Below are 539680 nucleotides of genomic sequence, written 5' to 3' on the forward strand. Positions count from 1 at the left end.
GGAGCCAGGAGGCTGGGGTCATCGAGCTCCCCATCCAGGCAGGCCTTCATGCCTTGGCCCTAGGATGGTCACAGCTCATGCTGGCCTCAGAGTGACCTGACCCTGTGCTCCGTGTTTCCTATTCCCTGAGGCTGAGGGTGGGGGCCCAGGGCAAACAGGTCTTGGAATCCAGATGCCCGCTCAGATCCCAAGTAGAGAAGTCGTCCTGAGCCCAGGCCTCCCAGATAGCCAGTGCCCACAACTTTTGAGGTGGCCCTGGGCAGGTGGAGGGGGTAGTTGGAGGCCTATCCTCCTGAAGGAGGGAGTCACCAGGAGGAGTGACTCCCTCTCTCCTCTTCATGTGGCCAGTCCCCTGCCCTGTACCCTGACCCCAGATAAGGACAACTCAGGCCTCAGGATAGTGCCCCCACCCCCCTGACACCTGGGCCAGGCCTGAAAGCCGGAACGGCTCACCAGATCCCCCACTATGGTTATCCTATACAAGGTGAGGACGCTTGGCCTACCCCCTGCATTCACTCTCTAGGGCCAAGGGTCAATGGCCATGGGTCCCTCTGGCCTTTGCAGGGGCCCGATTACCCCCAAGCTGGTAGGCCCTGAAATCCTATTTTCTGCTCTGGTGATACTCTCACAGAGATACCCACTCTTCACTGGCCCTGCTCTGTTGCCTGCTGCACACCAGCCCAGTCCCCCTCATGCTGGCCTCTTGGCCTCCTTCCACCCTCAGTCCTCCAACAAGACCCGAGCCCCTGGCACCTGCCTGGCCCTTCTGCCCCAGCCTCAATCTCTGCCTGTCTGTCACTGTACTGTCAGGAGGCACCAGGACATCCTGTCCCCCGGCTGGGGGCCGCTGCTGCTAGGACAGTTCCCTAGCTTGGAGTAGGGAGCTTTTGGGGGCAGTATGTCCTGGGTGCTGGTTACAAGGTGCCTTCCTGCCATCCGTCATTCATTCTCAGCCTGGAATGTATTTGCTGTAATTACATCTTTAATTAGGGTGGTGACGGCTCATTGTTCACCAACAATGATGGATCAGATCCTCCTGCCTGCCATCCTCCCTCTGTCCAGCACCCTGCAGGTCAGCTCTCCCCCGACTCTGGGGTTGGGAAGAATATGAGAACCTGAGGCCCAGAGCAGCCATGAGCTACACCCCAATAGTGATTATGTCCTTTTAGACCCCTGGGGACTCCCAAGGGACTGGTGAGACCCTGATACCTCCACCCAGGGCTCCCTACAAAAAGGCAAGGCCACCAGATATCTCCTTGGTCCAAACTGGCCAGGTTAGGGAGGGAGCGGTGCTCTGTTGCCCATCTCCGTGCTGCCCCCTCCCCCTCAGGCTGAGCCCTGGGCCACACATTCTTCATCCACAGGGCTGACAAGCACAGAAAGCCTTCCAACTCTAAGCTGTGGGATGTATGGGTGGGCAGTCCTATCTCTAAGCTCTCCTGTGCATTAACCAACCAACCAAGGCCTCTACTGCCATAAGCTTACACTAACCCAGGTGATAGGTCCAGGCCCAAGTCTGCATGTGGTGGATGCTCAATGACTAAGTGAATGAACATCAGGCAGTGAGTGGAGATGTGTTCTGGGAGAGCGGGGCTTAGAGCTCCTCATTATGTGCCATGGGCTGGTCGGAGTCTAGGCTTTGCAGAGGAGCCAGGATGGGCAGTTAAGGCCCAAGGACCCTTGAGGAGGCCTTGCAGGGAATAAGAACCCTAATCTGGGTTAAAATTCCAGCCTGGCACCTTCTGGCTATATGACATTGGGTGAGTTCCCTAACCTATATCTCAGTTTACTCATTTATAAAATGAAGACGAAAGCAGTGCCCTATTTCATAAGATGTCTGCAGATTCACTCAGCCGCTGCACATACGATAGAGTCCAGGCTAAGGTGGCAGCTGCTACAGGGAACCCATCTCTGCTGTGGCTGCCTCATGGCACCAGGGGCTAGCAGGTGGCCTCCATTTGGTTTGAGGAAGGCCGTGCCCACTGCAGGCACTGTTGGGCACAGTGGGGGGAGCGGCAGGGCTGTGATCAGGCTTGGTGTAAGATAAGGTGCACAGCAGTTGCACAGGACATGCTTGTGATAACAGGAATTGGCTGACCACCTTTCACAACTGCAGGGGCTCTTCCCCAGTGTGGTCAGAATCTGGTCAGAGTAGGAGCCCTGGTGAGAGAGGCCACCATGTCCTGGCCTCATACAGAGAGGGAGGGGCTGGGAGGGAGAGCCTGGGGGCCCAGCAGGGAAGCCTCGCCTACCTTATCTTTAAGGGTGCTGAGCCTCAGGAAGGGGGGAGAGGAGGAGGGGAGACAGGTGGAGTCCACTCTCTACCCCTTCTACCTTCCAGCTCTAAAATTCTATGACTTCCCTCTCTCCATGGGGCCTTGTCATCTTCCACAGAGCCTCCCTACTCCCAGGGTGGCTCCCTGTGCAGTCCCTCTTCTCCAGTGACCCTCTCCACCCTGCAGAGACACCCCCCCCCCCCACCTCCCCAGGGTAACTCCAAGACCCAGGCTGGAAAGATGTGCCGTACCTAGCGGTAAGTATGCGCAACATTACATATGTATATTGGAGAGTAAATAACCCCAAAAAGCGCCTTGTAAATAGACTCCGAGTTTATCCTTTATTAATGAGGCACCGAGTGCCCTGCTGTTTTAGAGCAGCGAGACTTTCATAATATCAAAACCTAAATTACACTTGCGTCTCTCATCCCAGGGACGAGCATCTTTAGGCTCTGTTTGCAGAGTGAGTAAGCAGGGATCCCTCCCTACCTGCCTGCGATTTGTTGGCACCTTTCTCCTGGCTGGAGGGAGGGTGGAGGATGTGCACCCACACCCACGTTCCCAGAGAGCTCTGGGTCTAAGGCTTCGGGTCCAGTGGGTGAGGGCCGCCTGAGATGCCGGCCCTCATTCTGTGTACAGAGTTTACAAGATCCAGGGGTAGCCCCAGGCTCTGGGGTTTGGAGGCATGGGGTGGGGCAGGGGACACTACTTGCACACTCTGTGACCAAGTTACTCCCTGTCTCTCAGCTCCAGTTAATCCATGTGTAAAATGGGGATAGTATCTTCCTCATAGGATGGTGTGAGGAACCAGTTAATGAGTCAGAAGTGGGGGTCAGTGCATAGTAGGTGCTTGGTAAATGGGCTGTGATGGTGATAAGGCAGACAACAATCAGCTCCCCTCTTTGGAAGAGGACACCAGTGTCTTCATTTCCTGGATCAGACCGTTTGTGGGGCCATAGAGCTCCAGCCCCATCCTGACACCAAGGTCCTGTGCTGAGAGGATATTACCAGGGCCCACCTCACCCCCAGCATGATCAAGATGTGACCGGCCATTGCCCCTGACTCAACCCTGAGCTCAGCCAGGGCCAGGAACCTGCACCCTCTTGGCCCCTATGATTGCCCAGGTCAAAGGCCCCTCTCAGGCCCCTTGGGGACTGTGCCCACTAGACCCAGGCCTGGGCCAAGCCAGGCTAGGTCAGCTGGACAGGCAGGCACCGTGTGGGCAGGATTTATACCCTGGCCAGCCAGGCTCTTGGTGCTCCAGTGGGCGTCATGTCGAATCTGTCCCATTATATGGACAGTTGAGTTTAATAGTCATTGTGTGCTTGCTCAGAGCCCAGCAAACATTGCGGGGCGACACCCCCTCCATGCGAGCCGCCCGCTCCCCAGCCACACGGCCCATCCGTACTGTAAATTAAAAATATGAATCACTTCTCCCCACTGCCTCCCCAAACGCTCATCTTGTCAGCCTCTATGTTGCCTTCATTTGTATTACCTTAATTTAATGTTAATTATGGTCTTCATTTACAAGGAACAAGCAAGCCCTGCTCTGCCGGGGGGCCTTGCCCCCACCCCCTCCCCCTCAGCCCAGGAGGGAGAAGCTGGGGGAGAAGGGGAGTTGGGGGGGGGCTACAAAAGAGTGAGGAAAGGAGCTAGGGGGGTGGGCAGGAGATGAGATCTGGGCCATTAGTGGCTGGTGGCCACTCAGGGAGGGACTAGGGAGACTCCCCACCTCCACATACTCTTACCTTCAATCATTTATTCATTCAACAGTTACTTATTGATCACCTAGTATGTGTCAGACAACTAGGGACCAGAATGATTGGGGAGGGAGATGTCTCCCTCCCTGATGAGGGCTAGTCGAGTCCCCTACACCATCCTGAAGTGAATATGCCAGAGGGCAGCACCAAGAACACATCATCCATGCCCCAGTTGGGCTGGAACCTGAGTCAGTCCAGAGGACATAGGATATGGGCAAGAGATCTCTCCCTTCCAAGCTCCCCTCTTAGCTACCAGTGTCATGCCTACCCCAAACTGCTTTGCACCCGATCCAGACAGGAAGTTCTTTCTGGAGTCTTTCCTGAGTCCCTCTTGCTGCAAATCAGCCTAGGTTCAGAGCCTGAGTAGGGCCGGGAGTGGAAGGGTGCAGTCCCAGTCTATACTGTCTCTGGAGGGTTGGGAGGAAGGCATCATGGGGACCACCACCCATCTTCCCACCATCCACCAGCCCACCACCTCCACCAGCCCATGACCCCACCATCCAGCCCTGGAGACTTGCCCAAAGTCCTTGTGTCTGAGTTGCCATGTGGCTGTCCCTGCGCTGTCACACTCTGCCAATAGAACACACAGTCACACACAAGCCTGTAGAGCCTGCAAGGGGCTCAGTAAATGTTGGTGGCTGATGTCACACGTGTGCACACTGGGAGCTGGCAGAGGGCCACCTGCACTCAAGCTGCCATTAACCACGAACCAGCCCCTCCCCCAGCACACGTCTCCTCTACTGGGGAAGAGATCTCCAGCTGGGAATAGCTGCTTGACAGATGAGGCTGTTCTGAGTGTGTGTCTGCATGTGTGTCTGTCTCCGGGGAGCTTTGATCCACACACGGGGGCATGTGTCCCCCCAGGTTCGGTGTGCCTGTTTGTGCAAGAGCTTGTGTCCAGCAGGCCCACACTCATGTGTGCGCGCCTGTGCTCATGCACACGACACTCCCCCACCCCCGCCCCTGCCCCGCTTGTCAGCGGCGCTGATGACATTGGCGCAGAGGAAAGTGATGACAAATGCCCGTTATCAGCGAACGAGGCCGATGACAAATGGGCGGGCGCCCGAGCAGCCCCATTACGCTGTAATAACAGAAGATGGATGGCCTGGCGCCCCCCCACCCCCACCCCTACCCCCTGCGCCGGTAACGGGAGCCGATCTGGCTCCGCCCGCCCTGGAGGGAGCAGGAGCTGCCCACCCGGCCGCCAATCACAGCGGGGCCGAGAGACGCCCAGGCCCAGGAGCCAGGAGCCCACGCGGCCGCCCGCAGCGGAGGAACAAAGCGGTGAGCTCAGCGGGAGCGCTGGGCGCACTGGGCGGCAGGCCTGCCTGCGGCCAGGACATGCAGCTGTGCACACACATGGCCCGCACACGCGCCAGCCGCCTGTGTCCTTGCAGGATGCACCTGCAGCTCCTGTCCAGGCACAACCCCCACCTCACGGGACCACAGACACGTGTTCTGTGCCATGCATGGGCATACATCTGCCACCCAGATCTAGGTACACACCCACCAACATAAATCCATGCACACAGAGCATGCATACCCATGCACCTGCGATTAGTACACATCCCTACAGAAACAACACATCTGTGCACATGTATGCTCCCAACATGCCTATACATGCATGGATATGGAATTTTGTATCACATAAGCAGAAATGCTTGTTTGTGGACACAGCCCTACACAGCTCTGTGCACATGATTCAGGGCTTCCAAACACACACACACACACACACAGCTGTATCAACAAATATTAACTGAGCCCCTACATGTCAGCCAGGTACTGTGGAGTTAAAATGATAAATATAACATCATCCCTGTCTTCCAGGATTTTAAGTGTACTAGAAGGAACAGACAAATGGCTATGAGTGAAGGCAGAAAATGATTTGTGCTTTGACCCAAGTACCTAGTTGTGATGTGAGATTTCCAACAGAAAAATCAGAAAAGTCTTCCTGGAGGAGGTGGCTAAAGGAAGAATAAATTCTCAAAAGGAACTGAATTCTGTTAAAAAAAAAAAATATGAAAATGGGAACCTGTAGGGAGTGTTTGGGGCCAAGGAGTCTAAGGGACAAAGAGTCTAAGGGGCCAAGAGTCCAAGCGAGTGGCACTGGGTGAGTGTGTGGGAATGAGACTTATCACATAGATTAGGGCCAGGATGCTGGATCTGGGAAGAAGCTGGAGGCTAGAGGGCCAGCGAGGAGGCTGGAGCAGGTCCACATGAGCGACCAGCAAGGCCTGAGCCAGCACCAGACATAGAAAAGGAGAGAACCAGGGCACCTGGCTGGCTTAGTCCAAAGAGGATGCGACTCTTGATCTCTGGGGTCATGAGTTCAAGCCCCACGATGGGTGTAGAGATTACTAAAAATAATAATAATAAACTTAATAAGGAGGAGCGCTGGGTGGCTCAGTTGGTTTACCATCTGCCTTCAGCTCAGGTCCTGATCTCAGGGTCCTGGGATCGAGCCCTGCCTCAGGCTCCCTGCTCAGCGGGGGCAGGGAGTCTTCTCCCTCTCCCTCAGCCCCTTCCGCCCCCCACCCTTGTGCACGCACATGCTCTCTCTCTCTTAAATAAATAAATAAAATCTTTAAAAAAAAAAGAGAGAGAGAGAGAGGACCAGAGGGTCAATGAATGGGGAAGTTCCAGATAGGGCCAACTTTACAGGCATATGAATTGTGCAGTACCAGGGCGCCCTGCATTTAGAAGGGCACCAGCTTGGTTTAATGCTGTCTTGAAATTCTTTATAATTTTATAATAAAGAGTCTGAATTTTCATTTGGGCATGGGCCCTTAAAATTATGTAGCCAGTCCTGGAGCTAGGGATCTCTTAGGTTTCCAAGCTGATCGAGTAAGACAGTATAAGGAGCAGGTTTGGTACGTTAGAGTCTGGATGTGGATTGAGGGCTTGAGGTGATGGGTGAAGATTTAGTGTCTCTATCCCCAGAGGGGGAGTTGGTGCCTTGCATATGTCTCTGCTCATGCTTGCTTCTACTCTGCAGGGAATGGATTCACTACCACACATCATAGACAGACCTATTCTATGTACTCCCATTGCTAGAATATAAGCTCCCCAGTGCTGCCCCTATATCGCCAGGGCATGGCACGTGGTTGCCACTCAATAACTGTTGAAGGAATAAGTGTGAATGAATGACACACACGAGTCTACGTATGTACACACACACACAACATGAGCGGTACATGCAGCCCAAATATGTTCCTCCCATCCCATTGCCACCGCCCTATACTTTGTCCAGGGTTGTTCTGTTACCCTGTGGCTACTTTGGCAAAAGAACACACTTGCCTCAGTGGTCCCTTCATTGGGTGTCTCCTTTGCAGACAAAGCAGGGCAGGAGTTCAGGATGAGTTGATGGGAGAGGAGCCCAGGACCCTGGGGTGACAGGGTAGGGAAGAGGCTATGATTTGGAGCCAGAGGATCTGAATTCAAGTCTCAGCTCCTCTCTGCTGACTATGCCTCTGAGCTTCAACTTCCTCATCCATAAAATGGGACTATAAAGTGGAAAAGCATTTGTACAGGCACCTTGATGCCCACAGAGATTATTAGGGGAGATCTATGAGGTCAGGTATTGAGAGAGTTGCTTCCTTCCTCTCAACTCTGGGGTTCCTGGGGTGTCAGAAATAGACTGGGGACCCAGAGGATGACCCAGTGACCCCAAAGAGGGGGAGGGGAGTTGCCAGACTGGGAGGAAAAGGCTTTGGTCCACTATCAATAGAAACCAGATGACCTAGGAATTGAGACTCGGGCCCCTCCCTGCCTCTCCAGCCCACCTGCAAGCAGGGACACAGGCCAAATATTAGGTGCCCCCAGACTAAAGTAAACACTCTGACTTTGGGTAACTTGGGGTGAGGGGAGGCAGAGGACACCTCCAAAGATATGGGCCAGGGGAGGGAGCTAGGTGGAGGAGGTGGAGGGGATTGGGGGGCACCAGGGTTCCTCCCTATTTCCCAGGGCGCCCTGCCTTCTGCCTGATAGGAACTGACCTGCTAACTTCGGCTCCCCAACATGTGACTTTCTCCTGTCTACAGAATGCAGGGAGTGGGAAGGATTTCCAGGCCCGGGCACCTGTCTCCCTCACTGTCATGGGACCCACTTCGGGTCTCTGCAGTATGTTCTGGTTCCTCTTTTAGCTGTGTTAACCATCACCTTTCAGACCTATCAGGAGGCCCTCAGGGAAACCCCCAGCAAGGAGACTACAGTGAGAGGCACGAAGATCAGAAAGAAAATGCCGGCTAATGGGCCTCGTCCCTCCTCCCTTACCAGTTCACTTTTTCTGTAGCGTTATTGACCCGTCATTAGTTATCCGTCCAAGGTCGCTGGGCCTGGCCCAGCTATAAATCTTGGTGGCTGGAGCGGGGCTCCAGGCAGAGTGACGATTCCCAGGATGCAGTGGAGAGCTCAGCCCCCAGTGCCACCCGCCCGGAGAGTCACAGATTGCCCAAGCCCTGGGAGGGCTTCCACAGAGAGGCTAGGCCCCTCTTCATACTCACCCTCGCCACCACTGCCCTCCCACTCCACTCTTCCATTTGTTCCTCCAGCATCACCTCTTCCTCCATCACTCACTCTTTTCTCCTCTCCCCATCTTTTTCTATTTTCCCTCAAGCCCAGAGTACAAGGTTGGGGAAGGGAGGGGGTTGGAAGGGAGTGGGGAGGTACTGGTCTAACTGGTACCCTCTTACTGTGTCGTCTCACCCCGCCTGGTCTCCCAGTTTAGAGCTTCCAGGAGAAAGGACAGAACTCATCCAGGGGGAAACTGAGGCACAGAATCCGGACCAGAGGTGAGTCGGGGGGAAAGGGTCCCACCCGATTCAGCATCAAGGTCACCAGGTCACCAGTCCAAGGTCACCCGGTCTCCCTGCGGGTGATGGGGAGGGTCTACCCACCCAAGGAGTGGCGCTAGGCCACATCCCCAGTGGCCGCCTCCGGAGGAGGAGCGAGGGGCTGCGTGGCGGCAGCGCATTCTGGACCCATCCAGCCCTATCCTCCTCCTCTCCTTTCCGGACCCGGGAGAAGCTCCGCTGGGCGGTTCCTCCCGGTACCTGGCGCTTTCTCTGCCACACCCCCATCCCGGCCTTCGCACACTGCCCGGCTTCTTCGCCTGTCCTCTTCGTTGGTCCTCGCGCGCCCTCTGCTGGCGAATTCCGGGAAACGCGCCCGTCGGCCTCAATACCTGCCCGGTCGCCCGCCCTATACACCTGGCAGCAGCGGCCCAGCCCACCCCAAGGCGCGCCGGCAGGATACCCATTTGCGGCAACGCCCCTGTCCTTGAAGTTGACCCCTGGAGCATTTCTCTGTCTCGCCATCCTCCTGCGTCGGAACACCGCTCCCATTCCAGATCCCAGAGAAGCCTGATTGTTCCTACCGGGTGGAGGGAGCGAGGTCCAGAAAAATAGAACTTGAAGCATGGAGAAGAGAGAGCTTTCCTCTTGCCTTTGGAGCCAGACTCCGGAGGGGCATCTGTGGTCCAAGTCTGTACTTCACAGGAGAGACTGTGAAGCTACATGGTTGCATACTACAGACTGCGCACCAAGTAGGGCTTCTCCAGGGCATCTTCCTGGAGCCCTCCTACTTCACTTGGTCCTGCAGCTTCCATATGCCCTTGGATGGGGGAGGGTCATGGAGGCCCTCAAGGTGAGGGGTGGGGAACCTTGGCTCTCAGAATCTCTGAGGTGGGGGTTGCAGTCCTTGGCCCCTGAGATGAGAAGCTGGAGCTGCCCAGAGCTCTAGGACTGTTCTCTGTCATGGGGGGAAGAAGGGCATGGCCTCTAGGGTCCTCTCTCCTGGGGTCAGACACTAAGGGTCCTGGGCTCTGTCCCAGTTAGGCATCTTGGTGGGAGGAAGAGGGACATGCCAGGGGGTGATTCCTTTCCAATGGGTTTGTGGCCTGGCAGGTAGGTAGGGTGGCCTGACCAGAGGCCCTTGTCAAACTGTTCCCATGCATCATTGAGCCCAAGGTCACAGTGATTCCCTCAGGGGAAGTCGAGCTGGGGGAAGGGGGGTTGTCTCAGGCCAGGCTGGGCACCCATCAGGCCCTGTGTGGAGCCCAAGTGAGATCAAGTCAGGCTTGTGTGGGGCTGAAAGGGAGGGGTCAGGTGTGTGCAGGGACATGTGTGGGGGCCATCTGTCAGGCATGTATAGGGATATATGTGAGCTATAGAGCCAGGACCCCTGCTTCCCCCAGGGTTGGAGCTTAGAGTCTGTGCCCCCTGCACCACTAATTCCCTAATGGAGGTTAGAGGTCAGGGACTCACATCTCAGGGCAAGTGGGCATTTGCTGATTCAAAACCCCAGGTTTCAGGGCCAGGGACTATGTCCTTCACAGTATTAGTACTCTCCACAGACTGACAACTTAGGTCCCTTTGCTTTAGATACGTGGGAGAAGTAGAGAGAGAGAGGTTAGAAAGAAAGCCCAGTGAGGTCTGGCTAGAGAGGAACTTGGGAAACCAACTGGGCTTTCTGGGTCACAGAGATCAAAGCTAAAACCCAGCTCTGCTCCTCACGTGCTGTGTGACTTAGCACAAGTGAATGCACTGCTCTGGGCCTCACTTTCCTCATCTGCAAAATGAGGAAATACAACAACCCGTGGGGCTGTTGGGAAGGTTACAGGATATAATCCACATGCAGACCTAGGTTAGAGGTGGACTGGCCAGGCTTAACGAATAAATACCACTAAAATCTTCCTAAAATAAACCAGAAATATGGTGCAGCTAACCTAGTTCTCCTCACTGGAGACTCTTGCCATAACTTGCAAAATGTCAACTGGTCTTCTCCAACCTACAGAGAGAAGCTAGTGCCTTCCAGTAGGAATCAAAAATATCTTCTTCCAGCACCCACCAGTCTCCATGAATAAATATTTTTTAAAACTCTGGTTTGGGGTAGGGAGGGAATCTCTGGTTTGCAAGAATACTGAATTATCAGCCTGCCTCTACCTACATCCTAGAAGGCTCTGCCTGAGCCAATTCCATAGAAATTCCTCCTGTCAAGGACCCTTTCCTATGAGAGGTGAATCCCTGCTCCTCATAACTTGGGGGTCCAGGCTTCACCTGGCAGGAGTCACAGATTTAAATGCTTATAAGGGTTGGGTCCCAGGTAAAACAATAGGGAATGCTGAGGACTTTGGCAGCTGGGGAGCAGCTCTGGTCCATTGTTGCCCAGTGGGAATACGGGGGAAGGGAAATGGCATGAGGATAGAGCCCCAGACTTCTTCCAACTTCATCTCCCTCCTTCTCATCATAGAAGCCCCCTAAGACACCTTTCCCCTAAGACTGTGTATTAGTTTTCTATTGCTGCATAACAAATCATCACAAATTTAGCCCCTAAAAACAAAATCCATTAATTATCTCAGTCCTTTAGGCCAGAAGTCTAGGACGGCTCAGCTGGATTCTCTGCTAATAGCCCCACAAGGCTGAAATCAAGGTGTTGGCTGGGCTGGGTTCTCACCCGGAAGCTCTGGGGAAGATCAGCTTCTTTGCTCCTTCTCACTGTTGGCAGAATTCAGTTCCTTGTGGTTGTAGGACTGAGGCCCCCATTTCCTTGCTGGCTGTCAGCTGGAGGCGACTCTCAGCTCCTCCAGGACTCTCCCTGGTCCTTGCATGCAGCCCCCTCCCATCTTCAGAGCCAGAAAAGGTGTGTTGACTCCTCCCCATGCTTTGAACCTGACTGCCCCTTCGCTACTAGCCAGAGAAAACCCTGCTTTTAAAGGGCTTGTGGGATTAAACTAGGCCCACCAGGATCATCTCCTTTTTGCCATATAAGGTAACATAACCATGGGAATAATACCTCATCATAGTTGAAGGCTCCAGCCACACTCAAGAGAGAGGGGGAAAAGTCACTGAGGGTTTCCTTCGCATCCTGCCCACCACACCGGCCTCCAGAGGCGGGGTGAAAGCATTCCTCTGTCCTGGTCCCACCCCCATGACTTCTGTGAGGCCCTGGCTGGGCCAGTCACCTCCCATCTCTCGTCTTCAGTTTCCTTGTCTGTAGGCTAGGGCAAAGAGCTGGGCACAGTCTAAATCCCTCCCAGTTTCACATACTAATTGTGATTCAAGAAAATAGAGAATTCTGCCCCTTTGGACTGTGGGACCCCACTGAGAAGAGCAGGCCTGCATTATCCTCCCAGCAACCTTGCTGCAGGCCTCGGAAAAGGGCCTCACCAAGGAAGAGCACTAACCTGGGCAATCCCCTGGCCTAGCCAAGGCAGCCAGTGTCAGAGGTCCAACCACCCAGCTGGTCAGAGCCCATGGGCACCTGTGAGGCCCCACAGAGGAGGCCGGGTCCCCAATGGAGTCTGCCCAGGGCAAGGTGGCCTGCACCGCATCAGCAGGGGTGTGGGGCAAAGACCAGGTCAGGTGCACAGCCGACCCTCCTCCTCCCCCGACTTCTCAACTGGAACTAGCCTTCAAAACCCATCTCCTGAATCCATCCTGTCTGCCCCAGTCTGGGCCTCTGGGTCTCCAAAAGGGCCTTCTCAGACTTTTCCTGCCCCTCCCACCTAACCCTAGCAGGGTTCTTGCAATGTGTATCTTGCAACAGGGTATCTTGCAACTGATAATTCAGTATTCTTGCAAACCTTAGCAGGGGTAGTTGAGACTCACACCCTGGACCGTCTGGGCTGTTCCTGCCCCGGAACCGGCAGGGGGCCTCAGAAGCCGCTCATCCGGGAGCCCCAGTCAAATCCCCCGAAGCTAAGCGCCCCCCACACACCTCCCCACGGTAACAGAGCCGCCTCTTCTCCCTGGCTCCCCTCCAGCTCTCCCCAGGCTCCACTTTCTTTTCTTCACAAAAGGTCCCCTTCAGGGCTCCCACCAAGGCCTGGCCAAGGGGCTGGAAGGAGACCCTCCCCAACTCCATCCAAGCGCGGGAGCTGGGTAAGAGGCGGGGAAATGAATATTAATTTATCATGATTAGGCAAATCCGGCAGGGAGAGCCGATTCCGGAGGAGGCTAAAAAGATGAATTTCAGCAATAAAATTAAATAAGGACGGACGGGCAGCCCCTCCTCCCTCCCGCTTTGCTGATCTCTCTCTTTCTTACAATTTATGAGGCCAATTATGAAGATGAGGTTGGAAGTTCCTGGAACTTCACTAAATGCAAACGGCGGTCCCTGCTGTTCCCATCAAATTAATTAACCGCGCGCTATTGATGGCCGCTCAAGGCTGACGCAGGCGGCCCGCCCTGCGGCCGCCTCCACGGACATGAGGACCCAGAGTCTGGAGCCAGCCAGGGCTCCACCTTCTGCTGCCGGGCACTCCAGGACCGCCCTTCCAGCCCCCAGGCCCTGCCCAAGCCCTTGACAACGTAGGGGCATGCCCACAGAGTCTGGATCAATGCGCGCACGGACTCATATGTGGGGCTGCCCACGCGTACAAATACAAAATCCTGACCGCGCCGCGCACACACTCGGCCCGTAATGCACATTAGACACACAGACAAATGAACGTGCAGTCGAACAGGCACAGTGACAGCTCAGCTGAGGGACTGGAGCCCAGTGGGTGAGGGTGTCTTGCTGTGGCAGGACCACCGTGTCTAGGGTCATGGGCCTGCTTGGTCAGGGCCAGGCCAGAGTCCTGCAGAGCCAGGTGAGGTTCCACAGCCACTCAAGCAGTGAGCAGTGGCCCCCTTATGTGGAGCTACTGGATTCCGGAGATGTCCTCCATGGCATCCTCAGAGCCCTCTCCGACACTCCTTCAACCCCTGGGTCCTCTCATCTTCAGGCCCTTCTTCAGGAATGTTCCCTCTGGGTCTTTCGCTGGGGCTCAGCTTCTGCACTGACCTCCAGTGCGGAAGACCAGGGCTTGTGGAGGCCCTGGTTCAGACGACGGGGTGAGCCTTGGCCCAGAGTCTCAGGCCAGCTTCGGGTCTTCAGCCCTGAGGGGCCCCCTGTTCCAGAGCTCAGAAGCAGGGCTGCGCGGTGCCTTGGGGGTTCTAGAAAACTAGCTGGCTGGTGCCTGAGCTAAAGGGCAGAGTGGACAGGGACTAAAGGTCTTGAGGCTGGGCCTCAGGCCCAGGGCAGCGCGTAGGTGTCTGCAGAGGCTATAGGGAGCGGCAGGTGCCCCAGCTGCTGTAGCTCCCAGTGAGGCTGATCTCTGGGATGGTGGGAGGGACTGGAAGGGGCTCTCCTGAGGAGTGAAGAAAGTGAAGCCAATGTCTTCTCCATGTTGTAGTCCCTAGTCCTGGCAAAAGGCAGTCCATCTCATTCATTCATTCATTCATTCATTCATTTTTAAGGATTTTATTTGAGAGAGAGAAAGCACAAGCAGGGAGAGATGCAGAGGGAGAGGGAGAAGGAGGCTCTCCACTGAGCAGGGAGCCCAAGGTGGGGCTCGATCCCAGGACCCTGGGATCATGACCTGAGCTGAAAGCAGACACTTAACCAACTGGGCTCCCCAGCCCATCCCATTTAAAGGGACAGGAATCCTGTAGCTCTCCTGCAGAAGCAAGACAAAGGGCCTGGGGTTTCCATTCCCAGCCCTTAAAACCTGGAGGGTAGGACATAGCTGGACTTGCCCACCTTGCCATGTCCACTCCAGGCCAGGAAGCTCCTGGCCCTATGCCCACACCTACTCCCCCATGAGCAGCCAGAACCCAGGAGGAGAGTGTGGCCTTTTCTTGTTCCACTTTCAGTGCAAGTCTGGGGTCAAGATCAATGTCATTCCCCCAGCCCCTGGGAAAAGATGAGGCTCCCCGCTTGGCAGGGTTGGGGCAGAGCAGTCTAGAGAGGTCTGTATCTTGGGCACAAAGTGTCAGAGGGAAACTGAAATTAAGGGAAGCTCACACTGACCAAGTGGCAGCCAGCTGGAGAGGGGTGGGACCCAGGGCCTTGCCCACCACCTGACCCTCCCCTACTCCAGGCATATGAGGCTCCCACCCTTCCCCACACCCCAGCTGCAATTGTGGGGGGACCTCCTCTGCCTCACAGCAGGTCCCTCCCCTCCCTATAAAAGGAGACCAAGACACACCCAGTTTACTGGTTCCCTACTGTTGCAGTAACAGACTTAGTGGCTTAAAACAACACGAAGTTATTACCACACAGTACTACTGTTTAGAAGTCTGACACAGGTCTCACTGGAATAAAACTGAGGTGTTGGCAGGGCTGCATTCCTTTATGGACGCTCTTGCATAGAGTCTGTTCCCTTGCCTCTTCCAGTTTCTAGATGCTACCCACATCCCTTGGCTGGTGGCCCCCTTTCTCTATCTTCAAAATCAGAAACATCATATTGCTCTGACCTTCCTCCTGCTGTCACATCTCTCTGTGTAGGTTTTCCACTTTTAAGGACTCATAATTAGATTGGGTCCACAGGATAAGCTTATCTCAAAATCCTTAACCTTAATCACATCTGCAATGTCTTTTGCCAAGCAAGGTCACATATTTACAGGTTCTAAGGATCAGGATGTGGACATCTTTGGGACACCATTATTCTGCCTACCATTCATGTGGTCTGGCCAGGGACAACTCTGGCTCATAGATGGAGTGATGACAGCTGGGTTTGGGGCAGAAAGCAGGCTTGTGGGCCCTTCTCCTCCTCCTCAGGACCACATGGTGACTGGGTGGTAGTTTTGGGGTACTCAGTTGCTAGACAGGATGCCAGTTGCCACCAGGGTTCCAGCAGAATGGGACAGTGGGCAGCAAGCTTACTCAGAAACCAAGTCCAGACTCTGAAGTACCTGGAGGACCTTCCAACACACTAAACTTTGCTTAGTTTGCACTTGGAGAACCACCCCAAACTGGGCAGCCTTTCTCATGATGGAAATCCCTCCACCGGCTCTTCTCCTGGGCTCGTGTGTCAGATTGAGCAACCAAGAGGATACCACCTCCAGAATGGGTCTCTCTGGAAGGTGTGGGCACGCTCCCTTTCTATCCCGATTTCCTGTTGTCCTTGCCAGGAGGTGGGACCGTGAGTTTACATGGTTTGAAGGTAATGTCTGGAATTCTGAAGCCCCTGGGAGGAGGAGGAGGAGGAGATGCCAGGAATGGGGTCAGGTCCCTGTTTTCAGACACAGAAGTCAGCACTGTCCTTCTCTGTGGTTCTGGGGACTTCCTGTGTGTGGGAAGGCGTTAATTGGCCAAGTTACCCCATGACCCACTGGTTCCCTCTTGTAGCCCTGGAGGCCCTATTCCTCTGGGCCTGGAGAGGCTGCTGAGCAGGCCAGGGCCCTGAAGAGAGAAGCAAAAGGAGAGAAGCAACTTCCACATTTGGACCTGGACACTCCAGGCTTGGGTTTCTGCCAACTCTGACCCTTGCTGGGAATGATGGCAGACACTGGGGGTCCAGTCCAGAATAGAACTGGCAGAACTTGTGAGCGGGGGCCAGAAGCAGCCTTGGGGGCCCAGGAACTTGCCCAGCTTATTCATTCCAGGTGCCAGTCAGCTATGCCTCCTTGGGAGTGGAAGCTCTGAGGAACTCACCCCTCACAGAGGCTTCTGGGCCTTTCATTGACTGTCTCTGGTTGGTACTAGGCTGTGTAAGGGTCCCCCAGACTCCATGAGCTTTGGATTCCTTCCCTGGCATGACCCATGCAGGTGGGGCCCAGGGTTGGGACTTCAGGGTTCTGAACTAGGGTACCTACTCTGAGGCTGCCAGGAGCCCCTGACTAAAAATCAGGCCAACAAAGGCCAGCTCTGGGACTCTCGTTACTGACATAGAGGCAGGACTCAGCACCTACCCTCCAGTCCTGCCTCCCAGCCAGCATGCTCCAGCTTGAGCCCATCTCTGAAGCCACCAAACCCCCCCATGCCATCAGGCCTCTCCAGGCTCCTCCAACACAGCCACCTTCTCCTGCGTTATGCCCATTATTCTCCATAGTTGGTATGCCCAACTCCATCCTGCAAGCCTCTGAGCACCATCCTGGTCCCGCCAGCTGGGCTTGCTCCTATCTGTTCTATCAAACTAAGCCCCTTAGCCTGACTCCCAGTCCTCCGTGTCTGGCCTCCTCCTGACTTCGGCAGAAGCATCCTCTCTAAAGCACGGTCTTTAGTTGTCCCCAAACAGGCAATTTCTCTGCCAGCCCGCCCCTCCCCTCCTCCAGGCAACCTTCTCTGACTGCCTCAGCACTGTTGGTGGCACACAAGTCACCATTTAGTTGTTCCTAATGAGTCTTGTCACCTCTGTTTATGTCCCAATAGCCTGTTCTAGGGCAGGGCCCACAAGAGCTGCTGATGGGGAGACAGCGCTCCTACTGCCTGACTCCATGAATTCTTCCTCTTACCCATCCACACCTGCCCCCTTCCGAGCTCAGGAGCTGACTCAGGCCAGCCCGGCTAGAGAGCACTTAACTTGTCTTCCTGGGACCCCACTCAGCTCCCATCTCCATCCCCCCACCCTGGGTGGAAGGCACGGAGGGGCTGCAGCCGCTCACAGACACTAGGCAGTCAGAATGTCAAGTGCATTTTACTGGGCCCCTGGGCCTTCAAATGCTGTCCTTACCGAGCCTCGGTTGCCCCCTCCCCACACCTCCAGCTGCAGAGGAAGCGGGCCGCATAGGAGTCCATGTGGAGTAGCGCGTTCTCTTGCTCCAAAGGGTCTTAGGTGATGCTCAGCCACAGCTGTTTGCCCCTTCCCTTGCCCCTTCCAAAGCCTCCTTGGGTAGGGAAGAGGGGTGTCTGGGCCTTCAGCACAGGAAGCTGACTTCACACCAGCACCTGTTCTTGCTTAAAATGGGGCAAGGGGCCGTGTACAAAACTCTACCAGGGGCACTGGTGAGGTAGAAGGACAGCAGTCTGCTCCTGTTGAGGAGAGGGCCGGGCCGAGCTGAGCCTGGGAGCCAGGCTGGCCCTTTCCCTCAGGCCCAGGTGGCGGAAGTGGTGAGGTTCAGCCCACTAAGGCTGGAGCTAAGTACTGGATGGCCAGGTGGGGCAGCCAGTCCAGCTTGGTGCCTCCTTCTCCCCCCAGCCGTGGGTCACCAGTCCCGCTCAGCTGGTTCTCGGTAGGGTAGGCCTAAAAGCCTGAAGACATCCTTCTCAGTGGGGGTGGGCAGCACTCGGCCAGGCCCCACCTTGAGGCCTTGGGTGTCCCGGACCACAGAGGTGCTGAGGGCATGCTCCGACAAGCTCATGCCCTTGGTCTTGGCCAGAGCCCGCATGGAGCGGTTGAAGTGGGCAGAGCCAGTGAAGTAGAGCAGGGCGCAGGCAAACTCGCTGTAGGGCACAATGATGATGTCCAGTCGTCGGTGCCGCCGCCCCGGCCCGGGGAGCTGGCACACCCCCAAGTACTTCTGCTGCTGGCCGTTCTCCTCCTGGCTCACCAGGTCATCTGTCAGGAACCCTGGCGCAACATCGGAAGGCCGCTGGGAGGGCAGGGAGCCAGGCCCAGGCTGCCTGTCCTCCCAGGTCTCTCCTGTTCATTCCTGAGTCCTCCATTCCTAGCTCACAAATTTCATTGCTGGCTGACCTTGCCCTCTCTGGGCCTGCCTCTTTAAACCATGCATAGTCATTCCTCCCCATGTCCCCCAGCAGAGTCACAGGCAGGTGAGATAAACCTCGACCTGTAGGCAGTAGTGAGCACCTATTACTGAGGGGAGGAGTGGCGGGCTGTTTCGTCTCTTCCCTTCATGGCTCTGGCCTCAAGGGAGAGGTGGTATTCTCACAAAGCAGCCCTCCCCTGCTTCCTGCCTAGAGCTTGCGACTCTGAGCCTCTCCCTCCCAGGGGTCACCCTTCCTGCACTGCCCCAGCCAGCCCGCTCACCCAGAGACAGAGCTTATACCTTGGTGCCGAAGACTGTCGAGGAGAGGACTGAAGATGCCCTGGTGAGACCGGCCATCCGGGTGAGTGAGAAGCACGTCCACATCACCACAGGTTGCCTTTCCCCGGCGGTAAGAACCACATGCCACACACAGCAGCCCGGGGTTGAAGACCTGAGCTGCTTCCCGGACCTGGGAAAGAGCGGTGGGCGGCGGGGGGGCAGCAGGGAGGGCCTGTGGGCCTCAAGCCCTGCATGCAGTTCCTCTCCCAGGGCAGCACAAGAGACTTCCCTGACCCAGAAGCCCACATGTCCAGCTGATGCCCCAAGCCAATCCCCGAAGGTGTGATACAAGCGAGGGAAAGCCTCAAGGAGCGGAGCCATAAGTCTACCCTGGGGAATGGCAGTTCTCCAGCTTCACTGGGATGGAAAAGAAAATGTGTTCCCACCACCAGATTCAGCCTGAAGAGCGAGCTAAGAGGCGTATACTCGGATTCTGAGGGAAGGCACTGATCTTTCCTCCTAGGGTTCTTTAAGAGCAGAAAGACACACCTTCTCTCGGCCCCTGCCCCGACCCATGTGCCCAGGTCTGTCCACTTAGGACAAAGGGCCAGATGCCTGGAAGCCCTCTGCCAGGTCTCAGCAGCCCCAGATATGGATCTAGAGCTAAAGGCAGAGTGTGTGAGTTGGGGCTTGAGGTCTGAGCAGGTGGCTAGCAGGGTGCCCCGGGCCCAGGTCTAGGGGGAAATGGAGCCCAGATATACAACTGTACCTACAATAAAAGAAAAGGAAAAAAAAGCCAAGAGGGAGGCAATTCTGAGCCAGTCCTCACACCCTTACTTGGAGGAAGGAGGCTCGGGGCTTGGAGAGGGAGCCAAGAAAGAGGGGGCTATCAGCTGAAGGATCATCCCTCACTGAGGGAAATAAGCCCATTAGCCTCTACCCCAGCGACATGGAAGCCTTTCGTATGCAGATGGCCTCCATGCCTTTACCCAGACACTGAGATTTCTGGGACCCTGCATACTTTGGCCAGGACACCTCAATTCTCCTGACAGGCCAGGCTCTGCTAATCCCTTCACTCCCTTCTTGAGCCTCCCAAGAGGATGGGAGGGGACCTAGGATGAGTAATCCCATCAAAAACTAAAGCTAGAGCCCTTCAATGCCATGTGGGAAGCCCCTTCCAATGGGCTGGGGGCTGGAGACTCACCGGGACATTCTCCGTGCCTGGACACCGTGGCTGAGTGACGGTGTCATCACTAGCACCAAGGCCTGGTGATGGATGGACAAAAGGGCCTGTCCATCCATCCTGTGCCATCCTCTTATAGTCCCATAGAGTAGAGCAGGGAGGCTGGAGGCCTGGAGTAGAGCTGAAGGCTGATTTCAACTAAGGTGGGCCAGGGTCTCCATACAGTCCTACTTATCAAAACCTGCTTCCAAAGTAGCAAACCTTGCCCACAGCAACCAGCCCCTAAACCTGACACCAACTGAACAAATTATATATCTAACCCCAAGTATACACTAGTCTCTTTCTAACCTAGGTTTTATAGGAATTTAATCCCTAACCCAACTTTAAATCAAACACTAATGTTGGCCAAATCTTATTTTTAGGGCAACAAATCTTAGCTAAAAGCATCCAATACTAAGAAAACCCTACTCTTAATTCAGGCCTAACCTTAATTCAACTCAACCTAAGCTTTCCTCTGACCCCAAACCTAATCATACTGGCACTATGCTTCTACACCAACTCTAACCCAAACCCTGAACCAGCCTCAGGTTGTAGGGGGCTGGGTGGAGGGGGGGAACCTTCAGAAGGCCTGCACATCTGGAAATAGATAACTTTGTACATCTGCACAAATTTTGGAGACAAAGAGTCCATAGTTTTCACTGGGTTCTCAGAAAAGTTTGTGAATCAAAGAACATTAAGAACCTCTGCTCTGACCCACCCTGACCTAACCCAGTTCAAACCCCAATATCCTCAAGTAGTTCTGACAGTAATCCACCTCTAATCCAGCCCTAATACCATTCTAGCATCTAAGCCAATGCTTACTCTACCCTAATCCAGAGACCTGGTGTTACAGCGCTTCCCTACCACAGCCACCCACACTTCCAGCTTCAGTCTCAGCTGGCCCTATCCCCACTGGTCCCAACCTCTGTCTGGCTCCCCAGCTGAGGGATCAGGTGTTCTTGACTTCAAGCCAGGTCCTGACCTTATAGCAAGGCCTGGCTCTCCTCACCGCTCTGGGACAACTACTTACTGTCTGCTCAATCTCTGTAGCCTCCTCCCGGGGTATGCGTTCCAGGAAGTCATCATAATGCTTCAGACCAATGGCCTGCTGGGTAGTCAGGGAGGCCTGGTTGCGGATGTCTTCTAGGGTCCGGAAACCCTGGAAAAAACAAGCCAGATGAGGAGGCTATGAGCAGCCAAGACCAATGGAGAGGCAGTGAACGAGCACATACACAAGGCTTCCATCACCCCCCGATTCCAAGGAAGGCCTGAGGCAGGATCAACCCCAGGAGTGGTTGGATCTGTAATCAGCGGGACTCAAGAAAGGTAGGGAGCATGGGAGACACACCCCAATCCAGCTCTGCCCCGACCCTAAAATACTGGTTCATAAGTCCGTTGGTCTGGGGGATTCTGGGCATCACCAGGATGGGGAACCATTGATCTGGATACTCAGCCTTTAGGCCTGATCTTCTCAGAAAGGTCCTTGCTAGTCTGAGAGACAGAGAAACACACTTCCTGTCTCTCTGCCTCCTTGGTTAATTCCTTGAGGCTATCAGGCAACAGGGCAGTTCTGGGAGCAAGAGAGGGGTCTACATGAGCCCTAGTCCCCTTGAAAAGTGGTCTCCTTCTAGTCCTGGTTCATTCCCATCAGAGCACAGGGTATGAAAACTGGGGGGCAGGACCTCTGAGAAAGTAAAACCGAAGTGGGTGCTGGGACATGGTGTGACCTGTTGGTACCACATCTGGGCAGTTTTGGTTCCAGCTCCCCAGATGTTGGAGAAGAGCTCCAAGACAGGCACGCTCTCACTGATATGGTCCAGCTTCCGTAGATGCCCGCTGTCCAGGATTTCTGCGATTTTCTCAGCCATCCGCTTTCCAATCCCGGGGATACCGAAGGCCTCCTGGGCGGGGGCAGGAAGAGGCAGGAAAAGCAGAGTGAGAAGATGGGAGGCGTAGAGCCAGCGGTGGGTCAGCAGACTCTTTTAGCAGGTATCTGAGTAAAAGCCAGCTTGGCCAGTTAGCAGCTGATGGCTGTGTGAAGCCTGGGCACAAATGAAGATGAGAAGTTTGGATGGGACGGGCTGGGTCACTTGTCTTTTGGTTCTCAGAGGAATGGAGATCAGCACAGCAAGTAGAGAAAAGGCAGCAGTGACCACACTAGTCACCACTGTCATGGCAACAGCGAGAGCGGGGCATTCACTGAGGCCTTTCTGCGGATCAGGTCCCGCACTGCAGGGAGCATGGCATTTCGTCCTCCCAGGAGCACCTGAATCTCTCACTAGTCTTAGTTCCTTTTCATTGCTCAAAGAGTTTAAGTAACTTGCCTAGAATCACACAGTTAATGAATGATGGGAACCAAAATTCAAACCCTGGTCTGTCGGCCTCCAGAGTAAACTTTTTAAAAACTTTTTACTATGGGAAAAATTCCCATAGTAGAGAGAACAGTATAATAAACCCCCACTACCCGTCAGCAGCTTCTATAATTATCAAGATTCTATCAATCTGCTTTCATCCATCTCTCCATTTTATTTCTTTTGTGCAAGTCTCTGTTATCATAAAATCTTAAGCACTCCACCTGATCCCCACTTGTAACTGGTGCCCAGTAAACAGAAAGCCCCCCATCTCCCCGCATCCCCTGCCCTGGCCCCCAGGTACCTGGTAGGAGGTGACAGGCTTGTGGAAGCTCTTGAGGGCATTGATGGCCTTGGCATAGCCCAGGGCCCTCCACTTGTCTCCCTGAACACTGTAGGCTTTGGCCAGCACTTCCAGCTTCTCTGTGAGGTGGGGGTTGTGGTTGATCGCCTTCTGGCTCGAAGACTGTGCACAGACCCACTTATCCAGGCCCTTAGGGGCTGGACTAGGCTCATCATCTCCCTCAAAGAGAGTGGAGTAGTGGCCGCTGATCAAGGCTTCCAGATCAGCTGCGCTAACCTGGGTCTCTTCCCCGTCACTGGTTTCATCATCATAGCCAGGCTTAAGGTAAGGAAAGAGAAGAGACAAGAAATTCATGCCCCAGCGGCCCCCAGGAGAGCTCCTCAAAGGTGGGGGCTGAGTCTCCTAGTCAGACCCAGGAATGAGGCTGGGTCTCCTGCATCAGACCTGGGTCTCCTTAACTGTGGGGCCCTGTTCATTTTGGCTTCCCCCAGCGCCCAGCCCTAGAATCCCCAGTGGTGTGTGGCAGATATGGGCCTGGGCAAATGCCGACATGATGAGTGTTGGGCAGAGCCAGATGGCTTCACAATAAAGAGATCCTTCCTCTGTCAGGGGCCTGGGACTTTCTGAACAACCACCAGGCCCTCCCTGTTTCTGTGACCTAGTTCCCAGGGGAAGGGAGCTCTGAGGGCTGGGAGGCTCCTGACCTGGGCTTGGGTGCTCGGGGCCTCCTCTGTCCTCCGGGGAGGAGATACAGGCCTGGCGGGAGGACGGGGAGGAGAGAGGGCTGTCCTGAGCACATCCTCATGGGCTCCAGGAGGCACAGAAAAGTCTTGGTCTGCCTTGCTGAGCTGTGGTTGGTCCAGGTACCTGCAGGGATGGTGATGGCAAGTTTAACACCCAAAGGCCTGGCCCTCCCTCTGCTCCCAATCTATTCTGAAATCTTGGTTTTCTAATGTGTCCAATTAAGACAATGAAAGTTAGTTTTTTAATAATCTAAGAAGAAAGCTCAAGATGCTGCCAGGAAGCACTTGAGGGAAGACAGAGGCCAGCTCACCTGTTGGGGATGCAGATGCTGAATCCTGCTGTGTCCACTAGCCTTTTCTCCTGCAGGCACAGGCTCAGCCAGGCCGACTTCACCAGCTGAACACCCTGGGGTAGCTGGGGCAGTCGAAGGAGGCGGAGGGCTCGCTCACAGTCCATGCCTTCATCCACCACAATGTGAGTGACCCCTGGGGCCTGGGCAGCGCATATCTGGCCACCATGCTTGATAATCTGCTTCTCAAATAGTTCTGCCCGGGCTCGCCCAATGCCACTGGGCACAACATGGGCCCGCAGGGAGCTCAACCACTCTGTGGAGGGGACATCCAGATGCCTATTGTCATAACTGTCAGATATAATCCAAACGAACCCTTTACAGTCCTGTGCCCCCAAACGATCATTTTTCTTCCATCCAGAGAGCCAGCCTTCTGGGGATTCTGATGCAAGCATACAGTTAATTTCCCCATGAACCATCACTTGATGTCATGGGCAAGGATTTCAATGCCTTGTTCCCTCATGTAACCTAGAACAGTGTAAACACTGCTAGAGCACATTGTAGGTATCCTGTATATCGCTTCCTTTGATCATTTATTCTTTCAAGTATTAATAGACACCTACCTCTGCACAAGGCAAAGGCACATATGACTTGCCATTACAGGCCTCATTGTGTAAGAGCTATTCCCCTCCCCTACCCGCCACATGAGCTGTTATTTGTCAGCTTGGCTGCAAAATAACGTAGCTCTGGGGACCTGAGTCTCCCACCACCCCCTCCCTCTTCAGGCAACCTCCTGGACAGCAAAGGATTCTGCTGGTCATCTCCTTAGGGACCAGAGAGTATTTTCTGACTGATGGAGGTCTAGGGGTAGGGTAGAAAAGAACACAGCAAGTGGCCTGTCAAAGACTGGGGCCCAAGCCTAGTGCAACGAAGATACAAACCAACCCGCAGGCCATGGACTGACAGAACCAGCTCTAATATCTGATTCTAGACATAAACAATATGGGAAGCTTGAGGGTTCAAGTACGTGAGGGTTCTGAGGGTGGATCTGCTCACCTCCTGCTTCTTCTCCACCTTCTTGCTTGGGAATCTTTGTAAGTGCTTTTGATGATGGATTGGCATGAATTTTCCTCCGCTTGGGAAATGCCTTCAAGATGCCCCCAGGGTCCATTGAGGTATGGCCAGATCACGGCCTTAGGGTTTTAGGATTGATCAGGGCAACTGTCATGTGGAAACCCAGAATTGAGGTTACCCAACCCTTTGCCTATGGAGGGGGGCGTCTCTAATGACCAGGCTTTGGGGGCAGTAGTTCAGTCCCTGGGCGTCTCCCAAAACCCACCTGAACTTAAGCAGTTTAGCATAGCACTTACCAGCCCTTCAAAGTCAGAGTACTGGGGGAAATAAGGGGAAGAATGGGACTACTGGGGAACTCTTGAGGGGTACAAAATGATACTCCCCAGAGGGGTTGCTCTAAAGATTCAGTGCAGTGTCTGCCCTGCTGCAACCCACTTTGAAAGGGCTTTACCAAAAGGGGATGCCAGGCTAGGAAATGGAGCTACATCTTTAGAAAGGGCTTGGGCTCCCAAGAGAATTGAAGGACTGAGAGGACTCTACATATAGACCCCATGATCTTTCTCTACCCCATCACAGACCCGCAGAGGAAACCCTGGTGGTGGCGGGTGTTCGGGAGGCGGGGGAACGCTCTACACCTGCCCGGTGGCAGGCCTCTCGTCACGGGAGTGCTCAGCCACGCAGCTGCGGGGAGATGCGGCATGGCCGCAGCAGGTGTGGGGCGCCTTCCGAGCCTGGGGGAGTCTCGGCCTCACAGCTGGGGGTGAAGACAACCGGCAGCTGTGGGGCACCTGCTGCGTCTGTAGCTGGCGCGCGCCAGCGACTCCCAGCTGGGGACCAGAGGAGGGCTGGACTGTCCGGACCCTGCCCTAAGGGCCCCTCCCCGCCGCGGCGATTCGGTCCGCCGGGGCGGGGGGTCAACTTCAGGCCCCTCGGGTCACCCGCGGGTGGGCAGGAGTAAACCACTTACCAGGGCAGCCAATGAGAGCGGACGAAGGGCGTGGCGGGGGGGGGAGGGGGGAGGGCAAATGCCCAGAACACCTTCCGGGTCGGCCGGAAGTGATCGTAGGCGGAATGGTTGCCATGGCAGCGGCTGGTCGCACGGCTGGGCGGAGGGAAGATGGCGGTAACCGGCTGGTTGGAGAGTCTGCGGACCGCCGAGAAGACGGCGCTGCTGCAGGACGGTAACTCGAGGCCCCCACGAGCTCCCTAGTCCTTTCCCCCAGGGTCCAGCCCTCCGCGCTGGCGCCTCCGCGAAGGGCCTCCGAGCCTGGGACGGCCAAGCTGGAAGGGCCACGGCTGCCAGACTAGGCCCAGTCCTGCATTGGCAGATGAGGAAACTGAGGCCCGGAGAGATGACGTGACTGGAACACGCGTCTCTGGATACCTCCTCGTTTCCTCTACACCACTTCGCCCTGCTCTGAGTTCTGTTACTAATAAATATTAACTCCTTTCATATTCATTATGTCGTTTGCTCCCGACAGCTGTCCCAAGAGGCTGTTAATTTTCCACCCCATTTTAGAGAAGAGGAAACTGAAATGAAAGAGGGTTTTAGACCAGCCCTAGCCCCTCGTCCAGTCAGTGGGGTTCTGTTGCAGAATGCAGCCTGGCGTAATGAAGAGGCGGGAGACCTGGGCTCTAGTTACTACTCTGCCATTAAGTCACAGCCTCTTTACTTGCTCGGGCCTTATTTTCCTCATCTGTAAAATGAGCTGGAGGGGCTACCTCTGATGTCCTTTCCAGCTGTAATATGTCTGTAAGTGAACTTCTAAATGTTCCCTGGGGTCTGTAGGGAAAACAGCAAGGGTCCCGGCGCTGTGCCTGGAAAAGGTGGGCATTGGGAGTAAGGAGCCCTGATTTTGTCTCACCCTAGGATTGACGGATGTAGGACCCCCAGTGCTGCAGGGGTCCTTTCCTTGCACCCCCTGGCAGCCAGATGAATTAGGTCTAAATTCCTGTAGCTTGTAGACCAGCTGGAGGTGCACATCCACGGGCAGAGGCCAATCAGGGAAGCATGGAAATTAAAATCACCTGCTCATTTGTTCATTCGTTCACGCAGCATTTAAGGAGGCTTTTACTATGTGCTAGGCTGTGTACTAGAGCAAAGAAGGGGAAAAAAGATATGTAAATAAATAAGAGTGGGTGTTAAGTAGAGGTTGGAATCTTCTATAAAGTGTATGAGGGCACGAAGATGGGAATGATCGTCCCTTTGAAAGAAGATCTGACAGAAAAGGTGATGTTTATGGGTCCTATTAATACGTGTTTGCTAAGTGTGGAAGAGGGAATGATCCACGTGTAAAGAAAGGTATGGATTTGTGGAAGTATATGGCTGATTACTAGGGGACTAACATTTAATGAGGCTTAAGCGTTCCCCCAAACAACCCCCCACACTGTCAGGTACTAGGTGCTAGGATGCAAGGGTGAATAAAAGTTCTCTTTTCTCAAGGAGCAGTGAGGAGAAATGGTGGGAAATGAAGAGGGATTTTGGATAAATTGGGGTATGCTGTGATCTCCTTTGCCAAGCTAAAGATTTTGGACATTTTCTCATAGCACTGTGGTTTCTGGTTTTATGGTAAAAAATAGATAACCTAGAATTTACCATTCTTTTTTTAAAGATTTTATTTGTTTATTGACAGATAGAGACACAGTGAGAGAGGGACCACAAGCAGGGGAGGAGGGGGAGGGAGAAGCAGGCCTCCCGCGGAGCGGGGAACCCAATGCGGGGCTCGATCCCAGGACCCTGGGATCATGACCTGAGCCAAAGGCAGACGCTTAACAACTGAGCCACCCAGGCGCCCCTAAAGATTTTATTTATTTATGTGAGAGAGAGAGAGAGAGAGCGCATGAGAGCGGGGAGGGTCAGAGGGAGAAGCAGACTCCCCGCTGAGCAGGGAGCCCGATGTGGGACTCGATCCTGGGACCCCAGGATCATGACCTGAGCCAAAGGCAGTTGCCAACCAACTGAGCCACTCAGGAACCCCTAGAATTTACCATTTTAACCATGTTTAAGGATGCAGTTCTGTGGCATGAAGTATATTCACATTGTTGTGCAACCATCACCACCATCCATCTCCAGCACTTCTTCATCTTCTTCAACTGAAACTTTGTACCTGTTAAACACTAACTCCCCCATTCTCAGCCTCTGGCAACTACAATTCTACTTTCTGTCTTTATGAATTTGATTATGGCAGGAATGTAATCACCTAAGTGGAGTCATACAATATTTGTCCTTTAGTGACTGGCTTATTTCACTTACCATCCACTTATTTCACTTCAGTGTCCATCTGTGTTGTATGTATCAAGGCTAAATAGTATTCCACGTTTGTAATCATACACCACATTGTGTTTATCCATTCATCTGTTGATGGACACTTGGGTTGCTTCCACTTGTGTAGCTATTGTGAATAATCATGCTGTGAACATGGGGGTACAAATATTCAAGTCCCTGCTTTCACTTCCTTTGGTCACAGGATGGTAGCTAAACAAATATTTCATCATCTAGGATTTTGTTAGGTTTTTTTGTTAGTGGCATCACAAAACAATGTTGTTGGTCTTTCTTCCCCAAACCAAATAATAATAATAATGTTAAGTGTATGGATACGTCTTGTCAAACCTCTCCTATAGATTTACCCTCCTGATGGGTGTGTGGCTGTGAGGAGGATATTACCTCCCTCCCATGAAAAAGCACTGCTATTGGTAATAAGAACCCAATACTCCAAATTTTTTCCAGAAAGAATTTATGCTCATTGTGGAAATATGGAAAATAAGTAAAATCACCCATCAACTACCATCTAGAGATAATCATAATTTACTTTTTAAAAAAATATTTTCTTTATTAGAGCACAAACAGGGGGTATGGCAGAAGGAGCGGGAGAAGCAGGCCCCTGGGGAGCAGGGAGCCCGATGTGGGGCTCGATCCCAGGACCATGACCTGAGCTGAAGGCAGACGTTTAATGACTGAGCCACCCAGGCGCCCCCTAAATAAAAATCTTAAAAAAAAAAAAAAAAAGGAAAAGAAAATGGGGCGCCTGGGTGGCTCAGTCATTAAGCATCTACTTTCGGCTCAGGTCTTGGTCCCGGGGTCCTGGGATTGAGCCCCGCATTGGGCTCCCTGCTCCGCGGGAAGCCTGCTTCTCCCTCTCCCACTCCCCGCTTGTGTTCCCTCTCTCGCTGTGTCTCTTTCTGTCAAATAAATAAATAAAATCTTTAAAAAAAAAGATTTTTATTTAGTATTTTAGAGACAGAAAGAACGAATGGGGGGAGGGGCAGAGGGAGAGAATCTCCAGCAGACTCCCTGTAGAGCCCAGTGCAGTGCTCCATCCCACAACCCCACAACCCCGAGATCGTGACCTGAGCCGGAAACAAGAATTGGATGCTCAACTGACTGAGCCACCCAGGCACCCCCATAATTTATATTTTCATGCATAAACTTCCATATTTCTTCCATGCATGTACACTCATACATGTATTTTTTTTTTTTTACCAAAGTATACTAATTGTTTATTATTGGGGCACCTGGGTGGCTCAGTCGTTAAGCGTCTGCCTTCGGCTCAGGTCGTATTTCCGGGGTTCTGGGATCAAACCCCGCATCAGGCTCCCTGCTCCGCGGGAAGCCTGCTTCTCCCTCTCCTGCTCCCCCTGCTTGTGTTCCCTCTCTTACTGTCTCTCTCTGTCAAATAAATAAATAAAATCTTTAAAAAAATTATTATCCACATATATACATATACATATATTCCTGTAGAGTAAATATGTATTAGAATAAAGTACAGATAATTATTATATAACCTTCGGGTAAGGGAGGATATTCTGAGCACAACTCTGGGTAGTAACTACAAAGGAAAAAATAGTTGACTATATAAAAATTAAATGGTTAATATCATAAAGGTCAATCAGATTAGTAAGAAAAGATGAATACCCAAATAAAATATGCTAAGGTCTAAACAGGCAATAATTCACTAGAAACATGACCAATAAACCTTTGGAACAGTGTTCAACCTTACAAATATTTAAAGCTATAGACATCATCCTAGTATGGTTATTAGAGCATGGAATTTGGCCTCAAATGAGCTTAAGTCTGGGTCTGTCCTTTCATAGCTTTATGAGCTTGGACAAGTTACATGACCTTTAAGCCTCAGTTTCCCTCATTTGTAAAATATGGGTAATGGGGGCAGATAGGATTATTTTGAGAATTAAATTCAATAAAACACATAAAATGCCTGGCCAGTAGTAAGCACTGCATCCTGCCTGGACTCAAGATGGACTCCAGTGGGAGAAGAGAGTCAGGCCAGACACCTTCACCTACTCACAGGCAGCACCTTTTACCCCACTCCTGACAGGAAAACCCTTTCCAGCTCTATTAGCCATCCAAATGATTTAGAGTGCTGAGAAGCCCTGCAAATTTGGAGATGAGTTTCCCCAGAATACAAATTAGGAATGACTCAAGGGAACTGTGTCCAGGGGAGTGAATTAAATGGGAAAAAGTCTTGGTAGATCAGATACAGTTGCAAATTTTAGGTAGTGACTCCTTTAGCTGCTCCTTGGAGCTCTTATTTATCAAGTGTAGGTTGGGTACCTGTCCCTGTTATTAGGCTCACTGAGCGTATCTATGTCAACTCACCCATTTGTAAAAATAGGGGACATTAAGTAGTCACTTTAAAAAACAATACTTATGATTATAATATATAGGTGGAAGAGTTGGGCCAGGAAACTCCCCTGGATTCTTGCATTCTTTCAGTGAAAGTTGAATCAATGTTCATTCTTCCAATTAATACTTAGTTGAGCTCCTAACATATGCCAGGTACTATGCTTGGTGTTAGGGAAACCATAGGGAAGCAGGATAAAACCCCTCCTATCTAATAGAGACAGGCGATAATCAAAGAATCACACAAATGTAAATCCTAACAGAGGTAAGTGCCATGAAGAAAACATAATAGGACTAACATTATGTGGCTGTGTGCTAGGAATGGCCTAGAGACATGCAGAAGGCACAGCAATGGTGTGGCTAGATGGAGTGCTTGTTCAGGAAACCCAGTTCAATATCCTGAGCACATAGGCTTGGTTTTAGGAACTGGGGAGACAAAGATAAATACGGCACTGTTCCTGGAAAGAGGATGCTCTTTAAAAAAAGTACCATACTATATGATAAATGCTCCACTGTGGATATGAATAAAGCACTAGGGAGGCCCAAACAAATAAGGAAGTGATGAATTTTGCCAGGGTGGCTAAAGACTTCCCAGTAGAGTGACATTTGAGCTGGATTTTGAAGGGCAAGGAGTTCAACAGATGAGAAAAATTATGGAGCTTTGCAAAGACACGTTCAGAGAAAGCTGCAGAAAGGAAAGGCGTCCCGGGACTTGTCTTAAAGTAGTGGTGGGCCATGATTGGTAAGAAGTTCATGGGAGGGTTTCTCATGCCCAAGCCCAAGGCTGTTGGTATTTCCCAGTAGATCCCTTGATGTGCAAGGCGCAAGGTAAGAAGAGGCGTGAAGGTAAGGCACTCTCTGCTTTGTGCGTAGGGAGAAGGAAGGTGCACTATTTGTTCCCAGATGGAAAGGAAATGGCCGAAGAATATGATGAGAAGATGGGCGAACTACTTGGTAAGTGACGGGGGCTTCCACTGGGCTCGTAGGAACACTTGGGGTGTCCTAAAGCATGGGTAAGCAATTCTAGCCTGAGGCTTGCGGGAGGAACTGAGCACCAAAGGTGGAAGCCGGGGGAGACTGAGGCCCTCAAGGCAAGATTGTTCCTGAGAATAATGTGAGGTCAGGGCTGGCCACCACGGGTGGAGTGGACATCTGCTTGGGGGGTAAACTCCACCAGACCTCTAGATCAGTGAGAGTGTGAGGAAGTCTTCTATAGGGAAACTGCTGGGTTAGAACTGTAGAGAGAGGGGCGCCTGGGCGGCTCAGTTGTTAAGCATCTGCCTTCGGCTCAGGTCATGATCCCAGGGTCCTGGGATCGAGCCCCGCATCGGGCTCCCTGCTCCACGGGAAGCCTACTTCTCCCTCTCCCTCTTCCCCTGCTTGTGTTCCCTCTCTTGCTGTCTCTCTGTCAAATAAATAAATAAAATCTTAAAAGAAAGAAAGAATGAACTGTAGAGAGAAGGCAGAATTGGAAGTGGGCCTCTACTCCAGGCTGAGTGGGTAGAGGTAAGGGCAGGCTTTAACTGCAGTTGTTTTGCTTGTTTTGCTTGCTTGTTTGTTTGTTTGTTTGTTTTTCTGAAGCCACAGCCGCAGCAGGTACTGGTCCGGCCTCAGAGGCCCCACTGTTAAATCTGACCCTTGCCTTGGAAAATGTCTGAATCAAAGGGGGTCCTGAGTAGAAATGGGGATTTTGCAACATTGTTGTTTTCATTCCTGCAGCTCTTTTCCTCTAAGACTAGTCTCATGAATAGGGGCTCCAGCTCAGGTTTCTGGGAATTACTTGATTTGTCCATCCTCTGTGCCCAGGTATGCACATCAGCATTAACGGACTTCCCAGAGCTAGGTGGCTGCTGATTTGACCCAGGACCTGGGGCTCTCAGCAGTGGGAGTTGGTCTCTTTATTAAGTTCCACCTGAAATGCTAAATCCAATGGTGGAATCATGGCTTGGGTTATTTTCTTGTCATTATTCTTGACTTTAATTTCTTCCTGGGCCTGATCGACAGGTAGTATTGGCAAGGGAATTTCTTTTTCCCTTTTTCTGACAGCTCATAAATGTCTAGAACCGACAACACGGATTACACTGGTTTGCATTTTCTTAGTCTCCAGTCTTAAAATGTGTGTCCTGCGCATGTTCAGTTGCAGAGTGAAGTGTTGATCCCTCCTTATTATGAGCTGCTTGGGTTCCAGTCCCAATTGGTTTAGTCTGGTGCTATTAAAAATCTTGATTTGTTTAGCATATGACACTGATTTGGTGGAAACCAATACAGTAGTAATATCCTCACAATGCATTGTAATTTATAGCGCTCCCAGGGGGTGACAGCCTTGGAATGCCTAACAGGGGCGAGCTTATGAAAGCAGAGGTCACGTGGGCTAAGCACCACCATTGCCAGGCCAGTTCCTTCCTGCAGCCCCCAGCACCACCGCTCTCCTCTACTCAGAGCAAATAACCCACCTAGAGCTGCTGTGGCCATAAAAACAAGCAAACAAATAATCCCCAGCCTCTTAGTTGTGCTTGGACATGAAATTAAAATGAAAAATAAGTTTAGGTACCTTCCTCTGTAGCATCCCGCATTAACCTGTCACTTCTCTTGGCAGATGGGGAATAGACAAGGGCCTACAAACTCCTTTTTTTCTTAAAAGCAGAAATGGAGATTGGTAGAACACTGGCTAAAGTTTACCTAATAGTGATATTAATACCATAACTTTTATTAGGCACTGTGCTAAGTGCTTTATATGAGTTATCTCACTGAATCATCCTCATTACAGCCTGGGGAGGTACGCACCGTTGTCCCCTTTTACAGTCAGAAAGAAATGGAAGCTCTAAGAGGTTAAGCCCCTTGCTCAGAATTCCAGAGCTGGTTAGTTTCTGAGTTAGGATTTAAGTCTGAGTCTGCCTGGTTAAGAGCCCATGCTATGATGCACAACAACATACTGTTGGGAGTTGAGAATATTTAATCCTGCTCTCTGTTCTTACTAAACTTTGTTCCCCCCAGAATGACTGGAGAAGGGGCCGGCGGAGCAGGACAGAGACGGGCAGACAGGAGCACCCCACTTGAACCCCGGGGCCTTCTCTCACCGGTCTCCGACCGCTCCGCCCTGCCCCCGCCAGCTGCCCTTGCAAAATTATTAATTTTTAAGTATAAACAATCTTGGCCTGAACTAACATGAGCTCAAGCACTCTCTGAAGTAAAATACAGACAGGGTTGTGATGGCCACAAATGGGAATTGTTTCCATTTTTCCAGCTAACTATACAAATTTGATAATTGGCTAAACTGGCTTTCCGTTAGAGAAACCCAGAAAGTAATTTGCCAGTGGTGCATCTGTGTAGCATGGAGTTCTTCCAGTCGGTGTTAAGCATAGTGGTGTCATGTTTTTTTTTTCAACAGTCTCAATGCTATTCGTTCCCACCCTGCACAATGAGTGCTGTATGTAGTCATAGGGGGAAACCCGAAGGGCCCTGTAACAATGATCGGAACATCAAACCAGCCCCAGAAGGACACAGCATGTCCAGGGGGGCAGAGGCTGAAGGGCAGGCCATCCCCCATTGTTACATTCGGATTACCTTGGATTACCGGCTTAATCTGCTTTGGTATTTGACCGCCAGCCTAACCACCCCAGGCTGCATTTGGAGGATATTGAGCACTTTCATCCCCAAGCACTTCACCGGCTTTATAAATGACCCACTCGATTCCCTTCCGCCTCCTCAGGGATGGGACGCGGCAGCTGTTTAATAGCCACAGAGCAATGTTGCAGTGTTTTAAGGGCAGAAAAGAAGAATCCTGCATCCAGTTTAAGCTGCAGGGCGTATTTAGGAAAGGGGAATGTAATTATCCACATTGGAAGCAGGCCACGGCTTGGAGCTTTGGGGAAAGAACCTGTAGGACCCCCACTTTCCAGCCTACCTGAAAGATGGGGCTTCCTTTCAGCAGTCAAGGACATCAGCCTGCTTCCTGCTGACTCAGGAAGCAACCCCCAGGCACTGTCTCCTTCACATACTCCCCATCAGACCCCTTGGGGTCATTGAGAGGCTCCTTTCCAAGGACTGGCCCTGGCTCAGCCAGGATACGACAGCGTCCCAGGGAGCTACCCTCCACACACCAGTTTGGGTTTAACATATAATCAAATCAGAGTGACAGCAGGTGGAAACAGCCCTCTGTTGCCGCAGGAACTGTCCTTGAGTTAGGAACAAAGACAGGACAAGACAAGACAAAGTATGTATTTGCACGTGTGCATTCATGCCCATATACATGGGGAAAATAATAAGGACTTCACCAGAACCGTTTATTGGATCTTATAATGGAATGAGTAGGGAGCCTTTCTTCTACATTCTAGCAAAGAATTTAATCCCAAGGTGTTAAAAAAAAAAAAAAAAAAGTGGTGAAAGAGCCAGAAGGCTGGCCTCCAGTTAAGCGAGGTATTACACGAAGAGATTTGGATATACTCCCGGTCACAGTCCATTCACTTAAGAGAGTAGAAGTATTTGTGAAAAAAAAAAGTTGCCTGTAAAGCATATTTCCAAGTTTTACTCGTCCTTATTAATTTTCATTATAAACTTGGAAATGTGTTTCTAGGGAGAATTTTCGGCCCTAAGACGTAATAAAATCACACTGCAGAATGCAGCAGACCTTATAAAAGCACATATTCAAGGGAAAATTCTAATTTTACAGCACACTTTTGTGTTCAGCTTGCGTGCCTTACTTTGAGCAGGGAGGGTGTTTGGGTTTGGCACAGCGGCTCCAAAGGTCTCGAAGAAACCCATCCTGAGACTCCGACTCCAGGTCTCACCGCCCCCAGCCCAGAAGGAGGGGTGGCCGGGAACACCTGCCGCACAACACCAGGCACTTTTTGACCTTGTAGCTCCTTACAACGGCTTCAGGAAGGCTGCTGGCCTTTGGTGGCACTTAGGCTGCCCTCCTAGAGGACATGGATGCTTCAGGAAGAGAGAGAAGCCCTGGGGTTACAGCTCGGAGGGGGTGGGGGGCAGGGAAGGCTCCCTGCCGTGATGGCTGCACCTGGAGGACATGGATGACTGGGATTCCCAGAATCCTGGCAGGGGTCCTCAGATAATGCCCACTGAACTAATTTTTTCACTTACAATTGCCATACCGTATGCACCTTACTTGGGGGTGGGGGGAGCTTCTGTAAACATGTGGGTTGTAAACCAAGGTAAAATAGAGACAATTGTTTGCATTTTAAAAGAATGATCCTACTCTACAAAAAATATTCACGAGATATTCTATAAATAATGCATTTAAAATCTGGTATGTGCCTAACATTTTGTTTAAATACAATTCTGGGGCTGTTGTTTTAAGCCAGGTATACCTGAAATGAGTGAATTTCTGTGTTTGGACTTTCTAAATCATGAGACAAATCTGCCTGTCAGCTTTCATCTTCTTATTTTTCCTTTGCACATTTGTAGAGGGGAAAAAAATGCATTTCAGTTCATACTTGTTGGGATCCAAATGTTCCCCGTTACCAGTAGCTCCCCTTTTCCTAACCAGCACATCTCTCCCTTGCTTGAAATCACACCTGGAGGATTCTTAACTCCACTTGGCTCCTTTCAGAGCTTTCTTCAATCCCTTTGGTTTAGGTACCCGTGATACGGGCTTTCCAGGTTATCCAGTATCAGAATGCTCTGCTGGGCTTTGGGCTTTCGGCAGCTGGGAGGTCCTGCTCACATGGACAGAGCTGGTGTAAAGGCCATGCCCCGCCCACTTCTCTCCCCTTCCTGTCATCTAATGTGATTTAGCAGGAAGAGAGAGTCCCTTCCCAGTAATCCCATTGCTTCCTTCTCTCCCCAGTGAGAAAGTGGCGAGTGAAAAGTGCCTTGGGAGCCTTGGGCCAATGGCAGATTGAGGTGGGAGAGCCAGCACTCCCAGGCGCAGGGAGCCTGGGGTCTGAATTCATCAAGGAAGACAATGCCAATGTATGTCTCTCTGTTAGGTGTCGGGAGGGGGTGGTGGGAGTGGGCCTGGAGGGCAGACACCATGTCTTATTTACCACCTTGTCTCCCATGTGCCCACCTGGACACACAACTCTGGAAGTGTTTGCCTGAATGAATACCCATACTTGGGTATGGTCATCCTTGAATGAATGAATGAATGAATGAATGCTTGGCTTGGTCATCCCAGGACAAGGGCTCCAGGCCTGGAATGTCACAGGAATAGCATTGTCAGGGGGGAGCTGTGGGAAGAGCTGAGGGTCTCCTGTTGTGGGCCCCAGGTGGAGCTTTGCAGAGGAGGAAGCCATCCCTTGCTGGCCCTCACCAAGAACAGTCTCTTAGTTGGATTTGCCTTCTGCAGCCCATCTTCATGCGCAAGGACACCAAGATGAGCTTCCAGTGGCGGATTCGAAACCTCGCCTACCCTAAGGACGTCTACAGTGTCTGTGTGGACCAGAAGGAGCGCTGCATCGTTGTCCGAACAACCAACAAAAAGTAAGTGGCATGATGGGCACCTGCCGGCCTGTGGGAGGGCTTCCTCTCTGCAGGATCAGCTTGAATAATATAATCAGCTCCCTTAGGGTGGGAAATTGGAACAAGGAATGTCTGGTCCAGTAACTGGCACATACTGGGGTTCAACAAATATTTGTTGAATGAGGGGATGAGGAATCACCTGGCCATTAACTTGTGATCGTAGGTGGTTCTGCTGTAAGATTATTACCTTGACCCCCTGGCTGGATCCAGTCCATGGTGAACTTGGCCTGGTGACATCACTGTTGGGGCTGTCAGGGAGCCATGGCCTAGAAGGCACACCCAGCTGAGGTGGCAGTTAGAGGTCTTAATGTACTGGTCTGGGGTTAGCCAACCTTATCCCGCCCAGGACTGAGGGGCAGTAGGCAGGTACTTTGGCCTCCTGGAAGTCTCTTGCGTTCTGTTTCAGAAGGGGTACCTAACTTCCCTTTCTTTCTTTCCTAGTGTTCTGCTGGGGGCAGGCAAGGGGAGAGGGGACAGAAGGTGGCCAAGGAGGAGATGTGGTCCAGGCAGGGCTGTTTCTGGGCTGACCATCTTGGAAATGCATTGATCCTATTTAGATTTCCAGAGCTCTGACTGATCACAGGAGAACCCTGTTAATGAGCTGGTCTTGACCTGGGCCAGAGGGGTTGCAGTATAGGACCAACCCCCATGAAATACAGTTGAGGTGTTAAAATGGAAGGTTTTATGAGTGACTGGTCCACACACTGAAGCCACCCAACATGCCTCGTGGGTGCTGAGCTTGGGCCAGAAGTGCCGCCATCCATCCACTTGTTTATGTGCAGTCAGGAGGACCCGGCTCCTTGTCCGGCTCCTCGAGGGGTGTGGTGCCGCCTCCCCTCCCAGGTCCCTCAGGTCCACGAGGCCCACAGGAAAGCAGCACAGCTCCCAGGCTCCCCCGGCGCAGCCTTGGGTTCTGCCCTCTGCTTATGACCCCCGTACCCTCTCACTTTGGCAGGGTTAAGGGGATGGGGAAGGGGTGGAGATGAATGAATTAATTTCAAGATTATTGCTCTTCATGCAGCCAGCAGCCCCTGCAGTGGGCCTTGTCTATAAATATAAAGTCATAATAATAAGGGTTTGTGTTTATAAAGCACTTTGAAGCCCTCAGATAAAAGGCAGTTTATTCCCGTTATTGTTCTCATCATTAATGGGAGTCAGTGCCTAAAGTGGAATTTAGCAATTTCAGACAACAGAGAAATTGCCTTTAGGAAAACAAACTCTGTGCTTCAGCAAGCATTCCCTGGCGTAAGAGGCCCTGGGTCCAAACTGGGAACAAAAGTGCTTCTGATAGCACTTGAATCTGCAGCCTAGCAGTTTGTAGAGCTGGCTGCTGCCTCCCTTTTGTCCCCCAGAGGTCACTGTCGAATACAGATATCAGGCAGAAATGTGATTACTGGGGAGTGAGAGAAGAGAGGCCAGCTAGCTCACCAAAAAATTCATCTGCGGGCAGATCCTCTGGGTCCCATCTGCTGCACGTATCCAGCTGTAGGCGGCGCTGTTGGCCAGGAGCAACATGGCTAGAGGCCCACTCCTGCGCTCAAGGCAGCGGGAGACATTTTCGAACTGATGGGTGAGGCTTGGTGGGATGGGAGTAATGCCCCTAGATGGGACAGGGCCAGGGCTGGATCCCCACAGAGGGGAGAGGAGTATGTGAGTGCCTGTTTCGGAGCCCGCACTGAACCTCTGGTCCAGTGGCCCTGCCTGGCTCAGCCCAGCCTTCCTCAGGTCCCTCTGCCCAGAGGTAGGAGAGAAAGGCCACTAAACCTTTAACCGGCTCTTTCTTGAGCCTAGTGGCATTTTCATCTCCTACCAGGGGCAGTGGTGTGTCTTATACCTTTACTACCACTAATTAAACAACTCAGTGGTTATTCTTTTGAGCAGGATACTCAGTTTTTTTCAGGATACGTTAAAAATCACAGACTGTTTGGGCAATTTGATGAAATCGTATGTATACAAACGTCCGGCACATGGCCGGCCTGAAGCATGTCTTTAGCAATTCTTCGGAAATTGGAACTTGGCTGATTTGACACTGGTAACATTAACACTGGGAGGTGTTAATAGGCATCACTAGAAAAAAAGGATTCCGCGGTCAAATAAATTTGGGGAACTGGATTAAACAAGTTCTCTCTGGTAGGACGTATGGCGGTCTTAGTATGTGAACGTGCGTTGTGAGTCCAAGAAGGGCTGCGGTAGGCAGGGATGACTGGCTTGCCTGGAGCTGTGATGTTAAAGAAGGAAGGTTTGCCTACTGCTTTTCTAAGGGCGGGACTGGCCAGAGGCTTCTCAGGCCCAGTCTTGCCAAACCCACGTGCGGGTGTGCAGGGCGCTTCGGAGCTGTGTGGGGCGCGGCCCGTGTGACTCCACAGCAGTCCTGCTTCTGCTTTTCAGCCTCTCCTCCGAGTCTGTCTCTAGAGGCCTGGCCTTTTGTGTCCTTTCTCAGTTCACTGCAAAGACTCGGTGGGGAAGCGACTGGAAATTGGGGAGAGGATAGAGCGGGAGAGCGGTGGGGTACTGTGGGTCACTTCTCAAGTAGCCCAAGGGAAGGAGCCACCCTTTCAGCACAGTTTGGGGGGAGGTACAGAGTTGGCCTGTTCTGGTCCCTTTGACAGCGACTTAAAGTTCATCTCGTTCATCTAGTTTGGTGACCAAAGTTCATTCAGCTCCTTTATTGGAGGAAGGCATCTGGAGGAAGAAACCGGGGCCCAGAAGTGAAGTGGCCTGCCCAGGGTCACAGGCCAGGACCAGAGTTGTCCTGAGAGCCTTTGCTTTCCCATGTCTTTCGAACACTTTTGACCATCAGAAAGGAAAGCCACTGTGTTAGAGTGCCCGGAGGACCTGCAGGGTGGTTGGATCCTTAGGGAGATCCCCCCATATCTACTCCGTCCTTGGACAGCAGGGAACCTAGACCACAGGGGTCTGTTACTTGGAGGAGAGGGTGTGGAGAGATGGAGGGTCAGGAGGTTTGGGGAATTACTACTTGTAATAAGGGCTTCTCCACCGACCGTGACTCCAGCAAGATACCTATCTGTATCTCCGTTTTCTCTTTTGTAAAAGAGGATAATAAAAGCAACCAGCCTGAGGGGGTTGTTTTGAGGATTCGACGTGTGTGGAGCAGTGCCTGGTCCCACTAAGCATTAACAAACGTCCCCTTTCATTGTGTGACTGAGGCTGAGACCAGTAGTAGGAGATGGGAACAGAGGAGTGTCACGTGTCTGCCAAAAGCCCAGGAACCACTGCACTGTGAGGGCCTCGCTTTTAGCAGAAACACAAGCTCTCCTCAGGCAGAGATAGGGCCTTCTTTCTTCTTCATCTTTAAATCCCTAGCTCACAGCTCAAGGCCTAGGACACAGTTGATGCCTAAAGACATGTTTGCTGCCTCCTCAGGGCTGCCTGAGGCAGAGTGTTCTGTCTTTTCCAGAAGCACAGTGGGTCCCTTTCTAGTCCAGGTGCCAGCGAGAAAGTCAGGTGTGGTTCCTCGCAGGGTGAACCCCACGGTCGGGACGGAGGGGAGAAGGGGGTGGGCTGCACCCCAGAGAAGGGGAAGCAGATGTCCCAGACTCCCTTGAATACTGCCCATCAAAGTTGTGTAACCTCATCCAGTAAACTAAATCCATTAGAACAGACTCAAGACAAAGCAGAGCGTCCACACTCACTCTGCCTCCATCCCCCTCGCCTCCTGGTGATAGGTGTGGGCGGAGGCCAAGCCCCCTGGGTTTCTTTTTTCAGTCCCAGTGTCCCAGCCGGCACCCCTCTGAGGGTACACAGGCGTGTCCCTGTCCCACCCTGGAGCACAAGCCAGGCAGGCAGAACGATGTCCCCACGCTCTGCACGGTGAGGCCTCACACAGGCCCTGCTGCTTCGGCTGGGCTGTGCGCGCGTGCCCGGGCTGCTTCTCTCCCAGTTCTGCTTCTTGTGTATATTTGCAGGGAAGATGTTAACACTTCCTAACAAGCCTTTGTGTTCACCTAATCTCTGCTGTTTAACCTTTGACTCCCCCCTATTATCAGTGTCTGCCACCTTTGCTGGCCAGCCCAAGGGCCCCAGGAAGCGCCCTCAGCCTGGCCAGCTAGGAGGATGAGGCCGCATTCCACCCCGGTTTTGCAGGCAGATGGATCGCCTTTCCCTGGGGCAGAGCTTTGGGAAATAAAGCAAGCTTGTGGTGCCATTAGGATCCCCCAGCCCCCACTCCTTTTGAACTGTCAGCCTTTAAGTAAACATTCTTCTCCTGCTGTGGGTCCCAGCACCTTGGCGGGGAGCGGAGAACCTGGGAGGAGAGGGGCCCTGAGCGCCTCCGCTAAACTCCCAGGGATTTGGATAGGAGAGCAGGGCAGAAGTGCTGCCTTGATGTCAACTCTCTGAGTCCCTGGGGCAGCGGGGCTTTTGAAGTGGACCCGGAGTAGCTGTCAGCACCAGGCCCAGGCCCCTCTGAAGTATTCAAAGCCCTGTCCGCTCAGGCCCCTCACTTGAGTTTGTGTGTACCTGCCCGCAGCGCTTCCCTTCCCAGCCCACACCCCCACGGTGGCAGGGGGCATGCCGGGCCTGGGGAGCAGGTCTGCCGGCCACTGGCCGAGGCCCCGGGCTCCACTTGCACCAGGTTAGACGCCACACGGGCCTGCAGCTAGAGAGGAGGCGCTCTTGGTGACAAGCACCTGACCGGGAGCAAGGAGCTGGGTCCTGACTCCTGACTCCACGGATAGCGGGCCATGAAGCCAGGCGTGAGACACGTTACCTCCTGCTGCGGTAAAGGTCAGATTTCCTGTAGAATGAAGTCCAGTTGTATACATCTGGGCTAGGTATTGTTCTCTGGGTTTTTTGGGTTTGTTTTTACTAAAAAGGATCATTAATCTCTGGACTGGCCCTTGCAGGTGATAGGGATTGTGTATGAAAACGGAGGAGGGGAGGTCTCAGGGCCAGCACAGTAGTCCAGAGACCCAGCTTCTGAGATGAGTCATGTGGTTTGTCCTCCTAGATTTCTCTTTGTGGATGTACTTCCCTCTCTGGCCTACAAGAGGAGTCAGGCCCACAGGGCCCTGAAAGACCCCAAAAGAGGGAAAAAGTAGCTGGGGCCTTCAGAGAAAGTTGCATGTAAATGGCAACTCTTGGTCCCCAGCTTTGGGGAACAGCCCTAGCCAGATTTATTCTGTCCCTTGTTAGCATACATGTTCCCGTGTTCTTGGGGTACAGCGGAGGCCTGCCTGAGCTGTATATTATAAGAGGCTGCTTCTGCATGTCTTTTGGGAGTCTGAGCCTGAAGCATGAGTCACTCTAATCCCTGGTCTAATCAAGGAACCGTGACGGGTCCTGCCCTTCCACTGCTGGCTTGGCCAATACGCCTTTCATTCATACTGATGTTCTAACTGGCTTCCCTTCTTCCTCTTTGGCTCTGTGGAAAGTGTGGAAGAACAGTGTAGAAAGTTGGCACCAGAGGGCCTGCTGCCCCGTTCCTGGGAGTCACTTTGCTGGACGTGCCGATGACCTCTTGGTGTTCCCACAGGTACTACAAGAAGTTCTCCATTCCCGACCTAGACAGATACCAGCTACCTCTGGATGAGTCCTCGCTGAGCTTTGCTCATGCCAACTGCACCCTGATCATCTCTGTAAGATGCCCATTTCCCATCCCATAGGAGTCCCCGGTTCCAGCCCCAACACCTGGCATGTGCTTGCTAGAGAACAGGCACCTCTCCTTCGGGGTGGGGGGCTCAGCTGATCTTAGAAGTCACAGCTGGAAGAAGACAGGGTGATGTGGAGGGACTGGGATTCTGGTGGAAGGCTCCTATCCAGCCGTGTGACCTTGAGCGAATCATTCAGCCTTGTAGGCATCAATTTCCTCATTTTCAAATAACGGGATCAGAGGAGGCCCGGGGTGTGTATGTAGGGAGGGGAGATGTGGCTGAATGATGTGCTCTTCCTGGTTCCATCCACAGTACCAGAAGCCAAAGGAGGTCCTGGCGGCTGAGTCAGAGCTTCAGAAGGAGCTAAAGAAAGTGAAGCTGGCCCACAGCAATGACGGGGACTGTAAGACCCAGTAGCGGAGCATCCCTGAGCCTGCACTTCCGGCAGCATGGCCGGTGGATGAGGCTCTTCCGGACTTTGTGGCTTGGGCCTTTCTGGTGCAGGGGTATGTCCTCTCTTCCGTGAGCTGTCCAGGCTCTGTGAGAACTGGGCCTTGGGGTGCTCCTAGCCCCTATATCATGGTCTGATCTCCCAAGTAAAGTCATTCTGAGTCACTGTTGGGGGACTGCCCTTTTGTCCACCGCTCTATGCTGTCGTCACCAGGGAGGGTGCTGGTGAGGACACTCCCTTCTCCTCTCCTCAGGGACCTTCAACATACGCCGATGGAGCAGAGTTGGGAAAGCCCTGAGCCTAGCGCGGGGGGCGTCTTCCCCATCCTGTTTGCATAAATTCAGAGGGACACTAGGCTGACAGACAGAGACCCTGGGCTGTCTTAGCTTGCAGAAGGGCCCAGATGAGCTCCCTACAGTAAGGGGAGGTAAGGTAAAGGTTTTGAAATACAGAAACCTTAGAAGCAGCCCAGGATATTAAGACAGAAGGAGTGTTGTATCGTTGCAAAGAGTGTGGGTGGGTGTGTTAGAGTAGGGTGAAGAAGGGTTACGGCAGGTGGGGAGTAGCTTAGCTCTCCAACAGTGCAGAGCCCTTCCACAGTGCCCTACCCCACAGGTGACACACACCCCAACACTGGGGCCAAAGGGGTGAGTGGTAATGAGAGGTTTGGTCTTTGGGACACGCTGAGCCATGAGGCTGGTCTTACCCTTTCCCCAACATGCTCATCCTCAAGTTTGAAGATGTTGTTCCCCTCTTAAGACCTCCCAGGGCTCCCCAGCCAGAGAGGAACTGGATCTGTGAACAATCAAGCTTTATTTTTACAAAAATGAACATTGTGGCATGTCTTAGCAGCTGGCCTGAGATTGGGCTGGCTTAGGACTCACTCAAAACTGCTAGCTTTCCTTTGTCCTTCCTCAGTTTCAAAGCAAGACCAGGCCACAGTGCCCCAGGAATGAGCCCTAAGAGCTTGGTCAAGGGTGGAGACTGAGGAGGTAGGGGCCAGAGCAGAGGATTGGCAGGCTCACCCCTCCTTCGAAGGAAGGGGCAGAAAGGGACCAACTGGGACGGCTGGAGCCCCTCACCTCACTCCATGCTATCATGGCTCTAAGAAGGGGCAAGGTACAGGGCAGGCCTGTCCAGACCAGATCCTTGCTCTGGCCAACAGGGAAGCAGGGCCCGGCCAGGTTCAGCCATTCCCTCAAAGCAGCAGATCCCTTCTCTCCAGTTAGTTCCGGGGGGGAGGAGGGTAACCCCCAAATTCCCGGGAGTCAGCAGCCTTTACCTGACAGTGCCCAAGCACTGTGGTGACAGGTCTAGGAGCACAGGCACGGCGGGGGCGGAGGTATCCCTGCACCCTCCAGGCGGAGGGGTCCCTGAGTAGCTGGCTTCCCTGGCCCACAGGCCGGGTGGCCCCGTCACGGCTTCTGAAAGTCCAGGGCGTGGAGGTCGTAGGACAGTGCAGCGTAGAGATGCTTGGTGGTGAAGCGCAGGCAGTACACAGGGCTGCTGAGCGGGGTCGAGGTCAGCGGGAAGGCCTGCAACCGAGGGCGGGAGCCCTAACCTCAGCTGCCCGGGCCCGGTGCAGACGCCCCCACCTTCTCCAGGCACCCCCACTCCCAGATCCAGCCCCTAATAAGGGGGTGCGCGGTGCGCTTACGTGGAGGCAGGCCCTCTGGCGCCGGTCCCACAGCCGCACGACCCCGTAGTAGGAGGACCCAGTAGCCAGCAGGTGGTTCCCATCGGTCTGCAGGCAGTACAGGGTGCTGTCGTGGGGCTCCTCCCACTCCATGACACACTTCCTGTCCCGGAAGAGGCCATCAGAGGGAGGGTCAGGGTGCCCTCCACCCCAGCTGCCACAGGGGCCTTAGAAATCCATTCTGGCCAGGAGACAGAAGCTGAATCACCAGACTCTTTAGAAGCCAGACTTAATTCGGGGAAAGCCGCCTCTGGAAAGGGCTCTTTTTCGCCAATGCCCGAACCCCAGGCCCGATGAGGCCCTCGTCTGTGCTTCACACGGCTGGCTTCGTGTCACAGGACTTGGGCAGCAGGGCAGAGAGAAAGGCAGGATGCTGAGGGACAGCACCCTGACGACTCCCCGGGCTCTTAATCAGCGCCTGGTGGCTATGGTCTCCCAGGCCCTGGGACCAGGGCCGCCGAGCGGGGAGTCCCAGCTTGATCTGACCCTGCCGGCTGCCGCTCCCTAGCCTCCGGCTGGAGGGCCCGTGCCTGCCGGGGGCGCGCCGGGACTGCCGCACACTCACCGGACACTGGCTCGGAGGTCCCAGTAGCGCACGTAGGTGTCATAGCCACAGGACAAGAGTGTGGACGGGGACTCATACATGACATCCAACACCCCAGCCCCTGGGGGGAAGTCACTGCCCAGGTGCGTCATTAGCTGCCCACTGGGGAGAGAACAGAGGGGCAGAGGATGAGAGACTGTCCCGCCTTGGTCCCCACACCAGCTTTTAACCTAATGGCCTCAGTCCCTGGGGAAATGCAGCTCTCCCCCTCCCCCGCCAAGCTAAGATCAAGGCTCCCTTAGGAAGGAGCCAAGGGAAGAAATGGCCCAGGATGCCCACTCTGTCACCCCAGTCGCCGTGCTGCCCCTCCCGCAGCTAAAGGCCTCCATCGGCCCGCAGCCCCTGCCTGCATCGCAGCTGCTCGCCGCCTGGCCACTGCCCCTCGGGGAGGAAGAATGGGCCTCGCGGACAGGCCGGCCCCCCTCCCGTGCGCACACACACACTTGGTTACTTTATACTTCTTGATCCTGCAGGTCATGCAGTTCTGAGCTGCCTGAGTCCAATGCCTTAATTCCTGCCTGTAATCTGGGGCTCAAACCTCATTGGGGATAAAGACCACACAAAGGGAGAAGGGGAGTCCCAGGAGATGTTAAAACAAGTAAACACCTTTGTGTCTGGGGAGAAAAATCGCTGAGAAAGCAGCTTAGCGGGCCGGTCCCCGGTGTTCCTGGCCCGGCTGGCCCCCAGCCCAGGGCTAGCACGCCTGTGTGATCACAGCCCCCAGCCTGCTGGGCTCCAGCGTGCTCCCCCACCCTCGCCCCTCCCGGTGGCCGAGAGCAGATTACTGAGAAGAACAATTTCTTTGTGACTGTGTAATTCCCTCCGTGACCGCGGCAGTGGGCAGACCCCTCGCCCTGATGCCAGACCCTTAGCAACCACGTAGGGGGGCCTTCTGGCCTTAGCAACTACCCCTCAACATCAAGTGCACCCGCTAATCCCTGTGGCTAGGGAACGGGGAGAAGCAGGGAGTTTCTGCAGAATGACTGGGGCGGGGAGGGGGATGGAGGAGAAGAGGGGCACCCTCCAGGCCCGATCCAGCACTTTCACCCAAGAGATGCTGGGCTCTCTTCCCTGGCAGGACAGGAGAAGCAAGGCCATGAACACTTCCCAGGGACACCCAGGTAAAAGGCCCCGGCAGTGGGACGGAGGACTCCAGGATCTCACAAGCAGTGTTCACCAAAGGGCCGAGGCAGATGCTACCAGCCACAACTGTGAAAGCGGACTTCAGCCCCAGGCCTTCCAGCTCACACGGACTCTGACCCTCAACCTCCCTCCTCCCCAGTGCAGCCACCATCTTCCCTAGAAGCTGAAGGAATAGAGGCGGTGGCTTGGGGTTCCCTTCTACCTTTCCCCTTTGAGCCCTGGGCAATGAGGTGACCCCCAGCAAGGGACACTGTTGCGGTCAGTGGGAGGTCAGGCCCTAAGTCAGCACCCTGGCCCCCAGCCTCCTTGGCAGATGTTCCTCTTTCTGTGGGAGGTAGAAGGTAAGCCTCTGTGGTGGGGGACCCTGAGATCCCGGGATCAGGCAGAAGGCCACCACCCACAGATCAGCATCTCCTAGAGATGGCTGACCTTGGCTCCCAGGAAGGGCTACGAGCCATGACTGACCCACCCTGGGCAGGCCAGAGTCCTAAGAGGAGTCCGTGCTGCCCCCCACCACCTCTCTTTTACAGCTACTTCTGGACATTTGTGCACACCCAGGTAGGGGGCTGTTTGGCTCCACAGTTCTCCCTCCTTCCAGATTTGGGGGCCCGGCCCCTTCCATTAGTGAGGCCTTCAGGAATGACTGAGGAGCTCTCCCCTTTAATCTGCAGAAGTAATTTCATGTTTGTTTGAAATAGAAGATGAAAGGCGGTGGGGGTTGGGGGCGTGAAGCCCAGCATGGCTCTACCTGCCCACCCCCAGTCCCAGGGCTCAGAGGGAAAGAGAGCCGGGCACCCAGGGCCTGGACAGGGGCAGCAGCGTCGGGACCGGCAGCATCAGGGCGATACCCAGAACAAGTTGCCACCCTGGGCCCCTGTCCCAGCATCCAAGCCATCCCTGGAAAGAGTCCTGCCAGTGTCTGTGACAAGAAACAGAACCCTGCCGGCCAGGGGAAACCCGAGGGCCAGAGTGAGCACCAGCCTCCCTGAGGCCAGCCCAAGTCCCACAGCCCCTTGTCCACCAGACCAGCCTGGCCCAAGACAGAAGAGTTTCTTTCTGCGGCTGCCTGGTGCTCCGATTCTCTGAAACGGCCACACACACTTCAAATGGGCCAATAAAAAGACAAAATTTCTTTTGCTTCTGGGCCTGGGATCCTCACGACTCTGCTGTGCGGTGCCTGGGAGGTGAAGTCCAGGGCCTCCACGGACCCAGCCGGCTCTGGGAAAGGGCCCGTCTCTCCAAACAGCGGCCCAGCGCTGCCATGGGAGCCCTGCTGGGGCTTTGATTTGGGAAAACAAACAGAAATGGCACCATGGGCCCTTCGTGGCCCCCACCCCAAGACCAATTTAACTAGAAAACTCTAGCTCAACAGCTCTGGGGAAGGGAGCAAGATCGGCCCGACAATAGCCTCAAACTTTGGGGGAAAGGGGGACAAAACAAGCTGTCTGTCTCCTCAGCCCCTCCTCTCGGGCTCCTTTTCTTCCTGCAAGTGTGTTCTTGTAAAAACGATTAGATTGCAATTTGTATAACATGGTGACCCCCAAATTCAGACGTTTCACCCCTTTTCTCTGGAAAGAATGTCAAGAATGCTTCTCGGCCTCTCACGGTGGGGGGCGGGAGGGGGGTGCAGAGCCTTGGCTGTCGCACAACTTGTGTGGGAACAGGACTGCCCCTCAGAGTCCCGGGCCAAGACGGCAGCAAGGGCCGGCTCCGTCACTACAGAGGGCCAGACAAAAAGTCCATTCCCTTACAACTCCTGCACACAAAGCCTGGGCCTCCAGGAGCCGCTGGGGGCTGGGGCGGGGGGGGGGGGGGGGGCTCCACACCCCAGCCTCTCCCGAGCCTGACTCCAGCAATTCTCTTTCCACCCAGGGAAAGATAAAGACAGATGGGGCCACCCCTGTGAGCTTGATGAACGAGCGCGGGCCGGGGAGGGCTGCCCGAAGGAGGCCGGGCTGCGTGCCGCGTTCTCTGGCAGGCCCCAGAGTACCTGGGCGGGAAGAACAAGCAGAGGGCGGCCTCAGCCCAGGGACTTGAGGGGGCGAGCAGGTGAGGGAACCAGGGCTCCCACCCTGCTGCACAGCGATTCCAGCTCAAGGGAAGAGGGAGCCTAGGGAGGAGCTTCCTGACAGAAGGAAATCTAGTAAGATAAGGACCCCTCCACCGCCATCTTTAGGGGACATATAGGGACAGCTAACCGGAGGTAGGTGCTGGCCCTGAAGACCCAGATGTCCCAGTTGCTCCTGCTCTGGGCCTTGCCGAGCCGCAAGCCAGTGGCCACCCTGTCCCGAGTCCGCTCATCCCAGCCTCCGTCTGCCTCCCTGCCCGGCCTGCCCCTGCTCCCAACACAGGCCACGGCCCGCAGAAAGTGCCCCTGTGTTAGAGGGCCCTGAGCTAGGAGAAGCCAGGTCCCCGTCCTGCCTCCCTGCCTGCATCTATGAACGCCTGTGGCCCCCACGCCGCTTTACAGCCACTGTTAACACACGGCGTCCCCGTCCTCAGCGGGGCCCAGTCTGTGCTCGGGACAGAGGATGTTCCCTGGAGATCTAGAAGTTCTCGCTCCTCCGCCTGGCATGTATGTGTGACCCTAAGACACAACGGTGGCTTTCAGGGGAGGGCCAGGATGGAAGAGTGACACACAGTTCACCTTCCCTCAGCTTGGCTCCCGGGGACAGAGGACCTGAAGGTATAAGCTGGCCCAGACACGGTCACTCAGGAGGGCAGGTTTTTCCTCCTTCCCACCCCTCTCCTTCCTCCTTTTCCTTTCTTTGAGCAACAATCATTTAATGAGCACCTTCTGTATACCAGGCACCGTGCTTTAGTAGGAACTGCAGGGAGATGTCAGGGATGGCTTTGAAGGAGCCCTCCCTGTCTTCCAGAAGTTCTCAGTCCAGGGAAGGAGAGAGTCTGTCACGCATCCAACTAACAATACAAGGGGTGACCGGGTGGGTCCCCAAAGAGAAATGAAAGTTTTACTGTAAGAGCACAGATCAGAGAACATTTTGGCCTGTGGGCATGGAGTGGTTCTCCAAGGAGTGACAGAAGTGGGACAGGCAGTGACAGGAGCAGGGGGACGACGCGGGTGAAGGACCCGCCCCAGCAGGGGTGCAGAGCCGGGGCACCGGTGCCAGGTTTGCCCCTGGCAGGCCCTCCGGTCTGCCCGGTATCTGGCTTTCGGACCGCGACGGCCCTCGGGTGCACGCGCTCGGCGGGCACGAACTCGGGGGGGGGGGCGGGCAGGGAGTCACCAGTCTTCTCAGCAGGGAGGCGCTCGTCCTGTCCAGCCCTCTGGCGGGGCGGGCGGGAATCAAGGAGGCACAGGATGTCCCCAGTGTAACACCGGAGTGGTGGAGACAAGGAGAAGCCCATGGAAACTTCGCCTGCCTCGGCCCCATCAGGCGAGCGGGAAGGGCCCTGCCCGAGCCCACGGCCTCTCCCCTGCATGTGTGCGCGCCACGGCCTCTCCCCTGCATGTGTGCGCGCGTGCGCGGCCCCCCGCGCCCGCCCGCGCACACGTGTTCAGACACAATGGCTCAAAGGCCGGGCAGCCAGGCAGCCCACTTTGTACTGCTAACAAGGGGCCCGTAATTACAGGAAGGGGCAGCCGGGCAGATAAAAGGATACAAAATTTCAACATCTGTTGCCATAAAGGGATAAGGAGAAGTGAAACGCAAAGTATCAGTTTGGTGTCAGCAGGCAGAGAGCCAATTTCAAAGAGTTCAGGGGGACAGAGGGGACAAGAAAGAAAAAGGCAAGGGGGGGAAAGAAAGAAAGAAATTACAGGGTTCCTTAAAGAGGTAAAGAAAAAAGAAAATGAAAAAATCTGTCAGTAATACTTTCAAAGGAGAAGGCAGTTACTTTAAAGAGGGCAGTTCCCCAATCACCCTGACCGAGGGCTGGGCCGCCCGGGGTGGAGGCGAAGGTGGAGGCGAAGGTGGAGGCGAAGGTGGAGGCGAAGGTGGAGGCGAAGGCAGAGATGAAGCCGCACCTGGGCTGGGTGGGCCCGGTCTGTGCCGGGGACGCGGCTCCCTTCTGTAGGCCGCTGGAAAGGGCTGCCGCCAGGCACCCCTCGCCTTTGTAAGGGCCACTAGCTGCTCTGATATGCATCTCCCGTGCTCCCCCCAGGGTCCCTCATCCCTGGTGGCCGACAAGGCAGCCCTGTGAGTGCTCTAAGGGTTACCAACTCCAGCCACAGGGGCTAGGATCAGGGAAGGCGTTGTGGTGGCGGTGCTGTGTGCACCAAAGAGGAAGCAGGATGGAGAGGGCAGAATCCAGGCACAGGGGGCAGCTAGGGCAGAGGCTCAGAGGGGAAAATAGAGGGCGCCTGTCGGATTGTATGAGAAGCCTATCTGCCGCAACTCTGAGAAAGAGGAGACTCAGGGGCTTTAGGATAGAAATGGAAGAGTAATGGGGAACCAGGATGACCTCGGCTGGAAGGGGAGATGAGGGGATGTGTGCCGGGGCCCATATACAGTCACACACCTAGGACCTGAACCCTCAATGCCCTAGGAGTAGCCAGGTCACCTAAGACCACCCCTATTCCATTCCTAGTTCCCCCCAGGCTGGCTGAGGGCTGTGGCTGTACCCACTAGGATCCCTGCAGGTCCGGGATCACAGGCCTCTCCACCCTGTTGCCCACCTGCACCACTGCTAGATCCAGCTCAAATGCCCTCGGCAGAAATGAGGAACCCATGGTGAGAGCAAGGCCAGGAGGAGGGCTGTATATGATGTCTGGCCAGTCTGACCTCCCAGGCCTTTCAGCAGCTGGGAGGTATACCCCACACAGACACACCTTCCCCGGGACCTAGCTGAGTTTCCTGCTCAAATGCACACAGACGACCTAAGATGGGCCTGGATTCCTTCAGACCCCAGGCTCAGAACGGGACGGTTTTGGCCCAGTTCCTTGGGGTCTGATGGGACCACGGGGCCTAGTGAGGGATGCTTCAGTGGTTGGCTGTTGGCACTCTCTGTCAAGATGGAGCCCTTGGGGACTGCAACTGGACCTGAAGACCATCTACCCTTGGAAGCAGGAACACTCTGGCACCTCCAGGATGGGTAAAGGACTCCATCTTTCTCTCTGCCTGGTTTAGACAGGTTAGAAACGCCCTGTCTTTGGGCCCTGCCCATGGTTTCCAACTCCAGGGGAAAGAAAGGCAGAAAAGGGAGAAGGGAGAGAGAGACAGCCAAGCTCTTGCCATCGAGGCAACGGCTGTATGCCCACAGCCACCCTCTGATCTGTGCCCTCCAGCCAGCACCTCCCCCTCCCTAGCCTGGAGGGAGAACAGTCTCCAGGAGTCTTGATGGAACAAAGGGCTCAGGGAGTCATGGTGATTTTGAAGGGGTCCCTGGGCACTGTGAGAAGTAGCCTAAGTGACCTGACAGCGGGTCCCCGAGAGACAGCAGGGAGAAAACATGCCCAGCAGGGCCCCCACACCCCCAGGTGTGTCCCAGCCCCCACCGTCCTCCTGAGGGCGGCCCCAGAGGGGTGATGCTCCGAGCAAAACTGCCCCTCCAGCACTCCTTCCCCCCAAGTTACAGCACACACATAAAAGAGAAAATCCTGGCGCTCCTCAGGTTTCAGCAGTGACAGGTTAAAAGCAAGGAATCCACCCAGCCCCGCACAGCGCCCGCCACCAAGTCCTGCCGGCGGTGCTGCTCCACCTTCCAGATTGGCCTGTCACTCAGGCTTTGGCATTATTGAAAGATCAAACTCTGTCCTGCCTGTTCATTACCTTAATCCTATTTTCTACATGGCTTTATTATCTGCTTGGGCTTCTCTGGGAAAGACAGCTACAGACAGTCACCCTGTCCATCCACTTCCTCCCACCAGAAGCAGATGCCTCCAGCAGGCCTTCTTTCCTTCAAGCCCTGCACCACTCAGGCTTCCAAGCTTCCCTGGGAACGGGACGGATGTTTCAACAAGGCCCGGGGGGTCTGAGGGCCAGAGAGGAGACACCACCACCTGTTGCCCGGGGCCGCCCAAAGGGAGCAGGGCAGTTTCTCATTTGGGTGGTTCTTGGGTTCTGGAAAGACCCAGGGTTTGGGGTTTAGGAGGACTAGGGATTTCATAAGGGAGTGCTACTCAAGGAGTTGGTGCCTTGTAAGTACATCCTGACCATAAATCTGTGCCCAGGAGTAACCCCCACAGAGGAGACCACAGGCAGAAGAGGCCCTCCAAGATGACTCGACCTCAGAGAGAAGAGTGGGCCACAGTGGTGCACCCCCTGCCTTCCGGCTCATTCGCCATCCTGAACACAGGCCAGCGAGGGTGCCCGGCCCAAGGGCCAGCCACGTGACTGAGACGGACTTCCAGCAGCAACACCTCTCTTGTGGCCTGCAGCCTCACGTACTGTCAGGAGCCTTCTCTATGCCAGGTCAGCAGGACCACTCCACCTCTAGTGGTCACGAGGCCACAGGTATTTGGAGAATTAAAAAGCTGAGCCTCTGCAAACTCTAAGGTCCTAATGCGGAAGGCAGCCGCGGGTGGGGAAGGACAGAGTGAAGGAGACAGGTACTGTATGGGCACTTTTTCAAAATAATGCCTTCTTCATACTAGTTCTGTTAAGCAGAGATAATTAAATCTCATTTACAAATAATGGAAGCCGAGGCCCAGAGAGGCCCCCTTATCACAGAGCTAATCAGCAGCAGAGTCCGTTCTAGAACCCAAGTCTGCCTGACCAGCAGCCCGTGCTCCCTCTGCAGCCCTCACAGCCCCCCCGACCCCCGCACACACCAGAGGAGGGGTTCCTTCTGCCTGTGTCCCATGCAGAAGCAAGGAGTTGCCAGTGGTAGGAGTTTGGCAGGGTAAGCCACAGGAACAAACCTCACAGACTCAGGCACTCCAACATCCCAGAGGCTACAGAACAAAGGAAGCCTTGGAAGTTTCCGCTGTGCTGGCAACGGTATGAGGCGACCATCGGCTATGTTAACAAAAGCCAAAGATCTAGAATAAGGAAGATGACAGAGCACCTGCCACTCATCAGCTCACGCCTGGTGTGTTCATGACTCAGCTGTGAACATCCCACTTCAAGAGGGATGCAACCAGATGAACTGGAGAAGCTTTCAGGTGAGAATGTCCTAAACCAAGTGGGAGGCCAACACCACAGGTCGCCCACCCAGCTACTGCTCACTTTCCTTCTTGCTGACCAGCAGCGGATTCTGTGCCCACCCCCCCGACCCCCACTGCCAGTGTGCGTGCCCGGAAAGCCGGGCTCTTCCCCAGGCCAATCTGGACCGCTCCTTCCATTTCCCTTGCCACAGTTTGGTCTGGGGTGAGTACCAGAACACACTTGTGGCTCACTAAATATGAGAAGTCTGCTTGGGGGCTCCTCTAAAAGGGCTCCCCGTCTTACAAAGGGACCCCAGGCAGGGACATGGCCTCTTCCTTCCTCCCTTTGGGTACTGCCTAACGGGTTGGTAGAGCTTTTGTGAACAAGCCTGAGGGGAAGTAAAGGCAAAACCCACTTTGAGGTGGCAAAGCAGAAAGCTGAGATGGGCTCTCAAGCTTTCACTGAGCTGCCGAACCCATCAATCCTGGAAGCAGTGAACCACCCAACTCCTGGATGGACTCCTTGTCATTCAAGATAATAGTAACCCCTTTATTGTTTGAGCCACTTTGAATTAGGTCCTCATTACTTTTAGCCAAAAGCACCTTTACTGATGTTTATGAGCAACAATTAAAGGTCCTCAGACTTCTGGCCTGATAAAGAGAAGACACGGGCGCCTGGGCGGCTCAGTCGTTAGGTGTCTGCCTTTGGCTCAGGTCATGATCCCGGGGTCCTGGGACGGAGCCCTGCATGGGGCTCCCTGCTCAGCCGGAAGCCTGCTTCTCCCTCTCCCACTCCCTCTGCTTGTGTTCCCGCTCTTGCTCTTCCTCTGTCAAATAAATAAATAAAATCTTAAAAAAAAAAAAAGACGCTGGAGGAGCAGGACCAAAGTTTTCAAATATTTAAAGGCCTGTCTTCAGAGGCATGATTCAACTCGCTTCTTATCCAGGATCACAGCTCCTGGAAGCAGATCAACCCTTGCTGAAGGACAGGCATGAGAACTCTCAGAGCTATCCAAAGATGTAATGCGGTATCTGGGGAAGCTGCGAGTCTCCGATCCCTCTGGTTGGATGACCACCAGAGAATGTTGTAAAGAAAACCATATTTAATGAAAACATCTCATGTGTTTAAAAAAAAAAATCTTTTGGAGGGGCGCCTGGGGGGCTCAGTAGGTTGAGCATCTGCCTTCAGCTCAGGTCATGATCTCAGGGTCCTGGGATGGAGTCCCACACTGGGGGGTGGGGGGGGGTCCCTGCTCAGCGGGGAGTCTGCTTCGCCCTCTCCCTCTGCCCCCCTCTAATAAATAAAATCTTTATAAAAAAATCTTTTGGAAATACTGACAATATGACAGATTTTTCAGGAAAACAAAAAGATATGGCTAATACTTTCCTGGGGAGATGGAGAGGAGACGTGCTAGAGCAGCTGAGGCAGGAGACAGGCGGGCAGAGCTCCTGTAAATCACGGCACTGCAAACCACAACGTGGGGGCCTGAAGCTAGGGTAAGACTTCTCAGACTTCACGCCAAGAGCACAAAAAGAAAAAGTCAATAATTTGGACGTCATCAAAATTTAAAACTTTGGTCTTTTATCCTATCAAGAGGATAAAAAGACAAGCTCCAGACTTAAAGGTATAGGCAAACCTCATGTCTGACAAAGGACTCACATCTAGAACATATAAAGAACTCTCAAAACTCCAGTGAAAAAGCAACCTCTTCAATTAGAAAATGGGCAAAAGACCTGAGCAGCGATTTTACCAAAGAGAATATACAGAAGGCAAAAAAAAGCACATAAAAAGATGTTCATCATCATTAACTATTAAGGAAATTCCAATTAAAGCCACCAGACACCACACCTGTGAGAATAGCTGAAATAAGAAACAGTGATCATTCCAAATGCTGTTGAGGAGGTGAAGGAACTAGATCTCCCCTACACCAGGGCTGGATTATAAAATGGTACAGATATTCAAAGAGTTTGGGGCATTAATCCCAGAGAAATGAAAACCCAGGTCCACATGAATGCTTATATACAAATGTTTATGACAGCTTAATCTGCAATAGTCAAAAAACTGAAAATAACCCAATGTCCTTAGTGGGGGAGTGCTGCTCAACGGGAGAGTGCCGTGGTGCATCCCCACCAGGGACCACGACCGAGCAACCTCGAGTAAAGCCCTCTCAGCGCAACTACTGGTATGGAGGGGAAGCAAATCTCAAAAGGTTACGTACACTATTCCACTTATATAATGCTTTCAAACTGACGCAATTATAGAGACGGGGAACACATAGGTGGTTGTTAGTTAGGGACAAGAGGAGTGCCGGAGGGCATGGCGGGTAGACGGTGCGACTGGGAGGGGGGCAAGTGACGGTTCCGACAGTTCCGTATCCTAACTGTGGTAACGGTAACGTGAATCTACACATGGGATAAAACTGCACAGAACTACACACACACACACACACACAGAAATGACTACAATCTAAATAAAGTTCTGTGGATTATACCAATGTCGATTTCCTGGTTCTGATTTGTATTATGTATTAACATATATATTATCTAATGCTACACAGGTACCTTGCTGTTCTATTTTTGGAACTTCTTACGAATCTATAATTATTTCAAAATAAAAAGCTAAAAAAACAAAATAAAAGCTCATCAGAATGGTAGATAATCCGACAGGAATGTGTCAAGCCTGCCAAGGCAGAGAATTGTGAATAAAACCTGGATGTATTTTAACTGTTCTGTATAATTCTTTTTATGGATCTGTAGGTCACTTCCGAAATCTTTATTTTAGGATAGATGGGATTTTATGTAGCCACATAATCAGACACTCCTTAGAGAAAAATATCGCAAATCCAAATGGTTGTTGTTACCCTAATTTCTAAGTGAAATTATTTACCTATTACAAATTCCTTCCAACAGTTTCCTCAAGCTAACTCTAACGAGGCCAGGGGAGCGCGCACGTCTTGGAGGCGGTCAGTGGGTCGTGGGCCGGGTGCTTCCCAGCCTCCTCCTGGACCACCTGGTGGCCAACGGGGCAGGTGGGCCCAAAGGTCTTTGCTGTGCCTCCCTGGCTGCTCCAGCCCCACCCCCACGGGAAGCCATGGTGGCTCAGAAATCTCTTACCTGTTGAGGTCCCAGATTCTTAAGGGTGAGAAGTGCCCACAACAAGCTGTCCCTGTCACAAAAGAGCTGCCAAACAAAAGGAGAGCAGAGTCAGGGCGGGCTTGTCAGAACCTGTGGCGGGGACGGCGACACAGTTGCAAGTGCAGTGCTCATTCTCCGGGGATCACAGAGTGGAGACAGGACGAGAGAAGGGGCTGCGGCGGGGGGGCACGTCAGAGAAGCTGCAGGAAGATGACTGGAAGCATGGGGAGGTCTACAAGACCCCAGGGGCCCCCACAGGTGTAAGGACAGAGGAGCTCGCCACTCAGAAAGGTCTTGTGGTCTCTGCCCACCAAAAAACCACATCTCTACATGTGCAACCCTCAGGCCAAGGGAGGGCAGGCCTGTCAGGCTGCAGAAAAGGCCCCCGGGGAACAGGCTGTTGGGTAGGGGAAGAAGAGACCCTGGTCAGAGGTCAGGGTGGTTGGGGGGCACTGTTGAAGGCGTTATGAGCTAGGTAACGTGCCGCAAGCCCAGGGCAGGTGTAATGGCACCGAACTGTGCAGAGGGAACCATCAAAGGCCACTAACTCCAGGTGTGCTGGTGCGCGAGGCCGGGAGGAGAGCACGCGAAGGGGCAGGGGGGCGCCGCTGCCATGGAATGAGTTGGCAGGCAGGCAGAGTTTAGAGCACAGTGACACTATTTCCCCAGAGTAACTCTTAAACCCCTAAAAAGTTCAACACATGCCATGTGCAGCCCCATTTTTAGGTGGAGGCACAAGGCCGGTGGGCAAGCTCTGTGCCATGAGCCAGGCCGGTGGAGCCCCAAGGCCACACCTGGGACCTAAGTGCCAGGCCACACCTTGGTGGAGGACTTGCTGGGTGGGGAGGGATGCCGGCGGGGAACCCCAGCTGGAACACCTAACCCGGAGCAGGAGAGCTGAAAGCAGTCATGTCACTCAGGAGCCCTGGGGCCGGGGAAGGGCCGTGTCCCTATAGGTCGGGCACTGGGGGGAGGGGGCTAGACAGACCAATGACCCGTTGGCCCATCCACCCTGGCCCTGCCCACCACCTGTGGCTCTCTGGTCCTAAGCAGGTCAGTGGGCAGACAGAGTTCTGTGGCGAGGGCTCTGAAGAAGCCAGGGGCTTTGGAGGGGGCAAAGGGGGGTGGAGGTGGCCTGCAGTTGCCGATGGGGGCAGGCATTGGTCAAGCCACTGATGGACAATCCAAATTGCACGGCAGGTGTCTGTTTTTCAACCCCCAGCTGATAAAAAAGGCCACATGAGCCACCCTGGGGCTTCCATGCCTCAAGCCAAGACTTCCTCCTGGGACATGCTCCCCCGGCTTCCTTCTGACCCCCAGGAGTGCTGGTGACCACTCCACTGGAATGGCAGCCAAAGCAGCCACTCTGTCCTGCCCCGAGTGACTCCCAGCCACTGGACACGGAAGCCCCGAACTGCAAAGCCAGGAGAGGTTGTCCTCACCTCCCTCCCCTCCACATTTTTCTCTTGAGGGTAATCCATTAATAACTGGTAAAGCCAATTACCTTGGGTTGGAAACATAATAGCCACTTGGAAAGCATTCGAGCGGGCAATTGGGCCCTTCAGACTTTCGAGACGTGCAGGCCAGGTGAGGGGCACAGGCCAGGTGAGGGGCGCCAGCACGGATGCACAGACATCCAGGGAGGCCTGCGGCAGGCCTCTGACCGGCCACAGCCTTAACTAGTGACGAGGTAAGTTGAGATGAGGGGAAGGGGAGGAAGCCCCTGAACCTGAATCTGTCACTCCCAACAGCTCCCAGAAGGCTGGAGTGGGGCCGCAAGTGCCTTCTCCTGGGACTCCCGTCCCTCTCTATTCCTGCCCCCCCCCCACCCCAGCCCCGTTCATCTGCCACCGGCAGGAGTGCCTCTCACCTTCACGCCACACAAAGGCCTGTCATGATCACCTGGACACAGCACCCAGAAACGTTGCTTTCCAAAAGCTGCCCTCTTCCCTTGCCCAACCCTGTGGTGCAGGGAAGAAGAGAAGGAAGGAAAGTAGAGAGATCCCCCGCTACCCCCCACCCAGCACACAGGGGGACCTGAGCGTTTAATCAAATTTAACACTCGGTACAAGCCTGGTAAGCAGCAGTCAAGCAGCCTGGGAGCCAGGTTCCGCTGGGAACACACACCGGGCCTCACGCCCAAACCATGGGGACGGCTGGGACTCGTGGGGGTGAAGCTGGCTGCAGACGCAGCCCTGCACACCTCCCACTATTCCTCCCTGCTTGTGGCCACACTCGCTCCCCACCTCACCTTCCACTTCCCATGGACTTCAGGAGGCATCAGGCAAAAGCCACAGGCCAGCCACATCCAGGGACGGGAGATGAGAAGGGTGTGCCCACGTGCAGTCTTGCCCAAGCGTAGGAGACACACGGAGCACAAGAGAAGACAGAACTCGCAGTCCTGGGACGCCTGAAGGATGCCTCCCACCGCACGGTAAGTTCACCAGATAGAAGCTATGGTTCCCACCGGTCAGGAAGGGAAAACGAAGTGCCGGCCAGGCTCCCAGGGATGTTCATCAACTCCCTCTGCACACTTGCTCCCCTCCCCAGAGCCGCACTGGATAAGGTGCTCCCAAACTTAGGAGCAGGTGGGGTGGGATGTGCCCCTTGCAGGAGGCCTCCTGCCCCCACGAGCTCAGCCTCCACCAAGCCATCTCGCCTGCATGGATCGCCAGACTGCTCCACGGGCAGCAGTCCGCCTTCATCCGCCAGCAGACGGCCCATGCCCTCACCATGCCGGGCCCTGCGCCCCGCGTGCCCGAGGTTCCCAACAAATGCTCGGAGGCACCCTAAACAGACACACGCACCACCTCTTCGATGGCACCTCCCAACAGACTACTCCAGGAGTCTGACCCGTTAAAAGGTCTTTGCTATCATCTCAACTTAGAATCTGAAGTTACAGAAAAAGCCAGCTCTCCTCAGAACGGAAATAAGAGTCAAATGGCTTTTGCCCTCAGTCCCATCTTGTTCTTAGAGGTGTCCTAGGGACAGGGACGGCAAACCCATGCTGAAGCAGAAGCTTCTGGCTCCCCATGGGACTTGACCAGCCTTCTTCCAAGTCTCTACCAGGCTTTATCTTACCCTCAGGGGACATATGGTATTTTGGGGGTTATCTCCCCATCTTCCCTTTGAGATCATGGACCACACAGGTGGCTCCTGTGTCCTCTGGTGCCCGGCACAGGGCCTGGCCTAGAGGAGGTACTTGGTCCAAGTCTGTGGAACTGGACCGAAAGGGCCCTGTGGAGCTCAGAGCCGACAAGGCTGAGGAAGCTAGACCTAGGAGCTGTGAAGGGGTCCCTCTGCTTCCTAAACAACTCCCACATCACCAGACTCAGACCTGAAGGACACATGCTACAGTCCCATGTCGCTGGGGAAGTGAAATCCCTCATAAACACCACAACCGGATTATAGATGAGAAGTACCAACAGTATCTACACATTAATGTCCAAACACACACTCGTACAAGCACACACACTCTTGTCCAAGCACATACACTCTTGTCCAAGCGCACACACTCTTGTACAAGCACACACTCTTGTCCAAGCGCACACACACTCGTATAAGCACACTCGTACAAGTGCACACTTGTACAAGCACACACTCAAACACACTCGTACAAGCGCACGCACACTCGTACAAGCACACACTCTCGTACAAGCACACTTTTGTCCAAGCACGCACACTTGTACAAGCACACACACTCTTGTCCAAGCACACACACACTCGTACAAGCACACTCATACACACACTCGTACAAGCGCGCACACACGTACAAGCGCACACACTCTTGTCCAAGCGCACTCTTGTCCAAGCGCACACACACTCGTATAAGCACACTCGTACAAGTGCACACTTGTACAAGCACACACTCGTACAAGCGCACGCACACTCATACAAGCACACATACTCTCGTACAAGCACACTTTTGTCCAAGCACGCACACTTGTACAAGCACACACACTCTTGTCCAAGCACACACACACTCGTACAAGCACACTCATACACACACTCGTACAAGCGCGCACACACGTACAAGCGCACACACTCCTGTCCAAGCGCACACTCTTGTCCAAGCGCACACACTCTTGTCCAAGCGCACACACTCTTGTCCAAGCGCACATTCTCTTGTACAAGTACACACTCTCAGCTTGAGGGTCGAAAAGTCATTTTGCTTCTGGGTCGCCTAGGTGGCTCAGTCAGTTAAGCATCTGCCTTTGGCTCAGGTCATGATCTCAGGGTCCTGGGATCGAGCCCTGCTCAGTGGGGAGTCTGCTTCTCCTCTGCCTCTCCCCACTTATGCTCTCAATCTCTCTCTTTCTCAAATGAATAAAATCTTTTAAAAAATAAATAAAAGTCATTCTGATTCTATAAACTCTACTCTCTTCAGATGAGAAAGCCCCTATCAGAAGCTAGGCTCCTCCCATGTCCCATCTTGCCCCAGACCTTGTCCAGATTCCCGACCTACCTTCCTGGCCCCCTGGTTCCAGCTCAAGCAAACCTGGCATCACAGAGATCATCCTCAGGCCCAAGAAGGTGACGCAGGAGCCCCCACATCAGAGAGAGACCCCAGGAGCATCAGGGGTTCTGGTACTCAAACTGAGGAATGGAAAACAACAAGAACCAGAAGAGAGGAGGAGGGAAGAAGGGAAATTACTCAGGCATGAGCAGGCCGGGAAGAAGGTAGGCTCCTCTAGGGCCTTTTTTTTTTTTTTTTTTAAGATTTTATTTATTTGACAGAGAGTGAGCACGAGCAGGGGGAGCGGCTGGCAGAGAGAGAAGCAGGTTCCCCGTTGAGCAAGGAGCCCGACGTGGGGCTCGATCTCAGGACCCTGGGATCATGATTTGAGCCGAAGGCAGTCGCTTAACCCACTGAGCCACCCAGGCGCCCCTCCTTTAGGGCCTCTTAATGATACTCGTCATTTGCTGAGCACCTGCTATGCACTAGCTTCTGAGGAAGGGTTTCAGAAACCTCATCCCATCCAATCCTCGTAACCCGGTGCAGCAGATACCACTGGCCCTATTTTACAGGCCAGAAAACTGAGGCCCGTGGCTCCCACAAGGAGCCACAAGCAGAGCCGGGACCTGAGCCGGGGCCTGGCCCTGTGCCTTCTCTCGCCGCACCTCACACGATGCCGGACACTGCCTGAGACCTCGAGCGCTTGTCGGATGAACAAACAGACAACTGAACCAACGGCTCCACCTGGAAGAAGAAAGGGGTGGCCGGGCGGCGGCAGAGGGGCGTGCTTCGCAGCTGTGCCCTGTGGCTGGCCCGGAGCCACCCGGCCAGCCCAGGCCCCGGCTGCCTCTGAGCCGCGGCTGACACACTTTGGCAAGGGAGGCCACCAGAGCTGTCACATCAGTCACCAACATGCCCATCAAGTGTATTCAGTTCTCTTCAACCCGCATTGGCATTTTAATTACTGTTGGGTAAACTAATTTGTACAAATGAAGGCCGGGCTGCCTAATAGAATATGCAAGCTCTCTGACCTCTGACAGGCACTGACACGAGATACAAAGGCCGCCGAGGAAGGCTTTTTATCTGAGCCTTATTACTCTCTATTACTCCAATTAGTCAGGCTCCAGTGCTCCTAATTGGAGGAAAAATTGCAATTAAATCAATTTTTGATGGGCTGCAAGTGGGCTCCCGAACCGCCCTGCTTGTGAAACACTGATATTATAGCAGCAAAGGTCACGGACCCCATCGGCACCTGGGGTCCCCCCGAGTTCCCGTGGCCCCCTCCGAAAATGCCTCAAGGAAACCCCGGCCGCTCCAAGGCTGGGAAGGAGGGAGTCATTAGAACATGTCAGGTCTCATTGCTGCGGCCGCCATCTGCTAACCTGCGCCACCAACATCATTACGGCGGCTCGGTCCCCAAGCAGGAATGCAGCACGGAGGTCACCGAAATGGGCTGGGCCAGGGCAGCCGGGAGAAGGAGCGCAGTGACAGCACGGTGAGGGAGGGCCCATGGGGTGGAAGCATGAGGGCAAGGGAAGTCAGGAAGGGGAGAAGGGAGAGACACAGGCCAGGGCCATGGAAGTGTAAGGCAGCCAGCTCCCCAATCCAGCCAACGGGGCACCCTGGGCCACCCAACAGGAAGGGAAATGTATGTGTCTGGAAAGGAAAAAAAAAAAAAAAGAGGGGGGGGGCAAAGAAATGCTGTTCTCTCTCGGGCAAACATCCCACATTGCAGCTGGGGAAACCTCCTGAATGCTGTACATGGACCACAAGGCTGAGAGGCACATCGGTGATGGGGCAGGAGCACACTGGGGGGCCTACCATCCACAGGAGCACCTGCCTGTAAGGGCTGGGGGGTGCCCAGAACCGAAGCTGTAGGACCAGGGAGGGGACAGTAAATACAACTGTGTTCATCAAACCAAAGGATAATGAGACCTAGAGGCCTATCTGAAGCTTGAATGCACCAAGCTTAAGGCGAACAAAAAGAAGGTCCGTTTCACATTATCTCAAAGAAATGGCAGAGACAGAAAATCAGTCAAAAAGGGAGTTTAGCCAACTTCATGGGTTATTGAACCAAAATGTGTTAACAGAGGAAGGAGGCCTTCAAGGGATCAAGACCAAAAATACGTTAAGTAAATGATGGTCCATCTACTTAATGGAATATTACACAGTCATTTAAAATGATGCTCCCAAGCAGTACAGGCAAGATGCTCATGACACTATTATAAGAAAAAAAGTAGAGGACAAACAGCCTTAATAACAACTGCTTCTTTTAAAGCCTGTGCATAGAAAAGGAAAGAGTGGAAAGAAACATGCTAAGATGCTCAAAGTGATTATGTTTGAGCAGCAAAGTAATTAGCAATTCTTTCTTTTAAATTTTATTTTCCAAATCTTCTTTAATGAGCAGGCACTACTTTTTAAAGAGAAAACCGTATTTATGCCTTGTAAGGGAAAACACAACATAACCGGACTCCTGTCTACTGACTCGTGGCCAAGAGCAGGTAGACCCAATAGAGAGCTTCCTGCTAGATCAGGTGTCAGCAACAGTGGCCCTGGTACACCTTGGACTGAAGCTTTGGGACTGACCAGTGGCCCAAGGTTAGTCAGGAAGCCCAGATCAGAAGTGAGGGGCTCCACTGGCCTCTGTCTCCCAACTAGGCACAAGCCATTTGCAAGCAAGAGCAACTCCTAACTCCAACAGCGGGGGGAGGCCCAGAACACCCGCTGAGAGAGAGAGAGAGAGACACACACACACACACACATACACACACACACCCCAAGCCTCTCTTAGCTCAAGTGCATCAAGACAGGATGGTATAAGTGATCACCTCGAAGGTCAGGCTCTAGACAAGAGTGACCAGAGGCTGGGTTCCAGTGTTCACATTCCCACTGCAACCCTAACAAACAAGGGCCAACAAAACAAGTTTGCCACCACTCCATGGATGAGGGCAGTGCCACAGCTGGAAAATGCCTCCAAAGAAACACACGTGGTCATTTTCCATTTTAACCAATGTAAAAAGCTCAGCCCGAAGAAGGATGCAAGATCCTGGCCCAGGTTAGAGAAGAGGAATCTTGAGGTAGCTCTTCCCAAATGCACACATTCCACTCAAGAATTAGGAACTCAGAAACCTGTTACAGTGGAAGGACAGAGTAACAGGAAAAATTAAGGACACCAAAAACAAGAAGTCACTGTACGATCTACGAATTAAACAAGATGTGTCGGGGGCTGCACAGAGAAGGGCTTCTATGCTCTATTTTCCACCTGCATGGCCTCTAAACACAAGAACTGCTCCACCCGATCCCAAGAGGAAGAAATGGCACTATGTTCCCGTGAAGCACAAGCTGGCTGGGTCGGACTGACTGGGAAATGATGACGTGAGACTCACACAACTGTGTGCCCGATAAGAGGCATGGCACGAGATCAAGATGGTCATTATTTGCAGACAATATAATTGCCTACTGAGAAGATCCAAAACTGAACTAATAAACTATTATAGTGAATAGCAGGGTTAGCATGCTGTGCACACAGCCTCGGGGCTCCTGGCTCTACCAGCTAATAAGTACATGAACTTGGACAAAGTATTTAACTTCTCTGATAACCAGCTTCTTTATCTGTGAGATAGAAATAATATAGCTTAGGCATGTGCTTGCTGTAAAAATGATACGAGATAGGCTACTTTGGTGTGTGGTACACAGCAAATACCTGCAGACATTAGCTATTATTATTTTTTAAAGATTTTATTTATTTATTTGAGAGAGAGAGAGAATGAGAGATAGAGACCACGAGAGGGAAGAGGGTCAGAGGGAGAAGCAGACTCCCTGCCGAGCAGGGAGCCGGATGCAGGACTTAATCCCAGGACTCCAGGATCACGACCCAAGCCGAAAGCAGTCGCTTAACCAACTGAGCCACCCAGGTGCCCAGACATTAGCTATTACTTACACCAGCAATCACCAACCAAAATGTAACGAGAAATTCATTCACAAAAAAAGAATTTAAAAGTTGTAAAATAGCCAAGAATAAACCTAACAAAAACCCTAAACCACTAACAGAAAACAAGACAGGCACATCTTAAAAAAAATAAAACAAAACAAACTGTAAAGCTTTACTGAAGGTCACAGAATTGCTAAATATGTAGAAAGATATACCATGTTCCTGGAGAGGAAGTCTCAATATCTAAAACTGTCACTTCTCAAAAACAAATAAAATAAAACTGTCACTTCTTCCTTAATTAATCAATCAATTCAATACAATCCCATCCAAACAAGATTTTTTACTCAATTGATTCTAAAATTCATCTGGAAGTGGAAATGCACAAGAATAATCAAGAAATATTTTTTAAAGAAGGGGTCCACCTGCATGGCCTCTAAACACAAGAACTGTTCCACCCGATCCCAAGAGGAAGAAATGGCACTATGTTCCAGTAAAGGTTTGTGTTTCTGGTTGTTTGTTTTGTTTTTTTAAGATTTTATTTTGGGGGCACCTGGTGGCTCAGTTGGTTGGGTGTCTTCGGCTCAGGTCATGACCTCACGGTTGCTGGATCAAGGCCTGCCTCAGTCTCTGCGCTTAGTGGAATCTCTCTACCTGAGATTCTCTCTCTCTCTCTCTCTCTCTCTCTCTCTCTCTCTCTCCCCCCCCGCCCCTCCACCAGTCCTGCACACACTCACTCTCTCTCTAAAATAAATAAATCTTAAAAAAAAAATATTTTTAAGTAATCTCTATTCCCAGTGTGAGGCTTGAACTCACAACTCTGAGATCAAGAGTCACATACTCCACTGAGCCAGCCAGGCGCCCAAGAAAGAAGTTATTCTACCAGATATCAGACATACTCTAATGCTGCAGTATGATGTTCATGCTGGAACAAATAGGTCAATGGATTAGAGTAAGAATCCAAAGTTATACCCATGCATTTGTAAGGAATTAGTAAATCCTTAACGTGGCTTTTTTTTTTTTTAAGATTTTATTTCTTTGACAGAGAGCATGCGCACGCACAAGCAGGGGGAGGGGCAGGCAGAGGGAGAAGCAGGCTCCCCTGCAGAGCAGGGAGCCTGATATGGGGCTCGATCCCAGGACCGGGGGAGAATCACCTGAGCTGAAGGCAGTTGCTTAATTGAGTGAGCCACCCAGGCACACCCCTCCCCAAACATGGCTTTTAAAGACAGTCAAGACAGACTGAACCAATCAGTAAAGGGTAGAGACACCACAAAATACACGTTTGGAAAGAAAATAAAATTAGAGCACTACCTCAGAGCAGACCTCAATTCCAGCTGGATTAAGGGGAGAAAACTTTTCAAAAACTACATGAAAGACCATAAAAGTATTAGAAGAAAATATAGGAAGACACTTTTACAATCTTGGAGTGGGAAAGACAGTCTTTTTTTTTTTTTAAGATTTTATTTATTTATTTGAGAGAGAGAGAGCACGAGAGGGAAGAGGGTCAGAGGGAGAAGGAGACTCCCTGCTGAGCAGGGAGCCCGATATGGGACTCGATCCCGGGACTCCAGGATCATGACCTGAGCAGAAGGCAGTGGCTTAACCGACTGAGCCACCCAGGCGCCCCTGGGAAAGACATTCTTAAGGAGAAACAGAACCCTGAGTCCATAAAGGTAAAGAGAACAGAACTCTTCTCCAAACAACCAAACTTCCACATGACAGAAGACACTATCAACGTCAGCTGAAAGGAATTACCAAATATATATAATAATCAAAAGGTTCATATGCAGGACATATCAAGAAATCTTTTTTTTAAAGATTTTATTTACTTATTTGAGAGCGAGAGAGAGCGGGCGGGGTGAGGGGCAAAAGGAGAAGCAGACTCCCTAATGAGCAAGGAGCCTGATGTGGGGTTCAATCCCGAGACTCCGGGATCATGACCTGAGCTGAAGGCAGACACCCAACTGACTGAGCCACCCAGGCGCCCCCATATCAAGAAATCTTATAAGTCACAAGGGGAAAAGGTAGATTAATGAGCAAAAATATATATATATTTTAAAGATTTTATTTTTTCACTTGATAGAGACAGTGAGAGAGGGAACACAAGCAGGGGGAGCAGGAGAGGGAGAAGCAGGCTTCCCGCTGAGCAAGCAGGGAGCCCCTGCCCCAATGAGCAAAAATTTTTAATAATTTATAAAAAAAAAATACACTTGGCCAAGGAACATGATGTAAACCTCCTAGTAATCAAAGAATTACAAGTTAGACCACAGTGACAATGGCTACATTCGCTTCTAGAGCATTTTACTGCATGCCAGGCACTGGTCTAAGCTCATTATATATGTATATTAGTTCATTTAACCCTTAAGATACTCCTACGTATTTGATGATAGTTTTCCAGATATAAAAACAGCATGGTAGTTTAAAGTTTTAAAGCATCACCATCTTTCAGAATACACACTGAAATGTTTATTTATACGATGTTTGCTTCACAAAACTACAGGAGGGATAGTGTGTGGGGCGTACTGAAGCAGGAGGATTGACCAAGAATTGGCAATTATTCTACTGCTATATATTTTGAAATTTCCATAAGAAAAAGTTTTTTTTAAGTTATTATGAGGTATTAACTGCCAGTGTCATTCTGCTTTCACAGATGAGGAAATTGAAGAATAGAGAGGTTACATAATTCACCAAGGTCACACAACTAGTACATGGAAGGATTCAGGACTTGACCTCAGCCAGGTGGGCTTAAGTCCAGCTCATAATCACACTTCTATAACCACTCCCAAAATTAGATCATTTTTTTACCTATGAGAGAAGCAAAAATTTTCTTTTTTTTCTTTTTTTTTTTTTTTAAGATTTTATTTATTTGTTTGAGAGAGAGAGAATGAGAGACAGAGAGCATGAGAGGGAGGAGGGTCAGAGGGAGAAGCAGACTCCCTGCTGAGCAGGGAGCCCGATGTGGGACTCGATCCTGGGACTCCAGGACCATGACCTGAGCCGAAGGCAGTCGCTTAACCAACTGAGCCACCCAGGCGCCCGAAGCAAAAATTTTCTTAAAAACAAAACTGGAGGCACCTGGGTGACTCGGTCAATTAAGTGACCGACTCTTGGTTTCAGCTCAGGTTGTGATCTCAGGGTCCTGGGATGGAGCCCCACGTCTCACTCCTTGCTCAGCAGGGAGTCTGCTTCTCCCGCCGCCCCTCCCCTCCGCTCGCTCATATTCATGCACACACTCTCCCTCTAAAATAAATAAATCTTGGGGTGCCTCGGCGGCTCAGTCGGTTAAGCGTCTGCCTTCGGCTCAGGTCATGATCCTGGGGTCCTGGGACTGAGTCCCACGTAAGGCTCCCTGCTTCTCCCTCTCCTCCCCACTTGTGCTCTCTCTCACGATCTCTGTCACTATCTTTCTCTCTCTAATAAAGAAATAAAATCTTTAAAAAAATTTTTTTTAAATCTTAAAAAAAAAAAACCCAGCTGAAATTACCCAGTCCTGATAAGTCTAAGAGGAAATGGGTACTTGTGTACATTGTGGGTATATATATTCTGATACTGTCCAACTGGAGGGCAACTGGCAGCATCTAAAAACTTTCAAATGCACTCATTCCTCAATCCAGTAAGTCTCTTCTAAGGATCTCTCCTAGAAAAACACCTGACTATCTGCACTGAGGCCAGACAAGTTCTGGTGTTTTTTCAGGTTTACTGATGAACATGAGTGGCTGGCATTTGAAGAGGGGCATGAGGTAGGAGGATGAGAACCATTAGGATCAACTGGGGCTTCACAAACAAAGAGGAGAGCACAGCTCGCCTGGAGAACTGCTCAGATAAGCCGGACATAAACTCAACACGTTTATTTTAAAATCTGATTCTTGGGGCGCCTGGGTGGCTCAGTCGTTAAGCGTCTGCCTTCGGCTCAGGTCATGATCCCGGAGTCCCGGGATCGAGCCCCACATCGGGCTCCCTGCTCCGCGGGAAGCCTGCTTTTCCCTCTCCCACTCCCCCTGATTGTGTTCCCTCTCTCGCTATCTGTCAAATAAATAAATAAAATCTTAAAAATATATATATATAATCTGATTCTTTCTAAACATACTCACATTAACAAACCACAGAGGGACCTCGAAATTCAGAGTTAATCCAGATTTGGGCAGGGGCATTGAGTACTTATAACACCAACAGAGAAGAGACATGACGTCAGGTCAAAGAAAAATCTGTGTGATCCACGATCCTGAGGCCTTACATCTGTGACCTACTGTTATATTTAGGCCCAGCAATGGAGTCCCTAGAGATGGACCTGGCTCTCCTTTTTCTTCTCAATATTCCATAAGCATCCATGTGAGAAGCACCAATGTCATTTTCATGTGACAAGCATCAAAGCACAATCAAGACCTTCTAGAAAGAGGTGCTTTCTGATGAAACAAAGGTCAGGAGAGCCCACACACACGACCCACCACAAGACTGTGTGGCCTTTCCTCCTCCAATGGCCTCGTAACTCTAGCAAGGGTTAAAGTAAAAGAAGCCCTAATGACACACCAATGAAAAAGAGTCCCACGGTGACATCCAGCAAACTAAAAACAGGCAAGCAGAGGGTGTGAATGTCGACCTATGGATTCACTGCCACCATCCACATCCTGGGACTACTTCCCTTTCATTCAAACAAGCTGGGAGAAGGGGAGGAGAAGCTCTCCACTCCTCAAGCTTGTCTGACTGCTGTGGCATGTTCCACCATCACCCTGAAGGCTGGCAGGGGGAGGTGGGGAGTTGAGGAGAGGGAAGCAGGTGTCGTGGAGGCCGACCAGCCAGTAAGGCCTGCTATGCATCATGAAGTATGCACGGCAGGGCTTCAGAAGTACAGCCCATGACAAGAAGCAACGAGAGGTGTCTGTGTACACAGGAGGGGAAGCCTCTCCCTTGAGAAAGAAGGGCTCCATTGTAGAGGAGGGTCAGCAGCAGACCGTGGTGTGCAAACCCAACCAGTACCTCGTGTCCGCTCCTTCTAACGGGAGGAAAGGGCCCCAGAGTTCTTGCTTTGGCCACACAGACCGAGGCCTACATTACAGGGGGCAGTGGGAAGTGGGGGATGGTAGAAAAGTCAACTGAAGTCCTTTCCTGCCGGACTTCCATTACAGGGCTTTCCAGGAAGGCGAAGTTCCAAGAATCCCCCTCATTTCCAGATGAGTTAGCAGCAGCAGGAATCTGATCTGAACTTTGTTCCTGCCCTCCTGACCCTGGCACAGGAGAGGAGAGGCAGGAGTCTGTCTTCCATCCTATTCTGCAAGGTAAACTGGACTCCTTGAGCATCATTCAGGCCTCCTGCTAGTCACTGCCCCCTGCAGGAGGCTTGGCCAGGTCAGAGTCTGTCATCCCAGACTCTCTCTGCCCCACTGGCACAACGCTGGGCCACTCACTGTTCATCTAAGCTCACATATCCACAGCCAGGTCCTTTCCCCTGTGCGGGTCATGTTAGGAAAGCGGCAGGTTTTTGTAAGGACTCTATTAACAGCTTACAGAGGAGAAATCTCTCATCAGCAGATCAGTAATAAAGTGAGGGGCACCTGGGAGGCTCAGTCGGTTAGGCATCTGCCTTCAGCTAGGGTCATGATCCTGGGGTTCTGGGATCAAGCCCCGCATCGTGCTCCCTGCTCAGCAGGGAGCCTGCTTCTCCTTCTCCTCCTGGCTCACTATCTGTGTCTCTCTCTCTCAAATAAATAAAATCTTTTTCTAAAAAATGTGAAAGTGAGGAAGAGGAGGCAAGAGGCTATAGTTTAACAGTTCTCTCCACACTCTTGGTTTGAGAGCTGGTGGCCAAGGCTCTGAGCTTGATCACCATCCACATACTAATGCCATTCACATAGACACTTTGGGGCCAGATGTCATGGAGTAATTTGGCTTTTATGAAAATAGACACCAATTGTTCTGTCTGCCCTACAATCTCCCTCCATATGGGTGATTCCTGAGAGACTTCCTCCTTGGCCATAGTTAATGGATCAAGGGGTAGGCAGCTGACCCAAGCTGGGCCAATGAGTCTCTGCCTTGGGATTTTGGGGAAGCCGGTCACTCTCCATGACTTCAACTATGAGCTGCCAAACTCAGGGGCTCTTGGTAGCCTCCAGAGTAAGTTGGTGAGCTGCGGAAAGAAAGGTGCAGCGGTCGAGGAAGAAACAAAGATGAGCACCCCAAAAGGATAAAGTCCTGGCAGCACTGTGGCCTCTGTCTGGGTCCAGCCACTCCCGAGCCCAGCTGTATTTGTGCTCCTCCTTTGGCTTGGTGGCTCAGCTTTACGCTTGGATTTCATGAGCCAAACATTCCCAGCTTTATTTAAGTTCATATGGACTTGGTTTCTGTCACTTACAACCAGTGTGTCCTGACCACCACAGAGCCTCTGTTCAGTAGCTGCTGAGCTTCTCCCCCAACTGACTGTTTCTCACTGACAGATGCACAACAGGCTTTGCCAGGCACCTACTGCACACCGTGAGGCCTGGCTAAGGACACCACAACCATGAAGTCAATAGCTGGTGTGTCTACCACGAGAGCAGATAGGGCAGGACAGCATAGGCTGGCCTGTAACTTCGAAAGGGGATGAAGTGGTCTCATACCCTGAGGCCCAAGGAAAGGGCCAGGAAAAAGTCTACTCTCCCACTCCCAACAAAGGGTGGACAAGATCAGATAATAAAGGCGTCTTGCTGGTTCAGTCGAAAAGAGCATGCGACTTTTGATCTTGGGGTGGTGAGTTCAAGCCCCACACTGAGCATAGAGCTTACTTTAAAAAAAATAGATAATAAAGATGTGCTTGAAGGACTTGATCATCCTTTTGAAGGCAGAAAGCCCTGATCTTAGGAGATTTGGCCTCTTGGATCCTTCCTGACAGACTGAGTACAAGTTTGGCCAGCACCCACAAGGCACCTCTCCTGGGCCAGCACCTGGATCCCTGGAGCATCAGCTCGCTGAGGGCGTGGCTCATTTAAAGATGGGGGTCCCAGCATCCATCAGACCTGAATTACACAGGCACACAGAACACCTGGTAAGATGGAGATGAGAATGTGGAAGTTGATTCTATGTTCTCTTTGTGTGTGTTTGAGAGTTTTCAAGATTAAAAATTTGAAAATACACACACACATACACACACAAAAGTAAAACTTTGTAACCCCAAGCAACCCCTTTGTCGCAGCTCCTTTTCTCTCTTCCCACCCTGACTCAGTACTAACAGCTCCCAAAGCAAGGGGAAAACAGATCTGGCCATATGCGCAAACTCAAATATTCCACCGCTGGATCCCTCTAAGGGACACACCAAATGCAGGAGGGACCAAGCAGGAAACCCACATATTGCAGGTACAACTTTTTCTTAAAAAACAAAAAGCAGAGGGGTGCCTGGGTGGCTCAGTCGGTTAAAAGCACCTGCCTTCAGCTCAGGTCATGATCCCAGGGTCCTGGGATCAAGCCCCACGTATGGCTCCTTGTTCAGGGGGGAGCCTGTTTCTCCCAACTCCCTCTGCCACTCCCCCTGCTTGTGTGCTCATTCTCTCTCTCAAATAAATAAAATCTTAAAAAAAAAAAAAAACAAACAAACTCCACACATACTTCAAACAGTCCCCAAAAACCCACTCGTTTTTTGTTTTGTTTTGTTTTTAAGATTTTATTTATTTGACAGAGAGAGACACAGCGAGAGAGGGAACACAAGCAGGGGGAGTGGGAGAGGGAGAAGCAGGCTTCCCGCCGAGCAGGGAGCCCGATGCGGGACTCGATCCCAGGACGCTAAGATCATGACCTGAGCAGAATGCAGACGCTCAACGACTGAGCCACCCAGGTAACCCCTGCTCGTTCTTTTTAATGAATCTGGACCTAGGTCAGGAAGCCACCTAAAGTCATAAATCAGAAACCAGGTAGGAAGAAACCAAGACCCATTCACGGAAAACCACATTCTGGAGCATAAAATAACAAATGATATCATACGTCGTATAAAAACTCTATAAATACATCACAATATAGTCCGTAAATAGACACGTGTATGTGCTGATGCGTGTCTACCTAGTCTATCTGTATAAAAAAATCTGAAACAAAATGTGACATGTTCCTCTGAAGACCCACGTCCTTACAGGTAGCCACTGTGTGAAGCCTGTCACAGTGAACAGCGCCCCCATTCCTGTTTCTCTGAGCTATTCCACACCCTCCCTGAGCCCCCAAATTCCAACCAGCCCCTGCTCTCCCTAAAGCCTCCCCTCCCCACTCCGGCTCAGGACTTTGTCAACAGCCCTCACCTCCCCACTGCCAGCCTGTAGGCACCAAATTCTACCTCCTAAGGCCCCTTGGTAGGCAAATAACTTGGCATATTTGTTTTCTGGGAAAAGTCAACCCCTCGATGTTTAATTTCACCTCTTTGGAACATTGGAATAATGTTCCAATAATAATAATCATGAGCCACAGGGAAGCGCTGAGGCCAGGACAGTACCTGACTCGGTGCCATGCCCACCATCAGTGCCACCAGGCCCTCCCTTGAAGTACCAAGATTTGGGGCAGGGCGGGGTGTGGTACCTATGCTGCCTGTGATCTGGGGGTACACACGTGCATACGCACCTATAAATTACCAAATGACAGACTCCTGATAGAAAAGTCTACCTCCCTCCCATCCTCCCCAGATAAGATCAGATCACCTTGTCTTTCCACCTTGTGTTTCCCATCAGAAATTGGGGGTGGGGGGGTTGCCAACTGGAGACTCCTACCATATGCTCTATTAGCCAAGTTAGATACTGAGAAAGTACATGCCGGGCCGCTGATTTCTTTCCTGCTGAGTCTCCACACCTCACCCCCACCGGAGCAACGTGGGGCAGAACACTATGGAGATGAGCATGTCCGTCCATCACTCCCCTCCAGCCCATTCCTAGCCCAGGGCCAGTAGGTGGCTGCTGGCCATTCAGCCCTCAGCAGCTGACTGTCCGAGGTGGAAAGCTATGTCATGGCTCACCTCCCAGGTGCTGGTATTTGGCTCCTGGGAGGAGAGAGAACATGGGCCCAGTCACAGCCTTGGGAAGAGGTGCAGGCCCAGCTGGGTTGTCTTAGCCTTGCCACCCTCTGCTGAGAAGACACATGTAAATGCGCGCACACACACACACACACACACACACAGCCTGTGTTTGCTCCCTTCGGTAAGGCGGCAGCCAGGGTGCCACACACATAATCACACACACACACACCCACCGCCACAGCTTGATGTTTCCACTCCTGATGAAGACGGGACAGCAGGTCAGCGGACACACTCACGTCCCATCCATAGATACCCTGCCACACGACCTGTGTAAGCACCGTGCCCACAGGAGTCTCTACCCAGTCTTACTGGGCAGTTGTGATGTTCAGTCAGCCCAGGTGTTAAGCCCCTGCCATTTTCTGCCCCCTTCGGCCTGTCTCCGTCCCTCCCTCTGCCCTCCTGCACGGTAAGTGCTTTCAGGCCACACAATGAGTAGTAGGGGGAGAAACACTTCTATTGAGGAAGGCGTTTTGTTGTTTCATCCCAAGGGAGGGGCAGGGGTAGGGAAGGGGGGGACCCACAAAATTTCTAATAAGCAGTTTCTCTCCTCAAAGCTAAGATGATTTTCTTTAATTGCTCGGTGGGAACAGTTTATCATGGGGGTCTCTGCCCTCCCTCCCCCGAAGCCTGACTTACTGAAGTTTAACAGGGGCTTTCACCTGGAGAGACTGCAATTATTCCCCCCATCCCACACTCGTACCTGGGCTCTCCCCACAGGGGGCCTTTGTTCCCCCTAAATACAGCAGTGACACAAATGTCCTCAGCAGCAGGGGAACCAGGGAAGTGGTAATTTTCAGCCCAACGCAATTAGCTGAGGGCTTTTCAGCCTTCCCAGTGAATGGTAGGGAAAGTTCAGCATGTGGGAATGGTGAGCCAGGCTGCTCTGTGCAAGTCAAACAAAAGAGGCCTCTGAATTGGGCCCCATGGTGAGCCAGACCAGAGCCGGTGGGGGCAGCTGGGAGTGGGGCCTGGACGAGGGACCTACATCATCACCCACCCAATCCAAGTCTTCCAGGCAGGGCCAGTGGCCCCAGACAGCTAGCTTTCTGGGAGGTGGAGGCACGCAAGACGAGACTGTTGACTTGTACCTAGTACCACAGCCCTGCATTTATGACGCAAAGAATAGGGAAAGGTGGTGGACTGAGCTGGGGCAGGACCAGGGGGACCCGAGGGCCACAGTGCTGTGTCTGTCCGGCTGTCCCCAGAGGCCCTGGGGCTGGAGCTCACATTACATTTTGGGCCTTCACGGACACCTCCAAGTCGGGAAGCTTTAGGGAATGAGACTCTCCTGGGGGCCGAGACAGGAAGACCCAGGGCCTCTCGAACACTTATGTCTACTGTTGCTGCCGGAGCAGCCCCTACTGCCCAGCTAAGCAGAGGAAAAACAGCCGTCTGCTCAGGACAGCTTAAGGCTAGAGAGGCACAGGATGACAGGCAGCACAGGGCTTATCTGGGGTCAGTGCTGAGGTGTCCAAAAGCCAGAAATGTGGGCTCCGGCAGTAGAAATAACCACTGAGCCAGCAGCAAACAGGTCTGCCAGGCTCTCATGACCTCTCATGACCCTTAGAAGAGCCCTGATCCTAGACCCAGGAGAGAAAGAAGCAGTTCTTCAAAGAATGAAAAACTGAGAACCAGAAACAGAGAGCCTGGTTGATACATGAGCTGTGCATGGGTGAGAGAGAGAATGAGGAGTTGAGATCGTTGCCAGGCGAGAATACCCAGGACCCAGGCACCCAGCGCCCGGGAAGGACCAGGAGCTGGGATGCAGGAGGCCAGCGTCCAGTGCCGGCTCAGCTGCTCACAAGCTGGCTCACCTTGGGCAAGGCTATAACCTCCTGGGGCCTCACACTTCTCGTCTGTAAAATGGGAAACAGAACATGTTTTTTAACTTGTTAAAAAGGCGACAGAATACTCATGAGAGCTAGCATCTCTGACAGATTTATAAAACTGGAAATGGGGGGGCTCTTCTGTGTAAGCAGAAGTAGGGGATGTGGGGAGCCCACCCGTGTGGCCTCCAACCCTCTTGCCTTTGACGCAGACCTTCAGAGCCCTGTCCGCTAACTAAAGCAGATCCTCTCCAGGGCTACTCCACTACTAACACTCCAACCCAGCAGAACCCGGGGCTGATGAAAAAGAACAAAGCTGAACTGCCCACCGCCACTCTCCGCAGCCCTGCCTCCCGGCTGCCCTCAGACCCACCAACAGAAGCGGGACCAGGCCCACACCAGCCATCCTGGCCACACACGATGGAGTCCGAGAGCCCAGGTGAACTGTGTCCAGGGACAACTGTGGCTGGGGGCAGCTGGAGCCGGGCGGCCCGTGGCTTAGAGGAGGTGGTTAGGTCAAATGTGCCCGTTCACCCAGCATTGAGATCTAGCCCCGAGTACTATTACAATAGGTCATGCTACTGACACCCTGCTCTTCCCCAGCCTCGCTGCTTGGAACTACCTACCATTCCCGCCCTCAAGCTCTGGCAAGAGAGGTTCAAAGTGATTCTCTACAGGAGAGTCTACAAAGCAAAGGGTGGCTAGTCCAAACACCCACAGTTCAGAGACATGAAAGCAGACCCTCCCCTCACACCCCGCTATTCCTGAAACGGCCTCTTCCCTCTGGGAGCAGCGCAGACCAACCACCAGCAGGGGACAAGCAGCCTGTTGCTCTGAACAGCTGGCCTGACTCCAGTCACATCTGGCCTGGCTTCTGTCCCCCCATCTTCTACTGCCCCTCATCAGTCCCGGGTCCCACCTACCCAGGCCGCCCTCTCCCCTCAGATGGGAGCTCTTGCTCTGGGACTGACCACCCCTGTCACAGAACAAGGCCTTGCCTGGGTCATTTCTGAACTGGAGGCAGACACGGGGCCTCATTCTTTCCACAAGGACCCAAGCGCACCCAAGCCAGCCCCGTGCTATGGGTGCGGGGGGGGGGGGGGGGGGGGGGGGAGGGGATCAGGAAAAAAAACTCACAGACAACTGCCCTTAGGCAGCTTAAAGGTCCAGCCAGAGAGTCAAGTCTTCAATTAACATAAAAAAAAAAAACATCAGAAGAAATTCAAGACCATCAACAAGTTCTAATCCCAAAGGGGGTTGAGGCCCCCTGCCCCCAAGGCGGGGAAGGCAGTGTCGCACAGTAGCTAGAAAGCATGAACTCTGGAATCAGATGTAGGGGCTCAACCCGAGTGCCTCAATTGCAGATTTGACTTCAGGCATGTTCATGAAGCTCTCTTAGGCCTCAGTTTCCTCCCTTGTAAACAGGGGGTGAGGACAGTACCTGTCTTGAGAGGATTAAAGGAACCATAAAGCGCTCAGCACAGCACTAGGCGTTTAGCTGCCAACACTGTCCTCCTCGCTGGCCACGCAGCACAGACACACTGGGGACTCCCAAGCAAGAAGGAGCCTGCAAAGGGAACCTACATCACTCCCCTCCAGAAGCACCAAGAACTAGGCAAGAGGAGAGGCCTTGGGTTCACTGTCCCCATTCTGCAGACCACTTCAGAAAGCTACTGTCAGTGCTGATGATGGACAGGAGAAATTTAACCTGGCCGGGGCCACAGAAGATCCTGAGCCAACCAGGGGCCCTGAAGGGGCAGAATGGAATTTGTGCCCCCTTTACACTGACCACGGCCCCCTTCGTCCTCTCCCGTCCCTCACTCTCCCATCAGCCTGCTGGCTGGAATGTGGGGGCCCGGGTGCCAGAAGGCCCAGGCCAGGCAGGAGGCCGGGAGGCACAGGTGGTTCTCAGAGGAGATCCCTGGGCTCCAGAAAGCAGTTCCCCCACAGGCGCAACAAAGCTGGGGCTTGTTGTTGGTCAAGGCGCCTTTGCTTGTTTGGGCTGCGGCCCAGATGGTGGGGCGGCTGGGGCAGGCCAGGGGACGCAGAGCTGGGGGGCAACAGCCAGCCCTTTTGGCACCAGCTTCCTCCTTCCCTGGGTTTCTCACTTTGTTCAGCATGACAACCCAAAGGAGGCCGGGGAAAGCACTTTTCACTACCGAGCAAATAAAGCCACAAGTAAAGGGAAAAGGATGAAAGGTTTGGGGATTTTAAATTTTGGTTTTGGGGTATTTAGTTGGTTTGAAAAAATAATAAAAGTTGTTTCTGCAATCCAATTAATTTCAAACCCAGGATTCAGATCATAAATAGCCAACAGTGATCCCACAGCACCTAATATCTAGCATCCCTCCTTCTGAGACTTCAAGTCCCAGTGGAGCCAGAGTTGGTCCCAAGAGGCCTGGAGGGGAGTTTTGGGGTTGTTTGTCATTTGTTTTGTTTTTCCCTCTTGGTAGGGGTGATTAGAGATGAGGCACAAATATGGCTTCAGTCCTAGCATAAAACTCTGGGACCTCAAGCTCCCCAGGTCCACACATACCCATGCGGTCCTGCCCATCACAAATATGCACAGCTTTCAAATGGAGGCTTAACACCAGGGGCTGCCAGAGTCTAGTCTTCCCAAGAATCAGGTCCTCCTGGCCCCAGCCTCAGGCAAGGCCCCCTACAATGTGCGGAGGAGATGCCAATGGAGACCATAACTTATTTGTTTCCTTCATTATCTCTAGGATGAGAGTCCTCACCCACAGGTCATTCTACCTCTGGTTAGCTCCCTTCCCCTGAGCCTCTGAACACGAACTCCAGACCTTTCCTGGTCCTGCCACCTTAGAAGATGAGTGGAAGGACTATTCTCACGGCTCTCTGGCATAGAAGAGGTTTTCACAAAGGCCATTTAGAAGACACTGGACCTGGGAGCCCCTCCCTAAGCAGCTACCTGCACAGTCCACCCATTTCCTCAAGTTTAGCCCAAACCCCCACATGCCCCCCCCTCCCCCCCGCCAATGCTTGCTCTGAAACAGATATTTTCTGGTGGCATGTTTTTATCATGCATTTTTGAAATCACCAACTATAAAAAGCATGGATTTTTCTCTTTGGAAAAACATGAGGATACCAAAAAGCTCCTTTGGTTAGAAGTTTCCTGTCTTTCCCACTAAGCCACGTGGGATGGGATACAAATCTTTTAGAAGAATGAAAACAAGTGTCACAAATTTGCAAACACACTTGACAGTGGTTTGGGTTCCTGATTTACTGGCTAGGTGGCCCCCTTCACTTCAGGCTTTCATTGCTACTCGGTGCCCGTGCCAAATACTGGACACTGTTAGCAGTTGACAGAGAAAACCAACTTCCCCTCCCCCTCCCAACATTCTGCTCCTTCTGTGGAAAAGCCAAAGAGTTTCGACCCTGATGATAAACTGCTCGGAAGCCTCAGGTCAGCTGCAACCCGCACAGGCCTCGGCCCTCTGCCAACTCTTCGGCTCCTGCCTTCTCGGCTCAGGTTCGGCATTCTCCCACACGCCCAGAGCCACCTGCTGGGACTCGCTGGAGAAGAGCACAGCTTCTTCCAGAAAACATTTCCTTGCCCACTGCCACCAATAGGAGGAAAATTCACAGAGAAGAGGAATCCCAAGGAGAAGCCTGGGCAAAAGATAAGCTAGAGGGAAAAGAGAACTTCAGGAAACACAGGGGCTGCCAAAAACTCCATGACCAGGTTCCCAACCCTCCCTCCATGCTCCAGGGAAAAGAAAACAAAGGAAGCCACACACGTGTGCATTCACTTATGCTGAGATGCCTTCTTGAGGTGATGCGGTCCCAGGAGAAGCAGGGACATCAACACAAGTCAGGAAAGCGAAAGGCAGAGGAACCCACGTGTATCATCTCAGAAGAGCTCTTGTTTGGGGTGGGGGTGGGGGTGGGCCCCCTGGAGACCAAGGAATCTTTTTGCTACCCTGACACACACTTTCAGATGCATGGGCTCCGAGACAGGGGACAGATACACACAGAGCCGGGAATGCAAAGGCTGAGATCCTTCGCCCTGCAAATCAAAAAGCAGTGCTGGCTACCTATCACTCAGCTCCTCAGATCATTGATCTGAGTCTCCTCTTCTTTGGGAAGTGGGAAGTGCAGAGGGATACTTTTCCTCTTTGGGTGGGGGCAGAAATGGAGGGAAGTGGGGGTGGGGGGAGGAAATAGCACCTCCTATAGGTGAGCTCCTAAGTCCCAGGTTCACCCAATCACCGGGGAAGTCCCAGGGCACTGAACGAAGGGACTTAGGCCTCCATTAGGAATTAGGTCTACCAGCCCCAGAAGACAGTCTGTGTACTGATGAAGTCCTCAGGGAGGCTAAGTGAAGCAGAGACTTGTGGTAAAAGCAAGGATAGTTTGGGAGAAAGCAAAACCTCCAGAACTTTGATGAAGTCACAACAAGCACGGATTCTAAATGAGATTTTGTACCCCTGCACCTGGTACCACGGCCATGGGAGGAAACTCTCCCATGACAAGATGTATCTTCTCTCAGCTTCCCTGAGAACACTGAACACCAGATAATCCAAATGACTAGGCAAAACCTAAACAAGTCACTTCTTTGAGCAAGCACTCCAGCTCAGAATTCTCTTGGGATGGATTATACTTTGGACAAGAGCCCTGGGGCGGCAGCAGCAGCAGCAGCAGCAGGAAAAGGAGTCAGAACTGTAAAGCCAAGCTCACCTGACTGATTCACATCATCTTCCACGGACAGGACCAAGCCGCCCTTCGGCCCAGACGGAAGTTAACATGCATCCCATCAGGCCCAGTTGAAGGCAGCACACCCCAGCCCTTCCCTGGCCCCAAAGGACAAGGTCCTGTGCACCCTAGAACAGCTGTGTCAGACCACTGCACTGCATCTGAATTCCACCATTTTGGACTTTGAATTCAAAAGTCAAAATAGTCAGATATCAGGTCTCCCAGGAAGGCAGGGTTTCTAATCGACGTTTTTCTTAACATTCCAAATTCCTCAGTCTTAGTTCCAGAGGTGAGGTCCCCACGTTCACCAGGGCTTTTTCACTTCCTTATTGTCACAGAATGAGGGAGGCCTCTAAGCACCCTCCCACTGTCCACCTCTCTCTCCTACCTTGCTCCAAACTTGGCTTTAAATCCCTGGGTGCTCCGTGAAGTTACCAAGAGCAATTCCCGCCTCTTCCCCCAACCTAAACACAACTGTACTTCTGAAGGGAGAAAAACAGCCCGAGGATCCCCAGAGAGGCGGACTGTACTCTTCCCCCTTGTAATGAAGCTTAATAATGAAATGCCCTGCACTCCAGTTAGCAAGAAATGCTCATTTTCTCCTGCTGAACACCCCCTATAGCTAGATCTAATTCGTTTCCACATTTCTACCTCTTTCCTCCATCAAGTTTGCATTTAAAAGGTTGTGATGTGTTGTGTCCTCTGAGCAAGGCGCTGGCAGGACAGCCCAAGGAGGTAGGGGGAGGACATGACGGTGTTTTTGACAATCTTGGTGCCCCCACCTGACCATCCCTGACACCCCTCCCTCCATTATCACATCCATACACATAAGCTGTGTCTCTTTTAGGCTCCTTACGAGCTGTCCACAAAATGGAAGAGAAGGGAGGGGAGAAAGAGCATTTGGAAAAGTTAAGGGAAAAGAACAGTAAAAGGAAAAAGGGAGGGGGCAGGTATTGCCAGGAGTGCCTATTTCTCAAAGAAGGAAATGTTCTCTGCCCTGCAGTGGCCCAAAGTAGGAGCTGCTCCTTGCTGGTGGGCCCCTCTGGGACTCAGGCCCCTCGCAGGCCCTGGCGTTCCAGCTGCTTCCCCCTCGTCAGGCCGGCAGTGGCGCTGGCACCAGTCCCCGAGACAGTCTGAAGGGCGCCAACAGCAGCACAGAGGAGACGCTGTGCTTGGGGAACCTTGGCGGGATGCCTCCCCAGGGCCACCTCATCTCAGGGGCCAGCCCACATCTCTGCCTTCTGATCCGTATGGATGTAAGGACACGGTCCCTTTCTAAACACTGGACTCCTCAGCCGAAGGCCTCTAGCACCACACCAGATGCCCGGGCCAAGGCCTGCCCATGGTGGTGGGCGGGCAGGTCCTCACGCATTGGCTCCCTGACTCAGAGGGATCCCTGAGTTTCCCCCTCCCCAGGAGTAGAGCAGGCCACATCAAGGCTGATGCTCCCAGTCTCCCCCTCCTAGAGGCACGCATACACATCTTCTTTCTCGGCAAGACCAGGGGCTCAGAATGGGTAAAGACCCTTTCCCCCAACTCCTGACGCAGAGAGATGAATGGTAAAGACAGAAGGCTTCCCGTTGGACAGTCCCCAGTGGCTGTACCTGTGAGGGGCCATAGTTCTCCTTACTGGGGAACACACCTCTCATCTGTCCCAACGTTCTAAGGGACTCTTCCCTCAAGTGCTGGAGAGGAGCATGTGCAATTTGCCAACGTTCTCCCAGACGCTGGCCTCTTCTCTGTCTGGTCTTATTCTCTTCTGACCCTTACCAATTGCTGGGTAGTCGTCTACAGCAGACTTGTGCCTTCCCGCGCCCCTCCTGCCTGCCCCCACCTCCCCAAACCCCTGCAGACAAGGCCCTGCCCTGACTCCCCAAGGCTCACAATCTGTGCTTCTGCCAGACTCAGTCACAAGGAGGGTGTAACTCATTTCAAGCTGGCAGCCCTACACAGTAGAAGGAACTGCCCCCCTCAAGGGGCGTGGGCAAGCGAGCGTGTGCCGGAGCATCCCAAGGTGCTCTGGCTTTCTAGGCACCCCACGGTGGTCTGTGACAGACGCATGCATGGGGGGAACCCTCTGCCAGCCAGAGTTGGCATCTCACCCTACCTCTCAAATCTGCCACTTGCCTCCAGGGCCGAAGACCCTCCAAGAAGAAGAGGCCCTGCAAGACAAAGACCCAAGGCCCCCCAGCCTGGCCTCTCAGCCCAACACAGGCCCGCATTAAAATCAACACTCCGTGAACACACAAAACTGACAGGGCAGAGGGGGAGCACACATCGGATACAAAGATCGGGCTCTCGGGAGACGCGGCCTGTTGGTCTCCCATGTTAGCTCCAAGCCACTAAGCGCAGGGTGGGAAAGAACGCCGTCGTGGTGGCAAGCTCCCGTCTGGGCTCCGGGCTGGGCAGCCTTTTCACTGGGAAGATGCCTCCGCTAGAAAAAATGCAAGCATTGTGTGGGGACCATGAATGCATGCGCCTCTGCACATTCCTTCGAGAAGCAGGAGCACACTGGTCCCTCAGCCCCCGGCCCTGTGCCCCAGCGATTGTACAGGCCTGGAACACACTGCACATACCACCTGGTCCTTCCCCCCAGGCCCCCGGCTCTGTAAGCGGTGGGAAGGGGCCCGCCAAACACCCTGGCTTCATTGTGCCCCAGAAAGAGGGGACTAATTACTCGCCTACACTCCGGAGCGCCCAGGGAGAAAACAGAGGCCAGTGGGGTGGAGAGGGTGGGAAACGGGGGTGGGGGGCTTGAAGAAGGGAGAAAGCCACAGGATACATTTCAAAGTTTCTCTAGCAATTTGGGGGTGGGGGAAAGAAAGCCTGGTCCTGATGTGAAATCATACAGAGGTCAGGGCTGGGTCTCCCACCCTTGTGAGAAAGTGGTGAATCGGGGACGGTTTATCAAACGATCATTTTTTTCTTTTGAAACCGGGAGGCAGCAGCCTGGACAATTCTGCAGATGTGCTTGATGAGTTAGGGACAAAAATGGCCCTTCTCTGCCCCCCTCCTCTCCTCCTTCTATAAGGGCTCCCATCGGGGGTTGCTTCTCCCTCCACTGCCTCCCGGGCCCTCCCCTCCCTTCTTCAGTGGTCAGCTGAGACCCCCACCCACTGCTTGCTTTTGTACTCTTGGCCTTTGGACATACTGACAGGGGCCTTTATGAGACCCCAATCAAGACCCCCATGTCACAGGTACCTAGTAGAGACACCAGACCTTTTCAAACAAGGGACAACAAGGAAAATCGGCGGGCCCATTGTCTCTCCTCTGTGCTAAGTGAGATGAAAGGGACCCGCGGCCCCCTCCCCACAGCCCGCCTGCCAATCACCTCTAGTTATTAAGGTCACAATGTGTAAATTCTTTTGACCTGCACCTAATCAAAGATTCACCGGCCCTTTCAAATCCGAATGGGGAGGAGGGGAGAGATTCCCTCCCATAAACCCAGCAAACTCTCCCTCAATAAAATTTCTCTCTCTGATTCCTTCTCTGCTTCCCAGCTCCACCCCCTCGCTTCTCCTCACTCCGCCCTCCTCACCAGCAGCTTCAAACACAAATGACAAGCCCCATGGAATTACTACCCCGAAGAACCTGAGGAGGATTTGAAAGTTTCTATTTAATTCCCTTTAAAGAAAGATTTCAGACAGGCATAGTCGCCCAAGCAAGCCCAGGACCTGGGCAGCCCCTGTGGCTCTTATGCCAAATTGCTCCAAACGGTGAAGTGGTCAGTTGGCTTTTCACTTTCCCCTCAGTCGGCCTCTCACTTTGCCCCAAACACCATCATGCACGGAGCAAACAACACGGGAGAAAACCAGAAAGGACACTCCCTCACTTTGTCACTTAGCACCTCTAGCTCAGCTGCTGACCCTCTAAAACCAAACTGAGGGAAAAATTACCAAGCCCGAAGTAGGCCGCCCTCAAGGGAAACCACCACAGGGAAGAAGGGAGAAGAGAACAAGAGCCACGGAAAGAACTTGAGAGAAAGCAAAACTTGGAATTTACTGTAGTTTGGAAAGTACGAAATGCTTAGATCAAGCAAGGAGAATAAAACGCTTGCAAATCTCCGTGCATCGAAATCAAGGTTATACATTTTTACCGTATCTATCCTATGTGTCCCGTAGAATGCGGAGGACATATTAATTTATGTAAGTTGTCCACCGTCGACTCTCACTGGATGCGCCTCTCTCCCCCAGCTCCTAGCTTTCCTGCCTTTCTGATGGCACCTTCGGCCTCTTGGTTTCCCCTTGCCCGGCTGGCTTGATTTCTCTGCGCTTTCCCTTGGTGTGAATCCCTCATGGTACTTCAGCTGTTGTCTCCATGCCATGACGGAGCTCCAGGCCATCATCCCTGGCTGTCACTGGTCACAGCTACCTGACTGTCCCATTACTGCCTCAAACCAACAGGTTGGGGACAAAACTTGGCTTGGTCAAAACCAGGCCCCCTTCAGTTCTCAGGCTCAGGGAAGAACTCATGTGGGTCCCTTCCTGCCCTGTCACGTGCAGCCGTGACCACCAAGTTATTGCTAAATCCGGGGCCGTCTTCCCACTCTCCCTGGGAGCCCAGGCCCTTACTGCTCACAAACCAAACTTCTGGAAAAATATCCCAATGGCCTCAGTCCCTCCCCCTCCAAGGCACCCTACATACTGGGCAGCCATATTAATCCTGTAACTGATTCAATCTGGTCACAAATCTTCCAAAGGGCCCCTGCCATCCTCAGGTTAAAGCCCAACTGCTCCTCAAAGCCTCCGAAACCCTGCCCCAAATGTCTCCTCCAGCCTCACTGCCCACCACTCCTTACATAAGCTCTCCACCCCAGCCAGCCAAATTGGTCTCCTGTGAACCCCCAGATTTACAAATGAGCTTCCCCATCCCTTACCAGGCCTTTGCTCCTCTGGTCCCCGGGCCTCAAGTTCCCTCCTACAATGTAAATAGAGCCACCCTTAAGTCCCACTTCAAATTCCATGTCACCCAGAAAGTGCCCCCCGCCCAATTTCACTAAAAGGCTACTGTTTTCCTCCGATTTCTTGTCAAGAACCCCGGCAGTTGATGGCACTCACACTCTACACATCTACACTCTACACAGACTGGGATGAATTGTTGTCTGAGTACATGCCCTATTTTCCCAACGGGACTACAAGCCCCTGGGTAAGTAAAAACTGTCTCTTGGGCTTCATACTCCCCATGTGACATTGCACATAGCAGCATTCTCAAAAGAGCCATAAGGCAGGCACTCAGACATACATCACACGGAAAAACAGTTCTGAGTTTACATTACCTTTTTAAAAAATTCCAATATTTTAGCTAATTTCTTTCCCCACAAGAGGTCCCAAGCATGAAACCAAGTTTAATGCTGTAAAAGTAAAGAAGGACTTTTTCAGGGTGACAGAAATATTCTAAACTGAATTGTGGTGATGGTTGTACAACTCTGTAAATTGACCGAAAATCATGGAATCATATACTTAAACTGTCTCTTAAAATGGGCAAATTTTATGGTATGTAAATTATACTTTCATACAACTATTTAAAAAAAAAGCTAAATGGAGGTCTGTGCAACCTTAATTTAAATAACTATGTAAAGAAAAAAGGACGGACTCTTTCTATAGTTGCCCAGTGCTGAAATGGATATTTAAATGCCCTTTATGTTTGTGCTCATTACAAAAACATTTAAATACAAAAAAAAAAAAAAGGGAAAGGTCAACAGAAATCCCCTAATAAATAACTCTGAAGAGATAGTTAAATAACTATTATACTATTTTGTGACTTTTTTTTTTTTTTCATTTAATAATAGACTAGGACATCTTTTAGGAGTCAATAAATACAGGTCTCATCATCCTTTCAGTGGCCAGCTGGGCTTCTACCAGGTGAACATACCATAAAATATTTGGCCAGACCCCTATTACTGGATATTTATGTGTTCTTAATGTAAGTCTTTATGCATGCATCTTGCACACTTGTCTGGTTGTTGTCTTAGGATAAATTCCTAGATGTGGAATTTATGTGTCAAAAGGTTTTCATGTTTTTATTTGGGTACTCACTGCCAAACTAATGAAATTTTAAAACTCTAACTTTCCCTCTTATTCCTGGATCCACCCTTACCGGCCTGCAAAGGATTTTCCTGGCCACAGACCTCTAACAAGTGGAAGAACCCTCTGAATAATCTGTATTTGTTTTCCTGCTAATTTTTTGTTTTGCTTCTCAACCACAGCTCATCCTGGATACTAGTAAGAGTCAAGATGGCCGCAAGAGTAGGGTGCCGTGAACACATTAAGCCATGCGTCCCTCTCTCTTGGCCAAATGTTACAGATCGCACCCCACATCCAGCTGACCCTTCTCTTGGGTCCTTCACCGTAGGGCCCCAGTCCACTCACTGACTTATTCAGAGAAAAGAGGCCCAGGCTTGGCCATGACAGCGAAAGCTACGGCCACGACAGGGAGAAAGTAACAGGAGAAAGAGAAACACCCTACAGGAGAGGCCTCAGGAGACAGCCGCAGGAGGGTCACATGCTCGGAGCCGAACTCTCTCTGCAGTCCCTGAAGGCCATGGTGCAGCAAGTTCAGAGTGAGAAGCATGTGCTAATAAGCAGTGGCCGACTGAATCTGGAAGCATCCTATAGGGGGAGTGTGCTCCTGAGACTCCAGAGTTTGGCCCAGGCACCACAGGACTCACCCAGGGCAAGTCTCGAGCTAATCTCTCTCTCCAAATTCCCCAGTGAAGAAGGAAGAAGGAAGACTCCTGGTGGCCACAGGCAGAAAGGGTACATACATTTCACTTGACCCCACACCGCTCAGCTTTCCCTTCCCTATCTGTTCAGCCAGCGTTTGTCACACATGCAGCAGAGCCGCACAGAACGGGACGGAAGCAACCCCACAGCCGCTCTACACTGGGGCACACTTGCACTTGAAAAGCTCTTGCCTCTGGCCTGTCTTCGTGTCTTCCTGTCTAGCTCAGCGCCTAGAAAAAAGCCAGTCTCAAGCTTCTCACCTGACCAACAGGTTGCTCCGCCAGCGTCATGCAAGTAGTAGTCATCCCTGCCTGTCCCCACCTCCAACATCACCAGAGCATCCAGAAGCAACCAGACATCAAGTGTCTGCAGCCTGGAAGCAGAAAGCCACATGTGCTCTCTAGATGTGGTAGATGAAGCATGGGAAATCAGAGGAAAAAAAACCCAGTAACCCCACGTTAGACTTCATCAAGTCTACCCACAGTGTGGAGAGGGTCAGAGAAAGCAGAGGATGAGAGCCTTGGCTTTAATGCCTTCTCCAGGTGGGCAAGCTCCTGCCTTCAAGACACGGGTTCTTCAGCCTGCACACCGACAAGGCTCCAGTCCCCAGGGCCAGGGCACACACTGAAGGGCACCAACTTTAGATGGGGCCGCTGTCCAACCTGCTGTGAGGATCAAATATTATACCATGAGCACATGACCATTGTTCTAGAAGCTGGATTATGGATTTGCTGTAGGAAGAAGCAGAGGTGGAGACAGCAGTGTAAGCTGAGCAGGGCCAGAGACAAGTCTGAACACAAGAACATGGAAAAGAGGGGCACGTGGGTGGCTCAGTCGTTAAGCGTCTGCCTTCGGCTCAGGTCATGATCGAGCCCCGCATCAGGCTCCCTGCTCAGCGGGGAGTCTGCCTCTCCCTCCCCCACTTCCCCTGCTTGTGTTCCCTCTCTCACTGTCTCTCTCAGAATGTCAAATAAATAAATAAAATCTTCAAAAAAAAAAAAAGAACATAGAAAAGATATAGGTGTGTCTATGTGTGTGTGTGGGGGGGGCTCACAGCAAAATATGATTTATAATTATTTTAATCTCCTAAAAGGTTCTCCCCCATGACTTGAAATTCTCTTTTGCAAATCAGGACCCTGCTCAAGATTTTGGAGGTTATCACATCGCAACTGGCACTCCATCTGCCCCCCTCCTTTACTTTTTTGTGCACTATTCATGTTTTAAATTTGCATTGCAAACTATGAAAAAGGAAAGCTTCTGCAGAAAGCAATTTCCTGGGCCAGCAGTTCTTGGACTAATATTCCCTTTGCAATTACCATGGCTTCTGCATGCACATACCCCCCCTCCCTCCTCCTTCCTCCACTCTTCCCTGTCTTGCCAGCACCTTCTGTCTGAGCCAAGCCAATTGGACAGGGTACTACAGACCAGGTCACAAACTAGCCCCTCTGAAAACGCCCTAGCCAGAGAAAGAAGCAAGGAGGGAAGGGGGCAAGGATCTTGGGTAATCAGCTTGGTAGGGCACTCCCGAGGCAGAAAGGTTTCATCCGCAGCATATAGGCAAGGGAACTCACACAAGACAGGAAATAACACCCCCCCCACCCCCGCTAAGGTTAAAATCTGGAAACTTCAAAAGAGTCCTGTTCAAGAAACTGCTAGAGAGGCACAGGATTAGCAGATGTCCAAGCCACACAGCCAGGGTTTAGAATCGGTCCGAAGGAAGAGAACACGGTGGTCAGCTTGCTGAGGCATAAAGCGTCCTTTACCATCATCCTATGGAGAAGCCCTAGTCAGCACAGCAAAATTCATAGTCAACACAGGCTTTCTGAGCGTCTTTACAGACAGTTCCCCTATGGTCAACCTATTCCACTGCTGCCGACGGGGTCTATTTTTCTTGTCCCAACTCTTAGGTCCCCAGCTCCTAACCTCCCAAACGGAACTGCTATAATAATGGAACTCACTCACACCCAGAAACGGTCATGGGCAGCAGAAATCCCATTTTGGGTCTTAAGCCCATGACCCAGCAGGGCCATGTGTGACTGCCCTGAGCTCCGACACTGTGGACTGCCAGCTGGAGAGCCCAGGGACCAGGACTCTGGGAAACGCAAAGGTGGTGGGGGAGAGAGGGACACCTTTTCAAAAAACTTGGTTTGAAATGAAAACAAGGAACTTAAGACTTGACTCCAAACTGAAGTACCAAAATCTGTCCCAAATGGCCCAAGAGCCAGCCACTCACAGCAGGAGGCTGGGGGGGACCCTTCCACCCCTGACATTACCCCCGAATGCACAAACATACACATGCTACTGACCCAGCCACATCTCATCATTGCCTTATTCACTTGGGCCCAGTACAGACCCTACTCCACCCCCAGTCCACTTGCAAGTGTGAGTTCCATTGCCCCAAGAAACTAAAATCACAGATATTTCATGAGGATGCCTCTTTTGACGGATCTGAGTGTTACAGCGAACAGGTGGGGAAATCTTCTTAAATATATGAGTATTATCATGACAGAGCCACTGGAACGGATCAGTGCCGTAAGTCAGACAGGGCTAGAAGTTTCCGCCCCGCCATCAGGTTCCTCTTTAGCCTTGACAGATCAAACTCAAGCCGAAGCAGGCTACAGAGATCAGCTCAGCATCCGAGCCAAAGGTCTTCACAGTGAGGGACCAAAGCTGCCCTGGCTGGGCCTCTGTCGGCCCGTGTCCCAGATTAATCACCACCAGAAGGGGCCTGGACACCAGGCTGCAATCCGAGCCCAGCAGCACCTGCACGGGGGTCGCCCCAGCAACTCCCGCACTCCTCTCAGGCAGGACTCCGGGGCGTGAGGGTGGCCACCTGTTGACTAGGCTACCTGGGGCAGGACAGCAGGACACTCAGCCGCCTTGAGTCCTGCAGATAAGTCACGGATGGCTTGCGTGGATTCATGGAGAAAGGAGGAAGGTTACGGCAACTCAAGCAGTAAAGTCAGGGCTCCGAGAGAAAGAAAATTCTCGGCCTCTGGACAGAAAGAGAGAAAGGCACCAATGCTCCTCTCTTCACTGTCTAGAGGGGCACTCTAGCTGGAGACCAGCAGTGGGTGAACTCAGCCCTGAGGCTATGAACTAATGAGATGCTTTGGGGTGTTTGGGACACATTCTTGTCATCTACACATCAACAGGATGCTGATGGGGAGGATAGAGACCAGAGCAGGGATGTCTTTTTCAAAACACCGCCAAATGCTGCCAGGTATGCCTTATGAAAGGAACCTTAGAAACCACTCTCCCTGTGAGGGCACAGAAGAGCTTCCTCTGAATGCCAGAGAACAGGTCTCAAATGAGCGCTTAGATCAGTAAGCTATTTCAGACATGTGTACCCCCAGAGCGAGCAACTACGTACGGTGTGTGTACACATATCTGTCGATGCTAGAAAGCACTTTTCAGGACCAAAGGGCCCTGTTATAAATTCTTCTCAGATGGCAATCTCTTTTATATTGTTGTTTCTCTGAGAGTAGGAAGAAGTATTCTTGAGGCTCAAAAAAAAAAAAAAAAATCAAAAGGAGGAAGATAAGCATGAAGATCTGTATGTTAGAACCATCTGTCCCAGGTCCTCACTTGTGATACAAGGAGCAGGCACTCATGGATGCAGCCTTTCCCACATGTTCCATGGCCCCAGGGAAGGAAGGGTGGGAAGGGGTCAGAGTCAGATTGGAGTGTGTGTCCCTTGAAAGAGCAGAGGAGAGGAGAAAGGGCTCCTACACAGCACCTTCGTGTTAGAGGGAACACCCACATCCTGACCGTTACACCTTGTACCTCCAGAGCTCCAGCTCCAGGAATTCCCTTTGAACTCCAGCTGCAACCTGGCGAGGAGAGAGCAGTGGCTACAATTACACAGTGCTGGGGGGGGGGGGGGGAGTGCATGTGACAGGCCATGAAAGGTCCCTGCCTATAAAACAGACTGGAAAACAAACCCTTAATTTAAATGTTAATGAAAGTGCTGTGGAGACATCAGAGGCTTCCCGGCTGCTCAGAGAACAGCTACACCAGGCCCAGAATTTATGGCTCCCCTTCGCCCTCCCGCCTCCTTCTCTGCCTCATCACCCACTGAAGTTTAGAGTGTGAGTGTGTGTGTGTGTGTGTGTGTATGTGTGTGTATAAAAAAACCCATCAACTAATTTTAACATTAACTCCATGCTTCCACCTGGGGATGTGGATTGCTAAATTATGTGTTGGCAGAACAGTGATCAAAGGTGGACAAACACAGGCACACTGCACACACCACCCAGAAAAGTCAGGGTCCGGCAGAGAAAGGACGTGCTCTCTTCCTGATGAGGGGAGAGAAGAAACCGCCTGCCGCTGTAGGCAGGGACTGGAGCCAGGAGGGGCAGGCGGCAGGAGAGCGGGAGGCAGGCCAGTCCCTCCAGTGCGCTATTCCCCCAGCTGGGAACTCAGCACACCGTATTACCCGTTGGAATGGTCCCCGTCACACGACCCTGTCTAGTTCACGGTGGCTTCCCCAGGGTCTAGCACGTAACACTGCTTAAGTATCAAGACACAGAGGTGGGGAGAGAAGGGGAGGGAGAGAGACAGACAGCCATGTGGAGATGGAGAGAAAAAGAATGTGACCAAGACTGAGGGATGGCCACGTCTCCCTGTCAGGAGGGGTAGGGTCTCAGGGTATGAATGCATCTGCAGTACCCTATCTTCTGCAGCAGCTTCTGCTTCTATTTGTGATGTTTTATTTAAGTCCGCTCTTGACCACTGAGCCAACCTTGCTGGCCAGGGAAGAAGTGGCTCCCACAAATGGGTTCTGGGCCAGCCAGAGCTGGCTGGGTTGCTGGTCTTAGGCCAGCAGCTCAGCACATGAGCCTCCCTGTGCCCATCCCGCCCTGGGCAGTGGCAGAAATCCAGGGTCTTGAGGAAGTGAAACCCACCCCTGTGGCATCTCATCTTTGCTACTGATGGATACACGTGTACCCGCTGGAGAGGCTTGGCTTAGCGCAGGCAGGGAACTCCAGGGCACTGCACTGAGATTTGGCAGGACCAGGCTCTGTTTCGGTTGTATCCCTACACTGATCCTTTTCCAATTTACAGTCATTTCAGGCTGGACCAGGAGGCCCATCTAGCACTACCAAGAGCTCCATCTTTCTCCAGGTGTCATGCCCCCTCTTCTAGCCATGCCCGCCCCTGGCCTCTCCTCGGTGTCTTTGCGCCTGTGACTGTCTCATCCAGGACCACCACACGCAGGAGGCTCCGTCCTGTGTGCTCTGTAGCCTGGCAAAGGAGGACACCGAGCCACTCCTTGCTTAGGGAAGGTCTCCTTTCCCTAGATTGGCCCCAGAGGAAGCTTCCCTCTGCCCCGGCCCTGGGAAGGCAGGACAGAGAGACCGAGTTGGCCACAGGCCAAGCCACAATGTAAACACGACAAAGTCAGCCATCAGAGTCTCTCCTCAGGTTATCGAGGTTAGCGTTCCTTTTCACAGCCCAGCTCCTCATCACCAACCAGAAAGAGCAAAACTCAGAGGCACAACTGCTACTTTCGACTCATTTTCCCCTAAAAGCTCAGTTATGCAGTCCAGGGCTACAGGACTGCTGAGCCACTGGGAACCAAAAGAATCCAAACTGAAAGTTGGCTGTCTCTTTTTCCAATCTTTCAAACCTTTCTGTCAGAGAAAACTCCAGATGCAATTACCTTTCACTAAAGAAAGGTGTATTTCAACAGGCTGGTGAATATGCGTTTACCACACACACACCACACAGTAAACCCTGTAGCCACTGGAACAAACACCCTGCTCTCCCCAGAAACCCACCCCCTCCCCAAACAGTACACAGTGATTGCTTTCCTTCCAGACTCTCCCTCACCTCTGGGAGAATTGAAGCAAGCAGGAGCAGCTCCTCCATCAAAACCCCCCAGAGGCCACAACTCACTTTACAAATTTGAATCGGTACATTTCATGCAGATTTGGACTATTCCTCCCAAAAACAAACAGGCCACCACAGTAAGCAAAGTTACACAAAATTATATTGTATATTTAATAACACAGCTAAGTCAATTTTCTACACCTATACCACTCATATATCTCCCTAATGACAGAAACAAGAGAGAAGGGATTAAAACCCAAGTGTCCTGGGAAGCCTTTCTGACCACACTCACTCACTCGATAGCAAGCGTTGTTCGGAGATGGAGAAAGGAGTCTGCTGAGCACAGGGCAATAAATATGGTGTCTGCAGAGGAAGGAGGAGCTGTGGACTCCTCACTCTTCCCCTAGCAGGCAAATAGGGCAAGTGGGTCTCCACATTCATTTCACCCCCCAGGGCCCCAGGCCCCCACCCCCCTGCAAACCAAAGATGGATAAGCATTCACACTCCCCGGATGGTGCAAGCGTTCGGCCGCCTGAGTGAGCCCAGGCCTCAGGCATGTAGTGCTCTCCCTGACCCCTCCGACCCCTCCACCTCAACTCGGGCCTCTAGGAAGAGAGAATGTTCCTCAGGCCCCAAGAGCCTTTCAAGGGCCACAGCTATTGTCCATCATGCTGGTGGATGAAGGCACAGCTGTGCCCTGGGGTCTGCCTCGTGGTCGTCACTCAGCACCACAGGACACGGCTCTAGGCTAGAGACCTGAGCTCAAACAGCCACCTCTTCTGTCCCACACCACGTGTGCCCTGCATCGGTCTTCCCCAAGCCTCACTCTCCCTCTGCTGGAGAAGGCGGAGTTTCGGGCACTTAGTATCACCTGGCAGCCATTACAGTTACACGCCCATCTCACCTCACCACACAGTAAAATCCTCACAGGAGCCGCCATCTACCAAGGATCCGGTCAATACGTGGGGAGCAGGGAGGAGGAAGGAAGGGAAGAGATGGAAAGTCGAGGGAAGGAAGGAGTGTTTAGCAGTTCCTTATTTCCTCACGCTTATTTGCTAAAGTTATTCAGCTGGAAATAGTTTTTAAATGGCAATACAACTTATTGCACATTTTAAAAATTCTGCTTTTCTGTGTTACTCCTGGAAAAGTGCTCGGAATCCAACGTGACCTCAGGAGCTTGTATGTGAGCTACACAAGCACACACACAAGGACATACGCCCTTATGCCCCAGGTGAGCCTCCCACAGCTCCTCTCTCTTCCATCTCAGCCTGTCCTCCTTTCCCTCAACAAACAACTCCAGGCCGGGCCCCCTCTCCGGAAGGAGGGCTTCACCAGTAAGTCAGGAATCCTAAAAACAGGATCCCTGGTGTCAGGGCAAGAAGATGGGCAGGAGGGCACACAAGAAGTAGAGAAAAAGGTCCTTGTCTGCCACCCTCCTGTGGACACTACCGGTTTTCCTTCTGTGGTTTCGAGCACCTAAACACCGCTCTAAGCCCAGATCTGGTATTAAATATCACCCTCCACAGCTGTTTACCAATCGAGAACTCAAGGTCATGGGAGGAAGGAAAGGTGACATTTGGACACAGGACAGAATACTGGCTTTCCCCAGTCACAAGTCCCTCAAATAAAGCCTGAGGCTTGAGGTTTCATGTTTCTTACAAGTGTCTAAGCACACACCTAAGAAAGGAAGGCAGCAAAGCCCCAGCATCATAGATAAATACGATGCAGAGCTCTGACAAATTGTTTTCAATGGAAGAAAGATTAATTAAGAAAAGGGATGTAGCAGGTCTTCTACCCATTCAGGATCCTTCTAAAGGGATGAGGGAGCACTGAGAGACTGGGAAGTCATCGAGTCAACCAGGAATACCGGCCCCAGAGGGTAGCTGCTGCCCAACCCCCCGTCACGTTCTTTGTGAGGGGTTCACGGCCACGTGCCAGTAGTGGCCACACGCACACCGATGACCGTACTCAACAGGGTAGGTGGCAGGGAGGGAAAGAAAAGACAGCCAGCGAGGGCAGGAACACATGGGGCGGGGTGGGGGAGGAAAGATTCCTGCTGAGGGTCCCGCATCTCAAGAAGACTGCAGACAAGCAGCGTAGCTCCAGGAGGGACAGGAGAAGCCCCCAGCCAAGCTGGAGACATGAGAGCAACTAAAGCCTCTGAACAAATGCCACCCAGGAGAGGAGAGATTCTGTTTGACATGATAAGATATCCCTTTTAGCTTTGCCAAGTATTTTCTTTTTAAGATTTTATTTATTTATTTGCCAGAGAGAGAGAAAGAGAGCAGGCACACACAAGCAGGCTCCCCGCTGAGTGAGGAGCCCGATGTCGGGCTCGATCCCAAGACCCTCGGATCATGACCCGAGCTGAAGGCAGACGCTCAAGTGACTGAGCCACTCAGGCTTCCCTGCCGAGTACTTTCTTATTATCTCAGGTTATCTTCACAATCATCTAGTGAGGTCTATAAAGGAAGCAGTATCCACATTGAAAAAATGAGGAAATAGGCTCGGAGAAGGGAATGACTTACCTGAGGCCACCCTGCTGATGGTGGCAAAGCAGAACCGCAGTCTTCCAGAACAGACCCTGAGGCCAGGAGGCAGGGTCTCCCCAGATTGGAAAAATGGAAGCATTCATGGACAGGTTCAAATTCATGGACACGGAGGGAAGAAATGGATCTAATAATGGGATGAAACCGCCCTAGCCCAGGACATTTCAGGGTAAGAGAGAAAACGGGGGAGAGAGCAGCAGCATCCACTGCAGCCATCTAGTAAAGCCAGGATCCCCAGTGCAAACTATTTCCAAAGAGTCCACAACATCATCTGTCGAGCTAGGGAAAAGGTCATCTCAAACAACTGTGGTTCAGGAGCTGAAAAGCCAGTCGACAGTGACTGAGAGAGTCATCTTAGGGCCAAGGAAATACGCCAAGAGGACAAGGAGACTCTGAAGGAGAATGAGAACAAAAGACCCAGGTTTTCACCGAAAATGAGGCACATCAAGGACTTAGCAAAGGGTCTGGCACAGGGCAAATGACCAATACACACGTATTGTGGCCACTGTTGACTAGTACTGGTACTGTCAGAAAGCTAGGTCCTTCCTCAAAGCCAGTCTGCAAGTTGTGGCCAAAACAAAACCCAGTTTACTGTGTTCTAAAATGCTTCTTAATGCCGAGGCAGACTCTGACCTCAACCTCTTTTACTGAAACTATCTTCAACAGTTGTCATGCTCTATTCTGTTACGGGGTAGCCTGACACATTCCAGAGAGGTGGCTGGAGCAAGGGATGGGGTGCTAGTTGAAGCTGGCCATGTCCTTTGGCCTAAATCTCCAGCCCTGAAGAGCTTCCCTCTACTACCGGCCCCATCCCAGCCCATCCCAGTCTCCTGAAGCCAGCAGATGTCCATTGGATAGTCACCAGCCCACCTGCCACCTCCCACAGGCTGTTTTGCCTTCCTTCAATCCTTACACACATCCAGCCCACAGACCCCCAAGCCTGGCCAACGGGCTTTAAAAGGGGCAGCAGTGGAAAAACACTGCAGAGGGGACCGTGTCTGATGGCTGTGTTCTCCACCGTCCGCTCCCACACACTTAGGCCTCTCTACTCCCTGCTGGTCTTTCCTTCCCTCTTTCCTAGGATTGCTAGAATGATTTGTTCTGAACAGCGACAGGTTTATAGGTTAGCCGACACCTCCGCTCTGTGGAATTTTAATTAACTTCTCCCATCGTCAATATGCTAAGGAACGGGGTCTCCATTCTCTGGGGTCAGCAATGTGTTTCAGGTCCTGCTATATCAGCCGTCAAATTGAAGAATTAATGACGTGGCTAATCGGCTCTAATTCTTTAGAAAGAAAAAAATTTTAAAGGGAGTTGTAGAAGGGGGCAGGAGGGGTACAGGCTCCATGGGGTGAGGAGAGGGAGGCTGAAGGGGGCTGAGTTGGGGGGGGCAGTCAACTCTCTCGTAAAACTAGTGACTGACTTAAACCCCGTGTTGGAGGGTGGCAGCCCTACAGCTTGCCCACTGATCACTTAGGTGAGGAGTGAGGGATGAAAGAAGTGAGGGAAGACCCTAGAAAAACAAACACTCTGATAGAGCAGGTGCAGGAGAGAGTCTCTGTACCCTGCTGGGGAGGAGAGAGGCTCTGCCTTGGGTCAAGAAAGCCTAGAAAGCAGAAATCAGGATGCAGAGCTCACTCGTTTACTGGTAAAGCTAGAGAAAAAGAGGCCAAAGAGTAAAGTAAAGCTGCCATCAAAAATTTGGCACTTCTGCTACAATTATCACTCTACGCCACATACCTGTCCCCAGTTGGACATGGGCCCCACGCCTCTCCTGATGACTCAGGTCTGTAAGGGATACTGCAGAAGACATTTTCCAAGGGGGAACAAACCAGATGTGGGTTGTGAGAGCAGGATGGCCGGTGCAGTAACTTCCCCGGAGTGCTAACAGGCCTCTGCTTTGGAAGTAACCCCGGAGAGCATAGGTTCCAGAAGGGGCACTCTTGTAACAGCTGGTGTCAGTCACATTTTAATGGTATTTTTTCCCCTCATATTTCTGGAGTAGATGCCTAGGAAGTTAACCTCTGGAATGCTGTCTCTACCCCACACATATATGAAGTGAGCCACAGACCTCAAGCCTCTGGAGGATTTTCAAAATCTCCAGAAGACAGGCTCAAAGCAACCCAGAATACACAGGGGGAAGATTTCCTAGCCCACCCAACCTCAGAAAATAAAAGCATTATTATACAGGACAAAACCATACCCCAAAACGTCTCCCTTACCTTAGTACTGGGCTGATAGCAATGGACCAGACTCTGTCTTCAGTCTGGATGGTGTGTAAGCACTGCCCCAGCCGACCTGAGGCCAAAGGCCAAACCTGGAAACAGGAGAAGAGACACTCTCGTTGGCACTGCCTGGGACTGAGATGCGGGGTGAGTGTCCCGGGAAGGTGGGGGGCGGGGGGGGGAACGGAGACTCCTTTCTGTCCTGCATATGCCGAGCTCAGAGAATGAGCAAAGGAGCCTCCCCAGCCTCTGGCTCACCCACCCGACTCCCAGTCCGAACCACCCTCCTTGACATCCACCTGAAAGCCCTTCTTCACCACCCAATCTTGTATCAGGGAATCAGAAGCTCCACACTCTTCAGCTGAGCCTTGACTCAGCAGGGTGAGCAGGTGGAACTCACCTCTCTTAGTAACTTCCTTGTGTTTGTGGGTTTTCCTTCTTCCTATCTCTCAACCAGATTTTTCTTTGGGCGGTAGGGAGGAGGATGATCAAGGCCCAGTATGGGGGAACAAAGATGGAATTAGAGCAGAATTAAGAGAGAGGAGTAAAAAGAAAGACACAAGGGAAGGAGAGAATGGAAGAAGAAGAGCGGCTTCAAAGCACGAAGGTGGTGTGTTGTTGTTTGTTTGTTGATAGTGCCCAGGATCCAGTGCTATTCATGTCAGCAGGGAATTTAGCACCTAGTGTCACCAGAAGTAGCAGAAAAGCTTAACTCTTTTAAGCTTCCATATCTTCTACAGGTTAAAAATATTGCTTGGAGCACGTTATCTGGTCCCTATCAGTCAGGAATGTACATTAGCAGCCACTCCGGGCTTAGCTCTAATCAACACTCAGGGAGCCCTCAGTGGCCAGGGCATTTAGAAATCTCCCATTAAGCACAAGGCCCCCCTCACCTCACCCAACCCCAGATGACACACTCAGGGAAATAAGCCTCTACCCAAACAGAAAGGAAGCCTCGAATGTACAGGGCTGTCCCAGACAGTGGCCAAGGAGGGATCCTGAGGCTGCCAGATGGCTCACTGACCTCTCAAGGTCCCTGCAGTGCTATAAGGGGGAACACACAAGAGCCAGTCAGGACCTTAGATGGAAGAACTTTCAGGAGACATTCCTTGAGTTTAAGGGGCAGGTGACGGAGTGGGGGTGGTCTTGCCTTCTTAGGGTCACATGACATGTCTTCCCTATAAAAGGATAAAGTGTTTTAAGATTTTGTGTATGCATGACAGGGGGAGGAGGGTGTGAGTTCCTTCCAATATAAGGAAAAGAAAATAAACTTAACAAGAAGATCCTGAACAAGGAGGGGCAGAAAACAAAGGTAAATACCACAACTTTCCTGGAGTGCCAGGATTCTGGCTTACCCTTCTGGATCTACAGCCAGGCCACTTTGCCTGTAACTAGGTGCACTTCTAATGTCTTCTTTCACACAGTCCCAGCCCGGAGGAGAGGTTTGCCTTTTCTCAGATGCCAACTCTCTAGGAGGCAGGTTGGAGGGTGAGGCGACACTAAGGCCTCTGATTATAAAATCTATGGGGCCAGCTCCAGTCCTGAACTCACCAGTGCCCCCCACGGAAGGGGCTGGTGGATTCTGGCACTGTGCAAACCACAGGACAAGGTGTCTGGTCTCCAGGAGGGGCTCAGGAGGCTTGCTGCCGGTGCTGAGCATGACGTTGGGGAAGTGCTGCCCTAGCAGGAACCCGAGTGTCATGACGCCTGAGGGAGGGGAGGTGACAACAACACGCTGATCACACCTTCACCCTCAGCGGTCAAATCCAAAACAAACCCATCCCTGGAAAAGATATAACTCAGTAGAAGTGGACATTTATATAGTCCTTTCAAAGAGCAGTTGACGATATGTATCAAGACTCTTAAAATGACCAAAGCCTCACACCCAGTCATTCTATTGCTGAAGATTCTACCCAAAGATAATTCTAAAATGAAGAGAAACCTATATGGTAAAAATATTCCCAGCAGCCTACGGCTGCAGGAAGAGCAGATAGGGCAGGCGTGGGCTTTGGAGTCAGACACATGTGGGTCTGAACCCAGTTGTTATTTATTATCTCTGATCTTAAGGATGTTTCAGGACTTCTTAGCCTCAGTTTCTTCATATGTACAATGGGAAATAATACCTATCTTCTGAGGGCTGCAGAAAAGTCAAGAAATGCATAAAGCACCAAACACAGAAACCCAGCATCTGGCAGATATCCAGCATTCAATAATGGTGGGTCTTATTACTCATTAAGCCATTGAAGATGACACTTAATAATAATATGTAATAATAATAGAAAACCTTATAAAATAAAGTAGATACAGTAGGGTATATTGGATATCCAAAATATATTATGAGCATAATTATGTGGGGAAACAATTCTCCTAAAGGAGAAAAGGAGAAAACGAACAATTGTAAGGTGCTTAGCATCGTGCCTGGTTACTTATATATAAACAAGCAAACCTCTGCACTGAAAAATAACTAAAAGAAGAAAAAAACAAGTTCAAATGTTCCTTCCTTCATAAAGTCTCCCCTTTCAAGCCAGATGTGATCTCTCCACCCTCTGAACTTTCTGGCCCTCTCCCTAGAGCCTTACACACTTCACAGTCCCAGCCACTTCTCATCAGCTTCAGAGCCACTGCAGGCATGTCTGAGCTCGTCTCAAGAAGAGAGGCTGGCTCTTCCTCACCTTTGAAGAGCCCCAGTGCCTTATACACCATGCCTTGCATATAGTAGGTACTTTTTTTTTTTTTAAAGATCCCATTTATTTATTTGAGAGAGAGAGAATGAGAGATAGAAAGCATGAGAGGGAAGAGGGTCAGAGGGAGAAGCAGACTCCCTGCTGAGCAGGAAGCCCGATGCGGGACTCGATCCCGGGACTCCAGGATCATGACCTGAGCTGAAGGCAGTCGCTTAACCAACTGAGCCACCCAGGCACCCTATAGTAGGTACTTTTAAGAATAAATGGAAGAATAGAGAACTAAGGGAGACAAGGAAAGAATGGTCAGGACCAGCCCAGTCCCACTGAGAACATTCCTACATTCCTATCACATATCAGGATGGAGGGGCAATCCAAACTAAGTCACGGTAAGTTTGAAAGGGGCGGGGGGTGGGGGGGGCGCGGGTAAGAAGGCTCCCTGAGCAGTCTCTAACTCAGAAGTCTTACAAAGAAAATGTTTTAGTTCCTTTCATCCCAGTAAAACAAATCTCTTTCCTAAAACACAGTACGTATTTGGGGGAACTCCCAACAAACTGGCTATAGATGTTTACAGGCAAACATGACTAAGTTCTCATGTAGGTTGGGGTGTATTAGAAGCCTACAGAAGCAGCTATGGGACTGCAGACGCCACCAAAAAGAAATGGAGGGCTGGTTATACAAGACTAGCGCTGGGTAATGTAGAGACAGGTCAGGAAGACGAAGGCAGCTAGAGGCAAAGACAGCAACGGAGAGGGAGCAGCAGCAGCATCCAGAAATCTGCAAAGATGAGCTGGCCTGGAGGTCACTGGGGAGCCCCAAAACAGCAGGCCAGCTTTCTGGAGTTGAAGAACCGGGGCGGGGGTGGGGAGGGGATTCTGTCACTGACTTAAAAGAAATCCTCAAAGGAAACAGGATGAACTGCGGTGACAATTTTATAATTAGAAAGTACCTACTTTAATGCTTAAAAAAAACTGAATCCACCAAATAGGGTTGAGTCGGTACTTAAAACATGAAACTAACCCAATATCCCAAATATTGGGATTACTATCCTTTGACTACAAGCAGTCCATCCCCCTGAATTGCTACCTTTGGTCAAAAAGCTTAGCTTTATACTGCTCTGGGTGTCAGACCACAGAGAAGAGGATAGAAGAAAGGGATGTCACTGAAAAGGAGGGGCCAGGGGAGACTTGAAGCCATGACAGGAAGATGCCAGAAGGAGATGGGAATATTTTTAGGTCACACTGGCAAAAAGATTTCTATGCAAATTGTTTCTGAGGAGTACAGCAGGTTAAGGCCAGTTTGTTTGCAAGGAATGGTACAAGAACAGTGACCAGTCAGAAACCTGAAGTAAGTATAGGGTAGGGGAAACAGGAAACAGGCAATAGGAAATTTAGTTTCCAAGTTGGTTCCAAAGATTTTTCTGGGCTTTTCTCAGGCTTCCTGTGCTAGTGTGCATGTCTCTGACAGAATACAAAGTGTAAGGAATAAAAGAGCAAAAGGAGGAGAAACTTCCAGAAGTAAAAAGGAACATATGTTGCCCTTCTTTTTATATAAATTGGTGGCATTTTTATATGAAGGAATAATCACCAGAGGGTACATGGAGTCGGAAAAGTTAATGAGTAAAAACTGCAACTTCCCTCTCCGGAGACCCTCCCTAGGTGTCTTAGCAGCCGATTTGCTGACACGAAGAGGCATTTTGCTCCTGTTGGTACTATGAAGTCTCCAGATGCCGGGAAACAGGCAAGTAAGATGCTATCGGGCTTCCTGCACCTCGACTGAATTGTCAGCGAAGTTCCCACAGCAGCCCCAAAGGACCAGGTGTGTGCGGGCCCCGCCCAGGGCTGCTGGACACAGGGAGGGAGAAAGACATTCTTCTCTGTCTCATGGGTAGAGGCCTGTTTGACTCAAACGTGGATGAGCAGAGTCCCTAAAGCAGGGGTCACACTACTTATCGGCCTCATTCTGTTGGCAGATGACTGACTGTAGCCCAGGCAGTTTGGCAATGACGCACCAAAACGCCTTTCCCTCCTTGTCTTTCTACTGCTTGCTGACCACATCACTCTCCAGAGAAGCAGTAAAAACACATTTTAATTATCAGCCTGATTGCTTATAAACACGGTGGTGAAAAATTAACCTCCCTAAACAGAGAGCAAGCAAAAGGAGGGAGATTTTAAAATAAAATATTGGGGTCAGAACTCAGCCCACAAACTTGAGGAAATTCAGCGCAGGGAGGAAAAGCTGGCCAGGCCCTCTGTTTTTGAGTTCACGCCACATTTCAAGTGAGTGGCAAGCTTCCCAGCCACTGTCCACTCCTTTCTCAGGCCAGCTGGCAGGGACATAGTCTGGCACCGCAAACTGCATGCCTGAGGCACATAAGTGAGTCCTTTATCGTGTCGTCCCCTCCCGCCCCCACCCAGCGCCCTCAGCCAATCCCAAGACTCAAGGCCTATCCACCCCCTCCCACCCCACTCCCTATAGACAGGAGGGAATAACCATACGTAAGGAGACCACTCACCTTGGCCGTCCTGTCCCTAGAGCCACTCACAATGATGCCCCCTCTGCAATCCACACAGTTCACCTCCTGTTCATGAGCCGAGTACTTGACAGTGAAGGTGCTATGAATCTTATGAACGCCAATCTTCCCATCTCTAGGAGAGAAATAGGGAGCCCACCCCCAACAGCCAATTATTCTCTCTGTCGGAAGAGAACAAGGCTACAGAAGCAGCCTGCGTCTCCAGGGATGTCCTGTTTTAGGCAATTCAGCTCAACAAGGCGCTGAGCTTTGAGACACCTCTACTTCTTCAGTACACCCGGGGCTGAACAGAGCTGAGAGACAAAGCAAATTCCCCCCATGAGAGTATCAAAACCAGCTTCACTTTTCATTAAAGGCTCTTCCTGTTTTCCTTCTCCAGCTAACCCTATTAAGTGCCTTTGGTAAATCTCTCTGCTTCACATGGAAAAACAAAAACAAAAACAAAAACACTCCCTCTTCTTAAGGTCTCCCTCCTCATCCCTTTGGAGCTGAGAAAGAAAAGTCAGAGGTAGGCAAGCCGAAGTTCCCTGAAGAATGCGAAGGAAGAAGTAGAAGGAGACGCCTGCAGCACTTACCCTCCTGCACTGATAATATGCGAGTTGGCCAGCACAAAGTGGCAAACGTCCTCATCATGCCCAGCAAAGACTCCCAGGGGCCGACGGTTCAAGCTGGCACCATCTGGGCGGAACTGATAAGCCAGGATGAAATTAGCCTGGGATATGTACAGAGCATCACCTTCCAGCTGCATCCAGGGCATCTGACTGCAGAGATGTAAAACACAATTTAAGAGTCAACGAGATACAGCATGAAAACTGACTCCAATCTTTGGAGAGGCTGACTGATCCCCAACTTAGCAAGGATAACTTGTACGGCTCAGCCTTTACCTCCCCATTCCCCTGTAAAACTACCTACCCTTAGGCCACCCTTAGAAAACCAGAGAGACTGAGCTTTCCGGTGTGCATGTCTCTGAAAGAATACAAAGTTTAAGGAAGAAAAGAGCAAAGGGAGGAGAAACTTCTAGAAGTAAAACTTTCTGTTCTGAAAGTTCTGGACTTTATAAAAGAAAGTCAGAACTAAAACACCAATTAAATATCACTCTTAATTGGAGAATGCTTAAGACTCGAATTACTGGCAGCGTAGACTTCTTGGGGGTAGGCAGAGCTCAGCAAATTCAATGACTGGGGCACGGAGAGGGTTAAAAAAGAAACCTTCCAGGGAGCCTGGGTGGCTCAGTCCATTATCTGCCTTCCACTCAGGTCATGATCCCAGGGTCCCAGGATCGAGTCCCGCATCGGGCTCCTTGCTCATCGGGAAGCCTGCCTCTCCCTCTGCCTGCTGCTTCCCCTGCTTGTGCTCTCTAAATAAATAAATACATAAAATCTTAAAAAAAAAAAAAAAAAAAACCTTCCACCCAGATGAAGTGATTTTCTTTCATTCTGCATCCTCCCCAATTTGAAGTGTCAAGTGATAAGTTTCGAGGTTCCAAGATTCCCGCACATACTTCTTACCTCTTCCTCCAACAGAGTAGATGGAAAAAAGAGAAGAGTGAGCCCCAAGAAGCCCCATTCCCTTATCCCACTATGCAAAGGGGCCATTTATAAGTGAAAGGAATAAGGCCACTTAGGAAAGGATGCTAATGTACTAGTTAGCTATCTAGATCCTCACATGGGATATCTGTGTTTCTGTATTAGAGGGTAAGTGGGGCAAGGGGAAAACACAGCTCTGCAGCAGTCCACTACAGTTTGGGGGCTCCAGAGAAATAATCAGCTCTCCTAGGCAGCTGATAAGAGAAATCCACAAATAGTCAAAGATTCCCTCTATAGTCTGGCAGGAGGAAGAAAGGTTAGAAGCCACAGGCCAGTCCCATGGCATGGAATGAGCCTTAAGAAAGAAGACTCTGCCAGGGGCCCCTGCATGGCTCAGTCAGTTAAGCGACCAACTCTTGATTTCAACTCAGGTCACGATCTCAGGGTCTTGAGATCAAGCCTGAGACAGGCTCCACTCAGCGTGGAGTCTGCTTGTCCCTCTCCCTCTGCTCCTCCTCTTGTGCTCTTTCTCTCTCTCTCTCTCTCTCTCTCTCTCCCTCACACACACACAAATAAATAAAATCTTTTTAAAATAAGGAAAGAAAAAGAAAGGAAGGAAGGGAGGAAGGGAGGAAGGGAGGGAGGGAGGGACGCAGAGAGAGAGAAAGAGACAGAAAAAGAAGAAAAAAGAAACGAAGAGAAAGGCAGACAGACTCTGCCAGAGCCCAGGCTCTCTGGTGGGGACTAAGCCCCTTTCCCAAGGTAGACATCCCAGCAGCCTGTCCTACTCTATGTAGGAGTTCTGGAGCTACCAGATCCCAAGCAAAGCATAGGGACAGCTGATTCATCCACATTTACTGAGACACCATCTCCCACTGCCAAGCCTGTCTGAGCAAACTGGGCTGTGTTTCTTCCCCAGACTCCTTAATACAAGCGTCATGGGAATGTGGAAAAGTTCTGCAAATTGACTTGACGGGCCATTAAATGCAGCTTGGTCTTTGTAGAGCTGAGTTTCTGCTCAGGAGGTTTTTACAAGTGTGTGCATATATTATATAGAACATGTGTAGAGTGTGTATAGATGCCTACATTCTCACTCATTATACACTTCCCTCTTCAACATCCCCTTGCACAGGTTTGTGGCACAGTCAAGTGGGATGGTTGGAATGCATGTGTTTAGAGCCATCTGGTAAACAGCCATTTGCCTAGGACGAGAAACCAGGTTCATTCCAGGTGAACAGTGGAGAATCCTGGGGCAGCCTGGTAACTGCTTTGTGTGTTTATTTGCCAAATTGCTTTGAAAACCATCCCCAAAAAAGACGTCAGGGACAAAACCTTGATAAAGAAATAAACTCCACTTTCTGGTATTAAAAGGTAAAAGCAGGAAGCAGAGGGCAAAGTTTTTTTTACCATAAAAATCAGTCTTTCTCCCTAGTAGTTTCTTTACCACCACCAGGACCCCCGCATAATTCACAGCAACCACCACCCATGAAAGCAGCAGAAACTGGACACCAGCAAGAGAGAAGGGGTCTTCAGATGAAGAAGCCTGTCTGCAGGTCAACCTGGAATGAGGAACCATGACGTTCCTTATCCATTCCAACCAATCAACAAGGAGCACTTCTTTGGTAGGGAGTCAAATGATAATTATGAAATAATGTAGCATCAGTGAAGCATACAATTTGCGGCATTAGCAATCCAAAGCCACTGTCTAAATTTCCTCACAGTTCTGAACTCTACCTCCTGTAACATCTATAGCCAAGGCTTTAGGTCCTATTTTGCCTTCTTAATAAAGTTGGGCAGAGGGCTAATGGAGTGAAGGAAGTGAAGGCGTAACTCCATAGAGTAGATTTAAAGAAAAATAACTGTAAAACAAGATGGGTTGAAATGTTGGCTTCATTTCTTTCTTTTGATGAGGTACATTAACAGTGGTTACCTCTGAGTGGTAGCATTATACGGAAGTTTTATTGCCTCTTTAAACGCTTCTATTTTTTCAAATCTCTACAATAAACGTGTTATTTTTATAATCATAAAAATGTGGAATTTGTTAAAGTACATTTTTTGGTAATTTTTACAAATGTAAAAAAAAAAGTCCCTCCGATGCCCCCTTTGCCACACCACTCAAGAGAGGCACATATCCACTCTAGCTAGGACCAGATTTTTTACTTCCCAGCACGCTTTTCTGTCCCAGGTAGCTTTAAGAGTCAAGAGGCTACTTACCTGCATCTCCACTTCAGCAGGATCCCCTCTCGGCAGCGCCCCAACCTCCAGTTCTGAGACACCCTCACCCGTTCCTTCACGGGGACACTGGCCATCCTGTGTTCAGACAGAACAGATAACCCAGTCACAACTCATTGCCAACCAGAGAAAATTCCATAGGCTTATGAGTCAGAACTCAGGAGTATTTAGAATACGTCTAGATATAAGTGATGGGGTTAGGACACCAGAAAGGAATAACTTTCTCTCTCCACCCTAGGATAACCAAGGGAGCCAAGGAGAACAGCCTGTCCATTACAGAGTCTGTAGCGATGCCAAAGCAATCTAATGGAGAAAGGATAACAGAGAGTTGGAACCACTGGCTATCCCTAAGGAAAAACACAAACTCTGACTCCTACCTCATACCAAACAGAAAAGTTAATTCAAAATAAATTTAAACATAACATGTAAAACTATAAAGCTGATAGAAGAAAATACATCAAAATATCTCTGCAACTTGGGGGCTAAGCAAAGGTCTCTTAGGACACAAAAGGCAATAGCATAAAAGTTTAATAAATGAGACGTTACCAAAATTTTAAATTTTTGCTCACCAAAATTAATATATATACCACAGTCCGGGGGAAACTGTTCACAAAATGTATACTTGACAAACGGCTTATATCCAGAAAATATGAAGAAATTATAAATACATATGTATAATTGTATGCATATGTATATATTATACATGCATTTATATATATATGTAATTTTATACCTGTAATTGTGTGTGTATATATATATAAACTAATATATACCACTCAATTATATGCACAAATATATACACACACAATTATATATACATGTATATGTATATTTTTTGAAGGCCAGTAAGAACTCTGTTACAATCTTGGTGGGAAAGCAAAATGGTACAGTCATTTTGGAAAAATGTCTGGAAGTTTATTAAATCTAAACATATACCAACTGTATGACTTAGCAATTACCCAAGAGAAAGCATATGTCCACAAAAAGACTTGCACAAGAATGTTCATAGGAACTTTAGTCATTAACAGCCAAAAGTTGAAAACAGCCCAGGCAGCCATCAAGAGGAGAATAGGCATACACCCTTTGGTATATATTCATCCAATGAAATGCTACTCGGCAATAAAAAGGAAACAACTACTGATATACACAGTAATGTGGGTGAATCTCAAAAACATCATGCTGAATGAAAGAAACGTCACACATGGGGCGCCTGGGTGGCTCGGTTGGTTGAGCGGCTGCCTTCAGCTCAGGTCATGATCCCAGGGTCCTGGGATCGAGCCCCGCATCGGGCTCCCTGCTCAGGGAAGAGCCTGCTTCTCCCTCTTCCTCTGCCTGTCGCTCTACCTACTTGTGCTCTCTCTCTTTCTCTGTCAAATAAATAAATAAATCCTTAAAAAAAAAAAAGAAACGTTACACGAGAGTTCATGTTGTATGATTCTGTTCATGTGAAGTTTGAGAAGGAGAACTAATCTATAATGGAAGAACCAGAGCAGTGATTACGACTGGGAATCCTATCACTGGGAAGGGGATTGACTGGGAAGGAACATGCAGAAACTTTCTGGAGTAACATTCTATATCTAAATCTTAAGGGGATTTGGGTTACACGGATATGTATGCATTAGTCAAAAATGCATCAAATGAAAAAACATGCACCAAATGATATACTTAAGATGTAAGCATTTCACTGTATAGAAATTTTTCTTAAACAAAAAAGCCCATAAACTAATATATACCAGTCAATTATATGCATGCATGCTGAAGTGTTTACAGGTGAAGTGTACTGATATCTACAACTCACTTTGAAATGCATGATAAAGCAAATACAGTGAAATGTTAACTATAGAATCTAGGTTGTGAGCATATGAGTGTTCATGGTACATTTCATTCAACTTTTCTGTTTTGAATTTTTCAATTAAGAAAATGTTGGGAGTGTCAATAGTACTTTCTGGGTGAGGAAAGTTAAGAGCAGTAAGAGAGAAGGGAGTGCACCAGCAACAGGAATGGCATAGTTTGTGACTGGGCTGGAGTGGTAGGGGACAGGGAGAAGAGCACAAAGCCCCTCTGAAAATGCACCTTTGGACAGAATTTTGAAATTATGGGCAAGAATTTGAAAACTTCACCTTAAGTCCCATAGCTCCCCTGTGTTTCCCTGGCCTGCTCCATTGGACAATAAAGGTACACTGCTTGGGACAAAGTAATAACTACCAGGTCTGTTGAGAAAAGAAGAGACAGACATGTATTTCTTCCAGTCTCTGCTATACCTTCACATTTACTACCCTTTGCTAAAAGGCAGCAATCAAGTCCTGCTTTCAAGATTACAACAGATACAGGTTAGAAAGGATGGTTTTAGGGGCGCCTGGGTGGCTCAGTCGGTTAAGTGTCTGCCTTCGGCTCAGGTCATGATCTCAGGGTTGTGGGATCGAGCCCGGCGTCAGGCTCTGCGCTCAGTGGGCAGTCTGCTTGAAGATTCTCTCCCTCTGCCCTTCCCTTCACTCACTCACTCTCTCTCTCAAATAAATAAATAAAAATCTTTTTTAAAAAGTTTCCTTCCTAGGGCACCGGGGTGGCTCAGTTGGTTAAGCAGCTGCCTTCAGCTTGGGTCATGGTTCCAGGGTCCTGGGATCGAGCCCCGTACTGGACTCCCTGCTTGGTGGGAAGCCTGCTTCTCCCTCTCCCACTCCCCCTGCTTGTGTTCTTTCTCTAGCTGTCTCTCTCTCTCTGTCAGTTAAATAAATAAATAAAATCTTTATTAAAAAAAAAGTTTCCTTCCTGTTGTTTAAATGTGTACAGTATTTTTTCTAATTATGGGTAAGACTGAATATCTGGTCATATGTTTGAAAGCCATTAGCATTTCTTCTGGGAAATGCTTGTTCATACCCCTTGTCCCTGTTCCTATGAGGACTTTGGTCTTTTTCTTGTGAGTTTGTAAAGCCTCTTTATATAATCTGTATTGTCAATTTTGTTCCAATTTATTCTTTTTATAGCATTTTATCCATGTGGACACTTAAAAAATTTTTACATATCCATGACTTCATGTCAATCTTCTGAAACACTTTAAAGAGAGTGAACGTTCAGGAAGGGGTTTCTTATTTTAATTTTCTGGCTAGAAGATCAACCGAAAATAGATTTTTTTTTTTTTTAAGTAGGCTCCATGCCCAATGTGGGGCTTGAACTCACGACCCTGAGATCAAGGATCACATGTTCTACTGACTGAGCCAGCCAGGGGCCCCCAAAATACATTTTTATTTCAATTTTACTATGGAAAATCTTTCAATATAGTGAGTAGAGTTTAGTTAACCGAACTGAATACTATTTTAAAAATGATGTAGAATGTTTTAATCTCTCTGGATCATAATTCCAAAGATAATTTATTTAACATTTAATATGGTGTTTATGATGTGCCAGGAACTGTTTTCCATTTACCCAATGCCTATGCATATTAAGTATCAATGGGCTTGTTGATAGTGCAATTATACTTCCTGTATTTTATCCAATTAGAAGACCTTGGAAATAAGCGATAAGCAAACTAGCTGATACTTCAATTTAAAAAGAGAATCCCAGAAATGACCCAATGAACTTAATATATAACAAACAAAGTAAAATTTTAAAGTAAGGAAAGAAATCACTACTCCATTAGTGTTGTTGGGTTTATGTAGCATGTTCCAAGTTTATGAGGAAGAAGGGAGGGAAGAGGAATATACACGCCTAGAAAAACAAGGGAAGTAAATACTCTAAAATAGTAAACTGGGTCCCACCCTCCCCCCACTTATTGGGGACGCTATAGGACAGTGAAGGAATGGTCAGACCAATGCAATATTTACAAAATGAACAATTCAAAATAAAAAAACAAAATAGTTAACTGTGGATAGCCAACTTGATGTATTTTTATTTTCTTTGTGTTTTTATGTATTTTCCAATTTCTCTACACTGTAATATTTTGGTGAAGAGGAAAATACTTATTAAAATAATAAATTATTATTAATGCTGGTGACAAAACTGGGTATCAACAGAGAAAAAAGCTGATTTAGATGATATCTCTTAACCCAATATAATAAATTCCCCCAAAATGAAAGTGAATTTAAAATATTTTTTTGACTAGAAGATTTTAAAGTGTTTCAATTTTAAATGCTGCACAGAAGAAAAAAGAGATTAAAATGAAAACAGAGTAAACAGCAGGGGAAAATTAGCAATACTATAGGTACAAGTTTTATCTCTAAAACTTTTAAGGGACTGATAGAAATCTACCAGAATAACACGCTGTCTCCAATACCCTGTCATCTACAACCAACAGCAGATAAGAACAATCACACGCTGTCTACGTGACGAAACACTGGGGAAACATCCCACAACATTAATACAGACATGCATATTAAAACAATTATTAAAGTGCCACCTCACATCTATTACTAGGTGGAAAAAACAGAAATTGGCTTTGGTTTGATAGAAAGGTTTGTGTTTGGTTATATATTGCAGGTAGCACACTGGTACAGCCTTTCAGGAAGGAATTCTGTCGAGAATTGTTACATGACAGCTTCTGACCCAGCATTCCCATTTTCGGCACTAAATCACAAAGAAATAATTCAAAAGAAAAATATATTTTTTACAAAGATATTTATAGTTGCGGTGATTTTTGAGCTATAACCTGGAAATAGCCCAAATGTTTGTCTGTGGGGGAGAACAGTATACACATGCAACGTAATACACTGCCGCTAGAAATGACAAACGTGGGAACTGCCAAACATTTTGGAAATGACCACAGCAAGCAATGGTAATTAAAATGAAATCAAATTTATAAAGGTAGCAGTGAAGAGATGCTACATAAAATTACATCTCCGTAAACATGTCAGAAGAAGTAAATAGATGGTGCTTTGGAAGTGAGTTTATAGATCTTACATATTTCTACATATCTCTCTCACATAATTGTTGATAGATCTCTCGATTTACCTTTAACTAAATAGTAAATTCAATGAAGTTGTGGGAAAAGCCCAGAATGCACACTTAGGAAACTGGGATCTGAATCCCAGTTCTGCCTCTAACTAATTATAAAATTCTGGTTACCTCACTTCTCTAATGGTCAATATCTTCCCCCAAGAAACGAGGATAGTATTTCTTACCATCATGGTTTTAAAATGACAACTAAAACAAAGTACAGTGTAAGTACAAAAAAAGGTTCATTCTTTTTACATAAATATAAATACAGGTAATAGTTAATATCGATTAATGGTGTCATCCCTGAAGCTAATCCAATAACCATTTATTTCTCTTCTAATTTAACTACAATTATTAGAAATTGTTCTAATGTCAAACATTAGTCCTCTTTCAGGCTGAATGATAAGGATTTGGGTTTATACACATTAAAAGCTAAACTATATTACTGGATTCGTCCACTGGGTGAATGCGGTCCCCAGTTTCACACTGATAGAGAGCAAGCCTCGCTACCAGATGGAAAGAGAACTAAGCACAGCAAAAGACAGTTAACAAGATGGACCAAAGAACTGAACTCTTAATGAGAAAGATTAGACTCTGTGTCAAATCTTATCCACAAATCCCTCCCAGGTATAAAAGAAGGCATCCTCTGTAGCTCACCTTTCCTCTGGAGTTAGGTCCAAGTTAAGAGGTGGAGGTGAAACCAAAAATTGAATATTCTAGATCACAGCAGGAAGGAAGCATGGGGGAAAGAATCAACATATTTCCTGAACTGGGTTAAGGACAACACTTCTCTCATCTCTCTGATCACTTAACTGCCCTTTGCTGACACTTTACTAAGGGTCAAAGCACTGCCCTGCGGGCCTGATCAGCAAGAAACTCTCAAAGTTGAACTTTAGAAGCTGCTACCAAACAGCAGGTGCAGGCCTCCTCTCCCACAAGCAACGCCATCCTCACGACACTTGGCTCTGGCCCTTCAAATCAAATTTCGACTTTTTTAAGCCACTCCCTTTGGCTTCGACTTGAGAAATAGTACCACCTTGTTAAAAGCAGCTTAACAACTCAGCTTCTTCATCCCTTTTGTCCACTCCATCATCTTTGATGGTTAGTTTCCCTAGCTGGTGGCGAAATCATACGTATATTCTTATTAGCTTCAGCACCTGAAAAATCAGAAGGAATAAAATAATCTTTCTCTGAAAACAGGTACCAGCTCCCCCCCTCGGGACCTGTCACGGTCTAGTCAAAGGGGTTGGTAGAACAAGGCAGCAGACGTGCCTAAGAAGATAGGAGCAGATGCCCCTTGGAATTCAATAAGGACCCTTGTTCCCATCTTTGAAATGCTCTCTGGTTGGCTATTTCTCCAACACACTTGCTGGTTTAAAGTGGGGGTGCTCCCCCCAAAATGATTAGTGCCCTGTAAATAAACCTCTCACAGGGCTGTTAATGCGGCGAGGAATCTCTAACCGGCCTGTGGGCCTGGTGGAACTTCCATTTTCCCAGCCTGCCTTCTCTTGCCTCAGGCTCATTTTCCACTTGGGCCCCCTCCCTCTCAGCTTTCCAGCACTTAGTCACTATTACAGTTTGACTGCATTCCTGGGCGCAAGACCTATTTCAAACAAAAACAACACAACATGCACCCACGGTACGCTATGGTGCTCCTTCAAATCTTGGCAATCAGTGAGTCTAGAGGGACAGAAATTAATCTAGGCAGTTATCTAGAGTCCCCTTTCATTTCAGCTCTCCTCCCTCACCCCCCAAACTCAAAGCAAATAAGTCTGAATAAAAATGCCTCAGGGTGAAGGAGCAGGAAGTGCAGGTATCTCAGAGAGGCCTTATACTTGCACGGCCTCTAAGACCAGTAAACTCCTGGATCACAACTCAGTTTCCCTCCCTGCCCCATCTTGCAGTTTGGTTCCCCTTGGATGCTGCGGATGCCACCTCCCCGCATGACTGGCATGACTTCCATAAGCATAACTCCCTGCTGATTTGGGAATTCGGCAAAGGAGGGGATCCCGTCCACAAACAGAGAACAAGGCCATCTCAGGAGGCACCGGCTAAGGAGAGGTGACGCGGCTATGCAAAATGATGCTCTATGCAAAATGATGCTCGGGGCTTGGAATTTTAACACTGCCTCTTGATTTATTTGATCTTGCTTTCCAGAAAGATTGTCCCTTGTAGTGCCTGTACCTACCCTACCTTCTACCAATACTAAGAATTTGGCTTTAATGGAAAGTATTTTTCTAATGTAGTCAATTTTATTCTTCTTAAACCACAAAACAGAGTCTTTGGTGGTACAAGCGTCACTAGTTAAGAGTCTTGTCAACAGTTCCCAGCTGGGGAGGAGGCAGTTAGAGGCCAGAACTCCTGAGGGGTCTCTTTAAAATGCTAACCCCCAGGGTAAAAGGCTCTGGCAAGTGTGGAGGTGCAGCTGGCAGTGCATGGTATTTACACAGCCCAGGGAAACTTCTCAGTCTTCGTCTCCACTTGCATGAGGTCTATCATTAAGATTTTAAAAATATTTAACTTATTATTATTATTATTTATTGATTTATTTACGATCGAGAGGGAGAGAACCAGCAGAAGGTGAGGGAGGAACAGAGAGGAAGAGAGAGAATCCTAAACAGGCTCCACACCCAAGACAGAGCCCAACATGAGGCTCACTCAGTCCCACGACCCTGAGATCATGACCTGAGCCAAAATCAAGAGTAGGACACTGAACTGACTGAGCCACCCGGGCGCCCCAAGTAAGATTTTTTTAAATCAATGAAAAATCATTGTATTGTGTTAAACTGCTTATCCTTCTGACTAGGAAACAGGGGAATGGCCCCACCAGCGAGTCAAGTGAGACTGCTCCCTACAGTGATGATAGGACCATGCACAAGGTGAGGCAGCAGACGTCTGCACCTGTCCCTTGCGAGGCCTCACCTTGCTCACCCGACCTTACCTCCCATGGTCCCACACCATGCAAGCGAACTCCAGCCGAGCCCCTCTCTTCTACATTCATCCCTACCTCGGTACCTTCTCCTAAATTGCCAGCACCAGCCTACTTTGTTGTCCCTGACAAACGCTTGCTTCCCTCTTCTGGGCACTAATCAAATTCACCCATTCTTTAAGATCCAGCTTATGACTCTACTTTCCTAAGTTCTGCAAACAGTCCGCTCCCTCTCATGTGAACCCCTGGGCTGAACCTAACACAAACTGAGGCACTGTTAACTTTTTGCAGCTTTATGTTTTGTTTGTCCAGTACAGTCATAAATTCCACAGGATCAAATCTTAACCTCTCAGTACTTCTAAAAGTACATCCCAGCCAGCATGCTGCAGAGCGGTGGTATACCAGGAACCCCAAAGAACTGGGCCATCAAACTTTAAACAATTTATAGAATTGATTTTCATTCAACTAAAGATCCACCCACTTTCGTGAAGATTTCAGACAAACCACAGAGCCACAATGTGGCCCCTGGCCCAATTTGCTACAAATAAGATGAAGATTATATGTTCAGAGGAAGGTATATGAAAGGATATAAGAGAACAAGATCAGGGCAATAAGCAGTTCTACTAGAACAGTAACATACCACATGGTGAATAAATAAATATACAGGCTTTTCAACTTTCTAAAACGTGATTTTTAAAAAAAATTTACCTTTTAATCCTTTCATGTACTACCAAAAATTCTAACAGCATACAAAAGTATGTCTTAGACACAAAAGGGGAGAACCCCGGGCCTAGCATAATAAGTATTTTAATAGATACTGCTTAGGAACCGCTTAAGTAAAGTCCTCAAAAGTATAGTTCTCCCTTTGGCAAGTCACACTTTCAACAATACTTGTAGCTTTTCAGGAGCCTAGACACACTACCTTCTAGATCCAAAGTCATTTCCTAAAAATGTATAATATACCACACCTTTAGGAATCCAACCAAAGCCTCCAAATTCTTACGCTAGAGAAGCTCGAGGGAAGGAACTTGAGCAGATAAATTACCTTAATGTGGTACCACATGTCAAAGCTGTCCAAAGAAGTTTCAGAAGCAGTAGGCATAACCCCAATTCATAACCCTGAGTATAGGATTTAGGGTTATGTTCACACTCACATTGACTTCCTCCTACTTATTGGTCAAGTTCTGTATTTGCAGGGCACTTGGCCCGTGTATGTTCTCCAAGATGTCAAGAAATATTAGCAGGGGGGAAATTTTATGGTCAAACACTTTAGACAATGCTGGCTGAAACAAAATTAAACAGGTCTCTCGATCACAGGACTTCTCAGTGTCTTTAATTTACCAATGGGTATTGTGAACCTCCAAGAGAGGCAGTGTGGAGCACAGCATTTCCTACACTCATTTGATCACAGAATCAGTTTTTCACGAATCCCACAGTACAACTTTCAGAAAGGCTGATCTAGCAGTTTCCGAGCATAAACAACAGCAAGAAAGATGCCACTATTTTTTGTGAACAGACCATCCGCTCAGTGAGTCATGAATTAGGTACTAGCAGCTTCACAAGTGGACTTTGTTCTCATACGTTGAAAATGACTTTTCCCTGGGCTCCCCATCTGAAATGTAAGGAATAATTACACTGCTCTGCTTCTCAGGGTTGTTTTTTATTGTTTTTAATCTTGCAACTGTGTTCCATATTAATCACTAAAACAGGTTCTCAGCCCAAGTAGCCAGGCTTCAAAATCCCTGGTGCCCTTCCAGCCTGGATGAAGGGATGGAAAGAACATGAACCAGACGCCACCCAGAAAGTTTTTACATCTCCAGTTTTGAGGCCATTATGATAAAGTCAAACTGCATCCAAGATATCGGATAAATGACAGTTTCTTCTTTAGTAACTCACTTCTAAAGAGAGGACCCTCTTAGGCTCACACAGCATCTGTATCTGAATCTTGACTCACCTTTTCAATATGGGCTTTCTAAAAAAAAATTTAAAGAAACATGGGCGGTCAAAGTTGGAGCTACAGGAAAGAAAGAAAAAGATGTACTGGAAGAAGACTATTTCCCCTTCTCTGCAGAGAAAGAACCCATTACAAGCTCGTGAGCAGGGGAAATATCATGCTTTCTGGTGCAATAGCTTTCCAGGAAAAGTATCTCAACATATTACTATAAAACAATTTAATTTCCCTGTTCCATCACCTGCCACCCCATCCCCATTCCCCCCAAAAAGCCCACAGATTGTGGATTTCCTCTCATTCTTGGCAGAGTTACCAGAAGAAACATAATACCCCCTTCGGACTGCTCCCAACAGCTGCTGGAGCAAGATGGGGAGCTGGGGGTAACCTTCCAAAGCAGCCTCTTAAAATGACCATTCCCCCTGCCAAACCATGCATCCAGTGAACACAAGACTTGTCTTTCCCTACTTTCTTAAACCAAGGAGAGACCCCAAAAACAACAGCATCCCCTAGTCCAAAATACTTGCCTCCACCCATCTGATCTCCTCATCTTGACTGTAAGCTGAAAGTTGTGTACAGTATGCCCCATTCTGTGTCTTCCCTAACATGCGTTTCTTGAAATAGTCCTCTACTACTTCACAGGACTAGTATCTTTTGTTTGCTTAACCCACCAATTTCCAAGTTTGAATTTTTACCAAACTCCTACTCAGTGTAATCTCCTTGTCACTGTCCACCTCCCCAATACCACATGCCTTGTACACACACACACACACACAAACCTCCTTTCAGGTCAAGAGCCTTGAAAAACAAAAGTCTAGGAAGAAATTCAGCAATGACTACACGTATCCCAGCCCTTTACCCTTCCCCAACATCATCAGACACTAAATGCGCTTCAGTTCTGTTAGAAAAGCCCCATGCCAGGCAGCAGAGAGACTTCCAGCTAGTCTTCAGCCTCTCAGCTGAGACCACCAACAAAGAAGTTCATGAATGTCAACTGGGGGCAGAGGCAATATCTCTCTTTGCTGAGGAGAAACTGGATGGAGCCTCCAGCATCATTCCCCAAAGGTGACAGCCGAGGTTGAGTGAAGACCGTGAAAACTGTACAAGAGCTGAGGGAGAAAATATAATGGAAGGAATGATTCGGAATCAGGGGCAGAAGAAGGTGGAGGGAATGAACTGGCTGACCCCAAATGTCTTTTCCATCTCTAACTCCTATGATTCTTTGACCTCCAATTTTGTGCTGCAGACAAGGAATGGAAAGTCAACAGACGTGGTGATGTTTTGAAAGAGCCTGGCGGTCTGCTCTTGTCATTTAGTGGCCTTTGCATGTATTTTTTAAGGTGTCTCTAAGCCCTGTCTTCATTTCACAGTTGTCACCTTTCTCAGCAATTTGAGCTCATGTCAAATACCAAAAAGAAGGAGAAGAAGAAAGAATGTACTGGCAATTAATTGTGGGCTAAAGAGGGGCAGCCCAGGGCCCATTGGGTGGCCCAGACGTCTAGGGAGGGCAATGAGGATGGTTTGGGTCTAATGGAGAACTGATTCAGAGCTGAGACAAGGCAGCTAAATCTCTAACAAAAGATAAATTATTTCTCCAGATAGCTTCATCCTTGGCTGTAGATCCAGTTCAAGTGTTCACATGATTCAGGATTCACAAACATATTCTTACTTAGCACTACCGCCTCATTTCCACTGACTACAACTGGATTCCCATCTGAATTCTGTTCAAATCTGAGCAAGACTGCTGAATAGAAAACCCTTTCCTCAAGAATAAACCAAATCTGGGGCGCCCGGGTGGCTCAGTCGGGTAAGCGTCTGCCTTCCGCTCAGGTCATGATCCCAGGACCTGGGATTGAGTCCCACGTCTGGCTCCCTGCTCAGCGGGGGAGCCTGTTTCTCCCTCTCCCTCTGCCTGCCGCTCCCCCCTGCTTGTGCACTCTCTCTCTCTCTCTCTTTCTCTCTGTCAAATAAATAAAATCCTCCCCCAAAAAAGGAAGAAGAAACCAAATCTTTGGATTCTCAACCTGGTCTGATGGCTGATGCACCTGAAATAAATTCTGGAGCTTAGCCAAAATCTGTTTCTGTAGATCAGAGTGAGGGGGAATCCCAATTTTCACTGAAAATTCAAAACTTGACTCTGTCCTCACTTTTTCAAACAGCTTATCTCATCTTAAATTTTCAAAATTTACTGGCCTTAAGAAGAGTCTACCGAAATACTCCATGTTCTGGGATGCCTGGGTGGCTCAGTCAGTTAAGTGGCTGCCTTCAGCTCACGTCATGATCCCAGAGTCCTGGGATCAAGTCCCACATCCGGCTCCTTGCTCAGGGGGGAGCCTGATTCTCCCTCTGCCTTTGGCTCCCTCTGCTTGTGTTCTCTCTCTCTCTGACCAAAAAATAAATTAAAATCTTAAATAAATAAATAAATACTCCCTGGTCCACAGTTATGAGTTGGAACCAGAAACTAGTCCAATGCCAGGGTCAACCCAGAGTTAAGTTTACGCTGTCACACAAAGATAATTCTTTTCTATGTCAAACACTCAAAAAAAATTTTTTTTAAATCTGTATGGTTCCTCAGTAACTTCACTGTCAGTTTGATTTCAGCAGCTCACTATCTTTACAAGGTGAAGGTGCTAGCACAGAAAATTCAAAGTATGGAGCACTGAAATATTTTCAGAGATCTCATCTCAACAGGAGTTGCTCATCTTACAGACTGTGAAGACTTTGGGTTTCCTCCATGTTTCTGCCTTGAATGTTAGGAAATCCATCCTCTACTGCTCAAGTTTTACAAGACTGGAAATTATATAAGCAGCTCTATATTCTCATGGTCTTGGAGGAAAAGGCCTCTTCCATTCTTCCAGTTTGGATTTGGAGGCACTAACTGCACTAGACCATTTCCTGCTTCCACAGGTGTATTATTTATTTTAAGCATGTAAACTGACCTCAACATTTATTAACTCACAAAACGATTAAAAATAAGGTCTTTTCATAACAGCTAAAGAGAAATAATACATCCACCTATGAAACTTTTCAATCAATTAGAGAACAAGTAAGTGACTCCCCTTCCTAGGTAAGGCAGAAAGGGAAGGAGAAGGCCTAAGCTACTTTAAGTTGCTAATTGTTTTCTGAAAATTACTGTTCAGACCTTAAATGCATCCAGGCAACAATGCCTTCTCCAGGTCAGAGTTAGGAAAGGAAACTTTATGCTTTCTGGGCCAAAAAAATGCTCTTAAGTATAATCATTTTAAAACAAACAAACACACTCTGCTTATCTGTGTCCATCTCACCACTCTGGACGTTAATCATCACTGAAATAGATACCCTGCTCCCCAGCCTCAAAGAGCTCCAAGCCTGCAAGACCCTGGCTAAGGAATGAATGTACATGCCAGGGCAAACACCTCAGAGCCTTACTTCCTAAACACCTATTGTTAATTCTAGGCAAATCTACCACAAGTAAATGCAAAGGAGCACCCAGGTATTGCTCAAAGGATGGTTAAAATAAAATTCAAGTTTGAAAACATAGGACTTAATTTGGGAGGAATTAACATGAGACTGGCAAAAGTATCTTTAAAAACACCCTTAGATTATATATACAGGTATACTGTATTCTGTTCTTTGCCCTTGTTCATTTCCAGTATTAGAACTTACAGATAGCACCTCTGCTCTTCCACCTGTCATATTGTCCGTCTACTTCTTGCGTTTAGTCTTCATTATAAACGGAGAGGGTTAAATTTCACTGTTTTGTTCTTGAAGACTGAACCAGGTTAGTTTCCCCCCTACTCTTCAGGGAAAACTTAAAAGACCACTATATGAAACATTTCCTTGATTTTTATATTAAAGATATTTCTATTCCCCCAGGCTTCATAAAACCTTCAAAGAAAACTGATTTTGAACCAGATGACTGACTCAAACTGTCTTTGTGTTCACTTTTTTTTTTTTTTTTTTTTTTTAAAGCTCAGATACCTACCCATGTTCACTGTTTGGGCCAGAGGCCTAAAGGGAAGCAAATTATTTGTTTGTGGTTTTAAAAGGGGCCAAAATGCCTTCAAGCACAAGTATAAGACCATTAACAAATCACAAGGAACCAAAGCAGTTCATCTTACTCAACAAAGCTATGATCAGTTAGGAACAGCCAAACTGAAAGGGAATTGCCCTGGGCCGGAAGGTCAGTAAACCTTAGCAGTTCATGTTTTTGAGAATCAAGAGGCTCTTATATAGCAGGGAGTGCAGATCCTAGACCCACAGGTTCTGTTGTCCTGCTTCCCAAAGCATTCAGGACAGGTGAGAGAAACTAAGCGGTGTGTGTGTGTGTGTGTGTGTGTGTGTGTGTGTGTGTGTGTGTGTGTGTGTGTGTGTGTGTGTGTGTGTGTGTGTGTGTGTGTGTGTGTGTGTGTGTGTGTGTGTGTGTGTGTGTGTGTGTGTGTGTGTGTGTGTGTGTGTGTGTGTGTGTGTGTGTGTGTGTGTGTGTGTGTGTGTTTTCCCCCACCTCCTGTCTTTCGGCAGCACCTCCAATTCAAACCATCTCTTTTGCTAAATACAAACTGACTAGACAAGCTAAGCAATTAAAAAGTTCCATTTTACAACACTTTATTGAGTGCCTACTATGTGCTTAACTCTGTGTGTGTGTGTGTGTGTGTGTGTGTGTGTGTGTTTGTGGTTTTCCCCCACCTCCTGTCTTTCGGCAGCACCTCCAATTCAAACCATCTCTTTTGCTAAATACAAACTGACTAGACAAGCTAAGCAATTAAAAAGTTCCATTTTACAACACTTTATTGAGTGCCTACTATGTGCTTAACTCTGTACACATTTGTACATTTAAGCCTCATTTTACTGGGTAGGTGTTTCCCATTCTTTATAGATGATAAAACTCAGGTCCAGTGAGGCTGTGTAACTTCTGATAAAATGAAGTTTTGTGTTGTGCTCATAAAAACATCCCACTGTCCAGTCTGCAGTTAATTAGCCCAAACCATAAACTACAGCCCTGCCACTATCCAAGCAGCCATAGTCTCATACTTTGGGCCCAGGCTCTCTGACGCCCTATGAGGACTGGGGTGTATGCTGTCTCCCTCCAGGGATGACAACCACCTCTCTTGGTGGCTTATCATGTCTCTGCAGCTGTCCAGAAACAGACCACACTGGTAAACATTCTCTCCACCTGCTGTAACACGCATAACTTTTCCCCTCAACTCAGAAAACATGAGCAGTGACCCTGCTCTTTATCAAGTGCTGTGGTAAAACAACTTCCCTAGAAGGTCGGAGATAGCCCATCCTAGGACATGGGCAAGAAATCAAAACACACATGGCTAATAAATAATAAAGCTGTATCACTTAACAGTCTCAAAGCACTTTATACTACAAACTCATTTTCATCTTGTTGTTTTTGCTCACAGAATGAACACTCATTCCCATTATCTCTCTTTTAGGGAGAAAAGGGAAGAAAAATAAACATCAATTCTTTCATTCATTCATTCAATCTCTATAAGGAAAGAAAGCCAAGCTTTGCCTTAGTTGGCTTGGGTTTCAGTCACTTTAGCCAACTTCCCTTAAAGGTCAACTGATAGGTCCTTTGAAAGAATTTTTCTTGTAAGAATGAAGGTAACAAGACCGCATGCCAAAAGATCCCAAAGAATCATTATCATTATACTAGACAACAAACCTGACTAGATAACTAGACAAAATCATGCTAGAATAAAAGTTAAGGAAAATAATTAGGTTCAAAATTTACAAAAGCTTATACTAATCTTGTACATCATTAATAACACCCAGCTGAAAAACATACTGAAAAAGAGACTGCATTCACAATAAAAACAAAATGCGTAACACATATAGGAATACTTAGTAATAAATGTGACTATATATATAGAGAGAGAACTTTACAGTGAAAACCACAGAAACTTTTGAAAAGGCACAGCATCTTTTTCCGCTGGGGAGTTGAACATAACACGGATAAATCTAACCCTAACCGGTAACAGACTCTACCAAAAAACAATATTTAAAACAGTAGAAAAATGGAAAAATATATCTATGGAACAAAATGGAGTTCAAATGTACATACATACGTGTGTGTGTGTGTGTGTACACACACATAAACTTAATAATTGGCAACATAAGCTTTCTAAAACAAAGGGAAAGAGAATTGTTTAACAAAAGGTAGAGTGATAACTAGGTAGCCACTTAGGGAAAAAAAAAGTTAAATTCACCCTTGCACCAGAACAAAACTGATATTGATGAAAGTGTTATTTTAAAAAATCAAATGTAAGAAAACCAACAGAATATCAAAAAGAAGATTCATCAGGTCTGTGGAGAAATTGTAAATTTCTCAGTTTGGGGGTAAAAAAAGAAAAAAATCACAAAAGACTGACAGATTCTGATATATTTAAGTGTAAAACTTCTATAGGCTAAAAACAGTAAAGTAAAAAGGACTGGGGAAAATATTTGCATCAAAGATGACAGATGAGACCTAATATCTATGACCCACAGGATTCCAAATTTATGAGAAAAACATCAAGACCCCAATAATAAATGGGCAAAGACTAGGTATAGATGATCTCACAGGTGAAACAAACACATGGGAAAATATTTATTGGGGTCTGTAGTAAAAAAAAAAAGGCAAAAAAATAAAACTTTGGGATACAATCATATGCCCAACTAAAACAGATTTTTAAATTTTCATATGCAACTGGCTTAATCATTCTTTGTTGGTGCCACAGTAACTTAGTACAATTTTACACCATAACCTTTGACCCAACAATGCCAATCTTGAGCATTTATCCTAAGGAACTAATTTAAAAAGGCATATGTTGATCTCACTGATATGAGGAATTTGAGAAACAAGGTAGAGGATCATAGGGGAAGGGAGGGAAAAATGAAACAAGAGAAAACCGGAGAGGGAGACAAACTATAAGAGACTGTTTAATCTCAGGAAACAAACTGAGGGTTGCTGCAGTGAAGGGGGAGTGGGAGGGATGGGGTTGCTGGTGATGGACACTGGGGAGGGTACGTGCTATGGTGAGCGCTGTGAATTGTGTAAGACTGATGAATCACAGACCTGTACCCCTGAAACAAATAATATATTAATAAAAAGCTTAACAAAATAAAATCACTCAAAAAAATAAAAAGGCATATGTGTGGTATGTGACATATCTCAAAAGCTGTTACCCAAAAATGCTTTGTTTGTTTTACTGTTATCTATAATAGCAAAAATCTGGACACAACATGAAAGTTTAATATTAGAAGAATGTTTTTAATCTCATTATGGTAGAGTTTACAAACATTTATTATGCACCTATTCTGTCAAGATCAGTAAAACAGCAACTGGGAGGGGGCTGAAAAGTAATTTTAAATAATGAATAGTTGTCTAAAGGTAATGATATTATAGCGTTTTATGTTTTAAAAAACTCTTTAATGTTGTTATACTGTTTTAGAATTACCTTTTTTAAAACCCAAATTGGATGGAATTTTAGGTGCAATCTAAAAGCTTTTAATCACCCAATTCTTCCCCCCCCCCCCCCCATTTAACAGTTCATGCACAGGTCTCAGATCCTACCCGAAACAGGCCAAACTGCAATACCATGCCTTTCTATACCACCTAGACCTAATCCAGTCCCCTGCCATAAGCAGGAACCCTTTTTTGTGTCGTTCTGCCTGCATCAAGTCAAACTACGGTTGACACTTGGACCAGGAGCCTTCTTTTCAGGTCTGAGCCCTTTTCTCCATATTCGATTTTATCTGAGCCCTGCAGCCTAACAACCTTCAGAAGAGGGTGAGTGGATGAATATCCATAAAAACGTTCTGACAGACCACATAGTGGATATGGGTCCTACACTGGACCGGAGGAGGCGTCCGAAGCCTCAGACCAGCCTGGCTCTTGGGGGACTGAGGCACCTGGCCAGTCACCGTCTGCGAGGGAAGACACAATTACAAGCTGAAGGCAGTGCTTAAGATAGCTAATTAGGAGAAGCCGCCCAAGGAGGGTACCGACTGAGGGATGCTCATGGGAGGCCTTCTCGGAGGGGAACCTCCGACAGGAGAGGGGCGCTCGGGGAGGGGTCCCCGCCGAAGCCGGGTCTGGGCCTCGCATTCGGGGTGCGACACAACCCCGGGCCGACCAGGCCGCGGCGCCCCGCCCTTTCCCGGGACGCGGGCCGGCCCGGGGCGGGGAGCGGGCGGGTGAGCGGGCGCTTACAGGTCGGTGCCGAGCCGCGTGAAGCCGGAGTTGAGCGAGGCCCGGGCTATCCGGCGCCACAGCAGGTCGCAGCTGGTGAAGCGCCGCAGCCAGCCGCACACCTGCGCCAGGCGGCCGAGGGCCCGCATGTCCAGGTAGGAGCAGATGAGCAGCAGCAGCTCCTCCGGCAAGCGCAAGAGCGCCGGCCCCGCAGCGGGGCGGCCGGCCGGCTCCCGGGCCGCCGCCTCCTCCTCGGCCGCTGCCGCCATGGCCACCCCCGCAGCCCCAGCCCCCGCGATGCAGCCCCACGCCTGGCCCCCTCGTCCCTGCGCTCTCCCCGGCCTCGCGTCCTCCCGCCGCCCAGGCCTGACCCTCCATTCCTCCTTTTTCCCATCACCTCTTCCTCTGGCCTCCTTCCCCGCCCCTGCGCTCCCCTCATCTCTCCGCACGATCCTTCTCGCCCCTTCCTCCACGCTTCCGCCTCCCTCTCCTTCCTCCCCCGGGCCTGCCCTGGCTCCCTCCTCGGCCCCCAGCCCCGCTGCCTCCTTCGCTTTCTGCAGCCCCGGCTTCCCTTCCGCCCCGCTTCCTCTTCCGCCCTGTCCTGCTCCCGCTTTTCCCTTCCCCTTCCCCTTTCTTCGCTTCCCTCTCGCGACCCTCCCTCCCTGCAGTTTCCTCGCCTCCCCGCCCTCGCCCTCGCCCGGCCCGCTGTTCCCGGGCGGCCCCGGGTGGCCCTGGCTGCCCATGAGCGGCCGCAGGCCCTGCCCGAAGCACAGCCGAGCCGCCGCCACCGCCGCCCCGGGAGGAGGCGACACCATGTCGGACCGGGTCACATGGGGCGGCGCGGGCCGGAACCTGGGCCCGCCCCTCACACCCGCGGCCCTGGAGCCGCTGCGGGGTGCGGGCCAGGCTAGGGAGCAGACCTCTCCCCCACAGGCAGGACAGCCGGGAGCGCCGGGTGGAAGCACATGCGTTCATTCGTCTGGCATGTGAGGCCGGCTGTGGGGCGGCGAAGGCCCTAAGAAGAGCTTCCGCCTTCCAGGAATCTACCTAGTAGTGCTTCTGCCCTCAAGAAGCATCCACTTGGGTGGCCTTCCCTCTCTAGAAGCCCTCCTCTTCCTTGGGTGATGCCTCCTTTCCACAGGCCACCTCCCAGGGCCCCATGAAACGGCAGCCCTGGAACTTGGCACTTTCCTTTGCCCAGGTCCTCCCACAGGGTAGGAACCCCGTCCCGACAGTGAGCTGGTATTTTAGACATTTGGGGAGGCTGCAGTCCTCTAGATCCTGAATCCATAACTCCCAGTGATGTTATCAGTAAATGGCAAAACCTAAGGCTTCTTACTGGTTACCACACAAGTGCAAATGGATTCTCCAGGGTCACCCAGGAGTCCTTCCCCCACACCACCCCTTCCATTCACAAGGGCACCGACCTGAAGGGAGAGCTAAGAAAACCCTACTGAAATCTAGACATGCTGTCCAACACATCCCGCTAGTCACATTGTAGCTATTGGGCATTTGAAATACACAACAGATTTTCAAGACTTATACAAGAAAAAGCATGTTAATTATCTTTTTTTTTAAAGATTTATTTATTTTGAGAGAGTGAGAATGAGAGAGAGAGAGAGAATACATGAGAGGGGGGAGGGTTAGAGGGAGAAGCAGGCTCCTTGCTGAGCAGGGAGCCCGATGCGGGACTCGATCCCGGGACCCCAGGATCATGACCTGGGCCGAAGGCAGTCGCTTAACCGACTGAGCCACCCAGGCGCCCAAGCATGTTAATTATCTTAATACTTCCATATTACATGAAGTGATAAAGATTTTTGATACAATGGGTAAAATATATTTTAATGTAACTACTAGGTAATTTATAGAGGGCCCCGGGTGGCTCAGTCAGTTGAGCATGGACTCTTGATTTGGGCTCAGGTCATTATTTCAGGGTTGTGAGATTGAGCCTCCACTGGGCTCTGTGCTCAGCGGGGAGTGCGCTTGAGATTCTCTCTCCCTATGCCCCCCACCACACCGCTTGCCCATGCTCTCACTCTCTAAATAAATAAAATCTTTAAAAATAAAATAAGGGGCACCTCAGTTGTTAAGCATCTGCCTTCGGCTCAGGTCATGATCCCAGGGTCTTGGGCTCGAGCCCTGAGTTGGGCTCCCTGCTCAGTGGGGAGCCTGCTTCTCCCTCTCCTGCTCCTGCTCCCCCTGCTTGTGTTCCCTCTCTCGCTGTCTCTCTGTCAAATAAATAAAATCTTTTTAAAAAATAAAAATTAAAAATTAAATTATACATGTGACTTGCATTTATGGCCCCAATTATTTTTCTATACATAGCACTGGACTAGGCAGTAAGATGGGAGGAAGATGACTAACCCTGTGTAGCCTGTACCCCAAGTCCTGTTTGAGGGTTTTATTTTGTATTTACATCTGAAGACCCATTTTTAGGAGCAAGAATGAATGAGAAATCAACTCTGGAAAATTATTCAATACCTAGGAGAGCCAAGGGGAGACCTAGGAAAGCTCCTACATTGTATTATGGTGCTGCAGAAGCATCATGTAACAAGGTCAGACCAGAATCTGGCTTTGCCCTAGAATTACTTTTTGATCTTAGCAAAACAACAACAAAAAACCCCACCTATCTTGGCCTTTTAGTGTTCTCAGTTTATAGTGGAGATAATGCCTCTGCCTTACTTTCGAGGGATAAATGAGATGATCCCTGTAAAATGCTTTGAACTCCTCTAAGAAAATTCTCAATAATAGTTACAGGTCAAATCCTGTTACAAAAAATACCCTTACAAAAAAAAAAAAAAAAACACAAAGGCTTTGAGTAGAAAAAGGTTTCCAAACTCCAGCCGGTGGTTTACTTAAATAAAAACAATATTTGATATGACATTTCAGTACAACTAAAGAATTTAGACCATCTCTTAAAGATCATTATAAAGAAATTATTCATAGGTATCATACCTTTAGAAAGTTTGAGGTAGGAATACTACAAATTGAGGTAAGGTCATCAACTCAACATTATTTGATTTTGCTACATTTGTGTACCATGAACCACTGTGGAAGGAAGACAGAGAGGAATACAGCATATGGTTCCTACATTTTGTGTTCGACTGTGTTAAACATGTTTGTAATTTCTTATTCTTTGACTATTTTTTAACTGTTCCTCTATAGAGTAAAGCTGAGTTTATGCACATGACCTAGTTTTTACTGGAGAACTTGAAGACACAAAAAATTATTTAATTAACCCAACACAAATCAAGTCAGTGTTAAAGTCACAGAAATGTAACTTACTCTTTACCCTATGTTACCTTAATTGATGGAGAAACCAAACCATCATTTTAAAACATCAAATCACCCTTTAACACCCAAACTAGAAATCAAGTGAACTGTTTGAACTAGAATTTATGGCTTAATGATTTACCCGAAAAAAAGCCTACTCACTATGTAGAAAGGCAAAGCCAAAATGGAAAATTGGCATTTATTCTGTTACTTGGTAGTTATGTGTATCCCTAAAGTCCTGAGCATGAAAAGAAACCCAAAACTATAGTCTTAGCTCAGAGAAGCAGCTAGAATTTTTACTCTCAAAATTCTTTTTTGGGTGAGAGTACTTAAAAAGAAAAAAAACAACTATGGCTGAAAGATGGGTTTATAATGAAAGTAAATGTATATCTTCATAGAGTACCTGAATAGCATTTTACTGTCAAGAAAATAAATATATTAATAGCTCCCCAAAAGGGAGACAGAGTAGAGTGGACTTTAGAATATTTTTAAGAAAAGTCATCAACTCTCTTGAAGTTCAAATTCAGGAAGCAATCATAATAAAATAATGTAGGGGTGAAATTTACCTTTATTTTTATAAAGCTTTTTATTAAAATTTTAAATTTGCATATTAATAAGTAACCTGAGAGCATTAGACTACTTTAAACTTAGCCAGAAACATGAAGCTGAGAATATATTAAAACTTAAGATTCAATATGAATTTCACACTTGGTATTTAGAAACACTAATATTATTGGGCGCCTGGGTGGCTCAGTCGGTTAAGCGACTGCCTTCGGCTCGGGTCATGATCCTGGAGTCCCGGGATCGAGTCCCACATCGGGCTCCCTGCTCAGCAGAGAGTCTGCTTCTCCTTCTCACCCTCCTCCCTCTCATGCTCTCTGTCTCTCATTCTCTCTCTCAAATAAATAAATAAATAAATAATCTTTAAAAAAAAGAAACACTAATATTATTTACTTTTATACTCGGTATTTAGAAACATATTATTTACTTTTAAGGAGGATTTTTAAGTATAGAAATAAAGTTCTTTGTGTATGTCCATGTAAGTGATGTGCATAGTAGTGACAATTGCTGTTACAGGTAATTATGTATGCTTAGGATTGTAAACAACACTAGAATTGTGTGTTCTGTCCATTCTTATAAACACAGGCGGCAGTCTCAGACAGGAGCCCATGTACCCATTGGTCAAACACTCAGGGCCCCAGCCTTTAACTTTAGGAGTAGGCAGATTTAACAGGGGGATCATTCTGAGCTGAACAGAAAGAGATGATTTTGTGAATGACAGTTTTCAATGGCATATACTGGTTCAGATGCTCACCATTATACTTGTATAATAATAATAGCTTAAACACTTACTATTTATCAAGCAGTATTATAAGAGCTTTCCATGTATTATCTTATTCCTATCAACAATCACATGAGGAAGATACTATTAACCCAGTTTTTTGCAGGAGATGAGACCGAGGCCTGTGGCCACATGGTTCCTAACTGGCAGTCTAACCCCAAAGCCGTACTCTGAACCATGCCTTTGCCATACACAGCAGAGAATGGAATAGGACACTCAATTCAGGGTCCTCTGAGATTCCTTGCAACCGATAAAGACACACTTAATAATATTATACTTTACCTCAAGCAGTTCTAGCATCTAAATAAAAGCTGCTTCTAAGCAGTTAAAGTAGCTCCTTTCTTATCTCCAATACTTTTTAAGCGTTAACTATGTAGACCTCCAGCCTCTTAGTGCTATTCATAATCTTTTTGCAAAACTTTAAAGGGACTTATAGGAACTAATCTATCTTACAAAAGAGCATTTTACTAAAGTTTAATAATTTGCTTCAGCTTCAATTCCCTCTGTTAAATTTAAATGACAATATATGGGGGTGCCTGGTTGGCTCAGTTGGTTAGGCATCTGCCTTCGGCTTGGGTCATGATCTTGGGGTCCTGGGACCAAGTCCTGCGTCATGCTTTCTGCTCAGCGGGGAGTCTGCTTCTCCCTCTCCCTCTCCCTCTGTGCTCTCTCTCAAGTAAAAAAATAAAATTTTTAAAAATAAAAATATATAAATAGCCATATATCTACAGTACATATTATATAAGCATTTTTGTAAATTTATCCCTATTTGTAAATATACAAAGGGAGATTTTGTGAAACGATGTTAATAATGGTTCTTTCTATGCCATATGATCCAATAATTCCACTACTGGGTATTTACACAAAGGAAACAAAATACTAATTTGAAAAGATGTGTACTGCTATATTATTTACAAGCATTATTTACAATAGCCAAAATACAGAAACAACCTAAGTGTCCATCAATACAGGATGGATAGGGAAGATGTGGTATATGTATACAAACACATACACATGCGCGCGTGCGCGCGCACTGGAATATTATGTAGCCATAAAAAGGATAACCTTATTCCACTTGCAACAATATGGATGGCCCTAGAGGGTAATATGCTAAGTGAAATAAGTCAGACTGAGAAAGACAAATACCTTATGATTTCACTCATGTGAAATCTAAAAAACAAAACAAATGAATAAACAAAAAGTAGAATCAGACCTATAAATACAGAGAACAAGCTGGTGGTTGCCAAAGGGGAGGGGTAGGGGGTTGGGCAAAGTGGGTGAAGGAGAGTGGGAGACACAGGCTTCCAGTTATGGGATGAGTAAGGTCACAGGAATGAAAGGCACAGCAGAGGGAATATAGCCAATGATACTGTAATAGCGTTGTATGCTGACAGACGGGAGCTACTCTTGTGTAAGCATAGCTTAACATATAAAGAAGTTGAATCAGTATATCGCACACCTAAAATTAATATAACATTGTGGTCAACTACACTCAAATGAAAAAAAAAATTTTTTTAAAGTAAGCTCCAGGCCCAGCATGAAGCCCAACACGGGGCTTGAACTCACAATCCTGATATCGAGACCTGAGCTGAAATCAAGAGTCGGACACTTAACAGAGGCGCCCCTCAAATAAAATTTTTTTGAAAAATAATGGTTATTTCTAGGTAATAAATTTTTGGATTTTACTTTGTACTTTTCTGTATTCCTTGACTTTTTAAAATAAGAAGCATGTATCACTTTTACAAGATCAATGAAGTCTCTCAAAAAGAAAAACAGTTGTCATGAGTCCAAACACACCATGCAACAAGAAAGCTGGAGATCTGAAGCCTAGATTATTACCAGAATTTTTAACTAGCCACCTAAGTTTCATTAAACTTTATTTATTCCATTTAAAATGTCTATCATGTATTAGTAAAATAAAGAACAAATTAGAGTATTAGAAAAGAGAAGAAATAAGGGGCCTAACAGTGAATACTGTAAATACTGTATCTATAAACATGTGAGCATCTCACAAGTAGGACAGAGTCTAAAGTTTTGTTTTCAGAAATTATCATAAGGTTGGTAGTTTATATTCATCATGTTAGACATACCACCAAGATCTTCTGTTTTTTATGATTCCACCATCTACGTCATATTCAAAGATAAAAGATTTTTATTTCATATGAAACAATTTTAAGGTAATTGGGTGATGGGCATTAAGGAGAGGACTTGATGTAATGAGCACTGGGTGTTCTATGCAACGGATGAATCACTAAATTCTACGCCTGAAACTAATATGCTATATGTTAACTAAATTGAATTTAAATAAAAATAAATAATAAAGTACTGTTTAAAAATAGTTACTTTATGCAGGAAAAAAACAAGGAAATATGACCAAATGCTGGAAATGGATACTTAATGAGAAGTAGAATCATGGGTAGTTCTTTCTGCTGTTGTGTTACACTTTTTTGCATTTTCTAAGTCTCTGCAGTGAACATGTATTACATAAATAATCAGTTCTTGAAAAATCCTAAGAAGTATTTATATCTAAATGTCAGAAATAATTAAATTAGTTCATTTTAATATTAAAGTTCATTTTACACATCACCCATGCAGAAGAATTCCTAATAATTTGTGTTATACTTCATCTTCACTAAGGCAGAGCGTAACTCTCACCCACCCCCACTCCTAAAGTGAGGGCTGCACATAGTGATTCCTTCCAAAGAGTACAATACGGAAAGACGGGGGAGAGTAAAGACGGGGGAGAGTAACTTTACGGTGGAGAAAGCTGACAAACACTGTTTCAGCCAGGTATCAAGGTCAATATCAACAGTGATAAGTCATGTTGATAGTAGGTACCCTTGATATATCGTGATGAAAATTGTACTTTACCTCTGTGGCCTTCCTCCCCAAAACCTGTAATCCCAGTCTACCAATGAAAAAACAATCAGACAAATCCCAATTGGCAGACATTCTACAAACTACCTGCTAGTGCTCCTCAAAAATGTCAAGATCATCAAAAACAAGGGAAGTATGAGACCCAAGGAGATATGACAACTAAATGTAATGGGCTATTCTGGAGCAAAAAAGAAAAAGGATGTTAGGTAAAAACTGAGGAATTCTGATTGGTCCATTAATTGTTACAAATGCATGATACTACTGTAAGATGTTGATAATGGGAGTATATGGGAACTCTCTATACTGGCATCACAATTTTTCTGTAAATCTAAATCTGGTCTACAAAATAAAATTTTCTTAAAGTTTTAGCATTTTATGACTTTTACAGAAAATCAGCATTAGGATAAGATAAATTCCTGTGTTGCCATGTGGCATCAGAATTTGTGATTTTTCTGATCTCTGTCAGTAGGAAGACTCATTTGGCACAAGATGATGGAAGATATAAAACTTAAAGATGAAGGAAACCACAAAATCTTGTGAAATTTTCATGATCAACTGGAGATTTCTTTAAATAAATATACACTTATAAACAAATATCCATACAAACATACATAGATAAATAAAAATAAGGTCATCATTAAGATAGAATACATGCAGGTCATCTAGCTGGCGCAGTCGGTTGAGCATTGACTCCTGGTTTTGGCTGAGGTCACAATCTCAGGGTTATGAAATTGAGCCCCACGTGGGGCTCTGCACTCAGCGGGGAGTCTGCTTGGGATTCTCTCTCCCTCTGCTCCTCCCCTGCTCCCTCTCTCTCTCTAAAATAAATAAATCTTTTTTTAAAAAAAGAATACATGCACATATGATCTTATGAGTTCTCTTCCAAGAAAAGAGTGATAATTAAGCTCTAGGAAAAAAAATAAGTATATCTTTAGTAGTTCTGGAAGAAAGTGCCAGGTCAAATATAAAATTCTTATGTCTGATTCTATAATTATTATTACTATTTAAGAATGCCTAACTTCAGCTAACTTTTTTCATCTGAGATATTCATTACACTGAATGAAACCACAGGATATAATTTATCTTGTCGTAGGTTTAGAGTCTGTTAAAAATGAGAAAAATACAGGGGCACCTGGTGGCTCAGTCGATTCAGTGTCCAACTCTTGATTTCGGCTCAGGTCATGATCTCAGGGTTATGAGATTGAGCCCTGTATCCTGCTTGGAGTCCGCTTAATATTCTCTCTCTTCCTCTCCCTCTACCCCTCTCCCCTACTCTCCCTCTCTTGAGAGAGAAAGAAACACAAAAAGCAACTCTTCTGGAGTTTCAATCACATTATTTTGAACATATAGTGGGTTGTGTTCAATTGTTAAGCATGAACAAAAGTTTGGATGTAAATGGAATAAGGATAAGTCTTATTGAATTTTTTTGGTTTTTACTTTGGTAAAAAAAATGGATATATACACACACTCTCATATACTACATCAAGAGCAGTTATGGCCTTTGTACTAAAACTGCACTGTTATCCTTTGAGGTCCTGTGTCACTGCTCCTTAAAAATTATATATTCTATATAATGTGCCTATTCTCTTTTCTATAGCAGCTGTTTCAAACACAAATGCAGAGATGAATGAGGAAAATCCCCTACATTTAAAATCCACCATGGAGAGAAAAGCAGGAAGAGGTCCAAGCTAGCCCCTCGGGATTTTCCCAGGTTCAGTAGATTGACCTAGAAAACAAGGAATACAGCTTGAGCTCTTCTTCCTTTAGCAGTGCAAGCACTGGTCAGAGAAGTTTCCAAACACATGGAGCTTAGTGAGACCACCTGCTCCTAACACAAGACAATGGCTACTGGACCACCAACTCTGTTGCTTCAAGTCAACACCAGCTCTCCTTTACAACAGATGACAGGCTTTCTGCCAGAAGACTCTCTCAGTAAAAGAGTGAGCAAAGAAAAGCTAAACTTCTATCTGCAATAGAAGCTCATAAATCAGGAGCCAAAATGAACACATTAAAAAGCTGAAACTGAACTTGGTCTGACAGTAGAACCAAACAATAATCATATAGGTATTAGCCCTGGTCAGGCTGAGTTAAGAGTTCAAATCCTCACTTGGCAAGGGTGTGGGCTTCCAAGTGCTGTGAAGCAACCATAAGAGAAATTTTTGCCCAGGTGCTCATGCATGCTTTAAGCATGACCAATCTTGGCAGATGTGTGGCACAACCCAGGGGCTAGCCTGGACCTCTTCCTGCTTCAGGGGATCTAATCTATAACCTCCCAAGACCTTCATTACTTCGACTACTCAATAATAGGAGAGGAATCACAATGGGCAGGCCCCACAGCTTGTCTCACTCTCCCAAAAGAGTTGAGGTCAACTAGAAGTTCCGATTTCTCTGATTTGAGTCCTTAGTCATGTATGAGATAGCATGTTGAACTGGGTTTTAATTAAAGGTGTATGAAGCAACATTTAATAATATTTCATAGGTTAAGAGAATCAAAGTTCGTATCAGCTATTGGAAGGAAATTCTCAATACAGAATCTTATGTTAACCCATATAGGAAAATCCATGAAAAATGGGATTTTAAATGTTTAAGCAGTTAGGTCATGACACAATCCTGGTGGGATCCATGATGATACTGAGAGGAAATAATTCAAAAAATCATTCAAAGTCTTGGCATCACACAACTTCCATAACGCTATTTTCTTTGAAAACCATATACCCATATCCCTTTGTGTAATTTTTTTAAGTTTTTAAATGTTTAGAAAATAAATTTGAAAATTTGTTCAAGAGCCCTCCACGTTTCAACTCAGTCACTTATCTACAGTACCAGGGACAGTTATAGATAGCACCTGTGAAGAAACAAGCCACTGACAGAGAATAGAAGCATTTGGAACAAATGTATTCCAAACTGTTTAAATAAATCATGGAACATCTGTAGAATAGGATACTAAGCAACTGTGAAAAAGAATGAGGAAGATCGATTTAAAATTAAAAAAAAGAATGAGGAAGATCATACGCATTGTTATAGAATGATCTCCAATATACATTGAGTGAAAAAACCAAGATACGGAATAGTGTGTAGAATATATTGCCATTTGCGGGGAAAACTACATTTGTGTGCTTTGGCTTTTGTATGCCAAAAATCTCTGGAGAGTTACACAAAAATCTAGTACCAATGTTTGCTTCCAAGGAGGGGACCTGGGTAGCATGCTATTTTATACCTTCTGAATTTTTAACTATTAACTCTTTATAGGTATCACCTATCATATCACAAGCTTTACCTCTCAAAAGGGGACATGCTTTAAAAAGTGAAAGGGCATTTTCAAGCATGTTTTGGGTAAACGGAAGAGGCCATAATGAAATAAATTGCCATTATTTTGTTATAGAGAGCTACAGTTGACAAGGGGGAGGGGGATTTTGCAATCTGTTAACTGGGATGTCAGAAAGTAGATCAAAATGAATACCCAGACTGTGAAAATATGGTGATTACTCACACAAGGAAAAAGCATCAACTCCATCTCATTGCATTTTAAGTCAGCAGTGATATGTTAGGAAAAAGGACTGAGCAGGAAGAAAATACTGGAACTCAACTACAAATTATAAAAGGAGAAAGAAAATCATTTGTGAAATAGCTTCAGAATGTTGTAGCATCACAGTAAAATGTATAAGTTTTCAAATGAACTCCAGCAGATCCTGAAATTAGTAAAACAATTTCACTGTCTTCACTTACACAAACACACCGGAAAGCACACACACATCAGACACACGCTGTAAGCAGCCGATAAGACCATTAAGACAATTCTGAACTTTATGGCTATTTCTTTTTTAGGGGTCATTCTTTGCATTTTTACTGCCCTAAATTTACCTCTTCAAGTCACAGCAATGCAAATTGAGCTTCCTTTCTTCTTTAGTTTTGTTTCCAACCAAATCTTTTGTACATTTCTGGAATTTAAGCCACCTGAGTTACCACTACTTATCTATAACACCATTGCTTTGAGGGATTAAAGCAGGTTTCTTGTAATACACTTAGATCAAGAGTTATCTGAGTTGAGAAGAATATCCTGTTTGTGGAATCTTTTTTTTAATTTTTTTATTATTTATTAATTTTTTTAAATCTTGAGTTGTTTTGATTTCCCCTGAGAGCAGTAATCTTCAGCAAGTAATATTTTTTAAAAAGCTCCCAACCCACCACAAAACATTCCAAGTGATTTTAACTCCTGAATGAGGTTGGGCTACCTGAGTGATTCTCTCTCTTCTCTTCTTTGGCAGAAAGGATTAGAAACCTCCACAGAAACTTGCTCTCTATTAAAGTGGAGTGCTGTGCATTCATTGGCAAGAGGTGAATTGTTTTCAGATTACATGTGAAAGAGTGTGTGTGTTTCTTTCCCACATCAAAGACTTGGATGGAGGCAGTTCTGAGTATTGCCAGGGATGCAAGAATTGGTGCTAAAGTGATTAACAAAATTGCTTTCCTGCAAAAGAAGCACAAAACATTACCTAGGGATTAGAGGAGGAGAGGGCAAGATTAAAGGTGATGTTGAATTTTGGGTGGAATATCTTATCCATCTTTTTCAAATCATGCTTCAAGGATTCTGCGGCCCCTCCTCAGGGAAACCTGAGCAAATCAAGGTCTTGCTTTCTCAAGTTTTGTACACAGGGGCTCCAACAGGGTAAAATTAAAGCTACCAACATAAGCAGCACTTACTTGTGACCTTCATATCTTCACCTCACACTACAAATACATTTCGGATTTTGAATGGATTTTATTCAGCACACACCAACGACTCCCATTAATCAAAGATTCTTTCATTTGTAATTGGTATGTGTGTCCACCTGTTGGATTTAAATGATAGTGTTTTGTAGAATTTCTGGAGTGGTCTGGTTTTAGTAAATCCCTACTTGATTAGTATAGCATCCCTTTTTAAACATCTTTCCCAGTGAAACCTTCATCTAGACAAATGTAAAAAACAAACAAACAAAAAATAGAACCTATATTCCAAATAGTGAAGGAAAGACCATATAGCAAACCTCACAATTACTAGTTTAGGACATTATTTTAAAGGGCATCTCTAAAATGCCCTATGACATTCTTTGTCACTTAGCATTTTTTCATCTCTTTTAAAAACTGAATTTAGGTTGCCTTTCCTCCAAGAAGCCCTCCTGACGTTAGTCTCCTAAACTGAGACAGGCAGAAACATATAGGTACATGTAACTGTTCTGGCGTGAATAAACTTTTCTTCCTCCTTGCTTTCTTCCTTTAAAACATTAAATCCCCGAAAGGAATGAAACATTTATCTGGCTAGGTGGGAAAAGCATAAAGTTGAATGTAATAGCAAAATAAATAAATTTGAAGCAATATATACAGTATGATGCCATTTATGAAAAAAATTAACACAAAAAACAATATCTTAACTCTTGAGGGAACATACATATGTATGTAAAAGTACAAAAAAGAGAACAGAATTATACATCTTAAACTCATGGTAATGGCCGCCTCTGGGAAGGAAGGTGGGAAATGAGATTGAGGGTAGTGGTGAAAGGGAATTTTAGCTACATCTATAACATCTATTTCCTTTAAAAGAAAAAAAAACCCATTAAGCTAAGATGATTCACTTAGGCATAGTTAAGGGACGTGAAGGGTCATTGAAATTCTTATCTAAAAACACAGCAGAGGTTTGAGATCTCATCTTTGTCCTCAAATTATCCTTTCACATAACATACGGAGGGTTTTTCTGTCAGACAGATCTTACGTCTCACTTTCTTTGTAACAACAATAAAACTTGTTTCAAATTGATTAAATAATTCAGAAACGTTGTTACCTCTTTTCCCACAATAACGTTATCCTCACAAATTTATGTGCCATTGTGAGGGAACTTGATCTTTGCATGTGTTCTATAAGGAACAGGAGTCCTCAGGAAAAAGAATAAACAAACAAACAAACAAATAAGCACAATTTGCTTGCCATCCGGCAAGCAACAGTTTGTGGGTGTTTGCATTTTGAAAAGTTGTTTCTCGAGGTTGCCTGTGTGACTTCTTCGCTTTCAGGAACGTGTTGAGAACAATCATTTTTTATCTGTCTTTCCCCCGGGGTCCCGTAAGGTCACTGGACATAAGATAGCTGTGAAATTTGACATTGTTCCAATTTAAATGCTTTACTCCAGCAAGTGCAAGACTGTGGGCGCGTCAGTGTGGGGATTGCCACGGCCAGGCCGGTTCTGAGACTCGCCAGCCCTCCAGGCTTCAAAGCCTGCCATCCTTGATCTCACTAAAGAATGTTTTTGAATTCTATGTCCATCTAGTGGTTGCCTGCAAAGATCTACTTGGCTTTTTCTTTCTTCCCTTTCTTTCACACTTGATCAGTGAGATTCTGTTTGTGATGGGGGTTTCGCCCCCCTTGGTCTTTAATTCTTTCACAGGTGGTTTCAAAGTGTCTATCCTTAGTCACTGCTTTCTATAAACAAGCAGGAATTCATGAACCCCAGTCACTGATGGCTCTCCTCACGCAGCAATTCTCCTCTCACTTTGAAAATAGGCTGTTTTGTGGACAGTAAAGTACAGTTCTTTTTCACAGATGAGATTAGAGGCTTGAGGGGAGGCTAGAGGGAGGGGAGTTTCTTTCTTTTCCTTTTTTCTTTTTCTTTTTTTTTTTTAAACCGGAGAGACTTTGTGTTGTAATTCATTTTAGCAAATGCAAGAACTTTACTTATTTTACACTCAGTTGCACCTTCGGTTAAAGATGACATAGTACTAAGCAGAAGGTGCTAGGAATTTGCTGATTTCCTCATTAATTCCATTGTCTCCAGCATTCCAAGTATAAGGGTAGGAGCTGAAGATCCAGTGGTGAGAGGAGCTAATGTGGTTGTATATCCAAGGAATCAAATGATCTCAGGTCCACTGGAGAATTCTGATCTGCCACAGGGGTGGCTGTATCTCACGTTACTTCCTCCCCTCTGTAGGCTGAGAAGTCTCTCCTCGGGACTCAGTTCCTCTGATTTGAGGTTTTAGAAGGAATGGGATTCAATGCCTATCTGTAGCAGTCACTGGTCTTTATGGTTTTCATATGGATCCTGAAACTTGGGGAGTTGATGGATTTATAATATTCTGAATTCGGTGAGAAAAAAAAAATGGAGGCCAAGTTTCCTAACACATCGACAGACAAAGGATATATGTGCATCTTGGGCCACCCTGGTCTCTAGAAATATGGGTGCACACACAATTAAAGTCACTGCCTTCAGGGATGCCTGGGTGGCTCAGCTGGTTAAGCAACTGCCTTCAGCTCAAGTCATGATCCCAGGGTCCTGGGATCGAGTTCCCAGTTCGGCTCCCTGCTCGGTGGGGAGCCTGCTTCTCCCTCTCCCTCTGACGCTCGTTCCCCCTGCTTGTGCTTGTTCTTTCTGTCAAATAAATAAATAAAATCTTAAAAAAAAAAAAGTAGGGGCGCCTGGGTGGCTCAGTCGTTAAGCGTCTGCCTTCGGCTCAGGTCATGATCCCAGGGTCCTAGGATCGAGCCCCGCATTGGGCTCCCTGCTCAGCGGGAAGCCTGCTTCTCCCTCTCCCACTCCCCCTGCTTGTGTTCCCTCTCTCGCTGTGTCTCTGTCAAATAAATAAATAAAATCTTAAAAAAAAATAAAGTCTTCATTCCAGCTCAAATTAAAACAATAGATATTTTATTATTTTAAAATACTTGCTCTTTATAAAGATTTATTTACTTGAGAGAAAGAGAGAAAGCATGTGTGCAAATGAGGGGAGGGAGGCAGAGGGAGGGAGACAGAGAGAATCTCAGGCAGACTACCCGCTCAGCATGGAGCCCGATGTGGGACTCGATCTCACAACCCCAAGATCACGACCTGAACCGAAATCAACAGTCCAATGCTTAACCTACTGCGCCACCCAGACACCCCTAAAATACTTGCTCTTTGTAAGTGTAACATACTTTATCAGAATCAACTTAAAAAACATAAATTGTGTAAACCCAACATTGTTTATAATAGCAAAAACTACAATTAAACCACCTAAATGTCTATCAATGGGCAACTAGCTAAATAAACATGTCCATCTATGGAATAGTATGTAATCATTTGAAAGAGTGAAACTGGAAAAGAGTGACATGGAAACATATCTAAGAAATGGAGTTGAGTGAAAAAAAGCTGACAAATTATGCTACGAAAATGATACGTATAAAACAACCCTATATATATGTCAGGTACACGTATGTATGGGCTTGAGGGAGGTGATCTAAGGGGATTTTAATCTTATCTATAATGTTTTACTTTTTTACAAGGAGGATGTATATATGTAATTCTCATATAATTAAAAATAATTTTTAAAAACTTTTTAATGATTTTTAAAGCCAAACTGAAGATAAGTGAAAATAAATAAAATCACCTATAATCTGCTACGCAGCCTTCCATATAGTCTTTTGTATATATACTTTTCTAAAAATTGTTTTATTGTTTTATTATTTATTTACCATTTTAATCATTTAAAAGTGTTTTAACCATTTTAAATGTACAGTTGAGTGCCATTAACTACATTCAAATTATTGTGCAATCATCACCACCATCCATCTGGAGAACTTTTTCATCTTCCCAACCTGGAACTCTGTACCCAATAAACAACAGCTCCCCATTTCCCCCTCCCCAGCCTCTAGCAACCACTGTTCTACTTTCTGTCATTATGTGTTTGACTACGCAGGTACCTCATGTAAGTGGAATCATACAGTTATTTGTCCTTTTGTATCTGGTTTATTTCACTTATCCATGTTGTAGTATAGGTCAGAATTTCATTTCTTTTAAAGGCTGAATAATCTCCACTATATGTATACAACACGTTTTGTTTATTCATTCATCTACCAATAGACACTTGGTTTATTTCCTTTTGGCTATTACAAATAATGCAGCTATGAACACTGGTGTACAAAAGCTGTTTGAATCTCCGCTTTCAGTTCTTCTGTGTATATACCCAGAAGTGGAATTGCTGGATCAAATGGTAATTCTATGTTTAATTTTTGGAGAAGCCTCCATACCGTTTTCCACAGTTGGCTGTACCAGTTTGCATTCCCACCAGCAATGCACAAGGGTTCCAATTCCTCCACATCCACACCAACAACTTGTTTTCTGGGGTTTTTTTTCTTTTTTTTAAGATTTTATTTATTTGAGAGAGAGAGAGCACAAGCAGGGGCAGGGTGAAGGGGCAGAGGGAGAGGGAGAGAGAGAAGCAGGCTCCCTGCTAAGCAGAGAGGCACTCCTCTGGGATCATGACCTGAACTGAAGGCAGATGCCCAACCGAATGAGCCACCCAGGTGCCCCTGGGTTGTTTTGTTGTTTGTTTGTCTTTTTAATAATAGTCATCCTAATAAGTGTGAAGAGATCTGTACTTTTTAAAAATTAAAAATTGGCCTCAACTATAACTTAATATAACCTTGATATTTTTCTATGTCATTAAATATTCTTCAACAATATCATTTTAATGCCTGAATAGCATCCCACTGAGTAAGATGTACCATAATTTACTCAACCAATTCCCTATTACTGGAAATTTAAGTGTTGCCAATTTTTTGGCATTATAAAGAGTACTCCATATTCACATTCTTGACTTTGCTTTAAATTTGCTTATAAATTCTTAACAGTGATATTGCTGGGTCATAGAGCATGTACATTTTTTAAGCTTTGAAGATCAACATCCAATTTAAAATTCAATTAAAAAGAGGGATTGGAGGCTACACACTTAAAGACCCCAAGCAAACTACTACTTAATCAGTTGAGAAATTCGCTCACACAATGTAAAGAGTGGGTATTGTCTGTTAGCCCTCCAGCAATTCGCCTTTCACCATTGACCTATGTGGAAACCTTCAGCTTAGAAAAAGAATGTAGAAGCCTCTTACTTGGAAGGCTTGGTTCAGGGGTACTCGGGTGTTATGAGCATTTTCATCACTGGAGCTCACTACTGGATCCAGAACCAATCTGAATCTCTTTCACTCTGCCCCCTTACTGTAATATGATGCTGTCTCTGGGGTGGAAATTGCATAAGAATTTAAGAAAACCCAGGAATAACACAATGGAGAAAGTAAATTCAAGAGGAGGAATCGTCCAGGAATAAAGGAGGGAGCTTTCTTCCTCCTTTCTGTCCAAGTAGTAGTTGGTACAGCCCATGACCCCACATAGCCTTGGACTTGGAAATCCTGGACAAACTTTAGTTATATCACTCTGCTACTCAGAGACCTCTGCCACCCATCAGCTTTGTAGTCAATATGAACCCCTTTGCCTAGCACTCAAGAGTCTGGTTTCCCAGGACCTCGCTCCAGCATGAAACCTTCCATTCCATGCCTACGGACCTATTTACTATATCCCCAGCAAGTAGCACATATGTGGAAAGACTTTTGGACTTAGACTTCAACAACCTGATTTTGAACCCTGCCTCTGCCATTTCTTTAGTAGGTGACCTTGGGCAAAATATTTCATCTCAATGAGCCTCAGGTTCCTCATCTGTAAAGTAGGGATGACAAAGCCTAATTTGCGGGACTATCATGTACATGTTATACTGAACAGCATGTAAAAGAAGTTAATACAATGAGGAGTGACATGAATGTCTTGTTTTTCCTGGACTCTCACCCTGTGGTCCCACCTGTTCTCTTTCTGGAAAAGTCCTCTCTCATCGGAATCCCACCTAGTCATCAAAACAAACTCATGTTTTGGCCCCCTTGAAAGCCCACCCATGAAAATCCCTAGTACTCCCCGACTAGACTCTTCATTTGGCAATTGTCTAGACGACCTGGTATTGGCCATACTTTCACCATGTCTTTGTTCTCCAAAGGACAGAAACCATGCCTACTACCTACTACCTCTTTCCCCCACCCCACTTTTCTCCCTCTGTATCAAGAACATTTTACATGTAGTACACGGTAAATAAATATTTGTTGACTGACCCTTTTCACTTACCCTGCCCTTCATGACCTGCCTGTATCAGTAGGCCCGTTATCAGTCCTTCTAAACAGACTCTCTCCTGGCATAATTTTCAGGGAGCACGGATTCCAATTTTGCCCCATAAAAATCATTAATGTTAGCACTTCTGATTCCAATTTTGCCCCAATAAAAATCATAATTAATGTATAGCACTTCCTTGCTTACAGCAGTAGCCTGTAAAGTCAACGGAATGGATATTGTTATTACTACCCCTATTTCTTAGGGACTCAGAGAGGTTGAGCGATTTGTCCAAGGCCGCAAAGCTAGGGTATGGCAAAACTGAAAACTGAACTCAGATCTACTGATTGCAAAGCTCATGCTCTTGGCCTCACATAATAAAACCTCTCTCCATATTTGACTGTTAATGAACATTGGTCCCTCTGTGAAGTAATATTATCATTGAATTTTAGGTCCTTGCCTAAGAAAAAGATGGTGGTGTTCTTAAACTTCTTTAGTGTTTGCAGAGGCATGAAAGAAACATACATGATATGCAAGTGCTCAACGAAATGTTCCAGGGGAGAATCTTGTGTAAATTATTTCCTTGGGACCCAGAATGAAAGCTGGGCTTACAGTGGGAAGGTAAAAGTATCTTTTCCACTATATCTTAATTAATTGCAACTCGAAGCAGCCCTCTTAGAAATGGTTCCCCCACTATACTCCTGACCTTCTTTGGTGACTTTCTGCCCACACCCCTCAAGACTCAGGGGCTTCTGCTCCAAGGCCTTGACTCTGGCTCCCAGGGGTTCTTCCCCTGCAGTCACCCTCCATGAATTAGGGTCCCTCCAGCAAAGGGCACAACTCTTTAACCACAGCTCTAGGGAATCATAAATGATCCTGATTAGAAGAGATGCTGAGAGATGCTAGCACTACATGGTCCTCTAGCACCCCAGCAGCCTCCTCAGCTACATATCTCATCTGCTGACAGTTCAGCAGACATTCTTCAGATTTAGGGAAGATATGAAACCACAGATGGTTAGCAAGCAACCCAAAGCAGAGCCATGTTTCTCAGCTACCTCGGTCACTGAGTAAGCAACAGCCTGTCTGTCTAGGGTGTTGTCTACCTGTTATCCCAGTAAAAAACAAAACAAAAAAAACCCTGGAAGCCACATAAATCTTGACTTAGCCATTACCCCAGATTCTGTGGGTGATAGTTGCTTAAACTCATTTCTTCCCTGCCCCACCTTGGACACTTGGGCACTAAAGTCAACTTTGCTGAGCTGCCTCCATATTTGTTCAATACACAATACACATTATGGAGAACTACTTGCTAGGCCCTGGGGGATAAAAAGGTGGGGTATAGAGTCTTCTCACGTTTTTCTCAACCCAGTTTCCACCGCAAGCCCCACTTTCTCACAACCAACAAGCCTCGAATCCATAACAAGCCCCAAGTTGTACAGGAACTGGTCCTGTTCTCTATCTTGTTGATTTCTCAGGCAAACATTAGCATAAACATGAGCACAGCAATGGCTTGATTATGCTGTAATTACTCTGGGCCAAAAGCAGGAGTTATATCTCAACTTAAATGCTATTTTGGCAGACTCATGTGGAACATGAGGCATGTGGAACAATGCCTTCATCTTTACCCACATCACTTGGTGAAGCCCTCTCTCATGCAGCTGTAACCGCTAGTTTTCCCACAACCACCATTCTGTCTCAAACATTGAGTTCAAACACTGTTCCTCCAAAGATCTTAACCTTGAGACTTAGACATTGTCCCTTATTCCTCAACAGCACCTCCTCCCCTCCCTAGCTGCTCTTTAGCCTAACATCAACTCAGCCAAATGAAATAAACAAATATTTACAGAGTGAGGAAGGGGGGAAAGGTGGGGCGGAGACAGCTGTGATTATTGACCCATCATGCCCCAGCTTCCTCTCGCTCAGAGTGTCTTTGGGAACAAGCTCAAAATGGCAGTAAGAAGATAAATTCTAGTTTCTTGTGCTCTCCTGAAGACCAGCAGTGAGCAATTCAGATTTGAAATTTTAAAAAACCATTTATAATAGCATCCAAAAAAACAAATACCAGGTATAAATCTAACTAAACATGAACAGGATTTACATCTAGAAAACCAGACAGTACCAATGAAAGACATAAAAGGCCGAGATAAATGGGAAGAGGGTCTGGGTTAGAAGGTCAAGATATGAAGGTCAATCACTTGCCTGTAGGCCAGCAATAAACAACTGGAATCTGAAATTTTTGAAAAAGATACCATTTAAAAGTCTTGTTTCTTAGAGTCACGCATTCAGGTGATTAGCAGTTTCAACTTGACTACGTCCTTTCCTCAGAAATCCTGGGGTTCTTGAGACCTTCCGTGTAGTGGCCCAGACGGCATCTTCAGCTTACAGTCCAAGCTGTCCTGCAATTCTAACCATCACTGGATTCCTCTGAGGCACAGTTTGTTGAGTTCTTTTTTTTTTTTTTCCCTCCAAGCCTCTTTTATTTAGGCAGCCACATTTTCCCTGGAGGTTTCCATTCCTCCTTTTCAACCCTTCCCGCCTCTCCTGCTTCCAGCTGGTTACTGAGCTTTGGTCTGCCGATTCCAAAGGCATCTCCAACCTCCAGCAAATCATGCTGCCTGTGTCCTGTTTCCCAGCTATTGTCTGGCTTCTCTGTTCTTCGCTCCTCTTTACCTCCAACTCCTCCCATGTTCTTCCCCAGGGTACAGGTCAGTCATTCAAGAGTGTACTTACCACGTTCAATCGTTTTCTCTGAAACAGATATTTGCATATGCAAACCCCACATTTGCCATATGGTTTTCCCTACTTCCCACCCAGAGCAACTCTCAATTTCATATATATTTTGGGGAAATGAAGTTTTCCCCAGATGGTCTCTCCAAAGCAAGGTCAGGGTTTGTGCATTCTTTCAAAGGTTCTGGGCAGAGGCTAGAATGACTCGTGTTTTCTTGGTCCCATCAGCAGCTGTGTCATCAGTGCACCTGAGAATGGGACATAACCTGACTCTTTCTTAGCTAACAACACACCAGAATTTGAGGGAGATGGTGAGCCATAAATTCTATCCCCAGGGAAGGGCAAGAAACCTGCCCAATTGCTCAAACAATTCCAAACCACATCCCCTAAGAATTCTTCCATGGGGAGAGAAAAAGAGCATGAGTATTAGAAAGACGCTGAACCAGGTGTGCCGAAAAAGGTTCTTAGTCATTCTTAGCTCTAGAAGGGGATGGGGCAGCCCCACATCTCTACTGGGAACCATATTTCCCCTTTTAAATCAGGAAAGGAAAAAAAAAACAACAACATAGCCCCAAATAGAGAATGTTTTCTTTTGTAACTGGAAGCAAACATCGCTGATGGCTTTAGCAGCTGCCTGCCAACATGGCCTGAGAAGCAGGCAAGCTCATTTTTTTGAGATCAACACATGTACAGACATACAGTATATTAGGTCAAATTATAAATCCAGGAATAAAAGAACAAATAAACAACTTTCAGCTTTCTCTAGCTTCTGCATCCAACACCAGCCAAACTAGACTCCGAAGCAGAAAAATCTAGATTCCAAGAAGGCAGGTCTCCCAGGAGTTCAAGGCAAACCACCCTCTGGTAGGAAAAGAAGGTGCCGTTGTAGATTAACTGGCTGACGGCTGACCAGGTCCAGGCCGACCGCGCTGCCTAGCCCAGGCTTCCTTGTGTCAGCCAGCAGACTCTGAGGATGTGTGGCAGGCTAACTGTAGGCCTGCCATTGACTTGATCTTTGACCCCAGTAAATTATTTAATATGCCATGTGCCTTTGCCCATATGCTAATGTTTGGTGTAATTCAGATGAGAATTCCAGCAAGTATAGGTGTGCACCCATTAAGGCTAAGTCTTTCCTTTTAGAGTTTCTAGAAGGAAACTTCTGGAAGGCTGCATTGCAGAGAACCAAGGTATCTGGACTAACCAAACTGAAATACCTACAGGTGGTAAGATGGTATTGCCTTAATTATGGCTGAAAAGTAGAAGAATAAATTGGTTCTTTGGTTATCAAAACTGACGCAAGACTGGGTGATAGTCTTGCCTTAGGGCAAGAAATCCACCAGAGTAGAGTAGGTATGAGAATACTGAATTATTTTTCTGATCCCACCACTATACTAATCAGATGACCTTGAGCAAATCACTTAGGCCAAGGTTGTTCAGACATCCGCTGGTCATGAAATCAATGAAATAAATAGGAACGACACATTTTTTCATGAAGTCAAGTTGAAAAGAATAGAAAAATATCAGTGCTTAGTCCATAATAACTATAAGCTCTATTGCATGTGTGTGTGGATGTGTGTTTCCTGGGGTCATGATGGACAACAAATTTCTTACATGAGTAACAAACAAAAATGTTTTCCAGTCCACAACCTAGAACATAGGGTTTTGACTTCCCCATCTACTGAGTGGAAATAATTCCTTTTAGACATATATGTGAAGAAGTATACATGCATATTCATATACATATACATATACAATGAGAACCACAGTGTGTCAGGCACAAAGGTTTATGACATATACAGGCACAGCAAGGGCCTGCCTTCATGAAGCCTTGGCTTCATGGGGATCCAGTCATAAAATAATTACATAATTATTTAACTACCATTGTGATAAGGCCTACAACTTATAAGATATGAAGAGAGCATGTAACATAAGTTCTTTTTTTTTTTTAAGATTTTATTTATTTATTTGACAGAGAGAGACACACAGCAAGAGAGGGAACACAAGCAGGGGGAGAGGGAGAGGGAGAAGCAGGCTTCCCACAGAGCAGGGAGCCTGATGCGGGGCTCGATCCCAGGACCCTGGGACCATGACTTGAGCCAAAGGCAGACACTTAACGACTAAGCCACCCAGGTGCCCCAAGAGCATGTAACACGGGTTCTTAACCTGGGCTGTAAGACCAGGCCAGCCTCCTTAAGGAAGTGACATAGGAAGCACAGAGTGATGTAGGCAAAGAAGTGGAGGCAGAAAGACCAGCTGGTGTGAGAAGACCCTCCAGAAGGAGCAATGGCGTCAGTCCTTCCTCAAAGACTTCTGCAAGGCCCAAAGGAGAGGATAGTGGAAACACTTTGCAAACTGTAGTATTATTCAAATAATAGGGTGTATTATTATTTAAAACAATGAATATAAACATGACCTAAAGATGAGCTTGGTTTCCTTTATGTATCCATTCAGTGACTAGTTCAGCCTGGCTCAGTGCCAGACACTGTTCTGGGTTCTGAGGATACAGCACTAAGTAAGTCAGGACCACTGCCCTGGAAAGTTTCCCTTTGGAGAAAGAGACAGACAATAAACACATAAACAGGTAGTGTCAAGAGTGGTACAGTGGGCAGAGGAGTTGAGAACAATGAAGGTAGGGGAGGTGTTTTAGACAGGAAAGCAGGGCTTTCTGAGAGGGTGACAGCGAGATCTGAATAAAATGAGATCTGTCACTTTCTGATGATGTGACCTTGGAATGTATCACCTAACATTTCAAGATTCAGTTTTACTCAATCTGATAAATAAGGCTACTTATGCCCATCTCACAGGACTTCCTTGAGGATTAAACGAGATAAGGAATGCAAGACCTCCAGGAGTGCTAGCATGAATGGCACTTAACATTTGCTCAATTACTGAATGTCTGCTGATCAGTTAATTCAAGGTACCAGGAATATGTTTAGAATGATACACGGGTGCCTAGGCTGCGCAGTCAGTTGAGCGTCCGGCTCTTGGTTTCAGCTCAGGTCATGATCTCAGGATCATGGGATGGAGCTCTGCAACAGGCTCACCCTCAGCAGGGAGTCAGCTTGAGATTCTCTCCCTCTGCCTCTCCTCCCACAAATACACTCTTTCTCACTCTCTCTAATAAATAAATAAATCTTAAAAAAAAAAAAAACAATAGAGAATGACAACAAGGAACAAGCAGGCCTACTATTTTCAGACCAGGCTGCACAAATCCTTCAAAAGGAGTCATTACTACGTTCAACTCTGTCAACTGGGTCCTCCAGGAAGTGAGTGCTGAGACACAGTGAGGTATGCAAGCCGACTGGGGTAGGGGACGGTAACGCCTGGAAAAGGTAAAAAAGGGGAAAAGCCAGATTGGGCAAGGAAAGGGTCTAGAGGAAAGACTGCTGGTTAAGAGGAGTCCTTCACAGGCAGAAATGGCCAGGCCCCAGCACTCCCACCAGGCTCAGGCACCCCCACCATGCCTAGCATGGGTTGCCTATGAAGAGCATGGGCAGCCACATGGTGAGTTCTTCCTTGAAGGGAGATCGGAGGGTGTGCAGCCATAGCTGCCACAAACTCCCAGCCTCACACTGGGAATCCTGTAGACTTTCTGCTGCCAAAGCAACAGTGTTTCCTTGGGAGAGGAAAATGTGATTTACTCTGACTTGGGGAAGCTGCACAAAGGAAAAGCAGTCTGACTGCCAGAGAACCCTAGTCCTGATTTTATGATATTCTGTATCTATGAGGATGTCTTTGGCCACATGTAACAGAAAACCCAATTCAAAATGGCTTGAACAATAAAGAACATTTGTAATCTCCTCTAAGAAGTCTGGAGGAAAAAAGAAGACCTATAAATGGCCAACAGACACAAAAAAATGTTCAACATCACTCGGCATCAGGGAAATACAAATCAAAACCACAATGAGATACCACCTCACATTGGTCAGAATGACTAAAATTAACAGGTCAGGAAACGACAGATGTTGGCGGGGATGTGGAGAAAGGGGAACCCTCCTACACTGTTGGTGGGAATGCAAGCTGGTGCAGCCACTCTGGAAAACAGTATGGAGGTTCCTCAAAAAGTTGAAAATAGAGCTACCCTCTGACCCAGCAATTGCACTACTGGGTATGTACCCCAAAGATACAAATGTAGTGATTCAGAGGGGGACATCACCCCAATGTTTATAGCAGCAATGTCCACAATAGCCAAACTATGGAAACAGTCCAGATGTCCATCAACAAATGAATGGATAAAGAAGATGTGGTACAGGGGCTCCTGGGTGGCTCAGTTGGTTAAGCGTCTGCTTCAGTTCAGATCATGATCCCAGGGTCCTGGGATCGAGCCTGACATCAGGCTCCCTGCTCCACGGGAAGCCTGCTTCTCCCTCTCCCACTCCCCCTGCTTGTGTTCCCTCTCTCGCTGTGTCTCTCTCTGTCAAATAGATAAGTAAAATTAAAAAAAAAAAAATGAAAGCTTGCCATTGGCAATGATGTGGATGGAACTAGAGGGTATTATGCTAAGCAAAATAAGTCAATCAGAGAAAGACAATTATCATACTATCTCACTCATATGTGGAATTTAAGAAACAAAATAAGGATCATAGGGGAAGGGAGGGAAAAATAAAACAAGACAAAATCAGAGAGGGAGACAAACCATAAGAGACTCTTAATCATAGGAAACAAACAGGGTTGCTAGTGGGGAGGGGGGTTAGGGGGATGGGCTAACTGGGTGATGGACATTAAGGAAGGCATGTGATGTAATGAGCACTGGGTATTAAATAAGACTGATGAATCACTGAACTCTACCTCTGAAACTAGCAACAGAGTATATGTTAATTAACTGAATTAAAATTTTTTAAAAAAGTAATTGTAGGGGCACCTGGGTGGCTCAGTAGTTAAGCGTCTGCTTTCGGCTCAGGTCACCAGGATCCCAGGGTCCTGGGATTGAGCCCCGCATCGGGCTCGTTGCTCAGCGGGGAGCCTGCTTCTCCCTCTCCCACTCCTCCTGCTTGTATTCCCTCTCTCACTGTCTCTCTGTCAAATAAATAAATAAAATCTTTAAAAAAAAATTAAAGGTAAAAAAACCCAAATTAACAATTATAAAAAACAAAAATCTGTTTATAATATTTCTGAGACAAATACAAATTTATATATTGACTAGAAGAAGAAAAAAGAAGCCTGGAGGAAGGAGGGCCCAGGGTTGTTTAATTTATAATTCAGTGATGTCATCATTGTGTTATCATTGTGTCACTGTGTCATGACTTGTTTTTCAATTCTGACATCCTCATAATATCAACATAGACTCCATTAGCAACCTCCATGGTTCAAGACGGCTGCTACAGTTCTAGGACTCTTTTCTGGACAAGAGAAGACCTAGCAGAAGACAGGCCCTATCTTCCTGTGCACTCTTTTTATCAATGTAAAAACTCTTCTGGGGCGCCTAGGTGGCTCAGTCGTTAAGCGTCTGCCTTCGGCTCAGGTCATGATCCCAGGATCCTGGGATCGAGCCGCGCATCAGGCTCCCTGCTCCGCGGGAAGCCTGCTTCTCCCTCTCACACTCTCTCTGCTTGTGGTCCCTCTCTGCTGTGCCTGTATCAAATAAATAAAATCTTTTAAAAAAAAACTTTTCTCAGAACCCCACCAGCGGACTTGCCCTCATGTCCCATTGGCCAGAATCTCATCACATACCCACCAGTACACAAGTCACCAGTAAGACCAATGGGAATGGTCATGACTGGTGGGCCTGCACACCTGGGATGATGAGGTTAAGAAAATCCTTCTACTTTTATTTTTAATATGTGACTTTATATAAATATATATATATACATACACATACATATACACATACATATTAGCTATATTAAAAGATAATTCCCATACTAATTTGTTTTTTTGAACTGAAAAAAAATTGTCGATCATCAAGTTTTTTAAAATTGTGGTAGAATACAAACAACAGAAAACTGACCATGTTTAGGAGCACCTGAGTGGCTCAGTCAGTTGGGCATCCGACTCTTGATTTCGACTCAGGTCACGATCTCAGTCATAAGATCGAGAGCCCCACATCGGGCTCCATGCTCAGTGCAGCGTCTGCTTGTGTTTCTCTCCCGCATGCTCTCTCTCTCTCTCTCTCAAATAAATAAATAAAAAATTTTTATGAAGATTTTATTTATTTATTTGACAGAGAGAGATATAGTGAGAGAGGGAACACAAGCAGAGGGAGTGGGAAAAGGAGAAGCAGGCTTCCTGCTGAGCAGGGAGCCCGATGTGGGGCTCGATCCCAGAACCCTGGGATCATGACCTGAGCTGAAGGCAGACGCTTAATGACTGAGCCACGCAGGTGCCTCAAATAAAATATTTTTTAAAAAATTGACCATCTTCACCATTTTCTTTCTTTTTTTTGTAAGATTATTTATTTATTTATTTGATAGAGACAGCGAGAGAGGGAACACAAGCAGGGGGAGTGGGAGAGGGAGAAGCAGGCTTCCCGCTGAGCTGGGAGCCTGATGCGGGGCTTGATCCCAGGACCCTGGGACCATCACCTGAGCCGAAGGCAGACGCTTAACGACTGAGCCACCCAGGCGCCCCTTCACCATTTTCAAATGTATAGTTAGTCAGCGGCATTAAGTACATCCACTTTGTTGTACATACCACCATCCATCCACAGAACTCTTTTCATCTTATAAAACTGAAACTCTGTGCCTATTAATCCATAACTCCCCATTCTTCTTTCTCCCAACTCCTGGTAACCACCATTCTACTTTCTGTCTCTATGTATTTGACTATTCTAGATATTTCATGTAAGTGGAATCATGCAATATTTGTACTTCCGTGTCTGGCTTGTTTCACTCAACATAATGTCCTCAAGGTTCATCCATATTGCAGTATGTGTCAGAATTTCCTTCCTTTTTAAGGCTAACCACATTCCCCCTGAATGTATATGTCAAATTTTACTTATCCATTATCCATCAGTACACTTAGGTTCTTCCACCTTTCAGCTATTGCAAATAACACTGCTATGAACAAGGGTGTATAAATATCTCTTTGAAACCCTACTTTCAATTCTGACAGGCATATATCCAGAAGGGGAATTTCTGGGTCTAATATTTTTTATTTTTTGAGGAACTGCCATGCTGTTTTCCAAAGCAGCTGCACCATTTTACATTCCCACCCATGGTACACAAGGGTTCCAACTTCTTCACATCCCTGGTTTAGGGGTTTTTTGGTGTTTTTATATAGTAGCCATCCTAATTGGTATGAAGTAGTATCCCATTGTGGTTTTGACTTGCTTTTCCTTAACAATTAGTGATGTTGAGCATCTTTCACATGTTTATTAGCCATTTGTATATCTTTGGAAAGATGTCTATTCAAGTCCTTTCCCCAGTTTTTTTATTAGGCTGTTTTTTGTTATTGTTGAGTTGTAGACGTTCTTTATATATTTTAGATATTAATTCCTTATCAGATATATGATTTGCAAATATTTACCAGTCTGTGACCTTTTTTAAAGTTAAAAGCTTAGGGGCGCCTGGGGGTCTCAGTTGTTAAGCATCTGCCTTAGGCTCAGGTCATGATCTCAGGGTCCTGGGATGGAGCCCGTCAGGCTCCCTGCTCAGTGGCAAATCTGCTTCTCTCTCCCCCTCTGTGATCTCTCTAGCTCTCATTCTCTCTCAAATAAAAATAAATAAAAATCTTTTTAAAAAAAATAAAGTTAAGGGGCGCCTGGGTGGCTCAGTCATTAAGCGTCTGCCTTCCGCTCAGGTCATGTTCCCAGGGTCCTGGGATCAAGCCCTGCGTCGGGCTTCCTGCTCAGCGGGAAGCCTGCTTCTCCCTCTCCCACTCCCCCTGCTTGTGTTCCCTCTCTCACTGTGTCTCTCTCTGTCAAATAAATAAAATCTTAAAAAAAAAAAAAAACTTTAAAAAATAAATAAGTAAAGTTAAAAGTTTAGGCTACAGAGCCTACTGCTTAGATTCAGATCCTAGTTGTGCCACTTACTACTCTCAGGGGAAGGGTGAACAACCACACAACATCCAGGGTCTGCCAACAGGAAAGAAAGGGAGAATAGCAGGTAGGGATCAACCAACAGAGTCCATGAAACAGCAGTAGACGTCAAAGGCAGATAGGTGTGGATGGGGCTTGTTTCAGTTTTCCCATCAAGAAGGATAAGTGTCAAGATAGAACAGAAGATACTTCATTGAGTGCTGACTGTGCCAAGTCCACACACCAAGTCCTTTAATACATTATTTCATTTCATTTATTCATTCAACAAGTATCTGATGAAAGCCTAATATGAACCAGTCACTGCTGAGCTAAAAACAAAATAAAACAAGAAATCAGACATTGTGCCTGCCCTCAAGGAATTTACAGACTTTGGTCAAAGAATCAAACAACTTACAACGATGCCTAGTGTTATAAAGGATAGGTCCACGGGCCTAGGGAAAGTGACCTGGTCAGGCAGGTCAGGGAAGACTTCTCTGGAAATGCAGCTTGAGTTGAGGTAAGAAATAGATGTTCCAGACCCATCAGGCCCGTGAGGTAGGTATTATTTTTATTCCAACTGGAATGTTAAGCTCTGGGAGTATCGGGCCTTTTCTATCTTGTTCACCAATATCTCTCTGTTGCTTAGAACAGTGCCTGAGACAAAACAGTTCTCAGTAAACATTTGTTGAATGAATTTATCTTCATCTTATAAATGAAGAACTTGAATCTCAGAGAGGGTGAGTAACTTAACCAAGGTTACAGTGCAAGAAGTGGCAGAGTTGGGTTTAATGCCAGGCAGTAAGCTCTGTAGCTTTCGCTTTTAATCTTTTAAAAAGTCACGTTAAAAAAAAAAAAAAGAAAGAAAGAAGTAAAAAGACTTCCTTAAGCCCATCAACCCAGGCCTCTAGAGGTAGTAAGTATTCCCCTCCTTGGCCTCCAAAGGCATTTATTTCAACTCACTAGTAGGGCCCGTTTTAACTACATTGTATCATAGTGGCTTTAACACTTGACTCCCTCCTTTCCTCCCCATAACAGTAAACCAGGAGCTATTTAAGAGACTGTACCAAAATGTAGGCATAGTGCAAGACTTAAGAATGCAGGCTCTTAAGAATGTCTGTTCAGACAGACCTGAGGATGGAAGCCTGGTTCTGCCGATTACCAGTTACCTTAGGTTCTTTACTCAACCTTTCTAAGCTTCTGTTTCTTAATCTGTAAAATGGAGTTAATAATAGAAACCACACCTCGCAAAGTGGTTATAAGAATTAACTGAGATAAGGCCTGTAAAGCACTTACAATAGTGCTGGGTACAAAGTATTAAAATAAAAGTTTGAAAAATACTCTATATTGGAAAAAAAAATTAAACCAACACCACCATCTATCCCACACTCAACTGGAAGAAAAATTATATGGTGTTTTTTTCTAGGGCAAGGATGGGCAGGCTTCAGCTACTTGGCTTCTCTTCATTCCAAATGCACTACTGGCAGTACCACCCCGAGCCACAGCCTCTTGTGGAAGGAAGGGATTGGCCAGTAAGGGGGTGACCCAAGAGGGTCCCAGAATCCCCAAGTTACTTTCTCCTCCCTAGCCCTGAAGGCTTCGTGCTGCTTCTGCTCAGGCCTTGCCAATCCTCCACCTCTTCCTTTCTGTTTTCCCATCCCTCCCTGCCCACTTCAAACCCTGGGAAAAAAAATGAAGAAAAGCACACCAACCAAGAAGCCTTTTCACTTCATTGTGTTTTCCAGCTAGACCTGAACAGACAGCAATCAATTCAGCGCTCTCTCACCCTCCCTCCTCTCTCCTTCTCTTCTCTTGTCCTCTTTGTGTTCTTTTTCTCTCAGATTGTGTCTTCAAGCTTAGGAAAAAGCAGTTACCTCCCAGCAGCATGAGGATACAAGAAGCCTCAGTTGCCAGTAGCAAACACAACATGATTATAACAGGTCCCCGTGGCCCTCAGTGCTTAGAAAGGCAGAGAAGCAGGGGATCCCGCATGGATTCTCTGAGAAACTCCTCAGTTGAACACTTCTGTCCCAACCCAGGCTCAGCTGCAACAAGTCACACAGAAAACCTCAATCTCCCACTTCCTCTGGCCAAGAACCTTCTGAAGTCCACACCATCCCAGACACGGAGTTTTCATTCCAAGTATGAGTAAACCTGGCCAGTTGGACTTGGAATCAACGAGGATGAAGAAAGAATACACCTTTTCCATTTTCAAAGCAGCCTAGTGGGATTTTGTTTTTTTCCAACAGGGTAACTCCAAATTGGCAGGACTTTCAAAGCTACAAATTTCCATGTCCCCAGCCCTCACTGAAGAAAAATTTCCTGGTTAGGTTGGCGTGTGTGGAGGTTTGAGGTGTGCAAGTGAGAAACGTTTAACAAACAGTTAAACCTGAGCTATGAATCAAATTAGTCTAAACAAGATTCTCCCCATCCCCATGCTGTACTAGTTACCCTCCTTAATTCCTATCTCAATCATATATTCAAAAATAACTACTATTTATCAAGCACCCAGTAAGTACCAGGAACTGAACTAAGTGTTTTATTTACTTATATTGACTCATTTTAACTTCACAACTATGCAAGATAGGAGTTATTTACTGTCTCCTCTCTGAAGAAGAGACAAGTGATTTCCCCAAAGTCATGCAGTTAATAAGTGGCAGAACCAGAGTTCAAATCTCATCCCCAGAACAATAACATGGATGAATCTCAAAATCACTCTGCAGAAGTGAAAGAAGCCGGACAAAAAGAGGTATTTACAGGGCTCCTGGGTGGCTCAGTCGGTTAAGCATCCAACTCTTGATCTCAGCTCAGGTCTTAATCTCAGGGTTGTGAGTTCAAGCCCCATATTGGGCTCCAGGCCAGGTGTGGAGCCTACTTAAAAAAAAGAGTATTTACTGTATGGATCCATGTACATAAAATTATAGAAAATACAAACCAATCTATAGTAAGAGAAAGCAGATCAGTGGTTGCCTGGGGATAGGGTGTAGGGAAAGATGAATTACAAAGAGGAGTAAGGTTGTTTTGCACTTTTGCAAATCTGTCTTATTTCTGGCTTCATAGATGACATGACTCTCATATTTGCTTCTTCATTCCGTCTCTTGCAATAAATACAACAATCTGAATGCAATGAATGAAGCTTTTCCAGAAGCTTCATATTCTGTAGCTTCTGGAAAATTCCACCATATATTTGTGAGAGATTGAGAGTGAAAAAGGCAAACAACATCTTAGTATTATTATAAAAATAGTTTGACCTTGCAGAACTGTGAAAGGATCTTAGGAACCCACAGAGGTCCCCAGACCATACTTTGAGAACTGCTGATGTAAAGTGCTCAGAACTGGGGCACCTGGGTGGCTCAGCTGGTTGAGCATCTGACTTGATTTCAGCTCCGGTAGTAATCTTGGGTCATGGATCAATCTCCAAGTCAGGCTCTGCACTCAGTGGTGAGTTTGCTTGAGATTCTCTCTCTCCCTCTGCTTCTACCCCTCCCCTGGCTTGCACTCTCTCTCTCTCTCTCTCTCTCAAATAAATAAATCTTTAAAAAAATAAATTGTTTAGAACCAAAAGCTATTTATTCCAGTTCTAATGCTACCACATCCATTATTTTACCTCTCCTACCCAAGACCTTGTGAAATCCTGAGAAACAGAGGAAGAAACTGGGGCACAGAGAAGCCATCAAATGGAAGGCTGTACTGATAACTCTCCTTCAAAGTTCTTTCCACCCCTGTGAATCTGTGGCATGGGATATTTTTCTTTTAAACAAAATCAAGAGAACCAAAGCTCAGCAGGACCTAGATGCACAGGATGGGGGGACTAAAGCACAACAATGGAAACATCAGAGTTTCCTTGTGACCCCCTCATAGAAAGAGGAACAACTGTCTCCTCTCGCGGCCTTGCTCTGGTTCAACCCCATAGCGGATGTCACAGGAAGAACCTGGGGTTCTGAAGAAATTCCAGACAGATCTGAGCTCTTACCTGTTCCCTAAACAAATGTCTTCCCAAGTCAAACCCAGCTCTGGTCTAAACCCTCAATCCAGATAAAAACTTTGCCCTGGCATGAGGCAGCAAACGGAAGGCATTAAGCTTAGGAGTCAATCAGTCAGAGTGTGAATACTGTTCCTCCTTCTGATAGGCTATATAATCTTTGAGTACGTTACAGAACTTTTCTGAACCTCAGCTTCCTCATTTGTAGAAGGGAAATCATCTTATCTTTCTGACAGGATTACTGCAGATTTAGTGAGATAACAATACATGGACAAATCCCAGCAGAGTACCAGGCACCTAACAGAGGCTCACTCTTAGTAACCGTTACATTTTCACAGAAAAGCAAAGGGCAAGATGGAAATACCCAGATTCTAGCATCAGATAGGCCTGGGTTCGAGTCCTAACAACACTGGCTTTGGGCAAGTCATTTCATCCACCTTGCAGAGTTATTGTGCGGGCTGACTGAAATAATGTCTATAAACTGCCTGGCATCAAGCGCATGCCCTCACTCTTATTATTATTGCGCATATGCTGCTGTGGCTACAGGATCACTAACTCCCAGGAAGAACCTGTCACCCTCAGGGGCAGCCTCTTTGTGGTGCATCCCTTGGTATCCCTATTGACAGGTTAGGACGGCTGGCTCTCCCTCAGGCCTGATAGGCCTTTCCAAAGGAGTTAGCCCAGTCCCCGCTTGCTGTTTCTCTTCTCCCAAATATACCAACAGGGGATGTTGCACAGAGGCCATAAAATGACAGGAGAGTTAACATCGAGGGGAACTGTCCCCAAATCAGAGGGAGAACAGACACTGCATGTAAAAAGCACCCCACACCGGGGAGAGGCTGGACAAGGGCTCTGGAGTCAGACTCGGATTTAAATCCTGGCTCTACTACTTATTTAGTAACTCTAAGACCTAGGGCAAATTGCTTAGCCTTTGTAAGGCCAGTTTCTCACCTGTAATCGAGAATAATGGTAGCTAAGTGGAGAGCACTTAGCATAGTCCACATAGAAAATATCAATAAATTTTATCTACCATCACTACTTCCTTCTATTACTGTTACAGCAGGATTCCAACGTTTTAACAATACATATGCAGCTCACATGCCCACCTAGTCACTAAGATCGGGAGCGGCAGCATGGCACTAGAAGAAATTGCCTGTTTCCACTTTTATGTACTTTCGAGTTTCTTTAGCAAGCACCAGTGACTAGAATAACATGGAAAACTTAAAAGAGAAGTTTTTTAAAACTCACCCCGAGCTCACCCACAGCAGTACTGACCCCTCGCCTACGAGGACTGGGCCACGTGACTGGGGCGCGCCTGCGCAGAAGCAGGCAGTGGCGCTAGGGAAACCCGTCTGAGAGGCCCAGCCAATCAGAAGGCGCTCGGGTGAGCCGCGTCTCTCTGTCGCCCCGAGGCCCCTAGGCCCAGAGGGCCACGTGACCTGAAGTGGCGCAGGTGCGGGCAATGCTGGCACAGAGCGGCTCTCGCTTGAGGAGGACCAGAAGACAGTTGGGAAAGTGGGAAGGGATCGCGAGAGGAGCACATCTGGCTGGGGAAAGGGTGGGAGAAGAGCAGAGATGGGGAGACAGCGTAAGGGCGCCCCCTCCCCCGAAGTAGAGAGAAAGAATGAGTGTTGGGGCGCAGGAGGCACCAAGATGAGGAGAAGGTGTGAAGGAAAGATCGCAGAGGTGACTGGTGCTTCTGGGACCTGTGCACAAGCGTCTCCTATTCTCCAGTGCAGGTTGGAAAAAGGACAAGGCTCACTCTATGCCACTTTATAACCTTTAATACTGTAAGGGAGGCTGAGGAACCTAGCTCATAGTTCCACTGACCTTAAGTGACGTAGCGGAATTTCATTCTTGGATCTGACTCCTGGATCCTTGGCTGTGTCCTGTGAGATGAGCCCAAGGACGCCCCAGCTCCACCTATTTATGTGGGACACCCTGAGAGAAAAGACAGGGAAGAGGTAAAGTGATGATAGTGCAGGGAGGCAAGGGAAGGAGGAAGCTGATGTGGAAAAGGAGAGAAGAGTTTCTGAATAGGAGGAAGATCAAAGGAGAAGAGACTAAAAAGGGAGGGAGCGAGAGGAGGAAAAGGAAGAGTTAAGGGGGAGCAATAGGAGAGAAGAAATCAAGAGAGAAGGAAAGATGGAGCCATGGCCCAGCATGGGCTTAAGCCAGAGAAGGTGGAGAGAGGATGATGGTGGGAACTTCAAAGAGTCAGAATCACCCGGAGCATAATCCAGGTCCCCTGGGTAGCTCAGTAGGTTGGGCATCAGACTCTTGATTTGGCTCAGATCATGATCTCATGGGTCATGGAATCCAGCCCAGCTGGGCTCCATGCTCAGCGGGAATCTGCTTGAAGAGTCTCTCCCTCTGCCTCTCCCCCCACTCTGCCTTTCTCTCTCTAAAATAAATAAATCTTTCAAAAAAAAAAGGATCACCTGGAGCATAATCCTAAAAGCTGAAAGAACAAGGATTGGAGTTTAGTAGGTATTTGTGGTTTGTTTTGTCTTGCTGTGAAAGCGTGGAGCACGGCTAAGCAGCTCAGCAAGAGAGTCTGATGGAGGCAAGTTGGAACTTGCCTTGTGACCTGTGCTGTGGGGATCTCTAAGCTGAGGCTGGGTTACCATGTTCAGTTTATTGGTGCACTGAATGGGCTCACCCAGTATACTCTTCTAGGGTCATCAACAGTTTGATCCAAAGGTTTCCCTTTGGGCCATGTTGTGGTTTGTGGGGTTTGGGGTTTTTTTTAAAGATGTATTTCCTTACGAAGGTAATGATTTTAAAAAGTCTTTATCTCCTTTTATCCTCTATAAAATCTAAACAGGTCTTGTGTTTGATCTTAAACATTGTAGACTAAGAAGGGCAGATTTTTCTTTACCTTCTTGGGTTTTTGTTGGGGCCCTGGGGTTCAGTCTCTTGAAGGAAGGTCTTAGAGGAAGAGAGCATAGCACAAAGGAAGGAGCAATGGAATATTACTCAGCAATAAAAAAGAATGAAGCGCTGTTACACACTCCCACAAGGATGAACCTTGAAAACATGCTGAGAGAAGCCAGTCACAAAATACTATATATTGTATGATTCCATTTGTATAAAATGACCAGCAAAATTCAGAAAGACAGAAAATAGATCAGTGGTTGCCAGGGCTGGGAGATTTGGGGGATGAGGGTGACTGTTAAAGGGAATGGAGTTTCTTTTTAGGGAGATGAAATGTTCTAAAATTGATTGTGGTGATGATGCACAACTCAGAATATACTGAAAACCATTGAATTGTACATTTTAGTTGGATGAATTGTATAGAATGTGAATTACATCTGAATAAAGTTGTGAAAGAAGGAAAGGGGGGCGAGGGAGGGAGGGAGGGAAGGAAGCAAGTGAGGGAGGGAAGGAAGGAAGGAGTGAGCAAAGAAGCAGAGGTGGAAAAGATTGTATCTAATTTAAGGGGCCTGGAATGGATCCATGTGGCTGGCATTTAAGGAAGTTATTTGGGTTATTTTTGGTTTTTAAGATTTTATTTATTTATTTGACAGAAAGAGACCCAGCGAGCAAGGGAACACAAGCAGGGGGAGTGGGAGAGGGAGAAACAGGCTTCCCGTGGAGCAGGGAGCCTGATGCGGGGCTCGATGCGGGGCTCGATCCCAGGACCCTGGGATCATGACCTAAGCCGAAGGCATACGCTTAAGGACTGAGCCACCCAGGTGCCCCTAAGGAAGTAGTTAAGAGTGAAACTAAGGCCAAAGAATGCAGGACCTAGAACTTCATGTCAGAGTCTGAATTTGATTGACAACCCTGGGTTGTCAGATACAGTAGCCTCTAGCCATACGTGGTTACCAAGCGCTTAAAATGTGGCTAGTCCAATTTGAGGTGTTCTGTAGGCACAAAACACACACGAGATTTTGAAAATTTAGTATAAAAAAAAGAATGTAAAATTTCATTAATTTTTGTATTGATTGTGTATTGAAATATTTTTCTCTATCATGTTAAATAAAATATATTGTTAGTCTTTTTAAAATAACTTTTTAAAGTTATTTTATTTTTTAACATGGCTACTAGAAAGTTTTAAATTACGTATGCAACTCCCATTATATTTCTATTGGAGAGAGCTGTTAGAGATTAGTGGGAAGCCATTGAGAATTCTTGAGTCAGCACAGGGGTTGGCAAGTGTTTTCTGTAAAAGGCCAGATGGTAAATATTTTAGGACTCGAGGGCCATACAATCTCTGTTGCAACTACTCAACTCCACTGCTGTAGTATGAGAGTAGCTATGGACAGTGCACAAACAAATAATCAAAGATGCATTACAATACAGCTTCACTTACGGATCCTGAAATTTGAATCCCACATAATTTTCACATGTCATGAAATCTTCTTCTTCTTTTTATTTTTTCTCTGAGCATTTAAAAATGTAAAAAACATTCTTAGTTTGTGGGCCATACAAAATGAGGCAGTGAAAGAGATTTGGCCCATCGGCCATAGTTTGCCAACTACCCTGAATTAAAGAATTAAGCTAGAGTCTCTGAAAATCTCATGCAACCACCAGCAGCACTGGTACTCTCCCCACGCACAAGCGCACAGTGCTTGGAAAATTCCTTCTCTGCAAGCCACATGGATTCACGTAACATTTGATCTGGAAGGGACAGTAGGGATCATATGCTCCTACCTTCTTATGTTACATTTGAGGAAACTGAGTCTCAAAGACGTAAACTCACATAAACAAGGTCACGTTGTAGTGAAGAGGTTCCAAATAATAGGAGTAATTGCAAGACTATCAGGGAAGAGCTGACAAAAAAGGAAAGGTCTAGGTTCAGACTGTGTACCTAGGCCCCACTCAGGGACTCTAAATTCTAGCTCGTTCTTCCATCCATTCATCAGTTCTTCCAATCATCACTTATTTCTTGAGACCGCCTGGGTGCCAGGCCCCACGTGAGGCTTTGAGAAACCAGACATTAACTGACCTTGAGGAGCTCAGTATAGAAAAAAGATATTTTAAAACATATATACTGGGGGTGGGGGAGGGACAGATTTCTTGGAAGGAGACTAAAAAGGCCCAAGCAATGATCAGAAGGACAAGTAGGAATTAACCAAGTAAAGGGGAGGGTAGGAAGAATATTTTATATGCAGAGACCTAGAACAGAGTGCCCAAAATATTTAGGGAACCATAAGCAAATCACAGGCATGAAACATTTTTAAGTAGGAAGTGGAAGGGCGCCTGGGTGGCTCAGTCGGTTAGGCGTCTACCTTCCTCTCAGGTCATGATCCCAGCAGAGTCCTGGGATAGAGCCCCATATCAGGATCCCTGCCCGGCAGGGAGTCTGCTTCTCCTTCTGCCCCTCCCTACCCCGCCCCCCCGCCGCCCACCAGTTTGTGCTCTCTCTCTCTCTCTCTCAAAAATAAATAAATAAAATCTTTAAAAAAAAAATGTAGGAGGTGGAAGTGGGAAAGGTGAGCCTGGATGTCAGTGGGACCTAGAATATGACGATCCTCTGTTTAAAGTTAAGACATTGGTCTTGATCACATTAGGTGGCAAGGAGACATGGAGAGGTTTTAAACAGTGAAGTAAGACAGATTGAGTTTTAGAAAAATCACATTGGCAGTTTGCCAGGCAGAGAAGAGAGAGGATCCCATGTGGAAGGAATGGCCCGAGCAAAGGCCTGGAGGAATACGAGGCCCGGTAACAGCGAGTGATCTGGTGTGACTCAAGCGAGCGGTGCGTGACAAGGAGCGAGGAGATAAACCTAGGAAAGAACTGTGTACAGATGAGAGAAGGTCTTCAAATCCAGGCTGAGGAGTTTGGATTTGATTCTTCAGGTACAGATATGGGTCAGAACCCCATGGGAGTAAGTGGGAAGGTAGAAGACAGACTTAAGCTCAAGTTTTCCTAGCTCTGCCATGTATTAGTTAAACCTCCATTTCCTCAGAGGTACAACGGAGATGATAAAATGACAAGGATTAAGCAACATAACATGTAAAAAGTGCTTATCACTTTTTAAGAGCCTGACACAATGAGCACTCAAAATATCAGCCCTAAACCCCCCACGGAATGCATCACATCAAAGGGCTCTCAGTTCCTACCTGAGGGAGGAGACTCTGCTAGAACACTCTGGGGCCAGATGCCCCTGACCTCTTATTTTTAAACTCGAGCTAACTTCCCATTGTTTATGTGGAAAAACCATTGTGAGACCATGACTACCCACATTTTGGGGTAGTCCTCTCTAGGAAGCTCAGAGGAACTCCTGCACCCACCTCTGGTGTTATGCGTACCTTTCTCTGGGGCCCAGAAAGCCAGCAGTTTAGTTTGAGAGTGCTGGGCCTCCCCCCCAGGACCCTGTGACAACCTTTGCATTCACAGAGCACTGATTATCTGTTAATTTCATATTCATTTTAACCTGGTCTATATGTACAGAATAGTTTATATATACCATGTGTGAGAAAGGAAAAATATTTTATGTATATGTTTATAAAGTGGGGGATGGAAACCAAGGATAGCTCGTAAGACCCTGGTCACTGGTCTTCTCCAGGATGGGGAATGGTGTGCATAGAGACAGAGGTTGTGGGGAGACTTACTTTCTGCTCCTTTGTACCTTCTGAGGAACCGGGTATATGTATTATCTATTTAAACAAATCCAATAAAAAATCCAAATCCAATAAATTTTTAAAATTCAGAGGTATACCAGGTCCACTGTTGGCTTAGCCTCCAGTTTCACTTTCCACTGCCTTGCTCTGTAGTCCAAAGCCGGAACGGTGAGTGAGAGGGTGGCGGTCTTGGTTTCCATCCCCCACTGTAGGGGTTCAAACACTTCTGTGACCCAGACCTCCCAGCTGGGGAACGGGGAGAGTGACCCTTTCCACATTCCCCACAGGGGTAGCACTGAGAACTAGCTATCTGTTGGTAAAGGATTTGGGGATCTGGGAATAAAAGAGAATATATTAACACAAAATACTCCTGCTTTTTAACCCCACATAGTTCTAGGGAAATCTAATATAAAGACTTCAGATCCACTTACAGTTGCTGCACTGAAGACGAATGTTAATTAGTGACACTGACAATTGTCATTTTCTTTGTAAAACTACTTGATGACTGGGAGCTGCAGGAATCTTGCTATATGAGCCTTCTTTCCTTGAACAACAAAGTCTCAGTCTGACCTACCTGCAACAGACAGGAAACCTGCCCACCTCAATTACAGGTCTCAGCTGAGAGGCAGTGTTTGGTGTCCACGCTGTCTATCTAGACAGCATTTGCCCAACCAGGTCCAGTGACTGTGGCTTATCTTTTAATGAGGTTCTCCATTCCTTCTCTCTCCAGTACTCTCATCTAGAGTGAGATGCACAGAAGGCATTTAATAAATGATGGCTGAACTAATGGCTGGCTGACTTCAGGAGGGCCCCCCTTTTATAAATAGGGAAATAGAGCCACACAGAAATGCACTGCCTTGCCTGAGTTCCATTATATAAGGAATCACTGGTGTAGGCAGGAGTCCCAGTTCAACCCCTAAAGCTTGTCTCTTCCATTCTCTGAACAGAGAATGCCTGAGAAGCTCTTGCATGTCCATCTTCAAAGTCAGGGAAATAGGAGAAGCCACTGCACAACAAGTCCTGAGTCTAGACAACCCGAGTAAATGGCGAAGACACTGTCCCTCCACAGATCTGTTTCCCCATCTGTAAAATAACAGTGCGGGTAAGATAATCTCTCAGGTCCCTCTGCATTCCCTCTGGTCTGGGCACACAGCCCTGCGTCCACCAGCCACCTTCGACCACCTCTTCCTCCAGGTTGTGTTTCTTTAATTCTTTGAGCTTCCCAAGAGTTTCAAGGGGGCGCTGTGAAGCCGGCTACGGCAGCCAGCGGGCTCTTCCCTCCTTGGAGCTGCCTGAGTGGTCGGTCTCCCTGCTGGTAACCAAGCCCTTGTCTGCCTTTCGAGCAACCCAGCCCTTTCTTATTGTTGCTGTCTGTTTCCATTTGCTCCTTTTATTCTCCAGGTTTTCCTTGACTCTGATGTTTTTCCCCCTGCTGCACAACAAGCCCTTCTGATCTCTGTGAAAGGCAAACCCGTGTCATTCTTCCAAATCATCATTGTATGACATGTTTTTATATCAGCCGGACAAAGGAGCTATTTGATCAGGGGGTATGGTGTGTGATTGTAAGAAATTCAGCTAGTCGGTGGCAACCATTGTTCCCCAAGCGGCTCCCTGACCCCATTCTGTTCCAGGAAAAACTCCCTGAGAGTGGCCTCTATTCATGGAGTACCACCAGTCCCCAGCCGCGCTCCAGGAGCATGCTCAATTCCTAGCCGTGTCACCGATAGCTGCCCACGGCCATCCTTTAACTCTTTCATCAGCATTAGGTTTCCAACCCCACAGCTGTTATCACGGCCGCTCGCTCAGGGGGTTAGAAGATATAGGCATGCTCTCTGCTCTCCCTCTTATCTCGGAGAAATTCAACCTTCCTTTGAAATGGTCATTTGGAAATTACCCGTCTGCTGCTTTCAGCGCAGCAGGCCTGGCTCGCATGCCCTGCTCTCCTCAGTTTTCCCCTGAGGACAGCCTCCCCGGTTCTGCCAACTCACAGCCCCTGCTGCTCGGTGGCCTGCCTCCTGCTAGGTAGACCAGTGGCCCCTCGTGATGGTTTCTGATTGGCACCTCAGGTGGAACTACAGGGCCCCTCACCCTGACCCCCGAGTCTTGGGCAGATTGTGAATCAGTCTCCCAAAGATGAGGAAATACTTCCACACACTAACAAATATTACTTGCTTTCCTTCCAGGACACACGGGGCCCCTACGTGTGTAGGACCCTGTGTTGGGTAGTGCATAAGAGACAAAATCGTGGGCCCCTGGGTGGCTCAGATGGTTAAGCGTCTGCCTTCGGCTCAGGTCATGATCCCAGGGTCCTGGGATCGAGTCCCGCATCGGGCTCCCTGCTCCTTGGGAGCCTGCTTCTCCCTCTGCTTCTCTCTCTCTCTCCCCCTCTGTCTCTCATGAATAAATAAATAAAATCTTAAAAAAAAAAAAAGAGAGAGAGACAGAATCGTATTAAAATTGGCCCTTGGCCCCAGTAACTCAATGCTGTAGAGGAAGTGAGACCGTAGATATGTATCCGCAGAAACATCCATAACATTTCCCCATCATTAACCCTGTGCCATTAAAAGAGTGTGAGGGATTCCCAAACTACTTGGGCCTAACAGCCTAGCACACAAACTACTCAAATCATTGGACTGCCAAAACCCACACACAGTTGTGAGCTATATATTCTTTTCAAAATGTCCAGCCTGCCCTGAGTGTGTGGATCTTAGCATTTATACATCTACATAACAGCCCCGAAAACCCACTAGAAGATTCTGGGAAATGTATTAAAACCTAATAGTGTTGGGGTTTTCCTTACTGTCACTGTGCTCATTTTACAGAGACGAGAAATGGAGGGACTGAGTCGATACCACGTAAAGCCAGGGGCTGAACAAGCTCTCAAATCTAGAGCCTGTTGTTCATTGCTCCCCTGCTTCATTTTTTTTTAAGATTTTATTTATTTGATAGAGAGAGACAGCAAGAGAGGGAACACAAGCGGGGAGAGTGGGAGAGGGAGAAGCAGGCTTCCCGTTGAGCAGGGAGCCCGACATGGGACTTGATCCCAGGACCCTGGGATCATGAACCTGAGCCAAAGGCAGACGCTTAATGACTGAGCCACCCAGGTGCCCCACCTGGTTCATTTTTTATTTCATTAAGTTCTGCTTCTATCCAAAAAGCTGGCTATAGATTAGACTGTGGTCATTTCTCTGTAACTACTATCAGGGAGTCAAGGACCTCAAAGCCAATAAAAATGCCAACTCAAGAGTCTAAAATCCTAAATGAGGTTGTGTCTCTCTTTTATCCCCCATCAGTGTTTCTTCACCTTGAGTCAAAAGAACGGCTCCTCCAGCAAGAGAATCTTAGCCGGACTCCTCCACCACCTCAGTTCCTTTTTGACCCCAGGGGAATATCCACAATGTAATAGCTGTAATATCAACAGCTATATGTATAGTGACCAAATAATTTATTGTCCAAGTACTAATTCATGTTACAACATGGATGCACCTTGAAAGCATTATGCTAAGTAAAAGAAGCCGACACAAAAGGCCACATATTATATGAATCCAAACATATGAAATGTCCAGAATAGGTAAATCCATGGGGACAGAAAGGAGATTAGTAGTTTCCAGGGTCTGGGAGGGGAGAGGACAGAGAGTGACTGTTAACGGGCATGAAAAAATGTTCTGGAATTAGATAGTGACAATGATATACTGAAAACCACTGAATTGTACACTTTAAAGGGGAAAAGTTTGTGCTATGTGAATCTCAGTGAAAAAGAAAAAAGAAAAGATGGGAGGAAATGCCACTTAAAAAAGAAAGTTTGTCATCCAAGCCAGGATCAGGACACTTTTGAAGTGTTAATAATTACTCAGCGAAATATGTATAAATGAGCATGTATGGCCTAGAGTCTACCCAGGCAAGGATTCTGTGGCCACTAGTGGTCCCAGGGACCATGTGGATTGGTGTTCCTAGCTTCTAAATCCCCCAAGCCATTTGAGATTCTATTTCTTCTTGAATGTAACCCCTCTTTTGTAATGAACTTTAAAAGTTTACTCTGTGGGGCACCTGGGTGGCTCAGTCTTAAGCATCTGCCTTCGGCTCAAGTCATGGTCCCAGGGTCGGGGGATCGAGCCCCACATCGGGCTCCCTGCTCAGCGGGAAGCCTGCTTCTCCCTCTCCCACTCCCCCTGCCTGTGTTCCCTCTCTCGCTGTCTCTCTCTGTCAAAAAATAAATGGGATGCCTGGGTGGCTCAGATGGTTAAGCATCTGCCTTCGGCTCAGGTCATGATCCCAGGGTCCTGGGATCGAGTCCCACATCAGGCTCCCTGCTCCTTGGGAGCCTGCTTCTCCCTCTGCCTCTCTCTCTCTCTCTCTCTCTCTGTCTGTCTCTCATGAATAAATAAATAAAATCTTTAAAAAAAATAAATGAAATCTTTAAAATAAATAATAAATAAATAAAAGTTTACTCTGTGACATTGAACCTCTTCCTACTCACCTGGGATTTATCCATTCATCCATTCATTCACTAATCCGACAGTTACGAGGTACCTACTGTGCCAGGCAGTCAGCATAGGGGCTGAGGAACAGAGATGAAGAAGTCAAGTTTCCTTCACTCCGGTTCACTTGCTACTGAGAAGGTTGCCGAGGAAGTGCATTTGAGACAGGAGAATGTTTTGGGTACTGGGAGGCCCGAAGAAGGGGAAAGTTAGTCCTTCCTGAAGCTTGGGATTTTCTAGATGCCCACCCACAGCTTGACTTTCCAGAGGGACCGTGATGGCCCCACTCGAGGAAAAAGGAATGCCTTCTTTGTCTTTGGTTTTCTCTCCCATTCCCCATGGTTCCTGCTGGTAAACGGCCTCTCATGTCCAGCACACCTTGGGACACCAGCACCAATAGCTCTAGAGCTTCTTTCCCAGGGGGGACCTGTACTCCAACTCAGACTCCCATTCTCTGGTTGTCATCTGGATCTTTCCTCCCCAAGTGCATTGTGTTCTTGCCCATTTATCTGCCCACTCACGAAGGCTTATAAGGTTAAACCCCTTGACCGAGGTCACACAGCTGGTTAGTAACAAAAGCCAGGCTAGAACCCAGATTCAGTCCTCGAAGTGAAGTCCTTTTGAGCTTCCATTGAGGGGTTGTATTTTTCTAACCAAGTGCCTATACCCTGAAGAGGGAAACCCCAGTCAATCCTAAATCGGTTTTTTGTTTTGTTTTGTTTTCTAATTTTTTGCTTTAGCTGTCAACCTAGGCCATCCCAGGGATAGTGGGAGCAGTCATAAGTAAATGATTAGTGACCCCCCCCCCCAAGGGCGCATGTCAAGGTCTCTCTGAGCACAGACACCAGGCTGGAGCTTCTGATCCCTTACAGCCACCTGTGTAACCCCAGCCCCTATGCCACGCAGCTCAGAACCCTCATGCCAGTGGCGTTTCTAAGTAGACAGGAGGAGCAATGGGGTCCGGTCCCCCTTCATACAGTAGAAGGTCACACTTGGAGGAGTCAGAGGTAGAAAAGCTTGGAAGTTAAGAACTTGGGTTTTAAAGGCTGGCGGCTCTGGATTTAAATCCTGACAGTGTAACTGGAGGGAAAATGTTCCTTCACTTTTCCAAACCTCAGTTTCTCCAATCGTAAAATGAGAATAACCACTTATTTAGGGGATAAAATCCTCCTAGGGATAACAAGTTACTAGAGTATCGTCATAAGGGTAAAATGAGATGACACATATGAAGGACTTAGCATAGTCCACGGTAGATAGTAAGCACTTAATAAATGCTATCTATTGTTATTATTTTCCTTTCTAAAACTGCCTCTGGTATTTGAAGGATCCCAGACTCTAGAGATGGTTGGTCATGTCTTCAGCCCTCTTATTTGCCCCATAATGGCAAGACCAAGCACTAAGCCAGCAGATGGGACTTCATTCATTCATTCACCAAAATTAATGAAGCACCTGCTATATTCCAAGCCCACATGAAGAATTATAGTTCTTAATAAATTGTCGTAACTCAGTGTTATAGACAGAATAACGTATGAGACCACACCACAGAGGATTGCCTGGGAGACACAATGGGGAGGAGACAGTTTAGATTTTGAAAGGGGGGTAGGGGTTCGTCTAGGTAGAGGGAACAGTACGTGAAAAGACAAAAGCATGGAAGAGCACGGAGTATTTGGGAAACAGTAAAAAGATCTGTATCACTAGAATCTCCCACAAAAGTGGAAGGAGAGAAGCTGGGAAAGTTGTGGCCAGATTGTGAAGGGCTTCATGTTGAGGAATTTGAATTTTATCCAGTGGGCATGGGGAAAGAGTGGAGATTTTTTAGCATGCAGGTGACTTGAAACAGTCCTTGGCTTTGTTTAGAAATTTTTGTTCTGGCTACTTTCTTTCAGTGGAAAGAGTGAAAATGAGTCCCAATCCTTGGGGCAGGGCAGGAGATCCCGACCCACCAGAAAGGAGAGGTCGGATTCCTCTCCACTCTGCTATGAGCTTTCAGTTCAGCCAAATTTCACACAGGTTTTGAGGGATTTGCAAAGACTTCGGAATTTTTTCTTTAACAAGACAGGGCTGAGGTGAGTTCCTCTCAAAGTTCTTGTTGTCGGTAGCATTCCAAACCAGTACTGACCTTGGACTCTGGACACTGGAATTTTACCTCTAACGCCCGATGAACTGGCTGTGTGACCTTGGCCCGGTAGGTCTCTGTTCCTCAGTGCTTCCTCCCTTCCACCAGGTGGGAATCCTTCCCTCCTAGAAATTCCCTAGCACCATGCTGGTACCTGTCTTAGGTCACCTTTTCCATGACATTCTGCTCTGCATTATTAGTCATCAGCATGCTCTGCAGAGTGGAAAGGCTAGAGTCCACAGATCTGGCTTCTAGTCCTGGCTCAGCCACTTGCCAGTTGTGTGGCTTAGAGACATTATTTTACCCTGCTGAACCCTAAGGTCCTCCTCTGTAAATCTGGAATATTGATGCTTAACCCACAGAGTTATTAGGTCAAAAGAAGGAATAATTTAAATAAAGTATATAAACACAGTGCCTAAAACATAAAGCGCTCACTAAAGAATATTTATGTGAACATACTACAGACGCACACACACACAAGCGCTCACACACACATAGACCCACACAATTCAGGCTTGATACCTAGGCACTTAACTTAAATCATTTATGAGTATGAACTCAGTATCAATATTGATATTGCATTTATGCCTTGATTTTCTTATCTTTAAAAGGTAATGATACTATCTGACTCATCTGCACTGAATAGCTGGAATAAAATTGAAAAGCACACCCATTTGTAATTGCCTACTTGACATCCAGCCATCATTTGTATATACAGTTTCTCTTACTAGAGTGTGAACTCCCCAGGGACAGGAACAAAACCACGGCTCTCTCTGCAGATGAGAAGTGGAGTGGAGCCTAGGGCCTAGTGCTCCGCAGCGGAGAAAAGCATTTCTAAGCCCCACATTCCACTTGGAGCCCGTCCCCAAGCCAGGAGGCACCCTCCTGGCCAGCCCCACTACCCATTCTCAGTTGCCACCTTCTGCTGCCTGCCCAGGCTCACGCACGGGCATCACAAAAGTGGACTTCTGGGGGTGCCTGGGTGGCTCAGTCTCTTAAGCATCTGCCTTCCTCTCAGGTCATGATCCCAGGGGCCTGGGATCAAGCTCCTCATCGGGCTCCCTGCTCGGCGGGGAGTCTGCTTCTCCCTCTGCCCCTCACCCCACTTGTGCTCCCTCTCCCTCTCTCTCAAATAAATAAATAAAATCTTAAAAAAAAAAAAAAGTTGACTTCTTAGCCTAAGTCCAGTCACTAACGGCAGCCACAAGCCAGGCCTTGAGATGCCCAGATGTTGAGGAATTGAGCAGGGACCAGCGAGGGTCTCTCTCTACCTGTGGGGTAGAACCAGCCCTTGGTGCCCTCTGTGCTGGCCCAGGGGACAGTCGTCAGGGAAGCCTGAGCTCCGGAGGCTGCTGGAGAAAGGCTAGTCAGCAAGACCACAGCCTCTGGCTCCGCTCCTGGCCTTTAGCATGGCAAACGTACTCCTTCTGAGAGTCCAAAGCTGCCTGCCACTCGGCAGTACCGCAGGGAGTCCCACACCTAGACAACAGCCGGGTTCCTGGGACCCGGTCCAACTGCTTTCCCTTTGCCCCGGTCGGCTTCATTCCCAGGATCCTCAGAAACGGAGCGTTCTGCTGGACTGGGACTCGCAGCAGCATTCAGAACCACACAGGGCAGACTAGTAGTAGCTCAGCTAATTGCTTTATTTATGTGGAAGATCTGGGGGCTCAGCCACTGGAGGGCATGGAGGTGCTCTGCAGGTGGGAGCGAAAGTTTCCCTGTTGGCTCCCAGAACACCTGAAAGGCCTTAGCTCTCTGAGGTGCCTTCTAACATAATCCACCCAGCCTGCTGCGGGGCTTCTTCCTCAGGGCTGCCCAGGCAAAGGGGGAAAGGAACTCCTCCAACAATAACGATAGCATTCAGTGAATGTTTCCTCTGTGCCCAGCACTTTCTAAGTACTTTACATGTGTGGGGCGCCTGGGTGGCTCGGATGGTTAACCCAGAGGGCTCGGGTTGTGATCCCGGGGTCCTGGGATCGAGCCTGGGATCGAGCCCCACCACATTGGGCTCCTGGCTCAGCGGGGAGCCTGCTTCTGCCGCTCCCCCTGCTCATGCTCTCTCTCCCTCTATCTCTGTGTCTCAAGTGAATAAATAAAATCTTAAAAAAAAAAATAATAAGTACTTTACATGTGTTATCTTTGGCTCCCCCACTTCTTTTTTTTTTTAAGATTTTATTTATTTATTTGACAGAGAGAGACATAGCGGCAAGAGAGGGAACACAGCAGGGGGAGAGGGAGAGGGAGAAGCAGGCTCCCCGCGGAGCAGGGAGCCCGATGCGGGGCTCGATCCCAGGACCCTGGGATCATGATCTGAGACGAAGGCAGATGCTTAACGACTGAGCCACCCAGGCGCCCCTGGCCCCCCCCACTTCTAACTAGGCACTATAATGAATCCTATTTTACAAATGAGGAGACCTCACCCCAGAGAAGTGAGTCACTTTCACATGGCCACAGGATCCAAGCTAGAGAAAGGACCACTCACAGCACTTCTTTTGTGTCATACCATGACATCAAGGGGAAGAGAGAGTTCATGTTACTGGGGGGGGGGGGGCCAGAGAGAGAGGGGGGAGAGAAAGACTCTTTTTTTTAAGATTTTATTTATTTATTTGACAGAGAGAGACATACATTGAGAGAGGGAACACAAGCAGGAGGAGTGGGAGAGGGAGAAGCAGGCTTCCCGCCGAGCAGGGAGCCCGATGCAGTTGCTCATCCCAGGACCCCGGGATCATGACCTGAGCCGAAGGCAGACACTTAATGACTGAGCCACCCAGGCGCCCCGGAGAGAGAGAATCTTAAGCAGGCTCCATGCCCAGCTCGGAGCCCAGCACAGGGCTCGATCCCACGACACTGCGTTCAGGACCTGAGCCGAAATCAAGAGTCGGACATTCAACCAACTGAGCCACCCAGGTGCCCTGAGAGAGTTTATTTAAAAACAACAACAACAACAACAAAACAAAACTAAGGTTCTTGGGCTCTAATGAGGGAGTTTAAGACTGAAGAGTGTGGTGTGGCAGAAGTTGCTTTAGTACTTCTGAGTCCAAAAGCCCTTGGTTCAGATCCGAGGTCAACCACTAAATAGCTCTATCTCTGGGGACAGATTACTTACAGCGTTTAGCCTCCGTTTCCCCATCTGTAAAATGGGGCTAGTAGTGCCCAACTTGCAGGGCTGTCCTGAGGGTTAGAAATAACACGGGCAGCATGCCTGCCATCTGATGGGCGCTTGACAAATGGTAACTGTGACTGTGACGCTCTGTCCCCTCCCTTGGGTGAGCTGGCGGCCCGTCGCTGACCGGTCCAACAGCCCCACTGGAGTAAGTGGAAGCAGCTGGGAGGGGGTTGGGGGGGAGAGGGGAAGGGGGGGCAGCTTGAGTGACTGCAGGCCAGCCCTGAGGGCCTCACAGGGGATATTGGCCCTAGCCACAGGTGCACCAATTACTCTCCCCTCGAAAAGCCTGGGGGTGCACTCCCCCCGCCGTTTCCCACTCAGCTCAGCCCCGACCTCTGGTCCTGCAGAAGGCAGTGGCAGCCCCACAGCACCAGTCTACTGGCTGGTCGTTTGTCTTCAGGTTTCATGGCCTCCCTGAGGCTCCCAGTGCTTTGCAAGCTTTCCCTCCCTTTCCCAGCCACTTCCCAGTTAGCCTGGGAGCCTCTCAGTGGCAGCTCAGGTTTCATTCCTGGGAGCTTTGTTCCGAATGGAAGTTTCTAGTTGGGATAATCCCTGGGTGTGAGTGGTCAGTGCAGGAAGAGACAGGAGCCTCTCAGAGGCTGTGGGAACAGCCCCGCTGGTCCAGGTGCTCTGAGGAGGGAGCGGGCTCAGCTGCTCCTCCTGGAGGCACCTTCCCGGCCGCGGCGGCAGGGCCAAGGGGGCAGCCCCGGACGGAGGGAAGGCCTGGAGCCCACCCTGCCCTTCCTCCCTGGAGGGTCCTTGCCAGCATCTTCCCCCCGAACGCCCCAGAGAACCCTAAAGAGCTCGGACCCTCCATCTCCTTCACCACCTGCCCCAGCTGAAATGTCAAGCGTGAAGGAAGAAACGGAGGGGACGTCAATCTCTCAGCTGACTGAAGCAAATATTGTGTACGTCTATTTTATGAAATAGACTTCTGTACAGGTTTTCCTCAGGAAATTAGGTTCTGCTGCTAATTTTTTTTTTTTTTTTAAACAAGTACTCTGGTTCAAACCTTTTACCTTCTCGTTGAGGAAATTAAGGTTCGGGAAAGATGAATTTCCCTGAGGATTCCAGAGCTGCTCCTCCTGACTCATCTTCTCTGGGATCCCTTTCACGGATCCAGCCAAGTGGAGTGCGTGATGCTAACGCATATCTTGCCCACACCGTTAGTCTGTGAACCCCAATGCAAGAGGTGCAGCCTGAAGGCCGGGACCTTGCTTTGTCTACCCCTTTATCTCCAGCGACTCCACCCCCGGTGTGCCCTGAACCGAGTCGGGGCTGAGATGAGCTGAGCTGAGCTGAATTCCACCGGGAGCAGCCCGGGGTCCCTGCTCCCACCGGGCTGCCTCTGAGCCAGCATGGCCTCAACTCTGAGCCATGTGCCCTCCTCCCCGGGACCCCTCTCTCCTCGCACACCCCCTGCTCCTCAGCTGTCTCAGCCTTTCCCACACCTCATCAGAAGTGACCGGCCAGCTCTGGCCATCTGCATTGGAAGGGAAGCTTTGGGAGTCGGGGGTCTATCTGACTTGCTCACCGTTGCCTCTTAATACTTGCTTTAATGTCTGGCACAGAGGAGGTGTCCGGTAGGCTTGGCATGTGTCAGTTCAAGGCCCTGGGGAAAGGAAAAGCTTGCCATTGGCTGGGAAGAAAGATAGAAAGCCTTGAATGCTGATTCTCTGTGTTCTCTTGACTCCTCTCTCCTCCTCGGAGCAGTGAGGTGGCTTGCAGTTTACACAGTTAGGGAGCTCCAGAGCCAGGATGCAAGGTTAGTTCTGTCTGACTCCGAAGCCCTGACTCCTGACGTCACACGGAGCCCCAGCTGATCTCCGGGGGCCGCTGTAGCCATTTTTCAAAACCCCTTCTCTGATTTGCTTAGGCCTGGCCAGGAGCAGGGGATGGGCAATCAGGGTCCCTTCCCTTCCCTCTCTCTACCTGCCCCACTGATGTGATGGAAGTGCCCCCACATGGAGGCCTACCACCAAGGCCATTCCGTCTCTCCCTCACACAATCCCGCCTCACCAGGCTCCCGGGGGCAAAAATAACAATTCTAGACACTGCTGAGTGCTTAGGCTCTGACCCTGTTCCCCTCCCTGCTCTCAGCACACACCTCTGGCTTCAGCCTTTTGGTCACTGCTCACCTTGTCTTCCAGCTGCCGGTCATGCCTCACTTAGGAGCACCCCTAGAAGCCACCTCTCCCTCCCTGGGCTGCTAACACCTCTCCCCAGGACGCCCCCCCCCCCCCGCTCCTACCAGGGAGGATCAGGCCTGGCTTAATGGAAGTGGCTGGAACTTGAGCCCAAGGTGGAGAAGTCAGCCCAAACCCTCAGAAGCCAAAGACCCAGCATCCTACTGAGCCGGCTCTCCTATCAGACCTGAGATCAGGCGGATCCTACATGGTGTATTACCCACAATGAATGTTTTATGAGTTTGCTCCTCATTACTGAGGGTTGCAGGAGGCAGGGAGGGGAGACTGGGCAGGACAATGAGGTGGGAGGGCGTGCAATAGCCCAGCAGAGGTTGTGATGGGACAGGGGCATTTCTCTGTGAAGAAAGATTTAGCAAGAGTTGGTGATGTTTGTCAAGTTGAAATGTTAAATGTCGGAGGTCCCCCTCAGGGCCATGTGCCCTGGCTCCTCGAGGGCTTGCTCTTCTGCTACTCCCAGGCCTCAGGCCCAGGCATTTTCTGGTTCTCTGGGCTCGAGGGAGTGCGAGGGAGTGGGAGCTGCAAGCCATGAAGAGCTCTGTCCAGGCTTCTCCTTACCTCCTCACAGCAGTGTCCAGTTTGAGCCCCTTGTTCTGAGTAGCTCCAGCCAGGCCACAAGCCAGGGCCCAGCTGATTCTTCATGACTGGGAGCCTTCATCGCCCAGTGCAAAGCTACAGACGTGGGCTAATGCCCGGACTCTCCCCTTCACCACGTCCTCCCTCCACCATCCACAACCTAGGAAGGAAGGGAGAAGAAATGCAGCTCCCAGACTCGTCCAGCAGCCTGAGCTCATTTCCCAGAGAGGGGCTGAGCGGGGGTGACAGGCTTCAGGACTGAGCCGGAGCCCTTCTCAGCATCTGCCAGCCACTAGGACGGGGTCACGCATGAGGGTCAGCTCCGGGGCCTGCCCAGATGGACAGTGAGCTCTTGAGGGTCAGCAAGAGACCCAGATGGGGAAGCAGGGCAACCAAAAGGACCTTACTGGCCCAACCCTCCACAGTTCCATGGGACATGGGGATCCCCCAGAGTCCCTGCCAGCTCCCCATCTGCCTCGCTACTTACTCCTCATCTCTCCTCCACTCTCTGGCTCTTAATTCCCCTTCACTCTCTCCTTTGAAGTCCCCTGGTTGCTATGGACATCCAGGGGTGGGGAAGGAAGCAGAATTTGAGGCGGTTCTGATATATCCATCCCACCAGGCCCTGCTTAGATGCTTATTTGTCTAGGTTTTGGAAACAGGCATTGCAGCTTGAGGAAATTGGGGGTGAGCCTGTGTCGGACAGCCCTGGATCTCCTTTTAGTAAGATTGTGCATGTCTGGATGGGCTCCAGGGGTCACCCATCCCAGGGTGAGGAAACCACCTCAAGTCTCCCTGACCTTCAGGCATTTCAAGGCTGACCCAACCCTGGATACAGAGAACACCCGACCTGCATGTCCATTCAACGGCCTCCCAATCTCCTCTCACTTTATCAGTTGATTGCTTCCACCAACGTTTTCTGACAACCCATGACATGCCAGGCACTTGTTCAGGCACTAGATATGCACCAGTGAGCAAGTCAAGTGCCTGCTCTCCTGGGGGTTGGGGGGGACAGACAGACCAAAAGCAAGCAAATAAGAAACAAGATAATATCAGATAGGGATAAAGATAATAAAGAAATAAAGTGGAGAGTTATAGCAGAGATCTACAGAATGAGCAGTCAGTCCTGCAAGTTCGAGAAGAACAGCATTGCAAGCGGAGGGAACAACACGTGCAAAGGCCCTGGGGCAGATGCAAGCCTGGTTTGTTTGAGAAGCTGGAAGGAGGTGTGACCCCAGTGGTTAAGTGGTTAAGCCCTAAGGTTAGATGGACAGCAGGGCCAGAGCAAGCCAGGGACCATGTGGGCCACGGAAAGGAGTCTGAGTTCAATTCTAGATAAGGTGGGAATGAAAAGATGAGATTTTTGTTTTGGAAATTCTGACTAGTGAGCACAGAAAGGATTGTCGGGGGATATGAGAGGAATCAGGGAGCGCAGTTAGGAGCTGTTGCTATAAGGCCAGACACGAGCTGATGACGGCTTAGAGCAAGGTAAGGGTGGGGGAGAAGTCGAAGAGTAAGTGGACTGGAGTTGAGTTAGGCTCTGGACGTAGAGGCAGCACGATGAGAGGCCAGGAGAGGCTGAAAGAAGAGCCCAGGAGACGCCCAGGTCAAACCAACACTACTTGTGGCTACTTCCTTTTGGCCCTGGTGTTGGCTGGGCTGAAATCTTCGGGCCCAGAAATTGTTGTCTTGGTCCTACATCATCAGGATGCCACACTGTCTTGGTTTGCCTCCCACCTATCTCACGGGCCACACTTTCTTAGTCTCCTCCCCTGGCTCCCCCTCCGCCCTGACCTCTGCGTGTTTGGAGTGCGCCAGGGCTCAGGCTTGGGGCTCCTCTCTTCTCTAGCTCTGCTCACTCCCGAGGGAACCCATTCCATCTCCTGCTTTAAAAATCACCTGCGCCAAATACTCCCAAAGTTGTATCTTCAACGCTAGACCCCTCCCCGGAATTCCAGACTCGTGCACAACTGCTCACTCACCGTCTCCCCTTGCGTATTTCTTTAGTCAGCTGAGATGTAACGTATCCAAAACTAAACTCCTACTCTTCCCCTCAAAATCTGCCCCTTCTGGAATCTTCTTTGTGTCAGCAAATGACCCCTCCATCCTTTCAGTGGCTCAGGCCGAAACCCCTGGAGACCCCTCAACCCCTCTCTCTCACAGCCCATATTCAATCCATCAGCAAATCTTGCCATCCCTACTTGTAAAAACTGCCCCAAATCCCAATCTCTTCTCACTGCCTCCAATCCACTATTATCTCTAGCCTAGATTACTGCAATAACTTTGTAACTGGTCCCCCTTGCCCCCCCCCCGGCTGCCTGTTCTCCACACAGCAGCCAAAGTAAGCTTGTTAAAACTTCATTCAGAGCATGTCACTCTACTGCTCAAAGACCCCCGATGGTCTGCCATCTCATTCAGAATCAAAACTAAAGTCTTTTCAGTGGCGCTATGTGATCTGCCCTCCACCACCACCCCTTCTGTTTCTCTGGCCTCACCTCAGCCCCTAGCCTTCTCCACGCCCCTCCCCCCCAACACACCGCTATCCTCCCTTCTTTGCTTCAACTTCACTGGCCTCCTTCCTCTTCCTGTAAATGCAGAAAGCTTTGCATTTGCTCTTCACCTGGATGGCCCCTCCCCAGATACCTGAAAGCCTCGCCTCGGTCAGGTGTCTGCTTAAACATTAAGATTTGAGTGAAGCCTTCTCTGAGCACCCTATTTACAATTGCTACTACCCTACCCTCCTTTTACACTCATCCTGGTCTCTGCATTTTTCCCAATGTGGTTCTCAGTGTCTGCCATACTATATACCATTTGCTCTGCACCCTCCCGCCCACAGAATATGAGCTCCATAATGACAGGGCTTTTGTCTCATTTCCTGCTTGTCCCTCTACCCAGAATAGAGCCTGGCCCACAATAGGCACTCAATAAATATCAAATGAATGAATGGAACTGGGGAAAGACCTACAGTCCTCAAGGGGCAGCCTTGGTCTGGAAACTAACACCTGATTTCTAGTACTAGCTAGAAATGTGTCTTCCGGGCGGGCCCTAGGCTGCCTATCTATAGATGCTGAAGAACTCCTGAGGTCCTTCGCTGCAGCAGCATTCTAGAATGATGCTTGCGCACAGCCTCCCCTTCTGCCATTAGGCCAGGGTAGAAGGAAGGGTTGGACAGAACCTGGTGGAGTGAGAGGAGAGAGCCCTCACTCATTCTTTCTCATCAAGGCTTGGGTGGAGTCTTCGCTGGCCTTGAAATGGAAGACAAGGTTCTAGTTTGGAGTTGGCAGCGTTCTGAGAGGCCTGGGGGAGGGAGGAATGAGTGAGGGGGTCCAGCCCCACCCTCCGGGTGGGGACGAGCGGAGGCCTGGCCACTAGGCCTGCTTCCTCTTCATGGGGGGTCAGTCCCAGTGAGGGTCTCACGGGCAGTACTGCTAGAAGAAAAGGAGGGGGGATCAGCATGAGGTAAGCACTGAGGAGAAGGCCTTCCGTGTGGGTCCCCTGGGCCTGCAGGCAGGTCCTCAGGGAGTCCTGGGAGGTCAAGCCTGGCGCAGGCCTCGGGCGGCCCCCAGGGCCCTCACAGCCAGCGCCCACTCTAGGGCAGAATGGCAGACCTTTTGGCGGAGAAGAGCCAGTCCTCCTCCCTTTTCTGGGCCTTGCCACGGCTCCCTGCTTGTTTTCCCCGAAATAAATGGACTGAGCATATTGGGCCGGCAATAACCCCTTGAAATCAGTTGTTATCACAGTTAACAACCAGTTTGGCTTCAGTTCAGGCTGTTAACTATCAAACCACTAAGTGCCGGTAATGATTGATTCTTGGCCAGTTGCAGCTTGAGTGAGCTGTGAAACCCCATTAGCGAGGGCTCTATGGAGGCAGCAAGGCGAAGATAAACAAGGTGGTGGGTGCTCTAGCCCAGCCTGGCCCCACCACTCTGGGCTCTGCTCCCATAGGTCCCCGGCCCGGGGTCCTGCCAGAAGTCAGCCCTTTCCCAAAGCCCTGGGCAGCCTCGAGGATCCCCACCTCCCAGCCACCTCTCCACTGCCCCCAACCACCACCACCACCACCACCACCAGGCATCTCCCTCCTCTCTGTAAGGCAGGTCTGGCTCTCCGGACAGCCCACCTCTCCTCCCTCACGGCCATCGCAGCACAGTTCCATCCACCATGCCAGAGAACTCGAGAGTCCCTGGCCCTGGGGGGCTGCAGGAATGGCTTTGGCCTAGCCAGTGACCAGCTGCCACTCCGTGGCCAGGATCACAGGCAGGGAGAGCCTGACATTCCACCCCCACCCTAGACTCCCTCCTACCCTATGGCTTCCCCCAGGAATTGCTCTCAAACAAATGAAATGTGGGCAATTACTGGGCTGGGGGCTGGACAGGCGGCCGTGCAGATGAAAGCGTTTCCTGGACGGTCTCTTCATTTGCATGGCATCAGAAGCTGCTCAGAAGGTGTGACTTTTCCCACAGTGAGACCCGAGCTCCTTGCACAATAAAGCCAGGCTGCTCACCCAGAATTAATTAAAGGGGGAGGGGAGGGGATGGAGCAGAGGAGGAGGCACTAAGAGCTGGGGGAGCTGGAACAGAGATGTCTAGAGCCCCTCCCCACATCCCTGGCGTCTATGCACCCGGAAGACACCTCCTCTCTCCGGAGCCTCTCACCCCCATGGCAAGCCAGAGGAGGTGGCATGGCCAGAGCCCAGGGTATCCCCAGCCTCTCTCTTCCAAGGCTTCCCCTTGAGTCATGGAGCTCCTGGTCCACCTGGATGGCCTGACCCTGGAACCTGCGGCTTCAGCTCTGAGAGGTCCACGTGGTTAGGAAGCCTTGGGGTGCCACCCCCCACTCCAAGGAAGTGCAGAGGAACAGAGGCCCAGAGGGAAGAGGTTTCTGGATTGGCCCGGTAGCTGCGCTGTGGGACCAGCCCAGGGGCACTGTCAAAAGAAGGCAGCAGAATCGGCCAGAATGGGAGGCCTCAGTTATGAAGACGGGGCCAGCTCTGCTCTCAGGAGACCTGATGCCTCTGGGCTTGGGCTGTCCCTCGATGTGCTGTGATGCCATGCTCTCCAGTCCGCATCCAAACACACAGTCCTCTGCCCACCACAGGCCAGCCCTTGTGCCCATCCCATGACCTGCTCCATCATTGCCCTAGCGCGGCCTGGGCTTCCTTCTTCCACAGCAGGTCCATCTTGGGCCAGTCCTTCTGACCCATGAGCGGTTGCTTCTCCTCCGGGGCCAGAGTCTGAGTCCTGCTCTCCACCCGTGAACTTCCCTCCTGGTCCCCTGCCCGGCTCCTCTCCCTCTGGGCCCCATCTCTCCAGGGTCGGTAGACTCTCCCAGGGCCATGGTCCCCGGGGCCCTGGTGCAGCACCCTGAGCTCAGGAACTTCTGCTCACAGCTCTCTACCCAGAGCCTCAAAAGTCAGCACCACTCCGTGTCTCAATCGCCAGCACCGGTCTTGGCGGTCTGCCCTCCAGCGTAACCCCACCTTGGGCCCTGGCAGCTGCTTTTCTTTCATCCGCTGGAGCCTGATACTCAGAAAGCGCCAGCTCTGGCATCTCCAGCCTGTCCTCCACACAGATCTAGACACACACACAGAGGCACTTTTTAAAGATTCATTGAGGGGCGCCTGGTGGCTCAGTCGGTTAAGCGTCTGCCTTCAGCTCAGGCCATGATCCCGGGGGTCCTGGGATTGAGCCCCACATCAGGCTCCTCACTCAGCAGGGGCCTGCTTCTCCCTCTCCCTCTGCCTGCCACTCCCCCCCTCTGCTTGCGCTCACTCTCTCTCTCTCTCCCTGACAAATAAATAAAATATTCAAAAAATGAAAATAAAGATTCACTGAAACCATGAAAGCAGCTCTGGTCCTAGCAGAGCCCTCTTTTCTGCCCTAGAAGTGGCTAGGGGAAGTTTTGGCAATGACTCCCCCAAGGAGCTAGGAGGTCCTGGTCTGAGAGCTCCAGGACCAGCTAAGAGCCTCTTCTTGCCCCTTTCCCTGCTCCTGTCCCATCAGGAGAGCCCCTCCATAACAATGACAGGCACAGGTCCTAAGTCAGGCTGGAGGGAGGCTGCTGTGGGAACTGGTTAGGGTTAGGACCCCCCCCCCCCACAGCTGGGGAAGGGAGAGGGGCCGACCCCCACAGGACTTGCTCTCCAACACACATTTTTAATATGCAAGTTAAATAAATATTTCAGTCATTTAATAACAATTAATAGACACCCACCCCCTCCCCACACCCAGCCTTAAAAACCTGCTCTAAGTCCCCACCCTTTCCTCCCTGCCCCCCCCCCCCGCCTCGGGGTGGGGGGGTGTGGAGTGGGCTCCCCGCTGCCCAGCCAGCTTGTCCTGCAGGCGCTGGGATCTCAGGAGCACCTCTGCTGGCCTGGAAAAGCCCCCTGACCCGGAGGGAACCCCGCCAGAATCCCAGTCTAGGCCACTACCGGCCTTCCCGAAAGTGAAGAAGACAGACACCACAGCCAAGTGGAATACAAAAATAGAGCCTCTCTTTTGTTTAAAAAAACAAAACAAAACAACAACAACAACAACAAAAAACCCAACGGCAGACAGCTATCAAAGGCTAGAACCCGGGGCTCCCCCAGCTCCTCCCCAGCCTTCAGCAGCGCGGACCTCGGCTCCCGGAGTTTCTCTGTGCTCCCCCGCGACCAGCGGCTCCGCGCGGCGGGGAGGGCGGCGGCGCCTACCGGGGCTCCGGGGCCCAAGTCCTCTGGCTGCCGCGCAGGCTGCGCGTGAAGGGCGGGTAGTTGAGGAACTCGAAGCGCAGGCTCTGCTCCGTGGTGTGGTGGCCGCGGGGCAGCCGCTTCATGAAGTGGACCTCACGCTGGTGCTGCCGCGTCTTGGAGCCCTTGCGGGGCCGGCCCTTGCGGGTGAAGGCCATGTACCAGCCTTCGTACTTGGCGTTCTGCAGGGCCGTGTAGTTGTTCTCCAGCACGATCTCCGTGAACACGCAGTCCTTGCCCTTGCCGTTGCTCTGCAGGTAGTGGGGCCAGACGCGGGCGTTACTGGGCTCCGGCCCCCGAGCCGCAACCCCACCCCACCCCCACCCCAGCGGAGGCAGAGGGCAGGCGGCCCCAGACAGCAGGTGGGCACCCCAGCAGATGGCAGGGTGGGCACGAGCGACAGCCCCACCCCCGCCCGGGGAACCCGCTCTCTAATCCCTCACAAGCCGCAGCCCACCCGGCAACTTCCTGTCCTCCCGGGCAGCAGTGACACATGGCTGTCTCCGGAGGGGCTGGGCCCCAACACAGAGGGCCAGAGAGGGGGCCCAGACCCTGCCTGCCCTGGCCTCCTGCCCACCAGTCTGGCCGAGCGGCTCGCACCCGTTTCCCCAGCTGCACCACACATCCCCCCCCACCCCCACCCCCCGCCCCTCAGGACCCCAGGGGCCCCAGGGCAGCCACCCCATGGGGGAGGGGAGGCCTGAGGGGAGACGCGGAGCCCAGGAAGCGGGGAGCTTGAGGCTGGAGAAGAGCCGTGACTAATGGGGCCATTTCAGAGCTCGGCTGAGGGGCTGGGCCTGCGGCTTACTGAACATTCCAAATGCTGGTACCATGTAATTGGACATAATAGCAAAGCAATTTGGCGATTTGTTAAAAAGATATATGGAATTTACCACCCCCCCCACCAGCCCCTTCCCTAGCCTTCCTTCTTCCTCCTTTGCCTTTATAGCTTTTCATCTCTCAGTTTCCTTCTCTCACCTCCCCCCATCCCCACCCAGTCGTTAGGTGACCCCAAGGTGGCCCTGTGTCTCTCTGGGATCCTGGAGGAGCTCTGCCAGCCCAGCCCCCTCCCCAGGCCCCAGGGACCCTCCATTCCTTCTGGGGCCTCACCTTGGCGATCAGCTTCCCCTTCTTATTCATGCAGATGTAGAGGCCAGTCTCAGCTCCTCGGACTCGAACACGGCTCCCAAAGGTATCTGTCTCCACAATGAGCTTTGCTGTCAGGGAAGGTGGGGGGATGGTTATTGGAAGCGCCCTGACCCCCACTGTACCACATCCTCACCCCAGCTGACCCTCAGACCTGTCACATCCCAGTAGCAACTGCTCCAAGAGCAGGTACCCAAGACGTGGGCTCCAGCCCCAGCCCAGCTGCCGATATGCTGTGCGACACTGGGAAAGATCACGTCCCCTTCCTGGGCCTCAGGCCCCTCACCTGGCGGTACACAGGGAGATGGACAAGATCATGAAGCACAAACTGGGTTCTGCAGAGGAATCTTGGAGCCATCAAACTGAACAGACCCTTGTCTAAAATCGGATGGTACTGACTTCCATGTCAAGGCTTCATGACTAGAGTTCTGCTCTCATCAGAAGATCTCTGGGAATCCTTCAAACTCAAAGCAGTATGTGCACATGCCTCACAGGTCACTACAAACTTCTGGGGTGCAGCAGTGACATGAGTTCTGAGGCGAAACCTAAAAGCACTCTCTCCCGTTTCTGACACCTCGGGTTCTAACTCACAGCCTTGGCCACTGCCCCCCCAAACCCCTGCTCTGACAGGGATGCGGACCACTCTCCCTACATGCGCAGCCTGCGCACAACCAGCTGCTTTCCCAGAACCTCAGACCCCAGCTGGGAGGCTTCTGCTCTTCTCCACGCTTCCCAGTCACCACTGTCCCCAGCCCCAGTGTCCAGAAAGCAATGACTCAAATAGTCTTTTCTTTCAACCCCCATCACAGCTGGGCTTCTCACCCCAGTGACCAAACACTTTCTGTGGGTGAGGAGGGGAGAAAATCAGGCATGCTTGCCTCTCAGTCTGGAAAGCTGATGAGACAGGGAGCTGAATTCTGAGCCTCCTTCCCCTGTGCCCTTCCCTCAGACAGCCAACCTGCCACAGAAGTCCTGGTCCCTGTCTCATCCCTGTGTAATTCCTCCCTTTGAGGCTGTCCCCAAGAAGGGAATGAGGGCTGACTCAGCTGTTGGGAATAGGGCAGGAGGGGCTGGGTCTCCTGTCCTCTCTACTCCTTTTCCCTCCTCGAGAAAGCAGTTCTGGAACTCCCAGAGCTGTCTCGCAGCCTGCACTAACAAGGCAGCACCTTCTTTGTCCCCAAAACTAATGGGGGGGGATGGGCACCAAGGTCAGCAAGGCAGCCCTCACCGCCCAGCCTGTGACTCCCCCCCACCCCTTCACATAAGCACAGAGCTGGGACCCAATGGCCAACTCTCCAGTCTGGCTCCAAGTCAGCCAGGGAAATGCAGCTGTCACCTCCCCTCCCACCCACCTCCTCTTGGACCCAGCCAGTCTGCTCATCCCTCTCCTGATCTGCCTTCCAGAGCAAGGGGTCGCTGCTGCTAGGGCCAGAGGGACACTGACAGGAGAAGGGGCGAGAGGATCCCACTCTGAGGATTCTGGCCAAATGGGGCAGACAGGGACTGGAACAATCCCTCTCTCCCTTCCTGGGACCCGCAGGGAAGCAACTCGAACCTCTCTGCTCTTCTCCCCCAGACTCACACTGTCCCAGCTGCACACCCTATGCCTCTGCTCTTGGGCCCTCCAGCTCCCACTCCTGCCTGCCAGGCAGGGATCAGGGAACCTGGAAAGCTTCCTACACTTGTAAGGACAGAAGTGGGCATCAGACTTCTGAGGTCGGAAGATGAGCTCCCCCATGGCCAGCCGCCTCTTCTTCCCTCCCCAAAACCCAAGGATGTGCTGGACCATTTGCTCCAGTGGAGTAAACCCAGGAGGAGCTAAGCATTCGTTCCCTTTCCTTGGAAGCTGAGAAGGGCAGCAAGCAGCCAGTTTGGAGGGACAAAGGGACGGCAGGCTGGTCCTGCCAGCCCAGCGGGGGAGCCCAGCCACCAGGCAGGCCGCCCCCCACTCCCTCCACTGAGAGCCCCCACTCCCCTCCCTGGATGGAGCTGGGGAGCTGGGGCCGCAGTTTGCGGCGGCTTTCCCGAACGGCCTTTTGGAAAGCTTAACATTTTCAAACCTATTCTTCCACCCCAGTGACAGATTTATCCCGGGAAAATTATGTCTCCTTCTCCAGCTTTGAAGGGAAGTCAGCTACGTCGATGCAGAAAAAATGCAGTGAGACATACTCGATCCCCCAAACTGGCTCGAGAAGAGGAGAAAGCATTCAGGAAATGTTAAAAAAGGTGAAAGTAAGAAGAGTTTTAATCGCTCTGCCAGACGCGGGGGTCTCTCCAGAGATTCATAGAGAACAATCTTGAACCTCTTTTTTAACATTTACAGACTTGCAACTCCTTTCAAACTCCACATCTGAAAAAAGGCTCGTTCTTTTTCTGTTTTATATCATTCTTCATTTTTCTTCTTAGCTCTTAAAATGCCTCACCTTTTTATTACATTTTAATAGAGTCTTCCCCTCTCCTTTCATGCTTGTTTAACTTGGTCATTATTTAAAGGTTTTTAAACTCACAATAATCGCTCTCTAAAAACAACACCAGCCGCCCAGAGGGCTTGCTTTTCTCTTGGTACGTCCAGGACTCTGGAAATTGGCCTGGTTTCAAGGCAGGAATATTGAATGTTTTAGAAATCAATCAGTCCTCAGCCTCTCTGCCCTGCAGTAGCTCCCTGGACTCACCACCCCATGAGGAGTCAGGAGCCTGGTTCCAACCGCCACCTGGGTTCCTGGGTCAGTGGAGTGGAGAGGGCCCCTTCCCAAGCCCAGTGCCTATGTGCAATTGGCCCTTCTGATCAAAATATTTAAAGGTTCATGGCACCCCCTGTAAAAGCTGGAAGGGCTGTGTGTGGGGGGGGGATTTTTCTCCCTTCTCTTTCCCAACTCTCCTTTTGTGGACCCTGGTGACATATCCTCTTTCAAGCGCTTCCCTTAAACCTGTGGCCCCTCCAGCAGAACCCTCTGTCTCCACCTGCAGCTGGGGAGGGGGTGTGTGAATGGCGGAGGTGGAAAGGGAGACTCCTGGATTCATTCATTTGCTGGGCGGGGAAGGGATACCTGTGGGCCAAGTACTCCCCAAGGCCCCTTTCCTAGCCCTCTTTTCTCCAGCTGACCCCCAAGATGCTTTTTTGCCTTAACTCCTTCCCTCTGAGCTGGGGAGCCTGGCCAGCACAGCAGAGCTAGTCTCTGGCCAGCACAGATGGGGCTGGCTGGTCCAGTCAGGGCAGGCCAGCCAGGGGAAGGAGGGCATGTTCTACAGTCTACCTTCACCCTGCCCGGCGCAGCTCGCCTTACCGAAGGGGTCCCCGTCTTCTGCCATGGCGTTGATGCGCTTGTTGGCCAGGACCTGCACGTGCTTCCCGCTGGTGCGGCTGTAGAGCTGGTAGGTCCGGATGAGGCGGCGGCTGAGCTGATCCGTCACCAGGCTCTGCTCCCTCACATGCTGTGTAAAATTAGGTGAGGACTGAACAGTTACCTTTAGGAAATTGAAAAATACACAACACGCCATTATAATGCTACTCTGCCCAGGGGCCCGAGTGGCCCCCATCGCCCTGCACGCGCCTCCACTACCCCAGGCCAACTGCAGGGGCTGGGTGGTTCCCCCAACATGCCAGCTCGGGTCACAACACCCAACCCAGGAAAGTCAGGCAGACCCAGCCTAGCAAGGATGAATCCCGGAACGATCCGGACCTACCTGTTAGGAAACACCCTGGGACTCCCGGCCAGGATCAGGAAAGCAAGCTCCCTGCCCAGCGCCGCGGGACCCCCCCCCCCCCCGCCCCCACCACCACCACGCCTTCCTAGAAAAGCAGGGCGCTTGTAAGTAGGGAGACAGCGCTGCCCGACCCCTGACATTTATAAAGACAAATTTACGGAGCAAATGTTGAGAGCGCAGAGAGCCTAGGCACCTGATCTTTCGGCCAGACCCTCCACAAGTCTCCCCAGAGAGCCGCGGAGAGAGTCCCTGCGGCGGTCACCGGGACTTCTGACAACGAACGCTCCCAGGCCCCAGCTCCCCCCTTCCTCGGCAGCCAGGTGTAGCTGCCCCTAGAGCTCCCTATCCACCCCAACCTGGCTAGGATGCGCGGGAGACAGCGCTGGAGTCCGAAACCTTGGGTTCGAGCCTCGCCGCACACCAGCTGTGTGACCTTAGGCAGGGCGCTCCCTCTCTGTTCCCTAGCTCCCTCCTAGGGCAAGTGCGGGGCTGTATTCCTAAGGTTCCTTCCAGCCCTGCTGCTCTGGCCGCAGGGTCGGTCCTCGGGCCCCTGCCCGACCTTGCCAACCGGCGGCCCCCGCCGGTCCGCCCGGGCCCCGCCGCCGCGCAGTGCGCCTTACCTGGGCTTGGAGGCAGAGAACCAGCAAGTGCAACAGCCTGTGGGAGACAAAAGCGGGCGGGAGAGAGAGGGCGCGGGGTGAGCGGAGAGGGCGCGGCGGCGCGGGCCGGACGGGGACGCGGGGGCGGCGGCCGTACTCACAGGCAGCTCAGCGCCGAGCGGGGGCTGCCCATGGCGCGCGGCCGGGGGAGCACCGAGAACCCCGGCGGGATCGCGCCGGCCCGCGGGCGGCCGCGACGGACGAGCCGAGGGCGGCGGCGGCCGAGGAAAGCTGGAGCGCGGGAGGCGGGCGGCGGTCCGGACGCGGCTCCGCGGGTCCCGTGGAATGTCGAGCTCGCCGCGCCGCGCCGTGCCGAGTGGCTCTGCGCCGCTGCCGGAGCCGGTGGCCGCTGGCTGCTCAGGAGCCGGAGCGGGCGGGAGGGTAACGGGCCGGCAGGGTGGGTGGGTAGGTGGGAAGGGAGGGGGAGGGGTAGGGGCGGGGGGCGCCGCACCGGGCGCGAGGGGGGGAGCGCGGGGCGGGCGGCCGGAGCCCGCAGCCCCCGGCTGGGAGCTGGGGCCCGGACGCAGCCCGGGGCGGGGGCGGGGCGGACCGGGGCGGGGCGGCCGGCGGGTCTGGGATTGGGGGTCTGGGCTAGGGGAGGGGTCTGGGGACCGCGGGAGGGGCGGGGAGCGACCGGTGGGGGCGCCTCCCCCCATCCCGGGGCTGACCCCTTGCGCGCTCTAGGGGCCTGGACCCGCGGGGATGGGGGGTGGGGGGGCGCCTCGGGCTGGGGCTTCCTGGACCGCGGGTGCGCCGGGGTCGGAAGGTGCCAAGTATCCACCGTGGGGCCGGGTCCGCTTATGCCTCAGACTAGGCGGCGGGTCTCTGAGCCACCTACTGTGTGCTTCGGCCCTGTGTGTCCCCTGGAAGCGGCCGCTGGGAAGCGGGAGGGAATGGCTGTGCGCTCCCTGCGACGGGGACCCGAACCCCCACCCCCGCCTTTCTGCTGAGTAACCCTTGCTGCGGATCTCTTCTGTCTCGCCCCGTCTCCAAAAAGACCCTGAGAGCGAGAAATGTCCCCTCCCTTACTATCACCTTCACCCCTGCGTCCGTCCCACACACACTAACCTGAAGCTTGAGAGGCACCATGAGCCACCCTTGTGGGTCCCTAGCAGGACCTATAGTCGCTGCCGCCCTCCCAGAGCAGCAGGCGGAGAGGGCAAAAATAACGACTGTGAGCTGCTTTTCCTGGAGAAGAGACTTAGATCCAGGCCGCCTCGCATTTCCCTCTCTGAGCCTCAGTATTTGTGCACTGAGGCATTTACACACCTACTGGACTAGACGTGGACTGGTGCTTTGTGTCAACCATGGGGGGGGGTCCCCGAAGGAAGTAGGTCTAAGCCTCTCCCAGCCCTTCATTGCTTCCCCCCAGGGGCTTCTGGAAACCCTGAGCCATGGTGCTTCTTTGGCAGCAGCTTGGGTGGGCAGAGACACCCTGGGACTGACACTTCGGAGCAGCAGCTTGAGCCACTGATGCCCTACCCAGCTGCTGTATCCACCCATGACCTCCCCTGCCCCACTGGCACCCCATGTCCTTGGGGGTTGGACTGGAGGGGTTAGGGTGGTCCTGGGAAGCTATTAGGCCAGGGGCAGTAGGCAGGTCCTTGCCCAGCAGTACGATCAAGTTCTGCCTACCTCCCCTTTCTCCGTGCCCCACCTGTCCCAATGCCCCACCTGTTCCTACTCCCAGCCATAATGCTAACACTGAGCAATGCATAGATGGGACAACAGTCAGAGGACTTGTCTCAAGACCTCATCCCTCCTCAGAGAAGGAGACTCCCTGAGCCTACCTGTCCCATGCCCCCCCTCCCCCCCACTCCAGGAGTCTGTTCACTCTTCTGGCTCTTGCACACACAGACCTCCAGGCAAGGACCATGTCTTTTAGATCGGAACTTGCAGCTCATGGCACTGAGCTGGGCAGGGTTGTTCTACAGTTGGCATTTGATGAATGAACAATGAAGAAACTGGCTGAAACTTTAGACCTCAGCCCAAGAGTGGCTTCCCCAGGAAGACTTGCCTTCAGATAATAATCATAAGCACCACTTTTTATTGAGCACTCATATTTGCTAAAGGCTGGACTTGCACTGTCTCCTCTCAACCCCACTAAGAGGTGAGCCCATTAGAAGGGAGAAAGGTGAGGTGGGCTCTGGTGCCCACAGCCCAAACCAGCTCTTTTCCTTACTGTCCTCTGTCTTAGAGGCCTGCAGGCTGCTTGCTGAGTCTCTACCTCCCCAGCTGTACTGCTTCAAACAGGCAGAATGCTCACCATCTTAAACGCATGCCCTGCACATAGTAGGCCCCTGAAAATGTTTATTTGTGTGCATGAATGAATGAGTGAGTGGAGAGATGGAGAGCAGAGGGTGGGAAGGGCCTTCTCCCCACTGGGGACTCAGCCCTCTGAAAACAGTCTGATGAGAACAGCATGGAGCAGGACCCAGGCCAGAGTCAGGGCAGTCTAGCCCATGCTCAGTGTGCATAGTCTTGGAACCCCAACTCTGGGCACCAGCCCTTCCCTGGAGTGGGGATGGAGGCCAGAGAGCATCTGACTCAGGTCTAACCCTGGTTCTGGAGATCGCGGAAGGTTCTGAAGTCCCTGAGCTGAGCCTCAATGATCTTAACCCACTCCCCAGAAGAGATGGGCGTCCTGGGACCTAAAAGTGTGGAGGTCAAGGTTTTAGTATCCACTTTAACCTCTATCAAGGGGCCTTTCTATAGGACAGAATTCCTTTACATTTGGAGAACTTCCCCTGAAATGAACCCTCATCAGTTTTAGAGATTCTTCTCATCTCCCCAAAAGTCTATGTCTTGTGGCGGGGGTGTGGGGGGAGGGGCGAGGGAGCAGATGGGGACACCCTCACATAGGGCGCCGGTACTGCCCCGGCACGCCCCGTGAGTGACAGATGCAAATATTCCGTCGGGGCCCCAGCAGGCCACTCTCTCCCTCCCTCGCTTGCTCCCTTCCAGGCCAGCTCTCTCCTTCCTTTATCTTATCAAAGCCCCGTAATTACAATTGCTATTTTGTTTCCTCGAATCTGCAATCAGAGCTCCCCGGCCCTGATGAGGGAGCGCCTGTCAACCTGATCGCTGAGTGACAGTCCGGCCACCTTTCCCGGCCGCCCCCACACTCCGCAAACACAAACACACACACACACACACACACACACACACACACCCTCGCCTCCTGCAAACACAAACACACACTCCTCGCCAACACAAATAGCCCCTCTCCGCAAACACGCCCTCGCAGGGACCCAAACACACACCTTCAGCCTCTTTCCGAACGCATCCCTCGCCCCCGGCCCACCCTGGGCCCCTCACATCCACACCAGCCTGCGCGGGGCGGCCCGGACTGCCGAGAGCTCCACTGCGCGCCTTCGGCGCCCGGCGTTCAAAGCGCCGCCGACTCTCCACCGACTGTTCAAATGCAAATCGCCGAGACTACGTTAAGCACTTGGGGCCGCTGCCTGGGAGTCGTCTCCCTCGCCCCCCGAATACAGGCCTGCCCGTCCTCCAGCAGTCTGCAAACCCCGGCGGACGCCTTCATCCCTCAGTGCTCCGGGGCCAAAGCGAATTGGCAGTGCTCCTACTGTGCGCTGAGCCGACAGAACCGGCAGCGAGAGGCGGGGCGGAGAGGGAGAAAAAACAATTCCCAGCTCTGTCGGCCGGGCGCCCCTTCGGGCCGGGAAAGTCCTGCAAGAAGGGGAAGATGTGGATTGGGCCCCTACTGCGGGCAGGAGCGCGCTCGGCGCCTGCCTGGGTCGCGGGGAGAGCCACCCAGGAAACAGTCAAGGCTTACAATGAGCGCTCAGCGGCTTCGCAGGGGGTAAATGTCCGAGCTGGGCCACGCACAGGGCGCAGATGGGTGGGTTGGGGAGGCTTCCTCCAGAGATGACTTTTCGCTGCACTCAGCCAGTCTCCCGCGCCCCCAACCAAGCACGTGCCGAGGACTCTGGAGGTTATGGGTGAGAGGAAGAAGAGAAGGGCTCTAACAAGAGCTCTTCTAGCGAACGAATGAATGAATCAATCAATCAATCAATGAACCCAAACAGTCAGCCTCAGTGACTTACTCCTTGCTTTCTGCCTAACTTCGGCACCCCAGGCCACTCACGGGCGAGATCGCTCACGTAACCCCCCTTCAAGGCGGCATGGGGAGCCCACGGCCAAAGACGGTTTCAACCTCGCCCACCAGAGGGCGCCAGCTGCAATTCCCCCTCCCTTGGGACACCTGCCACAGGAAGGTGAATGGTCTGGAGCCTGGTCGGCCCACCACGCTGGTTCCCGCTGGAAGCACTCCAGGAAAGCCCTCCTGGAGAGGAGAAAGGGGCCTGCGACCCCGATCACTGCAACACAGAGAGAAATCACCTTCCTTTATCCTCAACTTGAGAGAAAAGGGAAGTTAGAGCTCCTCACCATGAAGAGGGGGGAATCTACTCCAGATGGATGTATGTTGAAGTAGGAATGCTTTTCCGTGTTGCTGGACACTCCCCAAAGCTTACCTTACCTGCCCCAATACCAGCCTCTTCGGGTTACCCTCCCACTAGTTCACTCATTTGCCCAGCAGCCGGTGTGGGAGGGAGTGGGCCTGGCCCTACCACCCCACACACCACCAGGCACTGTACTTTGTCCATCCTCAGCATGTCTGGCCCCAGGCTGTCTCAGGAGTTAACGTTTTGTTTGTTTGTTTGTATGTGGGAAACTGAAATACGTGCCCCCCCCACGTCAACACAGCTGCTGAACTGCTGACCCCAGAGTTGGTCACATACACACGAATGCTCACATCAGGTACTTCCCTTTCTCTTCCTGGCATAGCAGCAGTCAAACCTCAGAACACTTGATTACAGGCACCAGAGACCCCCAGAGCAGGCAATGTGCTGGGAATCAGGAACCCCTTAGCCCAGGAGGCTGAATCCCAGGAGCCCCTCTCTGCCCCCATATGCCAGGCCACCCGGATTCTGGTTTCCCTGTCACCCAATCTGGCCAGCCCCCTCCATCTGGCCCCCGGAATCAGGTTTCTAAGGGCCCAGACCCACTCAGAGACAGCCTGTAAGACTGGAAGGAGGAGTAAAGACTGGCTTCTAGCCTACCCCTCACAGGCCCTCTCAGGGCCTGAGCCCCTTCGTGGATCTAGGGATGCACATTCCTTGGACTGCTTAAGCCCCCTTATCTACCCCCCTGCCCATCAGCCTGAGTGCTGACAGAGGCCCAGGCCCCTTGTTTGGATGCTGATAACCTCCTGGGATGGCCCTCCCCCACCTGTAGGGACTGCGAACGGGCTTGGTGTTGGGAGGTCCTCTTTTAGCAAAGCAGTTGGGGCCCAGGCCTGGCCTGCCCCCGGGGTCCTAGGGATAGCAGGATCCCACATTTCTTCACCCTCCCCAGGCGCAGGGCCACCCTCGATGCTGCCACAGTGCCACCTGGTGGTCCCTAGGGGAATGCCACACCAGCAGATAAAGAAGCCACACAAATGAGTTGCAAAAAACTCCGTATCACTTTATTTCAACCTTTCTCCAAAAATGTAAAAAGTATTAAAAATGTGCAGTCCTGAGCTTCAGATGCTGATCTCCAATCTCATAGGCAAGTGGGGAGAGAGGGTGAGGACAGAAGTTCAGAGTTCCTCCCAATCCTGGAGAAAAGGCAAGTCCCAGGTAGGGCATAAGATTAGAAAAATACCAGGGCTCTATGAGGGATAGGACCACCCTCTCTCCTAACACCAGCCCAAGACCCCACCCACCCACCCATCCTCTTCAACAGAGAAGACACATTTAAAGTTCTTGAAACTTGTACAGGAACATGGTGCATGGCACATGTAGCCAGGTGACCTGAGAAGAGCAAACAAGGGGTCAGCATCTAGGCCTTCACCTGCTTGTCCTACTTCATCCCAGACCTTGCTGGACACCCTTCCCCCAACTCACCAAGGAGGCTAGGGCCTACCCCCCTGCTTCTTGGCAGGCAGGATGGGGCACCACTCAGCTTCCTCCTGCTCACTACCTTCTTCTTCACTCTCTTCTTGCTCAGAAACGTCATTGCTTATAGTAACTGGTGGAAATGTAAGCAGTAAAGAGGAGGTTCAAGCCCAGACCCCCTTTATACCATATGTCGTTTATTCATGCCCTGTGGTGCTAGGCTTGCAGGGACCCTGACCTCCCAGAGCTTATGATCTAGGTGGGAAGAACCTCAGATACTAAGATGACAGAGAGCTAAAGGAGACCACATTAATGGAGGTGGAGAAGTCGGGACAGGTTTCATGCAGGAGGTAGGCTCGAATAGGACAGAAAGTGGAGGGTATAGCCTACGTGGGACCTGCACTAGGAGATAAGGCTGGGATGGGGCAAGAGTGTGAAGCAGTGGGGGAGACCTGGTGGGGAAGCCACTAGAGGCAAAGGAGAGGGCTCTCACCAATCTGGTGCCTCCCAGTGATCCGCACAGGGCCAGAACCTGATTTCAGGCGGAAGGTTACAGGTGGCTGGAGCTGGAAGTCATCCAAACTGAGCTGGAAGGAAGACAAGGATGAAGGCCTGGCCCGCCCAACCTTGTGATGAGTCAGTCCTTCAGTCCTCAATTCCTCACCCCCACCCTTAGCCCTACCCCCCACCTCCATCACCCAGCATGGCAGGGGAACTCACCATGGGTTGGCAGGACAACTTGAGGTTGGCTACAGGGACTGCAATCTCCTGGTGGTCATGATTCCTGGCCACGACTTCTACCACATTACACTCATCTTTGGCCCCCTCAGTGAGGCAGAGCTGGGAAGGGTACACAGGGCCTCTGGGTCTCCCCAAACAAGGGTTGGCACCACAAGTGGAGGCATCTACCCTAGAACTTGCCCCGCCCCAGTGGTCCCCGGATCACCTTGCCAGGGAAGCGCCCATGTGGGGGTCAGAAAGAGGTGACTCCCAGTAAAAGGGATTGGGGGGACGGGTGGAGGCCCCCCGAGTTGCCTGCTCAGGAACAACTATTCACCACCCTTCCCCGCCCCTCACCATGGTCAAAGCCAGCACATGCTCCGAATCATCCTCTTCTTCTACCTTGAAGGTGAAAGAGCGGGTGTGGCCGGAGAGCTCACAGCCTGGAAGAGGTAACAGTGTGTCTGAGTGTTCCACCAAACCTCTGTCACGTGTAGCCAAGGTCAGACCGGCCATTTACTGGCCCACTTCTCAGGAACACCTGGGGCATTCGGCCCTGGGCCCCGCCCTGCACATAAGAAGGGGTCGCACGCCCCCTTCCGCTTGGGCTGCAGCGTGCGGGGGACCCACTTTCGCCCCCACCCACGTCGTGTTCACCCACGTTACATTCCTGTTCAGCCCTGCCCGACCGCCCCAGCACCACCTTCATCCCCTCCTTTCTTCAATACCGAAGAAAAAACTGTCCATAGTGACCGGAGCCGGGACCCGCAGACCCCCGATCCCTCCGGCCCGGGCTCGGCTCTCCTGACTCAGGAACGCTAAGGCGGCGGCGGCGCCGGCGGCCATGCTGCAAGGGCCGTCTGGGAACTCCGCCCCCGACACGTACAAAGCAGGGGACTCGTCGCTGGCTCCGGCCCCGCCTATTAAAGGAGCCGCTGGCGTTTGAGAAAGGACCGGGGCGCAACCGGTCCAGGGGAGCCCGTCCGGCCTCTGGTCAGACCGTTGTGTCGGGACTGCGGGGAGTAACATCACAGAAGCATGGATTTTTTTGTTAATACTTTTGCTTATTTCCGTGACCACGGCTCCCGAGGGTGGCTCCTGTCTCCATTTTCTTTAGTTCCTCTCACCCTCTGCTGTCTCCACTCCCCCACTCCAGGTAAGCTTTCGTTAAAGGGAGAATAGATACAAAAGTGTAAACATTTCCAACTCCCCTTGTAAAGGCGAATTTCAGGGCAGCGCTTTTCTTATAAAAGCAAAGGAATCCCGCATCAGGCTCCCTGCTCGTTGGGAGCCTGCTTCTTCCTCTGTCTCTCTCACGAATAAATAAAATCTTTAAAAAAAAAAAAAAAGCAAAGGAATCACGCTATTTGCCTTTGCTCCAAGAGAGCCGAGAATCCTTACTTTTCAGCTACAGGTATTTTCTGTTTGAACCATGGAACTACTCGGTCCTTTTCCTAGTATGCTTCCTGCTCTAACGACCTTAAGTTTACTATCCAGGAGGCATAGCTTTATTAAGCTTCAGATAATGCCTTGATGCTGGAGCTTGCTAGCAAAGTATATCATCTTAGATTTGGGGATGCTACTCCTGGCAGACACGTTTTGGAGCTTATTACAATCAACCCAAAACATCCACCTTAGACTCCTCTGTCACATAGTTTGGGCAGGGCAACTCTCCAACCCCCATCATTCACCTTTTGACCAAAGAATCTGATAAACTGAAACTGTATTCCTTATCCCACTAGATTAAGGGAACTCATTCAAACTAGCTGCCCTAACTCACGCCCAGGCTGTTAACTGTGGGAAGAGGGTGGCTTGGCCAAGAGTAGTCTACTTTCATCTTTTACCTTGCTTGCCTTGAGGAAAATCTGCCAAGAAGTCTTTTTGCTAAAGATGGGAATGAGAAGATGCAGCCCCTAACTTGGAACAGCTGTGGAGAATACTTGCTTATAGGTGAGGCATGAAAGGCAGGAGAAAAGGTACCAGGTAGAAACAAGAAGTAGGTTTACACAGTACACCACCACACACATTCACTTCAAGTTTTATTTTGCCTCTTGCATGGTCTTCAGATAGTTTTACAGTTCGTTTTCTACAGGAACTGAGCTGTGATCTAAACAATCAATGAAATGTCATTCCAACCTTAATAAATATTCATAGCCATAGAAGAGAGCATAGCACTTTACCATCCTAGAGTGATGAAAGTATAGGCCTGGACATCTGTTTCATAGTTAGCACCTATGACCAGAAGACCAGCCAAATGATTATTATAAGCCAAGATAAAACCACAAGCAAACTTGCTAAAAATCCTGATTCCATAGGTTGACCCTGAAATCCTCCAGATAAATGCTACAACTGTCTACTAGTGTACAACATGTAAAGAGACAACCAAGTGGCACTAAGCTGTTTTAAACAGTATTCTGTAGAGATCTTCCCTTCCCCCTAGCCCTTGAAAATGCAAACTTGGTTCCAGCTTTCCAACATCATACCCTTCTATCAGTTAAAGGTTTCTACCCTGAAAATGAAGAGGTTCTCCTCCTTCCCCTCCCTTCATCTTACAAATTCAGTGCACACTCACAGGCCCTGGTTGAAAGTCACTAGACACCACTAGGTACAATGCTTTTAAGATTCCAAGCCCACACTGAAGGAACTTCATGAAGGAAAATGTTTCAGGTTTCCTTCTCCTTGCCCCTCCCACCTCAGCTCAAAGTAAAATAGCCGATTTAACAAAACTGCAGGGAAGCAAGATAACAAAATACTGTTCTGAATCCATGGAAAAGTCAGCCAGCCATGATGAAAAAATGAATCCTGCAGAGATTACCTGCTAGCCTCATGCTCAGAACCCCTAAAAACACCAAATCTCAATTAAAATACATGGAGCTTCCAGAATCTGTGGTTAAAGGAAAAAGGAAAGGGTAACCATAAGTCATTGGTTAAAGTGTGCTCATTGTTTCTTTTAAAAATTAGATACAAACATGCAAGAATTAAAGACTGTGATTTAATAAAACCAGTTGTAACAGGTCTTGACATTAAAGGACAACTGATCTCAGGGCAAATGGGACCAATCAGTCCCTGAACCCTACTTGATAGATGTCAAAACTAACATTTCACATGCTGACCTGCATCGAGGTTAATTTCCAGAAGTGACTGCACTTTGCAACAGATTGAGTCCCATGAAGTTAGGCTCTCGTACCCAAAGTGGTCATGGCCTAGCCCTAGGTGGGAGGCACTTCAAAAATAATAAAACTTAAAAAAAAAAAAAAAAACCAAATCAAACAAAACAAAGGGAAAAGTAAAGAAAATCAATCTTCCACTGATTTACATTATTCAAAGTGCCATCCTGAACCACACCCTTTCATTTTCAAAAGGAAAAAAAATTACAAAAACAGTGAACACAAAAGTCAGGTTACAACTAGTTTATATACAAAAATTTACAAGTTTGCCATTTTTAAGCTTTTGCCACAAACAACTGCACATTTGTCCCTACAAAAGCACAACATGCCTGAACCAATGTCACTACAAGAGACAATTGGCCATGGCTTTACAAAGAGCAGAAAAACTGCCCCAAATTAAAATCATTTATTCAGCTTAAAACCCATCCCACTTGGAATCTCTACCCTGAAGCCTCTGAAACCTACTAAATCTCATTTCTGACATGTCCCCAAGGAATGAAAGACATTTCATTCAATAAGCCAAAGAGGATGACAAATGATTTTGATTACTCTTATTAGATGAGAAATGCAACCACACTGGATGCAGAACACAGTGCTGACTACATTTATTGAAGACCCCCTCCCTATAAGCCCGTGTAGAGGTCTTGGCACCTAACACAAGACCCAGAAAGGAGGCCCACATCTGTTTCAAACAGGATTTGCATCAATACTATCTTCCAACCAGTGAATAATCTCAAAGTGTGATTGGTGAGTTTTACAGTCTTCGTTTCCAATCCCAATTGGCTGATTTGTTGCCATTCCAGAGGCTCAACCGTATGAAGACCCCAACCACCACCCACCAGGTGAAGTTAAGAGACTTTCGGACAGTTCAAAGTGCCAACAAATGTCACAGGCTCCGACCAAGTATAACCACATCCTTTGGAAATCCTTCCATTTTTGCAATTTCAAAACAGCCTAACTTGCTGTAAAATTCCAGAATTCTTTTATCATCTGGTCTCACTTCACAGAAAGCCCCCCGGGAGCCTAGAAATAAAACAAATATTAAAAAATGTAAAGGTCAGTTAGAATCATGGTTAGGAATTGTGATGAATTTTCAATATATTTCAAATAGATGATAATAGAACTTGTCTATAACAGCTCCTAAATTTCATACAATTTTTAAAATTCATATTAATATTCAATGAATATTAATATTTATCAGTACCAAATATTGCACTGGCAACTATCTTAAGAGATGGATATGTTAAACTAGCTTGAATGTGATTATTCACGATGTATTTCAAATCATCAAATTGTACAACTTAAATATATACAATTCTTAACTGTCAAAAATACCTCAATGTAAAAAAAATTCAATTGTCAGTGAAACTCTTCCCCAGAAAGAAAATCTTTTGAGGAAAAGGCTGTAAGAAACCTCAAATTAAAATACATGGAGCAAGGCAAAGAACACCTCTGTTTAATGTTTTTTTGTTTTTTTTTTAAGATTTTATTTATTTGACAGAGAGAGACACAGCGAGAGAGGCAACACAAGCAGGGGGAGTGGGAGAGGGAGTAGCAGGCTTCCCTGCGGAGCAAGGAGCCCGACGCGGGGCTCGATCCCAGGACCCTGGGATCATGACCTGAGCCACCCAGGCACTCCTGTTTAATGTTTTTAATATAAAGTACCTTTGAAGGGCCCACAGGGCAAAGGCCATTCCAGCCTACGTCACAAGCCAATATAATCAGAATATGTTGTATATTCTAAGACATACCTCATATACCTGCGTGATTCTGTCCCAAGCACAACAGTGAGAATTATGCTATCTTCAGACAGAGTTGTTTAAATTATTCCACAAAGGTGACACCACTGACTCAAATGATACAAAGATGAAAATAAGTGCATTCCCATGTATCAACAACCCTCTAAGGATTGGTCTCAAACAAGCTGCCCATTTTTGTATTGCACAAGTAGTAAAAATAGTTTACACTTCTCAAAGGTTGTGTAAAAAAAGAATATATATATATAGCGGCATCCGGCTGGCTCACTAGGTAGAGCATGTGACTTTGAGTTCAAGCCCTACACTGGGCATAGAGTGTACTCAGTCGTTAAGCATCTGCCTTCGGCTCAGGTCATGATCCCGGGCTCCCTGCTTGGCAGGGACCCTGCTTCTCCCTCTCCCACTCCCCCTGCTTGTTTTCCCTCTCTCGTTGTGTCTCTCTCCGTCAAAATAAGTAAATAAAATCTTTAAAATAAATAAATAAAATAAAATAAATTATTTCCCCCCTTCATTTTTCCCTTCCTACTACCTTCTTTAAAAATTAATTAATTAATTATTAAAGTCTAGGATATTTATTATCAAGCCCTTTACAGAAAAAGTTTTCATACCACTAATATAAAGCAAAGTTATTTCTGAAGGTTGAATCCGGCAAACTCAAAAAAATTGGCAACTCTGAATTCCTAAATGAAGTTTCTCCCCGAGGTTCATTTAATTTTCAATTATCATAGTGAGTCTCCTGGCAAAATAAACTTAACCTCATGTGTTCATGTCTCATTTCAACAGAGCTCAAAATAAGCATTTATAGTGTAAAAGAGGAGCATTTTCCAATTACTAATACACGTGCAATTCTCACACCACTAATAATTCAGAAGCCAAACCATAAATGGTGGGGAAGGGAATGTAAATTCACCGTAATTTACTTTTTATCCTGTCCCCACTTAGCCCCAAACACCAGCAACCGCACAAATACCGTACTCACCATTAGCCTTCAGTGAAGACAGGAGGCAAGCCATCATGCTTTTGGCTACACTTGGGTCAGTTACTTTTTTGTGAATATCCATCTTTATCAGAGAAGGGAAGTTGGCAAGGAAAGTTTCTGGCAACACTTCCTGCTCTTCATGGAAACTCAACATTATTTTCTGTAAAAGTTTCAAAGAATCTCTTGACTTTTGGCAGCTACTCATATTTATATATCTATATCCCAACTACAGAACACAGCAATAGAAAAAGGAGAACATTCAATAACTCTTCCAGTCATTATGTAATTATCACACGAAGAATTAATTAGCTTATAACTCTAGCATTTTTGTTTTTAAAAGTTTGTCTAAAGGTAATGTGGTATCCTGGATTGGATCCTGGAACAAAAAAAGGACATTAGTGGGAAAAATAGGTGAATAAAATGCGGAATTTATAATAATGCACCAAAGTTAGTTTCTTAAGACTTAGACAAATGTAGAAAATGGGTAAGGGGCAATATAGGAACTCTGTATTATCTTTGCTAAATCTAAAAATATTTAAAATTAAAAAAAATTTAAGTTTGTATTGCTTGCACAAAATGTGCATGTAAAAAATGTTGTAGTAGGGCGCCTGGGTGGCTCAGTTGGTTGGGTGACTGCCTTCGGCTCAGGTCATGATCCTGGAGTCCCGGGATCGAGTCCCACATCGGGCTCCCTGCTCAGCAGGGAGTCTGCTTCTCCCTCTGACCCTCTTCCCTCTTGTGCTCTCTCTCTCTCTCATTCTCTCTCTCAAATACATAATCTTTAAAAAAAAAATGTTGTAGCAGACACCTGGTTATTCTTTATATGTTCCTATGCTGAAAACTATAATTATCAGATTTGAAATAGTAAAACATCAACAGCTCAATCAGTACGCTGTAGTTATAATATCTATGTAATTCCGAGTAAGTGAGGCCACCCACACCACCCTCTTATTACACAGCCATCTGGCTAGGGGCAGAAGGTAAAATGTAGTAATAAACTGTAAGAGAACATAAGTACATTTGTATGGGGATGAGAAGTAAAGAATTTCAGAAAAGGGGAAGAGAACAACATGGAAGAAAAAAGTAAATGTCACAAAAAGAAGGTTCCAAATATGTATCTGAAAGTATTTATTGAGCATAAACATTATCAAAAAGGAACTATTTTTAAATATATATATGCTGATGTATAAACCAAAATAACTGTAGAGGAAAAATTCACTGAAGTTGGGACAGGGCTGACATATGACAAGTACTCCTATCTGGAGGCACCTGGGTGGCTCAGTTGGTTAAGCGTCTGACTCTTGATGTCCGCTCAGGTCTTGATCCCAGGGTTATGACAGCAAGCCCTGCACTGGGCTCCATGCTGGGTGTGGAGCTTACTTTAAAAAAAAAAAAAAGTGCTCCTATCTGAAAACGGACTCTTAGAGCAGCTCACCCCTATTATTTCTTTATTACAATGAAAAATACATTACTGAGAAGACAAGTGAGCGCCTGACAACCAAGCAAATGAGAGATTTTAATTACCTAAACTTGCGCTGAGTCCCCAAAGAAGAGACCATTTAAGTTTGGTGCTTCAAAACAGGGAGGAAAAAAAAAGGTTCTCTGTCTATATTTTGTTTTCACTTGAGGAAGTATTGTAACACTTCCAAATAAAAAAACTCCATCATGCTGAGGGAACAATGGAAAATGCCATGCTTAAGGGGGGCCCCTGGCTGGGTCAGTCAGTTAAGTGTGTAACTCCTGATTTCAACTCAGGTCACGGGATTGAGCCCCAAGTGTACCATGGCCCCTGTATCCAATGGGCTCCATGCTCAGTGGGGAGTCATTCTCTCCCTCTGCCCTCACCCCTTTAAATAAATAAATCAATCTTTTTTTAAGTGGGGGGCACCTGGGTGACTCAGTTGGTTAAAGCATCTGATTCTTGATTTTGGCGCAGGTCGAGATCTCAGGGGTCATGGGATCCAGCCCTGTGTCAGGCTCCGCTCTGGGAACAGGCTCTGCTTGTCCCTCTCCCTCTGCTCTCCCACCCCCACCCCCCGCTCACACATGCTCTAATTAATTATATTTAAAAAAACAGCTCTGATATAAAAAAAAAAGTATCACGCTTAATAAGCAGCAAGAAGCAAGAATTCTTTTTTATAGGAAATTAGGAAGTACTGAGATTTTAAGATATAGCTGCTTACTTCATTTCAGAAAAATTACTGTAGTATAATTTCTAAACCTGTTATTACCTCAGCCTCAGAGAGTTCTTTGTCACCATTTGGCTTGGTATACTTCTCCTGCATGAAGGGAATCCAGGAGATTTTACATTTTTTAATGAAGGGGGTCACATCTACAGTGCCCAGGGCATAACCACATATGCCATCTTCATCTTCTAGGACAAAACAGTAATCCAGGCTGAGGGAAAGCAGCCCTCCTACTAACCTGCTCAGAAGAAAAGAGGGCAGAATGAGTTTCTAACACAAAACTTTAGACTTCAGTGATGTAGGTCTAATGTACTTGAATGGCAATCTATGGAAACTACATCTGGTGTAAGAAGAAACTGAAAATACCCATTAATATATTCAAATTTTACTAAAACTAAAGCGGGATTTCTAGGAAACTTTATTTCTAGTCATCATTTCCCCTCAACCTGATAAACCTGGCTATGAAATGCTACTCCCAAATCCAACAAATCCAAATACTTCATCACATACTTGTCTCCAATAAGGTCAGGCTGACTTTGAAAAGGTAAACCCACTCCATCGTCATACATTTCTCTGCAAATCTTGTACACGGAAGCCTGAAAATATAATCTAGTTAAGCAACAAAGCAAGAAATACAGCAACAGAATTTAACAATAGACTCGTAAGTTAGACTAGACTTCTAGGATAGGGAGTAACAAAATGCCTGGCCTGTCATAAATATCACCTCTGCTTTGTTAAATAAAAACTTATTTACAGAATCGTATTTGTTAGTATCAGTAGAAAACAGTATGGTACAGTAAACAGAGAATTGCTTCACAGGGGATAGTTTTAGGTAGTTAAGCAGTGAATTCAAAATGCAGCAAATAATGCTGTTGAGTCTCTCAGTTTTGTATATGTCCAAAATGTTTTAAACATGTTAGTCTTTAAAGAGACTTGCTGTTTCCTGTAAGCTGATTATCAACAGCCTATTGATACTTCACAACTGAAAATTACACAATTACTAATAGAGAAAATCAGTCAAGGACAACGTATCATTTGGACACACTGATTAATTCCAACTCTAAATACAATTTAGCTGATTTTCATAAAGGAGGACTTAAAGGACTTAGCTCAAGATGTTATGAGTCTAAGTTCCTTATCAGGTTCTTCCTTAAATATCACCCCTCCTGTGTTTGATGTTTTACTTAACTTTTCTACCTAAAGTACCTTTTTGAAGACACAGAGCTACTTTTTTTTTTCTTCCCTTTTAAAAATAAGGAACACAGGGCACCTGGGTGGCTCAGTTGGGTGGGAGACTGCCTTCGGCACAGGTCATTATCCTGAAGTCCTGGGATCAAGTCCCTCATCGGGCTCCCTGCTCAAGCAGGGAGTCTGCTTCTTCCTCTGACGTCCCCCCCCATGCTAATAAAATCTTTTAAAAATTTTTTAAAAAATAAATAAAATTGGGGCGCCTGGGTGGCTCAGTCTAAGCGTCTGCCTTCAGCTCAGGTCAAGATCCCAGGGTCCTGGGATCGAGCCCTGCGTCAGGCTCCCTGCTCAGAGGGAAGCCTGCTTCTCCCTCTCCCACTCCCCCTGCTTGTGTTCCCTCTCTCGCTGTATCTCTGTCAAATAAATAAAATCTTTAAATAAATAAATGAAATTTAAAATATGGAATGCTTCACAATTTGTGTGTCATCCTTGCACAGGGGTCATGGTCATGCTAATCTTCTCTGGATCGTTCCAATTTTGCTGCAAAGAGAGCACCACAACTGATTCTTTTAACCAGGGATTTCAAAGGAAAAGTAGTAAGTGAGCACCATAACCATATACCAAGTGCGTACGTAGACAATTACCTCATCTTTAGGAAAATATGGTCTGATAGTATAAACTTTGGAGGTAGGAGTCAGTGGGGGTGGTTGAAAAAAGAGATCATTTGCCCCATCAATTGGCAGCAAACGCTGTGGGAAGAAACAAAAAGAAGATGGATTAGTGTTGGGAAGATATCCATTTCTTTAAATGGGTGTGCACTGCAGATTACCAACTTAACATTAACTGGCTACTGCAGGCAGACCTAAAGAAGAGGGGTGTACTATGCTTTACTAAAATAAACACCTCTTTGCTGGGGGAAGGGGGTGCTTCTGAATAGAAATTACCCAAACTGAGTTACATAGCTTTAGTGGCATATTAATGGGGATTTAAATTTATAGTAAAAAAAAAAAAAATCTATTCCAGTATCACAAATCTATTTTTTTAAACCAATCTTATATAGACCATCTCTGTACTAAAAGATGGCAGAATAGAATGTCAGGAGGAGAGGTTTGGTCTGAAGAGGGTTATCTGTCCAGGAGACGCTTTATCCCCAAAGCAATGCGCTTCAGTTTGCTGCGCGCAGCAGAGCACCTGTTGGGGGGAGAAAAGTAGAGCACCTGAAAAGTCCATGAACAAATTTCAACACCAAAAAAAGCTTCTTATTTTGTTCCAATTCATTAACAGGCTGTTCTTTAGAGTACAAGTTTTATTTATAAAATAATTGGGAAAGTATCCAAAAGTCCTTTCACCATTCACTTGCATAATTATTCATCCTTTTTGCTCATGGAGTTTCCACTGGCAGACAAGCATGCGCGCATTGTGCATTGCGGGCGCAGATTAAAATGGTGTGCGACCTGCAAAGAAACAATGTGAAGTGTATACCTAGAGCCGCTGCGCTTCGCAGGCGCGGGGGGAATTGGCAGCATCTCCTTCAGAAATTACTGTGAAAGAGGAGGAAAATTTGATTTAAAATCCAGCTATGTAACTAAATTGAATTTGGGACTAGAAAGCCTTCGGCAGACCAATCCTTCCAGCCATCTGATGCGCAACATAAGGTTTCTCATAAAACAAAGAAAATGTCAATTCAGTTGTGAATTCATATTGATACCTGGAACTCTCCTGCTAGACCACCTCTAAAGGCCCAGGGTTCTTGGTCTCCAATTAAGAACTGTGCTGAAGAATGACTACGACACCCTGTTGAGATCAGATCCAAGCGGAGAACGTTACGAGAAAGGGGATTTCCTGGGGTCTCAAACGTCCAACACACTAACAAACACTTTGTGGAAATAGCTCTCTAACAATAATAATCCAGGGTTTCAGAACAAGGCTGTGATAATAATTTTTTTTAATTTGTAATAGAATTTCAATACCAATGTTTCTTCCTCTGATCAATGAATAATCACTGTAAAGAGTTCTACCCTTTAATTATTGGAAGTCAGTCTCAAGTTTGTTTGGGTCAAGTTTATATATTCCCTAGATACAGCTGTAAAAAAAAAAAAAAAAAATCAAGCCAGCTGCTTGCTCTGTAGTGAAATTACAGTAACCATGAAGTGAAATGAAGGAGATAGATAAGACATTTTATTATCACAGCCCATGAAGGAATTAAACCTGTCTGAAGTCACATTTTACATTACAAGGAAGGGTAAGGAAGGGAAAAAGGGGGAGAGGGGGATTAATCTTGTCAGAAAACTAAGGTAGAATAAACAAAAGAAATTGTTCAGTAAGTTGACAACAAAACATAATGAAAACTTTTTTCTAACAAGGACAATCCAATTTAGACTTGGTTAATAATAATAGCAGTCAGACAAATTCTTAAGAACTAAGGAGAGCCAACTGATGCTCCTAATTTATCCAGAGCTGAAACATACTTTTCTGAAAAGTATGACAGTATCTGGCTCTTCTGACTGACCATTATAATCTTTGCAGCGCACTGAACACATGCACAGAGTAGCAGGGTGTAAGGTCCAGAAGTCAGCACTAAGGTCACCACTTAACCAACTTGAGGCAATAAAGGAAACTAACAAGGAATAATTGAAAGCAAATATTTGGAGGCCAAATCAAAATCACCTGCCTAGTCTTCTGACAAGATAAAGCAGCGCAATATAGTTCTTTTCCATTTGAAGACAGCATTCTACCTCCTGTTCAAGTTAACAGTCTCATCAGTACAAGATACAGTGTGCTAGTCAGACAGTCCCAAAGCAAACCAATTTTTTTGTTCACAATTCAGGCCCATTAAGAGATTATATCCAGTCGTTTTTGTCGTTTTTTAGGGGTAGGGGTACTTTAAGAAAACATACATGATATGTAAATTTGTAAAATAAATATGAAATAGGGTCAAAATTTAGGCTAAGAGCATGTGCCCCATTCCATAGCTCAGTGTAAATTTGCACTGCAGAAAAATACTATACTCTCAAACTTTAAGATCAGCCAATTTCCCCTACCCCTCACTTTGAGACTACAACATAACTAGCACTTCCAACTATTACAATAAAAAGCTGCATGTACGAAGAGCTGTGTAAATGAAAACATGGTTAATGCCTCAGTCGCTGCGCAAACGTGACTTCAGTTCATGCCTACTGCCCTTAAATCTGAGCTACCTCACAGATAGAACCTTTCAATTTAAACTAATTAATCATGACGCGCTGTGAACATCTGCCGCTGTCCATCCAATAGTAGTAGACACTTGTGCTGAGGATTCTCCCATCTGTACACAATGGGGAAGAAGATAATAGAAGTCGTTAGTAATCAAAAGTACTGCATAGCCACATTCTTTAAAGGACTGAATGCCAGCTGGACTGGAGAGAGGAGGAAAACAAAGGGTTCTAATCAGTAACTCCCTGAAATTACTATAGATCCATGAAAATACTCTCCTTGTCGTGAGCTTTTTTGTAAAGCTATGCGGATGCCAAGACAATTATTTAAAACTTCTAAGATGCTCTGACCTTTAGATCGTACAGTAGCTATCTACACAATTTGGGAAAGCTGCCCCATATTTGCACAGTACAGAAATAAAACCTGAGAGGAAATAGAAACAATACTGTATATAATCAGGAATTTAATTTTTAATAGTTCTTGAATTAAAAGTTCAATATCAAATGTTATGATACTTTCCCAAGCTCAAGAATCCAGACTTCAGACTGGGAACGTAAGATTTAAATCCCTGTTAAGAGATTTAATTATAACTCCCTGGCCAGAAGCCTAGAAGGCAAATGCTGTCATCCAATAACCAATATAGAGGTTTTTCCTGAGCCTAAATGAGGACATCACAGAAAAGAGGTGTCTGGGAGCCTTTTAACAAGAGGTAAAAATTCTCTAGCTGTTGTGTTAAATACACAGAAACTCAAGGTTATTTTCAAACTAACAGAGACACTACTTTTAACTGCTAATGAGTTGTGTCAAAGGAAAGCTATTATTTTTCTTTTAATATTTAAGAGTCCAGGGGCGCCTGGGTTGGCCCAGTTGTTTAGCGTCTGCCTTCGGCTCAGGTCATGATCCCAGGGTCCTGGGATCGAGCCCTGCATCGGGCTCCCTGCTCCGCGGGGAGCCTGCTTCTCCCTCTCCCACTCTCTCCGCTTGTGTTCCCTCTCACTGTCTCTATCAAATAAATAAAATCTTTAAAAAAGAGTCCAAAAGTATAGGCAGAAGGTGAGAAATCTCACTGCTACTATTCTTAATCTAAGCTCACAATGTTTCACACAACTGTTTCACAACAAAGACCAAGTAACCCATCACAGTATTTGTGACTACTATGAAAACTATGACATGTCAGTTAGCCTTGCTGCCTGCTGTGTGCTGTATGTAAGTCCATTACATATTCCTTATAGCTGGATTGAAAACCTGGAAATGAAATGAGGTCCCTGGAGAAACTTGGCCATGCTGGTGCTTTTTACCAAGTTTGTTGAGAATTTCCCCCCCCAAAAAAAAAATCAGTTTTCAAAAGAGACATACAGAAGTCCATTTAATTAAGGAGAGAATTTTCAGGGGATTGCAATTTTCATCCCCTGCTAAAACCAATTACTTGGTAGAGGAATAAAGAAAAAGCCATGTGAAATAATACCAAGTAGCACCAGAATAGCCTACCACTAAAGCTCGCATGCGCACAGGGCTGGGAGGATAGCTTCCTCTTGCCAGGCCCCTTAGGTCATTTCAGCAATTGTTCTGTTAAACACAGCAATTAACGTTACCACGACACAGCAAGCAGCAGAGAGCTTCCAGTCACAATTCATAGTGTCTCATCTCCAAATCAGATAAAGTGCCATATAGGGTTCCATCCAGGAAGCATTCAGTCAGAGCAAGTTAAAAGTCAGTACTTTTCTAACACATTTTAAAGATATTTATGCTGAATTAGCCCAAGGGAGAAAAATTAATGTGCTTGATGTATTTATGGAGACTTGCATCTCAAGTTTGCCAACAAAGGCTATACCTTTGAAAGAAATCTAAGCAAAGAATTTAAAGAGTTGGAAATTTGTCAATTCCTTAAATATTTTTCTCCCTGTGGGATAATCTTTTTTTTTTTTCATTTTTAAGGAACAATATATCTGAGGAAGAGATTATTCCTGGTGCACCTACCTAACCACTGTACAAAAGACTTCACCATAGACATTATACTCTTGATATCCCAAACATAGGAGTACATGTCATAAAGGATTGTCCTGTTGGCACAATTGGAGAGCCGAGTGAACATTCCCATCACCAGTCCGCACATCTCCTCAAACTTGGCTGCTCGTGACCGCCATTCTTCAATCTATTGAAGATCAATAAAAATATGACTCAAAAAACTGCAAGAAAAAACAAAATAACCTAAAACATAATTATAAACTGTCTGTACAATCAGGTACCTGCAACTTATCCTAAACATTAAAGGATCAGTGGGCTTAAACTCTTCAGATAAGCAGTAAGTCTGTGTCTCCCCAAACTGACAAACATTTCTAAAATAATCAACTGTAATGACTTTCCTTCATTCCTCACTCTAAGGTCAAACTATGGAACTCTATGCACCAGAATCAGCAGAGTCCACATCCACTTTACAGAGCATATTCTAAGATGTGGTCAATTTTCAGAGAGTTATACTCATTAAAGGCTTCCTCCGTATCATCAGCATGGGGACCCACCCAGGCTAGAGAGGAGGATAAATTAAGCATACTCACTTTTTCAGAGTCTTTTCCTTTGCAATTGACACTGACAACACTGCTATTTGCTCGAAGCCACTGGAACTCCCTTAACATCTGTGCTCCTTTGGGTCCATGCTCATAAGGAAGGTAGAATAGGTCAGCAAGCAACTGCAAATCCTCCAAAGTCACGGGTTCCACAGTGTACAAAGGCTTTTCATTTGGACCTGGCACAAACTGCTCCTTGTTTGTCTGTTCATCAGTCTGCATAGGGGCAATATCACTAATGCAATCTTCCTGCATAGACATTTCTGGGGATTTTGATTCAGCTATGCTCTCTTTATCTGTGTCCATTGGTTTCAATTCCTCAGCCATTTTAGCTTCAACAATTTCAGTTAGTATTTGATTGTCATTCTTGTGGTCTGTTTCTTCTTGTTTTTCCACTACCATGTCCATGGGTTCCTCATCTGGCTGTTTCTTTTCTTCTTCCTTGGTCAAAGCTGTAGGGTCACCACTCAAGGCTGCTCCCTGGCTCATAATGGGCTCCTGATAAACTGTTGTTACTACAGTTGTGGCATTTAAAGAGGGCGCTGCAACTAAGGGAGTCCCATCAACTACACTTGCTTTAGCTCCACTGTGTGCAACCTGCCGACCTACAAAGATAAATTACCACAAAGATAATCGGAGTTAGAAATAGAACAAATCAGATCTAGATAAATGTTTATTTTTTTAATTAACATATAATGTATTATTTGTTTCAGGGGTACAGGTCTATGATTCATCAGTCTTATACAATTCACAGCGCTCACCATAGTATTTACCCTCCCCAATGCCCATCACCCAGCCACCCCATCCCTCCCACCCCCCTCCACTCCAGCAACCCTCAGTTTGTTTCCTGAAAGAAAAGTCTCTTATGGTATGTCTCCCTCTCCGGTTTCATCTTGTTTCATTTTTCCCTCCCTTCCCCTATGATCCTGTCTTGTTTCTCAAATTCCTCATATCAGTGAGATCATATGATACTTGTCTTTTGAGAAATGTTTTATCATGTCTGTAACTGGAACCTCAATTTGAGATTCCAAATAATACTCAGCCCTGAGAAAAGTGCAATATAGGGCGCCTGGGTGGCTCAGTCGTTAAGCGGCTGCCTTCAGTTCAGGTCATGATCCCACGGTCCTGGGATTGAACCCCGCACTGGGCTCCCTGCTCAGTTGGGAGTCTGCTTCTCCCTCTTCCTCTGCCTGCTGCTTCCCCTACTTTGCTCTCTGTCAAATAAAAAAAATCTTAAAAAAAAAAAAAGCGCAATTTCTCTAAACCATCAGGGAGGTAGGGAGGGAAAAGAGGAAAAAAGAAACATGATAAACATCCCCTAAATATATGCCAATACGTATTATCTTCTCTTTTGAAGATCTAAATCTAAAAACAATTATTTCAAAAAAGACATTTTTTTTTAAAACAAATCAGCATTCCATCAAGATAAAACCTACTTAAGACCAAAAGTTAAGATTTTAAAGACCTTATTCTCTAGATCCCTTCCTAAATTTTATTTTGTTTGGTGGGCCTATGATCAAATGTTCCTTACTTTAGGACTCAACCATATGATCTAACTCCCTTAAAAGGGTCAAACTTACTGCTATACTGATGAGGTACACCAAACTCCTGCAACCATTCTGTTAAAGCTAACTTTAGAGCCATCTGTGGACTATAGAGCACGTCAGTTTCAATATCTTCATCACTGCCTTCATTTTCTAACTTTATCTGGATCGATACGGTACTGTCTTCACTGTCAGCTGCAAAAAAAAAGGTAACACAAAAAACAGTTTTGATTACAAAAGCCTCCTGATGAGAGGGACAAATGCAAAACACCAGTTCTTATAGTACAACTAGTAAACAAAAAATAGGAAAAAGAACAAAACTTAAACGTAAAAATGCAAACACAACCTTACTGAACCACTTCACCTGTAAGTCATCTAAATGCATTGCTACATGTAACATCCCACTTGAAATACAAAACACTAAGTTTAGAATCATTGGAAAAGTCATTCATAAATGTTCACTGTGTACCGATCATTGGGAATGTGAGGTTTAAGGCACTATGATTTCCATTAAGAAAACATTCCCAACCCTTCAGAGACTTATAACTTAATGGGCAAATCATTATGAAAAAATAAGCAGCAAATTAATAACTGTATTGAGGGGGGAAGAGAAAAATCAGTAGAGAACCCACATATAAGAACAGATAATAAGCACATAATGAAGCTCTGAACCAGGATAGTGTTAGAAAAAATAAGGTCTGGGGGCGCCTGGGTGGCTCAGTCCTTAAGTGTGTGCCTTCGGCTCAGGTCGTGATCCCGGGGTCCTGGGATTGAGCCCCGCGTCAGGCTCCCTGCTCCGTGGGAGGCCTGCTTCTCCCTCTCCCACTCCCCGTTTGTGTTCCCTCTCTCGCTGTGCCTCTGTCAAATAATAAAATCTTAAAAAAAAAAAAAAATAAGGTCTGAACTCTTTGGCTTAGTATCCAAAACCCTCCTATTCTTAGCTCTCCTTCATATTTCCCTGCATACGGCCCAGTCTGGCTAGTATCTACTACTCCTTAATGTGCTTAATGCTCTGCCTTAAAAGAGGTAGGAGGTAGACGTGGGCTCCTGGGTAGCTCAGTCAGTCAGGTCATGATTCCTGATGTCCTAGGATCGAGCCCCACATCGATCTTTCTGCTCAGCAGGGAGCCTGCTTCTCTCTTTCCTTCTGCCTGCTGCTCCCCCTGCTTGTGCTCTCTCTCAAATAAATGGAATCTTTAAAAAAAGAGAGATAGGAGGTAGGTGCCATATATACAGAGAAGACTGAAATTTTATTTTTTAATGGGGAGAGTCCACAATGAGCCTTAATGGGAGGCATTATCCCAATAAACAGATTTGGAAGTAGGAGTAGAAAACTCAGGAAAAAACACAACTATACGACTACATACCACACCCAAAGCATCATAATGTGACATTTCCACACCTCCTAAATGGGCCAAAATGCAGGTAACTTCAAATTTTCAGTGTCCAGTGTTTTCATCTCTTGCCCACCAACACTTTAAGGCCCAGCAACCTTTACGCATACTTTGATGCAGTTTAAGTACAAATACTCCCTCCTCTATGAGACTGTTTCTTACCACCACTTCTGCTTAGCAGAAGTAAACAGTCTCTCCTCTGTAATTCCCACAGCACTCTGTAGACAACTACCTCAGCATTTATCAAAAAACAGCACAGTCGCCTACATGCTTTATTCAAAACCAGACTATGTTCTTCAAAAGTGGGGACTACTTTATTCTTTGCATCTTAGTGCCAGAAAGGTGCACTTGCCACATCTTAATATGTGTTTAAATGTCAATGAATGTGAGGTGCCTCAGAGGCTCAGTCGGTTAAGCATCTGCCTTCAGCTCAGGTCATGATCCCAGGGTCCTGGGTCCAGCATCAGGCTCCCTGCTCAGCGGGGAGTCTTGCTTGTCCCTCTGCCTGCTCCTCCCCTGGCTTGTGCTCATGTTCAGTCTCTCAAATAAATTAAATTAAATATCCCATTTAATAAAAATCACCAGAAAACACAAACTGAATCAGAATACTTCTAGGGATAACAAGAACACTCAAAGACTACTTGTCTAGTACTCAGATTTCAAAGACTAAGTCACATTTTAAAAGCAAAGAACTGGGGGCGGGGGGGGGAAGCAAAGAACTGGGGAAAAAGGGGAAGCAAAGAACTGAGGCCAAGAAGTTATTAAATAATTTGTCCAAAGCCACTCAGCCCTTCTTTTAATCACATATATATCTCATTCACAGGACTAAACAACACACTTTAAAAACCTCTTAAATTATGATGACAAAGGAACACATACTTGCCAACAGCTCTAGTTTAACTCCAGCTCTCCCCCCAAAGATTAAGTTGTCTACTTACTCATCACTACATCTTTTCTCACTCCATTCATGTTTGATTTGTACCAGGTGGCAAGGGTGTGGATAGCAACATAGTTGGCTTCAAATTCACAATTTGGATTAGTAAGGACTCCTTTTAACCGTGGGATGAGTTCTGTGGATCTTCCTTTGTATGGCCCCAGAAATAGTCTCTTCTGATCATAATCATTAGCATGAATGTTATCCCAGATTACTGGAGCTCTCTTAATAATCTTAGAAACCTCTTCAATGGACTCCACCGGAATTTCTTTAGAAACAACTTTGGGACCTAGAAATAATGATGACCATTTGTTAAAAGACCCTCAAACCTGACTCTTCAAAATATACTGCATTCAATTTTTTATTGTATTTTGTTATATATATACTTTCTAACAATTTTTCTTTTCAAAGCAACACGTCTTTTTACTCAGTTTTACCCAACTGCCCACAGTAATCCCTCAGATCACATTACTAGAAATGGAATTAGTAGTAAAAAGATAAGAAGTTTGTGCAGGCTTCCTCAAACTGATACGTTAAGAAACAAATTTTCATGTGAACAATTTTTTTCCATTATAATACAACGTAGTGATTACTAGCTGACAATGGAGCATGATAGCTTTGATTTGATAAAATAAAATACTCTAAGGCTGAGATCAATACCCTTTAGCCCAGTTCCCTATTATTTATCAACAACCAATACTCAGATTCACTGCAAAATCCTCAAGAGATGTTTTTTATACTAAATGAAGAATGTATACTTCATAAAAGAAAGAGAATCTTTACAACAAAGTTTTCTGGTTCAGGCTCAGTTTTCAAAAAGTATCCAATTAAGCAGAACAACCAATTTATTTAAGTTCTAGTTATCTAAAGTTTTACTGTATAAATCTTAAAAGACTTACCTGTCCAAAGCACCTCAATTCCAGGTAGAAGCTTTTCACCCACAGTCCTTAAATAAGGAGACTGAGACACATTCGGATAACAGAAAGTGCCACAATATTCTAATGTAGGAGGGAAAAATTAAGTAAAATAGTCAGGAGTAAAATGGTCATGGGTTTTTAAATGGGGGGAAAATGTCTATCAATTCTAAATCCTGAAGTGGGTAGTTCATTAAAGAATCAACTCAAAAAAACAAAAGTGCCTCAATTCATAAAATCTGATATTCTTCCTCCAATAATACAGATCGAGCCTTATTAACCTACAGTCACTAAAAACACAAGTTTACTAAAGAAATAATTGAAATTTTTAGCATTTTCTACATACTTCTGAACTGCCTACATTTCTCAGTAACAATTAGAGCCCAAATAGAACAAGTTGATAATATCATAACAGAAAGAATGCAACATTATGCCCACGGCTATTAGTATTCAACAGCAAGTAAATTGTAATTTGCAGTGAATATTTCCCACATAATCTTATTAAACATTATTTGAGTACTCATGTAGTATCAGACCACTGAGATAAGGTTCACAGTTCATAATACTTGAAAACAGACATACACACAAAGTTAAATAAACTCAGACTAAAATTTCTTAGAACTTATTTATCTCTTCCTGAAAAAGAAATCAAGTCGGGGAAATTTCTTATAAGCCAAATTTTGAGAGAGAACTAAGAGAGGCTAATATATTTTCAATGGAAGGACCTAGAGGGGAGGGAAAGGAGGGAAAATTGGCAAGTTTTCTAGGCTGACTACTGGAAATAAGGGCCCAGATGGAAGTGGGAAGAGTGAAAAAGGATACAGATATGCACAGGCAGAAAAAAGGAACAAGTAGGAGGAAATGAGAAGTGACTAAGTTAAAAGCAATGTAAATTTGTTTTTTTCTAGTTTTTCATTTTGATAATACTATCCTTCCTTCAATCCTGAAAATGTACTGTTCGGATACTTCCAGCACTAAAAATACATGAAATCTTTTGCTTGTTTAGGTGCCATTTATTAGTCCCTAAAATTTCTCTAGTGTAAGGCCTTGAGAAATGTCTTCTAGAAAAATAATTCCTACCTTTCTATACCACCAAAGGGAGAGGGGACAACACAGTAAAACCCATACAGGATTCTCTGAAAGTAACATATTAAAAGAAGACTAGTTAAATATAAAGCTATTATATACAATACCTGTGGGACAGAAGAGGAAAGTTTCTGGCTCTCCTAGGTACTGATAAATTTCATTTGTGATGGAGACCTGGGCATGAGCAAAAGAACTGAATACTTCTTTGTCTGCTGCACACATATTATGATCAATATCATCAAAAAGCAAGGCAAATGACCTGCATCCAAACTGAGAAACCTAAAAAAGGTAAAAGGAAACAACAAAAAAACCAAGATGTTTTAGTAGCTCATTTTTTTTTAAAAGACTTATTCCTTTGAGAGAGAGCGCGTATGCACACGCAAGCAGGGTAAGGGGCAGAGAGAGGGAGAAACAAGCAGACTCCTTGCTGAGCAGGGAGACCAGCACGGAAATGGGGCTCAATCTCAGGACCCCAAGATCATGACCCGAGCTGAAACCAAGAGTCAGGCGCTCAACCAACTAGCGCCACCCAGGCATCCCTTTAGCAGCTCATTTTAGAGTAAAAATACAAGGGGCATCTGGCTCCCTCAGTAGAGCAGGCAACTCTTGATCTCGGGATCTTGAGTTCCAAGCCCCACACTGGGCATAGAGCTTACATAAAAAACAGGATTCCAAATATTAAAGTAGACACTTTAACAGTTGTACTTAAATCAAACATTTTCTTTAGGGTGTTCAAAGCCAAACCTATTGTTTTTATATTTTCTATGTTAAACAGCTACACAAGTTTAAGAACCATTTTTCATTTGGGTTTGAATGCAGTATGTTCCAACAAAGCTTCTTCAATATGGCCTATCCTACACCTCCTTGGCTGATGATTATAGAAGACCAAACAGACAGAAAAATACAAAAACACAAATGATAAGTGAACTCAAGAGGCGAAAAACCTAGGCCTGTTCTGGTTCCAAAGACACATTAATCTATTAATTAATCTCTGCACATAAACCTAACTAGTCCATGAATCTAAAGGAACGTAGCAGTACTATTTGAACAAACAGGATAATAACCTCTTAAGAGCCTGGGTGGCTCAGTCAGTTGGGCACCCCACTCTTGATTTCTGCTCAGGTCATGATCTCAGGTTTGTGAGATCGAGCCCCACATCAGGCTCTGTGCTAGGCGTGGAACCTGCTCAAGATTCTTTCTCAAACAAACAAAAAAAACCAAAAACAAAACTCTCTCTTCCTCTGCCCCCACCACATTCTTTAAAAAAAAAAAAAAAGCATATTCATGGAAATTTAACCTCATTAATTTTTAATCATCTTAATGCCATCAATAATATAAACCTGTGCCGGGGTGCCTGGGTGGTGCAGTTGGTTAAGCTTCCAACTCGGTTTCAGGTCAGGTCGTGATCTCAGGGTTGTGAGATGGAGCCCCAAGTCAGGCTCTGCAATCAGAGTGGAGTCTGCTTAGGACTCTCTCTTCCTCTTCCTCTGCCCCTCCCCCCTCTCTCTCTAAAATAATTTTTTTTTTTAAAGATTTATTTGACAGAGAGAGACACAGCGAGAGGGAACACAAGCAGGGGGAGTGGGAGAGGGAGAAGCAGGCTTCCTACCGAGCAGGAAGCCCGATGTGGGGCTCGATCCCAGGACCCTGGGATAATGAATGACCTGAGCCGAAGGTAGACGCTTAACAACTAAGCCACCCAGGCGCCCCTAAAAAAAAAAAAAGGCTTTAAAAAAATATAAATCTTTGCCTAAAGAAACATGCACATGTTTATGTGTGTAACGTATCAGCAAATTTACCAGAAAAGATGTGCAGCTTTTTCAAGATTTATTTGTCAGAGGAGAGAGAGAGAGCGCGCAAGCATGCACACAAGCAGGGGGAGTGGGAGGCAGAGGGAGAAGCAGGCTCCCCGCTGAGCAAGGAGCCCAATGCGGGACTTAATCCCAGGACCCTGGGATCATGACCTGAGCCAAAGGCAGCTGCTTAACTGACTGAGCCACCCAGGGATCCCAAGATGTGCAGCTTTTATGTTAAGCAGAATTTAGATTCTAATCAGTTTACATGTCTACCTAGTCTGTTTTCCTTCTAATCTTGGGAAACCAGCCAACCATTTCCAGACTGAATTATATCTCTTGTCCATATCAACAAATGAAACTGATGTCTTAACAGGTAAAAACCCTGTTTCTATAACCCTGGTCACAAATTCAGTCAAGTACCCAATAATATACAGAGTTTCTCAAAATGTGATTCTGGACAACCTGAATTCTGAGATAAGTCCCCACTCCAAGTCCGTATTCCCACCCAAGTCAGTTTAAGAATCTCTGGAAATGGACCCTATCAGCATTCTTTTAAGAATCACTTCTAAGCATTTCTTTTAAGGCAGTTCTCATGCAAACGAAAGTCTGAGAAGCACTGGTACCTCCAGTAAAGCTCTCTTGACTCACAAAATACCCTCCTGTGAAGAGCATTAAAGTAAAAAAATTGTACAAAAGCAAAGAAGAATAAATTTGGTTTCCTTTTTTTTTTTTTAAGTAGACTCCATGTCCATTGTGGAGCCCAACATGGGGCCTGAACTCATGACCCTGAGATCAAAACCTGAACTGAGATCAAGAGTCAGACACTTAACCAACTTAGCCACCCAGGAACCCCAAAGTTTGGTTTCCCTTTAACTTCATAAAAGCAACTCAGAAAACTTTACTGATTTAGGGACAAATAATGAAACAGTAAACAAAGTTACCTGGTCCAGTTTGCGTTTCAATGTAGATACTTCCTTGGGGTTAGAAAAGGTAATATCCAAACCAGGTGAGATAGCATAGATGAACTCTATCTCGTATTCCCGTGCAGCAGAGATGAGAGTCATAAGTTGCTCTAAAGAAAAGAGTCCATGTTTTTAGAAAGCACAGAAAACTAAAAGAACCTTCACCTTTCAACTAAAGAGAAGATGTCATTTTCTCCAGTTTGCAATAGCTCAAGAAAGGAAAAGTCCCTTAAGTTTTACAAACTGTCATGTCCAATGTGAAAACAGGCCATATAAAATGCCACAAACCTCATGTGACTTAATGTCACCCTAAAATCAGTAAGCATTCTCTTCCTTTCACTGCCATTTCTCAAAAATATTCAATTAAGCATCACTTCTCTTATTGAATATAAACCATTTTTATTTCCTACAGTATTTGAGATGGTTTCTGTTTTTGTAGTCTCTGAACTGACATTCTTAAATAAAAAAATCTACATATAACTACTTTATAATTGAAAAAAAGAAAAACCATGTTCTTAACAACCAGGGTTAAGTGATGGCCTTAACAATCCTTATCCTTTAAGTTTTTAAAATGTGATAGACAATTTTCCTAAGTAAAATAAAATCCTATTCTATATACCACAGGATGTATCTTTACATAACTTTCAGTGGTATCTCAAGATAGTCATTTGAGTATATTTTGATTATTGATCACATAAAATTTCATTACCGGCACCACCAAAAAATAATTAAGTTGAACACACATTTAAATTATATAGAGTAGTAAGCAACAATACTAGATGGAGATGGAATACATTTTAATTGCTTCTTCATAATTTAAGAAAACTTTCTGCCTTCAGTGCCTTGGCTACTCTCTGTTACCAAGTACCTTGTTAGCTACATGTGTATACCATTTAATTCCAAGTATAAAAATGTTTCCCCATTTACAAGTCCCCAAAGAAAAGTACCACTTATCTAATTTAGAAGGAGGTTCTGTGATGTACTACCTTATGTACAAATTTTATGTACTTAACTCAACATAAGACACATAGCAAGGATAGTTTGTGATGGCTTTTCACTTTAGTATAAGCCTAGACTAGGGTGAGGTCTTTATTTTAAATACAGACAAGTAATCAAGTGGTCAAGACCAAGCCATACTTGAGTCTGAAGCAAAAGGATCAGTAATATGGATCCTGTCTTTACTTAAAATTTTGGTATCTTGTTCATGGATTTTTTTTTTTGCATTAATTTTGGTTTAAAAATTGCTTAAGATATTATTTATCTTGACCACTGATTTTTTTTGGAGTCCCTTAAACTTTGCACCCAAGGCAGGTGCTTCATCTGCCTTGCCCTAGGCCTAGACCTGCTTCAGCACCCTTTTGTCCAGTGGTCTACTGTTCAGACCACTGACAGAAGTTAAAAAGTACAATTTATGACTACAAAACAGGTTGGAGTCAGACTGGTATAACCATGAATCACACCATGGCTGTGCATCGTTAGTGCTACTCTTTCAATCTGCACTACAACTCACACAGAATTATAAGAAAAGGAAACTACCTACAAAGAGAAAATGAAATACTTAATAAAATTTTTGTATAACTACATCTGAAATATAGCTGTTTTCTTAACATATTCTGAATTTAGGGATTAAAAAGAAAAAGATTACCAGCTTCCTCCACAGAATACATCTCTCGCCAAAACATCCTATGTTTGTAGTCATCTTTTGGGGCATACAAGTATGTATTTAATTCCCATTTCTGGAGCCTTAAGGAAAAGAAGATTACATATGTATAAAAAGGCAACAAGTATAGGCTATAAATCACAATTTTTTCCTTTTCTTGGAGCATCTCCATCTCTTAAACAGGTAATAATATTCTGGGGCAGTAGCTTTTAACCTTTTTGTAATCCAGTAGAAATGTAAAAAAAATTAAGTATTACAAGAAATGTCAACATATTAAAGTCTTAAATAAAAACAACAGCTCCGAGTGACACAGGTGAAGCCCAAAACCTATTCAGTTTCCCCAAGAAACTTTGAAAACCCCTGGCATAGGTGAAGAAGAGGTAAAAGACCAAGGTAAAATTAACTTCTGCAACTGAGAAATCATCAAAACGCACCTGGCCTACTCAGTGTTAGTTTCTCTTCAAACAAAAGGAAATGTTAATGGTTTAAGACTCTCCTTCAGAAAGTAAATTTACCTTCTAAAGAGTTCTTTTCTCTGTTCCATAACCCAAGGTCTTCCATAAAATCCTAGATTCAAAGTAAGAATGAAATTATTTTCAAGTTTCAAAATGTGGTAAACTGTTGAGAAAAGCAGATTACAAAACATACAGTACAATCCCATTTTGTAAAAAAGCGTGTACAATATACCAGCATCTGAAAGCTATTTAGTAAAACATTAAGGTGTCTTTGGATGGTGATGTTATAAAATGACTCCCTATAAAAAGGGAGTAACCTTTTTGCTTAGGTAAATCTTCTGATTTTTCTACCATTAACACTTATTACTTATACAATAGCTATTTTTAAAACACCTATAACATCATCTCTTTTCACTGCCAAAAAATACCAAATATATTTAAATCTAATTTTTGTTTTTTTTTTAACCTCTACACCCAATGTGGGGCTCGAACTCACAAACCCAACAAGAGTCACATGCTCCTCCGACTGAGCCAGCCAGGCGCCCCTAAAACTAACTTTTCATTATTTTCTGTAAGTAATCTCCACACCCAATGTGGGGCTTGAACTCATGACCCAAGAACTGGATGCTCTACTAACTGACCCAGTTAGGGTTAGGTGCCCCAAACCTAACTTTTTAAAAGATCTCAATCTTAAAACAGAGGAAGGGGAAGCAAAGTAATCCCAAACCGCTTATAGTAACAATTACTACTTGAGAGAGAACTTAAACTGACTTTAGAGTGGAGATGGGAGAGTAAAAAGGTAGGGGCAAAAAAAAAAAAAAAAAAAAAAAAAAACAGGAAGAGAATTAGAAAAAAATCTGACCGAATTAATTTTATGATAACCTTTTTTTTAAGTTCCTGATATAATAAAAGGGTCCAAAAATGCCTTAAACTACATTCACAACAAATTCAACAGTGGAGCTGGCCCAAATAGGAATCTCAAGTAGTCTCAATTCCAGAGCAAAGGTCTGAACGACTGGAAAATCAAGAATGTGACTTGCTCCACTGTCCCAGAAGGGGGCAAAGCAGTACCAACACATATTGCAGGAAAGAAATCTGCAGAGGAATAACTTAAGTAGTGGTATAAGCACCAAGCTGGTTTTTGCAGCTCCCTTGTGTGCTAATCACACCCTACAGCTTGCCTAACCTTTATTTTCCACCTCTGTCTAATCACCTGCAAGAGGTAAAGACAACCTCTCAGGAGTACTACGATTAAGATTGTATAATGAACCCAAAATGCTCTTCACACACACACATACACACACACAGTCCACTTAAGAGACTACCTAAAACTGAAATTTCTGTAATGCATTAAACTCCAATCTCTAGACAGGATGGTTACTCTGCGCCACAAATAAGAACAATGACAACCAAAGAAAAATTCACTGCATACCTATGTATGAAACGGCAACACTATCAATCTTGACAATTCAGTGTTACCGCTTATAAGTAATTTAAAACATCAGGTAAATTTTATACAAGTCTTTCTAGATTTCCTACAACACTTGGCATTATCACTTTTCTTTTAAAGGAATAGGCATTAAACACTCCTTTAGAGTTGCTTCAATATATAAAAGAAACATTTTATCTTCAGAAACCCTAACTTTGCTGAGAGTCAGGTTCATGGTTTCAGTTAACTGTCACCACAAAAAGGCAACAGTGCTATTACATGAGTTATGACCAACAAAGGTCTGTAAGGAAAAGAAATTTTTTAAAAAGGAATCCTGCCAATACCTACAGTTATTTCCTTTCTTCATTCTGATTTTAAGAATGGCACCAAGTTAGAACTACCCCCCAATCAGGTGCTCAGTCACCAAGAAAAAAATACATAGGGAAAAAGGAACAATAGATGACAGACAACTCTATTCTGAGTAGTTCCTTTCATTACTATTCTGAAAAAAAACAAACCAACTTATTTAAACCACAAGATTTTCTCCATAATTACTGAAGATGTAGCAGGCAAGTTTCCTTAGCTTCATTCTGGTCTAGTTCTAAAATTTCTATATCCCCTAGCATTTCTACTCAACCCTCTACCCCAACATCTGTGATGACAAAATACATACTTTTTCTAGACTCTCCCTGCACGGAAACAAGCCCAATGAATACACCAACAGATTAAGTCACACAAAGCAATCATGTTTTCAAAAACACTGACTCCAAATACATAAGTAGTTTTCCATTTTGTCTTTCCCCCAAATTCTGCAAGACCTTTAACTTGTGAATTATCAGTCCTTACTGTAGCTACATACTAGTCTGCTCTCCCCTATAATTAAACTTTACCTAAAATACCACAACCACCACCCATCCTTCAAATGAATATACATGCTAACAATGGAAAAGCTGAAGCTGTCAGCCAATAGAGCAACCCTCTATTTCTCCTAATTTTTATACAGCATTACCCCTATGCACACCGTCATATATTAGAGACAACTAATGAAGCAGACAGCCAAGACTTCAGAAAATTAAAGTACATTCTGCAAGGAAAAATCAATAACACAAGTTACTCATAGTTCCATATAATGTTCAGTTGAATATTTGTCCACTATATTCATAAACTGTGACAGTCTTCAGGTCATTTTCCCCAAAGACGAAAAAAAGAAAAAAGAAAAAAAAGCCGGCATCTTTTGGAAATGGGAAGGGAGAATCAGAAGGGCATTTTTAATCCTCTTCTGCAGTTCCTAAATTAAAATTCCGTATCTCTGATACTATTAAAGTCAAAGCTTCATCCCCCAAAGCCAAAGCACAGCAGTTGGCAAAGGACAATTTTCTAGGGTACTAAAGAAACTCCAAAGGGTGGGGGCGTGGGGGCTGGCCAGAAAAAAACAAAAAACAAACAAAACTAAGCAAAGGGGAATTTGTAAAACCCTAGGCCGACCGTGCGTCTCTTCACTCCAGGAATACAAGTACATCTGTGTGGGCTGATTTTTTTTTTCCAAAGGGTGAGGTCAGCAGCACTACATACGTTTCATCATTTGAAGAGACCACCCTAAGGAACAAGATCCCGAGGTACAAAGACGTACAACTCGGAGCCTAACACCAGCCTCCTTACCGCCGCCTCCGCAGGAGCAGGCCTGGCTCCAGCCCAAGGCGGGTGGGGTCTGGCCAGTTAATAGCCAGAGGGGAATTCAACGCTGCATAACAACGTGAGGGGAGAGGCGAGCGTGAGGAAAGACTTGCCCACCGTCGCGCCTCTCCCCTCGTCTAAGCAGGGTCAGGTTTCAGAGCCAAAGGAGTGACTCCCTTTTAGAGCCTCCTAAAGCATCCCCTTCACGAGGAGAGAATGTGTTAGTACCGGGGCGGAACCGGAGGACGCTGTCGCCCAGCCCGCGCCAGAGCGCTCACCTTCCACTACGCCACATAGGAACCTCCGAGCCCCTCCTGCCGCCCCGGCCACCGCTGCTCCCCCGGCCCCGGCTGGGTTGTCTTCTCCAGGGGCCGGAGCTGCTGGCGGCTCCAACGATGCCCCCGCGGAGGCGGCAGGGTTGGAGTTGAGCTCGCTCTCCCGCTCCTCCAGCGCCGCCTGGCTCTCCTTCTGCACCATCCTCCTGCCCCCGGCCGCCGCCACCTCTGCGGGTCCTCCTCGGCCTCCGTCCGTTGGGCCGCCGGCCCGGAGCCCTGGAGAGGGCCTCGGCTCCAAGCGCGCGCCCTTCCTGCTCCTTCCCCTCCCCCTCTACCCTTCCCCCTCCCTCTCCGCAGGGACCCGAATGCCCGGATGAAAAGGGCGGCGGCACCGGCGCGAGCCCTTTGTCAGCCGCTGCCTCAGCCTAAGCTGGGGAGCCGGAAGCCTAAACGGAGAGCGAGGCCGCGACTTCTCGTCCCCTGGAGGCAGATAGCCAAACCTCCTTTTCTTGTTCGCAGTTAGCCTCTGATGCTTCCGGATAATCTTAGTTCTTCGCTGTTTGCCCCCCGAAGCCCCTAGTTCTCCTCCACCGCTGCCTCCACCGCCCGCTTCCTGTTTATCCGCACTGCGCCTGCGCCGGAGACCGGCTCAGACCGGTCCCCTCAGCCCGACTCCCCCCCCCCCCCCCCCGCCTTCTTTTGGGCTAGCCTATTGAGCTTCATTTGGTAGGGGGAAATAGAACAGAGGATACGAGAAAAGCGGAAGGTGATGAAGGTAATGGAGCGTACCATTTATGTTCGCCACCCTCTAGAACGAGCCGGGCGCCCTGGAACGGACCATTACCTCTCCTGAAGAAGGGGAGTATGGGAGGAGGCTGCAGCTGGTTGGGGCAATAGGGATGGGGAGGTGAAAAAGGTGTTTACTCTCTCAATGCGCAGGCGCGGAAACGAAGCCTCTAGTTCTTAAAGAGATAGGAAGAAACTGACCTATTTTCTATTGAGATTCTTCTAATAGGTTGCCTCATTACATCAGCCCGACCCAGGATCGGTTCTGTGAAGATAACATTCCAAGGAGCTCAGCTCACCCCTCTGCCTTGAATCATTTTCCCCTACCCCCAGCTTGGCGCTAACCCCTTTTTAAAAAAATTAAGTCATTAATTCATTCCTTCGGCAGAGACCAGTTGAGCTTGCCTCTTGCTGGGCTCTTGGGCCACTATGAGCACACAGTATGGTGGTGGAGACAAGCAGGTACACGCACAATCCCCACATAGTGTACCCAAGTGTTGCGGGAACTCAGAGGAGGAACTGACTTAATCCTCCTTTGGTGAGAGGTGGCAGACATGGCTTTGCTTCTGAGTTGGAACGTAAGGACGAGTAGGAGTGAGACTGAAGAGAGGGGAAGCGAAGAGAGCACTCCAGGCTGGTGGAACAGAGTACAATTGTGGTGAGGGGTGAAAAGGCCTGGCATCTTTGGGAATGGGGAGCGTGAACTCTGTTTAAGGGAGAAGTGAAATCCTTGGGCCTTAGCATAAACATCATTTCCTTAAGGAATCCTTCCCTGGGCCCTAGATGGGCTTGGGTCCTCTTGCGGCCATTTGTGCTCAGAGCTCCCTGCAGTCCCGTCATAGGCACTTTATTTACATTTATGTCGGTTAAGAGATCTGTTTCAGCTTGCGAGGTGTAAATGTGAAATGAGCATCTCAGTCTCATTCTGATCATTAAGACCTAGTATCGTCAATATATTCAACTCCAGCGGTAGCCCAACTTGTAGCTCCAGGGGCTCTTATAGTCCCTCTTTCTTTTTAGTACTGGGGTGTTGAGATGGGGGTTAGAGGCAAGCATTTTCTTAGGGGACCTCTTGTGATGCCAGTTGGAGGCCATAAGCAGCTTCAGTGCATATGGTGGTCCCTTGGAGGATTTGGGGTTATCATTCCAGCTGACCTCAGCCCTTAGTCTCATGACACTTTCATCTTTGCCTCATGCTTGGCAATTGCTAGCAAGTCAGCAGCCACTATTTCATCCACTGTCCAGACTCTGGGGTCCATGGCCTAGGCAAGATCCACTTTCCATATCTGCACCCTTCAAACTTGAAGGGAAATTCCTGCCACACACTCTCTCCCCAAACCACACCTCTACCCCCTAGTATCTCCAACAGGAACCAGAGGTTAGTAGGCCTATGATAAATACTTGTGGAATGAATGAAATAGGGCTCTGCACTCACAGTTTAAATTCTGATTAGAGAAACATACAATAATAAATTCAGTACATACACAGTGTCTCAGTTTGTAATAAGTGCCATGAAGGGAGGAAATCAAGTAATGTGATAAAGAGTAACCACAGCAAGGAATGGCTACTTCAGATGGAAAAATAAGTAGTAATCTGAGTGAACCATGATAATGGCTTGGCCTAGGAAAGAGCAGTGGAGACAGGCAGTGCACCTTTGGTGGTGGAATTGTGATTGATTAAAGTAGTAGAGGGAGGGGGTGCCTACCTGGCACAGTTGGTAGAGCCTGGGAATCATGAGTGCAAGCCCCATGTTAGGCATAGAGATTACTTAAAATATAATTATAACAAAACAAAGGAGTAGAGGGAGAGGAAGAAATGAAGACTACTAAAGACCTGAGCAACCAGGTAGATGGTGTCATTTGTTAAGATGGAAAGACCGAAAAAGCATGAATCAAAGCTCCATTTTGAACATGTTTTTTCTCTCTCTCTCTGTCAAATAATATAAATAAAAACCTAATTTTTTTGTATAATTTGACAGAGAGAGACACAGCGAGAGAGGGAACACAAGCAGTGGGAGTGGGAGAGGGAGAAGCAGGCTCCCCACTGACCAAGGAGCTGGACTCAGGGCTTGATCCCAGGACCCTGGGATCATGACCTGAGCCGAAGGCAGACACAACGACTGAGCCACCCAGGCACTCCTAAAATTTTTTTAAAAATGGGGCACCTGGGTGGCTCAGTCCTGGGTGGCTCAGTCGGTTAAGCGTCTGCTTTCAGCTCAGGTCATGATCCCAGGGCCCTGGGATCAAGCCCTGAGTCCAGCTCCTTGGTCAGTGCGGAGCCTGCTTTTCCCTGTTCCTCTGCCCACTGCTTCCCCTGCTTGTGTTCTCTCTCTCTCTCTCTCTCAAATAAATAAAAATCTTTTTAAAAAAATGAACATGTTAAGTTTGACCATTACAAGTCCACATGAATATGTCAAATAGGCAATTGGATATATGGGTTTTGAAGCTCAGAATTCTGAGGATATAAATTTAGGAATCCCTTACATATAGATGGTGTTTAAAGCCAGGGGACTGGATGTGATTCGGAGAAGAGACTCAGGTCTGAGCTATGGGGCTCAACATTTAGAGTTCCAGGTGAAAAGGATGAGTCTCCAAAGCAGGTGCTGAGAAGCAGTGGCCAGAAAAGCAAGAGGAAAACCAGGAGAGTTATGAAATACCGGAAGGCATGAAAGGAGTGTTTTGAGATGGAGCAGTTGACAACATTCAGAATCCAACCAGTGGCCAGAAAAAAATTAGAATGCCAACCTGCTGTTTTTTTCCAGATCCCATTTGTGTTCCCTGACTCTGGGACACTTCTCACCTCACTCAGTCTCAGACTTCAACTTCCCTTAAACTTGAATCTACCCTAGAACATAAAGACCATCTCCATACCTGAGATACATACACACACTCACCATGCTCATTCATTCAATCATACAATTATACAATTATTAAATACCTATTATATGCTAGGCCTCAAGGATAGGATGGTAGGGGTGGGGGCAAGAAACCTAGTCCAGGCATTCAAGGAGCCCTCAGGAGCTTATAGTGTATCAAAGAAGACAATCACTCAAATATATAGTGACAAATGGAGAAGTGCCACAAAGGAAAAGTATAGGGTACCATGAGAGCCTGTCACAGTGTCAACTTGTTTAGACTATGCATGATATGCATAGCATCCAACTTTCACGCACAAATCTTTACTATGTCCCAAGGCAACCCTGCACAGAGACTTGGGAGACCGGGTCTAGTCTCAATCCTCCTTTAAACTCACTAGGTGACATTGAGCAGGTCCTCTCCCCTCTTTGGGCCTGTTTCCTTTTCTGTACAATGGAAGGCTGAGAGAAAAGACTAGACCACAGGTTCTTAACTTCAGGTCCATGACTGGGCTTTAGGGATACAAAAATATATAGACAGTGGGCCCATAACTTCCATCAGATCCTTTAGAGGGGCTGTGACCCAAAGAAATCCAAGGACTTATGGAGCAGATAGTTGTGTGATAATGTGAGCAGGAAACACAGATGACAAAATGATGGCTTGTGGAAGTAAGTTTTTCTTTCTTGGACACCATACTCCTCCATTGACCTTGTCAATGTGTACAGTGATGGAAGAGAAGGCCTGATCCCCCTTCTATGGATGGTGAAGCTTAGTCACCATATAATGGTGCCCTAGAGAAAGGATGGGAGGAACCTACCACTGGTGGTCCCTCTCCAGAAACAGAACAAAGAAAGGCAGCAATTCCACATAGGAAGTCTCTATTACCCTTTGTGTCACTTGCTTCATGGTGCCTCGGTCCACCCCATCTGATCCCTCATCATTCCTGGCTGGAGTATAGACACAAACTATATCCATATTGGAGGCAAGGTTGGGATGTTTACACAAAGGAACTTTATTTAGAAACTAAAGGGAATCCCCCCTCCAAAGAAAGCACTTTGAGGTTAACTAAGATGTCTGTAAGCTAGAAATTTTTTATTCAACTTGTAAGAATATCTAGCCAAAAGTCAGCTGGTTTGGCATAATCTTTGGGATATTAATACCCTGTCTGTCATCTCCTCTAAGGATGTGGGAGAGAGACTCACATGGGGACCTCTCTGAGGTCAGGTAGGTTTCCAACCCTTCCAGAACCTGTGTCTCAATCTCCTGCCAAGGGTTGGCTATGCTATGGAAAAGAGAGGCACTTTCTTTGGAATCTAAAAGGCTACTGTAGGTGCAGGAATAAGTGTTGTATGTGTGGAGCAGGAGGGACAAAAAGGCAGAGACAGCAGCCTGTGCATAGCCATTGTGTTTTATTGGATTGGTGTATTTTTTTATTTTACAAAATATACAGAGGAGCCAAAAATGCAAAGCAGTCAACAGTGTTCTGATGGGAAAGGGGGCTCCCTCAGGGCCCTTCCCCTCAGATCCTGACTGACTGGGAGGGTGAGCTAAATGGAACGAGCAGGTATGTTAAAGGGTGGCAGCATGGCAAGAGTGGTCCCTGCCTTCTAGATGCGTACGGGGGCATCTCTGGGTAGACTGAATAGAGCAAAAGAAGACCCTAAGTAGGAATTGAGGAGACTACGTGGGGGGTTGGAATAGAGCCTGGGTAGATCAAAGATTCTAGTGAATGCCCCCTCACAGAGTTCAGATGCTATGCCTGCCTCCCTCCTTCCCCTTTCTTCTAAGGCATCCACTGGATGGTCCCTGACTCACTCCATGCCTCCAAGTCTAGAAGAACTGGTAAATGAAAACTTAAGTTGTAGACTTCAGAGAGGGTAGGCTGAAACTTTGGCAGGTATCAGCTGGGACATCTCCCACCCATATTCCCCTGCTGCTGCCACCACCCACACAAACAGGAAGGAAGGAATTCCAGCCATGAGCCAGACATCAGGATCCCAGGCTCTCCTGGAATACTGAGGAGAGTATGGAAATTTCTGGGGCATTTCCAAGGAGACAGAGTCTTCTGAAGGGCCTGGGACCCAAATTCTGATAGCCTGGGGGTGGTAGACCTATGGAGCTCAGAGCTATGGTCTGGCATGCCTGAGCTGTCACTGACAATCTCCAGGCCTTTCTGCACTTTACCCCAGCCACCTATGACCTAACCACCTGGCTCAGGCCTAAGATTTCTCCCTCTCCATTCTTGTCCCCCCTCCTATAAGGCTCTCAAAGGCCCTGGTCTGGAAGGCCAGTCAGTGCCATAGACAGAACAGACTCTCTGAGAAGGAAATCTTAGAGGAAATGCATATGAGATCAGGGATAGGGAAAGCACCATACCAGGAGACATTTTGTCTAGTGTTGTAGTTTCTAGAGTGGGGATGGAAAGTGGAGAACCATTTATTTCCTATAACAGGGGTACCCTTAGCACTGAGTATCAGGCAGGAAGGGGGTGGGAGCTGTTGGGAGTTGGGAACACCCCACAGATACACTCTGCCCATGCCCTGGCCCCTTTAGCTCCAGCAATCTGGACCACTGAATCCCCAGACTCTTAGATTCCTACAGCCCCCAGGGCCCAGCTAGGATGAGGACAGACCTGGGAAGAGAAGGGTGAGTTCCACCTGGACTAGGGCTAGAGTATAGTCCCCCCAGGGCAACTGACCCCCTTTCCTGGGGAGTTAGATGACATTGTCAAAGAGCTGCATGGACCTCATGATGTTCTCGTCCTGTAGCCATGTGGGGGAGAGGCAGATTGGAGAGAGAGAGAGAAATAAAAAAGAGCTTATCAGGGACACAGAGAGGGACAGTCACTTGAAATGGGGACACTCAGAGAGAGAGAGAGAGGCGGCAAGGAAGGAGACACCCAGAGAGATCTGAAGTAGGGAAGGGACAGGCCTCCCCGAGTTGTGATGGAACAGGACTTGGGAGTGTGGGCAAGTTAGGGAGACGATACTCTGCCCAAAGGAGCTTTCTCCTACATCACTGAATTGGACCCTGAGTCCAGATCATGGAAATGTGGAGGGCAGGGGTCTGTACCTTTTGGCAAGACTCAATGAATTCCTCAATGGTCACCACGCCATCCTTGTTCCTGTCCATCTTCTGCAAAAAGGTAGTCAGGTAGAGAGAACAGGAGGGATGACAGGAGAGAGGCAGGAAGAACTCAGGTAAGTTCACTGCCAGGACCGTGCCTCCTTCCCTTCACTCCAGAACCCTCCAGCCTACCCAGTCCCAGGCACCTGGAAGAAGCTCTCCACGTGCTCCCTTGGGGCCTCCTCTCGAAGTGCAGGATAAGTATACTTGCCCATCATGTCATAGATGGATTTCATGATATCAAGCATTTCCTGTTAGGCCAAGAAAGAAAATGATCCTTCCTCAGAGCCTCCAGCCTCCAAATCAGGAGGCCTAGAGCCTAGGGCAGACCTCACCCCTTGCTGGTGAAGCATGCATGGGTCACATTTTCCTCCTTAGGGCCCTATGCACCTCCCCCCACACATAAAAGCTCTCCAACTCTTCAGTTGCTCCACACCTCCTTGGTGATGCAGCCATCCTTGTTGAGGTCATACAAGTTGAAGGCCCAGTTTAGTCTGTCGTCTATGGTTCCCCGAAGAATCACCGACAAACCAGCCACAAAGTCCTGGGAAAGAGACAGGGGGGAACTGTATTTTCAGATACCCTTTACCCAATCCCCAATATGGGTTTGGCCTGTGGATCCTGGCCCTGAAGCGCCAAGAAGCAGGCCTCCCTGACCCACCTCCTCCAGCTCACCTCAAAACTGACGGAGCCATCATGGTTGGTGTCAAAGGCATTGAAGAGAAAAGTAGCATATGTGCTGGAGTCTGTAGGATAAGCGTGGATAAGTTTGGCTTTCAGACAGGAGAGGACTTCCTACTTCTATGGGGCTCCCCGAACCCCTCTTATTACTTGGCATTCCCAGCCCCTCCAGAACCCTCTCCCCAACTCAGCCTAGAGATGGACAGCTGCTTCCTCTCAGGCCTTGTCCCCTCACCTCCTTGAGGAAAGAACTGAGAGTAAATCTGCTTGAAGTTCTCCTCATTGACAATTCCACTGGGACATTCCTGGGAGTAGGGGGAAAGTTAGAAACCAGACCGAGTGCAGAAACAAAACCCCCTTCTACTCACCACCACCTACTCCATGCCAGAGGCTCCCAGAGAAGGAAAAGCTTCCTGTCTCGGGGCGAGGGGGGGGGGGCTCACCATGTAGTTCTTTTAAGGAAGGCAAGACATTTCAGTGCACAAGTTTAAAAAAGCGGAAATAACCAGCAGGCCAGTCTACAGGCTCCACCTTGCCTCAAATTGGCAGGAGCCTCGGGCGAGAAGTTTGGTCTCTGGGGAAGAGGGGTCCCTCCTCCTCCCCTTCCCTCTCACATTCCTAAAGCATTCAGGCCAATCTTAGAAGTCCGGGATAGGCCCCGCCCCTCACCCAGTTAGGCCTTGCTTTGCACTCACATTCTTGAAGCCCCGGTACAGGACTTGCAATTCCTTGCGTGTGAACTTGGTTTGCTCCTGCAGCTGCTCCAGACCCTCTGGCCGGTGACACACCGTGGACAGTTCAAACTCATCCTCCACGCTGTCTGCAGGGGGGGCAGTGTGGGGAGGGGGGGACAGCCGCGCCTCAGGCCCGGCCTCCACGAACCCTCTTCAAAACCACCGACCCACCCATCCTCCCCATCTCCAACACCAGAGACCAGCCTGCCAGTTCCTTGGACCCCGGTCTGAGGATTATCAAGGCAAGGAGAAGACGCTGGTCAGCTTCCAGGTCTATCAGGTGGCTGGGCCCATGGGCAGGCCTGGCCCTGGAGCCAGGGGTCCGACTCATCGCTGGCCCCTGGGCCCTTGACCCTCGGTTGAAGGGGAAGGCCCCCAACCCCATCTTCATCCCAGGAAGGGAGTAGTAGAAAGAATAGGTTCAAGAGAAAGCGTCTGAGGGTCCAGGCTCTGGGCCTTCCCTGACCCACTCAGATCCCCCCAGCCCCACACTTGCCCCGCCCAGATCCTTCTCTCCAGCCAATCCCCGCCTATCCCAGCCATGCTCGAGCCATGCCCCGCCCAGCTCCAGCCAAGCCCATCCAGACCCCACCCCTACCCTGCTCCCAGTAAACCTTAGCTAAGGCTTCATCCCTGGCCCCATCTCAGTCCTGCCCCAGGCTCCCAACATCCAGTCCCCAGGCAAGTGCCCCACCCCACGCTCCCGAAGGCCCCCGCCCCGCCCCCACCAGGACAGTAAGTCACCTGGGTCCAGCGGGCGGGGTCTGTGGGGGCGGAGGGAAGCTGGGACTGCTAATGCTGAAGGGAGCGAACTGTCACCGAGAAAGTGGAAGACCCGGCCAACTGCAGACACACACCTCGCCCCTCACACGCAACAGCAAATCTCACAGACCTGCGTGTTACAATGCACACACACGCAGCCCCGCGCGCAGAGGCACAAATAATGAACGAGCACAGACACACACGAAACAGACCCCACAAACACATGCTTGTGGGACTCACGCCTCTCATTTTCCCGAATCTACCCGCATGTGGGACCCAGTGGAATCAAACACAATGACACTCTCAAATAACTACAAGATGGGTCTCTGTGGCTTGCAAAATTCAGTATGATCCTATGGGGTGGGCAAGGCCCAATTGAGGAAACAGGCCTGGAGACAAAGTGAGGCGACTCAACTCGGGACCGGCTGGGACTAGAAAACCCAAGTGTCCTGGCATTTGGAGGAAGGCGGGATCCATCGTAGGCACCTGCATCTATCCAGTCAGGGCAGGGGCGACATGCATCTCGAGGCCCAAAACGTTCCCCAGGACAGAGCGGGCGGCCACAGTCGCAGACACTAAACCACGCACAGACCTCACAGCAGTCTGGTCTTGCCCGGCCACAATGGCCATACCCACATAGTCTCAGGCCTCAGCCCTGCCACACTGGCCACGCCCAAACACCCGGGCTGACTCATTTTGCTGACCTGTGACGCCCACAGACACTTGGGCCCCGCCCCCCAAACTGGCCCCGCCCCACATTCCGCTTGTTCCTGGCACTGAAGCTACGCCCTCCCCACACTGGGACCTACCGGCGCCCACCCCCCCACACATACCGGTAACGCGCGCGCGCGCGCGCGCGCACACACACACACACACACACACACACACACACACACACGCAGGCCCGCTTCTGTCACACTGGTCACACCCCGACACATACGGGCCCCGCCCCCGGAAGCACAGGAGAGGCACTTGCTTTCACTGACTGAGGGCAGGGCCTGGGGCCCGCAGCAAGGCAGCAGCTTGAGGAACCGCTGCTTCAGCGCTTTTTTAGTGGGCCCTGGAGGGTGGCCTGGGAAGAGAGAAGACCCCAGGAAGGCACATTAACCTTTACTATCCCTCCGTTCCCCTCCCCACCATCACAAATCAACCCTGAGGGGAAGGGGTGTTGGGAGAGGACTGGAGGAGAATGGTGAGAATAGCTGGGGCTGGGCTAGGGGACCCCAGTGGGTTTCACAGGCATAAAAAGTCCACTCAGGCATCTTGTATAATGGGACGCAGTTGGGGACAGTGAGGCCACCAAGGGGAGGTGGCACTGGCCTCAGTGCCTGCTGACCCAGTGCCCTTGGCTCCGGTGCTATAGCTGGACCTCTGAGGGTGATGTCCAACCCAAGGACTGCCTGGGTAGGAACACCTCTCTGTCTCTGTCTCTCTCTCTCTCACACACACACAGTGACAAGCGTGTACAGTGACACATAGAATGATAAATCACAGTGATGGATGCCACACAGGGACAGCTTGATACCCAGCAACTCACTCAAACCCAATGGCCTAATCAAGCAGGCCCCAACACATGCACACATACACAGGTACACACACACTTTGACATATAATTCCTTAATACAAACATATACAAACGTAGCCTAGGAAAAACGACACATACATATGAGGACCCACATAGGCCATCTTACATGCAGCATGATCAAACCATACAAAAACGCATGGGACATCATGACATGGTGTGTTAAGGACACTATAATACACTGTGACCCTATAACATTATGACACATATCAAGGTCACCACGACACATACCCATATCATATTGTGACTTAGGGGCCCAGATACCTAAGACTGCACATCACCAACAGAACCCATGTTTGTTCTGCCCACCTTTCCTTCCTATAACCCCTCATCCCAGAGCACCTGGAATCTCCCTACCAGTGGAACAAAGTTCCTCATCAGCTAATTCATCCCCCCTAAAAGTGTGTCCCCTCTCATGTCTTTGAAGATGACATGATAGCAAACTTTGAAGCAATAACAGACCTTGGAGATGAGTATTTTTTGTAATGTGGGGCTATCCAGGGCCACTGACCACAGCTCCCCCCACTGCCCCTTATTTACACCTGTGTCCTACAGCTCTAATTGCATCCCAGGGAGGGTTCTGCGTTGGTGTGCCTGTCTCCCGCAGCACCCACCTCCAGACTCCAGGACCAGAGTCCACAGGGCCCTAGCACACTGATCAGTCCATTCCTGGAGGGACCCAACTTCCTTGGGTTGTAGGTTACTAGGGCATCCCAGCTCCCACGCAGGCCCCGCCCCCCCAAACCAGGCTCCACCCTTCAGGACCCGGCCCTACTCCCGGGAGGTAACTGCTTAAAGTCAAACCCCCCATACTTCCTCTCTTCCCCTCCCCCCGCAGAGCTATGGCGAGGTAGGAGGGAGACCATGGGCCGAGTGGGGGATCGATGGCGGCCTGGCCCCCAGCCCAGGGCTCCATTAGCCCCGACTTTGGTTTCCCGAAGCCCTATTGCGTCTGGGGCCTCCGGTGGTGTGGTCGCAGCTGGACTGGGAAGGGCGGGGGAGGGTTACGGCACCCCCGCCTCTCCCAGCCTCCCCGTCTTCACACTTCCCCCCCTTCCCTGGTCCCCTCCCTGTTCCCAGAACTCCGTTTCCTCTAGGCTCCCCTGAAAGGTGGGAAGGAAAAGGGCTGCCTTCAGCCTACAGAACACATGGGTTTCCTGGATGACCCCTCTTCCCACCAGTCTAAAGGGCATGGCACGTCAGAGCCAAATGGACTTCATTGTTTCAGGATTGGATGAACCCCAGTTCATCTAGGACCAACCTTCTCCCCACCCCACTCCGATAAATGCAGCAGAGGATGGAAGGTGAGTTGGGGGTTTCCTGCTCTTACTGAAACCTAGAGCAGGCAATTCATTGGCCCTTCCTCTTGTCTCCAGCTCCCTTCACATCTTTTCAGTTCTCCCCGGTGTTTACCCTATAACCCTCCTATCACGGTTCTTGCCTATTTTCCTGTCCCTGGTGGACAGGAAAATAGCTGTGCTATGGAGCTGCACAGTTCTCGGTGTGAAGAGGAGGGAGAGGCCAAATCTCTCAGGGGAGGCAGAACATGCTCCCCTCTATATCTCCAATATCACTCTCTCCACTCAACTTTGGGGTGATGTGGAGAATTGATTTCTCATTCCCAGTGCCCAGGCCCTGGAGATTCTGAGACAAACTGGGAGGGCAAGGGGGCCTGGGAAGCAAGGTCCCTGATCTGTTGTACCCCTCACCCTCCTGCCAGAGCTGATCTATGAATGTCTCATTCACAGTGTTCCCACTCGTGTCCCTCCTGAACCCACCCCCATCCCAAGCCTTGAGTATGGAGCTGGTATTTTCTCAGGGAACTCTGGGAACAGCCACACACACGATCCAGTACCCAAAGGGGCCCAGCCACACAACCTGTCCCCCTCAGGCACAGTCATATTCACCATCTCACAAAGCCACATACTCTGTCCCTCTGACACATTAAATCACATCCCTGTCACATACAAAGGCTCACCCAGTCACACACTTTGTCCTTTTTCACACAGCTGAACACATGGTCACACCCCCTGTATCTCTCACACGGAGTCCATGCACACTCTGTAACCTACACCTGCAAGGATGGAAGTGTGGAGAGTCACACACATCTTCAGAGCCATGGTGGGCCCCTGGCCCCAAAGGGACTCCCCAGAAGTCTGGTGTTATCTCAGGATCCCTGGAACCTCCTTCCTCTCCTCCTGATAGCCCTGCCTGTTTCCAGACCTCTCCTCACGTCCCCGATAGATTCCCCTCATCTCCATACCCCAGTCCTCCCATGCTGTGCCCCTCATGACCCCTCCAAAACACCCTGGCCCCTGGCCCTCTCTCTTCACCTCCCTCAGACACCCAGCCCCCAGATTCCCTCCTCACCTCCCCCAGAAGCCCTGTCCCATCACTAACATGCTTACCCCTGCCCCCAGTCATAAAAGCAGAGTGACCCCCTCCCCAGTGCTGCGGGCGGTTGCTTCTCCAGTCAGCAGCCCAGACACAGCCAGACACCTGGGTTACCTTCCAAGGAGACAGGCTCAAAAAGGCCAAACTGCTCCAGGACCTTGACAAACAGAGCGAGGACCACAAGCACAGCAACCATCTCCAGCCCTTCCAGGTTCATGGTGGGCCTGGGGCATGGCCCCCACCAGCTGAGGCTCAGACACACTGGCAGCCCTCCTCACACCACCTCCCCCTCAGGCTCCCCAGCCCGAGTAGGACCGCCTGCAGCCTCCCTCCCCCTCTCCCTCCCAGCATCTCCTCCCTCCCCCGCCCCCTCACCCCGCCTCTGCCCCACACGCCTCCCAGCCACGGCCTCTTCCTCTTTACGGGGCCACTTCAGCCTACAGACTGGCATCTCCTCAGGAGCCTTTGGCGAGAAGGATATGGGCCAGAACAGGCCAGGCCAGAGGAGGAAGGCAGTGACCTGCCTCTGTCCCTGAGGACAGCTTCCCCCAGACACCTTGTGGCTACTCTGCCAAAGGGAGGGGGCAGAGGGAGGAGCTATGCTGAGGGAGAGGGCAGGGAAGGGCAGTGTATGTGTGTCTATGAGGGAAACTATGAGCTGCACATGTATAAGTAATAGATGTATGTGACAGAATATAAGTGTTTTCTTGTGTGCATTCCTGTGTCTGACTGTAGGGAGAGTAGGTGTTTCTCCTCTGTGTGTGGTTTACACATGATCGTGTATTGTCTATTAGGTGTGTGTCTTGTCTATATGGGTAAGTGACCTGGCTGTCCATGGTATGTGTGTGTGCGTGCACTGGAGTATTTGAGTGTGTATGGGGTATGAGGTGTATGTGTTTAGCAGGGCTGTGGGATGTAGGTCTGAAGACTGAGAGTATAGATGTGTCCTATATTAGGAGTATGGGTCTACAGTGATTGTGTAATCGTATCTGCGTGGAGCTGTATGAGAATATAAGCAGGGAGAAGGCAGTGACCTCTCCAGCCAGGAGGACACGGCCAACATCGATCGTGGTTGCCATGGAGACTGTGAGGTGGGAAGCACTCTCTTTCCACAGGCCACAGATGGGGAAACTGAGGCCCAAGGGAAGGAGGATTAGGTCCAATAACCTGGGCAGGAAAAAGGCTGCTTAGCCTTATCATGACCCCCCTGGGGAGGGGCTTATTGTGGCTACCTTTGGGCCCCACAGATTCAAATTCCTTGGGAGAGAAGAGAGTGAGCTCCTCCCTTCCTCTCAGCCAGGATCTGCCAAAGCCTTGCCTGCTCCTTGAAAACTGTTACGGAGCTGATGGAGAAGCCCAGAGGAGGAGGGAAATCTGAACCCTCCAAGGAAACCACCTACCCTCACCCCCTGGAGCATTCCCGGAGCCCCTCCCCCATCTTCCCTGCTCCTTGCCAGTAGTGGTGGTGTGTATGTGTGCGTGTTTGTAGGGGTGGGGAAGGGCCTGCAGAGCCAGTGAGCCTCTGAACTACGGCCAGTGCTGGCAAACACTGACTAAGCACACACTGTGTGTTAGATCACACCTGTGTGCTTACAGACATGATCATGTTTTTTTTTAATTTTTAATTTAAATTCAATTTAGTTAACATTTGGTGTATTATTAGTTTCAGGGGTAGAATTTAGTGATTCATCAGTTGCATATAACACCCAATGCTCATTACATCACATGCCCTTCTATCACATTTTTTAAAAGATTTTTTTTTTAAGATTTTATTTATTTATTTGACACAGAGAGAGCACAAGTAGGCAGAGCAGCAGGCAGAGGGAGAGGGAGAAGCAGGCTCTCCGCCGAGCAGGGAGCCCAACATGGGGCTCCACCCCAGGACCATGGGATCATGACCTGAGCCGAAGGCAGATGCTTAACAACTGAGCCACCCAGGCGTCTCTAAGATTTTATTTTTTAAGTAATCCCTACACCCAACGTGGAGCTCGAACCTACAACCCAGAGACCAAGGGTCGCATGTTCTTCTAACTGAGCCCTCCAGGTGCCCCCAGACATGATCACATTTAATTTTCATAATAAATCTATGAAGGAAGTACCATTATCTCCACATTACAGCTGGTAAGACTAAGGCAAAAGGAAGTTAAGAAAATCACCAAGATCAATAAGAGTCAGAGCCTCAGTTTTAACCCAGTTTGACCCTGAGCCTGTGCTCTAAATTGTCACACTACACTGGCTCCCGTCTTAGCCAGCTTGCCCACTCAGGAGGCCCAGTTTAGGGGGACTGACCCCAGAGGGAGCCCTCCCCCTTGTCCAGCTCTGGGATGAGTGTGTCTCAGCTCCAGCTGTGGAGTGAAAGTCGGGGTGGGTCTGTCCCTAGGACTTCATTTGAAGTTCACTGATCTGCAGTTCTACATGGCCACCACTGGGGGTCAGGCGTCCATCTCCTACCTTACTTTACCTCTTCCTAATCCCCCACCCCCACAACATCTGTGGAAAGTGTGGAGCGCATGGGAAGAAGGGTATGCCACAGGCTGGCTTGGTCCTCTGCTTGCCCCTCCACCCCTCCTCCAGGAAGAAGTCAATCTAGGGACTGCTTTTGGCTTCTCACTCCTTAGAGGTTACAGATTTACAGATGAAACCAGCAAATATCTCCCTATCACTGTCCAAATTCCACACCTGGCATTTAATTCCCTCTACCATCATCAGCAGATTCCTTTCTTTCCAGCCACTTTGGCCTCCTCACTGTCCCCCAAACACATCAAACTCAGTGCTATCTCTATGCCTTTGCTCCTGATATGAATGCCCTCCTTTCTGTTCTATTCTCCAGTTCTTACCTGACAGGAAGGACCTCCAGTCCTCAGCAGGCTCCCAACTACCTGAATTTCCAGTGAACTCAATGTTGGGCCTTCGAAACTCAGCACTTAATTCTGTAATGTTATTAAGTGGGAATAGTAAAAGGAGGCAGCATAGCATGGTAGGGAATAGTGTGGGCCAGAGGGCCAGATTTCCTGGTTTTGTCAGTTGCCATTAACTGGGCAAGTTCTTAACCTCTGTGTGCCTGTTTCCCACCTCATATGGTTGCTGGGAGGAGTAAATGAATTAATACATGGAAAGCTGTTAGAATAACTCCTGGCACAGAGTAACTGTGAAGTGTTTGCTACCATTATTAATAACATAACATCTTCCCCCTTACGTTTCTATAACTCTTAATTAACGAAGCATTTCCACATTGTTATCCTGATGCCTTCTCATGACAACCTTATGAGGTGGGTAGACTGAATAGTATTGTGCCCATTTCACTGATGAGGTAAACGAGGTCCATAGAGATAAAGAGACTTGCTTGAGGTCACCTAGCTAAGATGAGAGGATGCATATTTGAACCCAGATCTTTCTGGATCAATCCTGTTTCCTCAACTAGATTCCAAGCTCCTAAAGGGCAAAGATGTTTAAAAATTGGACTTATATAAACTGAATGCCAGGCTCTGTGGAACAAAGGTGAACTAAACAGAGTTCTGGCTTCCACTGGGTAGGGAGAGACAGCCCACTGAGAGAACTATAAGGCTTCTATTCATTCAAAAAATATTTGTTATGTGCCTTCTATGTGGTAGGAACTGTTCTAGGCAGGCCATGAAATGAGCTATAAAAGCTCATTTAACTGTAAAAGCTCTCTAACTTGGAGAGGGTATTTCTTGAGCTGCTTCTTAAAAGATGGCTAAATGTTAACAGTCTACCTTAACAAAGGGGTCCGCATTTATTGAGCACATTTTGTGTCCTGGACACTTTACATATATTATCTCACTTAGTCCTCATAATAAACCTGAGAGGTAGGGTCTGTTACTCCTGCGTTTACAGCTGACATGGTCAGAGTGAGTAGTAGTATACCAATTTTGCAGACGAAAGAATTGAGGCTCAGGGAAGTGATTTTCCCAAGATAGCACCGAGGGAGAAGGATGGATCAAGACAAACCAGGACCAAAGATCTGCCAGCCTGTCCTTCCAGTGTGTGTGGGATCAAGGAACCTTGGATGACTATAGCTTAGTTTGTGTTGGGGGAGCCGTAAGTGAAAAGACCAAAATGGCTCAGATTCCATAGAGCCTTGAATGCCAAGCCAGACTATCTGGAATGAAAGAGGCAGCACAGTCACATCTTCTGGTTCTCTGCTGCTGATTCACAGATAGAGAGATTGACAGGCTTGTAGGCTGTTGCCCTGTCCCTGGACCCTCCTCTTCTGTCTCTCACCTTCACCCTCAACATTCAGAGATCTTGACCCAGCCTCACAGGGACTCAGCGTTCTTAATCAACCAGGCCCCTGGTGGGAAGGTCTGTAAGTGAAAGAGTGAGTTGTTTTCCAGACTCCTTTCTCCCCACTGAGAGATCTTTCAAGTCCTAGGGCCCAAAGAGCAACTTGCCCAGATCTGTCCTTAAGCATCCCTGTGTCACTTAGCTCTTCACCCAAGGGAATGAAGTCTTTTATTTTTTTAAAGATTTTATTTATTTATTTGACAGAGAGAGTGAGAGAGCACAAGCACAGGGAACAGTAGAGGGAGAGGGAGAAGCAGGCTTCCTGCCAGGCGGGGAGCCTGATGCAGGGCTTGATCCCAGGACCCTGGGACCATGACCTGAGCCGAAGGCAGACGCTTAACCATCTGAGCCACCCAGGCGCCCCGGGAATGAAGTCTTAACGGAAGCACTTCAGGCAGAGTGAGGGCTCAAGGGAACTCTGTCTTGAAGCATTAGGTGGGCCCTCCTTAGGCCCCTCAAATCTCACTGCAGAGATACTCCTAACATTTAGTTGTTTATCTCTCACAGTTCAAACCCGGAATAATACTGCCTTATGAGGGGACACACCCTTTGTAGCTGTACCACTTTCATCAGTCCTTGACCCCTTGGTGAGACCCCAGCCAGTGAAGACTCCAGAGCTCTTCTCTCAGTTCCCCAGCCCCATTCCATCCCCAGCCAGGCCAGAAGACACGGCAGCCCCCAGCTTCATTAGGTGATTAATGAACTCCCTAGGCTTTGGGGCTATTTTGGGGCCTGGAAGTCATTCCTGTTATGATTGAGAGCTGGTCCTGCCGGGCTCCAGCCATCTGTCACTGGAGACAGGTCCAAGCAGGGGGCTTGAGGGACGCATGCTCCCCAAGAGACTGCCAAGCATGGCTCTAGCTCAGCCCCAACTCCCCTCCTTCTGGGGAACACATGGCAAGGAGAGGCCTCCAGAGGCTCAAGAGGTTACCACGGAGAGAGCCAGAGAACTACAGATCCCAGAATGCCACGGGGCTAGGTGGTTTTGGTCTCTCCAGGCCAGGTGGAGAGGTGATGCTAGGTTCTGTGGGCCTTGCCCAGGCAGCCCTAAGGAAACCCAGGTGGAAGTGTGCTTACATTTCAGCAGTATCATATGATATCCACAATCCACATGTCATAAATTCGACACATCCCACACCAAGGTACAATCTTGTGAAGACTACACAACTCACTTAGTGTGACTCAGGAACCCTCAACCCAACTCTAAAGCATAGAACCCCAGGTACATGCAGTTTCAGTGTCACAGAATCCCAAAGATATGCAACCCCAAGGATGCACAGACCCAGTGATTACAACCTGAGTGATGCATAACCCGGTTCGTACAGACTCCCAGAGATAGACAAAATGGTGACAAACAATCCTTATGCCACGCAAGTCTATTCATCCCATCGTTCATGAACTCACTAGCTAAGTTTATGTTGGTCCTGTCCCACCTCAGGATTTTTCCCTTCTGGACACTGACCCCAGTTAGCTTAAGATCCCATTAAACTAAGCAATTTAGTAAAGGGTTGTGCCTTTTCCCTGTTCGGCTGCAAGCTCCCTCCTTTTATCTCTGCAAGGGGCCTCACCCTTTACATCCACCTGCTTAAGACCCCCTCCTCTGTCCTCAGTGAGAAGCCCTGCCTCATCCTCCACCATTTGAGGGACCATGATGCCCCCTATCTTTTCCTCTTTGAAGACCCCTATCCTCCACCTTCACTATAAGAAACCCTATCCCTAGCTCCACTCTGTCAGGGAGCTTGCCCTCTAAACCCTTTCCTTTGAGGGATCCTGCTCCCTCCATCTCTGTGAGGGGCCCTTCCCCTCCCCACCTCTGTAAGGTTCTTATCCCACTTCACTCACTTTTTGAAGGGTCCAGCCCCTTCCTCCCTTCCTCATACCTGGCGACAGCGACCCAGTCACCAGCTGGTAGAGGGATCTCGCTGCCTGCCCTAATGGGCTCCGGCACCTGCGGGGGCATCGGTTCATGGTTCTGCTGAGAGCACACTGGCGAAGCTCCGCCCCCAAGGCCCGGGGCGGTCGGGTCTCCGCCCCCACTCCAGTGGGCCCTGCGTGGGCGGCGCGGGAGGGCCGGACCGGCAGGACCAGAATCTTGCGCTCGCTCTCTCCTCTGGGCTGCAAGGGGGAAAACGCACCCTGGCCCCGTCATTTGAAGCACCCGTCCTCAAAGTTCCTAGACTGGGCGAGGCGGGGGAGGGGAGGACGGACTCTCTCACAGCCTTCTCTGGGAATGTTTCCTGGATTTCTAGTGCGGAGGGGAGGCACCCAGGGGTTGTGAAAAAGGAGCTGGGGGAGGGGATAATGAACCTTACTCTTTACTGCCCCGCTTCAGCCCTTCCTTCTCTGCCTGTCGCACACCTCCTCCTCCCAATATGGCATGGAGAAGCGATGGGGGGGGGGTAAGAGGACATAGTTGTCATGGCAACGTCCCACACTTCCATACTTCCTAAACCAATGGGAGAGAGCAAGAGGAAGGAGGAGGAGCTGCACATAGTAGTGGGGTGGCAAAAAAGAGGCGGCTCCAAATCCCTTTCTCTCATAACTTTCGATTTTGTGTTCCTCTGTCTTGCTCCAGTGGGTTCACATTCTCCCATCATATGCTGACTGCCAGCCAAATGCATGAAGGAAAAGCTCTCCTCCCCTCAGTCCCAGCCCCGACTCTTTCCAGGACTCCTATCAGGCTGTACCCAAGGTAAACCCTTTCAGGACCCACTGAGGGCTTCAAACTGCCGGGACAGCCTACAGGAGAGACATAGTTCCACTCCTCCGACTGGGATCCTGTATTTTTGGCTAAAAATCCTACATTTAGGATTTAGGCAAGAGTCACCTCCAAACTCCATGCAAATTTTGCCCCTTGATTTGGAGGCAACATCCCCGTTTGGAATCAGCTCCGTAAGCATGGCGGCTCTAAGACCACACGGGGGCGCCCTAGACTGGGGAAACGATATTTACGAGCAGAGGGACCCGAGTTCAGGCCTTGGCCAGCCAGATCCCAACTCTCTCCTCATCTTCCCCAAGCTTCCGGCTTGGACAGGACTGCCACAGATTGCTGCTTTTTCCCACCACGCCATACTTCCAAGTAGCCCTGCGAGGCTTGGAAGACCAGAGGGGGTAGATCTGGGGCGGGGTGGGGCTCAGATTCTCCCCACCCCCCACCAAAAAAAAAAAAAAAATCTCCCCCAGCTTTGAGTGGGGGAGGAAAATGATCGGGTGTATACCCAGGATGCCTTGATGACTTAAGGACTCCCTCCCTGTCAACCTAATGCACCAGAATGACGGGAGCCAAAGACCACCCCCATGTCCATCCCAGGAATCCCTGGGATGCACAGGGAAGGAACTTTGGGAACTAGGAAAGCATGGCAGTACATATGTCCAGAAGGCTCTTCAGCACCTCGGACAACGACTCCCCCTTTGGGCTTCAACTACGGCGTCTCTGGGCACCCAGCACCTTATCAACTTATGGGAGGGGGGAGTCCCATCCACAATTGTCTCCTGCTGTAAGATAAGACCTCTTTCGAAAGGAGAGCTCCTGGTAGTGCTATTTCTACTTTCCAAGTCGTGTGTGGAGCTATCTACAGTGAGGATGCTGATGATGAACACCATTCTTGACACTTGTCAACATTTGACCTATTTCCCTTAGGAGGCAGACAGGCAAGACGTAGTATTCTCCATTTTAGAGATGAGAAAAGTGAGACCCAGACAGCAAAAGTAATAGAAAGCTCATTCCTGCACCTTCCAATACAAGTACTTCCCCACCTTCACCCAGTCTCTCTTTCAAATAGCCAAGTGGGGAGGGGATGGTTCCACTAAAGGGGAGAATCAATTAAAGCAGGAAGCAAACACTGACTAATGTGGTGCTAATGAGCGCCTTGGGGCCTTATACTCCCAAGGATCCTGGGTTGGTGAGAACACAGGTCAAGGCAGAGCTGGACCTTTGGATTCCACCCCAGTTTGAACCACATCTAGGTCACATCTGGTGCCTGCTTGAGCCAAAGGGCTCTTTCTTCTGGGAGTCTCAGCATAGGAACTAGGACTTCCCCAGGGTCAATGAGTAGGGGAGACACTTTCTCAAGTGTCTCAATTAGATCCTAGTTCTCTTCCCCATCCTGGAGACTTAACCTCACTCCCCTCAGGACAGACAAGGATCATGGGCTCCCCCCACCTCCCCAACTTGTTTCAGACAAGGAGACAGTCTCCCTCCTCCCATTCATTGTTGGAGTTCCTGAGCAGGCTGCACAATGAGATAGAAAACACACATGGAAATGTATACAAGGTGACACAGTCACCCACACAAACACGTAGGTCTGCCTACCAAACCCAGGAATATGTGAGAGCCCAGATGTACTCCATACTGTGGGAGACAGAGCACGCCTGGGCAGCAAAGTAGTTTGGGACGGTCACATGGCACCTTCCAGGCCAAGAGCTTCTATCTCTGGGTCTGGAGGGGAAGCAAGAGGGGGTGTTTTCCTTCAGATTGGCTGAAGTTCTGAGAGGGTTGTTGAGGGTTAAAAGAGCTTCAGTTGGGAAAGAATGATATCTGAGTACTTTCTTGGGGGTGGGGGGCGATGACCCAAACACTAACCAAAGCCTCCCCATAAGGGCCAGGTGCTGTTCCTGGGAGCCAGGCTGGGCAGACACTAGAGTCCCTCCTTGAGTACACCTGGGCTATTTGTGGAAAAAATAGGGAAGCAGTGGTGTGCGGTAAAGGCCCCCTTCTACACCAGGAAACCAGAGAGGAAGCAAGGGTAAGACGAGTCATAGACACTCACAGAACCCCACTGCAGACATTGCCACATGAAAGTACACAATCAGCATGAAACGCCAATATAATCTGCATAGTCTCACAATCACAAAACACAATACAACCTACTTTAACAAATGCTTGCCCCAGGAGGGTCACAGTCTAATTAAAGTCTTACAAAGACACATAGCCCCATAAAGTGAAGCCCTGACACATTCTGATTGTCACATGCCACTGCATACAGAATCACACACTCAAAGCACATTGTTGCACATAGAACAGAGACACATGGTCAAAACAACTTCATTAGTACAACAGAGTCCTACACAACCTCACTCAAACATCTGACAAGATCATACAATTGCACAGCCAACAAAATCACACTCACCCTATCACCAAGCCTAGGGCACATGGCAACAAGCTGAGGGAGGCGCACACACATATACACACAGACACACACAAAGAATGACAGGCGCTCACGCACGTAACACCTCCCACTCCAGACACTCTCCTAGCTTTGTGTCACACACGCCCACACCTGCTGCCTCTCCCCACCTGCCCGCCTGTCTCCCCCACCCCCCACGGGACCCAAGGCTTTGAACCCCAGTGTCCTGCCGCCCGGAACAGCCTGGAGGGTGCCTGGGAATAGGGTAGAGTGTGAGTAAGGGCCTGGGTCAGATAGGCTTAAGGGTCCGGGGGGGATGGAATCTACACTCCCTCCCGCGACCCTTGAGCCCCTGACTCACCTGTGAGCTGGTCATAGGATCCGTCCAGGTCTCGGGAATCGGACAAACTCTCCTTGCGGCCCTGGCCCCGCATGGCCCCCGGCGCCCCCGTCCCGTCCCGCCTGGGCCGTGGGAGGGGGCGCCGGGTGGCCAAGATAGGGCGCTCACACGGCGCCCCCTGGCGGCCTTGCACGCTGTCTGAGCTGGGGCTGAGTCTGGGATGGACTGGGGTCCCGCTGGGGGTCCTGGGGCAGGAGCTGGAGGCTTGGGCAGTAGGTGAGCGCAGAGCCGGAGGCAGAGCGGAGCTAAGCACGGAGCCAGAGCCAAGCCGCCTCTCTCCTCCCGCCCCCTCCCCGCGGCTGTCACCGCCGCCTCCCCCCTTTGGCGCTGCCGGGATTGGCTCCCCCTACCCCCCGCCCCCTCCTCTTTGCAGCTCGGGGGAGGAACCCGGTGAAAGGGTGAGCTGGGAAGTGCGGGGAGGGAGACTGGTTCTCCAGCAACACTATCCCCTAAACCTGAAGCCATGGGTCCTGGCGGTGGAGGAGGGAGCAGGGCCAGAAAAGACCCACTGTGAGGAAACCGTGCTCCCCACCACCCCAACTCTTAGGCACTCCTTCCGCCACCATCAACACCAGCCAGGGTAAGTCTGTGTGTCCTGTTCAGGTCAGTCTCCATGTCAGCCCCTATCTTCTCTATTGTTCTCCTCCCACGTATGGGTCTCTGTGGTGCCCCGCCAATGCCACCCTGCTACGAGGGGGTTAGGGATGCAGAGCAAAGACCAGCCCAGCCTCTAACAGGCTCATCTCAGGCCAGTGGACTACAGTTTTCTCTTCTCTCAGAAAGACTCCAACTCTCAGCCACTGCAAGGCCCGTCTCTGGGCTACATTCACTCTGATGGTACCTTCTTCCCTGATCTAATGACCCCCATTGGCCCACCAGGAAGAAAAGGAAAAGAGTGAACCAGGTGTTTTTCAAGACTTTATTCTTTTGTTCCTTTTTCCCTTTCAACTTTCCTGCCCTTCTCTCTTGTGACCTGCCCTGTCCTAGATTCCTTGTTTTCCAGAAGATTTGGGGAGTCACTGAATGGTGTGGGGGATCCAGGTGAGGATACAGAGTGGGTAAGAAATGCTTTTGTTATGAGGCCCCCTTCCCCTGGATTAGGTCCTTTTCTGAAGCCAGGGGCTACCACTGAGCTGGGCTGCCTCCAGCTCTCCCAGGAATGGCTACTGAGTGACTGAGCCTACTTGTCTGACCTTCCCCAGGCTCTTCACTGGACTGCTAGCACAAGAGCCCCCAACCCGCCAGAAGGAAGTGGGGGGGGCAGCATCTGGTGGGTCTGGATGATGTGGTGGCAATGTCCCATGTGATCCTCTTGCCTGCCCAACTGCTCCTCTGGAGAAGTGACCTGCTGAGACTGAAAACTTCAGCTAAAGTGACCCCACCACATTTAATGTCTTCAATTGGATTTAATTTCCAAGCACTTGATTCAATTAACTCAGCAGGATCTGTGGTAGGAGTTCAGGCATGAGACAGGGACAAGCAGCTAAAAGGATTGTCTCTGGGAGCAATGCCCTGCTCCTGGCTCCCCCCTGGCTCTGGAGGGTTCTCCACAGACCTGGCATAGACATTGGGATGTGGACAGAGCATGGGCAGGCCCTTTAGGGGCTGAATTCTAGATGATGATGGGGCTCCTCTTCGGAGTTCTTAGAACAGATCTATGTAAATGGGCCAAGAGATGGACTTTTACAATGGAGGGCAAGGAGTCCTTTGCACTGCTTCATGTCCTTGTTCATTTCATAGGAAAGGAATCCGTAAGCAGCAAAGGCAAGGGAGGCTATACCTCTCTGAACCTAACTGGCTTCCACTAGGGCCAGGAGACTTAGGAGGCGCGTGAGGATAGGCAGGGGTTCCCTAGGCAGATGGGACCAGAACCTGGGAGATTACCTTAACTCTGTCTTTGAGAAAGGAGGTCAGAGTAAGAGATGAAGAAAAACAAACAAAAGACACTAAAAAGACCATCCCATACAAATCAATTTTTAATAACTTCAACTTGCCACCAGCTTCCAGCTCCATCTCTTCCGGGGTTTATAACTGTGGAGAACACACTATATGCCCCAGGCTGAGCTACCCCATCTAGCGATCAGATGACTCAGCCCCTGATCTCTCAGAAATCTACGTCTATGTATGGCAGCGTGCTGGTGGGTTCTCTGGAACTAGTGCATATCTGCTCCATGTGGGAGCCACAACTCTGGTTCCCAGGGAAGGCAAGTATCCTAAAGCGATTTGAAGCTAAGTAGGAATAGCAGCCAGGGAGGTCCCAGACCTGCTCTCACTGCTGGTTTCCTGCACTTACTCCCAGAGTCTTCCTGTGCTGCTTGCTCCCTGCCAGCCTGAGGGCTTTAGAAAGTGCTTTAGAAGGGGGGAATCTCAGAGCAGCTACTTTGAAAGCAGCCAAGGGGTAGGGAAAGCCTACAGTAGTCCAATGGAGGCTGTCCAGAGGAGGAATCATGGGCCAACTTCCCAAAGGCCAGGAGACTTGCCTGTGGCCCCACCCTGAATATGGGTAGACAGAATGGCCTCTCCATGATGCTCACCTGGCCCCTTTCAGATGGAGGGCACCCTGCCCCCAGCAGGTTCTCTCCCTTCCAGGCACCAGACCACAGCAGGAACAGATTCCTCCCCAGAGGAAATTCTTAGGGAGGCTGGCTGTAAACAACAGCCGGGTGAGGGGGCGGAACAGTGGAGGGGAGCTCAGGAGAGGCAGGAGAGGCTCCCAGAGGAGAAGGTGATTGGGAAGGTGGGGAGGCTGCTGGAAAGGGAACCAGCAAAGTAGGCACCTGAGGGCTCCAGAAAACCTGTCAATGTTTATTTCACACACACACCCTAAAGACAGTTTAAACCAGACTGAAAATTAGAAGCTAAGGTTGTGACCCTATAGTGCTGACCAATCAATGGGTTGGAAGGCAGGGGAAGCTAACAGGTACTCCTGGTGCCAAGAATCAAATCCAGAAATTGGTGGCCGGACAGCAGGGCATTGAGCAGATTCTAATCTCCAGTCTCCCAGATTTAGAAAGTAGAAAAAAGATCCTCCATTCCTACCCTACCTTGAGCTGAGCTAAGGGTCCTAACGACAGGACAGAGTGCCTGCAGGGGCAGGGGACACAGATTTCAAGCCCAGCTCAGCCCCAGGCCAAAAGAAAGCAGAAATGGCTCCATCTATATCTGAGTCTGATTTTAGAAGCCTCGGAGAACCAGTGACTCTCAGGATATTGGCATCATTCTAAGACTTGCCTCAACAGCCCCTGAAAATTAGTCAGCAGCCACAATTTGTAATCTCAATTGCAAATGTGAGGGGGTATCCAGGGAGCCCATGCTGGAAGTCCCTATATTCTTAAAGGCTTCTCCCTGTGCCCACCCATACCCTCCCCAAATAAGATTATCCCTGGTTTGCCCCTCCTGGCCCCTGCTGTCCAAGCTCCACTGAAGCACGGCCTTCACCGAGAGAACTCGGTATCTGTGTTATTCTCCAACCTTGGGGACAGCCCCTCTCCCCTCAGTCCCCCTGCAGCCCGGGAGCCTCATGGGTAAGGGCAGTCAGCAGCTGCTCAGATATGCGTGGCCTCAGGAGATAGTGGAGAACTCCTTGAGCAGGACTTCCTGGCTGAGTGTGTGGAAGGCCAGGTTTCTCCGGACGTTGGTGCTAATGGATCGAACCTGGGAAAGGGTTGGGGAAGGTGAGAGGGCATAGGCAGAGAGAAAACAGAGGAGAGAGTTGGTTACACACAACAGAGGGCAGTGCCTGAGGGACAAAGCCAAGATGCAGTGCTACATGTTTCTCTCTTAGGAGATGAACCTTAATGGCTATCATTTCTGCAGGCAAATCAGCAAACAGTTATGTATAAATGGAAGGAAAAAAGAGGGGCCGAGAGACAGAAACTTTAGTGGATGTGAGAAGAGCATCTGGGCACCTGAAGAGGTAGAGGTAAGCACAGACAGGGAAGGAGGGTGAGCTCAGGCCTTTTTCTTTGCCTTGGCCATGCAGAGGAGGACTGGTCTGATCAGTGGTCTGATAGAGGAGGAGAAAATGAGGCCAGAGAATGCATTTCTGATCTTCTCACTCTTTCTATTTATCTACTTTTCTGGGTTGGAAAGAACACCTAGAGATGCAGCCCCTGTCTGGCATAGATGGCAGGAGTATGATCCAAAGGAGGCCAATGACCTGAAGCAGGTCATACAGCTTGTGAGCCCCAGGCTTGGCAGCAGGACCCAGGTGTAACTCCCAGTCCAGCACTCTTTCCATACCACAAAGAAGCCCCCCTGCTTTAGAGAAAAGACTGGGGCATATCCCTGCTGTGTGCCCACTGCTCCCCTCACATGCTTTCTCCCCACAGACTGAGACCCTTGCCGAAGGGTTGCCCGTATCAGTGGGAAAAGGACCTGTGGAGATGGAGTCAAAGGGCCAAACTTCCTACTCTGAGTGGGTTCTAGGAGGAATCCATCGCACTCTCGAAGGAGCATCATTCATGGGAAATAGAAGTGAATGGTGTATGAGAGACAAAGTGGGGGAAAAAGGAGAAAAAGCATGTATATCTACCCTGGGCCTCAAAGACCAGGGAGCTTTCCTCCAATTTCTGCTTAGCTATGGGAAATGTAATGAAGTCATTAGGCAGGAGGCAGAGAAAAGGGCAGCATGGCAACCAGCAGGCAGCTCAAGGTCATTAGCTCCGAGTCAGACCAGACCCCCTTTGCTCCCTTGTGTCAGAGGCATAGATACAAGGAGAACTGAGTCAGGCGTGGCTAGTACCAAAGGGCCTGAGACAGAGCTCCCCTAACTCTCTCCTCCACAGTCTTTTCATCTCCAATGTCCTACTCTGTGAAGTCTGCATCCCTAGTAAAACCCCCACATCAACTTAAAGACTTGCCATGCACCCTATAAAGATGCTTGAATCTGCTCTCTTTATTTCTTATTATTTTTTTTTAAAGATTTTATTTGACTGAGAGAGACACAGCGAGAGAGGGAACACAAGCAAGAGGAGCGGGAGAGGGAGAGGGAGAAGCAGGCTTCCCGCTGAGCAGGGAGCCCGATGTGGGGCTCGATCCCAGGACCCTGGGATCATGACCTGAGTCGAAGGCAGACGCTTAACGACTGAGCCACCCAGGCGCCCCTCTGCTCTCTTTATATTAATGGCTTCCCCCTGTTCCCAACTCACTCACTTGCAGAGCAGATCTTCCTCACCCTGGGGAAGTCCAAAATCTCAGGAATCTCACATCAGGGTCAGAGCTGGACTGTGTTTAGCACAAGACAGATAATCTACAATCCAGCACTTTCATCACAAACATGGCAGGGGGGAGTAAAAGCTGGGCTGAGGTGCGTTCTACCCCAGCAGCGCGAGGGCTGAACTATGGGAAGGAGGTATAGTGTGTCCTGGTCTCAGCCCCCAGCCACAATGTTCATTTACAACCAGGCAGGTGGAGTGGCAGGACTGACAGGCAGGTCTAGCTTTTTCCGAGAGCAGCTCTGAGCACAGGGCACGAGAGAGACCATCAACAGGGAGAGCCAGGTTCTGTGGCAGTGCTGACTCGGGGGTGGGGTAGGAGGCAGAGCAAATGTTCACTGGCTCCAGGTGGCCACGGGAGGGGGCTGCAGGAAGCTGAGTGATTGGAAAGTGGGGTGGGGGTAGGGAGTGAAGACTGGAGAACTAGACTGGGAGGGCACTCAGACCAGAAGCCAGTTAGGAATTTAGGAAGAAGTGTTGCATAAGGAGGAGAAGAATCAATGACTCTCATTAGTTGCTTGGAGGACAGGATAAGGAGTAATGAGCCAGAGCTGCCATGGGGAACACACGTCAAACCCCAGGCCCAGCTGGAGCTGTTCAAGGGCTGTCTCCATGGCTGCAGAAGAGAGATGGACAGGCAATGCTGCCTCAGAGAACCTTAACCCTCACCCTTGCCCACCTGGCACCAGTACCCTGGGGAGTATCTTCTCTCACCGCCTGGTCCTGGGCTGCTTTGGAAGAGAAGTTCCACACCCAATCTCAGCAGACCCCTCAAGTCTTACTTCATCAGCCTTTGGCAAACTGTGGTTGTTCCCTAGATGCCCGGCTGCACAGTATAACCCACTGGCTGGGAAACGGCCCTCAAGAGACATAGGCAGAGATGGAGGCGGAGCAGACTCACCAGCTCTTTGAAGAAGGCAGCTTCCTTGTGCTGCTCCGAGTAGCGCTCATACTGGTCCAGGCCATCCTGCAGCTTTAGTGTGAGTGTGTCATAGTTGGCTCGTACTACCTCCAGCACCTGGGGGAGGTCAAGGGCCAGGCAGGACTTAGGCCATTCAAACCCTAGGTCACTCGGTGCCCACGCCCCTCCTGCTGCCCTTGTGGGTTAGATTCAGACTCTCCATAGACTATGCTCACTATTTATCACCCAGAAAAAAGTCTGGCCTCAGAGAGCAATTCCTCAAGTTTCTGGGACCATTTTTTTAAAAAAGATTGTATTTATTTATTTGACAGAGCGAGCAAGCGCACAAGCAGGGGGAGCAGCAGAGGGAGAGGGAGAAGCAGGCTTCCCTCTGAGCAGGGAGCCCGATGTAGGGCTCGATCCCAGGACCCTGGGATCATGACCTGAGCCGAAGGCAGAGGTTTAACCGACTAAGCCACCTAGGCACCCTCTGGGACCATTTTCTAATCTCTTCTATTCCTGGCTTTTCCTGACCCATCCCTCCTGGCCACCAAGGCTGTTTACTCTGGATATGGTAAAAGAGCACGAGAAGAAGTGACAGAACAGTGAGTGTCTAAGCCAGCAGCACCCTGATACCATAAATGTGTTCTCAGCCATATCTTGCAGCTTTCTTTGGCCAGGTTGTCACAGTTGCTGAGTAAGACTTTCCCAATGTCTCCTTTTTCCCTTTCTGGGAACCACATTTCTTCAGTCCCGGGATGTTCCTCAGCACCATCTGCCACTTGTTTTCATCTCTCCATTCCAACTCAGTCTTCCCATCCATTGCCTGGATCGAACTTTTGGGCCTTCCAACCTTGGGATGTAGGGGACACTTTCTTGACTAAGCTAGAGCTGACTGCATCTTTTGTTCTGATGACGGGTCTCTCCCCTTTCTCTAACTTTCTATGGGGGGTGGATTCAGACCTCCACTGACTCCAGGAACCTTGGATCTCCGTGGTTCCAAAAGGAAGTTCTGATGTGACTTCAGTTGTTAAGACCATGAATTAAATAAAGGCAAGGACACTAGGGGTAAAGGCACTACATCAATATAGAAGTGAGCTGGGCAGAAAGGAGAGACCAGGAGAGGGAATGACTGTTGACTGTGGTAATTTGGGTGCTAGCTATTTTGTAACTTGATCTGACTAGGGAGCGAAGTCTATGACGTCATGGAGAGCTCCCAGCTCAGTAGGAACTTGGGAGGAATGAGTGAGGCTTAATTCTTTTTTTTTTTTTTTAAGATTTTATTTATTTATTTGCCAGAGGGGGAGAGAGAGAGAGAGCATGAGCAGGGGGAGTGGCAGGCAGAAGGAGAAGCAGGCTTCCCGCTGAGCAGGCAGCCCAATGCAGGACTTGATCCCAGGACCCTGGGATCATGACCTGAGCTGAAGGCAGACACTCAACCGACTGAGCCACCCAGGAGTCCCATTGTGAGGCTTAATTCTAACAGAAGGTAGGGGTGAAGAGAATAAGCTAGAGTCAGGACTGGTCAGAGGGATTGAAGATGGCCTCCTGAGGGGCACAAAGTACCTCTAGGCTGTTCTCACCAATTCAGTCTTGTGTCAGGACATACTTCTCTTGGTAGCAAACACTTCTTTCTGCCTGCCAAGAATTTCTGAGGGGAGAGTAATGATGGCGAACACAGGGAAGACTGTGTCCTCGAGTTTGAGGGGGAAGGGACAGCTAGGGCAAAGGTCTGGCCTAGGCTCCAGGCTCAGTCTCCTTTCCTCCAGACACTCAGCTCCTCAAGGTCCCTCTGCCTGGCTATGTCCCACAGACCCTATTTTTGGCTGGCGCCTTTGCTTCTAGTTCCATTTGTCAGCTCTGTCAGCAGGAGGACCAGTACTCAGCAATGGCAGTCACCCACAAAGTAATCCAGCCCTTTCATGCATGTGGGCTGTGCTTGCAGCTGAGATATCTATAGCCAAGGTCTTGGCCCAGAAGCGAATGTCTCAAACCCCGAAAACAGCAAAATTCCTCCAAGATGGAACCAGCAGGAACCAGACAGAACAGAATAATACATGCATTCCCTAACCCTGAACTCTGGGCAGCCTCAGCAATGCCTATGACCCAGCATCCTGGGCTCAGCCTTCCCTAAGGGATATCAGGTTAAAACAAATACCATGCTAAAGCCAATTCTGAGAAGGTGCAGCCTGTCAAGAGATGCTACAACCTGGGGCACCTGGGTGGCTCAGTTGTTATGTGTCTGCCTTCGGCTCGGGTCATAGTTTCAGGGTCCTGGGATCGAGCCCTGCATTGGGCTCCCTGCTCAGCGGGAAGCCTGCTTCTCCCTCTCCCACTCCTCCTGCTTGTGTTCCCTCTCTCACTGTGTCTCTCTCTGTCAAATAAATGGGTGGAATCTTTAAAAAAAAAAAAAAAAAAGGAAAGACGCTACATCCTGAGAGCCTCAGGCCTCAGGCCATGCTGCCCTGATTACCTGGGCTTTCTCCTCTTGCCACAGCCAAGTGGAAGGTCTAAGATCTCACTCAGAACAGGGATTTTTCATTTCCCAACAAATTTGGCTTTTGTCAGAAGAATTTAGTTCCGTTTCTTTAAGGGAGGTGAAAGCAGAGAAGGTCCTTGAGCTATCAGTTCCTTGAAAGGAAACCAGAGGCCTGGCTGGACTTAGTGCATGATCTAAGCTCTCCTCTTATCCAGGCCTTACTTCCTTTCTTCTTTTTTTACCCACAGGTAAGCTGCCCTTCAGTTTCCCTCAGCCTCTTCCATCTCCCACCCTATTCACCTCTCTTAAATTCCCAGGAGATAAGTTCAGGTCTGGGCCCTAGGCCACTTGGGACTCTGGAGCAGTAGGGCTACCTTCCTATTCTAGGACTTTGCTTTCTGTAGCTTCAGACTCTAGGAACATAGCTCATTTGGGCTTCACATTCCACACTGGCCTGGGACATGGCAAAGGGCAGTACTCAGGCAAAAGGCAATCTCCCAGAGTGCTTCTATCTTAGGTTTTACCACAATTTGCAGTCTCTGGCTTCTATCTCCCAAGTGCAAGCCCACCTTCTGTCATCAGGTTGTTGGGCTTATGGGCTTCCTAGAACAACCTCAGCTCAAGGCAGCTCCAAAAGCAGAAAAACATCAACAAGCCATAGGCTCTCTAAGGAGTCCTCACACCCCCACATATGGCCCTCAGTAGACAGAAGCCTGGGTCCTGGCAAAGGACCTAATAGAAAGAGAACTTAATTGGGAATCCCACTCTTTTCTTTTTTATTAACATATAATGTATGTGGGTACAGGTCTGTGATTCATCAGTCTTACAAATTCACAGCGCTCACCATAGCACATACCATTCTTACTACGGATCTCAGACAATTTACCTAACCTCTTTGAGCCTCAGCCTGTCTCTCTCTATAAAATGATTTTTTTTTAGATTTTTATTTATTTATTTGAGAGAGAAAGAGAGAGCATGAGTGGGGTGAGGGGCAGAAGGAGAAGCAGGCTGAGCAGGGAGCCTGATGCAGGACTTGATCCCGGGACTCCGGGATAATGACCTGAGCTGAAGGCAGACACTCAACTGACTCAACCACTCAGGCATCCCTATAAAATGGAATTTGAAGTCACCTTCCTAAAAGGACATGGGAATAAACGTTTTGATTCCTGAAAGTAACATACAACTGATAAAAACATTATCATCCCAATGACTACACAGCTACCTGGACAGCTCCAGGGACTCAAGAGGAACTGTCTTCACAGCCCAGGAAGTACTTACCTATTTCAAACTAACCCAAAGAACCTATGTGTATAAATAATTCTTCACCACAAAGGAACATCTTCTGGATTTAAGTGGAAGACACAAATGGCCTCATTTTTAAAGATCATATGCCCTCTTCTTTGCCTTGAAACACTCTGTCTCAGGTGAGGGAAGAACAAACTGGGAGCGGGGTAGGGACCTAAACCCCTCCTGAGGTCTCTAGAGAAGGGCCTGACATAGGCTTTAAGGTCAGAGAGACATAAATTTTGGTCCCATATCAACCACTAGTGAGCTATGTAAACTTAAACACATTATTTAATCTCTTTGAGCCTCAGTTTTCTTATATGTAAAATGGGGATAACACCACCTATACTATAAGCTTATAAAGCTGATATAAGGATGATATGAGATGATGGTCCAATGTCTGGCACATAAGGAATAGTCAGTAAATGGTTACTAATTTTACAATGAAAAGTTCTTTCTGGTATCTCCAAATAGGTCTAACCATAAGCCAGGAGATAGGGCCTTGCACATCTTCATTCAGATTCTAGTAAAGAAGAAACCTAATTTCTCTATTCAATATGAAAGCAGGCTTCCATAATGACCCCACTATCCTGAGTGTAACTGGCAATGCATTAGCCAGAAGTCAAAGAGTGTCCAGTACCCACTGTTTAACAATCTTGGTGTAATGCAAGAGAATACAGGTTAAAGAAAAACTGAGCAGAGATGCCCAGAGAGGTCAGTTTTGCATAATACAGGTTGTCAAGCTCCTGGCCATATCAGGATCAGGAGGGAGAAAGATCCTAGTGCACAAAGTTTGTTATTTAAAAAAAAAGTTAGTTTGGGGCGCCTGGGTGGCTCAGTTGGTTAAGCGACTGCCTTCGGCTCCGGTCATGATCCCAGGGTCCTGGGAACGTGTCCCGCATCGGGCTCCCTGCTCGGCAGAAAGCCTGCTTCTCCCTCTCCCACTCCCCCCGCTTGTGTTCCCTCTCTCTCTGTCTCTCTCTCTCTCTCTGTCAATTAAATAAATAAAATCTTTAAAAAAAAAAAGTTAGTTCAAAATTGCTGATAAAGTTTCAGACACACAGACCTTTCCCCAAGCACATACAATAGGCATTACCCACAGACTATTCAGTAGCCTGTGCCCCATTTTTTATTTTATTTTTTTTAGCAGAGCCTTTGAAATGGGAAGTAACTTCTAGCCTAAAGATAGCAGCGAAGGAGAATCACCAATGGAAAAGTTCTTGGCAAATGGCTATCCAATCTTGATGTCAGAGGTCTATGCCTTGTGCCTGAAAAATTGCTTAGTCTCAAATCTCAGAGGTACTGAATTCCCAGAAGGAGAATTAGCAGACAACTAAGTAATAGGATGTGACATGACAGCAAACTTATGTTCATTACCTTCTCAATAGGAACTGACATCTACAGTATAACCTATTTGGGGAGAGTATATAAGGCTGCCACCAGCCCATGTCCAGCCTGGGCAACATATACGGCTTTCCCTAGAAGACAGGCGGCCAAATGAGGATGAAGCACAAGATGACAATAGAGACTTCTTATAGAAGAGGAAATAAACATGGAATCTATCAAGACTGCAGTGGGATATAATAGAAAGAGGCTACAGAGTTAGAGAAACCTGGGTTCATATCTTGGCAGCATCATCTAGCATTTATATGACCTTGACCTGTCTAAGCTTTAGTTTTTTTATCAGTACCACAGTCATCATACAATTTCTTAATAATATTATGAAGATTAGAGATAATACATGAAATAAACATAAAAATATAAATCATGTAGCCAACAGAAGGTGCCAATGAATGACGGCTAATGAGATTGAAACAAAAAAAGAAATGGAAATAGGAAATACTTGATGCATTCGAATAAGATGAATGAGGTGGTGAAATGGTGGCCAGGAAGGTCTGGAGCTCTCACTAATATATAAGGAGAGTGATATGGAAGGCAACCATACCTCTTTTTGCCAAAGTGTTACTATGGGGACAGAACCATAGAAATAATAGTTCTGGAAGGAACCTTTGAAATCACCTACCTAATCCATGGCCCTCATTTCACAGTTGAAGAAACAGATGTCCAGAAAGATTGTAAAGTACCCAAAAACACAAAGCTGGATTTAGACAAGAGAGTCTTCTGACTCCCAATCCAGTGCTCTTCCTATATTGGCAAGCTAGTTTAACCTGGGGCACATTCCTTACTTTACAGGCTAAGCTTAATTTTTCAGAGAACAAACATTCAAGGAATTCAAACTCACTCCTAAGAAGTGGGAAGCATGATCTGTAGAGAGCTGGAAAGGTAATCTGGTGAAGGCCTGGTTTGATGCTTAAGTTTTCTTTTTTTTTAAGATTTTATTTATTTATTTGAGAGAGCGAGAATGAGAGAGAGAGAGCACATGAGAGGGGGGAGGGTCAGAGGGAGAAGCAGACTCCCTGCTGAGCAGGGAGCCCGATGTGGGACTCGATCCCGGGACTCCAGGATCATGACCTGAGCCGAAGGCAGTCGCTTAACCAACTGAGCCACCCAGGTGCCCAATGCTTAAGTTTTCATTACTACCAGGTCCCTCAGGGCTCCAGGACTTGTCAATTTCCACCAATAGCAGCTGAAGATCCTGCTCAGCCCTGCTGTAGTTGGTATCAACTATCACCAAAACTGTACAGACCACTCCAAACTCCAAACTCATTATCAGCAAAATCTATTTTGGGTTGCTATTTTATTTTTATTATTTTTATTTTTATTTTAGAAAGAGAGAGAGAGAACACAAGCATGAGGGGCAGAGGGAGAAGGAGAGAGACTCTCAAGCAGACTGCACTGAGCACAGAGCCCACACAAGGCTCACTCTCAGGACCCTGAGGATCATGATCTGAGCCGAAACTAAGAGTTGGACACTCAACCGACCACCACCCAGGTGCCCCTAGGTTGCTATTTTAATTATTTAGTACTCATTTAGAAGCTTGAAGTACAAAGGTCTTTAATCTTTCATGGGCTTCTTTGGCTGCAGCCATCAGGTGGTCTCCAGGCTTGGGACTCGGGGTGTTAAAAAGATTCAATGAGGGGCAACTGGGTGGCTCAGTCGGTTAAGCATCTGCCTTTGGCTCAGGTTGTGATTTCAGGGTCCTGGGATAAAGTCCACGTTGGGCTCCCTGCTCAGCCTCCCTGCTCAGCCTCCCTGCTCAGCGGGGAGTCTGCTTCTCCCTCTCCCTGTCCCCCTCCCCGCCACTCATGCCTGCTCTCTCTCAAATAAATAAAATCTTTTTTTTTAAGATTTTTATTTATTTATTTGACAGAGAGAGAGAGAGACAGCGAGAGAGGGAACACAAGCAGGGGGAGTGGGAGAGACACAGGCTTCCCGCTGAGCAGGGAGCCCAATGTAGGGCTCAACCTCAGGGCCCTGGGATCATGACCTGAGCCAAAGGCAGTCACTTAACCAACTGAGCTACCCAGGCATCCCTAAATAAAATCTTAAAAAAAAAAAAAAGATTCAATGAATACCTTCTACAATGTGACCTCTCCCCTTCTTTTTAAAGTAAGCTCTATGGCCAACATGGGGCTCAAACTCATGACTCCGAGATCAAGAGTCCTGGGATTCACCCACTGAGCCACTCAGGGGCCCCAAAATACATTCTACAATGAATGCTCATACCTCAAGGCCAATTTTCCATTCTCTGAAAGAGACTGTAACTACTCCATTCCCACTTCCATGCCCTTCTGCTTTTACCCTCCCAAACCCCTATCATAGGAAAATTAATCTCTGGATGATTTGAAACAGATAGAGTAATTATAAGGGGGAAAGATGATAAAGGCTTTTTAGAGGATTTTCATGATAATCTCCATCTATCTCTCCTACTGTACTCTGGCTATTTGCTCTATTTCAGATGTTTATTCACTAGTTAGAGACTATGATTTTTTTGGCTCCATTTTTTTTCTATAAGGTAGGAAAAGACAGCTTGAAAGATCAGGCTCTGAAACCACAAACAAGAGCATCACCAGGGTAACTCTGCATATTGCCTTTGCTTCTCTCTCTCAGGGTTTGAGAGAGCTGACCAGGTACTGCTTATTCTACGAGCTGATGACATATCAATAATGAAAGAATTTGGTCCATGGCAAGTTGTTGGGAAATGAAATTCATCCCTTGCAATGGTTCCACCTTTGGGACAAACCTATCCTGGTGCCCAGAGAACCAAAAAGATTAGACTAAAAAGGTTTGCTCTCCATGCCACCTGTCTAAACTGTTCATTGCTCTAGCATAATGTCCTATCTCTAAAGAAATAGTGCTGAGCAGAGTAGGCCTTCAACAACAGTCAGTGGCAAATGGACTGCTAGAGGGTAGACGAGTGGCCAAGTAGCTGCAGCCAGTTTTTATGGTAAATGCAGACTGAGATCTTCCTCTCATTGTCCCTGGAAGAACACACTAAGTCAGCCAGGAAGTCTGAAAACATTTTCCTTCTACCCAGTAAACTTCCTGAAACTCAAAGGAAGATACCCTTTCCTCTAAAAATGAGAATGACCTACTCAAGGCACTGCCTAGCTCCCTTCTCTGAATCTGTTATAGGGCTGAAATGCTCTGTAAACTCTGGCAAGAGACTGAAGAGAAATTGCAGGTCTGATCCTTCCTTTTTTCTCTGAAAGGACGTAATCTGTGTAGCCACCCATCTTTCCTCTACTCTCCCCAAACCAGACCTTCCCCAGAACTGGTGATGTGTCTCTCAGTGAGGAACAAGCCTTTCTTCTCCCAGAAGCAATAAAGACCTGTCCCTAACCTTGCGATTTCACCAGTGTAAGGACAGCCTCTCAGTGGCAATCCCACAGGTAACTGGTGCTCTGGTCAGGCGCTGGACTGCATGGAAGCAGAATTCGGGTGATAAAGAAGCAAAAAGACAATTCCTCCTCCTCCCTAATCCACATTTATTCTTCCAAATCCAGAACTAGCTAAGCAAGAAGCACTGCAAAGATGTTCATCATGATGGATCAGTACCGGGTCTAGTTGTACTCGGGCCCTGAAAAAGAGTTTCAACCAATAGCTACTAATTTTCAAAAGAACATAGTCAGAAATATGGCTGTATTTCACTCTCATATGGAATTTAAGAAACACAAGAAAAAAACGATTAAAGGAAAAAAGAGAGACAAACCAAAAAACAGACTCCTCACTAGAGAGAACAAACTGGTGGTTGCTGGAGCAGAGGTGGGTCGGGGATGGGTGAGATATAAGGGGATTAAGAGGACAATTATCTTTTTTTTTTTTAAGATTTTATTCATTTATTTGAGAGACGAGAGTGCGAGAGAGAGAAAGCAGGAGAGGGGGGAGGGTCAAAGGGAGAAGTAGACTCCCCACTGAGTGGGGAGCCCACTGCGAGGCTCGATCCTAGGACTCCAGGATCGTGACCTGAGCTGAAGACAGATGCTCAACCGACTGAGCCACCCAGGCGCCCTAGAGGACATTTATCTTGATGATGAGCACTGAGTAATGCATGGAATTGCTGAGTCACTATAGTGTACAATTGAAACTAAATAACACTGTATGTTAATTATGCTGGAATTAAAAAAAAAAAAAAAAAGAGTACAGCTCTAGAGTCAGCCTGCCTGAATTCATCCTAGCTCCACCACTTACTAGCAAGTTAGCCTGGGGGAGCCTCAGTTTCCTCATCTGTAAAATGAGGAGTATAATAATGTTCTTCATAGAGAAGTGGTTGTGAGGATTAGATAAGGCAACAGATATAAAGTGCCAATCATACTACTTGACACACAGAGTGCTTTACATTATTAGGATTCTCTTTCATTTTAATATAACTCCATGAATAACTGCTTTTGTTTTAATTTAAATTCAATTAATTAACATATAGTGTATTTTTTTCTAACAATCTTTCACTTTTTTTTTTTTTTAAGATTTTATTTTATTTAAGAGAGCACAGCAGAGGGAAAAGCAGGCTCGAGCCTGACATGGGGCTCAATCCCAGGACGCTGGGATTATGGCCCAAACCGAAGGCAGATGTTCAACTGACTGAGCCACCCAGGCGCCCCATAACATATAGTATAATATTATTAGAAATAACTGCTTTTTGGAACCTGAAATTCCGAGTCTTGCCATAAATTAGCAAACTCTCCCTTCCCCCACTTTCTGGAACAGATGTGTCTTCCATAGCCTTCCCAAAGAGGGATTTCCTGTGGAAGAAAGAATGTGTGTAGACAGGCAGAGCGGCAGGTCCTCTCCTGGAGAAACAAACACGCTACTACCACTGATTTCCTTACTGAAACTGTGTCACAGCTAGATTCTCAGCACCCTGAAGGAAGAGGCCCAGTGTTACATTATAGGTTTTCCACAATGCCTAACAGAGTCCTAAGAAACAGTAAACATTCAACATGCTTGTGGACTAATTTAGTAACACTCAGGCCCAACCAAAAAGGAAAGGAATTTCTCATCAAGGTCACACAATAAGATTAGAGTTAGGCCATCACAGTACACCCAGCATTCTTCCCAGCATTCTGATAGGCTTCTAAAGCCCTCAGAGCCAAGTCCTGCCTTTAAGGAGTTAACAAGCAAAATGGGGACTCAAGATAAACCACCTTGGAAGGATATACCCACAGATAGAAGCACACACAGGGTGGAGCCAGCAGTGCTTAGTGTGGTTTGGAATCAGCTCAAAACCGACCAGTGAATGAGTGGCCCCGCTGAAAGAGTGTCACACTTTTTAAAACAGGGAATATTAACGAATCCAAGATCTCTTTTATTTTGTCCACCATCTCCTCCACTTTACATTACTGTGTCAGTTACTTCTGAGTGCAAAATTTTCCACCAGTGTAGTAGGGCCCCTGAGATGGCAGCCACCAGGAGGGCCATTAGCTCTGACAGGTCTGGGACTCTGGCACTGACAGCTTAGGCTCTGTCAGGTCCTATCACCTGAGGGGCAGACTGCTTAGACTCAGCCCTGAAACTGAAAAAAATAAGCCCTGCACAAAAGATGAGCAAAAGGTTAAAAAGGTGGGAAAGAATATTACTTTACTTCCCAAACACAAAATCTGTAGCTTCAATTTCTCAAATCAGGTTTGACCCATTCTAAAACGTCCTTTTGAGGTGTGTTCAATTTAGCAATGAATTTCAACTGCACAAATTCGGCTCAACTGTGCAAGGTACTCATTAGATAACTGTCCAAAACAATCTAAGCAGATACACCCGGTGTTCTTTGAATAGCCAGGTTCAAAGTCTTGCTGAGCTATTTTTAGCACTTTGCATACTCTACCTAACAGATTTGCATATCAGAAGATGAGGAGAAGAAACAATTAGGTTCAGGAGCCCCAAGACTAACTAGTACCCAGAGAAGACTGTTTACTTCCTTCAGATACCGTCTGCTTAACCTTCTTTTATAGAGGGCAAAGCCTGTCCATTTAGACATGGCCTAAAAGGGACATAGTGATCAAGTACACAGTTAAAAGGACAAAACGTTAGCTAGGCAGGAGCTTCACGTTTCAGTTCTCCTTGTTGTTTTGAGATTTGAGGGTAAGCCTGTGTAAATGGGCTTAAAAGCAAGTCCTTCTGGGACCTGGGCCCAAGAACAGAAGGGGAAAATGGGGAAAGGGAAGTGACATCTTTTAGTGGATTATCTTAAAAAAGAATATTAAAATGCTCACTATATATATAGCTTCCATTATCTATTCAAGACTCTCCCTTCTACTGAATGAAAGAGGAAGAAAGAGAATGAAGTAAAATGGGACAATATATGTGAATAGTTAATACAAGGGAAGCTTCTCTGAAAAGTGAGTGAAATTTAAAAAATTCAGCTGAGTAACTCCAGGTATGTTGTAATATTTTAAAGTAGTTCACGATTTCCACTTTCAGTCATGATGGAGTAACTGAGAACTGTGAAAGACGTAACCCTCTTCAGACACTGGATAACAGGGAGTGCAGGACAGTATCCCGAGAGAAAGAAAACATAAGATGAGCATGAAGGTCTTGCAGGGCTAAGGACACCCTGGAATTTGGGGAGACAGAGGTGGCTAGAACTTGTGAGGCAGATTACCAGAGGAGGTGGTGAGGCAAAGAAAAGAGTTTCAGAAATTTGCATAGTGTTCCCACTGAATCTGTCACTGATAATAACGATTGCAAGTATAGGGTAAAACTCAACCAGATCAGACCAAAAAAGAGAATCCGTAAGCTCACACGGGACTGAGAAGTATTTGAATTTTGACCAACCAGAATGAAAAGTACCTGTGGTATACCTACGGCATTCCTAAAAGACCCCAGAATGGTCCCACCTTAGAAGTGGAACTAAACTAGCCCTAGAGTAAAGGCTACTCTAAACCTATCCAAAGAAAGATTAAAAAGAAGTTTCATGGATGAATTTGGTCAAAAGGAACAAACTTCCAGTTATAAAATAAGTACTGATCATATAACGTACAATATGTTGACTATAGTTGACACTGCTGTATCGCATGTTTGAAAGTTGTTAAGAATGAATCCTAAGAGTTCTCATCACAAGGAAAAAAACATTTTGCCCTTTCTTTGGTATCTATATGAGCTGGATGTTCATTAAACTTACTGTGGTAAACATTTCATAATATACGTAAGTCATGTCATTGTGCTGTACACCTTAAACTTTTAAGTGGTGTATGTCAATCATATCTCTATAAAAATGAAAAAAAAAAAAGATCACAACAACAACAAAAAAGGAAGTTTCAAACGGACCACGCTATTCCAGAAAGAATTTACCTGCCTTTCTGAACAAAGTCCAACACTATTTAATAAAGACAACAAAATCTAGCACTCAACTACATAACATTCACAATGCCTAGTATCCAATAAAAAATTACCAGACATGTAAAAAACAGCAAAATGTGACTCATAACCAAAAGAAGCATTAGTCAAAAGAAACAGACCCAGAAATGAGATACTGGAATTAAAAGCAAGGACATTTAAAGAGCTTTTATAGGGGAGCCTGGGTGGCTCCGTGGGTTAAGAGTCCGACTCTTGATTTTGGCTCAGGTCACGATCTCACAGTCGTGAGACTGAGCCCCGTGTTGGGCTATGTGCTGAGCGTGGAGCCTACTAAGATTCTCTTTCTCTGGGGTGACTGGATGGCTCAGTGGGTGGGTCATCTGATTCTTGATTTCAGCTCAGGTCATGATCGGGTCCTGAGATTAAGTCCCAGGTCAGGCTCAGTGCTTAGCACAGAGTCTGCTTATTCCTTTCCTTCCCCTCTACCCCCTCCCCCTGCTCCTTTGTGCACTTGTGCACACACTCTCCTTCTCTAAAATAAATAAAATCTTAAAAAAAAGAAATTCTCTTCCTCTCCCTCTGCCCCCTCCCTAAAATAAAAAGAGCTATTATAAATTTGTTCAAGTATTTAAAAACATCCATGAATGTAATAAGGAACAAAATGGAAGATATAAAGCACAACATAATAAAACTGCTGAGAATTAGTGTTAGAGAGTATCAAAAGCAGCCAGAGGGGAAAGAATATATTATATAGAGAGGAAAAAAAGAGAAGAATTCACATTTGTTGTCATAAACTATATAAACAGAAAACAACAAAATACTATCTGTGCCCCCCAAAATTTACTGTTAAGCTAGAACTCTATATCCAGCAAACACATCTTTCAGAAATGAGGGTGAAATACAGATTTTTTCAAACAATCTGAGAGAATATGTTGCCAAAGTGCTGCACTACAAGAGATGTTAAAAGAAGTCCTTTTGGCAGAAGGAAAATTACATTATCTGGATCTATAAATAGGAATGGACACTGGAATGGCAAATACATGGATAAATATAAAGTACTTTTACATAAATTTTAAAATGAGGAAAAAGATAATTGACTCTTTAAAGCAAAAAATAATAGCAATGTGGGAATTCCCATGTCTGTGTGCATTCCCTCATGTACCTATGTACACTATTAAATTTGGTTTTCTCCTGTTTAAGAAATAATAGTAATAATAGCAATGTATTTATAAAAACTGGAAGAAAATTTATAAAACCTAGAAGAAAAATGTATGACAACACTAGTACAAAGGACAGGACGGAGCAAATAGCAATAAATGATTGCAAGGTTATTACATGTTACATGAAGTCATATAACATTATTTTGAAGGTACGCTGTGATAAGTTAAAGAGCAACAACGAAAAATAAATGAAGAGGTACAGCTAAAAAGTCAGTAGTGAACATAAAATATACTAAAAGACACCCAGTTAATCCAAAAGAAGGCAGAAAAGAAAAAAATGAATAAAGAACAGGTGGGAGAAAAAGGAAAAAAAAAGGCAAGATGGCAGATTTTAACTCAGCCATATTGATAAATTAAATGTAACACTTCAATCAAAAGACAGAGACTGTCAGATTGGACATAAAATTAAGATCCAAAGAATCTTCTAAAGGAAATTCACCTAAAATATAAAGATACAGGTTGAAAGTGAAAAGATGGAGAAAGATATCCTTCTGAAGACACTAATTAAAGAAAACAGAATTGCTATAGTAATATCTGACAAAGGAGACTTCAAAACATGGAGTACGGTGTGCCTGGGGGGCTCAGTCGTTAAGCGTCTGCCTTTGGCTCAGGTCATGGTCCCAGAGTCCTGGGATAGAGCCCCGCATCGGGGTCCCTGCTCTGCAGGAAGCCTGCTTCTCCCTCTCCCACTCCCTCTGCTTGTGTTCCCTCTCTTGCTGTGTCTCTGTCAAATAAATAAATAAAATCTTTAAAAAAAAAAACAAGGAATACTATCAGGAGTAAAGAGTGAAATTTCCACAATGATAAAAGGGTCCATTCATTACAAAGATGATTATATATATGTATATATATTTATTTATACACACACACACACACACACACACACACACACACACACACACACACACACACACACACCTAATAAGAGAGCTTCAAAATTCTGAATGAAGCAAAACTGACAGAACTGAAGGAAGAAATAAAAAAGTCTACTATTACAGTTATAAGTTTTGATACTCATAACTGATAAAACAATTAAGACAGAAAATCAGTGAAGAGAGAAATTTAAACAACATTACTAACCAGACTGACCTAAAGCCATTTATAGAAAACTCTATTCAACAGGAGAGTACATATTCTTTTTTAAGGTGAGAACATATTCTTTTAAAATGCACACAGAACATTCACCAAGATAGATCACATACTAGATCATAAAACAAATCTCAGTAAATTTAAAAGGAATGAAATCAATCAATCATATTTTCTATCTACCAGGGAAAAATAAGAAATTAATAACAGAAATTTATCTGAAAAAATCCCCCAAAATGGAAATGAAACAACACAGTTCTAAATATCACTAAAGAAATGAGAAAATACTGTGAAATGAATGAAAATGAAAACACAGCATACCAAATCTATGCGGTGTTGCTAACACAGGCGAAATTTATAGCATTAAGTTTTTATATTAGAAAATAAAATCAGGGGTGCCTGGGTGGCTCAGTCGTTAAGCGTCTGCCTTCGGCTCAGGTCATGATCCCAGGGTCCTGGGATTGAGCCCCACGTTGGGCTCCCTGCTCTGCGGGAAGCCTGCTTCTCCCTCTCCCACTCCCCCTACTGTGTTCCCTCTCTTGCTGTGTCTCTCTCTGTCAAATAAATAAAATCTTTTATAAAAAGAAAATAAGAAAATCAATGATCTAAGTTTCTTTTTTTTTTAAGATTTATTTATTTATTTTTAAGGATTTTATTTATTTATTTGTCAGAGAGAGAAAGCACAAGCAGAGGGAGCTGCAGAGGGAGAGGGAGAAGCAGGCTCCCCGCTGAGCCCGACGCAGGGCTCGATCCCAGGACCCTGGGATCATGACCCAGGCCAAAGGCAGGCGCTTAACCAACTGAGCCACCCAGGCGCCCCAGGAAGGTTTTATCTTAGGTTTCTAAAGGGTCAGGTCAGGCTGCTGCAAGCATGTCACATACATCAGCTGAGGTCTACAGGAGAACACATAAGCAAAGGTCTAAGCAAGAAAGCAGTGATGCTGATGCTTATACTGTGAAGTCTTCATGGGCATGCATGAATTTTACATTTTTATAGCCCCTGGCTTGGCACACAGCAGATACTTCTGTACTTTTGCACTGAAAAAAATGAATCTGGGGAACTTGAGGCGAGGGCATATATTCCCTGTCTTACTGCACTAACCAAAGACACTCAGAAGTAGAGAATTCTGAGACCAAGGAGGTTCTGAGAGCTTCCTTAAGAGGTAAGAATTGGTTCTTTTTCAAAACACTTTAGCCCAAACTGGCTGAAACAATGAAAACAAGCCAACAGCCCAGGAACTAGAACAAATAACAACCTGGTAACAAAATCAGACTGTATTGAGTGAGCACCCCTCCCTCGCGCTGGTGTGCTTACAGTGACTTTCTTTTTGCCTTTTTTTTTTTTTAAAGATTTTATTTATTTATTTGACAGAAAGAGAGAGAGAAAGCGAGCACAAGCAGGGGGAGAGGCAGAGGGAGAAGCAGGCTTCCCGCTGAGCAGAGAGCCTGACGTGGGGCTCTCTCGACCCCAGGACCCTGGGATCATGACCTGAGCCAAAGGCAGACGCTTAACCGACTGAGCCACCCAGGTGCCCCTTACAGCGACTTTCTATCCAAGATAACCTGAATCTCTCTCCAGGGCACAGTCATCCAATATAATTGTTTGGAATCTAGGATCCAAAAGGTGGTCACAAATCTCTAAGGATTAAAAAAAAAAAAATGATGCCTTTTAAAAGGTAACTGTTTCCTCTATACAGCCATCCTGCATATGATACATAGACATTCCTCCCCCCTTTTTTTTCTCTTTCTATTTTCATCTTGTATACTTCAGGACTAAACTCAATTTCAGAACCAATGTAAGCTGGCCAATTCTCCCAGTCCATTCATGTCTTTCAAGCCTGCTACTAAAGGGCTTTCCACTGCCCTGAGATTTATTGATCTGACAGACTGGCTCTGCCCTTCAGCAAGGTGGATCAGATAATGAACCTCACAGTGGGTGATTAGTGAGAGGCCATCAGCTGGTTAAAGGAGTGGTGACAGTGACTTTCTTTAATTTCCCTGGGCAGTTGCCCCACCTCTCTGACTTTATTTGGCTGAAGCCCTAGGTAGCCCTTGTGAAGCTTTTCTTTGCACTAATTACAGATCCAACGTGTCCAGGCCCTTACCCTCCACAAGCAAGGCATGCAATCACACTAAGAGGCAGCCAAGATAATGGGGGTGGGGGAATCATGACACAAATATCGCATCAGGCCTTCTCCTTCTCTGTGGCTTATTGTAGGGAGGACAATTCTCCCAGCTCAAACCAAGAGGAGAGTGTCTCTGTCTTCCCCACATGAGGTTTCTTCTTTTGGAAACATCACATCTCAGGGAGGGAGAGAGAAAACACTGTCTCTAATCCTAGCTCACCAGCAATGTGACATGGGTCTCTGCCTCCCTGCCAGGCCTCACTTATCTATCACTCCCTAAAAGACAGAAATTTTTAACAGAAATCCCAGTTGGGGGCTACCCACAGTTTCCCTCTAGCTGAGTGGGTCATTTTTAAGATTGCAACTTCCTTTGCACAGTATCACTGTGAAAGGTCAAAGTGCTGTTACGGTATTTAGCAAAAAACATTTCCAATTAGCACAGCCTATAAAAGATAAAAGTTTGCATGGCAACATTTTTGGCCTCTGATGTTAGCAGAGTGGCAAACCATGCTCTTTCGAGCACACCTGATAGAGTTTTGAACTACCTCCCGAGGAAGCGGCTGCAGTGGAAATAAAACAAAAGTTCCCAAAGATCTATTTGGAAGGAAGGAGGTGGCTAAAAAACAAACCTAGGAGGGAAGTCCTACTTATACACTCTCATCTAATAATTGGAACAAAGGATCCTTCTTAGATTAAACCATGAAAGCAAGGGCTGCTGTTTCCTGTAACCTCTGGAAAAGCTGACAACTACTGGAATTCGTATAAGCTGCAACACTATTCCTCTGTGCACTGCCAATGAAGCTTCACTGGCAATGAAGCCTGCCTGAGGAAGACCAGAAGTTCATGTGATGCACATTTCAAAATTCATATTTAATTAGAGAAAATGCTGTCAGTGGCAGAGATGAATATTAAGCTGAGCTCTTCACCAGTGACCTCTGCATTCATCTAGCTTGGCTGTGGGACATTGATTTTGAGAGTCTTTGTTTTGTTGCTGTTGTTTTAGCAAAATGGAACTACTACTTTAAAAACAATTAAAATTCAATGTGCCACCTTTTAGAGTTTGACCCACATAAATATATTCTCCATTAAAGTAAAATCTCTCTCTTTTTTTTTAACTCACCATGTTCCTTTGGTGTGTGGAAAAACTATTTCTCATAGTAACTTTGCAGACATGCGTGATGGGATAGAGAGACTCTTTCCTCATTTATGAAGTTATCATAATGTGCCAGGAGCCTCTACTTAGACATTTCCGCCTAACTGGCAGGCAAATTCCCCAAGCCCCCGTTCAGTACTTAACTTCCTCAACTGAATGGTCTCTTCCCAAACCAGGACCTTTTTCTCATCCCCCAGGAATAAACCCTATTATCTGCACCATCCCTGCTTCTCCTTCCACCTTCCTATCCCTGGCCTCCCTCTTCCTTTAGAATACCTGGCAAGCTCAAGTTGTCACACATGCCTCAGCCTGATGAAGTGGAAGAAGCTCAGACTTCAGTGTCAGACAGACCTACGATCATGTTATGGCTTTGCACTAGCAGCTGTGGGACCATGGGCAAATTACTTAGCCTCTTTAGCATCCTCATCTGTAAAATGATAACTGCACCTACCCCAAATAGTTGATATAACGCTTAAGTAAATAACCTATGTCAAAGTGCCTAGATTAGTAACTATTAGTTGTTCCTTTCCTTTTATCTATTAATGTCCTCTTAAAATCTAAGATATCATCTCTCCTTTCTCAGGCAGTGCAGCCCACCTCCTGGTCCCTCCTAGCAGCACATCATCAGCTCACGCTCTTATGTGGACCTTCTCATGATGCCCTATATAACATTAAGTTAATTTCCGAGGTTAAACAGCTTGTAAGAAAATCCCTCTGCCTCTGACTCTGTCTTTCCTGCTTTAATGAACCCACTTAATGAACAACTCATACCAAACTTTTTTCTGCCAAAGAGGTCAATGAAAGCTGGAGTCTAAACGAAGGCAACAAAGAAGGTAGGGTCACACAGCCAATGCTGTGTCCCATGCTTGCACTCAGTAGGAGTTCGCACAGCAACCATCACTCAGGGTTATAGAGAGGCAGTGCAAAACTACAGGCTGTTGTAGAAAAACACAATGCCAAGTACAAGAAACTGAGTCATGGCTATCATAGGAATCCTAAATCTCAGACCTCCAGCATGTGTCTCTGTCAAGGCTGCTTTGCATGGTGGTTAAGGCCCTGCTGTAAGACAAAAAAACATCACAGGGGCTCTCAGAGTGGGCTACTCAGAGGTCTCAATTGCCCTGGGGAGAACTTTCTATCAGTGGCTCCCAGGGGGAAGTAAGGTACACTCACCTGTGCTCAGCCCTGCCTCATAGCTTTACAGCCCCCTTCTCCCAGTCAACCTCAACAACCAGTGATGTGCTGGAGCTGGCTCAAACACGGTTGGCCTGTGAGAGCTGACAGTTAAATTTTCAAGCATTGTGAGAGCCACTTGGCTTCACATTGGTAGCCATAGTGGGAGCATTCACACCCAACACTACAAATCAGCCCCCTTCCCAACACTCACCTCTGTCAGCAGTTGTTAAACATATACTAGGACACCAAGGGCCACCAACTCTAAAGCTGAAATATCAAGCTCCATTGCCTCATAAGCCCTGAAGCTCTTAGGATTATCTCCCCCGAGATCTTTCTGTGCTTCCTCCTAGATGTTCTCAAGTAATGGGTGCTACCCAGAGCCCCTAACAATGTTTGCCCCACAGACTAGGGCTTTCCTCTTATTACTATCTCACTCCTCTGTGGGAAAATAAAGCTAGATTTCATTAGGATTTCTAAATGCCTAGCATTTATTTGTAGTGGCTTTTATCTTAGGATCAGGAGAAAATCAAAAGGTTCAGAAAGATTTTAACAGACTGATGTAGTAGCTTCCAATGTAACCTTCACTCATTCAGATATGAAGCATTTTTTGTTTCCCTAATTTACTTTAATCTACTCCTACAAATAACTTAGATTCTTTGCTTTGTCATTATACTTTTGAAGGTACCTCTTGTAATATACAACATTATACATGCCTCCTCTGAATCCAAAATCCAAAGCCCTACTGAGAGTTGAGATTTAAAGAGATAATGGGGGGTAAACCTCCATAAAATTCCTAAAGTAGAAAACTTAAGAATCTGGTTACACTGTCCTATGGTCCTGTGATATATGGGGATGCCAGCAGACCACCTTGCTGATCCTCCTGGAAAATTCCCAAGTCTATATGTAGAGAAATTTTTAGTAGGCTCCTGGGCCACTTGGCTGAAAGGTACATCATCTTCAAAAGAGGTTTGCCCACTCCTAGAAAAAGGATGTATAATAGTGGTTGCCGGGGTAAGGAGGAAGGGGGAAAGGTAAGCTGTTCAACGAAAGGGCTTTAGTTTTGCAAGATGAAAAAGTTTTAGAGATCAACCACAACAACATGCACATGTCAACACTACTGTACTGTACACTTAAAAATGAATGGTTAAGGTGATAAATTTTGCTATGTGTTTTTTTACCAGCATTTTTTTAAAAAAGCTTGGTTGCCCATTAGGTCTCATCACTGCCTAGCACTGTGGCTGGTTCATCCTAGGCCTCTGATGAACACTCACGAATTGATTCAAAGGCAGTACAATTAGAACAGAGATGAGAATCAGTACATTAGGGATTATGGAAGTTGTGATGACAATTTAAATGACTGAATTGTATTTCTTTCTTTCGCCCCAAAGATTTTATTTATTTATTTGACAGAGAGAGACAGAGAGAGAGAGTGCACAAGCACAGAAACAGGGGGAGGGGCAGGCAGAGGGAGAGGGAAAAGCAGGCTCCCCGCCGAGCAGGGAGCAGGACCCTGGGATCATGACCTGAGCAAAGGCAGATGCTTAACTGACTGAGCCACCCAGGCGCCCCTGAATTGTATTTCTAAGTCATTCAGCCTCTGGGTACCCTGTGACACAAGGACAAGGTTTATAGAAACTCTGGGACTCTTCTCCCCTCTGTCTTTTTTCAGGTCCTGGCTTTTGAGTACATTTTACAATCTATGCCTCTTCATTTATCCAATCCCTATCCCTGCTCTTTGAAGGTCCACCCAATTCTTCTCTCTTCCATATGGCCTTTCTTGACCACCACAACCTACAGAGATCTTCCTCTAACAGGAGCTCACAGGTCCTACTGCTAGTACTGGTCAGCTTTCAATAAGCTGTCTTAAGCCATTTCTTGAATTTATTCCACCTTTTGAGAACAAAAGCCATTTATCATACTTCTGTATTCCTCAAAATGCCTAGCACAATCTGAAGCAAAGAGCAGACACTAAATGAAAATACTAATAGCTGAATGAAGGCTAAAGAAAGCAAGAGTGGGGGGCGCCTCAGTGGCTCAGTCCCTTAAGTGTCTGCCTTCAGCTGAGGTCATGATCTGAGGGTCTGGGGATAGAGCCCCTCCTCAGGCTCCCTGCTCAGCAGGGAGTCTGTTTCTCCCTCTCCCCCTGCTCCTTGTGCACTCTCTCTCTCTCAAATAAATAAAATCTTAAAAATAAAAAAGCAAGGGTGGACCAATCATTTATTTGTTTTCCAATGGGATATTTCAAAGTCACAAAATTGGTCATGAATGTGACTTAAAGCTTAAGTAATCAGGTGCTCAGAGAAGGTTTTGACTTGAATCCTAAATTGCAACTATGTACTCTAGATATTCAGGGCTCTAGAAAATCTTCTGTAAAGTTCTACCATGAAGCCCTCTCTTACCTATTAGGAAATTAGAACTGAAGTAAATCAGTATGTCATTTTTTTATTTGAGAGAGAGAATGTGCGTGTGCACACACAGGAGGTAGGGAAGGGGAGAGGGACAAGCAGTCTCCCTGCTGAGCACAGGAGCACCGTGCAGGGCTTGATCCCAGGACCGTGAGATCATGACCTGAGCCAAAGTCAGATGCTTCACTGACTGAGCCACCCAAGCTCCCCTTTTAAAAATTTTTTTTTTATTTTGCATAACATCTAAAATCATTTATTTCATTAAATATTTTACTATAGTGAAAATGTATTTTCTTTTCAAGATTTTATTCATTTATTTGTCAGTGTGGGACTCGAACCTACAACCCCAAGATCAAGAGTCGCACGCTCCTCCTACTGAACCAGCCAGGTGCCCCAAGATGGACCCTATTTAAGAAAAAAAAAAAGGACATATATAGAGAGACAGGAAGTACAACAGTGATTACCTTCAAGTGTGTGGAGGGGGAGATTGGGCAGTTATTGTTTAATGGGCATAAACTTTCAGTATGGAATAATAAAAAAGTTCTGGAGATGTATAGTAGTGATGGTTACAAAACGATGTGAATATACTTAATGCCACTTAACTTTACATTTGAAAATGGTTAAAATGGTAAATTTTATGTATATTTTACCACACACAAAAAGGAGTAAAAATGAACAAGCTCCACAATCAACCTTGGACAAATGTGACATCTGTGTATAAAATATAAAAATGCATGCAGTTTATTATACTAGATGATGCACAACCATTCAGTCACACTGAGGGTATTGACTGATTAGAAGGCTTTGCCCTCCATGAAGCCAATGAAAGTAACAGAAAAATGTTATGTATCTCCTGGAAATCTGAAAAACATTTCCAGTGTGAGAGAATAGACTTCATTTAATAAGTAATAATGAATTGACAAACATCACCTTGAAATGCCTCAGACAGAGGCTGGAATGTATCTGGGTGTTGTCAGAACTCAAAAATTCACAAATCTCTTGCCAGAACAAAATGGCTGGCTGGGCAGGCCAACCTAGCAAGAGCCTTCTCTTGTCTGCTATTTTACAAAGTGCTATAAATTCCAGTTAACACCTATCCATGGTCTTTAGGTTTTATTTTAGGAGTACTTTAGAATCCACTTGGGGACTGAGTTCCTGATTTTTTCTTTCTACTTAGTTTGCTGCTAACAACTGCAGGGCCCTACTGGATCCCAAAGCTCTTTGGGAAGTTGTGAATACACTTAACATTAAGTGATATTAGCATTGATGTTCATAAGTGAAGGGAGAGAAGTGCTCCAACACATGTTGGAGATTAACAAGGCAGTCAAATACTTCTAATCTGATAGTGCTGAGAATAAAACCAAGTGCACTGTAATGCTGTCATTTAGCGCCCTTCAAAGTCAGTTAGGGAAGAGAAGCAACAACTATTTTGAGGGCAGTTTTGAAAAGGGTCCCAGAATAGTATCACCCTTTCCCCACTTCCTAAGTGAAAAGGATTGCTATGAGAGATACTTAAGTGTACAAAAACCCTGTGAGATCAAGAACTACACTTAAGATTATTCACCACTATCCCCACTACCCAGCATCATACCTTGTAAACAGCAGGCATGTAATTATTCCCTAAGTAAATCTTTGAGAGCTGCTATCCTTTCCCCATTCTTGAATAGGGCTGTATACTTTCCCTCCCCACAGAAATCACCTCATCTCTGGCTTGTGGACTCTTTTTGAGAGGCACTTTCATCACTTCATTTAACTTTGAGAGAAGTTGGAGGAGGGTGAGGACACGTGCTTGCTAATCATCCTTTTCCAGATTGCCTCACACGCCAGAATGGATTTTTATTATTGGCCTGTGGCTGCTACTGCTGTAGAAGGATTTCAGCCTGACCTTCCCAAGCTGCTGGGGGTGAATACTGCACGTGGCTGACAGGGAAAATGTGTCCTTTTTTTTTTTAAAGCTTTTAGACTAACCAGAGCTCACTGTGGTAGGAAAGTCACCCTTTCTTTCATCATACAAAACTCAAGATGCTGAATTCTTTTGCATAAAAATGATAGAGTAAACTGATCTGAACTGGTCCAACAGGAAAAAGGTAGCATCCTGAAGCACCTCACAGAGAGCAGTGGCATCAAAACACAGTACTCATGGAAAAAAGAAAATGAAAGCCATTTACAAAAGCAGTTTAAATAAGAGGATGGAAATCTCACAGCTGGCCTCACAAAAGAGAACAAATATGTCAAAGGAACAACTGATAGACTAATAGAGTCCTATCCATCTGGCTGAGGACAGAGCCACTGGTGGGAATACTGAGAAGCCTGTCTGTTAGGGAAAAGGCTGCCTGCTGCCTCACTGAGTGAGCTGAAGAGCTTTTAGAAACACTGGAACACAGGCTCACACCAGAGCTGGCACGCTCTACCAGCAAAAGACTCAGAGAAGGGTTATACTGATAACGCTGGCAAAAAAGGGAGAGCAGAGTATGTTTTTTTGGTTTGGAAGTTATACCTGGACTCTCAACTCATGACTACCCTGGCCCTCCACTTTGGGAGTTGGGTGGGAAAGAAAGGAGATTGTGTGAATAGAATGTCTCATTTTGTGCTTTTTCTTTTTAATTTTATTTATTTATTTATTTGAGAGCGAGAGAGCACAAGTGGGGGGTGGAGCGGCAGAGGAAGAGGGAGAAGCAGACTCCCCACTGAGCAGGGAGCCAGACGTGGGACTCGATCCCAGGACCCTGGGATCATGACCTGAGCCGAAGGCAGACGCTTAACCAACTGAGCCACCCAGGCGCCCTCATTTTGTGCTTTTAAAAACAGGACTCAAGAGTCTTATTCTGAAACATCAAGTTCAATCCCATGCCACTCTAATGCCCCATCTGTACTTTTATATAATGCAGAGCTGAGTGCAGGCACTTTGGGAGAAGGGGAAATCAGGCCAGACTCAAGGAAAACAAACACATAACGCTATCTGCATCTCCAACTCAGTCCCTACCATAGAAGAACCTGCTCAGAAATAATTGCTCAAGGCAAATAGAACTCAATTACTGAGGAAAATCTACCCCAATGAGGGCTCATATTTTAATAAGCCAAACAGCATCAAATTGAGCTGAACTCAGAGTTTTTCTAATTGGCAGTTTTATCCATTTCTAAGTTCTCATTTCTTATTTTTAAAAATCAAAATGACTCTCTGCCTAAAATTAAAAAAAGAAATGCCTATCACCCACTCTAAAATAATAATTCACTAAACTTTCACCTACATATCTTCTATATAATTAAACGAACCCCTCATATGGCACAAAAGCAGAAGCCATCACTCTATTTAAAGTACTATCAACAAATCCCTTAGTAATTGCTCTTAGAAGCTTGGTTCCTGCTACCAGCTCAGTCACAGAATACCTCTGCTGTCAAAGAGAGGACAACTGCTTGATCCCAGCCACCAACTATTAGGGGTCACTCTGGGGAGGGCAGTGGCTTACCTGCTCCTCTGACAGTTGGGATATGTGATTCACAGCAGCATAGGATTCAATTTTGGGGTTAAAGTGGTTGATGATGGCTCTGAAAAAAAGAATTAACATTAATATGGCATCAGATGGAAAAGGCAGATAAATGAGTTAAAAACAAGTATCGAGTACCCTCTAGTTTAGAGTATGAGTGCACAGGGGTGATTGTCAGAGGGTAACTATCTTTTTATTGAACACGGGGGTGAACCTGATAACTCTGAAATAAGAAGGGCTTAAAATTTTTTAGATCAAGAGTAGAATCAAATGTCTCTGCTCTGCAAATGAACTAAGGGGAAAAAAATCTCAACCAAACAAAAAACAAAACCAAGCATCCTTAGGCAAGAAACAGGACCCAGGGGGCTGTCCACTAGGGGGCCCTGCTGTTTCAGTCAGAAAGAAAAGTCGTTTGCTCTGCTCTGACTTGGGAGAATAGGGCACTCAGTAAAGCTGGACCTACACATAGGCTAAATACAATCCCTGAAGAAGCTGAGTTTTATCAAAGCCTAGAACCAATCTTCATACTTGTTAGTTAATAATTTCAAACCAAAATTTTATTTCCAGCCATTCAAACCAAAATCTGAGTGTCATTTTCAAACATTCCTCTCTATCAACCTCACATTCAAGGTCACCAAGTCTTATCAAATCTAGTTCTTCAAAAAATCTGTGAAATCTGAAATAAAGTTCTCTGAATCCAATGCGTTTGGTGTATATGTAGGTCCTTGTCATTTCTTGTCTAGTGTAGCAGAAAAAGCACAGGTTTCAGATCAGGGTTTATCATAAGTCCATATTAATACAAAATTGATTAAATAAACGGGGAAAAGAGAAAAATCTTTCTAACAGAATTCCAAATAATATATGTAGATACTCTCCCCTTTAGGAGGTGGAGTTGGTTCCCATTCCCACTGAGGGTAGGCTAGACTTAGTGACTTATTTCCAAAGAACAGAGTAGTAAAAGGGAAAAACAGTAACTTTACTGTAAAGAATCTTGGCAAATACTACCTTATTAGCCAAATGATTAATGTAAACATTGCCAGTGACTCATGTAGCTGTCCTGTAACCCCTGGTATGATCTTATGAAAAGGAAACTTTACCTGTTATATACTCCCAAACCCACAACCTCAGTCTCATCATGAGAAAAATGACAAAACCAGACTGGGGGCATTCTATAGAATACCTGGCCAGTACTCCTTAAGACTGTCAAGGTCATAAAAAAAAAAAAAAAAAAAGACTGTCAAGGTCATGAAAAACTGTACTTGAGAAATTGTCACAGACCAGAGGATATTGGGGAGACATGACAACTAAATGCAATGTGATACCCTGAATTGGACCCTGGAACAGAAAGAAAATTAATAAACTGGTGAAATCCAAATAAAATACGGAGCTTAGTTAATAGTAATATATTATTACCAGTTTCTTAGTGATGAAAAAATGTACCTTGGTAATGTAAGATGGGGGAAACCTGGTTGAGGGGCATACAAGAACTCTGTGTATTATCTTCGCACTTTTTCTGTAATTCTAAAATTATTCCAAAATTAAAAGTTTGTTAAAACGCGTGGGTGTGTACGTGCATACATGTGAATGTGTGGTAGTGCAATAGAAATCAATGTTTTCTTTTAATATAACATTGATAGTATAAAATTCTTGAACCATTTAATATGGGTAATAAAAGTATAAGCCAAACTTCAAAAAAAAATCATGGTTTGACCATTTGTTATTTTGGATTTTTAGGAAACTACATGTCTCAGAGGGAAAAAGTGGGAATAACACCTACCTTAGCACTTAGTACAGTACCCAGGAATAGTACATTGTAGGCATAAAATAAGTGTTTGTCGAAAGAGTGACTAAATCTTAAGAGGATTCTTGCAACATTTATATAATAAAGCAATGTCAAACATCTAGCACAGTGCCTGGCACACAGCTGGTACACAATAAATATTCAATGAATGAATACATCAAACGGGATAGTAATGGTCAGGAATAGAGGAAAATTCTGGTAACTTATTTTTTCAGAGACTACGAAGAAGGGCTGAGATGTTACCTGCAAGTTAAGGTTGTAATTTGGTCTAAATCCAAAGTGGGAAAGAATTTGGACCAAGTAGGGGTGAAATATTTTTCTCATTCAGAAAGTAAAGTTTGAAGGTATTGGCAGGGATGACAACAGGAGCAGAAAAGGAAAACCAAGAGCCTAAACCCAGTAAGAAGACAGGGGAGGAAGTTTAGAGAGGAACTGAGAATCCCCCCAAACCTAGCCAGCAGTACCAAGTTAAAGTTAACTAAGTGGAGAGTAGGAGTCATAGGGTTTAGCATCTAAGAGCTACAGGATCAAGAAAAAGAAATACAGTAACCAAATCTATCTACAACTGGACCTCAGTTATTTTAGGAAAAAGAATCTGAACTCTGTAAATACATTCATTTTGCGGCTTTATAATGGTTTTTTCTTTTGGATTTTCCTTAAATTTCTTAGTAAAATTTTTTTGAAAAAATGTTTTTAAAAAATCCTGACTCAACTGAACTAGGGTTGTTTGTTTTCGTTTGCCTAGGTTTGGAAAACAGAGGGGACTCCAAAGTATTTTCGTGTCTGTCTGGGTGGGCGAGTAGCAGCCATGGGGGCCCAGGTGGCAATCCAGTGAAGCTGGTGAGGTCTGGACAATGAAATAATCCCTGGGAATGAAACTGATGGGGATGCTGTAATTCTGTTCCCTTTCTACCCGAGGAATTCTTGCACTAGCAAAGAAAGCAAGGAAGCAAGAAAAGGAAAAGAGAAAGGAGAAACAGAAAGAAGACAGGAGAGGGAAGGGGAAGAGGAAGGAAGGGAAGAGATAGGGAATGAGGGAGAGAACGGAAAAGCCTGGAAAGTATTCTCCTCAAAAAGTATACTTATTTCCTTCCCTTCTCAAAGTTGTACCTGTCAAGTGTCAGCTGGATCTATAGATGATCTATGTTAGCAGGGCATATATGCTGATATTGTTTGAGCATGTTCATCTTGAGAGTACGAAAGATATGCCAATCTGGGAATTTGGAATAAGGATAAAATCATCCTCCAACCTCCCCTGTGACACTCCCCCAGAGCCTCAGTTCTCAGCAGGCGATTAAAAAGCCAGATGGAACAGTCCAAATCCAGTTAGCAGTCTCTAACCCAGTACACACAAAGGGCATAGAGTATATGCCTCTGCTTTATTTTTCTTGCTGTTTCTTTGGGACAGTTAAAAATCTGAGTACTAATCTGATCTATTGGAGATGCTAGATGCAGGGCTCTAAGCCTAAGAGGTAAGAAAAATTGTCTTGACACTGGCTGTTCTCCTTCCAGGCCTTTTAGCAAGGAATTTCAGAGAGGGCTTGGAAGCTTCCTATTAAAGTTCTCAGGACTTCATACCGTTGAAATGGAAATTTGTTCTGAGATAGCAAAGAGACGACAAAACACTGAAACCAGGCTAAGTCCGCCCACACTGAGTGACACATGCCTTTGCAGCAACTGGAATACTTAGCTGCTCCTTCCCCAGGAACTTTGCAGCCTACTAGGGCTCACCTGGGTTATGATTCCACACTGCCCCACCTGGCCAGGTCCTAGAATAGGATTTATGCCTGACTAGTATTCAGTGGGAAAAAGATGACGTACTAGATTTATAGATGATGAGCCTCTCTCTTTTCTTTAGGCTTCCCTTCCAACTGATACCATCTCTAAAGGGATTTACTACCATCTCTTCTGAATACTTTTTTGGGGAGGGTCTCCTCATAGATTCTAACAGTAGCTCTCTCCTCTTACTGATCAAAACCTAACAGGTAGCAATTGTCTAATGCTTAAGTCTAAAATTTGAGTGTTCCAGCAAGGAAGAAATGGCAATTTCTCTCTCTCTCGCCTTCTCTCCCTCTCTTTCCTCCCTCCACCATGTGAGGACACAAGGCAGAAGGCAGCTGTCAACAAGCCAGGAAGGAAGTCCTCACCAGAAACTGACCCTGCTGAACCCTGATCTGGGACTTTTGGCCTCCAGAACTGTGAGAAAACAAACATCTGTTTTTTAAGCCACCTAGTCTATGATATTTTGTTATGGCAATTGAGAAGACTAACACATAGATATTCTACAGGACCCTGGCCATTTGGGCAAAGCAGACTCCAAACCAGAGTCCATCTTTAGCAAAGTAGTAGAGTGGATAAAGCCTGCTTGTCATTCTGTAGGTGACTTCCTCTCTTTAAACCCTTTATATTGTGGGTTATTATTTCCTTCCCTTCTAGAAGAGGATCCTGAGGTTCCTATGCCTCAAAGTTCCAGTCACAAATGCCACAAATGTAGCTACATGGCTTACCAGTTTCCCAGGCAGAGTGAGCTGGGCCCTTTAGCCTTTACTAAGTGAGAAACAGAGACTTTAATAGATAAAGATCTTGCAGGGGTTTCTGAGTGGCCTGTGCCATAGAGAAGACACACATACACTGAAAAGAGACAATGTCTGAAAAAATAGGATGAGCAGCAACATACTGGCTAAGAAAGAGATGTTTGTTTTTCCTTTCATTTGCATCTTGAGGTTGATTTTCATCTAATCACAGCCTTTCAGGTATTTAAACAAAACCTAGTTTATGCCAGCCAAAAGCTTTTATGCTGAAAAGTATTTTAGAAAAGGGGACTTAAAAGGAAGAAGAGGAGGAAGAAGAGGAAGGTTTGAGTGGGCAAAGAATTTTTCGAGAAAACAGCCATTATGAAAAAATTAAGATATGACAAAGATGACCAAAAAAGATGTCCCTTTGACACAAGTGGTAAGATAAATGGGAAAAGAATAGTCTATTCAAGAAATAGTGCTGGGAAAACTGGATATCTACATGCAAAAGATTGAAGTTGATCCCCTACCCCATACCATACACAAAAATTAACAGAATGGATCACAGATTTAAATGTACAATCTAAAAACTGTACAAATCTTAGAAGAACACATAAATCTTTGTGACCTTGGCTTACGCAATGATTTCTTCAGATCCCAAAAGTGGAAGTGACAAAAGAAAAAGTAGGAAGAAGATTTAAGGAAATAAGGCCCAAGGAAAGGGAAAGGAATCTGAAAGTAGAACTTTGTGGCAAAAGGGAATATAATTTCTTTTTTTTTTAATCTTTTTTTTTTAAAGGTTTTATTTATTTATTTGAGAGAGAGAGAGAATGAGAGATAGAGAGCATGAGAGGGAAGAGGGTCAGAGGGAGAAGCAGACTCCCTGCTGAGCAGGGAGCCCGATGCGGGACTCGATCCCGGGACTCCAGGATCATGACCTGAGCCGAAGGCAGTCGCTTAACCAACTGAGCCACCCAGGCACCCCAGATTTCAATTTTTCAAACTGAATGAATAAATCAAAGTCTAAGAAGGTTTTTGTTCAGTCTCACCACAAGGAGGTCCATGATCACCAGCTAATTCTCCAAAAGTATGAGAATAACAATAAACATGTTTTATCCCCATCCCAAGAGAAAGGGTAGCTCAGACATGAACAATCTGTTCATGTTCCTTCAAAGAGGGAACTAAAGTTGTCACTGAAGACAGTAAAGCTTTCTCTTCCTCTTAAGTCTTACCAGGAGACAAGAGGAAAGCTTTCTGGCATTTCTTATTAATCTAATACTTCCTGAAAGTAAGCCTAAGTTTTTGTTTGTTTGGGATGGGGGGGGACACGGAAGGAATGGGGGAGTGTGTTATACTCTGTTACTGGGTCTCCTAATGCCACTGAATGAGGAAGTCCCAAAAGGAAAAGGCAAAAGAAACAGACAATGTCATAGTAAAGGGAAACTACTAAAGCCAGCCATGGAGAGATAGCTCTGTACCCAAAGCACCTTTAAGGGCAAGAATCTGGGCCACTCTCTAATGCAACTGCCAACTTCTGATTGCCAAAGACAGGGGTCACTTATACAAACTGAAGCAAAATGAAGTGGACAGATGGAACAGCAAGGCTGAGCCACAAACTAGCTAGGGATTTCTTGGTCCATTTTTAACTTATTCTCTCTGACTCATGACTCTGCAAAGCAGCTTTCTTTTCCCTAGTGCTAGGTGGATGATGGCTGAGAAACATAGTTAATGCCCAACTCACCCAAGAAATACAGGAGAATGTTTCCTTAACAATGTAGACAATGTAGATTAATAGAAAATGTAGATTCTTCCTCATATCCAGAGGAAATCTAAAGCAAATCCTCCAAAGATGCAAATTCTCACAGCTCCAGCTATCTCCCACAGACAAAAGCATCTAAGAGTCTTTTATGAAACAATAAATAAATAACAGTTTCACCCAGAAGCCCAGAACATGGTGATTGTTTCCTTACTGAGCTATTTGAAGGAAGCAGCCTATCTCTAAAAGCTGTTATGTAAATCCTTCAGGCAGAAAGGAGAAAAACAGGCAAAGGCTGTTTATAGGAGAAGTTTCTGTAGCTCTTACTCCAAGGAAGTAAGAAACATGACTAGTATACTCAAGATGGTACACACTGGGAATATTCTTAAAAGTTTCACTCTAAAATTATTCCTATAAGGCTACCAGATTTACATTAAAGAGTCTGATTAGGGGTACATATCTGAAGCCTGATAAAAATAAATTTGGATCTCAAGCCCCAACCTCATAAGCACTATAGTCCTGTATTTTCAAATACTTGCTAAACACATACACCCGGACATCATGCTTTTATTTATATGGTTTTCTTCACATGGAATGCTATTTTCTTTACTCCTATAAAACATAAGTCTTACTTTTCCCTTAAAGGCCCAGTTAAAATACTCGGCTTCCCTGAACAACGTGGTATACATAATATAAGAAGCAAGGCTTTAGGGGCAGTAGATCCAAGTTAAAATCCTGGTTCTTCCACTTCTAGATTGTATGACCTTGCGCAAGAGACCATGCTCTCTGGTATCTGTTTCTTCATCTTATTGGATTTCCTTTGCAAAGCTTTCCTCCGTGTTTTCCTATATATACCATCTAACTTTACCGAAAGGGAACTTTTTTTTTAATACAAGCAGCTTCCCCTTTCCTACACCTAAAAAAGCAGTCCAGATATAATATACTACAGAGTTTATTCTCAGATGTCTGGGATTAAAGACAAGAAAATCATATTTATAATTGCTTCTACCTGGGAAATCTTCAAACATACAGGTAAAAGACTGGCTTCTGAGAAGGGGTAAAGGTATGACTGAGTGGTATGTGGCAGCAGATAAAATGGTTCATCTGAGGTTGAGTTATTTAAAAGTTTATTTATTTTTAATTTTTAAAAAAGATTTTATTTATTTATTTGACAGAGACAGAGAGACACAGCGAGAGAGGGAACACAATCAGGGAGAGAGGGAACACAATCAGGGGGAGCGGGAGAGGGAGGAGCAGGCTTCCCGCTGAGCAGGGAGCCCGATGTGGGGCTCAATCCCAGGGCCCTGGGATCATGACCTGAGCCGAAGGCAGACGCTTAACGACTGAGCCACCCAGGTGCCCCTAAAAGTTTATTTATTTTAAAGTAACTTCTACACCCAAGGTGGGGCTCGAACTCACAATCCCAAGATCAAGCGTTGTACACTCTTCCAACTGAGCCAGCCAGGCACCCCAAGTTATTTAAACTATCCTTTCTTTTCACCTTCAGAATTGCCTCACATACTCCCATTTCATGCAGTAATAAGCTTCCTTCCTCGAGGAGTCAATGAATCTTTAGCCCATCCAATTCAACAACAACAAAAAACAATTTCCCTTGATGCCTGTTAATGGCAGTGCATTACAAGCCTCAGAGACTCTGCTGATTAACATTAAGCAAAATAAAACCTCAAATAAGAATACCTTCTAACCTTTTCCCTTTTGAAACTATCTAGTCAAAACTTCAGCAACTGACCTGTTAGGGTTGTTCCTCTAACTCAACCCCTACATGCTAGGCTTTAACCCTTTCGTGCCAATTATCCCCTTTCTTATACTGCTGTTCCTGTGACCACTCTTTTCAGGACCAGAGACACAAACGTGTCATTTCAACCTTACTAGAGAAGGCATTCTGGCAACCATAAGGAAGGAAGAGCTACTGGCCATTGCATCTAGCTGCCTGATTTACCCAAAGATCCAACTATGTAAATTGGCCTACTTTATTACTAAAGAGAACTTGATTTATTCGTGTACACAAATTTATTAGTTGATAGGAGTGGAACAGGAAAGGTGTATCATTGACTACACCATAGTAACCCTAATAGTTCAACCTAAGGAGTGATATGAGTTCAGCATTTCTCTTGATTTCTAGGTGAGAAACACATGTGTCATACCAGAAAACTTATTCACCTACTGGACTACATTTTCATCCAGGCTTGGCACCGAACAAATGAAGGTTCACAATTCATTAACTGGAGGGAAACAAGAAAGAGTTAATGTGTATGAAATGTACATGCACACGCTTGAGGGGCAGTTGCCTCATTTTCTGAAGCTGTGTGCATGACTACGCATTTTGGCAGTTTGGACTTTCTACCTTGATGCATGACTTTGCCCAATGTAGGTTTCCACCTCATCACCTGCTGGAAATTAAGCAATTGGTTATAGCTACTTTGCTTGAAAAATGAGCTAATTTCTAGTTACTGTGGCCCCAGACCATAGATTAAAGCCAAGTAAGATGCCATGGGCTTTACACTTTGGCTAAATCATCTCCTCTAGCTCTGGTGTAAGAAAGGAATGGAATTCCATCCTGCTTTAGATACCAGCCTGACATTTTCCCCGTTTCTACAATCAGAATGAATGTAAATGGAGAACGAACCAAAGGAGTTGAAGGAACCACACAAGTAAAATGGACCATCTACATTTCCATAAAAGACATCACTTAATCCATTCTCCTTAAGAATGCTTACAGTAAATGAACAGAGGCTCCAGAATTGTCCTAGGGACAAAACACCTACAAGATTAGCCATCTCTACTCAGATCCCATTGCTCTGTGCTTCAGATTCCCTTACACCATCTCTAGCTACAGGCCAGGAGTTGCCAGCAGAGTTCCTGGGGATAAAGAATGCAAACCCTTGACAGCCTTTACAATTACTTTACCCCTGGATTTCCTATCTCCAGAGGTAAGGCGCCCACTCTTCAGAAACACCTAGTAAATACAAAAGAACAAAAAAGGTCATGTGCAAGGCTCTACTAGATTTTCTGTCTCACTTCAGGACATAAGAAAATCCTAATCCATACTTGGGAGGGCTTCTGAGGCAGTGGGGGTCAGCTCAAAACCCCAAGAAGTGATCTAATTCTAATTAATGGTGAAGTAATTTTAATGAACAGTGAAAGTTCCAATCCCTTGAATGTGACTCAAGAACTTTTCAAAACCTGGCATGAGCCAAAATCCTGAAATATTTTAATTACACATTATTCCCATTAGCCCAATTAATCAATTTATTATAAGATATTTAACTTTTTTTTAAGATTTTATTTTTAAGTAATCTCTACACCCAATGTGGGGCTTGAACTCAAGACTCAGGATCAAGAGTTGCATGCTCTACCAACTCAGCCAGCCAGGCGTCCCAATGAGATACTTAACTTTTAAGCACAAAGAAGGAGGGAGCAGGAGGACAAAAAAATCAGCAATTGACTAACTTAGGCTTCTTTTCCTGTCACGTCAAAAACAGAGGGAAATTGTTTTAGTGGATCACACACCATTAGATTGAAGGGAGAGGGAAATATTCTGTGGATCCCATACTAGTTAGAGAAAAAGAGGCACATGGATCCCTAAGTTAGGAGAGCTATCTGTATACCTCAGTGGTGGGGGAGGAGAAATGGGGAATTTCAGGTGGACAAAGGAGAAAGAAGGCTGTCAAGATTTCTGAGTGGTCCAGTGTGGGCCATATGGCCACCATAGTAGTAAGGAGTGGTCCTGATGTTCACACACAGGAGAGAGGGAATGGTGGCCATATGGATCACATACCGGTTTTCAAGTACTCCAAGTAAAGAATGAAATTAAAAGACATGGAAAGAGGTTTATGTTCCATCCCAGGGGGACCTTTTAGAACTCCTCAGGAAAGGCAATCAGAGAGTCTGCCAAAGTAATTAAGCAAGTGAACATTCACCATAAAGCCCACATCAGTTAAGTGAACAGAGATGAATCTTATTACAGTGCACTGTCAGCTCTGAGCCTACAGGTGCTAACCACTGAGATGTGGTGTTACTCGGCCCTGTCTGTCCGCCTGCCCACTGTGACAAGAGAGCTTCACCCTTCTTGTCAGCTCTGAAAAAGCAGGCTGCTTTCACCGGCTCTGGCAGTGACTTATGTTGCCTTCAGAGAGGCCCTAGCACAAGCAGTTTCCTATAAGAAGCCTGGGTGTAAATAGTGGGGGCAGGTGGTGGGACTGGCTCAAAAAAGGAGCCCTAAGAGAAAGAGAAGACAGGCATAGGAGAAAGCAGAGGAGCTAGGTAGCAGTCTGGTTAGTAAGGTAAGGAGAATGAGAGAGTTTAGTAAGTCGAGAAGTAAAGGAAGAATAAACAAGCGCTCAAAGTATTGAACCATTCTGCTTAAGTGAAGTTGATAGTATCTCCCTCAATGAAAAGGGAAAAAGTTAAAACATCACTGCAAACTACTTTCTCCACAGGAAAAGGAATGCTATTGAGGAATATTGCTTTTGCAATATTAATGCAGCCTTAATTTCAGCTTTATTCATGAGTTAATGCCAAAGGTGAAGAGCGAGATTTTTCTCAACAACCTAATCAGTATCTATTATTGAACAAAATTCACTGTTTGCTAGAGGAAATGAGTATTTATCAATTATCCTAAGATTTACAAATGGCACCTGGTGCATCTTTTTTTTTTTTGACAGAGAGAGACACAGTGAGAGAGGGAACACAAGCAGGGGGAGCTGGAGGGGGAGAAGCAGGCTTCCTGCTGAGCAGGGAGCCTGATGCAGGGCTCGATCCCAGGACCCTGGGATCACGACCTGAGCCAAAGGCAGCCGCTTAACTGACTGAGCTACCCAAGCGTCCTGCACCTCGTGCATCTTTTGGCCCTATTTCTTTCTGTAAATAAGTACGAGAGTCAAAAGGAAAGCCCCCAACAGACTAAAGGACAGCCTCTCATGTCAGAGACCCAGACAGCTTCTATCAGACAGAAACTTCACAGGAGGAAGGCTCTAAGAGTACCTATGAGGACAAATTCAAAAATCATATAGCATTTTCAAAACTCATCAAAGGCCATGTGTCTATCAGACGAGTGGGTAAGAGCGGACAGCTAAGTAGGTAAGGCCCCCTATGTTCAGAAACCAATAAATCTCTGACTCATTACAGAGAGAAGGTCTGAAAGACATTTCTGGGAGACAGACAGGACCAGCCAACTAAGGAAATGAGATGGTATGGGCTGGGGCTGAAATTGACAGTCTCAAAGCACACGCTCGAGCAGGCATTCCTAGGTCTGAGCTTCTCTCTAGGCCCAGAACAAGAGCACAAAGAGCTCTGGTAGAAAATGATTTGCAACCTTACTTTCTACCACAGCTCTTTGTTTGCAACAGGGCCTGCAGCTTCCCTACATTCAAAGTCAGTGGGAGAAGCAGGGGAGACTAGATGACTACTACGCAGACCCAAGCAGCGCTGCCCAGGAGAGGACTTAATGGGAGGATAAATTTGGGGCCCGATTCTCTGACAGCACCTCCAGTAATAGCTAGTAAAGCAGTGAGAGCCAGGGTGAGAGCCAGCTCCAAACATTCATCATAATAGTGCAATGAGTTGACGGTCTTTGGGGGAGAGTCTATGAAATTCCGGAGTAAGAAAATGAAGCCCACATGGAGAGGGTGAGGCGGTTGGCTCTGGCAGATTGTCTCTACGGGAGGCTGGGTATAATTGTTTTATACTCACAAAGATGTTATTAGCTGTTTTCTCTCCAATATACCAGAAATAGTGGTAAGATTTTCCCCTCCTGAAAAGGTGACACTACCAAAAGGAGAAATTTAGTTTGAAAGCAATTACAGAACTTCGCTTATCCTATATGCACCATTTTAGAAAGAGAACTTCTCTCTTTTCTCCTCCTCCCTTACTCATCAAATTGATTGCTTTCCCACAGAATGAAGGAACACTCTGTCCCTAGAAGAAAGGTCAATGGTATCGGAAGCTAAGGGCTGGCTGCCATAGCCTGTGACTCAATAGTTCAGTTTGTATGACAAACATTTGAATACCTACTACATGCAAGTACTATGCTAGGCAATGGGGGAGGTGAATGAAATCTGATCCCAGATAGCAAGGAATCTACAGATTAGTGGAAAGACAAATACCACAGACATAATTTCATGACGTGCTAAGGGCTAGACAAAGAGTAGACAGAAGGTCTCACAGGAGCACTGAGGAGGGTATTTTGCCGAATCTGGGGGCCTAGGAAAGGTAGTCTGAAGGAGATGGTGTGTGAGTGGAGTCTTAAAATGTTAATTTAATCAGGCAAGGAAAGGTGAGATGGTCCTGGTACGGATGCTTATAGGGATAGAGACTAATACCCAATTTTTACTAAATCAGACTATAGAGACCTTAGTAGGTAAGTTAAATTAGGTTCATTCATTCAAAAAACAGCCAAATTTTTTTCCAGTAAACCAAAGAAAAAAGCTAAGAGTTTCCCTTCCCAGGGTCTTGTTTTAAATCTTTTCCAGCAGGACACCTTTGTGAAAGCCATGAGACCTTTGCCTGCTGGGGTCCTTTTTGTTCAGTGCTGACTCCAAGATGCTCATGGAGATGGGCTACGGCAGGTTCTGTAGCTCCTCTCTGCTAAACTAAGTGTAAGCATAAAGCAGCTAAGTTGAAGGCAGGCCTTCCAGTCTCACATGGGAGTGAATGGATCTCAGCTGTGTGTGCCCACCCTCTCCAGCGTGTCAGTCTCCAGCTGGTGATGCAGCTGCTTCACTTAGAGTCACACTGAAGCCTCTATTCTCTGATCTCCACCAAACCATCCTGAAGAGACTAAATGGCTCTGCTTTGCAGCTGCCTGTTAATTATAACTGTTTCCTTAGTTCTCTTTTGGCTTTTAAGACAATAATATACGTGGCGCCTGGGTGGCTTAGTCTTTAAGCGTCTGCCTTCGGCTCAGGTCATGATCCCAGGGTCCTGGGATCGAGCCCCCCATCGGGCTCCCTGCTCGGCAGGAAGCCTGCTTCTCCCTCTCCCACTCCCCCTGCTTGTGTTCCCTATCTCGTTGTGTATCTCTGTCAAATAAATAAACAAAATCTTTTAAAAAAAAGACAATAATATACATTTGGGAAGGTCCTCCGTTAAGAAACACACAAGAGAACTTTTAACCTCATGAAGAGCCTGAAAAGACACCTTACTGCCAGGAGCAGCGAGGCATCCAAACACCTAGAACAGCGGCATATGAAATGGCATGAGAACACGCAGATTTCTTCAGCAGGGCCTCTAGCTTACATAAAGAACAGGAGCCCATCACTCAGCCAATGAGAGGATTTTTTTAAGGCATCCTGAAAATCATCTTTAAAATTCAGTGAATCTGCAACATAAAAATAGCATTAATTGCCTTGACTTGTTACTTTAAAAAAGGGAAGAAAAACAACGCATAATGCTATCAATAATTTCGAAGTGGTTTTAGTTGTCTCAAAGCCCCATTTCATGTAATTAAAACCTTTTGGCTGTCCTCTTGTTACCCTGGAGGGAACTAGAAGTCAGTAAATTCTACTGTGTTGGGATAAACAATTCAGCTCATCATTGAGAGAGGGTTTTCTCTCCCTGGTAACAATTCCAAGCATACTTCCTGGCTATACTGGGTTAGTTCAGGAGCTGCCAAGACACTCTTTCCTGTTGTCTATTAAGATCTGAAACAGACTTTTATAACGGAGCTCCAGAGACACAACTGGGGAGCACAATCAGAGGGAGAGCCTTATAAGTACTTCCCAGGCATCTCAATATCCACTTCCCTAGCTTAGGACCCTCAGGTCAGCTGATAATTCTGGGAGACAATAAGGCCTTAGAAGATGAAACCATTCATTCCAGCCATTCATTTATTCACTCAACCAACATTTATTATACCATACTGCACTCTGCTAGGGGCAGAGATTACAGAAAAAAACACATTAAGAAAAAAAATAAAAGCCATACTGCAGTGTGATAAGTGCTCTATGAGAAATGTACAAAGTCCTGTGGCAATGCCAGTGTGAATCGTTTGGCCTCAAAGAATCCAGGAAGCTTTCAAGGAAGGTGACATCTGGGGTAGATTTTGAAGTATAAGCAGGATTTTGTTAGGTAAAAAGAGGAATGGGAAAACATTCTAGGTAAAAACATGTGCGAGGGCACAGAGGTATGAAATTTGAGACTCTGTAGCTAAGTCTAATTTGGCCAGATCTTAGGATAGATGGGACAGTGATAGTAAATAAGGTAACAAAGGTAGGCTAGGGTCAAGGTGTCATATGAAGAAGTTTGGACATTATCCTATCAACGATGAGTAATCCCACAAGATTTAAAATGTGATGATTTTGGGACACCTGGGTGGCTCAGCAGGTTAAGTGTCTGCCATCAACTCTGGTCATGATCTTGGGGTCCTGGGATTGAGCCCTGTGTTGGGCTCCCTGCTCAGTGAGGAGTCTGCTTCTGCTTCTCCCTCTGCCCCTCCCTCTGCCATCCCCCCTCTCAAATAAATAAAATCTTTTTAAAAAATAATTCTTAACAAGTGTTCTTATTTATACATCCTTGTGACCATTTAGGAAAGTTCCTCAAGAAAATACATCCAGGAGTGAAACTACTGTGTCATAAGGTTTGGGTAACGTGGACTTCACTAGATATTGCCAAACTGCCCTCAGAGTGATGGTACCAACATACTCTCAAGAGCAGTGTAAAAACCTGTGCTTCTGAAATTCAACTCTAGTGACCGAATACACTGAATAGTGGCCACCATAGGGGGGAAGACTAGAAGCAGAGAGAATAGTTAGGAGGCTCTTATGAGACATTATGAGGCCTTGAACTAAATAAAATGGTGGTTGTATAAATGGAGAAGAATTTACTTGAAAATTTTTAGGAGGTAAAGGTGAAAGAACCTACTGACTGGTTAGGTGAAGGAGAGAGAAGACTCTAAAGCAACCTTAAGACTTTTAGTGTAGGAACTGAACAGAAGATGACATCATTAACCGAGATGATAAACATAGGAGATGGTTCTTAAAATGTGGAGGGAAGGCAAAGGCATATTCTTTAGAATGTCAAGTTTGAGGTACTTGTGGAACCTCCAGGTAGGGTATGGAGTTCAAGAGGCCAGACCATGCTGGGAATAAAAACTGTGAAGCTTGTTTATGCTGGGAGCTACACAGAATCAGATGTGTAGGGTCAAAACAGTTAAGAAAAAAATAAAGAAAACAGCACTTTCTACTAGTTAACAATGGTTTCTCTATTGCAGGGGGGGAATAGTCAGTTATGTGCCCCGAGAAACAAGGTAGGTACCCTGCCCTTCAATTAATTCTATATCCGACTTTCCACCTGTCTAGACTAAAGCCTTCAGCCTAAGGTAGAACAAGCAGGGATGAAAAAAGACAGCTTCCTAACACTAGACCTCAAAGAGCTACCAAGCTGTGCTTTAAATGTTATCAAAGAGGAGACAACCTGACATCCTGTTTGAAAGAAAAAAAACCTTAGCTCCTCTGAGTGTATCCTACTCAGATACATTTGAGAATTTCTATAATTTGCTGTGTTTTGAACTCCTTGCTCTTCCAGATCTATGGAAAAGTGTTTTGTAAGCAAGAAGGAAGTACTTACTGAGAAGTTATGATGAATACTTCTCCATTCTCTGCCTAATTTCAACAAAGTGTGAACAGAAGCTCAGAAAATGGGATAATTGTTGTGAACCAGCAGTTTCATCCATAGGATACAGGAACAGTTGGCCATCTACTATACCACCAGTGTCAGGCCTATTTTCTAGCAATAAATGATCTTGGAAAATGCAGGGTTAAAAATCTGGAGTTAGGGCACCTGGGTGGCTCAGTCATTAAGCGTCTGTCTTCGGCTCAGGTCACGATCTCAGAGTCCTGGGGTCAACCCCGCATCGGGCTCCCTGCTCCATGGGAAGCCTGCTTCTCCCTCTCTCACTCCCCCTGCTTGTGTTCCCTCTCTCACTGTGTTTCTCTGCGTCAAATAAATAAATAAAATCTTTTTAAAAAATCTGGAGTTATATTCTAATAAAACAATGTGTTAGTCGCTTTTTTTTAAGATTTATTTATTTATTTGAGAGAGAGAGAAAGAATGCATGCATGGGAGGAAGGACAGAGGGCGAGGGAGAAGGGGAAAGAATCTCTCTTTTTTTGAAAAGATTTTATTTATTTGTCAGAGAGAGAGAGACTCACACAAGCAGGGGGAGTGGCAGGCAACGGAAGAAGCAGACTCCCCAGTGAGCACGGAGCCCGGCACAGGACTCTATCCCACAACCCCAAGATCATGACCTGAACCAAAATCAAGAGTCGGACACTCAATAGACTGAGCCACCCAGGCACCCCTGTGTTGGTCTATTTTTAGAAAAAAAGTAGAGAGTGGCTGCAGAAACCAGGTTAAAATGCCCCATTTCAAACCCTAAGGTGAGTAAGGAGTCAACTGTCTCCAACCCGTGCCCTACAGAGTGAGGATGGGTGTTAGTCAACCCATCATGTCTAGAACTGTTCTAGGAGATTCATATGTGGCTACTCAGCACTTGAAATGTGGTTAGTGCAACTGAGGAACTGAATTTTTATTTTAATTAAATTAAAAAAACAAAAGCAGTGTAAAGTATTATTCCATTAAATACAGCTTTGTTTAGGAAGGACTACATTTCACTTTAATCACTGCATTGTATACAATATTATTGCTGTTATTACAGTGCATGTTGGGCATGCGTGCTGTTTCTAGTACTACAAATAAACACATTACCAAACTAGTTGATGTTAATGGATTGATTCAGTTCAAACAACTTACTCTCCAAGAATTGAAAAAATTAATGTATCTATTTAACATTTTATGCAGACAGCAGGGTTTCTTAACCTTGGCACTACTGATATTTGGGGCTGGATAATTTGTTGTAGGTGACTGTCCTGAGCACTGTAGAATGTTTAGCAACATCCCTGGTCTCTACCTACTAGATGCCAGTAGCACTCCCCCCACTTCCCCAAGTTGTGAATACTGAAACATGCCAAATATCCCCTGGAAGACAAAATCATAACAATTGAGAACCACTGAGTTACGGTGATACCATAAAATCAGAACTGGTAATTAGAGTAAAATATTTGTTTTAAAATTGTAATTAGGGGCACCTGGGTGGCTCAGTCGGTTAAGCGGCTGCCTTCAGCTCGGGTGATGATCCCAGAGTCCTGGGATCGAGCCCCACGTTGGGCTCCCTGCTCAGTGGAGAGGCTGCTTCTACCTCTCCCTCTGCCTGCCTCTCTGCCTACTTGTGCTCTCTATCTCTCTGTCAAATAAATAAATAAAATCTTTAAAAAAAATTGTAATTAAATTGTTTTTAGGTTATTTTTTTTTTTTTTTTGCAGAGGCAGAGACAGTGAGAGAGCACAAACAGGGAGGAGAGGGAGAAGTAGCTGCGGAGCGTGACCGGGGGTGGGGGGTTGGGGAGGGTGTGGGCTCGATCCCAGGGCCCTGGGATCATGACCCAAGCTGAAGCAGACGCTTAACTGGCTAAGGAACCCAGACACCCCTAGGAACAGTTTTTTTTTAAGTTTAAAATGAAGGCATACTACTGATGCAGAATTGACTGGAGATACAGATGATAGTACTATGTTGAAACAGTTAAAAAAAAAAAGAGAGAGAGAGAGAGACTGGAAGAAGGTATACTGCTAGTTTCATGATGAATGGCAACTGCAATTTGCTTCAGCAAGGCAAAATGAAAAACGTGTTTGTTGTGTAAAACACTTTTCAATATAATAAAGGAAACACTATTAAGAAATGTCAGCAAATATATGTAAAGAATTTTTTTTTTTTTGAAGATTTGAGAGGAAGAGAGAGCGTGCGAGCGCATGCACGTGAACAGGTGAGTAGGGAGGGGGCAGAGGGAGAGAATCTTCACGTGGATCCCCAACTGAGTGAGGAGGCCATCTTGGGGCTGGATCTCATGACCCATGAGATAAGGACCTGAGCTGAAACCAAGAGTCTATGGCTTAACCAACTGAGCCATCCAGGCACCCCAGAAATTTCTTAACATTAAAACATTAAAAATGAATCAATAAGGGGCACCTGGCTGGCTTAGTCAGTAGAGCATGTGACTTGATCCCCATGTTGGGTGGAGAGAATACTTAAAAATAAAATCTTAGGGGTGCCTGGATGGCTCAGCTGGTTAAGTATTCAACTCTTGATCTCAGCCCAGGTCTTGATCTCAGGGTTATGAGTTCAAGCCCTGCATTGGGCTCCATGCTGGGCATGGAGCCTACTTAAAAAAAATAAAATAAAATCTTAAAAACTAAATAAATAAAATAAAAATGAATTAGCAAAATAGGTTGTCTGAAATCAGAATTAAATGTCCAAAAGAAAATTTTAATAATTTGTTTTTTAGATTTTTTTTCTTTTTTTGTCAGGCCGGGGGGAGAGAGAGTAAACAGGGGGTGCTGCAGAGGGAAAAGCAGGCTCCCCGTTAAGCAAGGAGCCCAATGTGGGACTTGATCCCAGGACTCTGGGATCATGACTTGAGCCAAAGGCAGAGGCTTAACCAACTGAGCCACCCAGGTGTCCCAAAAAATTTTAATAATTTTTAATACAATCTGAGCTTGTATCTTTGGTCACTATACCATTTTTTAAATGGAGATATGGTAAAAGAAATTACTTCAGCTATGGACATTCAACTGAGGATGCTTGTGTCTCTGCCCCTTGTCTCTACATCCTCTACTGAGGAGAGGAAAAGACTAAAAAACAACCATTTTATAAAAAGTGAAAGATCTTCAATTAAACCACCAAGCAATTTGCTTGCAGGATATAAGACATTTCTAATGATATCAAGGGTCAACTGATTCAAAATGTTTTAAATTACAAGTACTAAAAAAAAAAAAAATTACAAGTACTTTTCTTTAGATTTGGATGATACTGCTCAATTAATACATCAATACTCTGGGTACACTTTGTCTTGAAGAACTTCCAAATACACAAAGAAATTTAATCAATCTGCAGCCTATTTTAAAATCTGAACTCATGGCACAGATTTTTTTTTTTTTTTTTTTTTGAGAGAGACGGGGTTGGGGGGGATGTGGGGAGGAGAGAGAATGTTAAGCAGGCTCCACACCCAAGGCAGAGCCCAACACGGGGGGTGATCTCACAACCCTGAGCTCATGCATGACCTGAGCCAAAATCAAGAGTTGGATGCTGAGCCACCCAGACGCCCTGGCATAAATACTTTTTAATCTTCTACATCTGTCAATGAAGAATTTGATTAAATTTTTAAAAAGTTTTTAAGTAATCTCTACACCCAATATGGGGCTCAAACCTACAACCCTGAGATCAAGAGTTGCATGCTTCACTGACTGAACCAGCCAGGCACCCCAAATTTGACTAGATTAAAAAAAATTTCCATCACATGTATGGTGCTCCAGCTACGTAGGTCAAAAGTCCAGCACTTACTGTCATTTTATTTTTTTGAAGATTTATTTGAGAGAGAGAGCACAAATGGGGGAAGGGGCAGAGAGACAAGTGGACTCCCCACTGAGCAGAGAACCCAATAAGGGGCTCGATCCCAGGACCCTGAGATCACGACCTGAGCCAAAGTCAGATGCTTAACCAACTGAGCCACCCAGGCGCCCCTGTCATTTTAAAACAAAACTGAAGTTTCCCCTCTGCTCATTCTACAGCATGGTACAAATTAAAACTATTTGTGCACAGTTTTCTGAAGCAGATTCTATAAATGTCATGGATACAGCTGCTAAAATCATTAGTATATACCTGCAAAAAAGCTATGGACATTGCCAGTTTATGAAGCAGCTGAGAAAATTTAATGACAATGACTATAATCACCCTGAATTCTTTGCTGATGCTCATCGATTCTGGTGAGAAGTTTTACAAAAAAGATTTATTATACTATTATTTTCAACTCAAGATCTTTTTGAAACAAAGGAATGCCTGCCAAGTACTCAATAATTAAAAACTTTTTTTTTAATTAGTGTGTTAAATTTGAAGCTCCAAGAAAAGGAAAAGCTTATTTTGTGACCTGCCTGGCTAGGTATTTATGTTAAAATAGAAACTTTTCATAAGGGGTGCCTGGGTGGCTCAGTCAGTTAAGCATCTGACTTCGGCTCAGGTCATGATCTCAGGGTCCTGGGACTGAGACCCACGTCGGGCTCCCTGCTCAGCGGGGAGTCTGCTGCTCTCTCTCTCTGCCCTTCCCCCACTTGTGCTTTCTCTGTCTCACTCAAATAAATACATAAAATCTTTAAAAAAAAAAACTTTTCATAAGATCAATGATAATACATTTTTTGAATATTTTATTGATTTAAGAGAGACAGAAAGAGCACGAGTGGGGGCGAGGGGCAGAGGCTGAGGAAGAGAGACAAGCAGACTCCCCACCAAGCCAGGAGCCCTAAGAGGGGTTCAATCTCAGGACCCTGAGATCATGACCTGAGCCAAAGTCTCTAACTGTAACTGACAGCACTGACTAGTGGCAAAAACTACAAGAAAATTTTAGAAAATGCTTTGTTGATATTGATAACTTTAGAACTGCCATAACTATTTATGCCATACCTCTTTGAATTTGATGTTAACAAATTTCCTTAATCTGGACAGATGTAGCTTTGGAGTCAAATAAATTCTAAAAAAGATGAATCAGTTTTATCAATGTGGATGCAAATGCTAAAGGGAAACGATTTTTAGGTATGCAGTTCATAAAAGAAAACTTTTAAGTGTAGTGGGAGCACAGCTATCCTGGTCACATTCTATCTCAGGTATAACTTGGGTGTATGACTCTACTTTTTCAACTGTAAATTCTATGAAATCTAAATATAGATCAAATATTTCTAATGAAGGGGCGCCTGGGTGGCTCAGTGGGTTAAGCGTCTGCCTTCAGCTCAGGTCATGATCCCAGGGTCCTGGAATCGAGCCCTGCATCGAGCTCCCTGCTCAGCGGGAAGCCTGCTTTTCCCTTTCCCACTCCCCCTGCTTGTGTTCCCTCTCTCGCTGTTGTCTCTCTCTGTCAAATAAATAAAATCTTTAAAAAATATATATATTTCTAATGAAAATATGTCATTTGAATTGAAATGTGCTGTAAGTGTAAAATATCCACCTGACTTCAAAGACTTAATATATAAAACATACTAAGAATATAAAATATCTCAGTAACAATTTCTATATTATTTGTTGCAAAGATAATTTGGCAGTACACTGGGTAAATAACTTATTATTAAAATTAATTTCACCTGTGGAAAATAAAGTTCTATGCAGCTTATAACATACTTATATTGGACCATGCTGTTTAGAACTTGCTGCAAATGTTTCCCGTTACTGCTCCCCTTGCTCCTCCTGTGGTCTACACTTCAACGTAAAAAATCATTACAATGATGGGGCCCTGGTAAGTTAAAAACACTAAAGGTTGAAATTCTCTTCAAAATATCTAGTCTTTAGTGAATAAATAAATGCTGTATTTGATGGACTGCTGCTGACACTACCAGGAAGAATTACAACCGAACTTCATCTCTGGAATTTACTACCAAGGGGAAAACAACCTCACTAAACTCACTCATTCTAGCAGCTTTTTGTAAAGTCCATCAGGTTTTCTACTTGGACAATCATGTTGTCTGAGAATAAAGACACTTTATGTCTTCCTTTCCAATCTAGATGCCTTATGTTTCTTTTTCTTGCCTAACTGCACTGTCTAGAATCTCCAGCACAATGTTGAATAGAGGTGGTGAGAGCAGACATCCCCACTTTGTTCCTGATCTTAGGGAAAAAGCATTCAGTCTCTCACCATTTAGTGTGATAGCTGTTTAAGTTTTTCATAGATGTCCTTTGTCAGCTTAAGGAAGTTCTCTTCTATTCCTAGTATGCTGGGAATTTTTATCAGGGTTAGATGTCAAATTTTGCATTTCTCAAATGACTATAAACAAACAAAAATCCTAAAACAAAACATACTTCTACATGTACATATTATCTCTGGAAGGATACTCAAGAGGTGGGGGAGGGGATTTCCTTGCTCTAGGAGAAAGCCCTTGCTTGAAAGGTCAAACAGAAGGAAGAACATCCATCTTGACTAAACACAGTCAAATGTCCCTACACTCCAGTGGGTAAATGTGCTCAACACTCCCTGTTTGGTTTAGTGCTTAATGTGGACTCTTCCTTCCTGGAGTGACTTTCATGACTGCACAGGAGGGAGGAAACACTTCAGAAACTGTCTGGAAGCAAATAATGATGGTAAGCAGTAGTCTGTCATCTCTTGGAGCTTTTCAAAGGAGCTACAGTGGGAGCACAGCTACCCTGGTCACATTCTATCTCAGTACAACATGATTGTACCTGGGCCTTCAGATGTCCTTCCAAAGTCTTAACTGTAATGGCATTTTACCCTATGAAGTCTTGCCATGGGGTACCATCTATATAATGCAGGTCAGGAGCTAAGGGCACAGAGTTGGTACACAGGAAATACATAATAAGTAATTACTGACTAATTCAGAGTTAGCTAAGATAGACCTGCATTTCCCACCTGGATGAAGCGCTATGTGTCTACTGTAAACTACGCCGTAATCCTATTTGGACACAAGGGGCATAAAAATGCAGTAATAAGACATGATACACTGCTAACATAAGACTTTATCTCATAGTGTTTCATTAACACCTATTTATCCAGTTAAAAATTTTATATGTCATCTTATAATTTCTTTCCCTACCAAAAGTTTTCCTTTTTTACCAGGTTAATTACAGTGTTTTAATTGCTACTTGCTATACCCTGCAAGTACTGGTGAACATGCTAAGTCAGAATTAGAAAACAATAAGCTACTTGATATAGATGGTTATTTGAGAAAGTCCCATTTCTGATTAAATTAGTTTAGTTTAACCCTAAGCAAAATGATTAGAGTTCTGCCCCAATAGCAGACTTCATCTAGTGTATCTACATTATTTATCACACTAGGAGGAGGAGAAGGAACAGATTTTTTAAAATAGAGTTACAAATCAATATAAAGTTTTAACAGATGGGGTCTTGGTTGGGGGCCACGCAACCCCTTCAGGTCCAGTGCTGAAAATCATTCGACTGAAAACAATGAAAGACCCAGAGACATTTGCTCAGCAAGTCACTCGGAATCAGCCTTTTGCTAAATGTAATCTGCTCAATCTGGGCCAGAATGATGGCCACACATCTGCTCAGGGGTACTCAGCAGTTAGCACATTAAGGTGCAGCCACAGAGCGGGACTGAGTATTATTGCTACAGGTAGTGCACCGTATACTTTCTACCACTATATAATTTTCCCCACTAGTCTATTTTTAGGGATAATGAATAGATATTGACTAGTATAGCATTCAGGGAGGTGCTCCAAGTTGGGACATGAGAAGCAAGCACTACACAGTTCCTATCACCGGAGATATGGGGGGAAGGGAGGAAAAAGACACAACAGCTATCAGCAATGATTTAGCACTTGTGGTTCACCTATCCCTAGGTCCTTGACATTGTACAAATCTGCTTTATAAAACCCGGAGCATGATAAAGCTTTTTGTTCCAGTCCAAAAGCAGAGAGGTATGGAAGTTGTCTCTGAGGTTAGCTCTGGGACAGAAACATCTCTGGGCACTATTTGGGTCTTATAATGATTCAACAGTGGGAGGGCCTAGACAGAACAAGTAAATAAAAACTAAAACTAAATCCACACAACCTCAAATAACTGGATTCAACCCATAAATTGGGGGAAAGATCCTCTTATCTATGTCCGACGGCTATCAACAAGGTCTAAGAGCTCCTTACCTGTGATTTCTTTTCAAAACAACCCTCTTTTATATAATACTAACACCTAAGGAAAACCACCACAACCCACCCTCCCTCTGCTTCCACTCAAAAATAAATAAAAACCCTTGGAATTTAGAAGCACCATGAAGAAAATTCAAGTCCTCCAATTCTAGCTCCTGTTACTCAAATTATTTTCAAAAAAGTTGCCACATATAAGGTATAGTAGTGGTGGTTCAAAAGTTCAATTTCCTATTCTTCCTTGTGAAGACATTTTCCCCAATTTTTTTTTTTTAGATTTTTATTTATTTATTTATTTGAGAGAAAGAGAATGAGAGATAGGAGCACAAGAGGGAAGAGGGTCAGGGGGAGAAGCAGACTCCCTGCTGAGCAGGGAGCCTGATGTGGGACTCGATCCCAGGACTCCAGGATCATGACCTGAGCCGAAGGCAGTCGCTTAACCAACTGAGCCACCCAGGCGCCCCCCCCCCTAATTTTTAAACTAAGGTATAATTTGCATTTGGTAAAATTTACCCTTTTTAATGTATAATCTACAAGTTTTGAAAAATGCATACAGTCATGTAATCAATGCTGCAATCAAGATACAGGACAGTTCCATCACCCAAAAAGTTCCTCTCTGCCCCTCCTCCCAACCCATGCTGATCTGATCTGAATTGTCCCTACAATTTTGCCATTTCCAGAAAGTCATATATATGGAATCATACACTATGTAGTCTTTTTTTTTTTAAGATTTTATTTTTAAGTAATCTCTACACCCAATGTGGGGCTCAAACTCACAATCCCAAGATCAAGGGTCCCATGCTCCACTAACTGACCCAGTCAGGTACCCCACTATGTATCCTTGAGTCAAGTTTCTTTCATACTGCATAATGCAACTGAACCCACCATACATGTTGCATGCATCAGTAGTTCTTTCCTTTTTATTGCTAAGTAGTATTTCATTATACGGGTGGACAACAGTTTGTTTATTCATAATTCTCAGTGGAGGGTCATTTGGGTCATTTCCAGTTTTCAGAGAATGCATGGATAAAGCCACTGTAAACATTTGTTCAATCCAAGTTTTCATTTCACTTGGGTAAATATCTAGGAGTGGACTGCTGGATGATCCACTTTTTATATATCTGCCTGGTTCTAGGTACACTATTTCTGTAAAGCAGATAATGCATTTTCCCAACAGAATAGCTGTGATGCTATTTCTCTGATGTTTCTCTTCTTGATCCATCTATGTAATTTCTCTGCCCTCCTGGGTGCAGGAAACATCTCCAAATCAGTATCACTTACAAATTTCATTAACAGTTTTGTTGTTGTTGTTGTTGTTGTTGTTTACTTTCAGCCCTAGATCATTAATAAAAATGTTAAATATGCCTGATTTCCTCACTGGCACCCTGAAGCATCCTAAGAAACAAACTCTTTCTTCCCCCACACACTACCATTTAGCTTTACACTTGTTTTACATCTTGCACCAGTAGCTCCTCTTCTATGTTCTTAATCACTTTTCATTTGAACCGAGAATCTTCTGTATCTCACCTTTAATAATTACAGGAAAACCAAACAGAGCTTTTACTGACTCATTTGCAGTTAGTGTACTTTCTGCAAATCAAAGATACATACAAGGATCAACAGAGGGCACACAGAAACCTTGAGGTATTACCCTCTAATACCAGCCTAAAAGCTACACAGGGCTTTGTTCTTCCTAAGATAGTATCCCACCCCAAAAACAATCTTTCAAAAATATGCTGTATTAATTAAACTAGAGAAGAGAAAAAAAATGTCAGCATAATTAACATACAAAGCAACAGTATGGCCTAATTAATCACCATGAAGAGCAACTGAATAAAATACTATGCATTTCTATGGAGCAATTTAATCTGGCAAGTAATTAATCACAGAAACACTAAGCAAAACAAATGGATTTCCCTTTAAGGAAGTCACATTTATCATCTGTAATGTATCCCAAACTCTAATTTGTTATCCAAACTCAAAATTATCCAGGAGACAATGAATTGTCAGTTTTAGGAGAACACTGATTTCTGGTGAAAATGAATACTGAGCTTTTCAAATCAAATTATAGTCCCTGAGCACCCAAAGAGCTAAGGGTTATGGGGCTGAAGTACATGTCAATAGGCATGGAGGTCTTAACTGCAAGAGTTCTAAATCTAGGTCAGTTTAGTGAAATCCGTAAATAATTGCTAAATGACTCATGGAAAAAAAAAAAACACTTAGCATTAGGAGTGACAATTATGGGTCACAGATATTACCAAAACCCAAAGACAGGATCCTCAATAACTGACAACAGGGGGAAACAGAGCTGTTGATCTCAGAACAAGTAAAGGGTGGTGGGGGGGGGGTATATAACAATGCAGTGAAATTTAACTCAAAGAAATCTTGGCTCCTTCCTTCCTCCCTTCCTTCCATCCTCCCTCCCTTCCTTCCTACCACAATGATCATTCTCCCTAGGCCCCAACAGCTTCACCAGTTTGAAGAATACCAACAGACTGATTTTTTGAATGGCCTCAATTTTCAAAGACAGAGTGATACACACTAGCTAAGAAAGTCCAAGAAACTATCTTCATATTTCCTCCTTCCCAGCCACCCTCTCTGCTTGGCTATATTTGAGACTAGAAGAACTGCCCTTTTCTTTGCCAAGGAAGTTCATGGCACTTGTAAGTCTTTCCTTTAATATTCCCATCTCTGGCTTTTTTTTTCCTTTATGTACTAGTCTTGAAGGGATCTCTCTCTCTCTTTTTTTTTTTTTTAGCAAACTCTTATAAGTTAAAGCACCTGATAGAGTCCCAGGCATTTGCTGGCTGCATCAAAGTGGTTTTCTCTTTACTGACCTGCTTGACCTCCAATGCTGGATCCCATGAAACATTCAATACTTATTCAACTGTACAGAGAAAAGTCAGGCTTTTCACACTTCATCCTGACTGTACTCACAACTTGAGAAAAGCTGTTGTAGATATCCTATTTGGCCCAGGGCATTTTCCTCTAGATTTTTTTTTTTTTTAAAGATTTTATTTATTTGAGAGAATGAGAGACAGAGAGCATGAGAGGGAGGAGGGTGAGAAGGAGAAGCAGGCTCTCCGCTGAGCAGGGAGCCCGATGTGGGACTCGATCCAGGGACTCCAGGATCATGACCTGAGCCGAAGGCAGTCGCTTAACCAACTGAGCCACCCAGGAGCCCTTTCCTCTAGATTTTAACCTTACCCTCCTCTCCAAACCTTGTTGCTCTATTATCCCTGGCTTACACCTACACTTTGTTTCTGAACTCTTCCACTCTGTCCTTCAGTCCATTTCTCTTCTGTAGAGCCTGACATTTTTGTTCAGTGATTCTCTGAAATGCAGTCTCTGAATTGTCCTATGGGCTCCCTCCATCAGCTCAACAGTAACTGAGGTACTATTACTTCCAGCCCATTCCAGATCAGGCCCAGCCAGTATCCTGAACACCCACTTGTCTAAAAAAGCGGAACTCTGTTTGTAGATCTATATTCAACAGATGTTTACTGAACACAGGCACTGTGTTACTGAGTTAGACATGGATGCTGCCTGTCTTTAAAGAGCTCACAGCCTAGTCAAGAAGACAGACAAGCAGATAGTTACTACTGTAGTATGGCTAGGCCTGGCTCTGTGGGTGAAGCAATAATCAAGGTGTACTGTTTCAGGAGGTAAGGTGACAAGTTGGGGGAAGAACATCCAAGGCAGGGAGAAAATGTATGTATGTGTATATATAGGGTCAGGAGTATGAAACAGTTTGTCCAGAGAACTATCAGTGTCTCTGTTTTGTCCAGAGAACTCTAGGTGGTCTGGCATAGCTGTGATGAAGACAGAGTCCAGAAAGCATATTAAGAATGGAACTGGGGACACCTGGGTGGCTCAGTCGGTTAAGCATCTGACTTCGGCTCAGGTCATGATCTCAGGGTCCTGGGATCGAGCCCTGCATCAGGCTCCCCACTCAGCAGGGAGTCTGCTTGTTGCTCTCCCTCTGCCCCTCCCCCTGCTTGTGTTCTCTCTCAAATAAATAAAGTCTTTAAAAAAAAAAAAAGAATGGCACTGTATGCCATGCTACAGAGCTGAAATTTTTTTTTAAAGATTTTTATTTTTATTTATTTATTTATTTATACCTAAGCCAAAGGCAGGCGCTTAAGGACTAAGCCACCAGTACTTAAATCTTTTTAAAAGATTTTATTTATTTATTTATTTGAGAGACAGAGAGACAGAGAGAGAGAGAAAGCAAGCAGGAGTCAGGGGCAGACGGAAAGGGAGAAGCAGACTCCCTGCTGAGCAGGGAGCCCGATTCAGGCAGATACCAGGACCCTGAGATCATGACCTGAGCCAAGGCAGACGCTTAACTGACTGAGCCACCCAGACACCCCCAGAGCTTAAATTTTATTCTGCAGGTGTTGAGGGTGCCAGTGAAGGGAATGAACACAGGGAAGAGAGCAAGAGAGAGAGAAAGAGGCACAGAAGATTAGACTAGAGGCTTAGAGAATCCAACTGATGATGAAATGGGGAGAAAAAATAAATTAACTGTGATTTATTTACATAATAAAATACTGCTCAGCAATAAAAAGGAATGAACTACTAGATACTAGATAGTTGCACATCCATGTTCACAGTAGCATTTTTCACAACAGCCAAAAGGTGGAACAACCCAAGTGCCCAACAGATAAACAAATAAACAGAATGTGGTTTATACATACAATGGAATGTTATTTATCCTTAAAAAGAAAGGGAATCCTGTCACATGCTCCAACATGAATGAACTTTGAGGTCATTATGCTAAGTGAAATAAACCAGTCACAAAAAGACAAATATGATTCCAATTATATGAGGTATCTAAAGTAGTCAAATTCACAGAAACAGAAAGAATGGTCGTTGCCAGGGACTTGGGGGAGGGGGATCTGGGGGGAGCTGTTGTTTAATGGGTATACAGTTTCAGTTCTACAAGATGAAAAAACTCTGGAGATCTGTTGTAGAACAATGGGAATACACTTAACACTACTAAACTGTATACCTACAGTTAAGATGGTAAATCTCATATCTTTCTTACCACATTTAAAAGTGTTTAAAAAAAACGAATGAACTAATATACACAAAGTGGATGAATTTCGAAAACATATTGAGTGTAAGAAGATAGGTGCGGGCGCCTGGGTGGCTCAGTCGTTAAGTGACTGCCTTCGGCTCAGGTCATGATCCTGGAGTCCCGGGATCGAGTCCCACATCAGGCTCCCTGCTCAGCAGGGAGTCTGCTTCTCCCTCTGACCCTCCCCCCTCTCATGCTCTATCTCATTCTCTCTCTCAAATAAATAAATAAAATCTTTTAAAAAAAAGAGAAGATAGGTGCAAAAGAGGATCTACTATATGATTCTGTTTATATGAAACTCAAGAACAGGAAAAACTAATTTATGGTCAGAGAAGTCAGAAAGTACACAATTCTGGGGAAAAGGAGAGTCATGAGGGATTTTTTGCAGTGATGGAAATGCTCTAAGTCTTGACCTGGATGGTATTACATAGGTATATACATATGTAAAAGTTGTCTAATTGATTTTGTCTATGATTTTGCACATTTTACTATATTTAATACTGCAATTAAAAAAGAAACAAAGATAGGTTTTGAATGAGTTGGTAACATTCTATTTATTAAAGTGAGTGGCTCACAGATACTCATTTTAGGATCAAGCTTTATTATAAATATACATTAATATAGTACTCTTTAGAATTTGTCAAATAGTTCATATTTTTTAAGTAGGAAATTAATTGCAGTTAAATGGGCAAAAGGAACAGATTTTAATCCATCCCTACCTGAATCCCATCTAGTACATTATCCCATAAAGAAGATGATGTACAGTCAAAACCCTGGTCAGAAGTCTTCCACTCTCTTCTACCCAGACTGAGTTCCAACTATAGGTAGGTTATCCTGCTGCCTTTTCAGGGGTGTCACCAACATAAATGCGGTGAGAGGAGAGACCAATGAGAACCAACTGTATCTGGAACTTCTTTAAGATTGAAAATTTTCATCATATGAAAATAATGTCAAATGAGAGAGAAATTAATGTTCATTGGTGTATAGGGCAGTGAAAATGCATTATCACACCCTGTGTTTGACACCCCACTCACATGTTATTGGTTTAAAAGAAATTATATAGAAACCAATTAGAACAAAAGATCTCATTAAACCTCTTACAATAGGAGCCCACTTTGCTAGAGCATGCATAATATCTGGGCCCCAGAGAGAAATGTATAATCAAGATAAAATTAATCAAAACCTACATAAAAAGAACAGCAAGAGACAATCTAAGAAGAACACTTTCTTCAGTGTTAGAAATTCCTGAAGTCTGATCACTGAGTGCATAATTCTGCTTATTATTATCTTCCGCTATGTAAAACTATATTTATAATTAGGCTGGTATCACAGTAAAATGAAAGTAAAATGCAGACACAATTCATTTAACAATTAATGTACTGAAGCTAAAAATTCTTACCATGTCATTAATTGCCAGCTTAAAACACTGCCTCAGTTTCAGTTTTAGATGATCACACACCTTCTTTAAGAACCCAGGGGAAATGCAATGCACAAGGCAAGGCTTGTTTAGAGGAGAAATAGCAGGCAGCAGTGAATTTCACACTCTTCTCTCCCCATGGACCCCAACTCAGAAGAGCCTTTACTGTGACCACCAAGCTTACTACTAATTAAAAGAGAAAACAGTAAAAAGCACCTTCTTTCTCAGTAAAGCCCTCCCACCTGACCTCACTCCAAACTGCTTCCTTATTGTTCTCTACCTGTTAGGTTCTAATTTCTCAATATAAGAAGAACTAATGTTTGCTGCGATCTTTTTTCTTCTTCTTCTCCTCCTTTTTTTAAAAATTTAATTTAATTTCTTTATTTCAACTGGTAAATCCCTCTTCTGGGATTTTAGGAGAGTAGGAGGACAGAGGAAGATTTGAACCATTCTATGAAGGTTGTCGTCCCTGATTTTTCTATAAAAGGATTTTATTTTTCTAGTCTGGCCCTGGCTGATGATTCCCCACCCACAGTTTTTTCTTCACAAATTTATTTTTTACAAAGAGCTTTGCAGTTGATTCTTAAGGAGGTTTTTTTCCAGTCTTTGAGGCCATTTTATGTAAGAGCAGCAAGCCAAAACCCAGAAAGGGGAGAAAATATTCCTAAATCATCCACCAAATCAGTACAGAGTCAGGATTAGATCAAAGCATCTGGACAAAAATTTAGAAGGCATATTTATCAAATGTGCTGATGATACAAAGCTGCAAAAGAAAACCAATACATAGAATGACATAATCAGGACTCAAAAAATATCCTGATAAACTAGAATGACGAGCTGCAATGAACAAGACACATTTGATAAGGATAAAGAGTTTCATTTATGTTAGTTTAAAGAAAAGATCAACTGGAGATGTTGAAGAGATTCACCAACACAGTTGTAGTAGCTCTGAATGGTGAGATTTTAGATGATTTTACCTTACTTTGTTCTTTGCACTTTTCTGCATTGTTTAAAATTTCTATAATGAACAGGTAGCATTAAAACAAGCAAACAAACAAATAGGGGCACCTGGGTGACTCAATTGGTTACGTGTTGGCGTCTGACTCTTGATTTCAGCTCAGGTCATGATCTCAGAGTCATGAAATCAAGCCCTGCATTGGGCTCTGCACTCAACAGGGAGTCAGCTTGTCCTTCTCCCTCCCCCTCTACCCACTCTGTGCACGCATGCTTGCTCTCTCTCTCAAATAAATAAATCTTTAAAACAAACAACAAATAAACAACCAAAACCACTCAAAACACCACACCAACTTAATAATTTAAGGATGGGGACGGGGAAGAGTTAGCTTGAGAGTAGGTCACTTCAAGCAGATTTGAAGGTTTTAGTGGGACCTAAGCTTGTTATGGACCAACAATGCAATTCAGCTGCTGAAAAACTAACACTATGGAGCCTGCAAATAAAATCTGTCCAGATCCCGGGTGCTAACAGTCTCCCACTAATCTAAACTACTCAGATCATATCCGGATCCAGTTCTAGGTGTCATTCAATCCAATAAACATTTACTGAATGCTTATTTGGTACAAGGCATGCCCTAACACCATACTTTAGGAAGTAAACTGAGAAGTTAGAATATGTCTAAAAGACAATCACAGTATGCCAAAGATTTTAAAACCATGACATATGATGAACAACTGAAGGAAGAAAGGATACTACAGAAGAGCAGGAGTATACATTTCAAGCCCTTTGAAGAAGATAGTATGTAGAAGAGACAGTACATTTTTTTTTTTGGTGTTGCATCTAAAGGTTCAGGTTATAAAGAGGAAGATTCCAACATGAGGAATAGATTCTCATCATTTTTTTTAAGATTTTATTTTTTTAAGTAATCTCTACGCCCAGTGTGGGTCTTGAACTTAACATCCCTGAGATTAAGAGTTGCATGCTCCACCAAATGAGCCCTCCAGGTACCCCAAAATTCTCATCATTTAAAAAACTGAATAATCTATAGCCTAAAGTACTAAGCACTATTTCACTAAGTGTTCAAGGAGAGGCTGGATATGACCCCAACAAGTAAGATTTATGCTTTGGGAAGGAGACCAGAGGAGATGGCCTCTTCAGTTCTCTCAGCTTTCAAGGCTCTGTGATCCTGGCACTGCTAATCAGCAAGATCAAAGTCCAGTAGAAAAGAGGAGGTATGGTACCTGGCATTCTGGTATAAATCTGAGAATTTAGAGTGATTACGTTCCTATGAGCCAAAAACACTTTTTTTTCTTTTATTTTATTATGTTATGTTAATCACCACACATTACATCATTAGTTTTTGATGTAGTGTTCCATGATTCATTGTTTGCATGTTAACACCCAGTGCTCCATGCAGAACGTGCCCTCTTTAATACCAATCACTGGGCTAACCCATCCCCCCATACCCCTCCCCTCTAGAACCCTCAGTTTGTTTCTCAGAGTCCATAGTCTCTCATGGTTCATCTCCCCCTCCGATTTCCCCCTCTTCATTTTTCTCTTCCTACTATCTTCTTCTTTTTCTTTTAACATATAATGTATTATTTGTTTCAGAGGTACAGGTCTGTGATTCAACAGTCTTACACAATTCACAGCGCTCACCATAGCACATAACCTCCCCAATGTCTATTACCCAGCCACCCCATCCCTCCCACCCGAACACTCCTGTTTTTGTTCACAATATTCAAAGAAAACTAAAGTTTCATCTGCTGAAGAGATGCCTATTGTGTTTGCTGACAGGATAACATATTACTAACCAATAGTAATGGCTTCCTCAATCCACTAGTAGATTAACAATCTACTGTGTTCTGCATGGTTAGAATACCTAAGTTAATTGACCAGAGTTCCAGCTTGACTTTTAGGAAAGAAAAAATGGAGAAGGAAAATTAAGGGATAAGATGAAGAACTGCCCACAATTTAAAAAGACTCCTTTTTTAAGTGCCCTAGATATGGGATGGAAAGAAAGAAATTAGGGACCTAAATTATGCCTATTGATCCCATTTGTGGCTAGGATTTATAGAATTTACAATTAGAAACCAGCATTTTGTGAACTAAGTCATGATTAACTGTCTATACTTTCTAGCAAGAGTTCCTTTTGAAGAAGAAAAAAAGAAACCAACCATTTCTCAGGTGAAAATGAACTTTTTGTCTTACCTTGGGATCAATAATAATTAGGGAGCGGCACGTCCCTAAAGGACCAAGGACAGCTGTACCAGCAAAAGCAGGCCATCTCCAGAGATCCAGAGTATGAGAAGAGCTGGCTGGGAAAAAGCAAAAGCCCAGGAATAATAGGCTTTGGAGTGCTAGACTCTAGTCCCTTCCCACCACAATAGCCCTACTATAAAATGAGTCAAATACCTTTCTTCCTGACCTACTAAGACAGAGCAGCAATTCTAGGTCACCTTGACTGCCCCTCTGGTTCTCAACTCCTAGCATTTAGAAACAGTTGTAAAGACAAGGGAGCTATAACAGAAACAGAAGAATAAAAAAATGCTCCTAAAACCAGAGGCTACTGCTGCTTTTTTTTTTTTTTAAGATTTTATTTATTTATTTATTTATTTGAGAGAGCGAGGAGGGGAAGGAGCAGAGGGAGAAGGACAAAGCAGACTCTGTGCTGAGCATGGAACCCGATGCAAAGCTCGATCTCAGGGTCCTGAGATCGTTTTCTCAGCTGAAATCAAGAGTCAGATGCTTAACCAACTGAGCCACTAAGGCACCCCAAAACCAGAGGCTTCTAGAGAAAAGATCCCAAGTCAATCTCACACAAACACACCGGCACTTCCTCTCATTCATTCTTTCTCTGAATCTCTCTCTTCCCAGGTTTTTGATTCTTACCTAATAAAAAACTGAAAAAAGCATAGGGTAGGACCTACTGACTAAAAGATTAGCAGAATAAAGGACTTACATCAGATGGCTCATTTCAGATACCCATAAAAAAGTCAATGCTAAGTTTAAAACCTAAAGTTAATTTACCACACCATAAAATTATAGGTATGAGATCCAATTAACTATTAGTGGGACAAGTGCGAACCAAAGGCCTTTGCTGTGTAGATACACATTTGGAGAAACAAAGAATGTTGTTAGACTGTGAACCTAAAAATTGAGGAGAGAATCTGCTCTCCTACCCCGGGGGTCATTCACTCACACACATGGGACCAAGGCCTAGAACATTCTGGAGGAAACTGACAATCATACATTTCTTCTCCAGTGCTCTCAGCAATTTCATCTGCAACTGTCTGCTCAGAATCAAGCCCTTTCAACTTACCTCAAGGCCCAGGACTCTTAATTACTTCTAGCCACCAGGAAGCAGCTACTCTAGTATCACTGGCTCAGTCACAAATACAGTCCCACCAAACCACTTCCAATATGTTCAAGTAAGTACTTGACATAATTCATTAAGAAAGAGAAAAATATCAATGTAATTAACAAGTAAAACGATTGTCTAATTGTTTTCTAAAACAACATTCAAAGTAAGGTCACCAGATACATATATAAGATCTTTTCCAACTAACTCACCATTACAAGTTTCCTCCAGTTGGCTATTCACAATCCTATAAAACCGTAGCCTTTACAAAAGGTGAGGGCCCACACCTGGGAGGCCTCAAGTGACACTCTCAGAGCATGCACCTGGAACCCACTAAACAGGTACTTCTATTTTACAGTCTAGTAGCTTGATTCAGGATAGAGGGCTGAATTCAAGGTTGCCTTCTTTTCTCTAGGAGTCATACTCCAGAAACAGTCCCTTATCTGAGCCAACAAAAATAAGGCACAGTCAGCAGACCCACATTGGTGGGAGAAAATGAGACGCAAAAGATGGGGCACAGGACAAGAATATTTTCCACAGGGGCGCCTGGGTGGCTCCATCAGTTAAGCGTCTGCCTTCGCCTCAGGTCATGATCCCAGGGTCCTGGGATCGAGCCCCGCATCTTGTTCCCTGCTCTGCAGGGATTCTGCTTCTCCCTCTGCCTCTGCCTTTCTCTCTCTCTCTCTCTGAATAAATAATTATTGAATAAATGAATAAATTTAAAAAAATCTAAAAAAAAAAATATTTTCCACAAACCAACACTGACTCCAGACATAGATGCACATACCTAACAACTCCTTTATCCATTCCACATCAAAGTACTGTGTCCTTCTCTCAAAGCTATATACCTCCAAAACAAGTGTTTACCAATTAGTGCTGTTACTTTTGTACCATACTCTTTCTTTGTTATAAAATTCAACATGCAAGCATCAAGAGCCAATGAGCTCTCTATACATTTTTAGCTGTAGGTTAGTAGCTCACCAAAAAATGAAGGATCTAGAATGCTGTGTTTAATACCTACATGTGAGAAAATCTCTCACAAACAAAATGTATCTAAACTCTAAATATAGACTTTTCCCCACTCACACCTACTCTTAGCTCCAGACATGATAAAATGAACAAAATTATGGTCCTGTTTCTAATGCAGCCTTACCTTCTCAGGAAATATATGAAATTCTCCTTTTTAGTGTACTTTTTGGCAAATAAAGTTTAGTATAGTGAGTGTTGCATGTGTATGTTATTTAGATAGAGCTACAGTGTTATTTCTATATCTCACTGGAATTTAGTATAAATATAAAGTTTCTAATTCCAATAAGTTAAGATGTATACGGTAAGCCCTACAGCAACCACTAATGAAACAACTAAAAAAAATAGTGAAAAAAAACATTAAAGAAATCAAAGTGCTACATTGGAAAATATTCATTTAATGCAAAAGAAAGCAGTTAAGGTACAGAGGGAATACAAAAAACATGAGACACATAACAAACTAAAAGTGAAATGTCAGACATAAGTCGTTATACCAATAACAACATTAAATGTGAATGGAACAAATAACCCAATCAAAAGGCAGACTGTCAGACTAGAGAAAGTAACCAAGATCCAACTATATGCCATCCATCAGAGGCACATTTTAGATTCAAAGATACAAATAGGTTGAAAGTAAAGGAATGAAAAAAAGATATGTCATGACAGAAATAAAGGCAGAGACAATTCAACAATAAAAATTGGGCACTGGAGCCCACAGCCACCTCACTGGAGCATGGCAAACTCACCAAGGGGAAGCCCTTTAAACTCCTACAAATTTTATATGCCAAAAATATTCCCTGTGCACAGGATTCAATATTGTATGGTTCATTAGGATCTGCTGGGCTGGCCTTGGACATTTTTTGTTAACTAATAGAATGAGAACATCACGTGGTGCTGGAGTAGGAGGATTTATCTTGGTGACTTTAGGATGCTGGTTCCATTGTAGGTATAATTACGCAAAGCTAAGAATCCAGGAAAGAACTGCCAGAGAAGGAATACAAAGTGTATGCCAACAGACAACTTAGATGAAATGGAGAAATTCCTAGGAAGACACAAATTACCAAAACTGACTCAAGAAGAAACAGACAATCTGAACATAGCTATATAACAAGCAAAGAGATTTAATTACTAATTTTTTTTTTGAGAGAGAGAGAGAGAAAGAATGTGGGGGAGGGGCAGAGGGAGAGGGAGATAGAGAATCTTAAGCAGGCTCTACACCCAGCACAGAGCCTGATGCAGGCCTGAGATCATGACCTGAGCCAAAATCAAGTGTTGGATGCTGAACCGACTAAGCCACCGAGGCAGGCACCTCTTCAATTACTATTTTAAAAAACTACCTGTGAAAACAAGCCCAGTCTCTGATGGCTTCACTGATTAACTATACGAAGATTTAAAGAATTAATACTAATCCTCTAAATAGTCTTTCAAAAAAACTGAAGAGAGGGGACCACTTCCCCAACTCATTCTATAAGGCTGTCAATACCTTGATATCAAAACCAGACAAAGACCACAAGAAAAGAGAACTACAGAGCAATATCGCTGATGAATAAGGACACAAAAATCTTCAGCAAAATACTAGCAATCTGAAACCAGCAACATATAAAAAGAATTATACATCATAACCAAGTGGGGCTGGTTTAACATCTCAAAATCAATTAATGTAATATAACCGTATGAATAGAGTAAGAAACAAAAACCACATGATCATCCCAATAGACATAGAAAAACACTGACAAAATCCAATACCTTTTCATGATTAAAAAAAAAAAACACTAAAAAACTAGGAATAGAAGGGACCTTTTTCAGCCAAATAAAGGGCATCTAAAAAAAAAAATCCACAGCCAAATGTTTTAATAAATTTAAAATGTAAAAAAAAAAATTAAGAATACCTATATTCCCTCCAATCAGAGACAAGAACACATTGATTAGTGGGGCACCTGGGTGGTTCAGTCGGTTGGGCGTCTGCCTTTGGCTCAGGTCATGATCCCGGAGTCCCGGGATTGAGGCCCACGTCCGACTCCCATTCAGTGGGGAGCCTGCCCTGTGACCCTCCCCCATCTCATGTGCTCTCTCTCTCTCTCTAATAAATAAAATTAAATAAAAAAAAAAACACTGATTAGTATCTTTTCAGTTATATGCATAGTCCTTTTGGGCACATTCTCTTTTACCAAATTAATGGCAAGAAGGCAGAGTAATAAAATAATAAAGCCAAAGTTTCATGGTCAAACATCTCAGAGGGCTGGAAGTGATGGAAAACATAAATTCTTCCCATCTGAACTATTTTCCCAACAATAATGCCAAGATGCAGGCTGACAGCCTAAGTTCCAGTGTTGCCCCTGATGTCAGGTTGCAAATAATATCATTCTGTATTTCTGATCCCTTGTAGGCCCACATGAGTAGAGCCAAGGGAACTGAATAAAGCTGGATATGGAAGGGAGTTGCTTTCTAGAATGAAGTCCCATGCAGATCATCAGAACCAAGGCTGGTAAGACCTCCAGACTTGCATAGTAAGAACAATTATTTTAAAAAGATGGTAATAATGAACATTTATATAGCACTGACTATACTAGGTACTGACGGTGTGCCAGGTACTATTCCAAGTCCTTTACATATATTGTCATTTAATCATCTCAGCAATGACCCAGGTTCCATGAGGAAACTCAAAGCAAACAGTGGTTAAAAAATGTGTCCAAAATAAGTGGTAGAGATTAGACTCAAACTCAGAGAACCAAACTCTATTATACAGTCGCTGCTCTTAACCACTATGTTATGCCATCTCTTAAACAAGCAGAGCAATGAACAAACCTAAAAAACAAAACAGAACAAGGACATACAGAAAAAATGTGGAGTCTCAAATTCTACACTCATCAGTTAATTCAGCCTGATTTCAATTAACAAATCAGAACTGTGGTTATCTCAAAAAAGCAAAGTGGGTGCTGGGATTGCCACGTGCAAAAAAATGAAGTTGGACCCTTACCTTACACCATATATAAAACTTCCCTTAAAATGTATCAAAGACCTAAATGTAAGGGCTTTCTTACATTCCTTTTTTTTTTAAAAGATTTTATTTATTTACTTGACAGAGAGGGAACAAAAGCAGAGGGAGTGTGAGAAGGAGAAGCAGGCTTCCCGCGGAGCAGGGAGCCTGATGCGGGGCTCAATCCCAGGACCCTGGGATCATGACCTGAGCGGAAGGCAGACGCTTAACAACTGAGCCACGCAGGCGCCCATCTTACATTCCTTTTCTTAGAAAAAAACATGAGAAAGCTGCAGGACTTGAACTGACAATGATTGCTTGGATATGACACCAAAAGCATGGTCAACAAAAGAAAAAAACAGATAAGCTGGACTTCATCAAAATTAAAAACTTTTATGCATCAAAGGACACAATCAACAGAATGAAAAGGCAATCCACAGAAAAAATATCTGCAAACCATGTATTTCATAAGAGGTTGGAATCCAGAATATATAAAGAATTCTTAAAATTGAACAAAACAGCCAAACCCAATTTAAAATTTGGCAAAGGACAGGAAGAGACATTGCTCCGAAGAAGATAGACAAATAGCCAATAAGCACAAGAAAAAGATAACCAATACCACTAGTCATTAGGGAAATGCAAGTCAAAACTGCAATTCAATACCACTTCATACTCATTAGGACAACTATTATCAAAAAATAGAAAATAACGAATGTCAGCCAGGGTATGGAGAAACTGGAACCCTTGCACAACATTGGTAGGAATACAAAATGGTGCAGCTGTTATGGAAAAGGGTATGGTGATTCCCCCAAAAAATTAAAAATAAAATGACCATATGATTCAGCAATTCCACTTGTGGGTATATCCCCAAAGGAAGAAAAAGCAGGTTCTCAAAGATTTGTACACCCATGTTCATAGAAGCATTCACAATAGCCAAAAAGTGGAAGCAATGAAAGGGTCCATTAATGGATAAATGGATAAATAAAATGTGGTATACATACAATGGAATATTTTTCAGTCTTTAAAAAAGTTGTGGGGGGGCACCTAGCTGGCTCAGTCAGTGGAGCATGGGACTCTTGATCTTGGGGTTGTGAGTTCAAGCCACATGCTGGGTATAGAGATCACTTAAAAAAAAGAATGGAAGGAAATTATGATACATGATACAACATGGAAAGAACCTTGAGGATATTATGCTAAGTAAAATAAGCCAGGCACAAAATGACAAATATTGTTTAATTGCTCTTATAAATATGTTCCTAGAGTAGTCAAACTCACAAACACAGAAAGTGGAATGGAGATTTCCAGGGGCTAGGAGGAGGGAATGAGGAGTTACTGTTTCATTTCCGTTGGAGAATATGAAAAAGATGGCTCATGGTGATGGCTGCACAACAATGTGGATGTACTTAATGCCACAGAACTGTAGACTTAAAAATGGTTAAAATATTAAATTTTATGTCATGCATATTTTCTTGCAATTTTCTTTAAAAAAGGCAAAGTGAGGGGCACCAGGGTCGTGAGATGAGCCCCTGTGTTGGGCTCTGTGCTCAGGAGGGAATCTGCTCAAGATTCTCTCTCCCTCTCCTGCCCCTCCCACTCCCACACTCTTTGGGCTCTCTTTCTCCAATAAATAAATCTTAAAAAATAATAATAATAATGATATATTTAAAAAATTTAAAAAGCAAAGTGGAAAAAGACCCCAAGGGAATTTCAGATTGAGGGAAGGAGGGCTTTTATATACTAAAGTCATACTCACCTAAAATCACAGTAGCCCCAACTAAAAATCTTAATATTCCATTACAAATACCTGAATTTCTTCAACCAAGACTTCTTTACTGTACTGCAGTTCACCAAACCCAGCTATGACCTAATGCAAAACCTCACTTTTGCATAAACCAAGTTAGGGCAAAACAGATGATTAACCACATGGGATTCAGTGTTTGGTTTTTTATTTCTAGCTGTAGTCTTAAGAGATTAGAGAACAGCAACTATTAGAATAATATGTAATGCTCCCAGTCACTAGGGAAATGATATTATAGCAGCCTCATTTTGGTGCTTTGTTTTAATCTGCATAATGCTTTTCATTCTCTGTAATGGGAGATCAGCAGGGTCTGTTTACCAGAAGAAAGGTCATTACTGATAAATTCTAACCCAGGGGATAATCTGAGCCTGCCTGCCTGCCACTTTTGAGCAGACAACTGGTCTAGAAGCTTATTTTCATGTACTTCTTGCTATTCAAGAGTCAACAGCCCAATGCCTCTGCTCCTGTCATTTGATTGGTTTGATCCATATTTACTTTTCACTAGACTACGTTGCATCCTTCAGCTGAAGTGCCTGGTGTCAAACTGTTCCTCCTCTCAACTCATCATCAATATCCATTCTGATTAAAGAACTGTGACTAAGAGGCAAATTCTGTAGCCCAAACAGGTTCATGGGCCAGAGGATTTGGAGGGACTCTGCCTAGCTGAGACCTTACATTCCCTTTCCAACCCTAATTCTGGCCATCAACAGTGAATGTGCTCTCCCTGATTACCGCCTGTGGGCTTTTTCTCCATGACATTCAGAATTCTATATGCAGCCTGCTCCAAAGGGTGCTATGCCCAATGAACCCCCCTATCTAGAGGCTGCTGAGAGCTATTCTTGTTCCCCAGCCTCCCTAGCAGAGTGTACATTTAAAGCTTTCCTCCTCCTCCTCCCCCTCTTTTTTTTTTTTTTTGAGGGGATATTTTTTAGGATGAAGGAAAACAGCTACATAAGCACACAAGCAGGAAGTAGGGGAAGGACTACTTCAGCACTGAAACAAAAAGATCATGGAGTAAAGAGAGGGACAAGAGGCAAACTCACAAGGTGAACAATTAAGACACTTACAAAGAAATGCACTAAATTCTCATTCCAAATCCCAAGCTTGTCACTAATCACAGCAACATCTAAAAAGTCATTCTTGTCAGCCCTGGAGGCCTAATGGATAAAAAGTCATTGCCAAAGAAAAACTAAACTTTAGCTTAATGCATTCCTAATATAGGAAAAATTTAATATATTAATCACAGAGTTAAAACTTTACCCACCTTAAGAAAACTACAGATCAGGAAAAAACCTATTTGCAGTGATTCAGCCACTATTTCTGTGAGCAACCAGAGAAGAGGATTGTGAACTTGGTGCTAATAAAATGCTAATTAAGTGAAAAGCATTAAGATGTTAACTTGAATAGATTCATTAAGGGCTTCAAATTACTTACCTTGAAAGTTGTTTGGTTAGATGAAGGTCAGATTTTAGTCTAACATTCTTCTTTTTCTCTTTTGACTAATTAGGTTAATAGCAGACATCTTCCTAAAGTATAGGACCTCAGTAGGGTAACCTGCTAAGTGGTGGCAGGAAATATTTAGCATAGAAGTCTCCAAGCAAAACTTCCCAAATGCTTTCCTTCCAGTCCTGCATTTGGCCCCTCAGAGTATTTTTCCTTTGTGGACCAGCTGATCTGTGAAGGCAGCTGAAGTTAACAATTACACAAAGTAGAATTTTAAAGGTGGAGCAGTAATATTTTATTTTTCTTGTGGCAAAACAAAGGAACAACCTGCCTATGGGAAGGAACAAATATAGGGCCCTGTACATTAATGACATCAGGTATTCCAATAAAAATAGCAGTTTTGGGGCACCTGGCTAGCTCAGTCAGTAGAGCATGCGACTCTCAATCTCAGGGTCATGAGTTCAAGCCCCACATTGGGCATGATGGCTACTTAAAAAAAGAATAGTTTCTCAAAAACTCTAATTTGAAAAGATACACGCACCCCATTGTTTACTGCAGTATTATTTACACTGGCCAAGATACAGAGGCAACCCAAGTGTCCATCAAGAGATAAATGGATAAATTTGTGGTATATATATACATATACATTCACACACAATGGAATATTACTCAGCCATAAAAAGGAATGAGATCTTGCCATTCACAACATAGATGAACCTAGAGGGTAATATGCTAAGTGAAATAAGTCAGACAGAAAAAGACAAATACCATATGATTTCACTTATATATGAAATCTAAAAACCAAAACAAACCAATCTGAAATCTAAAAACAAGCAAACAAACAAGAACAAACTCATAAATATAGATAACAGGGGTGCCTGGGTGAGTCAGTTTTTGAGCGTCTGCCTTCAGCTCAGGTCATGGTCAGGTCCTGGCATCAAGTCCCATATCAGGCTCCCTGCTTGGCCAGAAGCCTGCTTCTCCCTCTCCCACTCCCCCTGCTTATGTTCCTGCTCTCACTATCTCTCTCTGTCAAATAAATAAATAAAATTTTCAAAAAGATAAAATAAAATAAATAAATACAGAGAACAAACCGGTGTTGCCAGACAGGTGGGCGTAAGGGGATGGATGTTATAGGTGAAGCAGATTAAGAGGTACAAATGTCCAGTTACAAAATAAGATGAAAAGTAGAGCACAGGGAATATAATCAATAATATTGTAATAACTATGTATGGTGACAGGTGGTAACTACACTCATCATGGTGAGCACTGCACAATGAAAGAACTGTTGAGTCGCTATGCTGTACACCTGAAATTGATAGAACACTGTATGTCAACTATACTTCAATTTAAAAAACAGCAGTTTCTAAGCAGCTGCATTTTAAGAATCTCTCTGAAGGATCAAACAGGAAGAGAGAGACAAATTGTTTAAACACAAATAACTCTGACAATTAAAGAGCTGGCATGACTAAGCCACGAAAGACAAGTGAAAAGCAAACAGACTGACACTTGAGCAAATTTAGGCCTCCAAGCATGTGGAAGCACTTTTAATTTTCACTGTCACAATCTGAACTCCAAAAAACATTAAAGTCTGCAGCCTTTCTGCTGCCTTTCACCTGCTGGTAAGATACTATGTTAGGGTTGCCATTAGATGTATTGCATTCCAGAAGATCCCAAAGACATAACTTGTAGCTGTCATCAACTACCAAACCACCTTGAGGCCCTCTCAGCTGTTAAGTTAGATGTCTGAAAATTTCATATGCAACCCAAACCTTTTCCATGGTTATCAAAGAACATACTACAGGAGAGGTGGCCGAGAGTTCGTTCACTCTGCCTCAGAAATCTTTTCCAACTGTGGGATTAGCACAAATAATCTTTATAACAACAGAAGTAAATGTTGCATGCTATCACAGCTTTACTTTTTTTTTTAAGATTTTTATTTATTTATTTGACAGAGACAGAGAGAGACACAGAGAGAGAGGGAACCCAAGCATGGGGAGTGGGAGAGGGAGAAGCAGGCTTCCTGCTGAGCAGGGAGCCTGATGCGGGGCTCGATCCCAGGACCCCGGGACCACGATCCAAGCTGAAGGCAGATGCTTAATGACTGAGCTACCCAGGCGCCCTCAGAGTTTTACTTCTAAGCCTCTATATACTCTATCCTTATTAATAAACTTGGTGGCCAATAGTTAAACATCCCATAGTATCCCTGGAAGACCCATGGGTCCAATTTTCTGACAGTCTCTTGTTTTCTAAACTACCCAAAGTTAATAGTGTTATGGATGTGCAACACAAGCTCTTAGAAAAGAACCAAGGGAGCATAAGGCAGCACTCATTACCACTGGAGTGGAATGCAGACTTAGGCATACCACTTTTTCACCCTCAGCCACAAGAATACTAACTCTGAGAAAAGAAACTCCCTGCACCATTCTCATTCAAAGCATCAAAATCTACCTACAAAAAAAGCAAAACATCTTTCAAGGTTAGAGACAACATCTTAAGTTTTATAGAAGGGACATATGAAGACATACTTAGGAAACATTCTAAGGAAGGCTCAAAATGCTAATCCTAAAAACAGTATAGTATTTACTCAAAAAATTAGACAGAATTATCAAATGATCCAACAATTCCACTTCTAGGTATAGGCCCAAGAGAAGTGAAAGCAGGGACTGGACAGATATTTGTACACCCATATACAAATAACCAAAACACAATGACCAAAGGGTGGAAGCAACCCACTTGGGATTTCATCAATGGATGAATGGATAAACAAAACGTGGCATATACATACAATGGAATATTAATCGGCCTTAAAAAGGAAGGAAATTCTGACACATACTACAAAAGAGATGAATCTTAAATACATTATGCTTCAGGCCAATATTTTATGGTTGACTAAGTGCTTTCACATACGTTATATAGTTCTCACAACTACTTCCCCGTGAAGGAGTTGATATCATCATGATCTTCATTTTATAGATAGTGGAAAGAGGTCCAGAGGAACTAAATAACTTGCTCAAGGTCACACATTAAGTGGTAGAGACAAAAATTTTAAATCCAGCTTCTCTAACTAAAATTTCCATGTTCCTTTCAATACATCATGCTGAGTTTTCTGTTTACCTCCATGGTAGCCTTTGATGCAACTCTATGGGAACCACTATGGCGCAGAAGAAGGAGCCCTGGGGTGCTGGGCTGCCTCAGTCGGGGTGCCTGGCTGGATCAGTCGGTGGAGCATACAGCTCTTGATCTTAGGGTTCTGAGTTTGAGCCCCAACTTGAGAGTAGAGATTACTTAAAAATAAAAAAAACTTTAGAAGAAAGAGCCCTGAGCCCTGGACCTGGGAATTAAAGGACCAACGATTCTCAGCTTTGCCAAACAACAATGGTGGGACTTTCTGCAATTCACAATATCTTTAAGATTCAGTTTCCTCACTGGTAAAAAGTGTATTTTTATTTATTTTTTTTAATCAATCTTTTTTTTAAAGATTTTATTTATTTATTTGACAGAGAGAGAGAGAGAGAGAGAGAGAGAGAGAACACAAGCAGGGGGAGTGGGAGAGGGAGAAGCAGGCTTCCCTCTGAGCAGGGAGCCCGATGTGGGGCTCGATCTCAGGACCCTGAGACCACGACCTGAGCCGAAGGCAGACGCTTAATGACTGAGCCACCCAGGCGCCCCTAAAAAGTGTATCTTTAAAAGCTTGTGATATACTCTATATAGAGTATACTGAAGAACACAGTATATAAAAGAGCACAAAGCTTAGCACTTATTAAGTGAATTCAAGTGTCAGAAAGGAAAAAAAGTAAACTTTAGCTGGCTTGGCATCACAACTATTTTGCCCTGATCTGGCCTTAGTGTGATAAGTGACATTCAAACACATTTTTCCCGTAATCTCGTGAGAAAACTGACTGGATCTTTGATACTTTTGACATATACGCCAAGTCTAATTCATTAGTGACAGTGAAGATAATCTAATTATTCCCTGCAGCAGGTTCATCAAAGAAATGGGAGGAATGAAAATGAAGGTAGAGGCCTGATGGAGACTTGCAAAGAGAAGAAAGAGGTCATGGTTATAGGCATCTGCTCAAAGTTCAGCCCAGTCCTTTCTGGGCTATTCACAAAAAGCAAAGGCCAAAAGCTTAAATCAGCTGTTTGACGGCCCTTGGGAAGAATAAGGACAGCAGCCAAGCCAGAAGCCACTGAAAAAGAAAGCAACAAAGTAGGAGATAAAGCAAGCATAAAGGAATGTGATCAAGGAAACAGGTCCCAGATGAAAAGGAGCTGCCTGCAAAGCCTAAGTAAATACATGAATAAATAAACACAACATAAACTATACCCATATGAACTTCATACTCTAGCCCAGAATCTGGAGCTTCTTTCAAACACTCACATTTGTCATACTGCCCTTGGGTCACAAAGGGATATTTGGGAGAAGGCAGTTTGTAATTCCTGATTCTTTTTATTTATCATAAGGCCTCACTACAGTATCTGGTTTATTTGCTAGGTACAGATATGCATTTGTGAGATTTATAAAACTGTGTTTGCAGCAAAATGTCTCTGGGGTCAGGTAAGGCAGATCAACCTTCAGTGCAATCTTGTTAGCGCATCTTACCCCCTTGCCCCCTCAACTCCAGCTCTCCCAACACACACATTTCACACTTCTTTTGTTCCCAGACGTGCCAAATACCGCTGTAAATCACTACAGGACGTTATACTTTTTTAAAAAAAAGGAGAGAGAAAAAAAAATTAAAAAGAAAGAAAGGAAAAGAAAAGAAAGATACAGAAATAAACACTAAATCCCAGCGCTGTCACACATTAGAATCTATACCAAGTTGTAGATGTGCATTACCATCACTGGGAATGTCTGGCAAGGCTTACATCTGGAGCTAAATCAAGTTTCCCCATCTGTTGGGTTTGCCTCTTCTACTCAAGTTGTTAATTTTTCAATTGTTTGCAAGAGCAATTTAATAACTGTTGAGAAAATGGGAAATGATAGGCACAAAGGGAACAAGGAATGTAAGGAAAGTCAGCTTGAGACTTCATGATACTGAAAGCACATTCTCTCCATTTACAAACAGCTCACTCCTGTGAGTGTGTGGTATTTCCTTAAGACCCTAAGCCAAACTCCATGTCTGACTCAATTTTATCCAATACATATAACACTCTGTAATTGCTTTGCTGTTTCATAAGGAACCTAAAATAATTTAGCCCCATAAGCTCCATTTGCCTTTGTTTACCACAAATAGAAAGAGCCATGTAAAGCAAAACGTCAAAGTTCCAGATCCCCATGAGTCATTCCCTGAACTCACAGAGAATGGCAGAAAAAAAAATTTCAGAAAAAAGCTTTCAGATGGCCTATACACAAAAAACACTTTGGCAACAAAGATGCCTGAAAAGGGCTTGCAACCATCTCTTGGTAAGAAAATTCATAGAACAGCACTGTGAGCTATTTCAATATGACAATATGAAAGTCTCATGCACTCCTGCTTTTCTTGATCAAGTACGACATTTCTTCCACTCCTACAGATATCAGGGCTTAAAATAGCACTGTTCAACACACTCTACTCAGAAACGTACAATAAACCTCAGGATGAGCCAAGGAATGCTGAAAGAGGTAAGTTCTCATTCCTTACCTGATATTAACTAATGCATGGGTCACCTTGCTAGCTGCTTCTTTCCACTGGCCTGCATTGGTAGAAAGCCTCAGGACTATAAGGAAGAAAAGAAAAAAGATCTGTTAGATCCCCGTATAAAACACAAATATGAGGAATAAAGATATATCTTGGAATAGCTTTATTAGAATAACCAAACAGAGCCTATACCAACATTCCATTTAAAACTTCCTCACCTTAGAGAAAAATATTAAGGCTTATTCTCAACTATCTTCACCAGGATTTTTTTTCTCTAGCTTTTTTTTCACTTTCTATCAAAATACTCCTCTGCCTTGGGTTCCCCTCCATCTACTCGGCTGCCACATTTATCATTTCCCTAATGGCTGGGATTGATTTAGTGGAAATGGCTGGCTGAATAAGTATCCCCTCTGCTCCATACTTACCTTTCTCCTAAAGGTTTAAGCTAGGTCAAACAGGGCAAATAATCTTGCTAGATAGAGAATGGTCATGTTTCAATCAAGGAGTAACCTGTTTTAGCTCCTATGACTTAACTGTGTGACCTGCAACATGAATCAATAGGAATATCCTTCCCTTTTCTGACCACATTCTATCTCTTCTCCACACTTACCAATAGGAGGAAAGATGATGGAAATATAGAACATCCTCAATCAGCTAAGAGCTTCAGGACCATACATTACAGTATTGATACCACTTTAGAAAAGAGACAAACCAGGACAAGTGCTCCTTGGAAGAGCAAGCACATGTTGGGCACTCCAAGTTTATGTTTTTAATGACGGAATAGTTAATAAGAGCCAAGTTTACTATGTGCCAAGAAGTGAACAAAGTTAGGTTATATGAAAGATAGCAAAGAGATGAAGAAACAGACTCAGAAGAGACAAGCAATTGCTCTAAGTCATTCACATACAGTTGTATGTATCTGAGCTAGAATTTGAACCTGGAGAGTATGACTCTAGAGCATGTACTTATTGTAAATGGTTGAGTATGAACCCTGAAGCCAACTGTCAGAGTCTAGTTCCTGCCCCTGCCGTTTACTAAGACAATAATAGCAATACTTACATGAAAGGATTATTATGAAAATTAAATAAGTTAATATATATAAAGCCTTAGATCGATCAGTGTCTGGCACATAGTAAATGTTGTATATTAGCTATTATTATTTAAATAAATGGACTCCCAAACAAATGAATGAATATATCTGAGACTTTCCCAAAGAAAGGAAAGTGGAGCCCAACAAACATTAAGAAATGTGTAACCAATTTGCCTAGGAACTTTATACCTGAGTACCATCACTAGCTATTCCTGCCCGGTATTCTAGCAAGGAGAGTAACAGCAGCAGCTAAATCTGAGGGAAGGCCTATGGCTGTAAGAGGGATAGAAAACTCATCTGGCTGCTCTTCTAGCAATACCTCATTTTTATAAATTCATGCAATTTTATGAAAGAGAGTATGGAAGCCTTAATAAAACATATTATCAGAACACTGCTTTTCTAATTTACAAGATTTAGTGCTGGAGGAGTTGGTATAGTTCCAAGTTAAAGGTCCTTTAATTAACGTATATGTACAAATTTAATCATGTGATGAACACAATTGTTTAAGCAGGTCAGACATATCTTTTCCAACTCAACTGTGAAACTCCTTAAATGTGTTTCACTTGATCCTCCACTAGATCATAAATTCTCTGAGGGTGGGACCAAAACATTTATGGAATTGAGCTGAATTTTCCTCTCCTTAATTCAGAGAGGTATTTAACTCTGTCCATGATTATTTCTCTGTAATATTGTCAGCTCTGTTCCTTAGTGAACAGGCACCAGATGACCTCATCACATCACGCATTTCCTTTGGAAATGCCATAGGCTTTTACATTCTTTTCTGTTACCAAATTTAAACACAAAATTATTTCAAAATGCCCTAAAAGCCTCAAGCTAAGGTAATCATTTATGTAGTAAATCATGGTTCACAAAAATAACATATTACACACCCATTTTAAATAGAGAAGTAAGTAATAGTAAAAACTGGAAACAACCATAATTTCCATGAAAAGAATGGTTAAATAAACTAAGCCCATGCTGAAAAAAAAAAAGATTTAAGAAAATTACAAAAAAAGAAGAATGACACAAAATAGAAGGATAACATGATTACAACCATGTAACACTATGCATACGTGTAGGCTAATACACAACTATGAAAATCATAGCACTAGAAAGGAGAGATGGTAAAATTTATTTTTTCCATCTTGATTTTCCTTTTTATTTAGTATTTATAATTATCTTTTTTAATGAAAAAAAACAGTTCAAAATATGGTATCATTCATGGTCAGGGCAGTTCCTTCCTTTGGAGGGCCTACCTATTCAGTGGACTTCACTGCAATAAATTAATGTCATAGGAATATTAAATGTGTGCCTCCATCAAAAATGTTTCAGTGAGCCTTCCCCTTCTAGCCATGACAGAAGAACAAAACATAATTTACCCTCCTACCTTAAATGACAGAACACTGGACAAAACAGATGAAATAACAACTATCAGACACTGGACAACAGGCATACAGAACTGTGATCCCTGAAGAAAAAAAACAAGGTGAGCCCTACGACTACCCCAGCTTACTGCATGGAGAAGTTTCTAGCCTGTGGGACAGGGAGGAGGAACCTATACAGAACCCAGAAGTCTTGGCAAACCAAAGACATAGAGACCAACACTTGGAGAGGCCAAGGCACCTAGAATTTGTGAGACAGAGTACTGTAGAAGAGGGAGTTTGACAAACTCTGGAGGTCTGTAGAAGGGTCCTCTTACATCTTTTGCTGAATACCGATGTGCATATATAGAAGAGGAAAATACTCAAGGCTGGGCACAAAGAACCACTGGAAAGGAAAAGAAATTGTTAAGCTCACAGAGGGCTCCACAAGTAAAATAATTTGTCTTTCCACCAGCAAGAGCAGAAAGACCTCCTCATACACTGGTTGTGAGACAGAGTCTGCAGATGGGTAATGCATTAGCAATGGGGCCAAATTAGCCTACATTAAAGATGGCTCTCAACCTCCCCTGACAACCCTTAAATGCAAACCTGAAAGGATTAAAACTGATTTCCAAATAATGTAACCACATTCTAGAACAAAGTTTAACATTATAAAATAACAAAATCTAGCACTCACAACATTAAAATCACAATGTCCAAAATCTAATTTAAAACTTACCAGGCATTCAAAGCAGGAAAATATGACCAAATAAGCAAGAGAAAAACCAGTCAATAGAAACAGATCTAAACATGAGAAACATTAGCAGAATTAGCAGAAAAGGACATTAAAACAACTACCGTAAATATGCTCCATATTCTCAGGAAGACTGAGGAAAATACAAATACAATGAGGAAAGAAATGGACATATTAAAAAGAAGTCCAAACAGAACTTCTGAAATGCACACTACACTGGATAAAATGAACTAAGATTAATGAGATTAACAGCATATTAAAAAATACAGAAGAGGGCGCCTGGGTGGCTCAGTTGGTTAAGCGACTGCCTTCGGCTCAGGTCATGATCCTGGAGTCCCGGGATCGAGTCCCATGTCGGGCTCCCTGCTAAGCAGGGAGTCTGCCTCTCCCTCTGACCCTCTTCCCTCTCGTGCTATTTCTCATTCTCTCTCTCTCAAATAAATAAATAAAATCTTTAAAAAAAAATAAAATAAAAAATAAAAAATAAAAAATACAGAAGAGGCATCCAAAATGGGAGGAAGAAGTAAGCTGTCACTATTTACATATGACATGATACTATTTATAGAAACACTAAAGACTACCAAAAAACTATTAGAACTAATAAATGAATTCAGTAAAGCAGCAAGATACACAATATACAGAAATCTGTGTTTCCATTCACTAGTAACCAATGATCAGAAAGAGAAATTAAGAAAACAATCCCATTTACAATTGCATCAAAAAGAATAAAATACCTAGGAAAAAATTTAAAAGGTAAAAGACCTGTACTCTGAGAATTATAAGACACTGGTGAAAGAAATTGAAGATGACATAAATGGAAAGATATACCATGCTCATGGATTGGAAGAATTAATATTGTTAAAATGTCCATACTACCCAAAGCAATCTACAGATTCAGTTCAATCCCTATCCAAATACCAATAGCATTTTTCACAGAAATAGAGCAAATAATCATAAAATTTGTATGGAACCAAAGACTCTGAATAGCCAAAGCAATCTTGAGAAAGAAGAACAAACCTGGAGGTATCATGCCTCCAGACCTCAAACTATACTACAAAGCTATAGTAATCAAAACAGCATGTTACTAGCACAAAAACAGACACATAGATCAATGAAACAGAGAATCCAGAAATAAACTCACATATATTAATCTATGACAAAGGAGTCAAGAATATACAATGGAGGGGCGCCTGGGTGGCTCAGTTGTTAAGCGTCTGTCTTCGGCTCAGGTCATGATCCCAAGGTCCTGGCATCGAGCCCCACATAGGGCTCCCTGCTGAGTGGGAAACCTGCTTCTCCCTCTCCCACTCCCCCTATTGTGTTCCTTCTCTTTCTGTGTCCCTCTCTGTCAAATAAATAAATAAAAGAAAAAAGAAAAAAAAAAGAATATACAATGGAGAAGAGACAGTCTCTTCAATAAATGCTGTTTGGAAAACTGGATAGCTATATGCAAAAAAAAAGAAACTGGACCACTTCCTTATACCATATACAATAAACTCAAAATGCATTAAAGACCTAAATGTAAAACTTGAAACCATAAAACTCCTAAAAGAAAATATAGGCAGTAGACTCTTGGACATCAATCTTAGCAATATTTTTTTGGGATCTGTCTCCTCAGGCAAAGGAGAAAAAAGGAAAAATAAACAACTGGGATTCCATCAAAATAAAAAGCTTTTGCATAGAGAAGGAAGGAAAACATCAACAAAACAAACCCAATGAATGGGAGAAGACATTTGCAAATTAATATCCAAAATATATAAAATATATAAAGAATTCCTATAACACAACACCAAAAAAACAATCTAATTAAATAATGAGTGGAAGACTTGAATAGACATTTTTTCAAAGAAGACATATAGATGGCTAATAGCCATGTGAAAAGATATTCAACACCATACTCATCAGGGAAATGCAAATCAAAACCACAATGAGATATCACCTCACCTGTCAAAATGGCTAACAACAAAAGACAAGAAATAACAAGCATTGGCAAGGATAGGATGTGGAGAAAAGGGAACCCTCACGCACTGTTGGTAGGAATGTAAATTAATGCAGCCACCATGGGAACATAATTTTTAAAGATTAAAAATTAAAAATAAAAACTACCATATGATCTAGCAATTCCCCTTCTAGGCATTTATCCAAAGAAAACCAAAACACTAATTTGAAAAGATATCTGCAACCCCATGTTCAGAGCAGCATCATTCGTAAGAGTCAAGACATGGAAACAATCTAAGTCGCTATCAACGGATGAATGAATAAAGAAGTTGTGGCATATATATACAATGGAATATTATTCAGCTATAAAACATGAGGAAACCCTATTTGTGACAATAGATGTACCCTAAAGACATTATTCTAAGTGAAATAAGTGACACAGAGAAAGACAAATACTGAATGATCTTACTTACATGTGTAATCTAAAAACAAAACAAACACAAACCCATAAAAAAAGAGATCTGACTTGGGGGTACCAGAGATGGAGGGTAGGGAGAGGGGGAATGGAGGAAGGTGGTCAAAAGATACAAACTTCCAGTTACAGAATAAAGAAGATAAATAAGGGATGGATACTCTACAACAGGAGGATTTAGCTAACACTGCTGTATGATATACAGGAAAGCTATTAAGACAGTAAAATCCTAAGAGTTCTCATCACAAGGAGAAAAAATTTTTTTCCTTTCTTCCTTTTTTCTTTTTATTGTATCTATGTGAAAAGATGGATGTTAGCTGAACCTACTGTGGCAATCATTTCACCATATATGTAAATCAAACCATCATTCTGTATGCCTTAATCTTCATAGTGATGTGTGCCAATTATTTTTCAATAAAACTGGGGGGAAAAATGAAGGTGTGCTGCCACTTCCAGCATGGCAGAGTAAAACCCACTACAGCCTCTCTCTCTTACTGATTACAGCTAAAAGTCCTGTACTGAATTCACAGAGTAACTACCTGGGGGCCCTAAAAATTAAGTATAAATAGATAGATTATAGAAGGGAGTCAAAACTTAGAGAAACACCCACAAAAGGAGTTTCAAGTTATCTTTTCTCCTATTTTTCTTTCAGGCTTTCACAGAGATGCATGGTGGAGAAGTTGGGTAGAAGGCTAAAACATCAATAGAAACCTCACCTTTCTGTAGACAGAAACCAGGAAAAGGGGCTTTTGCTGGTCAGAGAACACAGGGAATCCTGGACAAACCAGGAGAAAGTGTTCCCCTAATTCTGTATATAATAGTTGCACCATTCTCAGGCTCATGCCTGAGCTGAGCAAATATGGAACAAAGATACAAGCAACAAAGCAAAGGCTTTAAGAACTGAATGGATATTTGTTTGTTTGTTTTAAAGATTTTATTTATTTATTTTGACAGAGCGAGAGACAGCGAGAGAGGGAACACAAGCAGGGGGAGAGGGAGAAGCAGGCTTCCCGCCGAGCAGGGAGCCCGATGCGGGGCTCGATCCCAGGACCCTGAGATCATGACCTGAGCTGAAGGCAGACGCTTAATGACTGAGCCACCCAGGTGGCCCCTGAATGGATATTTGGTGGGGTTTTTGTGTGTGTGTGTTTTAAAGATTTTATTTATTTTTTATTTATTTGACAGGGAGAGAGAAAGAGAGCAGGGAGGGACGGGGGGAAGGGAGAAAGAATCTGAAGCAGACTCCACACTGAGTGAGAGGCCTGACGTGGAGCTTGATCCCACGACCTGGAGATCATGACCTGAGCCAAAACCAGGAGTCAGACCCTTAAGAGAATGAGCCACCCAGGCACCCCCTGAATGGATATTTGAATGACAGTCCAAGCCTCAACTAACCCTTGAGTGGTACATGTGTGGACAAGATCCAAAGCAGCACAGAAAAGGCTCTGAAAACTAAACTGGTATTGGAACTACAACCCACAGAGGTGAGGCAGAACTTGTAGTCTAACCCCATCTGGGTTGACTGCCTCCAAAAACCAAATAAACAAATCTCCAGAGGATTATAATTGAACCCTGAGTCTACACAACGTAACATTAAAAATGTCCAAGATGTAATCCAAAATTATTCAATTATTCTCACAGGAGTCAGTGAACCTAAAGATAGAATAGTAGAAACTATTAAATAAGAAGAACAGAAAAAAATGGGAGTAACCAAATAATGCTTCAGGGAAGAGGGATAATATCAAAAAGCCTAACATCTGTGTAATTGTAGTCCAAGAAAAGGAAGAAGAAAGAACTTGGAGCAGAAAAAATTTAGTAGGGGTGCCTGGGTGGTTTAGTCATTAAACGTCTGCCTTCAGCTCAGGTCATGATCCCAGGTCCTGGGATCAAGCCCCACATTGGGATCCCTGCTCAGTGGGAAACCTGCTTCTCCCTCCCCCACTCCCCCTGCTTGTGTTCCCTCTCTCACTGTCCCTCTCTGTCAAATAAATAAATAAAATCTTTAAAATTTTTTTTAAAAAATTTAAAAAAAGAATGGCCAAAAACTCCCAAATTTAGTAGAGTCAAGAAGCTCAGCAAATCCCAAACAGGATGAACTCACAGAAAAACCATGCCTAGACATATCATAATCAAACTGCTAACAGCCAAAGATAAGGGAAAAAATCCTTAAAAGAACCTAGAGAAAAACAACATATTACAAACAAGGAAAAAAAACTATTAAAATGACCATAGACTTATTTTCAGAAACCATGGGGACCAGAAAAAGAGGAATACCATCTTCAAAATACTTAAAGACAAGAACCTATCAACTCAAATTCTAAATCCAGCAAAAATACCTGAGAAATTAAGGAAAATTTTTATTTTTATTTTATTTTTTTTAAAGATTTTATTTATTTGAGAGAGAGAGAATGAGAGATAGAGAGCACGAGAGGGAAGAGGGTCAGAGGGAGAAACAGACTCCCTGCCGAGGAGGGAGCCCGATGTGGGACTCGATCCCGGGACTCCAGGATCATGACCTGAGCCGAAGGCAGTCGCTTAACCAACTGAGCCACCCAGGCGCCCAAGGAAAATTTTTAAATCTTGTCACCAGGAGGCCTGCTCTAAAGGAATTGCTAAAGAAAACTTTTAAGGCTGAGAGAAATAATACCAGAAGGAAGTTTGAATCTTCTGGAATAAAAAGAGTAACAGAAATGGAAAATATCTATGTAAATATAAAATATTTTTCTCTCTGAAATTTTTAGAATAAGGATGATAGTCACAAGGAAAAATTATAGCATTGTCTGGTAGAGTTTTCAATGTATGTACATGTAATACATACGACAACTATATCATCAAAGTAAGTGTGGGGGTTGGTGATTACAGAACACTATCTAGTAGAAAACTCTTATATTTTATTGAAGTGATAGAACACTGGGAGGGCCTGGGTGGCTCAGTCCGTTAAGCATCCAACTCTTGACCTCAGTTCAGGTCTTGATCTCAAGGTCATGGGTTTCAAGCCCCACAACGGGCTGCATGCTGGGCGTGGAGACTACTTAAAAAAAAAAAAAAAGAGAGAGAGAGAGAGCCATGTTAAACATAAAAATATAGATAAGTTAATAGTAAAAGGATAGAAAAAGGTAAACATGGAGGGGCGCCTCGGTGGTTCAGTCGTTAAGCATCTGCCTTCGGCTCAGGTCATGATCCCAGGGTCCTGGGATCGAGCCCCACATTGGGCTCCCTGCTCCGCGGGAAGCCTGCTTCTCCCTCTCCCACTCCTCCTGCTCATGTTCCTGCTCTCGCTGTGTCTCTGTCAAATAAATAAATAAAATCTTTAAAAATAAATAAATAAATAAGGGAAATATGGAGACACTAAGCAAAAAACAAAAACCAGGGGTGCCTGGCTAGCTCAGTCGGTATAGCATACAACTCTTGATCTCAGAGTTGTGGGCTTCAGCCCCACATTGGGTATAGAGATTAAAGATAAAATCTTTGAAAAACGGGGGAAAAAAGAGAAAAACCACAATGGCTGTATTAATATCAGACCAAACAGACTTCAGAATGAGGACTATTACCGGAGATAAAGAGGGACATTACACAATGATAAAAGGGTTAACTCACCAAGATATGATAATCCTAAATGTGTACACATGTGACAGCAAAACTATAAAATATATAAACCAAAAAGCGAAAGAACTGAAAAAATAAACAAACCTACAATTAGAGTTAGAGACTGCAACAGTCCTCTCTGTCCCTTTAGAACAAGTACACAAAAAAATACGTGAAAACAGAGACCGTATCAAACAACTTGACCAAACTGAAACTTACAGAACAGTCTACTCCAAGAGCAAAATCAAGTGCAGAAGAGTCATTTACCAGGATGGACCATATTCTGGGCCATAAAACAAATCTCAATAAATTTCAAAGGACTGAAATCACATAAAGAATATCCTTGGAGCAAAATAGAATTAAACTAAATATTACTAACAGAAAGATACCTGAAAAAATTTAAAAATCCCCAAATTGGGTGCCTGGGTGGCTTAGCTGGTTAAGCGTCTGCCCTGGGCTTGGGTCATGATCCCAGGATCCCAGGATCCAGCCCTGTGTTGGGCTCCCTGCTCAGCAGGGAGCATGCTCCTCCCTCTCCCTCTGCCACTCCCCCTGCTTGTGCTGTCAAATAAATGAATAAAATCCTTAAAAAAATTAAAATAAAATTCCCCAAATATTTGTAAATTAAACAAAATAGTCCTAAATAATCCAAAGGTCAAAGAAGAAATCACAAGGGAAATCAGAAAGGATGCTGAACTTGAACAACATAAACACAACAAATGAAAATGTTTGAGATACAACTAAAGTAGTATTTGGAGGGAAATAGATAAGGACTGAGTATCTGTATTAGGAAAAAACAAAAGTCTCATATGAATGACCTAAACTTTCATCTTAAGAAACTAGCAAAACTCAAAGGAAGCAACAAGAAGGAAATTAAGAGCAGGAATCTATGAAATAGAAAACTAAAAACCAAGAGAGACAAAACAAACAAAAAACCACTATGAAACCAAAAGCTAGTTCTTTGAAAAAAAAAAATCAATAAACCTGAAAAACATATAGCCAGACTGACCAAGAAAAAGAAAAGACATAAGTTATCAAAATCAGGAATGAAAGAAAGAAAAGACTCTACAGACATTAAAAATGAATATTACAGTGGTGCCTGGGTGGCTCAGTTGGTTAGGCAACTGCCTTTGGCTCGGGTCATGATCCTGGAGTCCCAGGATCAAGTCCTCCATCAGGCTCCCTGCTCAGCAGGGAGTCTGCTTCTCCCTCTGACCCTCCTCCCTCTCATGTGCTCTCTCTCTCATTCTCTCTCAAATAAATTTTTTTAAAAAATGAGTATTACAAACAACTATATGCCCATAAAACCTATGAGTTAATGAAATAAAACAAATTCCTTGAACGATACAACCTTCCAAAAGTCACTCTGAAGAAACAGATAATTTAAATAGTCTTAGATCTATTAAAGAAATTGGGTTTATAGTTACAAACCTTCCAAGAAAGTAAATTCCAGGCCCAGCTCGCTTCACTGACAAATTCTACCAAATATTTAGGAAAAAAAAATAATACCACCTCTAATCAAATTCTTCCAGAAAATAGATGAGAGAATTATATGAGGTCAACATTACCTGATACTAAACCCAAAAAATGACATTATAAGAAAATAAAATTACAGACCAATATCCCTCATGAATATGGGCAAATAAAATCCAGCAACACATAAAAATGATACTAAGTTTAAAAAAAAGATAGGAGTGCGTGGGTGGCTCAGTTAGTTAACATCCGCCTTTGGCTCAGGTCATGATCTCAGGATCCTAGGATTGAGCCTTGCTCAGGCTCCCTGCTCAGCAGGGGAGTCTGCTTCTCCCTCTCCCTCCACTGCATGTGCTCTGTCATGCACCCTTTCTCTCTCAAATAAATAAAATCTTTTAAAAAATTAAAAAATTAAAGAAATAATAAGTTACAATCATGTGGGGTTGGTTCAACATTCAAAAATTAATCACTATATCAACAGTTTATAGTAGGAAAACCATGTTATCATCTCAATAAATGCTAAAATTTTTAAGATTTTATTTATTTTATTAAAAAAAGAGAAAACATGCACGTGAGTGGGGGGAGGGGAGAAGGAGGGGGAAGAATCCCAAGGAACCTCCACACTGAGCTTGGAGCCCAACACAGGGCTTGACTTCACAACCCTGAGATCATGACCTGAGCCAAAACCAAGAGTTGGATGCTCAACTGACTGAGCCACCCAGGTGCCCCGTGCTAAATTTTTTTTAGAGATTCATTTATTTATTTATTTGAGAGAGACAGAGAGAGCATGAGTGGGACGGGGGCAGAGGGAGAAGCAGACTCCTTACTGGCCAGGGAGCCCAGTGGGTCTCGATCCCAAGACCCTGAGATCATGACCTGAGCCGAAATCAAGAGTCAGATGCTTAACTGACTGAGCCATCCAGGCGCCCCTATGCTAAAATTTTAAAACAGAATCTGACATTCATTAATGAGAATAACTCTCAGGAAACTAGAAACAAAAGGGAATTTCTTCAGCCTGATAGAGGGCATCTATGAAAAAACCAATAGCTAATGTCACACTTAATGAAGTACTGAATCCTTATTATCTTAAGATTGGTAAAAAGGCAAGTATATCCATTCTCACCACTCTGATTTAATATACTACTAGAGGTCCTAACCAGTGAAATAAGACAAGAAAAAGAATTAAATGGCATACAGATTAGAATGAAAGGAATAATAAAACTCTTTTATTCCCAAACTACATAGCTATTTACATAGAAAATTCTAAAAAGATTACAAACTACTAAATCTAATAAGTGAGTTTACCAAGATGACAAATTCGGAAATCAATAGTCTTTCTATATATTAGCAATGAGCAAATAAAAATTGAAATTCTAAAAAATACCATTTTCAATAGCACCAAATTCCATGAAATGGGCTGAGATAAATTTAATAAAATATGTGCAATATGTTTGATGAAAAAAATCAAAGAAGACGTCAATAAATATTCACGGGCTATAAGATGTATTACTAAGATGTCAATTTTTCCCAAAATGATCTATAGATTCATAAAATTTTTTTAAAAAAGATATTTATTTGAGAGAGAGAGAAAAAGACAGAGGGAGAGAGCACAAGCAGGGGGAGGGGCAGAGGAAGAGGAAGAAGCAGACTCCCTGCTGAGCAGGGAGCCCAGCAGGGCTCAATCCCATGACCTGAGATCATGATCCAAGCCCAAGGCAGACACCTAACCAACTGAGCCACCCAGGCACCCCTAGATTCATCATAATCTAAAATCAAAATTTTAAAAAACCTTAATCAAAATTCCAGTAGGGTTTTAACAAAAACACACTTAAATTTATATGAAAAAGTATCTAAGATAGCTAAAACAATTTTGAAACAGAAGAACACAGTTGAGGAGCACCTGGCTGGCTCACTCAGTGGAGCATGAGGCTCTTGATCTCAGGGCTGTGAGTTCACGTCCCACATTGGCTATAAAAGATTACTTAAAAATAAAATCTTTAAAAAAATCTTGGGGTGTGTGGGTGGCTCAATCAGTTAGGCATCAAGCTCTCAATTTCAGCTCAGGTCATGAACACAGGATTGTGAGATGAAGCTCCGCATCGGGATCCAGGCTCAGCGAGGAATCTGCTTCTCTCCTTCTCCTTCTCCCTCTCTCTCTGGCCCTCCTCCCGCTCACACTCTCTCTCTCTCTAAAACAAAACACTTAAAATCCTTTAAAAAAAAAAAACAACGTTGAAGGACTCACACTATCTCTTTCAAGACTTACTTTTATAGCAATCAAGAAGTCAGTGTTATTTGTGAAAGGAGAGACACATATAGCAACAGAATAGAATATTTACATATGTAAAGTCACTTGATTTTTGACAAAATCAATTCAATGGAGAAAGTCTTTTTTTTGTTGTTTTTTAAGATTTTATTTGTTTGACAGAGAGAGAGACAGCCAGAGAGGGAACACAAGCAGGGGGAGTGGGAGAGGGAGAAGCAGGCCTCCCACAGAGAAGGGAGCCCAACGTGGGGCTCGATCCCAGGACCCCGGGATCATGACCTGAGCCGAAGGCAGACATTTAATGACTGAGCCACCCAGGCTCCCCCATGGAGGAAGTCTTTCAACAAATGGTGCTGAAACAAGTGGACATGCATAGTCAAAGCATGAACCCCAATCCAAACCCAGCAGTATATAGAGAAATTAACTTGCACTGAATCTCAGATCTAAATGTCAGGTACTAAAACTATAAAACTTCTAGAAAAAAGAGAGAGAATCATTTTATCTTTGGGTTAGAGAAAGATTTCTTAGATATTACACGAAAAGCACAAACCCATAAAAGAAAAAGTTAATAAACTGTATTTATCAAAATTAAAAACTTCTTCGATAGTTTGCAACTGAGTCCAAGAAAAATGGAAATCTGCTAGCTGGATTTTAACAAAAATCTTTCCCTAATTGGTGGATGAGACTGAAAAATAAAATGGGGCGCCTGGGTGGGTCAGGTGGTTAAGTGTCCAACTCTTGGTTTCAGCTCAGGTCATGATCTCAGGGTCATGCGATCAAGCCCCGCATCAGGCTCCATGCTTAGCACGGAGTCTAGTCAAGATTCTTTTCCCTCCCTCTCCCTTCTCCTCTACTCCTCCCCCTGCTCAAGCTCACGCATGCTCCCTCTCTCTCTCAAATAAATAAAATTTAAAAAAAAAGAAAAGAAAAAACAAACAAAAATGTCTTCAATAGACATTGTTAAGAAAATGAAAATACAGGGATGCCTGGGTGGCTGAGTGGGTTAAGCATCTGCCTTCAGCTCAGGTCATGATCCCAGGGTCCTGGGATCAAGTCCGGCATTGGGCTCCTTGCTCAGGGGGGAGCCTGCTTCTCCCTCTGCCTGCCGCTCCTGTGCTCTCTCTCTCTGACAAATACATAACAAAATCTTAAAAAAAAAAAAAAGAAAATGAAAATACAAGCTAAAATCTGGGAGAAAATATTTCCAAAACACATAACTGATAAAGGACTACTGTGCAAAATATACAAAGAAACCTCACATCTCAAAAACAAAAAACAACCAATTCTCCTTAGAGGAGAACTCTAAATAATCTATGTAGATACTCTCCCCTCAAGGAAGTGGAGCTTAACCTCCCCACCCCCACTACCAACTTCAGTGCTGAGTGTATTTAGTGACTTGCTTCCAAAGAACAGAGTATGAAAAGGGAGGAAAAACCACAACTCTGCAGTGGAGAAACTTTGCAAATAGTACCCTAACCAAGTGATAAAGGTTAATATCGCCAGTGATAAGTCATGTTGATAACATAACATCCAAATGTTATGGAAAGGCCACTTTGACTTTGTGGCATTCTTCCTGAAAACCCAGGACCCCAGTCCAACCCTGAGTAAATCATGAGAAAGACCAAAATTGAGCAAGAGTCTCCTGAAAACTGTCAAGGTCATGAAAAACAAACACTAAGAAACTGTCAGACAAGAAGAGACTAAAGAGATATTAGAACTACATGTAAAATAGATGGAATCCTGGAATACAGTAAGGACATCAGAAGAAAAATTAATAGAATCCAGGGGCACCTGGTGGCTCAGTCGTTAAGTGTCTGCCTTCGGCTCAGGTCATGATCCCAGGTCCTGGGATCGAGCCCCGCATCAGGCTCCCTGCTCCATGGGAAGCCTGCTTCTCCCTTTCCCACTCCCCCTGCTTGTGTTCCCTCTCTCGCTGTGTCTCTCTCTGTCAAATAAATAAATAAAATCTTTAAAAAAAATTAATAGAATCCAAATAAAGTCTAGAGTTTAGTTTGTGTGTGGGTGGTAGGAAAAAAAACACATATCATAAAATTTACTGTCTTAGCCATTTTTAAGTGTATTATTCAAAAGTGTTAAGTATGCTTACATTGTTGCAAAACAGATCTCCAGAACCTTGCAGAACTGAAGCTCTATACCTGTTAAACAACCACCTTTGCACCCTGCCCCCATCCCTTGGTAACCACCATTCCATCTTCTATATCTACAAATTTGACTATTTTAGATACCTCACGTAAGTGGGACCGTACAATATTGTCCTTTTGTGGACTGGTTTATTCACTTAGCATGATATTCTCAACGTTCATCCACACTGTAGCATGTAACAGATTTCCTTCCTTTTCAAGGCTGCATATATCCATTCATCCATTAATGGACATTTGGGTTGCCTTCATCTCTTGGCTATTGTGAATAGTGCTCCTATGAACATGGGTATGCAGTATTTTTTTTTTAATGGGCAAAAGATCTTCAAAACCAAAGAAGATGGCAAGTAAGAACAGAAAAGATGTTCAACATCATTATTCATTAGGGAAATTCAAATTAAAACCATAACGAGATATTCCCACACACCTGTAAGAAGCCAAAAACAAACCAACCAACCAAAAACCAGTACTGGCCGGAGGGACTATAACTCATATATTGCTGAAGGGAATGTAAAATAGTACATCTCTTTGGAAAACAGTCTGGTGTTATTCTTTATAAGAAACATATACTTGGGCACCTGGGTGGCTCAGTTGGTTTGGCAACTGCCTTCGGCTCAGGTCATGATCCTGGCGTCCTGGGATTGAGTCCCGCATCGGGCTCCCTGCTCAGTGGGGAGTCTGCTTCTCCCTCTGACCCTCCCCCCTCTCATGTGCTCTCTCTCTCTCTCTCTCTCATTCTCGCTTTCTCAAATAAATAAATAAAATCTTTAAAAACAAAAAAGAAACATACACTTAACCATGACAGCCAAAAACCCATTCAGAGGTATGTAACCAAGTGAAATGAAAGCCTGTGTTCACATAAAACCCTGCACAATGATGTTCACAGGGGCTTCATTCATAATCGTTAAAAACTGGAAACCTCCCAAATGTCCTTCAACCGAGAAATGGATAAACTAAGCTGGCATAGTCCTACAACGGGTATTATTCCATGATAAAAAGGAATAAACAGGGGCGCCTGAGTGGCTCAGTCATTTAAGCGTCTGCCTTTGGCTCAGGTCATGATCCCAGGGTCCTGGGATCAAGTCCTGCATCAGGCTCCCTGCTCGTGCTCTCTCTCGCTCTCTCAAATAAATATTTTTTTTTAAAAAAAGGAATAAACTACTGATACATGCATCAACAGGGATGAATTTCAAATAAATTACTATGTAAAAGAAGCCAGATTCAAAAGACTATACAATCTCATCTTTGGTGTTTTTTTTGAAAAAACAAAACTATGAAAAAAAGGAAAAAGAAAAACTCTGACACCAGGAAACAGATTCGTGGCTGCTGAGGGTTTAGGGTGAGTGAAGGAGTTGACCTCACAAGAGCACAAGAGACATTTCCGGGATGATGAAACTCTTTTATATCTTGATTTTTTGTGATAATTATACTTTTATACACATTTGTCAAAACTCAGAACTGCACATTAAAAACCATACATATAAATTATACCTTTAAAAACTTGACTTAAAAAACTAAATGTTTTTGGGGCGCCTGGGTGGCTCAGTTGGTTAAGTGACTGCCTTTGGCTCAGGTCATGATCCTGGAGTTCCAGGATCGAGTCCCGCATCGGGCTCCCTGCTCAGCGGGGAGTCTGCTTCTCCCTCTGACCCTTCCCCCTCTCATGTGCTCTCTCTCTCAAATAAATAAATAAATAAATAAAATCTTAAAAAAAAAAAAAAAAAAAACACCTAAATGTTTTAGGGCACCTGGGTGACTCAGTCAGTTAAGCATCTGCCTTCGGCTCAGGTCATGATCCCAGGGTCCTGGGAACAAGTCCTGCATCGGGCTCCCTGCTCAGCAGGGAGTCTGCTTCTCCCTCTGACCCTACCCCCTGCTCGTGATCTCTCTCTCACTCTCTCTCTCAAACACATAAATAAAATCTTAAAAAAAAGTTTTTTCATCATACTTTATACAAAATGGAAAGCACTGAAACATGCTCTTTGCTGTGTTTCATTTAGTGAAATTTTTCATTTTCCTATTTGTGATCTCCTGGTTCACATTTTAATTGCCTTGGCAGATTTGAGCATGCCCAGATATCCTCTCTTATCTTGTTGCTGTAGCTACAAGGGCTTACCTCATTTGACTATGCACATGGCCCAGTTGAGTAGGTATGTCAGGCTTCTATAAAATATCTCCCCCACTCCAACTCTCCTTCCTTTCCTCATTGAAAGACATATTTATTCATCTATAAATGGATGCTAAGGCCTCTGAGGCAGCTCTTCACCCTTGGAAAATTTTACATTCTTGAAAACAAAGATATTAATAAAGCTGGGTGGACACAAAACCACATTAGGAACACTGAGAATTTGGCAATAGAAGTCTGCTAAAGGGTTCTCATGGAAGACTTCCTAGCTTCTAAAAAAAGACCATGTGTCTTGATATGACAACTGGAACTTGTTATTCTCAGGAGAGCTGACCTGATGCTAAAGCTATTATACTAAGAAAGAAAGTGGAGAAACAGAAAACACCCAGGTCCTTGAGCATCAGATCACATCTTTCTGGAAGTGTCATTCCTTAGAATTCTTGCAAAGTGAAATAATTTTCCTATTGTTCAAGGTAGTTTAAGTCAGAGTTTTTTGATACTTGCAGGTGAAAACATCCTACTAATACAAGGCCCTACTCCCACTGCCTAAGATGTCATAGCAAAGCTATATGTGGTTCTTAAAAGTTTTCTCTACTGCTCTAAAAAAGAAAATCTATTAGAAAAACATTTTGTCAGGGCGCCTGGGTGGCTCAGTCGTTGAGCGTCTGCCTTCGGCTCAGGTCATGGTCCCAGGGTCCTGGGATGGAGCCCCACATCGGGCTCCCTGCTCGGCGGGAAGCCTGCTTCTCCCTCTCCCACTCCCTCTATTTGTGTTCCCTCTCTCTGTGTGTCTCTCCCTGTCAAATAAATAAAATCTTTATCAAAAAAAAAAGAAAAAGAAAACAATTTTGTCCTTCTAGGCAATCCTTCTTTTCTACTGTTTGCTTCTACTCTTTCTCCTAGTACTTGTTCCAAATCCCCTCTAGTTTGCACATGATATGGGAGAGAGTTTTTATTAACAGTCCCAACAAAAGGGATAAAGCAAACCAATCTGTAGTGACAGGAAGCAGACTGGTGGTTGCCCAGAGATAGAAAGCAAGGGATAGAGGTGGTAAGAGGTGGTAGGAGGGACATAAGGGGATAAAGGAAACTTTTGGTAGGTGATGGATATGTTCATTATCTTGAGTGTAGTGAAAGCTTCGTGTATATAAATATATATATATGTCAAAACTTATCAAAAATTGCATACTTTAAACAAGTGCAGTTTATTATATATCAATTATACCCCAATAAAGCTAGTAAGTGAGGATTTGGGGTTTTTTTTTAAAGCTTTAGTGAGGGGCTGTTTCTGTGCAATCTACAGAAACCTTTCCTGACCTTTCAAATTCCAGGCAGGTTTGTAGACTCTTCACTCATATTTACAGGAATACATGTCCTCTTTCAGAAATAAGTTATATTTACTATGGCCACAGAGTAAATTTTCATTGAGCCAATCACCAAAAGGATGGCAAGAGAGATTTTTATCTACTGCCCACTTCTTCTTGTAGGTTATGCTAAAAATACGTAGGTACATTAAAACTCTTTAAAATCCTGTACCTTCTCAAATCACACAATGTTCCTTTGGGATCCAAGCTCTTCTATTTGCCGCTGTCAATTTCCACCCACTCTTTCACTCCCATCTCACTGGCAGTCACTAAATCCACAAGCCTCCCTTTCTTTCTCTCACACAAACATAAGGGCTATAGGGCTGCTAACCAGCTTTGTCCTGAGATGAATTTTGAGTTTCCAAAAGCAAAGAACTCCACATATAACTTCCTATTGCCTGAGAAGAGACTTCTAGATTTCTGTGCCAAGCAGGAAACCAAGCAACTAGAAGAGAATCTTTCGTAGTCTTCTCCTCTTACATGCCAAAAATCGCAGCTGATGGCGGGGAGGGGAGTAAAAAGAAAAGACAGCTTACCCATAGAGTAGAGGTTGTCAAAGCTCTGGTGCATGCGGATAATCTCATAGTAGAGTTCATCATAGCTGCTGGGAGTGGGCAGGAATGTGTCGCCGTATGTGATAAACATATTAAATAGGTTCACAATCTAAAAAAGAAGCAAATGGGGTGCCTGGGTGGCTCAGTCAGTTAAGTGTCTGCCTTCGGCTCAGGTCACCCCGCATCGGGCTCCCTGCTCAGCAGGAAGCCTGCTTCTCCCTCTCCCACTCCTCCTACTTGTGTTCCCTCTCTCGCTGTATCTCTCTCTGTCAAATAAATAAAATCTTTAAAAAAAATAAAAATAAAATAAAATAAAATAAAAAAGCAGCAAAAGCCCATACACAGGCATCGCACTATGAAGACCAGAAGGGTACTATCAGTAGCATACTGTAGCCAGTTCTTATTGGCTTGTAAGAACTGTTAAATTTGCAGGAATTTTGTGAGCTGGTTGTTTAACAAAAAAGCCTTTATTACAAATTGACATATAAACTTACAATTCAATAAATTACATTAAAATGAAGGTAATACTCAAACTTACAACTTCCTATTTTCTATCTTTTAGTATTATTTATGTTCTTGAGATTAATTTACGCTTCTTATACCTGTGTTGTGGGAATATCACATAATGGTGTGTTATTGTTCATCTCCCCAGCTCTGCATTCAACAATGTCACATTGTTAGCTTGAAATTGGCCATGATGGGAATAGTTGTACCATAGAAATCCACAAATGCTACAAATCAGGGCTTTTTCCCCTCAAATGTTAAACATTTATGAACACACTGGGTAACATCCTGAGAAGACAGTCAAAATGCACAATGCCCTTCTTCTACCCCAAATAACCAGTCAGATAAACAGGCATCTGTAATGTCCCTCTGAAACCAAGTGCAGCCATGATGGAACCATTCATCTGGCTGGGACACCTCCAGAGGCTTTGCTCTGTACCAACATAGAGACTATAGTAGCCTAATAGTTCAGTCTCTCACCGGGGACCAAGGTTCACAGAGATCTGACCCATACCTGTCCCTACCAAACAGTACATTCTCATGAAAGAGAAAGAGTCTCAAGTTTGCCAAAGACATAGGTGAGAGAGGAAGAGTGGGAAGCACCAGTATAGAGATTCAAATCCAAAAGGAAAATAAAGGCCTGACTCCCCCTATGCCTTAGTCCCCAGAATACTAGCTCCTGTTTCAACCTGGCCTATCTATCTTAGGGTATGGCTTCAGAAAAAGGGGAAAAATGTTTTTAATTGAAGTACAATTGACACATGTTATATTAGTTTCAGGTGTATAACATAGTGACTCAACAAGTCTATGCATCATGCTCTGCTCACCACAAGTGGAACTACCATTGGTCACCATGTAACACCATTACAACACCACTGACTATACTCCCTATGCTGTACCTTTTATTCCCATGACTTATTCTTTCCACAGCTAGAAGCCTGTACCTCCCACTTCCCTTAAGAAATATTTTTTTTGTTACTCACCATAAGGGCTAATGTAAAAATGTTGTGTTTGGCCAGAAGTACAGTCTCATTTGACATAAGGAACTTCAACAAATTTATCAAGGCTTTAAAAAAAAAAAAAGACATCAATAAGGTATTCAAAGAATAATTAATAAAGTTAAATCAAACAATGAAAATAGATTGAAGAAGTCCAAATAGGGCTAGAACAAGTAAGTCACAGCTACCAAGAATTTTTTAAAAGCAGGTAAGGCAGATGTATCTAAAGCAAGCAGTGACCTTCCCAAGCACATATCTGTTCATCTGCCCATAGAAGGTTTTTAAAAATCTACTTCTTTGTACCACTTTTTTTTTGATACTATTAGTTTATCATAAAAGAGAGACACAAAAATTACATGATGAAAGATTATACAACTTCACTGGAATGGGCAGCTTTACTTAATGCCATTTCAATAATGATTTCTTTCAGTCTACAAACTTTCTGAGAATGTCACCATCTCTAAATAAGAAATAATCCCTATCATCTAGAACTACTTTGGTGCTTCCATAATCTGAGAGAAGAACTTGATCTTGAACTTTCATACAAACTGGTTGAATTTCTCTACCCTTTCCTTTAGAGCCCAATCTAACAGCTACTACTGTTGCTTGCAATACAGTTCCCTGAGATTTTTCTGGAAGCGTAATGCCTCCTCTGGTTACAGTTTTGGCAGCTGTCCTTTCAACTAAAAGTTGGCCAAAAAGGGGAAGAAACTTTCTAAACACCTGTCCTGCCATGACTCCAGCTGCTGCAAGGGAGACCCACAGTTTGATCTCTTTGTGCCACTTCTTTAATAGCAATTAAGCTTGGAAATCTGACTACAAAAAGGACATCTTCGGGGCTCCTGGGTGGCTCAGACAGTTAAGCTTCTGATTCTTGGTTTTGGTTCTGGTCATGATCTGATGAATCCAGCTCTGTGCTCAGTGAGGAGTCTGCTTGAGATTCTCTCCCTCTGCTCTCTCCCCTCCTCTCTAAAATAAACAAACAAATGTTTAAAAAAGGGGGGGGCGCCTGGGTGGCTCAGTCGTTAAGCATCTGCCTTCAGCTCAAGTCACGATCCCAGGGTCCTGGGATCGAGCCGCACATCGGGCTCCCTGCTCCGCGGGAAGAGAGAAGCAGGCTTCTCTCACTCCCACTCCCCTGCTTGTGTTCCCTCTCTTGCTGTATCTCCCTCTGTCAAATAAATAAATAAAATCTTAAAAAAAAAAAAAAAGGACCTCTTAGTATTCCAAATTTACTCCCACACAGTGATTTCCCCACCAAATTTGTTCAATTTATAGATCAAAATGAGGATCCCCCTCTCATCCTAGGCTAATGGCATGTCATTTCACAATGTTTTAGCTATGCATTTGTTTCAAACATCATGGCTAAGAGGGGCATCTTTCAATTCTAACTGCTCACCAGATGTGCCAACTATATTGCACTTCAGCTCTGGATGGGAAGAGAGCTCATGAAGAGGAAAAAAAGCCTCTAACTGTTCAAACAAAAGTGCAGCTTACCCTTTCCTCTCTCAACCATGACAACATTTACCAAAAAGGTCCCCTTTCTCCCTGATATGCTTAATGAGGACTAAAACCCAGGTAACCTCAGTTAAAAGACTGACTGCCAAATACCTAGCTTAACACTGTAGGTATAAAGACATTTTTGCAAATAAATATTAAGCATAAAAGAAATCATCAGATGCCTGTTCTCTTTCGCCCACAACCATGAAGTAAATCCTACTTCTGTGCCCACCATGACTATTGCCACTGTACCTACCTCCCCTACTTGATGGGAAACTATGAAGAAGGGGTTCAGCAGCTGCAACCAATTGGTGGTCCTTCTGTCTTCTCCCCCTAAACCTTCTCTACTCCCACAGACACAAAAAAAGACTTGACCTCTCCTTTTCTAAGACCGTATCTGCTTCTTTGCCGGCAAAGAAGTCCATTCTCCCATGCTGTCTGAGCTTTGTGTGAAGTTTACTACCCTTCGAGAAGAGATGTGAGCTTTGATTTGAAACAGCAGGGAATGATGAGTAGGAGTAAGACTCTCCAGATACTTGCTGCCTGCCACACAACACTCCTTACTCTCAACCTCTGAAATCACAGGTACAGAAAAGAAACAGCAGGCAAGGAAAAGTACAAGGGCCTGTCTACGTTCTGTTTCTAAAGCCTGAATCTTCCCCTCAAATGGCAAAAAAGCCTTGCTAGAGATGAAGGTCACAGGCATCCTCATTTATGAACTCTTCACCCTTGCACTGACTCAAGTTCTCTGAGGTTTCATAATGGAAAGGCAAATGATAGGCAGCTGGCCCTTTTGATGTCTGTTAACAAGCAAACTGCTGGACTAGACCCCAAAAAAAGCTCCATAGGAGCCCATTCTGGATCACACGACCTGCTTAACTACTACCAGGAGCTCAGGGAATGAAGGGGACTAGCTAAAATCCATATAAAAATGACTAACCCAGCCCAAACCTCTCTCTTTAATGAAGATCATCTTGCGGAGTTATTTAAGGGCTGCCCACTCTACCCGCTACTCCCCGAGCTTATCAAGCCCTGTTAATGGGTAAATTACCTGACAATCAGACTCTAAAAACTCACAGGAGACAAGAGAAAAGGATGGGTAAGAGCACGTGGCACTGGGCAGAACAGCAAAACATAATGGCTGGAGAGAGACAAAACAGCTTTTGCACACATCCAATCAATGAGGGCTTCTGTCCCTAGCACACACAGCACAAAGATGCAGCCTCAGCAGTGGTTATGTGGTAATTAAGGAGCAGAAAACCTGGAGAAAAGGAAGTGGGAGCAATGATTTATTGCTCCTCTGCTGGACTACAGCTAGTTTTGATCTCTGGGATTCAGAGTCAGGGATGACAAAGTGATAAATAAAAGGGGAGAAAGAGAGCAATTCTGGCACAGGCCAAGAGGCAACCTGTGTCCCAACTACCACAGATATCAGTGAAGCCAAACAGTTCTGAGAAGGAGAATTCAGCACTGCAATACTCTGAGAGTCAATGCCAGGGAGAACCTGCATTCTACCCCTGGTAATTCAGGCAGACCCCTACTCCGCCCCCCACCCCAACCTCCAAAAAGGCCAGAGTTTTCTCACCTGGAAGTGGTCATTCTCTAGAGGAAATTTAATAGGCAGAGAAAATGAACAAAGCAACCTTAAAATTGGCTCCCACAAGCCTCTGACATCAGGGACCACAATTCCTCCCCAAGACGAAATGCCCCAACATCCCATGGAATAGTGCTTTTTGAAAATCCTTAATCATCACCCTGATTTTGCACTCATTCTGTCAACTGTTTGGTGTCCTCTACATCACCACACACACATGGTCTGCTATCCTTTGACCTGATGTATTGGAAGTTCTAAGTCTGTGAGGCTTCAGCATAGCTGATTTTTGGAACTAGAAAGGACTTTAGAGATCACGTAATCCAGTTCCTTCATTTTTGGATTAGAAAACACTTCTTCCCCCCACCACCCCAAGTACCTAGTGACTAATCTGAGACTAGAACCTGGTCTCCTGTTTAGCATTCTTTTTGCCATTCCACTAAGATTAAATAAAGGTGCCAGATGGAGTAAAATGTTAAAGGGAGGGAAGCTTACCTATAAATGGTGTGCTTAGATTTGCTGACTACACTGTTCCCAACATTTCTCTTGACTCTGGTTTATAACTTTCTCCACCTAATGGCTATTTCATGAATCTGGTCCACTCTTTCTCTTGGTCCTGAGCTACTTATTAAGAGTACAGGTGAATGGGGCGCCTGGGTGGCTCAATCGTTAAGCGTCTGCCTTCGGCTCAGGTCATAATCCCAGGGTCCTGGGATCAAGCCCCGCATTGGGCTCTCTGCTCAGCAGGAAGCCTGCTTCTCCCTCTCCGACTCCCCGTGCTTGTGTTCCCTCTCTCTCTGTCTCTTTCTGTCAAATAAATAAATAAATAATCTTAAAAAAAAAAAAAGTACAGGTGCTCAATACCTTGTTATTACCTTTTTACTGCCCATTCGCAACACTAAAAGACTCCCAAGTAGCTTCCCTCAGCATCAACTGCCTCAGCAGGGCCTCTGTATCTGCTCTCCTCACTCTTCTCTAGAGCTCACCTGTCACACACCTTTTTCCACTTTTCTCTGTTTCTGCCTCCTTTGTAGTATCAAAAGAAAGAAAGAAAGAAAGAAGAAAGAAAGAAAGAAAGAAAGAAAGAAAGAAAGAAAGAAAGAAAGAAAGAAAGAAAGAAAGAAAGAAAGGGGAAGGGAGGGAGGGAAAGAGAGGGAGGAGGGAGGGAGGATGGGAGGGAGGGAGGGAGGGAAGGAGAGACACAGCACGTAACTGTCAACTAAAACTGTTGCTATCCCCCTCGCTCAGCTTTGTCCTCTCTAAAACTAAGATCTGAACATGGAATGTGATTGGATCTGGACTTTAAAGGGAGCCAAGGGCACCTGGGTGGCTCAGTCAGTTAAGTGTCCAACTCTTGATTTCAGCTCAGGTCATGATCTCAGGATCGTGAGGTTGAGCCAGTGTCAGGCTCCCCACTCAGCAGGGAGTCTGCTGGAGATTCTCTCCCCCTCTCCCTTTGCCCCTCCCCCTGCTCGTGCGCACGCACATGCTCTCACTTGCCCTCTCTCTAAAATAAATAAATAAATCTTAAAAAAAAAGGGAGCCAAGATCCCCTTTCTTTATGCAAAATCAGAACTGAAACAAAACAAGACAAATACACTGGTATAAATAATTAACAGCCAGGCTTATTCATAAGCTGTTATGGTATAGAGCTATGCATAGGATTTAACTGCAGGCCAAAGAAGAGAACAGCTTCTTACCAGACAGGGGCAGGTCAAGGACAGTAGAGAACTGGCACTCGGGATCTCAGTGCCAACGCGTAAGTAGCACAGAGCTCATCCTGGCTGGCTCCTGACTCTCACCACTCTCCACATGCGCACACACACACACACACACACACACACACACAAATTTGCCCTTTATCCACTTGTCCACTTGGTGTCATCTGGGCACATGACCAACCAAACTGTTCCACAGATAGTCACAGAAGTAGTAGTACATAGAGAGAAGAGTTAAGGTAACTGTAAAAGATAAGAGGTTGGTTGTATAAACATAGCATTGTTAATTAGTCATATGTCTGTAAGAGTTTGGTATTAAGTACATGTTGTAGTCATTGTGGAGATAAGGGGAGCCGATGTCCTTTTTTTTAAAATATAACCTTTTGGTTTACCATGTTTCCAATTTTTTTGAAGATTTTTTTATTTTAGAGATAGAGGGAGAGAGAGAGAGTTGGGGCGGGGAGAAGCAGAGGGAGAGGGACAAGCAGACTCCCCACTGAGCGTGGAGCCCGACGACTGGAGGCTCAATCGCACTACCCCGAGATCATGACCTGAGCAGAAACCAAGAGTCAGACGCTTAACTGATGAGCCACCCAGGCGCCCCTCCAATTTTTAAATAGTTCTTGTAAGGGGAGAAGAAGCTAATATAAGCCCCTCCTTACCAAAGACTTGATGCTTAGTCTGAGATATTTCCAAAGAAGAAGGGCCTATGTTATAGTAACTCAACGCTGTGTAAACAGTGTTGCCCATTTGGTGAGCAATGGCTGCTCATCCCCACAAAACAGAATGGCAGAGCTTACTGCAGAGAGTATCCTTTTAGATGCAGACAATCTTTGTAGTTGAAACTTTCCAGGCCTTAACAGACAATTCTCATCAGCTTCCATCCTCCATAGCCCCAGGAATGCACTGCCCAAAACACCAATGCCAGACAGACATATCATATAAAGGAACGTATCATATCTTCTTGCTGACTGACAACAACTACAAGTTAATAACTGTGCCAGAGGCTTGCACAAAGGATCTCAAACCTTCCTCTTTTCTACTGCCCTCTATGTGACACCTTAAAAAGAGACTTAACTACAGAAGTCACCTGCCCTAAACTACACTCATCTCTTTTCAAAGGGAGAAACACAGTGGTCATAAGTGGCAAGGGAGGTAACATACATATTTTTTTAAAGATTTTATTTATTTGACAGAGAGAGAGAGACAGTGAGAGAGGGAACACAATAGGGGGAGTGGGAGAGGGAGAAGCAGGCTTCCCGCAGAGCAGGGAGCCTGATGCACGGCTCGATCCTAGGACCCTGGGATCATGACCTGAGCTGAAGGCAGACGCTTAACCAACTGAGCCACCCAGGCGCCCCGGGAGGTAACATATATTAAGGGCCTGCTAGATGCTAAGCATTATGTAAAGCACTTAAAGTACATTATTCTCATCAAATCCCCTTAACTATCCAGTGAAAAAGGTATTACTGGTCCCAATTTACAGATGACCAAATTGAAACTCAGAAAGGTTAAATAAGTTACTCAAAGCCACATAGCTAGTTGGAGCTAAACTGCATTAAGGGCAACATATTGGGAAGAAGGTCCATGAACTCCCCCTGCCAAGGTCTATACAACTGTACTGGTTCCTCCTAAATTTAAATTAAAGAAACATTTGTTGAGGGTGGGGGAGCTAGCTATCTAGGGTCAACACATATATTTGCTACCGAAACCGTAACTTTAGTCAGAACTCCACTGATCAGGCCCTCATATATCAAAGTGGCCAATGAAAAAAATCCTGTAAGTTCAAGTGCATCTCTCTCATAAGAATATGAGGATTTAAAAAAAAAAATATGAGGATTTCACCCCACTGACCTGGGACACTTTAACCTGCACACTCTCAAAAACAAGAGGTGAAAAGGAAGGACTTGAACAAGTATTTATACACCCATGCTCATAGCAGCATTATTCACAATAGTCAAAAGGTAGAAGCAACCCAATATCCAATAAACAAAATGCAGTATATACAAACAATGGAATAATATTCAGCCTGAAAAAGGAAGGAAATTCTGACACATGCTACAACATGGAAGAACCCTGAAGACAGTATGCGAAGTAGAAAAAGTCACAAAAAGACAAATCCTGAATGATTCAACTTATATGACTAGAGTAGTTAATTCACAGAGACAGAAAGCAGAATGGTGGTGGCCAGGAGCAGGGAGAAGGAGAAATGTAGAGTTCCGTTTATTGGGTACAGAGAGTTTCAGTTTGGGAAGATGAAAAAATTCTGGAGATGGAAGGTGGAAATATTTACAACAATGATGCGAATATACTTAATGCCACTGAACTGTACATTTAAAAATGGTTAAATTTGGGGCACCTGGGTGGCTCAGTCAGTTAAGCCACTGCCTTCGGCTCAGGTCATGATCTTGGAGTCCCAGGATCAAGTCCCGCATCCGGCTCCCTGCTCAGTGGGGAGTCTACTTCTCCCTCTGACCCTACCCCCTCTCGTGCTCTCTCTCTCACTTTCTCTCAAATAAATAAATAAAATCTTAAAAAAAAAAGGTTAAATTTTATGTATGTTTTACCCATTAAAAACAAACAAGAGGTCAATATTTTTCTTTCTACCAACACTAGCATGAGCCCCACAAACATCCATCCTGACATTCTATAACCTCAGTGTAAGTGATCACGGTCCACACAGCATGGAGCACACGGCCGAGCACACGAAGATGTTTCCTCTTTGACGGGTTAGAGCAAAGGAGCCAGATATACTCAATCAACAGAGAGCCACGGACTCTTGGGCAGGAATGCAAATTAAAAATGAATCCTGAGTAGCCTTCAAGACAACACTACGGCAGTCTTCAGAATAATAATCAAAGTTCACAATCAAAGCCACCAATGCACTTAAGTACCAACAACAGTGTAGGAAATCCTTAGGGATCCTGGACTAGACTCCTAATCTTTGCTAACTCTCTTAAATGAGGCTCCAGCTACCTGGCTCCAAATACTCTTAACCTACACTGAGTGAAAAATAGAGAAGCTATGTCAGTGAGATATTTGAGCTATTATATTACACATGCAATATGGTTAAGTTGTAGGGAAGTGGGTGCTCCATACACACTTGTTTCTTCATGGGAAAGTCTACCAGGCACTTTGAATATTTTGTTTCTGGGCTCTTTTTCAGGAACTACAAATTGGCTGCAACTGCTGCCTCTTTTGACTCTACCAGAGGCACCAGTCAGTCTCACACTTAGCTTTGGCCCAACCTCCTTCCCTTGGGGAGTCTTGCACATCAAGTATGGCAACAGTGCATAGAAGTTCTGACTTCCGTATGCAGATACATGTGGAATATAAGATAGCATGCAGGTTCTGGGAAGCTGAACCAGGAATAGGCATCTTGATGGTTCCCTGAGTCCCAAGTGAATTCCCAGAGGCAGAAGCAGCTGATCTATTTCTCAAATGGGAAGTTTGGTGCCATCCACCTAAGAATCCTGCCACCTCACACGGGTCTCCCTCACCCCGTAAGGAACCTTGTCTGCAGAGCTGTCCCTAACATCAATGTACCCCACATAATAAGGACTTCCCAGATTTTTTCCTAAACTGCTTTGAATTCAAGGAGAGAGTAGCAGCAAATTGTGTTGCATGTAGAAGAGTAGAATGAATAATGGATATGGGAACTTCTCCAGGACTAAAACCTGTCCCCGACACTGAGGTAAACCAGGTGCAGAAAAGAACAAGCCAACTACAGGAAGACACAATTAAGTGGTAGCTCAGATGCCTGCCTCAGAGAAGCAAAAGGAAGGTTTAATTATAAAACCAAGTAAATGACATTTAAATAATATTAAAAACAGGAAGGAGACAGGGAGCCTCTAGCAGAGCACAAATAAATTGTCTCCAAAGAATCAGGTCAGAGAGAGCTGTCTGTTTGAATATACTATAAAGAAAAAGAGAAAGAAAGCAAAGACAAGACTCAACCAGGCCCTATTTTGTGGCCTGGCATGGAGCTAGGATGAGATGCCACAGATCCCAATCAAAATGCGCTCATTTGGGGAAATGGGTAATTTCACAGTGACTGATAGAAGAGAAATATTAGCATCTCACTTGCTTAGAAGACAGGCAGAGGAACTCCAAGGACAGGCTAGAAATAGCACTAGTGTAACAAGCCAACGCCTTCCAAACCCCAGAGGCACTAGAAACTCTAGCCAATTCCAGCATCTCTGGACAAAAATCACCAATGACCCAGGGACACTGCCAACAATCAGCAGGCTGACTGTCAATCAGCAAAGTGGTGCAGGAGGACTGAGAAGCCAACACCTACCAGCAGAATATTTTTTTTAAAGATTTATTTATTTGAGAGAGCAAGAATGAGAGAGAGAGAGAGAGAGCACATGAGAGGGGGGATGGTCAGAGGGAGAAGCAGGCTCCCCGCTGAGCAGGGAGCCCGATGCGGGACTCGATCCCGGGACTCCAGGATCATGACCTGAGCCAAAGGCAGTCGCTTAACCGACTGAGCCACCTAGGCGCCCCCCAGTAAAATAATTTTAAAGCACATAGGTAGCTTCTCAGAACATAGGCATCTGTCTGGCTGCAAACACAAGCACCTGACTTGAAGAGGCCAAGGAATCAAACAAGAAAATGAAATGGCTTTGGTTGTGTGCTATGAGCCTCTCCAGGTCAATACCACACAAAAGTTAGTACATCTGATGGGAGGATTCTGGGAAGACAGCAGAGTAGAAAGCACCAGGTATCTTTCTCCCTACCTAGACAATCATATTGGAGTGACAGAATCTGTCTGATGTTAACTATTTTGGAACTGTGAAGTCTGATAAAGGTTTTCAACTTCCAGGGGAAGACTTGGATGGTAAATTTTGGTTAATTTCAGTCAATTTCAGCTCTTAGCACAGTAGCAGCTATGCATCCCCCCCCAACCCCCTCAGCCAGGAGGCAAGCAGCATGCACACAGCTTGTAGGAGGTAAGGTGGGCAAAAAGGAGCCTGTCCCCCAAATACTGGGGGACTGTGCTTGGATAGCTGATTCCTATCATAGATGCAAAGAAGACAGATACAAAGAAGATAGAGATGCAAAGAAGCAAGCTACCATTGTTGCTGCACCTCCTCTCACTGAGGCAAACCCATCCCCATCCAAGTAAGTTACATCCATGAGATTTAAAGGGTCAGGTATGGAGCACCCGGGTGGCTCAGCTGGTTAAACCTTCAGCTCAGGTCATGATCTCAGGGTCTCAGGATCAAGCCCCACAGCAGGCTCCCTGCTCAGTGGGGAGTCTGCTTCTCTCTCCCCCCTCTTGTGCTCATGCTCTCTCTCAAAAAAATCAATAAAATCTTTAAAAAATAAAGGGCCAAGTGCCCTCTTTTCTCCACCTTTATTTTTTTGTCTTTTTCCCTTTGGGAGGCAGACATTTAAGACTAGAACATTCAAAAACAATTGCATAGGGGCACCTGGGTGGCTCAGTCAGTTAAGTATCTAACTCTTTTTTTTTTAAGATTTTATTTATTTATTTGACAGAGAGAGAGAGACACAGCGAGAGAGGGAACACAAGCAGGGGGAGCGGGAGAGGGAGAAGCAGGCTTCCCAAGGAGCAGGGAGCCTGATGCGGGGCTCGATCCCAGGACCCTGGGATCATGACCTGAGCCGAAGGCAGACGCTTAACGACTGAGCCACCCAGGCACCCCTACCTTAAGTATCTAATTGATCTCAGCTCAGGTCTTGATCTCAGGGTCATGAGTTCAAGCCCCATGTTGCGGCTCCTTAAAAAAAAAAAAACAAAAATCAATTGCATATACAGGGAAAATTAGAAAGTGATTGCACATGCCCAAGAAAAGGTTCAGAAGAGAGCAAAGAAGACACTAAGTTTACACTCAGGCTGAACATGGGCAGAGACAGCCTACAACAATCAAAAAAACAATAAAACAAAAATATTAACCCCCCCCCAAAAAAAGCAAACTCTGAGGAAGAGAGAATCTGATTTTTTGAACCTGAGAACATTAAGTGAAATAAGCCAGTCGTAAAAAGACAAATACTATATAATTTCACTCATTTGGGGTGTTTAGTGTCAAAATCATAAAGACAGAAAGTGGAACATGGCTTGCCAGAGGCTGGCAAAGGGAGGAATGGGGAGTTCTTGTTTAGTAGGTGAAGAGTTTTTGCTTTACAAGATGAAGAGAGTTATGGGGAGAGATGGTGGTGATGGCTGCACACAATGTGATAAATATTTAATACCAGTGAACTATACTCTTAAAAACAGTTAAGATGGTAAATATTACGTGTATTTTACCACAAAAAAAAAAAAAATCAGTACATCAACAGGCTGCATTGCCTAAAGGCTCCACACCCCTCTAGATGAATTGGAAAAAAGAACAAACTCTTTCTTGAAATGGAAGTTAGGTTCTGTGTTACATTTTCCTTGCTGTTGATATACTGCTTAAAAGGGAAAATAAGGTTCTCAACTATCTCCAATTCTCTGTTTACTTGGGGACACTGCAATTCTCACAGTTACCACCCACCCTCTTCTTTATCATGAAAATGAGGCCTTATGTGAAAGTTCCCATATGGAACTCAGACTCTGGGAAATGCAGGATCCCATACACCTTATTCCTGTGCAGCTGCCTCTAGCCATGCTCAGAAGTCAGTGCCTTCTAGGGTCCTATACCACCTACTTATTTTTTCCAACACTGCCCAGGTGAGAGAGAACCAAAACTGTCACCCTTTAAGAAATCTAATAGTCAGTGAGACCACGTTTCAGTGGAGGCATGTGATATAGAATCAAGAACTTTACTTCCTGCCAAAATGTGAGAAAAACAATTAATAAACCTGTCCTGCTCACTGGAGATCCAGGGAACAATGACACCTCATGAAACTAAATATGTTCCTTTAGAACTAGTACAGGCGGAACAACAAAAGCACAGCTACTCCTTCCTCTGTCTCTGTTAGTTGACAAGATGCTAATGGGCCTATGAGAGTTGACATTTCTCCGGATAGGAAGTGACTTCATGTGCAGAGAAAAGAACAGAGATTTCTCACTCTTTTCAGGGGCTTTTTGGTGGGAATCTTTTTCTCCCTCTAACAGGCTAAACCTGTTAGAAATTCTTATCTTTTGCTTCTGCCAAGTTTCTGAGGGGATGAAAGAAAGAGTCAAAATAGTATAAATTTTAGACTTAGCCAAATGTGGTGATTTGGAGGAAAAAAGAGTCTTCTGGCATTCTTTTTCAGTCCTAGGGCTTTCTACACTGCTGTACAGAATCTTTCATAACAAAATTATGGAAACAGAAAAATGCCTTCTAATGACCCTGTATTAAAACATTCTGAGAGAAACTGATTATCCACAGAAGAAAGAAGCCTCCATCTTTTTGCACATGGAAGCTAGAGCAGTCTTAATTAGGCACATCAAGCCTAGAATACATCTTGTAACATATTCCCCTACATCAGAGAAAATTTGGGGGAAAGAGGAAGAACAATTTAAAAAGCAATTTTAAAAACAAAATAGCAACAGCAGCTGCCGAAATTCCTCTCCCTATCTACCCTAGCTGTTTACTGTTGTGTCCTTCCCTCCTCCCTCTACCTTCTTCAAAACTAAAAGAAGCAGCATTGTAGAGTTATATAAGATGTCACCACTGGAGGAAGCTGGGTGAAGGGTGCGAGAACTTGCTATACTATTTTTGCAACTTCCTGTGAGTCTATAATTATATCAAAATTGAAAGTTTAAAAATGAAACTAAACAACAAAAAAAGCTGACAATTAAAAGTTCAAAGAATAGTTTCCCTAAATCAGGACAGCTTGACCGCCAAGCTGTCAAAGCTATACTTACACAAGAACACACAGGTCAGGGGCGTCTGGGGGGCTCAGTCGTTAAGCGTCTGCCTTCAGCTCAGGTCATGATCCCAGAGTCCTGGGATCGAGCCCCACATCGGGCTCCAGCCCCACATCAGGCTCCCTGCTCCGCGGGAAGCCTGCTTCTCCCTCTCCCACTCCCCCTGCTTGTGTTCCCTCTCTCACTGTGTCTTTCTCTGTCAAATAAATAAATAAAATCTTAAAAAAAAAAAAAGAACACACAGGTCAATCTATGGTTCAGGTCAGTCTTTCCCTTGAAAATTTTCAGTCCTGTCTGACAACACTACAATATAACAAGCTTCCAATGAAAGCCTCTCAACTCCCAGTCTCAAGGTATACCTAACCATGAAGTCACAGGCTTCTTCTGCTAGTGATGAGAAAGCCAGCTGGATCCACAAAGCTGTGACACTCTCTGGATTTTTCCATTTTTCCCAGTAGGTATCTAAAAGGTCAGGCCTTGTACGATTTCTTTTTCACAAAGCTGTGAATGCTTTGGATGCTATTTAGCACAGTGAAGCTGAACAGATTGTTTTGGGGGCTTTGGGAGTCTTTCTTCCTGCAGGGAGGCAAATGTTGCCTAGTGATCTGCGTCTGAGCATAGGAGTCAGGAACTCTAAGTTCTAATCATGACTCTGTTTAGTATCTGGTTCCATGATCCTTAGCAAGGCACTTACCCTCCTATACCTCCACTCCCTTCCCCAACAAATGGTGATAAAAATAATGACTTATCACCCAGGGATGTGGCAAAGTGAAAAGGTAAGAAGGACGTTGATCCATAGATAAATGTCGAATATAAAATGTCAGTATAAATCTGCCTTTAAATCGACCCATGTTTTCAGACTGTGGAAAGCTACACTATTTAAATGCAGGCTGCTTTCCAGTGCCCCTTCTGCCTGCAGTGGAAGTAAAATAAGCTGACTCCATGAAGCTCTGTTCAGGTCTTTTCCTCTCTAACAACTACAAGCTTCTCTCTAAACATTCTGCTCATTCTTTGGTTAATGGCTTGGAAACCATCAAAGTTTCCATTTTTACTTAGTTAAAAGCAATCCATGTATCTGTAGGTAAGGACGAAACAGACAAAGGGAAGAGAAATCACCTGCCACTCCCTTTCACATCAATAGTTCAAATAGGGGTGCCTGGGGGGGCTCAGCCAGTTAAGCGTCTGCCTTCGGCTGGGATCATGATCTCTCAAATAAATAAATAAAATCTTAAAAAAAAAATTTCAAATAAAAAGGTGATAAAGTCAGCTCAACAGAAACATCACAAACATCCTCCTGGGTTCTATCATTATTGTTGTTGTTGTTATCATTGTTACTGTTTTGAGGCCCAAACACAGCACTGTGCTGCTTTAAGAGAATGTTGATTCATCAATGATAGAAATTCTACATGTCCAGCTATCCATTTATTCATTCAAATGTTTTCCAAACCCCTGTTATAAGCTAAGTAGTGTGCTGAAGATAGAGCAATGATAAAAACAAAGGCCTTGCCCTACAAAAACTTTTTAAGAGGAAAGAAAGATATTTAAATAAATCATTATGCAGACATATGCACACATAGCAAAACAGTGCAATGTGCTAAAATAGAAACCCAAAGTGCCATAGGAAGACACAGGAAATAAAAGTGACCAATGTGCTCCTTATCCCAAAGAAGTTCAGAGAGGAGACTGTGAAGCTAAAATTCCCAGGAGGAAGACAGTATGATCAGTAAATAAATAAAAAATATTAACACAGATAGTAAGACGTTCTGTGAAAACAGAAATAATTGAGAGGCCATGGAACCTAAAATTAAGACAGGGATTCTTTTTTTTTTTTTTTTAAGATTTTATTTTATTTATTTATTTGACAGCAAGAGAGGGAAAACAAGCAGGGGGAGTGGGAGAGAGAGAAGCAGGCTTCCTGCTGAGCAGGGAGCACAATGCCGGCTGATCCCAGGACCCTGGGATCATGACCTGTGCCAAAGGCAGACGCTCAACGACTGAGCCACCCAGGCGCCCCAAGACAGGGATTCTTAACATAGGATCACGGATGGCTTCAGAGGGTCCATGAACTCTCTGAAATTATATGCAAAATATGTATATGCAAATGGACATTTTTCTGAACACAAAGATCTTATCTTCCATTATATTCTCAAAGGTAAAGACCTATTTCCTAGGATCTTATCCTAAAACCCAGTCTTCTATCTCTATAGAGGATAGTTTTAAGACCTAATCTTTTATCCAAAATAGGAGATCCGGGTAGCCTAGAGGTCAGAGAAGAGCTTTTAAATTTTCCATAACTTGGTGAAAAACAGTAATTGCTAAAAAGAGGGCAATGAGAGAGTCAGGCCTTCTTCCTTTCCCTATTTTAGTTGAAGTTAGCCTATATATATTTCCCCAAATACTCAGATACTATGGTGACAGGCATCATATAAACAAACAACGGCAGCAAGGAGAAGGTCAGGGCTTGTATCTGTAAAAGCAACAGAGCAGGCAGGATTAAACCCCCAACTAATACAGCTGCCTCACCCTCGTCCCCAAGACCACGCCTGGGATTTCCATACGGGAATTCGTAGGGGGACCTCTGGTTACCTCCCCAGTAACAGAGGGACTGCAGTCAAACAGCACAAGAATAAAAATCACCATTCGAAGTGCAGTGATACTATACGCCCACATTCCAAACAACAAAAGGCATATGGGTCCTAGCCAACTGCTTCCTTAGACACCCAACGGCTTCTGTGTGTCCAATCTAACAACACACGCCTTACCAGTTTTATTTATAAATAAAATTCAATTAAAGTTCTCAGCATAGTATGGGCATCTATACACATAAGCATATTTACCATGGTGAGGTTCATACACCTCCAGCAAATCCTTAAGTCTAGAAGGCAAAGAAAGAGTAAAAACATGGGCATACCAACATATGAGGGATACTGCCAGCCAAGGAGTGGGTGGATCCACCATAACCACATTTATATTCACTGATTGCAATATTATACGTTATTATGGGCTCTGATGCATCAGATGTAGTATAGTATTTAGCAACTTTCCTTAACACCTGCTGCTCGGCATCTCACTGTGTATGAATACAGGGAACCAGGGTTCCAGGAGGCTGACCCAGTCTATATAGGAAAAGGACCTAACCTCACTTGGCAGGGAACTCTAGTACAAATGCCTATGCCCCAGGAACAAGAAGTCATCCCAGCATCACTAAGAATTCTCATATACATCTCCTCTCTACCCATCAAGGCTTAGGATGCCAGTCAATCAGTCATGAAATAGCACATAATTACAAACAGAGCTGCACATGACAGAAAGTACTAAAAGACATAAAGTCAACTGACCAACACAGGATAAAAATGGTCTCCTGCCTCACAATTTCCTAGCCAGAATGGGGAAGTGCTAAGATCAAGAAAAAATAAATACAGAAGACATTTTTGACCTCTTTAAAAGATAACTGACTCTTTAAACAAAAATGATGGCCATGTATTTTGGGGTTTTAACATACGTACCAGTAGGATATATGACAACAGCAGCACAAAGGACAGGCTCAAAGTGGAGGAAGGAGAGGAAGGGAAAGCCCTGGGCCCCAGGGAGACAGACCAGGGTAAATGGTAAAAGGCAACGCAACAGAACGAGGAAGAGGACCACCGCTGATGAGGATGGGAGAAAGCCAGACAGAGCCCAGGGACCAGAGACAGAATGGCTAGGATGGAAAGGAAAGAAAAGAGAATACAAGAAAAAATCAAACCAGAAGAGAATCAAAAGCAGGCAGAAACAACTATGACCGCCAACTCGTTAGGACTACAATGGGTAACTTCATCCCGGTTATAGACATAAACCATTTGTACTTGGTATCAAGTCCTACAACTATTAACGAACATCCACAGATTTGTTTGTTTCTTTTTAAGATTTTATTTATTTATTTGACAGAGTGACACATTTGACACAGTGAAGGGGGGGAACACAAGCAGGGGGAGTGGGAGAGGGAGATGCAGGCTTCCTGCGGAGCAGGGAGCCCGATGCGGGGCTCGATCCCAGATCATGACCTGAGCTGAGAGCAGACGCTTAAAAACTGAGCCACCCAGGCGCCCCCATCCACAGATTTGTATCATTTTTGTGTTTTCTCTTTAATCCTAAATTTTTAGAACCTAACAATCATATAACTATTCATAGACAACCACAATAGTCCTGTATATTAATAAGAACTCTTCCTACTTAGGAAATTCTACTAACTTTAGTCATTTCAATCTCTTCTGATCTCTTTAGCTATTCTGACATCCCCTCAATCTCAAACTCTCACACAATCACACTCTTCTCCTAAAATACCAAAGCGCCACTATTGCCACTTAGTGTTATTCTGTTTCACCCTTCACCATCATAGGCAGTAACTGCAAAGAACCTGCTAATCCATTAATTAAAGATCTCTACTTCCCATTATAGAGGACTAAATTTAGAAAGCCAAACTGGGTTGGGAGTAAACCATGTGTCACAACAAGTGAAATGAATTCCATGGAAGGGGGTGGGGTTAGTGGCCTGCTTCCTATGAAGCCTCTGACACTAACACACCCCCCTGTGCTGAGAATACACAGAAGCTCTTCCACGGGTGGGGCAACCATTCATCACTGTAATCATCTGAAGAAGACTTTATTGTACCATCAGGTCACCAAAGCCACAGGACCTATCAGCAAGCAAATGCCTCAGGGAGCATGTCTCCTGGCCTTCCTGAAACCTCCAATTTAGTTACACAAAAGAAAAGGGGTGGCAAGCCAGCATTAATTGTACCCTTAAAGAAGAGCCACTTCCCGCCTGCAGGGGTAGCTGTGACTTTACTGGGTTACCGAATGGATACAAGCACAAAAGTAAACACTGTAATTTGCTGGTTTTGTCTCTGGCACAGGGGGAGTGGTACAAGCGACACTGTCTGTAAACAGCAATAATGCCAGATGTAACACAAAGAACAGGATTCCCCCCCATCTCTCCACCCCCTCCCCACCCCCTCTCCCTATGACATTCCTCCAGAGATTACTCATCTTGAGGAAACACACAGAAGCCTCCCTATAGTCCATATGCTGCTACCACATGGAACTGAGGGAGAATCCAAGTTTGTACTGATTCCTCCTACCTCACTCTTATTCAAAGCAAGAATCATTAGAGCTCAAGATATATTCAATTGTTTTCTACCATCTGACAAAAACATACAGGGAGAAGAAATTTGAGAGGAAGTATGGAATAGATGTATGCCATGCCTACGTCTGAATAAGAATAAGGCTGAAATGACAAAAAGTGTAAATGAAAACAAAAGCATCCTAAACACACTAAAAACTTTAAAAAAAAATTCATCTGTGCCTAGGCCTAGGGGCTCATAAAAGATCTAGGAAAAGAAGATGAATTCAAAAGAGAAACTTACCTGACCAGAGTTCCCGCCACGTGTAATGCAAGCGTACTCTACACTTCTTCTGGTAGCAAAGTAGTTTATGTACTACCTGAATGCAGCGTCTGTAACAGAGAAAAACAGAGGTAAGCCTAAAAGTATGACGCAACTCACCACGGATACCCTTTTCTTTAGCAAGGCAGCTTTGCTAAGGCCACTAAAGATGCTGGAGATGAATTTGTACACATGTAAAAGAAAGAAACTTCAACTTTCTGGTGCATAAATTGCCCCTCCACACACACACACACACACACACACACACACACACACACACAGAATGCTTGTGCTAATTCCCTTTATCACTAGGAAAACAGGGCTATAATCGCATACAGGTCAGCAGTTGATTAGGTATTACAGATACTATTCCCTTGAGTATCTTTCCTCAGAGGAAAGCATACAATCAGTGGACCAGAATTAGACTACTCCATTCAATGTGGCAAACATAGGATATCAAAATACAAAATTAAAGACCTTAAGTCTTCAGATCTTTTTTTTTTTTAAGATTTTATTTGAGAGAGAGTTGGAGGGAGGGCGGGGGAGGAGCAGAGGGAGAGGGACAAGTACACGCTGCACTGAGTGAGAAATACTACGCAGGGCTCGATCTCAAAACCCTGAGATCATGACCTGAGCCAAAATCAAGATTAGGACCTAGGTGCCCCTAGGTGCCCCTCTTCAGATCTATTTAAATTTGTTTTTGATTTAAATTAATTTTTAAAGTAAATTTTGGTTTAATTCATAATTAACTTAAATTTTATTTACATTAAAAGTTGGGGCACCTGAGTGGCTCAGTTGGTTAAGCATCTGCCTTCGGCTCAGGTCATGATCCCAGGGTCCTGGGATCAAGTCCCACATGGGGCTCCCTGCTCGGTGGGGAGTCTGCTTCTCCCTCTACTCCTCCCCCTGGCCTGTGTGCGTGCTCTCTCTCACACTCTCTCTCTCTCTCAAAAAAATAAAATCTTTAAAAAAAAAAGTTAAATTAAAAATTCACTCTTCAGTTGCACTAGCCACATATCAAATGCTCAACTACCACATGTGGTTAGTGGCTACCATAATAGGACAGCACAACATATAGAACTTTCCTATCATCACAAAAACTTCTACTGGGTGGTACAATTCTAGATCACTGGAATATTCAACATTACTCACATCACAATAACAAATATGTTTGGGAGACTATTTCTAAATAAGCAGTTAATAGGTTGAGATGAAAGACTTTAAACATTATAAACCTGGGCACCTGGGTGGCTCAGTTGGTTAAGCGACTGCCTTTGGCTCAGGTCCCGAAGGATCGAGTCCCACATCGGGCTCCCTGCTCAGCAGGGAGTCTGCTTCTCCCTCTGACCCTCTTCCCTCTCATGCTCTCTCTCTCTCATGCTCTCTCTCTCAAATAAATAAAATCTTTAAAAAAATAAATAAAAAATAAACATTATAAACCTAAGAAAAAATATTTTTTCATCTCTGATTGGGAGAGGGTTTTGAAAGCATAAAAAGCCATGGAGGATAGTACAAAGTAGAATACAGATGAAATTTATTTCCTAAAAATGAGTATTTTGTGATTTTTAAAAAAATGATTACATTAAAGCCAAATCATATGGAAAATTACATTTGTAGCAAAAGACATAAAACCATTACTATGCTTAATGTATATATTTATACAAATTGATAAGAAAAAATAGCATCCCAAGGTGCCTGACTCAGTCATTAAGTGTCTGCCTTCGGCTCAGGTCATGATCCCAGGGTCCTGGGATCGAGCCCCGCATCGGGCTCTCTGTTCAGCAGGAAGCCTGCTTCTCCCTCTCCCACTCTCCCTGCTTGTGTTCTGCTCTCACTGTCTCTGTCAAATAAATAAATAAAATCTTTAAAAAAAAATTAACATCCCTAATAAGAAAGAGGAGCAAAGGAAATAGTCAACAAATCCCCCAGCCCCCCAAAGGGGGAAAATATGGAAAGTTAACACTTTTCTACAATGTTCAACTTCACTTTAAATAGGCATATTAAAACAATATTGTTTTTATGTATCAAATTAATATAGATTTTAATGTTGACAAAGGTACAGCAAAATAGCCACTTACACCTTTATCAAGGAAAGTATTACTGGTACACAGCCCTTTTAGGAGGCAATTTGGCAATCTCTATCAATAGCCTTAATAACGTTTATACCCTTTGACCCACAAATACCACTCCAGAGAATTCAGCTTTACCCAGAATGCAAAAACTAAAATGCTTTAAACAAAAAGATGTTCACCATAATCTTATTTGTAATAAAAGAAAACTGGAGGGGTGCCTGCGTGGCTCAGTCATTAAGCGTCTGCCTTCGGCTCAGGTCATGAACCCAGGGTCCTGGGATCAAGTCCCGCATCGGCTCCCTACTGACCGGGAAGCCGCTTCTCCCTCTCCCACTCCCCCTGCTTGTATTCCCTCTCTCGCTGTGTCTCTCTCTGTCAAATAAATAAATAAAATCTATTTTAAAAATAGGGGTGCCTGGGTGGCTCAGTCGTTAAGCGTCTGCCTTCGGCTCAGGTCATGATCCCAGCGTCCTAGGATCGAGCCCCACATCGGGCTCCCTGCTCCACGGGAAGCCTGCTTCTCCCTCTCCCCCTGCTTGTGTTCCCTCTCTCGCTGTCTCTCTCTGTCAAATAAATAAAATCTTTAAAAAAATAAATTAATTAAATAAATAAATAATAATAAAATGGGAAACAACTATGGAAATAACATCCAATGCTGAGAGAATAGCAAGTAAATCATTACACATACAGCAGTTCTCCCTTATCTGTGGGAGATACATTCCAATACACCCAGTAGACACCTAAAACTGTCAACAGTACCAAACCCTCTATGTTCTGTTTTTCTCCTATACATACATACCTATGATAAAGTTTAATTTATAAATTAGACACAGTAAGAGATTAACAATAACTAATAATACAATTGAGCAATTATAACAATATCCTGCAATAAAAGTTATGTGAATGTGGTTTCTATCTCTCTAAAAGTATCTTATTATATTGTACTTAGCCTTCTTATGATCATGTGAGATGATAAAATGTCTATGTGGTGAGATGAAGTGAGCTGAATGATGTAGGCATTGTGACCTAGCGTTAGGCTACTACTGACCCATGGTATGCAGAAGGAGGATCATCTGCTTCCAAACCACGGAAAATGAAATGACGGATGAGGGGAGACTACTGTATGTTATGTACTAAATTATGTTCCTTCAAAATTCATATGTTGAAACCCTAACCCTAACTAATGTGACTGTATTTAGATATAAGGCCTTTAAGAAAGTCATTAAAGGGGTGCCTGGCTGACTCAGTCAGAGGAGTGTGCAACTCTTGATCTTGGGGTCATGAGTTCAAGTCTCACACAGGGTGTAGAGATTAAATAAAAAAGAAAAAAAAGTCATTAAAGTTAAATGAGGTCAAAAGGGTAGAGCCCTAATCTGATAGGACTGGCTTCCTCATAAGAAAGGAAGAGACACCAAGGATGCTTGCTCCTACACAGAGAGAAAAGGCCCTGTGAGGATACTGCGAGAAGGTGGCCATCTGTAAACCATGGAGAGAGGCCTCTGGGGAAACTAAAGGTGCTGGCACCTTGATTTTGGACTTCCAGCCTCCAGAACTATGAGAAAATAAACTTCCACTGTTAAGCCACCCAATCTGTGGTTTTTTTGTTATCGCAGCTCAAGCAGACTAAAACATAGATATATAATGAAACCCCATAAAGCTCTCTTTTTTTTTTAAGGCTTATTTATTTATTTTAGAGAGAGGGAGGCAGGGAGTGCACAAGCGGGGGCGGGCAGAAGAAGAGAAAGGGAAGCAGACTCCCTGCTGAGCAGGGAGCCCAACAGGACCCTGAAATCATGACCTGAGCCAAAACCAAATGTTGGACGCTTGGCCAAATGAGCCACCCAGGCAGGGCCCCATGAAGCTCTTAAAAAGTATACCATGAAGAATTTTTCACAACACAAGAAGGTATTTATGTTACAATGGAAAGTGAAAAAACAGCATGCAAAATTAGATACGTTTAAATGTATGATAATGGGGGCGCCTGGGTGGCTCAGATGGTTAAGCGTCTGCCTTCGGCTCAGGTCATGATCCCAGGGTTCTGGGATCAAGTCCCGCATTGGGCTCCCTGCTCCTTGGGAGACTGCTTCTCCCTCTGCTTCTCTCTCTCTCTCTCTCTCCCTCTGTCTCTCATGAATATATAAAATCTTTAAAAAAAATAAAATAAAATAAAAAATAAATGTATGATAATGGTCACAACCATATTCAAGTATTAAAAAAAGATTTAATTTTGATGTTAATTTGGATGGTACAATTATAGATGAATTCTATTCTTTCTCTTTTAATGTTTTCTCCAAATTTTCTACAACTCTATTTTTATAGCTAAGAAATTCACCATTTAAAACAAATTCATTTTATTTTTTTAAAAGATTTTTATTTATTTATTTGTCAGAGAGAGAGAGCACAAGCGGGGGCGGGTGGCAGACAGAGGGAGAAGGAGAAGCAGGCTTCCAGCAGAGCAAGGAGCCCGATGCGGAACTTGATCCCAGGACTCTGGGATCATGACCTGAGCCAAAGGCAGATGCCTAACCAACTGAGCCACCCAGGCATCCCAAAACAAATTCATTTTTAAAAAATTTTAAAATCCTCAGGGCACCTGGGTGGCACAGTCAGTTAAACGTCTGACTCTTGGTTTCAGCTTGGGTCATGTTCTTGGGGTCATGAGATTGAGCCCTGTGTCAGGCCTGGCACTCAGCACAGAGTCTGCTTGAGATTCTCCCTCCCTTTCCCTGCCCCTCCCACTTGTGCATGCACTCTCTCTCTCTCCCTGAAATAAGTCTTTTTTTTTTTTTTTAAGATTTTATTTATTTATTTGACAGAGAGAGACACAGCGAAAGAGAGAACACAAGCAGGGAGACCGGGAGAGGGAGAAGGAGGCTTCCCGCCGAGCAGGGAGCCTGATGCAGGGCTTGATCCCAGGACCCTGGGATCATGACCTGAGCCAAAGGCAGATGCTTAACGACTGAGCCACCCAGGCGCCCTGAAATAAATCTTTAAAAAAATTTTTTTTACCATCCTCTAAAAGGGGCACAGAGGAACCTTTTTATAGAAATGTTTTATACCTCGACTGGGATAGTTGTTACAAGGATGTATACATTTATCAAAAACCCATTAAACTGCTCATCCCAATGTAATACTGTTTATAAATCCTTGGCAAAGGGAGTCCAGAAACACAATGGGCAGATCATGAGAGAATAATATGGAGAGAACTTGGATGTTAATCTGCAAGAATCTAAGTACTCAAAGTTTTACAACATCATTTCTTAAATCAAGTTAATGCCCCTTCTACTTTTGCCAAAGTGGGGGGAAAGTCCAAGTAGAAATAAAATCCTTGGCTGTGATGAGGATGTAGAAAAACTGGATCCGTATACATTGCTGGTGGAAATGTAAAATGGTACAACCACTTCGGAAAGCAGTTTAGCAGTTCCTCAAAATGTTAGACGTAAAGTTAACCACATGACCCCCCCCAATTCCACCACTAGGTATATACACACAAAAAACATATATCCATACAAAAACTTGTACATGAATGTTGATAGCAGCATTAGTCCTAATAGCCAAAGGTATAAACCACCCAAACGTCTATCAATGATAAATGGATAAATAAAATGACATCACACATCCACACAATGGTATAGTCATCAGCCATAGAAAGGAGTGAAGTACTAATACATGCCACAACACAGATGAAACCTGAAAACATTATGTCACAAAAGGTCACATAGAATATGATCTCATTTATATAAAATGTCCAGAATAGACAAATATATAGAGACAGAAAGTAGCCTGGGAGTGGGGAAGTAGAAACAGAGGCCCAAGACTTAGACTCTACCCCTCTGAAAATCCAGGCTCATCACCCAAACCAAAAGATTCAGAAGAAACTGTCAGACCTGTATTTTCATTCATTCATTCAACAAATACTGACTGTTTACCAACTAAACATCTAACACTTGAGGTGCCTTGCTGGCTCAGTTGGAAGACCGTGCAATTCTTGATCTGGGGTTGTGAGTTCAAGCCCCACGCTGTGTATGGAGATTGCGTAAATAATAAAAAACTTTAAAAATGTCTCCAAAAAAATTAAGTTAAATAAACATCTAGCACTTACATTTTATTAGAACTAAGTTGTCAAGTTCCTAGAAAGTAGACCCAGATAATCTGCTAGTTTCAGGCAAATGAAAGAGGCTTTTCCTCTTGAAACTGTTTTGACATGAAAGAATGAGGCCTAAAAAACAGGAGACAAAGTAAGTAAGGCAAAAGGGCAGAGCACAAAGTGGCTCCTCTCCACCCACTTGCCCCAAATGCAGTTCAGCTAAATGGCAGCTTCAAGTAAAGAATACTTCTGGAGCTGGGATTGAGACTCTAGGTTCTATGGTTTTATTCTGAGACAAAGAGTAACCTAAGATCCTACTAACTTCAGCAGACACCATAGTAGGTAGCAACCTGTAGAGAATCAATCTGACAGCTCAGGAATCAAGTGAAAGTGGAGGTAGCTAATTTCTTCTTAGGCTTCCTAGCAGAGAGGAAAAGAGAAAGGCAAAGAAACCAAAACAAAACAAAACAAACACTACAATCCTCCTTCTGTGGAATGAGAGCCAAAGACACTAGCTAGAAGAATTAAAGTGCTGGGGCACCTGGGTGGCTCAGTTGGTTAAACATCTGCCTTCGGATCAGGTCATGATCCCAAGGTCCTGGGATCGAGCCCCATGTCAGGCTCCCCACTCAGCAGGGAGCCTGCTTCTCCCTCTCCCTCTGCCTGCAGCTCCCCCTGCTGTGTTCTCTCTCTGTCAAATAAATAATAAAATCTTTAAAAAAAAGAATTAAAATGTCTAATAACATAATGACCCAAATGCAATGAACTAAATTTGTAAATTAAAGTCCTAGAAGTTTTCAAAATATTCCCAGTAATGGGCTTGCACTGCCACCTTACCAGCCTATTCTACTTGTCCCATTATTCAGATATCTCTCTCTTCTTCCCACTCCTTGTAGCTCTAAGTGGTCTTGTAGGAGGCTTTCAGATCAGAATTATAAAAGGACTGCATAACAGATCTCTCTTTTTTTTCTATTTAAGTAGGCTCCACACCCAATGTAGGACTTGAACTCACAACTCAGATCTACCAACTGAGCCAGCCAGGCGCCCCTATAACATCTCTCTTAAAAGACTTCAGTATCCTCCAGAGTGGTATCAAAAATATTTTACAAACCATACAGAAATATAAATTAATACATAAGTCAATACATGTATCAAAAATTTAAATTCTTTTACTCTCTTAATAAACTAAACTGTATCAAAACTGCTCACCAAGTGACATAAATTATAGCATAAGTCACCGTAATAGTTTCCAAATCAATTGTTGATTTTTAGATATTGTGGTGTGATCTCCTGTTTGATGCAGTTGTCACTAGCTACAAGATGCCCTGGTTCGGGGCACCTGGGTGGCTCAGTCATTAGGCGTCTGCCTTCGGCTCAGGTCATGGTCCCAGGGTCCTGAGATCGAGTCCCACATCGGCCTCCCTGCTCGGTGGGAAGCCTGCTTCTCCCTCTCCCACTCCCCCTGCTTGTGTTCCCTCTCTCGCTATGCCTCTGTCAAATAAATAAAATTAAAAAAAAAAATGCCCTGGTTCAAGCCATGATTTAACTTAGGAATATACAAACTCTTCTATCAACTTCCCTACTAAACTGATAGTCGTTAGGTACCTGGTGCTGACAGCCTTGTTGCAGCCAGCAAAGATGGCTGGATGCTGCCCATACATGACCACCCATGCACAATACATTCTGCACACCATCACTTCTCACATGGCCTGGATCAGGGTGCACCCTGGCTCTATTGATAATGCCATCCCAACACTGAGCCGCTGTGGAGCAGCTGGGAGACACTACCTACACTCCCAACCCTGCTGCTGCCAACCTCTGGGTCAAAGACCATCGATATTCACCTGACACTGCTCCTAAGCTCTGTTCCTATCTCTGCAGCCACCCAACAGGTGACATTACCAGCCTGGTGGTCTCAATAACTTACACTATTTACCAAGTAGAATGAAAATTTTAACAACTGCTACAACCTTACAATACAGACTGGCTGAATTACTCTAAACTTATTGCTTCTTTGGGGTGTTTTTTATGCATGTAGTGGTTTCCTGTTTCAACATGAGACAGTTCAACTTTAACCTGAAGTCTTCTTGTAGGCTCCACTAAAGTCTCTACTTTCTTCCAGTGCCTACCCCCAGGAGAGGGAATCTCTTACTGAGAAAGAGTACAAGTTTTCCAAGTAAGAGTAGCTTAAAGGAAAGTTTACTCTCTTCAGAGACTATTTCTCCTCACTCCTTAATCCTGTGGCAGCAGTGGGGGTGGCAGCAAGAATCAAGGAATACAGTGAGGAGTGAAATTAACTGGTTAAGTTTCCCCACCTCTTACTGCTCCAGGCAAGACTTTTCTTTGCACTCTCTCTCTTTCTCTCTCTCTCTTTGGTCTAAGCACCTTTCCCCATTACTTTACCTACAGCATTCGTACACAGATATGAAATTGTTTCATTTCTGACCCAGATTCTGGTTTTGAGTATTAAGTCTTTCCACACTCTCTAGTTCTTCATATTTCACCAGGAGGATTATAAACTTATCTGAAATGGTAGAAATTCATTTTGCTTTCAATTTCTCATTCTGCGGTATGCTGCTGAAAAGCAGTACATAGTGAGAAGTGAGAGCAGCAACCTGGCCTGATGCCCAGCTGGGAGCAGAGAAGTTCACGTAAAAAGGACTTGATGCTCCAAATGCCAAAAACCAGGAAGAGGGTTGGAGGAGGGGGTGGGGATATCTGGATATATGCCCACAGGTAGTAATGAACAAAGTGTATTCAGCCTGAGGGTGGGACCTTCTGCCCAGCCTCTGTCAGTTTGATGCCTCATTATCTTCTCCATCTTCCCTAACCTCAGGACATTTAATTAGGGAGCAGGTGGAACAAGCAACTGAGAAAGCAAGACAATACCCAAAAAGGTAGAAGCTGGGGGGAGGTGGGAGTTAAAATATTTATGTAGACCAGGTTCACTGGCTGTGATGTGAGGTTCTGGGTAGACAGCCACATACCTGTAACTCTATGTGCTGAACACACAATCTTACAATGTCATCCCACCTTCCACTGTTCCCCATCAGCCACTTAATCTCAGGCAGCCGTTTTTCTACTCTCCTATGCTTCCTCCATGCACCCTACACTCTAATCATCCTGAATTACTTTCTACTTTCCAAATATTGCCACACTTTCAAGCCTCCAAGCCTTTGAAGATGCTGGTCCCCTGCTTGGTGTACCCCTCTCCCACTCTTCCACACAGAAAACTCCCACTGTTTCTTCATGACTCAGGTCAAATGCAACCTTCTCTGTTATCTTCTCTGATGCCCCAGTCAGCATTAGTCACCCTGTGCAAATCTTGTCATTTACCACAGCAGTAGTTAAGAGTACAGCCTCTGGGGTGAGAGAGACTTGAGTCTGGTGTGCCACTGTGGTAGACAGCCCGCAAGATGGCCCCCAGTGGTCCCCACCTCCTGGCATTTACATCCTTATGAAAGGATGTAAATGTATCAGAGACCAACACTGTATCAGGGTTGGGTCTATACGACCAACAGAAATGGCATGTCATTTGAGATTAAGTTATAAAAGACACTATGGCTTCCATCCTGGACTCTCACTCTCTTCTTTCTCTCTTGAATTACTTGCTTTGGAGGAGGCCAGCTGTGGTGAGCAGCCCTATGAAGAGGTCCACATGGCAAGGAACTGAGGTTTGCCAACAACCACATAAGTGAGCTTGGAAGCAAATTCTCCAGCCTCAGTAGAGCCTCAGATACCTACAGGCACAGCTAACACTTTATTTTTAAAGATTTATTTATTTATTTGAGAGAGAAAGAGTGTGTGCATGTGAGGGGAAGGAAGAGGGAGAGGAAGAGGGAAAGAATCCCAAGCAGACTCCGCACTAAGCACAGAGCCCAACACAAGGCTCAGTCTCACAACCCATGAGATCATGACCGGAGCAGAAAACAAGAGTCGGACACTCAACCGACTGAGCCCCTCAGGGGCCCCCCAGCTAACACTTTGACTGCAGCTTTGTAGAAACCCTATACCAAAACTACCCAGCTACACTGCTTCTGGATTCCTCAACCACAGACACAGTGAGATAACAAATATCTGTTTTAAACCACTCAATTTGGGGTCATTTGTACACAGCAATACATAACTAATACACTGAAAAAGCGATGGCAACAACCTAGGGTTTACAGTAAGAAAAGCTGAGTCAGGTCCAGGCAATGCTGCTTACTAACAGAATAACCCTGGGCAAAACACTCAACCTCTAGAGTCTGAGTTTCCTCACTTGGAAAATGAGAAAACTGAGACTATAATAATATACTACCAGGTAAATAGCATATCCTAAAACTAGGACTTAAGATAACCAAGCTACAAATAAAGTCTGTAGTAAAAAAAATCTGACTCCTAAGGTGCTGAGGTTCAAAGATACACCTAAAACAAACTGAAAACTTATCTAATCAGTGTTATAAAAAAAAGTAGCTTTCATGGTGTGTGAATTAAAATAAAGAATCAGGCTTGGGCGCCGGGGTGGCTCAGATGGTTAAGCATCTGCCTTCAGCTCAGGTCATGATCCCAGGGTCCTGGGATCGAGTCCCGCATCGGGCTCCCTGCTCCTTGGGAGCCTGCTTTTCCCTCTGCCTCTCTCTCTCTCTCTCTGTCTCTCATGAATAAATAAATAAAATTTTTAATAAATAAATAAATAAATAAATAAAATAAAATAAAGAATCAGGCTTACTTCTAAACACCAAAAGAAAATGAAAACAGAAAAATGCAAACTGCAGGGCACCTGGGTGGCTCAGTCGGTTAAGCATCTGCCTTCGGCTCAGGTCATGATCCCAGGGTCCTGGGATCGAGCCGTGCATTGGGCTCCCTGCACAGTGGGGAGTCTGCTTGTCCCTCTCCCTCTGCCCTTCCCCACCACTCGTGCTTACTCTCCCTCTCTAATAAAATCTTTAAAAAAAAAAAAAAAGGAAAGAAAAGAAAAATGCAAACTACTTACTTACTAAAAGTAAAATTTGTATCATTATTTCATACCTAGGAAACCAAGACTATATGACATGACCTATAAGCAGTCTAAAAAGCTGGAAGTCTACTCTATTTAGAGTAAAATCTTTTATACCTCCCTAGATCCCAGGCCTGTCTCTGGAATGAGGCATACTGACATTGCTGTTCACCAAACTGCTCTCTTTTTTTTTTATTTTTTATTGTTATGTTAATCACCATATATTACATCATTAGTTTTTGATGTAGTGTTCCATGATTCATTGTTTGTGCATAACACCCAGTGCTCCACGCAGAATGTGCGCTCTTTAATACCCATCACCAGGCTAACCCATCCCCCTACCTACCTCCCCTCTAGAACCCTGTTTGTTTTTCAGAGTCCATCGTCTCTCATGGTTCATCTCCCCCTCTAACTTACTCCCCTTCATTCTTCCCCTCCTGCTATCTTCTTCTTTTTCTTTTTTCTTAATATATCTTGCATTATTTGTTTTAGAAGTACAGATCTGTGATTCAACAGTCTTGCACAATTCACAGCACTCACCATAGCACATACCCTACCCAATGTCTATCACCTAGCCACCCCATCCCTCCCACCCCCCACCACTCCAGCAACCCTCAGTTTGTTTCCTGAGATTAAGAATTCCTCATATCAGTGAGGTCATATGATACACGTCTTTCTCTGATTGACTTATTTCACTCAGCATAACACCCTCCAGTTCCATCCATGTTGTTGCAAATGGCAAGATCTCATTCCTTTTGATGGCTGCATAATATTCCACTGTGTATATATACCACCTCTTCTTTATCCATTCATCTGTCGATGGACATCTTGGCTCTTTCCACAGTTTGGCTATTGTGGACATTGCTGCTATAAACATTGGGGTGCACGTACCCCTTCGTATCCCTACATTTGTATCTTTCTGGTAAATACCCAGGAGTACAATTGCTGGATCGTATGGTAGCTCTATTTTCAACTGTTTGAGGAACCTCCATACTGTTTTCCTGAGGGGTTGCACCAGCTTGCATTCCCACCAACAGTGTAGGAGGGTTCCCCTTTCTCCACATCCCCGCCAACATCTGTCGTTTCCTGACTTGTTAATTTTAGCCATTCTGACTGGTGTGAGGTGGTATCTCACTGAGGTTTTGATTTGGATTTCCCTGATGCCGAGCGATGTTGAGCACTTTTTCATGTGTCTGTTGGCCATTTGGATGTCTTCTTTGGAAAAATGTCTGTTCCTGTCTTCTGCCCATTTCTTGATTGGATTATTTGTTCTTTGGGTGTTGAGTTTCATAAGTTCTTTACAGATTTTGGATACTAGCCCTTTATCTGATATGTCATTTGCAAATATTTTCTCCCATTCTGTCGGTTGTCTTTTGGTTTTGTGGACTGTTTCTTTTGCTGTGCAAAAGCTTTTTATCTTGATGAAATCCCAATAGTTCATTTTTGCCCTTGCTTCCCTTGCCTTTAGCGATGTTTCTAGGAAGAAGTTGCTGCAGCTGAGGTCGAAGAGGTTGCTGCCTGTGTTCTCCTTTAGCATTTTGATGGACTCCTGTCTCACGTTTAGGTCTTTCAACCATTTGGAGTCTATTTTTGTGTGTGGTGTAAGGAAATGGTCCAGTTTCATTCTTCTGCATTTGGCTGTCCAATTTTCCCAACACCATTTGTTGAAGAGACTGTCTTTTTGCCATTGGACATTCTTTCCTGCTTTGTCAAAGATGAGTTGACCATAGAGTTGAGGGTCTATCGATTCTGGGCTCTCGATTCTGTTCCATTGATCTATGTGTCTGTTTTTGTGCAAGTACCATACTGTCTTGATGATGACAGCTTTGTAACAGAGCTGGAAGTCTGGAATTGTGATGCTGCCAGCTTTGCTTTTCTTTTTCAATATTCCTCTGGCTATTCGGAGTCTCTTCTGGTTCCATACAAATTTTAGGATTATTTGTTTCATTTCTTTGAAAAAAGTGGATGGTATTTTGATGGGGATTGCATTGAATGTGTAGACTGCTCTAGGTAGCATTGACATCTTCACAATGTTGGTTCTCCCAATCCATGAGCATGGAACGTTTTTCCATTTCTTTGTGTCTTCTTCAATTTCTTTCATGAGTATTTTATAGTTTTCTGAGTACAGATCCTTTGCCTCTTTGGTTAAATTTATTCCTCGGTATCTTATGGTTTTGGGTGCAATTGTAAATGGGATCGACTCCTTGATTTGTCTCTCTTCTGTCCTGTTGTTGGCATATAGGAATGCCACTGATTTCTGTGCATTGATTTTATATCCTGCTACTTTACTGAATTCCTGTATGAGTTCTAGCAGTTTTGGGGTGGAGTCTTTTGGGTTTTCCACATACAGTATCATACCATCTGCAAAGAGTGAGAGTTTGACTTCCTCTTTGCCGATTTGGATGCCTTTGATTTATTTTTGTTGTCTGATTGCTGTGGCTAGGACTTCTAATACTATGTTGAATAGCAGTGGTGAGAGTGGACATCCCTGCCGCATTCCTGACCTTAGGGGAAAAGCTCTCAGCTTTTCCCCATTGAGAATGATATTCGCTGTAGGTTTTTCATAGATGGCTTTTATGATATTGAGGTATGTACCCTCTATCCCTATACTCTGAAGAGTTTTGATCAAGAAAGGATGCTGTACTTTGTCAAATGCTTTTTCTGCATCTATTGAGAGGATCATATGATTCTTGCTCTTTCTTTTGTTAATGTATTGTATCACGCTGATTGATTTGCGGATGTTGAACCATCCTTGCAGCCCAGGGAAAAATCCCACTTGGTCGTGGTGAATAATCCTTTTAATGTACTGTTGGATCCTATTGGCTAGTATTTTGGTGAGAATTTTTGCATCCATGTTCATCAAGGATATTGGTCTGTAATTCTCCTTTTTGATGGGGTCTTTGTCTGGTTTGGGGATCAAGGTAATGGTGGCCTCATAAAATGAGTTTGGACGTTTTCCTTCCATTTCTATTTTTTGGAACAGTTTCAGGAGAATAGGTATTAATTCTTCTTTAAACGTCTGATAGAATTCCCCTGGGAAGCCATCTGGCCCTGGGCTTTTGTTTCTTGGGAGATTTTTGATGACTGCTTCAATTTCCTTAGTGGCTATAGGTCTGTTCAGGTTTTCTATTTCTTCCTGGTTCAATTTTGGTAGTTGATACATCTCTAGGAATGCACCCATTTCTTCCAGGTTATCTAATTTGCTGGCATAGAGTTGCTCATAATATGTTCTTATAATTGTTTGTATTTCTTTAGTGTTGGTGGTGATCTCTCCTCTTTCATTCGTGATTTTGTTGATTTGGGTCATTTCTCTTTTCTTTTTGGTCAGTCTGGCCAGGGGTTTATCAATCTTGTTAATTCTTTCAAAGAACCAGCTCCTAGTTTCGTTGATCTGTTCTACTGTTCTTTTGGTTTCTAGTTCATTGATTTCTGCTCTGATCTTTATTATTTCTCTTCTCCTGCTGGGTTTAGGCTTTATTTGCTGTTCTTTCTCCAGCTCCTTTAGGTGTAGGGTTAGGTAGTGTATTTGAGACCTTTCTTGTTTCTTGAGAAAGGCTTGTATTGCTATATACTTTCCTCTCAGGACTGCCTTTGCTGTATCCCAAAGATTTTGAACAGTTGTGTTTTCATTTTCATTGGTTTCCATGAATTTTTTTAATTCTTCTTTAATTTCCTGGTTGACCCATTCATTCTTTAGTAGGATGCTTTTTTTTTTTTAAAGATTTTATTTATTTATTTGACAGAGAGACAGACAGAAGAGCACAAGCAGAGGGAATGGCAGAGAGAGAGGGAGAAGCAGGCTCTGCACTGAGCAGGGAGTCCAATGCGGGACTCGATCCCAGGACCCTGGGATCATGACCTGAGCTGAAGGCAGACGCTTATCCATCTGAGCCACCCAGGCGCCCCTTAGTAGGATGCTCTTTAGCTTCCATGTATTTGAGTTCTTTCCGACTTTCCTCTTGTGATTGAGTTCTAGTTTCAAAGCATTGTGGTCTGAAAATATGCAGGGAATAATCCCAATCTTTTGGTACTGGTTGAGACCTGATTTGTGACCTAGGATGTGATCAATTCTGGAGAATGTTCCATGGGCACTAGAGAAGAATGTGTATTCCGTTGCTTTGGGATGGAATGTTCTGAATATGTCTGTGAAGTCCATTTGGTCCAGTGTGTCATTTAAAGTCTTTATTTCCTTGTTGATCTTTTGCTTAGAGGATCTGTCCATTTCAGTCAGGGCGGTGTTAAAGTCCCCCACTATTATTGTATTGTTGTCAATGTGTTTCTTCGCTTTTGTTATTAATTGCCTTATATAATTGGCTGCTCCCATGTTAGGGGCATAGATATTTACAATTGTTAGATCTTCTTGTTGGATAGACCCTTTAAGTAGGATAGTGTCCTTCCTCATCTCTTATTACAGTCTTTGATTTAAAATCTAATTTGTCTGATATAAGGATTGCCACCCCAGCTTTCTTTTGGTGTCCATTAGCATGGTAAATGGTTTTCCACCCCCTCACTTTCAATGTGGGGGTGTCTTTGGGTCTAAAATGAGTCTCTTGCAGACAGCATATTGATGGGTCTTGTTTTTTAATCCAATCTGATAGCCTGTGTCTTTTGATTGGGGCATTTAGCCCACTTACAATTCAGGGTAACTATTGAAAGGTATGAATTTAGTGCCATTGTATTGCCTGTAAGGTGACTGTGACTGTATATTGTCTGTGTTCCTTTCTGATCTATGCTGCTTTTAGGCTCTCTCTTTGCTTAGAGGACCCCTTTCAATATTTCTTGGAGGGCTGGTTTCGTGTTTGCAAATTCCTTTAGTTTTTGTTTGTTCTGGAAGCTTTTTATCTCTCCTTCTATTTTCAATGACAGCCTAGCTGGATATAGTATTCTTGGCTGCATATTTTTCTCGTTTAGTGCTCTGAAGATATCTTGCCAGTCCTTTCTGGCCTGCCAGGTCTCTGTGGATAGGTCTGTGGCCAATCTAATATTTCTACCATTGTAGGTTACATATCTCTTCTCCCGAGCTGCTTTCAGGATTTTCTCTTTGTCTCTGAGACTCGTAAGTTTTACTATTAGATGTCGGGGTGTTGACCTATTATTATTGATTTTGAGAGGGGTTCTCTGTGCCTCCTGGATTTTGATGCCTGTTTCCTCCCTCACATTAGGGAAGTTCTCTATTATTTGCTCCAATATACCTTCTGCCCCTCTCTTTCTTCTTCTTCTGGGATCCCAATTATTCTAATGTTGTTTCGTCTTATCGTATCACTTATCTCTCGAATTCTGCCCTCGTGATCCTACCAAACTGCTCTCTTGCTGAAAAAAATGGAAGTAGCAATTCTGCTGTCAGACTCAATTCAGATGCTTTTTAGGGAAAAAAGATAATATATATATTTGGGATCACACTAATGTGGCACAGCTGTTCTTGGGCATTAAAGACAAGAAGAATGCAGAAACAGCAAAGGAGAGGGAAAGGCTGAAGACTTAAACTTTATTAAAATATGATGATTTTCAGTTGCCTCTAGTGGTGTTGTTTGTAAAGAATTGCGATAAACAATCTGATCTCCTCAGGAGGCAGGAATCTCCCAGCCAGGCCACTATAAATATAATTTGCCTAGCTAGAATAGTTTTGACTAGGCTGCTAGACAATGTAGGCTAACAACAGACAAGAAGTTGTATTTCTCTGGCCTTTCCCTACCTTCTAACTACTGCTAACTACTTTGATGCCAAAGCCCAGGGATAACTAAGTGGTTTGCTGGTATTCCATATCTTTGGATTACAACAGCCACCCATGATCACTACTTTAGTGCATCAGCCCTGTTCTTTATGTAGTGTGCCTAAAGTGATAATGAAGATATGTGCAGAATCCAAACTGTGGTTTGTACGTTTCTCCCCCCTTCTGGAAAGATGTATAAATCCAGGCCATAAAATGCTCCCTGACACTTCTCCATGCATAAATGAGTTTTTCCTGAAGTATACACAGAATTTTTTGACTATAAATTTTCTATCACTCAATTTTATAAAATAGATTTGCACACATTAAGTGAACCATGGTACTTACACATACAGATCCATAGGAAACTCCTTCATCATGTGTGTTACAATAAACTCCACCATCAGGTCTGAGGGGAAAAGGAGAACAATGAAATCAATCAGAATGAAATGCATTTCATGCCTTTGAGTTGGAAAAAAACCTCAGTATACCTCACACTCATGCTGAATGACAACCACTAAGTGCATCTTTATTCACGTGCACTGAAATTTATTTTAAATAAGGTAGTTGTTGCAACACTTTTTACTACCTGCCACTTGTAAAGTTTTGTTTTTTTTTTTAAGATTTTATTTATTTATCAGAGAGAGAGAGAGCACAAGCAAGGGGAGCAGAAGGCAGAGGGAGAAGCAGGCTCCCTGATGAGCAAGGAGCCCAACATGGGGCTCGATCCTAGGACTCCGGGATCATGATCTGAGCTGAAGGCAGCCGCTTAACCAACTGAGCCACCCAGGTGCCCTGCCACTTGTAAAGTAACAAGGAAATTAGCTCACTCTATTTCCGGAAGGATACTTGACCTACCAATAAATTCAGGTATATAAGAGATTTCATTGCACAGATAATTTGTACCATGGCACTAATGCAAAATGCCAGATGGAAATCATACTCTGAGAATCAAGTGATGAGGCAAGCAAAGAAATTATGGATCACATCCATGTAACACTCCATGTTAACCTCTGAAGTTATGTCAGTCTATCTCATCTCATAATCATGCTCAGTTTGACAGATATTGACTGAATGGTCTGTGGGGCTTTGGGTCAATAGAGGCTTATTATATAGCCTTAATTACTGTTTCTAAAATCAAGTAGCTTTAGGAACCAGGGCTGAATATCCAAGTGAAATGGGATTAAGAGTTCAGATCATTCCCCTGAGGAAAATGCAGAATTCTGGGCAGACAAAATCACATAAGATACAACTCCCTACTGTCAGCTCTGTCAGCCTCATCTCAGCTTAATTTACTCAGAGGAAGTTTTGTATTTCTGATCCGTGAACTTCAAGCCTCCTGGCCAGCTGACACATCAATTTGGACCAAGAAGGGAATGAATAATTTGAAATTTTCATCAGGAATAAGATACTTTACAAATTTAAATCATGTATCAAGCTTAGACTTAGCCATTTGTCTCCCTGGAAAGATCTTTTTCTTTAAACAAGAGAACCCTTTAATTGAACATTCTGTTCGTTGGAGTTGCTTTACCAAACTAAGCAATAAACATGGTTTCTTAGACCAGAGAAGAAACATAACTAGTACCTTCTCTGAGGGAGAAGCACAGCAACCAGAATCTATCCCTCCTCTTAATCATGAAAATCTGTCTCAGAAAAATGCCAATTTTGATGAGACTCACCCAGTACTGCACATACTAAGGGACGGCAGGGAAGGTTCTTGTCCGCTGCCTTCTTCCTGTGTCTCATAGGCTTCACACACACACACACACACACAAAAAAAGAAATGAAATAAGTAGACACCTGAATTGATATCCAATGGCTCATCATCACGTTTTTCATGCAAATAAAATCACTACTACAGAGATGCTACCTTTTCTTTCTTTTTCTAGTGATGGGGGTGGGGTGGGGCAGGGAGGACTTGTAAATGCTTCTCAGTTATCAATGCAGGCCTGTGACAAAAACACAATTCACAGCAAGACAACAGCCCCAAAGGGCACTGGAGCGTACTACAATGGGAAAGCTGTTGTTTTTACTTTGATTTTATCTATACAAATGACATTACTAACAACAAAAGAGGTATACTGGTATTTTTCTTTGATAAAATAAAGAAAAAGAGAAGAAGGTAACTGTGTAGAGGCAGCAACAGTAGCAGTTGCAAAAAACAAAAGTCAGTTTCAAATATAAACCTCACTGGGATATTTTTGAACATACCTCCAAGTTTGAAGTAATTCCCTGATACCTTCATATTCTATTTCCCCCACCTCTCAGATAAATAAAACAGCATCTGGTCTTAACTAATCAAAGATCATACTACATTTTGAAAACAAAAGGCTTAGGCCCATCTCCTTGTTGAAATCTACATTACTGATACATTCTAATATTACTGCCATGTGGACATGGTTGTGGATCTTTCCATCCTCTCTTGAGTAAGAAAGAGCTCCATGACACGCAAAAAAAATCCCAACAACAGGCACGGGCCTGTTGAACAGCAGTTAAGCAAAAGCCCTTTAGTAAAACATTCCACCCACATTTGTTCTAAGTAGGATCAATCTCATCCTCCCCAATCCTGCCAACATACCAAAAATTTCCTCTAAGAAAAAACAAGAAACAAAAGTCACACCTACCATTCTGTGTAAGTTTACTCGAAAATTCATATTGTCGTCATGCAAAAATGCATTTGCATACTGATCCTAAAAAAACAGAAATATGGAGAAAAAGTAAGGAATGAGAGCTATACTTAGGAAACTCAGTTTATAATCTATCACACTTGCTACAAATCCTTGGACTTCAAGAACTACTTTCAAGGGGCGCCTGGGTGGCTCAGTCAGTTAAGCATCTGCCTTCGGCTCAGGTCATGATCCTGGAGTCCCAGGATTGAGCCCCGCATCTGGGTCCCTGTTCCGGTGTGCTTGCTCTCTCTCACTCTCTCTCAAATAAGTAAATAAAATGAAAGAAAGAAAGAAAAGAAAAAAGAAAAAAGAAAGAAAGAAAGAAAGAAAGAAAGAAAAAGAAAGAAAGAAAGAAAAAAGAAAAGGAAGGAAAGAAAGAAAGAAAGAAAGGAAGGAAGGAAGAAAGGAAGAAAAAAAAGGAAAAAGAACTACTTTCAAGGACCCGTTAAGAGGGCTAATGGGATGAGCCTAGAGTCTTAATGTCGAACCCTACTTAAGCCATGAGATTTTAATTGGATATAATTTCCCAGTGTATCTCTAACTGGTCAAAAATCTCTCAGCAAATTACAAACAATAAAAAATCAAGGCACAGGATTTGAGGCAAATGCTGAGAAAAATCTGTTTTCCTATTCTCTCTTCCTTCCCATCTGCCCAAGGAGCCTACTCTGTTTGTGACAGCTTGAAGGTTTTCATCAGGGTGGCAGGGTACATGTGCAGACTCCACATGAGGATCCACGATTAAGAAGAGAGGTCTGCACTGTGCTGGGAATGGGCTTGGCACAGCAGGAGAAAACTGCTACACAGGCAGCATGGCAGTAGGCAAGACCCCATCTATCTCTGGGTTTGCTGAAGACTGATGGAAAATCAAAAACCTCTCACCCATGGATCGGTAATGAACATCCCTTGGCCCTTTCCCAACACCTTTTCTGAAGATCTGACATGCCTACAGACTCCAATTACTAGGAACTGTTACAATTTGTGAAAAACAACTCCTTTAAAGATTTTCTTAGAAAGATTTTTGAAAAGCAATTACACCAGGCCCACTGCTAATAAGCAGCTCTTCTATAACCAGCTACCCATAACCTGGTGAAAAGCAGGTCATCTTTTCACAGAGAACATAAAAAGGGAAAGAATGAGTGAGACCTTTACTCCATGTGGACCACCTTTACTATTTTTCTTGAGAGAGAAAAGATCAAAATAAGGGATAGTAAAGGGGGAAGCTGAAGCGAAAATTTAGCTTTAAATTGACCCAAGTTCTGCCCATAACCAGGGATCTGCCTAAGTGACACCATTTGGGCCCTGTGGTTTTTTACACCTGTGTTGCCACAAAGATTCAGGGTGAGTTCAGGCCTAATTAATCCAACCAAAAGAGCCTCCTGATAAAGCATTTCTCAGGCTCTTACTCTTCACCAAACCACAATCAGCCCAACTTTACTCAGTTTCCAATTCCCTTCTTTCACTTTTCTATCCACCACCCCCCACAGGAAACTTGAGCTCCTTTTTTCATTTTGCTAAATGCAAAAGACCCAACATGAGCAGCTTCAGAGGGGTAGGAGTATTTCTTCTACAGGGGCTTAAATCTCATATTTAAAACTCTTAAGAGCTCGCATCTTCCAGTTCAAAATTATAGCAGTTAACATAAAACAATTCATTATTAATTCATCCAGTAAATACTAATTGAGGCTCTACTATGTGCTAGACATTGAGAATACACTGGTGAAGGAACAAAATACTTGCTATCAGAGCCTCCATTCTAGTGGGAGGAGACAGACAATACAAAGAGGAAAGATTTTCTTTCCCAAGCTTTAGGATCCTACAAGTCAGGAACAGGAGAAGGGCAGAAAAAAGATAGCACTCTGTAAGAGAAGAGCTACTATCAGAAGACGAGTGACACCTACCTCTGCAATACACGTAAGTATAATCAGACAGAGTTTGCCACTGTGAAGCCGATGCTCATCTGTAAAGAAAAAATAAACCCTTCTCACCATATCATCCAAATCATGTTTATATAGAGAATAAAGATGTGTATCATCACAAAGATCATTTCTACTTTCCCCCTCCCTACAAAATTCCTGAATGAAAAATCAAGACTAATTCTTGCTATTCTACTAGGCAAGAGAATTCTCCAGAAGATTTTTTAGAAAAATGGAAAGCTAACCACCTTCCTGAGAATCTAATTATTATGGTTCCTACCATCATGGCCCAAATCAGGGCCATGCCCTTTGCTTCCCTAAAAACGCTTTGCTTCTGAATAGTCAGGTCTATTCCCTTCCCCATCCCCTCCCATCTATCAGTTATAAGCACCACCATCTACAGCCACGTCCCACAAAACCTAGAAAGGTTTTAAAACTGTTCATAGCAAACTGGCCGTGGAATCAGAAACAAACTAACCAAAAACCAGGGTCCAGTTCCTGCCTTTCCTTGTACTGTGCACACTACTTATGACTGGGAAAGCTGTGAACGCTTCATCATATTTCTTTTCTTCCTGCCAAAGTTATTCACTCTACAAATATTTACTTAATACCTACTACATGGCAGGCACTATGCTATAGGCATTACTGATACAGCACTGAACTGAACAAAGGTCCCTGGTCTCCCAGAACTCACATTCTAGTTATTAAAAAAGAAGAAGGTAACCTCAGTAGCAGGGCTTTAAGCCCACACAAATGACCAAGAAAGAGCTACTCCATCACTGTCAATTACCAGAACCATCAAAGCTTATTTACTTCCCAGGATCTTTGCGGGTGAGGGGTGAAATGGAGGCAAGAAGAGGGCCATACCAGCATATCCAAAATGGACAAATGGTTATGATGCTTCAAATTAGCTTTGACAGGACCCAAACTGAAGTCCATTCTGAGAAAAGATCTATTAACAGATTACAGTGCTATAGAAAGGAACTAATAGAACTCACCCTGACATTAACCTGTTACTTCCTCAAAAATCAACTAAAACCTGACAATTAGAAGGCATAATGGGCCAGAAACACATTCACCTCTCCTCATAGACAGTGCATATAGAATAATGATAATGATACTTCCTTGACATTCCCCAGAGCTTACATCAGCACTCCTAGGCAGCCAGCAAAGAAATGCCCCTGCCTATGCAAAACTAGATTCATGAGACTCTTCTACCTACCTCTGGCCACAGAATTTCTCTGGCACTATCTTCCCTTTCCCCAAAAGCTGATGAGCAACTCCTATAAAAAAGCCTGCAGCTATCTCTCCACTTAAAAAAAAAAAAAAGTGTTTCTGAATATAAAAATAAGGCCTATTTCATTATAAACTTTTAAATTCAGAGAAGCATAAAAGACAATAAAAACCAAGTTTAATCATCCCATCCAGATGTCCTGTTAAGATTTTGGTGAATCGACTTTAAAATTTATGCATAGGTATACATAGATTTTTTAAAATATTTTTGCCTAATGTCTATTTTAAAGGTTGAGCAGATACTCCTCCAAGGTGACAACACCCGAGTCAGAAGAACTCAGTCAGAAGAAAAAAAAGGCTTTGAAAGCAGAGCTGAATCGAGGGAATGATAAACAAAATTCTGCAGACTGCATAAGAGAGGAACAACTGGGTAGGGGACACACAGGTAGCTTCAATATCATTAATATTTCTTCAGCTGAGTGGTAGGTTCACATGTTCATTTTATATATATATTTTTTAAGATTTTATTTATTTATTTGAGAGAGAGAGAATGAGAGGGAAGAGGGTCAGAGGGAGAAGCAGTCTCCCCGCTGAGCAGGGAGCCCGATGTGGGACTCGATCCCAGGACTCCAAGATCATGACCTGAGCGGAAGGCAGTCGCTTAACCAACTGAGCCACCCAGGCACCCCCACATGTTCATTTTATATTATACTTTATAACTCATGCTATTTATTATACTTATTAAAAACTTTATAATTTAATATTTATATATATTAGAAGTATCTTTTTATAGGTACCAAACAATAAACATATAATTAAAAAGAAAGAGCTAATATCTGGGGTATGGGGACAGAGCAGAGCCAAGAAAAAATTGCTTCTATTTGCTCCTAAAACCATAATGAAATCCTGTTAGGGCATGCAGAAGGTCAGGGGCTTAATAGCAAGACAGCTGGGCCAACAAAGCCACCCAGGAGCCATTTTTTTCCCTTTCTGCACTCCCTCAGTCTCACAGGAGCCATTTTTGAAATTAATTCTTCATAGTGCCTAACCCTGCCCCTTGCCATATTTAGGCTGCCTGTCAGCAAAGACCTAACTGAGCCTGAGTTTAGAGAGACAGTCTGAGACCGCCCATACTACAATTAATCTGCCCTCAATTTTGCCTTCCATTTTATGTATGACAAAGTGACCAGCACAAACAGCTTTATATGATCATTAAACTTAGAAGTAAAAATTTAAAAAATTAAAATTAAAAAAAAAGGGGCACCTGGGGTGGCTGTCTTTAAGCGTCTGCCTTCGGCTCAGGTCATGATCCCAGGGTTCTGGGATCGAGCCCCACATTGGGCTCCCTGTTCAGTGGGAAGCCTGGTCCTCCCTCTCCCACTCCCCCTGCTTGTGTTCCCTCTCTCACTATGTCTCTCTCTGTCAAATAAATAAATAAAATCTTAAAAAAAAAAAAAAAAAAGAAGTTCCAAGGGCCTCAATTCACTATGTTATATCAAGCAAAGCTACAAGTTCACTTGCAGGGTCACATCTATACAGTCTCTCTCTTCTGTGGTTGCTGTGACATTTCTAGAGAAAGAAAGAGGTTACCCCCCTCCATAAAGGAGAAGCAAAAGCCTCAGGAAACACAGATACACAAGAGTCTTGCCATCCTCACCAATCAGATCTCACTTGCCAAGTCTCAAGAGGTTCACCATCTCTGTAGCTCCCAATGGACTGAATTATATACTGGATAGAATCTGCTGGGTTTCCTCCCAATCCCTTCTCACACCTAGCCCAAGTACTCCCTTTCCCTACCATCAATTAAAAGATCACAGAAAGATCATAAACCGATGAAGAACAGGAAACCAGAGACAATAAACTCAAACTTTTCCAACAGCCAGTCCTCTCCCACTTCCACTCTGTATCTCTGGATGGGTACTGACACTTCTATTTTAAGTGTTAAGGAACACTGTCCCTCTTAATCTCACCTCTTCCTACTGTAGTTGGTACAACAGTCCAAGAATTCTCACGACAAGCTGATGCTTCCAGTTCTTGTCCTCAAAAGGGAATTCCCCGAAGTGTGCTAATCCCCCCACTTCCCACACACAAGAGTTTGCATCTACTTACCAAAATCTGCTAAAATGACTTGCTAGTTTTTGTAGAGACCAACTTTTTTCCTGTTCTATTTTTGAAGTACTACCCCTCCAGCTCCAGGTTTTCCCAACACCACCTAATTGCCATCTGGCAGTGAGAAATCACTGTTTTCCAGTAATCAGGACCATCGCCCTGTAAAGGAGGCCCCAGTGGTTCATCCTGTCCAAGCTCCAAAGTATTAATGCTGTTCCTTGATTCTAGCTAAGTAGCTGCTGCCAAACCCCCTGCTTCCCGAGCCCCCAAAGTAGCATGACTTACCTTTGGTGTCCTGCATGACAATCGAGCTATACTTCAAGAAGGTTATCAGCAGATTACTGGTCTGTACATCTGCATCCAGTGGGAGTTCCACAGAACTTATAACTGGAATAGAACAGATGAAATGCACTTAGCCTACAACATATTCCATCTAACACTTCTACCTACATAGCCAATTTGCCAGCAGGCAAGGAAATCACTAAATAAACTTTTTCACAAGAGGGAGGACCAAGTGCTTATCATAAAACCCTTAGCTACTGTTCCCAGACCTCTAGAGCCCTTCCTACTCCCAAGATTAAGACCAATACCCTTCTCATAATCTAGAAGGGCTAGTCTCCAGGAACAGTGCTTTCCTCCCAGCATCCTAAGAAAGGTCTTTTGATTCCACTTCTAGCCTCAAGTAACCCAAAAGTGTTCAGGGCCCTTCTGAAGGCACTCTGATTTGTACCTAAGGGAAAGATCTGTATTGAATATAAATGAGCCTTGCTTTGATGAGTCTCCTGCTTAAAAGAAATGACAATTCATTCCTAATAAGGAGAAATCTTGCTCAGTTTTGAGAAAATGCCTCTAGGCTGGAAATACCCAAGATGGAATGGAAAAAAGTTAAGGCAGAACTATATTCAAATTCTACTCCTTAATCCCTTCCCCCATGAAAGAGGACCAGAAAAAAAATACCAAACTGAAAACAGGTGGATATTACCAATTGGGACAGCTTGGAAACTGAGTTTTATTTACCCAACTGCTTGCTATTTCCAAGAGAAACTACCCCTTGTCCCCACTCTCTGAGCCACACTCCTAATAAACAATGAGGGACCAAACCAGGGCTGGGACCCACAAAGAACAGTCTTTTTATTTCTTTTTTTTTTTTTTCCCTCCACACCCAACATGGGGCTTGAACTCATGACCGAAAGCCAGCCAGGAGCCCCCAGAACAGTCTTAATGTAGATTTTTCAAGCTTCTAAGACTTTAAATTAGACTTACACATCTTGTTAACTGTTTTTACACTAGGACATAATATAAAAGCAAAAGGAGACTCATGCTGGCTCAGACAAGCTAGAGAATCTACAGCTTTCTGCTGTATTTTCACCTATAGAAGACTCATTTGAGTTTGGGATATTATTCATAATATGTATTCATAACCATAATGGACCCCTCTGGAGTTATTACAATGTATACGGAGAACATTTATTAACAATGGGAAACATTTGCATATAATGGTTCCAAACACACAACAAAAAGCCTTATGAGAAGAAATTAGCATGCCCAATCCCTGGCTGTTTTCCAACAGTTCAGCCCCCCAAAACTAATAAAAGACAAATGTATTTTTATGTTGAAATACCAAAAGGCCTTAATTCATACTATGGGTTAATGACCTGAGACTACCAATTCAAACTCCAGCCTGTTTTGAAGCTCAGAGCCCATAATCCTTCCTTTGTCCAATACAAAGAGGCATCTAACTGGTAAGTGGAACTTTTTTCCTACTCACACACAGCAGTAACTGGAAAACCGTCTTATATAATATGTAGAAATATAGAAGTATATGTATTTTTAGTTTACCAGAAAGTCCTCTCATGCCAAGGCTGAGTTGTCAAATGTCAAGTCTGAGCTGAGAACAAATGTTACATCTAAACTGCTGGCTTTTAAAAATAATGGTTCCAGTAACATACCTTTAAATCTAAGTGGGCCACTGAGCACCACTATACATAATTAAAAACCAAAACCTGAAAACAAAGTTATAATGTTTAGGATCCCTATTGAAAAGAAATTAATCAGGAGAGAAGAAAGAATAAAACAGAAGAAATAGAATAAAATCCCTCACAAATTAAAATCTCCTTCCTAAAGAAGAGTTATTCCTTGATCTTTGGCTTCATAATGCTTCCTAGCAGCCTCTATCAAGGGGGACAGTCATTTGAAAGTGGGCTGACTCCATCTTCCCACTAGAAAAAATAAAAGCTCACTAGTTGTAGGTAAGTAAGCACAAATCCTGCCATTGCATAATCAAGTGTGTGGGTGGAAGTGTTCACAATGAACAGTTTGAAAGGCAGTTCTCTGAAGCGTCCAAACCCCAACATCACATGGGACTCAGATATATAGATATATATATATATGGCTTTTGATAGCCATGGTAACCAGGCAGGCTTCATCCTTAAAGAGAAAGAACAGTATTTCTATTGGATTTTTCAGGGACCTGAAAAAGCAGAGACAAACAGGCAGTCCTTACTACTTCCTCCTTCTCATTAAGATATTTTGGAATTTAACTTTCAGTTCAGAATGGATCCAATTTGCTACATAGACTTGAATATCAATGGCACCTCCCTGACACATTTCTGTCCCAACACCACTTTCACTACCTTCAAATGCTACTGCCACAGGTGCCAGATGAAAATGTCAGGGAGAAAGAGCAGATCAAAGAAGGTCACTTCACAGACATAGAGAGGCACAGAGAAAGGATCGAAGTTAGATTTCCTCTACTTCTTTACCCAAAATTTAGTCAACATTTTAGGCAAAACATCAAGTACTAACAAAGATTATTCTTAGGTTAATATACTCTATCAAACACAGTTAGATGACAAACTTCATTGGGGAAAATTCGTAATTTCTTTCCTGTTATCGTTTTCTTAAGTCCCAGCCATAAAATTTAAAAAGTAGAAATTCTGTGTGGGTGGGTAGGTGTGTTTCAGAGGGAGAAGTCTTAGATACCAAATTCTCAATTATAATACACTCAAAGCTTATTGTTTTCCCACTGGAAGTGCTGGCAGATACATACCAGTGAGTAAAACCCCAGGTTCACTCTCTCTTCCATGTACTCTACAAATATTTATTAAGCAGCGACCATGCCAGGCACTACGCTGGACAGACAGTAGTGAACAAAACAGACATGGTCCTTGCCCTGACCCGTGTCCTGGTTCTTAGTCTCAATTTTCACTAACATGAGGTGATCCACTTATTTCTCTGGCCTCAATTCCCTCATTTGGGCAATGGTAACATGAGATAGTATTACTACCTTATTTTTATTTCAGAGAGATATTCATAAAATATCTCATACCTTATTTTTATTTCAGAGAGATATTCATAAAATATCTCACAAGTACCCAGAGAGTTTGGCAGGAATGGCATTGCTGACCTCAGAGGTCCCTTTCAGTTCTAGCACCCCATGATTCTACAACCATTCCCTGAGGACAAGTTAGAGTTATGTAGCTTCTTACACAGGAAAAACACTTGACTTTCTTTTCCCAAGCTTCCTTTGGAGCTTTAGAAGTCCTGAAGGATAGCACCTCAGAGCAATTTCGTAGCTGAAAGAATCAACAGCTGTGTTCTTTGTTCAACACGGCTATGCTCACCCTGAAAGACTCAAGATCATATTGGTGAAGAAAACAAGAGGTGGGGGGCTTACCATCAGAGGAGGGCGGCGTGGTCCCAAGCGGTGTGGCTGGGGTTGCAGGAACAGGACCGACAGGAGTTGTCACCAAGCCCATTTCTGGATGACTCTGAAAGAGAACAGAAGCAGGCAAGAAAAGACATAACCCAGTTCTGAGTACCGTCTCCGTAATATCCTTTCTGGTATTCCTGACCTCATACTTAGACGGAATGCTCACTGAGGAGGGACTGCTTCTACACAGAGTTCCCTTGAGAACCTGATTCCTGCTGATGCTTATTAACCTCTAATAAGAAGCTCTGTGGGCTAGTTTTTTTAAGGAAGTAAGTTTCCATTACATAAGTTTTTCTGCAGAACCATGCAAATAAAAAACCGGGGTAAACAAATACATGAGATTATTCTACCAAAAAAAGGGCATCTGCAGTCCTATCTGAACCTGGGCAAGGACTACTCTCATCAGATCAACCTAAAACACATCTACAGGGCGCCTGGGTGGCTCCGATGGTTAAGCCTCTGCCTTCGGCTTAGGTCGTGATCCCAGGGTCCTGGGAACGAGTCCCGCATCGGGCTCCCTGCTCAGCAGAGAGCCTGCTTCTCCCTCTCCCTCTGCACCTCCCCCTGCTCATGCTCTCTCTCTCTCTCTCTGTCTCAAATAAATAAATTTTTTAAAAAATCTTATAATAAATAAATAAATAAAATAAAACACATCTATAGACTGTTCTGATGACCACACAGTTGACTAGTAAGTACAGGCAAGGCAAGTGGATAAGAAGTGCTATAAAAAGAGCTATGCAGACAGCAGCCTCCCTGTTCCACAACTAATAAAGAGTATGTCAGGTGGAAGCAGAGACATGGGGGAGACATCCACTGGGACCAAAACAGACAACTCCTCTGTCTGACCCTCCTTAGCCATCTCTGTCACATCAGCTCTTAAGAATTAAGCTGAGGGGCGCCTGGGTGGCTCAGTTGGTTGGGCGACTGCCTTCGGCTCAGGTCATGGTCCCAGGGTCCTGGGATCAAGCCCCGCATCAGGCTCCCTGCTCAGCGGGAAGCCTGCTTCTCCATCTCCCACTCCCCCTGCTTGTATTCCTGCTCTCGCTGTCTCTCTCTCTCTCTCTCTCTGTCAATTAAATAAATAAATAAAATCTTTAAAAAAGAATTAAGCTGAGTGGTGGCTACTCCCTTCTCTTCCCCAACAGCTTCCTCAGCCTTTTACCTCTCTTACCCCTCCTTTAAAATCAGCTCCAGAATCCAGAGAGCAGACAAACAGAATGAGAATAGTGGGTAAAATCTCTCATGTTCTCAGTCTTGATAAATAAGTGTCCTCGTAGGCAGACCCTAAACAAGCACACCACTTGTTAAGCATGACCTCATTTTTTTTTGTTAAAACTCAGTGATTCCATACACATCTGCCCTTAGAGAAAAAAGCATAAGCCAATGTTCTTTTAAAAGAAACCTACATACATATTTTAAACCCTCTGACTTTAAGATAAAAACACTTTATCAATTTTTAAAAGACGGCTTTCATAGACATTGGGTAGGGTATGTGCTATGGTAAGCGTTGTGAATTGTGCAAGACTGTTGAATCACAGATCTGTACTTCTGAAACAAATAATGCAACATATGTTAAAAAAGAAAAAGAAGAAGATAGCAGGAGGAGAAGAATGAAGGGGAGTAAGTTGGAGGGGGAGACGAACCATGAGAGACGATGGACTCTGAAAAACAATCTGAGGGTTCTAGAGGGGAGGTGGGTAGGGGGATGGGTTAGCCTGGTGATGGGTATTAAAGAGGGCACATTCTGCGTGGAGCACTGGGTGTTATGCACAAACAATGAATCATGGGACACTACATCAAGAACTAATGATGTAATGTATGGTGATTAACATAACAATAAAAAATTTTTAAAAAAAGATGGCTTTCATGGACAGCACTTGAGTTCTCAACCTGTGCTAGTCCCCTTCTCTACCAACTACTCAGGATATCCCAAGCTGGGCAAGTGACCCAGCACTCGGTATTCTATGACTTCCTGCTTTCAAGCGATTTGTAGACCATTCTGTTGTTGTTGTTAACAGCTAGACTTATGTTAGACAAGCTATTTTTTACTTTTCTTCTCTGGATATTAGTGAAATAATAAGACAAGTGATTTGACCTATTTTATCTCTAGTTTTAATTCCACAGTGGTTTAGAAAGCAGAAAACCTGACATAAAAATCCATATGGGCAGATAATACCAAGGGACTGCCAGTGTGCAAAATGAAGTAATTTCCATTCAAAATAATCTCCATTCATTTGGGTTAAGAGAATTGGGAAACTGGGCAAAAGAATAGTAAACTGGTCAAAGCCATTACCTTGCATGTTATCAGACCCACTTCAGCACCAGATGGAAACATACATATCTGAGGACAGCCCGCCGCAAAGACAACTGATGCACCTCTGTTGCTACCACTTACTAATACAAAGCAAGATCTAAATAGGCACAGCCAGATAGGGTTCTCAATGGAGTGAATCTGTATGAAATTCAGGGAGAAGGACTGGAGTTTTTAACATAACCAACCTGGGCTAACACTGTGATGAAGTTACGATTTAAATGAACAGCTTCATAAAGTGCCAGAAGGATGGCCTCATTGGTTCTAAAGAAGAAAAGAGAACAAATTGGAGAGGCTCTTACAGTGGAAGAGTTAAAACAGTATGACCATCAAGATAAAATTTCACCCAGCTCCTCATTATCAGTCCCTTTGCATTTCTAATACTCCCTTTATTTCGTTGTTGGGTTTATATAAAGAGTATATACGGAAGGAGTCAGGGCCTTAACTTAATTCCTTAGAACTAGTTCTTACCTACTTCATTCCCTATTTTCCCTCTCACTTTTCCACCCCAATCCAGTTAAGTCCTTAACTGGCTCAGACACCCAGCCCTCTTGCATTTCAGTCCAGAGACAGCTGGGAACCATTTATCAGCTTCTTAGGGCTCAACAGACATGACCAAAGTAGTGGTTTCTAAGGGTCCATTCTTGTTTAAAACCCAAGAAACAGTTGATAAATCACCATAAAAGTTTGAATCTGTAAAAGATTAGCAAGAGGTAATGTTTCACACTCATATCCAGCCAGAGAGCTCACACTAAAGTTCAACTCACTGCACAAGAATTCCAGGCACTTACTGTACTGAGATTTTCTCATGGGCATCTGCTATGAACATGCTGCCCACCTGTGGAAGAAAAGAGGCATTGCAGACTTATAGCAGGGAAATGTGAGAGGAGCTCTGTGCTTATGAAGCCTTTGATCAGTGAAAAAATAAGCGGCGTGCAGACTGAGGGAACGCGGAACTCTGGCCCACCAGTCATACAGACCAAAACCAGCTCACTTTCAAGACCTTCAAATAATCACAAGTAATAAAATATTGAAATAATGAGAAATCCACTAAATTGTCTTTCCATAAAGGGCCTTAAAAAAGAACAATCAGGAGATGCCTGGGTGCACAGTCAGTTAAGCGTCTGCCTTCAGCTCAGGTCAGGATCCCAGGGTCCTGGGATCAAGTCCCACATTGGGCTCCTTGCTCAGCAGGGAGCCTGCTACTCCCTCTGCCTGCCCCTCCCCTTGCTCATGCCCGCTCTCCTCTCTCTGACAAATAAAATCTTTTAAAAAAAGAACAATCAGGACTTTTGTCCAGCTCTCCTTTTCAATGTATAAGTTTAGTGATCACTGACAGCAAATAAATGTTAACCTAGACCTCCTCATCACTCGGCATCTTTCTTGAAAGTTGCTTACTTGAAGTCAGAAACTAACTCATGAAGAGTACCACAGAAAGCACACTGATTTCATATCCAACATAAGCCGTCTTCAGAAGAATATTTGAGTTTCAGACCAGAAATGTCTATGGAGACCCACTGTCCATCTTTAACAAAATCTTTAGTTTGTGTCATAGGCAGGGGAGCCACATAAGTAAACGGAGTAGGTTGCCTCCAGTATGTGTGATGTCAGAGGCACTGAGAAAGATGCCCATCCCTCTAAAAATACCTTTCCATCTGCCTCCTGATGTCCCAAACTGTGCAGCTGGAACTTCCTTTGTTTAGTACAAACTTTTTCTTCCTGGCTAAAAGGCAAGGATCCCTGGAACAGTAATATTATATCCAATTCATTTAACCAAATACCAACATAGCACTCATATTGCTCTGAACTCTGAGAGACCTTACTCATTTATGCTTCAGAGCTAAAGAGCTCAGCAAATCCTTTTCTCAAAGTAAGCTGAGAAAGAAGGGAAGAAGACAAAGGCACTGGGGAGAACAACTGCCTTTTTCGGGGGTACAGGGATAGCTATTTTTTTGCAACGAACTCAAAAATTGTCTTGCCCTACAGCTGATTACTTGAATACTAATGTCCAAGAAAAAAGACTTCCTGAATCTGCCCAGATTCTAAGACCTACTAGATTTATCTCCTAAATATTAGTCCCAGGGGTGCCTGGGTGGCTCAGTTGTTAAGCGTATGCCTATGGCTCAGGTCATGATCTCAGGGTCCTGGGATCGAGCCCCGCATTGGGCTCCCTGCTCCGTGGGGAGCCTGCTTCTCCCCCTCCAACTCCCCCTGCTTGTGTTCCGTCTGTCACTGTGTCTCTCTCTGTCAAATAAATAAAAATCTTAAAAAAAAAAAAAAATCAGTCCCAGGTTACCTGGCCCAAAATGTCTACGGTGTCAAGGTTGAGAAACCTTGTTCAGAAGTCTTGCAAACTGGACCAATAATCCTAAACTATGGACCTCTCAATCCATTAAATCTTTAGAGGAGTAGCTCAAATCCTTTGCATCAATCCCTTGACTGCAGGACCAACTATGAGGAATCAAGTGGCCATAGCAGACAGCCAAGGAGCACTCAGGTCTGCACTCAGATCTAAATTCTCCTACCTAGTCAAACAATATTCTGCAGGGTCAATCCTCAAACATAGTCAGCTCTTCAGGAGGTAAAAGTCTGACTTAATATGTATCCTTTTTTAGCCTTTAAAAAACTGAATTAATTAATTGGAAAAAGTCAGTCCCAGAGCAATCAGAGCTCTCCTCTCCCTATCTCACTTGGGTTTGGAAATCAATAAAAGAGATAGAGCTCTCAAAAAAATCTGCTCTGAGACACTCTCCCCTCATCATGCCATCATCTCAAACATTTGAACTTCTGATCCAAATCTGTCTACCCCTACAGAACTCTTACATTCCTAGCAGGACAGAAAAAACAAGTTGGACTTACCATATTTGTTAAAGCAGAGAAAAAACCACTCTGGTGTTCTTCTTCCTTGTCTTTATACTGCCTGAACAAAAATAACTAAATTCAACTTTAGTATTACTTATCAAGTATGTCTTTGTCCTTGGCATTCTAGGTAATCAGGGCAGGGCACTCACAGAATTCACTGACTCCAGAAAACAAAAGCATTATGACAATCTAGCCACAGCAGTTTCCCCTGCAAGCTAAGAGGCATGCATCTGCGCTTGAGGCAGCATGTTATCAAAATGCCTGGCTACTTTGGGAGAGACTCAGAACAGCAAGCTGCAAACGTGTGAAACTGCTCTAACATATGGCTGATCCAGTTATTTCCCAAACAGACTATTACTTGAAAAGTGTAACAGTGAAATTACTTTCAGACTGTAACAGTGAAAATCTTGTTTGTTTTTGAAGGAAGAGGAGGGAAATCTGTGAGCTAAACTATTTGTGGAGATGGGGCAGATTTGAAATTCTATATCCAATTGTGTGTGAGCAAAGTCTGAAGAGAAGCAAGCAAGATAATGCCTGGCCCTTGCCAGGATTAGGAACACTTCTGGTTTCTATTCACTGAATACCAGATACCTTCCTCATCCAAAACAAGAGGGAAAGCAAGCATTGATGAAGAGAGACCCAGAAAAGACAGGGACTCAGGGAAGTGGCAGTCAATTCCTGATGAAAAAGAAGCATCCATCAAACTAGAACTAATTCAGTATGTTTTCTCTTTTTATTTATTTTTAAGTGTACAAAATGTGGTGCTTCACAACTTTTTTTACAGAGACAATTGTATTTGTAGGATACATGGGGCTAAATGGAAGAGCCTGCTTGTGGCTGGAAAACTAGTTAAAATGTTCTGCAATAAAATACCAAAGGTTGCAAAAGAATGTGCCTAATTGCTTAAAGAAAAGATGGACAATAAGCTGGTGGCTACTTTCCGCTTGGTATTAAGACACAACCCCTGCTAAGACCAACAAGCTGAGCTAGAGCAAATACATCTGCCAGAAGCTAAACCTAAGAATATCTTTTTAGGATAGGTAAGGGAAGTTCACCCAAGCACTGGAGCAAATCTGTTTTCTACTCAACCGATTCAAATGAAAATGAGACCCTTCCCTTCTGGAACAGTGGACTTACCTGTTGTACTCAGATAAAGCCTGAGCAATCACAAGCCCCATTCCCTAGAAAGAAAAAAGATAGCACAGATGAAATAAGGGGCTGGTGGCAATGCCAGGCCAGGAAAAACACTAATTACAGCACTACAGTCCAGATTTTCCTGATCTAACTATCTTAATGTCACTTTAATAGAGTAACAAGGGGGGGGGGGGAGGGTGAAACGGACCAGCCCAGATCACTGACAATTTCACTGGGATCATTTTTACCTCAAAAGAGAAGACTAAGTTAGAATCTTCAAACAAAAAGCTCTCATATGTCTCTAAAACAGTACAATAAGAGTGACAATGAGTGTCACACTAAATAAAGGTACAAAGAGACAAACCACTCTTTCAGGCCACAGGAAAACAGGAGGATAACAGGAAGAAGCATCCAATAAATATGAAAGTGACTTATCAACTTCCCCTTTAGAACCTGCTAAACATGACACAAAGATCAATTTAGGCCACAAGGATGAATCATGTATGCTTTTTTTTTCATAAGTGAAATTAAAAAATGAAGAGGGCGAGATGCCAGACACCTGGCCATCTTCTTCCTCCCTTAGTCAGAGATCAGATATTATTTCCCAAACTTTCAAGGACGTATGTAGCAGGTATACAGATCATCTTCCATCTTCCAGCTTCACCAAGTCAGGCTGTAAATGCCATCTGGCTAGTTCTACAAGAAGGGATCTCCCACCGGTTAGTCATACAAGCCTTGCTTTGTTGTTTTTGTTTTAATTTCAGCTTTATTGAGGTATAACTGACATACAAAATTGTAAGATATTTTAAGTGTACATCATGCTGATTTGATATATCATCTAAGCCTTCTTATTCTTGGGAATGTAACTTATTAACTCTAGAAGCATCAACCTCAGCACACTGTAACATGAAATATAACCAACCAATAAAGCCAACAAATGTTCCCTCAAACCTTCCTTCCATGACAAGAAGATAAAATACAATAAGACAGTCACACTGATGCTCTAAAATGAAATACCGATTCCCTCTTTATAGCCAGATGAAATTAACACAACAGCTTACTCTGTTCTAAATATCCACTGCAAGTAAGGCCACCAAAAGCAAGTAATTAAAACAATACACAAGGATCCATATACTCACATTGAGCGTAGCCTCATCATCCACAATAGACAACTTCACAATATAAGGATTCACAGACTGTTAAAGAAGAGACTCAAGGTGAGTGTGACTTAGTTAAGAACCCATTAGCTATTTAACAAAGTGTTAACAAAAATGCTTCTATAAGGCCCTTTCTCTGTAGTGATGCTCCTAATACCCAGATCCAACCCATCCTGCCAGCTAACTCCATTTCCAGCAAATCTCTCAGTGTGCACAGGCAATCACCAAACACACACACACACACACACACACACACACACACACACACACCAGTTCTATTCTACTTGCATTTTCCTCTACTGTAACATTTTTATTACATTTGAAGAAAGCTCTTTAGGAAAAAAAAGAAAAAGAAAAAGACCAATCTGCAACCGGACAATAAACAATTTTGTAATTTCTGGGAAACATCATGTTCAGGTCAGCCCAGGCCTGTGTCTGCTACTTCTCCCATCTTTCTATCTTATTTATTTCAAAGAAGTGAACACTCCACAAAACTCACTTTGTCCTATCCTGCCAATAATCTGAGTCCATAGGGACAGCAGTCTTGGGAGGAACATAAAAGCTTCTTTGCCATAAGGCACAAATTTATAAGTTGCTAACTTATAGTCTCATGCCAAAGGCTCCCTAACCATTCCAAGAACTATATGGAAGGACTGATTCACCCACCCGTAAAACAAAGCCACCTTGGGGGTGGAAAGTGGCAGCTGCTTAACAGCCAGAGAGGCCATTTATGGATCTAATACCCAAATAACACTGCAGGAGAACTGAAAAAAAGGATGCAATTACCCAAACTACAATCTGGTCAGAACACTGGGATTTAATGATTGTCCCATCACTTATAGCATTGGAAGATTTCTTGAGTTTTTCCAGACCCAATCTCAGCTGGGCAGCATATGGAAATGGACATACATTTAAATTCGTTAAGCAGTTGGTCCATCTTCTACCAGTGGGATGAGAACCAATCACCTACTCACCTTGGGAGTGACCCCACGCATGGGATGTAAGGAAAGACCTCATCTAGATCAGGCACAAATTCTAACCCAAGGGAAGCAAGGAACAATATTGGTAGTTTTTACAGCAACCAAGAAAACTCATTACTGAGAGACTTGGAAACCCCTGACATAAGACCTTATTTAATCAAGTTTCTGAGGGTATCTTTTGAATGTCAACTGGGAACAGAGAAAGAGACAGCTTTGCTTTCTTAACAGCCCAAATGTTTACAAGGTTTTCTACAACACAACCCAAGGAGGTAAAACCCACTCTGCTTGTCACTTGATCTGACAGAGGAAGGCTCTCCACACTGCTTCCTATAACCAGCAGTCAAATCCTGCTGATGCTACAGACGTCATACAAGATCCAATGCAAGTGGATCCTCAGAAAAGAAAATCAGCAGTAGGTTGTTCTAGAGATGCCATGATGAAGAGAAGACTAGAAGGAGCAGGCCAATGTTTCTAAGCATAATTTTTTAAAGTCCTTATCACTCACCTTCCCAAAAGTCCACTGTTTTAGGTAATAATAAGGATCATCTGATTAACAAGAACAACCTATGCGTTAGCAATTGAGGAAAAGGTAAGGTGGCTAAAAGCAAGGATTTGAGTTCTAGCTCCTCTACTTACTAATTGTGACAAGATAGGCACATTTATTAACCTAAGCTCAACTTCCTCATCTGTAAAATGGGGATATTTTGTCGGCGTTGCTATGAGACTTAAACGAAGTTAGACGGGGCACCTGAGTGGCTCAGTCGTTAAGCGTCTGCCTTCGGCTCAGGTCATGGTCCCGGGGTCCTGGGATCAAGCTCCACATCGGGCTCCCCGCTCAGCGGAAAGCCTGCTTCTCCCTCTCCCACTCCCCCCTGCTTGTGTTCCCTCTCTGGCTGTGTCTCTCTCTGTCAAATAAATAAATAAAATCTTTAAAAAAATAAACAAACAAATAAATAAATGAAGTTAGACATGTAAAATCCTTAGCATAGTACCTGGCAGATGGTAAGGACTCAATGATTGGTACCTATATATTTTCTACTGTAACATTTTTATTACATTTGAAGAAAGCTCTTTAGGAAAAAAAAGAAAAAGAAAAAGACCAATCTGCAACCGGACAATAAACAATTTTGTAATTTCTGGGAAACATCATGTTCAGGACAGCAGTTGGGGGCCAAGTCACTTCATCATAGGAGACTGGGCCCACCTAGAAGGCCAGGATCTTAATGCTATGAAAATTTCTATTCTACCAGACACTGAGTTCCCTTTAACACTATATACCTGTTGTGCTGGTCAGTCACATTTTTAAAGTGAAATCAATCTACTTTTCACCCACAAGACAGAATTATAAACTCAGTGAGCCTGCACAGGATCACTCTAACAGGCCTCTGCCTTTATCTGGTCTAAACCACACTTATTCTTTTTCAACCCCCCCCTTTTTTTTTGCCTCCTCTATCTCTTGAGAAAATAATGAAAATGGAATGCATTATTTGAGGTGAAGAAGAACTATTTACATTTATTACATGACATCTTTTCTATCATTTCCATTCCTTAAGTCCAACTTGCCTTCCCTGTGAATTAAGTGGGCGCCCAGCCTCTCTGGCGCCCTCTGCACATTACTAGAAAGGTTACAACTGTCCCCATCTGTCATGGGACGGATTGTGGTGGGAGCCAGAATGCTGTTCTGCCCAGCACACACTCTCTAATACCAGTTTGCATAAAACTTCACCAGCTTTTGGTTTTGCTATGTTCATCTGGAATTCCTCATGTTCCTGTCAAAAACCTTCCTGCTCCATGGTCACTAGGCTTCCTTAATGGTTTCTGGTGAGTGACTTATACCAAAAGCTACAAAGCCCAGATAAATTATGCCCGCCAGCTTGCCCTTGCCTACTATATTAATTCTTCTGTGGCTTCTGACAGACTAGAGATGCATACCTCGCTCCAGAAATATGATTTTCTCTAGTTCCTTGGCCATGTCCAATTTTTCAGGCTGACATTTCAGAGAGCCCTACTGGGCTGAGCCAGGGTTCGATGCACATTTAGAGAAACCAAGCCATTGCCTCAGAGTGGCCTGCAACCAGGAGAATGTTCTGAAAATATTCATTACTAATGATGGTGCTTTCCTATCACATACAACTCAACTTTCATTAACTATCTTCGGCATTTTTCCTCAGCTATTTTTCTTGCTGTTGTAATAAGGCCTCAGAGGCTATTACACATGACAGAGATCAAAATGGCTACCATGCCAACCCCTCCAGATCACCAGTAAAACAGGTGCTGGTGGGGCACCTGGGTGGCTCTGTCCTTAAGCGTCTGCCTTCGGCTCAGGTCGTGATCCCAGGGTCCTAGGATTGAGCCCCGCATCAGGCTCCCTGCTCAGAGGGAAGCCTGCTTCTTCCTCTCCCACTCCCCCTGCTTGTGTTCCCTTTCTCGCTGTCTCTCTGTCAAATAAATAAATAAAAATCTTTAAAAAAAAACAGGTGTTGGTGATAAACTACATATTTATTAGTAGCTCTACACACCATTTGTCAGTTCCTCCAAGACAATGAAAGCAATCAGCTCCTGGGAATTATAACATATTAACATTGCTCCACATATTCCAGTCCCTCTTTAAATATTTCTCACAGCCTCCCCTTCTTCCATATTCTCCTTATAAGAATAGGCTCCAGGTTTTGTGTTACCCATCACTCTCAACCTGACTAGGAACCATCTCAAAAATCACTAAGTGGGGGTGCCTGGTTGGCTCAGTCAGTGCAGCATGTGACTCTTGATCTTGGGGTTGTGAGTTTGAGTCCCACATTGGGTGTAGAGATTACTTAAATATAAAAAAAATCTCAGGGCATGTGGGTGGCTCAGTCCTTAAGTGTCTGTCTTAGGCTCAGGTCATGATCCCGGGGTCCTGGGATCGAGCCCCACATTGGGCTCCCTGCTCAGCAGGAAGCCTGCTTTTCCCTCTCCCACTCCCCCTGCTTGTGTTCCCTCTCTCCCTGTGTTTCTCTGTGTCAAATAAATAAATAAAATCTTAAAAAAAAAAAAAGAAAGAAAGAAAGAAAGAAATCTCTAAGTAAAGATCCAGAAGATCAGAAATGAAAAGCCTCCCTCCAGCTGGCCCATCTCTCATAGCACTGCTACTTGCTAAGTGAAGAAAGTCAGGTTGCCTCAAAGCAGCTCCTGACTTCTAGGTTCAGTGAAGTACTCCTAGTGTCCAGGACTCAGTGCCAAAGGCTCCCTATTCCTCCAAAGCCATCTCCAGTGAGGCCTTGGTCTTCCCTGAGGGCCCTCCTTCCTTTTCTGTGTATTCTACCTTTTGAGAAGAATCAAGTAGAGGCATGAAACCAAGTATAAATCTCTGAGTTCTGCTCTTCATCTCAAAAACCTATAAATCTGTCCCTGATTAATTCAGGAACAAAGAGAATTCCAGAACTGACATGGATAAGGCTCTGCCTTCAATTTTCCATTTAAATCAGAAAGAGTTCCCAGACCAACAGTGGTACTTACACAAGTGGACTGCATTATGGAAATCCAATATACAAAAGTCCAATCTTTCAAAACAGATGCATTAGGTCACTGGTTCCCAATCCTGGCTAATCATCATACTCAACAGAGGAATCAAAAGGAAAAAACACAAAAACAGACTCCAAGTTCCCACCTCCAAGAGATTCAGATTCAGTGTGTCCAGAGGAAAGCCCAGAAATTTCTTCTTTTTGAAAAGTTCTAAGTCATTCTAATAAGCGAGGTTTGGGAACCACTACATTAAGGGATAGTTACTCACTTTATTAGAAGTTGCACCACAGGATTCCTTTAAATGGCTATACCATTTACCAGGAACATGTCTTCTACATTAAACAAAGTAACAAAGTCCCCCAGGAGTGGCCACATTTAGGAAGATTATAGAAAGATTTTAACTGTCCATTAAGGAGCCCACTTACCTCATATTTTCTATAGTTCACCAACAAAGCCAAGAGAACAACAGCATCATACCCATGCTCCCTGCGACTTGGGGGGTGAGAAAGTATCTGGAATAAGAACAAGAAGCGAATGAGTGCCAACTCCTAGTTCCTAGGAATGCAGACAGAGAAGATTTGAGGCGGTGGTTTACCCAAAAGAGAAAGATGTGACGGGGGAATTGACCTACCTGTAAAATTGCTTCAAATATGCTGTTGATCATTACATACTCTAGGATAGTGTTCTGGCTAATGTTGTCTGTCACCTGAATGAAATAAAAGGCTTTTTAAAGTCTATACTAAGGCCCTCTGGTATCTCAAGTATATCTCCTCCCCTACCATCTAAGAGAATCAGAAATGTTAAAACATTCTACTAGATACTTAGTAGACCTTCAATAAGCTCCCTGAAGCTACCAGAGCCTGAGTGGGCAGACATTAGAAGGGTAAGATTAGCAAATTAAAACTTCCCAATCTCTGAACTTCTCATTGTTTCTCTCACGCCCTCACGTAAGCATTTACTTAACAGATTCTCAAACAAAGAAGTTTATGATCCAGAAGTCTTTGAGTGACGGCGGGGAAAGACAACTACCTGAAGTAAATGAACAACACCCTCCTCTCCTCTCACTAGAAGATACAGGCCAGCTCCCAGTTATATCAAAATCAGAATAAAGAGAAACAGAATCACAAAAACTGTTTCCAAATAAGACCTGGTAAGAAGGGCAAATCTGACAATCCAGAAGACAATAAATCTCTAGGAGTGGTACCTCTAAAGTGATAAATATCACATACTCTGCAGGCTAAAAATGCCCCCAGTTGCTCCAAAGAGCAGCTTCCAGGAAGTGAAAGCCCATTCACCTCACTTCCTTCTACACATTCACATGCCGTGGAGTGATACAATGCCTGAGCAGAGATTTTTTTTTTTTTCGCTTTTCCTTTCCAACTTTAGGCTCAAATATTCATAAGCTTGCCCCTACTGTTGATAACACCCTTGACAGAGAAACATATAGATGGATCACTTACAGTCACTAAGCAAAGGAGAAGTTTCAGACATAAACTCTTCAGACTTTCAGAACCTTCTGCACAAAGCAATGAATCCAAACTCTCCATCAAGTTCTAAGAAAAAGATCCGTTAAGTATTAAAACATATCAAATAACATCTCTACTGTGTCTTTGTCCCAACTCTGGGTTATGTTACACAGGGTCATGTGTATAAGATACAATGAAGTAACCATATCATTCCCTTAGACCTAGGCCTTCCAAGATTAGACAAAGAAATGGAAGACCTCAAAGTGTAGCTATCTGGGGGAAAATGCTTTAGAACAACTGCACAGAACAATAAAGATTTTACTACTTTACCAAGTAAGTGTTTGCAGCCTGTCATCCTTATATAAACCTTTAGATTAGAATGAAGTAAATTGTTAAAAAGGCTAATAAGAGTGGTTAAATAATAAATTAAAAACAATAAATAAACTAATTAGATAAAATTAACTTAATTAAGAAAAATAAGTGGTTAAAGATTAATAATGGTTAAATAACTGTAGATACAGTATATCATTTGATGCAGGCACACTGAACAAACAACAAAGACATAATATCACTACTGGCTATCACTGGCCATATACACTATCCAACAAAGCTAGCTGTGTCCACTCTGGCTGATTCTACCAGACAATGTGATCGGAGCATATCACTTGTACTAACAATCAGCTGTCAGACCCAATGTAGTCAAAAGATGAAACCCTCACACACTACAGCTGAAGGAACAAGAAAAGAAATATTTTACATTAAATGAAGGAGGAGAATGAATGAAGAAGGCATGCTGGAAGCTCAAGTGAAGGTTCAAAATAAACTACTTCAACAAATATATAGGGAGGGGCTACTATATGCTAAATATTGTGCTTTCAAAGAATTCAAGAAAAAAATAAGATAATAACCCTTGCTCTCAAGGCATTTATGGTCTATTGGAAGAGAAAAATAAGCAAAAGCAAATGTTTTTCTTTTAAAATTTTTTATTTAAGGGGTGCCTGGGTGGCTCAGTTGATTAAGCGACTGCCTTTGGCTCAGGTCATGATCCTGGAATCCCGGGATCAAGTCCCACATCGGGCTCCCTGCTCAGCAGGGAGTCTGCTTCTCCCTCTGACCCTCTTCCCTCTCGTGCTCTCTATCTCTCATTCTCTCTCTCTCAAATAAATAAAATCTTTAAAAAAAATAAAATAAAATAAAAATTTTTATTTAAATTCAATTAATTAACATATAATGTATTGTTAGTTTCAGAGGTACAGGTAAGTGATTCATCAGTCTTATTAAGCAAACAGTTTTAATTTAATGATTACTATGACAGAAATATACACAGAGAAGGGGAATTAGCTCAGAAGTTACCTATTCCTGATTCTTCAGGGGTGGATTATATTTTGAAAAATCAGTAGCAATTATTTAAAACTTGAAGAGGAAAAGAATTCTAGACAGGCAATATCATGATCAAAGACACACGAGGAATGAGATGGCTCTGGGTGTGGAGTTGGAATACAAGTAGTTTATTATTATGGAAGTACAGAGTAAGGCACAGTGGTAAGAGTGGAGACTGGAGAAATAAATAGGGAGCAGATCAGGAAAGCTGTATAAGGCTAGCTAGGGAGTTTGGTCTTTATCCTGTTAGTGATGGGAAACTAATGAAGGGTTTTAAGCAAGAAAGATTTCAGTGTAAGATATACCACTGTGGTATCAGTGTGGATGACAGATTTAAAGATGGTAAGCCTGGAGGGAAGGAGACAAATGAGGACTAATCTATCAATTTTCTGAGGAAGTTGCCATGTCTTATTTGCCTCTGTATCCCCAGTGCCTGGCACATCAGAGCCAACCAACATTTGTCAAAAGAATGAAGGCATCACTGCAATAGTTCAGGTGAGAGATAACGGGGACACTGGCGGTAGGGGAAAAAATGGAAAGAAAGGTATGAGAAATATGAACTGAGGCAAAATTAGCTGATCTTGATGATCGTCTGGATACAGAAGATGAGGGGAAGAGTCAAGAATGACTCCCAAGTTTTTGGCTTGGGTGACTGAGACAACAGGTGAGCCCATTCTGATGTGGAAGGAATGAAAAAAAAAAAAAAAAAACAGATGAACAGAAAACATTTTGTAGATGTCAAGCAAGAGGTACTTTAGGGATGTGTGTGTATATTCAGCAACTGCTTATAAAGTATACTACTCTGAGTCTCATGACAGGATATTAAGGCAAAAAATAGAGACTTAGTAACCAGCAGCATATAGACAATAATGAGAACTATGAGAATGAGAGAGATCTGGGATTTCACCATTATATATATATATATATGAGCTGTATAGGAGAGAATTAAAAACTAACTCCAGGTACTAAGTCTTCATGTATTTATAATTGTATATTCATAACTTTTTTCAAAATAACTTAATCACTATAAGAATTCTTTGTCAAATAAATTATTTTAAATTTAGTGAGTGACAGAAGACTAATTCTCCAAAGTCCATATTATAAACAACCTTCATTCAAGACAGTGTCAAACACTATAAATCAGAGAGCTGATAAGGGACTTACATCCAAAATATATAAAGAACTCTTATAACTCAACAATAAAAAGACAAATAACTCAATCTAGAAATGGGTAAAGGATGTGAAAAGACATTTCTCCAAAAATATATATATAAAAGATAGACAAAAAACAACTGTTAACAAGGATGTGGAAAAATTAGAACCCTTATACATTGCTGATAGAAAAGCAAAATGGTAGAGCAACTTTGGAAAACAGTATGGAAGTTCCTTGAAATGTTAAATATAGAGTTACCATATGACCCAGCAATTCTCCTCCTAGGTATATCCCCAAGAGAACTGAAAACCTACATCCACACAAAAACTTGTTCATGAATGTTCACAGCAGCCTTATTCATAATAGCCAAAATGTTGAAATATTACACATATCTATCAACTGATGAATGAATAAAATGATGCAGTACATTCACACAATGAAATAATCAGCCAAAAAAAGGAATGAAGTACTGATATATGCTACAACATGGATGAACCTTGAAAACATTATGCTAAGTGCAAGAAGCCAGACACAGAAGACCACACATAATTCCATTTCTATGAGATGTCCAGAATAGGTAAATCAAGAGAGACATAAAGTGGATTAATGGTTGCCAGGGGCTGGAGAGAAGGGGGAATGGAGAATGACTGCTAATGGGTACATGTTTTCTTTCTGGAGTGATAAGAACGTTCCAAAATTAACAGTGGTGATGGTTGTACAATTCTGTGGATATACTAAAAACCACTGAATGAGGAGCACCTGGCTAGCTCAGACAGTGGAGCACGGGACTCTCGATCTGTGGATTTTGAGGTCGAACCCCACAGTGGGTATAAAGATTACTCTAAAATAAAATCTCAAAAAAAAAAAAAAGAAAGAAAGAAAGAAACCACTGAATCATTACACTTTTTAAACGGGTGAATTGTATATGTGAATTATCTATCAATATAAAGTTGTTATTTTTTAAAAATGTCCAACAGGGCACCTGGGTGGCTCAGTCAGTTAAGCATCTGCCTTCAACTCAGGTCATGATCCCAGGATCCTGGGATCGAGTCCCACATCGGGCTCCCTGCTCAGCGGGGAGCCTGCTTCTCCCTCTGCCTGCTGCTTCCCCTGCTCATGCTCTCTCTGACAAATAAAATCTTAAAAAAAAGTCAAACAATAGAAATAAAAATTCTGATAGTCATTGTGTTAAATAAGAAAACTTAAGTTTAGAACCAACGTTACCCTTGTGTATTATATTTCCCTTGTTATATTTTATTTAAGTTCATAAGTGTTTTTAAGAATGTATGAGCACATGATATAAATCAAAAAATAAACTGCTCAGTCTTTATCTTGCAGGGAAGGATACTTCAATTCAAATTTGAATTTCAACTTTTCCTTTATTCAGACAAACCAAATTTGTAAAACAAAAATATTCAAATTCAAGAACAAATTCAACCATTTATATCTACCTGAGTGCAAATCTTCTAGTACATTAACTGTCTGCAGATGGTATCCATGAACAGCTGTCAGAAGCAGCCATCCACAGGCACATCTGCAACTTATGCCTCACCTTCATGCACAACTCTGCCTTGTCAAAGCCCATGAGCATGTTGATAATGTCAAACCCAGAGGTAGATTTATTCTTTTGATGGACTCCTCGAATGAGTGCACACAAGGTCTGCAGAGATTAGAGAAAGAATTCTTTTGTAGAGAGAAGTCTCAAAACGTGAAGGGCACTGGATCTGTTGCCTCAATTGCAACCTCAGAACCTCCTCCTTACACAGCTGACGTTCAATTACTCTATCACTCTCAGCTCCCAGTCTGAGTCTTACTATGTGGTAAAATCCAAAAATTAAAAGAGGAATAGCAATTGAAACTGTTGTCATCCTCTTTTTTTTTTTTTGCCGTTTTTTGGCCATCATCCTCTTCAAAAACTGCACTGCATGCAGACAAAGACTGGAAGGTGAATTCAAAAATAAAAATGGTTCTTGAGTTTGAGTCATGTGATTGGTGGAACTTTCCTTTATTTAAAATTAATTCTAGTATTTACATTATAATTGATAATTTTTACTATTTTTAATAACTACAAAAGTTATTTCAGTCCATATGATAACCAATTGCTTCAAAACTTAAATTCTTTACAATCCTCATCCACTACTGACTAGCTGTGTAAACCCAGACAAATTAGGTTAACTTTTCAGTGCCTCAGTTGTTTCATCTATAAAATGGGAATGACAATAATAGCGCCCATCTCATAGGGATGTTGTGAGAACTATGTGAATTAACACTGTAAAGCACTTGGAATAGTCCCTGGAACTTTGTTAATGGTCCAAAGAATAGTGTCTGAAACTCTATTATTAAAGCTTAACAAGTCTCATTATAATAACATAAGCCACTATAATATTGTACTCTATTTTTATGGGTCGCTAAGTGACTTAATGCCAATTTATTTCCACTGAACTAAAAACAGTTTACCATTCATGCCCCCACAGTGAGTCACTGCAATTACAGGAAGCATAATTTCCAACTTTCATTTCAGCTTTCAGTGAGCCCCTACAATTGCGATGCCCAAAATGCATGGTCCTTCTTTCTGAGACATCAGCTCAACAGGTAATTTCTACAAACTACAGATGAGAAAACTGGGGCTCACAAAGTGATTTATCCAACTATTAAGTTAGAAATTTAAATCCAGGGCGCCTGGGTGGCTCAGATGTTAAGCGTCTGCCTTTGGCTCGGGTCATGATCCCAGGGTCCTGGGATCGAGTCCCACATCCGGCTCCCTGCCCCGCGGGAAGCCTGCTTCTCCCTCTCCCACTTCCCCTGCTTGTGTTCCTGCTCTTGCTCTCTCTCTGTCAAATAAATAAATAAAATCTTTAAAAAAAAAAAGAAAGAAAGAAATTTAAACCCAATCTATCAAAAGTTCCAATAAAATATTTTATGTTGTCATGGATTCTTCATATTCTAAGTTTGTTAATCACTGCCCTATAGCCATTCAGCCTGATCTAGGCTACACGGGAGCTACTGTACTATAAACTTTAGAAATTTTGCCCATCATTCATTCAATAAAAATTTCCTTTAAAGTGCTGAGTATTTACCAGGCACTGTCCTACATGCTAGGAACAAAGTACTGAATGAAACTATCAAAGTCTTTGCTCTCAAGAAGCCTATAATGTGGAGTGCCTAGGTGGCTCAGTCATTAGGCGTCTGCCTTCGGCTCAGGTCATGATCCCGGGGTCCTGGGATCGAGCCCCGCGTCGGGCTCTCTGCTCAGCAGGAAGCCTGCTTCTCCCTCTCCCACTCCCCCTGCTTGTGTTCCCTCTCTCGCTGTGTCTCTCTCTGTCAAATAAATAAAATATTAAAAAAAAAAGTCTATAATGTATCCCCATCAACCCAATGTTGGCACATAAAAGACATTCAAGAAATAATTATTCAGTGATCATGCCACTTAGCGTAAAGAACAATGATTCTTAATGTTTTCTAAGTTACAGACCCTTTTGAGAATCTCATGAAAGCTCTCTTTTCAGAAAAAATGTACACATGCACATAAAATATTACATAAAACTTCTGGGAGTCAAGGACCCTCTGAAACCTCAGATTAAGAACTCCTGATCTAGTGAGAAAATATTGTGTTAAGAATCTCTTCTGATTTTCTGCTGTAGACTAACTATCCCTGACTCATAGCTTCCCCACCATCTCTTCCTTTCCTCAAATAATCACAAGAATTCTGTCAATCTGCTTTGGCATTAGATCAGATAAGAGTACTTAGTTAAGTGTCAATTTCTTTAACCAGGAAGATGGCTTAACAAACATACATAGATGTTTATGATTTAAAGGAAAAACAAAAAAAACCCTTCATACCTAAGGGCAATTTTAGGTTCCTCAGGTCCCAACACATGTGTTACAATTCCTTTCCCCTGTTAAACAAGACTTCCCCGGTCTCCCAACCTTGTACCTGCAAAGCATTGACAACTCGAATTGGATGTTCCTCTCCCAGAGCCTGGATGCAGTGTTGAAATAAGCAATTAATATTATCCTTAATCTTCATTAACTCCTCACCATCAAGAGATTCCAGCTTGCCTTCTAGGTACTCCAAATTCACCTACCAAGGAAAGAGTAAGGGTGTTATTCTTAGTAACATTTTTAGTGAATTGTATTTAATGTGAGTGCATTTTTAGTGTAGCACCTAGAACATGAGAAGGCAATTTCAGTTACCAGGAAAATCCAGAGATATCAAGTTTACCTTCATAAGGAAGAGCTCCTCCCAAAATCGAGGACTGCACTTACTGGGGTCCTCTGTCTGAAACGAGAAAATAAGCAGGTTCAATATCCCCAGCTAACACTGAAGCATTAAGAATACATCTGAAAGGGGGCTCCTGGGTGGCTCAGTCAGTTGAGCGTCCAACTCTCGGTTTCAGCTTAGGTCATGATCTCAAGGTGGTAGGATCGAGCCCAACCTCGGGTTCTGCACTGGGTGGGGAGTCTGCTTAGGATTCTCTCCCTCTCCCTCTGCCACTTCCCCAGCTTACATGCACATATAATCCCTCTCCCTCTCTCTCTAAAATAAATAAATTTTAAAAAAGAAAGAATACATCTGAAAGGGTCACTTACACATAATCAATGTTACCTTTCAACATTAACTTTGAAAATGCTTGGTCATTCTATACTGTTATAACAGTGAACAATAGTTTTAGAGGCTTTTTTCCCCCAAAATGGAAGACACTGTGCATAGATATATATTCCCTGTGCCAAAAGTTAAATAATGGCTCAAAGAATCTCCCTCAAATCTTTCTCTTCTAGCAAGATGTGAACCTAACCATCCAAATAAGATAGTCACATTATGATATGTCCCCACCACATCTGTAGGTCTTCAAAGGCCTTTCACATACATGAAATACAACGGCCCAGAGAGCCAGGTATGGTAGATATTATCAGTATCCTCCTTTTAGCTGGGGCACCTGGGTAACTCAGTCAGTTAAGTGTCTGCCTTCAGCTCAGGTCATGATCCCAGGGTCTGGGGATTGAGCCCCAAGTCAGGCTCCTTCCTCAGCAGGGAGTCTGCTTCTCCTTCTGTCCCTCTCCCAACTTGTACTCTCTCTCCTTCTCTGCCCCTCTCAAAAAAATAAATAAAATCTTAAAAAAAAAAAAAAGTATCCTCCTTTTAGGAAAGAGGATCCACAGTCACTTACACTGGTACAGGAGCCAGAACCCAGACCACATAAGCAATACTGCCATGGTTTTACAACATCCTGTGTTGACTGCTCTTACTACTTGCCCTCCTGTATGCATTTAGTTCTCTGTACAGAGCTTTTAATATGCTCTTTCCTTAATTCAAATTGGTCCAAAAGGTTAACAAAATTACAGCTCTAAAATCTAAATCTTCTTAGTAATAATTTTCAAACATTAAAGAGTCAAAGGCTTCTGGTTAAGGAGCAAAATAAGAAAAAGAGAACTTCTACTTTAAGGAAAGCTAATGACATAAAACCAGTAGGTCCTGACCTTTTAAAATTACTACCAAAATAAATAAATAAATAAAAGTACTACCAAGAACTAATATCTTCATTAGTTAAGAATTCCTGATCTAATAAGAAAATACTATACTAGGAATCTCTTCTGAATGTTTAACTGAGAATGACACAGAGAAGCAACATTTCTGGCCTTCTCATAAGGTGCTCCTTCAGTGATTTTTTTCTACCCCTTTCTCCTAGGAGGGGTCACACTCACACTTTGGCTCTCACAATTTTTTTTTCAAGATTTTATTTATTTATTTCAGAGAGAGAGAGAGAGAGAAAGCACATGAGAGGGGGGAGGGTCAGAGGGAGAAGCAGACTCCCTGCTGGGCAGGGAGCCCGATGCGGGACTCGATCCAGGGACTCCAGGATCATGACCTGAGCCGAAGGCAGTCGCTTAACCAACTGAGCCACCCAGGCGCCCAATTCTTTTTTTTTTTAATTAATTTATTAATTTGAGAGAAAGCACAGCGGAGAGAGACAGAGGGAGATGGAGAGTCTTAAGCAGACTTCGGGCTGAGTGCAGAGCCAACGTGGGGCTCTATCTCACAACCCCAGGATCACAACCTAAGCCAAAACCAAGAGTCAGACACTTAACCAACTGCACCACCCAGGCTCCCCTTGACTCTTACACTTCTGTAATGTCATTTTGTTACCTATATATGAAACTCAAGACTACTCATGGAGTTGGCACTTCCCATCCTCAAAGTTCATTCAATCAACAGTCCTATGTATGCCAACCTTACTTAACATAGAAAGAACCCTAATAGGATCCAAGTACCCACTCATTTTCTCTGTATAACCACCTGTACTGACCTGTGCAATTCTGTATTAATTTTCTGCATATCAAACTCTATCTCTAAGGCTTGCCCAGAAAAAAAGGTTTTATTTGATCGCATTATTTATTCTGGACCATGTGGCAAAGTTGAACAAGTAAGGGCTGTAGAGTCAAACACTAGGGTTCAAACCATGGCTCCATCACCTTCCAGCTATCATCCCCAGTTTCCTCATCTGAAAAATGCTTTTACGTGGCACATGTGAAAACATGGCACTCTTGCAGCATTCTTATCAGAATTAGAGTTAATGTACTTAGTGATGCACTTAGACGCCAGGCACATGGTAGAAATTCAATATATGGTGGGGTGCTTGGGTGGTTCAGTCATTAAGCGTCTGCCTTCAGCTCAGGTCATGATCCCGGGGTCCTGGGATCAAGCCCCACATCAGGCTCCCTGTTCAGCAGGAAGCCTGCTTTCCCTCTCCCACTCCCCCTGCTTGTGTTCCCTCTCTCACTGTCTCTCTGTCAAAAAAAATAAATAAAATCTTAAAAAAGAAAAAAAAGAAATTCAATACAATGGTAACTCTTTTTATAAGTATTATGCCATTTTATATGCACTACTTACGATCAGAATTTCAGAAGGCAAGTACCTCTGCAGGATAACCCTCCCTGACAGAGTAGATTTCACAACAAAGGCTTGGACTGTGGTCAATCAGCAGTTATGAAGACCCAAAGAAATCCTCAATCCAATCGCTAATAATTTGTCAGTGATCTTATATAGTTGGGAGAATGTGATAGACTAAGCAATTGTTCTGTCCACTAACAACTTGAGATGGAATATAATAGTTAATCTTTTTTTTTTTAAGATTTTATTTATTTATTTAACAGAGAAAGAGAGAGTGAGAGAGAGCATGAGCAGGGTGAAGGGCAGAGGGAGAAGCAGACTCCCCACTGAGCAGGGAGCTGAACGTGGGGCTCGATCCCAGGACTCCGGGATCATGACCTGAGCCGAAGGCAGATGCTTAACCAACTGAGCCATCCAGGCGCCCCAAGAGTTCATCTTTTAAAAATAATTGAATCATAGAATTCTAGAGCCAAAAGGAATTTCAAGGGACATCTAGGATAGAAGAGTACTTACATTGGATCATACGGAAAACAAGTCTTTCTTAAAGATATTTAAAAAAAAAAGCTCAGGAGCTTTACTCCCTCTTTCAATTGTTTTACTGAGGTCATAGCAATAATCTATAAGAACAACATAACAGCAATCTTTATTAATTAATACATGATCATAATTTCTACCATGAGAGAGCTCACACTCACTCTCACCCTTGCTCTCTCTTTCTCCCTCTGAAGAACTGAAAGGTAATAGGCAGGGGTGAGCCTATTTCTCATTTTGGAACAAGAAACTAAGGAGTCAAGCTGTGCAGAATTGTCAGAGCTCCGAGCCTTACCATAAAGATCTCATCATACATCAGCACCACCTTTTCCTTCAGTGGTTTTTTGGAGGCTGAAGATTTCCGGAGCAAACCCCCTCGTTTCTCCACCTGTGCCATAGTCAGAGAATCTGTGAAAAGAAAGCCACAGTCAGTGCTATAAATGCTCTCCAAGATGCTGGACAGTCTGTTGAAAGCTTTCAAAGGGAAATTTTTTAGGAAGAAGAAAAAATGATAAACAGCCAGGTAATAGATCTTGTGCATCTGTCCAACACCCCATCCCCTGACCAAGTAATTTCAAGGCTTAAATCATTACTTGGCCTACAGCAAAACACATTTTACATCTTTAAAACATGCCAGTAGACAAGGCTTACAGCAGATCCAAAAGCAAGAAGGAAAGTGTAACTAGCTCCATCTATAATAGATCTGGCCATATATTTGAAGTTGATGGAAGGAAGGCTGCAAAGCACACATTGCCCACAGACTGATGGTGAAGTTAAATTTCAAGTATTGATTGACTTTAGGACCATTAAGGCAGGAAGTGTGCTGCAGACTGATGTGCTCCATTGATTTCCCCAAAGTAAGTAGGTCCTCATCACTGCAAAGTACTTGGCCTTCACTGCCTCATAAATCACACTGCACTTGACTGTCTTCAGAAATTCCTCTGGAAAGAGACCCAAGACAGAAAATAGCAGTTATAAGAACAAAAATTAAATCTGATTTCAAAATAACTGGATATAACAATATACTTCTTTCAAATCTAATTATATATATATTTATAACACTACTGCAGATTAAACCTCGTGTATTTTTCAATTCTATATAAAAGCAATTCCATGAATCATGCCCAAATTTCCCATCTTGTTTCAAGGAATTTCAATTTTTTTTTTTTTGGAATTTCAATTTTTTACAACTAAGAACTTAAAATCCCACAGGTCTCCACTGTGGATTTATACATTTCCCCTCACTTCCCAGATTCTTTCTACTGTTGACAAAGACAAAATTCCTGTCTCTCTCTTAAATTCTAGGCTCTAGTTGTGAAACTTAATCTCACCCAATGGGAAGTATGGGCAGTAGCAAGGAGCCTGATTTTACTTCCAGACAAATCCAAAGCAGCAGAATAAAATTAATTTTGTTCAATGACTTTTAGAAAATATGTGCTATGGGGCACCTGGGTGGCTCAGGGGGTTAAGCATCTGCCTTCGGCTCAGGTCATGATCCCAGGGTCCTGGGATCGAGCCCCACGTCGGGCTCTTCTCCCTCTCCTCCCCGCTTGTGCTCTCTCTTGCTATCTCTGTCACTATCTGTCTCTCTCTCAAATAAACAAAATCTTTTAAAATATATATAGAGAGAGAAAATATGTGCTATCTTTCAAATCAAAATCAAAATTTTGAGGAAGAGATGCATCCAATAGCATAAAAGAATATATCTCAGAGATTGTCTTTCTTTAATACATACAGCTAAAAAGGAGATTTACCTTTGAGCATAAAAAAACACAAAGCACAGAAAATTTCTCCAACTAGATATGAAGCATCTTTAGCACAGGGACTACATCTTATCCTTTTTCTATAAGCACCTGGCTCAGGGTATATGCTCAGTGTATGCTCATCACTGACTGATTCTGAAATGGCGGGGGGGACCTGAAAAGTCCTAGATGTGACCTAAAATTTTATTAAGAACTAATCTCTATCAAGGCCTCACTAAGTCCTCAAATTCCATTATGGTCCAGAGAAAACTGAAGGAAAAAATAACAACAAAAAGAGAAGATGCTTTTGGGCAATTTGTACTATATTGATCATGGCTTTGCCTTAAAGCATGAAATACAGCCTCCGTTCAAAACATTCCTGTGTCTTTTAAATAGGTTGTCAAGAGGAAGATGTCCTTATCGGGGGAAAATAAATTGGAAATCAACAGGATCTCATTAAAATAAATCAAAAGCAATGCAATTCTAAGCTTAGTGGATATAGATCTTTCATGTGTTCAGCTTCAACCAGTTGATTAGTGGGAATAGCAGGAACCACGAGTTCCTTGATGTGAAAAGTACCTGTTCACAAACAGGCCCCTCTGAGGATTTATAATTGGGTTACAGCAATCAATGTCCACCCCAAATCTAATAAACTCACTTTCCCTATTTCAGAATCAATACTTTCTAATAAGCAAAAGGGAACAGGAGAGGAGGGAAAAAACAATTCCAATCCAAAGTACCAAGTTCCTAAGAAGTTAAATTATTTTCATCACTCTCCCTCCATTCGGAGCCTCATGTCATTAGTCTCTGTCATCATGGGAGGCAAGTGTAATTTACCACCAACGCTTGTCTGAAATGTGACTGGAAACTAACATAGTCTCCTCCTCCTGCCAGCACTTCTACCCAAGGAACACAAAAAAGGTGTTCTGAGGGTGGTGGACTAAGAGAAGTGCAGAACCCCTAAAAGTTTTTTGGGGGATTTCAGAAATTAAGCCTCTGCTCTTAAATTTGAAAGTAAAATATCTGACTGGTAGAGCACATCAGTAATGGGAGTGTAATTTATGTCCTCCCAGTGTTTTTCTTCTCTTTCACAACCCTTCTCTTTGTAGAAAACCAGAAGCAGCTGAGGAGCAGCAAGGCATAATGGAACAACCAACCAGCAGAACTGAGACTACAATACAGGTGTCCTAACCACCTACATGACACTAAGTCACTGTGTTCCTAGTTTCCTTACATGTAAAACAAGGAGACTGAACTAGACAAATCACTGAATGATCCTCTCAGCATCACTGAAATACCACAAATACATAAGAAACACCTAAATATTGTAAAGTACTAGTTTAGGCACTATGGGGTTACAAAGAGGAAACAACAGACCTGATCCTCTAGGAGCTCACGATCTATTGGCAGAGCTGGACGCATAATAACCACACAGCACAAGACAAATGATGAGAAACAGAGTAAAAGTACAAAGAAAATGCTATGGTACCATGAGGAAGGGAAAGAAGCATTCTATGACTACACTATGACCTCTGTTGATCCGGGATTTTAAATCCTGCTGGCGAAGAAGCAAATACAGCAAAGCCACAGTAATCCCACAAAAATGTCACCTTAGACTTTAACACAGTTTCTCAGAAATAAGATATGACAGGCAAAGCATAAAAGAGAATCAGGCAACATATCAATACTAATTTCACCTACCATCAAACTTAGGAATGGTTTCAAATCCCCCCAACCCAATGGTAAATCAATGAAGTCTTTTATTCCTAAACCTCAGGGACTGCTGGTCCCATGACCCGCAGCACAACTTCTCTCTGAAAGACTCGAGTCATACAACTTTTTAAGAATATCTTTAGGCAATCCAGCCACAAACATCTTAAGTGCACATCACTTCACATCCCTTCAGGATAAAACAACCAAATATCAAGATTTTATTTTTATTTTTTTAAAGATTTTATTTATTTAAGAGACAGAAAGAGCACAAGCAGGGGTGAGGGGGCAGTGCACAGAGGGAGAGGGAGAAGCAGGCTGAGCAGGGAGCCTGCTGTGGGGTTCAATCCCAGGACCCTAGGACCATGACCTGAGCCAAAGGTAGACACTTAACCAACTGAGCCACACAGGTGCCCCAAGATTTTAAAACCTAAAGCCAAACTCTTCCAATGTCTAATATGCAAGAAATGCTAGTTATATTTAGCTATTCATTTATTGTCTTTCTGAACACAACACGATACATGCCAACTCTAGTATCAGAAAATTAATTTAATAGAAATTCTAATTTCCGAAGAGTTAATAGTTAATCTATCAAAAGTCTTAGTATTGTATCTTTATGATATGATGGATGTTAACAAAACCTCTTGAGCGGGCACCTGGGTGACTCAGTCGTTAAGCGTCTGCCTTTGGCTCAGGTCATGATCCCGGGATCCTGGGATCAAGCCTCACATCAGGCGCCCTGCTCGGCGGGAAGCCTGCTTCTCCCTCTCCCGCTCCCCCCTGCTTGTGTTCCCTCTTGTGTCTCTCTCTGTCAAATAAATAAATAAAATCTTTAAAAAAAAACTTACTGAAGTAATTAATTCACAATATATGTAAATAAAACCATCACGCTATGCACCTTATACACTGATGTATGTCAATTATTTTTCAATAAAACTGGAAAAAATCTAAAAACAAAACATCTTGGGCTTTAATCCCAATTCTTATACACTCATACTATAACCTTTAGTTTTCTTTCCTTCCCTGGGCTTCAATCTGCCAATCTGTAAAAAGAAGCAGTGGCAAGGATATGCAGAAAAGGGAACCTCTGTGCACTGCTGGGAATGTAAATTGGTATAGCCACAACAGAAAACAGTAGAGGTTCCTCAAAATATTAAAAATAAAACTATGATATGATCCAGCAGTCCCACTTCTGTGTATATATCCAAAGGAAACGAAATCACTGTCTTGAAGAGATATCTGCAGCCCGATGTTCACTGCAGCATTATTCACAATAGCCAAGATTTGGCAACAACGTAGGTGTCTATCAATGAATGAATGGATAAAAAAAATGTGGTACACACATACAATGGAATATTATTCCGCCATAAAAAAGAAGGAAATCCTGCCATTTGCAACAATATGAATATGCTTATGTGAGGTGATGGATTAGGTGATGATGAATGTGTTAACTAACCTTAGCATGGTAATCATTTCATATGTATCAAATCATCACACTGTATACCTTAAAGTGATATGCCAATGTTATATATCAATTATAATCTCCATAATATATCAATTATATCTCAATAAACCAGGGAATAAAAAAGCCATGGAATAACTCTCTGTAGTCTTCCAAATTTAATCGCCTACGGCTGTAGGTTCATACTGGTAATGGACTGTTAGCAAGTATCACCCTCTTTTCACTGTTGAGGGAGGCTTCAACCAAAACACTATAGGTAGATGCTGAGGTAAACATCCTAAAACATTTCACCCAGTACATAAGAAAAGAAAAAGGAGAAGAAAAGAAAAAAGGAAAGGAGAAAGACAGAAAATGTATAAAAACAAGTGTGCCCATCATCTAGAAAGAAATAATGCACAGGTCAGGCATTCATTCACTCCACAGATACTTACTGAGCACCTTTCAGGTGCTAAGCACTAGGGATACAGCAGTGAACAAGACAGACAAGAAAACAGAGTTTTCATTCCAGAGGGGGGAAAGACAACAAACCTGTTGAGACAGAGATAAGTACCTTGATGACTACATTAGACTGGGGGATTAAAGTAGGCCTCTATGACAAGTGATATGTGGGCAGATCAGAATAACAGAAAGGAAACAGCCATGTGAAAGTCTCAGGAAAAGTGTTTCAAATACAGGGAACTGCAAATGCAAAGGCTCCCAGATTTGAACATACTTGGCATGTTCAAGAAATGGAAATGCCAGAGTGCCTAGATTATAGTATAAACATTCCCTTTTTGAAATGTCATTGTAAAGTGTTTTGAAGTAGGCATTTCATGTTTGTGTGAGTTTTTTTCTTACATAAAGAGAATTCAAATGTCCATCGGCAGAGTAGGAAGAGTATAACATATTCATGTGATAAAGTACTACCCAGAATGAGTAGTTTTTTAAAATGAGTTTTTTTAACCCAGAAATTTAAAAGAACAAATTATTGAAACAATATTGATAAATTTCACAGATGTTGAATAAAAACCTCTGAAAGAAAAAAGTAAAAATAAATGAGTCCAATTACACGAAGTTCAAAAACAGCAAAATTAATCTATGGTGACAGAGGTCAGAATAGTAGTTACTCTGGGGGATATGAATGAGAAGGAGCACAAGGAAGCCTTCTTAGATGCTGAAAACATGCTCTATCTTGATTGGAGTGGAGGTAACACAAATGTGTACATGTTTAAAAAAACTCATCAAGTTGTACATTTTACATTATGTAAGCTATTCCTCAATCTAAAAAAAAAAAACCGGTGCATTCATGCATATATGAAAATTAACAGCACCCATGCAGAATACTAGAACAGAGGCTAGTAGGGATCCTGACTTGTACCCTCAGGACACCAATCAAAAATAACAATTAGGGGCACCTGGGTGGCTCTTCATTTAGGCTCAGGTCATGATCACAGGTTGTGGGATCAAGCCCCAGGTGGGCTCGTGCTCATGCTCAGTGCTGAGCGTGGAGTCTGCTTATGCCTCGCCCTCTGCCCCGCCCCCCGCTTGCACACAAGTGCACTCTCCCTCTCTCTCAAATAATCTTTGAGAAAGAAAGAATTAACAATTGCTTAGCACTTACGCACCATGCACTGTTCTAAGCATTTCATATATATTAATTGGTTTTATCCTCACGGACCTATGATCCAGGAACTTTACAATAAGAAAACTAAAGCATAAAAAAAAAGAAAACAAAAGCATAAAGTGGTTTAAAAAAAAATTACCATTGTGAGAGTAGGGACTCAAACCCAGACGGCCACACGTTAGAGTCCCTGCTCTTTTTTGAAGAAGTTTATTATTTATTTGTTAGTTTGTTTATTGTTAGAGAGAGCGCGCGTGCTTGAGTGGGAAGGGGCAGAGGGAGAAGAGAGAGAATCCCAAGCAGGCTCCGCAGGCTCTGCACTCAGCACTAAGCCAGACACGGAGCTCGATCTCACAACCCTGAGATCATGACCTCAGCTGAAATCAAGAGTCGAACGCTGGGGCACCTGTGTGGCTCAGTCGATTAAGCGTCTGCCTTCAGCTCAGGTCATGATCCCAGAGTCCCAAGACTGATCCCCGCATCGGGCTCTCTGCTCAGCGGGGAGTCTGCTTCTCCCTCTGCCCCTCACCCCTCTCGTGCTCTGTCTCTCTCACTCTGTCTTAAATAAATAAAATCTCAAAAAAAAAAAAAGTCAAACGCTTAACCGACTGAGCCACCCTAAGGGCCCCTAGAGTCCCTCTTCTTAACCACTATGCTACACTGTCTCTCAAAAGGCAGAGCAGTGGGCAGAAGTTGTATAACCTACATATAAACAAAGCTGAGGCTCTGCAGAGAAACTGCAACCAGGTTCCAGGTAAGTGAGGAGGAAGAATATATACCCATTGATCTTGATGAACAAACTTTGGGGTGTCCAGGTATCTTGAGTTTCAACACTCTAGTTTGCCAGTGGGTAGAGGTGCCACCGTAAATAGTAAAAGATACACATGCATGTCTGAAACATGCATATGTATATAAATATTGATAATGGTAAAGTGATATACAAATGAATGGAAGGGTAGAAAACTTAGAAGAAAACACTGGAGGGGTGCCTGGGTGGCTCAGTCGTTAAGTGTCTGCCTTCGGCTCAGGTCATGATCCCAGCGTCCTGGGATCAAGCCCCACGTCGGGCTCCCTGCTCCGCAGGAAGCCTGCTTCTCCCTCTCCCACTCCCCCTGCTTGTGTTCCTGCTCTCGCTATCTTTCTCTGTGAAATAAATAAATAAAATCTTTAAAAAAAAAAAAAAAGAAGAGGGGCGTGTGGGTGGTTCAGTCGTTAAGCGTCTGCCTTCGGCTCAGGTCATGATCCCAAGGTCCTGGGATCGAGCCCCGCACCAGGCTCCCTGCTCCGCGGGAGGCCTGCTTCTCCCTCTCCCACTCTCCCTGCTTGTGTTCCCTCTCTTGCTGTGTCTCTCTCTGTCAAATAAAATCTTTAAAAATAAAAAAAAAGAAGAAGAAGAAGAAAACACTGGAGAGGAATCTGTCTAGTAAAGTTGATAGATATATCCAATATGGTAACTGAAGAAAAAAAAACCAGCTGAAACACACTGATATCCACTACAAGATTTAATTGATAATATTTTAATTGAGCTTAGCCAGTGTTCTAAGGATAATTCTCCCCCAAAATTTGATAACGAATGGAAAGATACAGTAAGACAGAAAGATGAAATAGAGAGTAAGTCAAGTATAAATCTGTACAGCCCTGAGCTTAGGAAAAATTATGCTTTCCCACCACAGAGCTGCGATCAATTGTTGCAGAATCTCCTGAGGTGCCTCCTGAAAATACAGATCCCTAAGCCCCCTTTCCCCACTACTGAAACTGACTTTTCAAGATAAGGACTAAGGGGTCTAGATTTGTTTTTGTATTTTTTTTTAAATTTTTTTAGGATAGTTGACACTAAGGGTCTAGATTTTTAATAAGCACCCCAGGTCAGTGGTTCTCAACTGTGGTAATTTTGCCATCCAGGGAACATCAATGAACAGAGACATTTTTGGCTGTCACAACTGGGAAAGGAGAATCTACTAGGTAGAGGCCAGGGATGCTGCTAAACATCCTACAATGCACTGGGTAGTTCCCACAACAAAGAATTACTGGCCCAGTATGTCAATAGCACTGAGACTGCAAAACCCTGCCCCAAGTCATTCTGATGCTCACTAAAGTTTGAGAAGTACTCATTAAAGCCTTAAACGCATCAAATGCTTTGAAAGGAGCATCTGGACATAAGACAATTTTGAGAGGATGAATAAAACTTGTCACCTCTAGAAAAGACACTGGAACAACCCTCATCTACTCCCAGCTCATTCTCCCCATATTAACTCACCAATGGCATCCCTTCCCTTAGGATCTTAGCCCCAGTTTGCCCATCTGTGAAAGATCACTACAAGACACACTGACTATAGTAATCCACAATGCTAGGTAAGGAGGATGAAAATCCTATCTGCCCAGAAGTTGTGGGTGAGTCAAATATCACCATTGTCTGATCACTGGCCATTCACCCAATACACAAGAGGAAGCAATATGTTTATAAAGCCAGAAATATAGTCTCCTGCCCTGGCTCTCCTCTAGAAGCAAGGGTGTGTGTGTGTGTGTTGGAAATAAAGCCAGAAATATAGTCTCCTGCCCTGGCTCTCCTCTAGAAGCAAGGGTGTGGGGGTGTGTGTGTGTGTGTCTAATCCTTAGGCAGAAGTTATCTGCGCCCTAAATTCTTCTGCAAGGCATACACACTCCCTGGAGGTAAATACTAGCACTATAAGCATTTAAGAGAAGGCAGGGCTGGGCGCCTGGGTGGCTCAGTTGGTTAATCAACTGCTTTCGGCTCAGGTCATGATCCGGAGTCCCGGGATCGAGTCCCACATTGGGCTTCCTGCTCAGCAGGGAGTCTGCTTCTCCCTCTGACCCTCTTGCCTCTCGTGCTTTCTAGCTCTCATTCTCTCTCTGAAATAAATAAAATCTTTAAAAAAAAAATTGGTTAAGAGAAGGTGGGGGGTGTGTGTGTGTGTGTGTGTCTCTCTCTAATCCTTAGGGGGAGGATATCTGCTCCCTAAGTTCTCCTGCAAGGCATATATACTCCCTGGAGGTAAATACTAGCACTATAAGCATTTAAGAGAAGGCAGGGTATTTCTACTTCCAAACCCTAACCCTTAACTTCTCAAACTAGTTCCTAACATGGCTCTTCCTTTCTGAAGGCCCGAGGATTTAGTTTCGCTGGATTCACATCCTACTGTTTGACATGATTCCTTGACACAGCCTCTCTCATAGCATGCGACACAGGTTCCCCCAATTCCACCCCACACACTGGCTCTAAAACAAGCATATAACGTCTTTCCATTTTCATGGATTTTTAGAGCTAGGTACTCCCCATCTCTCATATCTCCGAAATGAGAACAGAATGAGGCCTGCACTCATGAAGCCACCTCTTTGAATTCCTTTTATGGATAGGCCACCATCCCCTTATGCTATCACTTTTCTTTTTTTAAGTTCTGGAGATGGAATTCATCACTCATTCCACAGACTCCCAATCAAAGTCATATATAATAAATAACACTACTGAATACTCACTATATACTTGGCACTGTTCTTTTTTTAAAAGATTTTATTTATTTGAGAGAGAGAGCACGAGATGGGGGAGGGTCAGAGGGAGAAGCAGATTCCCCACTGAGCAGGGAGCCTGACGTGGGACTCGATCCTGGGACTCCAGGATCATGACCAGAGCCAAAGGCAGTCAGCCAACCAATTGAGCCACCCAGGCACCTCCCCTACTTGGCACTGTTCTAAGTGCTTTAAATATACTGTATTTAATCCTTACAACAATCAGATAAAGTAGGTACTATTACCATAATTTTACAATGAGGATTTCACTTTGCCCAAAGTAAAAGAGCCACTAAATCTTTCTCTCTGGTAGCCCTTCTCCCTATCAGAATATCCCATTAGTGCAAAAAATCAGGTGTTGACTAACCAAATACTCAAAATCCAGATTCAGCTAAAGTTCTGTGGAAACTCCAAACTAATATCCGTAATATCAACATTCCCACTCTATCCAAGAAAAGTCAGTCAACTCAGGACACTGACAAGCACCATCCCTACTTTCTAACTACTAGGAAAGAACCAGTATGATTCAGTAGGTACATGAGCCACTATGGGGCAGCATCCTCATCTTGCATGTCCTCGGACAGGGCTCATCTCAGAGTGGGTGTTTAGCCTATACTTGAAAGTGGAAGTAATTCAGGGACTTTCCCAAGACTAAGCTGTAAGTGGCAAAACCAGGAATTTCCCAATCCTTACTCTAGGTATCAGCCATTGTCTGCATCTACTAGAGATGAAGTAGCTTCACAGAAGAGAACTCAAGCCAGTCCCAAGAGAATCTACAGAGTCTGCCTACTTGCACTAAAAATACAGCTGAAGAGGCTTAAATAAACATGACTACCTCAGCTTCCCTTTCAAATTATTTTATACAAGACAGAATGCACTTGCACCTTCATTAAGGAGGAACCAACTCCAAATTGACAGGATTTCAGGCAACTTTAATTGAAAATCACATTTTTCTGACATCTCCCAAAATGAGAATTCATTTTAAGATCCTCTTCTCAATGAGCAGGAGCCTCCTGTAAATTAATACTATCTCCTGTTCAAGCCCTGAACTTCCTCAAGCAGCATGTCACTCAGAGCTTCATTTCCTTTCCTGTTGAACCATACAAGCCTCATGAATACCACCTAAGTATAAAATGAAAATTCTAAGACAGACTCCCATAATCTTCTTAAAGAAAGCCCAAAAGGCAACTGCAACCTTACAAAGTAAATGGATTTCCTACTGGCTTAATAACTAACATTTATCATACTTTATAATAGCCATAGTGTAAGACAAAAAGGGGTCCCAAAATTACAAAGTTATGGTCCCTGCCTTGAGAAGCTCATTGTTAAATGGAAGAAGTACATACTCTGATTATTCCTCATAAACAAACAAAATAAACATTTTTCCCAATATTTTTTTCATATTTGCCCTCACTTACTCAGAGCTATTGCCAAGATATTAAGCTCACCAGGCCTCTGTACTTCCAGCTGCCTACTAACATCTCCATATGCACACCTCACAAGCAACTGGATCTCAGCATACCAGACTATCTCCCTTATACTCTTTCCATAGTCACCCCAGCCCTTAAAAAAATCTGCTTTTTTAATCCATGTCCTGGTCAATGAAATTCCAAATTCACCCAATCTCTCAAATTACAAACCTTAGCCTACTCTCTTTCCCTAGTCACTAAGTCATGTTGCATCTCTCAGAAATACCTCTAAAATCCATTCCCCTCCTCTTCATTCCCACTGCCACACTTTATTCAGACTCTCAGTCAACTGCAACTCTAATTAGTCTCACTACTTCATTTCTCATGACTTTAATCCACACTTCTGTCACTCCCTAACATAAAAAACTCCAATGGCTCCCTACTCTCTTTTTAGTCTTATCTCCTGGCAATTTCCCTACCACACATCCTGTTTGGGACAAATTTTTTTTTTTAAGATTTTATTTATTTATTCATGAGAGACAGAGAAAGAGAGAGAGAGAGAGAGAAGCAGGCTCCCAAGGAGTAGGGAGCCCGATGTGGGACTCAATCCTAGGACCCTGGGATCATGACCTGAGCTGAAGGCAGATGCTTAACCATCTGAGCCACCCAGGCGCCCTGGGACAAATTTTTGACACTTAAACATCACGTTATTTTTTCTCTTCACACTTTCACCATCCCTTTGTGCATACTTTGCTCAACTGGAATGCCTTGCCTTATTTGTACAAGCTCCTACTCATCCTTCAAAACCCAACTCAATCTCTCTTCCCTGCAAAAATATCCCTGAGTCTCCCACACATGGCAGTATTCCCTTCACACTGTATAAATTCCTTTATATGGATATGTAACACACAGCACAATTTTTTTTTTTTTTTTAGATTTTATTTATTTGACGGAGAGACAGTGAGAGAGGGAACACAAGCAGGGGGAGTGGGAGAAGTAGGCTTCCCAGCTGAGCAGGGAGCCGGTTCAGGGCTCGATCCCAGGATCCTGGGATCATGACCTGAGCCAAAGGCAGACACTTAACCGACTGAGCCACCCAGGCGCCCCTACAATTTTCATATGAATACATTTCTCTGATGTCCCTGAGGAAAGATACTATCTCTAATCCAGTGCCAGTTACATAGTACATACTCAATAAATGTGTGTTGAGGGGCGCCTGGGTGGCTCAGTCGGTTAAGTGACTGCCTTCGGCTCAGGTCATGATCCTGGAGTCCCGGGATCGAGTCCCACATCGGGCTCCCTGCTCAGCGAGGAGCCTGCTTCTCCCTCTAACCCTCCCCCCTCTCATATACTCTCTTTCTCACTCTCTCAAAATAAATAAATAAATCTTTAAAAAATAAAATAAAATAAATGTGTGTTGAGTAAACAGTTCACCTTCATATATCCTGGATCAGTTTGTGATTTGGCTGTTTTCCCCAAATTTTGTGGATTTTTGAACTTAACTCTATGTGAGATTCCAACTTCCATAAATGTTTTTTTAAGGGTTTTTTTAAATTATATTATACAAATGTTGAAAAGAATGGAAATTCCCCCTTTACAATCCTAACAAGAAGGATCCACCTTTCCCTAGACTGATTTCCTATCCCAAAAGCTTTCACATAGGAAGTACTGTGCACATACAGCCAGCCAAAGAAACACCCCAAATAATTTCAATTAACTTGTGCTAAGGACAGGGGCACAAACCATAGTGCCCTGGTTTACAAAGTCACTGAGAGCTGACAATAGCAAAGAAATCGTTCTCGCTAAGCTCAAAACTTCTTCTGGAGAGAAAGAACTGGGGAGGGTCTGATGATCCAGAAACATTTTTCAAGTCTGGCCCAAGTTCCTACTTCTCCAGTCTCCAGAGGCAGCACTCCTCGGCCTCTGCTAGCTCTCCTTCCCCAAGGAACGAGCTTTTTCTCCTCTTCTTTCTTCCCCACACCTGCCTGGGTACAGGTTCGTTTCCCAGGCTCGCTCCAAGTAACCCCAAGAATACATGGCAGCTTCACTGATTCTGTGCATAGGGTGGGCTGAAGCCCATCGGTCAGAGACTGAAAAGAGGGGTAGGTTGAAGGCCCTTCCAAGGACAAATTAAGACCTCAACAGACGGGCCTACCTCTAACCCTTCTCAGAGGTCCTGCCCAAAGCCCTCATCCCAGGGCCAGGCTGGACTGGGCGGAAGGCCTCCCGAGGGCGGCGACAGCCTGAGGGGGAGAGGCTCCGGAGGCTGCTTGAGGCGTCGGGATCAGCCCCATGCTGGGGTCAAAGGTCAGCATCTCGGCCGCCAAGAGGGCGCAGCGGGGAGTGGGAAGGCCGCGACAGGCACCGGGAGGTCGGAGGGACTAGCCGCTGCAAAAGCAAAACGCTTCTCGCTCCGCTCCACCGCCCGGGCCCTGCCTCCCAGCCGCACGCAGACTCAGCCCGCCTCAGCAGCTGTCCTCCCTCCCTCTCCCCCCGCCACCACCGTCGTCCCCTAGGCGAGCGTAGGCCCCGCCCCTAGAGCCGCCTCGGGGCCAAGGCCTAGTCCGGCTGGAGCTGCAGGGGTTGGCCAGGTTCGGGGACCGGCCCGCGCGGATGCCGCTTACCGAGCCCCGGGCTCCTCCTCCACTACTCGGGCCGCTCACGGGCCCGCTCGCTCCCGACGCCACCGACGCCGCCGCTCCTCCGGGCTCACGGACGCGCTCCCGACCTCCCCCGACCCTTCCCCCGTCCCACGGTGCCCCGCCGGGTCCTAAAGCCCGCCGCGTGATAGGTACGTCCACGCCCGTTTCCTGAAGCTGGCTCGGACCACGGTTCCCAGCAAGCATCACACGGACTACAACTCCCGAAATGCACCGCGAGAAAGACTTTAGCAAAAGAAATATCTATTGAGGGTCTACTAGAGGCAAGTTGCAATTGTTTTTTAAAATACAGGAGAATTGGGGCGCCTGGGTGGCTCAGTCGTTAAGCGTCTGCCTTCAGCTCAGGTCATGATCCCAGGGTCCTGGGATCGAGCCCCGCATCGGGCTCTCCACTCTGCGGTAGGCCTGCTTCACCCTCTCCCACTCTCCCTGCTTGTGTTCCCTCTCTCGCTGTGCTGTGTCTCTCTCTGTCAAATAAATAAATAAAATCTTAAAAAAATAAATAAATAAAATAAAAAAATAAAATACAGGAGAATTATACATATACACTTTTTAAATACAGCAGACTCTGAACTGGGCAATTCCACTTCTAGGAATAAAAATGTATATGTTCCATGGGGCATCTGGGTGGCTCCGTGAGTTAAGCTGGGACTCTTGGTCTCAGCTCAGGTCTTGAGCTCAGGACCCGCATTGGGCTCCACGCTGGGTGGTGAGCCTACTTAAAAAAAAAAAAGAAAGAAAGAAAGAAAGGGTATGTTCCGGGATGTTTATTGCAACTTTGTAAATGAAAAATAGGAAACATCCATTCAACAGATATGTACTGTGTGCCTACTATGTGAAAAGCCCCATGTGTTAACTGGGCAGGTAACTTCCCTGAGTTTGGCTCTCTCTCTCAAATAAATAAATAAATAAATAAATAAAAATAAGGAAATCAAACCCACATCGAGCCCCACATCAGCCTCCGAGATCATCATGGAGTGTGCTTGGGATTCTCTCTCCTCACTCTGCCCCTCCCACTCGTACTCTCTCTCTCTAAAATAAATAAATAAATCTTTTTTTAAAAAGGAAGAAAGAGAAAAGGGCCCATAATAGAATTTAAAAACCAACATTTGGGGCGCCTGGGTGGCTCAGATGGTTAAGCGTCTGCCTTCGGCTCAGGTCATGATCCCAGGGTCCTGGGATCGAGTCCCGCATCGGGCTCCCTGCTCCTTTAGAGCCTGCTTCTCCCTCTGCCTCTCTCTCTCTCTCTCTGTCTTTCATGAATAAATAAAATCTTTAAAAAAAAAAAAAGGAGGTTGTCAAACTTCTCAGATAGAAAAGGAAATAAAAATATCCTTGAAGATCTCAGGAAGATCTACCTCAGGTAAGTAGTGGTTTGAGGAATAAACAGGAGAGAAAGTGGAGGTAGCAAATGCTAGAGGATCTTTGCAAGAAACTTGATTAAAGGGAAGAGGAGACGACGCCAAAGTGGTAGAGGTGGTGGAGAGATGAGGATGAAAGAGTGACTTTTAAGACTGGACAGACTGGAAAGTGTTTCTATGCTGAGAGCAAGAGAACAGAATGAGGCTGATGAGATAGAAATGGATGCAAATTCTCACTGAAGTTTTTGAGGGAAGGAGGGAGAAGCAGGGTTCATGAAGAGGAATTGGATTTGGAGGGAGAAGGAATACCCTTGAAAAGGCAGTCCGGGAGGAAGGACTCCTGCATATCAATTTGCAGGTGTTGCGAGAGAAATTACACTCAGTCCTCTAAACTATGTTTTAATTTTGTTTCCTAGCAAATTCTTAGTTTTGGTGATGAATTGTTGATATAGTAAAGTGGTATGATGCAAGGAGTCTGGATTCAGATTGCTTGTGATTGAAATCCCACCTCTACCTCTACCCGCTGAATAGCTGTATGATCTTGGCCAATTCACTTAATCTCTCTGTGCTTCATTTTCCATATCTGTGTGAGGGGCTTGTTGCGGGGGGAGTGGGTTAGGAGGGTTTACACAGTAAATGCCACAGAAGTATTAACTGTTATTTTTTACACTAGATAGTCAGTTTCATAAGGTTGAAGTTTTCTGTTTTGTTCAGGCCTCTCTATTCAGCCGGGCACTTAGTAGGTGCTCAATAAAAATTTCATGACTAACTGAATTGAAGGAGTTGGGGTTGAGAGAGAGGCTTGGAGGGAAGGAAAGCCGGGGGAGTGTGACACTTTCAGTTCAGGGCTCAGCCTGAGAGATTCCTGAGTAAGGCTCTGCGCTTCCTGGGCCTTGGGGCGTTGGGCCTACAACCCGACTCAAGGAGCGAGAGTAGTGCTAGCAAGGAAGGAGGCGCTGAGACCTTTGGGTGCTCGGGAGGCTCCTCCCGGGCCAGGCTCCCGTGGCTCCTCCCCTGGTGGGCGGGGGTCGCGCCGGCGGGGCGTGAACGGGGCGGAGCCCTGAGCTAGCCTGGCGGGGCGGGGCGGGGCGGGGCGGGGCGGGGCGAAGCCGACTCTCCGGCCTGGCGTAGGCTCACCTCATCGACGGGGGCCGGAAGTCTTAGCCCAGCTCCGTCTGCCCATCGGGAACCCGGACCAAGTGCCGAGCCTCGCCCCACGGGGCGGCCAGGCCCGGGCTTGCTCCTGCGCGGGCGAACTATGAAGCGTATAGGGACTCTGCGCCTGCTTTCGGACCTCAGCCACTTTAGCGGCGCGGCCCGGCTGCGGGAGTTGCTGGCTGGGGACCCAGCCGTAAGAGTCCGCTGCAGCCCAGACGGCCGCCACCTGCTGCTCCTGCGACCCCCGGGGGCGCCGAGCCCGCAGCTGCTGGTCGCGGTGCGTGGCCCCGGCGCGGAGCTGGAGCGTGCCTGGCCGGCTGGCCACCCCCCACCGCTAGATGCCTTCTTCCTGCCGTGGCCGGCGCGACCGGCGCTGGTCCTGGTCTGGGAGAGTGGCCTAACCGAGGTGTGGGGCGCGGGAGTGGGGCCTGGCTGGCAGCTGCTGCGGAGCACCGAGCTGTGTCCGGGCGGTGGAGCCCGCGTGGTGGCGGTGGCGGCGCCCCGAGGCCGGCTTGTGTGGTGCGAGGAGCGTCAGGATGGTGCTGAGGGCTGGCTGGGGCCGCCTCCTGCTTTCAGCCACTACGTGTGCGTCCGAACCCTGGAGCCCAGCGGGGAGGCCGGCACCAACCTGGGCCCCACACACATCCTGCTGCACCACTGCCCCTCTTTCGGGCTGCTGGCCTCTCGCAAGGACCTCTTCCTGGTGCCCACTACCACTACCTGGCCTGGCGTGAGTCACATTCTGCTAATCTGGAGCCCAGGCAAGGGCAAGGTGATGGTGGCTGCCCCATGTCTTGGCCTCTCCCACAGTAAGAGCCTGAATCCTGGACGAGGGGACACATGGGACTTCCGGACACTGCTCCGAGGTCTTCCTGGGCTGCTGTGCCCCATGAAGCCCTTGACTGTACATACCTGGGCCCCAACTCCCCAGGGCCTGTTATTGCTTGACTTCAGGGGCACTGTGAGCCTGGTGCAGTCCCATGGTGGTACAAGGGCTGTGGGCACACTGCAGGAGGCACCTGTAGGCCTGGCAGGGTCTGCAGCACTGGGGACATTTCATGGGACTCTGGCTTGTGTGCTGGGCTCCACTTTGGAACTGTTGGATATGGGCAGCGGGCAGCTGCTGGAGAGAAAGGTCCTAAGTACAGACCGAGTACATTTACTGGCACCCCCTGCCCCTGGCATGGAGGATAAGGAAGAACTGGAAACCCGAGGGGGTCTTCGTTTGCTTTCAGCCTTGGGTCTGTTTCGAGTAGGCTGGGAAGCCCCACAGGGTCTTGAGGTGCCTTCAGCTGAAGACCTGGTGTTTGAGGAGGCCTGCGAGTACTACCAGCGACGGAGCCTGCGGGGTGCCCAGCTCACCCCAGAGGAACTGAGACACAACAGCACGTTCCGGGCACCTCAGGCCCTGGCCTCCATTCTCCAGGGACATGTGTCCCCGTCTACACTGTTGACCACACTGAGGGCTGAGCTTCGAGATTACCGGGGCTTAGATCAGCTCAAAGCCCACCTGGTGGCTGGGGATGAGGAGGAGGCTGGCTGGACTGAGCTGGCAGAGCACGAAGTGGCACGCCTGCTGAGGACCGAATTGATGGGAGACCAGCTGGCCCAGCTCAACACTGTTTTCCAGGCCCTTCCTACAGCAGCCTGGGGTGCCATCCTCAGGGCCCTGCAGCTCCAGCCAGACGGGAATGGCAGGCTGAGGTCCCATGCTCCCCCTGATGTGTGGAAGAAGGTACTAGGAGGCACTTCAGCTGGAAAGGAACCCCCCAATGGGATACTGCCCCTCTTTGAACTTCTGTGCCAGTGCCTCTGCCGGCTGGAGCCGCGATGGCTGCCACCCTTTGTGGAGCTGGCACAGCAGCAGGGGGGCCCCGGCTGGGGCGCAGGGGGCCCGGGGCTGCCCCTGTATCGTCGAGCCCTGGCAGTCCTAGGGGAGGAGGGGACCAGGTCCGAGGCACTGGAGCTGGAGCTGCTCTTGGGCAGTGGGCGGCCCAAAGCTGTGCTCCAAGCTGTGGGGCAGCTAGTCCAAAAGGAGCAGTGGGAGCGGGCTCTAGAGGCAGGCCTGGCCCTTGGCCCTTCCAGCCCCCTGCTTCGAAGTGAGATCTTCAAACTGCTGTTGGCCGAATTTGCCCGGCACCGTCGGCTTGATGCTTACCTCCCTCTCCTTTGCCGCCTGTGCCCACCAGACCTAGCTCCAGCTGAGCTCCTGCTTCTACTACGGACACACCTCCCAGATGAGTTGGAGCCCCCCACCCCATTCCCTGAGCCTGGAACAGAGCCCCCTCTCTCTGTGGGCTTGCTCAGAGCCCTGCTGGAGCAGACTGGAGCTAAAGGACGGCCCTCGGGCCCGGTTCTAAGCCTGTATGAGGACATCCTATGGGACCCAGGCACTCCACCCCCCACCCCACCTCGGGGACCTGTGACTACCCTCCAGGCATCAGACCACCCAGCCTGGGAGGCCTGGGCGCCATCTGGACAGGGCCTGTGTGTGACTGACACAGGCTGAAAATCATTTCTAGGACACAGCCATCAGGGAAGGGGCCTAGGAGTTGGCGGAGAACCAGGGTGGGACCTATGCGTGCAATGGTTTTCTCTCTTCTGAAGCAATTTAAAAAATATATATATAGTAAATATTGTGATACAATAAATATATCTGGTCTTTGTCCTCAGGTTATTGTGCTGGCACAGAGCTCCCAAAACCCTTGGAATTTCCTGAGTGATAGGAGTATCTTTTGTTATTCATAAGGAGCCTCTTTAGATCACATCTGCTTTATGGTAATAAGGTAACTTAAGGTGGGGACACCCATCCTAAGGATGGGACTGCTCACCTGAAAAACCAAGTGAGAGGGTTGGAACTTTCAGCCCCATCCCCAACATCTTGGGAGGGGAGTGGGGCTAGAGAGTGAACTCTATAGAAACTCCTGAAGGAGGAAATTTGGTAAACACATTAAGGTTCTGGGAGGGTGAGACCCCCCAGAGAGGGCATGGGAGCTGCACACACACCGCCTGCCTCCCCCCCTCCCACCCCCCCGCTCCTCATCCTATGCCTTGCCCTATGTATCTCCTCCATCTGGCTATTCCTGAGTTGTATCCTTTGTAATAAACTTGTAAATGCAATTATAGTGTTCCCCCAAATTCTGTGAGCCATTCTAGCAAATTGTCAGACCAATTTATAGCATGGGAATTCCCAATTTATAGCCAGTTGGTCAGAAGTACAGTGACTTGCAACTGGCCTTTGAAGTGGGGTCAGTCTTGTGGGACTGAGCCCTTAAGCTGTGAGTTCTGTGCTAACTCCAGGTAGTTTGTGTCAGAATTGAATTGACATGTAAGACACCCAATTGGTGTCCATAGAGAATTAGTTGTTGGTGTTGGAAAACATTCCAGAAATACACAGGTTGTGTGTTTTTGAACAATGGAGGGTCCCAGAGGGTTGTGGGTAATGGAGAGAGCAGTTGAATCCAGTAGCTGCTCCCCGCTCGGGCTTGAATGCACCCCTCATCCCCAGTTTAACGCTAGTTCTGCCGCCTGTTGTGAGGAGAGGGGTCTGCAGAGCTGCACGCTTTCTTCCCCCAAGACTTCTGAAACCAAGGCGAAACTGTGATGGGCTCTGGGCCTGTGCCTGTCTCCCAGGGATTCCTGGAGCAGCCCCTGGTGCGGGGAAGAGATGCCACAGACAGGAGAGCTACCTGCAGAGCCCGTTGGCTTAGTAACGAGAGGCAGTGAGGCAGGGTTGCTTGGAGGGCCCACCCTAGGCAGAGAAAAGTATCTCCAGCACGGATGTCCGTTACCCGGATTTAGTTGCAGGACTACCTCTAAAGAGGCCTTCCATGCCCACTTCTATTCAGGTGACCCCTCAGCCTGGTTCTGGGTTTAGGGTAGGGCCCTGGGTGCTGTGACTCACCATCAACCTGGGCCCCCAGCCCTCCTTGTCCAAGGCTTGGGACGAACATAAGGACTGCTATTCAGCTTTGTCCTCAGCTGTGACCTACAGCTTAGAATCTGCTCAGCCTCATCCTGGGCTTAAAGTGGCTCTTAGGCTCACATGGAACTAGGGACAATTCCCCAGTCTCTCTAGCAAAGGGGGGCAGCAGCTCCTCAGGCTTGTCCAGGGCTGGTGTTATTCCTCAGCTTCATGGAGGTCCTGGGGTGGCTCATCTGCGTGGCCAAGTCCTGAGATGGCTCCTCAGCCTGATTAAAGCCTAGGGATGGTACTTTGGCCTCATCCAAGAACTTGGATGGCCTTCGTCCAAACCTTCAAGCCAGGTTGTCTACCAACACCAGGAGTCAAGCTACTGGCCCTTAAGCTACTGCTCCTTCCAGAGGCCCAGAACTAGGGCCTGGTCATCCCTCAGCCTCCACCTGGGCCCCTTCCTGGGTTGGGAGGGGCTCTTCCTCCTCTGCTACGTTTTGAGGCTGGACCCATCCCATTCATACCTCCTCAGAGAGAAGCTGGAAATGGACAAAGGCAGGAATCTGCTTCCTGTTCATAATCCTGCTGAATCATGGTTGTTTCTTCTCAGCCTAAGATTTGGCTTGGGTCGCTGTCCGTGCTCAGAGAAGAAGAAATTGTACTCAGTGGGCCCCTGGGGGCATGGACAGAAGAAGGGGACCAGGTTTTTTGTTTTTTTTTGTGTTTGTTTGGAGTTGTATGGCTCAAGGAAGTTCCTTAGGGGCACCCACTAGTAGGGCCTCCAGGTGGGGAACCACCCAGCCTGGCAGCTCTTAGGGGAGCAAGTGGGCTTAAATGGGAACTTTCACCAGCTCTTACAGACTGGGCACTGATTTGCCATTATCCTTGCTTAGGCCCCACCTCCAATGTAGGAGATACAAGTGATCCCCAACCATGTGTCAGGACTTTGGAGAACAGCTTAGAGACGCAGATATCATCGTGGGACTGGGTTCTGGTGGAGTGCGTGAGGCCATCAGAGAGATGACCTAGTGTGGTCTTCCTGAGTCAAAGGACTCTGAATAGGTGAGTGGAGATCCCAAGTCTGAGGTCTTTGGTTGGTAGGGAATGTTCTAGGGCCAGAGGTAGAGAGGGTCCCTGGACAGGATGTTGGGACCTAGGGAAATGGGAGATCTAAGAACTAAGGTCTTTGATCTTGGGTGTCTGGGTAAAGAGGAGAGATCTAGGTCTGAAGGTTTTGAGCAGAGGACAAGGTCCCAGGTCCATGGCCCCTGGACAGGGGAAGGTAGGAGGGCCTGAGGTCCCTGGGTAGGTGAGGGAGAGGACCCTAGGCCAGTGGGTAGGAGCATTTCCACAGGAATCCCTCACCTTTGGAGCTCTCTGCTGTTCACTTGGCAGTAGCCTCTAGGAAGCTTGAAGATGAAGCTAAAGGTAGGCAAGACCAGAATGCAGTCTGGGCAAAGGAAAGAAAGTAAAGCCTAAGGCTCCTCTATCTGCCTATATGGCCCTGGGGCCCAATCCTCCCTTTTTCTTTTTTTTTTTTTTAGTTGTTTTTTTTTTTTTTTAAGATTTTATTTATTTATTTGACAGAGAGAGACACAGTGAGAGAGGGAACACAAGCAGGGGGAGTGGGAGAGGGAGAAGTAGGCTTCCTGCAGAGCAGGGAGCCCAATGCGGGACTCGATCCCAGGACCCTGGGAACATGACCCGAGCCGAAGGCAGAGGCTTAACAACTGAGCCAACCAGGTGCCTCAATCCTCCCTTTTTCGTCTCCCTACTGTTTACCCATATTCCCAGCCCCAGCCTCAAACTTCCCTGCCCTCACCAGGGGATCTGCTGTTTGAACGCTGATCACAAGTTCTATGCCACCCAATGATGGACCACATGACTACAGCAACACTCGTCTTTCCCAGCCTGCAAAAGCCAGAGACCAGAGCCCCACCCTTCCCTCTCCATGTGACCTGTAGGAAATTGGACCTGGTGGCTAGGTTGCGTCAGCGTCCAAACTACTCCAGCTTTCCTCCCATACACTGGCCTACCCCTAGGCCTGGCCCTGGCCACCTGCCATTGAGACTATTAACAGTGGGTTCCAAGTTGGTGTCCCTGTCTCCTCAAATCTAACCTTGCTTATCCAGAGTATTGTAACAAGCAAATCAAATCAAGCTCAACCCACACGGTAAAGGCCAAACACATCTCTTTCTTCACGAATGGGCCTGCTTCTCTTTCCAGTCTTCTCTCCACTCACTTCCTCCTTCCACCCTCTGAAGAATATATTATACTTTGAACTACTTGTGGTTCCCTGAACTCAGTAGATTTCCCCCTCACTCTGTGCCTTGTGCTTAGCAAGCTTTTCACTCTCTTCTCTGCCCAGCCTAAGCCCTTCAGCATACACTCCAAATGTCACCCCCTCTCCTAAGACTTCCCTACTCACCCCCAATAAATTTAGTTACACCTTCTCCTGTTCTCCCACAGTTCTTGGTACATACTTCTAAAAAAGTATTTATCAAACTATCTTGTGATTGCCTAGTTATTTGTCTCCCTGATTCGCCGAGAAGTTCCTGAAGGGCAGAGACCATGGTTATTTGTGCTTTTGTATCCTCAACGTGTATCACAGTACCAGGGGCATAGTAGGTTTGATTATAGATGCAGGAACTGACTGGTCCCTATGGCCTAGGGTGAGAAGTGATTATGTTCTAGTCTTTAGGGATTCGCTGACTTTCTTCCCTTCTTCCCATAGACCAGACTCACTGTTTGGTTGATCCAGACCTGAAATTGATGGGAATAGGTCAGCTGGATCTGCAGGAAGAACCAGACTACCCTTGCACTATGGGGCGGGGAGGGTGGGGGGTCGCTGAGTCAGGGCCATCTTTGGATTTGGGGTGAAGGTGTAAGAATGGACATTACTGTACTACACAGAGTGCCCTGATCTCTAAACCAAGAGAGGAAGAGAGGTGGGAAAGCCTGGGTCGGTGAGGTTTTTCAGGGAGGGAAGGGTGGCAGGGACTAATGGGGGTTGTGGGGTGAGGTAAAAAAACTGAGAATTAATCCCCACGTTGAATATGGCTATCAGGGACTGTGTCCTTAGGAAGTATTCCACATTGTTCAGATGCACCAGAATTTAGTTCACACTTTCTCTGCGTGGTCAGGGAAAGAGAGGGAGTCAGAAAGTGGGAAGGGGGCAGCTCTAGACCCCCAGCTCCATAGGGAGCCACCTCAAGCCGGAATGTCTGGCATTTTTACTGCTCTGGAAAAAAGAGAAGGAAAACCTTGAGTGGCTCCCTTAGGCCCCCACTCAGTGTCTTCTTAGGCACAGGCTCCCCCTGGTGGTTACTCTTATCAGGGCCATCTCCACCCATTACCTTTAAACATGTACATACTTGCCCATTTATTGACTAAGGACTGAGGGAGCCTCTGGAGGTGGTAAATTAAGGAGGACGGGGTCAAGGTAGAATTCAGGGAGCAAAATCATGGAAGGGGAAAGGACCTTGGACTTGTGTCAGATGGTATCTCCCAGAAGAAAGAGGTCCTGAGCTGCCAGCATGCTTCCTCTCTAGGGTTGGAACTCTGCCAGCCTGACCTGGATAATTTGATCCAACTGGAGAGGAAGTTGAAGGCACAGCAGAGTTTCCTGGGAAGGCACGGTAAGGTCATATTTTATATTAATTTGAAATATAGGAATAAGATGTCAGGACTTATTCAAAATCAATAAAGTCTCTGGGGTGCCTCGGTGGCTCAGTCAATTAGGCGTCTGACTCTTGATTTTGGCTCAGGTCATGATCTCAGGGTCATGAGATAGAGCCCCGAGCCCCGTGTTGAGCCCACATTGGCCCATAGGGCTCCAAACTCAGTGGGGAGTCTGCTTCTCTCTCCTTCTCTCTCTCTCTGCCCCTCCCCACTGCTCACACACTCTCTCTCTCTCTAAAATAATCTTAAACACACACACACACAATAAAGTCTCACTTTATGCACAAAATGTGAAATGGAGGTAAATCTCCCTAAATAAAAACTTTTTCAAGAATCACAATTTCAGGGGCACCTGGGTGGCTCAGTCAGTTAGGCGACTGCCTTTGGCTCGGGTTTTGATCCCAGGGTCCTGGGATCAATACCACGCATGAGGCTCCCTGCTCGGCGGGGGGCCTGCTTCTCTCTCTCCCACTCACCCTGCTTATGTTCCCTCTCTCGCTGTGTCTCTCTCTCTGTGAAATAAACATAATCTTTAAAAAAAAAAAAAAGAATCACAATTTCATGGGACACCTGAGTGGCTCAGTCAGTTAAGCAGCTGCCTTTGGCTTAGGCCATGATCCCAGGGCCCTGGGATCGAGTCCCACCTCCGGCTTCTTGCTCAGCAAGGAGCCTGCTTCTCCCTCTGCCTGCCGCTCCCCCTGCTTGTGCTCTCTCTCTCTGACAAATAAATAAAATCTTAAAAAAGAAAATCACAATTTCAAGGCTAATAGTGTGCATTGTAAATGGTGCTTCCATCATTACCCAATGGGTCCCCATTTCTGTTGGTAACAAAAATTCAGATGGGGAAGGAGGCTGAATCAGGTCATGAAGTCAGGAGTGAGTGGCCAGGGTCACTCACCCGTTGTAGGTAGAAGTCTTGGAGCAGTTTCTCCTCTAATTGCCAGAGGGAATGCCTGGGCCTGGCTCCAAAGGTCTCTTCGTTGGAGCAAGAAAAAAGATGAGGAGAGACAGGTCAGAAAGATGAATAAGAGGATGGAATAGGACCAGGAGACAAACAGATGGGATGGGGAGAGGGGCCTGAGAGAGGCAGGGAAATGCATTTACTCTGGGGAGCACAAGAGGCTCTCAGGTGCGAATGGTGGGAGGACAGAGGAAGGGGCAGAGAAGGGGTCCCTTGGAGCCTCTCACCAGAATTATAGCCAAAGTGCAGAGCCAGTGAGTTAGCTGGTCTAGGTCTGGTCTCCAGAGGCTTCCATTATCTGGGAAATAAAGGAAAAGGGAAAGATCTGTGATGAGCTGGGGAAGGGGGCGTGGGGGTGGGCTTCTCCAAGAATGAGGATGGTCTACCTCATCCTAGGCCTCCCTCAGCTGAAGGTTCTGGAGAAGCAGACTGCCCAGGTCTTTTATAGGTTTCAGGTCCTCAGGCTTTGGCAGCCTGATTCTAAAGTGACAGTCATCTCAAAGTCTCCATTATCTTTGCTTTGTACTGGGGGAAAATGGGGAGAAGTGGACATTGTCCCCCACCACAGCCCCATGCAGGCTCTAGGAGCAGGCTGGAGCCACAGAATTAGAGAACAGGGCTTCCCCAGCAGAGATGCACAGAGCCCTGACTTGGGTTGGAATGGTACAGAGGGAGAAGGAAAGGAAAGCCTGAGAGGAGTTATAGGGGCAGAGGGGACTCAGATATCACCAGTTCAGTGTCCTGGGCCAAGGCTAGGGAGACACTGACCTAGATATAACCGAGATCATTGTCTAAAGGGGAAATCAAGTGACCGCTCATCACTGACTAGATTGGCTCACTGTTCTCATGGTCCCCTCAGGGACAGTGGAGGGTCAGTATGGGATAAGGGATTTATGGGGAGCTTCGGGGAGGGAGAAAGGACATATGGGTGACCCACTTTCCCCCTCCACTCTACTGATCAGGCCCTAGGGAGCTCCCCAACAAGTAGGTCTCCCCTGTAAATGTTAGGAAAGGGAAGGACATAAAGAAGCCTTTACAAGGCATAAGGAAAAGCCTTCTGCTTTAGAAGAGGGGATGGGAATGGCTGCAGAGTAGAAAGTTTGGAAGTGCATGGCCAAGAGGTATCAAACCAGAGAAGCAGAGTCAGAAAGACAGAGTGGAGAACACTGGTTGGATTTTTAAAACTTTGTGACTTCTCCAATAAAAGATAGTTCTTCCTTGCAGAATGCAGCATGTTCCCAGGTGACCCCAGAAGATCTTTAGACTGAGCCCTCGGTGGGGTGTGCACTTTGTTTAACTGAAGGTTGGAGTGGGCTCCTGATTCCACGTTTGTCACTCTTGTTAGTCTTGTCCATCATCCACTTAATTATCAGCAGTCAGACCCTAACTCAAAGAGAGCTCCTGTGCTCCGCGAGGGAAAACCAGGAAGAAAATCTGTGGTCAATCCATTTCTTCTCTTGTGAATGGTTTTTTGGAAGCAGAGCTCCAAGGAGTCATGTGGGTGGGAACAGAGGTGAGAATAACAATTGGGAGATGCTCACATACAACTGTCTCAGAGGTAAGGAGGAACATGAGTAGTTACCCTGGTTGGTATCTTCAGGCCAGGGCTGAGAGGAGAGGACCAGGGCTGGCAGAAGGTTCCCAGGTTTCTGAAAGTTTCAAACCTTCCCCAGACTCGTAATTTGGTAGCACTGGGTCTCTTTCCCCATAATGATCAACTGTACAACCTTTGGAGGGAAGATACCATGCAATTGTTTTTAGACAGACCTTAACAGAAAGGAGCAATGAAGTGTGGGGAGCTGGTGCCCCACTCAGGATCTGCTCTAGAGGCGTGAGGAGCCTGGGCACTGAATGGGTAGACAGTCAGTAGGCTGGGGCTCTTCTAGCCTGGAGGAGGAGAGAAAGTGGGCAGGAAGGATGGACAACTGCTTCTAGTTCAGGAAGAGAATCCCCAGAGTGGGAGAGAAAGAGCCCCATCTGAATCGTTAGGCCCTTGCAAGAAAGGAGAAAACAGGGCTTAGGGAGCTAGCTAGGATTCAAAGAAGGACCCTTCTGGGGGCTTCACCCTGATGGCCTCCCCAGCATAGTAAGGCACCCCACCCCAGTCCCACTTTGTTTAGGATCATATGGGGATTCATTTTCAAAAAAGTGGAGGGGGGAGTGTTTAACAATGATATCAGCTCATTAACATCTGGGAGCTGGCAGAAGAAAAACGGGAGTGGGCAAAGACTGGAACCAGGAGCCCTGCTTGCCTCACTAGCCTTATGGAGGCAGAAACTCCTCTGCCCTCCCCACTCCAAATCTTGACATGAATTGGACACAATGCCCTCATTTTGTTCTATACAGAACAGTAGTCTGGATTCTGCCAATGCTGGCCCTTCCTACCACCAACATTTGTGCACCTGTCTATTTTTTTAAAGATTTTATTTATTTATTTTAGAGAGAGAGCATACAAGCAGAGGGAGGGGCAGATGGAGAGGGAGAGGCAGAGAATTTCAAGCAGACTCCACTCCATGCTGAGCATGAAGCACAAGTAGGGGTTCAATCTCACAACCCTGAGATCATGACCTGAGCTGAAACCAAGAGTTGACGCTTAACTGAGTGAGCCACCCAGACACCCCTCACCTGTCTCACTTTAAAGACTCAGGGATGGGGCGCCTGGGTGGCTCAGTTGGTTAAGTGACTGCCTTCGGCTCAGGTCATGATCCTGGAGTCCCGGGATCGAGTCCCACATCGGGCTCCCTGCTCGGCAGGGAGTCTGCCTCTCCCTCTGACCCTCTTCCCTCTTGTGCTCTCTGTCTCTCATTCTCTCCCTCTCAAATAAATAAATAAAATCTTTTTAAAAAAAAATAAAGACTCAGGGATCAGGCTGGGAATCAAGGTCTTCCCCATCATAAAGGAGCTTCTTAAAGTAGAGACAGATTTCTCCTCTCAGACTCAGGGACCTTATAAGAGTGGGCTGAGGTTTTCCCCATTAAATTGGACACCTGCAGTGTGTTGAATCCTGGCCCCAAAAAGATATGCCCATCGAGGACCTTGGAATGTAATCTTATTTGGAATAAGGGTCCTTGCAAATGTAATTAAGGTAAAGATCTCAAAAGGAGATCATCCTGGACCAGGATGGGCCCTAAATCCAAGAGCAAGTATGCTTATAAGACAGACAAGGAGAAACCACAGAGATAGAGATGGAGAAGTCCATGTGAAAACAGGAGCAGAGATGAGAGTAATGGGTCTACAAGCCAGGCAACACCAAGGATTGTTCCCAGCCACCAGAAGCTAGGAAAGAGGCATGGGACAGATTCTCCCTCAGCGCCTCCAGAACAAACCAACCTTGTGGACACCTTTATTTTGAACTTCTGGCCTCTAGAACTGTGAGAGAATAAATTTCTGTTGTTCTAAGCAACGAAGTTTATGGTAATTTGTTACAGCAACCCTAGAAAGTTAATATACGCCTCAAGAATGAGGTCCATTCTCCTTCATCAGGTCTCCTGACAGAGTATATATTTTGGGTGGAGGCTATCTTTTCTGGGCCAGAGTCAGGATGGCAAGAAAGAGTAGATAATTTCAGGAGGCCTCTCATCAGGCTAAGGCTGAGATTGAGCCTTAGGCCATGAACTTGTACTTGCCACAGAGCTGCTCCCTGCACTTGCTCAGGGTAGTCTAATGCTGCTGCCCAGGATCTGAAGCTCTTGGTCCAACTGGTCCCTCTTCTTAGTGAGCTGAGAAACAAGGTCCCCATTGCTCTGCAGAACCTTCTTTGAAGCTTTGGTTGCTAGGAGAGGAGCCAGAACAACAAACAGGACCCAGGCCTTGGTGTTGACAATGGGGAGAGAACTTGGCTTTGACCTCAGCCCAGGGAGGCACTGCTCTACCAGGCCAAGCTGAGGCCACAATCCTGGGGACTCCATGGATCACGCACACACACACACACACACACACACTGAAAGCATTCACATGTCAAAGTCACCTCACCTGATCTTCCTGCGCTCCGAAGCCCACAGGACACGGGTTATGATGCCCACATTACATATAAGAAAACTATGCTGTTGGGGGCACCTGGGTGGCTCAGTCGTTAAGCGTCTGCCTTCAGCTCAGGTCGTGATCCCAGGGTCCTGGGATCGAGCCCCACATCGGGCTCTCTGCTCCGTGGGAAGCCTGCTTCTTCCTCTCCCACTCCCACCGCTGGTGTTCCCTCTCTCGCTGTCTCTCTCTCTCTGTCGAATAAATAAATAAAATCTTTAAAAACAAAACTATGCTGCAAAACTGGCAAGCTGGATCCCTGGCTAACAGGTGAGAGTCAGAACTAGAAAGGAGACAAGTCTGCAGGCTTTAGGCCAGTGCTCGTCCGCTTCCCCTGAGGACCTGGGGAAGCCCTCTCAGCTCCAGGATAGGAACCTCAGCCATGAGTGGAATGCCCTAGCAGCAGGATTTTAACTTTGGACTTGGGGAAGACAAGTGTATGAACAAAGGACCAAGAGCACTGAGTTATATAAAGCAAAGGAGGTACTTGTAAAATTACAACAGCCTTCGATTTTATTATTTTTATTATTTTTTTGAAGGGAGGGAGGGGCAGAGAGAGAGGGAGGGAGAGAATCTTAAGCAGGCTCTATGCCCAGCGCTGGGCCTGACATGGGCTTGATCTCATAACCCTGAGATCATGACCTGAGCTGAAATCAAGAGTTGGATGCTTAACCGACTGAGCCACCCAGGTGCCCCAACATCCTTCAATTTAATTAACTCTGACTCTTCAAGAGAGCCTGCCTGTCCACTCAGATCTGGGGCATTCATCTACACTTTCATATATTCTGAACTCTTAGAAATGTACCTGGAGACTCACTGGGTAAGAACTCACAAGGAGGGGCACCTGGGTGGTTCAGTTGGTTAAACATCTGCCTTCGGCTCAGGTCATGATCCCAAGGTCCTGGGATCAAGCCCCATGTAGGGCTTTCTGCTCAGCAGGGAGTCTGCTTCTCCCTCTGCCTGCCGCTCCCACTGCTTGTGCTCTCTCTCTCTCTCTCTCTCTCTGGCAAATAAATAAATAAAATCTTAAAAAAAAAAAAAAGAACTCACAAGGATTGCAGCACCTGTGTAGGTCAGTCAGTTAAGCCTCCAACTCTTGATTTCGACTCAGGTCAAGATCTCAGGTTGTAGGTGCCTGGGTGGCTCAGTCCTTGGGCGTCTGCCTTCAGCTCAGGTCATGATCACAGGGTCTTGTAATCGAGCCCCTCATCGGGCTCTGTGCTCGGTGGGAAGCCTGCTTCTCCCTCTCCCACTCCCCCTGCTTGTGTTTCCTCTCTTGCTATCTCTCTCTCTGTCAAAAAATAAATAAAATCTTTAAAAAAAAAAGATCTCAGGGTTGTGAGATTGAGCCTGATATCGAACCTCACAATGACCCTACTGCGAGCCCTGGGCTGGGTGGGGAGTCTGCTCAAGATTCTGTCTCTGTCTAAAATAAATAAATACATTTTTTAAAATATTTATTTATTTATTTATTTATTTATTTGAGAGAGAGAAAAAGCAAGTACACATGCTCACGCACGTGCCCACAAACAAGCAGGTTGGGAGTGGAGAGGCAGAGGGAGAGAGAGAATCCCAAGCAGACTCCATGCTGAGCATGCAGCCTGAGGCAGGCCTCGATTCCACAACCCTGAGATCATGACCTGAGCTGAAATCAAGAGTCAGACGCTTAACCAACTGAGCCACCCAGGCGCCCCAATAAATAAATCTTTTTTTTTAAAGATTTTTTATTTATTTATTTGAGAGAGAGAGAATGAGAGACAGAGAGCACTAGAGGGAAGAGGGTCAGAGGGAGAAGCAGACTCCCCACTGAGCAGGAAGCCCGATGTGGAATTCGATCCTGGGACTCCAGGATCATGACCTGAGCCGAAGGCAGTCGCTTAACCAACTGAACCACCCAGGCGCCCAATAAATAAATCTTAAGAAAAAAAACTCACAAAGATTTTATCCTGCTTTCACCATCTATTGTCTGTGTGTGTGACTTTGAATAACTTTCATAACGTCTCTGAGCCTCGACTTCCTCAGCCATAAAATAGGAAAAGTAATGTATCTACCTTATAGGATAAGTTTTGAGAATTCAAAGAGAGAATGAATGTGGCAAAAACTACTGTAAGTAGTAAATTCTATACGTATCACTTGGAGGACCCTCATAGTTAGGAAACTCAGGGACCTCTAAGGTCAGTTTCCCTAACTCTTTCACATAAGAAGAAACTGAGGCTCAGAGGTGAAATGACTGAGAAAAGTTCACAAAATACAGCAGAACTGTATCCTACAAAGGGGTTAGGTCCTAAAGTCACTCTATGGGTCAAAAACTGGTATAGTCAAAACATGAAAATTCCTGAAATCATCCATCAAATAAAGAAGGGCCAACCTCTCCATAAGTCCCAGACACTCAGCTAGTTTAGAACCAATTGCTGTTTCAAAGCTTAAGCACCAGATTTGGAATATGGATTGCTTTTAGGGTCCATGTTGTGTGAAAAATGCTTGAATCATTGAACTCACACTTAATAACGGAGATGCCATCTCCTTTCTCATCCTGCCAGTTATTTAAAGTGGAATGGCTCTCTGCTTAGTTCACATAGTTGTACTGGCCCTACATTAAATGCACCCATGGTGTAGCTCCATTGTGGGTAAAGCAAGATTCAAACCTAATAGCTGTGCCTCCCTCCCAAGCATTTGTTCTTTCAGCTAAGGTGTCCTGACTGTTATCAGTGTGGGCCTACTTTTTCCTGAGTCTGCTTTGGGGTCGCCCACCCACAGCCACTCCCCAAACCCATCCCTCTCACTCTCAATCAGCTCAGACAAGGATTCCAGCATGGCCTTTTGATGCTGTGATACTCTAATTATAAAAAGAAATATAGAGGGGCGCCTGGGTGGCTCAGTTGGTTAAGCCTCCGACTCTTGGTTTCGACTCAGGTCATGATCTCAGGGTCGTGAGATTGAGCCCCAAGTTGGGCTCCATGCTCAGCAAGGAGTCTGCTTGAGCTTCTCTCTCTCTCTCCCCTTCTCCTTCTGCCCCTCAGCCCTTCTCTCTCTCTCTCTCTAAAATAAGTCTTTTTTTTTGAGATTTTATTTATTTATTTGACAGAGAGACACGGCCAGAGAGGGAACACAAGCAGGGGCAGTGGGAGAGGGAGAAGAGCCAGATGTGGGGCTCGATCCCAGGACCCTGGGATCATGACCTGAGCCGAAGGCAGACGCTTAACGACTGAGCCACCCAGGCGCCCCTAAAATAAATAAGTCTTAAAAAAAGAAAGAAATATATAGTTGGTCTTTGTCCCCATTTCTGGCACAGAGCTCCTAAAACCCTTGGAATTTCCTAAGTAATAAGAGCAATAAATGTGCCTTGAAATTCATAACAAACCCCTTTTAACTACACCTGAATTTATATTAATCAGGTGACTTCTGGAAAGTACCTAAGGTTGGGGCGCCTGGGTGGCTCAGTCGTTAAGTGTCTGCCTTTGGCTCAGGTCATGATCCCAGGGTCCTGGGATCGAGTCCCACATTGGGCTCCCTGCTCTGCAGGAAGCCTGCTTCTCCCTCTCCCACTCCCCCTGCTTGTGTTCCTGCTCTCGCTGTCTCTCTCTCTCTCAAATAAATAAATAAAATCTTTAAAAAAAAAGAAAGTACCTAAGGTTGGAAGGCTGGTTGCCAGGAGGACCAGCCCTGTGATTCCTGTCTCATCCCCCTCCCAGACTGCTAGCACAGGGTGAGGAACTGGAGGTTGACTCAGTCACCAATGGCCAATGATTTTATCAATCATGCCTAAGTAATGAAGGCTCCATAAAAACCCAAAAGGATGGGGTTTGGAGAGATTTCAGTTTGGTGAACCTGAATGCATCCATGTGCCAGGTGGTGTATCCCAAACTCCTCAGGGACATAGTTCCTATATTCAGGATTCTTCCGGACTTTGTCCTATGTATCTCTTCATTGGGCTGTTCATTCACATCCTTTAATATCCTTTGTGACAAACTGGTAATCTAGTAAGTAAACTGGTTTCCTGAGTTCTGTTAATCAAACTGAGGAGAGGATCATGGGAATATCCAATTTAAAGCCAGTCAGTCTTCTAAGTATAAAAAAAAGGGGGAGGCTTGCTGGCTCATGCATAGAGCATATGACTCTTGATCTCGGGGTCATGAGTTCAAGCTCCACACTGGGTGAAGACCTTACTTTATTTTTATTTTTTTACAGATTTTTTTTTAAGATTTTATTTATTCTTTTGCCAGAGAGAGAGAGAGAGAGAGAGAGACAGCACAAGCAGGGGGAGGGGCAGGCAGAGGGAGAGGGAGAAGCAGGCTCCCCGCTGAGCAGGGAGCCCAATGCGGGACTTGATCCCAGGACCCTGGGATCATAACCCGAGCCAAAGGCAGCCGCTTAACCAACTGAGCCACCCAGGCATCCCTACAGATTTATTTATTTATTTTATTTTATTTTTAAAGATTTATTTATTTGACAGAGAGAAAGAGAGAGCAAAAGCACAAGCAGGGGGAGTGGGAGGGGGAGAAGCAGGCTCCCTGCTGAACAGGGAGCCAGATGTGGGACTTGATCCCAGGACACTGGGATCATGACCTGAGCCAAAGGCAGATGCTTAACAACTGAGCCACCCAGGCACCCTATTTATTTATTTGAGAGAGAGAGAGCATGGGCACATAAGCACCAAGCGGTGGGGGTGTGCAGAGGGAGAGAGAATCCCAAGCCGACTCTGCGCGCAGCGCAGAGCCCAATGCAAGCCTCAATCCCATGACCCCGAGATCACAACCTGAACAGAAACCAAGAGTTGGACGCCCAACTGACTGAGCCACCCAGGCACCCCAAGAGCTTAAAATAAATAAAATAAAATACACTAAGTACAGCAAGTCAGTCAGAAGCACAGGTAACAACCTGGACTTGAGTCTGGTGTCTCAAGTTGGGGGAGAGTCTTATGGTACCGAATCCTCAGTCTGTAGGATCTGATGCTATCTCTAGGCAGACAGTGTCAGAATTGAGTTGAACGGTAGGCTACCCAGCTGGTGTTGTAGAATTGTCTGGTGGGGTTGAAAAAAAAACACATAATGAAGATGACCATGCAGGGCAATTCAAGGTTGATCCCCTAGCAAGGACCTGCAGTCTGGGGGCAACAGGATGAGAATGCACCCTCAGAGTTCCCGCCCCTCCTAGTCCTGCTCCAGACTGCCTCTGCCTTGCCCAGCAGGTTGGATTGGATTTTTCTGACGGGATCCCATCCATAGATAGTGTTTATATCCATGTCCTAGGAGGTAAAGGGAGCAGGGTCAGGATAGCAGGAATAAGGGAAAGTTTGAGGGAAAGGGTTTTCCTGCCCAAAAATGATCCCTAGGAGAAGGGACAGAGAAATGCAATTGGATGGGCTGGGGTCTTAACATCTGTGACTGTGATGCCCAGAATCTGACACTCCCATGGGTGTGACTGAGGTTCTCCAGGAGGCTCTCGGGGAGGCTGGGATTCTGAGATGGGGGTGGAATTTGAGTCTGGAGGATGGACTTTTTTTTTTTTTAAAGATTTATTTCTTTATTTATTTATTTGAGAGAGAGAGAATGAGACAGAGAGAGAGAGCATGAGAGGGGGGAGGGTCAGAGGGAGAAGCGGACTCCCTGCCGAGCAGGGAGCCCGATGTGGGACTCGATCCCGGGACTCCAGGATCATGACCTGAGCCGAAAGCAGTCACTTAACCAACTGAGCCACCCAGGCGCCCCTGGAGGATGGACTTAAGGAGGAGTTATTTCTGAGGGAGTAGTCACTGTAGGAAATGGCCTCACACAGCTGCTTGTTGCTTATGAAGCTGCAGATGTTCTAGCCCTGGGGAGACAAGGCCGGAGGGCAAAGGGGAGAGAACTCAAGCCCAGGTCATAATATAGAGCAGGGTTGAGAGAGTCAGAAGAAGAGAATGAGGTAGAGGACAGGTGAAGGTAGGGAAGTTAGGGAGGATGAAGGTGGGGAATCGGGGATGAGGGAAAATGGAAGAGGGTCAGGCGGCAGATGAGAGGAACCAGGGTATGAGCAGGAGTTGGGTTTGGGGAGCTCTGCATCATGAAAGGGATGGTTCTTGGAGTGTTGGAGCCCAGATAGTCAAAGTGGGGAGCAAATTGCACAGGAAGGAAAGGTCACAAGTTAGGATGGGATTTCCCTGAGCCCAGAGGTGACTTCTAGCCTAAGGGACCAGTTTTCAGATAGGAGGGGGGGACACCGGGTAGGTAGGGGAAGGGCAACAGGTAGGAGGAGCAGGGTCTTGGCTGTCAGGAAGCAGGCAGGCAGGTGGTGGTGGGGGCTGGACCAACAAAACTCCCAGCCTTGCAGAACTCCCACAGCAGCCAGACAGGCTGAGCCAGACAGGAAGAGCACCAGACCAGAGATGAAGGCAAACGCGAGGCCCAGTTATATAGCCAGCCTCAGATTTCAAGACCTGAGAGGAAAATAGGAAGGAATGTGGTCTTCGGCTTCAGCCAGACATCTGGGTAGCTACTCACAGTCCTACCTCCTGTGCGCGCAGGGCAGGGAAAGGTGGTGGCAGAAGTGGCCTCTAGAGGCCAGACCTACAAACAGAGGTCCTCTTATCTTCCTGTAGATGTCCCACTGTCTGTCCTTGTTTTCTATGCTCTCAGCAAATCTACGTTTAGGTGGGGGAGGAGGCAGCGTGATGAGTCAGAACAGACCAATTAGCCAGCACCTGTTGAGGAAAAGCGGACAGCCTCTCCTGCGCCCCTTCGTACACCATCCAGAAAGCATCCTGATGTCCTGACATGGGGCAGTGGGGTGCTCCAGAGCCTCTCTGCTTTATTGCTAGACTGGCCCACATAGTTTGCAATTTCCTAGTTCCCAGCTTTCCCATTCCTCCACTCTAGTCCTCCCACATGTCCCACTTCAGGGTCCCATCCATTCCCACTTCTGTGGGCCGTGAAGCAACCCCTGGGGTGACCTCCTGGCAGTGAGCTGGCTGGGAGAGGGGAAGTGAAAGGACTATTTCTGGTCTGACAGGTGATGGGGACAGAGAAGTCCTTAGCCACTGCCCCCACCCCTCATCTCCCAGGGCCTCTGGGCATATCACAATAGTTAATCTTTATTGAAAGCCTACTCTGTCCCAGGCACTTTCCAAACTCTCTATATCAATTCCTCCCCCTAACGATCCTAAAAGAGGTGCTGTTATGATCCGCATTTTAGAGATGAGGAAACAAGCTCAAAGACGTTAAATGACTTGTTGAGAATGTTAGGACCTCCTCTGAACCACTGTGGTGTGATTACTCCAGGGATCCCTGTTTTACTTCATGGCTCTAGTGTCCCCTCAGTTCTTCCAAACCTCAGCATTGCCTTCCATCCTTCCTACTCATCACTCCCCATATTCAGTGAGCAGCCAAACTGCAGCTATTCTCCTCACCACCCCAGTCCTAGCACAGATGCCCTAATTTGGCCCTAGTCAGGTGTTTGTAACTTTCCACCTGGATTCTGTCTCTTTTATGGTTAGTGTTTGTTGTTATAAAAGGTAGCATGAGTACATTAATGGAAATTTGAAAAATGGCAAAGAGAAGAAAAATTCACTTAGAATCCAATCATCTTATCACCACTGTACTTTCTTTCTATGTTATTTTTACTATGCATAGACCGTTTTTACATTATTAGTACCACTTTGTATAATAATTCTTGATCCTGGGGCACCTGGGTGGCTCAGTCCTTAAGCATCTGCCTTCTCCCTCTCGGAAAGCCTGCTTCTCCCTCTCCCACTCCCCCTGCTTGTGTTCCCTCTCTTGCTGTCTCTCTGTCAAATAAATAAATAAAATCTTTAAAAACAAACAAAAACAAAACCCCTGCAAAAATAAATAAATAATTTTAAAAGTTGGATTTTTTTAAAGCTTTTTCTTTAAGATTTTTTTATTTATTTATTTTGAGAGAGTGAGAATGAAAGAGAGAGAGAGAGTACATGAGAGGGAAGAGGGTTAGAGGGAGAAGCAGGGTCCTCGCCGAGCAGGGAGCCCGATGCGGGACTCGATCCCGGGACTCCAGGATCATGACCTGACCCGAAGGCAGTTGCTTAACCAACTGAGCCACCCAGGCACCCAAAAGTTGGATATTTTTAAAAAATGAGTCTTGATCCTACTTTTTCAGTTAACATTTATCATAAGCGTTTTTTTCACATTCTTTTTTTTTAAGATTTTATTTATTTATTAGAGAGTGAGCAAGAGAGAAACAGCATGAGAGGGGAGAAGGTCAGAGGGAGAAGCAGGCTCCCCGCTAAGCCGGGAGCCCGATGCGGGACTCGATCCCAGGACACCGGGATCGTGACCCGAGCCGAAGGCAGTCGCTCAACCAACTGAGCCACCCAGGCGCCCTCACATTCTTTTTTTTTAATTAATGAATTTATTTATTTATTTTATGTAGTGTTCCATGATTCATTGTTTGCATATAACACCCAGTGCTCCATGCAATACGTGCCCTCCTTAATACTCATCATTGGGCTAACCCCTCCCCACTCCCCTCTAAAACCCTCAGTTTGTTTCTCAGAGTCCATAGTCTCTCATGGTTCCTCTGCCCCTCCGATTCCCCCCCTTCATTAGCGCTCACCATAGCACATACCCTCCCCAATGTCTATCACCCAGCCACCCCATCCCTCCCACCCCCACCACTCCAGCAACCCTCAGTTTGTTTCCTGAGATTAAAAATTCCTCATATCAGGGCACCTGGGTGGCTCAGTCAGTTAAGCGGCTGCCTACAGCTCAGGTCATGATCCCAGGGTCCTGGGATCGAGCCCCACATCAGGCTCCTTCCTGAGCGGGGAGCCTGCTTCTCTCTCTCCCTCTGCTTGCCACTCCACCTGCTTGTGCTCTCCTCTCTATCAAATAAATACATAAAATCTTAAAAAAAGAGAGAATTCCTCATATCAGTGAGATCATATGATACTTGTCTTTCTTATTGACTTATTTCGCTTAGCATAACACCCTCTAGTTCCATCCACGTTGTTGCAAATGGCAGGATTTCTTTTTTGATGGCTGCATAATATTCCATTTCTTTCACATTCTTTAACCTCTTGGCAAACATCATTTTGATGGTTGTGTAGCATTCTACTGTTAGGATGTCCTAGTATTCTCCTACCCATTGCTTTCTGAAGTTTCCTTATTTTCTATATTATAAGTGATGCTATGATTCCCAGAAATGGAATTAGTGAGTCAAATGATCTACACATTAACACAAGCTGCTTTTCTGAGAGATCAGTTTATTCATAGTGTATGATATTCTAGTCTCTTCATATCCTTCTCAGCATTTGGTAAGATTGTTGAAAATCTTTGTTTATTCAGTATGATTCTGTTCATATACTTCAAAAACAGGCAAAACCAATCATGGAGTTAAAAATCAGGACAGTGGTTACCTTTGGAGGGGAAGGGCTGTGAGGAACACCTCTGGGGTGCTGGGAACGTTCTACTTCTCTCTCAGCACTGGTTACAGAGTGTGTTCACTTTCAGAAAACTGTCAAGTTATACATTTATGATATATGTACTTTTCTGTATGTTATACTTCAATACAAATTTTACTGAGTACACTAAAAACATAAGCAACAACAACAAAAGAAAATAATTTGGATTTCATCAAGGTTTACAGCTTTTGTGCTTCAAAAGACACCCTTAAAAAAGTGAAAAGACAACCCACAGAATGGGAGAAAGTATTTGTAAATCATATATCTAATAAAAAACTTGTATCTAGAATATGTAAATAACTCTTTTTTAAAGTAGGTTTTTTAAAGATTTTTATTTTTTTATTTGAGACAAAGAGAGTGAGAGAGCACCAGCACGGGGAGAGGCAGAGAGAGAAGGAGTGGGAGAAGCAGGCTCCCCACTGAGCAGGGAGGCTGACTCTGGGCTTGACTCTGGGCTTGATCCCAGGACCCTGGGATCATGACCTGAGCTGAAGGCAGACGCTTAACTGACTGAGCCACCCAGGTGCCCCTAGAATATATAAATAATTCTTAAAACTCAGTAATAAGGGGCACCTGGGTGGCTCAGTCGTTAAGCGTCTGCCTTCGGCTCAGGTCATGGTCCCAGGGTCCTGGGATCGAGCCCCGCATCGGGCTCCCTGCTCTGCGGGAGGCCTGCTTCTCCCTCTCCCACTCCCCCTGCTTGTGTTCCCTCTCTCGCTGTGTCTCTCTCTGTCAAAAAAAAAAAAAAAAAAACTCAGTAACAAAAAGACAATTCAATGAAAAATGGGCAAAAGATATGAATAGATATTTCTCCAAAGAAGATGTACATATGGCTAGTAAGCACATGAAAAGATAGATGTTCCATATCATCAGTCATCAGGGAAATGCAAATCAGAACCATAATGAGATACCACTTAGCACACTCCAGGATGGCTATAATAAAAGAGACAGGCAATAACAAGTGTTGAGGAGGTTATAGAGAAATTTTAGCTTTCATACATTGCTGGTGGGAATGCAAAATGGTGTGACCACTTTGGAAATCAGTCTGGCAGTTGCTCAAAAGGTTAAAAATAGACTTACCATAAGACCCAGCAATTCCACTCCTAGGTATGTGCTCAAGAAAGATTAAAATATGTGTTCACACAAATATGTGTACATAAATGTTCACAGCAATATTATTCATAGCAGCCAAAAAGTGAAAACAACCCAAATGCCCATCAACTGATGAACAGATAAATAAAATGTAATATATCCATGCAACAGAATATTATTCAGCAATAAGAAGAAATGAAATACTTGGGGATCCTGGGTGGCTCAGTCGTTAAGCGTCTGCCTTCGGCTCAGGTCATGATCCCAGGGTCCTGGGATCGAGCCCCACATCGGGCTCCCTGCTCAGTGCGAAGCCTGCTTCTCCCTCTCCCACTCCCCCTGCTTGTGTTCCCTCTCTTGCTGTGTCTCTCTCTGTCAAATAAATAAAATCTTTCTTAAAAAAAAGAAGAAGAAGAAATGAAATACTGGTACATGCTATAACATGGATGAATCTGAAAACATGTTAAATGATGGAAGCTAGTCACAAAAGACTATACTATTGTATGATTCCATTTATATGACATGTTCAGAATAGGCAAATTCGTAAAGACATAAAGTAGATCAGTAGTTGCCTGCAGCTGGGCTAGTGGGTGGAAAATGTTGAGTGACTACTAATGGATATGGTGTTCTTTTTGGAGTGAAGAAAATGTTTTAAAATATTGTTGTGGTGTTGGTTGTACAACACTATGAATAGGGCGCCTGGGTGGCTCAGTTGGTTAAGCGACTACCTTCGGCTCAGGTCATGATCCTGGAGTCCCAGGATCGAGTCCCACATCGGGCTCCCTGCTCAGCAGGGAGTCTGCTTCTCCCTCTGACCCTCTTCCTTCTCGTGCTCTGTCTCATTCTCTCTCTCTCAAATAAATAAATAAAATCTTTAAAAAAAAACAAAAAAACACTATGAATATACTAAAAACCATTGAATTGTATACTTTAAATGGGTGAATTGTATGGTATGTAAAGTATGTCTCAATAAAGCTGTTTTATATATATATCTTTATATATAAATCTTTATATATCTTTATATATTCTTTATATATATATATCTTTTTTCAAGATTTTATTTATTTATTTGACAGAGAGAGACACAGTGAGAGGGGGAACACAAGCAGGGGGCATAGGAGAGGGAGAAGCAGGCTCCTAGCTAAGCAGAGAGCCCTATGCAGGGCTCGATCCCAGGACCCTGGGATCATGACCTGAGCCGAAGGCAGATGCTTAATGACTGAGCCACCTAGGCACCCCTATATATATCTTTATATATTTTTATATATATATACATATATATACCTATATATATTTTACATATTCTTTATATATCTTTAATGTATCAGGAAAAATATTAGTTTAATAGACCAAAAAGAGCCATATTATTTTAATATATATTAATTCTATTACTATATTTCTGTGTTTTAGCCTTCATACTTCCTCCTCTGAAATTGTCCTTTACCTCTTTATCTATTGAGAAGCCCTTTTTGTAAACCTATTTTGTATTAGTTACACAAAAAGATTGTAACTCATCGTATTTGTGTAATATGTATAAATATGTGTAATTTGCATAATATTGTATAAATATATTTCCCAATGTATCTGCTTTTTTTGCATGGGGGAAGGGGAGCAGGAATCTAGTTTGGTTTTTAATTTTTTTAAGATTTTATGTATTTATTTGTCAGAGAGAGGAGGAGAGAGCACAAGCAGGGGGAGTAGCAGGCAGAGGGAGAAGCAGGCTCCCTGCTGAGCAGGGAGCCCGATGCGGGACTCAATCCCAGGACCCTGAGTTCATGACCTGAGCCAAAGGCAGCCTTTTAACCCCCTGAGCCACCCAGGCGTCCCGGTTTTTTATTTCTACACAAACATACCAAAGTTGTAAATTTAGTTTGTATGTAGTCAAACTGATCACTCTTGAGGTACCTGGCTGGCTCAGTTGGTGGAGCATGCAACTCTTGGCCTCAAGGTCGTGAGTTCAAGCCCCACATTGGAGGTATAGTTTACTTAAAAAAAATTAAATAAATTTTTTTAAAGACTCTATTTGTCAGGGCACCTGGGTGGCTCAGTCAGTTAAGTGTCTGCCATCAGCTCAGGTCATGATCCTGGAGTCCCAGGATAGAGTCCCACAACGGGCTCCCTGCTCAGTGGAGAGTTTGCTTCTCCCCCTGCCTCTGCTCCTTCCCCTGCTCATTCTCTCTCTCTGCCTCTCTCTCTCTCTCTCTCTCAAATAAATAAATAAATAAAATCTTAAAAGAAAACTTTATTTGTCAGAGAGAGACAGAGAGAGAGAGCACAAGCAGGGGGAGCGGCAGGCAGAGGGAGAAGCAGGCTCCCTACTGAGTGGGGAGCCTGACATGGGGCTCGATCCCAGGACCCTGGGATCATGACCTGAGTTGAAGGCAGATGCTCAACCGACTGAGCCACCCAGGAGTCCCTAAAATAAAAAAATTTTTTTAATTGATCACTTTTGTCCATTTGTGCTTTTTTCTTTTTTATATTCAGGTGAAATTCACTCTTTTCCTTTCTGATTTCTTCTATGGCTTTTAAACTTGCAAGTTTATCCTCCCCACACACAGTCTTAGAAGGTTAATGAATACCATTTCATCTATTTTCTTCTGGTTTTATTTGCTTACATTTAATTCTTTAATCTTTAATTTTATGATAAGTTGGGATCTTTTTGTTTTGGTTTTCTAAGTTGCTAGCAGTACAGACTTCATTACCTCCTAACTATCCCCCTTCTCTAGTCCTATACATTATGCCAAGCTAATCTTATTAAAGAACAGATCTAACTAGGTCATGTCTCTGTTCAAAAATTGCTGGTGGCTTCCCATTCCCAATAAAATTAACTCAAACTTCTCAGCCTGTCGTTCAAAATGCTCTACAATTTAGGAAGACTGTGGAGGGCAGTCTTGCAGATTCCTTCTCTCCCATTCCACAAAGTACACACCATTCCTTCTCTCCACACCCCAAAAGGCAACAGTGTGCCCTTTGCTGCTACAGACCCACTTACTTGCTCAGTTGCCTTCTCCCCAGACCCTCCTGCTTCAGTACTTTCCCTACAGCTTTCCCTCAACCTAGAGTGTCTGTAGGTCCTCACCAAAATCACCTTCCACAGCTCTCCCTCCCTTCAACAGTCACAACCGATTTCACCTTCAGCAAGAAGCCTTCCCAGATCTCTGGTCAAAACAAATTTCTCTATCGGTCTACAGCACTTGCCAGGTTTGTAATGCTGCTCCCTGATGTAGGCTTTTTACTCATATTGTGGCCAGGTCTGACTTTCCCCTGCTCTGGGAGTTTCTGGAGGGCAGGGACCAGGTCTTAATCGTGACTTGCCTTATACCCTTTAGTGACAACCCATTATATTTAAAACTTGTTTTTTTTTTTAAGATTTTATTTATTTATTTATTTGACAGAGAGAGACAGAGAAAGGGAACACAAGCAGGGGGAGTGGGAGGGGGAGAAGCAGGCTCCCCGCGGAGCAGGGAGCCCAATGCGGGGCTCGATCCTAGGACCCTGGGATCATGACCTGAGCCAAAGGCAGACGCTTAACGACTGAGCCACCCAGGCGCCCCAAGACTTTTTTTTTTTTTTTAATTTGAGAGAGAGAGTGAGCGAGAAAGAGAGCACAGGAGCAGGGGCAGAGGGAGAGGGAGAAGCCAACACCTCTGCTGAGCAGGAAACCCAAACAGGGCTCCATCCCAGGACCGCAGGATCGTGACCCGAACAGAAGGCAGATGCTTAACCAACTGAGCCACCCAGGCACCCCAACAACCCATTACATTTGGATGAAATTCAAAATCCTTGCTGACTCTATGACCTTGGACAAGTTGCTTGGCCTCTCCTGGCCCTTAGTTTTCCCCCTTAGTTTCTGGCTGTTAGCATTCTCCTTTTAGTGGGAGATAATAACAGCACCTAAACACAGAAGTGTGGTTAGCTTTTAATGAGATCACTGATATAAGGGATTTCTCACAACACCTGGGGCAGAATGGATGTTAACTGCTAACAACATCATCATCGTCATCAACACCACCGTATTGTCCCATCTGGTCTTAGCCTCTTTCTTGTGACTATTTCCCCTCGCTCCCTAGACTCAGATCCCACTGGTGTTCTATCCTTCCAAACTGCCAAGCATTTCCCGGCATCAGAACCTGTTTCCTCCACCTGAAATCCTATTTCCTATGCTCTTCACCTGGCGAAGTACTCCTCACCCTTCATGTCTTAACTGACAGAACTCGGAGAGGCCTTCCTTAACACACCGATTTAACCACCAAGGCGCCCCCGCCCCGCCACCGCCAAAATAAAGTTTTAGGAATACAGGTATCACCCGCTTTTCAAAAGTTCATGTTAAAAAAAAAACCTTCACGTTAAACCACTTCACTTTTATGAAAGACCTCCATTAGTACCTATTTTCAATAACTGAAAAAAGTCTGAAGAAGATTTTCACTTTTGGGGCACCTGGGTGGCGCAATTAAGCATCTGACTCTTGGTTTCAGCTCAGGTCATGATCTCAGGATTGTGAGATTGAGCCCTACATCCGGCTCCATGCTCAGTGCAGAGTCTGCTCAGGACTCTCTCACTCAAATAACTAAATCAATCAATCAATCAATCAATCAATCTTTTTTAAAAAAGCTTGAATGGTTATTTTTTGAGTCTGGGAATGCTCAAAAAATTTTTCCATATAAATTATTGGTAATTGCTTCTTTACACCATTTTGTTACAGGTTTCATGGGAATGTTCTACTTTCAGATAGTGGTGAAAATCTGTACATATAGCAAAGATAAATATATAAAAAGGAAAAAAGAACGATGGAATGGTGGGAGAGGAGTGGGATGGGAACGGATCACAGATTTGTTATTTCCAAGGTCCTTGTTTTTATGTTAATGAGTTATTATAACAGTATTATAAATAAATAAATGTGTCCTGTGCATGGAACAATGAAAAGAACGTGTCATGAACCAAAGTTATGATTAATCTAATTCTGTGCACCTGACATCTTTAAAGGAAAAGGAGAGAAATTACGCTTACCTTCTCCAGACTTACTTACTTATTTGGGAGTGATGGTGAAAAGATTCTTCTCCCCCAACCCTCTCTAGGATTTTTCTCCAGGGACTGTCTCTAGTTTCTCCTCCTGCAGAGGTGAGCTGGTGGGGCAGCAAGGAGGGGAGTAATCCAGGGTTTGGCTACTTCAGGAAAAGGGTCCCGGAATTGGTGGGAAAATGGACCCTTCCCAAGGCTGGAATAGGAACCTGGAGATGTGGGTCACCATTCCTATCCAGCTTCCCCCACTCTCCAGGCTAAGAAGGGCAGGTGTGTAGTCTCCCACCCATTTCCTGTTGGGATTGGTCAAAGACCTCAGGGTGGGGGTGGGTGAGGAGGAGCCTCAGAGGTGGGTCCTGAGAGGTGGGACTGTGGCCACATGGTAGACAGTTGTAAGCATTCTGGATACTGGGGAACTGGGACCAGTAGGGGTCAAACCCAGCATCTTTGAAGTTCAGCTCAGAACTGGACTGCTGACTCAAAACATTTTATATACTCCCTTCCTTTCAGCCTGGCCCAGAACACTCCTGGGCCATTCTCAGCACTTCTTGCTCCTCCTTTGCTTGCCTTCCCTGCCCATCCTCCTTCACCCAGACTGTAGCTCCAATCCTGTACCCTCACTTCAACTTCTACCAATCCCCAAGATAAGGCCCTACTTTGTGAAATAAGGGTTAGGGGAAAGCCCTGGGGGAGCAGTTTAGAACTTTTCACCTTTTGGTAAGGGACTTGAGGTCAGATTGAATTGGGTTGGTCTGGCTGGGCTGGAATCTTACCTTTGGGGAAGGGGCGAGAGGTCAGGCTGGATTAGGCTAAGAGTATAAAAGAGGTGCTGGAATCGGGTTCCCTGCTCAGCAGGGAGCCTGCTTCTCCCTCTTCCCACTCCCCCCGCTTGTGTTCCCTCTCTTGCTGTGTCTTTCTGTCAAAATAAATAAATAAAATCTTTAAAAAAAATAAAAATAAAAAGAGGTGCTGGAGGTTGTGCTGGAATTCCTAAGAAATGGGCTGGAGGTCAGGCTGGATTGAGCTAGAATAGAAACACAGGGAAGGAGCTTGGCTCAGGCTGATCTCGGGGTCTGGGGGTTGAGGGCCTGTGTCTTTGCACTGGGGCTGGCTGGGGTACACAGTTGGGCTGAATCAAACTTTTCAGCATCATGCTGGGGCCTGGGGCTGGGTCTTGAAGGGACTTTCCCTCCCCCCCCCCCCCCCCGGGTCCCACCCTAGCAATTCCTCCAGACTAAGGGCCTTCCCCAGAGGGGCTGCTGTGGCAAACAGGGAGGAGTCAGATCTAGGGCTCCAGAGGAAGTCGCTGGCCACTATGCTTCCTGAGTTCAAAAAGTGGGTTCCCCTGTCTCTCTGGCTCACTGCCTTCCCGCAAGAAGGGCAGAGTCCAGGCCTGGCAATCTACCTCTTCCCATGACCACTGCCTCTTCCAAAACACACACTCACACACAGAGGATATGAACCTGCAACTTTGTCACACAATCGCTGGTGCAGCAGCCCCATAACACAATACTGCCAAGCCATGCATTCAACAACATACCCTCATTTCCGTACTTGTAGCCTCCCATTCACACCCAGCAGTCATGCCTGCTCTGCTTTGTTCAGTACTGCATCTCTAGCACCTAGAGTTAGGCCTGGCACCTAGAAAGGGCTCAATGAACAAATAAATCCAAGACACATCCCATAATCCAATGCACAGAAAAGCCTACATACATATTCACACATGCAACGTGCCCTTACATACCCCTATCCAAGCCCTCTCCCAGCCCGACAGTCACATACACATATACACACTGGCAGACAGGCAGGAAAGCCAGATGTACAAACACCTAGTTCCAAATGCGGACACACTGCAGATCAATGTTACCTAGCACTCCCAGGGTGAGTTGGTGGTAGCAGCTGGCTGGTAAATGTCCATCAGGTCAGGCCTGCAGCAGAATGAAGTGGGCATGTGCACCAATGCAGGGGTTGGGGTCCTGAGGCAATGGGCAGTGAGGAGCTGGGCTGGAGGAAGACGGGCCAAGATAACTATATGGATTGGAGAGGGGGTGGGAAGGGCCATGCAGTCCTTTCCTCTGGTTTCTTCCTGCCAGCTGGGGAGGTGAGAGTAGAGGTACAGGTCTATGAGGCTACTTCAAATCCAAAGACTTTAGTGGGGGAATAGTCTGAGAGGCCAGGTTCCCCCTTTTGGGATGAAAATAGTCTGGGCAGAGGAATTGTAGGTGCTAAGATCCCATCCCCAACCTAGAGCAGGGTCTCCCTATCTTGCCAATCTTCTTTAATGGTGGGAGAGAAGAGAGAAGGGGACTTGGGAGGAGTCACCACCTGGAAAGGAGTTTAAAAAGCACGCTGTTCTTCTACCTAAGGAGCTTCAGGCTGCCCCTAGCAATTGCACTCAGGCATCCTCCTCCATGTCCCCACCCAAAGTCAGCAAGCGGACAAACAATCCAGCTACTCTCTTACTTCCCCACCCAGGACCTAACACCAGGGGATGCTAGCTCAGAGAGCTCAGCTGGGCTGGTAGGCTGGAGGCTGGGTAGGGGCAGGAACCTCACTGACAAAAACAGGACCAAGTCTCCCAGTCATTCTAACCACTCAAAGCTCCTCCAACCCAAGCCTAGGCAAGGACCCCTCCCCCTCCCCCAACAGTCTGATCCAGGGCCTTCCATCCCAGGAAACCTGCCTCAGGAAGGCCATCTGTCTGGCAGCCCCATGGCAGTTGGGGGTGAGGAATAATTGTCCCAGGGGAGGGAGTCAACTTTTGAGGGAGAGAGGGCCAGTCTGGGACAGGAGGAGCAATGGCAGAAGAGTGAGGGGAAAAGATGAGACTGAAGGGGGATCCACAAACATATTCCTACCTCCTTCCTAATAACTTGTTTTAGGGACTATAGGAAGGAGGGAGGGAAAGACTGCTTGGGACTGAGTTGTTCTTAGGCATCAATGACCAACCAAGACAACACTCTCAAACCAAAAAGTCTCTTTATTGATCAGTACCATACATGACTCAAATGGCCCAAAAAAAAAAAAAAAAAAAAAAAAAAAAGGCATTACATTTGGGGTGGGATATCCATCTTCCCCACCCCTTCCCTCAGCTCGACACAATACCCTCCCAACAGTGGCAGCTGGAGTGAAGGAAACTGGGTGTGGGGGACCCCAGAATCCAGAAGGAAGAGTAGGGGAGAGAGGTGGTGCTAACACTTCTGGAACTGGCCACAGGAAAAGGCAGAGAAGCCATAGAGCTGGGCCCAGACCCATGGGGACCCTACTCCTGACCTCACCCTGGGCCCAGAGCCTCCGAGTGTCCAACTGTGAAACAGAGCTGAGGATCCTGGCTGCTTCCCCCCTCCTTTCTATGGGGAAGGGGATGGAAGGGACATTGGAGATGAAGACTCTTTACTTCAGCTGGGGAACAGAGGTCTATTGCTCCCACGTGGGCTTAGAGCTGGGACATCCTCCATGGCTCCTTCCCCTCTTTGGAGGACAGGGGAGGACTAGGTACACAGTCTGAGGAGTTGGGGGGAAGAGAGTACTGGGGAGACTGGATGAGCCCCTCCCCCTCCTCCCATGCCAGCCCAGCTGAGACAAAACGAAACACAGTGACCAACAAGGCGCTCCCTTCCTGCCACACTTCCTAAGGGAGGGAGCCTCCCGTTCCCTCATCCAAGATAGCTGCTCTAGTGGAGGACTTGTAAAGAATATACACGCCATGGGGGACAGGGCTGGGGGTGGGGTAGTGGGGGTCACAAGCACCAGGACAGCAGGCCAGAGTCCTGGAGGATGGGGAAACGGACAACAGCAGGGGCTTGTCACAAAGATGAGGCCATCAATGGCCCCCTACCCCAAGGCATGCCTTCCCCAGCTCCAGTCACCCCAGAGGAAAGGGGAAGAGAGATGATAAAGAATCTCCTTGGTCTGAAGCTCTCAAACTGTATAAAATGGTAATACGTACCCCCCTACCCCACACTCACCTCCACACCTGGGCCCTAAGCCCCACATTTGCCAGTAGGGAGGTAGCTGGACTTTTTAATAAGGGGAAGAGGGGGTACATGAGTGATTTTTTTTTTTAAACTTACATTTTTAATAATATTATTTTTTAAAAAACGTGGGAGCTGGGATAGGTGGCTGCAGGGAGGAGCCAGAGCTTTACCCCTCTACTACCAGCCACCTAGGGGAAGGTTTAGGAAAGGGGCACTCAACCAAGCCCCATAACTTTAAGTCCCTAGGGGCTGTGGGATAGCCCACCCCAGGCTTGAAGGGGCTGGAATCAGGAGGATGCGGAACCCAGAACCCAGGATGAAGATGGAGGCGAATGCCCTGGGGGTGGTCAGGACATCTCTGAGAGGCCCAGGGTCCACGCAGGCATCCACATGAGCACCCCCTTCCCCCCAAAAGGCTCTGCAGAGGCCAGGCCCAGCCCAGGGCCACTGGGGGGCAAATCTTGGCACCTGCCCCCGGTGAGTCCAGTTCCTCCCTGAAGTGGGTGGATGGAGGCTACCCATTGTAGATGCGCAGTCTCTTCATTCCGTCTTCTGCTCCCTGGGGCTGCGAGGGGTGGGGCAGGCAGGCAGAGCACTGGGTGGCCGTGGCAAGGCCTTTACTGGGAGGCCTGTGACGTGGGGTTCTCCGATTTGCTTTCTTGGCTGGATGGAGGCTTGCTGTTCCAGGGGCTGTTGGCGCCCAGGGCGGGGGAGTTGTTAAAGCTGTCCTCGTCGTCAATGCCGTTGGCCGCGTCAAACTGGGTGTTCTCCAGCCGGGTGATGAGCCTCTCGTCCTCGTCCCCGAACTCCCCGCCCATCAGGGTGGGCTCCCCCACCACCATCACATCCTGAGAGTGGCGGAGGTCCCCAAACATAATCGGGGCAGGGGCTCGCCCGGCCCAGGGCAGCAGACAGCCCCAGTACCCACCCCGGACATTCAACGCCCCCAACCCCTTCTCCCCCGAACTGAGAACCCCAACTCCTCTGACACCCTCAGTCCCTGGAATCCTTCCTACTGAAGGACTGCAGAGCATCACAGACACTAGATTCTAGGAGAAGTCAGTCTACTCCCCTCGCTCCCTAGTTCATATCCCCCAAACTTCAGGGGGCTCCTAAACTTCCTGTTTAGGAGGCGGAGAAAAAAAAACCACCGAATGGGGAAAGCGTGTGCGTGTGCATTATGTGCGTATTCTAGATTCGCACACGTTCAAATTCACGTGTCCCTCTGTCAGTGTGTGTGTATCCGATGGGGGGTGGGCCTCTAAGCTATCTCTCCTGAACATCCGCGTTATCACGGCTGTCCCTGTCCCTTTATGTCCTATGTTCTGTCTGAGTCTGTGATCACAACCATGGCACATGACTGACAAGGACTCTCATCAGTGACAGGAGCCAGCCCACGCTGGCAGAGCACACCAGGAAAAACTCTCTTTGCTTCTATGCCTGCTAGTGAGCTCAGGCTGGGACAGGGTCAAGGGTTAGGGGTCAGCAGTAGGGCAGCCCAGAAGAGAGAAGAAAGCCGAGATGCTTACAGGTACCTGGCTGGAGAGGGCGAAGGTGCTGGCTGGGCTTTTCTTCTTGCTGTTGCTGTTGTTGGCGTTGCCACCCCCCGAGCTCATGGTGCTGCCCCCTGACATCTTTCGTTTCCGCCGCTTGCTGGGCTGCTGCCGCGCGGGCTCCGCTATACCAGGGAAAGGAGATTCAGGAGGGGCAAGACCTCGGGTCCCTTGTGCCCCATTCTGGCCCCTAGAGAGCCTGAGCCTACCCCGACCCCAATCTCATGGACCCAAGAGCAAGGAAAGGGCTTCATGAGGAGAGAGAACCAGCGCTGGGGAGCGTCACCACACCCCGGTAAGAGCAGGGGCAGGTGGAAGGCACTCACCGGGGGGTGCTACCATGCGCTGCCACTTCTGGAAAAGGCAGGTCTTGAGGCAGTCACGGGGGCTGAGGCTGTAGGTCTTGTGACGGGACATGAGCTCCTGCATGGGCTCGAGTATCACACAGAGCTGAGGGGAGACCAGGAGGTGGCTTGTCAGGGGGGAGCTGACACCAAATGGGATGGGGGCAGAAACCGGATGGTCAAGGACTCACTCGGAGGTAGTTGAGAGTGGAATTGGACAGCCCACACCGGGTGATATTTTTGGAGAGCTGATCCAACATCTGGGGGTCCTGGGCCTAGGTGAAGAGAAAGAACAGAACACTAGCACCTGGGTTGCATCTGCTCACCTGACCTATCACCTGAGCCTCATGACATTCCTGAGAGAGAAGAGGGGCTCTTATGAAACCCATTTTTCAGACGGAGATACTCCAACTCTCTGTCTGAGGTCACGGTCAAGAAATGGCAGACCTTGTGCCATCCACCCTTCCCAGTGCCTGCCCTCAACCCCTGCAGCTTGGGTCCTGCCCACAACTCACATGCATGGCAAGGATGCTGCGGGGGATGAGCTCTCGGTGCTGCCGGATGCTGAAGTGCCACGTCTTTATCCGCATCATGTCGTCAAACATGAACTCTAGGTACAACCGGCCCTCCACACACACCTGGAGACAAGCTTGTCACATCTCAGCCCCCTCCCCACGTACTTGAAAGTATACCTGTTCTCCTGTTTGCTCACAACTCTCCCACTGAATACACTTCTGCCATCTGCCCATAAATCTGGGTGCATAACTAACAAAGACCATTCCCTCATACACCTGTCACAAGCCTGGCCCTTACACACACACACACAGTAGAAATGTTGAACACACCCTTGTCCTCTTCCCAAGTAGCTAGTGATACACTCATCTGCTACAAACTCTTTCACTGGTATACCCCTGCAGCCCAGAAAACCGTCATGTACAAACTCAGTAAATGTTTGATGGATGCTGTAGCATGCCTGCCCTCCCTTCTCGTCTTGCCACTTCCTGTTTTGCCTCCCTGGGGAACAGCTGAGTACTTTGGGAGAAAGGAGGGGAATCAAACCCAGGTGCTTCAGTGTTCCACATCCAGCTGGGCTGCTGACCTGGGTGAACATGGGTTTGCCGTGCTGGGTCACCATGCTGCCTTGGTCACAGTCGAGGGACACAAAGTTGCTGTGGAATGCCTCCTTGGGATGCTTAAGCACATAGTACAGCTCCGTAGCACCCCCTTCAAAGATGCTGCGGAAGTAGCGTGGGATCAAGGTCCGGCCAATGGCTGTAGAGATGGGACAAACTCAATAGAACAGAAGGACCTCCAAAGGGGTCAGACAGATGCCATCATTGCCAAAACAGATCCCCAGAGACAAATACCTACTCCCAGTCCTTAGATGGACACAGAAGGTATTACTCTCACAGCAGAACCAGCAGGACCCCCAGAGGCCACTCACTATATCTCTTTGGTCCATCCTCCAGGCAGAAAGTGATGGTTAACATGGCATCATCCTCAAAGAACTCAGTTGTGAAAGCATCCCACCAGAGATTGTCACACTCCTAAGGAGCACAGGGCGGGATGTTTGTGTGTGTGTGTGTGTGTGTGTGTGTGTGTGTCAGAAGACACCCCACAGGGGTTCCCAGGTGGTCCTCCCCCTCCCAGCCCTTTTCCCCTGGCCATACCTCTGTCCAGTTTTGAAGCCGCTTGTTAAGCTCAAATATTCTGTAGTCAGTTTGGTTGCCATATGGTGTGTGCCTCCTGGGGGAAGTGAAGAAGGGAGGTCAGTAGGAAAAGAGCCTCCCCACCCCCCCCACTTCTGCCTTCACCCATATAATGGAAAGCACCTTCTTCCTCACTGGACTCCACTTACCCAATCCCAGGCTCCAGGTATGTAGGCGGGTACATGGGAGTTGGGCTGTGTAAGGGAAGAGGCTATGAGAATGGGGGTGGAAGACAGGAATTATTAGGGAGTGTCACTCCCTCCCCCTTTTCAGGCAGGATCCCATCTGAAGAAGAGATGGGAAGTGGGTAAGACTCACCCCACATCCCGATCTAGCATGGTGCCGGGATGGAAGGGAGGGAAGGCGTTGCCGTTCGGGGGCTCCTTCGGTGAGTACAGCTTGAATGACTTTGAGGAACAACCTAGAAGGCAAAGGAAGAAGGGGTCCCCTGAGTCCCAAGGATCTTTCCTGGAAGTCTCCTAGACTGTGTGGACAGGGACTGGTCTTCCAGAGCCCCCAGAGTGGGTAGACTAGGGGAGGGGGATGACCCTAAGGAACACCTACCTACCTCTGCTTCTAAATCAAGCTTCAATTTTGTTTTACCATGAAACTAGAAGTACTCAGCCCTAATACCCAAGACCCCATTTCTTCATGTGGCTGAAGCCTGGATAAGAGAACTGAAGCTGGGAAATGTCAATACCATAGAATAAATGAATATCCAAACACTAGAATCTAATTTTGATAAATCCCCCTTCTACCTGTATCATATTGTTCAATCACAACCACCTTGTGAGGTAGCAGGGTCAACTATAAAATCCCCATTTTACAGATGAGGCAACGGAAAGCTCAAGGGGACTTGCCAAGATGATAGAGCTAGTAACTGGCAGAGCTAGGACTTGAGCCTAGATCTGATTCCCACATCCTGTAGTATTTACACCCCTCTATTGCCCTCTGGAGACCAAGCTGGAGGAGGGGAAACGGGGGGGGGGGGGGGGGGGCGGTTGCCAACTCCCTGCCCTTCCTCCACCCCCAGGGTCTCAGGAGGACAGGGGATAGAAAGATAAAGGGGAGTGGGTGCCTGCTGGGTGCCTCCCACCAGATAACCAGTTGGACTTTCTGCCTCCCCCACCAACGGCCTCTCCCTTATCAGCCCAGCCCCCTCCCCCACACCCACCATGGGTCTAGTATTGTCTCCAAACCAGAAACCCAAAGCCTCAACCTCCTTTCATTTCTGAGACTTGCAGTGGGGAAGGGAGATAGGCTTCCAGTGGATTCCACTCTATTTACAAACCTAGGCCTGGGAAGGAACGTAGGTTCCAGGGGGCTCAGCCTAGGACAGAGGTCTCTGCTTATGTGTCTCTGTGCATGGGCACACATGTCCCCTATCCACCTTAATGGGCAGCACACTGTCCCTGGTGTACTGTTTCTTGGAAGTATTACATTCATAGTTGGGTATGAACCAGGCACCCCTGCAATCCTATCTTCCCCCACCCAACCAGAAAGGAGGGGAAACTGAGGCACAGCAACAAAGGTCCTAGCCCCACTCACAGGTGCTTACAGGCATCCCCAAAACTTGATTGCATTTGGAAGGGTGACCATATTGGCTGTATCTAAGCCCCCTCCCCAAATTAGATACAAAATCTATCTTGTTCCTCAGGGAGAAGAGACAAAAGAAGACCCTGTGCCAACATGCATCATTTAATTATGTCTCCAGGGCCCCCTCCTCACAATATGGGCAAAGGAGCGTCCCAGAGGGGCCTACACTACACAGTTCCTGAGGGTGCCAAGACTCAGAGCCTGTGTGTGCCTGTACACACGTGTGCCTCATCCTGCCTAGCAGGCTTCCACCCTCAGCTCGCCCTGACTTGCCTAGCAAGAGCTGGAACCCAGCAGCCCCAGGCAGGATCAAGGTGCCTGCAACAGGCCCTTGCTCCATGCACGATCTCTCACAGGCCACATCCACATGCCCCCAGCACAGCACACAGCCTTCACATGCCAGTCTGGACTGAATGAGGAACCTGTATCCTTAGGAAAGAGACAGTCTCCCACTCCGTAGACAGGTAGACTAAGGCCACGTAGGAGGCCCCAGCTCCCAGAGCCTACCAAAGGCCAGGTCTGGCCAATGAACCCAAGAGTCTAGATTATGAGACCTCCCCTGCCCCCTAATGAGGCCATCCTTTCCCCAAAAGCATCACCGCCCCTGCCCCACAGTTTCAGGGTTACTTGGAGAAATGTGTCAGCTCAAGACCCTCAGGAGAAGAGAGGCAGCACACTTGGATCCTCTCTAATTTTGAAAAAAGTTTCAGAGCTTCAATTTCTCTCACCAGAGACCTGGCAGACATTGCCTGGGGCTGGGTACCAGTTCTGAAGAGCTGAAGCTCAAAGCTCTAAGGCCTCTATTTACACCTCCAGTGAATGGACACAAACACTCAGCATCTCTTTGGAGCCATAGCAACTCCCAGTAGCCCCAGCACAAGGGCTTGGGAGTGAGAAGGGGAGGGAACATCACCCAGACCATCTGTCCCTGTTGCTGCCTGTCCCCAGCAGCAGGGGTAGAGGGAGCAAAGTGGGGGTGGGGGTGAAGGGGATGTGTCATTAGCCTTGGAGTCAGACATAGCCCCCACCAACACACACAACCTCTAGCAATCTGGGAGCCCTTAGGAGGAGGAAGAAGAGAGGAAGAGCCCAGCACTAGTAAAGTTTTCTCAGGATGGGAGCTGCATCCTGGGGCTGAGGGGGGAACCTCCAGCTGGGCATTTCCATGGTAACCAGCCTGACCTGAGGGCAGGGCCCCTCCCTTTGGGGGCTGACACAGGTCAGCAGGCCTGAGAGCCCTGGCCTCTCTGAGCTGGGGCACCTCTCCCCCAGCTAGCATACCAGGCCAGGGCCAGATCCAGGATCTTCCACCCACCCCCAAAAGGCTTGCAGGGTGCCCAGACTTACCTGGGAGAACTGAGGGGGCCAGGAGAGGTGCGGGGAGCGGCTGGAAGCCCAGAGGGGCCTTGGCAGGGGTGAGGACTGAGGGGGCCAACTTCAGCCGCTCATGTCCCGAGTGGGACAGGCAGGCCTGGCTGGGAGCTCCACTCCGCGGGCCGCACAAAGACTCGCACGCACAGCCTCGGCCAGCCCCGCGGCGGCCACAGCCCCGGGGGAAAGTTACAATGGCCACTGGGCCAGGGGCTGGGGGCCAGGGGGCCGGCCTGGGGGGCGGGGGGCCGCGGGGAGTCCGGAGCCTTCTTTGTTTGCAAGGTTTCCCTCAACAATGGCTGCTCCGCTCTTTCCTCTCCTCCTCCTCCTCCTCCTCGGCTCTCCCCGCCGCCGCCTCTCGCTGCCTCTGCCTCCAAGCAGCCCGCCCGCCCTCCCCAGGCCAGTAGGCCCCTCCGCGGGGGCACCAGGAGAGGCAGGGCCCGGCACTCACACTCACTCACACTTGCACACGCACAGACACACGCAGCGCCCGCCGGCTCCCTTCCTTTTCTCCCTCTCTATCCCTCCCTCCGCTCGCTCTCCGATCTCCGAGCCTCTCTCAGAATGAGGCCCCAGGGCGGGCGGAGGGTGGAGCTGCCCCCACCGGCCCCGCCCCCTCCCTGCGAGGAAAGAGGAAGAGGGAGAGAGGGAGGAGGGAGGGAGAGACGGAGGCAGGCAGGGAGGACTGCTGAGAAAAACAAAAGAGAGACAGAGACCGAGAGAGGCGAGAGGGAGAGATGGAGACAGATCAGATTGGACCTGGAGAGACCTGGATGGAGGGGAGGTGTGTGGGGCCAGGAATTGAAATGCCCCCAGCCCACAGCCTGATGCTCAGGGGTGAGCAGGCCAGCCGGAGCCACTGGCAGGGATGGAGAAGGGTGCTCTCCTCTCTGGAGACTCCCAGCATCTTCAAACTGCCTCCCTAACATCCCCCAAATCTCTCTTCCTCTCCACTGTGATCTCTCAGGTTGGAAAGCTGGCCGGAGCTGCCACCCTGGGCTTCGGCCCCTGGTGAAATCCCAGAGCAGCTGGGGGGAGCCTCCAGGGGGTTATTTTTGACAGAGACACACTCTGCTTCTGCAGGTAAACAGTGATTGGAGGGAGAGGGACACTCCAGTCTCCCTGTCCCCAACCCAGCTAAGTTCCTAACTCCCTTCCCTAACCCCCACCACCAGAGTCTCGTGGGTGCAAGGGAAAGAGGCCCTGTCACAGCTAGGGAAGGCCAATCTGCCCATCCAAGGGCCCCAGAAAGGACCTAGCCTGCTCCCCCATCCCAGGGAAAAAGTGGTATATGGTTACTGAAGTAGGGTCTGTTCTCCAATGCAAGGGGGAAATCCCAAGAGAGTAGGTGTTTCTAAAACTTGGGTAGTGGGCCGCCTGGGTGGCTCAGCCGTTAAGCATCTGCCTTCGGCTCAGCATCTGCCTTCGGCTCAGGTCATGATCCCAGGCTCAGGTCACGATCCCAGCATCCTGGGATCGAGCCCCGCATCGGGTTCCCTGCTCCGCAGGAAGCCTGCTTCTCCCTCTCCCATTCCCCCTGCTTGTGTTCCCTCTCTCACTGTGTCTCTGTCAAATAAAAAATTAAATCTTAAATAAATAAATACATACATACAAACAAACAAACGGGTGGTGGTCCAGGCCCTACTACCTGGACAGACAGGAAAAAGGCAACATACGCGCGCGCACAGGGGTAGCCATACAAACCTCCGACTGCTTTGCAATTTGAGTCTCTGCTCCTTATTCCCTGCCCTGCCCCCACAACCACATTCACACAGCCCCACAGCAAGATTTCTCATGACGAACACACTGGTTGACTGTGCAATAATACTGCACCTGACTCCGTGAACATCCTCCACACATAAATAACACAACTTACTTTCACATAAATCAGAACCTGATACACACTTCAAGCTGCCACATACCTCAAATGCTAAATAAACCCAAACCCAGGACACACACACACACACACACACACACAGTCTATGACAGCTGACTTCTGTACACACTGGGACCTGTGACACATGCCCTTTGACCCCAATACACACACCCAAACTGCATTATAGCCCCAGAACCTGTGACAGACTATTACATACACATCCTGACCTTTTGTTACCAGGGACTTACTCCATAAACCACCTTCCTGAAACCTGCATACCATTCTCCTTCATGGTCTGACCATATGATATGCTCCAGCTTTCACAAATATATTGAAATCTGTGACATTCAGCCAGACCCTGCAACATACTGCCTACCACCAGGAATTGAAATATTCCATTGACTCCCAAATTAGCAGCCCAACTCTGAGATGGTCACACTTCTCCCCTACTGACAGGACAATTCCTGTCATTTGTTTCTGCTTTTAAACCTTCCAAAGTGCGGGCACCTGGGTGGCTCAGTCGTTAAGCGTCTGCCTTCAGCTCAGGTCATGATCCCAGGGTCCTGGGATCGAGCCCCGCATCAGGCTCCCTGCTCCGCGGGAAGCCTGCTTCTCCCTCTCCCACTCCCCCTGCTTGTGTTCCTGCTCTCGCTATCTCTCTCTCTGCAAAATAAATAAATAAAATCTTTAAAAAAAAAAAAACTTTCCAAAGTGCATTTATAGGCAGTACCTCAAGAGATCCTTACTGACTACAGGGCCAAATATGATGCTAATTTGAACAGATTACAGTGAGACAGGAGGGCCTGAACTGGAACCCTGGACTTCTAATCCCACTCATACAAGCCCAGCCCTGGGGCACTGCAGCCATTTCTATTCCCTTCCCGCTCCAAGGAATGGCCACTCCAGGCCCCAAATGACTGTCTACATGAGGAAGAGGGACGGGTGTGTGCTCTGGCTTCTGCCCCCAGTTTAGAGCTCAGAACCCGCACCCAGTTTGTCTCCTCAAATTTTGGAAAGAAAGGCTCCTAAAATACCGAGATGTATCAGGACTCTGGCCCATCACTCAAAAAGGGGTCCTGCTCCTGGTTCCCGTTCTCTAGCAAGTCTGCTCCTCTCTCAGTTCTGGCTTAATTCCCCCACTCGCACAGAAGCAGAAGAGGTTCAGCTAAAGAAAGCAAGTCGGAGTTAGAAGGCCCTAAAATTGGTGGTGCGGAGAGCGGGGCAGTGGGGAGAAAGCAGGGAGCAGCAAATGACAAAGGTGATGAAGGAGAGAAGAGGAAAAGTACCCGTCCTGGAGGTGCAACTCTGAAGGGCAGCAGCCTGTCCCAACCCACAGGATAAGGTACCAGCACTGCCCCCTGCCCGGGCCCCTGGGGCTCCCTGACCCAGGCCTCCAGTGTGCCTGCCCCCCTTCCTTTGTCTGTGCCCGGCCTCCCGTTGGCCTGGCGCTCTGCCATCCTCCTCTCCTGGCTCCCAGCCGCCACCACTGCTGCCTCCTCCCCTCCCCCTACTCCTCCCTGCCTTAACCCTTCTGAGCCACATGCTGCCCCAGACAGGCCCTGGCTCCCTCAGCAACCTGCCCTGTGCCGGTGATGCCCCTTAGCAGAGGTTCTCCCTGCTCCTGACCAAAGCTTCAGAAGCTACTACCTACCCCAGAAGCACTATGGGAGCTGGGGGGGAGGGGGAGGGGCGTGTGTGTGTGTGTGTGTGTGTGTGTGTGTGTGTGTGTGTGTGTGTGTGTGTGTGTCTATCTTGTGGTGTTTCCTTCCGCGTTTGCGTGTGTGTGGGTCTGCGTGTGCTCTGGCTTCCCTCAGTCACATGTGTGGGGCATGTGCTGTCTCTGCTGGGCTGGGGGAGGAGGAGCCGGGAGACAGCAGAGCACAAAGGAGAGACTCAGACAGGCAGGCAGGCAGCAGGCAGGCGGCCTGCCAGGGCGCCTCGGCCCCCACCCCAGGCCTGCTCAAGTGGGGGGGGGGGTCTTTGGGCCTGGACTGTACAAGCTGCCATGATGCCCTTGTATTCAACCATGTGCTCCCACCCATCCATACAAGCCTGGTCCCCTCCCTTACTCCAACTCCTAACATTCCCCAGCCCCTGGCCACTCTCAGGCCCTCCCCCATTTGGTTCTCCTTGAAGTCTAACCTCCACCCACTCTCTGTGGCATCAATCCATGACTTCTTCACATTCAAGGAAAAAAAACTCCCCACTCTTGGCCATCTTTTGCCCCCCTTTCCTCCAGCCAGGCCACCCAGACACACAAAAGGAACATGTCTTTTGGGGCACTGACTGAAGCTGTCCCCCCTCACACACCCCTGTGCATGGGTCCTCTTCCTGTCCCCATGCTGCTCCCAGGGAAACTGAGGGGGAGTCTTTATCCTTTCTCCTACTGGACCCAGCACCCTGCCTCAACTTTAGGACCAACCTCTCATCTACCTCCAGCCTGACAACCCTTCCATACCTACCTCCTACCCACTATTTGTAGTAACTAACAATTAAAATTTAAGACTCAGCCCTCTAGCTTGTTCAGAGCCTTAGTTTCTGCTAAGTTCATGTGTGGTGATGGAGGATGAAGGCCATGGGGAGGACTCACAATTTGGATGGATCTGAATGGGTACCCAGCATAGGGCAACTATAAAGAAAATACACATATAAACACGCACACCAAGCTGGTAGGAGGAGGAATGATGGGGCCAGGCAGGATTCCAGCTTGGCGAGCTCTTCCCTCGCCTCCTCTCCCCCACCCTCTGCAGCAGGAGCCGGGGTTCCCACACCCGGATATTCCAGGATCCTCAGGCTTTCTCTACTAGTCCTCCCTCCCTTAAGGGCCCCATGCCCCTTTAACGTCAGCCTCACCAGGCACTTTAAATGTGTGCCCAGCCCAGCCTGGCCTGTCACATGATTTTCAAGGAAGCTTCCGCACTGGCAGCTCCCCTTGGGGATTGTGTGTATATGTTTGTGTGTGTTGTTTGCGTGTACTGGGGGTTCAGTTGTGAAGTATGGGGCTCCCAAGAGAACGGGGCATGTGCAGAAGCAAAGGATCCAAACCAAACTAGATTCTGGGACACCTGACTTTCAGAAGAAAGCTAACTCCAGCCTGGGACAAGAGGAGGTCCTGCACATAATTCAAGAACCCAGAATCCTGAGAATGAGGAAAGACAGTGTTCTGAGGCCCTCTGAAGACTAAGTCTCCAGTCACATAGCCTCTCTCTTTTCTCCTGGCAGTGAAGTAGAGCCCTCCCCCTCTCCAGGAAAGAACTCAGACCCAGGCTTTCACCAGCAAGAGCTGATAAGTGTTTTGGGGAGACAGGGATCTGGGCCTGAGTCCTCTCCCAAGTTCTCACTTTGGGGTCTAGTATTGCTCCCCTGAACTCGACTCCCACAAATCACTCTTTGGAGCTGCCACATTCCCCCTCCCACCAGGGTGGAGATGCCAGACCCCGAGGGCCCAATTATCTGCGCCCCTTCCCCAGAGTACCTCCTGTCCCTCGGGAGGGCTAACCTTCCCTGGCAACAGGCAGGAAAATTTGGAGGAGGGGGACAAGATGGGCCCCAATCAAACCCTCCCCACAAACACAGTCCTCAGAAACAGCCTGGAGGGGGGTATCACAGGAAAAGTAAGAGGGGAATAGGCAGCAGGGAAGGGGGGGCAACCTAAACCAGCCAATCACAACTCTATGATGACCTGGGGGGGGGGTCAAAAGTCCAGACTCACTTCTGATTGGCTAACACCCTGGAATTCTGGGAATTTCAGCCCCCCAAACCTCTCCTCAATTAGCCTCCCCCACCAAAACACACAAGACACACACACACCACAGACAGACAGACTACCCCTAGCACCCCCTCCTATGCCTCTGGGCTGCGCATTTGCATCTGAGGAGAGACCTCCCCCGGACTAAGGCCCCGCATACCCCTCACAGCCCCCGACCTCCGCCATGCCATCGACGCCCCCCACACAAGTTCTCGCCAAACAAGGGGTGAGGGATCTGCCGGGAGGGCTTGGGAGGGAGGGGCCGGGCGGCCGCGCGCCCCACTCACCAGGACAGGCACAGCCCACTGACATCTTCACATCGCCCGCCGCTGGGGGCCCAGCCGAGTCACGGTGCCCGCCCCGCGCGGGGACAGGCCGGGCATGAGCCGCCGCCGCCGCTCGCAGCCCCGCTGCCCTCGCCGCCGGCCCGGCCCGGCCTCGGCCCGGTGCTGGCGGCCCCTGGCTGCAGCGAGGGGCCTGTCAGGCGCGGAGCAGACAGGAAGGAAGCCAGGCAGGAAGGCGAGCTGCCTCTGCGTGTGTGCGCGCGGGTGTGCGTCTCCGGAGTGTGTGTCCGTGTGTGCGCGTGTGCGTGTGCGTGTCTGTGCGCTCCCGCCGCCCTCCCCGCCGCCAACGCCGCCGCCTCTCGCCCCCTCTCCCTCCCGCGTTCGCTCACGCTCTCGCAGTCGTAGGCGCCCGCTCTCCAGCCCCAGCCGGGCTGGGCCGGGCTTTATTAATATGCTAATTGCCTGCTAGTGGGAGGGGAGAGCCGTGTCAAAGTGACCCGAGCGAGCGCGCAGCGAGCGACGACGTGCGTGCGCCGCGCGGCGGGCGGGCGGCGAGGGGCCGCGAGCATTCAGGGAACGGCCTGCATGTGACGCAGCTTTTAAAAAAGGAGACGGGAGGCAAAGACCCCAGAGGGGAAGGGCGGGGGAAGGGCGGGGGAGGAATAAGAGGCGAAGCTTCACACTCGGTGTCTGTCCTCGGGGCGCCGCCGAGTTGGGAGCGTAGCTGAGCCGGAGCGGGAGCCGGGACTGGGGGAGGCGGAGCCAGGGTGGGCCGTGAGGTGTAGCTCTCCTCTCCACCTCGGCCGCGCTCTGGGAGGGAAAAGGGACTGCTGGCCCCCACCCCAGCCCCCCGCCCGTGCTGAGACCCCAGTCTTATTCTGGAAGGCCTTTAAATCCCATCCCCCCACTCCCACCCCAATCTGGGCGGGGAAAGCACTATCCTAATTCCTGTAGCAACCCAACTCACCTCCTCCCTAAATTAGCCACCCCTCCCTTGCCTGCTAAACCAGTTAGGACTAGAGCCAAAAGGGTTAATTAAGTGGGGTCCCCGCCCTCCCCCGCCTAAGGGCTGAGATCCTGCGTTTTGCTGGGGGGAGGGGGCGGTGGAATGACCGCCAGGTTGGACTGGGGAGGGGGTAATCCGCAGGCCATCCTTCCCCCTTGCGGGCTCTGACTAATCAGTCAAGACACTCTCCTCCCTTCCCCCTTTCTCCATCCAGTCTCGGCCTCCCCTCACTCCCCCCTCGCTTGCAAGCTGCTCTCCTTTGAGGGCCTCGAGACTGGGGAAGAACAGGAAGCAGACCCCTCCAGTGCCCCCTACCCGTAAGGGCTGAGGCGTTGGTGGGGAGTGGGAGGGAAGAAAGTCTGCATGGTCGGTGTAAGGAACACTCCTTCCCCAGGGAGGAGCCTCCCAACCTTCGGGCACTCCTCAAGGACTCCCCAGCCCAGCCCTAGGAAGGGGGGGTGTTCCATCTCCATCCCTTCCCAAAAGCCCAGCCTTAGCTGCTTCATAAACAGGAAATACCTATTAGCAGGGAAGAGGGAGGGGAAGGGAGCTGTCTGGAAGAGAGAGCTGGCCCTCTCCCTTTTGGGGGGTCCCCAGCTGCCAGCTTAAGCTTTAAGGTGGGTTCCAGGAGTAGACCTTGGGGACCTGGGCTGGTGTCCCCTTTCTAGGGCGTCTGGCCCAGACCGGGTAGGGGATCCTCCTCCCCTTTGTTACTTGGGAGAGGGGGCGCTTGATTGCCCCCACTCCTGCCCAGAGTCTGCACAGCTGGTTTGATTGGCTGGGGGAGGGTTGCAGATGTGGAAGTTCAAGTGTTTATGAGACCCCCCTTCTCTACACCTTTGTTTTTGCTGAGGGAGCATGAAATGATGGGGAGATGCATAGTCGGGATTGAAAAGAGGGCCTGCCTAGAGAGGCGAACCCCCTCCATATGCTAAGGAGAGGATGGGGGAGGGGAGCTGTGGTTAACTCCAGCATTCCCATCCACCTTGTGGATTCCCCCATCCCAAGGGTGGGAGGGGAGGGGGGGGAAGCTGCAGAGAGACGTGACTGAAGCCATCCATACTTAACGCAGGTATTTCTTTGGCAGCATCCCCTGCCTGAATCTATCTCCTCCTCACATTCCCCCAGGCAGAGTTCAGCACTAGAGGGAGTAAGGAGAATCTAAAGTAACAGAACCCACGCCTGGAATTTGGGATACCTGGGTTTGAATTCCAGCTTTGCCCCTCATTAAAGCAAATTACTTGAGACAATTGACTTTCCTACTCTGAGCTCTGGCTTTACCCTCCATAATGGTACCTGCAGCTCGGTGAGAATCAGTAGACAAGGTATGCCCAGTCACCTAGCCTGATGCCCGCCATGTAGTCAGTTCTCAATATACTTTAGCCCTTTTCTGCTTTCTGTGAGGTTATCTGTTATTTCTAGAGTGTCAGGAGTGGGCTGGATTGACTGGAGGATTAGAGATAGTGTGGAGGAGAGGGACTGCCTGCTTTGAACCCTTTCTTTCTCTACTGTCCATGAGGTTGCCTTCCCCCAATCCTGTGACCACTTAACCCTGAGGCCACTCATTCCAAACAACTAGCTTGGCCAGATTCCATGGTGATCACCAATCACCTGAGTGGACAGAAGGGCTTGCAACCCACCCAATAGGGACTTGCCTCCTCTGAAATCTGAAGTTCCCTTTTAGATTACACATAAGGAAGTTGGAAGTCAAGGAAGAAGGAAAAATGTGTCGGGTATACAGTATCTACCAGGCACTGTGCTAGGTGTTTAATACCTGAGATCTCACTTTTCATAACAACCTTAGGAGGAAGATATTATTACCTCCATTGAACAAGCAAGAAAACTGAGATCCAGAGAGATTAATAAATTTGAACTTGTCTGTAAAACATTCTTCTTCCTCTTCTTGTCTACTAATTAGTTAATGCCTCTTTTAAACCTGTTTCTAGCTTCACCTCCCCTTGGAAGGAATCCCTCCCACTCCCACCCCAGCTGATCTAGTGGCCCTGTTTTCTTTAAGGAAATACCATCTCAGTGCTGTTGAATGGGTGATTAATGGCTTAAGTCCTTGAGGAATCAGACTTAACAGAGGTTAAGCATCTTGCCCAAGGTCACACAGCTAACAAGTACTCAACCCAGGGCTCTTCTCCCTGCCTTAACTTCTAGTAGGGACCAGACCTGGGGAAGGAGAGGACATCTTTGGAGCAGTTTTCTGAATTATGGTGCAGGCAAAAATGGGAAGTTACAGCTGCCTGGCAGCTGGACCTGGAGTGTGGTAGGGAGGCGTGAGTCTATGTGGAAGGTCTTTAATATAATGACATGTCCTGGAGGATGGCAAGCTTAGCTCATTTGGATGGATGAATATGAGCACCTAGTTTTTTTTTTCTTTTTGAGGTGAAATTACATGACATAAATTAATCATTTTAAAGTGAACAATTCAGGGGCGCCTGGGTGGCTCAGTCATTAGGCGTCTGCCTTTGGCTCAGGTCATGATCCCAGGGTCCTGGGATCGAGCCCCGCATCGGGCTCCTGGTTCCATGGGAAGCCTGCTTCTCCCTCTCCCACTCCCCCTGCTGTGTTCCCTCTCTTGCTGTGTCTCTCTCTGTCAAATAAATAAATAAAATCTTTAAAAATAAATTAATAAATAAAGTGAACAATTCAGGGTGCCTGGGTGGTTCAGTTGGTTAAGTGACTGCCTTTGGCTCAGGTCATGATCCTGGAGTCCTGGGATCAAGTCCTGCATCGGCTCCCTGCTCAGCAGGGAGTCTGCTTCTCCCTCTGACCCTCCCTCCTCTCATGCGCTCTCTCTCATTCTCTCTCTCAAATACATTTTTAAAAAAATCTTAAAAGGCTCTAATCCCATCATGGGGCCTCCCCCTGATGACCTCATCTAAACCTAATTACCTTCTAAAGATCCCATCTCCAAATACCACTTTGGGGGGTAGGTTTCAACACATGAATTTGGGGGGTATACCAACATTTAGTCCATAGCATTCATCATAAATCTATATAGCAATAAAACACAGTTGAGAAATTAATCTTTATAATAAAGTCATTTTAAGAAATAAAAAAGTGAACAATTCAGTGGCATTCTAGTATTTTTTAATACCAGTCATTAGTGCAAGATGGACTATAGACACGGGATTTAAAGTAAAGTAGGAGGTACTAAGGAGAAGAGGTGAGGTGAGGAAAGGGGAAGGGGAGAGGAGCCCTACAGAGAGGCAGGCAACAGAAGCAACTAGGTCAGCTTGTTCCCAGAAGGAGGTGGGCTCCTGCTTTCAGCCCCTAGAACCTGTCCCATCCAACTCCCTCTCCTGACCGTGACCTTGTCCTGCTCTATTTTTTCCCACGTTCCTCTACCCTTGAAACACCCACAAATATTATTGACATCACTCTCTTTCAAGGATGAATTTTCTTTTTCCATCGAGGTAGTAGATGATATGTCTTATTAATGGCTATATCCCTAGCACCTAACAGAATGCCTAGTATTCAGAATGCCTACAACTTTATTCAGAATGCCTACAACTTTGTTGAATGATATAAGAATTTGGACAGGATTTATCTTCCCCTGCCCCAACATATGATGCCTTTCCCTCTTGTCCATTTACCATCATTATCACCATCACCATATACAACCACCACTTCTTTCTCTGCCAAAGCAGTTTCCTAAAGTGTGTAAGAAACTCCCAGGAAGGGGTGCCTGGCTGCCTCAGTCAGTGGAACATGCAACTCTTGATCTCGGGGTTGTAAGGTTGAGCCCCACATTGGGTGTAAAGATTACTTAAAAATAAAATCAAAAGAAAAAACACCCACAACCTCCCAGGAAACCTGTTAAATATGCAGAAGACCCCACCTTCAGATGGAAGAAATCTCTTCTTTGAAGAAGAGATCTAGGTAGTCCGCATTTTAAAGAAGTTTCTCTGGTGATTCTTCTGCATGCCCATATTTGAGAAAAGTTCTTTTTTCTAAAAGGGTCCCTGCCCCTCAGAGCATTCCCACCAAGGGGATGAAACCTATTCATTCATTTCTCCTTCAATAAGCACCTGCTTCGTACAGTGGTGGAACTAAGGAGCCTCACTGTGTGCCTCTGCCCAAATGGTTCAACCCTTCCTTGGCCTTAATTTTTTCCTCAGTAGAAGGGAGATAATAATCCTCAAAAGTGGGTTTTGGGGACTAAAAATTAAGCACCAAAAGAGGCCTGAAGGGCTGGCAACTCCCTAGCAGAGTAGCTGCAGTGCAGGTATATTAATTATCTAATGCTATGGAACAAGTTACCCTCAAATTTAGCATTTTAAGACTGCAAACTTTTGTTATTTCACTCAGTTTCTGAGGATCAGGAATCCAGAAGTGGCTTAGCTGGTGTTTTAGCTCAGGGGCTCTCACAAGATTATAGTCAAGTTGTTGTCGGGGTCTGCAAGGTTTGACTGGAGGTAGAGAATCTGCTTCAAGTTCACTCTCATGGTTGTTGGCAGACCGCCGTGCTTCAATGGCTGCTGGACAGAGGCTTCAGTTTTTTGCTACATGGGCTGTCCATAAGGCTGCTCTCACAACATGGCACATTAGAGAAACAAGAGCACCTGGGCTGAAAGCCTCAGTCTTTTTGTGAAGTTATCTCAGAAGCAATATATCATCGTTTCTACTTTATGTTATTGATCACACAGACCAACCCTGCTACAATATGCGGGTGTGGGGGAGCTGAGAAGGCTGTGACTAACAAGAGGCAGAGATTATTGTGGGCCATCCGAGGGTTTCCAACCACACCATGTCTGGTCTTCAGCATTGTAGGCCTAGAGATTCAATGTAGGCAGTGAATCAGAATACATCAGATTCAGGAAACTGATTCACACAAATTAAATACACATGAAATATTATCCTGGTAGACTCTCCCTCTTCTCTGGAATATTTAGTTAAACTGGTCTTCCTTTGGAACACAACAAATGGGTTATGGGTTCCCACTTCAGAGCCTATGTGCTGACTGTTCTTCTTAGAATGTTTTTTGAATGGCTAAGTCCTCCTTGTGCTTCTGGTCTTACTTCAAATGTCTCCTCAAAGGCCTTACCTGTTCACACCATATAAAATTTTTCCCACTTACTTTTTACACTCTCCATCCCAATTATTTTCTGATAGCACTTAATGGCTCTCTGATATTATTTTGACTCTTTATTTACTTGCAGATTTTCTCCCCAGTAGAATTTGAGCTCTGCTAGGGAGGGTTTTTGTTCTTGTCTGTTTCTTTCTTTTTTTTTTTTTTTTTTTTTTTTGGTCTGTTTTGTCATTGCTGTATCTCCAGTGCCTAAAACAGTGCCTGGCACATAGTAGGTACTCAATAAATAAACCAGGGTGCTGATTTGCTAATTCACACTGAAAAATATGTTGTGTGAACTGGGCATTTTATCTCACTTGATCAACACACATTCTCAACATAGAAAATGATATGGGAAGGTGGTTACTATAATCAGGTGAGTCTTTGGTGAGCATGGAGTCAAGCAAAGACACATGATTGGAGGTTCCCAAAGTTTGGTGGTTTATGAGGTTTTACTTTTTATATACATATATTTATTTATTTTAGAGAGAATGAGAGAGAGCAGGGGAGAAGGGCAGAGGGAGAGGAAGAGGGAGAATCTTAAGTAGCCTTACCACTGAGCATGGCACTCCACTTGACACAGAGCTTGATCTCACAACCCTGAGATCATGACCTGAGCCAAAAGTCAAGAGTCGGACACTCAAATGACTGAGCCACCCAGGTGCCCCTTTCCTTTTATTTTTTTAAAGTAATGTCTACGTCTAATGTGGGGTTCCAATGCACAATACTGAGATCAGGAGTTGCATGTTCTACCAACAGAGCCAGGCAGGCAGGCACCCCTGAGGTTTTCCTTTATGGCTCTTAGAAATGCACCCGCCAGGGGCACCTGAGTGGCTCAGTCCTTAAGCATTTGCCTTCAGCTCAGGTCATGATCCTGGGGTCCTGGGATCGAACCCCGCATCGGGCTCCCTGCTTGGCGGGAGGCCTGCTTCTCCCTCTCCCACTCCCCCGCTGCTGTGTTCCCTCTCTCGGGGTCTCTCTCTTGTCAAATAAATAAATAAAATCTTTTAAAAAAAGAAATGCATCTGCCAGGAGCACCTGGCTGGCTCAGTCAGTGGAGCATGTAACTCTTGATCTCAGGGTTGCAATTTCTTTTTTTTTTTTGAGATTTTATTTATTTATTTGACAGAGAGAGACACAGCGAGAGAGGGAACACAAGCAGGGGGAGTGGGAGAGGGAGAAGCAGGCTTCTCGCAGAGTGGGGAGCCTGATGCGGGGCTCGATCCCAGGACCCTGGGATCATGACCTGAGCCGAAGTCAGATGCTTAACGACTAAGCCACCCAGGCACCCGCAGGGTTGCAATTTCAAGCCCCATGTTGGGTGTAGAGATTACTTAAAAATAAAATCTTTAAAAAAAAATAAAGAAGAAATGCACCTGCCAAGGAGACAAAGAACCATGACACACCTGTCTGGATGGCACTGGAGATCCAAAGATACATTCTTATCTTTTTAATATATTTTATTTATTTATTTGACAGAGAGAGAGTGAAAGAGCACAAGCACAGGGAGCACAGGGGGAGAGGGAAAAGCAGGCTCCCTGCTGAGCAGGGAGCCGGATGCAGGGCTCGATCCCAGGACCCTGAGATCATGACCTGAGCCAAAGGCAGACGATTAACTGACTGAGCCACCCAGGTGCCCCCAAAGATATATTCTTTTTTTTTTTTTTTTTTTTTTAAGGAGAGAGTGAGCACAGGAGGAGCAGAGGGAGAGGGAGAGAGAGAATCCCAAGCAGCTTCCATGCTCAGCATGGAACCCGACAAGGAGCTCGATCTTACCACCCTGAGATCATGACCTGAGATGAAATCAAGAGTCGGAAGCCTAACCGACTGAGCCACCCAGGCGCCCCTATATATTCTTATCTTTTTGAGTAGATTCCATGCTGACATCATACTTATGAGATTAGATTGTTTCATTGGCTGATGAAAAAGCAGAAATGGCACAGTTTTCTGCTTTAACATTAATCTTCTTCCCAAAGCCCAATCACCAGAGTAATGACCATAATTGGAGCCCAAATCACCAGTATTTACAGGGCATCTCTTAGAATTTGTTTCTTCTAGGGCGCCTGGGTGGCTCAGTTGGTTAAGCGACTGCCTTCGGCTCAGGTCATGATCCTGGAGTCCCGGGATCGAGTCCCGCATCGGGCTCCCTGCTCGGCAGGGAGTCTGCTTCTCCCTCTGACCCTCTTCCCTCTTGTGCTCTCTGTCTCTCATTCTCTCCTTCTCAAATAAATAAATAAAATCTTTAAAAAAAAAAAGAATTTGTTTCTTCTAGGCTGCTCCTGCCCATGGGTCCTGTCCCGGTGCTATAATAAAATCACTTTTTGGAAGAAAAAAAAAGAATATGTTTCCTCCATAGAGGAACAATTGTGCCATCCTGTATTGGTTCCTAATGATTTCTCATAGGCAAATTATTTCCAAATTCTTGGAAATAAAACTTAGTGTTTCCCTCATTTGACAATTCTATGAAAAAACGGTGAACAGATTCAGTTTCTGAATTTACGGTTTTTAAAGCCTATTTGGGAAGGCAAAACTAATACACTTGAAATATTAAGAAAATAAAAGAAGGGGGCACCTGGGTGGCTCAGTCCGTTAAGCATCTGCCTTCAGCTCAGGTCCTGATCTCAGGGTCCTGGGATCAAGCCCCACATTGGGCTCACTGCTCTACGGGGATCCAGCTTCTCCCTCTCCCTCTGCCTCCTTCTCCCTCGGTGCACTCTCTCTCTCTCTCTCTGTCAAATAAATAAATAAAATCTTTAAAAAGAAAAAATAAAAGGAGGTTGTATTAATCTATCCGGGCTGCCATAACAGAATACCACAGACTAAGTGGCCTAAAAACAGAAATTTATTTTCTCATAGCTTCAGAGGCTGGAAGTTCAAGATCAAGGTACTCACAGGGCTGGTTTCTGGTGAGACCTCTTTCCCTGGCTTGCAGGTATCTCTTCCTCTTCTGACACCAGTCCTATTGGATTAGGCTCCCAACTTTATGATGTCATTAAATTTAATTACCTCCATAAAGCTCTATCTCCAAATACAGCTAATGGGGCTGGAGTCCTTCAACATATAAATTTTGCCTGGATCAGGAGGGGGGTTACAATTCAGTCCATAACAGAGGTCCTCGCCTCTCATGATTTCTGTGTGTGTGTGTGAGAATGTATATTGATACAACCTTCCTAAAGGGCAGTTTGGCATTATCCACCGAAATTTTTTTTAAAGATTTTATATATTTATTTGACAGATAGAAAAATAGCGAGAGAGGGAACACAAGCAGGGGGAGTGGGAGAGGGAGAAGCAGGCTTCCCGCAGAGCAGGGAGCCTGATGCGGGGCTCCATCCCAGGGTCCCCGGGCCGAAGGCAGACGCCTAACGACGGAGCCACCCAGGCGCCCCTCCACCGAAATTTAAATGTATACATCCTTTAACTCAGCAATCTCATTGGAAGGAAACTATTTCATAGAATGTACAAAAGGGCAAAGATACATGTACACGTGTACAAGAATGTTCACTGTAACTTAATCTGTAACAGTGAAAAATTTGAAATAACTTAAATATACTTTAAATAATAGTATACTCATATAATGGAACTGGTACTCACTAAGGTATCAGTAAATAAGATCTCAGTAAAGACTAATGTATTGTTACCTGAAAAAAAACCAAGTTGTAGAATCATACATATGGTATGGGCACTTTTTTGGGGGGGGTAAAGACTTTTTTTTTAAAGATATTTATTTATTTGTCAGAAAGAGAGAGCACAAGTCGGGCGAGCTGCAGGCAGAGAAAGAAGCAGGCTCCCTGCTGAGCAGGGAGCCCTATGCAAGACTCAACCCCAGGACCTGGGATCATGACCTGAGCCAAAGGCAGACGCTTAACCGACTGAAGCACCCAGCCATCCTGATTTTTTTATTTTTTTATTTTTAAGTAATCTCTACACCCAATGTAGATCTCAAACTTTTCCTATATATTTTTACATGAATACAAAAGGTGTGGATGAATACACACCAAAGGTGACAAGGATTAAATCTGGGGAGTAGAACTGGAATTTGCAGGCCAAGAGCATTTTTAATATAGTTTTGTGCTATTTGATTTTTTTTTACATTTATTTATTTGAGAGAGAGAAAGAGAGAGCACGTGCACACGGGGGAGGGGGAGGGGCAGAGGGAGGGGGAGAGAGAAACTTCAGCAGACTCTGCCCTGAGTACGGCGCAACTGGGGCTAGATCTCAGGACTCTGAGATCATGACCTGAGCTGAAACCAAGAGTCAGACACTTAAGGGACTGCACCACCCAAGTGTCCCTGAAATGATTTTTAAACTTTTGTTAATAGAAAAGTTTTTTAAAAATAAGAAAACGATAAGAAGGAGCTTCTAAAGGGCAAATGGATGACTAGCAGTGATAGTGATGGACTGTGGAAATATAGAGAGATATCATGGTTGGTTGGGATGATCAGAAAAGCTTTCCTGGGTAAAAGAGGGCATGAAAGATGTTTCCAAGTTCAAATATTCCAAACAGAAAACAAAGGCAGGAGAATACCAGTTGTCTTTGTAAGACAGCAAGATGATGTGCAGCAGCAGGAAATACCTTTGGTAATGAGGTGCCAATGTGGGTTTCTGAGTAGCCCAGAAGGACCCCAAGAATGCTGTTTTAAGATTAAATCCTACAAACTTCTTGGGGCGCCCAGGGGGCTCAGTTGTTAAGTGTCTGCCTTCAGCTCAGATCATGAGCCCCGCATTGGGCTCCCTGCTCAGCGGGAAGCCTGCTTCTCCCTCTCCCACTCCCCCGCTTGCTTGTGTTCCCTCTCTCACTGTCTCTCTGTCAAATAAATAAAATCTTAAAAAAAAAACTCTACAAACTTCCATTTATAAGACAAATTAGTAATAGCTATGTAATGTGCAACATTACATAGCTAATACTGATGTATGAGATATAGGAAAGTTGTTAAAGAGTAAATCTCATCACATGGAAAAACAAAATTTTTTTTTACCTATGTGAGAATATGGGTTAGCTGAACCTGTCTGTGGTGCTCATTTCACAGCACATGTAAATCAAACAATCATGCTATATGCCTTAAACTTATACAGTGGTGTATATTAAATATTTCCTAATGAAACTAGAAATAAAGGAAGATCAAACCATAACAACAAAAAAAGATTAAACTAGCAGTAGTGGCGCAGCAGATTAGGTGAAGGTTAGCTCCTGGAGTGCGGGTGCCCACTAGGGGGTGCTGATTCAAAGCATAGCCCCACTTGGACTATGTGGTAAAAGGAAAGTACCGCATTATAGAATGTCAGATAAAGAGGGCTTTGGACAGTTGGGCAAATTAGGAAAATAAAGAGATGCGTAAATGTTAACCCTCCCTTTATTACCTCGCGCTCCCCAACCCACTGAACACAAAACTAAACATGACAGTATGAGTGCAGCACGTGCCGCTGGGGCTCCGCTTAGAACAACTACTATTCCCAGGCTCCCTTGCGAGGCCAGGGCCCTCTTCCCAGGTGCGAGTGGGTCTCGCCGCAAGGCCTTTTGGGATCCGTAGTCTTGCAATGTCTTCCGGGAATTGTAGTTCCCTTCCCACAATCTGCTGGGCGAGGCGGCGCCGGCGACCAGAGCTGCGCTGGGTGTTCAGGGGCCAAGATGGCGGCGCGCCGGGGTTGGAGAGACGGAGTCGCGCCGTCTCCGAGTGGGGGCCCCGGACCCGACCCCGGCGGTGGAGTCCGCGGCAGCAGTTGGGGGAGTCGAAGCCAAACACCGTATGGGACTGTGGGCTCTGTGAATGGCGGGGAGCAGGTGAGAGGCTGGCGGGCGGCCCGCGGCTGGCAGCAAAGCGGCGTGTGCCGGGCGGTGACACGTGGACGCTACAGGAAAGGGAGGAAGCGTTCGGGAGGCGATGCCGGCTGGCTGCGGGAGACGGGTTGGGCCGAACGGACCTGGGCTGTTTACTGGAGGGACGCAGGAAGAGGCGGGGGTCCCCGTGGCCATTCCTCTGGAACGCCGGAGGGGCATAGCCGGGTGTTGGAAACATGGCCCGAGGTGGGGGGTCAGAGATTCGGACTTGGAATCTAGCGTTAAGACCTCCCTCTAAGGATGCCGAGTGGGGGTGCCCCTAGCACCGCGCTGCAGTGCCTTTTCGGAGCCACGTGGGGTGGGGGGGAGCAATTTTCCCGGGAGAACTTGTCGGCTTCCCCTCCCCCTCTAGGCGGCTCTGGCACCCACGTGGGTTGGGCTTCTGGTGGGGGGGTGGCCCGCGGGTCCACGTGGGGGCCGGGAGGGGATGTCCACGTGGCTCCCGCTCCAGGCTGCCCGGCATCTCGTATCGGTGTTGGAGCCGCACTGCTGGGAACTGGGTGTGTCTCAGCCCGTCCCGCCATCTCCGACCGTGTTGGGGGCCCCTGGCCGAGAAGGAAGGTAGGGGCTGCTAGAGGCAACTTTGCCCAGGGTCTTGGAGTAGTTTTTTTCTCCTGCATTGGTTCATGGCGCCTCGACAGCGGACGGTGAAGGACCTTCCAGAGATGTGCGGGGAGTCAGTTCCCTGCGGATGGTGGAGTGTGTTGGGGAGGGCAGAAGGCTGAGGTTAAAGGGCTGTGGAGTAAGCTTGTGGTGGCTTCTGTCTGACCGGCTTACGGTGGGTTGTGAGTCATGGGCACTGGCGTTTTGGTTGCCTGCGAACCTGCCTCATTCGTGATTCAAGGGGCATGGGGAGTGTCAACATATACGTGGGACAAGCCTAAGTAAGGGAAAGAGAATCCTTTCTCCTTCCCTTTTTCCTTCAGCGTCTCTTTTGAAGAAGCAGCTAAGGCCTCCTGTGAACTGACACATACAAATTGAGGTGATCTGTATTTAGAGCTCTTTGGAATTTTGCTGGGAATGGGAAGAGTTGGAGGCGATTTAAGAACTATTCAACACTAGTTGAACGTTTGTTGGATAGGGGTGGCTTCTTCTGTCAGATTCTGTATCTTTGGTCTTCATTTCTCCATACTTAGAAAGTGTTACCATCCCTCTCCTCAGCAGAGGGCTTAAAAGTTGCCACCTAGAGTGGTGGGCAGGACTTAGTCTGAATTATTCTCTCTCTTAAGCAATTAAGCTGAGTCCTTGAAAGCTTTTGGGTGTTTTGTTTTGCTTTGGTTTGGTTTAGTTCTAGGTGGGAATTGGGCTGCAGGCTACCAGGTAATGTCAGTTCCAGGAGACCAATCCAGGCCCTTGCTTCTGAGGCCCTAGCTTGGGAGCTGCTCACCTTTTAGGGGAGAGGCAGGAAGGATCCATGACCCAGCTGTAATCCAATTTAGGTGGTCATCTGGGGTTGGAGAGGGTCTCACGGAGAGATTGTGTTTCCTCTCTCACCTCTCTCCTAAGAAAGGTGGGTATATGGAAGCTAGTCAGTCAACCAGTATTTATTGAGATACTGTGTTCAGACATAAGGGATCCTGTTCTCTAGGATCGTATGGTTTTATTGGGATAGACAGACATTAAATAATGATGAGCGGGACAAAAGGAAAGTGCAGCGTATTTGGGATTATATAATGAGTAGTAGTAATAATCTACATTGCAGGGTCTGGGAAAGGACGTTTTAAGTTGAGACTTGAAGGCTGTCTGTGGTGAGGGAGGGAAGCTTTCATCAGAGGAAATAGAATGGGAAGGACTTGAAGTGGGAGAGAACATGCTTATTGAAGAAATGGAGAGACCTGTATGATGCATAGAGAGAGACATAGTGGTAAGAGAGGACACATACTGGAGCAGAAGAGCCTGGTGAGGAAGACCAGGACCCTTGTAAGTTATATTAAACAGTCTAAATCTAGTGCTAAGAGCAGTAAGATGCCATTGGAAGGGTTTAGGGAGGGTCTCAAAAAGTGATCAGATGTGTATTCTTAATAGTTTGTAGTTGGTTTTGACCCCTGTAGGGACGGGACTGCGAGTGAGAAAGCCAGTTGGGAGGTTGCTGAAGTTAGAGATGCTGGTGGCTGGCTCACTTTTAGCCTGGATTTAGCCCCTAGATGATTTTGGTAGTCTGAGTGCTGTGCTCTTTGCGGATTGAGGGATAGGTGATGTCAGGTGAAGAGGGGAGTGTCTCTGACTGGGGCTCCAGTACTTGCCTGATGGGGGTGGTGAGTGGGTCCCAGAGCTGGGCATTGTTTTAAGATTCTGGCCTAGTGACTAGGTCAGGTAGGTGGCAGGGCAAGTTGAGATGCAGCCTCCTTGCTCACCCAGGAGTGTTTGCTGAGCCAAGGGCTATTCTGCTGCTGGTTGTAATTATAGGATTGTGAAGGCTTGGGAGGAGTTAGTGCCTAAAACCTGCCACCTTCACTTCTCTGGGCACTGGAACTCCTCAGCTGAGTTAGAAGGGTGGGTATGGGGGTAGTCACACCTGTTGCTTTTTTTTTTTTGTCTTGGAAGAGGTGCAGAGTTTCCCTTTGCTGCAGGAGGGGAGAGGGGATTAGCTTGTCCTTATTTGTTCCTATTCTTTGGCCTTCATCATCTGTTTCCTATAGTGGACATACCCCTGGTTCTGGCCTCTGGCCTTGCCAGCCCCATTCTAGCTACTTCTGGCCCTGCCCACGCCCACACTCTTGACAGGCCTGGGCGGGTGGCTCCCTGCCTGACAAGGCTGAAGATGTTGCTAGTTTTCAGGCAAGTGGTGGGGTGGGGCTTTTCCATGTACTGAATCAACAAATCAGGCTTTCTCTTTTGTGCTCACGTGGTCGAGGTGGGAGACTCCTTTGGGACTATCGTTGAGAGGTTGAGTGGCCCATTGTAGGGCCTTAAAAATACAAAAATGTGAGTTAAGTGTGCACGTCAACTCTGTATAAGACACTGTGCGAGGCATCATGGATCATCAGGAAGTACAAGCACAGTTTAAACCCTTCCGAGATCCAAGAGGGATATAGGCTAGTATGGTACAAAGAGTTGTTTGCCCCAAAGGAACTTAGAATCGGTTTTAGTAATGATGCAAGGAACATCATGATTGCCAGAAAAATGAGTGCTACAGAAATCTGATTGAATTCAGGGGTATGAGGAGAGATCAGCATGGGTTGGGGAAGCCCACATTGTCTTGAACAAGGTTGGGTTTGAGCTAAGTAGAGAAGAAAGGCCTGAGTGGGACTTGAGGGAGGTAAGGTGGTTGGAGCTGAAATTGCCTCCTTGCTGACCACCTCTCCTCTGGTGTACCCCTCAGACTATCTGCCTTTACCACTGCCAGTAGACAACTCTTCTGAACAATTTTGATCTTTTTGATGTTTTTATTCCCAGTTTAATAATCTTCTGTGGCTCCAACTGTTTCTGGATGGAGTCCAGACTTTTTTTTGCCCAGAAGGTCCTTGAACACTGCCATCCGGACTGGTGCTTTGGCTCGTGGGTATACTTCTCTCTGCCCAGCAAGTCTAGAGGTTTGGCTTCGGTGGGGCTCCTGCTGAGTCTGGGGCCGTTGGTGGAGGGCTGAATGCCTGGTTTACAGAGCCTATCACACAGCTGCCCTGGAGGTCCCACACCCTGCAGCCTTCATGCCCTTACGACCATCCTGTTTGCCCCAGGTGCTGCTGCATGAGGAAGGGGATGATTCTGGTTTTGTTAGTCTGTCTCGGCTTGGCCCCTGCCTGAGGGAGAAGGACCTGGAGATGGAGGAGCTGATACTGCAGGATGAGACACTGCTGGGGACCATGCAGAGCTACATGGATGCCTCCCTCATCTCCCTCATCGAGGATTTTGGGAGCCTTGGGGAGGTGAGCTGGGGCTGGGCCTAAATGTCTTTAGGTGGGAGGTTTGCATTGGAGGCTATGGCTCAGTGGTTCTGCTTTCCCAGGATCTTGGTTCCTGGATACCCAAACCAAGTCCTTGAAGTGTGTTTTTTGTCTCTCAGTGAGAGTTGGGCTGTAGGATGCTAGACTGTGTCCCGTGTGAGGATACCCTGGCAGGCTTGAACAATAGTCCAAGGCCTTTCCACCTGCATGGGCCGCCATCTTACATGTCAAGAGGGTTCCGATTTGTTTTGAGTCCAGTTCCAGCCTAGCCAAGGGTTGTCTGCTGAGCATCCCACATCTTACCTGAGGGTGGAGGGAGTACATGAAACATAAGCTTAAGCCTCAATTCTGACAGGCCTCTCTTGGCACTAGAGAGGTGGGAGATGGCAGTGAATGAGATTGGAGCCCATGCTTTCTGGCATTCAGATCTCTCTCTGGCAAATTGAGTTGAACTGAGCCTGGGAGACTATGTCTCTCGGCGTTCAGTCCTTCTCAGTGGCCAGTAGATCATTAGGGATGATGGTGGGACCTTCCTGTTGTCTTTCTGGAGCAGAGCAGGTTATCTCTGGAGGACCAGAATGAAGTGTCACTGCTCACAGCTCTGACAGAGATCTTGGACAATGCAGATTCCGAGAACCTGTCTCCGTTTGACAGCATTCCTGACTCAGAACTGCTTGTGTCACCTCGGGAGGGCTCCTCTGTGAGTGTGGGACCCGGGGTGGCGGGGGCGGGTGGTTGGCGCAAAGGTTAGAGCCAAGACTGTGGGCCTACGCATATAGCTGTGAAGCACGAACTCATCTCAGGTCTTTTCCTCCCTCTCAGCTGCACAAGCTGCTCACCCTCTCCCGGACACCCCCAGAACGTGACCTCATCACCCCGGTTGACCCACTGGGGCCCAGCACAGGCAGTAGTAGAGTGAGTGGGGTAAGCCTGACCAAGGGAGCCTCAGAGACTCCCAGAAGGGAGGAGTGTGTGGGGACAGACCTGGAAAAATGTATCCCTGGAGAAAACTTCTGCAGCTTCTCTTCTTCCCTACAGGTTGAGATGTCTCTCTCAGATCCTCCTTGGGACTTCTCCCCACCTTCCTTCTTAGAGACCTCCTCCCCTAAGCTTCCTAGTTGGAGACCCCCAAGATCAAGAGCCCGCCGGGGCCAATCCCCTCCTCCCCAGCAGCGCAGTGATGGGGAAGAAGAGGAGGAGGTGGCCAGCTTCAGTGGCCAGATGCTTGCTGGAGAGCTCGACAGCTCTGTGAGCAGTATCCCAGACTTCCCTATGCACCTGGCCTGCCCAGAGGAGGAAGATAAAACCGCAGCAGCTGAGACAGCAGTGCAGGCAGCTGGTGATGAGAGCATCTCCTCCTTGAGTGAGCTAGTGCGGGCCATGCATCCATACTGCCTGCCCAACCTCACTCACCTGACATCACTCGAGGATGAGCTTCAGGAGCAGCCGGATGATTTGACACTGCCTGAGGACTGTGTGGTGCTAGAGATTGTGGGCCAGGCAGCCGCAGCTGGTAATGACCTGGAGATTCCAGTTGTGGTAAGGCAGATCCCTACTGGGCCCCAGCCTGTGCTCCTAGATGACTCGCTAGAGGCCAGTCCAGCTTTGAAGCTACTCATGCCTACACTAGAGTCGGAGACAGAGGCTGCTGTGCCCAAGGAAGACCTCTCCCCTGAGAAAGAGGGGTTGTCAGTGGACTCAGAGGAAAAGCTGGAGTCAGTCTGCTTGTTGGAGCCCAGGGAGGTCATGGAGCCAGTGATACCCAAGGGGCCTCAGAACCCACCAGCCAACACAATGCTGAGCTCCCAGAGAGCTCGAAAGGGCAGGAAGAAGAGGAGCAAAGAGCAGCCAACAGCCTGTGCAGAAGGCTATGCCAGGAGGCTAAGGTCATCTTCTCGTGGGCAGTCTACCATGGCTACAGAGCTGACCTCTCAGGCAGGAAACTTGCCTCAGGAGGAACTTCAAAGAGAGGTTGGGCCTCCTCGTAGTAGAGGGAAGCCCCGGGCTTGGGCTCGGGCCTGGGCAGCTGCCTTGGAGAAACCTAGCTCTGGGAACTTGGAGAGTAGTGCTGGGCAAGCTAGTCCTGACAAAGAAGATCCTCTAGACCTTTACTCCAACCTGGTTGACGGTATCCAAGCCAACCCTGTTCCAACCCATGTCTCTGCTCAAGCCGACCCCATGCCACTTGACTCTGTTGAAACCGATCCCACTGAAGTTAATCCTGTTCTAGCTGACCCTGTACCTGTTGATCCTGCATTGGTTGACCTTGCTTCAGCAAACTCAGAGTTGGTTGACCCTCTCCCAGCTGACCCAGTGCTGATTGACCCAGTCCTGGCTGACTCAGCAGAAATTGACCCTACAGTGGTTGTTCGCATCTCAGATAACTTGCCACCAGGTGACCTTGTGCCAGCTAACTCAGCACCAGTTGACTCTGTTTCCAATGACCTGGCTCTAGTTGATCCTGTGCTAGTTAAGTCTAGGCCGTCTGATCCCAGACGTGGTGCAGTGTCATCAGTTCAGGGGAGTCCAGCTCCCCAGATCCTTCCAGAATCAGAGTCCTTGGACTCCCTAAAGGCCATCATCCCTGAAGTCCAGGAGGTTATGGGTCCTTTGAAGGTAGAAAGTGGTACCAGTGCCACACCCCAGGAAGCCAGACCTCGGCCTCTTAGCCTATCAGAGTACCGGCGACGGAGGCAGCAGCGCCAAGCAGAGGCAGCAGAGAGGAGTCCCCAGCCCCCAGCTGGGAAGTGGCCCAGTCTCCCAGAGACCCCCACAGGGCTAGCAGACATCCCTTGTCTTGTCATCCCACCAGCCCCAGCCAAGAAGACAACTCTGCAGAGAAGCCCTGAGGTTTCTCCCGAGGCTTGCTCTGTGCCTGTGGGTTCTAGCCCTGCTTCTCCTAGTCCTGAGCCACCTGCAAACAAACCTAGGGCCTCAACTCCCACTGAGCAGGTGCCATCCCAAGAGCTGCCACTACCAGCAAGACCTCCCCCTCCTACTGTGCAGCCCATGCCTCCCACAATGCCCACTGCTTTGCCTTTCCCTCCAGGTGGGCTAGGCATGACCCCCATGCTGCCCCTTCCTACAAGTGGGCAAGGGATCCCCAGTCTGCCCCCACCACCCTTGCAGCCTCCCAGTCTTTCGATGTCTATGGGGCCAGTGCCGCCTGATCCCTATATTCACTATGCTCCTGTGCCACCCTGGCCTTGTTATCCCCCTGTGTCCCCTTCTGGCTATCCTTGCCTGCCCCCCCTACCAACAGTGCCCCTAGTATCTGGTACTCCTGGCACCTATGCTGTGCCCCCCACTTGCAATGTGCCTTGGGTACCCCCTCCAGTCCCAGTCCCACCTTATAGCTCCAGCTGTGCCTATGGGCCCTTGGGATGGGGCTCCGGGCTGCAACACCCTCCATTCTGGCCTACTGTGCCACCACCTCCTTTGTCTCTAGCATCTGTTGGGAGAGCTGCTCCCCCACCCAAGGTGGAGCCCAGTGGCATTCCAGCAGGCCCTTCTGAAAGTGTACTTCCTGGGCCAGTGGCTCTCAGTCTTGGGTCAGCTGGCCAGGGAGCTCCGCAGGTAGAGCCCACCAAGGTGGAGGTCAGGTCAGTGCCTGCATCTCCCCATATGAAACACAAGGTGTCCTCCCCAGTGCAAAGCCCCCAGATCAAGGCTCCACCATGTCTGCCTGCTGAGAGTGTGGCTGTTGAGGAGCCTGCATCAGAGAGGCTAAAGCCTGAGACCCAGGAGACCAGGCCCAGGGAGAAGCCCCCCTCTCCTGTTGCCAAGGCTGTTCCCACACCCACACCAAAGCAGAGCACTGTAACTAAGCTGCCTGCTGTCCACCCAGCCCGTCTAAGAAAACTCTCATTCTTGCCTACCCCACGTACTCAAGGCCCTGAGGACGTGGTACAGGCTTTCATCAGTGAGATTGGTAAGTGCCACACAGTTTAGTTGATGTGAGTGAAGGGCATGGGGGTTGGATGGTGAGCATACACCATAGAACAGGACAAACCACCTTGATGGGGCTGGGCTTGTGGAGGGTCATTTGTTTGGAGCATTTTTGAGGCAGAGCTCTGGGTTTGTTTGATTCCTTCCTGCTTTGTGTTGCTGCCGTCATTTACTTAGTACAGTGGGCAGGGGGAGCATAAAGGGAGAAGTGAGGTGATTTGGGAATTCTAGGACTTGAGTACTTCTGTTTCCAATCCTGTATTGTGTGCTTCTACAGGAATTGAGGCGTCAGACCTGTCCAGTCTGCTGGAGCAGTTTGAGAAATCCGAAGGTGAGGAACCTGAGTAGCTATGCTAAACCCCTTTCTGTTGCTATTTTCTTTGGGCCCAGCCCTGTAGTTACTTAGATGGAAGGAAGGGAGTGGTGGAGGGGCAGTCTCAGAGTCTCAAGGGAATTAATCTCATTCTGATAGGAATGGGGAAACAAGGTTCACCTATAATACAACCTAACCCAGGGAGAGGGTGGTGGTATAGCATGGCAAGAACTATAAAGAGTAAATGGATGTTGGAGATCCAAGAGGGTTGGGTTGGTTGGGGACATTTTTCTAGAGGAAAGTAGCTCTCAAGCTGGGCCTTGAAAGACAGGATGTGTGTGTGGTGAGTAAAGGCAGAGGTGTAGGAAGGATTGTGTGTGGTGTGTTTGGAAGGCAAGGGATAGCTCAGCTTTCTCAGTACAAAGCAAGGACCTAGGTGCTGTGGAGGGTATTGTGCCTTGTGCTCAAGGAGCTTATGGTCAATGGGGAGGAAAATGACAGAAATGACTTCTGAATTAGTAACAAGTATCTATAGTACAAGGAAAAATATAAGTGTAGAACAAATCGACCACAAGTCCAGGAAGTTACTTAGATCACGTAGAACCTTACATGCTAGGCTTAGAAGTTTGGGCTCTATCTCAGATTCAGTGAGTAATTAACAGATGTCTCTGAGCAGAGACATGATTAAAAATAGTAGTGGCGTATCCACTAGAAGAGAACGGATCTCTCTGGGGAGAGCCCAGTGAAATACTAGGTAAACTGGATTTTCCTTCTTTGGGTCTCAAAGCCAGCCCTTTTGCACCTCCTCAATTTGGAACATCTGGTGGCCTTTTAATTAATTTGGTTTCTTTGCAGCCAAAAAGGAGTACCCTCCCCCGGCTCCTGCTGATAACCTGGCTGTAGGAAACTCAGGGTGAGTATGGAGACAGAAGCGAGTTACCCTACAGCTGTTGGTCAGCAGCCGGCCGGCGCTTCAGGAACGTCAACTGGATGCCTCTGTCACAGGGACTTTTAGTTAGCTTTAGAGTCTTTCCCTGTTTCCCCGTGTCCCACTCAGCCCATCACTATTGGACGCTGTCTTGGGTGGTGAGATAGGAGGATGTGTATCATCCTCTGCTGTTGACAGTCTGGGATTCCAAATGAATGTCCTGGAGGTGTTTTTTATCTTCTGGCAAATTGTGCGTTTGGGGATTTCTTTCTTTTCTTTAACAAACTTTTAAGCTTGCTCAACACTGGTGATGGTATAAGATCAAATGGGGAAGATACTCATGGCTAGGGCTTTCCTGACTCCTTGGAGGAGGCACCCTGGACATCCTTGTTCCCCAGTCTTCCAGCACTGAGAGGCCTTTTTTCATTTATCATGTTCATGCTACCCTATCCTCTTCTGACCAGGCTGTTCCCATCCACATTGATAGTGGGTTGTTTTGAGCTAGGTAGGCAAGGCTCCTGGCTTAAAGGAAGTGGGCGGGGGGTATTCAAGGTCATATCCAGCCTGCCTTCTAGAATTGAACAGAGCCGAGTTGAGACCCAACCTACATTTCGGTCACTAAGAGCCCGTTGTGCTGGAGGAGAGTAATAGGGGCAGTTTGTGTATCCTGTTCTTCTCTGCACAATTGCTTTGTGAGGAAAACAGATGTACAAGATGTTGAGGAGGCAATGAACCAGGCTTTACCTTTTCCCCCCTGCCAGCAGCGTTGACACTCCCCAGGAGAAGAGGCCCCTAGACCGGTTACAAGCCCCAGAACTGGCCAACGTGGCAGGTGGGTTCAGAGTGGGGAACTCTGCCTTTGATTAGTATGCGGCAAATGTTTATAGAACCTGCCCTGCACCAGGTGTGTGTAGATGTTGGGAATACAGAAATCTGATCCTCATCCTTGAGGTTCTCATAGTCCAGGGAGCAGATGTATAAACCAATGACCATGTTGAGTATCAGGGAGGTTGTATGTTAAAGAAGCCTTTGTGGTTTATAGTGGGGTCTGAGATGGGATAGTCAGGGGAGGGTTATATATATAAGGTGTAATCCCTGAACCAGAGGTTTGAGAAAATCACTGATACCAATCAGATAGATTTAGGGGATGGGGCATTCTAGGGTGATGGAGCAGCTGGAGTGAACTGAAGAAACAAAATGAGCCTGGTATGTTTGGGGGAATTGCGAGTTGTTTGGTTTGGCTGGAGTGTAGTGGCTGATGGGGATGGTGGGTAGAACTAAAGCAAGAGATAAAGCTGAAGTGGTAAGTAGGTCAGATTATGGGAACTTTGAGTGCCATGTTAAGTTGTTTGGACTTTGTGTATTGAAGAAGCAATTGGTTTTGGGGTGTTCCCTTTAGCAGGAATGTAGAAGACAGGGTAGATGGGCGTAAAACCTGAGGTAGGAAATCATTGGAAGATGATTACATGAGTCCAGGCAAGATGCAGCCGTGAAGTCAGGCAGTGCTGGGTGGAGAGCGGGGGCTGGGTCTAAGAATGGAGGGGTGGACCAGACAGGAGCTGGTCACTAGCTAGGTTTGGGCAGTGAGAAGTTGAGGGGTTCAGGAGGACCCTAGCTGGCTGGGGGTCTCTTTTGCTTCATCCTCCAGTTGGGGAACTTGGGGGAAGCAGTATTGCAACAGTGGGAGAAGTTGGGCTGTTGACTCTCCTTGGTTACTTTGTGACATGAGGTGGGGGTCTCTGGAGCCTCTATACGCAGTGTTTGGAAGTGTAGAATCGGATCTCATCCTGCTATCTCCATCCTCCCTCCCCTCACAGGGCTCACCCCACCAGCTACCCCTCCCCACCAATTATGGAAGCCCCTGGCTGCTGTCTCACTGCTGGCCAAAGCCAAATCTCCTAAGTCTACCGCCCAGGAGGGAACCCTGAAGCCTGAAGGAGTTACAGAGGCCAAACATCCAGCTGCAACCCGCCTCCAAGAAGGGGTCCATGGCCCTAGTCCAGTCCATGTGGGCTCTGGGGACCATGACTATTGTGTCCGGAGCAGGACTCCCCCCAAAAAGACGCCTGCCCTAGTCATTCCAGAGGTGGGCTCCCGATGGAACGTCAAACGCCATCAGGACATCACCATCAAACCTGTCTTGTCCCTGGGCTCAGTCATCCCCCTGTCCCCACGCACAGCTGCCTCCCAGGAGCCACTTGATCACAGGACTAGCAGTGAGCAGGCAGATCCCCCAGCTCCTTGCCTCGCCCCATCTGCCTTGCTGTCCCCTGAGGCCTCGCCTTGCCGGAATGACACGAACACTAGGACTCCCCCTGAGCCCTCAGCCAAGCAGCGATCAGTGCGCTGTTACCGAAAAGCCTGCAGGTCAGCCAGTCCCCCAAGCCGGGGCTGGCAGGGCTGCCGTGGCCGCAGCAGCCGTTCTGTCAGCTCTGGGTCCAACCGGACCAGCGAAGCATCTTCCTCTTCATCCTCATCGTCGTCTTCCTCATCCCGGTCCCGGTCCAGGTCCCTCTCCCCCCCACACAAGAGGTGGCGAAGGTGAGCTCTGATGGCCTGTTAGGTCCTCTTCATTTAGGAAGTCTGTGTGCTCTCCAGTTTACTTTGAGAGCTTTTGCCCATTGAGTTTGATATTTTCAGGCTCTAAGTCTTCCACTTCTGTCCTTGGCTTTTGTCTTCTCCCCCTTTCTTAGATTATTGATGGAGGCAAGTTGTGAGAAGATAGCTTCCATCCCTGTTTGAGTTTGGGGTATACCTGAGGTCACCTGCTTCCTCGACCTCTACCTTGGGGAGACCATTAGGGCTGGATCTCGCCCGTGTTTACTCTTGTCATATACCGTATCAGTCCTCATTTCTGCTCTTTTCTTGGCGGGTTGCCGGAAGGTGGGATAGTGGGTTGTTGATAGCAGTTCTTCTAATCGTCTGTTGAGGAAAGACTCTGGACAGTTCCTTTGTTACTGTGGCCTCATACATTTTTGGGCAGTACCTTTTTCTCGGTAACAGATCCAAATTTTCCCACTTAATCCATGAAGAATTCTTGGTTTTGGAACCAGAATGACCTCTTGAGAAATGATCTCTACTACAGGTCTAGCAAGTCACCTCCCTTTTACGCCATGGTCACAGCACTGCTATGAGACATGTTAGGGGAGCAGGAACCCAGAGACCCAGGCCTGGCACCCCCAGCTAGTTGTAAGACCTAGGCCCCAGCCCTTTATCTCTGAGTCTCCATTTATTTTTCTTTTTACTGACTTGTTAAATGTTTTTGTTTTTAATTGCATAATTGAAAATAACTATGATCTGTGCCAAAACACTCTAAAACATTCCAGATACATCTAAAGTTCATGAGGCCCTCAGTTTTATCATCTGTGGAATTCCTCTAGACCTCTTTTGCTCTGCTTTGCCTTTGGGCCTGAGCTTCCTGACAGAGAGGCAAGGCTGGGGCCAAGGTGAGGTAAGTGGAATATATTTGCACCACTTCCAGCATTCCCACCTGCCCCTTTATCCTCCAGATCCAGTTGCAGTTCCTCTGGACGTTCCCGAAGATGCTCTTCCTCTTCCTCCTCCTCATCTTCCTCCTCATCTTCCTCATCTTCCTCATCCAGTTCCCGAAGCCGGTCCCGCTCCCCATCCCCCCGACGGAGAAGTGACAGGAGGCGGCGGTGAGTATGTGGTCATGGAGTCATGCATCTGAGATGCAAATGCCTGAGAGTTCTGAGACTTGAGGTATTTAATGTCTGGGGGGCTGATGGCACCTTCTTCTCATGTCAGGTACAGCTCTTACCGTTCACATGACCATTACCAAAGGCAGAGAGTGCTGCAGAAGGAGCGTGCAATAGTGAGTAGAGGAACAGGTCTTGGGAGGATGGGGCTTGCCCCTGGGCCATGAGCTTGGAGGGTCTTCTACGTTGGTAGCCCTGGGTCATGTTGTATCAATTTTCCTTGTTCCAACATAGGAGGAGAGAAGAGTGGTCTTCATTGGGAAGATACCTGGCCGCATGACTAGGTCAGAACTGAAACAAAGGTTCTCTGTTTTCGGAGAGATTGAGGAGTGCACTATCCACTTCCGTGTCCAAGGGTAAGCTTGGGCCCTAAGGTCAAAATGTCCTTTCCGTCCCATTCATCTACCATGATGCTTCTTTGCCTTTCCTCCTTCCTCTGGTGTGCTAGGCAGTGTAGGACGACCCCTGCACTCCCACAGTCAGAGGGTTGGCCGTTTGGGGAATGAGAGGAACCACCCCAGTCCCTCTCTGTACCCTGGGAAGTATCTGTTCTCCATGGCATGGGCCCAGGTGGCCATCCTAGCCTTGCCTCATCTTCCTCACCAGTGACAACTACGGCTTCGTCACTTACCGCTATGCTGAGGAGGCATTTGCAGCCATCGAGAGTGGCCACAAGCTGAGGCAGGCAGATGAACAACCCTTTGATCTCTGCTTCGGGGGCCGCAGGCAGTTCTGCAAGAGAAGCTATTCTGATCTTGGTGAGTGGAAGAGACCCAGAGGCTTTGGTATACTTCATATTGTCCCCAGAAGGGTTCCCAACCATTTTGAGAGTGGGGCTCTCCTTCATGGAGCTGACTTAATGCTGAATGTGACACACAAAGAACCTGGGGGGTGGGATGAGAGAAGTGGGAGTTCTCTTGTCTTTTTGACTTAAAACCAGGGTGATATTATTTCCATCCATTATTGGGGTGGGAGGAGGCTGGCTATTTGAGGACCCTGTGGTAGGGAAGTGTTGTCAGAGACCTTGATGTCTGTCTCTATTTTTATAGACTCCAACCGGGAAGACTTTGACCCTGCTCCTGTAAAGAGCAAATTTGATTCTCTTGACTTTGACACATTGTTGAAACAGGCCCAGAAGAACCTCAGGAGGTAACCCTGGGCCCTTCTCCCCCTTCCCTTTTTCTTTGGAGGTGTCCAACCTCCTCCACCCCCTCTCCCCCACTTTAGGGGAGAGAGCTGCTAGTGAGGAGATGACTGTTTTATAAAGAAATGGAAAAAAGTGAAATAAAAATGTGTTAAATCAGATTTTTTAAAGGGTTATTCATTTTTTATAACAGGCATTGAAACAAGTTAACTTGCATTCCTATGTTCCGATGGGGCTGAGGGGTTCCCCAATGTTTGGAAGATCTAAGTCACTATGCAGACTAATAAACACAAACTAGAGAGAATTCCCAAGTGCTGTTGTGCTTCTTTCAATGGTGCTAGTGCCAGACACACTTCTCCAATCTGAACACAATCAGAGACATGCTTACCTCCATTTGGTTCCTAGGACCTCTCTTTGGTCGGGTGCAAAATCCTGTTGGACTTGAAACTTTGCTCCTCAGGATGTGTTGTCAGTGAAATCAGTCTTCTGGGGCAGTGCTTCTCAAGCTTTAAAAGAATTTGAATTATCTGGTGATCTTTTTAGAATGCAGATTCTGACTTCAGGGGTGGGGCCTGAGATTCTGCGTTCCCAAACAGGGATGCTGATGCTGCTACAGTCCCACGGAAGAGATTTTTACCATTAAGCTCACACTTGTTCCAAATAAAGGTTTTTTGGTTTTTTAAGTTTTTTATTTATCTGAGGGAACACAAACGGGGAGTGGGAGAGGGAGAGGGAGAAGCAGGCCTCCCGCCGAGCAGGGAGCCCGATGCGGGGCTCGACCGCAGGATGCTGAGATCATGACCTGAGCCGAAGGCAGATGCTTAACAACTGCTTAACGACTGAGCCACGCAGGTGCCCCCAAATAAAGGTTTTCTTTCTTTTATTTTTTTTTTTTTAAGATTTTATTTATTTGACAGCGAGAGACACAGCGAGGGAGGGAACACACGCGGGGGGAGTGGGAGAGGGAAATGCAGGCTTCCTGCGGAACGGACCCCGATGCAGGGCTCAATCCCAGGAGCCTGGGATCATGACCTGAGCCGAAGGCAGACGCCCAAGGACTGAGCCACCCAGGTGGTCCCCAAATAAAGGTTTTGTAAACAAGACTTATGTGTACATGTATGTACCATTTTAGCTTGAGCACAGTGCTTGGCACACAACAGGTACTCGGAAGAATGCATGCATGTGAACAGACCTCTGGGTAAGAGGGAGATGTAGGCGTTCTATCTAAGGAGAGTGCCTATTTTGAGAAGAGCAAAGGAGAGGTATGTCCCCCGAGAAAGTGGATCCTTACCTTTCCTGACAGGTATTAATGGGGAAGTAATCAAAGGGTAGTGGGTAAAGGGATTGATGTCTGCTAATGTGAACTGAAATGTGATAGAACTTGGAATTAACTTGGCAGGCCTGGGCGTTGATTTTTGAATACTCGTAACAGGCAGTTGGAGGGTTTTCTAGTTCTCCCACAGGGAGAGTTCAGGTGTGAACTGTGACTTAGGAGATAGAAGGGTAATTTCCAGGTTTACAGATTTGCAGAGATTGCTGCTGCTGTGTCACTCAGGGTTGGTGCACAATGGCTTTTCCCTTCATGGAGCTGACTTAATGCTTAATGAATAAGGGGGGAAAGGGTTGTCTCATGGGCAAATCATGATTGAAAGAGGGGCATTTTTAGGGATTGTCGACCCACCATTACCGTGGATAATCTGAAGGATCCTCTGCAGTGGAGGTGGGAGTTGGAGCAGTATCTTACAGGGCCTCTGTGGGTGTTGAGGCAGGGAAAAAGAAGGGTGGGAATCGGCTGGCGGCGAGAATGGGGGTGGTTGCGAGGTCCTGTGACCAGGTCTACAGAGTCCCAAGGACAGCTCAAGCCCGCCGGTCCACTCTGCTCTGGAATGCGAATCCCAGCTGCGGCTCCAAACCGCAGCTCTGAAGGAAAGGGCTGGGGCTGAAAGGGAGCGGGAAGTCTGAAGTTTTCCCGCCACTGGCGAGGGCGTGACCAGTGACGTAGGGCTCCGCCTTCACGAGGTGGTGGACGGAGGGCTCCGCCCTTAACAAGATGGCGACACTTGTGGCACCGGAAGGAGCTTCTAGATTTCGCCTCGATCCTGCCACCAAGGTGGAGGCGGGACTACCCTGTGGAGTGTGCCCGCCCCTTCCGCCGTGCGCCCGCGCCGCGCGATGGCGTCACAATGGTTCAGCCCTCACCCCTCCGGGTTCACGAGTTCCTGAGTCGTGAGCGTCGGCAACGGTAGTGACGCGTTTTGCCCGGAGGATGGCGGACGCCGGCTTGCGCCGCGTGGTTCCCAGTGACCTGTATCCCCTCGTGCTCGGCTTTCTGCGCGATAACCAGCTCTCGGAGGTGGCCAATAAATTCGCCAAGGCAACAGGCGCTGTGAGTGCGGCCTTGGGACAAGGGCTCGGGTGGGATGACCACAGGTCTTCGGGCCCTGACATGTTTAGGTTTCCGGGTACCGAGGTCTCTAGGGTCCGCCAATCCAGCCTTTGTGCCGAGCTCTCGGCGGTGACCCTAGAGCCTGGAGTTTCGGCACCTGGTCCCCCATGCAGTCTCACTAGATAGCGTTGAGTCTTGTTGCTTTTTTCTGTTGAGCGGTGCAGCGACGGCAGCGTGGGATCCTCGTGGCGCAGGTCACGTGGCTGGCGGAGTGCGGCATGGAGGAGGGAGCGTGGTGTCCCACCGGAGGCGTTGGAGGCTCTTGGTTCCTTCTTGGGTTTTACGTTGGCTGATACAAAGCGTGACTTGACCTTAACTCTCAGTCGAATTTGCCCGGGACTCAAAGATAAAATTGCTTTAGAAATGAGGGAAGGGATTTTCGTTAATAAAGAAGAAAGTGAGGGTGCTGAGCGCGAACCTGAGAAGATGAACCCTTTAACTAAAGTGAAGCTGATCAACGAGCTGAATGAGCGTGAGGTCCAGCTTGGGGTGGCAGATAAGGTGTCCTGGCACTCCGAGTACAAAGACAGCGCCTGGATCTTCCTGGGAGGGCTTCCTTATGAACTGACTGAAGGGGACATCATCTGTGTGTTCTCACAATATGGGGAGATTGGTTTTTTTTTTTTAAATCTTTTTTTTTAAGATTTTTTACTTATTTGAGAGAGAGAGAATGAGAGATAGAGAGCTCGAGAGGAAAGAGGGTCAGAGGGAGAAGCAGACTCCCCGCTGAGCAGGGAGCCCGATGTGGGACTCGATCCCGGGACTCCAGGATCATGACCTGAGCCGAAGGCAGTCGCTCAACCAACTGAGCCACCCAGGCGTCAATATGGGGAGATTGTTAACATTAATCTGGTGCGGGACAAGAAGACTGGGAAATCCAAAGGATTCTGTTTCCTTTGCTATGAAGACCAGAGGATCACAATTCTGGCTGTTGACAATTTTAATGGGATCAAGATCAAAGGAAGAACTATTCGAGTGGATCATGTGTACAACTATCGAGCTCCCAAGGACTCCAAAGAAATAGATGATGTGACCAAAGAACTCCAGGAGAGGGGCTGTGGGGCTCACACCCCCTCAGTGAGTTCGTCAGAGGGTTCTGAAGATGACAAACCCACAAAACACAAAAAAGACAAAAAGGAGAAAAAGAGAAGAAAGAAAGACAAAGAGAAGACTGACCGGGAGGTCCAGGCGGAGCAGCTGGCCCCCTGGTCACCACCCAGAAACAAGGTGGTAAGGGAAAAGGATGACCCTGGCTCTAAAAAGCGCAGCAACAGGAACTCAGAGTGGGGTCAGAAGTCAGAGCCCAGGGAGATGCGGAAGCACCAGCCCAGCTCTCCCGAGGTCAGGGCAACCTGCCGCGGTGGAGAAGGGGACAGAGAGAGGGAGCCGAAGAAAAAGAAGCTGAAGCATGAACATAGGTCCTCAACCAGAGAAGAAAAGAACCGAGATAGAGACCGAGGCCGAAGCTCAGACACACACTCCAGCCAGCCCAGTGGACGTTCTGAGGGGCGTAGTCAGCGGAGTAGAAGCAGGAGCCGGGAGAGGTCCCACGGGCCGAAGAGGGCCCGGCGCTCACGGGACCAGGAGTCTTCTAACCCCGGTGACCGCAGGCACCACTGAAGCTGCGGCCTCTCTCTCTTCCCAGGAGAACTGGAACTGGAAATGTACTTGGTCTTTAAAATGCAAAAAAAAAAAAAAAAAAAAAAGTGAATGAGAGTAGAGGCATGGTTCGGCTTTTAGGTATACCAAAGCAAAATTGAGCATCATAGCCCTGCCAAGCAGTGGGCTTGGATCTTTGACTTCTGGAATCAAACACATCTAGATTTGGGACCAGGCTCTGTTTTCTTAAAATGTATAACCTGAACATCTTGCTGAACCTCTCTGAGTTTGTTTCTGTTCCTACGGGAGATGCCATCATCTACTTTAAGATTTTTGTGAATTTCAGTAACATGATAAATATGAAGTGGCAATCCCAGTGCCTGGTGCTCAGGAAGCATCAGTGAGTGAAAGCTGTTATCATAGTTACGGTAATCTAGGGTGTTCCAAACACATGTAAAAAGTGGACTAGGGATGTGAAAGGTTTGGAATCTCCCTAAAGAAAAGCAGTCATGGGGCACCTGGGTGGCTCAGTCTGTTAAGCATCTGCCTCGCTTGGTCATGATCTCACGGTCTTGGGATCAAGCCCCATGTTGGTCTCTGCTCAGTGAGAAGCCTGCTTCTCCCTGTGTCCCTCCCCCTGCTTGGGCTTGCTCGCTTTCTCTGTCAAATGAATAGGTAAAATCTTAAAAAAAAAAAAAAAAGATGCATGGGAAAACATCTTGAGAGAGGGTAGAGTGTAGTCTTTGACAGTCTTCTTAGCCTTTAAGATAAGTTTCTTCTTTGTGGCAGAATCAGGCTGCACAAGGACAGAATCAAATCAGCTTCAGAAAGGACTTCCTTAAGCTGGGACAGCCTGCCGTGTGATCTCCTACAACTGCTTTCATATTAGAACTGTTTTTTGAATTGACCATTAGGGAGGCTGCAAAAAGTATTTTCACAATGGGCTGGATGGACTGGGCCTTTCGGAATCAGGATTTTTTTATATGACAAAAACTAATCTTTCTGGAAGACTTACTAAGGGCCAGATGGTGATTCCAGTTGCTAAGTCCTTTATATGCATTATCTCTAATTCTCTCAACAACTTAATAAGATGTATAGTATTATCTCCATGTTATAGAGAAGTAAACAATCTCAGATTAAGTAATTTGCTCAGGGTCACACAGTAATAACAGGCAGAGGTGAGTTTCACATCTGTACACATCTAACTCTGAGCCTATACTCTTGTTGGTACTGTAATGCTTTGTGATTTTTTTTTTGCATCAAATAATCTCTATCAGTGTAATTAATAGCTGAATGTAATTTTGTACTGAGTATATGATTTAGCTTTTTAACCAGTATTGGAGGCTGGTTTCCTATGATTTGGTATTATAAACCACATCTCAGGAAACACCCTCTTCCGTTAATGTTTGTGTCCTTGTTTCACAGGTAAGGATAATTCCTAGACGGTGCATTGCTAAAGCAAAGAGAAAGCAAATTTTTTTTTTTAAAGATTTTTAAAAATTTTTATTTGAGAGAGTGCGCACGTGCAAGCACGAAGGGGGCAGGGGGAGAGAGAGAGAGAGATGTAGACTCCTTGCTGAGTAGGGAGCCTGTCACTGAGCTGGATCCCAGGACCCTAGGGTCATGACCTGAGCCAAAGGCAGATGCTTAACCGACTGAGCCACCCAGGCATCCTGGGAAAGAAGATTTTTTAAAAGGCTTTGATAAATAGGATTGACTAGGGATAGACGGTGACAAACTGTAGGAGTAACCCAAGTTTTTGATGTCAAAAATTGGGAAGTACATAAATAGGTTATTTTTCAAGTAGGAGAAGTCTCACAAAGATGTAACAATTACACGAAATATAGCAGGTATAAAAGAGGTCACTTTTTTAAGATATTGTTTATTTATTTGAAAAAGAGAGCAAGCGAGCACGAGCAGCAGGGAGAGGGAGAAGCAGACTCCCTGCTGAGCAGGGAGCCTGATACTGAACTCCATCCCAGGACCTGAGATCATGACCTGAGCTGAAGGCAGACACTTAACTGATTGAGCCACCAGGCACCCAAAGCAGGTCATTTTTAAAGAGAGAATAAAATAAAATCCGATTTCCCCCTAGAACAACCAGGATAAAATATTCTTATGAAGTTATTTTTTTCTCCTATAGACCCAACAGGACGCCAACGCCTCTTCTCTCTTGGACATCTACAGCTTCTGGCTCAAGTAAGTCTTCCCTGTACCACTGTGACTGTTTTTCCCCCAAGGAGTCAGGCTGTGTTCCCTGGTGTGGGAAGGTCCTGATCCCCCAAAAGTTAGCCTCATCTATCTCAGCAGGTCTGCCAAGGCCCCGAAGCGGAAGTTACAGGCAAATGGACCAGTGACTAAGAAGGCTAAGAAGAAGGCTTCATCCAGTGACAGCAGTGAGGACAGCAGTGAGGAGGAAAAAGCCCCAGGACCTCCAGCTAAGAAAGCTGGTAAGGTTGGACAGGGCATTGGGGTTAGTGGTTCCCAGAAAGGGATTTGTAGCCTGCCTGTACCATATGGCTGATTCTCACTGGGGTCTGTGGTTTTGTTCAGTTGTACCTGCCAAGCGGGCCAGTTTGCCTCAGCATCCTGGAAAGGTTGCAGCCAAAGCATCAGAGAGCAGCAGCAGTGAAGAATCCAGTGATGATGAGGAGGACGATGACAAGAAGAAAAAGCCTGTTCAGGTTTGCAACTTGGGAAAGGAAAAACTTGTTCAAGGGATTAGAAAGAAGAAACCTAAAGTCTTGGCTTGTAGCTTGGAACCAAGGTTTGGCGGTGGGTATATAACAGGTGACTATGGGGGTGCCTGGTTGGCTCAGTCAGTAGAGCATGGGACTCTTGATTTCAGGGTTATAAGTTTGAGCCCCATGTTGGGTGTAGAGATTACTTAAAAAATAAATAAATAAGGGGCGCCTGGGTGGCTCAGTCGGTTAAGCCTCCTACTCTTGGTTTTGGCTCAGGTCATGATCTAAGGGTCCTGGGATCTAGCCCCAATTGGACTCTGCTTAGCAAGGGGTCTGCTTTTCTGCCTCCCTCTCCCTCTGCCCCTCCCCCCACTCCCAACCATGTATGAGCATGCATGCGCTCTCTCTAAAATAAAATGAATCTTTAAATACATAAAACATATATAATAGGTAACCATGGAGGAGAAAATAGATGTATGAAGTTTGGAAAGGATACGTGAGGGTGAAGTCGTACTCTGAATCTAGGAACCCATTCTCTTTCCCAGGCGGTGGGTGGGGGCGGGCAGAGGGAGAAGCAGACTCTCCACTGAGCAGGGAGCCTGGCTTGGGGCTTTTTTTTTTTTTTCTTTTTTAAAGATTTTACTTATTTATTTGACAGAGAGAGACAGCGAGAGAGGGAACACAAGCAGGGGGAGTGGGAGAGGGAGAAGCAGGCTTCCCGCGGAGCAGGGAGCCCGATGCAGGACTTGATCCCAGGACCCTGGGATCATGACCTGAGCCGAAGGCAGACATGTAACGACTGAGCCACCCAGGCACCCCTGGCTTGGGGCTTAATCCCAGGACCCTGAGATCATGAGCTGAGCTGAAGGTAGACGCTTAAGTGACTGAGCCACCCAGGAGTCCCTCTTTCTTTCTCCCTCCCTCCCTTTCTACCTTCTTCCCTTCCTGTCCCTTCTTCCCCTTTCTCTTTTCTTTCTTTCTTCCTTCCTCCCTTTTTTCTTTTTCTTTCTTTGTTTCTTTGTTTTTCTTTGTTTTTCTTTCTTTCTTTCTTCCTTTCTTTTTCTTTCTTTCTTTCTTTCCTTTTCTTCCTTCCTTCCTTCCTTCCTTCCTTCCTTCCTTTTTTCCTTAAGATTTTTGAATTATTTTTAAGTAATCTCTGTACCCAGTGTGGGACTCAAACTCCTAACCCCAAGATTGAGTTGCATGCTCTACCCAGTGAGCCAGCCAGGCACCCCAGTATTTTTGTTTCTCATGAAGAATTTGGTGTCCTTTCCAGAAGCTTTTTTTTTTTTTTTTAAGTACACTCTGTGTCACACATGGTGCTTGAACTCCTGACCCCAAGATCAAGAGTTGCACGCTCTACCAACTAAGTCAGCCAGGCGCCCTCAGATGTTGTCTTGCTCAGCTTTCTTTTGCTTTTACTGCTCCATTAGCTCCTAAAAAATAAAAGTCTACCATGGTTTCCACCTTAGGATGCCCTTTGGGTACCCAGAACCTCTTGCTGATTCTCCTCATTGTGTGTTTCCTTACAGAAGGGAGTTAAGCCCCAACCCAAGGCAGTTAAAGCTCCTCCTAAGAAGGCCGAGAGCTCTGATTCCGATTCAGACTCAAGCTCAGAAGATGAGTTACCAAAGAACCAGAAGCCAAAGACAACACCTGTGGCAGCTAAAGCTCAGACTAAAGGCTCAGCCAAACCAGGTACTATTTCTGTTCCCAAGAGACCAGGCTGGGGACTAGCTTGCTCTGGGAACTGGTATTAAAATTGCTCATTCAGGGGCACCTGGGTGGCTCAGTCGGTTGAGCTTCTGCCTTCAGCTCAGGTCATGATCTTAGGGTCCTGGGATTGAGCCCTTAATTGGGTTAAGATTTTGTCTCTCCCTCTCCCTTTGCCGTTCCCCATCCCATGTGTGCATGCTCGTGCGCGTGTGCTCTCTCAAAAAAATTGTTCATTCAGCACGGGTGAAATGGCACTAATTATTGAGCTAGAAGTATTGATTAGTGTCCCCCCCCCCACTTAGGCTTTTTATTGGGGTTAGTAACTGGAGAAACAGTCTGCAGTGAGGAAAAATGTGTTTTTAAAATGGTATCCAGAGGCACCTGGGTGGCTCAGTTGGTTGGGTGTCCGACTTGATTTCAGCTTGGGTCCTGATCCCAGGGTCGTGGGGTTGAGCCCTATATTGGGCTGCACTCAACAGAGAGTCTGCTTGAGGAATCTGTCTCCCTCACCTCCCCCCAGTCTTGTGTGCTCTGTCTGTCTCTCTCTCTCTCTCTCAAATAAGTTAATCTTTATTTACTTTTAGATTTATTTTCTCTTAAATATTTTATTTATTTGAGAGAGACAGGGAGAGATCAAGAGCGGGGAGGAGAGGGAGAAACGGAGCCCAGTGTGATGGCGGGGCTCGATCCCAGGATGCCTGGTCATGACCTGAGCCGAAAGCAGACGCTTAACTGACTGAGCCTCCCAGGTACCCCTAAAATAAATAAATCTTTAAAAAAAAAAGAGGTATCCATTTGCCATTCTTGTCCATTTCATAGGTGATTTACATTCCCACAAATGCCATTCTGTTATGACCGCTTATACATCTATCCTTTGTGCTTTTTTTTTTTTAAAGATTTATTTATTTATTTGAGAGAGTGAGAGCACAAGATGGGGAAGGGTCAGAAGGAGAAGACGACTCCCTGCTGAGCAGGGAGCCCGATGCGGGACTCGATCCTGGGACACCAGGATCATGACCTGAGCCAAAGGCAGACGCTTAACTAACTGAGCCACCCAGACACCCTCTTTTGTGCTTTTCATTGCCATTGTTTCTCCTCTGTATTCACTCCATAGGACATGTGAGAATTTAAACTCTTTTCTGTAATATTCTTGTGATGACAGGTTATGATTTATAGGAGCTTCTCTGAATGGAAGTTAGAATGAAAGATTTCATAGGGCACATTTGAATTATTTATATTGTATCTTTTTTATTTTCTTTTTAAAGATTTTATTTATTAGAGCTTACACATGAGCTTGGGGAGGAGCAGAGTGAAAGGGACAAACAGACTCCCCTCTGGAGCCCAGAGCCTGACACAGGCCTTGATACCATGACCCTGAGATCATGACCCGAGCCGAAATAAAGAGTTGGACACTTAATGGGCTGAACCACCCAGGCACCACTACATCGTATTGTTTGTTAAAGATAGTTTTCTGCTTGAAATTGGTCAGGAAAGTCATCCTTTGATAGTCAGCCGTGACAGTCTCCCTCATGCCTGCTCTAAAGACAAGAGAATTAATAGACTCCTAAGTTCTGAGCTAAAGGTTTTCATGGCCCATTAAGGCCTTGATACTTCTTACCCTTACTGTATTTTTCCCTTCTTGGGTACCCCAGCTCGGCTGGCACCTAAGCTAGCCAACGGTGAGGCGGCCGGCCGCAAGAGCAGCAGCAGCGGTGAGGACTCGGAGGCAGCGGCGGCCGTACTTAAGAAGGTTTGGATCATAACTTCTACCAGGGGACCTGGTGGGGGCTTGGTGAGGGTGTCTCCATTTCCTGGCAAGATTAGTTGGACCAGCTTTTTCCTGTGGTAACGAATTTTCTTTTTATGATGCAGACTGTACCTAAAAAGCAAGTTGTGGCCAAGGCCCCAGTGAAAGCCGCAGCTGCCCCTCCCCAAAAGAGTTCCAGCAGTGAGGACTCCTCCAGTGAGGAGGAGGAGGAGGAAGAGCAGAAAAAGCCCATGAAGAAAATGCCAGGTGAGGTTTTTTGTTTTTTTTTTTTAAGATTTACTCGTTTTTTAGCAAGCACGAGCAAGCACATGTGCGTGGTGGGGCAGGGGGAGGGGGCAGAGGGAAAGGGAGAGAATCCCAAGCAGACTCCCTGCTGAGCACGGAGCCCCACCACCACACTTGTCTTTTTTTTTTTAAGTTTTTATTTCAGAGAGAGTGAGCATGTGTGCATAAACAGGGGGAAGCAGCAGAGGGAGAGGGAGAAGCAGGCTTCCCGCAGATCAGGGACCCTGATACGGGGCTCCATCCCAGGCCCCTGGGATCACGACCTGAGCCGAAGGTAGATGCTTAACTGAGGAACTCAGTTGCCCTGACACTTGTTTTTTTTTTTTTAAACAGGTCCCTATAGCTCAGTCCCCCCGCCTTCTGCCCTATCCAAGAAGTCCCTGGGAACCCAGGCTCCCAAGAAAGCTGCAGAGAAGAAACAGCCTGTGGAGAGCAGTGAGGATAGCAGCGATGAGTCTGGTGAGTCCCCACCCATGGAGAATGGGTTTGGGGAGTAGATGAGGAATACAAAAGACAAAAATGTCTCTATGCCTTTTGCTTTTCACTGAAGCAAGACAGTGCTTAAGTTTCTGTGTGGGTCTTTGCAGCCTCCTTTTTGTTGCTTTTGGTTGGGTTGGGACTCTGGTCCCAGCCTAATGCCATAGGTTCTCTCCAGATTCAAGTTCTGAGGAAGAAAAGAAACCCCCAGCTAAGGCAGTCATCTCTAAAACAACCACTAAATCAGTTCCAGCAAAGAAAGCACCAGACAGCTCTTCAGACAACTCAGGTGAGGCATATGGAGGCCCTCAGGGCATTGGGAGCTCCAGGGGCTCTCTTCATTCTGATTTCTATCTATTCTTTGCTCTCTCTCTAGACTCTGACAGTTCTGAGGATGAAGCTCCTTCCAAGCCAGCCGGTACCACCAAGAATATACCAAGTAGGCCAGTTACCACTCCCAAGCAACCTGCAGCTAAACCAGCCACAACTCCCAAGCAACCTGCAGGTAGTGGCCAGAAGCCTCTCACCAGAAAGGCTGATAGCAGCTCCAGCGAGGAGGAGAGCAGTTCTAGTGAGGAGGAAAAGACAAAGAAGACTGTCATCACCCCCAAGTCCAAGGCAGCTGCCAAAGCAGCTCCATCTTTGCCTGCCAAACAGGCCTCCCAGGGTGGTGGAGACAGCAGCTCTGATTCAGATAGCTCTAGCAGTGAGGAAGAGAAGGAAGAGAAAATGTCAAAATCTCCAGTTAAAAAGAAGCCACAGAAGGCAGCAGGAGTTGTAACCTCTTCCAAGGTAGCTTCCACAAAGAAAGCAAAGGCCGAGAGCAGCAGCAGTTCTTCCTCTGATGATTCCAGTGAGGAAGAAGAGGAGAAGCCTAAGGGCAAGGGCACTGTAAGGCCACAAGCCCTCAAGACCAATGGGACCTCTGCACTGACTACCCAGAATGGAAAAGCAGACAGGGAAAGCGATGAGGAAGAAGAAGAAAAGAAAAAGGCAGCAGTGGCAGTTTCTAAGCCAGGTCTATATCCAAAGAATCTGCCTCCTTAGCTTGTCCCCCCAAATATGGGTGGGATATACACTTGGGGGATGGGGTGGGGAGAGGAGGCCCACGGCTAGGCTTCCAGTTGCATGCCCTGGGTGTGGGAACCCAGGAGGAGGGACACGAAACTGGTCTCCTGAGTCTGGCTTTTTGTTTTGTAGGTTCAGGAAAGAAGCGGAAGCAGAATGAAGCTGCCAAGGAGACAGAGACTCCTCAAGCCAAGAAGATAAAGCCCCAGACGCCCAACACATTTCCAAAAAGGAAGAAAGTAAGTTATCTTATTTTCTTCTCAGGAGCCAGCCTTTAAAGAGTAGAAAGGGGCACCTGGGTGGCTCAGTTGGTTAAGCATCTGACTTCTGATTTCCTCTCAGGGTCGTGAGATTGAGCCCCAAGTAGGGCTCTGTGCTCAGCGCGGAGTCTGCTTGAGATTGTCTCTCCTTCTGCCCCCTCTCCATTCTCTCTGCCCCCCCCCAATCAATCAATCTTTAAAAAAAAATTAAAAAAAAAAAAACAATAGTAGAAAGAAAAATCTGGGATCATCTTGACAACTCTCTGCCCGGCCTGGCACTGGTGCACATGTGTAGCTAAGGAGGGCTTTTCTGTTGAATGGCCATTCTGTCTTTAATTTATTTCTTACTTCATTCTTCTCTAGGGAGAAAAAAGGGCATCATCCCCATTCCGAAGGATCAGGGAGGAGGAAATTGAGGTAGATTCTCGAGTGGCAGACAATTCCTTTGATGCCAAGGTGAGGGGAGAGGGTGTTTGCCATTCTTAAGGGGGATGGATGGAAGAGAGGGCAGCTTTTTGGTTCAAGTTGCCTTGAGGAGGGAGAAGAAAGTAACAGGGCCTTGATGTTGTCCTTCTGTGTATTAACCACTTCTCTCTGCTTACCAGCGGGGTGCAGCTGGAGACTGGGGGGAGCGTGCCAATCAGGTTCTGAAGTTCACCAAAGGCAAATCGTTCCGGCATGAGAAAACCAAGAAGAAGCGGGGCAGCTACCGGGGAGGCTCCATCTCTGTCCAGGTCAATTCCATTAAGTTTGACAGTGAGTGACCTGGGGCCATCTGTGGTGAAGCAGGGGTGATGATCCAAGACCAGTTACTTTCCCCAGTGGACTTGGGAAACCCTCAGCTCTATTAAGGAAGGGTCTTGGTGAGGACAGCAGTTTAGAATAGGTCTGAAGGCTTGGCTTCGTAACATCCTCTCTGGTCCTTTTCTGTGTTCGTAGTTTTGTACAGATTTGTTTTTGAGTGTTGAGTAGCAAGGACAACATAACGGGTGTGTTCTTTTTTAAGAAAAAGAAAAATTTTAGTTGTCATTCCCTCTCCCTGTTCTGTGAAAGTCCTCATACTGAGAAATTTGTATATTTTATATTAAATCATTTCCTATTGATTTTTGTTGTGATTTCACAGGTGGGTTCCCACAGATAAAATCTTAGCTATTGCCCAAGACGTAGTAAAGGTCACATTATGAGTTTTTATAATTGGAGAATTCTGCCTGTTGTGCACATTTCATCCGTCCTACCCCTCACAGCTTTGGGAAGGGGCAGTTAAGAGTGGTAAATGTATTTGTTTGCTAAGCATGCACTGTGTAGTTTATCCTCATTCATGGGGTTTAGGACTGATGTTTTCAGCGAGCATGGACTTAACTACTTTTTGGGATAAAATTTACTTTTGTTACAGGCAAAATTCTGGTGTGTGAATGCCATGCGGTTAGTCTAAATATTTTGTTTTCTGTAATTTTAACATGTAATGTTTGTAATACATGTTTAGTTTTTTAATTTGAAAACAAACTTTTCTATTGTTCAAAGACTTTTTGATGACCCTTAATAGTACTAAACTGAGGACTGCATTTCCTTGTTTTTTACATTTTAGAGAACAAAATAACAATCTGAAAAGTACGTATCACTTGGTATTTCTGTTTTAGTGACAGTGGTGACACAGAATTAGTTTCATTAACTCCTATGTGGTTGGAAATTACTGATCAAGAAGGTGAAAGAATAAAAACTATAATTAAAAAGTTCAATCCTCAGTAGGAATTTGATTACATTAGTCAGGCAAATTTATAGGTAACCTGTGTGTGTGCTGATGGAAATGGGAAGAACCTTTATAAAGCATATTAGGTGGTAAAACTCGAGTAGGGTGGGATTGGGAGAGCATCCCAACAAGATTGTTGTGTTTTGTAGTTGGAACGTGGGAGCAATTGATGTGCCCCTTTCAGAACCTTAACTGTCAGTAACAGTGGAGGTAACAGTAAAAACCAGTGAGCAGAAATATGACTCCGAGGCCAAGTCAGCTGATCATAAAGCTGTAGGAGATGACAGTGCTTGGCCAGAGCAAGATGGGAAGGAAAGAGGCAACAGCAAACTCTGGAGGCTGGGACTGTTCCTGAGCTGGGGAAGTGTGCCCTAGCTTCATGGATAAGGTAGGTGTAGGTTTTAAGATTAGCCTCCCCTTGTTTGGATTCCATACTTGCCAAGTAACTTAGTAGTAAGTTGGTTTTCCATGTAACTGCCTCTAGGAGGAACATGCACCATTCATGCTGACATAGGTACATCAGTCTGCAGGGTAAAAGTTACCCATCTTACTACAAAATAATAAACTGGCTGGTTTATAACGTGTCTTGGGAATTTTTTATTGTGAGTCCAAAGCCCTCCCACCTACTCAAACCAGAACAATTTGGGTGCCAGTTAGAGGGCTGGAGTGAGACCTATGAGTTCACTGCAGACCTTCTTGGCAGCAGCTTGCTGGCTTTTCTTGGCCATACCTTGTCTCATGGTGCCTTGTCCAGGCCATAGTCCAGAATGTGTACAGTCTAAACTGGGGTTGGCAGAATGGCCTATGGGTGAGTCCAGCTCACGGCTTGTTTCTGTAATGCTTAGATGCTAAGAATGGCTTTTACATTTTAATTTTATTTATTTATTTGTTTTTAAGTAGGCACCACACCCAACATGGGGTTTGGTTTTTTACATTTTAAACGTGCTTGAAAGAATATGTGGCTGACTTTATGTGGCTCACAGGGCCTACCGTATTTACTAACTGGCCCTCTATGGAAAACGTTTGCTAATTCCTGGTCTAAATCAGTGATTTCACAACACTGGCTGAAAATTAGAATCATCTGGGAAACTTAAAAATACTAATACCCAAGGACCCATCCCAGACCAGCTGAGTCAGACTCTGGTACTCTCTGGTGGGGCCTGGATGTTAGGATTTTTTTTTTCTTTTTTTTTAAGTTATTGGGTGATTCTGATATGAGCAGCTGAGGTTGAAAACCACTAATCTAAGAGTGTTTGAAAATAATTGAATTGGGGTGCCTTGCTGGCTCAGTTGGTTGAGCATCCGATTCTTGGTTTCCGCTCAGGTCATGATCTCGTGGGTCATGGGATTGAGCCCTGCGTTGGCTCCGTTCTCACAATCTACTGGAGATTCCCTCTCCCTTTACCCTTCCCCTGCTCGTGGGCATACTCTATCTCTAAAATAAATAAATCTTAAAAAAAAAAACCTGGTATTTTTTTCATTCCTTTCATGCTTTCATTTTCAAATATACTTGTTAAATCTAATAGTATAAAATGAAAGTTAAAATTCCATCTTAGCTCAGTTTCCTGGGACTTGATTCTGTCTTCACAGTTTCTCTGAATGTACTATTATATGCTTCCACTCATATTTTTCCTTACACAAACAGGGTAGCAGTGTTTCATATGCAGTGTTTCGTAAGTTTCGAGCTCATTTTATAACACAGCAGCGCATTTTTAATGGCTGCATGATACTCCATCGTATGGAAATAGTATAAGTTATTCAAACCAGTAATGTTGGTAGGTGTTTCGGGTTTTTTCAGTTTTTTGCTACTACAAATAGAACCACAGTGGTTATTCCTTTTTTTTTTTTTTTAAGTAAACTCTACCCCCAGTGTGGGACTCAAACTCATGACCCTGAGATCAAGAATCACATGCTCCTCTGACTGAGGCAGCCAGGTGCCCTGCACAGTGAATATTCTTGTACACGAAACTGAGTATCTGTGGATTAAAAAACTTTTTTTTACAAGAGTTTATTCTTAATTGTACAACAGGATCTAAGACCTCATTCTAGCTATAGATAGCAACATGCTATGATAGGAAAGCCAGATGTTTATTTTTTTTTTTTTAAGATTTTATTTATTTGACAGAGACACAGTGAGAGAGGGAACACAAGCAGGGGGAGTGGGAGAGGGAGAAGTAGGCTTCCTGGTGAGCAGGGAGCCCGACATGGGGCTCGATCCCAGGACCCCGGGATCATGACCTGAGCCAAAGGCAGATGCGTAATGACTGAGCCACCCAGGTGCCCCCCTTTTGCCACATTTCCTAATTCCACTTGTGGCCCGGGGTCCTTTCCCCATGGCCTTTCAGCTCCTCGAGTTTCTTGTTTCTGCTTGAATGTCTTCACTTCCTTTTTCTTTTTTGATTGCTGGGACTTCCAGTACTATGTTGAATAGAAGTGGCAGGAGTGGACATTCCTGTCTTCCTGATCTTAGAGAAAAAGCTTTCAGCTTTTCATTGTTGAGTATGATGTTGATTTGGCATATATGACTTTTATTATTTTTTTAAAGATTTTTCTTGTGGCAACTGGGTGGCTCAGTTGGTTAAGTGGCTGCCTTCAGCTCGGGTCATGATCCTAGGGTCCTGGGATAGAGCCCCATGTTGGGCTCTCTGCTCAGTGGGAAGCCTGCTTCTCCCTCTCCCTCTGCCTGCTGCTCCCCCTGGTTGTGCTCTCTCTCTCTCAAATAAAATCTTAAAAAAAAAAAAAAAAGATTTATTTATTTGAGAGAGAGCATACACCAGAGTGGGGGGAAGGGCAAAGGGAGAGGAGAAAGAGACTCCCAATTAGATGTGGGGCTCAGTCTCACAACTCTGAGATCATGACCTGAGCTGAAGGCATAGGTTTAACTGACTGAGCCACCCAGGTTTCCCTGGATTATTTATTTTTTATTTTTAAAATATTTTATTTATTTGACACAGGGAGAGCACAAGCAGGGGGAACAGCAGGGAGAGGGAGAAGCAGGGAGTCCGACGTGGGGCTCAGTCCCAGGATCCCGGGATCGCAATCTGAGCTGAAGGCAGACGCCTAACCAGCTGAGCCACCCAGGCGCCCCTATTTATCTTTTTCTTAATAATTTGTAAGTGCAAACAAAACAAAACAAAAATTTATAAGTGCTCTTGATGTATTAAAGGGATTAGCCCTGGGGCGCCTGACTGGCTCAGTTGGTGGAGCATGCAACACTTGCTCCACCAACTGAGTAATATAGAGATTACTTAAAAATAAAATCTTAAAAAAAAAAAAGGAAGAAAAATAGAGATTAGCCCTTAATCACAGATTAAAGCTTTTTTTCAAGTATTTTCATTTTAAAATGGAATATAATATATATCCATTAACTTTTCTCCTTAAAATAGATGAATAATTTGTAAGCTTATTGTTTTGAAGTTTTTTTGTTTTTTTTTTTTATTTAAGTAATCTCTACACCCAACGTGGCACTCAAACTTGTAACCCTGAGATCGAGTCACATGCTCTTCTGACTGAGCCAGCCAGGTGCCCCAGCTTATTATTTATTGTTTAAACTATGACTTGTTTTTTTCTTTTGCGTTTTATAAATATAACCCTTCCTAGCCTTGTTTGCCTTTTTAACTTAGTAGACCTCCTTTTCCCATAGGGCCTTACAAAACTCAACCTGCTCTGTGTGTGTGTGTGTGTGTGTGTGTGTGTATGCAGGTAAAGTGTTACACAAATGAAGCAGTTTAGTAAATTGTCTAACAGCATTTACTAGGAAGATTACTTAACCCCTCTGAGTCTACTTTCTCATACTTAAAATGACAGAGTATTTTATCATCTTGTCTGTAAAATCTGACTACCCCAGAGGACTGTTGTAAGGACTGAGGATTTATCTAAAGCACTTAGCACAGTCCCTGGCACATTGTAAGGACTCTCTGACTGCCACTTGCACAATAAAAGGGGATTTGGGGAATAACATTCCTTGATGTCCTTGTGATATGCAACATACCTTTTGAACAAAGTCTTGAATCGTATCTTAGAGTTAATGGTTATATCCAGGCAATATTTTTTTTGTTCTTTGATGTTTATCTATTTAGCATCTTCATTCATGATGCCAAATATTGATATGCAGAATTGATCCTATTTCTTAGGAACTTTAGTTCTGTGAGGGATCTAGAATTCCCACCCAATGCTGATGGGTTCAGGAACTGTTGCTGAAATCTCTAAATTCAGTGGATCCACACATCATAGCTCATGCCCCTCATGCCCCTCTGCCGTGTACTTACTTCATATGGACAAAAGGTAGGAGACTTTCCAACACCTTGTAGGTTTGTGCTTTGCAGGTTATGTCCTCACTGCAACCCAAACCTGTTAGATCAAGTTTTCTCACCCTCAGCACTGGTACCATTTTGGGCCAGATAATTCTTTGTTGTGAAGGACTGTTCTGTGCTTTATGGTTTGTGTGGCAGCATCCCTGGCCTCTACCAGTGGGTGTCAATATCATTTCCCAGTTTGGACAACCAAAAATGCTCTTGATAGATAGCTAGGAATAAACCTAACCAAAGAGGCAAAGGATCTTTTCTCAGAGAACTGTAGAACACTCATGAAAGAAATTGAGGAAGATACAAAGAAATGGAAAAACATTCCATGCTCATGGATTGGAAAAACAAATATTGTTAAAGTGTATATGCTATCTAAAGCATTCTACACATTCTATGCAGTCCCTACCAAAATACCATCAACTTTTTCACAGAGCTGGAACAAATAATGCTAAAGTTTGAATGGAACCAGAAAAGACCCCAAATAGCCAAAGAAATGTTGAAAAAGAAAAGCAGAGCTGGCGGCATCACAATTCCGGACTTCAAAGTCCAAACTATGGACTTCAAGCTCTATTACAAAGCTGTAATCATCAAGACAGTATGGTTAAAAACAGACATAGATCAGTGGAAGAGAATAGAGAACCCAGAAATGGGTCCTCAACTCTATAGTCAACTAATCTTCGACAAAGCAGCAAAGACTGTCCAATGGAAAAAAGAGAGTCTCTTCAACAAATGGAGTTGGGAAAATTGGACAGCCACATGCAGAAGAATGAAACTGGACCGTCATTTCCTTACACCACACACAAAAATAGACTCAAAATGGATGAAAGACCTCAATGTGAGACAGGAATCCATCAAAATCCTAGAGGAGAACACAGGCACCAACCTCTGTGACCTCAGCCACAGCAACTTCTTGCTAGACACATCTCCAAAGGCAAGGGGAACAAAGGCAAAAACGAACTATTGGGACTTCAGCAAGATAAGAAGCTTTTGCACAGCAAAGGAAACGGTTGACAAAACCAAAAGACAGTCAACAAAATGGGAGAAGGTATTTGCAAATGTCTCATCAGGTAAAGGGCTAGTATCCAAAATCTATAAAGAACTCATCAAACTCAACACCCGAAGAACAAATAATCCAATCAAGAAACAGGCAGAAGACATGAACACATTTCTGCAAAGAAGACATACAAATGGCCAATAGACACATGAAAAAATGCTCCATATCACTCAGCATCAGGGAAATACAAATCTAAACCACAATGAAATACCACTTCACACCAGTCAGAATGGCTAAAATGAACAAGTCAGGAAATGACAGATGTTGGTGAAGATGTGGAGAAAGGGGAACCCTCCTACACTGTGGGAATGCAAGCTGGTGCAGCCACTCTGGAAAACAGTATGGAGGTTCCTTAAAAAGTTCAAAATAGGGGCACCTGGGTGGCTTGGTCAGTGAAGTGTCTACCTTCACCTCAGGTCATGATCCCAGGGTTCTGGGACCAAGCCCTGCGTCGGGCTCCTTGCTCAGCGGAGGGGGGGGCGCTGCTTCTCCCTCTCCTTATGTCCCTTCCCCTGCTTGTGCTCTTTCTCAAATAAAATCTTTTTTTAAAAAAGTTGAAAATAGAGCTACCCTACTACCCAACAATTGCACTACTGGGTATTTACCTCAAAGATACAAATGTAGTGATCCAAAGGGGCACCTGCACCTTTGGTTTATAGCAGCAATGTCCACAATAGCCAAACTATGGAAAGAGCCCAGATGTCCATCGACAGATGAATGGATAAAGAGGTTGTGGTAAATATATACATGGAATACTACTCAGCCATCAAGAAAAAGAAATCTTGCCATTTGCAATGATGTGGATGGAACTAGAGGGTATCCTGCTAAGTGAAATAAGTCCATCAGAGAAACAATTATATGATCTCACTGATATGTGGAATTTAAGAAACAAAGCAGAGGATCATAGGGGAAGAGAGGAAAAAATAAAACAAGATGAAACCAAAGGGAGACAAACCATAAGAGACTCTTAATCTCAGGAAACAAACTGAAGGTTGCTGGAAGGGAGAGAGGTGGGGGGATGCGGTGATGGACGTTAAGGAGGGCATGTGATGTAATGAGCAGTAGGTATTACATAAGACTGATGAATCACAGATCTGTACCTCTGAAACCAATAATACATTATATGTTAGTTAATTGAATTTAAATTTAAAAAATGGAAAGATAAAATAAAAATTTTAAAAATGTTCCTGATAGTGCCACAAGTCCCCTGCGAGACAAAATTGCCCCTAGTTGAGAACCACTGGGGAAACAGCTGAGTATCAAGTGATTTGCTTAAGGTTGATAAAACTGCAACTTGTGGCACATTGAGATAAGAATTCGAGTCTCTGTCTTTTGAATATCCATCTACCTGAATTCAGCATTGTTTGAGTATCTATATTGTACCAGCCATAGAACTCTTTGAGAGCTCAGTGTCTAATGGGGGAAGTTGGACCTGGGAACAGTTCTGTACACCATGCTGAGTCCTGACACCAATGGCCAGAGTAGCACCCCGCAGGGGACAAGCAAGGAAAGACTTAGCTGGCGTTGGCCCAGGATTCCGAGAAGAGTAGCAGCTTCAGATACAAGGAAGGCACATGCCATGCAAGAAAGGAAAATTTTCTAGTGGGAGAAGAGGGACTTTAGGATGGAGCAAGTGGAGGATGTGTGGGAGTTAGGGGCAAGATAATGCTGTCTGTTCAATGACAGTGGCCTTTTGTACCCGGATCAGGAGTTAGTACTTTGGTCCACCCATGTATGTTAGGGGATGTGTATAGTCCAGTGCAATGCTCCTGGCACTAATACAGCTGCCAGGAAGCCAAGTTCCTACTACTGGTCACTGAGTTCTCTCCTGCTCCCTGCAGAGACTGCTTAAACTGTCTGCAGTTACTAAAGAGGCCAGTAGATGGGGCTCTTGCCCACTGCTGTGTGAAGGTTGACATCCTTACTCCAGTTACATTCAGCAGACTCAGAGAACCAGCTGTCAAATTTGGATACAGAAACGAATAAAACAGGTCCTCATTTGAAGACCCTTGGTTCTGGAGAGTGGAGAGGGGAGGCCCTCCGGCCTCTAGTCTGTTCTGGTTATCTATGAGGGGTGACCAGTTAACCTGAAAGGTAGCAAGAGGCAACATGGCTTATAAAGGAACCACAATGTTCACCATGGAACCCTCAGCCTTCCCCTCAGGTTTTCACAAGGGGGACTATCTACAGGTCTGCACTCCTTATGGAAACTGCAGACCTGTTTCCTTCCTAGGCTTGGGAGCTCAGAGGCTCTGGCATTCTTCCCTTGTCTTCCCTGGGTCCCCTCCTCTCCCGGCATAAATCCCTTATGGAGCTCCGGATTGAGAACAAACAGCCAGGCTTCCACCTTGGAAGTGGGTTGGAGGGTGGGGGTGGGGTACAGAGTATTTCAATAAATTAACCTTCCAGACACGGAAAAATCATCCATTTAGCAATTATGAGTGCTTGCTATGTGCCAGGCACATATGTGATTCTGTGTGAGAGATAATGAGGATACAATCATGAATGAAAAAAAAAAAAAAGGACACAGTCCCAGCAACCAAAGTTTACCCAGGCTAATGAGGGGGCAAAGATATTAATTATTACAAGTAAATGCATAAATACAAACATAAGTGCAATGAAGGCAATGTGAAAGAGCTATGAGAACATGTAGTGGACAGCTGACCCATGTGGTGGTGGGACTTCCTCACAGATTGGGTGACCATGTCATTTATAATCTAAACTGGGATGCTTTTGAGAGTGAAAGAACAGTTAATTCGGCTTGAGATAAACAGGTATAAACTGAGAGTGCCCTAGGTATGCCAGGACATATGGTCAACATAGTAACAGAAATTTTTACTGAGGAAGTGATATTTCAGCTGAGATTTGATGAGAGTTAATTAGATGAAGGTGCCTTGTGTGTTTTTTCCAGTGAAAGGGACTAGCATGTATAAAAGCCTTTTGGTGAGAAGCAGCGTGATGGAGACCCCAGTCTGAAAGAAGGTTTATGCAGAATGAGGAGGAAAGCTGTCTAAGATGAGCTAGAGACCTCCATAAGGATTACAGCATGCAGAGCCTTTGTAAGGCATGTTTAAGATTTTGATCTTTATTCTGAAGGCAGTAGGAAACTATTGAAGAGTGTGTGTCTTAGCTTGGGCTGCTGTAACAAAATACCATAGACTGGGTGGCTTAAACAAATTTATCTCACAATTCTGGGGGCTGGGAAGGCCAAAATCAAGATGCAGGTGTATTTGGTTCCCGGTGAGAGCTGTCTTCCTTGCTTGCAGTTGGGTTTTTGCTGTGGCCTCTCATGGTGGGGAGGGAGAGAGTAAGCTCTCTCATCTTTTTATAGGGACATTAATTCCATCATGGAAGCTCCACTCTCATGACCTCATCTAAACTTAATTACTTCCCAAAGGCCCCGCCTCCTCATACTATCACATTCAGAGGACTTCAACAAATGAATTTTAGGGGGACATATTATGGAACAGTGAGTATGTATGTATGTGTTTTAAAATTTTTTTATTAGGGAAAATTTCAAATATATACCAAAGTGGAGAGAACAGTATAATAAATCCCCATCTTCCCATTTAGCTCTTATCAATCCATGGTGAATCTTGTTTTATCTCTAATACCCCAAACCATACCTTTCCCCAACCTCTTCCCATTGAATTGTTTTTTTTTGTTTGTTTGTTTTTTAAGATTATTTATGTGTCAGAGAGAGAGAGAGCACACAAGCAGGGGGAGCAGCCAGCAGAGGGAGAGGGAGAGGCCGACTTCCCGCTGAGCAAGGAGCCCAATGCGAGGCTTGATCCCAGGACCCTGGGATCATGACCTGAGCCGAAGGCAGATACTCAATGAAGGAGCCACCCAGGCGCCCCTATTGTATTTTTTTTAACAGAAAGTTTGCTTTCTCATTTAGTCAAATGCTAGATATCTTCCATTTGCCCCTCCATATACACTTTCTACCTTTCTCCGCTGGCTCTCTGCCTGGGGAGGTTGACCTCTAGGAACTACATCATTGGGCTCTGTGCCCTTTGGCTTCTGGTTGGGTTTGGTCCAATGGGGTGTTCCAGTAGGATAGTATAAGAAGGTGGAGAATGAAAGGAGGTATTTCTTCTCCTTCAACCTCCTGTGTCCTCAAATAAAAAAAAATCACTGCTCTTCTTCAGGCAGTCTCCTTTGCAAACTTTTTCCATCGGGGATCAGAGCTCCTTATGGTCACTGCTTTTGCTCAAGTGTGGTAACATCCTGCTGTCTGTAGCTCCCAGTCAAAGCACTGTCTTAAATTCTCCTATACCCATATTGCTGTAAGTAATCTTTTTAATATAAAGAAACTTTTCTCAGACCATTTTAATCTGAATGTGTCATCTATGTCCTGTTGGACTTAATACTTATTAATAGTTTAAAATTAGTGCTTTTTGTCTGTTCTTTAAGAAAATTTTCTTGGGGTGCTTGGGTGGCTCAGTTGGTTAGGCATCTGCCTTCATGATGCCAGGGTCCTGGGATCGAGCTCCTTGTTGGGCTCCCTGCTCAGTGGAGAGTCTACTTCTCCCTCTCCCTCTGCTGCTCCCCCTGCTTGTGCTCCCTTGCTCTCAAAGAAATTATGAAATCTTTAAAAAAAATTATGAAATGTTTAGGGAAAAAAAGAAAATTTTCTTTATCCTGAGGTAATGAAAATATTCTATATTATCTTCTTTACTTTTTAAGATTTTATTTATTTGACAGAGAGAGCACAAGCAGAGGGAGAGAGAGGGAGAAGCAGGCTCCCCACTGAGCAAGGAGCCCGATGTGGGACTTGATCCCAGGACCCTGGGATCATGACCCGGGCCGAAGGCAGCTGCTTAACTGACTGAGCCACCCAGGCGTCCCTATATTATCTTCTTTTTAAAAAAATTTATTGGGGCACCTGGGTGGCTCAGTAGTTAAGCGTCTGCCTTCGGCTCAGGTCATGATCCCAGGGTCCTGGGATCAAGCCCTGCATTGGGCTCCCTGCTCTGCGGGAAGCCTGTTCTCCCTCTCCCACTCCCCCTGCTTGTGTTCCCTCTCTCGCTGTGTCTCTGTCAAAAAAAAAAATCTTAAAAAAATTTAAAAATATATATTTAAATTCAGTTAATTAATGTATAGTATATCATTAGTTTCAGGGATAGAGTTCAGTTATTCATCCATTGCATATAACACCCAGTACTCATTACATCCCATGCCCCTTAATGCCCATCACCCAGTTAACCCATCCCCCATCCTATATTATCTTCTAAAAGCTTTATTATTTGTTTTCCTTGTTTTGTTCTATAGTTTACCTGATTTTAATTTCTCAGTTCTCCTATATTTATAAAGATTATGTTATTATGGCCCAGCAAATGGTCTGTCTTGGTGACTATTTCATGTGCACTTGAAAAGAATGTGTATTTTGGTATTGTTGGTGGAATGTTCTATAAATGTCAACTAGGGCAATTTGGTTGGTAGTATAGTTCAGATCTTCTACATCTTTGCTGATTTTCTGTCTACTTGTTCAATTACTGAGAGAGGCATTTTTGAAACAACTCTGATTATGGATTTATCTTTTTTTTCTTTCTGTTCTCTTAGCTTTTTCTGATATCAGTATAGCCATTCCAACTTTCTTTTAATTAGGATTTGAATAGTATTATCTCTTTCAATCCTTTTACTTTTTTTTTTTTAAAGATTCTATTTACTTTTCAGACAGAGAGAGAGGAGAAAGAGAGAGGGCAGGCAGACGGAGAAGCAGGCTCTCTGCTGAGCAAGGAGCCCGATGTGGGACTCGATCCCAGGACCCTGGGATCATGACCTGAGCCGAAGGCAGACACTTAACCAACTGAGCCACCCAGGTGTCCCTCCATCCTTTCACTTTTCACTCTTGTCTTTATATTTAAGGTAGATTTCTCAAAAACAGGAAAGCCTCTTTTTTTTTTTTTAAAGATTTTTATTTATTTATTTGACAGAGAGACACAGCGAGAGAGGGAACACAAGCAGGGCGAGTGGGAGAGGGAGAAGCAGGCTTCCTGCTGAGCAGGGAGCCCGATGTGGGGCTCGATCCCAGGACCCTGGGATCATGACCTGAGCCGAAGGCAGACGCTTAACGACTGAGCCACCCAGGTGCCCCAGGAAAGCCTCTTTTTTAAAAATCTAGTCTGATAATCTCTGCCTTTTGATTGATGTGTGTAGAACATTTATATTTAATATAAACATCAGTATAGTTAGGTTAAGATCTATCATTTGACTATGTATTTTCTGTTTTCCCCATCTGTTTTTCTTCTTTTTATTATTCCATTTTATTTTCCACTATTGGCTTATTTGCTATACCTTTTCATTTTACTTTTTATGTTTGCTCTAGGGATACAATATGCATCATCTTTAACTGATAACTGTCTACCTTTAGGCAATATACCATTTCATGTATAATATAAAAGCCTTCCATTTTTCACACCCCATTCTTTGTGTTATTGTTGTCATACATTTTACTTCAACACATTATAAAACCAAAAATACATTGCTATCACATTTGCTTGCTTGCTTGCTTTATTTATTTAAAAAAATTTTTTTTAAGTAGGCTTCATGCTGGGCATGGAGCCCAATGCAGGGTTTGAAATCACATCCCTGAGATCAAGACCTGTGCTGAGATTGGGACCCCTGGGTGGCTCAGCCGTTAAACGTCTGCCTTCAGCTCAGGTCATGATCCCAGGGTCCTGGGATCAAGCCCCACAACAGGCTCCCTGCTCAGCGGGGAGCCTGCTTCTCCCTCTTCCACTCCCCCCTGCTTGTGTTCCTTCTCTTGCTGTGTCTCTCTCTGTCAAATACATAAATAAATAAATCTTTAAAAAAAAAAGACCTGCGCTGAGATCAAGGGTCAGATGCTTAACCCACTGAGCTACCCAGGTGCCCCATATTTGCTTTAAATAGTTATCTTTTCTCTATATTTTTTCCACAGTTTTATTGAGGTATAATTGACATAAAATAAACTGCGCATTTTTTAGGTGTAAATTTTATGAGGTTTGACAAATGGTTTACATCTGTGAAACCATTACCATAATCAAGATAATGAATATTTTCTTTTTTTTAAGGTTTTTATTTATTTATCGAGAGAGAGAGAGAGAATGGTAGAGAGAGCATGAGAAGGAGGAAGGTCAGAGGGAGAAGCAGACTCCCTGCTGAGCAGGGAGCCTGATGCGGGACTCGATCCCGGGACTCCAGGATCATGACCTGAGCCGAAGGCAGTCGCTTAACCAACTGAGCCACCCAGGCACCCATGAATATTTTCTTTTTCATGTAATTCTTTGTAATCTATTCTTGTATACTTAGGAGGGAAATTGCTGGGTCATATGGTAATTCTCTCTTTAACCTACTGAGGAACTGCCAGACTGTTTTTCAAAGTGGCCTCACAATCTTTTTTTTTTTTTAAGATTTTATTTATTTGACAGAGAGAGATAGTGAGAGCAGGAACACCACAAGCAAGGGAAGTGGGAGAGGGAGAAGCAGGCTTCCCGCTGAGTAGGGAGCCCGACACGGGGCTTGATCCCAGGACCCTGGGATCATGACCTGAGCCGAAGGCAGATGCTTAACAACTGAGCCGCCCAGGCGCCCCTGGCCTCACAATCTTACAGAACTACCAGAGAAGTATGAAGGACCACCTCACTTTTTTCATGCACACATACCCAGTGCTCCATTCAATACGTGCCCTCTTTAATACCCATCACCAGGCTAACCCATCCACCCACCCCCCTCCCCTCTAGAACCCTCAGTTTGTTTCTCGGAGTCCATAGTCTCTCATGGTTCATCTCCCCCTCCGATTTCCCCCCCCCCCTTTATTTTTCCTTTCCTACTATCTTCTTTTTTTTTGTTTTTTTTAACATACAATGTATTATTTGTTTTGGAGGTACAGGTCTGTGATTTATCAGTCTTACACAATTCATAGTGCTCACCATAGCACATACCCTCCCCAGTGTCCATCACCCAGCCACCCCATCCCTCCCACCCCCCACCACTCCAGCAACCCTGTTTGTTTCCTGAGATTAAGAATTCCTCATATCAGTGAGGTCATATGATACATGTCTTTCACTGATTGACTTATTTCGCTCAGCATAATACCCTCCAGTTCCATTCACGTCGTTGCAAATGGCAAGAATTCATTCCTTTTGATGATTGCATAATCCATTGTATATATATACCACATCGTCTTTATCCATTCATCTGTTGATGGACATCTTGGCTCTTTCCATAGTTTGGCTATTGTGGACATTGCTGCTGTAAACATTGGGGTTCACGTGCCCCTTTGGATCACTACATTTGTATCTTTGGGGTAAATACCCAGTAGTTCAATAGCTGGGTTGTACAGTAGCTCTATTTTGAACTTTTTGAGGAACCTCCAATACTGTTTTCCAGAGTGGCTGCACCAGCTTGCATTCCCACCAACAGTGTTGGTGGAAAGGGGAAGGAGGGTTCCCCTTTCTCTGCAACCTCGCCAACATCTGTTGTTTCCTGACTTGTTAATTTTAGCCATTCTGACAGGTCTGAGGTGCTATCTCATTGTGGTTTTGATTTGGATTTCCCTGATGCCGAGCGATGTTGAGTACTTTTTCATGTGTCTTTTGGCCATTTGGATGTCTTCTTTGGAGAAATGTCTGTTCATGTCTTCTGCCCGTTTCTTGGTTGGATTATTTGTTCTCCGGGTGTTGAGTTTGATAAGTTCTTTATAGATTTTGGATACTAGCCCTTTATCTGATATGTCATTTGCAAATATCTTCTCCCATTTTTCGGTTGTCTTTTGGTTTTGTTGACTGTTTCCTTTGCTGTGCAAAAGCTTTTTATCTTGCTGAAGTCCCAATAGTTCATTTTTGCCCTTTCTTCCCTTGCCTTTGGCAATGTGTGTAGCAAGAAGTTGCTGTGGCTGAGGTCGAAGAGGTTGGTGCCTGTATTTTCCTCTAGGATTTTGATGAGTATTTTATTTTTTAAAAGATTTTATTTATGTATTTGACAGAGAGATAGAGAGAGAGAGCACAAGTTGGCAGAGCGGCAGGCACCTCTCTGCAGGCAGCCAATGCAGGGCTTGATCCCAGGACTCTGGGATCATGACCTCAGCCGAAGGCACATGCTTAACTGACTGAGCCACCCAAGTGCTCCTATACAAAAAAATCTTAAGAATATAAAACAACCCTATAAAAAATTGGGTAAAAGATGTGCATAGATTACAGAAAATGAAATTAAAATAGCCAATAAGAAAGATGGTCAGCCACACTAATACTTAAATAAATAGAAATTAACACATATAACAGAGGTCATCATGTTCACCTACTAGTTTGGCGAAGACATAAAAGATTAATGAAATCCAGTAAGGGAGTGAGAAAATAGGCATTCTTATATATTGTTAGTAAATGTACAAATTCATGCAGTTCTTAATGAGGACAATTTGGCAATATCTTTTGAAATTTTATTTTATTTTTAAAAACATTTATTTGAGAGAGAATGAATGAGCAGTGGGGAGGGGCACAGGGGGAGGGAGAGAAAGAGCGAGCGAGAGAGAGAGAGAGAGAGAGAGAGAGAGAGAGAGAGAAGTTGACTCCCTGCTGAGCAGGAATCCTGATGCAGGGCTTGATCCTAGAACCCGGAGATCATGACCTGAGCAGAAAGCAGACGCTTAACCGTCTGAGACACCCAAGTGCCCCCATCTTTTGAAATTTTTAATTTTATGCCCTTTGACTAATTCCATTTTTAGGGAGAGGTATTCTAAAGAATTACACAAGTGGAAAATTATATATTTACAAGAGTCAACACTGACAGAAAGGGACACTAAGTACTTGTTTAGCATACCAACAGAGTAAGAGTAGCAAAATAAAAAAACTTTTGAAATAATTTAATATTTGGTATTCTATTTTTTTTAAAGATTTTATTTTTAAGTAATGTCTGCACTCAACATGGGGCTTAAACTCACAACCCCAAGATCAAGAGTCTCATACTCTACTGACAGCCAGTCAGGCACCTCTTGATATTTGGTATTCTAAAACAGTATTGAGTAAATTATCTTGAGAAAAAGCAACTTTGCTGGAATTTCTTACACTTGATTTAACATCGGTATTGATTTTATTTTTATTTTTTGTACAGGGGTAGGAAGGAGCATTGTAATATTTCCAATGTTTAATGATTCTGAAGGGTTTGCAATCCAATCTTAAAAGTAGTGTTTATTGTAAACTAGTGTTAGTTTACTTATGTGTATAATAATAAATTTTCATAGTAGTATTTTAGCTGGGTTAAAGATTAGAAACTATTAGGCTGGAGTGTAGCAATACAACACTTCCCCCCAGAGGTCCTCTGTGTGCTTACTCCAGACCAGCCTTTCAACAATAGTATAGCGCTTTTTTTTTTTTTTTTAATTTTATTTATTTATTTGACAGAGAGAGAGAGACAGCGAGAGAGGGAATACAAGCAGGGGGAGTGGGAGAGGGAGAAGCAGACTTCCTGCCGAGCAGGGAGCCCGATGCAAGGCTCGATCCCAGGACCCTGGGATCATGACCTGAGCCGAAGGCAGACGCTTAACGACTGAGCCAACCAGGCGCCCCATGCTTTATTTTTATTTATTTATTTTTTAAGGATTTATTTATTCACTTCTAGAGAGAGACAGAGGAGCAGGGGGAGAGGCAGAGGGAGAGAATCTCAAGGAGACTTCCTGCTGAGTGCAGAGCCCAATGCAGGGCTCAGTCTCACAACCCTGAGATCATGACCTGAGTGGAAGTCAGGAGTCAGACACAACCCACTGAGCCACCCAAGTGCCCCAGTAGTATAGTGGGTTTTTTTTTGTTTTTGTTTGTTTGTTGCTTTTGCTTTTTGTTTTTTAGTATAGTGTTTTAAATGCTCATGTGGTGGGGGGGCACCTGGGTGGCTCAGATGGTTAAGCGTCTGCCTTCGGCTCAGGTCATGATCCCGGGGTCCTGGGATCGAGTCCCACATCAGGCTCCCTGCCCCTTGGGAGCCTGCTTCTCCCTCTGCCTCTCTCTCTCTCTCTGTCTCTCATGAATAAATAAATAAAATCTTTAAAAAAATAAATAAATAAATGCTCATTCATATGGTGGGGCCCCTGGGTGGCTCAGTCGTTGAGCATTTGCCTTAGGCTTGTGTTATGATCCCAGCATCCTGGGATCGAACCCCATTATCCCCTGAGCCGGGAGCCTGCTTCTCCCTCTCCAGCCTGCTTGTCCTTCTCCAGCTCCCCTGGCGCTTGTGTTCCCTCTCTCACTATCTCTCTCTGTCAAATAAATAAGTAAAATCTTTAAAAAATAAAGGCTCTTGTGGTGTTGACAGATACTGAAACATGAGGTATGGAGGAGGCCTAGGAGTGCAGGTAAGGCAAGAATTGGAACCTGGTCCATATTTAGAATTCAAAATGTGTGCTCCCAGATAGCCTAAGGATTTCTGAAAAAGTCAGAATCATTGGAAAGATCCATCATGAGCTGGGATCTGCAGGAGAGGCCTGGACCAAACTGCATAGCTGGGTTTGTTAAGAGCAGTGGTTCCAGGCTGTATATAGAATGTCCACAAAGTCTGGAAACATAGATAATAGTATTTTTACTTTGATGGTATGTGACCTCACTGGTGTTTCTAAACTGTATGGACTGTGGTGGTCAGGAATCCTGAACACTTTCTGAGTCTCTCAGAAAGTCTGTTCAGTGAAGGGGGGATCTGTAGTGTCAAGGAATGACTTGAGTCTTTACGAGCTCAACATCTCTGCTGTGGGAATTCCCTCTGGTTGTGATAGAGGAATTATCCCTTTGTCCAGAGGGTTTTGAGCACTAAAGGTTGGCAGCAACTGCAGCTGCTGAGGTAGTGGCCAGGCAGGCAGCCATGACACTGAAGAAAAGAAAAGGTCAGCAGCAACCTAAGCGCCATCATGATTAGTTGGCAGCAATGTGGGCATTGGCCTGTGGACAACAGGGTGACAACAGCCAGCAGACCAGCAGTAGCCCCTGAAACGAATGCTGATGGCTTACAGAGCTGTTGGCAGCTGTTCTGATGATATCAATAATAAATATCTCCACCCCCACCTCTAAAACCCTTAGAGAAATAACTATAGAGGGAGATCTTGGAACCAAAGCTTGAAGATATGGGTGTTACTATAAATGTGACCCATCAGGGTGTGGTGGGGAACCTATGAGTATATCAGTCTCTGATGAGGGAAATCTGCTTGCTAGTCCCTTAATCAAAGGAACTGTAAGTCACATATTCAAAAGATTAAACACTCTGAACACAGTACTAGGACTCTTTTTGTTTTCAAATATTTGAATCTTCTTTCAGAAGATTACAATTACGGATTTGTCTGTTTCTTATTTTCAGTATAGCCACTTCAGCTTTCATTTGATTTTTATTTGTATGATAGACATTTTCCCATCCCTTTACTTTTTTTAATACAAATCCCTTTAATAAGGCATATCAATAACAACTTCATGTTTAAATAAATATATTGTTAAAAAACCATGCAAAAGTATTTTGTTATAATTACTAAAAAAGATTTGAGACTGCTAGTCCCTCTGCAGAAACACTATGCACAGATGCAAAATGATCAAAGACTGATATAATAATGAATCTCAAATGAGTGGTGTGGCCATCTCGGGTCATAATTTCTTCATTTTGAAGCTGCCCCTCCTTGTGGACTAGATCTCTTTCAATCCACGGCTCAAAATCAATTGGCTCTTTAGATGTGCTCTTTTCAATCCTCAAGGTCCTCACAAAGTAACTTTGGATTACAAGCCTTTCAATCCTTACATGTTTGTGAAAACAAATAATGAACTCTTGAGGAAACATTCCTGTTGTGGTCCAAAATGTTTCTGGATTCCCATCAGTAATATTTTCAGGTGGGTGTTTTTCATCACTTGATGTAGCTAAAATCACTTCAGTCCCCTCAGCTCAAACACAAATCAGTTTTTCTCATCTTAAAGTGTTTAACCTCTCCCGGATCCGAGCCCTCGGCCCTCAGGTCTTCTGCCCAGGGCCCGGCCCCGCCTCCTACTTTTTTTTTTTTAAGATTTTGTTTATTCATGAGAGACAGAGAGACAGAGGCAGAGGGAGAAGTAGGCTCCCCACGGAGCAGGGAGCACGATGCAGACTCAATCCCAGGACCCTGGGATCATGACCTGAGCCGAAGGTAGATGCTTAACTGACTGAGCCACCCAGGTGTCCCTCCCATCCCTTTACTTTTAACTATCTGCTTCTTTATATTTAAGTGAGTATCTTGTAGACAACATGTAGTTGAGTCTTAGTATTTTATCCAATCTGATCATTACATTTTAATTGGGTGTTTACAACATTTACATTTAATGTAATTATCAGTATGGTTGAGTTTGAAGCTATCATCTGGGCTATATATTTCTTATTTGTCCCATCCTCTCTGTTACTTTGTTCCTGCTTTCCTTTGGATTGACTATTTTTCATAATTCCATTTTGTCTCCACTATTGGGGTATTAGTTATTCCTTTATTTCTTTAGTTGTTGCTCTGGAGTATATAAAATACATTTTTAAAAAAGATCTTTTTAAAAATTTTTTTAAAGATTTTTATTTGTTTATTTGACAGAGACACAGCCAGAGAGGGAACATAAGCAGGGGGAGGGGGAGAGGGAGAAGCAGGTTTCCTGCTGAGCAGGAATCCCAATGCAGGGCTTGATCCCAGGACCCTGGGATCACGACCTGAGCCAAAGACAGACGCCCAACAACTGAGCCACCCAGGTGCCCCAAAGATTTTATTTTTTAAATTAATCTCTATACTGAATGTGGAGCTCAAACTCACAACCCCGAGATCAAGTCATGCTCCACTGACTGAGCCAGGAAAGTGTCCCTGGGGTATATAAATACATTTTATTTTTAAAATTTTTAAAAGATGTCATTTATTTGAGAGAGAGGGAGAGGGTGCATGAGCAGGGGGAGGGGCAGAGGGAGAAGCAGACTCCCCACTGAGCAGGGAGCCCAAGGCTCCATCCCAAGCCTCTGGGATCATGACCTAAAGGCAGACACTCAACTGACTGAGCCACCCAGGTGCCCCTATAAAATATATTTTAAATATCATTTTACCTTCAACTAAATATATCACTTCATGTGTAGTATAAGAACATTACAGTAGTATATGTTCATTTTTTCCCTCTCATCCTTTGTTCTCTTGTGGTCATCCATTTTGCTTTTACATGTGCTATAAACCCCATTGTTGTCAGTTTTGCTTCCAAGAGCCAGTTATCTTTTGAAGAGATTAAAGAAATGTCTTTTGCATTTACCAGTATATTTACTATTTCTGGCACTCTACATTCTGTTGTACAGATCCAAATTTCCACGTGGTATCATTTCCTTCTGCCTGGAGAACTTCTGTTATCATTTCTTGTAGAGCACAAATTTTCTCTTTCATCAAAATTCGAGTGAATGAATTTTCTCATCTTTTGTTTGTGTAAAAAATATTTCCTTTGCCTTCATTTTGTTACTGTGGTAAAATATACATAGCATAAAATTTTCCATTTTAACAGTTTTAAGTGTACAATTCAGTGGCATTAATGATATTCACAGTGGTTGTACAACCATCACCACTATTTCCAAAACTTGTTCATTACCCCACACAGAAATTCTACCCTTTAAGAAATAAATAACTCCCCACTACCCCCTGCGCTCAGCCCCTAGTAACCTCTAATCTACTTTGTATCTCTATGAATTTGCCGATTTTAGATATTTCATCTATGTGGAATCAGACGATATTTATCCTTTTGTGTCTGGCTTCTTTCACTTAGTGTAATGTTTACAAGGTTCATCCATGTTGTAGCAAGTATCGGAACTTCGTTCCTTTGTTTGCCTGAATAATATCCCATTATATATTTATACCACATTTTGTTTATTCATTCATCAGTTGGTGGATATTTTGGTTGTTTCTGCTTTTTGGCCATTGTAAATAGTGCTGCAATGAACATTTGCCTATAAGTACCTGTTTGAGTTCCTGTTTTCAGGAACTGGGGTTTGTACGAAGGAGTGGAATTTATGAATCATATGGTTATTCTATATTTAACTTTTTTCTCCATTTATTTTTTTAAATTAACATATAATGTATTATTTGTTTCAGGGGTACAGGTTTGTGATTCATCAGTCTTAGCATAATTCACAGCACTCACCATAGCACATACCCTCCCCAATGTCCATCACCCAGCCACCCCATCCCTCCCACCCCCCTCCACTCCAGCAACCCTCAGTTTGTTTCCTGAGATTAAGAGTCTCTTATGGTTTGTCTCCCTCTCTGGTTTCATCTTGTTTCATTTTTTCCTCTCTTCCCCTATGATCCTCTGCCTTGTTTCTTAAATTCCACATATTAGTGAGATCATATAATTGTCTTTCTCTGATTGACTTATTTTGCGTAGCATAATACCTTCTAGTTCCATCCATGTCGTTGGCAGATGGCCAGATTTCATTTTTTGATGGCTGCATAATATTCCATTGTATATATATATATACCACATCTTCTTTATCCATTCATCTGTCGGACATCTAGGCTCTTTCCATAGTTTGGCTATTGTGGACATTGCTGCTATAAACATTAGGGTGCATGTGCCCCTTCGGATCACTACATTTGTATCTTTGAGGTAAATATCCAGTAGTACAATAGCTGGGTTGTACGGTAGCTCTATTTTCAACTTTTTGAGGAACCTCCATACTGTTTTCCAGAGTGGCTGCACCAGCTTGCATTCCCACCAACAGTGTAGGAGGGTTCCCCTTTCTCTGCAACCTCGCCAACATCTGTTGTTTCCTGACTTGTTAATTTTAGCCATTCTGACTGGTGTGAGGTGGTATCTCATTGTGGTTTTGATTTGGATTTCCCTGATGCCAAGTGATGTTGAGTACTTTTTCATGTGTCTTTTGGCCATTTGGATGTCTTCTTTGGAGAAATGTCTGTTCATGTCTTCTGCCCGTTTCTTGATTGGATTATTTGTTCTTCGGGTGTTGAGTTTGATAAGTTCTTTATAGATTTTTGGATACTAGCCCTTTATCTGATATGTCATTTGCAAATATCTTCTCCCATTTTGTCGGTTGTCTTTTGGTTTTGTTGACTGTTTCCTTTGCTGTGCAAAAGCTTTTTATCTTGCTGAAGTCTCAATAGTTCATTTTTGCCCTTGCTTCCCTTGCCTTTGGCGATGTGTCTAGGAAGAAATTACTGCGGCCGAGGTCGGAAAGGTTGCTGCCTGTGTTCTCCTCTAGGATTTTGATGGATTCCTGTCTCACATTGAGGTCTTTCATCCATTTTGAGTCTATTTTTGTGTGTTGTGTAAGGAAATGGTCCAGTTTCATTCTTCTGTATGTGGCTGTCCAATTTTCCCAACCCCATTTGTTGAAGAGACTGTCTTTT

The 539680-nt window shown here is 45.9% G+C and overlaps 15 protein-coding genes, 2 long non-coding RNA genes and 1 other non-coding gene across 45 annotated transcripts; 6 read left to right on the forward strand and 12 right to left on the reverse strand.

The window, feature by feature from the left end:
• Window positions 1–17419: 17419 nt before the first annotated feature.
• POLL (DNA polymerase lambda) lies at window positions 17420–25723 on the reverse strand. 7 transcript variants are annotated; one of them, XM_027591460.1, is made up of 9 exons: window positions 25678–25723; window positions 24693–24857; window positions 23658–23952; window positions 23308–23470; window positions 22604–22921; window positions 21631–21849; window positions 20979–21107; window positions 18748–18916; window positions 17420–18308 (listed from the first exon to the last, which is right to left on the reverse strand). In XM_027591460.1, exons 2-9 carry the CDS (start codon window positions 24805–24807, stop codon window positions 17944–17946), a joined length of 1773 nt encoding a protein of 590 aa, XP_027447261.1. In that variant the 5' UTR covers window positions 24808–24857; window positions 25678–25723; the 3' UTR covers window positions 17420–17943. The 7 variants fall into 7 exon arrangements, with proteins under 7 accessions (XP_027447261.1, XP_027447267.1, XP_027447251.1 ...); XM_027591466.1 differs by lacking the exon at window positions 25678–25723 and adding an exon at window positions 25499–25664; XM_027591450.1 differs by lacking the exon at window positions 25678–25723 and adding an exon at window positions 25346–25664.
• Window positions 25724–25760: 37 nt separating this feature from the next.
• On the forward strand, window positions 25761–43056 carry DPCD (deleted in primary ciliary dyskinesia homolog (mouse)). 2 transcript variants are annotated; one of them, XM_027596813.1, is made up of 6 exons: window positions 25761–25891; window positions 31222–31302; window positions 36152–36276; window positions 36653–36786; window positions 42320–42422; window positions 42750–43056. In XM_027596813.1, exons 1-6 carry the CDS (start codon window positions 25828–25830, stop codon window positions 42852–42854), a joined length of 612 nt encoding a protein of 203 aa, XP_027452614.1. In that variant the 5' UTR covers window positions 25761–25827; the 3' UTR covers window positions 42855–43056. The 2 variants fall into 2 exon arrangements, with proteins under 2 accessions (XP_027452614.1, XP_027452613.1); XM_027596812.1 differs by having other exon boundaries at window positions 25765–25891; window positions 31153–31302.
• Window positions 43057–43684: 628 nt separating this feature from the next.
• On the reverse strand, window positions 43685–125573 carry FBXW4 (F-box and WD repeat domain containing 4). 5 transcript variants are annotated; one of them, XM_027596097.2, is made up of 9 exons: window positions 124745–125573; window positions 106739–106834; window positions 103574–103759; window positions 102981–103113; window positions 97782–97876; window positions 56494–56559; window positions 45150–45290; window positions 44546–44632; window positions 43685–44391 (listed from the first exon to the last, which is right to left on the reverse strand). In XM_027596097.2, the coding sequence occupies exons 1-9, from the start codon at window positions 125536–125538 to the stop codon at window positions 44304–44306; spliced, it is 1686 nt and encodes a 561-aa protein (XP_027451898.1). In that variant the 5' UTR covers window positions 125539–125573; the 3' UTR covers window positions 43685–44303. The 5 variants fall into 5 exon arrangements, with proteins under 5 accessions (XP_027451898.1, XP_027451894.1, XP_027451897.1 ...); XM_027596093.2 differs by having other exon boundaries at window positions 44546–44687; window positions 124745–125569; XM_027596096.2 differs by having other exon boundaries at window positions 43685–44423; window positions 44546–44687; window positions 124745–125567.
• A 58016-nt stretch (window positions 125574–183589) lies between these two features.
• FGF8 (fibroblast growth factor 8) lies at window positions 183590–189358 on the reverse strand. Of its 2 annotated transcripts, none has more exons than XM_027596558.1 (5): window positions 189241–189358; window positions 189101–189137; window positions 188060–188207; window positions 184740–184846; window positions 183590–183880 (listed from the first exon to the last, which is right to left on the reverse strand). In XM_027596558.1, the coding sequence occupies exons 1-5, from the start codon at window positions 189270–189272 to the stop codon at window positions 183590–183592; spliced, it is 615 nt and encodes a 204-aa protein (XP_027452359.1). In that variant the 5' UTR covers window positions 189273–189358. The 2 variants fall into 2 exon arrangements, with proteins under 2 accessions (XP_027452359.1, XP_027452358.1); XM_027596557.1 differs by having other exon boundaries at window positions 188060–188240.
• LOC113923615 lies at window positions 183756–187221 on the forward strand. Its single transcript, XR_003520382.1, has 3 exons — window positions 183756–183886; window positions 184774–184821; window positions 186853–187221. It is a non-coding gene; the product is annotated as an uncharacterized LOC113923615 (long non-coding RNA).
• Window positions 189359–194608: 5250 nt separating the features above from the next.
• NPM3 (nucleophosmin/nucleoplasmin 3) lies at window positions 194609–196625 on the reverse strand. 2 transcript variants are annotated; one of them, XM_027591166.1, is made up of 6 exons: window positions 196491–196625; window positions 196120–196205; window positions 195763–195882; window positions 195536–195629; window positions 195052–195175; window positions 194609–194762 (listed from the first exon to the last, which is right to left on the reverse strand). In XM_027591166.1, exons 1-5 carry the CDS (start codon window positions 196606–196608, stop codon window positions 195060–195062), a joined length of 534 nt encoding a protein of 177 aa, XP_027446967.1. In that variant the 5' UTR covers window positions 196609–196625; the 3' UTR covers window positions 194609–194762; window positions 195052–195059. The 2 variants fall into 2 exon arrangements, with proteins under 2 accessions (XP_027446967.1, XP_027446972.1); XM_027591171.1 differs by lacking the exon at window positions 195052–195175.
• Window positions 196626–199519: 2894 nt separating this feature from the next.
• On the reverse strand, window positions 199520–225920 carry OGA (O-GlcNAcase). The gene is made up of 17 exons (XM_027591160.2): window positions 225906–225920; window positions 224922–225194; window positions 221601–221652; window positions 221071–221168; window positions 219405–219535; window positions 216775–216946; window positions 215567–215665; window positions 214672–214956; window positions 212376–212534; window positions 210787–211400; window positions 210209–210383; window positions 206748–206833; window positions 205684–205788; window positions 204362–204447; window positions 203897–204089; window positions 201666–201825; window positions 199520–199952 (listed from the first exon to the last, which is right to left on the reverse strand). The coding sequence occupies exons 2-17, from the start codon at window positions 225118–225120 to the stop codon at window positions 199816–199818; spliced, it is 2751 nt and encodes a 916-aa protein (XP_027446961.1). The 5' UTR covers window positions 225121–225194; window positions 225906–225920; the 3' UTR covers window positions 199520–199815.
• LOC113923977 lies at window positions 205493–205601 on the reverse strand. The gene has a single exon (XR_003520482.2). It is a non-coding gene; the product is annotated as a U6 spliceosomal RNA (small nuclear RNA).
• A 4029-nt stretch (window positions 225921–229949) lies between the features above and the next one.
• KCNIP2 (potassium voltage-gated channel interacting protein 2) lies at window positions 229950–247952 on the reverse strand. 5 transcript variants are annotated; one of them, XM_027593673.2, is made up of 10 exons: window positions 247631–247900; window positions 234839–234934; window positions 233845–233898; window positions 233062–233186; window positions 232602–232671; window positions 232361–232431; window positions 232122–232229; window positions 231832–231936; window positions 231632–231694; window positions 229950–231321 (listed from the first exon to the last, which is right to left on the reverse strand). In XM_027593673.2, the coding sequence occupies exons 1-10, from the start codon at window positions 247701–247703 to the stop codon at window positions 231274–231276; spliced, it is 813 nt and encodes a 270-aa protein (XP_027449474.1). In that variant the 5' UTR covers window positions 247704–247900; the 3' UTR covers window positions 229950–231273. The 5 variants fall into 5 exon arrangements, with proteins under 5 accessions (XP_027449474.1, XP_027449512.1, XP_027449485.1 ...); XM_027593684.1 differs by lacking the exon at window positions 233845–233898 and having other exon boundaries at window positions 231192–231321; window positions 247631–247952; XM_027593711.2 differs by lacking the exons at window positions 233845–233898; window positions 234839–234934; window positions 247631–247900 and adding an exon at window positions 237953–238102.
• A 1674-nt stretch (window positions 247953–249626) lies between these two features.
• On the reverse strand, window positions 249627–431095 carry ARMH3 (armadillo like helical domain containing 3). Of its 4 annotated transcripts, XM_027593633.2 has the most exons (26): window positions 430965–431011; window positions 417188–417300; window positions 413695–413751; window positions 413407–413553; window positions 411025–411132; window positions 406934–407026; window positions 406105–406179; window positions 405899–405985; window positions 400975–401031; window positions 399839–399882; window positions 398699–398759; window positions 396631–396677; window positions 396028–396103; window positions 393493–393586; window positions 390102–390203; window positions 386460–386518; window positions 384517–384582; window positions 383572–383641; window positions 382241–382301; window positions 365031–365119; window positions 346996–347078; window positions 345491–345617; window positions 326371–326446; window positions 278875–278953; window positions 253787–253903; window positions 249628–251323 (listed from the first exon to the last, which is right to left on the reverse strand). In XM_027593633.2, exons 2-26 carry the CDS (start codon window positions 417287–417289, stop codon window positions 251231–251233), a joined length of 2070 nt encoding a protein of 689 aa, XP_027449434.1. In that variant the 5' UTR covers window positions 417290–417300; window positions 430965–431011; the 3' UTR covers window positions 249628–251230. The 4 variants fall into 4 exon arrangements, with proteins under 4 accessions (XP_027449443.1, XP_027449459.1, XP_027449434.1 ...); XM_027593642.2 differs by lacking the exon at window positions 411025–411132 and having other exon boundaries at window positions 249627–251323; window positions 430965–431095; XM_027593649.2 differs by lacking the exons at window positions 345491–345617; window positions 346996–347078 and having other exon boundaries at window positions 430965–431095.
• On the reverse strand, window positions 347437–347745 carry LOC113922025 (10 kDa heat shock protein, mitochondrial-like). The gene has a single exon (XM_035724203.1). The coding sequence runs from the start codon at window positions 347743–347745 to the stop codon at window positions 347437–347439; it is 309 nt and encodes a 102-aa protein (XP_035580096.1).
• Window positions 431096–433485: 2390 nt separating the features above from the next.
• Window positions 433486–436631, forward strand: HPS6 (HPS6 biogenesis of lysosomal organelles complex 2 subunit 3). Its single transcript, XM_027596099.2, has one exon. The coding sequence runs from the start codon at window positions 433620–433622 to the stop codon at window positions 436026–436028; it is 2409 nt and encodes an 802-aa protein (XP_027451900.1). The 5' UTR covers window positions 433486–433619; the 3' UTR covers window positions 436029–436631.
• Window positions 436632–436773: 142 nt separating this feature from the next.
• LOC113923887 lies at window positions 436774–442372 on the reverse strand. The gene is made up of 5 exons (XR_003520446.1): window positions 442302–442372; window positions 442012–442088; window positions 438798–438882; window positions 437957–438105; window positions 436774–437270 (listed from the first exon to the last, which is right to left on the reverse strand). It is a non-coding gene; the product is annotated as an uncharacterized LOC113923887 (long non-coding RNA).
• Window positions 442373–465668: 23296 nt separating this feature from the next.
• On the reverse strand, window positions 465669–478121 carry LDB1 (LIM domain binding 1). 3 transcript variants are annotated; one of them, XM_027596481.2, is made up of 11 exons: window positions 478076–478121; window positions 469516–469618; window positions 469347–469391; window positions 469159–469234; window positions 468933–469035; window positions 468588–468760; window positions 468004–468126; window positions 467680–467763; window positions 467471–467594; window positions 467127–467269; window positions 465669–466439 (listed from the first exon to the last, which is right to left on the reverse strand). In XM_027596481.2, the coding sequence occupies exons 1-11, from the start codon at window positions 478098–478100 to the stop codon at window positions 466209–466211; spliced, it is 1230 nt and encodes a 409-aa protein (XP_027452282.1). In that variant the 5' UTR covers window positions 478101–478121; the 3' UTR covers window positions 465669–466208. The 3 variants fall into 3 exon arrangements, with proteins under 3 accessions (XP_027452282.1, XP_027452281.1, XP_027452283.1); XM_027596480.1 differs by having other exon boundaries at window positions 467121–467269; window positions 478076–478100; XM_027596482.2 differs by lacking the exon at window positions 478076–478121 and adding an exon at window positions 472141–472441 and having other exon boundaries at window positions 467121–467269.
• An 11631-nt stretch (window positions 478122–489752) lies between these two features.
• Window positions 489753–504234, forward strand: PPRC1 (PPARG related coactivator 1). 5 transcript variants are annotated; one of them, XM_027596228.2, is made up of 14 exons: window positions 489753–489937; window positions 493672–493860; window positions 494432–494578; window positions 494701–494802; window positions 494917–497809; window positions 498104–498157; window positions 498995–499052; window positions 499829–499899; window positions 500885–501608; window positions 502577–502726; window positions 502836–502902; window positions 503021–503142; window positions 503393–503544; window positions 503836–504234. In XM_027596228.2, exons 1-14 carry the CDS (start codon window positions 489785–489787, stop codon window positions 503937–503939), a joined length of 4986 nt encoding a protein of 1661 aa, XP_027452029.1. In that variant the 5' UTR covers window positions 489753–489784; the 3' UTR covers window positions 503940–504234. The 5 variants fall into 5 exon arrangements, with proteins under 5 accessions (XP_027452029.1, XP_027452030.1, XP_027452032.1 ...); XM_027596229.2 differs by having other exon boundaries at window positions 499832–499899; XM_027596230.2 differs by having other exon boundaries at window positions 489785–489937; window positions 494701–494793.
• Window positions 504235–506122: 1888 nt separating this feature from the next.
• NOLC1 (nucleolar and coiled-body phosphoprotein 1) lies at window positions 506123–517966 on the forward strand. 2 transcript variants are annotated; one of them, XM_027596623.2, is made up of 13 exons: window positions 506123–506316; window positions 510119–510174; window positions 510283–510425; window positions 510529–510659; window positions 512192–512357; window positions 514028–514125; window positions 514248–514389; window positions 514762–514887; window positions 515084–515194; window positions 515282–515923; window positions 516106–516212; window positions 516597–516689; window positions 516839–517966. In XM_027596623.2, exons 1-13 carry the CDS (start codon window positions 506197–506199, stop codon window positions 516995–516997), a joined length of 2094 nt encoding a protein of 697 aa, XP_027452424.1. In that variant the 5' UTR covers window positions 506123–506196; the 3' UTR covers window positions 516998–517966. The 2 variants fall into 2 exon arrangements, with proteins under 2 accessions (XP_027452424.1, XP_027452425.1); XM_027596624.2 differs by having other exon boundaries at window positions 510286–510425.
• LOC113923643 (RNA-binding motif protein, X-linked 2-like) lies at window positions 506332–508359 on the forward strand. The gene is made up of 2 exons (XM_027596625.2): window positions 506332–506989; window positions 507215–508359. The coding sequence occupies exons 1-2, from the start codon at window positions 506740–506742 to the stop codon at window positions 507994–507996; spliced, it is 1032 nt and encodes a 343-aa protein (XP_027452426.1). The 5' UTR covers window positions 506332–506739; the 3' UTR covers window positions 507997–508359.
• Window positions 517967–535796: 17830 nt separating the features above from the next.
• LOC113923841 (intraflagellar transport protein 25 homolog) lies at window positions 535797–536248 on the reverse strand. Its single transcript, XM_035724328.1, is given in 2 exon segments — window positions 535797–536221; window positions 536223–536248. Coding segments are annotated over 2 exon segments (429 nt in total). The 3' UTR covers window positions 535797–535818.
• Between the last annotated feature and the right edge of the window lie 3432 nt (window positions 536249–539680).

Source organism: Zalophus californianus, chromosome 15, assembly GCF_009762305.2.
Source record: "Zalophus californianus isolate mZalCal1 chromosome 15, mZalCal1.pri.v2, whole genome shotgun sequence".
Lineage (NCBI taxonomy): Eukaryota > Metazoa > Chordata > Mammalia > Carnivora > Otariidae > Zalophus > Zalophus californianus.

Bases quoted from the DNA above. Each gene is read 5' to 3' on its own strand.
- LOC113923643 (XM_027596625.2), top strand. From the start codon at position 506,740: ATGAGGGAAGGGATTTTCGTTAATAAAGAAGAAAGTGAGGGTGCTGAG. The intron at 506,990-507,214 runs GTTTTTTTTTTT...ATGGGGAGATTG, and splicing joins CTCACAATATGGGGAGATTG to TTAACATTAATCTGGTGCGG.
- FBXW4 (XM_027596093.2), bottom strand. From the start codon at position 125,538: ATGGTGTCGCCTCCTCCCGGGGCGGCGGTGGCGGCGGCTCGGCTGTGC. The intron at 97,877-102,980 runs GTGAGTGGTCTC...TCCTGTTTCCAG, and splicing joins CTAGGGACAGGACGGCCAAG to GTTTGGCCTTTGGCCTCAGG. The intron at 44,688-45,149 runs GTGAGTGTGCGG...CTTCCGGGACAG, and splicing joins GACCTCCGAGCCAGTGTCCG to GAAGTGTGTCATGGAGTGGG.
- FGF8 (XM_027596557.1), bottom strand. From the start codon at position 189,272: ATGGGCAGCCCCCGCTCGGCGCTGAGCTGCCT. The intron at 189,138-189,240 runs GTGAGTACGGCC...TGTCTCCCACAG, and splicing joins CGCTCGGCGCTGAGCTGCCT to GCTGTTGCACTTGCTGGTTC. The intron at 183,881-184,739 runs GTGAGGCCCCAG...CACTACCTGCAG, and splicing joins AGGGGAAGCTGATCGCCAAG to AGCAACGGCAAGGGCAAGGA.
- DPCD (XM_027596812.1), top strand. From the start codon at position 25,828: ATGGCGGTAACCGGCTGGTTGGAGAGTCTGCGGACCGCCGAGAAGACG. The intron at 25,892-31,152 runs GTAACTCGAGGC...ATTTCCCAGTAG, and splicing joins GACGGCGCTGCTGCAGGACG to ATCCCTTGATGTGCAAGGCG. The intron at 31,303-36,151 runs GTAAGTGACGGG...TTCTCTCCCCAG, and splicing joins GAAGATGGGCGAACTACTTG to TGAGAAAGTGGCGAGTGAAA.
- NOLC1 (XM_027596623.2), top strand. From the start codon at position 506,197: ATGGCGGACGCCGGCTTGCGCCGCGTGGTTCCCAGTGACCTGTATCCC. The intron at 515,195-515,281 runs GTGAGGCATATG...CTCTCTCTCTAG, and splicing joins CAGCTCTTCAGACAACTCAG to ACTCTGACAGTTCTGAGGAT. The intron at 516,213-516,596 runs GTAAGTTATCTT...ATTCTTCTCTAG, and splicing joins CATTTCCAAAAAGGAAGAAA to GGAGAAAAAAGGGCATCATC.
- ARMH3 (XM_027593633.2), bottom strand. From the start codon at position 417,289: ATGGCACAGGTGGAGAAACGAGGGGGTTTGCTCCGGAAATCTTCAGCC. The intron at 413,554-413,694 runs GTAAACTTGATA...TTTCCTTGGTAG, and splicing joins AGGAGCTCTTCCTTATGAAG to GTGAATTTGGAGTACCTAGA. The intron at 383,642-384,516 runs GTAGGTGTGACT...GTGTGTGTGAAG, and splicing joins GAGTAAACTTACACAGAATG to CCTATGAGACACAGGAAGAA.
- POLL (XM_027591460.1), bottom strand. From the start codon at position 24,807: ATGGACCCTGGGGGCATCTTGAAGGCATTTCCCAAGCGGAGGAAAATT. The intron at 22,922-23,307 runs GTCAGGAGCCTC...CCTTACCTTAAG, and splicing joins CCCCGAGCACCCAAGCCCAG to CCTGGCTATGATGATGAAAC. The intron at 21,850-22,603 runs GTACCTGGGGGC...GCCCCCGCCCAG, and splicing joins AGCCTGTCACCTCCTACCAG to GAGGCCTTCGGTATCCCCGG.
- OGA (XM_027591160.2), bottom strand. From the start codon at position 225,120: ATGGTGCAGAAGGAGAGCCAGGCGGCGCTGGAGGAGCGGGAGAGCGAG. The intron at 221,653-224,921 runs GTGAGCGCTCTG...CTTTGAATCTAG, and splicing joins CCTATGTGGCGTAGTGGAAG to GATTTTATGGAAGACCTTGG. The intron at 201,826-203,896 runs GTAATAACAGGT...AAACTTTTACAG, and splicing joins AAGAACTCTCTGAGGCTGAG to AAAATAATGTTGAGTTTCCA.
- LDB1 (XM_027596480.1), bottom strand. From the start codon at position 478,100: ATGTCAGTGGGCTGTGCCTGTCCTG. The intron at 469,235-469,346 runs GTAAGTGGAGTC...CACTTCCCCCAG, and splicing joins TACCTGGAGCCTGGGATTGG to GAGGCACACACCATATGGCA. The intron at 467,764-468,003 runs GTGAGTTGTGGG...CTCTTCACCTAG, and splicing joins GCAGCATCCTTGCCATGCAT to GCCCAGGACCCCCAGATGTT.
- LOC113922025 (XM_035724203.1), bottom strand. From the start codon at position 347,745: ATGGCAGGACAGGTGTTTAGAAAGTTTCTTCCCCTTTTTGGCCAACTT.
- HPS6 (XM_027596099.2), top strand. From the start codon at position 433,620: ATGAAGCGTATAGGGACTCTGCGCCTGCTTTCGGACCTCAGCCACTTT.
- KCNIP2 (XM_027593673.2), bottom strand. From the start codon at position 247,703: ATGCGGGGCCAGGGCCGCAAGGAGAGTTTGTCCGATTCCCGAGACCTG. The intron at 234,935-247,630 runs GTGAGTCAGGGG...CTCTCTTCCCAG, and splicing joins ATCCTATGACCAGCTCACAG to GCCACCCTCCAGGGCCCACT. The intron at 233,899-234,838 runs GCAAGTGCCTCT...CGCTCCCTTCAG, and splicing joins CCTGCCCTCAGTCAGTGAAA to CATTAGCAGTCCCAGCTTCC.
- PPRC1 (XM_027596228.2), top strand. From the start codon at position 489,785: ATGGCGGCGCGCCGGGGTTGGAGAGACGGAGTCGCGCCGTCTCCGAGT. The intron at 499,900-500,884 runs GTGGGTTCAGAG...CTCCCCTCACAG, and splicing joins AGAACTGGCCAACGTGGCAG to GGCTCACCCCACCAGCTACC. The intron at 503,545-503,835 runs GTGAGTGGAAGA...CTATTTTTATAG, and splicing joins GAGAAGCTATTCTGATCTTG to ACTCCAACCGGGAAGACTTT.
- NPM3 (XM_027591166.1), bottom strand. From the start codon at position 196,608: ATGGCCGCCGGCGCCGCCGCCGCCTTAGCGTTCCTGAGTCAGGAGAGC. The intron at 196,206-196,490 runs GTATTGAAGAAA...TACCTCTTCCAG, and splicing joins TATGGACAGTTTTTTCTTCG to GCTGTGAGCTCTCCGGCCAC. The intron at 195,630-195,762 runs GTGAGTTCCCCT...TCTTCCTTCCAG, and splicing joins AGTTGTCCTGCCAACCCATG to CTCAGTTTGGATGACTTCCA.